This window comes from Leucopleurus acutus (assembly GCF_964270905.1).
Source record: "Leucopleurus acutus genome assembly, chromosome: 17".
Lineage (NCBI taxonomy): Eukaryota > Metazoa > Chordata > Mammalia > Artiodactyla > Delphinidae > Leucopleurus > Leucopleurus acutus.
Window position 1 is genome coordinate 15744429 of NC_139159.1, and position 475000 is coordinate 16219428.

General features: G+C 39.5%; 1 protein-coding gene across 9 annotated transcripts; it reads right to left on the reverse strand.

Annotated features, from left to right (window-relative positions):
- Positions 1–136940: 136940 nt before the first annotated feature.
- EYA1 (EYA transcriptional coactivator and phosphatase 1) lies at positions 136941–450724 on the reverse strand (the record flags this gene model as incomplete). 9 transcript variants are annotated; one of them, XM_082859015.1, is made up of 18 exons in its annotated part: positions 136941–137021; positions 149695–149795; positions 153640–153761; positions 153878–153992; positions 154926–155086; positions 155197–155255; positions 184381–184470; positions 208464–208547; positions 209873–210012; positions 230186–230372; positions 230783–230861; positions 248114–248255; positions 251992–252137; positions 252464–252533; positions 263451–263528; positions 287145–287263; positions 288815–288864; positions 450692–450724. In XM_082859015.1, 18 exons carry the CDS (start codon positions 450722–450724, stop codon positions 136941–136943), a joined length of 1857 nt encoding a protein of 618 aa, XP_082715141.1. The 9 variants fall into 9 exon arrangements, with proteins under 9 accessions (XP_082715141.1, XP_082715149.1, XP_082715146.1 ...); XM_082859023.1 differs by lacking the exon at positions 450692–450724 and adding an exon at positions 295643–295669; XM_082859020.1 differs by lacking the exon at positions 184381–184470 and having other exon boundaries at positions 248114–248240; positions 251992–252134.
- Positions 450725–475000: the final 24276 nt, after the last annotated feature.

Sequence of the window (475000 nt, forward strand, 5' to 3'; positions counted from 1 at the left end):
GGTCTGTCACACCAGGATCTCTGGGACACTTGCTTCTAAAGTCACTCTCCAGCTAACTGCATATGTCACTGCTCTCCACTTTGAGAATCAAAGCTGGCTGTTTTCCACTATTGCTTCCCTTCCTTTTTTCTTCTTTTCCTTCCACACTCTGGAATGGAAATCTCATCCCTAGGAGTTGCTGTGGGAGTATTAAGGGGCTGTAGGGGGAAGCCATGTGAAGCTTGAGTGCTGGAGGCCGACTTACTACTTAAAGTCTCCACCCTCCAGTACGACTACCTTCCACTAGAACTTTCCACGTTCCCTGAGTCTCAGGGGGGAGAGGATTATGTTACCTTGCGGTGTGGGGCTAAATCATGTATTCACATAAAACACCGAGCACAATCCATGCTTGACAGAGAGCCAGCCATTGCATCTCACCATCATCATCACCGTGAAGGAGCTGACTTGGCTTTTTGTGTCAAGATGGATAAAGGGCTTTTTAAAAGTGGCTGGAGTGGGAGATGATACAACGTTCATAGCAGCATTATTTACAATTGCCAAGACATGGAAGCAACCTAAGTGTCCATATCCAGATGAATGGATAAAGAAGATGTGGCATATATATATATATATATACACACACACACACACATACACACACAATGGAATACTACTATGCCATAAAAAATAATGAAATAATGCCATTTGCAGCAACATGGATGGACTTGGAGGGCATTATGCTAAGTGAAATTAAGTCAGACAGAGAAAGACAAATACTGTATGATGTCACATATGTGGAATCTAAAAAATACCAAAAAAATACAATAAACTAGTGAGTATAACATAAAACAAGCACACTTGCAAATATAGAAAACAAACTAGTGGTTACCAGTGGGGAGAGAGAAGGGGCAAGGGACAGCACATGGGTGAGGGAGTGAGAGGTACAAACTACTGGGGTACGATAGGCTACAAGGATGTACTGTACAACACAGGGAAGATAGCCCATATTTTGTAATAACTGTCAACGGAAAGTAACTTTAAAAAATTGTATAAAAAGAAAAAAGAAAACTGGAAGACAAAAATAATAAAACTGCAAAAAATTGGCTGGGGTGGAAAGAGGAGGAATGAGGCAGGAAGTGGCCTCTCTGCTACCCGGCACATCTTCCCTCTGCATCTTGGTCTTCCTTGAACTGGAAGGTCTTCCTAAGCCTGTCTGCCAGTGGCTGTAGTAACTGTGGTAGAGCAGAGCTGATCAGAGGAGAGGAGTTTATTATTTACATTTTGAACCCACAGATCCTATGAGATCCCTGAACACTGAACTGGAGCTGCCGCCATCTTCTTTTCTTATTTCTAGAGATACATGATTTTCAAAATGGAAACTTAAGGAGTAAAAAAGCCATTGAATCACTTTATAATGACTTCTCTTTTCCTTTTAATTGCTCTTACAAGTCTTCACGGAAATTCTTAAAGCTTTAAAATATTCCTAAAATCCCAACAAGAATTGTGTCCATTTGTCTTTTCTTCTGTCTCTCCCCAAGGCAGAACATGGCTCTGTGGGGTTGGGAGTTCTCATGGAAAACTCTGTAGTTTCATGTCTCCACAGCTACTTTTGAGTACAATTTTCGTTTTTCTCTGGATGTGATTATAATCAAGATAGAAATATTTGAAAGACTTAGATTCCTAATTAGTTGATTTCCCTAAAACATCAGGTGAATTTTTGAGCAGTAGTTATCAAAGTTAGTAGAAGTTTCTGAGTTGTGGTCAGCCAGGTGCACGGCCCAAGCATGGTACCTCATCTCTGCGTGGTCTCCCTGCGGAATGACCCATACAGCACTCAAAATGAACATTCTCATTCCTTCCATTAAGTAAATGGTTAGCTTTGGGAGAAGATGGGATCAGATAGCCCTTACTACTAGACACTTTATGTGGCCTGCCCGAGAACTTTATATTTTAAATATTTGAACTTGGTAAGCCAATGTGATGGCTGTCTAGCAGGAGAATGGGACAGGAAATGTCAAGTATGCACCTTGTACTCTGTGCAAATGAGGAGTTACCTTTCTGTAAAAGGAACCCTCCACCCCGCGCTCTCTTCCTCAAAAAAACCCAATGGCTGAAATAAATCAGGGGTCGTTTTTATCTCATGAAAAGGCAGAATGGAGATAGGTGGTTCAGGACCAGCATGGCGACTTCATGAACTTCCACTTTGCCGTCCTCAGAATGTGTCTCTTGTTCTCATGTTCCCAAGATGGCATCTGAGCCCAAGCCAACCTGTGCCCATATCAGATGGAAGAAGGGAAAAGGCAAAAGGAACTGTCCCACTTGTATCAGTAGCTTTTAAAGAGTATCTGAAGCCCTGTCCAGTCCCTTCTGCTTATACATCACTGCCTAAACTATAGCTGTGACCAGCCCTAGCTGTAAAGGAGGCTGGAAAATGCAGTCATTTATTTTGTTCTTTGTAACTGAGCACATGGCAACCCTGAAAACATGAGGTTCTACTGGAAAAGAAGGAGAGAATGAGTTGACTATTGGAGAGGTCTTCGCAGCTCTGCACTCTCCTTATCATAGAGTATATCCAGATCCCAATTAGAGAAACGCTTTATAGACTAGAATCAACTCCTGAAACTCCATAAGGATTTTTAAATTTGTCTTCTGTCTATCCCCGTTGCAGAACATGGTTCTACGGGGTTGGGAGCTCTCACAGAAAACTCTTCAGTTTTGTGTCTCCCCAGCTAGTTCTGAAGCATTTTCCATTACTGGGGCCATTTATATTTAAACGCATTTCTACTGGTGAAACATCCCATCTAACAACGTTGAGCATTAAACACCTCCTTAAACTACTCATATGGTTTACTTTTTAGCTTACAGCACAGTTTACACCATCCTCCCAAAGAGGCAGTCAAATTGATCACAGCCACCTGTGGCGGATCCCTGCCACCCCCATCCCTGACCTTTAGGTAGAAACACAGTATCAGCCTCTCAACTACTGCAGCGCTCACTTTGAAGTCAAAACTTGCTAAACTGTCCTGGGAGAAGCAGCAACAGCTCAAGTTGTCTTTTTAACTGGAATATTTGCCTGTGAATTTCTGAGTTAATATATTTTGACCCCAACCTGGTTTTCTGGCCTTGATTTTCTTCATTTCAAATTTGTGCTCTGAGCTCCTTAGAAGTTCTCGGAACTAGTTCTTCTTATAAATGGTGCTACTGTAAACCCTGGGCTGTTGTCTCTACTATCCTATTGCCCCCCCAAAAATGCTACCTTAAAGTGATTTTCCCGCCACATCAGCTAGAAGGAAAATCATTCCTTTATTCTTACCTTTGCTAAATTATCTGTCTTTGGCAAGAGATCACAGAGAAACTACAAACAGGGGTATAACCATCCTGCCTGTAGACCTACGGTCTGGCCAGAGATGCCTTCTCTTCCAGACCTCTCCCTCTCCCAGTCTCTCTCTTCTTTAGCAAGTTTGCTCTCCTATTGGTTTGCATACTGAATTTCTTCCTTCTCTCCGCATCACTAGCTCTATGTCATTGAATTATCTTCAGTAATGAAGTGAAAGAGAAATGAGGAGCAAAATGTGAAAATGATTTTCCAGAGGAAACCCTTTAATATTTTCTCTCTCTCTATTTTTTGTTTTGTTTTTTGTTGCTTTTTCTGTCTGTTTTTTTTTTTTATATTGGAGTAGAGTTGATTAACAATGTTGTGTTAGTTTCAGGTGTACAGCAAAGTGATTCAGTTATACATATACACGTATCTATTATTTTTCAAGTTATTTTCCCATTTAGGTTATTGCAAAATATTTTCGATATATTTTAGCCACATAAACCTTTTTTTAAGCTCTTCTATCCATGAATCTGTTGTAGTTCCCATAATTATCTCTTTCATACCAAGTAAATTTAAAATTCATTAAATTGCCTCAGCTTTGATGAAGGATGGAGCTCTGAAACGCGATGGTTTGAAGTGAGGCATAGATTAGCAGAATGATTTCCTTTTCTCTATGCATGGAAAAGATTATGCCACATTTAGCAAGTACCTACTGGAATTCTTAACTGCAGTTAAATCATGCTAGTATTTTCCTTCGGGTTGAGGCAGAGCGGTTGAGTCTGGTGAGTGATTCCACACAGGTGAAAACTTGGCGAGGAGCCTTGTAACCTCAGGCTGTGAATCTGAGCTGAGCTATAATTTTCACACAACCCTCTGCATCCCTCAGAATACATAGGAGGGACTGAGTTCTAACGAGGGAGTGCAATTATTTCTATTTACTCAAGAACTGAACAGAGCTATTAGAAAGAAGGTCTTTTGCAGGATGAAAATAATTCTTCAGCAGCAGCAAGACAGTGATGGAAGTTTTGTGAGCTAAGAGGAAGTCAGCTGAAAAGGGCTAGAAAAATCATCATGAGTGTTTTTCCACTCCTGTAAGTCATTAAAACTGACTTAAAATATTGAGAGTGATTTTTCATTGAAATGACTCATCCCACCGTAACCTAATGGTCAACATAATGCTTTCTCTTCTTTCTTTTTTTGATGTGGACCATTTCCGAAGTCTTCACTGAATTTGCCACAATATTGCTTCTGTTTTACATTTTGATTTTTTGGCTGTGAAGCATGTGGGATCCTAGCTCCCCGACCAGGGATTGAACCCACACCCCCTGCATTGGAAGGCAAACTCCCAACCACTGGATCGCCAGGGAAATCCCTCTCTTCTTTCTTGATCTTTAAAAGTATTACACTGAAGCAAGGTAAGTTTACTCAGAAACTAGACAGTGCTGATGCTTCTAGAAGCACTCTTGGATATTCTTTTCGCTGGTGGTACCGTTTAAAAGAGAATTGGTTTTGAAGGAAGAGTCTTAGAGTTTGATTCTGCATTTGTCAGCTATGACCTGGACCATTTCATCTTTGAGTCTCAGTTTTCTTGTGTGAAAAAAATGGAGAAAATCATATCAAATTGCTGGCTTTTTGAAGAGGTTATGCCAAAGCCCCTAGCACAGTGCTTGGCACATGGTAGGGACTCAAGAAGTGTTAAATGCCTTCTCGATGTTAGTGATATTACTTTACAGTAAGATTATTTTATTATTTAGAGTACTACACTAGATTTATAAAGAACTGAAAGCAAGCAAGATAAACGAATGCAGCAAATCATTTCTTAGTAGAGATTAGTTAGCAGTACACATAACATTGGCATAGATTGACAGGTATTGCGTGTCTTCAGGGTTGATTCTTAGTTGTGAAAATACTTAGTCAAAAGGAAAGTACGTTTTTTATTTGATAGTTATTAGCAAATTTCTCTCCAAAAAGACTGCTCCAATTTTGATGCCCCCTAAAGGTGTATGGGAGCACCCAGTTTTCCAATCCCTGAGCAGAGCTGTTTATTTTAAAAGTTTTAATTCGGGCACAACTATGAGAGGTAAGATCATATATTATACTGGCAAACCATTAGTACAGGATTTAAACCTAAAAGTGCTGGGCAATTTCCAGAAGGCTTGGTCATGAAGTGCTCTCTGTATTTTACTAGCATGACTTACCTTCTTCCTTCTATTGGCCTGTTCTTCTTTTCACTGTTTAATTGCTGGGTGAAAATACCCTCCCCTTTGCCTTCACCCCCATTCCCCAGATTCTTATTTCCTTCCAGGCTTTTGCAGAGTCGTGTTTCTTAATCCAAATTAACACAAACAGGGACGACCTTGTTATCACCGTCACTTATTGCTAAAGAAACTTCTCTAGGTTAGACCTGTACAAAATCAGTAGAGACTGTGATACTCAAACTAGAGTGTGTGTAAAAATCAGAGCATTGTGATAAATAAAGATGTGTGGGGTCTCCCCAATAGTGTCTCGTTCTGTAGGTCTGGGATGGAGCCTGAACATTTGTTTTCAGTCACACCGTAGGTGATGCAGGCAACCCCCGAACCTGACTGGTTATAGGAGATAGCCACGCTTTACCCAACTAGATTCAGTCTCTGTGAAGATGTCTTTTATACTCATGATTGACAAGTAGGTCCCGGGCATTAGACTTCCCCAGTTACTGCGTACTCTCTGCCTTTAAGCTGTGTTGAGTCTTTGGGAGGTGCAGCCAAAAAGCCAATGCTTCATGGCAGTTAAGAAAGTATTTTATTGGGACTTCCATGGTGGTCCAGTGATTAAGACTCCGTGCTTCCACTGCAGGGACCACGGGTTCCATCCCTAGCCTGGGAACAAAGATCCCACGTGCTGCTTGGGAAAAAAAGAAAGTTTTATTGACATGGTGATAACTCAGTAGCCTGAAGGCAACTTTACTGAAACTCCTTGGCAGGACAACCTTACACGCCTGACCAACTTCTTTCTGCCCTTTGTACCACCTGGGTCCCTGTGACCTCAACAGAATGGGCAAAACTCTGTCAGGGGCAGCACCGTAATGGTGGTATGAAATCGTGGCTTGGGAAGGGGAGGAGGGAAAAGGGGCATCTAGAATTAGCTCTTGTTTGTCTTGGAGTTTTTCAGCTCTTTAATCAGGTTTGTTAATGTTGCTATTGATTGATTCAGCCAGCCTGGCTTCTGTACATAGCATGGTTCCCAGTACGCGATGTGTAGCCAATACCTGTTTACTGGACGCTCGTACATGCACACGTGCCTTCAACAAACTTCTACTGAGAGTCTACTTCTACTGAGGGCAGGCATTTGGATCCTAGGGGTATGATGGCAAATGAGATGGACCTGGTTGTTGCCCCAATAGGGTTTACATTTCTAATTGTCAAGTTCACTGCAAACTATAATTCTATCAAGTGCTACAAAGAAGAATGTACAGGCTTTAGTGGGAATAAGCAATCTAACTGGGGAATCAGACTTAGAAAAGTATTCCTTCAGAGCATTCAAAACCAAAAAGAAACAAAGAAAATAAGGAATCTTTTTGGTCAATATGATCATCTATTTCAGGGTACTTGAAGTTGTTTTGAAGAAGAGCTTCCCAGGTCTGATGGGTTTGTCTTCTAGTGCAGTTATATAAAGTATAGGCTTCTTACCATAGCTACTTGGTTCATTCTCAAAGGCAGGTAGGTATCTTTGCCTCTTTTAACCCAATATCCAGACCTGTGCTAAGTTCCCTGGGATCTTTCCAGTATCAGAGCTGATTTTAGGCCCCACACGTGGCTTCCAGCCAGAGTGTTCTTGGGACCACGTCCTGAACGTGCTCAGGGAAGCATGATAACTGTTGTCTGGAATGAGGATGCAGTTTCTCTGAGCTTTACAGGTAGATGACTCCATGGATGGATGGCTCGTGAACAGCTTGAACATCCTTACGTGTTGTTTTTTGGATATCTCTTCATCACCATATTTCGGGACATCTGCTGTTGGGAATCCTGTGAAATAAATTAATTTGGGATTTGATTGGTCCTCACATGTAACCTGGATACTTGTTTCCTCTTCGCTCCTACTATGCAAATGAGTCATTATTAATGTCCATTAAAGTACTCCAAAAAAAAAAAGTATGTGCTGTTGACCCAGTGACATAATTAAGAATGCTCTCTTATCCTCAGGGAAGAAGCTTCCAATATGCTTATTACTGGTACCAATCAGTGTCAGAGCGTGAGCCCGGAAGCGGTTGTAGAGCTGCTAAGTGGAACTTCTCTGAGCTAATTCCATGTAGAATCTGAAAATCCAGCAGTACGCAAAGTAGAGAATGCATAGAAATTAGAGTGTTTGTAAGGAATTGATACCTTTTGGCGCCATAATTTGAACTGTTCAGAAGCAATGGTTTATGCCCATTGAAATCTATTTAATATTCTGCAGAGTGGCCTCACGCTGCCCTAGAATTCCTGAAGTGACTCAGCAGTTATCCAGGTCAACCCAACACATACTTATTAAAGACCTCATCTGTTCCAGGGACCCTTTGCTGGATGCTGAGAGGTGATAAAGAATCAATAAAGTAAGGTTTCCACCCTCAATATTCCATCAGCCTGGGGAATTTGTGGGATGTAAGTCACAAAGCAGATTGACCGATATCAAGGTAGTTTACTGTAATACTTCTTTGGACCTAGGACAAGGTGGAGGATGTATGGCTAGTTACAAGGGGGTGAATAAAACGATACGTCAGCCTTGATGTTAGTGACCAAACAGCATGATGTCATTTTACATTGTTCCTAAAATTTTCATATCTAATATAACAAAGCAATTCAGAGCTGAATGAAATCTCTCTGAAAATTATTTTATTGGTCTACCATTCACTTTTTAACCTTCAGGGCAATAGTTGCCTCTCTCGTGCGGCCACCCTGCCTGACCTCTCACCTTTATTCCCCATGTTCCTCATGTCTCTCTCGCACAGTATCCTCCGTCTGCCCACGGCTGAGAAGGCTCACAGGAAAGAACTTTGCCTTCTGAGAATAGAACTTTCAACTCTCAGATAACAAATTAAAGAAAAAAATCAATCAACTAAAAAAAACTTTTCTACGTTGCCATTTGGATCCATTCAGCTATTGCACTAATTTCCTAAAACACAAATGTACTTTTACACCAGGGAAAGGTGTGGGGGGAGGAGGGGCAGGATGCAGTCATCTCAACCTTCAACAGGCTGTCCTGGTAGGAGTTTTACCACTTTAGGCAGCCAATGCCACGTTGGCGTGCACTGAAGCCTCATGGTGAAGTGGAATTTACACTGACTTCTTGCAGGGAATGAGACAGAGCAACCTAAACACATCCTCATACAAGCATCCAAAGAGTTGTTTTGGCTGAAGGCTAGCCCTTGACTGACTTATCCATAGGCAATTGTCGATGACACTCCTGCTGATGCCTGAGGAGAGCCACTTCCGGCAGGAGGGACGGAGGGGAGAGCTGAGTTCCTCCCACTGGGGAGTTGGATGGAGTTTAAGATGTTGGGATGCAGAAAGATGGGAGGTTGTTCCAGGTGGTTTCAGGTGAACTCGGAGACTTAATAGATGGTGCTGTGGCATGAGCTGAGCCTGACTGGGAATTCAAGCCCCTACTCCCTGCATTACACAGCTGGCTAGCGTTTGGGGGCTCCTCTGCTTATGAATAGTTGCGATCACTCAATGTCAGGTAATGTGCATGATTACATTTTCTGGACTTTGTTTTAATGAATGAATGTCATATTTTCTCAAGATAACTCTTCCTGTTTTAGAATCTGTATTTAATAAAGGGAGTGATGAAATGGAAAGGCTCGGGGCTTTGGAGTCAAGCGGACTCCAAAGTGGGATTTGTCTTCAAATCCTGGGGGGCAAGTTACTGAAACTCTCTGAGCCTTAGTTTCCTCATCTGTCGGGTTGTGAGGAAAATGCTCACCTTGTAGGGATCTAGTGAGGATTAGCAGTAATGTATGTAAGGCATCTAACATAATATCTGGCCAAGATCAGGCACTGGATAAATTATTATATTATTATTTATTTCCTTGAATCTGCCAGCAGGGCTTTGGTATAATCCTCTGTGTTCATGGTCAAGGCTCAGCTGTCTAAACTGAGTTACAGACGTGGCAAAGAACACCTTTCCCTTATTTCCATGATCCTCTGGGTGAGCCTGGGCAGAATGTATTTTAGAAGCTGCTCTTTTCATGTCTGTGACATGTGCCTTTTAAAAAAATTATTGTAAACACCTGATTTATAGAAAAAAAAATATACTCAACATACAACAACCTCCCATGGCATCTTAGAATCTCCCAAGCGGGGCTGCAATTGGTTACCTGAGCAATAGAGACTCCCTCCAGGGCTGTGGTTCTACTTGTGAAATGTAAGTCTCCGAATCGTGACTGAGGTTGGTGAAAAGACTTCTTTCAGTAATGGTGCAAGCTGGTCAGATGTCTTGGCACCAGATGAAGCAGGGTTTTATAGGATCTCATTACCATATACGTTTTGGCTATAGAGACCGGCCCTCTAGACCTTTTTTGTTCAGGACCTTCTATTTTGTTTTTGGAAAAACAGGCAGCAAAGTTCTTGGGGTTCGATTAGCAGCAAGTATACAATTATCAGCACACTGCTTGTATACCCCTGAGATGTCATTCTGTGTACAAGATGTCCCCAGTCCCCCAGTAAAGGGCACACACATCTAGTTGCCTGCAAACTATACTTGACGGTGAACTCACAGTGGCTGCTGTTACCTTGGTTTCTTTCTTAATTTTCTCACCTTAGTATTGATTGATTATAAAGGGGCCAGGTGCTTCAGGGGATGCAGAGGTGACTAAGGGCTCCCCATCTCTGTACCCAGCTCTTGCGGGAGGGCACCAAGGGGCATACCCCAAGCGTACAAATAACTACTATATTTAGTTATTTGTATAATATACAAATTATACAAATAATTTGTATCCTATAAATTTATACAAATTTAAATTTGTATAATTTAAATTATACAAAGTACTGGATGAGAACTGTCTTAAGAGAGATAACAGACAAATGCCATGAAGATTCCAAGGAAGGCAATGTTAAATCCAGGGATGGGGAGTTGGGAAATTTTCAGAGAGAAAGACTCCTTCCTTGTGGTTAGAAGATCATGTGTTGGGTAGCAGTCCAACAGGTAAGAGGCAAGTAGGTCTTAAATAAAACCATACTCTGTGGTTGCAAAACCAACTCTGGACTAATGTGACGCTTGATCACTTTAGCATATAAGAATCAAAAAGGGAACAGTGAACTAGGGCTCCCCAAGACACACCCCACAGACCCTTCCAAGAGGCAACATGGGATTTTTGATGCAAGAGGTTACGGCTTATTCATTGAACTCTAAATACACAAATCTAAATATACCCAAGTGTACAGATGTTTGAAGACCGGTGGATCACCGTAGAGGGTAAATGGTTGTTTCTCTAGAGATGTTACTAGTGTCAATGACCCATAAACCCACCATCCTATGTTTAGCTCATAACACCTTCAACCCTAAAATAAAGCAAAGCTGGTTTTATGACATTTTGATAGGATCTTGACTGCTTTTGAGAAACTTTAGCTTTCTTTTAAAAAAAGACCTACTGTTTCTTCCTCAAATCACTGGTTGCAGAAACATGGACAGATATACAAATTAACATGGGAACCACATCCCCATTTTATCCAAGTTTTATTGTGGGCCTGGACTGGCCTTTACATTTCTCTTCAGGGCTTTGAGTTCTGGCTGAGCTGGAATTTTATAATTGAAAAAATGTCCATCTGACTTTGGCCCTTCAAGTAAATACTGTAAAAGCTCTTCATTTTAAATCAGGCCAAGTGTGAAGGGAGTCAAAGCACATGTGCAGTGGGGATGGATCTAAACAGAAAAGTGATTCTGTAACTGTGCCATTCAGTGCCTTCCAGTGTTGCCCCAACTACTCGCCATCCAACAGGAACACCCCCCAAAGGATCGGTGCTTCATGCACCTTTCTCTCAGCATAAGCACTGAATGGCCCTGGCTCCATTCTTCCCTGTTTTCTCTTCTCTCCTGTGCTGCCTTTGTGCTCTATTTCCTCCCCCTCTCCTGTTCCCCATTCTCTCTGAAACCTGGGGTCACTTGCTGCCTAAGATGCCCTTTACCCCCTCTCCATGGTGACTTTTCCAAATGTCTTCTGTCCCCCAGCCCCATGAAACATCCCTTTTCTCTCTTGTATCTGCAGTCTTTCTCCCCGCCTGCCCCCCATTGGCTTACCCTTTCCTTCTGTTTACAAACATCTTGTTTTTTCATGTCTTAATAAAAACGAAGATTTATACATGTGCGCGTATCTATTCTTTAACCCAGTCACGTTGCTGTACACCTGAAACTAACACATTATTAATCAACTATGTGCCAATATAAAATACAAACTTAAAAAGAAATTTGATATATATAATATTTTTAGATCAGTGCCAGGTTTATTATTGTTACTACTAACATAATTAGTCATGTCTTGCCTACCTCATGGAATATTCCATGAGAACTGGAACTTTTTATTTCTACTGTTTTACCCTAATGCCTTAATCACAATGTGGTACATAACAGGTTGTTGCTAAATATCATTTGAATAAATGGTGACTTACATATGAAAAAAACACAAAAATTAAAAACAAACAAAGAAACGGTAACAATGAAAAACTTTCCCAGACCTATCAGGGTCGTTTCTGATTTCTTCCGCATCTAGACTTCTGATGAGACTAGGCTATGTTTCTAAGTTGTTCCTTCTTCCACTGAATTCTGCTTTCATCTCCAAGCGCTTTAGTCAAACTGATCACCCGAAGGTAACCAGAGGCTTCCTGTTGATCAGATGCAGTGCAGATTCTCCACTCCCATGTTTTTTTTTTTAATTAATTAATTATTTTAATTGACAGAGTTGATTTCCAATATTGTGTTAATTACTGCTGTACAACAAAGTGATTCAGTTATACATACATATACATGTACATTCTTTTTTAAAATATTCTTTCCCATGATGGTTTATCATAGGATTTTTTTTTTTTCGGTACACGGGCCTCTCACTGCTGTGGCCTCTCCCATTGCGGAGCACAGGCTCTGGACGCACAGGCTCAGTGGCCATGGCTCATGGGCCCAGCCGCTCCGCGGCATGTGGGATCTTCCCGGACCGGGGCACGACCCCGTGTCCCCTGCATCGGCAGGCGGACTCTCAACCACTGCGCCACCAGGGAAGCACGATCCATCTTAAAGCTAGGCAAGCTGGTCCCCTTTGACATGTTCCCCACCTTCACTCTCATCATCTGACTAACCCAATACCCAAATGTTTCTGTTTTTATAACATTATTCTAATGAGGGTTTGGATTATTTCATTAGTCTCCTGGGTTCTAATCTCTTGCTTCTCCAAAGCATCATTTCCTCTGATTCTAAAGCTATCTTTTTAAATCATAGTCCAAACTATCTCACCTCTTCTTGCTTTCAACAGCTTCTCATTGTCTAAATGATTAAATCATCGCTCCCAAGCCTGGCATTTAATGTCTTCCATTATGTGATATATCCCTTTAGGTTGCTCTCCCACAGTGTGTCTTCATGTACCCTACATGCAGTTGAAGACACACCAGAATACATAGCAGGCACGCTCAGGTCCCCTGACCTTCGCTTGTGCTCCTGTCCATATCAAAATGGCCCTAGGGTTTCTCTGTTCTGTCCCTTGTTCTGCTCCACAACTTTCCTGAAGTCTTTCTTGATACTTCCAACAGAATTATCTGCTCGAAACCCTACAACATATTGTAATGGACACAGCATGATAGACGGGAAAGAGCCCTGATTTTTGCACTCGATGATGACCTGAGTTTAAATTCCTCTGTCACTGGCAAGTTTTGCAGCTCACTGTGGCTTCCAAGTGGCCCGGAAAGACTTCGCCACCCCCATGCCTACACTCTCAGGAAATGGCAGCTCCATTCTTCCAGTTGCTCAAGTTACAAACCTCGTAGTCATTCTTGACTCTTCTCTTTTTCCCACACCTTACATCGAATCCAGCAGCAAATAGTGTTGGCTGTGCTTCCTAAATAACCTGTAATAAGACCGCTTCTCGCAACCTCCCCTGAGGTCTCCCAACCACCTGAGTCCACGCCACCTTGCTCCCTTGTCTGGTTATTTGCAGGAGCCTCCGCCCTGGTTTTCCTGCTTCCGCCCATGTCCTGCTTCAGCCTCTTGTCTGCACAGCATCTGCAATGATCCTGCTGTCCTGTGTCAGGTCTCATGCCTCTGCTCAAAACTCTGTGATTTTTTCTGACTCACACATCAGTGTACAAAGATGAAGACGTGACCTGTCTCCCAGCATCCTCGTTTTTCTCTCCTTATCTCCTACTACTCTTTCCCTTTCCCACCCTTCCCTCGTGGTTCCTTAAACATGCCAGGGACAGTCCAGCCCAGCCCTAGGCCTTGAATTTCCTCTTCCCCAGATAGCCATACTTCTCAGAAAAATGCTCCTTGGCCAAAAACATCATGAAAATCTGTTGGTAATAAAGACAATACATTATTGTCTATTTATATAAGTATTTATTCCACAAGTAGGTAGAGGGGGACGTAAGTCACACTGATTGACCTCATTGAACTGGGTATTGAGTTAGAATGATTTCATTGTGTGACTTAGTTCTCATAGTAATCATGGAGCCCATTTTATAGGAAAAGAAAGCCAGGTTCAGAGATTAAATCATTTGCCTGTAAGAGAGAAGAAGAGCTAAGATTTGTAGTAGGGCTTCACGTCAATGCCCAGGCACTGCTCTTTGTTTTTAATATTCACAATTTATTATTATTATTATTACTTGCATCTACTGTCCACCAGGACCTGTGCAAGATGCTTCAGATACTGTAATGAATGGAAAGCTGTATTTTGCTCAGCGCATTCAGTCTAGGGGGAGAGCCATCCTTCTGAGAGGTTCTGGCAGCCGGCCAGCATGCCATAACAGGAGGCAAGGGTGTTGGTAGCAAAACCCAGAGCCCTCTGGAGGGAACCAGCAGTCCTTCCCATGGGAAGTGATGATGTGTGCAACCCAGCACCAGAGAGAAGGTGGTGGGAGTCCTGGGAGGATCCCCCTCGCAGCAGGAACAGAGCAGTTCAAGCCACTGCTGGGAGGGGTCAGCCGCTCTGCTGTTCCCTTGTACCCTGTGTGTTAGAAAAAAGCTATTCCTCCAGTGTCAGCATCCTCGCTAATTACGGGGCAATAGTTAAAATGATTGCCTCAGTGAGAGCCCAAGGTTGCCAGATCTTCCTTTTTTCTCCCACCCCCAAAGGATCTTGAAATTTGCATACTTTTGTGAAATCCCCTAATGGTTAAATGTCGGCAGTTGGTTCCTTTGTATTAGAATAGCGGCTTGCCAAACGACACGGGTCTCCTGCAGGCCAGGCGTGGTCCCTCTGGCCCTACTTTGTGGATCTGGCAATGGGGAGAGAGTGGACTAGTAAACAGGTGAGCCAACCCCGAGGGCTCGGAGAGGGGGTGACCTCACCGCAATCTCTGCACTGGTCCTGGGAGTGAGTGCTGAAGGCGGCGTTCATATTCCTGTCCCCTCGCCACCAGACCAGCTGTGTCCCTCAGCATCCTCTCTGCTGAAACCCGGTGCCCCCACCTGCAGGCAGGCTCCCCAGAAGTCCCTCCCCGTAGTCTAGGAGGGGTGTGAGAGTGTCCTGCACCGCGATAAAGGGACAGCGTAGGAGGAATACATTCTGGACATCTCATTGTATGTTCTCCTGGAGAAACGCACAGTCAGCAGAGATTGCGGGCACCGTGGTCAGCAGAGGGGCCGTGGGAAGGGGACTCAGGCTGGGTTCAGGAGGTTCGTGGAAGACAGTGACTCTGATGCCCTCACACGGGCTCTTCTAAAACAATCTCAGAAGGGCTCCTTCCCCTTTGTCATGAACGTGTTTCTTACAGCAAAGAGTTTTTCAAAAATACAAAATTCAAAAGTGGAGCAACTCAGGAAGATTCTTTTGACCTCCAGCATGTTCCCGTTTCTCAGCAGTGGGCTGATCTTTCTAAAACACGCGTCAGATTATGTCTCCACCTACTTAAAGTCCTCTGACGGCTCCTTTTAGGATAAGGTTCATTGTGGCCCCCAACCAGAGTGCCTTATGGCCTCACGCTGGCTCCTGTCTGGCCCCTCCTCCTCCTTCCCTTCCCTGCGCCCCCTGCCCCCTTCCCCCCATCATGCCAGGTGGGCCTCCCCATGGGAAGCTCCTGTGGTCCAGCACCTCCGGGCATTTCACACCTCAACCTTCCACCTGTTCCCTTTTCCTGCTTCCTCCCACCCCCAGCTTCCAGCCTTACTAACCCTGTCCTTTAGAACTCAGTTCAAAGGCCACCTCTTCCAGGAAGCCTTCCTACCTCCCTCTTGTCTGATTCAGGTGGGTTTCTGTGTCCTATCAAGCATGCTACCCGCCTCCACCACCACCTTTTCAAACTGATAGTACTTGTAGGATTTTTTGCCCCCCCTCACCCCTCCCCACACCCACTCATTAGGCCATAAGCTCTTTTGAAGACAGGAGGAGTTCTTGTTTGACTTTTTACCCCGATCCTCACGGATGCGTCATACACCAGCGTGCCCTCTGAACGATGGCTCCACTCTCCCCTTGTGAGCCCTGCCTTTTTCTATCCGCCTCCCTCCTCTTTGGTCCACGTGGTATAGAATACATCCTGTTGCTTCTCCACTGCTTTCTCATCCCAGAACACGCTTAAACCTTCGAAGGAGTTCTGCTCTGAGTTACCAGCCGAGGGCCTGATAATGGGTCCTTCTGTGCAGCCTCACTCTTCTCCTTTTCCATGAAAATCTCACAAGGGATACAGATGTGGGCATTTGTGCATGAAGCCTAAGGAACTGTAGAACCCCTGCTTCTAGTGTTTTAACTCTGCTGTTGTCAGTCCTCCCAACAGGCCCCTGAAGGCGAGTACCCATATTTTACAGATGAGGAAACTGAGACTCAGGCAGGTTGAGACGCTAGTTCAAGGTCAGGTGTCTAGGGAAGGACTGAGCCCATGCACTGCCTTGCCTTCTTCATCAGAGGTGGGCAGCGGGGAAGGGAACCTGCAAGTTAAGGGGCACAGATGGGCCTGAAGGGATGAAAGCAGGACAGAGAGCCTAAATGCCCCAGGGGCTGGGCAAAGTGAGACCCACTCAGGCAGGATAGGGACAGTGGCCCCAGGCTTTAATTTTCTTTATGCCTTCCTTTTCACCACTGCTGTTCCTGCCATAGCAGACCCTGTTTGCTTTACAAATTTAAATAATTTTTTTATTGAGTTAATGCCGATTTCCGTGCAATTGTAAGAAATAAGACAGAGCTATCCCATGGATCATTCACCCAGTTTTCCCCACTGCAAAACCACACATAGCATCACAACCCGGGCTACTGACATTGAAACACTGCTGCTCTTATTCAGATCTCTCATTTTACTTGCATTTGTGTCTGTGTGTTGTGGTGCATGTATGTATTTAGTTCTGTACACACGTGTGACATCGTGTATCCACCACCACAGTCAAGACACAGACTATTTCCATCACCAAAGCTCCCTACTATTGCCGTTTTATAGCTACACCCACTTCCTGGTAGGGGAAAGCACTTCAACCCTAATCTGTCCCCTGTTTCTAAAATGTTGTCATTTCAAAATGTTATATGAATGAAATCACTCAGTATTTCACCTTCGGGGTTGGCTTTTTTTTCACTCAGCGTAATTCTGTGGAGTTTCATCTATGTTGAACCTATGTTTGACCATGTGGGCGAGGTGGGAATCAGCTGGCTAAAGTATATTCAGGATTTTGTGTCCATGATGGCATATGGCTACAAACCTGGGCTTTGGAGTAATAGTACTGGAATTCATATTCTAAATCTGCTGCTTATTAACTGTGTGGCCTTTGCAAGTTTCTGAACTTCTCAGCCACAGTTTACTCATCTTTAAAACGGGGATAATCATAACAGCTATCATGTTTTGAGCATTTAATACGTACCAGCACTGTTTCAAACATTTTACATATAAGAATTAATTTTCACTAATATTCCTATTTTGTTGATGAAAAACTCAGAAACATGGAGAGGTTAAGTAACTTGCTTAAGGTCATGCAGTTAGTTAAGGGTGTAACCAATACCAGCCCGGTCTCACTCCAGTGTCCATGCTCTCAACTGTTTAACCGCTAGGCTAAACTCTCAGGACATATACCCTGGAGTATCTGCCTGTTGGGTTTGTTAGGATGATTTTAAAAAAGGTCCATATAAAGGAAATTGTCTCATTAAGTTAGACGATCCTATTTAAAGCCTCAGTGCTTGGCACGTTCATGTTCAGTAAATGCTACCAGATGAATTATTATTATTATTAACATCCCCATTATCATTATTTGACTTTTCACTTGGCTGCCAAGATGCATTTAAAATAAATGGATTCCCAGTTGTCTTTTACTTTAACTCTCATCATAAAATCCGTTGAAAAGTATGCAGTTGTTTCTAATTCAAAAATTTCTTTCTGGCATTTCCAACCTCAGTGTTTTGCAGTAACAGGTACTTCGATATGTATAGTTTCTAAGCCGTGTCAGCAAAAAGCCGTTCTGGTCAATTTTAAAAAATTCAATGTCGAGCACAATTTATTTTTCCATCTTGCAAAGTCCTAAAATGTATTAGGAATAACTAGATCTTAAGAACCTACGAATTCAGTTTTAAAAATTAATGTGAAATAGTGTCGAGTCTAAGAATGTGTGTAACTGGGACGGTATATAAAATACTTGTGTCCCCCAGAAAGATCGAGACATTTAAATTTTTATATCAGTGCTGAATGCTTCTTCAACAACAGCAGTGTGTCATTTAATACAGCAACAACATGAAACTCTGCAGGGGGTGAGTGTTCAGATACTTTATGTTGCCTCCCCTGCGTGTCTTTTTCATGTTGGCCCCATGCTGAGTAGCAGCCTTCTGTTTAACCTGTCTTAAGGGCGTCAGTTGCTGAAATCAAGATCTCCATTGTCAAAAACTTGATTTTGTCTTACAACATGCCCTACTAAGACCCTTGCTTGGGAGAGTTTTGGTAGACTGAACTTCCCTGTAATATAAAAAACATCCTTCAGGTTTGGCTGTTTTCCTATTTCCAAATCCACAACTCCATTCTGAAATCTGAGTTTCTTCCCTAGAAAAGCTTTTATTTTTCTTCTTTATAGTAGGCTTTCTCTTTTCTAACATCACCACACCTGTGTCATATTATCCTGTAAATTCATATTGAGTGCAAATGTATTTTTCTCTTTGTGGGATATAAAGTAACATGTATTCAGAAATATGAATCCATTTCTGCCGAGTATATGCAATCAATCATTTCATGAATGAATGAAACTTTGGTCCTGTTCTGGTATTTTCAAACAGCTTCTTCATAATATTTCTAGATATTGATAAATTAGTATGCCATCAACCTGTCCAGACATGGCTCCCTTATGTAACAAGGATGTGTTTTATAACAGTTTTCCTCTGAAAGATTTTAAGTACAATTAGAGAATGAAATAGGTACGTGTGGATAAATAAATAATTTTAGACTAGAAGGCTACTATGAAGAAAAATCAGAAGTGAATTCTACAACGGACAAATACTGTTCCTAAAGGCTGTTGGTTCACGGGGCTTGTGGATTTGCCTTCCAAAGATGACCCAGCTGTTTCTCACCTCTGTGAGCAACTGGGAGCATACGGTGAAACTCAATCATTTTAGTATATAACACCTTTCACTCAAGCATCTCCAAAGACCTAATAGATGCTGAGCTCCTGCTAGACATCAACTCAATGCCACTTTTCACAAAACAAGCCATGCTCTCAATCATATAAATCTGAAGATTTTGGTGGTGATAAGCCTGCCAAGTAATTTTGGCAATTCTTCTTTTCATCAGGTATTCTCGGGGTGAGGGTTGTGAGCTAAATGCTGCATAAACAGAATCTCGAAGATTGCTGCAACATCCCCAATGCCAGAGCCACGTGAATAGCACACTCGTCACACTATTGGAAAACCTGAAGCCTCTGTCTACATCTGGGCTTTAAAATAAAATAAAATAAAATAAAGTCTTAACCCCACACTCCAAATTCTACCTCAGTTTCCCGTTTAAGCATAATTAGAGCTTTTTCTGTTTTTTAACTGGCTCAACAGTACTGCTCCCTACTATTGAAACCCTCTTTCTCTCCACTCCTGTTTCCAAACTATTGTTTAACCACAATTGCTCATCATCATCCTGGGAAGTCTGCACTGTGCAATTATCCCACACTTTTTCCATCCTTCTCCGCTACCAAAGACTCAATAGTGCTCATTTCTCAAGGACTTCAGCACCGTCCTTGATTTAATAAATATTTATTGTAGGTCTACCATGCTAGGGCCAGAGAAAAGATGGTTATTCTGCTCCCTGCTCTATTAGAGTGTAGACTGGCAGGAATACGTACTCATCTATATCTGTGTTTCTCTTGGATTCAGCTGGGCGCAATTTTCACATGCTCACCGAGCCTATGCACATGCAAGTGTTCCATGATCATAAGAAACGTGTTTAATTTATAAATGTTGACAGGTCTTGACTCTTAATAGGAGTTGCAGGGATGTTGGAGTCTGTAACGGGGGCACACATTGAGAATCTGCTTTTACCTTCTGAAAGCTGTATTAGGTCATAGATAATATGTTACTCTGTTCCTCTTTGGACTTTTGAAGGATAGTATTTCAGAATGAGATTGTTAATCATGTTTTGAATAATATACAGAAATAAACTAGATGTGTTAATGCTTTATTAACTACTAAGATCTGCCAGAGTTGTGTGTGTGTATCACTGAAAGCATGTAGTAAGTACCTACCTGCAAGCATTAAGGGCTGTGAAGGAAGAACGCAGGGCTCAAGAAGAACACCTGCGGGGCACTTGACCTAGTTGGAGAGTCAGATCCTGGGGGGATGAGACTGCAATGGAGATGGGATGGATCTGGGTTAGTAGGTCAGAGGTAAGTAAGAGTGATGCCGCCAGAGGGAGCAGCACCTCGAAAGCGGCATGGGTGGTACTGCAAGAAGGCCACTGATACGTGACTGCAGAGAGCAAGGGGGATGGTTTGAGATGAGTCTGAAGAGGTGGGCAGGGGTTGGATCATCTGGCCTTTAGAGCCACATGAAGGATTTTGGCCTTTATTGCATTGGGTGTCCATTTTCCGGTCTCTACCATCTCCCACCATTATTCTCTAGGACCTCAACCTCCCTTCTATTGATTGTTCTCAAGTACTGGTCTCGTGATTCCTCAGCCTCTCCCACTACTACTCCAGAGCTGGTGTGGATATAGCAGATAGCACAAAAATTTTTAATCTCAGTGCTGGGTAGAGAATGCTAGCTAAGGAAGGGCCCAAACAGAAAAGGCCTCACAGAAAATGGGATATTTGACCATCAGCATTTCTACAGGTAGACATGGGCCTCATACGCCATACCCAGATGTTGATGTCACTCTATGCAAAGTTGGCCATCACAGGTTTAACAAAGGGTGGGGATGTGATCAGTCTGATCTCTTAGAAAGATACGTCTTAGAGGTAATTGGGAGAATGGACCAGAGCAGGGAGGGACCAAAGATTAAGCATTCAATAAGGAATAGGTCTCGATAGTTTAGGTCAGGCATAAGGAGGACCCAAAACTCAGGGATTAAGTTGGCAAAAAGAGTGCTAGATGGAAGAGGTTTTCGAGGAGAAGGATGTACAGGATTTGAGGACCAAGGAAATCCAAGGGTGACTTACAAGAGTTCCTTCTTGGATGAGAATATGAATAATGAAGGTAATATAAGAAGCGGTGATGACAGAAGGAAGGATACATTTGGGGGTGAAAAAGGATAAGTGAATGGGGGTGAGGAAGAAGAATTAGTGAACTTTGAGACAGGTTGGGTTCAATGTCTGTGACTGACAGGAAATCCAGACTATATTTAATTTCCCAATCCCCATCTCTCCTCATATTTCTTCCTCTAATAGTTCACCAGTGACCCATTTCAGTCAATTCTAGGACTTCAGTTGACAAAAGACTTCCAGATTTACATTTCTAGTTTCAACCTCTCTCCTGAGCTCCAGGTATGCATTTCCAGATTCCTGCTGCACATCTATACCAGAGGGCTCGCCGGGACCTCAAATTCAACATATTTAGTCAGAGCTCCATGTCCCTTTCAAAGACCCCTATCTCATTTAAGGTATCTCTCTTTACCTACTCCCCAGGACTCAAAACCGAAGCATTAGTTTCAATACCTCCTCTATCATCCACACCTCCAAACCACTGCCAAGTTCAGATGATTCTATTTCTATGGCTTGCTAAACTTTGTTTCCCTTCCTCGCTATTGATACTACTCTTGCCTTAGTTTGTGCCTTCATTATGACTCAACTATCCTATGACCAGTCTCTCCTCCTTTCATTCCATCCTAAACATGGATGCCCAACCCATTCTCCCAAAGCTCAGATCATCTAATCATGTTTCTTCTAGGCAAACAATCACAACACAAACCAACCAACCAAAAGACAAGAACAACAGAACCACGCAGACACACAACTTTGATAATCCTCCTTCGCCTAATAAAATGTCCAATTGATTTTCAAAGAAGATGTGTTCTTTCATGCTTTGTTCCCCGTTTTCTTCCGGCATGCAATTTCCTGCACCGAGTGCTCCGTTCAACATAATCTGCTTGCTGTCTTCCTCCCTTATTGATTGGTTGACTCCTATAACCTATGTGATGCTCAGAGCACAGGAGGCACACTCAACAGGTGCATTTGTATTTAGAACCGAGGTAAAAATAACTGTGTCCGAGTGGATGGATAATTTCAACTTTCTAGGGATGGAGCAAAATAGCGGCGAAAAAGGTTTAAGATTTATTTCCTTTTACAGATTCATTAACATTTAAAAGTAAGCTTGAAATCTACAAACAATAAATGCTGGAGAGGGTGTGGAGAAAAGGGAACCCTCTTGCACCGTTGATGGGAATGTAAATTGATACAGCCACTGTGGAGAACAGTATGGAGGTTCCTTAAAAAACTAAAAATAGAACTACCATACGACCCAGCAATCCCACTACTGGGCATATACCCTGAGAAAACCATAATTCAAAAAGAGTCAGGTACCACAATGTTCATTGCAGCTCTATTTACAATAGCCAGGACATGGAAGCAACCTACGTGTCCATCAACAGATGAATGGTTAAAGAAGATGTGGCACATATATACAATGGAATATTACTCAGCTATAAAAAGAAACGAAATTGAGTTATTTGTGGTGAGGTGGATGGACTTAGAGTCTGTCATACAGAGTGAAGTAAGTCAGAAAGAGAAAAACAAATACCGTATGCTAACACATATATATGGAATCTAAAAGAAAAAAAAGATGCTATTAGGGGCGGGACAGGAATGGAGACGCAGGTGTAGAGAATGGACTTGGGGATGCAGGTAGGGGGCAGGTTAAGCTGGGACGAAGTGAGAGAGTGGCATGGACATATATACGCTACCAAATGTAAAATAGATAGCTAGTGGGAAGCAGCCGCATAGCACAGGGAGATCAGCTCAGTGCTTTGTGACCACCTAGAGGGGTGGGATAGGGAGGGGGGGAGGGAGATGCAAGAGGGAGGGGATATGGGGATATATGTAAATGTATAGCTGATTCACTTTTTTATGAAGCAGAAAGCAATTGTAAAGCAATTATACTCCAATAAAGATGTTAAAAAAATAATAAAAGTAAGTTTGAAAGTAACTGATAGGACATGTGTCCTTCATCAGAGTGAAGGAAAACTTTTATCTTGAAGCTTAGGTTGAAATAAAGCAGAGCCCTCAGGTTCTAGACATCTTGGTTATATAAATAGTTTTATAGATTTGTACACATTTGCTTGTAGGGCAACATGGGCAGTGGAAGGAATGCATCACTTTGGGACCTATTGTTTGTCAGTTCATTCTTAATTTTCTTTTCTTTTTTTCCCTCCTCCTCCGCTCCTCCTCTCACTCCCTGTCCCCTTCTTCTCCTTCCTCACCTTCCCCATCCCTTTCTTCTCCTTCCTCTCCTTCCCTGTCCCCTTCCTCTCCTTCCTCTCCTCCCCGTCCCCTTCTTCTCCTTCCCTGTCCCCTTCTTCTCCTTCCTCTCCTTCCCCATCCCCTTCTTCTCCTTCTTCTCCTCAACTACAACATACAGGAATCTATTCCTCTTTTCCAAGGAAGTTAAAATTATTAATTAGATTATGCCCAGTATGTGCTTTGCTCATTTCAGAAATGCATTATGTACAATTAAAATTTGAAATGTCCTCAGATATACAAATTAAAAATACAGATAAGTGGAATACTAAATCCCCAAACCTCATTTTAGGACATTTAACTTCAACTGTCCCCCATACTAAACATTTTAGGAGCTTTGTTATAAATAGTGGAATGGTATGTTTCATATTGTAACCCCTTTCCCCTTAGTTTCAGGAAAATATATAGTTATAGAAGAAAACTAGATACAATACCAGCAACAAGGGTTATCAGTATTCTACAACCTGGACGTTCAGATATTGATGGAGTTGATTATAAATACTAAACTATGTAAAAAAAATGTTTTGACTAATTTTCCCAATTTCCTTTGAGCAATATTTGTTTAGAATCCAGGAGTATTAGGGATCTTCATTTCATAGCTGCAGAGTGACCCAGAAAGTAGGGTGATTTGTCTAATATCCTGTAGTTAGCTGGTGGCATTGCTGGGATATCATCTGGGTGAGCAGTAATTTCTAATTTAGAGCTGGGGAGGCCATTTCTATGACATCTCCCTGAACAGTTAGGTTCTGGGCCCAGAATGTGTAGGAAGCTCATCAAAGATCATGATGTGTATAATAATGCTGCCCATTTAGATTGCCCTGAATGCCATGTTTTTACTTTCTTCTCTGGGTCAGTGAGATGGTGATAGAGGCAAGGATGGTAAACAACTGCAGTCAGAACTTGTTCTCTCCCTGAAGTTTCAGAGAACCACTTTTATACATTATATATTTCAGATTATATTTGAAAAATGAAGCTTGGCTGAATAAATAAATAGAAGTCTAGAGAGCCTTTGTCTTTTTCTGTCTCCTGAGTGTGCTCAGTTCTTCTCAGTGATCTTATGAACAATAAATATTTTACTTTTTTTAAGGTAAGGATCAGTCTAAGGAGTAGATGAACTTCTCATGTGGCTAAAGCCTGTATATCATTGTAACAAGAGACTCTCATTAAAAACTTTCTAGAAACAAGTTCTTAATGTGTACTTGATTAGGAAAATAAATTAATCATACATGCCGGCTATTTAATATTGTAATTAGGTATATATATATAGATACATCGTCAACGTGACACTAACACTTATTGGTAATGAATACATCATTAATGGTCATAGATACTGTGAGGATCTTCCTTCATTCTTATTAATGCTTTATTGTGGAAAGGTGGAAAGTTCATTAGACCATATGTATATGTATGTGCGTATATATAATATACATACATTTTTTAGGTTAAGCTAAATGTTTCTACACTTTCTTTCTTAGCTATTTTCTCAACATAAAATGATGCTCTTCCACAGCTTTGGAAAGAGCAAAGGATGCTTTTGGAGGAAGAAGTGCCTTGTAAGGAGGGAACCTGGTGTCATGTGAGGGAAAGGAACATGGGGACAGGGAGAAGAGGTCAGTGGATATGCGTATGAGAGACCCGAGTGTGACCTGAGGGGCCTTTGAGGTCATTACCTCACCAAGTACCTCTCTTCACTTCTTCAGTATCATTACACAAAATTCAAAATTAAGTAGCAAGCAAGGTCAGACAGGACTAGAGCAGGATGCTGTTTTCTCTCCATTACAGTAAGATCTTCTTTCCTTCACTCAGCCCTTTATTGCTTTTCTCGCTCTTGCCCTTTTCAGCTCTGTTTCATCTTTCCACTGCTTGAAGCTGTTGTTTGTGTTGTCTGTGGAGTGGAAACGATAACTCTGAGTTTATAGGCCTGGTCATACACGAATGAGCACAAAAGTGGCTTTACCCATGGTTTCAAGGGCAATTAGTCTGGCAGGCTAACGCCCATGGAATAATCTTTCCAAAAAAAAAGAAAAAGAAAAAAAAATAACCCTGAATAAACACATTTTCTACCAACACATTTTCTAACTTCGGGGGTATTCTACTAAATAGACAAAGCCCTTCAAAATTAGACTTTAAAAAAAACTTTATTCCATTTAATTTAAGGAAAAAACACTGGTTTCTACATAACTTCTTTCTCCAATAGATTATTTGTGTGCAAAATTCAAAAGCATATATTAAGTTGTACAGGACCATGAGTGTCTGGGAGGGAGATGGGGCAGTGTGGCTTCTATTTTTCTATGCTGTTGAGTTTTAATGCCAAATTGTTTTAGGAAAATCACATTGTCCTGAATCACTCACGTAGAATCTATTTGGTTGTAGGTCATGTTGGTTTACATTAACATTATTTTAATTTTTGAATAAATCAGGATCTTTTCAGAGGTTTAATAGTCTGTCTTAAGGAAGCTTTGTTCCAAATAGGCCTCAAAGGCTCATAGGACTATTTTTTTCATCTGTGATATATTTATTTGTGTTGATTTGCATGGATATAGCAATGATTTGCATGGGGGAATGAGGAGATAACTAAGAAAACGTGGTAATGTTTTCTTGGTTATCTTTCCCCTGAGTAAACATAGATTCCTATGAAGAAACACAGTGGATAGTATTGGTCATTACCTTAAATTCTGGTGTGCGTATTTCTGGCATTTTTCTCCAAAATGTGTTCTGACTGTTAAATTCTCTTCTTCCCAAATTATTCTTAAAGAGATAATCCTCTTGCATAGATAAAGGCAAATATAAAGTGCCTTTTCTTTAAAACATAATAGCAGCCCAAATAAAGGATCTGTAAGAATAGAAAATGAATCCTTAAAATTAATCTAGGAACAGGAGATAGATCAAATGTTTCCAATTTATCTTGGAATTTGACATATGGCCTATTTACAATAAAAGATAATTGGGGTCAGACCCGATGGTCTTGTGGATTCTTCTGGCCACCCACCTCGCTTAGTACAGACTTTACAGTGTCAGGTAGCAGGTGCTATGGATCGGCAATTAGCACCAAACGCATGGTTTTTAATCATTTTTTATAAGGCACATCCGTGTGGTTTTTGTTGTTGTTTAACTTGCTGTATTTCTTAGCCTAAACACTATGAGAGTTTTACACAACCATGATTAGAATAATTACTCCCTAATTTTTTTCAATATACTTCAATAATTTGAATTAAATACACCTCACTAGGTAGAATCCTTTGCCACTTTTGTAAGTGTTAGGGTTTTGTGAGATATTGAAGTGGACTGAAGTGGAGAATTATGATATTTAAAAATTTTCCTTTATTTGAAAGATGGTACTCAATGAATAAGTATTTTTGCTAACCTACCTTTTGTGAAAAATTGCCTCAAGTACCAAATCCTTCATGCCCCTCCTCTGTAATACAAAACACAAAGGACAACAAGATCTAGTTCCACCTTTTTCTGATCGTTAAGAATGATATTCAAAGAGCTACTGATAATGGAAAACTTGGCTTTCAATGCAAAACTTGGCCTTCCCTGAAACTTCTGCATATCATAGAGACAGGCCTGTTTATATATATATGTTGTGTGTGTGGGGGGGGGGGGGGGGAAGATATAACTGTATCTGTTCCCTTCTTACTAGAACTACTATCAGCTATTAAAACAAGAAGGACTCCCATGGTTATTTGGGGCTAGTAAATATTAGCCCACTTGCACACGTGTTTTGCCCTTGGGCCAGCTTCCGTCTGTACACTTCTGTGCATACATATTTAGCTCTGAGAATCCTTGATCTTGCCATTTTCCAGATAGAGGTATGAAGATTTCAAGTGAGTTAGTTTTGAATAAAGGATCTGAAAGAACAGATCTGATATGATCACAAAGTATCTCATGATTTTGTAAGCTAGTTGCTTTTCCTTTAAATTGCAAAGTTTATGGATTCCATGCTTAATAATGAAATCACATGCAGTGTAATTTTTATGGACTGTGGGTGAAAACTAAACTCAATGGGAATATTTAACTGACATCATCCGTTTCTCCCTGTGTACATTTTTTAAAATTCATTTAACAAGTATGAAATGAATGTCAACTGGTGAGATGGAAAAACAGGTGGCCTGCAAGCTGCTACTTCCTTCTCTTGAGCTCAGAGCAGACATCACTAATCAATCATCTGTAGTCTCTCTTGGTGGAGTCTAGTTGTGAATTCCTAGCTTTTCTCAAAGTACTTCCTCAGACAGACACTGCCACTAAAGTGAAGATGGGAAATAAGACATTTGTTATTCCTGATCTGTAATTTACTCAGCTCTGTGCTAGACATTGTAGGGAAACATGAGTATGTGATATAATTCTTTGAAGAGTTTATAATCTACTTAAGGAAAAACAAAAACAAATGAAACAATTAGAGAGCAGCATAAGGCTTCAGATTTAATTTAAACTGAATTGTAATTAGAAGAGGGAAATATTTTAATCATCTGTCATATATTTAACCACACAGCAGCAATAATGTTTTATGTATTCTGATCTAGTAGTTCCAAATTTTATCTGTTCATTTCTTCACTTTATCAATAATTCATGGCATTTGGATTGCTCTTGGAAAACATCTCTGTGTCCTTGGACACAATTCCTTAGATGTTGTGAAAATGATTTTGTTTTCTTTGTTTCTCTGTGTTAGCTTCATTTCAGGATTAACTTGGCTGAAAATCAGAAGATAGATAGCCCAATCAAAAGTTACAGTGTGTTCATAAATCTCAAGGGCTTCGAATGTTTATGTTCAGAGATGTCTGTGAAGAGCTAATGAAAAGCTGAACTTACAATAAAATCTCCTTAAATCAGATTAATTTGGAGTTTATGATGATTTGGTCAGCGTCTGGGTGGATGGTTACCAGTATGTTAAGTATTTGAGAGGACTTAGAAAAAGTTAATGCTGCAAATGCAGTAATAAGATAAATTCCTTAATTATGTAAGAGAACAAACCATTTTTAACAATTTTAGAAGCATCTGCCTTACCTTTTCAGTGTAATTGCATGTAATCAGAGACGTGGCTTTTGAATACTTTTTTGATAGTAGTAATTATAAATCCTTCTACTCATCAGTAAACTATGACCTTTTCTAGGCATTGTTTCCTGACCTCACTAGAATTCCATTATGTATTTAGAAATAACGTCACATTTCATTAAGAAAACTTATAATTCAGAAATTATGCAATTTTTTTTGAGTTCTTATGTAGCGTGAGATACTATTTTGGTATTGGTGGTTTTCTTTACTTTATTTCCTTTAAAAAAATTATTTCCCCATCATACTTTAAACTCTGAAAAGAGGCACTGGATCTTAAAGGTCCTGGAAACCAGGTGGCTTAAAATTAGATATCTAGACAGCATTATGGTCCTAGCCCCACTTCCTTCAGGAGTGAGGTAGTAGAAAAAATAGGAACTTTGAAGTCAGTCAGCCCTGAGGCCACATCTCAGGTTGGTCTTATTCTCTAGGTGTGTAAATGCAGAGACTACATTTCTTTCTCCATTTATGAAGTAAGGATAACTTCTGGCATCACAGGAAGTTATTAAGTCATGATTCAGTATAATCATTTTCCTAAAATCTGTGATATAGGACCTGTATATTAGTTAATATTCTTTTGTTTATAAGAAAAATAAACGGATTCTGGCTAGCTTTACATAAAATCAATTTACTGTAGTTTCTGTATGTCTCTCTGTCCGTCTCAGAATTGAAGGTACTACTAAATCTTGGGCAGGGCACATGCCAGAGCAAGGTTGGGGTTCTCAGCAGTAGGATTTCATGAATATTTTCTTCAAGACGCTGCATTAATGAGACTCAGCTTCACCTCTTTTCTGTGTTCTATGTTTAAATTTCCGAGGGAAGCAGAAACTCTGTGATGAGTCTCAGCAACCTGTGTCTCAACAACCCCTACAGATGATTCCAATGATTGCCTAAGTTTGAGAGCTTACTGGTCTAACGCAACCCCTCTCCTCCTTCCCTGCCCCATCTCTGCTGCCTCTATTTAGAGGAGACTAGAACCAGAGAAAAGTTCACTCCCTGAAGGCCCTTGTGATTCTGCATGTATAAGATAACTGCGGTCTTCCGAATCCTTACTACTGGCATCATAGTACATGCAGGTGCCCTATGGAGGTTCCTCAGGTTTTAACTATATTCCTTCTACATGCCATGGGGAAGCAGCCACCTTATTGTCCCTATGCTGTGAGAAATCTCCCAGCAAAAACCATGATCTGTGCCCCCCACCCCCCATTCCTCAAATTGCATATGGAAGACTTGCCTTCTAATGCGATGGAATCATGATTTATCTTCTAGGAATAAGCATTTCTCTTTGGGGCACTAAAGTCTTAAATCAACGGAGTTTAAAATCTTGGCCAGGAATCAGTTACTTGGCAAATGGATCATTAGGTACATTCATGAGAAGCACCAGCTCCACCTACCCAGATGGCTTCCCAGATTTCTCATATTCTAACCATTAAAGAAATGGCAATATATTTAGGCTACAGGCCTAGAGTACATGTTGCATCCCTCAAGACAGCATCCTAGTATTGCCAGGTATTATCACTGAGTCATAAGGTCAATGTCATCTTTCTAAAAGGTCATCTCCTTCTGGATGACACTGAAAATTACAAGACTATGAATGTCATCGGGATTAGCACATTATCACACTATGTAAAAATCAAAGCGGCGTGTAAGAGATTCAGTAAATACTTGTACAAGGATGATGACAAAGGAAGTGACATTAAATCCAAAATAACTGATCTTGATCATTAGGACAAATCGCTGGTCAAGCTATGGGAAAGGCTCAAGGGAATCGACCTATCTATCACATATTCTCTATGCCTGTTTCCTTGTTTGCAAAATGAGGATAGTACCTACTTGACGGCATTCTTGTTTTACAAACCAACAGTGTTTAGCATAAAGTTAGGACGTTAAATATTAATTCCTTTTCTCTTAATTTTTTCCTACCACCTTATCATCAAACTAGGTCTGAGGAAGAAGAGATGTAGCAGCATGGGAAACAGCATTGTGAAAGATTAGCACTTCGTCACTTACTAGCATTTGGACTTTGAAATAGTCTTCTTTCCTGGTCTCATATGTAAAGCCAGGGAATTGAAACACATGACCAATGGCAAAATTATATTCTAAGATACATGTTCATATCATTAGCAGTCAGGAGTCTAGAATCTAGTATAGCAGAAAGTTAGGATCAAAGAGATCTGTATATAAATCTTGAGTCTGAATGACTCTAAATCCTGATCCCGACCTCTGGCTTTTTCACTTGATAGCTGGGTGAGCCTCCCGAGGCCCTCTGAATCTCTGAGTCCTCGCGTGTAAATGTCGGGATAATGTCCTACCTTATACGGCTGCTATTAGGAGTAAGCGAAGAAGTTATGTAAAGTATCTCGAGCACAACTCTTCAGTGTAGCCGTCTCTGTGATGACGTCAGTGTTCTATCTGCTCTGCCCAATATGGCAGACACTAGGCACATATGGTTATTAAGCCCTTGAAATGTTGCTAGTGCAACTGAAAAACTAAATTTTACATTTTATTCAATTTTAATAATTTAAAGTACTAGTTCAAAAATGCCTGAGTCCTTTTTATAATTTTTTAAAATTTTATTTTTACTTATTAATATAAAGTTCTAAAAGTCTTAAAATTGAATGTAAATGCTATGGCTTGCATGTTTGTATCCTCCCCAAAATTCATATATTGAAACCTAAAGCCCAATGTGATGGTGTTAGGAGGTGGAGCCTTTGGGAGGCGATTAGGTCATGAGGGTGGAGCCCTCATGGGTTAAATTAGAGGCCTTGTAAAAGAGACCCTATAGAGCTCCTGTGCCCTTCCACAATGTGGGGACACAGCAGAAAGACCACCATCTATGAGCCAGGCAGTGGACTCTCACTAAATACTGAATCTGGTGGTGCCTTAATCTTGGACTTCCCAGCCTCCAGAACTATGAGGAATAAATTTCTGTTGTTTATAAGCCACGCAGTCTATGGCATCCTGTTATAGCAGCCTGGGCAGATTAAGACAGAAAATAACAAGTAGAATACAATCCATAGATTTTTTTTCCCCCATCTGATCCTCCTCCTCCATAAAACAGAAGCCTGGAGGAGAGTACGGGGCTGAAAAGGCTGGTAAAGAAGGCAATGTCCAGGGGAGAAAGTGAACTTAATATTGGGCAGATCACATAAGCATATTAATCCAAAGGGACAAGTGAGAGTCAGAGAGTCTAGTAGTGAACCCAGGGGTACAAGCCAGGGATACCAAGGATGACTGTGGAGGAATTCCCCAACCACAGGGCTCTTCACAGATAAACAGGGAGTTAGGAGGGTCAGCTACTCTCAGGTGGGACATTCACTGACGCACTGAGATCTAGTACCAGACATCGGCAAGAACCTAGAACTGAACTCTGCTTTGAATAGCAAAAGCCTAGAAAATTGAAATTATTTGTTCAATGTCACGCAAGTGGTTACTGGCAGATTGAGGGTTAGTATCCCCTGCAAACTAGCCAGTCATTATGATAGACACAGCACAGGGAAATATAGCCATTATTTTGTAATATATAGCTTTAAAGGGAGTATAATCTATAAAAATATTGAATCACGATGCTGTACACCTGAAACTAACATAATATTTAGTTATAACTAAACATAACTGTTATAACTATAACGTAAATCAACTATATTTCAATTTAAAAAATGGGCATTTGGTTTTTACTGATGATCAACATATTCACAAAGGTCATTCCAAGGAGTGATATAAAAGCAATGACATCAGCAAATAACAAAATGAAATTCTTTCTGGGATAATTAATTACAGAAATTGTAGGCATACAATGGCTCAAACTTCAGTGATCCCCAAATCTAATTCTCATAATCCTATCAGCAGTGTCACTTTACATTTCCAGTGAACAATTTACTAGTAAGGAATGATAGATAAAAAATTATGAAGACTTCATTGCCTTTACAGTAAGCACTAGAAAGCATCTACTGCATTTTGCAAAATATCACAAATAATTAAAATATATCTACTTATTAAAATATCAGAATAGTGATGCTACAGCCTAGTTGTTTATTTCCTCACGGTTATTTGTAAAATTCAATTTCAGAAGTTAACTGTCATTAGTGCAAAATGGAAAAACGTGATTAATGAGTTGAAGAAAAAGAAAATAGGGCATTGACTGTATAGTTCAGCATACGGTCAATATACTGTATACAAATATACATTGATTGTGTATTTCAGATGGGAATTATGGTCTTCATTTGAGAAAAAATTCATAAATGAATCAACATTTTGCTAACACTCAATTGGAGTGTTATTTTGGGGACAATTATTGAAGTTCTACTTCTGAGTAAATTACAGTTGTATTCAACATGGAAAGACTGGTTAAATGAAAGTCTCTATTGTTGAAAATATCAATATGAAATTCAAACATCAAAATTCAAAAATCTTTTCACTTGTTTTAAGATTAGTAGCTTCAATCAAACAGAGAACATGTAATCCAACCTTGACAAGCTGTACACAAAGAAACTGTAATGAATCTGCAAATTATTTCTCCAAACTATGGATAATATCCAGTATTTGATTTTTTTTTTTTTAACATTACTTGATTTTGGAATTGAATTTGGAGTCAGCTCTCCTGGGTTCTTCAGAGTGGTGAGAGAATTAATGGGACACCATACTGTTTTTCATTGTTTCCTGATGGGAGTGTCTTCCAACAACTTAATTGCTCCTACTTTACTTCCCCCAGCCACCTAATTTTTATCCTTGTCCTTAATTGCTCCTGCCATTGGCACCATATGTGTCAGCCCTTGAGGAACAATGTCAGTATCATTTGCTGCAAGATGATCCTCACTCCAGGTGGTTTCATGGCAAGATGAACAAAGGCGAAGGAGAAAGTAATTTATTTTTTAAAAACTAGAATACCAATTTACTAATGGAAAATTAGAACTATAACTGTCACATAGACTAAAATATGCATCAGTAAGAGTTGTGCTAATAAAAACATTCTGGTCTGTGTGACAGTTATGATTTTTTTTGTAACTTATGAGTTTTTTAGAGTGTAGACTGGTATATAAGGAAAGCCAAATTTTATCCAAAAAGTGCTTGGTGAGGAAAGAAAAATTTTTAATTTTAACATTAGTAGTATCAGGTTAATAGAACCTGGGTCCATAGCCATTTCTAAATGGGGTGAACCTATTATGATTTTAGGATAGTGTACTATTGTGTACCTGAAATTTAAGAGATTGTCATTTAACTACATTAGGTCAAAGATAACCCAAACTTTATATACAGGGGACTATAGCAATAATATTTTTAACATATCTAGTTATTTGTTCAAAGATATCATTCCTGAAACATAGGGACATTGAAAACTAAAATTAATGCCTTAAATCTTACTTGGAATAGAACAGTCAGCCAACATGGTGTGCAAAGCACTGAATCATCTATACTCAAGTTATATTTGATGATATATCTTCAGAATAAAGAATTTATATTTCACTTTATGTGTTGAATGCAGATATGAACACTTTTGCATTACTATTTTAGTGCATTTTGTTATTTTAATTAGCTCAGCAAATTCTTTTTGATTTTATAACATAATCCACAGCCTAAACAAATAGTATTTATTAAAATTAACCTGGTATTTACACTAACATTTTATTGTGTACCTGAAAGACCACATGCAAACATATATTAGTAATTTGAATCCATTTGTGAAAACGATATATATATTTTGACTATATCTAAATAGCCAGCATTTTATTTGTGATATGGCTAATGTCTTATTTTCCTAGGCTTTGTGCAACGTTCATGAGTGCCGAAAAGTTTGAGGTTGTATTATTGAACCTGGATGTGATTTTGTGGGGAAGGTGATAGTATTATGACTCTCCTGTGAAAAACACACACAGAGACATGCAAATAAACATAGTTTTTCTGATCATTTCAAAGACACAGAGAAAGACTTGATGAGGAGTAAGCAAGATGGTAAAATGATTTTGAGTGATACCATGTCCTTTAAAACAAATCACTGAAGTTGTGTCAACAAGCAAGAAGTTAGTACAGTTGGCCCTTGAAAAACATGGGGGAAGGGGGTGGTTAGAGGTGCCCACTCTCTGCACAGTGGAAAGTCCGCATATAACTTTTATCGGCCCTTCTTATCTGTGGTTCCACAGCCACAGATTCAACCAACCGTGGATCCTACAGTACTAGGGTATTTACTATTGAGAAGAAGTCCACATATAAGTGGACCTGCGCAGTTCAAACCTATGTTGTTCAAGGGTCAACTATATATTAAAAAAGCCGTACAACTGAGTTCAGGTCATCTATCTGTGATCCGCTCATTTGTTCATGCCTCCACTCATGTACCAACATAGGCATCAGGCTCTACACAGAGGCAAATGAAACTTGGTCCTTGCTGTTGACAAGTACACAGCCAAGACAGGATGACTATTTAATTCTTTCAGCAATGAATGTTACTTTAGGACATTGGTCTTAGCTTATTCTTATATTATTATGTACTTTGGTCCTTCCCCCATTCAACTTAGCTTTCTGTTCACCATAGCTGTGATTTATTGTTTTAATGCTTTGCATTGTTTCACTGCATTCATCAGTTCTCATTGAATTTCTCTGGATACATTTCTTGATAGGTAATCAATCCTCTTCTAGTTTTACTCTTTGATGTTTTCTTAATTGCTCTCTTCTGGACCTCACAGCTGCCCATTGCTTAGTTACCAACCCTCTCTTAAACTTCCTGTCTGATGGGTCTGGCCTGTGTTACTGGAAGGTATACCATACACACGAAGGAATAGGGTCTGTGAATTACCAAAATGGACCTGGGTTCAGGTAAAGATGGTGACCACGGTTGCCATAACCATCACTCTAGGCTTATGTTTCCCACAGGGGGAGAACTTTCAAAAGTCATGGTTTTAAAAGACAAGTAGATCAATCCCCACAAAAAACTGTCAAAATGCAGAAGGAGAGGGAGAGGGAGTGGGGGGAGATTATTTTGGCAGTTGTTTCAGAGGGTAACTTTAAGATAAAAATGCTTAAAAAGATTTTTTTTTTATTGAAGTACAGTTGATTTACAATGTTGTGTTAATTTCTGATGTATAGAAAAGTGATTCAGTTATACATATATATACATTCCTTTTTTTTTCTTTTCTTTTCTTTTTTTTTTTTGTGGTACGCGGGCCTCTCACTGTTGTGGCCTCTCCCGTTGCGGAGCACAGGCTCCGGACACGCAGGCTCAGCGGCCATGGCTCATGGGCCCAGCCGCTCTGCGGCATGTGGGATCCTCCCAGACTGGGGCACGAACCCACGTCCCCGTGAGCTCTCAACCACTGCACCACCAGCAAAGCCCTATACATTCCTTTTTTTAAAAAATATTCTTTCCCATTATGGTTTATCATAGGATACTAAATATAGTTCTCTGCGCTATACAGTAGGATCTGGTGGTGTATCCATTCCAGATATATTAGCTTACATCTGCTAATCCCAACCTCCCACTCCATCCCTCCCCCTCAACCCCTTCCCCCTCGGCAACCACAAGTCTGTTCTCTATGCCTGTGAGTCTGTTTCTGTTTCATAGATAGGTTCATTTGTGTCATACTTTAGATTCCACGTATAAGTGATATCACATGATATTTGTCTTTCTCTGTCTGATTTACTTCACTTAGTATGATAATCTCTAGTTGCAACCATGTTGCTGCAAATGGCATTGTTTCATTCTTTTTTATGGCTGAGTAGTATTCCATTGTATATATGTATCACATCTTCTTTATCCATTCATCTGTCTATGGACATTTAGGTTGTTTCCATGTCTTGGCTATTGTGAATAGTGCTGCTATGAACATAGGGGTGCATGTGTCTTTTTGAATTATAGTTTTGTCTAGATATATGCCCAGGAGTGGGATTGCTGGATCATATGGTAGTTCCATTTTTCTTTTTTTTTCTTTTTCTTTTTATTTTTTTGCAGTACATGGGCCTCTCACTGTTGTGGCCTATCCCGTTGTGGAGCACAGGCTCCGGACGCGCAGGCTCAGTGGCCAGGGATCACGGCGCAGCCGCCCCGCGGCATGTGGGATCTTCCCGGACCGGGGCACGAACCCATGTCCCCTACATCGGCAGGCGGACTCTCAACCACTGCGCCACCAGGGAAGCCCCCATTTTTCAGTTTTTAAGGAACCTCCATACTGTTTTCTATAGTGGCTGTACCAACTTACATTCCCACCAACAGTGTAGGAGGGTTCCCTCTTAAAGAAGATTTTTAAAATCAAGTTGCGCTATATATGATGAGATGTAACCTCTTTTTCCTTGATAAAACTTAATTAAGGAGCTCCATTAGTCTTTGAGGCTTTGAAGTTGGGTTTGTTTGGATGGAGCGATGTCCTGTGCCTGAGCTCAAAGGGAGAAAAAGAGTCTGGTTGCATTCAGGAAACCTGCCTCTTGGTGTCATCTGGTTAAACTTAGATTTACTCCCTGGAGCTGCTCCTGACATGATAAATCATAGTTGCTCTTGATAGTTCAAGGAATGACACGTTTTTCCTCGAATGTTGGAATATTTCAGGGTAAATGTTGCTGGACTTCTGATCCCAATATGTAGCAGAGTTTTGAAATTTTGGTGTACATCACCATTATCTATGCACCTTTAAAAAAAATATAGGCTGAGGCTTCCCTGGTGGCACAGTGGTTGACAGTCTGCCTGCCGTTGCAGGGGACACGGGTTCGTGCCCCGGTCCGGGAAGATCCCACATGCCGCGGAGCAGCTGAGCCCGTGAGCCATGGCCGCTGAGCCTGCGCGTCCGGAGCCTGTGCTCTGCAACGGGAGAGGCCACAGCGGTGAGAGGCCCGCGTACTACAAAAAAATAGAAAGTAAAAAAATATAGGCTATAGATAGGGTCTCAAACCAGACCTCCAGAATCAGTTTCTGCCAGTGGAACCGGCATGTGTGAATTTTCAATAAGTTTCATAAGTATTTCTGATGTTCAAGAAGGGCTGAAGCCTGAGTTTCCATGCCTTCCCTTGTAGTGGCCTCAGGGACAGGGAATTCTGACTCCATGCTTTGCTCTTGACAGTAGGAAAAGCAGATCTGGAACTTAGAAGCCTGGATACGTACGAGTGCTGAGGCTGCCTCTGCTGAGGATGTACATAGGAAAGGAAAGCCGGGGTCCAAATATTGGAGAATACCTTCAGTGGTGGACCTCAGAGGAGAAAGCTTGCTGGGGAAGAAGACAAAGAAAAGACAATGGAAGTTGAAGAGAGCTCTATCTTACTCATTTCAGGAGAGTGGATTCATCAGGGCGTATGCTACAGGAGGATGAGCACCCAGCAAAGGCAGTTGAACTTGGTGATCAAGAGGTTATCAGAGATGTTCAAGAGAGAAAATCATGATGGGGATAGAAGTTAGATTGCAGAGGTCAAAGGCCACTCTTCTCAACCCTCCTTAAGGAGATTTAAAACCAAAGGAATTTCTGATTCCCAGCCCGGATGTACTAAACTGGGATTTCCAGAAGAGAGGCCTGAACACCTGTCATCTGAATTTTTAGAAAGCTACACAGGGCATTTGGTAGTTAAGCCAGAGTCCGGGGGCCGGGAAGGAAGCAGAATGTAAGGAGTAGGGGCAGGAATATAGACCACTCTTCCAAAATGGTGGTAGGGAAGGGGGAAAAAACCAGATGGCAGAGAATGAGAGGTAGGTAGAGTGGGTAGAAGAAAACTTTTTGTGCTTTTGTACTTTCCCTGGAAGGAATCGAGCGTGTTTGAAGGGCAAGAGTGGTTAAGACCAAGAGTTTACAGGAGCAACTAAGAAAGGGTAAATGAAGTTCTTGAGAAAATAGCATCAAAACCTAGCTTGGGGGGCGTGGGGATGGGGAAGGTTAGGTCAGCACTGGATTCTTGTTTCATTGTGACAATGAGCTGAGGGCAACCCTTAGGAGCCAGAGAAGTAATTGGCCCTTGCCTGAGACTATTTTGTCTTCACCTGTTTGAATGTTGCATTTCAGTGTAAACTCTTCAATCCACATCGCAGCATGGAAATGATGGACCACTGTCAGGTTTGAACGAGCTAAATGGGCCAGAAGGGGTGATGCTAAAGAAGTTCAGGAAAACCTGAGAAAGGTAACTGTTAGTCATTTCACAGGTTTATGGAAATGGTGATTAGGGAGAGTTTAAGCTTCTGTAGACTTTCAGGTCTATTAACAAGTTCCAAAGCTTCTATAATTCTCCACAGAGATGGACATTGATTCTGAACAAGTGCTGAGCAGCACTTATTTATGCTCTCAAAGAAAGTTACCATTTGCCTCTAAAATGATCGATTTTTCGTTTCAGTGGAGTCTCCTTTCTCCTGCATTAAACTCCAGGAAATGCCGGGGTGCTGTGTATTCAGCCCGTATTGCAAGTAAATCATGAAAACTCTGGCAAACATAACTTACAGCTGTCAGCTGGCTTACTCTCAATGAATGGTTCTTTGGCAGTATGTGTTTAAGCTGGTGACAATGAGTACGAAGAATGGGATCGAATTTTAACACATGTCCTGCGCAGACCCTAGCTTATTTCACCTGGCTACTGTTCAATCTATTTTTCTAGGTGCAGCAAACATAAGAGTTCAAAGAAAATAATCTAACTATGAACAAGTGATTCCTCACAAAAGATAGGGCAATGTGGCTGCTTCCTGTCACTGTGTTCATATCTACTCTTTTCTGCTCTTTGCGGGGGAGTGGGGTGGCGGCAATCGTGCATACCACCCCTTTAATGGTATCAAGAACCTGTTAAGGGACTAAGAAATGCAGGTGAGCTTATTTAAACTCATGATTTCAGAATTAGGCCTAAGTAGTTAAGTTTGTTAGATTCTCTTCTCTTTCCTTCAACAGTTGGATTTTTTTCTAAGATAAAGTTAATATCCACCGGGCCCTTAAAAATATGTAAAATGGACACATAGTTTACTTGTTGACTTTATGGTGTTTTTTAAACAAAAGTCCAGGAGAGAGAACTCAGAATTTCTCCCTGCTGCTTACATCCGCTGCTGAGAACTGGGTAAGGCTTGTTACCACTACCTCCTGTAACAGGACGGCCTGTTTAAACTCGAGTCGGTGCATCTGCTCTACAGTAATGCCAAGGGATTCACGTGTGGTTATTTTAGATGCTACTCTTGTAAGAAGTTGCTTGTCCTCCAAATTTTGAAGACGTTATTGCTCAATTCTAAATAATTTTTACAAGTTCACTTATTTATATCATTTATTTATTCTGCCAACAAATTGAGTACCCTCTGCAACGTGCCATGCACCAAATGAATGAAAGAGATCCCGACTGCTGGGAAATCACTATCTAGTAGAGCAAGCTGACTTGTAAATGACACCAGCTTAATAATTAGTACTTTAGAAGTATTTGAATATTAGGCATGTTTGAATGGAGACCTATACTGTCCGTGCTGGTGTGGCCGTTTAAGATGGGATTGCTTATCTCTGAGGATCAATCAGGAAGCCTGAAAAACTCTTTGAAAGGAAGTGCGTTCACCTGTGAAGCAATTCATAAGCCCCGCCTCCCCCTCGCCCAAACCAGAGGGCAACGTCACGACGCAGGAACGTCTTTTTTAAGAAGCTGCCTCACCCTACTTGACCATCACTTCAGGTCTTTCCCTGGGATACGTCACTTCAGTTTCAGTGGAAGAGGATTTCTGTGGTCAAACGCTCGGGGTAGGATGAGTTTCCTTGGGTACAAATATCCAAAGTGAAAAACTGCGTCAGGAGGAGTACTCCATCCAGAGATTTATTTTGTTTCCTTCAACAGCCAAAGTGGCTTTTGAAGATCAATATGCCCTTTGTATTGCTGCCAAAAGCAAGCAAATGTGCCAAATCATAAACTGTCTTCGGAGGAATAACTACAGGAAAGCCGGCCAGGCCCGAGGCAGCTGTCTGGCAGCCCGGCTGCTAGGAACCCGCCGCCCTTTGGAGCCGTAAATCTTCACCTTGTCGCCCCCGGGGTGACTTGGCCTCCCGGGCATCACGCGCAGGTGAGTGCCTTCAGAGGTGCAAGCTAGGGAGCCTCTCCGACCTGGTGACTCGGGTCACACGCTTGAGTAAGAATTTAAATATGCCGAAAAGCAAATAGTGTTCTCACTTTGAATTTCATTTCCCGGGGGAGAAATGGGCCCCAGCCTGTACCATCCTTTCCAGAACTGCTGGAGAGGGTCTGGTGGCTTTTCGAGGTTTCAGAGAAGGTACAGGGGGTCCCGGCAGTGGCAGAGATGTCAAATCCATGAGAGTGATTTGAAGCTTCTTTTGCAAGTAGCTAAATATGGTCTTCCGTGAAGCAAATGACATTATTAAAATACTTTTCCGTGGGCATGCAGGTGGGGAGGAAAGGGAGGAGAGAAGCAGAAGCCTATCTCTCGTGAAAAGAAAACCAAGTCAACTATTTTAGTTCTCAGAATGTCCTCAAAAGAAACCAGGGTGATTTTGCTGGATTTTGATGGAAATCTTAAGGAAAGTAGTGGATAACTGGCATTGAAGTAATTGAAACAAACTTTAGAGTGGGCTAAATAACTTCTGTGAACAACCACAGGGAACTATTTTGCAACCAAAAAAGTTGTGTGATGTATGGCTTAAGTCTCTGAAAGGACAAAACTAGAAGTACAATCTCTGTTCTCACTTTGGGACCAGGTTAGCGTTGCTACTGGACTGGGGGTAAGCGGTGTGGAATGTGGCAGAATGTGGTTTGGGCCCATGTTTCAGCTGTGTTAAATGAACCTTCTGGATTGGCATATCAGTGAAATAGAGGGGGTCTTGGATTTCCATGGTAAAGAATTTGTTTCAGCTGCTGCTTATTCATTCATTCATTTACATACTACATAGTTAACTGTCTCCTACATGCAAAGCACTGGGCTAGGTGAAAAAATCACCATGAAAAAAATATCACAATCTGTGACCTTAAGGTCCCAACACCAAGTTGGTAGGAGACCAATGAGTGCAGTTGATGAGGAAATCAGGTGGTCTGGAACAAAATGGGAAGAGCTTATTTGTCTTCAATAACTTATATTTTATCAGTAAAAGTTATTTACTGAGAATGAGGTGGAAATGGTTGGCCATTTGAGGAACACTTGAAAGATTTGGAAAGCCCACAGTGAGAAAGGTGATAGGGTGATGGTCAACAAGGAATCTCAGAGCCGCCTAGTGGTGGAGAGGGCAGGTGCTATCAATAGGTAGCACTAATTTGTTTTGAGATCAGCCTGAACCTTTCTCATAAAACTGCAAGGCGGCAAATAATGACCAGGAACACATAAGAAAGTCCTGTGGGCTGGAGGCCATTGAAGATGGTTGTCCCAAAACAGGATGCTTCTGTCTTCTTAAGGGAAGATAACTCAGGAAACACGGTTTGGGGAATAATTTCCAGGCTTGCCAAGGGCAAAAAAGAGGTAAAAATGAACTAAGAAAAAGTCACTAGTGATGAGTCAACATCACAGAGATGAGAATAAGAACACAATCTTTCAGTGCACCACTGAGGCAGCAGAATGTAGCAGAACTGCTGGGGGTTGTTGTAACTCTATGTTTAACTTTTAGAGGAACTGCCAAAATGTTTCCAAAGTGGCAGTACCATTTTACATTTCAACCAGCAATGTAGGAGGGCTCCAATTTTACCACATTCTCATCAACACTTGTTAATTCTACCCATTCTAGTGGGTAGGAAGTGCTATTTCTGTGTGGGTTTTCATTTGCATTTCCCTTATGGTTACTGACGTTGAGCATCTTTTCACGTTGTTAGCCATTGGTATATTTTCTTTGAAGAAATGTCTGTTTTGATACTTGACCCATTTTTAGCTAGGTTATTTGTCTTTTCTTACTGAGTTGTAAGTGTTCTTTAAGTAGTCTAGATACAGTTCCTTATCAGATAAATGGCTTGCAAATATTTTCTCCCATTCTGTGGGTTCTTTTTTCATTTTCTTGGTTTCCTCTAAAGCACAAAAGTTTTAAATTTTGATTAAATCCAATTTACCTATTTTTTTCTTATTGCTGGTTTTTGCTGTTGTATCTAAGAAATCACTGCCTAACCCAAGGTCATGTAAATACTGTTATGTGTTTTTTTTTAAGAATTTAATAGCTGTGGTTCTTAACATTTTGGTCTGTGATCCATTCTGAGTTAATTTTTGTGTATGGTGTGAGGTAGGGGTCCAACTTCATACTTTTGCATGTGGCTATCCAGTTGTCCCAGCACAATTTGTTGGAAAGAACCTTTCTTTCGCCCACTGAATTGTCTTGGCAATTTTGTCAAAAATCAATTGACCCTAAATGTAAGGGTATATTTCTGAACTTTTAATTGATCTATATGTCTGTCCTTATACTAGCATCACACAATCTTTACTGTAGCTTCATAGGAACTTTTGAATAGGAACTTTGGGAATTCGAATTTTCCAGCTTTTGCCTGTTATGGGCCCCTTGCGTTTCCAAATGAATTCTAGGATCAGCTTTCCAACGTCTGCAGAAAAGTCAGCTGGGATTTTGATAGGGATTTTGCTGATGCTCTAAATCAACCTGGGAAGTATTGACATCTTAACAATAATAAGTCCTCTCTCTGATCCATGACCATGAGATGTCTTTCCATTTATTTAAGTCTTTTTGAATTTCTTTCAACAATTTCCTGTAGTTTTCAGAGTATAATTTTTACACTTTGTTAAATTTATTCCTATGTATTTTATCCTTTTAATATTGTAAATAGAATTATTTTCTTTAATTTTGGATCGTTCATTGCTAATGTATAGAAATACAATTGATTTTTGTATATCAATCTTGTACCCTGCAGGCTTGCTGAACTCATTCCTTTTAATAGATTTCAGTGGCTTCTTTAGAATTTTTCTATACACAAGATTATGTGGTCTGCAAAGAGAGAATGTTTTACTTCTTCCTTTCTAATCTGGATACCTTTTATTTCATTTTCTTACCTAATTGCCCTGGTTAGAACCTCCGGTAAGATGTTGAATCAAAGTGGCAAAAATGGACATCCTTGTCCTGTTCCTAATCTTAGGGATTAAAAAATTCAGTCTTTCATCATTAAGTATTATATTAGCTGTGGGTTTTTGTAGGTGCTTTTTATCAGGTTGGAGAAGTTTCCTTTGATTCCTAGTTTGCTGAGTGTTTTCATCACAAGAGACGTTGAATTTGTTCAAACGCTTGTCTGCATGATCATGTGAACTTGTCTTTTATTTTATTGGTATGGTATATTAAGTAAATTGATATTCCAATGTTAAACTAACCGTGCATTCATGGGATAAATCCCACTTGGTTGTAATTTATAATCCTTTATTTCTGGATCTGGTTTGCTAGAATTTTGTTAAGGATCTTGGCATCTGTATTCATAAGAGAATGGCTTGTTTTTTCCTGTGATGCCTTTGTCTGATTTGGTGTCTAGACTACATAAAGAACTCTTACAACTCAATAATAAAGGACAACCCAACTAAAAATGGGTAAAGGATCCAAATAGACGTTTCTCCGAGGAAAATATACAAATGGCTGATGAGAACATGAAGATGCTCAACGTCAGTAGCCATCAGGCAAATACAAATCAAAACAGTGAGATAACACTTGACACCCACTAGGATAGCTAGAATCAAAAAGTGTTGGTGACAATGTGGTGAACGTTTAGAGTGGCATTATAAGAGCCCCAAAGTAGAAACAACTCAAATTTCTGTTAGCTGCTGAATGGATAGATGAAATGTGGTATGTCCATACATTGGAATATTAATCCTCAATGTAAAGGAATAAAGTACTAATACATGCTACACATTGGTTGAACTTGGAAAACATTATTTTAAGGGCACAGGAGACCACATGTTATACAATTCCATTTATATGAAAGGTCCAGAATAGGCAAATCTATAGAGACAGAAAGTGGATCAGTGGTTGCCTAGGGCTGTGAGGGATGGGAGGGGGCGGGGAGAGGATTGTGGGGAAATAGGGAGTAATTGCTAATGGAGACAGCTTTTAATTTTTTTTCTTTGGTGAGAGTGTTCTAAAATTGATGGTTGCATAACTTTGAATATGTGAATAGACTAAAAGACATTGAATTTTATGCCTTAATTCACATACCATACAATTTACCCCTTTATCTCAATAAAATGGTTATGTGTATATATAAAAATTGATTCTGTGAGCTAGACATCGTGCCAAGTCTTTCACATCCATTACATTGTTTAACGGTGACAGCAACCCTGTTAGCGGGGAATATTATTACCATTTTACAAATGAAAAACACTGAGGCTTAGAGAGGTTAAGTAACTTGTCCCAGGTCATATACCTTGTAAGTAACAGATGAAAGCAGGCAGTGTGCTTGTGAAGCCCCAAGTTAACCATGGATCTCTTCTAGCTGAGGAGACATCTTATTTTAGTCCAGCTTACCTCTATCTACTGCATTTTTTTCCGTCCTTGGTCATACTCTTTGTATCAGCATAGGGAAAGAAAACTGGAGGCTAAAAGCTATTTAAATACTGTGAATAGCCTTTTAAATTTGTACCTAGTAAAGAAGAAACAGAATGATCGACACCAGCTATTTAAGACGACAGCTTAACTCTCTATGTGTTTTTTCTGTGTAGACACATTCTTCAAGAGAATTCAAGTATGTGAACATTTTTTTAAAAAGACTGGAGAGAAGAGCTAGGTTCAGACACTGATTTGTTCTGCAGCAAATTAAGTCAGGGGAATAAGGCTCTCTTTTCCTTTCCTAAAACTCTTGCCATCTGGTTCTCAGTGTCCCTTTAACATAGTTTTCAGGCTATGAAATTCTGTACATCTTTATGAGCGCAAGAATTGACCTTTGAGAGGGAAGTCTTATTTTATTATGCGGACACCACACATCATAACTCTTATTTTGCTTGGAGATCTCATTCACTGTCATCACCAACATGTGCAACAAGAGATACGTCATGTTTATGGCTAGAATATTCCTTTTATTTCCAGTTACAGTTTTCCCATAAAATCGCGACTAAAAATAATCTCCATGTGGTCACTGAATGTTATTGCTTGGAACAGAAATGCTAAAACAATTTGCTTATTTAGGATCCTGGGTGTTTCCCAACATTTTGAAGCACCTCAATCCTCCACGAAATATCTTTTCAGCCAGAGCAGTAGTAATGTAAGTCTGTGGCTTTTCTTTCCATGTATATTATGGGATTGTGTTAGCTGCATAATATATTTGGTACTCCTCCCACGTGTATTGGAGAACAATGGGTAAATAATTCTATTTTGACTCTTCTCTCCTAGATATTTTATAGCTATGATGGACGTTCTTTCAGGAATTGTTCATTAAAAAATAAAATTGCCCAGTGGTAAAAGGCAGGGCCTGCACATTGTACTGAGATCCAAAAACTACTTGTATGCATCTTCAAACTTAGATTTTGTCTTCTACCTATCGTCTTTTTCTATATGTACAAGTTCCCACTTGAACTGGGTAAACAGGCTGGGAGGGAGACCTTGCCCCAGCAGACCAAGGGCAGAGAAACAGAGGGTCCTTGGAGAATCCTCAAGGTCAAGCACTGGGAACAAAATCCAAAGGGTTGGTGGTGGGGTGGGAGAGGGAAGCTTGCAGGGGAAGAAGCAGAAAACAAAGTCCAATAGGGAAGAGCCTGGCAGAACTAACGGGATAGGGTCAGAGGAAGGAGTGATTTCCATAAATGTAGGCGACTGTCTAAAACTTGGTACTTGTGATGTGCTGCAGCGAAATGAACATGGCTCTGGATTCAAATCTTGATCAGTAAACTAGCTCAAATAAGTGATTTTACGCCTCTGCACCTGAGCTTCTCATCTATTAAACGTGTATCTTCATGATCACATCAACACCATTACAATAACTGTCTCTTCCCCAATACCTGTAATATGCTAGTTATTTTACATAGATAATTGTGTTTAATCGTCCATCCAACCCAATGAGCTATGTTTTATTATCCCCATCTTGCAGATGGGGGAAACCAAATCTCAGAAGTTTTAATTTGTTCAAGGTCCTTTCCTACAGCTGGAAAGTAATAGAAACAGGATTTTAATCCAAGTCTTTTGGACTCCATAGTCCCTTAGACCACCAGATTGGAATGACCCGGAACGCGTGTAACCAGAGGAATCGTAGACTCAACTGTAGAGATGCATTAGCATCTCTGGGGATGGGGCCCAGAATCGTGCATTTGAACTCACCTCTTAGGCGACCATTATGCTCTGCATAAAAGTACTTGCTACTCAAGGTGGGGTCTGTGGTCCAGGGCCAGCAGCATCAGCATCACCTGGGAGCTTGTTAGAAACGTACATTCTCAGTCCCTATCCCAGCCCTGCTGAATTAGAATCTGCTTAGAGCTAACAGGATCCCCAGGTGATTCATGTGCACGTAAGGTTCAGTGAAGCCTGTTCTGCAGGGTTGTTGTGAGGATTAAAGATACTAAATATAAAGTGTCTGCCATATCAAAAGGACCCTTTGTTACCATTCCCTTTTTTGATTGAATAGAAGGTAGTGTTCTGGGAGAGCCTACAAATATAGGGTTAGGGTAAATATCTGTTTTGCTCTCGCCTTCCTTTTGGGTCTGTGCCCAGTGCTGTTAGGTTGTTTTCCAGTATCTCCCACCCATCCTTCCTTTCCTGAAAGCGTATCGTGCTGTACTTCCTCTACCTACCCTTTGGTATGGAGTCAGAAGGTATGGGTTTGACTCTCGGCTTGGCCAATTACTCTCTGTGACCTTGGGAAAATCAATGAACATTTTTGACCCTCCATTTTTTCAAGTATAAAAAGAGGATGAGGAGGGTGAAAATACTACATTTTATCACACTAAAACCTAAGAGTTAGTCCTATCTGCCACTATCGTTAGGGTATCAACTGGTGAAGTAAGCACGAAACATAGGAAGAGAAGAAAAGTATTAGAATCTGTATTTTCTTCTAAATTTTAAACACTTCAACCTTTAAATCTATTACTCATCTGTTTTAATGACAAAAATCTGCTTTTAGAAACAGGGTAGAAATAATCTACAATAAAAAAAAATAAGTTTAGATCTAAATTCACAAAACTTAAAATTTGGCCAGACTCTTTAGGAAATTGTGTCATCCAAATTCGTGATTTTTATGGTAGTAGAAACAACAATTAAGTGACTGTTTAAAATGATGGATTACGCTTCAAGATAAGTAAGGAGTAATAAGGAGGAGTAAGACTTGGAGATGAACTTCCTCCCCACAAATACATCAGAAATACATCTACATGTGGAACAACTCCTACAGAACACCTACTGAACGCTGGCAGAAGACCTCAGACCTCCCAAAAGGCAAGAAACTCCCCCACGTACCTGGGTAGGGCAAGAGAAAAAAGAAAAAACAGACAAAAGAATAGGGATGGGACCTGCCCCTCTGGGAGGGAGCTGTGAAGGAGGAAAAGTTCCCACACACTAGGAAGCCCCTTCACTGGTGGAAATGGGGAGTGGGTGGGGAAGGAAGCTTTGGAGCCACAGAGGAGAGCGCAGCCACAGGGGTGTGGGGGGCAAAGCGGAGAGATTCCCACACAGAGGATCGGTGCTGACCGGCACTCACCAGCCCGAGAGGCTTGTCTGCTCACCCGCCGGGGCGGGCGGGGCTGGGAGCTGAGGCTCGGGCTTTGGCCGGAGCGCAGGGAGAGGACTGGGGTTGGCGGCGTGAACACAGCCTGCAGGGGGTTAGTGCGCCACGGTTAGCCGGGAGGGAGTCCGGGAAAAAGTCTGCACCTGCCAAAGAGGCAAGAGACTTTTTCTTCCCTCTTTGTTTCCCGGTGCGCGAGGAGAGGGGATTAAGAGCGCTGCTTAAAGGAGCTTCAGAAACGGGCGCGAGCCGCGGCTAAAAGCGCGGACCCCAGAGACGGGCATGAGACGCTAAGGCTGCTGCTGCCGCCACCAAGAAGCCTGTGTGCGAGCACAGGTCACTATCCACAACCCCCTTCCGGGGAGCCTGTGCAGCCCGCCACTGCCAGGGTCCCGGGATCCAGGGACAACTTCCCCGGGAGAACGCACGGCGCGCCTCAGGCTGGTGCAACGTCACGCTGGCCTCTGCCGCCGCAGGCCCGCCCCGCACTCCGTGCCCCTCCCTCCCCCCGGCCTGAGTGCGCCAGAGCCCCCGAATCAGCGGCTCCTTTAACCCCGTCCTGTCTGAGCGAAGAACAGACGCCCTCAGGCGACCTACACGCAGAGGCGGGGCCAAATCCAAAGCTGAGCCCCGGGAGCTGTGCGAACAAACAGAAAGGGAAACCTCTCCCGGCAGCCTCAGAAGCAGCGGATTAAAGCTCCACAGTCAACTTGATGTACCTGCATCTGTGGAATACCTGGATAGATAATGAATCATCCCAAAATTGAGGCAGTAGACTTTGGAAGCAGCTGTAGACTTGGGGTTTTTTTGTATGTGACTGACTAGTTTCTGATTTTTATGTTTATCTTAGTATAGTTTTTAGCGCTTGCTATCATTGGTGGATGTGTTTTCTGGTTTGGTGGCTCTCTGCTTTTTTTATTTTAATAACTATTTTTTAGTTTATTTTTTCTTCCTTTTTTCCTCCCTTTTCTTCTGAGCCATGTAGTTGACAGGGTCTTGGTGCTCCGGCAGGGTGTCAGGCCTGAGCCTCTGAGGTGGGAAAGCCACGTTCAGGACACTGGACCACCAGAGACCTCCCGGCCCCATGTAATGAAAATCGACGAGAGCTCTCCCAGAGATCTCCGTCTCAACGCTAAGACCCAGCTCCACTCAACAACCAGCAAGCTCCAGTGCTGGACGCCCCATGCCAAACAACTGGCAAGGCAGGAACACAACCCCACCCATTAGCAGAGAGGCTACCTAAAATCATAAGTTCACAGACACCCCAAAACACATCACCAGACGCAGTCCTACCCAACAAAAAGACAAGATCCAGCCTTATGCACCAGAACACAGGCACAAGTCCCCTCCATCAGGAAGCCTACACAGCCCACTGAACCAACCTTACCCACTGGGGGCAGACACCAAAAACAACTGCAACTACGAACCTGCAGCCTGTGAAAAGGAGACCCCCCAAACACAATAAGTTAAGCAAAAGGAGAAGACAGAAATATGCAGCAGATGAAGGAGCAAAGTAAAAACCCCCCAGACCAAACAAATGAAGAGGAAATAGGCAGTCTACCTGAAAAAGAATTCAGAGTAATGATAGGAGAAATGATCCAAAATCTTGGAAATAGAATGAGGAAAATACAAGAAACATTTAACAAGGATCTAGAAGAACTAAAGAGCAAACAAACAATGATGAACAACACAATAAATAAAATTAAAAATTCTCTAGAAGGAATCAATAGCAAAATAACTGAAGCAGAAGAACAGATAAGTAACCTGGAAGATAAAACAGTGGAAATAACTACTGCAGAGCAGAATAAAGAAAAAAGAATGAAAAGAATTGAGGACAGTCTCAGAGACCTCTGGGACAGCATTCAGTGCACCAACCTTAAAATTATAGGGGTCACACATATTTGACCTATAAATATCAATTAAGTCCAACTTGTTTAATGTGTCATTTAAAGCTTGTGTTTCCTTATTTATTTTCATTTTGGATGATCTGTCCATTGGTGAAAGTGGGGTGTTAAAGTCCCCTACTCTTATTGTGTTACTGTCAATTTCCCCTTTTATGGCTGCTAGCATTTGCCTTATATATTGAGGTGCTCCTATGTTGGGTGCATAAATATTTACAATTGTTATACCTTCTTCTTGGATTGATCCTTTGATCATTATGTAGTATCCTTTTTCTTTTGTAATAGTCTTTATTTTAAAGTCTAATTTTTCTGATATGAGAGTTGCTACTCCAGCATTTCCATTTGCATGGAATATCTTTTCCCATCCCCTCACTTTCAGTCTGTATGTGTCCGTAGGTCTGAAGTGGGTCTCTTGTAGACAGCATATATACAGGTCTTTTTGTTGTATCCATTCAGCCAGGCTATGTCTTTTGGTTGGAGCATTTAATCCATTTACACTTAAGGTAATTATCGATATGTATGTTCCTATTCCCTTAATTGTTCCTATTTTCTTAATTGTTTTGGATTTGTTTTCTAGGTCTTTTCCTTCTCTTGTGTTTCCTGCCTAGAAAAGTTCCTTCAGCATTTGTTGTAAAGCTGGTTTGGTGGTGCTGAATTCTTTTAACTTGTGCTTGTCTGTAAAGGTTTTAATTTCTCCTTCGAATTTGAATGAGATCCTTGCTGGGTAGAGTAATCTTGGTTTTAGGTTTTTCCCTTTCATCACTTTAATTATGTCCTGCCACTCCCTTCTGGATTGCAGAGTTTCTGCGAAAGATCAGCTGTTAACCTTATGGGGATTTTCTGGTATGTTATTTGTTGCTTTTCCCTTGCTGCTTTTCATATTTTTTTCTTTGTATTTAATTTTTGACAGTTTGATTAATATGTGTCTTTGCATGTTTCTCCTTGGATTTATCCTGTGTGGGACTCTCTGTGCTTCCTGGACTTGATTGACAATTTCCTTTCCCATATTAGGGAAGTGTTCAACTATAATTTTGAACTCAAATCAGTAGAATTAGAAATGAAAAAGGAGAAGTAACAACTGACCCTGCAAAATACAAAGAATCATGAGAGGTTACTACAACCAAATATATGCCAATAAAATGGACACCCTGGAAGAAATGCACAAATTCTTAGAAATGCACAATGTTCTGAGCCTGAACCAGGAAGAAATCGAAAATATAAACAGACCAATCACAAGCACTGAAATTGAAACTGTGATTAAAAATCTTCCAACAAACAAATGCCCAGGATGAGATGGCTTCACAGGTGAATTCTATCAAACATTTAGAGGAGGGCTAACACCTATCCTTCTCAAACTCTTCCCAAATATAGCAGAGGGAGGAACACTCTCAAACTCATACTGTGAAGCCACCATCACCCTGATACCATAAGCAGACAAAGATGTCACAAAAAAGAAAACAACAGACCAGTATCACTGATGAACACAGATGCAAAAATCCTCCACAAAATACTAGCAAACAGAATCCTGTAGCACACTAAAAGGAACATACACCATGATCAAGTGGGATTTATCCCAGGAATGCAAGGATTCTTCAATATATGCAAATCAATTAATGTGATACATCATATTAACAAATTGAAGGATAAAAACCATACGATAATCTCAATAGATGCAGAAAAAGCTTTTGACAAAATTCAACAACCATTTATGATAAAACCCCTCCAGAAAGTAGGCATAGCGAGAAGGGAACTTTTGTCAACATAATAAGGGCCATATATGACAAACCCACAGTCAACATCGTTCTCAGTGGTGAAAAACTAAAACCACTTCCAATAAGATCAGGAGCAAAACATGGTTGCCCACTCTCACCACTCTTATTCAACACAGTTTTGGAAGTCTTAGCCACAGCAATCAGAGAAGAAAAAGAAAAGGAATCCAAATTGGAAAAGAGGAAGTAAAACTGTCACTGTTTGCAGATGACATGATTCTATACATAGAAAACCCTAAAGATGCTACCAGAAAACTACTAGAGTTAATCAGTGAATTTGGTAAAGTATCAGGATACAAAATTAATGCACAGAAATCTCTTACATTCCTATACACTAATGATGAAAAGTTTGAAAGAGAAATTAAGGAAACACTCCCATTTACTACTGTAAGAAAAAGAATAAAATACTTAGGAATAAACCTATCTAAGGAGGCAAAAGACCTGTATGCAGAAAACTATAAGACACTGATGAAAGAAATTAAAGATGATACAAACAGATGGAGAGATATACCATGTTCTTGGATTGGAAGAATCAACATTATGAAAATGACTGTACTACCCAAAGCAATCTACAGATTCATTGCAATCCCTATCAAACTACCAATGGCATTTTCCACAGAACTGGAACAAAAAATTTCACAATTTGTATGGAAACACAAAAGACCCCGAATAGCCAAAGCAATCTTGAGGAAAAAAAAAGCTGGGGGAGTCAGGGTCCCTGTCTTCAGACTCTGCTACAAAGCTACAGTAATTAAGACAGTATGGTACTGGCACAAAAACAGAAATATAGATCAATGGAACAGGATAGGAAGCCCAGAGATAAACCCACACACATATGGTCACCTTATCTTTGATAAAGGAGGCAAGAATATATAATGGAGAAAAGGCAGCCTCTTCCATAAGTGGTGCTGGGAAAACTGGACAGCTACATGTAAAAGAATGAAATTAGAACACTCCCTAACACCATACACAAAAATAAACTCAGAATGGATTAAAGACCTAAATGTAAGGCCAGAGACTATAAAACTCTTAGAGGAAAACATAGGCAGAACACTCTATGACATACATCACAGCAAGATCCTTTTTGAACCACCTCCTAGAGAAATGGAAATAAAAACAAAAATAAACAAATGGGACCTAATGAAACTTCAAAGCTTTTGCACAGCAAAGGAAACCATAAACAAGATGAAAAGCCAACCTTCAGAATGGGAGAAAATATTTGCAAATGAAACAACTGACAAAGGATTAATCTCCAAAATATACCAGCAGCTCATGCAGCTCAATACCAAAAAAAACAAACAACCCAATCCAAAACTGGGCAGAAAACCTAAACAGACATTTCTCCAAAGAAGATATACAGACTGCCAACAAACACATGAAAGGATGCTCAACATCACTCATCATTAGAGAAATGCAAATCAAAACTGCAATGAGGTATTACCTCACACCAGTCAGAACGGCCATCATCAAAAAATCTACAAACAATAAATGCTGGAGAGGGTGTGGAGAAAAGGGAGTCCTCTTGCGCTGTTGGTGGGAATGTAAATTGATACAGCCACTGTGGAGAACAGTATGGAGGTTCCTTAAAAAACTAAAAATAGAACTAACATATGACCCAGCAATCCCACTACTGGGCCTATACCCTGAGAAAACCATAATTCAAAAAGAGTACCACAATGTTCATTGCAGCTCTATTTACAGTAGCCAGGACATGGAAGCAACCTAAGTGTCCACTGACAGATGAATCGATAAAGAAAATGTGGCACATATATACAGTGGAATATTACTCAGCCATAAAGGAAACGAAATTGAGTTGTTTGTAATGAAGTAGATGGACCTTGAGTCTGTCATACAGAGTGAAGTAAGTCAGAATGAGAAAAATACTGTATGCTAACACACATATATGGAATCTAAAAAAGAATGGTTCTGAAGAACCTAGGGGCAGGACGGGAATAAAGATGCAGACATAGAGAATGGACTTGAGGACATGGGGAGGCGGCAGGTTAAGCTGGGACGAAGTGAGAGAGTGGCGTGGACATATATACACTACCAAACGTAAAATAGATAGCTAGTGGGAAGCAGCCGCATAGCACAGGGAGATCAGCTCAGTGCTTTGTGACCACCTAGAGAGGTGGGATAGGGAAGGTGGGAGGGATACTCAAGAGGGAGTGGATATGGGGATATATGTATACATATAGCTGATTCACTTTTTTGTACAGCAGAAACTAACACAACATTGTAAAGCAGTTATTTTCCAATAACATTGTTTAAAAAATAAAAAATTAATAAAATGATGCCAATCTAGTTACTGGATGTGTTTTATTTTAATTGGTATAATTGTTTTGCAAAAAGTTCTGTTTAATGTTATGTTTTTAAGTATAAACATCTCTCAATGCATGTTGAATAACTCCCTGTGGTACAATGTATGTATTAATTCATTAGTTCCGACATTAACTGGGTCACAGCTAACAATTGTCTACTGAAATTCAACTCAGTCAGTTACTAAAGGTGCATTTTGGGGTTGTTTTACGTTAGGAAGGACAATAGGAAGTTGCATTACTCTCAAGGTGTGCTTAGCTGATTTTTTTTTTTTTTAATGGTCTTATCAGTGCCTTTTGCATGATACTCTTGGCTTTGGGTGGTATTTTGAGGAAGAGCTTGGCCCCGTCTGTATACATAGCCCAGTTCCCTTCTCTCTGGAGTACCCTTTTTTAGACAACTGTCTCCTGGAGCTTTTAAAGTTCACCTCTTCAAGGAGGCCTTCATGGGCCACGGTTCTGGGGTAGTTCTTCTTCTTTACATCCTCTCAGCACCCCTACTTCCTCTCTCTGAACTGATTCATTGTAGTTTCTTAGGGTCAATGCTCTCTGGATCAGTGCTTCTGCAGGGGCTATTTGGCAACATCTGTAGGCAGTTTTGCTCGCCAAACCAGTGGCGTTGCTACTGGAATGTAGGAGGTAGAAGACGGGGATGTTGCCAAACCCTCTACACTGTACAGGACCGGCGGCTCACCCCAGCAAAGAGTTATCCAACCCCAAACGTCTTAGCACTGACGTTGCTCCAGGTTGATTTGCCATCCCCAGAAGGACCCCACCTTGGCCAAGCCTGCTTCGGTCACCTCTGTTAACCTAGTATGCAAACAATCTCTAGGAAATAAGAATGATTCAATAAGTGTTTGTAGAATTACTTTTAATTGATTGGAGGAATGCATGAATGAAAAAGGATAGAAACTTTTCATTTAGTACAGTGTTAAAACATGCAGGTCTGCTTTTAACCATAAATATTGGTATGAGGGAAGAGCATATCAAGTTCACTGCTGCACTCTGCTTTTCAAACTTGGGTTGACAATTAATAATGGAGCATTGGAAAAATGCATTGTTCGTGCAGTCTTGCATATGAAAAAACATAACCTAAGATGAAGCAAGATCACTGAGCTGTGAACCTGGACCACTGTGTTAACTTTTCCATCCTCTGAGTTGCTTATATAAACTGTGAACTGCGTGGCACCGTCAGCCTACATTGTGGTCCCTTGTGAAAAACTCCATAAGGCAGGCATGTACTCTAGGGGGTATTGTTGAGAATTTTGCTTATTATGTGACATAGTGCTTCTTATTAAGGGTTCATGGGAGAAACTGCCCTCCTGTTTCTACTGTGCTTCTGACTTGTTCTTGTCTTAGAAATGCTGTGAATTACAGAATTGACTGTGTTTCATTTGTGGCATTGGCTACTAAGAAGCTTAAATATAAATTTATGGCTCATTTTCTTCAAGTGTATAGGGTATTACGGTATGCTAATCTCACCCCGGCTATCTTCTTTCTTTACATTTCTTTTCATTAAGGTTTTTATCTCCCCCTTCTCCCTCCCTTCCTTCTTTCCTTTCTTCCTGCCATGCTAAATGTGTCTTATAAAAAGTGTTTTTTCTTCAAAAGGGACATTTTGAGACATAATTTATTTAATCTGTAAGTATCTGAGTGTTTATTTTATTACAGCTGTAGCTTTTTGACAAAGAAATTTACAGTATGCCTTGGACACACAAAACTTAATCAAAATGGTCATCACGAGTAGAGACAACCAGTATTTCTAGCAGCTTAAGAGCAAGATGCATTCATGACACTCTTCACTTGCTGTTTCTGGACCCAAGTCCCAGAAAGCATCGAAGGGATGCCCTGGAGATATCTAAGAGACAGAGGGAGAGGAGCGCTAGGTCTGCAGTAATCAAACTGTCTCACAAGTAATGCAGCCAGTTTCCTTTCTACTTAGTGCATATCACGGCTTGGCACACACTTTAACTCATTCCTAACCTTTTGAGGTTTCGTTCAGTTCAGCTGGTTTGGCTGTCCCGTACTTAGGCTCGATGGGAGCGGGCCCTTTGCTAGTGGGGCCTCTCTAGCTCTCTCAGCCTTGGTTAAAAAAGTCATTACTATTGAAAAATAATGGATTTTTAAAATTCATCCCATTCCCTGTAAATTTGGGGATGGGGATGAGGTCTGGGATTGACAAGGATAAACACACACTTACTTGTAATCTAACCGCTGAGAGGCAGTGACTACTAACATTCTGATAAAATCTTCTAGGCTTTTCTCCTACGTGTGTGTAAGGATCCATATGTTTTTAAATGAAAATGGGATGTTATATATATTCCTTTGCAACTGTTGGTGTTCTCTTGTTTGTGGTGGTATTATCTTTCCATGTCAGTGAACATTGTTCTACAGTTTTATGTTTGGTGGCTGGATGGTATTCTGTTGTGTGGATATATCATAGTTTATTAACCAATCCGAAATAGACATTTAAGTTGTTTCCATTGTAAATACTATTAAAGTATGGTGTGTGTGTGTGTGTACGTGTACACACATGTTTTTAAACAGCTTGATTCTGTGATCCAAAGTCAAAACATTTCATAACTTCAATTTAAAGTTTACTTGAGACGGAAATACAGAATTGGTCCCGATGCAGACTGATATAGCAGTGTGATTTTATAATATACATTAGCATTAATACCAGTTGAATACTCCTTTATATTTAGTCGGAGAAATAATTACAAGTTGTTTAAGAAAATTAAACAATATGGATAGCCTAATTCATCTGTGTATATAGCATATACCTGTCTAGGCTAGGTGCATAAAGTAAGTGCTAAATCTTAATTTAAAACATTAGTGTTGTTTCTTATAGACCAAGAATTTCAGAGAGGCATTTTTCCTTTTCAAGAAGAAGGTAGGGTAAATATCTTTGAGATTGAATTTCAGTGAGCAAATTGTTGATCACAATTAATCTGCCACTTTCAGGGCAGAACAGCCCAATCTTCTTTCGTATTAAAGAATTACGAGGACTATTTTATCTTCACAAATTACGGAAAAAGAGGTAGAGATAAAAGAGAAGGGGAGGGAAAAGAGAGACAAATCCCCGCAGACCCCCCTGATTTACAGGTGGGATTCAAAAGTCCTGCTGTGTGAAAAAGGCACCATTATGAAGAAACTCTCCTCAAATTACTCAGTCAGAAACAACCCAAAAGGACTCGGGTCGAGCACACCCTTTCAGTATTGTTGCGCTGCCACAGCAAATTAAATTCGCTCAGGCTGACTTCATGCTATGCCTCACTTCAAAAATGTTTTCTTGCCTGCGCCTCCCCTACCCTCCTACTTCCGGCCCCCCAACCAAATGAACTGGTTACCCTGGAAACAAGGGAAGGAAAAAAAATAAGTGCGGTGTTCGTAAACAGCATAGCTGAAATAAAATAGAGGAACATTCCAGGCGACTCTGCTGCTATCTTGGTTTGGGGGTCAGTTTTCTGCTTTGTAACATTTGGTAAATATGTTCTTACGTTCTGGCATAGTGTTAAATAAGAATGTAGGATCAGAAAGCATTATTTTAAATGAAAGGGCTGCCTACTGAATGGGAGGAGATATTTGCAAAAGGTATATCCGATAAGGGGTTAATAGTCACTGAATAGATAAAGGCACCTGGACTGTGGACATTAATTAGGTAATAATCTGTAGAGAAGGGAAATAAAACATTTCCTACTTTTTTAGGTAAAATTTATATTGATGACTTCAGGAAAGGCAGATTAATTGAATAAAAATATCTGTTTATTTTTTATTTTATCATTTCATCCTTTATTCAGAGATCTTATCATTTGTAAGGTCTTTAATATAAGCCGGACACTATTTTATGTGATTTAAATTAACACCACATCAAAAAAAAAAGCATTGTCTTGACGCCATGGAAAGATTGGATTTTTAAAAAGTTTTATTGGAGTCTAGTTGATTTGCAGTGTGTTTCAGGTATACAGCAAAGTGAATCAGTTATACATATACATATATCTAGTTTTATTTTTAGATTCTTTTCCCATGTAGGTCATTACAGAGTATTGAGAAGAGACCAGACAGAAAGATTGGATTTTGACGGACACATGAGTTAGTTTGAATGGGTTTCAAGACCAGGTGTGAAAAAAATTTCCCCAAAACATCCAGGAGCTCAGGAAGGACCGTTTCTACCCCGTGCTGAGATTTGTAAGCAAAGGCTCTGGGAGGTTCGTCTTGTTGGGGTCTTTACTACTGTGGATTTGCGACGGGAGAGTGAGGTCAACATAAGGGCCTCGTTCTGGAAGCTCTGAGTCATTCCGTCTGCCCTCTGCTGTACCTTTTCAACTTTAGTAGCATTTACGCCGCAGGGAGATGCTCAGAACTATGAATCTTTACCCAGGAGTGGGTGCAGTGGTGGCTGTCATGGCATCTGAACAACTCCCACTGTCCTTCCCTCTCTGACCCTGTCCTTACTGCTGGAGAAATCTGGCCTTTATAGCACATGCTAATAAGACCATCAAGCAGATGTCAGTTGTTTTTGGATGACACTAGGATGTGGTATGTAAACAGGGCATACCATGAAGGGAACTTCGCTGTCAGACTCATTAAAAAAATGTTTTTTAATTGAAGTATAGTTGATTTACATTGCGTTCATTTCAGGTGTACAGCAAAGTGATTCAGTTATTTATATATATACTTTTTTCAGATTCTTTTCCATTCTAGGTTATTACAAGGTATTGACTATAGCTCCCTGTGCTCCACGGTAACTCCTTGTTATTGATTTTATATACAGTCGTGTGTATCTGTTAACCCCAAACTCCTAGTTTAACCCTGTCCCCACCTTTGGGGACCATAAGTTTCTTTTCTATGTCTGTGAGTCTATTTCTCTTTTGTAAATAAGTTCACTGTTATCATATTTTAGATTCCACATGTAAGTGATATCATATGATATTTGTCTTTGTCTGATTTATTTAGTATGATAATCTCTAGGTCCATCGTCAGACTATTTGTAAATTGTCTTTCTGTACGCTCTTTAGTATGAGAGTGGCTTTTGGCAAAGCTATCAAACCATTCTGACTTTACTGAAGAGGCAAATCTATGTTCAATACAAAACCAAAGGAAAAAGTCTCTCTGTCACATCCTTCTGACCTGCAGTTGACGCCAGCTTTCCTTCGGTGAGTCTAAAATGGAGGGAAATGGCCTGAAGGAAAAGTGTTTGAAGACTGTGCTGTGTGTGTCTTTGTCTAAGTACTACGTGTGTATATGTTATGTGTCCCAGGCCCCAGGGTAGGACCGGCTTTCCTGTGCCGGGAGCTCGGGCTTCTGCTGGAAAGCAGGTACACAAAGCCTTCTTTAACTTGCGTGCCGTAAGCGGTGAGATGAAAAACGCCCACTGATGGTCAACAGATCTGTCCCCTAAGACGCCACTCCTCAGAACATGGCATTTGTTGACTCTGGGCGAAGCTTTTAGTATTTTCGGTGTCTAAGAAGCTTTGGCCAGTAGCCCTTCTGTGGATGGTCGTATTCCTGAGCCAGAAATGTCAGTTACCAGTTTTCTTTCTTCATCTGTTCATTAAGCCTTTTGTATATTTTCTCTCTGATTCCCAGGAATTAGTGATGACGTGTGTCATTTTCATATCATTAAACCTCCTTAAAGGGGTAAGGCTATAGTCGTTAGCAATTCTCCGCTTTGTAAGGTTTCAAAGATCTGAACCAGGACAGTTCTTTATAAATGAAGTAAGCCCACAAGCTTTATTCCAGAAAGCTCATTCGAGGCAATAATTTTGTCCATAACAACTTGTTAGAACAAATGAAATTGTTCTATGTGGGTTTCCTGTCTTCTGATCCATCTGCGAATGATGGCTCTATGGGGAATCTTCTTACCTCTGTTAGGGTAATGAGAAAACAAGTTGTTGGAAGGCAGAAAGCCATGAGCTAGGAACGAGCCTAGGCAATCAGCAGAGCAAGTGATCACTTTGGGATAAATAAGTTGCAGGAAGGGAGCCTCACCGGAACCCTCGTTCCGCTGCACTGTCAGATGATGTGTCTCTGATTGTTTTCCTAGATGCCTCCACGAGCTCTGAGTCTCAGCCTTTGGGCCCAGGAGGGTCTTTGCTGGTCCATTTTTGTGCCCCAGTTGAATTGCCTGTTCTGTGGCTCCCCAGAGGCCCATATTCCCTGTAGAGTCTAATCTTCACATAGAGCTCTCAAACAGCTCTATTCTCTCTAGAGCAGGGGTCCGCACCTCTCAGGCCGCAGACCCATACCGGTCCGCAGCCCATTAGGAGCCGGGTTGCACAGCAGGAGGTGAACGGCGAGCTAGCGCGGCTTCATCCGCCGCTCCCGGTCGCTCGCGTTACCGCCTGAACCATCCCCGCCCCCAACCCCGGTCCGTGGAAAAATTGGCTTCCTTGAAACCAGACCCTGGTGCCAAAAAGGTTGGGGACCGCTGCTCCAGAGGACGGTGGATCGGAGTCTCACCAGCATCTTCCTGTGTAGTTTGGAGCCACAGGGTGGCCTGAAATGGGCTTGTTTTGGAACCTGACATTGTGTGTTTTAGAGAAGTTTCTGAATTGTTCTCTGATTGAGACCCATCCTCAAAGAGAGATCGACAGATTTAGTATGAAATTGCATAGGGATCTGATTAGTGAAAATATCCCACTCCACTGTTCTTCGCTAAGTTCTTTGTGTGTGTCAGAATCTTTAATTCACACTGTATATACGTTTTCTTGTTCAGTCTTATACCCTTTTGAGGTAGGGACTATTTTCACTTCTTGAATGAAGGAACGGAGGCTTAGAAAGGTTGTCGCTTGCCCAAGCTTCCTTAGCTGGGATGGGAAGTCCGTCCTGCCCACCCGTGCAACCCTGTGCATTCTTTTTTGTTTGTTTGTTTGTTTTTGTTTTTTTGGTGGTACGCGGGCCTCTCACTGTTGTGGCCTCTCCCGTTGCGGAGCACAGGCTCTGGACGCACAGGCTCAGCGGCCATGGCTCACGGGCCCAGCCGCTCCGCGGCATGTGGGATCTTCCCGGACCGGGGCACGCACCCATGTCCCCTGCATCGGCAGGCGGACTCTCAACCACTGCGCCACCAGGGAAGCCCCCTGTGCATTCTTTCTCCGGGTTATGCTGCCTCTGTTCCACGGTAGACCGCCCAAACCACTTTTCATCTATGACTTCCTGCAGTCCTGTCCTCCACAATGCTCATCTTGCAAGACCCCAACCCTGGATTTGCCATCCTGCTCCCAAAAGGGGGCAACTGATATCTGAGGGGGGGAAAACAAACTATAAAACTATGCAGGGCTTCCCTGGTGGCGCAGTGGCTGAGAGTCCGCCTGCCAACGCAGGGGACATGGGTTCGAGCCCTGGTCTGGGAAGATCCCACATGCCGCGGAGCGGCTGGGCCCGTGAGCCACAACTGCTGAGCCTGCGCGTCTGGAGCCTGTACTCCACAACAGAGGAGGCCGCGACAGTGAGAGGCCTGTGCACCGCGATGAAGAGTGGCCCCTGCTCGCTGCAACTAGAGAAAGCCCACGCACAGAAACGAAGACCCAACACAGCCAAAACTAAATAAATAAAATTTAAAAAATAAACCCAAACAACTATGCAGATCAGTACCACTAAGATTCCTTCTCCCCACCTCAGCTGGACCCTCTGCATTACCCATCAATCCTTTCAGAGATCCTTGGCCAGTTTCCACTCCCCACACAGAGGAATTCCAAACCATCACCACTCTCCTCCAGCCCCCCTTTTCACCTCTAAACTCAACAAAGCCTCAAACTTCTGGGAGAAACTGAGTGCACCAGAAAATTTCACCCACTTTTCTTACAAGGTGACTTATAGCCACATCAATCCTTACCTTTGTATTGCCGGTTTCCAGGTACCAATTTCAGGCTGGGGTCAAACTTGTTAGCTGAGTAGCTGGTGACATAACTTTATTCCCCATCAGATAGACCATGTTGATCTAACTGAGCTATTAGCCAGTTTTCTCTGATGCACTGGGGAAAAAAACCCTGTTAGCTGGATTGGACCTGTTGTCTGGACCTTGTGAAACCCCTCACCTCCTCCTGTTTCTTTTGGGACCTTGTTCCATTAATCAAAATCCCTCAATTCCTCTACCTTTTATTCTTTCACTCTTTTCACACGTCTTCCCCTCAGCCTAAAATAAGCTCGTGTCTTACCCAATCTAAACCCCGAATCAAGCTTAAAAAATCCAACCCTCTAACGGCCATCAAGTCTCTCTTTTGCACAACTACTCGAAGAATAATCTATTCGATTGGTCATCGGCATCTTCCTTCTCCATTCTTTCACCCATAAGATTTGGCTTTTGTTCTTACCACTCGTTCTTACCTGTTCTTAGTAATCAGGATGCAACCAGGCAAACATGAACAACTTCAGTGATTTGTGACAAAGAAAATATAAAGCAGGAAAGTTGATTAGGTGGGTGGTAGAGTGAGAAACCAGACAGAGGATGGTGCGGTATCCCAGAGGTGGCCACAGCTGGAAGCTACTCCCACACTTGGAATGGAGGGACAAAGTAAAGATGGTGCTCTCAGACCCTGGCCTGCAGATGACCCTAGGAGACATGACCCTTGGATTGGTTGGCTTGTCCTGTGGCAGCTGAAGCCATGGAGGGGATTCAGCCCACGTACTGCCAGACACGCTATCCACAGCAGAGAGGAGAAGCAGAAATACCTGACCTCTCTGTTCCCTTCGTCTTTTAATCTCTCATCCACGCCAACCATTGGCGCTACTCAGCCCAGCTGGAGACCAGCTGACATTGGAGCCTGGAAAGTGCAGCCTGCAGGTTCAGACATCTGGAACACAGAGTGAGGGGAAGGGTAAGAGGGGAGCTAAAGGCGGACAGATCCAGGACCAGCACGTCATGCAAGGACAACGGTGACTTTCTAGGTGCCAAATCGAGTGGGATTTTAGTTTTTCTATTATTGGGAATTTCCTAATTACACCGGTGATTACTCCCTCCTGGGAATTCTCCACCTTCTTGGCTTCCAAGAGACACAGTATCCTCATTCCATTCTGTCTGTTCCTATAGACTGTACCCCCATAGCTACCACTTAAATATCGGTGTTCTCCAGGATATGGCTGTTCATCCTCAAGGTCTTAACTCCCATGTGAATTCTAATAATTTTAAGATATGTATCTCTAGCCCAGACCCCTCTCATAAAATATAGATCTGTGTTGCCAACTCCCTACCCCCACAACTGCTTCAAGTTTAACAAGAACAAAATCAAGCTCATCTTTCTCCCAAATTTCTTATTTCATTCCCCTCTGTTTGCTGTCTCACCCAGTGGATTGATTCACTACCCGTCTGTTAAAAATGGTGAGTGGGCTGAGATTTTACTCTACTTATAAGCTCACAGACGTGCCTGCCACAGTTTCATGGATGCTGGCAGAAGACACAAGTCTCCTGGGTGAGAGACAAAGGACTTTTTTTTTTTTTTTTTTTGCGGTGCGCGGGCCTCTCACTGTTGTGGCCTCTCCCGTTGCGGAGCACAGGCTCCGGACCGCAGGCTCAGCGGCCATGGCTCACGGGCCCAGCCGCTCCACGGCATGTGGGATCTTCCCAGAGCGGGGCACGAACCCGCGTCCCCTGCATCGGCAGGCGGACTCTCAACCACTGCGCCACCAGGGGAGCCCCGAGACAAAGGACGTTTTTACTCAGGGCACAGTAAGCAGCATGAGCTTCATGACTGTGTAGGTTTCCCTACATCCCCGCAAGACCCCCAGGGATGACACGGAGCAATCCAGGTGGATGCCGCGCACAAGTTGGGTTTGCATCCCTGCTGAGGAACAGGGGGCCTTAGGACCCCCCAGCCTTTCACAATGATCTGCAGGCAAGCCTGCACAACCTGTGCTCCAGAGGGAGACATTATCTTAACTAGACTGGACGGTAAAAACATCTGCTCTTTGCTCTGGAGCGGGGAGACTAAAAGACAGTCTGGACAAAGGAGGGGCTCTCTCTTCTATGAGGAAATTGCTACTTCTTTTTCTATGGCTTGCTTTCCTTGTGACTTGTGTTTCCCTTACCCTTTGGTTTCTTGTCCATCTGAGCTCTACTCATCCTTCAGGGCTCTGCTGCCTGCCCTGCCACCCATCTACCTGTGTGATAGCTTTTCCTTCCTCAGCAATCCTAAGAAATTCCATATGTTTCTTTATTTTTGGTGTTTCTCATATGACCTGTCTGCCTTCTCATCCAACTGTGAGTGCCTGGAGGGACCATGCACTGTCTGATGTCTCTGTAGCCCTGTGTAGTCGGGCATTCAGTGGACCTCAGTGTCATCTAATGATCTTCTAGACAGTTCATTGTGCTTCTTCCACAGCAATTCCTCTCTTTTGAACAATCAAACATTAGTTCTTGTTTCTTCTAAAATGGTCTAGGACGCTGAGGTTACCACATCTGTGTTTCTAGGATCGGTTGACATCACAGAAGCACTAAATTGGGAGGGCAACTTTATTTAATGAGACAGTTAAGATAACATGGCAAAACAGCTATTACTTTTTTTTTTTCGCCCGGAGTACCTATTATTCCTAGTGTGCTAACACTAGGTGGAACATCTCCCGTACTTCCCTAAAGAGAGAAAGTTAGTCCCAACCTTTCACCTGGTTTTGGTTATTTTACTTTCCTGTCAATAATTTTGAAACATGTACCCATTTTTATTACATGGATGTAACAGAGTGAGTTTGGAGTAACCTGTCTTTAATCAAATTTGGATGACATTTCAGGAGATTTTGCAGTTGGCAAGAAGAGAACCTGGCACACACATATGCACCAACATTTCAAAATGGCATCAGTCCCACTTTTTATTCCTTGAGCAGAGTTCAAAGTTGGTCAGGCTTCCTTCCATTTCTGTAAATTCTGGAAAGTCCAAAATCATTTTGCTCTAACCTCATTGGAAAAACCATGTAATGACTTTCCTAATGAATTGATAACCAGTCAAATATTTTGTCACGCATTTCACATAAAAAGATAAATCCCACCCACTGGAGGATTGATGGAGGAAAAGCATGAAACCACACTAAATCCCAACAATGGTGACTTTTATGAAATTGCTTTAGGTTTTATAGGAATCTGAAATCAATCTGTTATTCATCAAGCACATTACCTGGGTTTTTATTAATATAATCATTCGGATGATATATATTAGGCAGAGTTTTTGAGTCAAGTTCCTGGAAAATTGCTTGATTACTGTTAAAACTGATTAAAACTAAGTTTTTTTTTTTTAACCAAGAAGAAAAGTAAGAAATGAAATTTTTTTATGCTTCATAGTCTGGAGATATGAGCTGTTAAAACCATATCTTTAAAAAAGATAGTGAAAAATTCTACATGTGGTGGAATTGTCATTGTTTAGTATATAGATATTGTTAAGCCTTTGCTAATGAAAGGCCATGCAAAGTTTAAGTCAAATCTTGAAGTCTGTCCCAACCTGGGTCTGTGTTATAGGCACCAGTTAATGAGTGAAACTTTAAAAAAATTTGTCATTTATTATTTATTTTTGGCTGAGTTGGGTCTTCACTGCTGCACGTGGCCTTTCTCTAGTTGCGGCGCACGGGCTTCTCATCGCAGTGGCTTCTCGTTGCGGAGCGCGGGCTCTATGCGCGTGAGCTTCAGTAGTTGTGGCACGTGGGCTCAGTAGTTGTGGCTCGCGGGGTCTAGAGTGCAGGCTCAGTAGTTGTGGTGCACGGGCTTAGTTGCGCTGCGGCATGTGGGGTCTTCCCAGACCAGGGATCGAATCTGTGTCCCCTGCACTGGCAGGTGGATTCTTAACCACTGCACCACCAGGGAAGTCCCTAATGAGTGAAACATTAGGTTGCTTAGGTGTTTCTGTGTATTCAGTACAACACAATTTAGGTGAATCTTTTTTTCCTGACAACTAGTGAATAGATTACATTGAGATTTTTGTTTGATTTCCTTGTACACAAATAAATAAGTTGTATACCTTTCACAACATCCTAGATATACTAGCTATTTGCTGCGACCAGTGCTTGTCACCCTAAGTCATCCCATAAATAGTGTATTAAATTCCTTAAGACAGCTCTGTGAATGAATGAGAGGAAGAAGGAGCAAAGAGAGGGTGGGACGAAGAGGAGGGTGGTACATGCCATGGCCATCTGAGTGGGAGGCAGCCAGTCGAGACCATTTTGCTTTCTGGACTTCTATACGGGTATGAAAAATAATTCTTCTGACTTTTATCTTCGTTTGAAAAAGCCATACGTGCTTTTCGTAGAAAATATAGTTTGTAGAAAACAAAACTGAAAAAAGTGCAGTCTTTGTTTCCTTTAAAATAATCTTGAAAGGAAAAGTATTTTTGGTCACCTCACTATATGTTCCAAGGTCCTGGTTATCTCAGTTGACTGTCCTTAGGGACAGGTGTGCATAGCTTCAGTTTCCTTGGCGGGGTGGTTTGTTTTCAGGCCATAATAGCTGAGAAGCTATTTTGAAAATGTGCAGTATTAATCGCTAGGGAGACTTAACTCAGAGAATCCGTAATGCATAAAAACTAATCATTACCATTTCTTAAAGAAACAATGCAAAGACCCCTTTGATAGTGGATAAATAGTTTAATCCCAAGTTATAAAAAAAAGATAGTATATTATCTGCAGCGATTTACATAATGGACTAAGGCTTTACTCCTTCTTTTATATGTCTGTCTGCAAAATTTGCTGTCACATAAAGCCAGTTCAATTTAAGACTCCCCCTAGACATTTTACCTGCAATTAAGGTAGTTACCTCTATATGTGAGCTAGAACTTCCCCAGGTGTGGCCAGATGAGGGACTTAATACAGGCCCTGATAGTAAATATTTAATCATTTATTATAATTAGAAGCTCAGAGATACTATACAGATACAGCCCAGGAATTAAAGAAACACAAATATTAAGGTACAAATCAGTTTATTTTTTCATCTATAGCTGTGTAATTACTTTAAGAGTCAAGCTTGGGTTCTAGTCATGGTTTCTTGCCAAGTACTTGAAGTTCTCATGCTAATTACTATTTTGTAGTTCGGCTGATTTTTTTTTTTTTAATTCTACTCATTGATATCAGCTCACTAGTCTCTGTGTCTAAGAGGATGGCTATCTATAGTAAGTGGCTTCTCCTCTGTGTCTTTTTTTTCCCTCCCTAAAACTAAAAATATGGATTCTGTGATTATCTTTCCAGCCAATAATTATCCATGTTTATTTAGGGTATACTTCTAACATACTCTTTCTTCTTCGACAGTATTCAATTAGTGTCGAATAACTGACTCACTTAGTTCCTGTAGTTTTTTTGTTTTCTAATAGCCCTTTCTGTTTACTGAATCTGCTTTATTTTTTAAAGGGTGTCTATCTCTCTATCCATCCATCCACCCACATACATCCCCCTTTGTTTTTTTGGTTTTTTGCGGTACGCGGGCCTCTCCCTATTGTGGCCTCTCCCGTTGCAGAACACAGGCTCCGGACGCGCAGGCTCAGCGGCCATGGCTCAGGGGCCCAGCCGCTCTGCGGCATGTGGCATCTTCCCGGACCGGGGCACGAACCCGTGTCCCCTGCATCGGCAAGCGGACTCTCAACCACTACGCCACCAGGGAAGCCCCACCCCACCCCCTTTGTTTTAAATGAACTCTTAAAAGGAGTATGATATTTTTAACTTGAAAGTTAAGAAATACAAGCTGAATTTAAGTCAAATGGTAGCTTACCTATGACAAATTAACCCCTGCCTCATACTTTCAAGAAAAGTATGACACGGATATTTAATGATTCAAAACAAGAAAGTAACATTCTTATAAATGATTTTCTAGTTAGTAACAAATCTGACACTTTTTGATTCAATAGGGAATCTAATAGGATCCAAGGGTAAAAATAGCACTTTTGTTACATAAATGACAGACTCAAACATTGGACTTTGATTTGAAGGAAGTAGAAATTAGGAATTTTTTTTAAAGGGTTTGAGATCAGTAAGTCAGAGAATAAAGTGATTTAGGAGGGAAAAATGACAGCAAAACGGTGATTATTTCAAAGACAAGTGATACGTACTAAAGGAAAATTCTAGTTCTCGGAAGAAAAAAGAATTCAGCCCAGAGCCCCAGGAATAGCAAAAACACGAATGTGTCGGACAGTTGTACCTGGCATAGGGCAAGATCAGAATGTGTAATCACTTGCCATGAAAGTAAGCAAATATATCTGTTCTTGAAAAGAATATTGATCGAGTGAAGGTACAGAGTACTACAGGTTGAGCTGAATCACTGTTTTCTTCTGTAATCATGCAACATTGCTTTTAAAAATTCCAATAAACGGCTGAATGTAGATTTGACAGATTGGAATCTGCTCCTGTGCTGAGAATTATTAGAGCTATGCCTAACCAGTACATACCAGTACACACTCATTACAACACAGTGTACGTAATTGTTTAGTTCATCATCACCTCTAGAAGAATGCATAATTTGTTAATATGCATGCTAATAAATATGCAATACATATATAATGTACATATGCATTCACATGCATAATATAAAAACATATACGGACCATAGTATCTAGGACCTGTCAGTATTTGTACCTTTCAAAAGGTGAAAATTCTTCAGTAAACTGCATTTCAGTAACTCACTTATGTTTAAAACAAAAGAACGTTTGCTTTTAGATATTGCATTTTTATGTTTATCATCTGGCCCAAAGCTAGCTTTTTTCCAACCTGACTTGGGCACCATAGAGTGATCTGACCTGCATGTCACAGCTTCTTTTCTTCCCTCATCCGGAGGCGTCCCGTGGCTCTGTGTCAGGAAGCTGAGGTGGCCCTGGCCAATGGCTTTTCCTATTGCCAGCTAATCCCAGATTATCTGTGGATCCAAAAGAGAGCAGTTGGAGAAATGGAATCCTTCCAACTCCCAAGGCTGGTGCCATTCATCATTTCCTAAAACCATTTAATACTTAGCACCCAGAAAATTGTCCATTAAATTATGACAGCAAAGTAATTCCATACCCTCTCTTTCCAGCCGCTTTAGCCCTGGACTTAGTCATTGGCACAGTCGAACATAAAATCAGATAGTCTGGGACACATGAAAAACATTTCTAACAATGATAAGGAAATCTCTATGATAGGCGACTCAAGGAAATGTAAAGTGACAACAACGATACCAGTTCATTTTTTACACCTCCATTTAATGCTGGTCCAAGATTATGTGAGAATTAATGGCTTTAACATCGGAATACCTATAGACACAAGCTCTTCTTTGAAAGCCAGTGACTCCTGACTCTCCCTCAGATTCAATTTTTATTTCTGAGCCCTGGAGAAAAGAGGGCTTCTTAGCCCTTCCAGAGTTCTAGGCTCACTTCATTTATGTGTTAATGCCAAATCTTTATACTGTAGGCTGCTATGTCCACCATTCTAACGTGCTTCTGTTTACTTTTGTACGGTGGATTGAAGGAAAACTTAGGATCAATTTCTGAAAGTTATCTGGTCAGCATATGTCTTCTGAGAACATGCTCACATCAGTGGAGGAAAGAACACTTTGCCTCTGATTTTTCATGCTAAAGGAAAGCTAGTTGGTCTGAAAAGATCATTTCCTCCACCCAGTGCCTGGTAAAGTAAGAGGAAACCAGCTGATCTGATTTAATAATTGTCAGTTGGTGAAGACATCACAAATGGGTAATGATGTCTAGATATCAGAGATATCTAGAGCAGCGTTAAAAACAATAGGTTTGTGTTTCTCTGTAATGTTCTCCTATATATAAGTAATAAGGTATATTACTAAGGAGTATAGGGCGTGTATGCGGGGTGGGGGAATAAGAAAAAATTATCCTAAATTATAAATTCAAGATTTTCGAAAAAAACAATAGGAGAAAAATAGGAATTGGGATTTACTTAGATTTTGCAATGGTCATCCTCAGATTTTTGCTGGATATTCTATCATCCTGGCTACATCATTCTGTTCAAGTACAAATAGCTGGGTCAGCTAAGACTGCTGCTTGTACAGTAGAACCAGGGGAGTTGCCCAAGATGCTACGCCAGTTCACAGACAAGTTAAAACAAGTTTGCATATAAAATGAGAAACCATAACTAATTAACACCAGGCAGGTGGCCTTGATGGAAATTTAAAATCCAACCGGGGTCAGCAGGGAATACAAACTTGGCAGATGAAACTGTAACTGAAATGATCCCCCCAAGACCCGCCAAGTGAGCCTTGAGTCAACAGCCCTTCGAAAAAGCTTCCCGTGCCAGTCATTTCTGGGAAGATAGAGCCAAGGACAAATGACTGTAAATCTTAAAATGAGCACGATCACATTAAGATCTCAGGGCCTCCGCCCCCGCTCCCCCAGCCTCCCTGTGTTCACACGGAGTTTTCTTAAATGCCAGCATCATTTTGTGAGAGCAGAAGTGGGACCAGCCTGGAGGCTGCTCCCCACGCACTTATGTATTAATAGCAGGGAGGACAGTGTGGGGAGGGGCAGGGGAAGCTTTCAGCAAAGGAGAGGGTGTGAAGTTTTGCTGGAATTAGCTGGAGTGGAGAGGGAGGAAATATTTAGACCCCTGTTGAGTGCCAGAGCAAAATCAGATACCAGTAAGGACTGAACTCTCGGAGTAACAGCCAGAATAGCTGAAGTGCTGGGAGTGAAAAATAATTTACTGCCATGTGACGGGCAAGAGAAGGAAGGCTGAGAAGGTGAGGATGAAATAGAGAAGTAGAGAGAAGGGGGCTGAGGTGTGATTTCTATCACAATGCCATGATGAGATGACTCAGCGATGGATTCCTGCTTTGCTTTCTTTTCCTCCCCGAGGGGCACGTAAAATGCTGGGATGTCAATGCTGGAGGGGCCCTTAGAGATGATCCCGGTTCACGGCCCTCAGTTTATAGCTGAAGAAGCTGTGGCCTGGAGGGGAAGTGTCTCACCCAAGGCCACAGTGAATTCTTTAGCAGAGCTGTCTGGAAACCCGAGACTTGAGTCTTTCCGTTTGTTGCCCTTTCTATTCAAGACGAGCGAATGCTTTTACTGCTCCTTGTTCATTCACTTTATTGATTAATTTCAAAGACAAACAGAGATTCTGAAGAGAACTGGAGCTTGGGTAGCAATCAAAACAATAGATGGATCATTCCCTGTGAACCGATATTAATTTGAAATTGGTAGGTTTTAAGGGGTCAGCACTGTTCTGAACTAAGCACGGGCTTGGTGGAAAAACTACCCTCAGTAAGATTTTACTTTTTCCGATTCTGAAAAAAATCGGTACACTTGAGGAACTGAAAATACACGACTGCTTCATAGAAGCATCGCTTATACTCTTACTACCGAGAAATAAGCATTGCTAATGTTTTGCTCTTTCCTTCCAGGTTTTTCTAACATATTACATTTTATAAAAATTAAGATCATCATAGAATTTTTTAAAAATCAACTTTATTGGGTTAAAATTTACATATAATAAACTCACTTTTAGGGAAAATGTTAAGGTTCTGACAAGCGCAATTCGAGCCCCCTTGGCGCCTCGTTGCCTGTCCTCTTGCGCACAGCTGTGCCAGCCCTGGGAGCCTTCATTTCTCTCCTGGTCTCTGTCTCAAGCTCTGTCTGTCTTTCTCTGGCTGTCTGTGTCTGTCTCTTTCTGTGTCTCCAGTCCTCCAGATTCTCAACGTATTCATGTAGGGAAATCACGGACACTCCCTATCCCTCCTTTATTTTAATCCAGAGGTCCCTCTGCGTGGGCTAGTGGAGGAGCATGACTGGAGAGGAGGATGAAAGAGGCCCGATTATTTCCAACTAAAGATGTTAGTTAGGTATTTTGCTTATCAAAGGACAGTTTTGCTCTCTAAATGGACGTCGGTTTCTCTGTTACCCTATGAGAATAATTTAGATATTTTCAGTATTTAGTCTTTTCATCCAAGAAATCGGTATGTTTCACCAAGGTTTTATTTCTGTTGTTGGGTTTTTTTTTCTTTTGTCCTAGAAACAGCCATTTCTTTTTTTTTTTTTTTTTTTTTTTTTTTTTTGCGGTACGCGGGCCTCTCACTGTTGTGGCCTCTCCCATTGCGGAGCACAGGCTCCGGACGCGCAGGCTCAGCGGCCATGGCTCATGGGCCCAGCCGCTCCGCGGCATGTGGGATCTTCCCCGACCGGGGCACGAACCCGTGTCCCCTGCATCGGCAGGCGGACTCTCAACCACTGCGCCACCAGGGAAGCCCAACAGCCATTTCTTAATTCCCTTTTCTTCTGAGTCACTGTTCTCACCTTAATACCGTTAACAGGTGCCCGTCCAGTAGTAATACTGACACTCATGATGATATTTAGAATCTAGTGCTTGTAACACATCACATCACTTAATTCCCTCAGCAACTTTGTGAGATGAGCCTTGTCATTCTTATTTTGAAGTTGAGGATATTATAGCTGGTAATAGTTACCAGCTATTTTGTCCTTATTTTGTTATTAATATATTTATATACACACTAAGCAAATATTTTTGGTTTTTTCTTTCTCTTTCCCTCTTACCATCTAACATAAACGTTATTAATAATGATGAACATTGTAGCACAGTGTTTCAGTAATAGGACATCAGAGGAGAAGTATGAACTTTCCCCAAGAATTGGCATTCTCTTCTGGGGAAAGGGTTGTTGTGTTTTCAGTTATGTGAAGGATAGTTGCATTGTGGTAGGCAGAGGTACGGCTTTGTTATTCTCTTTATTTGGAGATTATGATTTTAAGAGACGGGTGTCCAGTGGACAAGAGGTGGACTGTTATGGTCTTTTGATGAGTCCGCTGGGCTAGGCTATCACCCCATTATTCAATCAAACGCTGATCTTGGTGTTGCTGTGAAGGTGTTTTGTAGATGTGATTAAAGACCATAATCAGTTGACTTTTCTGAGGGAGATTGTCCTAAATAGTCTGGGTGGGCCTGATTCAATCAGTTGAAAGACCTGAAGAGCAGAGATGAGGGCTCTCTGAAGAAGAATTTTGCCTGTGACGTTATTAATTTTTGTGAATAACTTACTGTATCGAATTAGGGAATGTGAGATTTTCAGGATTTTACCTAACTTGATATGAAAGTTACTTGTGTGTATAGAATTCAGGTTTTTTTCACTAACTTCCCTATAAATAACCACATGGGCTTTTCTACCCCATGTGTTGAGACTTTCATTGGCTATAGTTCCTTGAGAAGGTATTCCTCAATTCATTAGACTGAGGGAACTCTAAGTTTTAAAAAGGGGGGGATATGAGGGATCTCCTGCTCTCAAAAGGCTTTCTAGAAGATTGTTGGGGAAGAGGCTTTTCACTGAAAGCTGGGAGGCTGAGTACTTCAGTGGTTAAGGAATGGATATTCAACTAATCAGATGCAGTGCCCCCTCTATGAAAGAAAGGCACAATTTTTTACATTACATTTGCCATCTTGAAATGAGATTCACTGATAATATAACCAACCACACACACATTAAAAAAATAATAACAATATAATACCCTAACTAGGATGTAGCTGAAACTAAAGGAAAGCCATGTACAATAAAATAACACCTGTTTCTGAATGTGTTTGGGCGTGGCTATGAGCAAAGAGTTCATGAAGGAGTCTGATGTTTGCCTAGTCATAGAGTCCCTGTCAATGGCACAGGTGCAAATGTAAACTGGAAAGACAAATTACACTGGTGGCTTGGTTGTCATGAGGAGTGATGCAACTGGTGATGTGGTTTTCTGATACAGCGAACAGTTCTTGGTGGACTTCAGAACAAAGTTAATTACAATTTTTCCCTCAATTTGCATGGCGGTTGCCTTTCAGGAAACATAATGGGATGTTAAGACAGTGCAAAAGTACTTACTTTGTATATAAAATTGGGTCATGTTCCAGGCTCAGAAAGTTATAATAGGTTTTTATAAGCTCCGGGGAGCAGAGAATTTCATTCACCCAGGACCCCTGAAAGAGGGGCTAGCACGTGGCACGCATTTAGCTTATATTTGCATGAATGTCTGAAAGTTTATCAGCTCCATGAAATTAGGAGGGACATTTGAGAATCACGCAGGATGAGGGACAATTCTCTGCTGTGCAGGACCACCCCACACCCTGCAGGACAGCTGGCAACCATCGCCCTTGCTCTCTAAAGCCAGTAGTGTTTCTAATTGTTGCGAGAACCCCAAAAGCCACTACCACAAATTTCCAAATTGCCCCTTTGGGTGGTACTGTTGAGAACCACAGAATTAAGTAACGATGTGGGTATGGCGTCTGTCCACCAGATGCCAGGGAAAACCCACTCACAGAAGTGATGCCTGAGCCAATGGCAATGGGGAAGCCCTGTTACAGGGACTGTCTGCTTTGAAGTATGTGCACGACAGTGTGGATATGGCACTGAGGGAAAAGTCAAAGCTTTGGAAAGGGGTGTGTGATGTGGGGCACAGCCAACACCAGCTCACAAGGACCTTTGTGCAAATTACAGAAAGGTCCCCTCTCTGGGCAGACCAGTTAGAATAAGGGCTCGGTCTGGTTGCTGTTAAGAGCATATGGAAGCCACATGGCCTGGCATGTGGAACTCTGCTTGGAAATCAGGTGCCTCTCCTGACCTTTTGGCCCAAGCATCCTTTTTATAGGACCTGACTTGGACTCACCTTGCTGGATTTCCACATGAGACAGAAGTCAAGTGTCAAGAGCAAAAGATAAGTCAATCATGGTGTTGAGAAGAGGACTAAAGGGATTAAGACATGAACAAGAAAGCACAGGTGAAAAGAGGATACATTTAATGAAATCTACCAACAAGTTGAGGGCGTCATCCCCTCATACTTTGTGTCATAAAGCTGGGTTATACTGGTGGCTTAGTCTATGTGGAATTCTTTGTGGAAGTTTGGAACATGGATAATTGGTGCCCTTTGGGGTAATGAAGTCTTGAGGTGTTAGAATTCTAGCTAAATGCACAGTTAAATTGACATGTACCAGGAACTCTATTTACAGTGTTCAATGGTGTATATATTTAGTGGGAAGAGTTATTCTTGACTAGGAAATCAAACTCCAAGAATCAAAGGGCCTTCCTGGGGAGAAGGAAACCAGAGAAGGTCTTTAAGGACATTTCCTTAAGGCCACCACAGAACCCATTGGCCTGCCCTGCCTTATGCCAAAATGTGCCCCCCCACTTTTGTGGCCCCTGACTGCTCACGCCCTCAGAAGTCTCCTCCAACTTGACAAGCGTAGAGAAACATGGACAGATTCTTATTCTTTGTCTCTGGTTTGTTGATACTCCATGTGGATCAGCCCCTTTGTTTGAACTGTTCATTTCATTGTCAATTTGTTTCATTTACTTATGATTTTGTTAGAAGGAAGATGTCTCATGTCATAGGTGGCCCACAAGGAGACACCCCGGTACCACCAGGAGGCCTTCTCCCAAACATACGTAGGGTGGGTACATCAGTAAGGATAGGCTAAGTCATGCTGTGTAAAAAATAAAGCTGAAAATCTCAATGGCGTAACAGAGCAAAGCTTATTTTTTGTTCACACAATGTCCCCTGCAGACCCAATCCAGTTCTCCAGGGAAGTGAAGGTTTAGGACTCTCGGCTACTTCCATCTCCTGGCACCCCCATCTCCTCCTGTTCGTTGATCACCGTGGCATGGAAGAGAGTTATGGAGTGTCTTGACATAGCAATTTAATGTTTTAGCCCAGAAATGTGATATGTTACTTCTGCTTGCACCTAATTGGTTAGATTTGGGGGAATTGTCTTCCTGTGCCCAGGAGAGGAGAACCTGGTATGAGTGAGCACTAGGGATGAACTAATACCTGCCATAGATACCATAGCAGGTGTATTAGTTTGCTAAGGCTGCGATAACAAAATGTCCTAGACTGGGTGACTTCAACAGCAGAAGTTAACTTTTCCCACATTTCTTGACGTTAGAAGTCCAAGATCAAGGTGTCATCAGATTTGTTTTCTACTGAGGCCTCATTTTGTTTTCCCAAATTGCAGGGCACAGCTGACCTTTGGGTTTGTCCTCATTTGTACAAGTGGGATGCCTCCATTATGTTATTTGATGATGGCTGGTTGGACCGAGTCATACTAAAGAAGGACCTGGATGTAGGCTCTAGTCACGTCCTTAGAGACTATGGGTAGATTTTGGCAAAAACTGAAGATGGGGTAATATTGTTTTTCCTGTCTTCCTGCTTCTGCCGTCAGCAACCTTTTCCAATTTTTTTGTGCTTCTCTCTTCCAGTGTTTAAAAAAGTGGGTTCATTCTTGTCCTACTCCCACAAGGAGGTGTATTTTTTCCCTAATGGGTTCCCTCACCACGGAATTTTAATACCACAGATATACTCTATATCTGTTTATTTACCTTATGTATATCTGTGATTTATACAAAAAAGAGTAAGGTTTTTTTTTCATCCCCCAAGAGCCAATTTTTGCCCTCTTTGTCGTTCCATTGAAAATCCATGTTCTAGGGCCAACTGGATGAAAGAAAGCTTGTCCAGGAGTTGGTCTAAATTAGCGAGTGAAATGGCCAGCCCAGTGCTCTCTTCTGCAGACTTGAGATGTCAGCCAGGCACTCCTATTGTGGCCCTGCACTGGTGCACAGATCACCCTGTAGTAGAAGGTCCACCTTTCACATATTTAGTGAAACAGAGCAGGGATTCATCATGTTCCAGCCTCTGGCAACCTTAAGAAGGATTTGCAAAATTCCTTCTTCTGAAATTCATTAGCTGCATGCCCCAGAGTGTGGTCGCCTCTGGCCCTTCAGGAGCGGGGGGGGGGGGTTCATGCGAGAGCGATATTAATGAGTGGTCGCAGCCATTCTGGGCTGCATTTATGTGGGCCTATTTTTTTCTCATGGTTTCCATCAGGAAGAGCTCTCATTATGTTTAACTAGCTTAAGCAGCAATTTCAATATTAACTCCTCATCAAATGGCTCTAGAGCCTCAACCGTGGCTAGTCGATGCCTAAAGCAATGTGGGATGCTAAAAACACGGTCATCAAATTGCTTGTATATGTTTTCCTGAAGGAACTCATCCAGGAGCAAGGCTGCAACCCTTTATTCTTTTGCCTCGGCTTGTATCTGCTTCCTCACACACTGTGATCTCTTCAGAAAGCTTGCTCTCCAAGGTCCTCACAAGGTCCTTGACCTGTACTCTGAAGCTCCATCTGAGTGGGTCATTTCACTCACAGTCATCTTAGTGTGCCTAGTGTACTCTCATGTCAGTACTTTCCTTCCGCCCCACTGACGGCATCGGGATCTCCTAAAGGAAGCAGCCCAGTTAGTGTGGTGACTGGGTGATCAGGGACAGGAACCTTTCCTGAGGTCTGGATGGACTGGTGTCCTTACCGGTGTGGTGGGACAGCACAGCATTGAGACTGTCTCTGCCACGATGTCTGGAATACCTGGGCTCTGGTTCAAATCCCTGTTCTACCACATCCTGTGAGACCTTAGAAATTACTTAATTTTTCTCTGCCTCAGTTTCCTCATCTGAAAATGGGGAAAGAATAGAAGCTACGTCACATGGGATGTTGTGAGGATTTAGTGAGTTAACACACGTGAAGCATTTAAACTATTGTCTGGTACCTACTGAAGTGCTTGGTAAATTTTTGCTGCTATTCCTACCACCTACTATGATGATGCTTCTGCTACCCCTGCTGTCCTCCCCAAACCTTGTGAGTGTTCCTTCATCCATGTATGGGGGATGGGAGGTATCTTTTGAGCATGTTTCTCTCCTTTAACTGTAGCTGTGACATTATGGATCCTCACCCTACTCATCTAAGTAAACAAAATAATAACTCAGAAGCATATATGTATTTGTCTCATTAAATTCTTGTTGCATTGTATATAGATCTTTGGTATCAGTTGTAACCTGAAATCAGATTGGAAACTCCATCAGGTCTGTCATTCATTCATCAAACATTACTGTGTGCCACTCCTATCACAGTGGGGATAGAAGACTAAGTCAGGTAGTCTCCCCTCGTCAAGGAGCTTATGGTCATAAGACAGAATAATGTGTAGGTAAAAATAATTTTAATAATAATTATAATAATAATAGACATTTGCTCCTTGGCAGGCTGTGCTGAGCACTTTTCCATTTGTTTCATAACTGACTTCTGAAAACAGTCCTACAGCACAGGGAGGCAGAGGTCCTGGAGTTTAAGTAGTAAGTGAAAAAGTGGTCCTTCTCACTTCCGAGCCTGTGATATGCCCATTCATGACACAAGCCATGAGACAGTGTCACAAGGCTGCTTGGGGGTTCAGAGGAAGGAGAAGTCACTTCTAGCTGGTGTGTTTGTGGTGCAGGTGTGCTTACAAGGAAGGTGTGGTGGCAAAGGTAGCTTTTTAACAGTTCATGCCTGGGACTGGTGGGTGAAATTTATCAATACATGGGAAAGAAGCACCCTGTGAAAGACCAGAATAGAAGTGCTAGACATTATTGTGAAGCTGGTCATTTCCAGGCCCCTGTATATAATTTGTTTTGACCAAAATAGAGGATATGGGCAGGGAAAGTTCAGCTGGAGACATCTTAGGTCCAGACTCCATAAGGCCTTGAATGCCAGATAAAGAGTTTGCATTTTTTTTTCTCACTAGGGTAGTCTGGGAGAGTAGAGAGATCCCCAGCCATCCAATTGGATACCACTGCATGTGACGTGACCACTTACACGTCAGCTGGGGAGTGTGCCTCAAACTCTCTGATCTTCAGTTTTCTTGCTGATGACCTCAGTAAGGATTTATTCACGCTTGTTTGCCGAATGGATGAAGGGACTACCTCATCCTACCTCATATTTTATCATTGTGAGAATGACAATAACCAAGGCAAAGCACAAGCTTAGCAGTCAGTACATGGCAGCTACCATCGTTAATAAGTAGAGATGTGTCCTTGAGGTTGTTAGGCAATGGGGTGGCATCAGTAGGGTGTGGTTTTTAGATTTCTCTAGCACGTGTGTCTGTGAGGAAGAGGAAATACTGCAAGTGGGGCGCTCAGCAGGAAGCCACTGAGTAATGCAACAGAGAGAGAATGAGAACCCGAACGGAGGTGCCTGACGTGAGGCCCTTGACGTGTCAGGGGCGGAGTCAGGGCTGTTGGCTGCCTGTGGGTAACCAAGAATCTGCCCAGGAAGCCTCTGTATCATAGTGTATCAGGGTGCCCCCAGCTATTTCCTCAGTCCTTTTTAACCCATGGGATGTTTGCAGTAACGTAGGGTGAAGCTTCAAGGCAGAACCTAGTTCTAGATGATTCTGACTTCCGCGCATTGAATGCCTCTGCCTTAGTACCCTGCCTCACGTTATGCTAATGAGCTTCAGCATAGCAGCTTCTCCAGCTTCGTTTCTCTAATTCAACGGAAGCCACATCACTGTTGTGACTCGGTGTTTATAGCCTGGGAAAAATCGTATGAATATGTCAAATCCAGTAATAGCCAGTAACTATGACCAAATGGATCCCCTCAAAAAATAAAGAGTTTACCTTAGCACTTTGTTGATTTCTATATAACCAAGGTACCGTGCAGCCCGCACCTTCCCACTTTATGAGTACTGCCCATGAGGGTTGCATATTTCTGATAAGAATGAATTCCAAATAATTATTTAGATTTACTATATAAATGCATCTTTGTTGTTCATGTTGCGCCTTGGCCACTGCGTTTCTCTTTGAGTCTGGGACTGGCCTCTACCACTTGAACATTTTTTTTTTTTTCCGTGACTCAGTCACATGAACCTCTTTTGGCAAAAGCAAGAAGGAGGTTTGTAGGACAGGCTCTGTGAGCCCACCAGACGATGGAGGGCACCTCGGCCAGTGAGAGGTCAGCCCTGTTTCATGACAAGGCATGAAATATCAACAGCTGGGATTTTTGTTCCTAAACCAAGTCGGAAGGAGGTGAGACATGTTAAGACAGGGTTTTCTTTCTCTTCCTTCCTTCCTTCCTCTTTCTTTTTCTTTTCATTTTTTTTTTTTTTTAGATTTTTTTGATGTGGACCATTTTAAAAGTCTTTATTGAATTTGTTACAATATTGCTTCTGTTTTATGTTTTTCTGGTTTCTTGGCCGTGTGCGATGTGGGATCTTAGCTCCCCGACCAGGGATTGAACCCACGCCCCCTGCATGGGCAGGCGAAGTCTTACCCACCACTGGACTGCCAGGGAAGTCCCTCTTTTTTTTTTTTTTTTTTTTTAAAGAAGACTGGGAATGTAGAAAAGCAGCAGCTTGGACAAATAGGAGGGAAGAATCATAAACATATCCCAGTAAGTCGGGGTCCTGACTTGCCTGCTGGAGCACTGCTCTGACAGCACTGGGATTACTGGAGCTGAAACCACTTGCATGTTATCTCAGAATCTGCAAACTCCGAAGGGAGCTAAAAGATTCCCTGAGTCTACCACCACCATGTGTTCAGTATCCCAGCCTCTTGTTCGGTCTCCTTCTGATCATGAGTTTTATTTGTTGGTTTACTGTTGTATTATCAACACTGACCACTGTAATCAACACCCGACACGTAGTAGGTGTTGAGTCAAAGTTTTTATTTTGTAAAAAATTTTTATTGGAGTGTAGTTGATTTACAGTGTTGTGTTAGCTTCGGGTATACAGCAAAGTGAATCAGTTACACACATACGTACATCCACTCTTTTTTAGATTCTTTTCCCATATAAGCCATTACGGAGTGTTGAGTAGAGTTCCCTGTGCTCTACAGCAGGTCCTTCAAAGTTTTTAAAGTAAAAATTCCCAATGCTTGGACTCTTGTCTCGTTTCTCATGACCAAACCCTGTCCTCATACTCTGGCCCAGCGCTGAGTTCTCTGGCTTCTTACCCTGGCTTTGCTTTGGACCATTCTTTGATTCCTTGGGTTTACCACGTCCTCTGGGACTCAAATCCTGCCATCCCAGTGGTCTCCCTAGAGCCTGAAGTTCTTCTGCCTCTGAAGCACCTCTCCTCTGGCTGTTACAGATTGTCTTGCCACCAGCTCTCCTCTTCCTGCCTGCTCCCCAAACCCCTCCTCACACGTCCACCTGCCATGTTGAAGCCCCTCCCTCTTCTCCACCACTGGGACCCTCTTCTTAGCTGCCCTGAGGGGTGGGGCTGTCTAACCTCTGACTCTGGCTTTTTCCACCCAGTCCATCCTCCCACTGACCATGACCTGATTTAGCAGTTACTTAAAGATCTGTGGAAGGCAGCTGGACCTGGGGAGATGGGTGACCAACAAATGCCAGACCTTTTGATGAAAAAGATTTATCTGTGACTTCCAAGAGAAAGAGAGATAAGAGAAAATTCTAAATCCTTACTACACGACCTTTTCAGAACATGTGCTGTGGGTCCCTAGTAGTAAGTATACTGTGATAGTCCCTAATCTGACCAGAATTAGTATTCAGGGATGCAGTTAAAGGAGGTTCCTATTCTTCTTTCCTCAGTACTCACCCTACGCAGCAGGGCGATATCTGAGGATAACTTTCAATCTCTTAGTTGAGGAAATAGATAAAAGCCCTTGAAGAAAGCACCAAAGTTTGACGTTTTCTCCCTTGTACCGTCTCTCAAACTGACAAAGGATAAAGCATCCAATACTTCTCACTGAGCCCCAGGATGACAGAGGAAGCTGATTAACATGGCCCTTTGGGTTGGTAACAAGGATCTGGAGAGCTAACCCAGCATGGCAGGGGATAGGCTGAGTTTCATGCTTTGACCCGGCAATTGCACCCCTAATTGGGCACACAGTTGCACTTTCATGCCATTTAAACACTTTAAAGAACCCGTACTCGAGACAGAAGGCTACTGTGTGTTTTCCTGAGGGTGCAGTCAGGGAGTAAAGAATGCAGGGGCTCTTTAAGCATAATTAAGCATTTAATTGCACGGCTAGGCTTCACCGATGGTTTTGCACACACATTTGATTATGATTCACTTGCATACATCCCACCGATGATAGTCTGTCTTCCATTTCTCTACAAAGAAAATTAGGGAGGAAAATATTTGAAACATTTCATTCTTAAGCCTTATTTCTTTAGTTTCTTTTTAGTTCTAACTTCCCTTCAAGTTTCTAGAGAGTTAAAACAACCAGTGCCGCAGGGAATTCCACATCTGACTCTTATAAAGCACATAAAACAGAATGTACATAACTGTGGGTAGTTTGCAATTAGAGCATAAGTATAGTACAAATGTGGTGTCTCTCATCTACCAAGAGCCCCCTTCTGTTCTCTACCCATATTTTCAGATTGAGAAATCAAGGCATCGGAGTCAAATCTTTGACCTAAGTCACTGAGTAGCAGAGACGGTTTGGGAATATAAATTGCCCTTGGCATCATGTTCTTGTCTGTCATCAAGCCAAGAGACCAGTGTAATGTGTTTTACTCCGTTCTTCAGTTGCACATGTAAGGCAGTAAACAATGGCTAACCTCTGAGACTTGGGTTATACAGAAATACGGACTTGGATATTTTGGTCCAGTTTCTTTTTCATACCCGTCTCCTTGGTCACAGCATCAGAAAACTTCAAATGCAGACTTTGGAAAGGGACGCATCTGTTTCCTTCATCCTTTCTGCCTTCATATTTTGAGTACTTTGGGAATTTTTGCTTTTCGTCCAATTGTATGTTCCACACTTTTTAAATTGACATGTTCCATTGACCAAAAGCCACTTGAGTTGTGTTTGCTACACGTACACCACTGGCTGCTGCCTCCCCCGGTTTTTCATAACTTGGCCATCCTCAGAGCATTCTCTAAGGAGCAATCTTTAACCTAGTTTTGGCTTAATCTGACTTTGGCTTACTGCGGTAGTCAAGAATGTGTCACCCAGAGTAGACGTCAACCGAATAGAAGATCTTGAGAGGTGGTTAGAGTACGTCTGAACCACCGCCATGAATCTAGGGCTATTCAGTCGTTACTGCATATTCATCAGAGGTGGATTTATACTGCCTAGATAACAGATGCTTAATGGTAACATTAAACATTGATTTCTAATCTCTTCTCATTGAGAAATAAGTGAAAACTCAGCCAGATACAGCTGGCTTGTCAGGTTCTTAACAGGAAGTGTGTTTGGGAATCACGAGCATGGGGGTGGTGGGCTCCTTCAGAATGTGGAGATACAGGCCCTCTGAATCAGAAAGTCCACACTGGGGCCAAAGCCTATATATTTGCAAAACGTTCCTTACTGATTCTGATGCTTTGCTGTGGGGAAGTGTAAGGTGGGGAGAACAGTCTCTGTTCTGGTCCTTCCTGAAATATATTGTCTCTTGCCAGGGTGTTAGGTTGGGATTCATGGAATTTGAAGGCTTGAATTCAGTTGGGGACTGCACAATTTATTGTGTAAGCTTGGGCCCCAAGGTCCTTACCTGTAAACGGTGAGACGGTCATAGGATCTGTTGAGATTAAGAGAGGAGGTAAGCTTGGCCGTGTCTCTGGTATCTACCAGCCATGAGTAGGGCTCATCAAATGAGCTCTTCCTGTCATTATCCTGATAAATTCATGCCCCACACATCTTGTCCATTGTCCTGTATTGGAGTGGTCAAAGTTTTGTATCAGGGTCCTTATTATAGTTTGCAGAGGACTGCCATACCTTATTCCTAATAAACAATGTGAGAGTAATTAAAAAGCATAACTTCCCTCAAATACGCTCTGTGCATTGCCTGCTGGTGCTTTAACTCTTTGCCCCAGCTCTCTGCCTACTCTAACCCCAACATTGTTTGGCCAGCCTCGTAAGGGGAATAACTTCCTAACGGGTCTGGGCAGAAAGTGGGTTCTCCCACTGGGAAGAGACATGGTCATCCTAAAACTGCCTGTGTGACATCATTCTACCATCATCCTATAGGATGAAGGGTCAGTGAAGTTGACCATGTCATGTCAATGAACACACTGCCCTGTGTGTGGGTGTTTGGGTCTCAACGTTTTGTTTCCCAGCTATATTGTCAGTTCCCCAAGGACAGCCTTCCCCTGTCCAGGGCTTCACGGAGCTCTGGGAACAGGGAATGTGTGTGCCAGGCAGCCCCCCTGGCAGAGGCATGGCTTGTTTATCATTCTGGTTTAAATTGCCTCTTTTATGTACCGGTATTTATACGTATAACAAATGGGGACTGGCTAATTATGTGGTTCTTAGTAGGAGCTGAGTCTCTGCTGGAACCAGCCCAATCTCTGCCCACTATTTATAGCCTTCATATGTCCCAAATTTTCCAGTTCTGATTTCAAATATTCTATCCCACTGTCTCCAGAAGTATACTTTATGCTTGTCAGACCGCATGTCAGTTTATGGTTGAGAAATATAGTCACAGTATTATAACTGCCACGCCAAACACCATATTTTCTGACTGTTAGATTGGAATCCTGCCTTTTCAAAACAAATTGGACATACTTAGGAAGTGTAAAAAAAAAACAAAAATCTTCTTCAAATATTCTTGGTAAGCAATTGACTCGAGGCCTCACCTAAAAACCGTGCAGATCTGAGATTATATGGCTATGTAATAATAAAGAGCTTGATGACAATTGTCCTTGAGAGAGTTCCTTTCACAGAGAACATGACCAATAGATAGAACAAACAAACAGATTGAATGATTATATAGAGATTTTCTTCTTACTGTAAACTACAGAACTCCGATCTGAGTGGGTTGTGTTTCTTCCCAGTCATACATGCAGGCAGAACTTTTTGCTGTATTAAGTGAGAAAGGGGCAGATTTCTAACACTGTTTGGTCCCTTCTTTGTACTGGGTGAGATGCTAGGCCCTTTATCTTACTTAACCCTCTGAAGAGCACCAGGGCACAGGCAGCATGATCTTCACGTCACAGATGGGAGAATAAAGACTCAGAGATTAAGGGGCTTGCTTGGGACACTCACGGGGTTAGAACCAGAACTCAGGCCAGTGTGACTGCAAAGTCTCCTTATAAATCAGAGCTTCTCACATTACTCTTCATTTTCCCCAGAACGATAATAGATGAAATTTAACTGAAATCATATCCCATCAGCCCCAAGCTCCCCATTATGTTAAGAGATATTTGCAAATGTAGCCAGCATGATAAATGTGCCCTTGATTTGTCACAGCTTCCTATCTTGTGTGTCAATGCTGGGATGGATGTCTGTGTTTTGGGGGGCATACATGGGTGGGAGTGTTTGGAGGCCATGTGGAGAGATTGTCTTATCCAGGCTTGTGCCTTATCCGTGCTGAAGTCCTCTGGTGGCTCTGCATGGCTGGACGTAATCTTAAAACCTGGTATTTTCAGCAGCACATAACCACGCCCTAGTCAATGGGACTACTTCCACGTGTCTCAGAAACCAAGGGACAGCTTCTTACCCAATGTCTCCCTACCCCACATATCCCAACAGATAGCACTAATAGAATCAGTACAGAATGGAAGCCGTGGGCTCTAGGAAACCGAAAGTCTTTTCAGATATGGCCACCTCTGTTCAGTCTGTGGAAAATGATTTCAATAAAATGTTTAGAGGTTTAAAGATGTGGGGTGCAGCTTCTGTAAGAGGCATGGCTCTAGGGCCTAGAACGGTGCCTGATGCAAAGTTGATGCTAAGTAAATATTGTCGAGTAAATGAATGACTTAAGTCAGTGACTCTCTTTCAAAATTTATTGTGGAGGAGTCCATAGACCATTGCAGCATCTCATGAACTGGCAGTCGTTACGCCCAAGGCAGAGAAGAGTCTTGATTAATCCCTTGTTGGGTATAGCCAGAGGTGGTTCTATTTTCAGAGGTTCCTGGATGCCACAGGGAGCATGCTATCTGTGAAACCCAGATATCCCAGCACTTAGCAGGGTCCTGACATTTAAGAGGCAGGTAATAGTATCAAGACAGTATCTGGGGCTTCCCTGGGGGCACAGTGGTTGAGAGTCCGCCTGCCGATGCAGGGGACATGGGTTCGTGCCCTGGTCCGGGAAGATCCCACATGCCACAGAGCGGCTGGGCCCGTGAGCCATGGCCGCTGAGGCTGCGCGTCCGGAGCCTGTGCTCCGCAACGGGAGAGGCCACAACAGTGAGAGGCCCGCGTATCGCAAAAAAAAAAAAAAAAAAAAAAAGGCAGTATCTGAACCGTAGGTTAGCAATGGCTAAGAGTGTGAATTGTAATTCTGTTCTTGATTATGGGATATCCATAAATAGAAAAATTATCTATTAAAAAATACTGCTTTATACTTAGTTGTTGAGAGAGCCAAGACAACATGCGATCTTCCCAGCTACAATGATCACCTTATTGATGTTGCTGGAAGCTTTGCTTTATGAATAATTTTCTACCACCTCCCTCTGAGGATGCACTGAAGTGGCTTCTTGAGAAAACACTGGTAGGATTGAATGCTTATGAGTTTGAAGCTGCTGGAACACTCTAAACAAAGTAAGTTACCATTAGATAAACCAGAAGATTCTTGGAGAAACTGGGGCTGCATCTGGATTCAGCTGTTACATCTTTTCATTTTAAAACTAAAAGTATGCCTGCCTCTGGGGAAGAAAAAGAAGAATTTGAGCATAAAGTCCAATGAAATGGCCTCCAATCAGTCAGATATACTTGAGGTACTGCGCTGTTTATTTTAGCAGGAAAAAAGCAAACGTATAGGGGCTTGTGGCCGTTTTTCTTCGCTGAACTGTAAGATAGATTATTTGAAGAAAGAAAAGGATCACAAGTTCTCGCCTTTCGAATATGGCTGAAAAACCATATTCGAATTGGATTGGAAACACTTTCCACCACATGGCATTGTGCTGGTAAACTTTGGAGTGAATTCCTGCCCGGAAGACTGAGACTCCAGCCTTCACCAGTTACGGCAAAGACTGGAATTTAAAGAAAAAAAAAAAAATGGAGGCAGCATCCTGTTTTTATTTGCTCTGTATTTGGTAGGGCAGGATATATTTTAAACATCAGTTTGCTTAAAATGATACAAATGAACTTATTTACAAAACAGAAACAGACTCGTAGATCTCGAAATCAAATTTATGGTTACCAAAGGGGAAACATGAGGGGAAGTGATAAATTAGGAGATTGGGATTAACATATATACACTACTATATATAAAATAGATAACTAATAAGGACCTGCTGTATAGCACAGGGAACTCTACTCAATATTCTGTAATAACCTATATGGGAAAAGAATCTGAAAAAGAATGGAGATACACACACACACACACACACACACACACACACATATATATATATATAACTGATTCACTTTGCTGTACACGTGAAACTAACACAACATTGTAAGTCAGTTACACTCCAACAAAAACTTGAAAAAAAAAATCACTTTGCTAGAGTGAAAAATGAGGGTTTGTGGATTAACTCTTAATAGAAGCGAATTAAACTTTCCCCTTTACTTCCTGGAGGGTGGCTCCCGCCACAAGATGAAGAAGTGATCAGTTACCATGGGTCGGGCTTGACAGCTGCTAAGGGTAGACACTGTTCGGTTCTATACCCAGCGGTCTCACATAGAGGCAGTCACAGGATGGAGTTCCCTCCTGCTGGTAAACTACTATTCCATCTGGCAAGGAGGTTAGAAAGAAAGAGGGAAGTGGAGGGTGAGTACCAAGGAGGTGGGGTTATGTGTGCCAAGCTGCACTGTGCACTGGCCAGTGTCCCTTCTAAATGGGTACCATCAGGCTCCCTGTTCCGCATCAGTCATTTCCATCACTCTCCAATCCACCGCAAGCCCAGAGTTTGAGGGTAAGGAAGACAGATGAACAAGGAATGGAAAACATGAATGTTTAAAGGGAAATTTATAACAAAATTTGTCTGGCTTTGTAAAAGGGACTGAACAATGATTGAATGATTTGACTGAATTTCCTGAAAACTGAATTTCCTATCACCAAATTTCTTTTTTCCTCACCTTTAATAATATTTTGAAGCTGTTGTGTAGATAGACACACGCGACAAATTGCCTAAAATTGTATTTCTTTTTCTAAATTTCGTTCAACGATGCCTCATTCAGTGATGCCACTATTAAGTGTAAGATTTATAAAACGTGGACCTTGTTTGATGCTTCTGAACTTGAAATGTGGGCTTTTTGATATTGATGATCCGATGGGTCCCATTTTAGATTAATAAACAAAAACAATTTTTTCCTCTCATCTGGAGACACCAGCTGCAGATTTAAAACACCATGTGATGTTTGTAGCGTCCAAAAGGAGTTTGTTGGAAAATCACAAAGTTAGGTGATAGCTCAGCAGAGTGCCTAGGACGCAGTTGGTGCTCAGTCAGCGTTTGTGGGATGAGTGAGTGAATGGCCAGGAGCATTTAGCATTCATTTAGGGGCTAAGCACATCAATACTCTTGACACAGCTATGGAACTCAATCAACTGGTGGCCTGAGGGAACACTTTACCGTTACAATTTGTTATTGATACAACTCACGGGACAGATGCTCATTAGAAGACAGGGAATTAATGAGGCCAAGGATCTCTGTTGAATGCCTCTAGGGGCCAGTTATCTTTGTTCTGTTCCAAGGCTGCATCCACAACCCATAACCTTTGCCAGCTGTCACACACCAGGGCATGCTCTTTGTCACACAGAGGCCCAGAAAGGAGATTGTGAGCAGATTAGCTCAGACCCATTACCATGTAAGAGGAATAAAACTACAGGCATGCGCTTTTTAGACAGGGCAGTTGCAACAGTTGAGTGAATGGAGAACAGTCTGTTTTGGAGCCGACAGAACGGAGGCTGTCACCACATGTTGCGGTTGTGTGTGTACGGTGCCTGGGCATGGTTGGCTGTAGACAACCTAGCCACATTTGCTGAACATGGCGTCGTTCCAAAGCCCTGACTCTAGCAAAAAGCTCAACACGCAGAATTCAAAATGGACTTGGGCGTATTACAACCACTTACCCCTTCCAGAACCCCCCTTTTGCTAAACCTCTATATTTCAGATGATTCCAGCATTACCTAGTAACATTCTTGGAATAGTGGACTAGTCTGTATATTTTCTTCCTGGCAAGCCTTACCTTGATCTGCATTATCATTTAGACCCCATCTGAAAACACCATTCATTTAAATAAGCAGTAGAGACTGAAATAAAATTCCATTCATGCTTAACTCTCCGATGTGGTTTGGAAATGCTTTCTTCTTCAGCCAGTCTTATGTTACATGCTGGATGGTCTTTTCTTTGACCACCTCATAAAAAAGGGCTCATAAATACTTTTCATGTGTTATTTAAACTAGCAGTACTCCCCGAGGCACTACACTCCTATTTTTTTTAAAAATCCTTTGTGTATTTCTAAAGCATTTCTAAACCAGTAGCAGAGGTAAAACATATTCTAACTTAAGAGGACCAGGGTTCTATCACCGTCAGGCCCCAGATTTCCTTTACTGATAAAAAGAATTTACTTCTCAGCAAAATGTTGCCTGAGTTATATGCTTTCTTTCTACAAATAATCCTGTGTGAGCTCTAAGTGCCGAAGTTAGAATATATGTTTCTTTTCTTAATGCTCAGAATTGTGACTTTTTAGCACAAGGATGTCCTAGGATATTCTGATAAACAAGAGCTTCATTCTCTCATAACGATCTGTTAACTTCTGTCTTCTCTGCCTCGTTATTCAGAAAAGTTGATGCTGCCTGGTGTACAGGCTCATTATGCTATGTGTGGCGTGATCTTGACTTGGAGCTGAAATGGTCCATCGCCCCTTTCTAGCAGGTTAGCACTTCACTACCTTTCTAGGCCGGCACGTCACGGGTGCCCTGACTCACACATGTTTCTTTTCCCTCAAGTATCGTAGCTCTTGTCTTTTCATGATGCTTGTCCTTCCAACTCTGAAATAAATTTTGGTTGGCTGTACTGCTGCATCCAACTACAGTGTTCTTCAGCTCAAGTTGACGTGAATCCGCCATTGCTCCCTACGCCTTCCTCAAGTCATTGAATTGTAATATCTATTAGGGTTAGAATGGGCCTGACGGGCCATCAGTCCTCCTTCCTTCAAGTACAGGAAACGAAGTAAGGAAATCCTTCCTTCAGTAGTCCACATGGGTACCCCTTTGGTAGTTGTTTCCATCACTTTAGGAACAAATCGTTTTCAGCTTTGCACGCTGTACCCTCATTGCTCAAACTGTAAGACATTCTGAATGTGGATTCTGTCCTCAACCCTCTGTTGGCACTTACAAAGCTTACGAACTCAGTGGAACTTCGTGTACCTAATTTTGCTAGATTCCTTAAGGGTTTGAAAAATGTCAGCTCTAATGCTTCTAACTGCCTTATTTACAACCATACTTCTTCAGACTACATATTTCAATCCATATGAACTGATATGACTTCTCGACAAAATTCAAGGACCCATATTTCCGGTTGCTTCTTGGTCATCTCTACCTGGATTACTTTTTCTTTTGTTCATTTAGCAGATCTTTATTGATACGTTCCAGGCATTATGCTAGGCACTGGTGGTTCAGGTGTGAACCAGAGAACATCCCTGCCCTCTTAGAGTTGACATCTGAAGGGGTGGTTAGACAACAAATATATAACGTGCCCCATAGGTTCCTCAAACAAAATGTGCTTAGATGTTAACCTTTAAGCTTACTTCCTTTTTAAACGAACTCTTCACCCCCTGAAATCCTACATCAGTGCTTCTCAAAGTGTGTTCCCCAGAGTAGCAGCAGATCTGAGAACTTGTTACTGGATTTAAACTTTGGGAAGTGGAGCCTAGAAATCTGTGTTAATAAGCCCTCTAGGTGATTCTGATGCACGTTCAAGTTTGAGAACCTTTGTCTATAGGGCATCACTATATAGCAGTCCCTCGATATCCACGGGGGACTGGTTCCAGGACACCTGTGGATACCAAAATCCGTGGACGCTCAAGTCTCTTATATAAAGTGGTGCAGTGCAGTCAGTTCCCCACATCCACAGATTCCATGGTTGGCTGAATCCACAGATGCAGAGCCCATGGTTGTGGAGGGCAAACGCTATAGCCTCTCAAATTAGAAATGCCACAGCCCCCTTGATTTTTCAGTCACTTTTTCTTCTCCAGTCACAAAGTCTTGTTAATTCTCCCTAAGAAATTTCTTCTTCCAGGTTTTAAATTCAGAAATTTCTCCTGCCGTGAGAATCTGCTAGGTTTTAAATTCAGACCCTTATGTCTTGCCTGGTGGCAAGACTTCCTAACTGGCTTCTTAACCCTCACTTACTTTCTCATCCAATGCATCCTGCACACAGCCAACAGAGTTATCTTCCTGGGTTAAAAAAGAAAAATCTTGTCCTGCAAAACAGCAGTGATGGAACACAAATTCCTGTTGGCTTCTTGTTACCTTCTGGATAAAATTTAAACTAAGTGAGATACACACAGGTCCTGAAATTTGAATGGAACTGATCTCACAGCCTTGCCTATGCACCCTTTGTGCTTATTCCCTGATTTTCCCTAACCCCTGAATACACCATCTCTCCATCCCCTTTTGTGTTTGTCTCTGCAAATAGCTCTTGGTTGTGACTACACAGTCACCGCATCCCCTCCTATCCCACAGTCCTGTCTCTGTCTTTTTCAGCTAGTAAAATTCTACTTTCCTTCCAAAACTAGACCAAAGGTCACCTCCTCTGTGAAGCCCTCTTTAACTTCTCTTGGGAGAGTTCCTTGCTCCCCTAACTCCCCACAGCACTTTGTTCATCCCTAGCACAGCGGTGTTCAGTGACCGTTTTGATAAATGAGAATGTGAGACACAGAGACTATATGCTTTTTTCCAAAGTCACACAGCTCGACAATAGCAGAGTCGAGAATGAACCAGGTTCTCTTGGCTACTCATCCAGGGTAATATCTTCTGTGTTTCAAAGCACCTGTTTGGTGTGTTGAGTGGTGGGGTACTGGGCAGTATTTCTTTAGACACTACTAGTGAAATCCAGGAGATTCTTCCTAATCCCACTTAAAGTGGGAGCTTTTGTCTTTGCTCGCTTGAGAGCTGGGGAAACTGGACCATTTTATGCTGCTGGAGTCTCCTGCTGAATTCCCGTACTATCAAGATTCTCTTACCACATCTGGCCACTTTACAGGGCATTTCATGGAGCAAATCAATTAACATTAAAAAAAAAAAAAAAGTTGGGGCTGAGAGAAAGAAAGAAAATATTTGAATGGTAGCATAGCACTCTCCAAATTCCTGAACTGGGATGGCTGAACTGCACCAAACCTTGTAACTAATCACTTCTACATAACACAACTTATTCTTAAACAAAATGTAAACATTTTATTTTCCAATTTAGATCATCAGATTCTTTGGACCATGGACAAATCATAGACATTATTTAATATGAGTGCTCTTAGCTATACCACTAATTTATCCTCTCTCTGACAGTGGGGTCTGAGATCAAGACTGTGGGTTGAGAAATTACATTTAGCCGTTAAGACCCCAGGGGGTGGTTCTTTCGAGATGTAGTCATTGGATTCTGGCTAAACAGTGCAGGGGAATCTTGGCAGCGGCCATGGCAATCACTTGAACAGCGCTTGATGTACTGAAAACATAGAAGCTATTTCTACTTGTGAAGTTAAATCCTGGTAAATTCACTTCAAATAGTTCAAATTGGTTGCTCCCATAGAGACTCACTGGTTGTACACACACACACACACACACACACACACACACAGGATTGTGAAGTCGCTCATTTATCTCTATTTTGAACATGTAAACACCACAAGACACTGATATAGCTAAAGTACCTAGAACAGTGCTTGACACATAGTAGGTGTCATATATATATATAGGTTGTCCATATAGGTTGTCCATATATAGGTTGTCAAATTAATAAAGGAGTGTTAGTAAAGAACAGGGTGGATGCCCCTAATGGTCTGTTAACCTAGTGTAGTCCCCCTTTGATAAATTCTGTGATGTTTTGGCAAGAACCTAATTGCTCTGATTTGAAGAAGTCCTCATCTGCAACGAAAGAGGAGAGCCCGTGTGAGAATAAAATGACATTTACAGAGTGGCTCAATCCATAGTTAGCAGTTCTATGGAAATCGGCGTATTTAACTTGACTCTGTTTCTCTATTAAATGGGGCTTAACATGTCTGGCTTAGGACTCTCCCAGGGTCCAATAAGTCATAAATGTGACCGTACTTACTAAGTTGCGAATGTGAGGCGCTGTCGTCACACGCCTCTGCTAAGAGTTGACGAGTTGATGCCCTTCCCAGGCACTTAACTCTGACCAAGGTGAAGATCGTTAAAGAATATGACTTTGAGATCACAAGGTTTGCCTTGTCTTTATTCTCCTCTCAAACATAATGAAATGAATTTACTATTAAGTACCTTTAAAAAAAAAATTCAACGGTCTTCACTCTCACTTAACTGATACAAACGATGCTGAGAGTAAAGGAGCTGTGAAAGATCCAGTCCCTCCAAGTATTCCAGTTAATGGCGAAGGGTTTCCCTTCTTTTATCCTCTCGGGGAACCTCTTGGGACGAGGCTTTTCCATCTAGTTATTTAACACACTGTTTCCCCAGTCCCTCCCCACCAGGCTCCCCCTGCCCCAGACACACACACACACACACACACACACACACACACACACACACACACACACACACACACAGATATTGAAGTGATACAGGCTTCAGACTTTGTTTTCTCTTTCTCCTTTCCCTAAGTCTTTTCCCATGCTGTGGATGGTAACGGGCTATAATCTGTTGAAAATGGGAACATAGCAATAACTCCAACAGGGAGCCTCACAAGTTTGAAAAACTGAGCCAAGCTGCATGATTTTCTAAACATTCCATCCCATTAATACCTTGTGGGTCTACAGGGACCTTCATCTAAATCTCTCCAAACACTTGCCCCAGTTTGGTTAATCCTCAGTGTAGCCATAGTGAGACATTCCCACAGGATGGAGGGGCCATGAATGAAGCCCCCCTTGGCCAGGAAGCTGCCCAGGAACCCGGGTGAGAAAAGGAAGCTTCTACCTTGAGCTCCGTTGTCTCTCAGCCCACGCAGGCATGGCCAGCAAAGCCGTGCAGCAGGACGTGGGGAGAAGACAAGGAAGTTTGTTTCAAATCAAAATAAACTTTCAAATGGAACAAGAAACATATTGCTTTATTTTTCATAGCTGAAAGATTCTGTATTTGCCAAACGATGGAATCAAAAGACTCTGTCTATAGTCAACTGCTCTCTGTGGCCCCTGCCTGGAATTTTCCCCATGACCAAATTAATTATTAATAACGTTATTCAATAAACATTTACTGAGCACATTCCAGGCACTTGCCCTAGGTATTAGAAAAAAATAAACGTGGACAAAACTGTACCCCTTGCCCTCAAGGAATTTGCTGTGTAATAACAGAGAGACAAATAGACAAATTATTAAAATAACATGGGAGTAATTTACATGCACCACACACATGCTTATGAATTCTTTCTTCAATCTTAAAAAACAACTTCTTTCAGGAAGCCTTCCCTGAATGTTCTCCACCTAAAATTATTCCCCCGACTTGCCCTAGGCTTCTCTCTGTGCTTCCATTGTGGTTCTTTTGTCTTCTTACCTTGCATTACGTATGGTTATGTGCATACATTATTTTCCTTAGTAATCTAAGTCTCTAGAGTAACTCGTGCACAGCAGCCACTTAATAAATGTGAGTTGAATGAATGGATAAGGAACAAGTTAAGGGCTTCCCTGGTGGCGCCGTGGTTGAGAGTCTGCCTGCCGATGCAGGGGACATGGGTTCGAGCCCTGGTCTGAGAAGATCCCACATGCCACGGAGCGACTAGGCCCGTGAGCCACAACTACTGAGCCTGCGCGTCTGGAGCCTGTGCTCTGCAACAAGAGAGGCCGCAACAGTGAGACGCTCATGCACCGCGATGAAGAGTGGCCCCCACTCGCCGCAACTAGAGAAAACCCTCGCACAGAAACGAAGACCCAACACACCCAAAAATAAATAAATAAATTTAAAAGAAAGAACAAGTCAAAACTTGGCCAATAACATAAGAGATGTTATACTTTAAAACAGAGCAATATAAATCTTTGTTCATCTCCTACACTGTTGATAGGAATGTAAATTTGTGCAGCCACTATGGAAAACAGTATGGAGGTTCCTCAGAAAACTAAAAATAGAGTTACCACATGATCTGGCCATCCCGCTCCTGGGCATACATCCAGAAAAGATGAAAACTCTAATCCGAAAAGATACACGCACCCCTATGTTCATAGCAGCACTATTCACAATAGCCAAGACATGGAAACAACCTAAATGTCCATCAACAAATGAATGGATAAAGATGTGGCACATATATACACGGGGATACTACTCTGCCATAAAAATAATGAAACAATGCCATTTGCAGCAACATGGCTGGACCTAAAGATTATCATACTAAGTGAAGTAAGTCAGACAGAGAAAGACAAATACCATATGATATCGCTTATATGTGGAATCTGAAATATGATACAAATGAACTTATCTGCAAAACAGGAACAGACTCACAGAGAAAACAAACTTATGGTTACCAAAAAGGAAAGGGGGTGGGGAGGGATAAATTAGGATCTTGGGATCAGCAGATACAAACTACTATATATAAAATAGATGAACAACAAGGACCTACTGTATAGCCCATGGAACAGTAATTGATATCCTGTAATAAACCATAATGGGAAAGAATATGAAATATATATAACTGAATTACTTTACTGCACACCTGAAACTAATACAACATTGTAAATCAACTATACTTAAATAAAAAAATCTTTGTTCAATAAATATCTCTAGTAGCTGGTCCAGTGTAGACAGGGAGGGAGAGAGTGAAGAAGAGAGGGAAGGAGGAAGGAGAAAAGGAAAGAAGTCTACATATGGACGATCTATAGGGAGTTTTTGACTAGATTAATGAGAATTTTAAGGCAGTACAACCGATTAAAATGGATTTTTGTTCTTATAATTCACTTCAGCAGATAAACTGAACAACAAATGATGGGATTCCCAACTCATTCAAAGCTCAAATATCAACCCATATTTTGTGTGTGTGTGTGATTCCTATTCTTTTTTTTTTTTTTTTTTTTTTGGCGGTACGCGGGCCTCTCACTGTTGTGGCCTCTCCTGTTGCGGAGCACAGGCTCCGGGCGCGCAGGCTCAGCGGCCATGGCTCACGGGCCCAGCCACTCCGCGGCATGTGGGATCTTCCCGGACCGGGGCACGAACCCGTGTCCCCTGCATCGGCAGGCGGACTCTCAACCACTGCTCCACCAGGGAAGCCCCCTATTCTTTTTTTGATATGACAAACTTAAAAGAGAAAAGCTTATGCCCTATATGCTTTCCTGTTCAAAATCAGTATCTGGTGAGTAAACTTGGGCTACTTTTAACTTTCTAAGGGTAAGTCTTTGGTGCTACATGAGTCAATCTGGATCCAAGTAAATTTGGAGGAGAACTTGTAAATAACACGAAAAGATATGAGGCATAGTCGAAATCACAAAACTGTATCTATGAAGCAGAAGAGCTGAGATGTGCAGATAAAAATAGGCATAAGGAATGATGTTAATTGCCGGGAAATACCCGGCAGGATCCAGGTGTACAAATACATGCTGGAACCTAAGTGTGTGGGTGATGACATAACATTAGCCATAATAGAATAAGCATGTGAGAAAAAAGTGTCCATTCATTTTTTGGAGCTCCTTCCAGGTCTGGAAGCATGCTTACATAAAGCTTAGGAACCAACCGTTTCATTTTCCTTCGATGGATGCAGAACACATTTGGAACATAGAACTGTGGCCGCCTGCTCTGCTGGGCTCTTCTCATCTTACCAGGCTGGGGGGGAGGCGGCTTTGTAATGGGGTTTTGGCCGGGTGGACTCGCGGACCAGACTGGGGAGAAGATGGGCTGCATTTCCCCGCCGGGAGGACAGTTGGAGCTACTTCGTTCCTATACTACTGGGATTCCCTTTCAAGGAATATCTTGGACTCAACTGTCTTTTTCCTGATGGAGCATGTTTTGGATCATCGTTTACCAAGGATATAATCACGGGCTGTTAACATTTTTTTGGACTTTGATTTGGCCGGTAACGACAATGTTTCTGGAAACCTGTTTTCATTTACTTTCATTTCCTCTTTCCTGTTAAGCACATCACTGGGCTAGAAGAGCAGAACCTCCGATTTTTGGAACTCTTTGTGTTTGGTGCTGTTCTTTGATTCACATTGGGAGAAGCCTGAGACACACTTCTGACTTGTGTGGTTCCCTCCACGGGAAAGCCAGAATCCACACCCCGACCTGCCTGAGGTGGGTAGCACAAGCATGGGGACAATAGTCATTTCATACTATCGTAACATTACATAAGTCGTTTCCTTCCCTTCTAGAATGTGAAGGGATATGTGAGAAGCAAAGAAAAACTCATATTTTCCACAGGCCTCCAATTACCGTTTCATCTGCCCCCAAATATGGAGGGTGATGTTAAAACCTTGTGTGAGAATCTGGCAGGGTTTTGTACGTTCGTGTTGTCTCTGGTCCGGTTTCTAAAACCATTCTGGTGATTTGGAAGATTTGCCAGCAAGGGCTGATTGTTCCACAGAAGTTGTCGGTTTAATTCTTAGTGGTTTTCCGTGGTTGGTTTGGTGTTGCTTTTAAAGAATACAAAACATGCACGGCAGGATTCCTGCTTACTCCTTTTTGACAAGTGTGTTTGCCATCCATGTGACAAACAAATTAGTGGCATCTTTGGAAAACACAGGAAATTTATGACATGAGAGAAACATGATGCAAAGGAAAGAAGAAAAGTCTGAGGGAATGAAATTCATTCTCAGCCGCATAACCCTGTGAACCTAATGGGAGATAGCTTTTCTGTTGCCACCAAACAGCTTTTCTGTTGCCACCACACAACAGGTAAAAAGGACTGATTTCACTTTATCCATTCATCTAACAAACATCTTTGGAGCACCCGCTATGTGACAGCACTATTCTTACACTAATGATACACAGACAGCCCTGAGACATACTGTGGGTTTGGTTCCAGACCACTGCAATAAAGCAAATATAACAGTAAAGCGAGTCACGAATTTTTAAATTTCCTAGTGCGTGTAAAAGCTATATGTATGCTATACCGTATTAAGTGTGCAATAGCATTATATCTAAAAAATGTGTATGTCTTAATTTAAAAAATGCTCTACTGCTAACCATCATCTGAGCCTTCAGCGAGTCATAATCTCTTTGCAATAGTGACATGAAAGATCATTAATCACAGATCACCCTAACAAATATAACCGTAATAAAAAGCTTTGAAATATTGCAAGAATTGCCAAAATGTGACGGAGACATGAAGTGATCAAATGCTGTTGGTAAAATAGTGCCAATAGTGCTTGAGTGCTCAATTTGTAACAAATGCAGTCTCTGCGAAGCGCAGTAAAGCAAAGCACAGTATAACAAGGTGTGCTTGTAGAAGTTAAAAAAAAACAAAACAAACTAGCGCTGTCCTGAAACTTCGTGTAGTGAGATCATGCAATAGTGAAGCAGTGTTCAATTTGAACAGAAACATGTTAGTGTCACTCGGCCTCCTTTTCAAAAGCTACCGTGAAAATAATTGGAGACTGGTTTTTTTAAAAAAAAAAATGACAGAGACATGATGACCAATATCCCTTTTATTCTCTTCAACTTAAAAGCTGAGATCTTGCAGAATAGTTTCTGGAAGAGGCGGAATGGATTATGATGATAAAAATAAAGTGTGAAAGAGATAAGACACAAGCACAGGCTGTGCACGTGGCAGCATTTTTTCCGGGGAAGGATTTCTTGGTCCAGGCAGATGTGGGCTTCCATCCTTCAATGTGCCAGCTGGACCACTCTTAGCAAGTCTTGGCCCTGAGAGCTTGTTTCCCATCAGTGGGCTTTTGCCGTCCTGACAGACGTGCTCCATGCAAAAGCTTATCCCTGGCCAAAGGTAGGTGGGATACAGTCAAGCTCACCAGCTTCCGCCGCCTGCCTTCTCCCAGTGCCCTTGCTCACCACCATGCCCTCCATAAACCCTGCATCAAACCAATAAGCACGTGCATGGTCATCAGACTCTGGCTATCTGTAGACCACTGACAAAGTGATGAAAACATCTGGTGCTCACTGACAACATGAGTGGCAGATATCGCCTGGAGCAGCGAAGGATCAGAGAGCAACTGGGCTTTGTAAATAGCTTCTCTCAGTATCCCCATCTCCCGGCCCAAAACAAGAAAAATAAAAATTAATGGACGCACACACGCTCGCAGTTTTTTCCTCTTTTTTCACCATCTGATAGATATTGGGACAGCATTCATGTCCCATATACTTGCCAACCAGCTATTTCAGTGCTGATGATGTGTTTAAGAAAGATGGCTGGTATAGAATGAATTTGACATAAATACCAATAAACGCGACCCCTCCTTCCATAACATTATTCAGCAGAGAGAAGAGTTAATGCCATCTTTTCCCAGCCTGATGCCCAAGTCAAAAATGATCACTAACTGGAATTTTTCAGTGGATCAAAACAGTCAACATCAAGCTTGTGCAAATGCCTTTTAATATCTAATTTCCCATCTTGATCATAAGGAAGTAGAGTCCTATCAATTCTTTTCCACCAGGAAAAAAGTTTCTCCTCATAAAAGGAAGGGGAGAAGTAGTTAAAAAGGAAAAAAAAAACCCTTAAATAGCACACAATCCCTTTTTTCCTATTGAGAAAACATCAAGTTCTCAGCTTGTTAAGTAACTTACAAATACAGAAGTTTTCTGGTTATTCTCTCTTCCGTGGCAGAGTGTGACTTTGAAGTCAGCCTCACTGTTGAGTGGCTGGACATTGAGCTAATGAGATTTACTGTTTTGAGCAGCTGGTCAAATCTGGAGGCCCCTGGAGCCTAAAGGCAACTGCTGATTTACAAGGATCCTGTAATATACGCAGCCGAGGCCGATGCTTTTGTTGTTGACTTAGGCTGGAGCAAAGGTGTAGATTTTGTGATGCCTTAAAAACGTCAAGCGATTGATTTGAGAATATGTAATTCCTACAGGTAGCCCCTGCTGGGAGCCAGCATCTCGTGTGGCTCCTATTGGAGAATATTTTAGGAAGGTTTGGGTGTTCAATGTGGCCGTACGTTTTCGAGGAGGCAGCTTGGGATGAATTGGCTGTTTACAGCTGGGTGGAGATGGAAAGAAGCCTTTGAAAATTCGAACTCCCTCCTCCTCTCCCTTCCTTGTTACTAAGGATGTCAAAGCAAATTCCAGAACTCGTATCATGTTACCTCTACATCTGTGTACCTCGAAAAAATATAGACGTGTTCTTCAGAACATAAACATCATAATTCTTTGCTATCATCTAAGACCTAGTCCATCTTGATTTTTTTTTTTATTGTCTTGGAAGTATCTTTTAAAATTAGTTTGTTCACCCCCGGGGCCAAACAAGGTCACACATTATCATTTGGTTGTTAAACCTCTTTGTCCGAAATAGTCTCCCCTCAGGCAGGTACTTTTATCCCCATTTACAGTCAGGAAAAGGGAGGCTACAGAGAATGAGGGGAAACAGTGGTCTCTCAGAACGCAAATCTGTTCCTACACTGCTTCCCTCTTTTTCCTGGCAACTTCATCCTTCCTGTTGAGCTTGGGTTGATTTCTCTGAGTACCTTCCTTGCCACCTTACTATCTGATCCTAATTGCGCCTTAGTAGAATCTCAGAAGCTCAGAGTTCAGTTCATATTGCTTTCCTGTTCCATGTGTCTGTAGCTTTTTCCTGAATTATTTCAGAAGAAAGAGTGGCCGAATCACAAAAGTTGGGCAGTGCGCCCTCGAGTCTGGAGGTGAGATGCTGCTGTTTCCCTTGGTAGTTTCTAGAATTCTTCGGAGTGCTCTAGTCAGCTCCCCGGCTCTTTGTGGGAGAAGTGAAGGCTGCAGATAAGGAGAGAAATAAGGCAGGTTTATTTCTCTATTCTTTTAAAGAGTTAGAGCTTCAGTATTTAAGCCAGTAACTAGTCTAGGTGGGTATCAGGGACAGAATTTGTAAATTGTGTTTTCACTAGTACAAGTCCAGAAAATAGAACTTCCTTTCAGGTAGCAGCGAGAGTACAGAGGGGGAGCCCCTGCTGGTCCCCTCGCCTTGGTGGGGCGGTGGGATCAAAGGAAAACACAGGAAACATTTCACACATCCATAAAACCTAGGCTTTACCTCTCTTCGTCTGGACCAGCATTCCATCTCTCCCAGAGGCAACCCTACCCCAGTCCCACCCTCAGCCGTGTCCTCGCATCCTGCCAAGAAGCGGTGGTTTGTTTGAAACCCCAGTGCCGGGTCTACCTTTGCTGCTGCCGCCTCTGGGGCTCCTCCGCTGATGCGCTCATTTCCCCTCAAGGCTCTCACCCCTTGTCCCTCCTGATGCTGAGCCCTGCCGTTGCCCCAAGCTGTGGCACGTTGCCCTTTGGACTTGCTGCGTGCTTTAACACCAAACAGGCCTGAGTTAGAGTCACCGGTCAGCCACTTACTCCCCATAGGATCTTGTACAAGCCCCTCCCTCATTCCGGTCCTGCTGTAACTGCTTTCTGAGGAGACCCAGGATGAGAAGATCTAGCCCCTTGGGTTAGGACAGCTAGCCCTTTCTGATTTCTAGTCTCAATTGTCTTAGGGAAACTCTGGTATAAAATTATTTCCTTCATTTTTTTTTTTTGCTTTTTATCTTTCCAGAGTACTAATATTCTAAGTCTCTAGTTAATGGTATTTCTTTGTAATGACCACAGTTTTATTTAGGTGACCTAAAACACTAATTCCTCCATGTAAAATCTGGTACTTCTTCTGTTTACCCCCAAAATATCCCTCTCTTGAATTACCATGAAGTCGTTATTTATTTTTATTATATTCCACATGGTCTCTTTTGAACCCTGCGTTTCTTATATTCTTATGTTAGGTGTATGTGTTCCATTTCTCTTACTGGGCTGTGAGTCCTTTAGAGCAGGGTCTTATCTTAAAAAGTCTTGAACCAAAGCTCCCACCCACCTCAGAACACCTAACAAAGTACTTCAAGCCCATAAAGTATTCGGTGCACGTTTATTAATGAATCTGTGATTCCTCAAGCGCACTTTGGGAGCAGAGTGGTATTGATTTCCACTTAATCTCTAGATTTGGGTCTCACGCTAGTTTGGGAGAAGGGATGAAAGAAAAGGGTTGGAAATAGTTGGACGATTACCTGCCTCTCCACCATTCTAAGGCATCTTTCTAGCTTATTTCATTTGCTTATCTTGTTGACTAAATGTTTGTCTCCTGGGTTTCTTCTTCAATAGGTAATAAACATGGACGTACCTATTAAAAAAAGCCAGCTCCGTTTAGTCGTGAATGTCATGTGCTCTTTTAAGATCTCAAGTCAGTATAAGCTCAGAACCAAATGTTTTTGGGGAAACCTCTGTATGGATCAGTTGTTGGTACTTATGGTGCCTACCTAGGAAGGTATTTCCTTGGTCTTAGAAACAGAGACTGTTGTAAGCAGTTCGAGAGAGCAAAACTGAGGTCTCTGCTGCACCCGAGAGTCCATTTTTGCTAAGTTTCCTTCCAGTCTTGTTGGGGTGAACTTGGGTGTGAGAGGTTAAAAGAGTGACTCTACCATGAGAAAAGTTAACTAAGGTATTGACTTACCTTGATTTGAGTGTTCATGGGTCCCTCCCCACTGCTCCACATCAGGAGTCAGGGGGCTTTCCATGGCTAGGCTTGCCCCAGGACAGAGGGTCTAGAAATCCTCTGACAACTTACCGGCAGACCCTGGGGGAGCTGATTGAGCGCTGCTTGAAAGTGGCTACACAGAGTTAGCCAAACGGTGAGATTAGGGCGCAGTCCTCCAGACTGCCAAGTCTGCCCAAGACCCTGCAAGGAGTTACGATCTAACAACAAAGTTGGAGGGCACAGTCTCACTTCTGACACCAACAGCAAGTTTGGGGGGCACGTCCTTCAATCACCTTCAAGTTTGATAATTTGATAGAAGAACTCATGGAACTCACTGAAAGGTATTATACTCACAGCTGTGGTTTATTATGGGCAAAGGGTACAGACCAGAATTAGTCAGAGGAAGAGGTGCATAGAGCAGAGTCTGGGAACGTCCAAACACAAAGCTTCCATCATCCTCAAGGACGTGTTACCCTTGGGCATCAACGTGTGACAGTATACATGGAATATTGCCAACCAGGGAGGTTCACCTAAACTTCAGTGTCCAGTGCTTTTACTGGGGCTTCATTACGTAGATATGATTGATTGATTGCCCAGGTCATTGATCTCAGTCTCCAGGTCAACGGCATGATCTAAAGCCTTCACTCAAAAGTACGTGTTTCGTCTCTTTCAGGTGGCCAGGTCCCACCTCAGACTATTGTATATGGCTGGCCCTACCCTAACATCTGGTGTGGCCAGCTTTCTCCCTAAGCAAAGACCCTCCTATCAGGTACGACATTGATTCCCTCCCAGAGCCTGAGGGCAAAGGCCAGACCTCTCATTGGACAAGTCCACCTTCTTTACCGGACAGTGACTTAGCAGGTCTTTTTACTATGCCCAGCTCTTCAACCTCTGGAGCTCTTTTCCTGGCAAATCAATTAAAATAAACCAGCAAAGTTGTTACTCTGTAACACTTCCCTTTAACCCTTGGACCCAAACATCATCACTTGCCAGATTAATGTATATGACGTTGTATTAATTCACCTAGCACAGTATGTAATACAAAGTTGGCATTCAGTAGACCAGAAGTTCTAGTCTGTGAACCCCCTGAAATCATATGTAAAATTTTGCAAGTATGTTTACATTTGGGTTTGGGTGGGGGAATCACGGTTCAAATGTTTCATCAGATTTCAAAGAGGTCTGTGTTCCATAAAAGTTGGAGCCCTCCTGGCCTAGATAAAAGTGAATTCTCTCCCCACACATCACCACTGCTGGACTATTTCTTCATGAGCTCTTGGAATTTTGTTTGCTAAGAAAAGGGGGCACAGAGGAGACAGTGCCTGGTCTGGCAGTGTAAGGGCAGTTTTGCTATCTTGGTTTACAAGGCCTCTTGGGTTAATTCTAGAAGCATCAAAGCAAGCGTTTCTTCTGTCTTTCCTGTGCTCTGCAGGCCAAGAGTTTCTTGTGCTAAAATAAATAACTGGCAGTTTCATTAGACTCCACAGAAGGAAGGAAGAAGTTTATGTTTCATACCTTTTATATTATATAACAACATTACTATGCAAACTTCAATTCTTCAATCTGTTTAGTTTATTTAAACTTAAAAAACAGTACTAATGCTATAAACAGAATAAACCACATCCAATCCTGAGCATCTACAATGAGCATGCAGCCAGTAATAATAGTCTCTGAAATAATAAACCACTTACCCTTGATGGTCGGGAGAGATAGATAGATACAGATATCTCTATATATCACCTTTAGGTTTTATTAAACTACAGCTGGCTCGGGGGTGGCGAGAGGTTCTACTTGTTTTAAACTATACAAAAATGCCCCATACACTTTACTTTGCATCCCTCGAAGCTCTTATATGATCATGGAAATTATGACGTGTTTGTGCCAGCCAGCGCTCAATTTTGTTTTACTTTACGTAGAAATTTGAAGTCTGATCATAAAGAAGATATCTGTTTATTTGCAGTTTGTTCTGTTCAGTTCTTAAAATATCTTGATTTTTTTGTCAGACAAGGAAATAAGTATTTGATGCTCTGTAATCCTGATTCATTCAGAGGCATCGAGTGCTGCCCAGCACATGATTCAGTAATATATTCTGAGAAGGATACATATGAAATGATTACCCTTGAAATGCTCAAGTTTAGTGGGGAAGATTAGTGGTTCCCAACACTCACAGCGTTTTACTACAGTTATTGATTTACATGTTTTTGTTGTGGACAGTTTCAAAATCCCAATTCCTTTTTTTTTTTTTTTTTTTTTTGCAGAAATAGAAAAATCTATCCTAAAATTCATATGGAATCTCAGGGGATACCAAATAGCCCCCAGAAATCTTGGGGACAAAAAGAATAAAGTTGGAGGTCTTACACTTCCTGATTTCAAAACTTAATACAAACCTAAATTAATCAAAACATGGTACTGGCATAAAGACAAAAGTATAGACAAATGGAATAGAATAAAGAGTCCAGAAATGAACCCTCACATATATAGTCAAATGATTTTCAACAAGGGTGTCAAGACCATTCGGTGGAGAAAGGGCAGTCTTTTCAACAAATGGACTGGAGAACCTGGATATCCACATGCAAAAGAATGAAGCTGGACCCTTACCTCCCACCATACACAAAAATTAACTCAAAGTGGATCAAAACATTAAAGCTAAGACTATAAAACTCTTAGAAGAAAGCAGAGGAAAAAACTTCATGACATTGGATGTGGCAATGAGACTGTGTTTTATGTTCCAGTAGAGAAGAGCAGTCAAGTTGGGGGCTAGAGTCAGAGAGCTGGGCTCAAACCCAAGACCACCACTCCCTACCTGTGTGATTTTAAGCACATTGCCTACCCTCTCTAGGTCTCAGCTTTCTCATCTGTAAAAAGATGACAATCATGGAACAATGGTGGGAATTAGATAAATTAATGCATGTAATTAATCAATGCTGGTGTCTGGCACAGAGCTTACTATCAGCCACTCCTATCCATTTGGGGCAAGTGGGAGGCGACGTAAGACAGTAGTTACGTTGGGTAGGATTTGAAGTCATGTGTTATAGGTTCATATCCTAGTTCTATCTTTTACCCCCTCTGTGACTTTGGGCAAAGGCTTTACATTTCTGTAACTGAGGCTTTTTTTTTTTTTTAACATCTTTATTGGGGTATAATTGCTTTACAATGGTGTGTTAGTTTCTGCTTCATAACAAAGTGAATCAGTCATACATATACATATGTTCCCATATGTCTTCCCTCTTGCGTCTCCCTCCCTCCCACCCTCCCTATCCCACCCCTCCAGGCTGTCACAAAGCACCAAGCCAATATCCCTGTGCCATGCGGCTGCTTCCCACTAGCTATCTACCTTACGTTTGTTAGTGTGTATATGTCCATGACTCTCTCTCGCCCTGTCACAGCTCACCCTTCCCCCTCCCCATATCCTCAAGTCCGTTCTCCAGGAGGTCTGCGTCTTTATTCCTGTCTTACCCCTAGGTTCTTCATGACGTTTTTTCCCTTAAATTCCATATATATGTGTTAGCATACGGTATTTGTCTTTTTCTTTCTGACTTACTTCACTCTGTATGACAGACTCTAGGTCTATCCACCTCATTACAAATAGCTCAATTGCGTTTCTTTTTATGGCTGAGTAATATTCCATTGTATATATGTGCCACATCTTCTTTATCCATTCATCCGATGATGGGCACTTAGGTTGTTTCCATCTCCGGGCTATTGTAAATAGAGCTGCAATGAACATTTTGGTACATGACTCTTTTTGAATTTTGGTTTTCTCAGGGTATATGTCCAGTAGTGGGATTGCTGGGTCATATGGTAGTTCTATTTGTAGTTTTTTAAGGAACCTCCATACTGTTCTCCATAGTGGCTGAACCAATTCACATTCCCACCAGCAGTGCAAGAGTGTTCCCTTTTCTCCACACCCTCTCCAGCATTTATTGTTTCTAGATTTTTTGATGATGGCCATTCTGACTGGTGTGAGATGATATCGCATTGTAGTTTTTATTTGCATTTCTCTAATGATTAATGATGTTGAGCATTCTTTCATGTGTTTGTTGGCAATCTGTATATCTTCTTTGGAGAAATGTCTATTAGGTCTTCTGCCCATTTTTAGATTGGGTTGTTTGTTTTTTTGTTATTGAGCTGCATGAGCTGCTTGTAAATTTTGGAGATTAATCCTTTGTCACTTGATTCATTTGCAAATATTTTCTCCCATTCTGAGGGTTGTCTTTTGGTCTTGTTTATGGTTTCCTTTGCTGTGCAAAAGCTTTTAAGTTTCATTAGGTCCCATTTGTGTATTTTTGTTTTTCTTTCCATTAATCTAGGAGGTGGGTCAGAAAGGCTCTTGCTGTGATTTGTGTCATAGAGTGTTCTGCCTATGTTTTCCTCTAAGAGTTTGATAGTTTCTGGCCTTACATTTAGGTCTTTAATCCATTTTGAGCTTATTTTTGTGTCTGGTGTTAGGGAGTGATCTAATCTCATACTTTTACACGTACCTGTCCAGTTTTCCCAGCACCACTTATTGAAGAGGCTGTCCTTTCTCCACTGTACATTGCTGCCATCTTTATCAAAGATAAGGTGACCATATGTGCGTGGGTTTATCTCTGGGTTTTCTATCCTGTTCCATTGATCTATCTTTCTGTTTTTGTGCCAGTACCATATTGTCTTGATTACTGTAGCTTTGTAGTATAGTCTGAAGTCAGGGAGCCTGATTCCTCCAGCTCCTTTTTTCGTTCTCAAGATTGCTTTGGCTATTCGGGGTCTTTTGTGTTTCCATACAAATTGCGAAATTTTTTGTTCTAGTTCTGTGAAAAATGCCAGTGGTGGTTTGATAGGGATTGCATTGAATCTATAGATTGCTTTGGGTAGTAGAGTCATTTTCACAATGTTGATTCTTCCAATCCAAGAACATGGTATATCTCTCCATCTATTTGTATCATCTTTAATTTCTTTCATCAGTGTCTTATAATTTTCTGCATACAGGTCTTTTGTCTCCTTAGGTAGGCTTATTCCTAGATATTTTATTCTTTTTGTTGCAATGGTAAATGGGAGTGTTTTCTTGATTTCACTTTCAGATTTTTCATCATTACTATATAGGAATGCCAGAGATTTCTGTGCATTAATTTTGTATCCTGCTACTTTACCAACTTCATTGATTAGCTCTAGTAGTTTTCTGGTAGCATCTTTAGGATTCTCTATGTATAGGATCATGTCATCTGCAAACAGTGACAGCTTTACTTCTTCTTTTCCAATTTGGATTGCTTTTATTTCTTTTTCTTCTCTGATTGCTGTGGCTAAAACTTCCAAAACTAAGTTGAATAACAGTGTTGAGAGTGGGCAATCTTGTCTTGTTCCTGATCTTAGTGGAAATGCTTTCAGTTTTTCACCATTGAGGATGATGTTGGCTGTGGGCTTGTCATATATGGCCTTTATTGTGTTGAGGAAAGTTCCCTCTATGCCTACTTTCTGCAGGGTTGTTATCATAAATGGGTGTTGAATTTTGTCAAAAGCTTTCTCTGCATCTATTGAGATGATCATATGGTTTTTCTCCTTCAATTTGTTAATATGGTTTATCACATTGATAGATTTGCATATATTGAAGAATCCTTGCATTCCTGGAATAAACCCCACTTGATCATGGTGTATGATCCTTTTAATGTGCTGTTGGATTCTGTTTGCTAGTATTTTGTTGAGGATTTTTGCATCTATGTTCATCAGTGATATTGGCCTGTAGTTTTCTTTCTTTGTGACATCCGTGTCTGGTTTTGGTATCACGGTGATGGTGGCCTCGTAGAAGGAATTTGGGAGTGTTCCTCCGTCTGCTATATTTTGGAAGAGTTTGAGAAGGACAGGTGTTAGCTCTTCTCTAAATGTTTGATAGAATTTGCCTGTGAAGCCATCTGGTCCTGGGCTTTTGTTTGTTGGAAGATTTTTAATCACAGTTTCAATTTCAGTGCTTGTGATTGGTCTGTTCATATTTTCTATTTCTTTCTGATTCAGTCTTGGCAGGTTGTGCATTTGTAAGAATTTGTCCATTTCTTCCAGATTGTTCATTTTATTAGCATAGAGTTGCTTGTAGTAATCTCTCATGATCTTTTTTATTTCTGCAGTGTCAGTTGTTACTTCTCCCTTTTCATTTCTAATTCTATTGATTTGAGTCTTCTCCCTTTTTTTCTTGATGAGTCTGGCTAGTGGTTTATCTATTTTGTTTATCTTCTCAAAGAACCAGCTTTTAGTTTTATTTATCTTTGCTATTGTTTCCTTCATTTCTTTTTCATTTATTTCTGATCTGATTTTTATGATTTCTTTCCTTCTGCTAGCTTTGGGGTTTTTTTGTTCTTCTTTCTCTAATTGCTTGAGGTGCAAGGTTAGGTTGTTTATTCGAGATGTTTCCTGATTCTTAAGGTGGGCTTTTATTGCTATAAACTTCCCCCTTAGAACTGCTTTTGCTGCATCCCATAGGTTTTGGGTCGTTGTGTCTCCATTGTCATTTGTTTCTAGGTATTTTTTGATTTCCTCTTTGATTTCTTCAGTGATCACTTCATTATTAAGTAGTGTATTGTTTAGCCTCCATGTGTTTGTATTTTTTACACATCTTTTCCTGTAATTGATATCTAGTCTCATGGCGTTGTGGTCAGAAAAGATACTTGATACAATTTCAATTTTCTTAAATTTATCAAGGCTTGATTTTTGACCCAAGATATGACCTATCCTGGAGAATGTTCCATGAGCACTTGAGAAAAATGTGTATTCTGTTGTTTTTGGATGGAATGTCCTATAAATATCAATTAAGTCCATCTTGTTTAATGTATCATTTAAAGCTTGTGTTTCCTTATTTATTTTCATTTTGGATGATCTGTCCATGGGTGAAAGTGGGGTGTTAAAGTCCCCTACTATGAATGTGTTACTGTCGATTTCCCCTTTTATGGCTGTTAGTATTTGCCTTATGTATTGAGGTGCTCCTATGTTGGGTGCATAAATATTTACAATTGTTATATCTTCTTCTTGGATCGATCCCTTGATCATTATGTAGTGTCCTTCTTTGTCTCTTTTAATAGTTCTTATTTTAAAGTCTATTTTGTCTGATATGAGAATTGCTACTCCAGCTTTCTTTTGTTTCCATTTGCATGGAATATCTTTTTCCATCCCCTTACTTTCAGTCTGTATGTGTCTCTAGGTCTGAAGTGGGTCTCTTGTAGACAGCATATATAAGGGTCTTGTTTTTGTGTCCACTCAGCCAATCTGTGTCTTTTGGTGGCAGCATTTAGTCCATTTACATTTAAGGTAATTATCGATATGTATGTTCCTATTCCCATTTTCTAAATTGTTTTGAGTTCGTTATAGGTCTTTTCCTTCTCTTGTGTTTCTTGTCTAGAGAAGTTCCCTTAGCATTTGTTGTAAAGCTGGTTTGGTGGTGCTGAACTCTCTCAGCTTTTGCTTGTCTGTAAAGGTTTTAATTTCTCCATCAAATCTGAATGAGATCCTTGCTGGGTAGAGTAGTCTTGGTTGCAGGTTTTTCTCCTTCATCACTTTCAGTATGTCCTGCCACTCCCTTCTGGCTTGTAGGGTTTCTGCTGAGAGATCAGCTGTTAACCTTATGGGGATCCCCTTGTGTGTTATTTGTTGTTTTTCCCTTGCTGTTTTAATATGCTTTCTTTGTATTTAATTTTTGACAGTTTGATTAATATGTGTCTTGGCGTATTTCTCCTTGGATTTTTCCTTTATGGGACTCTCTGTGCTTCCTGGACTTGACTAACTATTTCCTTTCCCATATTAGGGAAGTTTTCAACTATAATCTCTTCAAATATTTTCTCAGTCCCTTTTTTTTCTCTTCTTCTTCTGGAACCCCTATAATTCGAATGTTGGTGCGTTTAATGTTGTCCCAGAGGTCTCTGAGACTGTCCTCAGTTCTTTTCATTCTTTTTTCTTTATTCTGCTCTGCAGTATTTATTTCCATTATTTTATCTTCCAGGTCATTTATCCGTTCTTCTGCCTCAGTTATTCTGCTATTGATCCCATCTAGAGTACTTTTAATTTCATTTATTGTGTTGTTCATCGTTGTTTGTTTCATCTTTATTTCTTCTAGGTCCTTGTTAACTGTTTCTTGCATTTTTTCCATTCTATTTCCAAGATTTCGGATCATCCTTACTATCATTATTCTGAATTCTCTTTCAGGTAGACTGCCTATTTCCTCTTCATTTGTTAGGTCTGGTGCATTTTTATCTTGCTCCTTTATCTGCTGTGTGTTTTTCTGTCTTCTCATTTTGCTTATCTTACTGTGTTTGGGGTCTCCTTTTTGCAGGCTGCAGGTTCGTAGTTCCTGCTGTTTTTGATGTCTGTCTCCAGTGGCTAAGGTTGGTTCAGTGGGTTGTGTAGGCTTCCTGGTGGAGGGGACTAGTGCCTGTGTTGTGGTGGATGAGGCTGGATCTTGTCTCTCTAGTGGGCAGGTTCACGTCTGGTGGTGTGTTTGGGGGTGTCTGTGGCCTTATTATGATCTTAGGCAGCCTCTCTGCTAATGGGTGGGGTTGTGTTCCTGTTTTGCTAGTTGTTTGGCATAGGTTGTCCAGCACTGTGGCTTGCTGGTCATTGAGTGAAGCTGGGTGCTGGTGTTAAGATGGAGGTCTCTGGGAGATTTTCGCTGTTTGATATTATGTGGAGCTGGGAGGTCTCTTGTTGACCAGTGTCCTGAAGTTGGCTCTCCTACCTCAGAGGCAGAGCCCTGACTCCTGGCTGGAGCACCAAGAGCCTTTCATCCACACGGCTCAGAATAAAAGGGAGAAAAAGTAGAGAGAATTAGTAGAAGTATGAGGAAAGAAAGAAGGAAAGGAGGGAAGGAAGGAAGGAAGGAAGAAAGAAAGAAAGAAGGAAAGAAGGCAAGAAGGAAAGAAAGGAGGGAGGGAGGAAGGAAGGAAGGAGGGAAAGAAGGAAAAAAGACAGAAAGAAAGAAGATACAGTAAAAATAAAATAAAGTATAATAAAGTTATTGAATTAAAAAATACTTATTTAGAAAAAAAAAGGGACGGATAGAACCTTAGGACAAATGTTGGAAGCAAAGCTATACAGACAAAATCTTCCACAGAAGCATACACATACACCCTCACAAAAAGAGGTAAAGGGGGAAAAATCCTAAATCTTGCTGTCAGAGACCACCTCCTCAATTTGGGATGATTCGTTGTCTAAAGGAGGGAAGGAAGGAAGGAAGGAAAGAAAGAAAGAACGAAGGTAAAGTATAATAAAGTTATTAAAATTAATTATTAAGAAAAAAAATTTTTTTAAAAACCATGGACGGATAGAACCCTAGGACAAATGGTGGAAGCAAGACTATACAGACAAGATCTCACACAGAAGCATACACATACACACTCACAAAAAGAGGAAAAGGGGAAAAAATCATAGATCTTGCTCCTAAAGTCCACCTCCTCAATTTGGGATGATTCGTTGTCTATTCATGTATTCCACAGATGCAGGTGCATCAAGTTGATTGTGGAGCTTTAATCCGCTGCTCCTGGGGCTGCTGGGAGAGATTTCCCTTTCTCTTCTTTGTTCTCACAGCTCCCGGGGCTCAGCTTTGGATTTGGCCCCGCCTCTGCGTGTAGGTCGCTGGAGGGCGTCTGTTTTTTGCTCAGACAGGACGGGGTTAAAGGAGCCGCTGATTCGGGGGCTCTGGCGCACTCAGGCCGTGGGGGGGGGGGCACGGAGTGCGGGGCGGGCCTGCGGCGGCCGAGGCCAGCGTGACGTTGCACCAGCCTGAGGCCCGCCGTGTGTTCTCCCGGGGAAGTTGTCCCTGGATCCCGGGAACCTGGCAGTGGCGGGCTGCACAGGCTCCGCGGAAGAGGGGTGTGGAGAGTGACCTGTGCTCGCACACAGGCCCCTTGGTGGCGGCGGCAGCAGCAGCCTCAGCGTCTCCCGCCCGTCTCTGGGGTCCGCGCTTTTAGCCGCGGCTCACGCCCGTCTCTGGAGCTCCTTTAAGCAGCGCTCTTAAACCCCTCTCCTCGCGCACCAGGAAACAAAGAGGGAAGAAAAAGTCTCTTGCCTCTTTGGCAGGTGCGGACTTTTTCCCGGACTCCCTCCCGGCTAACCGTGGCGCACTAACCCCTTCAGGCTATGTTCAAGCCGCCAACCCTAGTCCTCTCCCTGCGCTCCGTCCCCTGAGGCTTTTTTTAAAAAAAATTCTGAACAATGGAATTAGTAATAGTACTCAAAGTTGTAAGGATCAAATGCAATAATCCCCTTGTCCAGCTCTTAGAAAAGTAGCTAACACTCCCCAGTGTTAGTTCTTACAGCTGCTACAGTGCTCAGTACAGTGTTGGACAAATAGTACGTGCTCAAATAATGAACCATCATGCTGCCCTAAACAAAGGCTTTTAGGAAGTGCTTAATGACATGGGTAAATAGTAATCATAAACTGTCAGGAAAAACAGCATAAAAAGTTGAATATGCAGTTTGATCTCCACTATGTAAGAATAAAAGCAGAATAAAAGTTTAAAAGTAACTTGTTGAACTATTAACAGTGGTCATTCCTGAGATGGAAAAATCATGCATGGGTTTATTGTTTCTTTATGTTTTTGTGGACTTTTCAGAATTTCTACCATGAGCATGTACTTTGGTCATTGGAAATACTAAAACGCAGTGAAATAAGCTGGAAAGAGGCATAGCAGTCCACACTGTCTACTGCCACTTGGCACACTGGCTTCTAGGAGTAGCTCCCAATAACCGGAAGAGTGCGAACACCATGGCCTTGAGGAAGTGGGATTGTTTGTGTGTGTGTGTGCTTGTGCACGTGGGTTTTGTCTCCCAGAGAGCCTGAAATATCCTTGAGGGCATAGACTCTTTGCCAGCCAATCCCCCAGGCTTCCCTTCTAATGCAGGGTCTAGCATAGATGTTCAGGGTCTACGCACTTATAGTCACTGAATACATCGTGCATAGATGTTCAGGGTCTACGCACTTATAGTCACTGAATACATTGTGAGCCGGGAAATGGTATTGGTGGTGGAAGGAGAGGTTCAAGCCAAGGCTGCAGTGGCAGGGGGCTGACCTGCCTGCGTGACCCAGTGTTCCTCTACCCCACAGACTGGGCAGGCAGAAGAGAAAGTAGAGATCATGGAAAATCAGAAAACTTCACCCCTTGGATTGGGCATGGCCCTCAAAACACTCAGCTTCAGGGGAGAAATTCTCTCTTTGCTGAGTACATGGTGTTTGAGCCAAATCTTGCCAAATGTAGTGATTAGAAAATAGGGAAATTTTTATTTTAAAATTTAAAAAGCTTTGAAATTATTTTAGCTATATCATTTTCTCATTGGAAACTTCAGAAAATAAAGACATTATCAAGAAGTTAGAATGCTTCAAAATTCCACCACTCAGAGATTACCACTGTATATATTGGTATATATTAGTCTCTGTCTTTTACAGTGTGTGCTGTCTGTATCTTGACTTTTTTTTTTCTTGATGAGACAATATATTGTGGACAGCTTTCTATGACTGTAGGCATAGCCCTATATAATTTGTTTAATGGTTGCACAGCATTTCATTGCATAGATGTACTTCAATTTTTAAAAATCAATTCTAACATGTCCTATGTGCTGGAGATGCAATGGCCAAAACAGACATGGTGCTTGCCCTCACAGGACTGAGGGGTTAGAGAGGACTTCAGACGATCAAACCCACACAAAGTATGGTAAGTGTGATTTGGGGGTAGAAGTTTCTCTTACAGCACAGAGGCAGAAGTCCCCAGCTTACAGGCCCATTTAAGTATAATTCCTAGTACCTCTATATTTGTCATTAAACATTCATTTTTTTCTTTTATTGAGGTATAATTGACACATTACAAGCAGACCTCAAAGATATTGCGGGTTTGGTTTCAGACCACTGCAATAAAGTAAATATCACGATAAAGCGAGTCACGTGAACTTTTTTGTTTCCCAGTGCATATAAAAGTTATGTGTATACTATACAATAGTCTTAAATGTACAATAGCATTATGTCTAAAAAAGACAGTGTACATACCTTAATTTAAAAATACTTTACTGCTAAAAAATGCTAACCATCATCTGAGTCTTCAAGTCATAAGCTTTTTGCTGGGGGAGGGTCTTGCCTCCATGTTGATGGCTGCTGACTGATCAAGGTGGTAGTTACTGAAGGTTAGGGTGGCTGTGGCGACATCCTAAAATAATGATGAAGTTTGCGCCATCGATTGACTCATCCTTTCAGGAAAGATTGTAGCCTGCAGTGCTGTTTGATGGTATTTTACCCACAACAGAACTTCTTTCAAAATTGGAGTCCATCCCCTCAAACTCTGCAGCTGCTTTATCAACTAAGTTTATGTCATATTCTACATCCCTTGTTGTCACTTCAACAATCTTCACAGCATCTTCACCAGTAGATTTCATCTCAAGCAACCACTTCCTTTGCTCAGCCAGAAGAAGCAACCCCTCATTTGTTAAAGCTTTATCATGAGGTGGCAGCAATTCAGTCACATCTTCAGGCTCCACTTCTAATTCTAGTTCTCTTGCTATTTCTGCGACATCTGCAGTTGCTTCCTCTGCTGAAGTCTTGAACCCCTCAAAGTCATCCATGAGAGTGGGAATCAACTTCTTCCAAACTCCAGTTAATCTTGATATTTTGACCTCTTCTTATGAATCACAAATGTTCTTTATGGCGTCTAGAATGGTGAATCCTTTCCAGAAGGTTTTCAGTTTACTTTGCCCAGATCCATCAGAGGAATCACTATCTATGGAAGCTATAACCTTACAAAATGCATCTCTTAAACAATAAGACTTAAAAGTCAGAAATGTATTTCTTAAACAATAAGACTTAAAAGTCAGAATTACTCCTTGGTCCATGAGCTGCAGAATGGATGTTGTGTTATCAGGCATGAAAAAACATGAATCTTGTACATTTCTATTAGAAATGTACATTGTCAATGAGCAGTAATACTTTGAAAGGAATCTTGTTTCTGAGCAGTGAGTCTCAACAGTGAGCTTAAAATATTCAGTAACCATGTTGTAAACAGATGTGCTGTCATCCAGGCTTTGTTGTTGCATTTATAGAGCACAGGCAGAGTAGATTGAGCATAATTCTTAAGGGCCTTAGGATTTTTGGAATGGTAAGTGAGCATTGGCTTCAACTTCAGGTCACCAGCTGCATTAGCCCGTAACAAGAGAGTCAGCCTGTCCTTCAAAGCTCTGAAGCATCGACTTCTCCTCTCTAGCTATGAAAGTCCTAGATGGCATGTTCTTCCAAAATAAGGCTTGTTCTATCTACATTGAAAATCTGTTGTGCAGTGTGGCCACCTTCATAAATTATCTTAGCTAAATATCTTAGCTAAGTATCTTCTGGGTACCTCACTGCAGCTTCTACATCAGCACTTGCTGCTTCACCTTATACTTTTATGTTTTGGAGATGGTTTCTTTCCTTAAACCTCATGAACAAACCTCTGCTATCTGTAAACTTTTCTTTTGCAGCTTTCTCACCTCTTTAAGCTTTTATAGAATTGAAGAGAGTTAGGGCCTTGCTCTGGATTAGACTTTGGCTTGAGGGAATGTTGTAGCTGGTTTGATCTTCTATCCAGACCACTAAAACTTTCTCCATATCAGCAATAAGGCTGTTTCGCTTTCTTATTTGGGTGTTCACTGAAGTCACACTTTTAATGTTCTTCAAGAATTTTTCCTGGGGCTTCCCTGGTGGCGCAGTGGTTGAGAGTCCGCCTGCCGATGCAGGGGACATGGGTTCGTGCCCCAGTCTGGCAAGATCCCACATGTCTTGGCTTTCAATATGCCTTCCTCACGAAGTTTAATCATTTCTAGCTTTTGATTTAAAGTGAGAGACATGTGACTCATCCTTTTATTTGAACACTTAGAGGCTATTGTACAGTTATAAATTGGCCTAATTTCTCAAAAAAGAAAAAATTGGCCTAATTTCAGTATTGTTATGTCTCAGGCATAGGGAGGCCCCAGGAGAGGGAGAGAGATGGGGGAATGGCCAGTCAATAGGGCAGTCAGAACACACATAACACGTATTAAGTTTGTTGTCTTATATGGCCATGATTTGTGGCACCCCAAAGCAATTACAATAGTAACATCAGAGATCACTGATCACAGATAACCATAACAAATATAATAATAGCAAAAAAATTAGAATTATTGTAAGAATTACCAAAATGTGATACAGAAACATGAAGTGAGGAAATGCTGTTCAGAAAATGGTGTCAATAGACTTGTTTGAGGCAGGGCTGCCACAAAACTTCAGTTTGTAAAAAAAATGCAATTATCTGTGAGCCACAGTAAAATGAAATACAATAAAACAAGGTATGTCTGTATATTAGGTTTTTTTTTTTTTCGGTACGCGGGCCTCTCACTGTTGTGGCCTCTCCCGTTGCGGAGCACAGGCTGCGGACGCGCAGGCTCAGCGGCCATGGCTCACGGGCCCAGCCGCTCCGCGGCATGTGGGATCCTCCCGGACCGGAGCACGAATCCGTGTCCCCTGCATCGGCAGGTGGGCTCTCCACCACTGCGCCACCAGGGAAGCCCCTGTATATTAGTTTTAGGTGTAAAACATAATGATTTGATATTTGTATATATTGCAAAGCGATCACAACAGTAAGTCTAGTTGATATCCAACACCACACATAGTTACAAATTTATTTTTCTTGTGATGAGAACTTTTAAGAACTACTCACTTAGCATCTTTCAAAGGTGTGATAAAGTATTATTAAATAGAGCCATCATGCTCTACATTGCTCCCCATAACTTACTTATTTTATAACTGGAAATTTGTACCTTTTGATCCCTTCCCCTATTTCACCCACCCTGAACCCCTGCTGCTGGCAACTGACAATCTATTATTTGTATCTATGAGTTTGGTTGTATTTTTAGTTTTTTGGGGTGTTCGGGGGGGTGGGGGATTCAACATATAAGTAAAATTGTAGTGTATTTGTCTTTCTCTTTCTGACTTATTTTACAAAGCATAATGCCCTCAAGGTACATTCATATTGTTGAAAATGACACAATTTCATTCTTTTTTATGGCTGAATAATATTCCATTGTGTATATATACCATATTTTCTTTATCCATTCACCCATTAATGGACATTTAGGTTGTTTCCATGTCTTGGCTATTGCAAATAATGCTATAAGGAGCATAGCTTTTCTAATTAGTATTTTTTATTTTCTTCAAATAAATACCCAGAAGTTGAATGCTGGATCATGTGGTAATTCTATTTTTAATTTTTTGAGGAACTTCCGTACTGTTTTCCATAGTAGCTGCACCAATTTAAATTCCCACAAACAGTGTACAGGGGTTCCTTTTTCTCCACATCCTCACTAACACTTGTTGTTATTGTCATTTTTGATGATAGTCATTCTGACAGGTGTAAGGTGATATCTCATTGTGGTTTTGATTTATATTTCCCTGATGATTAGTGATGTTGAGAACCTTTTCTTGTACCTGTTGGCCAACTGTATGTCTTCTTTGGAAAAATGTCTATTCAGATTGTCTGCTCGTTTTTTTTTTTTTTTAAAGTAATTAATTTATTTTTGCTGTGTTGCGTCTTCATTTCTGTGCGAGGGCTTTCCTCAGTTGTGGCGAGCGGGGGCCACTCTTCATCATGGTGCGTGGGCCTCTCACTATCGCGGCCTCTCTTGTTGCGGAGCACAGGCTCCAGACGCGCAGGCTCAGTAGTTGTGGCTCAAGGGCCCAGTTGCTCTGCGGCATGTGGGATCCTCCCAGACCAGGGCTCGAACCCATGTCCCCTGCATTAGCAGGCAGATTCCCAACCACTGTGCCACCAGGGAAGCCCTCTGCTCGTTTTAAAAATCAGATTTTTTTTTTTTTTTTTTTTTTTTTTGCTATTGAGTTGTGAGTTCTTTACATACTTTGGATATTAACCCATTATTAGATATATAATTTGCAGTTATTATCTCCCACCAGTACGTTGCCTTTTCATTTTGTTGATGGTTTCCTTTGCTGTGCAGAAGCTTTTTAATTTGATGTAGTCCCCCTTGTTATTTTTTATTTCGTTGTCTTAGCTTTTGATGCCAAATCCAAAAAATCATCGCCAAGACTGATGTCAAGAAGCTTACCACCTATGTTTTCTTCTAGAAGTTTTATCATTTCAGCTCTTACATTCAAGTCTTTAATCCATTTTGAGGTACTTTTCACGTATGATATAAGGTAGTAGTCCAATTTCATTGTTTTGCATGTGGCTGTCCAGTTTTCCCAAAACCACTTGTTGAAGAGGCTGTCTTTTCCCCATTGTATATTTTTTGCCTCCTTTGTTATAGATTAATTGCCCATATATGTGTGGGTTCATTTCTGGGTTCTCTATTCTGTTCCATTGATCCATGGTGTTTTTAACACCAGTACCATATTGTTTTGATTATTATAGCTTTGTAATATAGTTTTACATCAGGGAGCATGATGCCTCCAGCTTTGTTCTTCTATCTCAAGATTGCTTTGGCTATTCAGGATCTTTTGTGTTTCCATACAAATGTTTTGGAATTATTCTATTTCTGTGAAAAATGTCAATGGAATTCTTATAGGGATTGCATTGAATCTGTATATTGCTTTGGGTAGTATGGACATTTTAACAGTATTCTTATAGTCAATGAGCATAGAATATCTTTCCATTTCTTTGTATCATCTTCATTTTCTTTCATCAGTGTCTTACAGTTTTCAGTGTACAGGTCTTTCACCTCCTTGATTAAATTTATTCCTAAATATTTAATTTTTTGTTGTTGCAGTTGTAAATAGGATTGTTTTCTAGTGTTGATTTGCTCGTGGGTGGGTCCGGTTCCTGACGCAGCTGGCTCTGGGGTGTCCCAGAGCTTGTGCTGTCCTGCTGGTGAGGAGATGGGACCCAGGGTGGCTGGCTGAGGAGTCCAGAGTATCTTGGAGCTGGTGTTGGCCCACTGATGGCCTGGAGGCAGGTGGTCCTGGGGCTGGTATTGGCCTGCTGTTGTGTTGGCTGGGTCCTGTGTTGGTCTGAGGTGTCCCAGTACTGGTGCAGACAGACTGGTGAGGGGGGAGGACTGGGTCCTCCCAGCTAACAAGCTAGAGGGAGGATGCTAATAGAGCAGTTGCCAGAACCAGTGTCTTTGTGGTAGTGTTCTTGGGGCTTATCTTCCTGGTGCAGGAACCCTGGGCTGGGAATCCTGATGTGGAGCTTGTACTCCTCAGTCCTTGGTGAGAAACTATGCAATTATAATATTCCTCCTGTTTGCGGGTCTCACACCCAGTGGTATGACTCTCGACAGTACTGCATCTCCTCCCCTCCTACTTGTGTTGTTGTGGTTCCTTCTTTATATTTTTAGTTGTAGCAGGTCTTTTCTGGTACGTGCTGGTGTTTCTCATCAATAGTTGTTCTGTATATAGTTGTAATTTTGGTGTGCCCATGAGAGGAGGTGAGCTTAGGGTCTTCCTGCTCTGCTGTCTTGACCATAACTCATAACATCTACTCTTTAATTTCTGATTTTATTTATTTGAGTCCTGTCTTTCTCTCTCTCTCTCTTTTGGTGAGTCTAGCTAAAGCTTTGTCAGTTTTGTTTATCTTTTTAAAGAACAGCTGTTAGTTTTGTTCATCTTTTCTCTTGTGTTTTTAGTTTCTATTTCATTTATTTCTGCTCTGATTTTTGTTTTTACCTTCCTTCTACTAACTTTGGTCATCATTTGTTTTTCTAGTGCTTCGAAGTGCAAAATTAGGTTGCTTACTTGAGATTTTTCTTGATGTAGGCATTTATCACTATGAACTTTCCTCTTAGAACTGCTTTTGCTGCATTTGATATGCTTTGATATATATTTTTATGTGGACCATTTTTAAAGCCTTTATTGAATTTGTTACAATATTGCTTCTGCTTTATGTTTTGGCTTTTTGGCCCCAAGGCATGTGGAATCCTAGCTCCCTGACCAGGGACTGAACCTGCACCCCCTGCACTGGAAGGCAAAGTCTTAACCACTGGACTGCCAGGGAAGTCCCACTTTGATATATTTTTATTTTCCGTTGTCTCAAGGTTTTTTAAAATTTATCTTTCGATTTCTGCTTTGGTCCGTTGGTTGTTCAGTAGCTTGTTTCTTCTCCACATATTTATGAATTTTCCAGGTTTCTTCTTGTAATTGATTTCGAGTTTTATACCATTGTGGTTGGAGAAGATGTCTGATATGATATCAGTTGTCGTAAATTTATTAAGGCTTGTTTTGTGCCTAACATATGATCTCTCCTGGACAGTGTTCCATGTGTACTTGAGGAGAATGTATATTCTGTTGCTTTTGAGTGAAATGTTCTGTGTATATCTGTTAAGTCTATCTGCTCTAATATGTTGTTTAAGGCCAATGTTTCCTTACTGATTTTCTGTCTGGGTTGGGTGACCTATCCATTGATGTAAGTGGGGTATTAAAATCCCCTACTATTGTTGTTTTGCCATCTTTTTCTCTCTTTATGTCTGTTAATATTTGCTTTATATATTTAGGTCCTCCTGTGTTGGGTGCATAAATATGTACGAATGTTATATTCTCGTATTGGATTGACCCTTTATCATTATGTAATGCCCTTCTTTGTCTCTTATTACAGTCTTTGTTTTAAAGTCTATTTGTCTGGTATAAGTAGAGCTATCCCAGCTTTCTTCTGGTTTCCATTAGTATGGAATATCTTTTTCCATCCCTGCACTTTTAGTCTATGTGTATCCTTACTTATGAAGTGAGTCTCTTATAGGCAGAGTATAGATGGGTCTTGTTTTTTCTTAATCCATTCAACCATCCTATATCTTTTGACTGGAGAATTTAGTCTATTTATATTTAAAGCAGTTATTGATAGGGATGCACTTATTGCCATTTTGTTAATTGTTTTCTAGCTGTTTTGTAGTTCTTCTCTCTTCCTTTCTTCTTCTCTCTCTCTTTCTTTTATGATTTGGTGACTTCCTTTAGTGGTATGATTAGATTCTTTTCTCTTTATCTTTTGTGTATCTAATATAGGTTTTTGCTTTGTGGTTACCATGAGGCTTACATGTTATGTAACAACTTATATTTACAACAGTCTATTTCAAGTTGATAACAAATTTGAACACGTTCTAAGGCTTTTCATTTTTACTCTCCCTTACCACATTTTATATTTTTGATGTCACATTTTACATCTTTTTTTATCTTGTGTATTCCTAGCTAATTATTGGAGTTATAGTTATTTTACTACTTTTGTTTTTTAACCTTCATATTAGCTTTATAAATGACTAATTCATTACTTTACTATATATTTAACTTTACCATTGAGATTTACACTTTCATAGGTTTTCTTGTTGTGAATTAGCACCCTTTCTTTTCTGCTGAAAGAAGTCCATTTAACATTTCTTGTAAGGCCAGTTTAGTGGTAATGAATTTCTTTAGCTTTTGCTTATCTGGAAACTCTCTCTCTCCTTCAATTCTGAATGACAGATTTGCTGTGTAGACTATTCTTGTTTGGGAGTTTTTTCTTTCAGCATTTTGATATGTTGTGCCACTCCCTCTGGCCTGTAAAGTTTCTGCTGAAAACTCTACTGATAGTCTTGTTGGGGTTCCCTTGTATGAAACAAGTATTTTTCTCTTTCTGTTTTTAAGATTCTGTCTTAAACTTTTGACATTTTAATTATAATGTGTCTTGGTGTGGGTCTCTTTGAGTTCATCTCTGTGAAACTCTCTGGGCTTCCTGGAGCTGGATGTCTGTTTCCTTCCCCAGATTAGGGAAGTTTTCAGCCATTATTTCTGCAAATAAGTTTTCTGCCCCTCTCTCTCTCTTTTCCTTTTCTGGTACCCCTATTATGTGAATGTGAATTTTAGTCTGCTTGATGCTGTCCTTTAAGTCCCTTAAACTATCTTCACTTTTTTTTTTCATTCTTTTTTCTTTCTGCTGCTCTAACTGGGTGATTTCCCCTGCCCTGTCTTCAAGTTCACTGATAGTTTCTTCTGATTCATTTGGACTGCTGTTGAACCACTCTAGTGTATTTTTCAGTTCAGTATTATATTATTCAGCTCTTTGACTTCTATCACTGGTACTTTCTTATATTTTCTACCTCTTTTTAAAAGTTCTCACTGTGTCCATCCATTCTTCTTCCGATGTTTATGACCATTATTTTCAACTCTTTATCAGGGAAATTACTAACCTCTGTTTCATTAAGGTTTTTTCCTGGGGTTTTATCTTGTGGAATATATTCCTCTGTTCCTTCATTTTGCTTGACTCTGCGTTGGTTTCTATGCATTGGATGGAACAGCCACCTCTCCCAGTCTTGAAGGGTTAGCCTTGTGTAGGAGATACATCTTATCATTCAACCCTGCTCTAGCTGTTAGTTGCCTCTCAAACCTTTGTTATTGTCTAAGAGGCCTGTTTTATTTTTAGTGGCTCCCAGTAGTTGAGGGTGTTCCAAGACCCATCAGTGATCTGAAAGGGAATATCTTAGCACTGAGATTCGGAGTGATTGGAAGCCCGAACTTCAGGTGACAGCTTTTAAAGTATGCAAATATATATAGTCCTGTGGGACCACAGGTGTAAGCTCCACTGGCCACCAGTGCCAGGCAATCTGGAAATGTCCCTTAGGTGACAGCTGCAAAAATTTGGGCTCCAGATGAGTGTATAAGTGCCTTTCTGGGAGATACTGGTAAGTTGTACTGAGGCAGAGGGAGAGTGCAAAGATGGTGTCCACTGGCCTATGTCTCCCGAGAGCACCTCCATCAGCCTCTAGATGTGTGCCAAACCTGAAGTCTGCCCCTCAGATTGAAGTTCTAGAACAAGCAAGTAGGCTTCATTTACAGAAAGACGGGGGTTGTGTTTCTGTCTACTGTCTGTGCAGTGCACTGGGGGTGGTAGCCAAGAACTGACTCTCCAGTTGTTACCGTCCTGTGGGATCTAGGAACACAAGCCCACCTGGCCACCAGAGCCAAGTGATCAAGGGGTAGCCCCTGGGTGGAAGCAGCAAAAACCATGGAACCAGATGTGTATAAATGCTCCCCTCTAGGAGCATAGCAGAGGGAGAGCACAAAGATACCATCCATCCTCTCCAAGATCTTTGGAAGGGATTACAGTGGGCCCTTAGATGTGTGTTTAGTTAGAAGCCTATCCCTCAGGCTGCAGCTATGATGATAAGATAATAGGCTTCTTTCATAGAAAGACTGAGCTCCTTGGTCTGTTGCTTTTTACTGTGCCTGGGGGTGGGGAGGTGGTAGCCATTTAGGAACTTAAGGCTACAGTCCTAGGGAGCACCACTGGTCTCCAGAGCCAGACAATGTAGAGGTTCGCCTGGTGGCAGCCATAAAAACCAGGGCACCAGACAAGCATAAGCTCCTTCTGGAAGATACTGGTGAGCTGGAGTGAGGCGAGCTGGAGAGGGCAGAAAGATTGTGTCCACGGTCCTCCGTTTCCTGAGGGCATCTCTGTAGGCCTCAAGATGAGTGCCAAACCAGAAGCCTGCCCCTCAGGCCAAAACTTCTGGACAAGTTAAAGGCCTCTTTCACAGAAAGACTGGGGACCAGTTTCCATCGGCTACCTGTACAGTGCCCTGGGGGCATTAGTCTGCCAAGCACTGTGCTCTGGAGCGTGGCAGAGCGAGAGCACCAAAATGGTACCAGCCAGCAGACCCCTAGACGTGCATTCAATCAGATGTCTACTTCTCAGACTGATGCTTTAAGATTTGCAAATATCTTCTGGAGAGGAGCTTTTATATGCATCTGGTACCGTGGTTTTCACATCTGGTGCCCAAATTTTAGGGGCTGCTGCCCAGGGAATGCCACTTGATCACCTGGCTCTGAATCCTGGATCCCACAGTTGGAGTAACAGTTGGAGAGACAGTTCTTGGGCTGCCATTGCTCAGAGCCCTTTGGTGGGTAAGTCTACACGTGAGCCCTTTAAGAGCTCACGATGGTTATAGCCTGTGGGTCTCATGGGCAGAGGCCCCATTGGTTTTCAAGGCTAGATTCAGGTCTTAGAAGTTGGCGTGCCCACTGTGGGATTCAAACCCTTTGGTCCTCAGGGAGGTACTTCAGGTTTCGAATTCCCACAATTGTGGGCTGCTGTGCCGGGGATGGGGTTTATGGAGAGATTGTGTCCCAGCCTCTCCTACTTGCTTTCATGGGGGCCTTCTCTCACCTGATGTGTAGGAGTTGCTCAGCCAGTCTTTAGGGTTTTTTTCAGAGGGAGTTGTTCCATATGTACTGTAGATTCAGGGTGTCCATGGGAAGAGGTGAGTTTAGGCTCCTCCTATGTTGCCATCTTGAACCAGAAGGCAAGCATTCATTTTTATGCTCTGATCACGATTAGCCCAGCCAGGTAATTATATATTTTTGCTCCCCATTGCATCCTTAGCTGTATTATGCCTAATACAACTTCTGGTGAATAAATGATGAATAATATTTCTCTGAATAAATCCCCAGAAGTGGAATTTTATAGCAGCTTATTTAATTGAAATATAAGATACTAGTGTATTTAATATGTAGAAGACATCAAAGAAAAATGCAACAATGGATTAGAGTTTTCGGGGTAACATAAAAATGTGCCTGTTGATCTACACTATAAATCAATAGCACCGTCAACTGATAACTTCTGAAGATTTACCATGTGATGGGCTGGATACTCTGATGGTATAGGAAATGAGGCACTCTTCCTGCTCCAAGAAGTTTAAAATGCTGGGTAGGGGGTTAAGAAATATATATATGAGAACCAACTACTGTTTTGCAAGGCAACGGATAATACTAAATAAATGGTATAAAGAGTATCTTCCTCAGTAGTCAGAGGAGTGCAGCATGATCCAGCTGAGCAGGTGTTGTCAAACAGTTTTACAAAGAGGCTGCACTTCCACTAGTATTAACTCTCTCTTTCATTTCAGTCACTCTGGTTGTATGGGAAGGTATCGCATTATTGTTTTAGTTGTCATTTCTTTGACAACCAATGAAGTTGAGCAACGTTGTCTATTTTTAATCGGCCAGTTGGATATCCTCTTATATGGAGTGTCTGTTCAAATCTTTTAAAAAATCTTTTATTTTTTTGGTCTTTTCCATATTGATTTGTAAGAGTTCTTTATATATTCATTTTATGAGTACTTTGTCAGATATATGTGCTGCAAATCTCTTTTCCCACTGTGGCTTGCCCTTTCATCCTCTCTCTTGTAAAATTTTTATCGAAAAACAATTGATTTACAACGTTGTGTTAAGTTCTGCTGTTCACCAAAGTGATTCAGTTATATGCTCTTTCATTCTCTTAATGGTGTATTTTGATAAGCAGACATCTTAATTTTAATTTAGTCCAAGTTATAATTTTAAAAATGGTTAATAATTTTTTTGTCCTATTAATAAATCTTTCTGAAGTTCATAAAGCTACTTTTATATGTATTTTTCTAATATCTATATTAAATTTGGACCTACTGTCTTTCAGGATTTTATTTTTGTGTGTGGTGAGAGGTAGGGTCAAGATTCATTTTTTACCCAAATGGAAATAAAATCGATCGGCACCATTTATTGAAAAGGCCATCTTTACTGTACGTACTGTCCTAGTCATCAGTGACAGAATCTATGTAGTTCTATTTTTTATTCTTTTCCATTTTTCCTTGTTTATTCTAGGGCCAGTATCACACTAATTGCTATAGCTTGTGACTGGTTTTGACATCTACTAGTAGAAGTCTTCCTGCTCTGTTTAGTTTAAGGAATCAGCTTGTGTGTTTTCTCTCTCTTTGTGATATTCAGTCTTCTAATTTATGAACATGGGGCATCCTTCCTTTTATTTAGGACTTCTTCAATTTCTGTCAACAATACTCCTTAGTTTTTAGATTTTCATTGCAGTTAGATGATACACAATTTGATGTTTAGCTTTTACTTTCTGGGTCCAAGGGCTGGCAAATCTTAGAAATACCTGTAGAGTTTTTAAATAATATGGAAATCCAGATCCTACCTCAGAACTACTGCAGCAGGATCTCTGGCAGCAGGGCTCTGAGAGTCTCAAAAGCCTTCCAGATTTCACAATACTTTTGGTGGAAGTGTAAAAATTAGCGCAGTTTTTTTTGCATAATAATTTGGCAAATTTTATTGCATTAAATAGTCATACGTGTTGAGCTTGCACTTAAATATCTAGGAAGTTAAATTATATGAATTATTTGTGCACATTTATAAATACCCATATAAATGAATGTTTATTACAGCATAGTTTGTAAAGGGAAAAGATAGCAAACTCCCTCAGTTTCTATCAGTGGAAGAGGTATGCTACTCACATATAGTGGAATACTAGGCAGCTGTGGGAAGTGAGGAACTAGATTTATAAATACTGAAATGGAAAGATATCTAAGATAGTTGAAATTTTAAAATATCAAGAAGCAGGAAATTATGTAAAATAAGCCAGTATGTACCTACATATGCATGCACACATTACGCACAAATGTGCAGACACATAAGGGCAGTCATATGACTGTATCCTCTGGGGAATCTGAAGCTTTCCTGCTTCCCGTCATCCCTCTCTCCTTAAGTTCTATAACTGAGCAGTAGTGCAGTCAGTGATTCAGAGTCCAAGTTCATGAAACCCAGGATGATTCTAAATGGAAATAGTTGGGGGTTTTGCCAGTGAAGTAGTCAGTGCTGGCATTCAGGAGTCCAGTGGCATGAATTCCTAAGAGTTTGTGAGGGAGATGATGGTTCATTGTATGTTCATGTGGCGGCAGGTTGAGAGCAAAAAATCCTTTTACGGTTTTACATATTTCTCCATTTCTGATAAGTAGGCATGCTTATATTACATAAACTTTTATTTTGTTTTCCATGTTAATGTTTTTTAAGTATACCATTCAGTGGCATTAAGTACATTAAAATAGTGTGCGACCATTAGCACTGTCCATCTCTAGAACTTTTTCATCATCCCAAGCAGAAACTCTGTACTCATTAAACAATAACTGGCCATTTCTCTCTGCCCTCAGCCCATGGTAACCTCTATTTTACTTTCTGTCTCTATGAATTTGCTTATTCTAGGTCCCTCATACAACGTTAGAATCATACAATATTTGTCCCTTGGTGTCTGACTTCTTTCACTTAGCATAATGTTGTTTAGGTTAAGCCATGTTGTAGCATGTACAGAAACATTTAAAAATATTTAAAAGATCATAAATGAGGTGAAAAAAATTCCCAAGTTCATTTTGGTACATGGCCACATTGGGTACCACTGAATGACATGACTTTCCAAAGTATGACTGATGCTGTCACTTGAGTCTGTTTGCCCTCCAGGCTCCTACCTGAGGCCAATAACCTTCCCAAAGGCCCAGCTTAGAGATCAGTTCCTCCAGGAAGTCTTCCTAGACATTCCAACCAGAAATCTTTTCCATTATCTGCATGTTTTAAACTATGCCCACTGTCATATTTTAATCCATCTACAGAATTTAAAATTTGGAGCCAGAATTGACAAAGTTTGAGATTCCCACAACCATTTCCTCGCCCCCCCCCATATCAGGATATCTGGCTTCTCTTGAAATCTGGAAAACCTGACACCCTGAGCCAGCATTCCTTCGTGGCAACAACTGGGTAGAGCTGAGAAGCAGCTGTCAGCTTCGTAGAGCCCTGCTCTCTTCTGACCGTCCCCACCTCTTCCCTCCGAGGATGAACGCCTAGGGCTGATTACAATATACTTTTTTGCATGTTTTTCTTCTAGTGTAGGAAAACTTCTGAACTGTCACTATCAAATCAGAATAAGGTTTTGTTGTTGTTTTTAAATGAGAGGGCCCTGGGATTTCTATAATAGGCCTGAATCCCTCACCCACTTATATTACTTACTGGCCCCTGTTGTCATTTGAGTTTGTAACCTTTGGTGAAATGAACTCTGGGCATTGGTGTGCAGAGCACATCTCTCTTGCCCTTCTATGAATTTCTCGCAGTAGGTAGAAAGCATTCCGTGAATGGTTATAAATGACCATCCTCTGTCATGCTTAATTTTTATAGCAATTTTAAGGCTCAATTTCTGAAACTGTTTTAGACGTTATGCACTTTCCCCCCAGCTTTGCTCTTCTTTCTTTTTCCATCTGTGAAACTCCCACCTGTTCCTCAGTACAGATTAAATGTTACATTCTCCTAGGAATCTTCCCAAAGCACTCATCTCCCCAGTGACCCCTGCGCCCAAAGCCTCCAGTTCATTCTGATCCTTACCGTTCAATCCCAAATCACCCAACAGCTGCCTTTATCTCAGCAGCCCACCCTGACTCCACCCTGGGAAACATGAACTTCTCAGGACCCAGACCCTGTCAGCACCTTGCACCGGGCTGGGCGTACAGTGGGGTCTTCAGTACATGCTGAAAGGTGACGTGTCAAAGGGAACTATTTTTTCAGCATCTCATTTTCTTTAAAGCCTGTTGTTGATGTCAGGCTGTTTGGAGCAGTCTGTTGTTTTTCCTGATTCCTGCATTTCCCTTTGTTTTTCATGGAACACGTAGCACTGATTTCCTGTAAGGCTTTGCAAATAAATATCAAGGTCAGGGGCTGGAAGCCTTGCTGGAGCTCTCATGGCACCTTTGGATTCCACTGGGCCAAGAAATGCTTTCAACCCCAGAGGGCAGAAGTTTTTCAAAACAAGACTGTTCCACTAAGGGCGTGTGCTTCCTCTATCAGTGCAGGCCCCCGCCCGCTTGCATTTTAACTACTTTGAGAAGAATGGAAGTTCTGCAAAACCTTTGGTATTTTTGAACCACTGAGTAGGCTAGGTGATGGGGCCTGCGGTGATTTCTCAGTGAGAGGTTGGTACAGACAGGAACATGGGGGGAGGCGGTGGAAGAGGCCCTTTCTGAAGAGCCAGCGGAGGGGCAGGGCCGCCTCCGCTCAGAGCCCCTCTCCCCTTCCTCCTCCGCCCCGGGGGCTGTCTGGACGCGTGCTCACCGGGACTTTGATCCCTGCGACTTCAGGGGGCCCCTGTCCAGGCCGCCTGCACATCAGGGCTAGGGCAAGTACGGGGGGATCCTGCTCAGTGGTTTCGTTCTTTTTAACGTCCAAGTTGACACAACAAACCCTCCCTCCCTCCTCCTTCACACGCTGTCTTGGTTTTCCTGCTCTTTCTTTCCTTTCTTTTCTTCTCTTCAGCGTCGATACTTTGCCATCCATCTGAGAGGGGTGGCGTGCTTGTAAATGCAAGGGACACAGTCAAAGGGGTTTTGCATCGAAGGGCCTTGGAGAGGCCTCTGGGTGCCAATTTCGTCTCTCCGAGGATGCAGCGTCCCTTAAAGGGAGGTGCGAGGAGTGAGCGTTCGGGGGACCCTCGTCCTCCTGCAGATACTGTTACCCGAAAACTAGGTCTGCCTCTTGGGGGGTGTTGAGCCAATAGATACAACCAAGCCAAAGGCGGGGAGAAGGAAGGGCTTATTATTCCCTGCAGCCAGTAAGGAGAACCTTAGGGGTCTTTCCCAAAGCAGTGTCTCCCCAGCAGCAAAACTGGGGAGCTTTTAAGCTAAGGGTCCGTGTATATTCATGAAGGGGCTTGAGCAGAGGAGAATTCAGCATAAAATTGGGACAAAGCGTCGACAGAATCCGAACTTGGGTTGACTGAAGTCAGGAGGGTCAACTTCATCATTCTGTCCTCCCCTGGGTGGGGACCTTAGACCCTGCAGAACTCAGAGAGGTATTATTCTGTGTATCCCCTGAGGAGGCAGGAGGACTCTGCTTTGTCACTGCATATTGTTCGGCTGGCTTTTCTCTCTTCCTGCATTCCTTTGTTCCCTAAAGCTCATTGATTACTGAGACCTGTTCAAGGGCCAGCACGTGGCCAGGCTTAGATCACAAAATGCTGAGGCCAACATGGTTCCTCTTATGTCAAGAAAGCCATTCCTGGTTCTCTTTCTTCGGGGACCCCATAACCTATCTGCTTACAGCACTACAAAGGTCCTGTCCCCTGCCCCCTGACCCCCAGCCCATCTCCAGGTTATGTTTTTGGAGGGTGATAGGAAGGGCCTCCTTGATAAGGAGTGATAAGGTGTGCCTCTGGGACACCTGCGAAACGGGTTCCATGTTTCTATCCCCAGGACTGCCCTAGGACAGACCCTCCTTACATCTCACTTGGGTTATTGCAGCCGGCAGTCATTAAATATTTCTCTCTCTCATTGATCCGGAAGAGGATGGAGGAACCTAGGAGCCTATCAGCATCTTATTCTTTTGTCTCATCTAGGTCGATGAAAATGTCATCCCCTCAGTGAGACCTGTTTCCCCAGCCAACATTCATTGCTGTCCCCTCTGGGCTTCTATCATAAGTTAAAATTCTTTGCAACATTTGTCCCCCTAGATTTCCAGTGTCCTGGTCATCCAGTGAGGCCCTCGTCACATCTGCCTTTTCTCACATTCTCTTTGTTTCCCCACTAGATGGCCAATCCCCTGGGGACACCCCTGACGGCAGGCAGAACTCTTCACTCACAGGAGGAGCCCCCTAGATGCTTGAATGGAATCGAGTTGGGGGTCATAAGGATTTCCGGGGCATAGGCATGGCCAACCGGGAATCGGAATGGCTTGGAAGGGAAAGGCCAGGATCTGGGAACTCACACTCCACACATGGCCCAGCCTTGCTGGGAGTTGCCTTGAATGGAGGTCTTTCCCATACCTCGTTGGCCCAAAGCAGTGGTTCTTTACCTTGACTGCTGCTGGAGCCCCAACCTAGACAAATTCAATTAGAATCTGTAGAGACGGGCTCAGGGAGTGTTCGAGGCACCCAGGCCACTTCAACGGGCAGCCCATTGAGGACCACTGACGGAAGGATATGAGAGCTTGAGGGGGCCTCCTCTCTTAGGGAGTTTCCCAGAGGTCCCTGCAGAGCCCTGCCAAATGGGGTGGCAGACACAGGGAGGAGGTGGGGGGAGGAGATGGACAGCACCAACATGGGAAACACGAGGTAGCTTATCTCCTTTCCCACCTCTGGGTCCTGGGGCTTCATGTCAAGCCAGAGACAAGGTGGGGCAGGCCACGGAGTGCTGGGAGCAGCAGAGAGGAGTGAAGAATATCCATGTTCAGCATGGTCAGTCTAGCTATGGTCCCAGGCAGCAAAGTCCCCCAGTCAGACCAGCCGACAGACCCAGCCCAGGGCCACCAGGCGGTGTGTAGCTGCACACGCACTGGCTCTGGGCACACTTGGTCCCCCATCAGAGAGTTCTCTCGGAAGGGCTTCCCTCTGGCGGGGCATCCGTTTTTCTTCTGTTGCCAATAAAAATCCCCGGCGCTGTTTTTTCTCCTTCGCTTCCTTCTATTGCTTCTGACAGAGTTTGCCAGTTAGCTGAGGTCAGGATTTCCTTTTTACAAACAACCTGCTTTCAGTCAGTGGAGCCAAAGGTTTCCTAAATTACAGACCCTTTCATTTCTTCTGCCACAAGTTCGCCTGTCAGTTTGGATAATTGCACAGAACGGAGAGAAATGGAAACGTTTCTGAGAGACACTGAAAGAAAGAAGTGCTATTGCTAACTGTCTCCTTCTGGATTGTCAGAAAACCATCCTGAGTGGGATGGACAGGGCGACGTGAGTCAGCTGAAGCTTCTATAGCTGCAGAAAGAGAGTGTGGGGGATCCCAGGGTCTGGAAGGAAATTTCTTAAAGGTCTTAAATGAACACAGGCTGTCCGCGGCAGCATCTCCACATTGTGTTAAGCAAATGGCTTCCTTTATAGTCATTTGAATTGGGGAACACCCAAGCCCTATTCAAATGTTTTGAAAAGCAACTTTTAAAAGTTATTACAGAATGCATGTGCATTGGACATGTGTAAATGCTGATTGCAAGACAAATTTTAAACCAATCTCTGGAAGGATGACATAGAATTGAGGTGCTGAGGTTTACAACCCAAAGCATTCAGACATCATCGGACAATTGTACTAACGGTGGACAGGATGCCAAATACACCTTGAAAATGGAAAGCCCCGGTGTGGAGCCAGGGAGCGCGGGGCAAAGCCAACTTCTGTTGACCTGCGAGCCCACGATCTTTTCATGATTCTGTGTTGTGTCCAAGCGTCGCCTGGGGTTATGACTCTGCCTGATTTGGCTGTGACCTCTTGCACAGAGCATTTAACCTGAGTTTTGTAACCGGTATAATAAAAGGGGCTCCGCTAGGCACTACTTAGGGCTAACATCTAAGTCTAGTTTAATGTGGAATCGTGGCCCCAGTGAAGGGTCCCAGGCTGTTTGTGCTATAATGCAGGAGGCTGAACGCAACCTGTTTCTATCCTCTTATCTTTCTCCTGTGAAAGAGGAATAGCCATGCTCGTGGGTAATAAAAGCACTAAGCCTGAAGTTTTACTTGGAAGTGAAGGACAGTTCACGCCCTCACCCCTCCCTCTCCTGGCCACTCTGACCCACACTCCCTGCGCTCCTATAGTCCTGTGGCCTTTCTTCCCTTCTCAGCTTCCCTCTCGGCCTCTCTCCTGTGCTCCCCTTCTCCCCACTCTGCTCAGGCCAACGCTAGCCGGCAGGGCTCAGCTTCGGGGCGGCGTTTCCTGCCTGCCCAGGCTGCCCTGCTCCCCCCACCTCTCACGCCAGCAGGACCACTCACGGAAGCCTCCTTTATCATTGTGATTCTTTTCTAATAGCCACCATCCCAGTGCTTGGGGTCAGGAACTAGATGGCCTTTTTCATCCTGTTTCCTAGACTAGGCCAGAAAAATGCGGTCCCCTTGTAAATGGTCTGTGCCGTCAAAGAGCTGGTTCTTTAGTTGGGGAGAAAAAAAAAAGTCTGAATACTTAGCCAGCATAGTAATGGGCAACCTTAAAAAATATGCCAAGCAGTGTCCCAAACACTTTACACGTGTTAACTTACTTGGTCCTCATAATAACGGTCTGAAGTAGGTATTATTGTTATTCCCATTTTACAGATGAGGAAACTAAGGCACAGGGAAGTTAAACAACTTGGCTAACTAAAATGGGAAGCTGGGATTCGAACCCAGGCAGTCTGCCTGCTGAGGCCAGGCTCTTAACCACTAGGTGTACTATCTCACAGTGCGGAGGAGACCCCTCACTCTGGGGGTGTCCAGACTCCTCTTGTGTCTCACTGCTCCCCCCATTCAACCCATTAGCCAAGTGCTGTCCTTGCTGTCACTAAAAATAAATCCAGGTGTCCTTTTCCCCACCCAAATCTGAATCTGGCTGTTGTTCTCCTGGACTGTCCTACTGGCCTGATGACTCGTCGCCCCACTTCTTCTCTCAGCCTTCTTTAGCCCATCCTCCACCCAGCAGCCAGAGTGGTCATTCCAAAGCGTGTGTCAGATTGGGTCACAACCCTGTGTAGACCCCTCAGCGGCCATCTAGAATAGCGTCCAAATCCTTCACCAAGACTTTCCCCGTCTCCATTCCTTTCCCAGATCATCTCTTCTTAGACCCATGAGTGTGATTTTTACTCCTAAAACACAGTAAATAGAAGTCTTCTCCTCTGAGGCCCTTCGCCTATGTCTTCTGCCCCTCATCTTCACGTGCTGCCTGCTTCTTAGCAATCGGTCTCAGTTCACATGTCTCAGTCCATCCTTTCCAGGGAAGCCCTGTCACCTACCCATATTCCCTGTTTTAATTTTCCACAAAGAATGTTTCCAGCTGAATGTATCTTATTCACGCATTCATTCAGTAATTCATTTGTCCGTTCCCACCTACTCTGATGTAAACTCCATCCTCGTGAGCAGAGACCTCTTATCCTCAGCATCTCGGACAGTGGTGGGGGCCTGGCAAGCCTTTATTTACGGGAGTAGTCTGGACGGCCAGTAAGACTATGGACGTTGGGTGAGATCAGTTCAAGAGAAGGTGCTAACACTGTGTGCCATGGTGGGAAAGAAGGTTCTACAGAGGTGAAGGCTCTGGAGCTGGACACGGTTTGGGTGGATTAAAGGTGGAGGAAGTCATTGATGGCAATGGGAGAGCTCTGAGCAGAGATTTGGCGGGGATGCTTACGGGCTGTTTGGCCCATTAAAGAGCCCAGTCTATATGTACTGAAGGTTTGTTCCTAAGAATAACGAGAGACAACATTGGGAAGAAAGTAGAGGCTGTACTTGGAAACTCTAGAACGGCACGTAGAGAAATTTGGGCTCTCATCTATGGTTGAAGGGGAGCGCTTTAAGCATTTTGGCCAGAGTGGGGGGTCACGTTAGAAGTGGCGCTTTAGAAAATCCATCTTTTGAGGGTATGCTCTCCATTTTGCCTGTTTTCCAAACTTTCTTCACCTGAGACCTAAAAGTCCCTCTGCTCCCCACCCTTGCCTCTCTTTACAGACATTCCCCAAACTTGTCATTCTCGGGTATCTGAGCACGCGCACACACTTCATTCGTGCGTGCATGTGAAAAACGAACATCCTGGGCCTGATAAATGAGTCAGACCACTGCATGTTTGATGGTCACGTGTTTGTATGTATGAATGTTGTGTTTCTAAGATGAAATCCCAGGAGGAAGCAAGTTGTGCTGTTTTATAGCTCTTTGTCAGTGGTTAATCTGGCCAAATCTTAGCGGTGTATGTTGTGGGCGTTCTTTATAGATGAAGCTCATTTCTGTTGCTGTCCCTTGGGTATTTAAGTGGCTAAATCTGTGCTCTGGCATCCAAGACACTTGATGCTGAATTCTGTTCTATAGCATATAAGTCTGAGTGGAGGTCTAGTTTATATAGTTTCGGAGGAAGTAAAGAGCTTTTCCATTCATCTGTTCTTACAGTGATCAAAGAAGCAGCTGTAATTTTTCTAGCTTAGCCCTCTCAAGGACTGATAAAGCCATTCCTACAGTTGCTCTGTACAACTTCCTTTTGTTGGACTGAGCTTTCTAATGCAACCAAGATCCTGCTATTTCTTAGAACCAAGAGATGAAGAAAATACCGACAAGTCAAGGAGCTTACAGTACTTCACAAATCAGTTTTATTAATTTAAACACAAATTGAATGAAGAAAAATTCTGTACACAGTTGTGGACACAACACAACACACCTTTATACAGTAAGGGTAAGATAAACTTTGTCTTTTCAGTCTGCAGAGTACAAAAATGTAAAATGGAAAGGCTGAAAAATTGTCGACTTCTGTTTGCTTCAAGCAAAAGAGGAAAAACAAACTGAATTCAATGATTAAACGATTTTGAGAAATTCACAACTGACTAATTCTAGCAGCAACATGAAACTTCAGAAAAGGACAGAGCAGCTCTTTAGCTACTTTGGGTCAAAGCTGGTGTTATTTTTTTCCCCCAATATACTATTAAAGAAAATTCATCCGAAAAGTAATTTCATGACAATGGAAGGCTTTAGATGAGAGAAACTAGTGTCTAGATAAACTGATGGCTCACTTTTGGAGAAGCTTTATTAGGGTATTGCAAAGGTGACAAATTTTATTTCCCAGGTTTATGCCTGTCATATAATACAGAATGGGGGTGAAGAGTAGCATTATTTTCTTGGTGATGATGACCGGGCTGTGTCCCCTGCTGGCAATGAACTTTCCTGGGAGGCTGGGGTGGGAGGTGAGTGTGGAGGAAAACGGAAGGAACATGAATGTAGGAAGTAATACAGAGTTTTGCTGATTTCCAGATATGTGGTAATGTCCTTCCTTAAACGACAAAATATCATCTGAGCACATGAAAACTTTGCTAGTGTCCAATTCATGAACCATTTCATTAGTAAAATATATCCATCAGCTACATTCTTTCTGTGGGACGGAGCGTTCGACTCATCTTTTTCCAAGTAGTTACATATACTACATTAGTGTTGAAAATGAAAAAGTGAGGTTTTAAGAGGGCTTTTTCCCCCAAAATTATTTAAGACAGACACTGCCGTGTTCTTTTACCAAGGCCCTCCTAACAAACAGCATAAAAAAAGAACTGATGGGAAAAAAAATTGGAAAACAAAATCTTATTGACACTTGACATCCATGCTTTTGGTCGTGACAACATGATCTTAAAAAAAAAAATCCATTATCTACATATTTATACCCAGTACTTCGAGAAGGCACTGCACGTGTGTGCATATCCTGCCTCATACTTCACTATCAAGGCATTGCTACCTTTCAATATCATTTTCCTAAACAATATGTAAAAGAATCATCCATTATTACAAATTTACACCCAAAATTCTTTCTGTACATGATTGTCTCAGTGATGTACATATTATACGTTTAAATTAGACATATTTTAAACTACTTTGCAATGTGCTAAAATTCAAAGTACTTGCTGTGTCATGAGGCCAAAGCCTTCAGTCGCTTCTCATCATGCTACTGTCTCTTCAGTTATTCGATGTCAAAAAAGTCTGTTCGCATGAATTGTAGGGTTCCTGAATTATACCTCGATAAAGCTGGTTTTTTTTTTTTTTAAGAAGTCTGTTCATAAATAAGTAGAGATGTACAGATGACCCTGGGTATGAGACACCAAAAAAGTAAACCTTTACAAGAAGATTCCCCCCACTGGTAATCAGGAAACCCATTTCAGTCTCTGTTGTGCAATCAGGTTTGCTGTATTGGAGAAGCTGTTTAGGTCACACTGAAGATGCGAAAAACGTAAAGCGTCTGCGGGTCCTTTCTTCACAGGTTCGAACCATGTAGTTAATGTGGCCAAGACACGTTACACTGTGCTAGAACATTCTCATGGCTTATTTGCATTGGATTCACAGTACTAGAGTCAACAGCTGTTCTGAAGAAAGGGATGTGGTCCTTCATTTACCACAAGGGCAGAGGCGAGGACCCACAGCAGCTGGGCATCAAAATGTTGAAATCGCTAGTTTGGAGTCCGGCGCCGACTCGGGACTCAGCCTGCTGGATGTGTCCCTGGTCACAGGGCGGTTGTGTGGTTTCAAAGTGCTAGGGGGCCGTTACAGGTACTCCAGTTCCAAGGCATGATGTAGGGCCATGAGGTCCGAGTGACTGGAGACCCTCCAGAAGGGCATGGCGTGCTGCAAAGGGGCAGACAACGTGGTGAAGACAGAGAACACTCCCAGCACAGGCCCTAAAAGGCTGCTTTGGCACTCCACCATGCTGCCCACACCCCCTTATTCAGTACCATGAAAACTGCCAGTTAAGATCTCAACATCACATCTGTTTAAAACACAAATTCAAACTTAATCCTCCCCTAAGAATACTGGACTGCATTTTAAAATGTAATTCAGGAGTCTGTTTCTTTTAAGAAGGTGATGGGTATTTCTTAAGCAGACCTACACTGCGACTTGAATGCCGATTTCAAATAAAATCCAGTAGCTATGAACAAAACCTTGTCAAACATTTGCCTTTCAAAATCTGGATCCAGTGCATTTTTCATGCTGCAAGTTTAAGCAGTTTTCCTTAGCTGGTAGTATTTTACATTTTGCAAAACTTAATATTTTACTCCTGTAAGAAGCGACTTTTTTTTTCGTTTTTTGCATTGACCCTGAAACAGGTTTACCATATGGGAAATTTTAAATGAACATCTAAGATAGTTTTTTGTTTTTCTTGGTGGTAGTTTAAAACATCTAGAAATCTAAATGATGGGAATGTTTGTGAAACACCTGAATTAACCAGAGACAAGAAGAACAGCACACACACACAAAAAAGAGGTTACATCGTCCATGAGGGATAAAAACATGATTATAAACTTTACGGCTCAAAAAGCATTATACTAAGTATTTATGTATCAGCAAAATCTTTTTCTTGGTAAGAGAAAGATAATCATCACACTTCAGAGAACAGAATTCTATTAAGCCCACAGAAAACATTTTGGGGTTTTTCTATGCAAAAAATAATGTGAAGGCCTGAGTATAATTTGCAATTATAGGTCTAGGGAATTTTTAAACAATTCACACTATTAGGAGAAGATGGCATGAAAGCAAACAGAATTTAGAACTGAGGAGTTTTTTGGGGGGACTATCTGTAAGTGACAGTAGGAGCTACTAGCTATTTTGGTGCAGCTCACATAGCTGTTATTCTGGGGATGCAAACTATTGTTACTTATTAACAAGTAATCTGCTAAAAACATATACCACAGTCCAATGTCATATGTAGACCTTTCTGGATTCCGTACTGTTTTGGAGTATCTCTATTTTTGTTATCCTTCAGTAACTGTCCAGAACCAAGTACTAGAGATTTCTTTTAAAAAATTTATGATGTTCCACTTGGCAATTTTAGATCATAAAAGTAGACTGTACTATTTTGCATTCATTCATTAGTGATTTTTTGCATTCGCAGGCATGGTGTAGAAGACATCCCCAGCCCACCCTCTCCAGTCTGTGGGTGAGTAGCAGAAATGAACAACATAACTGATTCACTTTGTTATAAAGCAGAAACTAACACACCATTGTAAAGCAATTATACTCTAATAAAGATGTAAAAAAAAAAAAGAAATGAACAACAATCATGAATGTTCACCTAAAAGGAATAGGCGGGGCTAATTCCCTTTGCCTGGGGAACTGGGAGAGACACTGGTAAGAGGAGGTCATAGTTGAGCTAGTTATGAAAGGCTGATCATTCAGGAGAGCACTGGAATGTCTCTGTGCGTGTGAAGGGGGCTGGGGCAGAGGACAAAGGAGAAGTTCATTGTTAGGATACTGGCTGTGTGAGAGAAAGACATGGCTGTGACATTACCGGCTGTAGGAGCCAAGTGGTGCAGGACCTGGTTAGCCCTGTTAAAGAGTTTATTAATAAGAATGATAGTTATGATTAACATTTAATAGTGACTAATTCTAAGAAGACTGAGTCTAGTGGAGAGAACAGGGGAGTCAAACGTGTTAACAAGTAATTAGAACTAATATTGCAAAATAACATTTTCCCTAACTAAGCACATACTGATGTGAAGCTTTTATGGATCGACAAGAGCTTCCCAGGGCAACTGGGTGCAAAGTAAACCATTTTTTTTCCTGAATCAATGTTTAGCGTGGAACAAATATTTCTTATATGAAGACAGAGAGATATGGTGGCAAAAGAGGAAAAGAAAAGCAGGTTCTAGAATGAGGAGACCTGGGTTATACTCTCAACTCTGACTTTTGTCATGATTCAAAGTCATGTTACTAATCTCCCTGGAGCCCCAGTTTGTTTATTTGCAAAATAAGGGTTTAGGGGAAATGACTCAGGGTTGCTTCTCGGTTTAATAAAGTCTATAAACTTTTTCATTAAAATATTCTATTACTTGTACAGCTCTGTAGCTACAGCAGATTTGTAAAGTAATATACATACATATGATCCTACTGCCAAGAACCAGCAGGCAAGACATATCTGCTGAAACTATTTCATTACAATGTAAGGCAGTGTGGGACTAAGAATCAAACTGACCTTGCCAGAGAAATGAGGTAAGAAAAATAAATAAAAGCATCAGAATTGGAAAGGGAGAAGTGAAACTATTTGCAGATGACATGATTTTATATATAGAAAAATCCTAAAGACTCCAAGAAAAAAAACTGTTAGATCTAATCAATGAATTCAGTAAAGTTTCAGGATACAAAACTCAGCATTTTTATACACTAAGAACAAATGATCTGATAATAAAGAAAGTGATTCCATTTACAATAAAGCATCAAAAACAATGAAATACTTAAAAAGTGAAGGATTTCTACACTGAAAATTATAAGACATGGATGAAAGAAATTGAAGAAGACACAAATAATAAATGCAAAGGTATCTCATGTTCATGGATTAGAAGAATTAATACTGTTAAAATGCCATCTACAGATTCAATGTGATCTCTATCGAAATTCCAATGGTGTTCTTTTACAGAAGTAGAAACAACAATCCTAAAATGTATACAGAACTAAAAGACCCCAAATTGCCAAAGCAATCCTGAGAAAGAACAAAGTGGGAGGCAACACACTTCCTGATTTCAAGCTATATTATAAATGTATGGTAATCAAAACAGTATGGTATGGGCATGAAAACAGACACATGGAAAATGGAACAGAATCAAGAGCCCAGAAATAAACCCATGTATATATGCTAAACTAATATTTTACAAGGGAGCCAAGAATACTCACTGGAGAAAAGACAGTCTCTTCAATAAATGTTGCTGGGAATACTGGCTATTCACATGTATAAGAATGCACCGATTAACTTGAAAAGGACTAAAGACTTAAATGTAAGACCAGAAACCATAAAACTCCTATATGAAAACACTGAAAAAAATGTTTGGCTCCTTGACATCAGCGTTGGCAATTATTTTTTGGATGTGACACCTAAAGCAAAAGCAACAAAATAAAAAATAAACATGTGGACTCTATCAAACTAAAAAGCTTTTGCACAGCAAAAGAAACATTTGACAAAATGAAAAAAACAACCTATGGAGTGAGAAAAAAATGTTTGTAAGCCATATATCTGATGAGGGGTTAATATCATACAACTCAATAGCAAAACAAATAATCCAATTTAAAAATTGGGCAGAGGACCTGAATAGACATTTTTTGTAAAGAAGATATACAAATGGCCAACAGGTACATGAAGAGGTGCTCACCATCACTTCTCAGGGAAATGCAAATCAAAACCACAATGAGATACCAGCTCACACCTGTTAGAATGGCCTTCATCAAAAAGTTAAGAGGTAACAAATGCTGATGAGGATGTAGAGAAAAGGGAACCCTTACGCACTGTTGGTCAGAATGTAAATTGGTACAACCACTATGGAAAAGTGTATGGCGGTTCCTCAAAAAATTGAAAACAGAACTACCCCATGATTAGACAGTCCCACTTCTGGGTATATACATGCCCAAAGGAAATGAAAACACTATGTTAAAGAGATATCTGCACCCTCATGTTCATGGCAGCACTATTTACAATAGCCAAGACATGGAAGCAACCAAGGTGTCCACTGACAGATGAATGGATAAAGGCATTGTGATATATACATGATTGAATATTATTCAGCCATAAAAAAGAAGGAAATCCGGCCATTTGGGACAACATGGACAGACACTGAGGGCATTATGCTAAGTGAAATAAGTCACACAAAGACAAATATTGTACGATCTCACTTATGTGTGGAAGCTAAAAAAACCAAAAAAACTGGAAGTCATGGAAAAGGAGATTAGATTTGTGGTTACCAGAGGCAAAGGGTGGGGGAGGGGAAATTGGATGAAGGTGGCCAAAAGATACACATTTCCAGTTATAAGATAGAAAAAGTACTGGGGCTGTAACATACAACATGATTATAGGTAACACTGCTGTATGATATATGTGAAAGCTAAGAGTAGTAGATCCTAAGAGTTCTCATCACAAGAAAAAAATTTTTTTTGTATCTATAGGAGATGATGGATGTCAGCAAAACTTATTGTGGTAATTATTTCACAGTATATGTTTCACAGTATATGTAAGTCAAGTCGTTAGGCTGTACACCTTCAACTTATACAGTGCTGAATGCCAATTATATCTCAAGAAAACAGAGAATCAAAATGATAAATTCAGAGAGAACTCAGCTGTAAGCTGGAGAGGGTAAATTGGGCCTGTATTGAATTTGAGAAATGGGCAAATTTGGTTATTTGGTTAGGTAGATGGAGAGGGATGGGACTCCCAGTCAGGAGATGGTATGTGACAAAGGTGGGATGCACAGAGTACTTAGTGTGGAGGAGATGGGGCTGGAATGGTGTGTTCATAACAAACACTAATAAGAAAGGAGATATTTTTTCCAGGTAGAAGTATGTTATGCAATTTAATGAGGCACTAAAGGAAGGATGGATTGGAGGTGTGGCTGGCTGGTAGCAGAGAAACTAGGCAAAGGAACAGTGGAAATGGAGTGGGTGCAACGGATGGGAGACACACTGTAAAGACAGAGTTCTTGCTAATGGGGGATGGGTTGGAGGTAGAGAACACCAAAGCAAATCTGAGTGGGCGAACTGGTTTGGGACAGTAGAATTCATCTGCTGATATGCAGGTGGATGAAATGGGATACCTACATGGAGAGAGTCCATCAGGTAACTAGAGCCAGGGGACTAAAACACAGCTAAACCACAAATCTTAACAACAGTGATAGCCTAAACTGATGTACTGATGTGTACATGATTAGTTTATCAAGATTAGCATATATTGAGAGAAGTGGGCACCAAGACCTAAATCTTGGGAAGTAGCACACGTTTTGGGATCATTAGAACCAAAATATTCCCTAATGATAAAATAAGGACACATCCTTTGTTCCTCTTGCCCACATGTGCAGCTTTCCAAATCCCCTTCTGCCAACTTTCCTCCTTGTCTGGTATTTTGCATTTATCCCTTCTGGGTATACATAAGATCAGTAATATAAAAAGCTGGGTGTGTGGACACATGTAATTTGAATATTGCTGAATTATTAAAAATGTATTAAGAAAATGTTTCAAAACCATAAAAGCACATAACCTTTGCCCCAGGTATTTGCACTTCTAGGAATTTATCCCACAGATATACTTGCCCACGCATGAACCACGTAAAGACCACTCACTGCAGAACTGTTTATAATAATAAACACTGGCAACCACTGAAATGTTAAGCCCCAGGGGACTCATTAAACTACAACATATCAAGGTAATGGAATTGTGATGCAGCCATTTATAAGAATTAGAGATGCAGAGCTCCATGTACTGATATGGAATAACTACCAGGATATATATTAAGTGAAAAAAGCAGGCACGGAAAAAAAAAGTGTATAGTTACCATTTGTATAACAAATAAAGAACAGATCTGTGCTTTCCTATGCATATATTATCTCTAGAAAATTTGCATATGGAGGTACAAATACTTCTCAAATTGTAAATAAAGAGATATTCTGAGAACTCATGAAGCTTACTGCACAGCTTTGCTCTTTGACTATTTGTATATCTGTGTCCCCTCTGGACAGGAGTGAGCTCTTGAAGAATAAAGATGAAATCCAATTTAAGACCTGGCATGCAGTATGTGCTTATTAAGTTAAATGAATGTAATGGCTTTACAGTAATAAAATTCTGTACTCAGTAATCCCTATGTCTCACTGAAATAAAACTAAAAGCAAAAACTTGCATTAAAAATGTTCTTTTAGAAAAAGAAGTTCTTATTTTTCTCCTAAATAAACTCACAATCAAGCATTATTAAGCAGATTCTCAGCTTCATCTTGGTTTTCAGCAAGTTTTGGAATGCACGTTGAAAATGGACATTTTTTGATGAAGCGTTTTTCATTATGCAGAATAATGATGCTTGCCATCCCCCCTTCCCTCCTTGTTATTCACAAGAGATTCATTTTAAGTAATTCTCTAAAAAGTAAATAAAGTCAGAGTTATAAAACAAGGCTGTTTTTACTCTAGAAACCAAAACTGCTGTCAGTGTGCAGAAGACTATTATTTACATTTTGATTTTTTAAAAAATCATACATGGGCCTAATTATTTATTTTCACTTGAGGAATGTTGTATTAGGGAAACAAAAAAATTTATGGTAAAAAAAAATAAGCATGGCAGATTTTGACAACAAAGACACATATCAAAGAAAGATATCCACCAGTAGTGAGATGGCTTCTCTGAATGGTCTTTCTAGGAACAAAGAGGTGCTCAGAGAAAACTCTTACAAGAGATCTTTTTAGAGTTTGTCCATTTCTTCTAGGGTGAAAAAGGGAAAGCATTTCCTCTAAGATCAGGAACAAGACAAGGATGTCTAGTCTCACCACTATTATTCAACACAGTCTTGGAAGTTCTAGCCACAGCAATCACAGAAGAAAAAGAAATAAAAGGAATCCAAATTGGAAAAGAAGAAGTAAAACTGTCCCTACTATACATAGAAAACCCTAAAGATGCTACCAGAAAACTACTAGAGCTCATCAATGAATTTGGTAAAGCTGCAGGATACAAAATTAATACACAGAAATCTCTTGCATTCCTATATGCTAACAATGAAAGGTCAGAAAGAGAAATCAAGGCAACAATCCCATTTACCATCACATCAAAAAGAATAAAATACATAGGAATAAACCTACACAAGGAGGCAAAAGACCTGTACTCAGAAAACTAAGATACTGATGAAAGCAATCAAAGATGACACCAACAGATGGAGAGATATACCATGTTCTTGGATTGGAAAAATCAACACTGTGAAAATGACTATACTGCCCAAAGCAATCTACAGATTCAATGCAATCCCTATCAAATTACCAATGGTATTTTTCACAGAACTAGAACAACAATTTTTACAATTTCCATGGAAACACAAAAGACCCCGAATAGCCAAAGCAATGTTGAGAATGAAAAATGGAGCTGGAGGAATCAGGCTCCCTGACTTCAGACTATACTACAAAGCTACAGTAATCAAAACAGTATGGTACTGGCACAAAAACAGAAACATAGATCAATGGAACAAGACAGAAATCCCAGAGATAAACCCACACACCTATGGTCCCCTAATCTATGACAAAGGAGGCAAAAATATACAATGGAGAAGACAGTCTCGTCAATAAGTGGTGCTGGGAAAACTGGACAGCTACATGTAAAAGAATGAAGTTAGAACAATCCCTAACACCATACACAAAAATAAACTCAGAATGGATTAAAGACCTAAATATAAGACTGGACACTATAAAACTCTTAGAGGAAAACGTAGGCAGAACACTCCTGGACATAAATAGCAGCAAGATCTTTTCTGGCCTACCTCCTAGGAAATGGAAATAAAAATAAACAAATGGGACCTAATTAAACTTAGAAGCTTTTGCACAGCAAAGGAAACCATAAACAAGATGAAAACACAACCCTCAGAATGGGAGAAAATATTTGCAAACAAAGCAACTGACAGGGCATTAATCTCCAAAATATACAAATAGCTCATGCAGCTCAATATCAAAAAAACAACCCAATTAAAAAATGGGCAGAAGACTTAAATAGACATTTCTCCAAAGATGACATACAAATGGCCAACTAACATGAAAAGATGCTCAACATCACTAATTACTAGAGAAATGCAAATCAAAACTAAAATGAGGTATCACCTCACACCTGTGGGAATGGCCACCATCAAAAAAATCTAAAAACAATAAATGCTGGAGAGGGTGTGGACAAAAGGGAACCCTCTTGCACTGTTGGTGGGAATGTATACTGGTGCAGCCACTATGGAGAACAATATGGAGGTTCCTTAAAAAACTAAAAATAGAACTACCATATGATCCAGCAATCCCAGTTCTGGGAATATATCCAGAGAAAACTATAATTTGAAAAATATACATGCACCCCAACGTTCACAGCAGCACTATTTACAATAGGCAGGACGTGGAAGCAACCTAAATGTCCATTAATGGAGGAACAGAAAAAAATGTGGTACATACAATGGAATATCAGCCATAAAAAAGAACAAAATAATGCCATTTGCAGCAACAATGGATGGACCTAGAGATTGTCACACTGAGTGAAGTAAGTCAAACAGAGAAAGACAAGTATCATATATCGCTTATATGTTGATTCTAGAAAAAGGGTACAAATGAACTTATCTACAAAACAGAAATAGAAAACAAAGTTATGGTTATCAGGGGGTAAGTGGTGGGGGAGGGATAAATTGGAAGATTGGGATTGACATAAACACAGTACTATATATAAGATAGATAATAACTAAGTAAGGACCTACTGTATATAGCACAGGGAACTTCACTGTGTATAGCACAGGGAACTTCACTCGATATTAGGTAATGGCCTGTATGGGAAAAGAGTCTAAGAAAGAGTTGATATATGTATATGTATAGCAGACTCACTTTCTGTACACCTGAAACTAATACAACATTGTAAATCAACTGTACTCCCATAAAAATTTTGAAAAAAGAGATCTTTTTAGAATAACATTGTTTTTTTAAAAAACAAAGGTATTTCTAACCTTTTCTCTTTGAAGGGTTTTTTTTTTTTTTAATGATATGGATTATAGAATTAAATAAAATTACTGATGAAACTCCTCGGACTGTATTGCTAAAGAGAACAAAGGTGACAGAGCAGACTTCAATTGACCATAATAAAACAGGTAACTGGCAGAATACTTACTAGTTTTCATTTCCGGGCTTAAAAAAATAACTACCTCTAGCAAACGAACATTATTTAGGGAGATGAAAGACATCTCTACAGGGAAGAGAGGAGAGTGTTGTATTAGATTTTTAAAAGGACATAGGAAATGAAGAGAGGCAGCTAAATGGTTAAAATTGATTTAGAAGAAATGCAAAATGTTTTGATTTTGCAAAACATTTTAGTGCCCAAACTTACAGAACTTCACTGGTTCACTGTTAGTTTTATTTAATCTGAAATGCTTGTGAACCAAATTATAAACTAGAATTAATGATTTATTTGTTAAATTTTAATCATGAGTGTAAAATTGGGAGAAAGAGAACACAACATAGTTCTATCTACCTCCCAAAAGGAAAGAAACAGTGCACACTATATTCCAACAATTTAAAAAAAAGCATTAAAATGTTTTTTTTTTGTAAATCAAATCATATTTAAGATATGTAAGTAAAGTCTAATTTGAAGGAATTTTGTGCTGAATCTCACAGATATAATTGGCTTCAAATCCTAGTTTGGTGACTTTCTAGCTGTGTGAGCTTGGCCAAAGTATTTACCTTCCTGTGCCTCAGTTTCCTCATCTATAAAAGAGGTCTGAGGGCTCCTGCCTCATAGAATTGTTGTGAGGATTTAATGAGATAATGGATAGGAAGTGCCTAAAAGAGGTTCTGGGACATAATAAGGGCTTTATAACTGGTAGTAAGGATAACCATCTCTTTATTTCTTTAGCTTGAATTTTCATATAGAGTTTGCTAACTTGTAGTCTTCCCTTAAATTAAATATTTCCCTTAAATTAAATATTCTCTATTTCTATGCAGAACCCCACACATTAAATATACTCATTATTTACTGTGAACTATTAGATCCTTGTCTTTTAACTCATGCGCTAAGTACTGCTGTTTAAATACTAGTTAACCTAGAAAGGCTAGACAGACTATAAGAAAGGAATGGTCAATTTGTCCCTCAGGATGATAGATTTATGACATCTGAATCATAGGCACAATTATTAGGAATCTGACTATTTCTGAAAAATCTGTACACTTAACAAACACACATAAAGTTCTTACAACTCCTGGTTACAGTTTCATTAGAGTTCCCATGCTGGTAGCTCTCAAGGTGCAAAGAGTTCCTTTGTAACAGAGAGTACTGGACTGATTACATACACTTATCCCAAGAAATCAGAACAGAAAGTTGAAGCTACAAGCATTCATTTACAGTCAAAAAATTTAAAGAGGATGTTCGTCGTAGGCAGCTGCCTAATTCTTTTTGGTATAGGTGTGTGTGTTTGTCCTGAATAGAAAGAATAACATGTCCAAAGACAAACAGTGGAAACAATTTTAACTGTTCTTCAAAGAGAGCAAATACTCAGTACTGTTACTACTTTCAATTCTAACTGTTAACTACTTTCAATTCTAACATCAAATCACGAATTCCTTTACTTTTCCCATCTTGTGTTCACCCCACACAAATATCTAAGAAACATACTTGTGTTCTTTGAATTTTAGGTCATCACTTTCATAAACATTCTTCTGTCTACCACAAGCTAGAAAGCCACATTTTGGCAACCTCCTCTTGAAATTAAAATATTTTGGTGAGTACTAGGTGGAGAAGGACCAGCTTGGAAGGCAGATTCACACACCTTGGCCCTGGGCCATACTGGCATGAAATGCTGCTCTTCAATTCTGTGATGCTCAGAGGTGCAAATCTATTCCATGTTCCCATAGCCACTAGGAGGTCCTGTCTAGAAATGGCAGGGGATTCCAGAGGCTTTCTCAGGAAAAAGATTTGAGTCTGGATGTCCACCAAATATTCTCTTTAACTCTCCAGGGTTGAGTTTTGGGTACTCTGTTTAGTCTGGGACAGATTTCTTTTTATGAAGACAGCCCAAAGGGCTAACAGATGTACCTAATGACAATGGTGGTTGGCCACTGGTGAAGCTGGAACGCAGAATTAGTGCTTAGATAGCAAATACCGCTTAGGATCAAGCTTTAAAAAAGTGTGTGTGGGTTTCTACCAGCACCGAACACACGTGGGGGGACTGTAATCATGGGCACATTGTGTATCTATGGGTGTAAGTGAAATCTATTATTTATAGCATTAGGGTCAGCTTCTATGCTTCTACTGGAATTCAGAGGCACTGAAGGTGAATTAAGCATTCTTGGACTCTATGAGGAGGCTGGCCACATGCCATGCTTAATGCTGCATCTATGGGCTGGTGCCATTTCTGGAGTATACTGGAATATTCCAGAAAAGCTTGCCTCCTTTATGGAAAAGTGACTTCTATGAGTGAGTGTATGGGGAAGAGACGAAAAGAATTGTTCTATTGGTTAATCTCATAAAATAACTAATGCTCTTCAATTTAAGAAATATTAGTGCATGACTGTGCCAAGATTTAGGGAACTGTAAAAAAAAAAAAAATGAAGACAGAGTCTCAAACAGCAATCAAGCAAAATAAGATCCCTACGTCTCAGGAGCTCACACTTTACTGCTGAAACAGGCACATGCGCAAATAATTAATAATAAGAGCTGTCATATGTTGCATACTTCATAAGTATCAGGCTCTGTTTTATACCTGAACTAAATCTAATCCTTAAAATAGCCAATGAGCTAGGTGCTGCTATAATCTCCATGTACAGTTACGGAAAGAGAATGGTAAAGTAACTTTTTCGAAGTCACAGAACTGGTAAAATGGTAGAGCTGTCATTCAAACCCAGGGTATCTGGCTCAAGAATCCAAGTTATTTACCAGAGCTTCTGCAATTAAAGTATAAGTGGTGCTACTATAACGGAGTTCGTATAAACAAAGGAAATAGAAAAGGTGGTATGTAAACTGGATTTTGAAAAATGAGTAAGACAGTGACAGTAGGGCACTGGGAAGAGGAGCATTCCAGGCACAACAGCAGCAGGAAGGAGGTGCTGGGCGTGGCCAAAGGAGGGTAAGCAGACCAACGTGCCTCCGTTGTTTCTAGATTGTGAAGACCCTGAGTGCCAGGCTAAGGAATGTGGCTCTTTAAAATACAATGAAGGACATTCATGAGAAAGCTTTTGCTACGGGAAATGACAGAATCACACTTGCAGGGATGCAGAAGAATAAAAAGAAATATCACGGGCAAACGGGGAGTCAAGGGACCTGCTCCTTTCCTCCTTTTTGAGCATCCCAAAAGAGGCAAGCATTGACCTCGTGATCAAAAGAAGGCACCGTACTCTAGGGCAGAAAATAGTTTTGCAAGCCAGCTCTGATTAGCTCCTAGAATCTTTCTGAACTGATGTCTGGAAGGTTCTTAGGCTGCATCCAGGCTCAGGTAACGGACGTCTAATCACCTGGCGATGTCTGCCATGGGTGCAGAAAGCGGCAAGAGCAGGCATGTGTGCTGTCTCTGTTCCGGATGATGGCTGCAGAACTAAGCCTCCTTTTCTGTTCCCCAAGTCTACATTCTGTGAAGACCAGCCATCCATGACCCCCGAGCTTGTGAATACCACTCTTCAAAAAGCTCGCTTCAATAATGACTTAATTCTACTCTGCCCTTGGTCAGCACTTAACGGTTCAGAACACATTCATGATCTGTTTCAGAGAAATGGCATGTGTTGAAATGATCCAGTTCTGAAGATTCTCAGGAGTAAGAAAAATTAAAGGGCACAAGAGGCACCACGGAGGAACACTCACCTTTTTCGCCCCTTGTTCCTCTTCCACACCGTCTCCTATGACAACATACACCACTTTTCTTCCAAACCTCTGAATTATCCTCTCAAAACAGCTTTCCTTTCCTAATGAGCAAAAGAACATTGTGAAAAAATGTAAAGTCTGAGTAAGTCAGCACTCTAGGGCTTAAACTTTTTATATAAAATGCTTTTTCCATGCTTCTGATCCAAGTCTATCGTACTTGTGCAAACTAGGAAAAGAGTGCTTTTATATGCCATTTGGGGAGTATGTAGAACAGCACAATACAGCAAAAACTGTAAATGAACGACCCATGTGGTGTCCTGTCCCTTGGGAATGGACAATTTTAGTACTTTTTCTCCCCCAAGACTCATTTATTAAAAAGTAGAATCTAGATCTCAGTAGAGCATTTGGTAGAAAAAGGATTGTTTGGAAATAGTACTTTTCCCCCTACAAGCTGAGACTAAATGAAAGCATGCCATTCTGGCAAAATATTTTAACTTGACTTAAAAAATGTTTCATGATCTATCAAACTCTGAATACAGTATCTGATCGAAAGACTGTTGACAAGGATGAACAAAACCGAAGGATTGGTTTTGTTACGGCAAGAGAAATCCAACACTGGACTTAGTTTATCCGTTCATTTTCAGGTTGGGATGCTCTTTGAATGAAAGACACCCTCCCCCCACCCAGGCCTAATGCGTTGACCTGAAATATTCTTGGAAAACTGTTTCTGAAATGAATGTCAGGTAATTTGGCGCCCTACAAGAGAGAGCGTGCTTACCTGGCCCAGACACCTAATGCTCAGTAAAGCGCTTTCCTAGAGGAAAAGTGGGATAAAGGTAACAGGATACCTGTACCTATCTATTATCTTTCCCATGTCAAGACTTAGTTTAGGCGCCCGTGGCAGCTACACTGTAAGCACGTCCCTGTAGTTAATGTGGCCATTGTTGCTTCTTGGAGCAGGAACTGGGGTTCCAAGTCCTGGGCTGCCAATAAGGTCATTTTAATGGACAATGGGACAGTTTATAGGTTTCAAATGTGAATGGCTGAACGGGGCCTGTACCTCTTTCAAATAAGGATCAGATATACACACGAACAAATTGCTTGTTTGCTTAAACAAATGTCTGCTTTATATTTGTATTTTGCACTAAAATCTCTAGTTTGCATCTGACAGAACGAAATAAGGCCAGCCTTCTTCAAAGGATGTCATTTCAATGCTTCTTCAGTTGCCCACTAACCTGTGAAATATTAAATCACCTTGAGAAATAAATACAAAGGATGGTTTTCACTGCAAAAAATATGTAACCAAACAGTCAGATGTCATGAAACTTTCTTTCCCCGCTTAGAGGGAAATGTTTATGTGGCTTTGTAAAGTTTCCTTTTCATGGAAAAAAGGAAGGTAAACTCAATGTTATTTAAAAGTAAGTCCCCAATCTTTTTGGCACCAGGGATTGGTTTCATGGAAGACCATTTTTCCATGGACCGAGGGGGTGGGGGTGGGGGGTGGTCAGGGGCCGGGAGATGGGGATGGTTCAGGCAGCAACCCCAGCAATGCTTTGCTCCCCCTTCCGCCGCTCAGCTCCTGCCGTGCGTGTGGGGCGGGGAACCCTGGCCTACGAGGAAAATTCCTGGGTGGTTTTCTGCATTGATCCCCAAATTAGATCTCATTTGATGGCAAAACTAGCAGCAACTTACAGGAGTTTCAATCCCTACTTTTTTATTAGAAATATCATGGAAAAGTGATTCTACCTATGGTTTTGAGATCGTTTCTACCACCGTACAGTTTTTAAATCAAATTTTTATTCTAGACTGAAAACAATTGAAGTCCAATATGGCAAACAAAATGCCCATTAAAAAATACTTTCTTGATTGTTATTGTAACTTCCTATTATCCTCGCATTTTCAAATTATTTGGGATTAAAGTTCAATGTGCATGACGTGTAATACGCTAATTGTTCTTTTCTTCTGGGAAGTTAAGTGCTATCCCTTCTGTATTATATGCTCATTTGGAATATGTTCTTTCTTTCATGTGCTGATAAACCTTTCCCTTGGATCCTTGTTTACAAAACACAACGATTCCTCTTTACTGATACAGATAGAATAAAGACCTGAGTTCGTGGAAACTGATTGCTATTTTATATGACAACATATAAAAATTCAAGTTCTACTGGGCTACTAGGAGTTCTATTTGGTATACTCCTTTCGTTTTATAAGTATTTTCCAGTATTCTCTCCTTGGCCCTTCTCAGGAGGCATCAGTCATTCTCAAACTCCAACTATTTCCAACTTGACAGGGCTATCTGAATATCCCATAGGTTTTTCAAACTCACATTGGTAAGATCAAACCCTTATTATCTTTGCCATCAAACCTGATTTCCCCATCAGCTAACAGTGTCACTGCTGACCCAGTTGCCTAAAAGAAACCTCTGTGTCAGCCTTCTTCTGAATAAACAACCATTTATTCACCCATTTCATTCAACACTGATTGAGTACCTACCATGTGCTGGGCCCTGTAGCCACCATGATGAGTGAGATGGACAGACTCAGTTATCAAGGAGACTATGAACAAATAACTGAACAAGCAACTTTTTAGTGACAATTTAGTAAGTTCTTTGAAGGAGAAGTGCAAGCCAAATAGATAGGGGTTCTGTTTTGCACCTTTTTCTTTAGCCAGAAACAACCTTCTTTCCACCTACCAGGATACTCATCCTCCTTTCCTAGGACTCACATAACATTCATCTCATTAGGGCAACATACGAGGCCACTTACGATAAGACCCAAGTCTACCTTTCCAGCATCAGCCTCCCATGGGCATTGCATATTAGTCACCCCGGACGACTCACAAATCCCTCAGCAGGGGACACATTTTAATCCCTCTGTCACTTTGTTCTCACTAGCCATCTGCCTAGTAAACTCTTATTTACCCTTCTCTACCCAGCTCAAATGTCATATCTTCCCTTTACTCTTAACTGACACGTGCCCTCTGCTGCCTCCTGGGTGGGAGTGAATGCTCTCCCATTGAAGTGCACATTTGGGCACTTAGTGGTAGGACCCCTTAGGCTGTGGAAGGGAGTCTGCTGGACCTTGGAATCAGAGAGATCTACTTTGACCTTAACTTTACTAGCTGTTAACTTGAACAATTAAGTCTCTGAGCTTTAGTTTTCTCAGCTGAGAAATGGAAAGGCTTCAAAGACTGACTTTAATATGTAAAATGTTTAGTACAATTCTGAGCATCTAGTAGATACTTGATAAATGCTTATTTACATACTACTTTGTCATATTATAGTTATTCTGATGTCTGCTTCCCCTGCTAGAGATCATGAACTCCCTAAGGAAAGAGCCATGTCTTCTTTTTATCCCTACTTCTGTTTTGTCTTGGTTTATATCTTAACTAAATTTCCCATTAGTCTCCTTTCCCAACTACATTTCCTTCTTGCAAGAATTTAATTTTTTTGATCCCCATAACAAAAATGGGAACTCAATCATTTATACATGTTGCAAAATAAGGTGAAAAAAATAGTTCCAGTAATAATAATTTATTATTAGAGTTGTTTAATTAAAGCTGCTATTAGTTATTTAATTTCTACTTTGTGTATTTCTATACAACTACTTGTTTAAGCTTGTAAAATATTTTCATTGATGTTGCCTAAGAGAATAAAAATAAGATAATAATCTAGAAGTGATGCTAAGTTGCCTATAGCTAAAACGCATAGGTTTTAATGTTCGCCAGTAAAGTAAAATTTTCTGAGTTCAACTACATGGACTGTGCTTTATATTTCTCTTGATATCTAAAGCCAATTTTGACAATAAAATGGGTTAAATCATTCTTCTAGTTTTCTGATATTTAGCATTCTGAAAAAAGTAGTCCTGTTTATTGTCTTTCATTTTTACTAGCCTGAAAGCAAAGGGTTGACTGTTAAATAAATTAATTAATTAAAAAGCAGCTTACCAATTTTAGTTGCACTGTAAATATTTTCTATGGGAAATACAATTCCTAATCCATACAGCAGGACTTTCGCCAATGCTGGGATAAGCTGAGTAGTTGTTACTAAAATATTAACACAGTTCGTCCTGTGAGAATACAAAGAAAAAAAAAAGACAGTTGAAAATTAAATCTCCAAAATGAACAAGCACAGCTCGTTTTCAGGCAAAGGCACTTTGTATGAAGTGACCTGGGGAGAACTTACCGGGAGTGAATGAGTGTGAGAGCTTTCAGGGCCAGTGTCAACCAGGAGTCTGTCAGGGCTTCAATCTCGGCCCTCAGCTGCAACCAGGCTTCCCTCTTAGCTGGACCAAGCAGACCTGTGGATTTAAAAGCACAGGAACTACTTCCTCACTAACGTGTCTCGTCAACTTTATAAACAGTAAACACTTAAAACTACTCGAATACTACCCTCAAGCTTTATAATATACTAAACAATTTTTCACGTTATCATTCATTTGACAAATATATAGCACTGTGGGGAACATATATTGGTTTTGCACTCCTAGCGTCCTTCTTCTGGCTACAGACGTCATCTCTTCTTTTGGGGGAGCCTACTCTCCCCCAGTCCCCAACCATGAAGATTGAGCAGAGCAGACCCTACCCTCTGGCTCCCAGAATAGCCATATGTCCTCAGCTTGGCCAGTGAAAGGCTGTTTTGGAACTTTCGCTCAATCTATTGGGAAAGACACTTTCCACCCCATGGAGGTGCTAGACTGGTAGCATATAAGCCTGGGTCTACTGGTAGGCACATTTGCCACCTTTCGGGAGGCGGTAATTTTCCAAAGGAAATTACAGGCCAAAGATTACTGATTGCATCATCTGAGCATCTGGATTTAGCCATGCCAGAAACCAACACCACCTAAACTTTTCATTAGGTCAATATGTTCCTTTTCATACCAAAGCCATTTTGAACCACAGTCAAAAGATCCAAGCTAATGCAAACATCTACCCGGTAGAAGGAGCTTTATGATTTGTCTTAAGTCCTTTAGGCAGGAGGTCAAGAAACTTACTCCAGGTCACACCACTACTAAGGAATGGAGCGAGGACTAGACTAGCCTGGCCAGGGCAGCTGGCTCTAGTCTGTTACTTCTGTCACTCAGTCACAGCAGAATAATCACTGGTTAGATGAAACAGCTCTCAAAAAAAGCTATTCTATCCAAAAAAGTGTGATGTAAAAGTGTGTGGTACTTTGAGCATCTTATCAAGACTATCTTAACTAACCCAGTAACCTACTGGTGATAGTCACTTGCCTCCGACATTATTTTTGTAGGTATTGTAGATCTCTTTTACTCGTCTGTAACGGAAGGCCAACTTTCTCATCCAGTCTACGCCGCCACGCACACCGGTTGCCAAGCATAAATTAGCGCTGGTTGCCGCAGCAGGAAAGCCATCTGTTCCAAAGTTATATGTGCTATTTAGATGCAAGAAAAGCCCAAAGTTAACCAAACAGAAAGTTCATCTTAATAAGCTGAGCAATTAAGCTATAACATGGAGCCCATCACTTCCCATTCATGGGCTCACCTTAGGTCTTGTCCATTGTCATCCGAAGAGACATCATCTATATGAACTTGGTCACATTCCTAAAATGCAATGAAAATGATACATGTTAATTTTCAAAAAGCATCTACATTTATCTACATTTTTTGGAGGGGGGAAAATCCACACAAGCCTGTTTAAAAAAAAAAAATGCCCAAACACTCTAATTGGAGTGTTTTCCAACCACGGCAATCAGTAGGTGGCAGTCTAGTTAAATTGACATTTTTACCTACTTCGGGTCTTTTTACAATATAAGAAACCAGCAATGTCATTAAGGACTACTGTTATTCAGGTTCAGAAAACACATTTTTGTGTTTAGAAAGGAAAGTGATTGATTGAAAACAATTAGCATATGTGTTTCATAAACCTCAGGTACCTGAAGACATCGTGCTGCTCCGAGCTGATTCAGTCAATGCCGAAGCGTAACTGAAACCAGACATTTCGGTAAATCTAACATGCTAGAAAAATTAAACCTGATGCTAACTGCCAATGAAATTATGACCTCTGATTGCTGTCGAGCCACACACCAACACAGCCTGAGGCCAGCGTGTGGAGGAGCCCAGACTAGAAAATCTGTTACTGGTTTGCCATTGATTTGAGAGATGCAAGTTTTATTCTGTGTGTGTCTGTGTGTGTGTGTGTGTGTGTGTGTGTGCGCGCGCGCGCGCGCGCGTGTGTGTGTAGGAAAAAAGCATGGGAGACTTCACAACCTAAATAAAAATAATCAAACCACGAGGTGTTTTTTTTACTGTTTTTAAAACTTTTTAACTTTTTTTTACCTGTTTCACTATTATTACATATTCATTTTAAATATCGGATTGATGAGTTGATTATAGAATAATACGAGTTGAACAGACCTGATTTTAAAATCCCAATCCATATGTAAAGTGTTTAGAATAGGAAGTGTAACTGTGGGTTAAAGCTCAGTTGGACGGGTTCACGTTGATACACCTGCTCACATATAAGCACGCCCACATCTTACTGCTGTGTCCCCAGCCCCCAGCATCATTGTGGGAAGAGCAGACACTCAGTAAACGTTTGTTGAACAAACGAAGGCAAACTAATTTGGAGACAGACACGGTCCCTAGTCCAGAAACGAGTAACACACACTTGGCATGCTTTAATGTTTTCAGTTATGATTCTCCTCTTGGCAGTCAGCCTCCTGGTACCCCAGAGGCCGTTCTGACACTTATTTCCATTAAAAGTTTTAGTTAAAAAAAATTTTAAAAGAAATTTTCAGGCGTGCATCCTGTATTTTAAAAATGTTCTTCAGACTAAAGCTCTGGTTATCTTTCCTATAGAGTTAATTTTATAGAATCTAGCCTATCTGTCCCTCTAATGCTTCACATCCAATGTATAACAAGATGACACAGGTAAGCACCACAGGAATAGAAGGTGTATTTTTATGTTGCTGGTTCCTTCTGAACAAATTCTTTTCTCTCCATGGATTTGTGAGGAAAGGAGCAGGAGATAGAAGTGGAAAGAAACTCAAACCAGCTGTTGCTTAACAGAATTAAAATCCTGACCCCCCCAACCTCTTCTTTCTAAAGCATCTATTTTCCAGGCAACCCTCTCCCAGCAAGCAGCCAGTTCCAAGGAGGAAAGGACTTTGACCTTGTAACCCTCCCCTGCTCTCCCAGGTCCGTAACCCCAGATAAGAAAAAAAAAAGAATAAAAGTCTAGGAGGCCTCACAGGCAGGACTGTGAATTTAACATTTAAAAAAACAGGTCATTCCTGCAAAACATGTTTGGAAACTTCTCAGAGTTATTCATTATACATAATTCGGAGGGTGAAAGATGAATGATAGTTGTGTTTTTTCAACAACGTACTTATTCTGGGTTTAAAGAATTACTAAATCATGACTTTCTGCTATCTAGCCATTTATCTAGCCAGAAATACAAAAATTACGCTGTTGGTAAACTACTCTTTTAGGGTGCATGTAGTTACAAGACAAACAAATGCAGAAAAGTGTACTCCCCGCAAACAAACAAAAACCCCTAAAGCCTTAGCGCCGCAGTGGAGGATTTTTCTCTCTTGGGAGAGAGAACGGAGAGGAGGAGGAAGTTGAGAAATTAGAAGAGGAAAAGATATGTTAAAGCGAATTTAATTCAAGGAATCAACGGTGACCTAAAGTTACTTGGTTAACTCTAGGGGTGGGAGGAATTCTTTGCAAAAACGGTGTTAAGAGGCTTTTCTTAAGCTAATGCTCTTGAAAATCTCCATTACTAACAGAGCAGCCGTTATCTTCTAATGACTGTTGATGACTCTACCGTGGCTATTGTCCATCCACATCCTGTATTTGTTTTCTCCTGCCAGCTTTCCTTAAGACTTTTTGTTCCCAGGCTGAGGCCCTCATTTGAAGTATTGTTCAGTATCTTGGTTTGCGCTAAGTGTCAACAGCTTCCAGCTTTTTTAACTGCAGATAACCAAACTCACTTCACGGTGATTTGATTAAAGCAAAGTTTGGCATGGTGGCAACAAGGAAATCCCGCTCGTTAGCTGGAGAATTTTTGTAGAACAATTTTAATCAAAATAGATTTAAAAAATCAAGAGCATTTTTTAAAAGAGCCTGGTTAGCACTTTTAGGAATTAAAACATCGTTAAAATGTCTATGTAAAATGTGTTTTTGGAATGGGTGCTCATTTTACTTAACAATAGACAAGTACTATGTTGCACAGACTTGGAATTGATAAGTTACATATTAAAGATGCATCCCCGCTGAGTCTCTGTACGAGTTTACAAATAATGGTATAAATGTCTTGGGAAGCAAGCTATGTATTTAAAAAAAATTTTAATGAGAAACTATAATATTACTTTTGATGCTTACCTATGAAAAACGTGAATTCCTTAAAGAATGGAGAGCATTAAGATACTGAAAGATCATTTCATTTCCCAGCAGAGCCCTGTTACGTGTGAACTTGTGCTAAGTGTCTTCACCCTCAAATTAGAAACTGCAGTTCCCTACATTCTGATATCCTGCAGTTGTCTCCTCTGTGGGGATGAGGCTCCCCTTCTCCCACTTTTCAGAAGCCATCTAGCTTTTTGTTTGTCTTCCTAAGAGCCTAATTTGAGGTTTTCATTTTTGCTTTCCAAATTTGGTTGCTTTTAGTTTCCAAATTCATCATAAACCGAGACAATTCGGTAACTGACGGAGGGAGCAGAGGGGGCTCTGCACCCACTGAAACAACAACAGCAACAAAGTTTAAATCCCCCACTGGTAGACACAGAAGACAATAATGGAAGCTTTCTGTATTTTCACGTGCCAAAATATATCCCTACAAGCCCTAATTTAATGCTTAATACGCAGAGTGCAGATATATAGAATTCCACAAGAAAATACGTTTTTATTCCCAAAAGACTGAATGTGCTGAAAATGTACTTTTGAAATAAACTTCCAAAAAGTATGTGATAGGATTTTAAGGAGTATGTCATTACCGAATCCAAGTCTTGGGGTGGCATCCACATGGGGGGCTCCCACTGCCAGCTCAGCCAATTTAGCATATTTCACGCATTAATCAGTCCTACTGAGACTTGAGACGCCTAAGGGACCCCTAGCATATATGGGTGTCAGGCTTGGGGTCTCACTTGGGGACACAGAGTAGTGATTTTCTGGACTCCTGGCAGACTTTGCACTCAATACCCATCCAAGCAGGCTAATGGATGCCTTAGATTTAAAAGGTGATCATTTATTTATTCATGTGTCTGATTATTTATTAAGGGGTGACTGTTCTGGGTACTGTTCTAGATGCTAAGGATGCACCACTTAACACAAAAATCCTTACCATCTTGGAACTAACATTCTAGTTGGGAGAGACACCCGAACAAGAAAATATGCAAAATGTACAATCAGACAGTAATAAGTGCTAAGGAGAAAAAATACAGCAGGCGAGGGGAATATGCAAGGCTGTGGTGGTATCTGGGGAAAGAGCTTTGCAGGCCAAGGAAAGAGCACGTTCAAAGGCCCTGAGGCAGGAGGGGAAGAGTTACATGGGCCAGCAGGTGACAAGCGAGGAGCTGGCTCTGCCTTGGAAGTAGCATCAAGTTATCAGTCCCTGCCCTCAAGGCACCTACAGTTTAGCAGGAGGGCCAGAAGTTAATTTAACCAGCTACACATGTGCTAAGTTAATTACACTTGTGATAAATGCTGCAGAACCTCCCTGGAATCCAAAGGACTATCCTCTTGGAGAAAAGGGAACCCTCCTGCACTGTTGGTGGGAATGTTAAGTTGGTACAGCCACTATGGAGAACAGTATGGAGGTTCCTCAGAAAACTAAAAATAGAACACCATATGATCCAGCAATCCCACTCCTGGGAATATACCTGGACAATACTATAATTCAAAAAGATACATGCGCCCCTATGTTCATAGCAGCACTGTTCACAATAGCCAAAACATGGAAACAACCTAAATGTCCATCGACAGATGAATGGATAAGGAAGGTGTGGTACCTATATACAATGGAATGCTACTCAGCCATAAAAAAGAATGGAATAATGCCATTTGCAGCAACATGAATGCAACTAGAGATTATCATACTAAATGAAGTCAGAAAGAGAAGGGCAAATATATGATATCACTCATATGTGGAACCTAAAATATGGCACAAATGGACCTATCTACAAATGAACAGAGGCAGACTCATAGACATGGAGAACAGACTTGTGGTTGCCCGGGGTTGGGGGAGGGGGAGGGGGAGGGAGAGGGCTGGATTGGGAGTTTGGGTTGGTAGATACAAACTTACGTTTGGAATGGATAGACAACAAGGTCCTAATGTATAGCACAGGGAACTATATTGAATATCCTGTGATCAAACATAATGGAAAAGAGTATAAAAAAAGAATGTATAGATGTACACGTTTCCCAAAAAATAAATAAATAAAAACAAGGGACTATCCTCTTGCTGAATGGTGGAATTCTGTTTAGTCCAAGAGGGTTGCAGAGCTCTGAAAAACTGAAATTATAGTTTGCTAGATCAGAGAGGGACAGCCTGGCCCACTGTTAATTCTGGTTGCTTTTGTGATTAAAGTAATCAAATACAGACATACATGGTGGACAGCTAGAGGTGGTTCACAATCGCTGAAGCTGCGGTAACAGAAACAAAACATAGCTTTTTGATCCCAGACTGTCAACGCCGGTCCTCTACTTTTGAATGGCTGTGGGGTGGAGTAAGGGAAGGTGGCACTTTTGGGGCAAGCCATCCTTCTCTCTAGGAAATACCCTAGACTTAGAGATGCAAAGGGACTCTGTACAGTGAGCCGGTCCCAGAGGTGAGAGGGAAGGGTCTTGGACATAGTTTCTTTTGCCCCCCAAATCATAGACGTGAGAATTAATGTGGGACTGGAAAGGGATCAAGAGGTGGGCAAAGAGTTATTTGTTGTTCATGGCTTTCCAAAGGCATGTCAAAATCAGTATTTTTGCGTAAAGGCTCTGTGTCACGTCAGTCCTAAAGGAATATATAATTAACATTTTTAGTTAACCAGTTTTCACATATACCCACACCTCACAAAGAGATTCCAAGGAAGAGTCAGGCCAGTGCTGGGCACAGCTGTGATTAACCTTCACTAGGAAAATTTCACAATACCGAATTAGATATTGCTAACGCATTTGGCCCACTGTTGCCATCCTGAGCTCAGTCCCTCCCTTTTCAGAAGTCCTACAGCACCAGGGATGCACCATCCGTTGACATTCGGTTACCAAAGTGTCCCGTGTTGACACTTCGTGTCCCGCAAAGAGCGTATTCCTCCTTCCCTCAAAGTGACGGCGAGCGACTCTGAGTCGTTTCTTATACTTCCGTGGAGTTCCTGCAGCGGCAGGCCCACGGTTTCTCTTATACAGACTCCTATTTCTTGTTGAGTTGAATTACTGTTATTTGTGTAGAACACAAAATAGTATTTAATGTTATAACCCATTTTATAGATGCAAATAAATGAAGATTCAGAAAAGTTAAATAACCTAAGTGCTGAGACACTTATACAGGTCTTTGACCCCCATTCACTGTTTCTTCCCGGGATCCCTGGATTTCACACAGTGTAGACAGGTGGCCACGACCTGGGCCACTGGCACCTCGCCCGTTGTTTCACGTTTAGGGGACCCCTGCTCCAGGATGCATCCTCCCCTTCGTCTGCCCCACACCCACCTGGGTCCAGAGTTTGTCACCACAGCCCCTCTCCCAGCCCGGAGCTCGGCATGTGAGTCCTCCATTCTCCAGTTCAAGCCCCGCCCCTTCATCTCTCCACCATGCCTCCAAATGGCACTCCAGAGAGAAACTTCTGGAAGGAGAGCCATCATGGGAACTGGGGTGGAGGGGACAGGGCACAATGGTAGGCAGTGAGAGCGTAGGTGTTAGTGTGACTTTGACACATGTCCTCATAGGAACCTTGAAGCCAGGAACAAGGATTTTGGCCACAGTCACGGCAGAGTTGAATGAGGGCAGTTGGCAACGATCAGGGAGGCGTGAGATTGAGCCTACAGGTGCTGGCCTACAGGCTCTGTTCTACCTGAGAGCCTCCTAGGAGCATCCTTTAGATAAACACCACAAACCAAATGACCAAAGTTTACCCTCGCCTGGCTTCCCTTTATGTTCCATGGCTTGTGCTTCACAGAGCGGTAAAATAAATAAAATTAGCAAGCTTCAGCTACTCCCGGCCCTCAGCTCAGGCATCTCAGCACTCGTGGGGCTGGATTATAAAATGCTCACATGCGTGGCTGGGGAAAACTGCCAACGCATGAAGCAGAACTGAATACCAGGTCTAGACTTAGAGATGCACAGGGACTCTGTGCAGTTAGTGAGCAGGTCCCAGAGGTGAGAGGGAAGGTTGGGAGCGGAAGCAAGCCACGTGGGTACCGTCTCACGGCCAGGCGGCAAAGGCACAGTCTCTCTCAGAACTCTGGTTGCACTGTTATTCTGCCTTTTTGGTCCCTTCTGTCATTATTTTTGGCACTGCGACTCAAGCTGACCTTTTTCTGATCCGTCATCATCTCTGGCCTTCCAGGGCCGGGCCACAGACATGTTCTTTTGGACCAAGCCCCGGGAATAACTCCGATTTTGTACAGGGGCTCATATGCAAAATATTAAGTTATGGCAGAATTTTTCTGCAAATATTTATTCTGCTTTGATACCGTAGTGGTTGGACTTTTCCCCCCAAGCCTTTCACTTGTGCCATAATTATGTAAAAATACACCATACCATTCACATTCATTTAGGAAAATTAATAAAAAGAATTAAGACAGTTACAATGGGTCCTATTATCTGTGCCAAGCACAGTGACGTCATCGCCAGGATGTTGAGGCGTTTATACCCCTGAATCCGACACTAGAAACATAAACTCCAAATAAACCTGCAGGCTTTGAATAAACAGAGACACTTAGAAGACTTTGAGGCAGCCTGCATGTTATGAAAGGGAACAATATAAAATTCTTACAAACACGTCTTTGGAGAAGTTGAGTTACAGAAGCCCTGATTCTGCTGACTGAAGCGGTATTTGCTCCATTTCCCAAATTTACCATGAGAAAACGGACACCTTACTGCGGACTAATTGTATCACTAACTTTCTTTACAAAGTAAAGAAGGAAGGAAGAAAGAGTCACCGGAGAACGAGCTATTTTCATTGTCTACATCAGCGAACCTACTGAGACCCCCTGGAGTTGGTGAAGGCCAAGGAAAGGACGGCTGGGTTCTCTCTCCCCACGTCTGTCATCAAGCAGTTACATCCACTGCTCTGACCTCCCCCCCTCCAACAATACAGATACTTGCTTGATACCTTAGACATCTACAAGTTACTAGGAAGTTTTCCTTTTATTCCTAAACATGAAAATATTTAATTATACAGAGTACAGGAGTATTTCTAGTACTTTAGAGACAACTCATACAAATTGTCTGAAAGGTTTATTTTAACAAGTGATCAGCAGTGCTTGAAAATGTTTAAAAAAAAAAAAAGACACCCCCCCCCCCAACCCTGCACCTGTGGATCTGCCCACACTATCCTCTTTCTCATAGAAAATCTAAATTGTACTGATGGCATTACGGGGTGACCAGTATTTGAGTGACACAGGTTTTAAGGGAGTGATTTCCATGGCGGCTTTTGGAAATAACTCCCGACCGCCTAGATATTTGCATAGCTTTGTTGGAAAAATAAGGTGAAATGGGTCATCCCTAGAGATTTTCTGTTATTCAGAAGTTCTATGTAGGGGGAAGGAGTGGTCAACAAACAAGTTAATTAATGACAAAGATGTGAAGAATCCTGCTTCTAATTCGCTGACAATTAGAGTCAGTGCTTTGAGCTCGGTGGTTAAGAAATTCTGTCTGTACTGTACAGCACAGGGAACTATATTCAGTATCTTGTAATAACCTATAATGGAAAAGAATCTGAAAAAAATATATATGTATAACTGAGTCACTTTGCTATACACCTGAAACTAACGCAACATTGTAAATCAATTATATACTTCAATTAAAAAAAGAAAGAAATTCTGTCTGAGAGTAAATTTGCAGAAACCAGGGTTTTACTTGCATATTTCGCTCTTTTGCTTTATAAAGGAGGCTGTTCGATCAACGTGCTGTGTATTTAGACTTACTGATGGGGAACAATATGCTTGTAGTGTGCTTTCTATAGGTGTGTCCAAACCCTCACTGCACTTTCAAATGGATGCAATGAGAAGCCATAGAACTGCTGCGTCCCTGTGCCCCTCACCATGGACTGGCGGCAAGCCTGCAGCGCGGGCCACCTGGAAAGAAGGGTAGCCGGGTTGCAGCCCGGTGACTCTGGCGCTCAGCGGCAGGACCTGTCATGCCTGTCTGGGGTGCACCTTGTGACCTGCCGATTGCCTGTGCTACCCCACTACAATGCTTCCTTGCAAAAGAAAAGGGTGCAGATTACCCAGGGCTAAGGCACGGGAGATGAGGAACAAAGGGAGTTTTTGAAATCATTCTGTTTGACAGTTTGGGAAACACCAAGTTAAGGAATTAAAATAGAGCTGGACAAATTTATCTTCACATTCCCACTTTAAACTCGGCACAGCGTCAGTGCCAACGCGCATTTTAAGTCAATGTTTAAATATCCCTATCTGTTTTGATAGGAATAGGATGACACAACTATAGAAGCCAGTAGGAATAAATAAAATAAAAACAGAATTTTGAATCTCAGAAACCGATAAGAGGAATTTTAACATCTATTTTTAAGATCTGGTAGTAAGATGCAACTTGTGGAGACAACGTGCTGTTTTTAATTATTGTTTCTTACTTAGAAAAACAGTATTTTAATATATTTAATGTTACCATACCCTGTAGGGATTATATAAACGAGAGAGATATTTTACTAGAATCATGTTTACTTTAGCTAGGAGACCTAGGTACCTGGATTCAAAACCCAAGATTTGAATTACAGCAGTTTCAACAAAGGCAAGATATTAACTATTTCAATCTCATTCTGTTTAGATGAATATTCATAAAACATTTAGAGAATAAAATCTTTACTGAAAGTACCTGGAGATGGCATATTAAGGCAAAAGATAAAGTGCTTAAGCTACGTTTTCGTATATGTACGAAGTTATACTAAATAGTTAAGATCAGTAAATAAAAATTACAGGACTCTCAAGCTTCTTATTAACAATAATTAAAGAAAAGATGAGAGCGTGATTTTAAATTTGTAATATTTTCTTATAATATTAATTCCTTTAAAAATGTGCTCATTAAAAGTAAGATGTCATGACAATACCACTGCAGTACGCTGCTCGAAGAATCCCAAAGGAATTACATGAAGCTGGTTCCTTCTTAGAGAGTGGTACAGTGTTAATAAATATGTCAGTTTCACTCTGCTTGGAGTTCCTTCTTTCTAACCATGAATACCTTCTTTACCTCATGGTTATATTAAATATATTTGTCTTTATTTACACCCTCCACCTTAGGGTGAGGAAAAGAAAGGCTTACTAATGAAAGCCAGAAAGAATTGAAAATGAGCTTTTAAAATAAAATGGGCTTATTTAAAATCGTTCAACACTGTATCTCTAAAAGTAGTGGATTCATTTAATTGATAATTATGGCATATTATTACATTTGATCAAATGATATCAACACATAACTTTCTTTACTTTTTAAAAAATATACAATGAATAAAAAAATAAAGTGAATAAAAAGCACAGAGTGAATGAAAAGGTATACAGTGAATGCCTAATATCTAATGCTGCAAGATCCATCTTTTTTTGTTTAAGTTATGTTTTGTGCAACAGCACAAACTATATTTCAGTGCATTCTATACCCCTACCACGTGATACTATACATAAAAAGCTTTGGCCCAAACACACAGCTCCATTTATCATTCAGCTAATACAAAAAGATATGGCATTTTACACATTTGCAGAGAAATCAGTGAAAATGTTTTATACCTTCAAATACAAAAATAGGGCAGTGCATCAGTGTTTGATATGTCAAATTGTATTATACAGCTTTTCATTAAAAGATCATACATGTTTTTAATTATATCATGTAACTTAAAATCAAGTAGTAAGATAAAGGACTACAGGCTGACAAGGTACAAAATAATAATTCAGAGTCTTAAAAAAAAGGACAACTCAGCACATATCTAATATAAATGTCATTCTTTGGAATGTCAGGACTACTCTTAAGAATAAGACATTGATTTACTGCTGAACTGATTTCTCCGTTTTCAGTGGGTTTGCCCATCATTTTGCAAACATAATTTGTCATTGGCCACAGTGTTCTTTGTAATTCCTGTTGCCTTTCTTTTAGATCTATTATTCCTGCTGAGAGTATCTACCAAAGAAGAATTTTTCACAGTGACACCAGCTCTAGTCTTGCTGTGAATAACCATATTCTCATAAAAATCATTCTTTTTATTGCAAACTTGCTGCTAGAAGCATGGAAACATACCCAAACCAGGAAACCTTTTATACTTTTCTGTAATCACTTTCTTTTAACCTTCACTGCCATTTGAAGAAAATTAATCACATACTGATATATTCACAAAGCATTTAACTAGACGTTTTCATTTACATGGACTATTTCTGTTTTGATCACACATAAACCAATGAACTAAAGCTGTAATAATTAAACAGGTCATATTATAAGAGAGCTCTTTTTTTCTGAAATAATTTTTCACTCTAAAATTCAATATTTGCGACAAACAGAAGTTCCAGTTTATTACCGTTCATGTCTATCGGTTCCTCTTTATTGAACTGCAAACCATATGTCAGGACAATTTTTAAGGACATATTTCAATGTAATTGATTTTTTAAGTGACTCTTTTTTTGCAGGGGTGAGGAGTAAAATTTGAATCTTTAAAAGAGATCAATTTATTAATTTTAGTTAACTTTTATCATATAGCCAGATGACTTTATAATGGTAAAAAAGAATCAGTTTTGTATAAAAGAATGTGTAGCTCGGAATAACATCCTTAGTTCATCAGTGAATAAAAATTCTCCAGGCTGATTTCCTCTGTCGTATAATTACTGCTGACTCCAGAGAGAAAAGTAGGCAGAAACGGACATAGGCACTTAAAAAAAAAAAAGTTTGCCCATGAGCTTCAGGAAGGTTCCATCATCACCTTCCCTCACTGTCAGCCCCTCATGGGGGGAGTGAGGACCTCAGAGGAGGCCACTTTCTTACTCAAAAAGTTCTCTCCTCTCTTCCAAGTATCAGTGGGTCTGAAATTCCACCCGTGGAAATCATCCCTTTTCAATCTTCTTTTATAAGACAAAGACTTCTGGTAAGGGTAAATGACTTAAGCTCCATTACTTTGGTGTGAACTGTCCTATCTGGTAAGTTTCCTCCAGCATGGGGGCTCTGGTGTGCCCCAAACCAATGGGTGTCAGTAGGGGAGGGGGGAGGGGCAAGTGCCTGAAAACTAAGGAAAAATCCTGTTCATCCTCATAGTCTCACTCCCTACAAAACCACCCCTTTTCCCATGAATTATATAGTTCAAGCCACAAAGACTATGTTTTGGTTGTTTATATATTATTCAGGAAAACAGTATATTATATACCATTAATATAGCATTAATATGATCTGTGTTACCTCTGGAAAAAATATCTTTAGAAAATATATAGGACACACATTCTGTATTCTTTCATTCATTTTGTCATGTATTCAACTATTTATATACCAGGCACCAAGCACACGAAGATAAACGAGATGCAGAAAATGCCAGTAAGCCTTTATAAACATGGGGAGGGGCTGGAGAGAGAGGGTATAAGTGAGTGTCACTATGATTTTTCTCTCAGAGAAGGAACTCGAATTCTCACAAAGCTACAAGAATGGAACGTGGGATTCATCATGCTTCTCGCCCTTCTCCTTTCAACCCAGCCTGTGCATTAATCACCTTCAGATATAGTTTTCTCAAAGAAGGTTTTGCTCTCCCGGGAAATACGGTGGGAGAGCTGGTGGAAATCCTCCAGTTAATCCATTATGGAGGATTAGCTTCTTGGGGGCAGGTAATACATTTCACTTCTGTTTCTGTCTGTCTCTGCCTTTTAACCAGAAGGTGATCAATAGATGCTTTGGAGAAATTAAATTAGAAATACGTTATATATTCCAATGCGAATGGGCATTCAAGGGCTTCAGTCATGAGACTCAACCCTGCCTATCCGATGCTGTCTGTCTCTCCTTCACAGCCCATCTGGAGGAGGCACACGCTCCTCTCAGGCCAGCCTCAATCAGCCTGGCCTCCACTTCCCTCTTTCGCCACGTAACGGTTGTGTCTATTGCTTGCTGGAATGTCTTCTCTCTCCTTTCTCTCCTGTCAAGGCAAGATTCCTCTGGCAAGCATTTTATTATTATTATTATTTGACCAATAAAATTGATGGATTCTTTTCTTTCTCAACCCTGATGTATGCTCTGGAGCTCACTGTCTGGATAACAGGAGCAACAATCATTAAGAGACACTATGCGTCAGGCACGTATATTGCACGCTACGTCCAATCCTCCCTTAAACTCTATATTTGATGGATAAGGAAATGAAGGCTTACACAGATCTGTGTATCCCACCAGGTAATAAATGCTTTGAAGGAAGAGAGAGCTTTTTATGGGTCTTTTTCTCCCTATTTGTATTCTAAGTAGAACCTTATTCCTGCCTGTTCCTTTTCTGTGTGGACCAAGCACATGGACGATACTGAAGGAAACCTTCCAGATTACCTGGCTGCCAGAATTTAATATGAAAAAATGGGGCGACCCAACCAGCAATTAGTTGCTAACATTACTGCATTTTGTCATTGCGGTGTTAAAAATTCAGTAGTTTTATGAAAATAAATTTAGTATTTTATCTGATTACAAATGATACATATTTATGTAGAGAACGCATGCAAAACACACAAATATATAAAACAAATAAACTTCAATTCCATCCCTCAGAAGGAGCCAGTCTTAAAATTCTTCCATTGTTCTTCCTGGTCCTACTCACTCAATTATCCAGTGTTCTTCACGTTTTTCGTAGAGCTTAAATTTTGGCGCGGGATACACACCGAAAGAGCCGGTAGAACCAGATACACGTTTTGTAGCTACTTCCCCTCCACTCAACAATATGGAATAAACATCTTTTAATATCAATTAATCATCTGTATTATCTTTTAAATTGCTGTATACTATTCCATGTGATGCACGTCTCATATTTCTTTTAACCAAGCGATGGCTGATAGTTTCTAATATTTTCTTAATTCCCTAATATTTAAGTAGGGCAACAACTGTCAATCTTCCTACCAGTTCCATTTTAAGCATCTAAAATAATTAATATTTAATTATTAATTACTCATTAACAATTAATATTTAAGCATTTTTGTGCATAGAACAGTCATCACTTGATAGATGTTGAAGTGAATGACCACGCTGATGAACAAGCTTAGACAGATTCATGACATTCATTTATCTCTTTAGGCTACATTATACTTTTCCTTACGTGATATTTTTAATCACTCAAATCTCTGAGCCTTGTTCACTATATACCTTCTGCTTAGAACATTCTTCTCTAAAGCCCACCCCACACAGCTCTGTTTATTCCCGTTAATCCTTTGTGACAGTTTCAACAGTCACCCTCATCTTTCTGAGTACTCCTTACTCTGAGCTTACGTGACTTTAAGCACCTTGAGAACATGACTTTCATCTTGTTTACTATCATCCCTAAAAAGTTTTACAAAATTCATTTGTTTCTTAACTCAAATATAAAGTTTAAAAATTTTCTCCTGGATTTTGGAAAAGCCCTTGTCAATTTCCTTCAGGCCTTGGCCAATTATGGGGTATGACTTCTGCTTACGACCATTTGAACAGGTATGTGACTGAAAGTAGAGTGAATTATTCATTTCTGTCATTTTGAATTCAAGTAATTTTCCTTATATTTTAAAGAAAGTAAAGGTTATAATTACTACTTTAAAAGAGAAAATATTATTTCGCCGCACCTCTACATGTTCTTATTATATACATGCTAAATACTATCTTTCAACTGCTAATGTTCCAAGCTACTTACTTTTTGCTTAGTAGAAACATCTTATCTGCAAGTCCAGGGGGACTGCATTAGTATGTGTTTAAAACAAACAATTCCCACCAATTAAAAGGGATGGTGTCTTGGATCTAAGAGGTCCCTTTAACTTTTTGACAAAACACCAATACTAGAAGATACTTCTTCGGCCATTATTTGCGAAGAGACAAACAAAATCACCAAATACTGTTGATCAGAAACGGCATCCTCTCCGCCTGCCCCGGCACTCTACCTGCCTTACAAAGGAGTCGCGCACAATTAGCAGCAAGAAGAATCCAGGATTGAGAAAGCTTTTACTTAGAAATGCTGTTAGCATACTGGCCTGGCTGAGCCCAGATAGAGGCTCTATTGTAACTGCCCCGAAACGGGAGAAGACTCCAGGGACCACAACTTAAGCACATTTGGGGGAAGTTGAAGTTACAGGCTTTCTCTTGCACTCGTCAATTTTTTTTTTTTAAAAAAGAATTTTTTTCTCTACTAAGCAAACTTCCTATGAAGGTAAGCGAGTAAAATCTCCCAGATTGAAGATTACTGAGCACCTGTCAAAATGAAGAATCTAAGCAGAAAGTCTGTCATAGGTGACACCAACAGGTCAATTTCTCAGGATTTTTAAATAAACTGACAGCCATCGGCCAATTACGTGAAAGCTGCAGTGGCATTTCTATTTGGCAAGAAGGAAAGGCACCCCTGAATACTGAGGCCCAGCGCCATGCACCAGGCATTGGCTGGGGCTCCAGAGAACCCTCTCTCCTAACTGCACTGTACCCCTGGGCCACCTCTGACGCTTGCCGGGGTGGATGGGTGAAGGTCGACCATTAGTTTTAAGCGAGACCTGAACTTGCGTCACTTCCAAAGAAGTGTTCGCTCGTTCCTCAGACCACGCTGCCTCCCAGTGGCTTCATCCACAGAATAAAGCCAGTATTTTATAATAACGATAAATGGAATATAACCTTTAAAACTGTGAATCACTATGTTGTACACCTGAAACTTACATATTATTGTAAGTCAATTATACCTCAATAAAAAATAATCAAAAGAGAGACTATGGTAAAACGAGGAAGATAGTTTCACAGGCAGGTCAATTATCAGTTTGCTAGGTCAATTATCACTTTTGCTTTACATACGTTATTTAAGTTTCTGAACAGGGAATCAACAAACATTTAGATTCTGTGTTTCCAGACAAAAATCTCACAGAGATCCCTGCTCTGAGATAATGTTTATCATTCAATACATTCTTCCTGAGAAATCGTAACCAATTTTATGGGTGATGACTTCAAGCTCAATTCTCTCTTCTGAGCTTCAGACCCGCATACACTGCTGCTTGCTGTAGTTCGCCTGATGTCCAACACACACCTCAAATTCAACATCTCAAAATCGAATTTAGCATCTTCCTTCCAAAGCCAGCTAGTTGTCCTGGGTTTTCTCTCTCTACCTTATTGTTCAGGCCAGAAAGTAAGATTCTTGTTTCCCAGCCCATTACATCAAATCTTTTCTCCCATGCTCTCTAGACGACTTTCTTAAGAGCTCTCCCATCTGCCCCCGTATTCTGTTCCTACAAACGAACCCCGGTGATTCCTAACCTATCTTACTGACACCTCTGACTTCACAATACAATTCATCTCCATAGCAATGCTAAACATTCCTTAGTGATTACCCTTGGCATTCAGTATGACATTCAACTTCCTTAGCAGAGTGTACAAAGCCTCTTATGATCTGGCTTCCGTCTCCCTTTCTGTCTTCTTTATCTCACAACTGCTCTACATGTGCTCTGAGCTTTATATCTACTCAAACTGTTCCTAAATGCCATGCTCTCTCACACCAAACGTTACGTCATGGGGAAGTCATATCTCCTGTCCTCTCTGCCTTGCCACCTCTCTCCCAGGCTGGGTTAGCCACCCTGCCTTTGGACTCTATTAAGATCCTTATGTGTCTCTGTCACTGTGGAGATATACTGTGCTCTGTTTTCTTTTTTTTTTTTTTTTTTTTTTTTTTTAGGTACGCGGGCCTCTCACTGTTGCGGCGCACAGGCTCCAGACGCGCAGGCCCAGCGGCCATGGCTCACGGGCCAGCCGCTCCGAGGCATATGGGATCTTCCCAGACCGGGGCATGAACCCGTGTGCCCTGCATCGGCAGGTGGACGCTCAACCACTGCGCCACCAGGAAGCCCTCTAACTGTTTTCTTGCTTTTCTATCTTCACCCCCCATCGTGGCTCTTTGAGGGCAGTGAATATATTTCATCTCTTCTCCTCAATGCCTAGCATAGTGTCCAGAATGGAGTAAGCATGAGTAAGTGTATAGCACTGTAGCTCTTTTTCTGTGCAGTGTAGATACAGGCAGCTAAAATATTTTTGTCTACTCAACAATAGGAATTTACAAGCACATGTCTGTCTGTCCATTATCTGTCTGACAACCTATCTACCTACCCATCTACCTCCAAACCTTTCCAAGACAGATTTTAGCTTGCTTGGTGACCACTAACAGTAGAGTAAGACGTAGTGAGAAACAAAGCTAACAAATAATCCATTAGAGAAAACACGTTCGTTATTGGGATCTGCTGTATGACAACAGTATGTGACAGCACCAACATGCCACTACTTCCTTTATGTTGTTGCAGAGAAATAGCCAGGTCATGGGACATGGCTAGAGAGGTTTGTGCAATGATATTTGGGATCAGAAACCCCTGTTCCCACCTTAGCTTTACCATCACCTAACCAAGTGGCTTTGGGCAAAAATCGCTTCACTTCAACTGTCCACACACGTACACTGGAGATAAGAAGACTGAGTTCCCAGTGCTGACGGAGAGTCAAAGTCAATGCTCTGTACTGATGTGAGAAGAGTTTCCCTAAAGCCTGCTGCCCTTCTCCCTCCTATATCGCTTTGTACACAGCAAGGCTCTGCTCCACGCTGTAGACACCACCGGCAAGATCCAGGAGCCACCCTTCAAACACAAAGCAGGAAGAAGACAAGGAAAGGACAACTTACTAGCACAATCCATGGCCATGAAGCCAGCATCCTCGTTTTCCATGAAGGGACAGCACAGGGTGAGGGAAGCCAGATACAGTAGCTATTTAACTGCCCAAAGGAAACCTCCCCTCTTGGAACTGGGGGTGGGAGGAGCATGTGAATGAGGAAAGAACAAAAGGAGTACAGTACACTGTGATATGCCTGGAACCATCTGCATTTGCAAACTGAACACCGGCAGAACTTCTGTTGTTTTTCTCGTGTGATTTCTGTTGGAATTCTACACGGGAATTTTGGCGGCAAACCACTTATTATTTCACGCGCTTCATTTCCTAACCACTCCCTAAGTCACCCCCTCTTCTTGCTCCATGGCCCTACTCTCCAGTGTTTTGCATCAAAGATACTCGATAAAGAGTAATAGCAGATTGGACTTCCTTAGTGCCTCCTGTGGGCTAGAGCTAGTTCTATGCACTTAACAGGTATTCGCGTCTTGAGTCTTCACACTGACCCTAGGAGGTGGGTACTATCACCATCCAACTTTACAGATGAGAAATTGAGGCACAGAGGGGTCCCTCAAGAATGAATGAACTTGTGAGTTTAACCTCCAGTACCCCTAGAATTGTAAGATAACACACCACATAAATATAGGGCTTTGAGTCAAGTTGGAATAGTTGAGTCATGATTATTCAACAACTTTCTTATTATAAGAAATGTTAACTATAGAAAAGAAAAAATATAAAGAGAACTTATCGTTTAGCTCATGGTAGCGTTATCCCACTATCCAGAGGTAAATCCCTTTTTTACTGTAGAAATTATTTATTTTTTGTAACATTTTTAATGTGGAGAATCTTTCTATCTTCTTTTGGATGTAGCACCTTTTTAGAAAAACCTTAAATTGGATCTACACTGAATATCATTTTATATCGTACCTCTTGCACGTCCATGGTGTTTTGCCACTAAAGACTTTGAAAATATGACTTAAAAAAGGATAATATCGGGGCTTCCCTGGTGGCGCAGTGGTTGAGAGTCCGCCTGCCGATGCAGGGGACACGGGTTCGTGCCCTGGTCCAGGAAGAGCCCACATGCCGCGGAGCGGCTGGGCCCGTGAGCCATGGCCGCTGAGCCTGTGCATCCGGAGCCTGTGCTGCACGATGGAAGAGGCCACAACAGTGAGAGGCCCGCGTACCGCAAAAAAAAAAAAAAAAAAAAGGATAATATCAAAGTTTAACCTCTTGGACAATTTCAGTTATTTTTAGGATTTGTGATCAGTCATTTACTTTTAGAAAGTTAATGTTTGCAAATTGCAAAAAGAGTAGGGTTCATTGTAGACTATTACTTTCAAACATTTGGAAAAAAATTAAAAAGACATAGGAGAGCCTTCCGTGTAACCAAATCTGGTGTTAGTGCTTAGGCTTCAAGTGGACGAGTCACGGTCCCTGCTCTCAAGGGACTGCCTGGGGGTGGGGTGCAGGTGTAGAAAGAGGTAGACAGAAAATCATAAGATATTACGGGAGGTATTTTTACAGTGAGAACAGCCTCCTCTCCCATTATGGAACCCCAGCTGCCTGCCTGCATCTGTACACCTGCAGAGTCTGCCTGCCTTCTTACTGAAGCCCAACCCTGTACCTGGTGTCCTGAATCCCATCCTCTCCTGCAACCCAAGGACTTCACTCCTTCCGCTGCTCCCTCCCTTTGCCACACCTTGTATCATCTCTACTGGATCATTCCCCCGACCCCCAAACATGTCTAAATATCTTCTGTTTTAACACTAACCCACCACCCCTCCCCCCCACACACACCTTGATCCTATGACCCTCTCCACATCCTACCCATCTCTTTGCATTTCGTCATTGTGGAAACTCTCAATCTTTCCTGTTTTCACGGTGTCAACCCTCATCCTCTTTTCAACCCACTCCCATTGGGCTTACGTCTTCCGCTTCACTGAAACGGCGCTTACCAGGGTCATTACCGCCAACATTCTTGGCAAATCCAACAGCCACTCGACACAGTAGTGCAACCCCCTCATTCCTGAAACACTAGTCCCTAGATTTCTGTGATGCCTTGTACTTTCCCACCTACTTCACTGTCTACTCCTTACCACTCTCTCTTGCAAGTTCTTCTTTCTTGGTCCTGTTTCTAAGTGTTTGATGCCCAGTCTTAAGCTCTCTTCTCAATTTCCTCTTTCCCCTATGAGAAGTTTTGTCTCATGCCTATATGATTCTCAAAACTATATCTTCACATTTGCCTCTCTCCTCTGAGTTCCAAACCTAAATGTACATAATCTCCTGACCTGAATGTTGAATAGGTATTTCAAACTTAATATGCTCCGTGCAAAATATTTGAGGACAACTCTTCCCCCAACCTCGCCACCCCAAAGCACTCTTTGTCATCTCAGATAACGTGACCACCCATCCAGTTGCGCAGGTCAAAACCTAGTGGCCATCCTGGATTCTGCTTTCCTTCTCCTTCCACATCTGACCCATTAGCAGATTGTGCTGGTGCTTCCACCAAATTATACTGTAAATCCTGCAACTTCACACCACGTCCGGAACTGCTACATCCTCAGCCCAAAGCAACCGTCTCCTAACTGGTCTCATTGAGTCCAGTTCCTCATATGATAACCAGTCTATAGTAAACACTAGTCTATCATATTCATGCGTAAAACTCTCCAATGGCTTCCCATTGCAATTAGAAAAATTTCCAACTTCTTTACCACAGTCTATAAGGCCCTTCATGATCTGGACCCTGTCACTTTTCCCCCATTCACTCTGCCCCAACCAAATGAAGCTCTCGTTTATTTCTTGAAGGAGCAAATTGCATTCCTACCTCAGGGCCTTTGCACAGGCCATTCCCCTTCCAGAATGACTTCCTGCTGTTCCAGCTGCTTCCTCCCAACTTCCTGGTTTCTTCACAAATGTCCTCTTTTCAGAGACACCTGTTCCTGAATATTTCAGCTAAAGATGTCCCACTCTCAGCTAAAGATGCCCCATTTCAGCTAAAGAACCCTTATCCCTTAAATTACACTCCGATTTTCTTCCTAGCACTTATCTCTACCTGAAATTATTTTATTTACATAGTGTTTATTTCCTACTTCCCCTCCACGAAGAGGGTAACCTTCACTCAATTATCGCTGCATCCTCAGCATCCAGAATTGTGCCTGGCACTTAATAGTTAATAAATATAGGGCTTCCCTAGTGGCGCAGTGGTTGAGAGTCCACCTGCCGATGCAGGGGACACGGGTTCGTGCCCCGGTCCGGGAAGATCCCACATGTCGCGGAGCGGCTGGGCCCATGAGCCATGGCCGCTGAGCCTGCGCGTCCGGAGCCCGTGCTCCGCAACGGGAGAGGCCCGCGTACCACAAAAAAAAAAAAAAGAGAGAAAGTTAATAAATATATATTGACTATCGAATGAAGGGCAGAAGGTATAAAGAGTTTACGCAATGCTATAAGCATCTCAGTTTTGAAGCACAACAGAGACACAGCATTTCTAACCCCATCATCCAGACTAGCAACATTATAGTGTATTCACCTCCAGTTATTTTTAATATGTCATAGATGCTAAAATCAGAATTATACAGTACAATTTATTCTGTAGACTGCTTATTTTTAAAGTTACATAATGGTAGCTTTTAAAACTGTATTTTCCTCCAGTTTTCTTAATACGCCACACTTTTTAAAAAAATTAATAAACCTTATTTTTTAGAGAAGTATTAGGTTTATAGCAAAACTGACCAGAAAATACAGAGATTATTCATCTACCCCCTGCTCCTACACATGCATACCCTCCCCTCGTATTGACATCTCACACTAGAGCGGTACGTTTCTTACAACCAATAAACGTATATTGACACACCATCACCACCCAAAGTCCATAGTTGACGTTAGGGTTCACTCTTGGTGTAGTACATTCTATGGGTTTGCGCAAATGTCTCATGACATGTAGCCACCATTGTAGTATCACATAGAATAGTTCCACTGCCCTAAAAATCTTCGGTGCTCCAACTAATTCATCCCTCTCATCCCCAACCCCTGGCAGCCAGCTGACCCACAGTTGTGCCTTTCCCAGAATGTCAAATAGTTGGTCTCACAGTATGTAGCCTTTTCAGATAATATGGCATAAATTTTCACATTAAGGCTACACTGTACTGAACAGTCTATTTTTAAAACTTGAAATGGACCATGAATATTTTCCCTATATTTAATAAGCAGTCTGAAAACAATTTTCAATGAGGATGTATCATTTATCACTATTCATCTATTTTAGGATATTTAAAATAGTTCTATATTGTAGTGGTAAACAACACCATGTGGGAGATATAGCATGGGGTTGAGTGGACTTCTAGAAAGCACTGGACCTGAGTCACTTGTCTAAGCCACTCAGCTGTGTGGCCTTAGACAAGTTTTGTTTTAACAACTCTAAGCTTCTCTTGGCTAGTCTATAAAATGGAGATAATAACAGTGCTCTTATCATAGAAATATCAGGGTATTAAGTGGAATAACGTATGTAAAGCACTTAGGACAAGTGTTCAATAAATGTTCATTCATATTGTATCAATTCTCTGCCTATAACTGTTTTCTTAGAAGTTAAAAGTGAAGTTACTGAGTAAAAGGATCCATACATTAAGGTTCTGAATGAATACATATTATCAAGCTACTTTTCTCAAAACTTGTACCAATTTCTATCCTTATCAGTAATGTACACAAGTGTTCCTCCTACTGCACTGTAGACCATATTACTGATTTTAAAGCTTTGCCAATTTGATGGGCAAGAGGCTGAACACTTACTCTCTAACATTTCTGATTACTAGAGGTGAAATCCAACATTTTCTTTTCTATGTGTTGAAAATTTGAATGCTTTTCTCTTGTGAATTATCTGTTCATGTCCTTTGTTAATTTCTTTAGGTTTTTCTTAATGAGTTGCAATAATATTGATTATTTTATTGGTTAGAAATAGCTTTCTCTTTTAATATTATCTATGGCTTTCAAAAACAGTGTTTGTTTTCTTCCCTGACTACAAAAGAAATTAGTATATATGTTATAAAGAATTTGGAATACACAGACAAGTACAAATAAGAAAATAAAACCTGGGCTCTCAGATAGAAATAACATTAAAATTCTAGAGTACCTCTTTCCATCTGTTTTTTGTTCCTCCATTTATTAATTAACACGTACTTACTGGGTGCCTTCTATGGGCCAGGCACTGTGCTAGAGAAACAGTAGTGCCTATATTTTACATAGGGTATATAATTTTTTAACAGAATCGAGAGCAAACTATGTCTGTGTGTATAGTCCTCAAAATGTTACTTTTGAAAAAATAACTTTTTGTTGAAGAAAGTATATATTATAGCTCAATGAATTTTCACAAATGGAACATAGTCATGTAACCAGCTCCTGGGACAAGAAATGAAACATGATCAGAATTCCATAATTTGGAAATATTTATAAATAGTGGCCTTTGTCTTTGACAAGTAAAAATTCCTAGATGTACAATTAGCACAAATGGTATCAATCTTTTTTAGGCTCCGCTTACCGCCAAATGGCTACCCAAAAGTTTATTTCCTGTAAGCAACGTGAGATCTCCTTTTGATCTACCTATATTTTCTCCTTGAGTTTTATTCTTTCACATTTTAACTCTGTAATTTACCTATTTCTGTATATAAACTGAATAATCCATTCCTTCACTGGTTGATTTGTCTGGTTTCATTTAACACATACAAAATTTTTCTACAAGTTGGGTCTGTGTCTGAGCTCTCTCTTCTCCCTATAGTTCAATGTCAAAGCCGTGCCAACATAAATCTTCATATTATTGTCGAATTATAAAACATTTAATATTTGGTGGAGCTGGGTGCTCACTATTACTGCTTTCTGTCCAAAACTTCTAGGTATTTTTGCCTATTTATCCTTCAAATGGACCTTATAACAATTTTGTCATATTACAGAAAAGAAAAGGAATGGAAGAAATCTCATTTATTCAAATCTTCCTTTAGATCCTTCAGTAGGATGTCAAAGTTTTATTCATATATTTCCTTCTTATATAGGTTACACTTCTTATATAGGTTACACTTCTTATATAGGTTACACTTATATAGGTTACACTTCTTATATAGGTTACTCCTTATCTTTCCTTTTAATCTTTTTTTGTGTTACAGTTACTGCAGTTACTTAAAAATTATAATTTAATTAAATTTTCTACATGGGTGGCTAGAAGAAGGCTATTGATTTTTTAATTTAATTCTATAGTCTTTTACTTTTCTGAAGCCCACTGTAAATTCTAAAACAATTCCTGGAGATTCTCTTCAGTTTTCTATGTATATCAAATATTATGCAAAAAAACAATAATTTTAATCTTTCATTTTATTTCTTTCATATCTTAATGTGCTGCTCCAAATTCCTAGAACAATGCAGACTAACAGTAGTGACAGAGGACATTCTTATTTTGTTTCCGTCTTTATGACAATTTGCCTCTATTATTTTATTGCTAAGTACAACGTTGGCTGTTGGTAAAAGGAAAATATCTTTTATTATGTTAAACAGCCACATATTTTGACTCCTAACTTTCTGGTAAACATCCGAATCAAGGAAGTCTTGGAATATAGGTTTATGTTTCTATTTTTTTTGCTTCAGATAAAATAAAGATGATAGAATCTTGTGAGAAATGATGAGATAGGAAGAATACATACTTATTCATGAGTAACAATAATGGATAAAATACGGGTATTGCTTCATTTTGATCACCAGTTACAATATGTATTTTGTCTAATAATCATTTGCTGCTTGCAAACTTATTTTGCCTCCTAAACTGAGGGCTTTGGTGTTACTCTTATTAACTGAGAAAATAGATGAGGTCAAGCAACCCATCTTAAAACAGAAAGGCAAGGTCAAGTCCATTGTCTTCCATGGGAAAGGACACAGAAATCGATCTTCTCTCTGAGACAACAGATAAGAATTTAATCTAACAAATACTCATTAATGGTCAACATGTATAGGGCAATATTCTAGGTGTTATGAAGGATGTTACTAGGATTTTTTAAAAAATGGAATCCTTTATGTTTGCTAAATTTATCAGAAGAAAATTAAATACATATACAAAAGCCGGTGTCCAGAGCTGAAAATGACAAGTGGCATATACACATGCCTACGGGTACATTTATGTTTAGAATGCAATTACTGATAGGCCCACACACTTTCATAGAGTTGTTTCTTGGCTGTGACATGCACTGAAAGAAGAAAACAGCTCAAGCTCTTCCGGAAGTGTCTTCTTTACAAGCACCTATGGAAGCAGAGCATCCTGCGTCTACAAAGAAGCTGGACCCTGGGCATCAGAGTTCATTCTTGTTTAGCAACAAAGCACTTTCTAGGTGAATGATACTTTTCCACTCAAAAAGTCAACTTCTTGATTAGCTTACAACTTTTCCACTTTTGGAAGCACAAGCATTAGGTCACTACAGAACGCTTCGCTTGAGATCAAAGCTACTTAGCATTGGCATGACTGATATTTTGAAGGAAGAATTTTTTTCCTAGCTGAAAATCAATTTATAAACAAGATATATTAAAATAATTAACAGACGATAACCTAAGTTTTAGACTCATAACATATTATTGCAAATTTAAAGACTGAATGAAACCAAGGGGCAAACTAATTTCTTTGCTTTATAAGAAAACTCATTATAGCTTACTTGCTTTAAATTATGGCATTACTTGGAGACTGTCCATGGTGCCTTTCCTTGGCCTTTGACTCATCAAACCCAGCTCTACTGAGACCAGAACCTATGGTCCCAGGCCTTTTCTACATAGAAAATGTGAAAACAAGGAGCTACAAGAGTAGATGATTGAAAATCAAACCTGGGACAGGAGTCTACATGTCAAAGGCCCAAGAAAGGTCTGGGGTATTCACACTGTAAAACTTGACACCAAAGAATCCTCTGGTCTGTCCCAACTAACCAACATACTAGGAGCGTGAAGGAGAAAGTTGTAGCACAGTTTCACACTTGACTAGGCGAACGTGGTGTGTACAACCCAGAAGACGAGAGGCGGGTCCCTGCTACTTCCCATCCCTGACCCCTGTGGCCTGAGAGCAGAGACTCTTGGAGGCTACCATGTTGATAACATCAGTTAGGATGGCAACCATAACGCCAGTGAGATGATATTACCTAACACCAGACAGAAAGAGAACATTCGACATCAGCTTGTGCCTTATTTTTCTTTAGACTCATATTAATCTTGATGAAATATCGTCCTTTAATTGTGGAAAAATCCAGCAGGAGAATCGACAAAAGGCAAGTTAAACTGAAATGTTATCGTATTCAGAAGGTCGATCACCTTTCAGTAAAAATCCAACAGAAAGAGCTCTTTCTCCATTCAGTCAGAAAGAGACAGACTTTACTAAAGAAGCTGGAAAAACCCCTCCAATTTCATACTGTCATTCATAAAAAATGACTTCCATAATAAGCATCGTCGGATTGCACACGGAGACCTTTTGGTAAAATGATACGCAGGGTGTTAGTCAGACTTGGAAATAGGAAAGTCAGGAGTGCGTGGAACTCAAGTCTAAACGCTTCTCTGGGTGGGGGGGGGAAATATTATTTCCTCTGATAATTGTGTCTCCCTGTCACTCACGGTCCTTCACATGTCAGACATTTTTAATGGTTCGAAAAACCAGCTTTCTCCATTTTATTTATTTTTTCCTGAAGTGTCAACAGAATTAAATTGTGATTGCTTTTATTAAAAACTCTCACTAACTGAGATGACAAATAAGACTTTTAAAACTAAAATGGTTAACTTTTTTATGTCTTAAAATACAGGGACGATACTTCTAAATTACTTGAAAATCATATCGAAAATTTCCTAAATAATATCCTAATAACCATCTTAAGCAAATACTTTGATAACACAAGAACTGTTACTGGAATCTCCTCACGGAGTGTATTTCATTATTGAGAATCTCTTTTAAGTCACAGCTTAAACTAACCAAATTAGAGCGGCTGGCAAAAAGTTAAGATTTTAAAAGAAAACGAGGCTTAAGTCAACAATTCGGGTTCAGAAATCACACTTCAAGCTAACCAATAGATTGTTAATCTCCTTGAAATTACCTGTACTCTAGATCTTCAAAAGCTAAAAACATGTAATTAAAATATATTAAAATATTCATGTCCTTTACCACAGTACGTTGATAACTGGCATGTGAAATCAAGCATTACCACATCATTTTTGCCTGATGAGACAATTTTGGTTTTCTAAAGGGTATTAAGCTAATACATTTATTTTTGCCAGGAAATAATTTTACTCTATTTTGAAAGAAACTAATATTTGCAATGACCAGTCTCAGGTTTGTTGAATTACAAAAATATAAAATGAAGGATTGAAATAAGTATAAAAACCAATGTATTTTTAAAATATTGCACAAATCTAAAGAAGGTAAATAATTTCCGAAGCCAGAGGCTAAGTGAATCTTTCATTTATACTTTTGTTTTATATTATTCGCAAGTAAAATAAAATCAATTTTGGGAAGGTTACAAGCTTAAATAATTTTTCACTATTGATTTTTACATTCGGTTGAATTATTCCTTCATTCTCTTTTCTACTTTACTTATAAGAAAGAGTCCTCATGCCAAGAGGAAAATCTGATATTTCAATATCTGTGTGGATCCCTAGTTCTTCTTTTTAGTTCAGTGTGAATAATGTTAGTAAACAAATAAAAATCTGGCTATATTATATCCAAACTGAGTTAGGAAGCTTTTCTGTCTATATTATACCAAGTTAACTACTTTGCCTAACTTCTCACTTTTTACCACATAGTTTTGGCACTGTACAGTCAAGCTTTGCCATTTTTAAGAGGGTAGAGTTTAAAAACAATAGAAAATTACTGCTAATTTCTTCTTGATGGATGCTATTAACACCTATTAACATCAGTAAGAGTAACAGGTTTGAACCCAAGAGAAAATATCAGCCTAGTCTGTATCGTTGGAAACAACCGAAACAATCTAACATATTAGTAAAATACGGAATTTTTTGGTGCTGTTCTCTTATGAAGGGAATCACAACCATAAGGCAGAAACAGCTTTTGAAAAATAAGTATGATTATTAAGCTTTTAGAAAGGCAATTCTGAACTTGTCACTCACTTGGAATATTTCCACCTTAAAAAATAGTAATGCCTTACATGTAATTTCCTTAAGGAAAGCAAACACTTTAAAATGCAAAAAAAAAAAAAAAAAAAAAAAAAAAAAATCTGTATTTCACCCTAAGTGTAAAAATAAATATTTCACTAAGGAATGGGGGAAAAATGAAGCACATTTAAATAATTTCATTGCACTGGAAGTTGCCAATTCGTCTGTGAGTAGTTTCATTGCAGATGAAAAGAAATCAAAATACAGGACAGATGTTGAACAAACCGCATTTAAGTTCTGTCACACACTGGCATTTTTCAAATGATTTTGGCTCATCTATGAAATAAGGTGCATTTTGCTTGATTTTGAAAAGGGGAAACATAAGGAAATATTTAAAGGCCAATTGCTGCCAATTAACTTTGATCAGTAAAAGTTCTATTTGAATCTTTCAGATTCTTCTCCTGTCTGAAATAACATACATTTATAAAATCTAGGAAAACAACAACTTGATGATTAATGCCTGTTGGCAGCCCTACCACAAGCTTGCTTAATAGCAGGATTTAAATAAACAACTATCTCTATTATGAAGGGAGTGAAATGTAGTTACAGGCATATTTTCTCATAATGGAGCTATGAAAACCAATATTCTTTATTCTTAAAAATGCTTCTGGGGCTTCCTTGGTGGCGCAGTGGTTAAGAATCCGCCTGCCAATGCAGGGGACACGGGTTCGAGCCCTGGTCCGGGAAGATCCCACATGCCGCGGAGCAACTAAGCCTGTGCACCACAACTACAGAGCCTGTGCACCACAACTACAGAGCCTGCACTCTAGAGCCCGCGAGCCACAACTACTGAGCCCACGTGCCACAACTACTGAAGCCCGCGCGCCTAGAGCCCGTGCTCCGCAACAAGAGAAGCCACCGCAATGAGAAGCCCGCGCACCGCAACGGAGAGTAGCCCCCCCCGGCTCGCCGCAACTAGAGAAAGACCACGCCTAGCAACGAAGACCCAACACAGCCAAAAATAAATAAATTAAAAAAAAAAAAGCTTCTAATCAAGATCAGCATGTTTGTCATTGCCTGTAACACATTTAACCATCTTACAAAAGTTTCCCCCCAGGTTATAAAGGACAAATAAAATCATCAGCAGTTTGACATAAGGAATTCTGGCAACCCAAAGAGCAGAGGCCTGACTAAAATGTTATACGACCAATTGGGCCAGCCAGACAGAGAAGAATCTGACCCGATACGGTAAGAGTCTGACATGGACAGCATATGAAAGGATCACAAATTCTGTTGGATTCTAAAGGTAACCCATCTCAACAGTGATTATGTACCTGAGAAATCTGTAGCTTCTGATAATCAACACAGTTTAATATAAAACATTCTTGACATCAACTTTTAATCCCTATCAATAATCATGTGGAATCGAATTTTGAAATACAGCAGCCGAAGTAAAGCAAAACAGAAATTCCATGAAGGCAAAACGCACGACCATATAATCAATAATTACTTTATCTCCTTATTCCCATTATATATTCAAAAAATAATATCCCATTGTTATTTTAGGACCAATCACCTATTTCCAAACATGCAACACGAAGAGTATATAAAATAATCAGAACTTACCTCTAAGTCGTTAAAAAATAGATGTGTGTCTGCCAAGTTGAAAATCATTTCTTCCATTCGTAGTCCAAGGGAAACTGAAGTAGGTGGATCCTAAAAGAAGAATTTTACAGGTCAAGAACATACATACTTCAGGGTACAAGAAATACAGTGTCACGCTGAGAGGGAGTTAGCATCGGGAAAGGACAAAAGGCTTGGACTCCAGCTGCTTTTAGAGTGCGTGGCTTTTCTGTATTTGAACTTCAGTGACTTATTTAATTTAAAAAGTACCTCTAAGGTTGTTGGTACTTTGCATAATGAAGAAAAAAATTGCTGCTTATAATATTGCAAAAAATATAAAATCTAGGGTTACTTAGACATACAGAGTAGAGGAAATTCAGCTTCACACGTCTGTTTCAGGAGCAAGAAATTCAGTGAATCAGAAAGACATTTTTTTTATGTTCCACCTCAATCCATGGAGTGTCTAAAAGCACTGCCACAAATATCAGAAAATAGATATAATATAGATTAATTTCAGAAGGACAGAAAATACCAATTTCACTCCAGATGATAACTACCATTATTTTGTATTTATTCAGATTGCCCGCCAATTTTGAGTATACTCAAAACGGAAGTGATGGTGGCCACTCTGACCAGCTGGCACCATGCCAGCGCAGGAAGCTGATCTTGACATTCATGTGACACTATCCAGTCATCAAACAGCCAGTAACACACACAGGGGAGCACAGTGGCTTCTACCCAACGCTTCAAGCCTTCGACACTAGTGATAGACAGTCTGTCCCACACAACACACATCCTGATGACATCTGTTGGTACTGAAGATGGGGGATATAGAGATATTTGCAAGGTTTTAATGGTGTTACTATATTCGTAATGCATCCAACCCAGGAAGCAACACTGTTCATGGTGAATATCCTGCATAATTAGTGAAAAAGGAAAAATATTCTGTAGAGAAAGTATTCAAGGATATGTGAGTATTTCAAATTTTTATTGGCATTTTAATAGCAATACCAACTTTCACCTTTATGGCCTTTAAATTTTTCCAAAGAACAAAGTTTCTGATGTACTCTTTTATTATCACAGCAAACCTTTGGAATCTATGTGGATCATTTAATTAGAGAAACTGTAACTAGAGAAATTATGCCTTCATGTCGCCCACCCATCTAGCTGGGGTGTACTTTGTGTATCACCTGTCTTTGAGTCTTACAGTGGAGAAAAACCCAGAGAAAATAAGTCTTGCTTTCTAATACTGTCCAATATAAACCCTGTACATTTTCTCTATTGTCTTCATTTCAAAGCTCAAGACTTGCCTGTGTTTTACCCCCTACCCTCCAAGTATCTAAAGTCCATCAACACCAAGCCCCATCTTCTCATGGGCATTGGGAGGCAGCGACAAACGGTGGAAGAAGAGCCCTAGACCCAGAGGCCAAGCCCTATCCTTGTTCTCTTAGTTACTTTGGTGTCTTTATCTCACTGAGCCTCAGTTTGCTCATCTAATAAATCAGGTGGCTAGATGGCAAATATGTTGTTCTCCCATAGAATAAGAAACAAAACAAAACTCCATCTCTTCATTTGTCACAATCATATGTGTTTATACACCTGGGAGAAAGGAGGGGCCTGGGATGGTGGAGGGCGCAGAGACTCACTGGGTGCCAGCCATGGGCCAATCAACTGTGGCCAGGGAGGCGGAGTCAACACCATCCCTGCACCACCCATCCCACTAGCTCCGCCCACCCCACCAGCACACCCTCAGCTCCAGCACCAGCATGGTTTATCCCACAGGAGTCCCAGAGATGGACAAGAGGAGGTTTGGGGAAAATAGGGCAGGATGGTACTGCTGGTCTCAATTCCCCTCCCACCTAGGCCTTCTCTGCCAGCTGACTGGCAACGTAAAGGAGAGAGAAAACACATTATTGCCAAAAATCTGGGGTTAGATTGGCAAAGGGGCAAAGCAAATACCCCAGGGTTCGTAAGAGGGCAGACAGGAAATAAAAACACATAGGCCAACTGAGTGTCCAAGAGCTGTGCAGGGAGGGACAAATAAAAACACTTCCCTCAAATTTCCTGTACAGTGATTAAGCCTTGTTAAATCTTCCCTGCTTGATACCACCTAAAATCTATGAAATTTCATAGGTTGTAGAAGAATTAAAAACTGTTTACAAGTAAGTAAAGAAAAACTCTCATTGAATCTTGGTTTTATAGGAAATTACTCACTTCCAAGAATTCCCAGTATCAATAAGTGTGCTGGAAAAAACAAATGCTCAAACACACAGCCTAGAGCAGAATTAACCAGAAAGGGAAGTTCAAACAGCTGTTTCTAAAACAAAACACCTGACTCAGGTGTGTCCTCCCTCTAGTTGAGGCCAAGAAAAACACACTGACTTGTCTCATAACCACATCAATGAATCTTTTTATATGTGGCCAGGAGAAGGAGACTCACTGCAATTATTTAATGGGCAATTCTAGAATTGACATGCCATGGTATTGGTACTTCTGAAAAAGGATTATTTCTCCTTGATATGGTTGCTTATTTATACCACCATCAGAAGAATTACTCCATTGTTTGTGAATATATAGCCTACTCTAACTTTTCTTCATAAATTACAGTAATGACTTGTGAGTTGGAATACTAATAAATTTTAAAGGCTTGTTCAGCCTTGTGGTCAAATACAACATAGATGTTGGCCTTATCTACCTTTTAATGTTTTTCTCTTTTGTTATTGGCTGTCGTTCCTTAACAGTTTTCATACCTGCCACTCCACAGTATTGTTAGGAAACATTTACACCACCAAAAGAACAGTCTGACGATCAACTGAAATGAAAGAATTTTAGAATAGGAAGGGGATCTAGTTGAAAGCAGTGTTTCTCAAATATTTTTTAACCATAATCCACAGTAAGAAAAATCATTTTATACTATGATCTAGTAACATCTCTCTCTCCGTCCCTCACACACACACAGCTGAAAAGTGAGCTTGGCAAAACGAGGCTTTCCACACTGTGTGGAGAGTATTCTGTTACTTTCCATTTCAGCGCCCGTTAATGTGTCGAAGTCTACGGTTTGAAAAGCAGAGTTCTAAAGAACACCTACTTTTGATTTTAGAGACAGGAAGACTGATTTGCAGCCGTGTTATGATTTGCTTGTGGTAACAGCGCTGTTAGGGTACAAAGCTATCTCACCCTAAGTGTTTTACCTGAAAGGAAACTAGCCAGAAGAACAGATAGGTAACCATGGTAACAGATCTGCTTCCACATTCTAGCAACTGGAGTTCTTCTCAAATCAAGGTTAGATTTGATCTTCCTATTATAATAATCTTTCAATATTTTCATATTTTTCAAACATGGCTGATACAAGTCAAATGTCAAAAAAGCTAACACTGAACAGTTAATAAATTAGTCCTAGCTTGATGGTTTATTTTGGCATATATAGAGGAAGAAAGAAAAAACACATTTTTTAGACCCAAACTGAGACATTAAAATCACCATGTCTTTGGCTTAATCTTACTTTCCTTGTGCTTTGCAGTAACCAATTCCAGAGCTGTAGTTGTGAAATGGTGCCTTTTAAAACACCATTTTTTGCTACGTCACTTTTGAAAAATTATTTAGAACTTCGCCTCCACTTCCAAGAAACATTTCATTTTAAGTAAACCTTGTTGCCAAATGTTTCCATTCTTTTGTGAACTTGACTCCTCTGTGGTATTTACACTTCTAATTTCTTCTTAACATTCCTTCTTCCCTTATGTCTGTAATATCATCAGTCTTTTCTGGGCATCTTCCTCGAATCTGATTATCCATCCTCTATCCCTTCAGTGATGTTGGTTCCTAGGACTGTTTTCATCCATTCCTCATTCTATTCACACTGCCTTACAGACTCCAACACACTCATACCTTCAACTATCACCCCATTCCCCTCTGTTGAACCTCAGACCTCATTTGTAGGCCCATATATCAATCACCTATTGGTCCTTTGTACTTGATGACCCATAGAGCACCTGAAACGCAATGGACTGCAGCCTGGATTCATCATATTTCCCACATCAAATGAACCACATGGTCCTGCCCCTTGGACCTGGAATTCATACCTTCCTTATATTCACCACCATTACCTTTTCTCATGTGTCTCGTTTGTAGCTATCTGTAGTAGCTTCCCTCACTGGATTGGTCTCCCCCGGTTACCGACATGAATACAACCAAGTCTCTGTTCAACCCCCATGCTCAGTCCTGCATTCCACAGAGCGCTTCTTTCAGTGCCCCTCCATCAATCCAGAGGCTCTTCCCCGACTCCTCCCAACTGGGCTCATCAGCCGCTGGGTACCACAGCTGTATGTGCTCTTGTCTATGTCAGAGACATATCCTGTTATCTTTCTCTCTCCATCCTTGGGACCATGCACAATGCCTGGCACAGGGCTTTCCCAAAGTTTGGTGGAGGAATAAATGACTGAAAGAAATAAGCAGCAGATATTTCAAATAATTGTAATGAAGAAAAAAATATTAAATTTGATCTTTAGTTAGTTATTAGTGTTTAGTGTCAGTAAAAAAAAAAAAAAAAATCCTAGATACCTAGCTTAGGGGGTAAAAAGGACATTTGATTCCTAAAAGTCATTCTATCTACATAATATGGTATCAATATTAAACATGTTCATTCATACTTTGTACCTGATTAAAGAGCAGCTCATTCTTAGAAGAGCTACTTACAAAGCCTTACTTATCTATTTGATGCAGTGAATAAGATTAACATAAGATCAACATACAATTATTTATTTTTAAAATTTATCAGTGGTATGCGTTACAACATCTTGCAAAATATATTCTCATATTCTCTGCAATCTAGTTCCCTAGTAAAAACTGAATAGTTCAGTGAAGAGGCTCAAACAGAGAAAATACAATCAAATGCTTTATCATTTTTCTTGTTTAATGAATAAACAGTGTAAACTTACTATAGTTCTTCTGCCCGGGAAATTCTACTAGCTGTTCCTTAACAAGACAAGACAGACAGCATCCAGCACCGCCCCCTCTCACACACACACACACACACACACACACACACACACACACACACACACACACACAGAGGAATTAAATTTAACTCTGATCTTAAATTATTTTGATATGATAGTAAATTGCAAAGCAACCTAAATGTCCATCAATGGATGAATATATAGAGACAATGTTGTACAAATACACAATGGAACATCACTCAGCCATAAAAAGGAATGAAATAATGCCATTTGCAGCAACATGGATGGACCTAGAGATTATCATACTAAGTGAAGTAAGTCAGACAAAGACAAATATAATATCACTTATGTATGGAATCTTAAAAAAGATACAAATGAACTTATTTACAAAACAGAAATAAACTCACAGACATAGAAAACAAACTTATGGTTATCAAAGGGGAAAGGTGGGGGAGGGAGGGATAAATCAGGAGTTTGGGATTAACAGATACACATCACTACATATAAAACAGATGAACAGCAAGGACCCACTGTACAGCACAGGGAACTACATTCAGTATCTTGTAACAACATATAATGGAAAAGAATCTGGAGAAGAATATGTATATATATATATATATATATATATATATATATATATATATATATACTATATATATATTCTATATATATTCTATATATATTCTATATATATTCTATATATATTCTATATATATTCTATATATATTCTATATATATTCTATATATATATTCTATATATATTCTATATATATTCTATATATATTCTATATATATATTCTATATATATTCTATATATGTATATTCTATATATATATATATAACTGAATCACTTTGCTATACACCAGAAACTAACAGAACATTGTAAATCAACTATACTTCAACTTAAAAAAAATTGCAGTTGTCTGCTTAAAGTCATGAAAATAAGGTGAAGGAACTCGTTGCAATGCTAGGCTACCCAGGGATGTTTTGTGTAAGTCAAAAATAGTTATGTCTATTGAAGAGAAAGCAACATTATACAGATAAATTAGACCCAAGCCTAAAACAATTGTTTTGCTCTCATCTTCTATCCAGTGATCTTTAATTATCCCATTCCCTCAAGATCTTTTTCTCCTGTTTCTAGAACACAGAGCTGCCCACAGAGACTAAAGTTATTATCATCCCGTATTCAAATCATCAGTACCATCCCTGGACTGTTGTCATTCTTTTACTGTTCCTCGATTTTTTTTTTTTAGCCTGATCACTGCTATTACACTAGATCCTCAGGTGATGAAAATGCTTTAAAGAGAAGAAATTCTCGACAAAATCAGTGCACAGAAATGCTGAAATGCCATTAAATTCATCTTCTAGGGAGATTCATGTCTGTCAGTTTTGAATTGACATGTAGAAAAACTATAATGTGATTTGAAGTAAATGAAAGAAAAGGGTGTCCGTAAATGTATGTAGGTATTAGAACACTGGAGGACTAGGAATGTGGGCTCTTGTTGCCTTGTTTTGCTTTACAGATGAGCTAGGGCATTGGATAAACTTCAAGCATCACTAAAAATGCACTTTTCAGGAAGCACAATCCACAGCAGTTCAGAAATTTGATTTCACCAAGACTCAAACACCAACGAAGACACTGTTGTGACTGCAGGGCTGTGTCATTACTCCCACACATCCATCTAGGAATTCTCTCAGGATGACAAGTAATGAAACTCCTTGTGATCAGAGCTTACAAGGATGCCATCCAGTTCATCTTTGGGCTGAACTAGGTCTAACACTAACCCCAACACAAGGCATTGGCAGGGGTACTTTTTTGCTACATGTCACAGAAATTGAAGGAGCTTCTTCCAAGATAATTGTGCTTCCAACCTGCAGGCATACAGGGTAGAAGGACACTGGAAGTGCACACTCTCATGGTGGTCGTACCATGGGCTTTGCAGTCATGGAGTCTAGATTGGAATTCTAACTTTGCCATTTACTAGCTGTGTGGTGGGCAAGTTCAGTTACTTAAACCCCTGGACCTATTATAGATTAATCACATTAGTTCACTGACTCAGAACTATGGCTGGTAAACTGAAATTCACTATGCTGTTGAAAAGATAATAAAGGAATGTGGCACCTGCATGAGCCACTGAGGATATCTGTCTCCTAGAGGTGATCCTTAACAAGGATGTGTACTAATACTGGAGAGATATTCAAGGACAGAAGATATTTGAGAAAATCTCTAAATTCAGAAAGTGGTTTAGGTTTATCTCAACACTTTGCCTCACCAAAAGTGACTATGGGTTAGTTATTTGCAACAAGCACTGTCACATCTTTTTATTTCTGATGTGCATCCACATATACTTCGTTCTGCTGAGTTAATGAACTTGTGGTTTAACTCCCCTCCCGCCCCCACCCAAAACTCTGGAATTTTCTCCTTCCTAATCAACTAACTTTGAGCCAATAAGAAAGGATTTACAGGATAATTACAATAGATTGTTAGAGGAGACTGTCCAACCAGCAAGCTGAAGTTTAAAACAAGAGCAACCAGACATTACACATCTCTTACTGGAAGGATATACCTCACCTACGAAGTCTTAACCAAAACAAACAAACAAACCATTAAACCTGAATCTAATTAAGCTTCTGGATCTAGCTACTAATTCACAGGAAATACAGGGGACAAAAGAATATGTGACAAAGGAACACAATGGAGATGCAATCAAGAAAACCCAGTCTCAGACCCTCTATAAGACAGATGATCTGGTTATTTCAACAGAAATACTCAAGGTTAAAAAAAAAGATTGAGTGAGAATGTACAGCTTAAAGACATGTAAGAGACATACAATAAACTGTAAAAAAAAAATTATAAAACCACTGGAGAAAAACACTTTACAAACTAGGAACAGAGGATAGAAGGAAACTATCTCAATACCACAAAGGACATATATGAAAAGCCCACAGGCAACATCATACTCAATGGTTAAAGTCTGAATGCTTTTCCTCTATGACCAGGAACAAGACAAGGATGCCTGCTTTTGCCATTTCTAGTTGACATAGTACTGGAAGTCTTAGCCAGAGCAATTCAGTAAGAAAGAAAAAGAAATAAAAGGCATCCAAATAGGAAAGGAAGAAGTAAAATGTCTTTGTTCACAGATGACATGATCTTATATGTAGAAAATGCCAAAGAGTTTCTAAAAACTGTTAGAACTAATAAATAAATTCAGCACAGTTACAGGATACAAAATCAGGACACAAAAATCAATTGCATTTCTATATACTAATAATGAACAATCCAGGAAGGAAGTTAAGACAATTTCATTTAAAATAGCATCAAAATGAATAAAATACTTAGAAATAAACATAACCAAGTAGGCAAAAGACTGGTATACTGAAAACTACAAAATGTTGCTGAAAGAAATCAGAGAAGACACAAATAAATGGAAAGGCAGTCCATGTTCATGGATGGAAGACTTAATATTAAGATATCAATATACCCAAAGTGATTTACCCTATCAAGTTTTCAATGATGTTTTTTGCAAAACCAGACATATCCACCATAAAATTCACATGGAATCTCAAGGGACCCCAAATAGCCAAAACAATCTTGAAACAGAATAACAAAGTTGGGTCTCACATTTTCTGATTTCAAAACTTAGTTACAAAGCCACAGTAGTCAAAACAGTGTGGTATAGAGTGATATATAAAGACAGACATATAGACCAATGGAATACAACAGAGAGCTCAGAAATAAATTCCTACATATACGGTCAAATGACTTTCAACGAGGGTGCTAAGATTATTCAATGAGGAAAAGACAGTCTTTTCAACAAATGGTGTGGGGAAAACTGGATATCCACATGCAAAAGAATAAAGTTGGATCCTTACCTTACACCGTATACAAAAATGAACTCAAAATGTATCAAAGACCTAAACCTAAGAGTGAATCTATAAAACTCTTAGGGGAAAAGCTTCATAACACTGAATCTGGCAGTGACTTCTTGGCTATGACACCAAACCCACAGGCAACAAAACAAAAAAATAGATAAATTTGACTATATGTAAAAACTCTGTGCATCAAAGGGTCCAATTAACAGAATGAAAAGGCAACATATGGAATAGTAGAAAATATTGAAACTCATATCTGATAGGAGGTTAATATCCAGGATATACAAAGAACACCTACAACTAAGCAACAAAAAATGAACAACCTGATTAAAAAATGGGCAAAGAACTTGAATAGATATGCTCTAAAGAAGATATACATTAGAAACATCGTATCACTATGTTGTGCACCAGGAGCTAACATAGTGTTGTAGGTCAATTATACTTAAAAAGAAAACAAATAAACTCATAGAAAAAATCAGATTTGTGGTTACCAGAGGTGGGAAGTGGGGGCATGAGGAATTGGATGAAGGTGGTCAAAAGATACTAACTTCCAGTTATAAAATAAATGCTAGGGATGTAATATACAACATGATTAATATAATTAACACTGCTGTATGATATATATGGAAGTTGTTAGAATAAATCCTAAGAGTTCTCATCACAGGTAAAAAATACTTTTTCTTTTTTGTTTATTTAACTTACTGTGATAATTATTTCAAGATGTATGTAAGTCAAATCATTATGCTGTACACAAACTTATACAGTGCTGGATGTCAATTATATCTCAGTAAAACAGGAAGAAAAAAAGCTAAAATAAAAAGAAGATATACAAATGGTCAACAAGCACATGAAAAGATGATCAACATAACTAATCATTAGGGAAATGCAAATCAAAATCACAATGAGATACCACCTCACACTCATTAGGATGGCTACTATAAAATAAAAAAACAATCTGGAAAATAACAAGTGTTGATGAGGAGATAGAGAAACTGGAACCCTTGTGCGCTGTTGGCACAGCTGCTATGAAAAACAGTATGGCAGTTCCTCAAAAAATTAGGCATAGGGTTACTATGTGATCCAGCAATTCTACTTCTGGTACCTGAAATAATTGAAAGCAGGGTCTCCAAGAGATATCTGTACATCCATGTTCATAGCAGCCTTATTCACAATTGCTAAAAGGTAAAAGCAACCCAAGTGTCCACTGACAGATGAATAGACAAAATGAGGCATACCCATACAATGGAGTATTATTCAGCCTTAAATGAAAAGGAAAGGAATTCTGACACATGCAAACAACATGAACGAACCCTGAAGACATTATGCTAAGTGAAGTAAGCCACTCACAAAAAGACAAATACTGTATGATTTTACTTATATGAAGTATTCAGGAGAGTCAAAATCAGATTATCACACTAACTGAAGTAAGTGAGACAGAGAAAGACAAATATATGATATCACTTACATGTGGAATCTAAAAAATAATACAAATCAACTTATTTACAAAACAGACTCACAGACATAAAGAACAAACTTATAGTTACCAAAGGGGAAGGATAAATTAGGAGTATGGGATTAACAAATACACACCACTATATATAAAAAGATAAAAAACAAGGATTTACTGTATAGCACAGGGAATTGTATTCAGCATCCTGTAATAATCTATAAAGGAAAAGAATCTGAAAAAGTATATATACCTGAATGACTTTGCTGTACACCTGAAACTAACACAATATCATAAATCAACTATAGTTCAATAAAAATTAATAAATAACAGAGCAGTCAAAATCATAGAGACAGAAAGTAGAACGGTGGTTGCCAGGTGCTGTGGGGAGGAGAGGATGGGGAGTCATTTAATGAGTATAGACTTTCAGTTTTGCAAGATCAAAAGAGTTCTGGAGATTGGTTGCACAATAATGTGGATGAATTTAATACCACTGAACTGTATGCTTAAAAACTGCTAAGAGGGCTTCCCTGGTGGCGCAGTGGTTGAGAGTCCGCCTGCCGATGCAGGGGACACGGGTTTGTGCCCCGGTCAGGGAAGATCCCACGTGCCGCGGAGCGTCTGGGCTCGTGAGCCATGGCCGCTGAGCCTGAGCGTCCGGAGCCCGTGCTCCGCAACAGGAGAGGCCACAACAGTGAGAGGCCCACGTACCGCAAAACAACAACAACAACAACAAAACACAACAAAAAAAACAGCTAAGAGTTTATCTTACGTGTATTTTACAATTTAAAATCAAAAAAAGAATCGGAGAAATGTAACTGTTGATTAGACATTCAATGATATTAAGAAATTATTATTAATTTTGCTAGATGGCTAAAGTTCTGAGTAACATCTACTATTTCTATTCTAAAAATTCTTTTAATGGAGTCTTAAATACATACTGAAATACATACAAATGAAATAATATGATCTCTGGGACTTGCTTTGAAAAATAACCCTAGGGTAGAGCAGGATAGGGGAGGGATGTGGTAAAGGACATACATGCAACAAAATTAACTAGGATCTGATCATTGTTAAAGCTGGCAGAAGTTACACTGGGTTTCGTTATACTATTTCATCTACCTATGTAGATGTTTAGAAGTTTCTATAATAAATTTTTAAAAAATATTCACTGAATATTGGCTCGGTGCTTTGTGACAGCCTGGAGGGGTGGGATAGGGAGGGTGGGAGGGAGCGAGACACAAGAGGGAAGACATATGGGAACATATGTTTATGTATGACTGATTCACTTTGTTATAAAGCAGAAACTAACACACCATTGTAAAGCAATTATACCCCAATAAAGATGTTAAAAAAAAAAATTCACTGAGTCCAGATTGGTTGTCTTTTGGTGGTGAAACTATAGATTAAAAATATTTATTTTGAAAATGTAAAGCACACTCAAACCATACTTTTAAAATGACAAAAGAAATTTTTAAGTCAAAATTACAAAAGTCTTGCAAAATTCCTCGGCATCTCCCTTTTATGGAAAAGATGCTAGGAGTTGCTTGGTAATCTGTACTCAGACTTAAGTGAGATTTGTCATATACAGAAGGATGTAGGTCAGAAGACAATGCTTTTCCTGTATTAACTCTACTAATTTTTTATCATATGGGATGGTCTTTTCCAGAAAACCAGAGAAACTCCTACATTCATAATGGAAGCCACAGGACCTATGTCTTATACGTTTAGGAGCAGCAGTGTCACATTGCAGTGCTGATCGGCTGCAAAGGAGAATTCCCAGTGTAATTTAAGAAGAGCAGTAACCCTAGAAGCATCTCATTTAGCACCTCTGGCATTTATTTTTTGGTTGTGCAGCTCCTGTGGATCCTGCTCTTTTTTTTCTGGCTCACAATACTAGTGTTATCATTTGACATCCTATTATTGGCTCTTTCTTACTAGCTAAGTAATTGTAGCTATTAGAGAACACTTGTCATGAGTAATACAGGAAGACTTGTTTCCTTCCTAATATTGTTATTCCTTTGGAGATTCTGTGGTTTCACTCTTTGTGGATTTAGAGTGGCGTTAGCTTAGATCAGTTTTGCCCCAATGAAGGACTGCTGTTGAAGACTCATCCATTTCCTACCGACTGCCTCCTTTATTAATTTATAAGCTCCCTGAAGGCGGGAATTACGGTTAGGCACCTATTACATTTCTATGTATGTATTCAAGAAATTATAAAGGACTGACATAGATACACTATTATGTATAAAACAGACAACTAATAAGAACCTGCTGTATAACAAATAAATTTTTAAAAAAAGAAATCATAAAGGACTGACATTCTGAATGACTCATTGGTATCAGACCAGGAGATAAATGGTGACTCAAGAAGGAGAGGGGTTCACAGCCAAGTGTGTCTTAGGTACTACAGTCTGTATAACATGGGTGGTTTTGCGTGTGCAACTTGGAACGGTGCCATTTGGTGGTACAATTTTCTGAATTACTTAATGGATGTTTTCAGTGATCATTACTCACAACGAAACTACTACAGGCCAGAAGGCTAAAGAACTGTGTACCATCTACTGCTTCTACTATGATAAATCCTTTGGATGGGGTCTTAAATTTTGGTTAGTCCTAACATGGAAACCACAAGGCATTAGCGTGGACTCTTACCCAGATGTGTGGGGAGGAGCAGCAGTGGGTACTTTCTGACATGACTTGTGCTCTATTCCAGGGACCAAGATGAAGTTCATGCTGCTCAGATTATTTCGTTGGCCATTTACGTTGAGAAATATCATAGTTACATCTGCGTTGCTAATTCCAGTATTTGTACATGATATTCGATCTTAACTATCTGTAAAACTGTTTGGAAGGATGGGAGGCACTCAGCCCTAATTCTCATTTCGTGGCTTCAATGGCAATTTAATCTACTTTTAATGGCAAACACGAGCACCCCCCATACCTACCACCCCTCGAACTGAGACTGATTAAAAAATGCTTTTCTTGGGCTTCCCTGGTGGCGCAGTTGTTGAGAGTCCGCCTGCCGATGCATGGGACATGGGTTTGCGCCCCGGTCCGGGAAGATCCCACATGTCACTGAGCGGCTGGGCCCGTGAGCCATGGCCGCTGAGCCTGTGCATCCGGAGCCTGTGCTCCGCAACGGGAGAGGCCACAGCAGTGAGAGGCCCGCGTACCGGGGGGAAAAAAAAAATGCTTTTCTTAACCCATTTTCATTACTTTCTCAAAATTCTACTTTTTGGCTCAGAGTGTCCATGGCCCTTTGAGCCTCAAAATAGATAGTTTGAGGAATACCTGTTTATCTCTTCTTGGGTTTTTAGAATAGGATCCAGAATGTTATCCTGAGTACAAAAATAAAATTCTTCGTCCTTTCTCTAGAAAACTTAAAGCTAACCATTCATCTAGCCATAAAAATATCTTTTTTTATATGACTATTTTAAAAGATACATCCCAAGATTTTTAGTTTTGGTTTAACAATGTTTCAATGCCAAATATTACATTAGATCTTGTGTAGTCCAAAAAGAATAAGTCGCTTAAGTTTTACTGTAAAAACAACTAAAAATAGCACCAAATGTTAAAAAGAAAGCGATTTCTCTTTATTGCTTAGATATACCAGTAAAATATTAAAAGAAAAAATTGTTCGTATTGTTAATATAGCTCTGGTTCCTATTTCCACACTCTTGAAATTTTGCCCTTTTATTCCTTTTCTTTTACCATCTTAGTTTTCTACACTGAAAAGCAAAAAAATTTAACAGTGAAATAAACCAAGCAAAAGTATAAGGTAATATACATTTATCCAATTCAAATTATTTTAGCTGAGACCTTTAAGAAATATTTTAATACCTAAGTCGTTGTTCTAATATTTGTTGTTCTAATATTAGCTGCAGCATTCCGAGTAATAGGAATTCTACAGTAATAGTAATATAGTATAGTAATATAGTAATATTACTGTAGTAATTCTACAGTAATAGTAACAGGGTTCTACAAAGTACCAGTGATGCTGGGGGTTTATTTTACTGAAAGCCGAAAAAATCAATTTTGCTTTTTAATTTTTATCTATTACTATTTCCAATTTCCAAGTACCTTTTAAATACATGATAAATGTCTTTTGCATCTCTCCTATCTGAATACATACTCCACTACATCTATGTGATCAAACCTGTACAGAATCCTGGCAATTGCTATCCTAATACTTTGGATCAAAAAGTGGAATCTATCATGTTTTAAAAATGCTATTTAAAGAGTTTATCTTAGGCTAGAAAGAGGTGCCAGAAGATGGTTCAACTATTTCAGAAAGTCTGACTAGTCCCCTGGGATATGGTACTTACATTTTTACTTTGTGGACTAAAAGGTAAGGTTCTAAAAATTCTATCTGCTCTGATCCTACGTGGGCAGCTAAGCCTCCACTGGCGAACAATTACTGGGATTGAAGTGGCCCAGTGAGGTGTGATGCGAAGGATGTGAACAGGTTTATGAGGATTTGTTGGTCAATGTGAAAATCTTGTAAAGTCTCCTCAAAGCAACAACAAATCTTGGCCAGTCTCAATCAAAGGAAAGAAAAAAAAAAAGACCCATTTTGGACCCCTTAAGCAACTCCTTATTTAGAATGCTAATGTTACAGCCACAGACGGGGCCCAAATGCCATTTAAAATAAATTCTCCCCATTCAGGATCTTTTGTTTTGGAGAAAAAGAAGCTGAAAAACAGGAATGGGCAGGCGCTCTGAGTCCAGGAGTGGCTTATTTTCAAGGCCCCATGCTGGTTGCTCACAAGGGAAGGATTAAAGATAAGATGAGAAAATTAGCTCCCTTCTTGGAGAGAAGGAAAAAAAAATATGCTAAAATATTATTTCATTTAAAAATATTTCTAAAAGTGTTATGTAAATGATATGTACAACCTATGAGACCCAAAGATTCCACTGTTTTCTTTCTTTTCTCTAACCTGTCTAAAGTTATCAACACCGTCAATGGTATATTAACTTTTTGCAATTTTATAAGGCCCTATCACTGAACAGCTGGTGTGAAATGCCAAGGTTTAGGAGTTGGGCATAGTTCTGATGCCAATTAAGAAATAATCTGGATTACCAGGAGAGAAGGTACACACATGAAAAAAAAAATCACAGCTGAATTACTCACTGAATGATTTTAAAAAGAAAAAAATCCAAACCTGTGGTAGGGCTAATCAGGTCATTTTTACTGATTAGATATGTGACACTCGACTGCTCTAATTTTCTCCTATTTAAGAGACTCTCTTTCAACATCATGAAAATAATACCCAAGTAGAGAATAAGGGTAAGAACTTCACCATTCCAAAGATGAATTGTGATTGTGGAGAAAACCCAATGAATCCCAAACATGGGACAGATGCCAAGACGTGGTACAAAGAGGGAGGAAGGAGAAGAAAGCCAGAACAGATCTAGCCAAGTTGGGGCCCATGCACTGCCAGCAAAAAGCCTACACGGCTAAATCCAATCAAAAGACATCTAGATTTCACTTGTAACCACTCTCCTATCTCTCTCTCCTTCCTAGTGTTACAGCCATTCTCTTAGACCTTTATTATTTCCTACGGGGAGGACTGTAATAATCTTCTCTGCTATCACATCAATCTTCCAAATGGTACACATCCATCATGTCGCTCTACTGTTTCAATATCGTTCATGGCATCCCCATGCCCACATCACAAAATCCTGGCATTCAGGGCTCCTGGCACCCCCCTTTTGAGGGTGATGGGCCCATCAGAAGACTAGATGAAATTCCTGACGTTGTCAGTTAATAGATGTGCTTCCTTGGGCCAATCATTTAATCTTCTGAGCCACAGCCTCCTCATTAGAAAAAAAGAAGGAACTAATTGGATATTTAATCAATGTGAGATGGCAGTGCAGACTGTAAAAAGCTGAACAAAGGTGCAGTGTTTTTATTACCATTTCAGTACATATTCTGCTACTCATCTTCTGCAATTCCGATCCTCTATATGTACTTAATAGATATCCAGCCACTTTGCCTCTCATTTCCCTAAACGGTTACACTCTCCTTCCACCTCTCCCAGTCTGCTACCTGGAACGACAAAGTAGTCACTATTGCTCACTCCCTCCTCTGAACCCCCCAAAGTAAGCAATGACAGCTCTTATTTACAAAGTGCCTATGAGTATTTTTCTAGGTGCTTTACATTGTTTTCCCAACAGCCCTGTGATTGCTCCCATTTTATAGATGGGAAGATGAAGACAGAACAAGTGAGACTTGCATTATCTCCAAGGGGCTTTTCCAGGCCTTAGAGCAAGGGAGGTCCAAAGCTGGTGGTGGCAGGCCAGTACGGTGGCTGGAAAGCTGTGATGATTCACGTTTGTTCACTGCGTTCCCTTTTACATGTATGAACATGAAAAATAGGCTTCATTCAATAAGGTAGCAGGAACATACATTTCAGTCTATGTTATAGCCAGTAAGCAGGAAGAGGCCGCCAGTTAAAGGGAAAGAGAACCACTGTCGGGATAAGGGCAAAAAAAAAAAAAGGGATGAAGGAGGCTCTTTCAGCTGGAAATCCCTTTGATAGTCAAAAACATTGTGTTTTGGTTCATTTTGAGAGTTTAGGTTCCACGTCAATTCACAGTATCCAAAGGTTATATTGGGAACCCTAATTTATTTCATCATTTTGATCTAACTTGGCATTGATACACAAAGAAGAGAATAAAATCAGGGAACAATCCTTTGCGAGTAAGTGGCCACTCAGCACACCTGTCACACAGCCCTAGGGCACTTCCCTGCTGGGATGACCAGAGCCACCACAAAGGTTTGAAAGTCTGCTCTGGGTTTTACTCATTTGTCGAATACTTCTTAGCTGAGAACTGGGGCTGCCACGGCCACCCATGCACCAACACCCATTCTCTGTTTTTTCCTGGGCACACAGCTAGGCTACATCTCCTGGTCCCCTTTGCGCTGGGCCAAGGGAGCAGAGGTTATGTACCCTTCTAAGCCTGGCCCATAAAGCCTGCCACTCGTGCTCCCCCCTGCTTTTTCTCCCTGTGGGCTAGAAAGCTGATGACAAGGATCACAGAAGCCTCAGAAGCTACACGGTGAGATGGTACAACCATCATCTGCAGTGCCAAAGCCTGCCTAAACCAAGCAACCTGGGAGATCTACTCAAGACCGTTCAGTAGGAAACAGATACACTTCTGTTGTGTTTGAGCCATGAGATTTGGGGCCTATTTCTTACCAGCATTTTGCCTACCCTGACAAATTCATGTGCTCCCTTGTGCTTCACTGGGGCCCCAGATGCAGACACACAATGCCTGCATTGAGTTTACTGTCTCGTGAGCCACACTGTGGCCGTCATTGAATTGTCCCGATGTCCTGAAGGCAGGAGTAATATTAACTAACACAAAGTTCAGAGCATGATCTAGAGCGAGGGCAGGCAAACCTTTTCTCTAAAGGGACAGACAAAAAATATTTTAGACTTTGCAGGCCATATACGGTTTCTGAGACAAATTCTTCATCTCTCTCTCTTTTTTTTTTTTTTTAATATATATAACCCTTTAAAAATTCAAACAACATTCTTAGCTTGGAAGCTCTACAAAAACAGGCCATGAACCAGATTTGACCTATGAGATGTGATCTGTCAATCTCTGGTCTAGATTTTTAAAATTCAGTGGAAGGATCATATTTCATGACATGTAAAAATTACATGAAATTCAAACTTGGGAACTATAAGTAAAGTTTTATTGACATTTATTCAGTTACATATTATCTGTGGCTGTTTTTGCACTACCAGGGCAGAGCTGAATAGTTATGACAGGATATGGCCCACAGAGCCTGAAATATTTATTATCTGACCCTTTATCAAAAAAGTTTATGAAACCCTGGTCTGGAGGTTCCAAAAGAGAGATCATCCTGTTTAAGTAACCAGATCCTCTATAGCCCAAGGAGGACCCTGGATGTCCGGCTGCTTGGGTGCCATGCTAAGAATTTGACAACTATAGCCACCAAGGAAGGTGGCTCAACAGAGTGTGGAGTTTTAGGGAGTTCTTACCCTAAAACAGGGTAAGAACAGCTATCTTTACTGGCTACCTAGAATGTTCTGATGAAACAGGTTAGATAAGCTGCTGTCAAATTTTTCTTTCATCAATGTGCTGAATGACCACAGTAATACACTCACTAGGGAGGTTCAGTTGATCTAAATTCACTATGACAATGGGGACCTTCCTAGAAGGCTGGTACATTAGAAAACAAACGCTCAGACAGCAGATACCAGATCAATCAGTGACATAGGCTGTTTTTATTATTGGATTATTGCTATTAATAAGGCCCTTCAAATTCATGACACGACTTACATCTTTTTTTTTCCCCTCCAGCCTTATTGCAAAATCACTGGCACTTAAAGCAATGAATTCTTAAAGCAATTATAAGTAGTCAGATTTATGGATATGGAAACTAAGGCTCAGCATGGATAAACAATTTGCCCAAGGTCAATGAACTGAAAATCAGAGCTTAGATCTGAGTCTAGTTCTATCTGAATTCAAATCTGATGCTCTTTCTATTATACCATAAGGCCTATCACATGTTGGTACTTCAACAATTTAAAGACACTACCATAATTTACTCACTAGCAACTAAGCCAGATGCAAGGAGTTTTTTGTTTTGTTTTGTTTGACAGCCAAGGTTCAGCTACATTAAAATACAACTAATACATATTTTATGCCAGACACGATACTAAGTGTTTTTCACATTTGGTCTCTACCTCTTCAGTTCCCTCATCTGTAAATGGGTTTGGCAATAGCAGTTTCAGAGCACTAAAGATGAGTTAACTGAGTCCTGGGCACAGGAGATTCTTAATAAGTAGGGCCTACAATTAAAAATGTTAAGCTTTGGGCTTCCCTGGTGGCGCAGTGGTTGAGAGTCCGCCTGCCGATGCAGGGGACACGGGTTCGTGCCCCGGTCCGGGAGGATCCCACATGCCGCGGAGCGGCTGGGCCCGTGAGCCATGGCCGCTGAGGCTGCGCGTCCGGAGCCTGTGCTCCGCAACGGAAGAGGCCACAACGGTGAGAGGCCCGCGTACCGCAAAAAAATTAAAAATTAAAAATGCTAAGCTTTATGCTGTCCTAAGTGTTCACACATTTAGGTTTTTGTATAAAATGAGGAGTGAGGCTCAAGACTTTGAAGACCTATTCGAGCCCAAATCTGTATGAGACACAGGTGTTAAAGCAACAATAAAAAGAAAGTATTAAAACAATCAACATACTGGGTATCTTGGGAAGTCCTCCCACCAAAAGGGAATAATGCTTGGGACATAAGCACAATACTTATTTTAAATACAAATCTGGGGTCTGTGCTTTGATATTAACAACTAGATTATTACATTGTCTATCTTAAAGAGAACATTCAACAAAAAATATCAAGACTAGTTTTCTTCAGTAAAATTGGGGAATTTGGATTTAGTTTGAAAGTAACTTAAAAAGAAGCATTAAACAAAAAAAAGCTAGGATATTATTAACAACAACCTAATCTACAGTAACACCCATGGACTTCATTTTCCTGCTAATATGCTCTTTCTTTTCTCTTCCCTAAAATCTGAACTGTAGCTAGCACCCTCTTTTTGTTCCCATCACCTTTGTTATAAAACAACACTTCCTTATAACACCCAGCAGGACTGCTTCCCACAGCTAGGATTACATGGAAGGTGGGACATTCTCAAACTTTTTTGGGGTACATATTGCTGTAACATGCCCTAATTTTGCATTATATCAACCAGATCCTGTATCCCCTTACTGAATAGCCTACTCATCCAGGAGCCTAAGCTACTGTGACTAAGCTACTTCTCAAGTATCTGGTTCCCATAGAGACCGGACAGCGATCACATTGTCGGGTATTCAATGCTTTATATGCCTGAAGAGTAAGGCACAGCCACATGCTCCCTTGACAAAGCCCAGTAACATCCCTGAACCTGTGCTCCAAGAAAGACGGCCCGCCCCTGAACTGCCTTAAGATTTCTCTCCTGTGCCCCGAGCAAACAAGAGGGATGCAAGTTCTTATTATTTTTTTTAAATTTTATTTATTTTTTTATACAGCAGGTTCTTATTAGTTACCCATTTTATACATATTGGTGTATACATGTCAATCCCAATCTTCCAATTCATCACACCACCACCCGCCTCCCCACCACTTTCCCCCCTTGGTGTCCATACGTTTGTTCTGTACATCTGTGTCTCAATTTCTGCCCTGCAAACCGGTTCATCTGTATCATTTTTCTAGGGGGATGCAAGTTCTGATCAGCTTGGTTGTTATTATTGTTTGGAAGAATCCTTGTTGAGCCACAGTTTTATAAGACATGATTATCAGATCTGAGAGCAGTTCTGCCAGACTCTGAAGTTCTCTAATAAAGAGAACATGGAGCAAGCTTTCTTGCATGCCTCAGGCTACAATTCAACATCCTCAGCAACAGCATCTTCAAAAGTCAGGAAGGGGCGTGGCCCAGCAATGGGACCACAGGCTGACCAAGAGTGCCCAGCACAAAGAAGGTGTTTAGGAAGAAAGCAAGCTAATATTGTCTGAGGACCTTCCGATCCTGAGCTGTGCACTGTTGACTAAATCTGACATCTCCTGCCCCGACCACTCCCCCAGGCCCCAGGCTCACCTTCCAAGTATCTCCTTGCCTAGTCCAAGTGGATGTCTAATGGGCATTTCAAACCAGTATAACACTGAACTCTCCATTTTCCCTCCAAATTAGTTCTTCCCCATCTCAACAAATCTATGACTATTCTCCCAGGTGCTCAGGACAAAACCCTGAGCCTATTACTTATTGCCCACCAGCACAGTCCAATTAAATCCTAATTCTCTATCTGCAATTGCAATAGGGAAGAACCTTTTGTATTCTACTACAAGTTAATCCCTAAAGGGATGTCACCTATAAGCTTAAATTATACATAATGGCCCATCTCTGGGAACCCTGCCTCCCAGGTAATGAGCATTAAGCTAAAATACCTTTGTTTAGCTCACAGCGAACATTCTGAGCAGGCCCACCTGTGAATGACTGCAGGGAGGAAGAAATTAACACACCCCTTCCAGAGGCTGATGGGAACCAGCAAATGTTTGACTTTACTCCCTCCCCTTTCAGTATAAAAGAAGACTGAATTCTAACCCAGGCAAGATGTTTCTTTGGGACACGAGTCCACCATCTTCTCGGTTTGCTGGCTTTCTGAATAAAGTCGTTATTCCTTGCCCCAACAACTTGTCTCTCGAGTATTGGCCTGTCGTGCAGTCAGGAGTACGAGCTTAGATGCAGTAACACAATAGAATCCATCATCCAATCAGCTTCTCCATCTGTGCTGCTAATGCATCAGATCACCCCTGAAACCTCCTCTCTCTTCCTCCACCCCTCTCCCCGTACCATTAATCCTCCACACAACCAAAGTAGTCTAAAAATCTAAATCAGACCTTGTCATGTCCCCGTTCGAAGTCTTCCAAGGATTTCCTACGGCGCGTGCAATGAGATTAACCCTGCTGACCATGCTTGGGAGGCACTCTGTACCTGCCCTCATCCCAGCCCACACCTCTCTTGACTCTGCATCTCCAACACTAAGCTAGGCAACACCAGCCTCTTTGTCTCTCAAACATCAAACCCCTTCCTGCCTCTGTGCTTGCTGTTTCCTCTGCTTAGAACACTCTTTCTCCTGATAGGCACATTCTCAACTGGACCCTTCAGGTCACTCTGACCTCAGGCTCAAAGGGTCATGCTCAGGAAGATTTTCCCCAACCAGGCTTTCTGAAGTTGCTCTCTTCCCAACCCCCATCAACTTATAAACAAAGGGTAAGCTTACACTTAAACATCTCAAATCATCCATAGTTGAAAGAATATATACCTTTGGCTTTGGGAAATTACAGAAGGTAAAACTTTTTATCACATGCCCTAGTATGAGAAAACTAAACATACAAACAAACAAAATACTATCGGTTGAAGTCTCAAAGTACTAATGGTTGACACTTGTAAAAATAAAATTCATGATATTTGTAATGTTTGGTTTAGATCTTGTCAAGAATCCGAATGAAAAATTCTAAGCTGCCAGTGGCTTCTAGGTTAGGTGTGAATTCCATGTGTAAACCAATAATTTATGGCCAGAGATTGACACGAGGTCGTGTGGTCATGGGATGTTCACCACCTCTTTCTAAACTGACCCCTTTCAATGGCTAACAGCACACTGATCAAGACAACTCTCTTTACATCAATTTGGCCTCTAGTGACAAAGCTTTTAAAGACTTGAGACTTTCTGGGTGGTTTTCAAATGTTGGTTTCCTAAGTGCATGCCCTTTTCAACACTTTTCCTTGAGTTCCAGGAGCCAGCTCTCTTCCTTAGGAGTTAGTTGTAGGGAGATTAAAATTGTTCTGTTAAGATGATCTTCAAGACTCTTCATATTCATTGCACTTTGATATTTCAGGCTTTTAAAGTAGTAGTTTTTGTAGAAATAGGGATAGTAATAGTATTGATAGAAGAAATAATATAAAAAATCACAACTAATATTTATTGAATCCTTATTATGTGCTAGCCACAAATAGAGACTTATTTTGAATGACTGATTCTATGACCTTATTTTTTTATAATCTGTGTTTTTGTTAATTGTCTTCTCATAGAAAATTTGTTTAACAATAAGATGGGACATATTGTGTTTTACATATATCTTATTTCTGACAGACATTCAAATGGTGGAATATTCTTGTTCTTATAAATGTGCATTTTTCCAACCCTTTTTTGGGTTAGGTGTAGCTTTAGGGTTAAAAGAAGGAAGATTGCATTGTGAAGCTCATTGATCATTTCTCTACTTTCACCTTCAGACACCTACATATCAGGCCCTCAATATGCATTTATTGAAATAACTATTTATTGAAAGAATGAATACCTGCATAAAATCTGTAAAGACAGCATGACCATTTTACATGTATCAATTTTAACATTCAACTGTGATACAAATCTGGAGTCACCAAGACACAAGAATTCACTTCCTAAGGCTTCAAAAAGATTTAATCTTTAAATCTTTCTTTAAAGATTAAAAAGATGAAAAATATCATATTCACAGGATATTTCAGAAATTACTTAAACGCACTTTAAATAACATGATTTTTGCATGGGAAAGGTTTATGGAACCACCAAGCAATCAGAAAGGATTTCCAAGGTTTTGAGAAACCCAAATGCAGAACATTGAAATTGAAGTTGTACTCATGGAAGGTGATCTATAACATTATTCTGTACCTATACCACCAAGATAAATATTGTAACGGCTCAGAATTGGACATATTGGTCCTTTGTCATTCAGAGGCCCAATTTTACAAAGCATTCGCGTAAATTTAGCTCCATAGCAAAGGGACTAATAAAGACATTCATAACAGGTGCTTTGAAAATAAAATACTAACACTGGTAATCACAGAAGACAATATCAAGCACAATATTTGCTCCATTGAATATGTTGGGAATAAAGAGAATAAAAGGACATGACAAAAAAATACAACACAAAAGACCTTTCTGTATCATCTATATATTTTACTATTTCATCCTAGAATAGCATCCAATCACCTGTATTCATTGGGGTCTGAAATAAGAATGAATGTAATTGCATGAAGTTTATCTCATTTTTAAGAGCCTAAAAAGAACTCCTTCTGTTCATTTATATGTCCTTGTCTTACATATATGACTATTTCAATAAACCAAGTTATCTTCCTTTTTATATTTTAAATGTATTATTTAAAGTTAAGCCACATTCCCATTTGGATAAAAAAATTCAATTCTAGGAATACTTACTCTAAAGAAATTAAAAACTGATGCCTCGTGGTACTCACCCTCCCGTATCTGTTGGCGTAGGACCCAGTGAGCAAGGAGTGGAAAACGATGATTGTCTCGTCCAAGTCCCAGATGAACACCCTCTACAAAGGAAGAACCAATCACTGTGTCTTTCTCTTGGTTGAGAAACCTGCTATTCAGCTAACTTCAACATGAAAATGTAGTCTTTAGATGGGAGACAAATGAAAAATATGAATTTACTATTTTTTTTTTAAACACAGCTGTTCCAAAGGGTATCTCCTAGCTTTCCTCAGATATAACCTCAAATGAGGTGCAAGAGGATAAATACATTAGCAACACTGACATAAATATAGGAAAAAAGACTATAGGTCCTTCCTACTTCTGTAGTTGTTTCTTAGTCTTAGTTCTAAAGAAATGAAACATAAGCTAAAATGAGTTTGTTTATAACGTCTAAGACAGAGAGGGGCAATCAATGAAAAATCACTCAATTGATCTTTTCCTTATCTCTGCTCTCTGTTCATTAAGAAGTGTTCAAATAACTAATCTTGTGTTTTATTCTTATCAAGCCAAGTATTTAAAAATTGCCCATAAAAACTGAAACTACATCATCTATTCTTACGTTATCTGCTGCGATGTTATCAAATGGATGATATATTGTTCCTGCCCAAGTTTCTTCAGATTTCAGAGTTAACAACTTAAGCAGATGCAAAACACATGCTCCTGACACACTCTTGGGGTATTTGGAATCGAATTATTGAAGGCACTCATTTCAAAAAGGTCTTTGAGATCCCACAAAAGGCCTCCCAAGCCTGCTTTTCTTCTTCTTACCAATCCCACTTACACCAGTACATATTCATACAAGTTCTGCTGGAAATTTTCCATCTTTTCAGCCAAAAGAATCATGTTTTCTACCATCAGTTTCACTTGGGCAATAAAAAGAAACAATTCCAGTGGATTCAAGGCTATGAAATCTATCACCCTTTAAAGTTTTATTTAATCCCTCCTGCCTTGAACTCCACCAAAATATGTCTTGTAAGGTGATAACCACTTCTGTTTAGAATGTCCTGGGTTTTCCTTTCTCAATATACATAGCGTGTCTTTAATTTCCGAGTGGATTTTATTAAGCATTTTTCGTACAACACTTAATTTAAATGGCAATGACAGAGCAGTACAAGAGAATTTTGTCGAAGCAGGATTATATAATTTATGATGTTTCACTAAAGAGAAAAAAAAATGCTTTACTACATAGTTAAAGTGGAAGAGAAAACAGAAATAAATAACTGCTCTATCTTCAATATGGGAAAAAAAAACTGGCTTACTTATAGTTAATATGGAACAGAATGCAGTAACAAAGGCATTTGGACACCTTGCTCACAGCAGGTATACAGAATCACCAGTTAGCTACTAAAACACCTTGCTATTTACTCGGGCCTTGCCAATGACATACCTCAAGATCAGAATCTGGCGGAGGAGAAGGATTATTGTTTCTTCGGCCCCGTCCACGTGACTTCCCATCTGAACCTCGACGCAATCGATCAGAATCTGAATCTTTAATGGGCGTTGACGGGCTGTGGATTGTACTGTACTCTGTGGAAATACAGCAAGGACTTTCATCTCTTGTTCTATCACCACAGTGCCAAGATTATCCTTGTTTTAATCCATAGGGAAGTTGGAAAAGTAAAGCACATTTCATTCTGTTCAAATTCTACGTTATCTATTACAGACATCAGTAAATAATTTAAGAGATAGTTGATGCTAGACTTGTTTGGAAAGAACGCGTGATTAGAAATAATTAAAAATTAATGGAAGGTGGAAGACAACAGGTTGTACCAAGTAGGGGAGATTTTCTTTGTGGTTCTCTGTGGTGAGACAACGGACCCCATCTCCAGGTCCACTTGCTTCTCTCTCATCCCACAAATAGCTCCTGGCCATACTGAGAGGTCCACACAATTGCCTTACCAGCCATGCTCCTGCCTACAGAAAGGCTTCTGGTTCATGGAACGAAATGAAAAGAAAAACCCCTGGGCCAGGGAAAATGGAATCAGATGGATTTTTCTTTGAAAATTTAAAATTCTCCATTTTCTCCCTCATTTTATGTGAGAACAAGGGAGCGGCAAGATGAGGAGAGCTCATGTACGAGCAATGCCATACTCTGTACGGCATTCATCACAGGCTCTTCCTGTGTCTTCATCTCTTTGAACCAAATATCCCAAATCAGGCAGCACATTAAAAGTACTCATCTGGGAAACTCAGAAAAACCACAGAAATAATCGTAGAGAAACCACAAAATTAAAAACAACCCCCAACCAGCTCAGAGGAAGAGCTGGGCAGTGGTTGTGGAGTCGGGAAGAGACTCTTATCCTGTTTCCAGAGTAAACAAAAAACCCTCTACTCTTAGCCCTAGGTATGTTCTTTTCATAGTCCAAGCAGTTCACCCATCAGACAGTCTCCACCTGCCCAAACTCCAGATGTGCCGGTGTGCTGGCTCTTCCCCAACCTCTTTGTCAGATCACTCTACTAGATATGGGTTGGAATCTCTCAGTCTAATAAGAAGAATGATTATTCTCATGAAGACGCTGATGTGACATTTCACCAAACAGAGAACTGTGGAGAACACCTAAAGACGTGGTAGCCTTTATTAATGTACTATCAGCCTTGACTCTACCAACAAGGCCTTCCATGTGTCAAACTGTGTGATCTCAGTATTACCTCCAAGTTGAAGTGCTTCTCCAAAGCCTTATGAGTCAGGGTAGATAGGAATGGGCTCTGACAGAGTAAATTCTGTTTTTAAATCACATGAAACAGCCCTATGTCTCTTGTTTAACCTGAAAACCTAACTGATTCCTATCACTTTTAGACCCGTAGCTTTTGCATGTCCTCTGGCATAGCAAACAAGATGGCAAACTTCCTCATATAAACTGGATATGTGATCCTTGAACCTAGAAACCACCATGATGACTTTCAAGGCTCTTGGTTAATTACGGCAAGAAAATTCAAAACAACTCCACTCAATGCTCAATTTGTGTTAATCGGGATGATTAACATAAACTCTGAGCTAACTCATCTCATAGAACTGTTAGAATACTGTGCCGCCTGGTGAACGATAAACATTCTCTAAATCTATATTAGATGCTTTTCTTGCAGAGGTAGATGTTTGTGGCATCTTCTCAAGATGTTCCAAACCAAGCATCTCTCTTCCATGTTTTATAGAGAATCAGGAAGTTCAAATGAATTTATTTTTTATGGAGTTCATTAGATTCAAAGTTGTGTTTTAAAGAAAAAGTCTTGACTTCTTTTTTCTTTAAATATTCTGTGATCTACATCTCCATACACAATCTTTATAGCCACCACCCTATACAGAACACACACCAATCTCTTTTAACAGTTTCAAAATGGAGCTGGACTTCAAGTACTTGTCTGGAAAGTCTATCTTGAATGGTGCTCAGCTCTCCAGCTTTGGAAGTTCATATCTGAGAAGAAGCTAAAGACACCAAGCAATGTGTCTTATCGCATTATGCTTTACACCTCAACTTCCAGATAGTTTAGAGATAATTTTGTCCTCAAAGTCGTTTATCTTACCTAAGTTTTCTAAGCCTAGATTTCCTCCAGTTGATTGCCTATTCCTTTATTTCTTGGTGTTTACTTCTTTATCCCTTTTTTGAAAACTCAATTAAATCTTTAAAAATACATTCCTTCTCAATTTGTTTGGAAATAGAAGAGCTATAATGAAATCGATTACTTACTTCTATAAACCTCCCCCCAAAGAAAACAAATTCAGTGATCAAAGTCTACAAGACTTTTAAATCACGCTATGTAAAGTTTTTCCAGGTGAAGAAAAGAAGCCCTAAAAGATGGACAATCTCACAACTTATTAGAAGGAATATGAAATTTGAATAATGCAAGCTAGTTTTTTCAAAAACTCCTCCTCTTTGTTTTACGAGGTAGAATTAAATGCTTCTACTCTCCTAACCAGTTTTCCCGTCTCTTAGTTCTCCTTCCTCCTACAAGTATAAAACAACAAATAATTTAATCTTCTAATCCACTAACATCTCATGTTTCATTAAAATCCTCTCTAAATTGTTCAACTTTACCCCCACTGAGATAATGGATGTGAAAACACTCAGAAGAGCATTCATTTCATTTAACAAACACTGACTGAACGTTCACACTATTCCAGGCACCGTAGTAGGAGCCTGAAGTATAATGATGTATACCAAACAGATATGGTTCCTGCCTTCTTGGAGTTTAACATTCAGAGGAAGGCACTGATTCATCAATAAAAATGAGAGATTACAAAACAACTTGGAAAAGGTTATGAAATGGGAAAAGCAGAATGCTAGGTGACCACAGAGGAAGTGCATATAGCTCCGATTTGCAGGGTCATAGAAGGTTCCTCATGATGGAAGACAAACATGCCAATAAAAAGGGTATGCAAATGTGCTCCAAGTAGTCACATGAACACGTGTGAAGGTGCAGAAAGAGAGAGCATGTTGCAGAACTGAAAAACCATCAATGTGACCTGACTCTGTAGAGATAGAGTACACAGATAAGGCTGGAGTGGCAGGCAAAGAATTCAACAAGGGGCTGATGTCATCAAATTTACATTTTTAGATGGAGGACTCTAGCTCCAGTGTAGCAAGGGTCCTGGAGACAAATGAAGACTGAGAAAGGGAGACCAGTCGGGAGGATAACTCAGTCATCCAGGTGATGCATACGCTGGTGGCCCAGATGCAGGCAGTGGGGATAAGGAAGAGTTACAGGTTCAAAGAGTCATTTGGGGGCTTCCCTGGTGGCGCAGTGGTTGAGAGTCCGCCTGCCGATGCAGGGGACATGGGTTCGTGCCCCGGTCTGGGAAGATCCCACATGCCGCAGAGCGGCTGGGCCCGTGAGCCATGGCCGCTGAGCCTGCGCGTCCGGAGCCTGTGCTCTGCAACGGGAGAGGCCACAGCAGTGAGAGGCCCGTGTACCGCAGGAAAAAAAAAAAAAAAATAAAAGTCATTCGGCATTGAAATCCATAACTAATGGGATAAAGAAGAAGGCGGAAGGTTGATGCCCATGCTAGTGGTTTGGCAGCTAGGCAGACTGTAGTATGAGCATGGGGCTTAGGAAGGAGGGATGGAGGGAAAGATGTAGGTGAGAATTTGGGTCCAGCTTTGGACATATTGAAATTGAAGGTCAGCACATTTTTTTGGCAAAGAATCAGATAGTAAATATTTTAGGCTTTGTGGGCTATGTGGTCTCTGTTGCAGTGACTGAACTCCGCCATTATGGTGCCAAAGCAACCCCAGACAGGATGTTGGTGAAGGAGTATGGGAGTATTTCAATAAAACTTTATTTACAAAGCAGATTCGGCTTGTGGGAGGATATAATTGCATTCATTAATGTAACCGTGTGACTATGAGATTCAAGTAAGTGACTGTCACCTGACTTTTCTGGGTGGTATCACTTCTTCAAACCTGTTAAATGGTAAACGGTAAAACTGTGTAGTAAAGACAGTAAGTGAAACATGTTGCTGAACTAACTAGAGAACAAGGTCCAAAATACAGAGCTAATTTTGGGGGAGCTGATAACAAGCAGATAAGGAATTTAATATCTACTTTTGAAAAGGCCCTATCCCAGGTGCTAAGAGACCTGAGCCATCATGTTGTCAAGACATCCCTATCTTGAAAATGCAAACAAAGCAAGAGGAGGATAGGATTTTGTTTTTCTCATGAACACAGTAACCTGACATGCAAAACAGTTTACAGATTCTCCTCGGGTTGATACGGGCACACCGACACCTCCATCCTGGGAGGGATTCTGTGTTCTCATCTCCAACAGAACAGACCTCCGTGCAGGCACCAAGCCTAACGAAACCACTGTACCACGGGCACTGTTCCAGGTGTGTGACCTTGGGGACACCTGTTGACTGGGCTCTTCGCAGTTGACTGAATCCGGAGGACACAGTCACAAATGACAGTGACACTGCATGAGGAGCTAAGTTTGTTTATGAGAAAAGCAAAACTCAAAGGCCCTGCCTGCCATGGTCAAGCCATACTGTTCACTAACCAGTCAGTCCTCTGTATCCTCAAGGGTAGTACATCCACAGATCAAAAATGTTTTTAAAAAATTCCAGAAAGTTCCAAAAAGCAAGACTTGAATATGCCACGTGCTGCCAACTATTTACATAGCGTTTCATTATATCAGGTATTATATGTAATCTAGAGAGGATTTAAAGTATAGAGAAGGATGAGCATAGGATATATGCAAACAACTACACCATTTTATATAAGGGACTTGAGCATCCGTGGATTCTGGGATGGTGCGGAGGGCGCGTGTCCTGGAACCAATCCCCCAGGATACTGAGGGATGACTGTACAGGAGAATTAGGAAATCAGGTGAAAGGGCAATTGGAAAAGGAGCACATATGCCTGGCACACCGAACACTTAGATTTTCCTTGACTTGCAGTCACCTCTGACACCTGAATCTGACAGCTTATTCCCTCCCAGGTTCTCCCCCGGTCACCCAACAACACTCTGTAAAACGGATTCTCCTCTCCTGTAGGTCAGCCTGGAATCAACCTCTCTAGTCAGAGATCCTCAGAGTTGAAAACTGATATTCCTGGAAGTTTTCTGACAAGGGTTTCTGGCCAGTTTGAATTTGTAGCACACTTGGTAAGCACTGATACTTCTTTTGAGATAATGATTGCTGTGTATTCATGTATTCATTGCTTCCTATTCATGAAGAGGAAAACCAGTCAATGTCCATTTTGACATGGTGTATTGAGATAGAGAGCTGGCGATCTTCTGTCAATGTGAGCATTATATATAATGTTTATTTGTGAACACTGCATACAATGTACAGTAGACATTTATACATTTGGTGAAAAGACCTGATTAAATTTGATTAGGCTCCTGACATTTTTTTTTTTTTTTTTTTCGGTACGCGGACCTCTCACTGTTGTGGCCTCTCCCGCTGCGGACGCGCAGGCTCAGCAGCCATGGCTCACGGGCCCAGCCGCTCTGCGGCATGTGGGATCTTCCCGGACCGGGGCACGAACCCGTCTCCCCTGCATCGGCAGGCGGACTCCCAACTACTGCACCACCAGGGAAGCCCCTTGACATTTATTTTTAAAGCTTGATAGTCTTTGACAGTAAAACAGAATAAATTAATGTTGTCACTTAAAAAAATACAGTTGACAAGGCTCGTGTTACTTTGGGAACAATTGAAGATATAAAACTGGATAACAAGTACAATTAGGTAAACTGATTGCTCTTGATCTAATGTTCTAAACTAATTCTCTTGAACTTTCTTGATGTTCGCTTATTAATAGATTGAAGTCATCCTGAATGAAAATGAAAATAAAGTAGTTTCAGACAATAAAAAACTCCCCGAAATTCCCATTACTCTCCAAACTCTAAAGAAATTCCAGTGGTGGCCTAAACTTCACGCTTGCACTGTCCGGTGACAGAGTCACTACCATAGAAGACAAATGCTCACAGCAGAGCACGGATGTATATACACACACTCATTCAGCTAACTTGCTTTTTTCTGCCCCCCAATAAAAGGGGAACAATGTTGGAAAGGTCTTCAAAAAGACCTTTGAACAAGTCAATTTTAAAGCAGCTAAAAATTGGTCATCTTATCCTTGCCCTGGATCTAATTTTCCATTCATACTATCCTTCTCTGCTGGAGTTTGAGGAATGAATGGGGAGGCTTTTCTTATGTCTTTTCTTTTTAAATCAGTCATTAATGCCACTTCTATACTGATAATGGACTGTAAACTCCATTGCCGAGTTTCAGTTCTTCCCACCTTCCCCTTTCCACTGTTGTGATTTGGGGAATTCTGACTCAGGAGACACCGCTAGCAAATGTTTTTGGTGATAAAGGTTTCTAAACAGCTCTGATGCATCTTCCGCTCACTTTCTTAGAATGCTGCTATACCTTCACCTCTCTCCATCTGTGATGCCAGCAGCTTCTCTTTCGGATTTGATCTTTCTTAAACTTCTGAGAGAAAGGTAAACACGTAATGCTATCTTCTCAGGAAGTCCTGGCTCCAGCCAGTGCCCCTGGCCTACTGCCCACGGATGTGCTTGATCAGACTCGACTGGTAACTGTGTACCAGGCCAGCTCCATGGACTTGTGGCCTGAGCGGTCACAAGGCTGTGCTCAGATGGGCCCTGCACGTGGTTGAAGGCTCTGCTGTGTGGTTTTGAAAGTCTTGATCTACGAACAAAGGGCCTGCATTTTGTGCCCTAGGGCCCACAAACCAGGTAGCTATCCTGCCTGTGGCTGCCACGAGCAAATCCCTGAACCAGTGGAGCAAATGCCACTTTAGGATTACGTGCTGAGACCCAGCACCTACTTTGCGCCAGGCAGCGTGCTAAGCACTGGGGACCCAACTGAGCCGGATGGCGGTTCCTGCCTTCACAGAACCTCAGCGTTGCCTATAGTCATGACATACTGAGGCGTCGCAAGCGACAGCATGGGACAGCTTGACCCTCAGGACCAAGTCTCCTTCTAGCCTCAAGCAAGAAACCTGCCTACCTGCCCCCTCATTCACTGAAAAAATAGAAGCACCACTCTCCACAATTTCCATGCCTGGGTAAACCCCCTGCCAGCACTTTTCAGGAACAGTCTCCTCCCCTCTTGTTAGGATGGATGAATTTCTGCACTCCCACGGCCAGCCCCCCATTTGGGCATGAGACCCCAGCACCCTGTCACCTACTTCAGCCACTGTTCTTCCAGATCCCTCACATATGTATACAGGCTGGATATATTTCCTGCCTAAAAATACCCCCAAATTCTCCCTCTAGTTTCTGCCCCATTTCTCTATTACCCTATAGTGTACAGCAAAAGCAACTGAAAGAATTGTATTAGCTGCATCAGTTTCACCCTGCTGGACCAATCTTCTGAAACAGTTCACCTGTCCTAACTCTCTTCTCTTTACACACCAGGTCATCCTTCCAGGCACTTCTGTCGACTAGATGCATTTTTATATTTACTATTGTCCGTGTGCTCCGGTAGAATGTAAACTCCCAGAGGGCAGAGACTTCATGTTGTTCACTGCTGAGTCCCCCGTGTCAAGAACAGAGCCTGGAACATTCTGGAGGCTCAAAACACATTTGTTGTTGAATGAACTAACAACCTGGCACATGGACATCCCTGGTTCACAAAATGCACATGATCACCAATAATCCGCAGAGCAAACATTTTAAACACTCTCTTAAGGAATGTGTCACAAGTGAGTACTTATCAAGGTGGAGTCACACTCGTTCAGGGAGGATCTGACAGAAGGAGAACTCAGACACACGCGGTTCCTTATTCCATCCTCTGGGTTCAGCTGACTTCATCCAGTGCAGAGCTAGGGGTAGACCTTACCCTTCACAGTAAAAGAAAAGTGAGGTCATATTTGGGTTGAAAAGTGGAGGGTAGATTGAACAGGGCTTCCTCTAGGCTTTGAGATGACTTCTCTCATTCTACCTGCCTTCTCTGCCTCATACACTTAACCGGACCTGCCTTGACTTTTCTCAGAGAGAGCGTCACTTCTCTATGCCACAAGCCTTGCTTTGCAGTGATGAGAACAGCGTCAGGCGGTCCAGCCTCTGATGGGCTCCTGGATGGGGCGCTTTGGCCGCCACCTTCTCCCAGGGGTTTGGGGCTGGGGGAGGGGAGCTGCCCAGGACCCAGGCTTGGCCACATCAATTATGGAACCTGCACCGACTCTGAAAATATGACCTTCTTCTCTTTCAATGTTTGGGAAATAATCCACCTATGGAGGGGGTGGATCCTGCAGGCTTTGGTCCATCTCCACTTTTCTCTAACTTATAGGACAGAACACGGAAAACTAAGCAGTTCAAATGTCATCACAGTGGACAGTGTAACCTACAAATCCAGACAGTATGATCTGAATGGGCGTGGTAAGTTGTCATTTAAATAATTATCTGCACACTCTCTGGACTTCAGCTTCTTCAACAGTAAAATGAGGATGACACCATTATGAAGAGTAGGTAACAATTTTATCCTGCAGTATTTTGTACAACGTGTTAGTGCCGTCGTGTGAAGTGAATTGTTCAAAGTCACCTCCCTGGATTCAGGTGTCTTATTGGTAAAGACAGTCATAAAGTGATCTTCCAGCTTAGAAATGCTGTTCATCCTTCAGTGAAATGTAAGTATAGTTTAAGTTTGTTCTGATGGAAATGATACCATCACTGAGCTCATTGCAAAGGGTCTGTATCTCCAGCCTTGGATGAATATCCCTTCCCTAACCTCTGTCCCTCACTCATTCCCATCTTCTGATGCTGAGGATAAATTTTACCTCCTTTATTAGTTTTTTCCCAAAACACTTTACATAAGAAATCTCTGATTCCTGCATTCTTCTGGAGCGCTTTGCTGCTTCTCCTAGCACTACATTGTTTCAACTCAACCTTTCTTAGGTTTGACTGTTCACACAGAATGCTCCTTAAGGACAGAGAATAACCCTGTTGCTCTCTGTATCCCCACTGCACCTAAGAGTACTTTGTAATTAAGAGATGCACAATGATTAGCTAAGGGCATGTAGGAGAACATCGTCAAATCCTCATTTACAGGTGGCAGTAGAAGAAACCACGCTTTTTGCCCTTCCTTCAATTATGGAGCAGTGTAACAAAATTTAACAGCAAGATTAAGGAATAAATCTCAAGAGAAACATACTTCCTCTATAACCTTTCTCAACATCACAGCTGAGTCAAGGGAGGTAATTAGATGAACAAATGTACTGAAACGGACACATTAGGGAAAACACTAAATGAGAAGCTGGAAAGAAAAGGGATCCCTCAGAAAGAAAATTCTTAGAACGCTCAGAACATTTAAAATGTCATCGGGGATGGAAAAGAAAAGAAACTACAGAAGTTGAAAATGATGTCAGAGGTAGAGAAAATGAACTCTGACCTTTGGGAAACATATTACAATTGGCAACATACTTCTTTATATAAATTAGCTGAACTGAAATGAATACAAGCCTATGAATTAGATGGGGAGGTATGAGGCTCTGGGCCGAGAGAAGCAGAGATGGAGACACGTGTGCTCCTGGGAGGCTATTATTATGAGAATCCTGAAGAGGTTTTTGTGCATACATTAACCAAAATGGCAGCATTTAAAAGATGGTTGTAATGTCGTTTGCAAAACAGGTGCTTCCTGAGCGTGAGTCGTTGTGGTGAATCTTTTCTCTGGCCCTTATTCTTATTGAATCAAACATTTCAATTCTTTATTTTATTTTCTGAGTAATTTATATCCTACCTTTCTCCAAAAAGGGTTTAAGATACACACCAAATCTATACACAATAACTCCACAGCAGTCTTCTAAAACAATGAACGAGGGCATGAGACGAAACACTGGAGTGGGGAAGGTAAATAAAATAAAGCTGGGAGGAGAGTGTCAGCACAGGTCTGCTTGCCCTAAGTCTGCAGTCAACACAGGCAGAGGCACAAAGACTCATGGGGCATATAAGGCGAGACGAACCAATTTCTCTACAGAAACGAGAAGGAAACACCTCATGGGACTGCTCATTGAGAGGGTGTGTACGATGCCAGGAACATACCCTCCTGGTAAATAAAACAGCACATTTCACAAGACTAACTCCTAAGGCTGGTTACCCTGGACTCCATATGGCCGACTCGGCGCTTCAGAGCTCAGAACATGGACGGCAGGCATCTTGCTTATCTTAAGGGTAAAACTGAAAATATCTAGAAGAACGAGGCCATTACTTACCCTTCTGGCAGCTAACAGAAGCAAGTTTCCACTTGGGTTTTAGATGGCAATGAGGGAGGAGGTTATACTGATGAGTTACTCGGAGGAGAGTGATTCTCGGCTGCTGGCTTGAGAGGAGGCTTGAACTTTCTTACTAAGTTAGCTGCACTGAGAATGGAAAGGATATTCCCCTATGAAAATCCAGAGACATGTCCAGGGACGATTCCCAGATGGAAGGCCGCAGCCCTGAGGGAAGGCCAGTGACGTTCCTCCAAAAGCTAATTTAGGACCCACAGAGACGTACAAGGTAACGGGCCAACAAGCCTCCAAAGTGACATGCCAATTCTAAACTGGGAGCTTTTAAAGTGGGAGCTATCTATCCTGGCAACAAACAAACAAACAACCTCATCAAAGCCTTGAACAAATTACATTACATCATATAAGACTCTCAGTGAATATCACCTCATCAAAGGATAAGAGAAGACTTAAAGAAACTTTGATAACTTCAAGTGACCAGTCATAGAATCCTCCCACAAAAACTTGTGTAAAATAAGGCAAGGCAAGTATACTTGTTGACTAGTCTCACAGAAGTAACCAGAAGTCAGAGACCAGTAGGTATTAATTAATTTTAGAGAACTGCTTTGATTTCTCTGTCTTCCATGACTATTGCTTCCCTTTCACGAATTACTACCACAGGTAAATTAGGTCCTCAGACAAGGTCTAGTGACTAAATTAAGAGAACTTTATCATCCCTGGAGTCAGGCCATCATCCACTCTCCAGTACTCTATGGAACGACCTCGTAGAAACATCTATCGTCCTCTCACATGCTTCAACCTCTGGCTTAAATCCCCGACAGCCATTCTACGTGAAGAGAACAGGTGAGACACACTTTGAGGGCTTTACCTCTGAAATAACCACAATGTGCAACGCACTACAGCGAGGCTGGGGACCTTGCCTTTCCTGTCACCTCTATGTCCCTGGCACCAGGCGCAGTGCCTGGCACACAGCAAGCACTTGTACAGGTCTGTTGAACACATAGCTGAAGAAATGAATATCTGAAAGCCTAGTATCTGTCAGTCACTTTGCTGGCCACCACATAATTTCACTCCCTCGTTCATCTTATACACAAGAGTGGTATCATCCTCATTTCATAGAAAACTGATACACTAAAGAGCTAAGTGATGTGCCCAGAGTAAATGACAGAACCAGGATTCCAAGCCGGGTTAGCCCAACTCCGAATCCCTAGGTACCACTCCAGTTTCTCTCAATTATATTCCAAGGAAGTGTGTGGTGCCCAAGAGAAGTTCACAGATATGCCCTGTGGGGGTGGGTGGAGAGTGGTACCCAGGCAGGTGTGATTAGGACACTGTGCATTATATTCAATTCTCAGTATTACTGTATCAAAGGATCACAGAAGACTTAATGTAAAGGAACCCTGATAACTTTAAACCTGACATCTTGTGTCTCTAACTGATTCCACCTTGGAACTCATTAAAGGACATCCATCTCCATCTTCAGGAGATAGCAGTGCTGCCTGGGGCAGTGTGGGAAAATCCATACCACGTCATATCTCCCAAGGCTGCCACTCCAACTTGCCATAAAGACATGTTGCTGACGGCAGGCCACGCGGCTTTGGAAAAATTTAACCTTTTTGGATTCCTTATTCATAATCAGTAGAGTGAAAGTCTTAGGTAAAAGAATCTATAAGGTCACTTCTAACTTTAAAATTGTTCAACTGCTCCAGGGTAAAGTTACTCAAGTGGATTTGTAGATAGAAAAGAGTTGCCCATTTTCAAATCAGCTATGTTCTAAATATTTTTACACAAGCTGTCTGAAACTCAGAAACTATTTTCTCACAGAAACAATGGTAGACATGATTTCCAAACCAATCCATGATTATCAAGTCAATCAATAATCCAGGTGAAAACTGCACACATGCAACGTAAAACATTAGAAAACTGTACTCAAATATCGGCAGTTACGTAAAAGTGAAAAACAGAAAAATTTGTCTTACGTAATGGTTCTGAAGAAAACGCAATTTTCATTTTATAAAGTTTCTAAAGGGGGTCACGTAAATATTTTCAAAAGTGTTGGAAGATGATTGTACTGGGTTAAGATGCCTGCTTTCACTTTAAAATGAATGGCTTTCCTTGAGACAAGAATATCATTATCCCTATACTTAACACTCATCAACCGTGAGCTGTGAGTGGAGAAATAAAGAAAAAAAGAAAAAGTTCCCAAGGTAGAGAATGAGGTCCTTGCAGAGAAAGGGAAAGGAAAGGGTAAAGGGCTGTTGTGAGTATTGTTTCCTAAGCAGGTCCACAGTAGGTAATTATTAAACAGGATAAATAGCGAGTAAGGACAGAACAGATGCAGGAAAGTGGAAGATAAGAAAGTGTACAACTGGTTGTAGGATCATTCAGAGACCCACAAACTGATCTTATAATTCAGGAAATATAGTAAAAGATCACCTTAGATATATTACATACCATGTCCCTATAATTTCAGACAGACCTACGTTATTTTTATTAGCAAGTAGAGCTCATTCAAACATTGAACATATATTTAACTGAATGCCTCCTAATAGATGCCTTTGCTGAGTAATTATGCTCATATATGCTATGAATGATTAAAGAAAATGAACACCATATAGCTACTACCTTTTGTGACTCTCTGTTTACATTTTCATGTTTCCGCTTGTTTGAAATCTCAAACCGAGTGGTTTCAAGAAGCAGCATGCTTTCCTGATTAAGAACTCAAGTTTGAAGTCAAGCCTCCAGAGGTTAAATCCAGCACTGCAGCTGACCTCTCCTTAGCTGCCCTTGCCTGTAAAATGGGGATAATGATGACATTGCCTATTCTCTCGGACCTGGTAGAAACAAACTAAGTCGTGCACGAACAGTGCTTAGAATGCTGCTCGGTACATAGGAAGTGCTCAGAATATATTCGCCATTGTTATATTTGTATATGAAATATAAAAAACAACAGAACTACATATTGAATTTTTCTCTGTATATTACTAAGAGAAAAATGTAGGGTACAGAATAGTATGTATAGTATTCTAGTATCTTTAAGGAAAAAGAAAACTAATTAAAAGTATACATACTTGAATATGCAAAAAAAAAAAAGTGCTCAGGGGCAGGTGCTACGTCTATGTTTATATAAGCAAAGTGTATCTGTAGAAGGATACACAGGAAACTCTGCTGAAAGAAACCAAGGAGCTGGGTGTAGAAGATGAAAGGGGTTTTACTTTTCTCTGTAAACCCTCGTGGACCTTTATAATTCTATCCCATGCTCTTTTGTTAGTATTCAACAAATTTAAAAGACATTCATTAAACTTAAATTTTGTTTTGGCTATGAAGCTAGGAATAAAACTGATAGCCATTAATCATCAAAACTACCTTTATTGAAAAGTTAATCCCAAACTCATCCACTAAACCATTCAATCCCAATTAAATGAGGTGGAGGGATGGCAAACACAGGTAACTTTCAAGGTCCTTTTCCCCAGCAATCTCCAATTAAAAAATTGAATCAGTAAATTCTGATGTCCTTCAACTTAAACAAGGGAACTTATTACATTGATTTGTGTTGGCCCCATAGGATGCTTAATACCAATACTTTACAAAAACAATGACTCAATTAGCTACAAAAGAAGATGAAATAATAAATGTTTGGGAGGTTAGTAAACTAATTTAATTAGCTCTATAATGTATGCTTTCTGATTTTTATTATTTATATTCAAATCATCTGTTATGTAAAAATATCAGAAAGAATGACATACTGGAATCCAAGTGTACTAAAATTGACTCTATAAGGGATCCTGAGCTCATGCCAGCTAACTGAAAAAATGAGTGAAACCAGTAACGAGGCACAAAATGGGTAAATGCTAAAACAGTGAATTTTTCGCTTCTTAGAAACGAGTCCCAAATTCACAGGTATGGAAATTCATTTTTATTACATTCCTGGCAATATAGAAAAAGAGTGAATTTTATTTCCAAGAATTTTATAATCTCATTAAGGTTAACACTGTACATCCCCTGGGGGTAAAAAAAAAAAAAAAAAGAAAGAAAACAAATTCCATCAAGACAACCAAACACAAGAACGCCAAACAAACATCTGTTTTGTTTTCTCACATCTCAATAGCCTGGCTATTTCAGATACAAATATTTGTTTTGCTGACAAATGTTTCCAAAATGTTAGTTAAAACTGTTTTGCTGAAATAGTTGCTTTTCAAGCCGAACACATTGCAAACTCTTCCAAAGTCCACAAGGCATCTGTGGAGCAAAAATATGGTCTAAAGATTTGCAAAACCGCTCACTTGGCAAAATATAGGAGTCAAAATGGAAGCTTACTGCAAACCTCAGGATCATATCTATAGCGAACAGACATAGACATGTTAGGTAGTATAGATGTGGCCCAAATTTCCTACATTCACAGGGAAGACTGCCGGCAGTTTAGTTTTTCATCCTGTCACACTGAATTCCTGTGAGAGCTCAGAGCGCTCCTGCCACTTTGCACAAGAATGTTCCCCTGTTTTTCATGCGCTTTGCTCTACTTTCCTGGGCCTTGGCAAGGATCAAAGAAGCAAAGGGAACAAATGGTTTCCCATGCATATTGAATTCCCTCTTATACTGATTTTTCCTCTGTCACTTGAAATTCAATATTGGCAAGATTCCTGTACATCACCTTAACCAGTAAATTGTCTGCATGCAGTCAGAGCATGAAAAGGTAGATTTCAACATCAAGTTTTTTGTAAGAAATTCAAATGAACAAATCCTTTGAAAAAGGAACTTTTCTATAGCATCCGTGCTAAAATTCGTTCCTAATACATAATTAGCTTTTATTTCACATTAACCTAAAATGATGATTTATCATTTACTTTTATCCCTCTCTCTCTGATTGCTTTGTACTATTTTAAAAATACAATGTTACAGGTGAATAGCCCTTTCATAAGAATTTGGCCTCAAAATTCCTGATTAAGTTAATAACACCTAACATTTACTGAGCATTCAAGAGCCATGTGCCTCTTTTTCCTCATCTGTAAAATGGAGACATATAGTACCTAATTCATGGTATATTTATAAGGTTGAAGGTAATATAATGTAAAGCTCTAAACACAGTAATTGTGTTTTTATTATGTATTATTATGATGATCACTGTCATAATTATTATGAGATGTTCTAAGAGATTTTGGACAAGAAAAATGTTTTCAAGCCAAATTATTTAAATATAGCACAGTAATTCGATTACAAATGAGTGTTCATATTTTGACATATGATAAAGAAAAACATTTTTTAAAGAATGGCTTAAGTGTTCTTTTGATAAACATCAATTAAAAAATTCCTTCATTAATAACTCTCGAGTGTTAAATTATTTTTTACCACTTCTTAAAAAATACCACTTTTTTTAATATACTCTTTACACTTCAGTGGCTAGGAGGGATGAGGGTTTAGATATTAGCACAAAAGGGAAACTTCCTAAAATGTCTTTTTCTTTTTTTATTTCTCACCTCTATGTTTTTAAACATAGAAGAAAATCAGTAACTTTGCAAAGAAAAATATTTTAAAAAGAAATTTAAAAGAAAATTTTCTTTTAAAAGTTTAAAAGAAATTTTAAATGAAATTCATCAGTTAAAAATTAAAGTAATATTGGATTTAATTTTAATATTACTTAGATTTGGATAAGGAAAAAAAAAACAGTTGACTGTGACCAAACTTATCTTATATAGACAGCAGAATTTGAATGGACCATGTAATAATACCCTTCTCTCAGAAACTAAACACATTTTCTAAGAACTGAAAGCCATTTAAGTAGGAGGATGTGAATAACTATGACTGTAACAATGATTCTTACTGTATACCATCAAATTTCTAAGATTTTTCTCTGATAGGATGTTTATAAATATACACCTCTTTGAAAGGGAGGGCTTCAATGGTAATGAAAATAAAAATATTTTGAACTAAATGAAAATGAAAAAAAAAACCCTGTCAAATATTGTGGTATGCAACAAAAGCAGTGCTTAGAGGGAACTTCATAGCATTGAATGTGTATATTAGAAAACAAGAAAGACTTAAAATCAATCATCTAAACTTCAAACCTTAGAAAACTAGAAAAACGGGGGGAAATTAAATCAAAAGTAGGCAAAAGAAGGGACTTCCCTGGTGGCACAGTGGTTAAGAATCCACCTGCCAATGCAGGGGACACGGGTTCGAGCCCTGGTCCGGGAAGATCCCACATGCCGTGGAGCAACTAAGCCCATGCGCCACAACTACTGAGCCTGCACTCTACAGCCAATGAGCCACAACTACTGAGCCCGCGTGCCACAACTACTGAAGCCCACACACCTAGAGCCTGTGCTCCTCAACAAAGACAAGCCACCCCAATGAGAAGCCTGTACACCACAATGAAGGGTAACCCCTGCTCGCCGCAACTAGAGAAAGCCCACGTGCAGCAACGAAGACCCAATGCAGCCCAAAATAAATAAATAAATTTATATATATATAAAAAAGTAGGCAAAAGAAATACTAAATAACAGAGAAGCCAATGAAATTGAAAACAGGAAAACAACAGAGAAAAATCAATAAAACTAAAAATTGCCTCTTTGAAAAGGTCAATAAAATTAATAAAACTCTAGAGGGTTAACCAAGACAAAAAGAGAGAAGATTAAACTTACTAATATCAGAAATGAAAGAGGGGGTCCATCATTAGCAAGCCCATGGACGTTAAAAGGATAATAAAAGAATATTATGAACAACTCTATGCCCCAAAATTTTCTAGATCATAACATTAGAGAAAACCTATGGTTTGGCAATAAGTCTTTAGATACAAAACCAAACGCATGTTCCATGAAAGAAAAAAAATGATAAGATGGAGTTCATTCAAATTAAAAACTTCTGCTCTGCAAAAGGTAATGTTAAGAGAATGAAAAGACAAGACACAGACTGGGACAAAAGAACATCTGATAAAGGACTTGTATCCAAAATATACAAAGAACTTTTAAAATTCAACAATAAGAAAACAAACAACCTGATTAAGAAGTGGGCAAAACTTCTGAACAGATACCTCATCAAAGAAGATACATAGATGGCAAATAATTACATGAAAAGATACTCAACATCATATTTCATTAGGAAAATGCAAATTAAAACAATTAGATACCACAACACACCTATTAGAATGGCCAAAATTTGAAAACTGACACCACCAAGCCCTGGTGATGATGTGGAGCAACAGGAACTCTCATTCTTGCTGGTAGAAGTGCAAAATGATACAGCCACTTTGGAAGACATTTTAGCAGTTCTTATCAAACTAAACATACTTTTACCATACAATCTAGCCATCAGACTCTTAGGAATTTGCCCAAATGAGTGAAAACATATGTCCATACAAAAACCTATACAAATGTTTATAGTAGCTTTATTTATAATTGCCAAAATTGGAGGCAACCAAGATGTCCTTCAACGGGGAGTGGGGAGGCTGGCACTGCTAGCTGAAGAGTAGGCACTATTTTCTTGAATCCAATAAGTAAATTAAAACATTGGTGAATGATCAGATAAATCTCACTATGTTTCTCAAGTAGATGGATTCTTACATATCTCCAGATGATGTAAATTGTATTTTATTAAGACAGTCAATGCATGACTAATAAACTCATTTTTTTTAAATGAATGCAAAGGCACTGTTTTTAGTTTTTAAAATTTGAGAGTAAGCTTTCATATGCAAGTTATGTTATTTTTAATGTATTACACATGCCTAATGAAAAGAGGATAAAGTTTTCAATATTTAATTACAAACATATTAAAATAAGTTTTGAACTTAAGATTCATGAGGAGGTACATATTTATAAGTAATACTGCATAATATCATGGACTTGAAAGATTACTATTGTTCATACCAATTTTAAAATGCACAATTAAAAATAAATGAGTCCCTACATGTTTACCCTGAAAAAGCCTTACAAGGCTATCTTATTTGTTCATTATGACATAACGATTCTATGAACAATAAGGAACAGATATAAAGTATGGAAGAACTCATGTACTGTGGATTCATCTGTACTGCGTAATTCCATGAAACTGAAAGGCAGAAACCTGGTCATACATAAGATCAGATAATGACTAGAATTTAACTTTCCAGTTTTAGAAAATACTGACTTTAAACCCAATAGACTATTAAAAGAAAAAAAACACCTGAAATAACTTCAACAAAAATAGACATTCATTATTTTAACTACTTTTTATTTCAATCTTGAAACAAAAACATTAGGTTATATGTAATAAATCATTCCTTCTAATTCGTTAGTTTAATGATTTTTATGTACTTTATCACCAACACTTACTTTTCATCAAGAAGGATAAGTCTATAATTTTACACATGACTAGTAAGAAAGGAAAGTTAATGCCAAACAACTTAGGCTGAATCCACAATCTTACCACAAAGTTTAAAAAATAAAAAAGACTAAATTTTCCTTGAATTTTTAAAGTAATCCACATTTCTTTTTCAATGTGTAAACTCACTGAACTTTCGACTCCTAACTATGTAAGACAAGAAAGGCTGATCCCTACACATGCGTTTTAGTGGGAAGTGGTGAATATAAAAAAATCTGAAAAAAATTATTTTCTCCCCATTTCAATTCATTCCTATTCTGTAGCCATAAAGATACTGAAATTGAAATAAGTACCTAAAACACTAAGCATTTATTCAAATAAAACCTAAGATAGATCATTCAATCTTAAACTAAAATTATATATACCTTTCAAAAATTATAATTTCGCATTGTTTCCCATCTGGCGTGGCTTCGTGCCCACTCATCCCCACTCTCTCACACAGCATCCCTTTTATAAATAAAATTCACTCAGAACAATGTCAAGTTTCAGAGATAAAGTTTTATATGTCCAAATTGCCTTTTTTTAAAGCTCTAATCAACCTTAATTTAAGAAACATGATTAAGTCTTCACCAGTTTGTTTTATTCTGTTCTCTTCACAACCAAAATGTCATGAATTAAGTAAAATTATTCTGCTGTCTCCTTTTCTCAATCTCTTATTCCACAGACCCTAAAGAGTTTTTCTATTTCTCATTCACATAGCTATCCTCATTTCAAAATTCCTTTTGATCCTTGAGAAGGTTGCACGGACCCAGATGGTTCATGTAAAACACTGGGATACGATGGACAGTCCTACCAAATCAAACTTCTAAGGTTTCTCAAACCTTAGAAAACTAGAAAAAGAGGGGCAAATTAAATCAAAAGTAGGCAAAAGAAGGGACTTCCCTGGCGGCACAGTGGTTAAGAATCCACCTGCCAATGCAGGGGACACGGGTTCGAGCCCCGGTCCGGGAAAAACATTCTCGTTTTCTAAGTGCGAGAGAAAACGTAAGAAACCTAGTTAGAGACCAATTCAGGAAATTAAGCATACAATACTAAGAGTTCCAGAAAGAATTAATGGAGGGGAAGAAATGTTAAAAACATAGCAGATAAACTTCCAGAGATGGAGAGACCTGCATTTGAAAGGGCCCCTCAAAGGTTGTGCAGGAGTACAAAAAATGCCCACCCTCAGATACATTATTAAAAAGTTCACAGCAAGTCAGGAGTGGGAAAGGTTAGGCCAGGAGAATCACTATTTTCCATGATCAACCCTTTGATGCTATTTGATTTTTTTGAAAAACATTAACTGTTTCATGATGATAAACATCAAATTCGAGGTGATGTCATTTATCTTCATATTCATATGTCAACAGTTATAATTATAGGTCAGCATTATAGCTAAACATTTATACTTATGCATCTAAAAAGCTATATATATCTTGAAAACTGAGTATAGGTACGACTAAACAAAATCTCTATTTCATGTACTTTTGAAGCTACGCACTTTGTACTAAAATTTTTAAGCAAGTAGAAATAAAGCTAAGGTCACCATCACGCTGCTTGACTTAAGGTCTTGCCAAAACTTGTCAAAGGCGTGCGACCACTGTCGCGAATATATGACTGGGGAAAAATGCATCTCAACCACCAGAAACATAGCGTGCAGGACTAATAAAAATGCACGTAATTACCTGCTGTGGGATCTGTCACTGCTTGGCTGGTGATGCCAGATGGCGGTTCCTGAAGCTGGTAAGTGGCATTCGTGGACGGCGTCGTTGGGCTGCTGTTGCTACTTGTCATGTAATGTGCCGGGTACGGCGAGCTGTTGTAATACTGTGCATACTGACCCTGGCCAAAGCTGGGATACGATGGATAGTCCTAGCAAATCAAACCACACAAGAGCAACCTGTCAGAATACGGCTGCTGCTTAGCGTTTTCAGAACGTAACCGTGAATGTGTTTGCACTTCCGTCTTCTCTGACTTCACAAAGGGACACACAAGCACACGCTGACTGAAGTGAGCAGACTTGCAAACCAGTTTTATGTAAGATCAGATTCCCTCTTCATATTTCTATTCCATGATTTCTAGGTAAAATGCAACCAATCTGAGGACCAAACAACTCACCATATAGAACCGCTAAAGAGATTTTTGAAGGAGGAAAAAATACTATTAGAAGGCTTAAGAAAGGTCTTGCTTATAGTGTAATATAAATGGATCTTTCTTTACCTAAGAAACTCATCTGTTGCATTTCTTTCAATTTCAGAAGTTAAACTGGCTTTGAAAATTACCTGCTGTGAACTGTTAAATCCAGAGGAATTCGTGAGTGAATTATTTCCTGTATATAATCCTGATGATGTTGTAAAACTGCTACCTAAAAAATGAAAAGAAATATGGTTGACTAAGCCATGCCAAGTAATGTGTCTATAGGAAATTATTATTTAGATAAAGCAGGGTTGGAGTTCACTGCAAATGTGTTTGGTTTATCTTTGAAACCAGAATCCATTGCCATGGCTAAAATTTTGTTTTCTTAAAATGGTTGACAATTTTAGTTTCACTATACTACAAATAATTAAAAAGTACAGAGGTTTACATTTCTGAGGACATGAGGAACTCATATAAACTATGGACAAAATTATACATTTGTGCAAAAATATTAGACACTGAGCTTTCCATTTCAATTTGTAAAACACACCAGGATTTTTCATGTCTTTACATTAAATACGCTTATTGTAAAGTAACAGGATCAGATTGAATGATCTTTAAAGTTCCTGCTAGCTCAAAAACTATGATGCTACTTCCAAAAATGCAAAATGCTTTCCAACTTGTACTTGCCATTTGAATGGCCACCGAAAAAGCTGGTTATTTCATTTCACAGAAGAATGAATGGAAGCACTTGACGTATTTGATAAAAACAAAGATCAAATAGGAACATGACCAGTGTTTTATGTATTACATGTGCTGTGTAGGCAACATCCTGTTTGTTGAATGTCTCTGTGTCAAAAGATACAGCAGGAGTTGTACAGGATTCAAGCCAAAGAGCAAATCTTGGTCCCCTCCTTCAATGGATTTACTATCTTACTGTTTAACCACGCAAAGTGACAACACACCATTTTCTTCTTGAAGTATAGTTGATTTACAATGTTGTGTTAATTTCTGCTGTACAGCAAAGTGATCCAATTATACATACATATACATTTTTTAATATTCTTTTCCATTATGGTTTATCTCAGGAAATTTAATATAGTTCCCTGTGCTATACAGTAGGACCTTGTTTATCCATTCTATATGTAATAGTTTGCATCTGCTAACCACAAACTCCCACTCCATCCCTCCCCTACCCCCCAACCCCTTGGCAACCACAAGTCTGTTCTCTATGTCTTTGAATCTGTTTCCTAGATACGTTCATTTCTGTCATGTTTTAGATTCCACATATAAGTGATATCATATAGTATTTGTTTTTCTCTTTCTGACTTACTTCACCTAGTATAATAATCTCTAGGTCCATCCATGTTGCTGCAAATGGCATTATTTTGTTCTTTTTTAAGGCTGAGTAGTATTCCATTGTATATGTATGCCACATCTTCTTTATCCATTCATCTCTTGATGGACATTTAGGTTGTTTCCATGTCTTGACTATTGTGATAGCACTGCCATGAACATAGGGGTGCCTGTACCTTCAATAATACACTATTTTTGATGAACATTTTGGCAAAGATTTTTGAAAAGATCAGGGACTTGCAAACGTGTAAAAAATGGCATTCATACACAACAAAATGGGAATTTAAATAAGACAAGCTATTGGGCTATTTGGTCATGATCAAGAAATTTTATATATCATTTAACCCAGCAATTCTATTGCCAGGCTATCTAAGAAAATATGGATTTATACAATGAGGTAGTTAGTAAAGATATTCTTCAGTGTTATTTCTAGTAACAAAACATAGAGAGCATCCCCAAGTTCTTAATAGGTGTTATTTGGAAAATGGAATATTATGAAGCTGTTGAAATAGTATCATAATGACGTTTAAAGACACAGGAAATTTTTTCATACTAATTTGTTAAAATAAAAACTAAAGCAACAAAAATGTTCTTTGTGATCTCATTTGAAATATTTTTAAAGCATAAAGTATTTCCAGAAAGCACAAAAATCTCAGAATCTATGGAGGGGTGCGATCTATGGTCACATAATATTCATGGAGCCAATGTACATTTTTAAATTTTCCACTCAGAACTGTGTTACTTCTGTAAACAGAAAAACCATTTTTTTAGATTAAAATTTTATGGCAAATGAGCAGTCTAGGCAGTAAGTGCGTGGGCAGTTTAAGGAGGACACCTTCGATGCGAACTGCCTAGTCACAGATGCCTTCAGGTACAATGTGGTAGTTAATATATGCCAATTATTTACTTGCTACTGAACATTGAAGTACTGGCTAAAGAGTCAGAAAACAGAGTTTCCAGTTCATTACTTATGAGCTGTTTGGACTCTGGACAAATCACCTAACTGCTCTAAGAAATAATTTCCCTAGCTGTAGAAACTCTATTTCATAGGCTTCTTAAACAGATCAAATGAAGTAATGTTTTGGAAAACATAATGAACAAGCCACAGTGACACACAAATGTTCGGAACCGTTACCGTTTAGTCCAGTAAACGTTTCTAAAATTCTCCACCGTATTTATCTTTTCCCTCTTTTGACTTTCCCAAACTAGATAAATATGATTTAATCTCTTTGCATATCTAAAATTCTTTTCCTACTTATTTATCAAGCATCTACGCACTTGGAAAACCCAATCAGAGGATTTGTTATTTTTGGATGTAGGGTATCTTTTTTGGTAGGTTCCAGTACTTTTTTGTTCAGCAGTTAGTTGTGATTCCGGTGTTCTTGTAAGAAGAGATGACAGCACGTCCTTCTACTCCGCCATCTTGAGCTAATCTCAAGGATTTGTTACTTTTATTAAGAGGGGAAAATATTTCCTAAGATAGTTTTAAATGTAGTTATTACAGGCTCATATTTGAGGTTTCCTCATTTGTAAATTTTAGGAACATCGGTTGTTCAAAGTGCCCAGAACACCTATCACAGATAAGCTGCGAGCTCTCACACAACTAATACTTGTTTCACCACAAACACAGGGGCAACAACAGACAAGCTTTTCATATTAATGATCATTTGCACGTGGCAACCACATACTTATTAAGCAAGTATTAAATGTAGGGCTTGTGGTGATAATTACATGAGGACAGAAGATACAGGCTTGGACCTCTAGGACTTACCAGGTTAACATTAGTTCTGTTTTTTTTCTTTTTAAACACTGGACTTCATGGGCATATGACTCATTCATTATTTGTATATCAGTGAACAATTAGCATTAAATCTATATCTATACCTATATGTCACAAACGTATAATGAGCATTAAAAAAATTCCTTATAAAAATTCAAATTTATTCTGGGTAAGAGTGTGAATATCAATACTTTTGAAAACTGTATTATATACATTTTATAGGAAAAATTACTTGGGTTATGACTTGTGACTTTCATTTAAACTACACATTTTTAGGTTATGACTTGCTACTTTCCTTTATACTACACATTTTTGAACAATAAATAGTGACCTCAATAGTCCCCATCCACCAAGAAAATGAATTAAGATATAGAAAATATATTTTAAAAATGGACATTTTTATTCCATAACTTATTCCCTGGAACAAAGTAGAAAAGACCATGGAAGCTATAATGGCACATATAGGCCATTGGGGTCTGACCAAGTAAATCACTGTTCAGTACTCTAAACGGTACCCCAGTGACTTCCCAGACTTCATGCTACTTCGACGGCTGTACGTTAGCTGGAATTCAACATAAGTTATACTCATTTACTGGCTGACTGCAGACTGAGATTCCATTCCATTTCACAGGCAGGAGTTTAACAGCACTCCAGTGGCCTACAAGACTTAACGCAACTTCCACAAGGATCTAACTTACGTCAGGCAGAGATGGACATGCGGGAGAATCAGGCTCAGGCAGTATTAATTTTTAACCCCAGAATCAGATCTGCAGGGCTGCCCCACCCGCCTCCACGGAGGACTTAGGAAAGAGAGCTGATAACTTTTAGTCCAGGCCACCAGCACTGGATTTCTTCAACAGCCTGTTTCCTGGTCTCCTGCCCATCTTCCGGCCCCTACAGCTCATTCTCCACACCAACAGTAGAATACTTTCTCTAAGGTGCATATCTCATCTTCTCACTCCCTTGTTAAAAAAGTAACTGCCCCCTATTAGCCTCAGGATCAAATTCAAACTCCCTACCAGGGCTTATTTATTAGGCCCTACTTGGTCTGACTGTAGTTTCCCTCTTAGATTTCTTTGATCTCTTCCCAGGAACTCCCAGCCCTCACCCACCCAGATACACATTCCAGCCTCATACAAGGGAAGCAACACGCGGTTCTCTGAAGGTTACTCTTTGCACCTCTCCCTCCCTCCCCACTCCCACTATATCCTGGCTAACTTCTAATCAGCTTCCCAATTCAGCACAGACTAGAAACTGCTTTCCTCAGAAAAACCTTCCCTGAATTCTCCTCTTCTCCTCTTTCCTCCTAAGCCTGGGTTACTGAATTTCTCTCTGTCTCCTTCTCCTTCTCTGTGATGTTTATATTTTATATATATGACATATATGAACAATAAAAATGGAAAACATGTATTGAATGCTTACTATATGTTAGGAATAAGTTCATCTTTCACATGCTTTATCTATCAAAATAACTCGATACTATAGGGAACCAGAGGGTTAGGTTAGGGTAATATAGCTTCCATGGCATGGAAGTAAAATTAAACATAGCTCCGTCTGGTTTTAGCATCTATACGATGCTCTCTCATGTCCTCTTACCCTGTTCTCTGTTGCTTTATGGGAAGATCTGAAGTTTACTAAAGTGTTCCCAGGGATCATTCTACAAGGATGAAAACAAACAAACAAAAAACCATAGGAAGCAAACATAGAATCAAAATAGAAGTGACAAGAATAATCATACTTAAAACATATCAAGGGCTTACTCTGAGCCAGGCCAAGCAAATATTTTACATGTTACAACTCACGAGCTCTCACAACCACCCCTCAGGAAGGTACTATTATACCCCATTTTACAGATTAAGAAGCTGCCCAAGATGACAAGCAAGTGTGGCAGACCTGGGGTTCAATCCCAGGCCATCTGGCTCCAGAGTTGAAGTTTGCCGCGTATTGCCTCTCAAAGTAACCAGGGTTCTTTTTCCTTTAATATATATTTTTTAACCAACATATTCAACATATGGCTAACTATCTGCCACGGACTCACCAGGAGGTGTTTGTTAAATGGCACAAATCTGGGCCCTTCCTCAGACACAGAAATCATCATCTTACTGAGGCAGGAGGGGTAGGATGTGACCTGAAAACCCACAGGGTTACTGAACACCTAAAGTCCCTGATCTCTAGCCACTATGTTTTAGTACCAATTCAACTGGTGTTTTAGCAACTGCTTCAAAAACCCCCGCTAGTATAAGTTTTGTTTTTACACTAAGAAAGTAATCACACTCACCAGGAATTTAAAGAAAGGAAGCGTCTCAGGGACTGTTTTGGGTATTTGTGGCCCTTGAGCTGGGCTAAACAAAGCTCATAGGGAGTAAAGGGTCTGAGAGCTGATCTGATGCAGATTGGGTGCCAGTATTATCAGATGAATTTCACCGAAGCTTAGAACACCACAAAGGCAAAATAGCAACGACACTGCTCCTAAGAAAGCGTCCGTGTGTAGCTACTAAACCCACTTCCTACTCTACACAGGCCTGGGAGACGAGGCACATTTGTGTAGCAGGCCACCACGTACCAGACTTAAGCATGTATGCTACAGGGGAGAAAGGGCAGGACACGACCAGGAAAAACAGACCTCCTTCTTCCATTAAGATCCTTCCTCTTGAGAGTTTCTGTTCGATTCACAAGAGTCTTCACTTACAACGTTAGGTCACAGAATTAGGCTTAGTATTGAGAATTCATTTATCAAAATAATATAGAAGTATTTTCCTTCCTAGATCCAAAAGATTTTACATGAAAAGTCACCTCTAGGTAAAGAGAACAGAAATATTCTATGATAAACTGTTTTACATTTTATGTAACAAACCATGAAAATTCCCCAAAGTAGAAAGAATTCCCATTTCGAATCCATTATTTCTCACTCAAGGAGTTTGGCAGAGATTGGTTCAAATGGAGCTCCAATAATGCCCAACAGTATTCTTGGTAGAGTTTGGAATTAAGTTACCTTCCAAGCAGGGTGGCAGTGGTGATATTTTCTCCCCCACTAGTGAAAAGGAAATCTTATCTGTTTAAATAGTTTACTATTGTGAAAAATCATAGCCATCCTTCTTTTCTGGCATGGAGGGGAGACACTCATTTCCAGATTAGAACACTGGAAAAATCTTTCCTTTCAGAACTTCTCTAGGAGACAAAATTATTTTTCATTCCATTGTCTTCTTTTTAAAGTTGAAAATTTTTATATTCTGAATGGGAAGATTATATAGGTTATACTATGAAAAAAAAAACCTTTCCAAGTTACTTCAGTCCACAGCAACTACTGGCACATCTAATTGGCACACTTACTACTCTAGAGGGTGTTGTGGACCAAAAGAAGCGGGTGTCATGAGTCTATCCTTTGAGGAAAGTTTAAAAACACACAATCTCATGAAAGCACCACGAAGAAACATTAGCTTGTGTTATGTACATGAGCACCACGAGTTCTGACATGGAGCTGCTCAGTCAATGAAATGAAAACATCTGATTAGACTGAGAAGGACAATACACAGAAAATACACAGAAAATGTCAAGGAGCGCATTCCTGGTACACAGTGAGTATAAGCTATCCAAAGGAGAAGATGTGAGAGTGAAAGGTTTACAGGGAAGTAGGGAAAGAGACAAAAGGTAGGTGACAGAAGTTTCTTGATCATTTAAGAAAAGGATAACAGTTCAGCAAAATGACATTCTTCATCAGAAAAACCCAGGAATCTGAAGAGTGATCATACCAATATTAGCATATTGGGACGCGGGAAATGTTATGATTCTGATTTTCCTTTTAAGGATTGGAGGAGGTGTTATAAATGTAAAGATATTTTTGTTTATATGACTGGGCCTGGAGATGGGGGTGGGTTAGCGTTTGGGGTGGGGATGGGCGTGCCCAGGAGAGGAATATGCTCACCAAGCTACTTTCCAAGGCTTGCCTGTCCTCAGCTCACTACATGAATTCAGGATGGGGTCCCCGCTATCCCGAAAACTCATCTTATTCATTCTTGCCCCTCTTATTTAATGCTTCTCTCCATCAATCCCCATTTCCTATCCTTCATGATCTGGCTAAGGTCCTACCTTCCCAATAAGCTTTCCCTGACTGTTCTTCTCTGCACTGATTTTACCTTCTGGGAATTCGAGCTCACTAATAATTGATACCATTGTTCTCAGAACAGCCTTCATTGGCTTTGCTTTTATCCTCACCATAAGTTCCTTAAATTCATGTGTTTTACTTATTCACCTGTCTCACATGGACAAGGAGAAACCACGTCTGACTTTGAAGGGTTTCGTGTAGGCTCCAGTAGGAGACAGAACTGGTACTTGAGTTTCAATCCAGGATGGTAATGACAACAGGGTCCAGCGAGAATACGACTGTCATAAAGAAGCAGGTGTAGTAACAAGAGGAAATCTTTCCACAGTTGTGTGTGTGAGTGTGTGTGTGTGTCTGGTAATGATGGCAGAAGGCTGTTTGGAAGAGCAATTTGAAGGCCCATCTCTCAACTTCCTTATGTGTTTGGCAATGAAGAAGACAGTGGGGAAAGGAAAAATAACCAAATAATAATTGTTTATTTCTCAGATTTTATCTAAAGGACACACACTTTACTGGTTTCTTTTAAACTGGATGATATATGAAGGCCTAGCTTTAAAAATTAGATTATAGGGGCTTCCCTCGGGTCGCAGTGGTTGAGAGTCCGCCTGCCGATGCAGGGGACGTGGGTTCGTGCGCCGTTCCGGGAAGATCCCACATGCCGCGGAGCGGCTGGGCCCGTGAGCCATGGCTGCTGAGCCTGCGCGTCCGGAGCCTGTGCTCCGCAGTGGGAGATGCCACAGCAGTGAGAGGCCCGCGTATCTCACACACACACACACACAAAAATTGGATTATAATCACTACTTTAGATGTAAATTACATGAAGAATATTAAATACAGGACTTAGAAGCACCTTCTGGAAGGATTTAAAATATGTCTGAATTTCCGGAAAGAAAATCCAGCAGGGTTTTAAATCAAATAAAATATTAAATTAATTAAGCATCATGAATTTTGAAAGCTCATAAAATATCACTGATCTAGCTCAGATATTGGTATTTCATGGGTACATGAATGAAAATAAGAGCCTTGCTTACAGATGAAAAATCTCAAATTTAGAATGCAATAACATCCTATGATTTTACAGTCCATTTATATTTCAGTATTTCCACATCCATTGTCTCAGGTTATTTCCCACATCAGTATGTGAGGTAGGATCCCTGTCAGAGAGAGAATGGTGATTTCCTGGCCCAAGGACTCTGAGTTAGGGATTGGCCATTATCTCCACTTCCAGGCCACCATTTACCATTCTACCACACAAAACGCACCTTTTAGATGCTCTGATTCAGCGATGTTGAAAGTGAATTATATATTGTAAAAAGTCATATTTTTAATTTAACTTCAATTTTTTATTATTGAAGTAGAGTTGACTTACAATGTTGTGTTAGTTTCTGGTATACAGCAAAGTGATTCACTTACACACATATATATATATTCTTTTTCATATTTTTTTCCATTATAGGTTATTACAAGATATGGAATATAGTTTCCTGTGTTATACAGTAGGTCCTTGCTGTTTACCTATTTTATATATAGTAGTTTGTATCTGCTAATCACCTATATGTGGAATCTAAAATATGATACAGGTGAACTTACTTACAAAACAGAAACAGACTCACAGACATAGAAGACAAATTTATGGTTACCAAAAGGGAAGGGGGTGGGGAGGACAGAAAAGTGGTATTAATTTTTTGCTGGACAAACATCACAGACACACAAAGGGTAGAGACAAGGGCATCTGAGAAATTTCATAAATAATGATCTCATTTCTAAAAGACTTCTTCATTGTAACTCTTTTGAGGCTGGTACATAATTTTAAAAGGAAATTATATAGTCACCCAAGGATAGTGATCAGAAATATTGGCTTTCTTCTTGTCACCATCAGGGGTTGCTATAGGGAAAAGGTGGTGGTCTCGTCAACCAACCGTAACAAACAAGAAACAGTCTTGCTAGAAGACCCTGTGTGGCCACCCAGTTCTATAGATGCTAAGCGATTGTAGTTTAAAAATAAACCAACCCCTCCAAACCTTTATTAATAAATCCTTACTACTGTTTCATAGTGAAGAAGAACCCAGCCTATGTTGATTTATAACATGATTTAAAATATCAAGTCAAAGTTTTGTGTGTGACTTAACCTGGAGAACACTGCCCAGCTATAACTTCAAAAAAAAAAAAAAAAAAGGTAACATGTAGGTCAAAGGTCTACTGAACAGAGAACAAGGACTCACATTAAAACCCAGAATCCCAGCCAACATAAGAATGCTGGAACCTGCTGGGGCCTGTCTGTATTTCCCATGTTTTAGAGCATTTTCTAGCACTTACTCGGCAAGCAGGATGCTATCCGTCCCTCGTGTATTTTCACAGAAGTCCATTTGCTTTCCTTCCCTGGCCTCTTTGCCATGGGCTATGTCCATCATCGGGCGCAATCTATGTGGCAGAAGTCAGTGGAGCTCCCTGCGGAAAAGCCTCTGAAGGCCAGATGGGCTCTTTAAAACCAAAGTTTTCCCCTTTTCTTACAAGAAGGCTTTTAAATGACCAAGTTTTGCTTTTTATCTCAGTAATAGTTTTTCTATTTCAAAGACAATTTGTAACTAGGGCAATAAAGACTACAAAACCTCGTTATTTATCTTTCTTCATCTATTTCTCTATATTTTACTAAAAACCAATTCATACCGACAATAATTTGGGTATTGATCTCTGATTAATTATCGCTATTACTGGATTTCAAAAGATCTCCATACAATTTTCAACACTTGTCATTTGAAATAACACAAGATGCCAAAAGAACTGAAACAAAATATTACTGTTAAAAAATCAACTTAAGCCAAAAAAAAATTCTAGAATGCAAAAAATTCCACAAACTAAAATATAAATGTGAGTAGAATGGCAAAGCAATTAAGAGAAATTGTGAACATCGGTGCAAGCTGCAATACCTTTTCCCCAATTGTAACTCTCATCTGTCATTTTATGCCAGAAAGTGCACATCTCGAAGGCTTTATCAGAGCAGATTATTAAAAAGGTTTAATAAATATTTTCTTAAAACCATATATTTGAAGTTAGGAAAAATACCATTTCTATAGATAATGCAAAAACTTTAACAGTACATTTTGGTAAGCAGTTTTGAGGTTCTAAAAAACTAATAAACTGAAAGACTTCAACTATATATTTGAAAAGCTATAGACAGGCAGACCAACGGAAGTCGGGGTGGTTGTCCTTATTAGATTATTATTGGACGGTTCCCGCTTCATAACGAGCCCCAGATCGGCGAGGTGCAGAGAACTGTGGAGCTGTCACCCTTCAGCGTCCCATTAACAAACCCCTGTCCTTGTTTTTTGTCTCTCCTCACTGGTTGGAACTCCAATCTCTCTAACAGAGCAAACAACATTATATACAAAGACGGAGTCAGAATTCGTGTGATTTTCTCCTCTAAAAGAGAGCAATAAAATCGAAAGGAAAATAAACCAAGCGGGGTTTCCAGAGCCCTCTGGGTTTCGGGCATGCGCATCTGTGTAGTCCCGCCCATCTATCGTGGCAAATCCTGACACCTTCTTGCTGCAGAATGACAGGAATGTCCCCACCTCACTGCTTCTCTGGGGCACTAAAACACTCAGAAAGGCATTCCACACAACCACCGCGATTCTGTGATGTCTCCATCCAGCTCCACCTACTAGTGTGAACACAGGGGAAGACTGCTTTGAACAAACTACGATAATAAAGTAACCAAGGATTTTACGATGCTAAATTCCAAATTCGTTTCCCCAAATGAAGAGAACTAGAGTTCTTATGAATCTTAACTTCCAACTGCTATTGTGAAACAGACCTCTCCACTCCCAGCAAAACATTTGTATATTTCAGACATACTACCAAATAAAATGAAAATATGAGAAGAGATGGTCACCCCCTGCAACTGTCGATCAATAGAACTAAGTTATTAGGGAAACCTGGGTTTGCCTCAAAGCTGAAGCTTAACCAGTTAAGAGACCAGACTTAACTTGAATTACTTTTCGTGTGAAAATTGTTTGCACTTCCTTACCTCAAACAGATTGCTAAACAAAATGTCATTTTCTTCCTATGACTCAGCCTCAAAATTTTGAACAGTTTCTTGTTTTCTGTGGTTGATGGTACTCTTAAGTCTATAGTGTATAGGATGGGGGCAGGGGGGGTGGGTAAATGAATGAATGGGGATGCCAGCAATAGGTCTGGAACTGTGTTTTTAAGAAATTATAACTAAAAGCTTGATTTCAAGTCAGATACCTCTTTTACATAAAAGGAGAATAAAATTTGCTTATGACAAGCTTAGCAGATATTCTGTGAAACAGGTCAGTGAATCATAGGCTAAAGCAGTTTCTCCTAAGTTTCTTGCCCTTGGTACATGTACGCACGCACGTGTGCACACACACACATACACACAGACATACACATAAACTCACACGCCCCCCCCCCTTCATTCCTGTTGTCAGTGCCCTTTGATTGGCAGCATTGAAAACACTATCTACAGGATCTGCACGGTTGACCCAGGGGTCTCCAGGCACCCTCTGTCCGTCCACACTCCCTCATTCAACTCACTCATTTGCATGTTTGTCAATGGCGTGTGAAGAAAAATCTCACACCATCCAAAACTTCTTCCAGAAACACTGAAGCTGACCCTGGGGAGCAGGCAGATGTCAAAAACTACCAGCAAGGATTTCACTTCCTCAGGGTGAACTCTACAGTTGTCCACGAACAGAAACATCTTGTCTTTCTCTGTTAAACTTAAGTTTCTAATCTTTCACTGGATGTACAAAAGAGATCCAATAAAAGCAGAGATAGAATTTTCCAGAATCTTGCAGCAAAGGTAAAAGCAATCAGATTTTCCAGTCCCTGAGGTTTTACTCTGTGGGCTTTTAGTATTAGTGCATTTAAAAACTAGTGCATTTAAAACTCTGATCCTTGTTTGCCTTAAAACGGCATGCGCCAGATTCACCGAAGCCTGCCACGGACGTAAGTGTTGAACATCGGAGCTGGAAGGATCCAGAAGGTTCACCTGGACTAAACGAGGGCACCAAGGCTGGCCTAGTTCATAAGATAAGGCAGTGCCAAAATGCCCACAAATTACCAGTTCGATCTTTTCCTTAAGTGCCGTGAAAATGTTAAAACACAGTGCTCGGAAATGAGCTCTCTAAAAAAAGTTTTCTAAGCTTCACGAGCTGGTATTTTTTTTTTTACTACTTACATAGCTAGCCGTGTCATGCAGTATCTCAGTTCCCAAAAGAGCAAATCCACCCTTCAGGAAACGTACTACGGGCAACTACATTTCGTTGTTTTTGTCGTTTTCTGTAAGTGCCTCCCCTATAGGTGCGGTCATTTAAGCGTATAGAAAACATGGCAGGGTCTGACAGTTCTAAACCATTCTCCATTTTGATGTATTCGTCAGCATTTTCAGATTCTTAACCTTCAAAGCCATTGTTCAGGGTCGTTGCAGGGATGAAATAATATATGTAAGATAATTAGAAAAGTGCTGGGCATATGGTAAGTGCATATGATAAACAGTAGCTGTTTTTTTGTGTTATGGGCAGCAGAGTTTTCCATCTCGATAGAGCATAGCTTGTCACGTTCCCATCTTCCTCCCTAATCTTGGTTTCCGAACTAAATAATTTGGTGTTTACACGGCTATTACCTCCCTTTTCCCCACCAGTTCCTCGCACTCAAGTCGCACTGTGGCTGCAGGGATTCCTGGGGCGTAAGGACCTGGTTGATGCCGCTTTCTTTCCCATCACTGCAGAGCTGAGTTTATTTCTTTGTCCGCGTGCCCCTTCTGTATTACCCACTGCTCCTGCTTTCCAGCGCCCACCACCGCTGCTGCCAACACAGCCATTTCTCTCTTCTGATTTTCTTCCTCACGTTCTCGGCTGTTCTCTCTTGTTCCTTCTGTACGTCTGTATCGTGTACACAAAGCCTGACCCTTTTGATAGTGATTCTCCTTCCTTGCCAGCGCATGAGTTAGATCTGGCTCTTTTTTTTGCTATGCCTATTTGGTTACTGGGTTCTTGGAGCTCTCTTTGCTGGTTATATATATATATACATATATATGTGTACAGACACATATATAATAGTATATATTAATTTTTTAATATTTATTTCATATAGAATTTTTTTTCCTCCTGGGGAATGGGAGAGAAGGAGAATTTAGGTAATGCTTCCTAATCTGGAACTATTTCAGAAGCCTGGATTATGATGATGATGATGATAATAATAACAATAATAATAATAATCACCCCTCCCCCACCACTACCACATCACTGCCACAATGAACACAGTAAATAAAAATAAGCCTTTGAACGCGGACTACGTGCCAGATGTTGGTCAGTGATATACACGGATAATCTCAATGAAACCTCACAATGCTACTGTGGGAACAGATAATATTATCCCCACATTTGAGACGAAGAAATGGAGACATGAGACGTCAAGCCCCATGCTGAAGTCCCACGGACAGCAAGGGCAGGGCTGTTGCACAGGCAGTCTGACTCTAGAATTTACGTTGTTAGCCACAGTGCAAGATTTCACTGTACCTCAGGTGATCATCAAAAATTTTCCTGAAGTGAATCAGCATAACACGCACTGAGTCACCTGGGTTACTAGAAAATTCCTTCTAGTATCGTGAAATCCTAACATTATGAAATCTTAGTAACTAAATCTCTGAATAACTCATCATCATACCTTATATTTATAAAGGTATATATTTAAAAGGTCAAAGGATATTGGAGAAAGTACTACGTAAAACGCTCCCAAATCACTAAAAAACATATACTGTCATCTAAGATTCTAAGATCTTTTAACAGATATAAGATTGATACAAGCAAAAATCACTGTTATTCATTAAGGATAATAGAATTTAGAGAATTTTGACAATAATTTCAGACATTAGAGAAAGTTTTATATTAAAAAGAAGTATTGAAAAGACAAAGGTCTATAGACTCCCATGACTGGGCACATAAAATCATTTCATCCACTTCATTTTCTACAATGCACTTAATATTTAAGAAATACATATTAATCAGAGTTTACTTATTTATCCACATTTGACCATAAGGAGTTTATAGCATATTACGTATCATTATCCATCATCAGACTGGCAACTTTCAAGTTAATAGCATATTATTCTTTGGCTTGGTGTGTGAAAGTCATATTTTAGATTATTCTGAAAATGAGTGAGGTGCCGTTATAGAAATATCCCTATGAAATAATACCTCAGTCATGGAAAAAGGGCTCTAAAATCCCACTGGAAAGGCCATTCAACCAGGGGACGCCTAAAAACACAGAAAGTTGTAATGCAACATCCCAGATGCAATGAAACCTATAACTAGAAAAGCAATGCTATATTTGGTGCTACACATGTCCTTATTTCTGCTTTAGAATAGACTTTTTTCCGCCTCCAAATTAACGTTCTTTTCTCCTCTTTCATGTCCACTCTTCTCTCTACACTGACGCTATGCTTACAACTCTGACAGCTAGTTAGTCCTCTTAGGAACTTTCTTGCCACATAAGCTTTGGATCTGCGAGGACAGAAAGATAAAGCTAAGTCAAGGGCAATATTTCTCGAACTCTGAGACCCACAGCATGCTTCTCTTCTCCTAATCCTTCCCAGGCTGACAATTTAGCAAAATATAATAGTTATGCATGACTAAAAGAATGAGATGAAAAAAGAAAAGACACAGAGTGCACGTCTGATTTCACCACCATAAGATTTACTACGGACATACCATGAAAGTTTCTAAACACTTAACTCGCAATTTCTGTACTCAGCCCATTGTGAATGGTAACCAAAGGGCCGCACGTGGGCTCAAGCCCAGGAATCACACATGTAGTTACCTCTCCTCTCCGGAAGGCACTTCACCTGTTTCATTCTGACCTTTAGGATCCACTTCTCCTTAAAGAGACTGGATGCCTGGAGTAGAACGGAACCGACCATAGTGCCAGATTTTTTTCGCCATAACTCTCCTAAGATTCTGCAATTGCATAATGTATTTGTCTGTTTGTCTACTGTCTCTCTCCTTGACACCAATGAAAGCTTTAGGAGCGAACAGACTTTGCTTGCCTTAGGATACGTTTCATTACTAAAGCCTAAGACTATTCGATCCTTTAATGAAGTCTCATCGATGTTTGTTCTTTCTATCCCTTTACTTAACTGATATTCAGCATGTGGAGAAACATAGCTCTTTTCCAAGAGCAGCTTTCAATTTTTGGAATCAAGCACATGAGTAATATCCTTCTAACACTAAATGCTATCTGTCATAAGGTAATTTTAATTTTGTAGCCATCAAATATATCAAAACTTTACAATCCATGCCCTTTTATACCAAAGGCAAAACCAAGTATGAAAGGATTAATGAATTTGGTCCCACAAAATTTTAGCTTCCCGTGCAGGAAAAAAAGCTCTTAAAAATGATAAACCGGAAATACATCTATAAAACGTTACTAAAGTTTAAGAAACGTAATATAAGAAATAATAAGAAAAGACAAACACCACCATGCAAGAAAAGAAAAACTGGTTTATCAGCTCAATTTTCTAAAAATACACATGAAAACAACAATAAAATCTTGGACCTTCCAAAATGACAATTTTTTTAAAAAGTAAAATATTTAATGTGTTCACGCTAATTCACAGCCCTTCCTTGTGGAAATATATAACAAATCTTTAAAAGAGTTGAAAACAGTTTACCTAGCAATTCCACACTTAAGTTTACTCAAAGGAAATAATTAAGCATGCACATAAGATACTCGTGGCATTGCTCTAGATGTCCAATAATAGGGGGGTTAAATAAGATATATCTGTGAAACCATGCAGCCATTAAAATGATGCCATAAAATAGATTTTATTGATGTGAAAAGATGCCTATAACATATCCGTTACTTAAAAGAGCAGGTTGCTAAGTCTACCAGCGGATGAATGGATAAAGAAGATGTGGTATACACACACACACACACACAATGGAATACTACTCAGCCATAAGAAAAGAAAGAAATTTTGCCATTTGCAGCAACAAGGATGGACTTGGAGGATATTATGCTAAGTGAAAAATGTCAGACAAAGGTGGACAAATACTGCATCATATCACTTATATGTGGAATCCAAAAAATAAAACAAATTAGTGACTATAACACAAAAGAAACAGACTCACAGATACAGAGAACAAACTAGTGGTTACCAGTGGGGAGAGGAAAGCAGGGAGGGACAAGATAGGGGGAGGGGATTGAGGGGTACAAACTATTATGTATAAAATAAATGAGCTACAAGTATGTATTGTACAACACAGGGAATATAGCCAATATTTTGTAGTAACTATAAACGAAATACAACCTTTAAAAATTGTGAATCGTTATGTTGTACTTCTCTAACTTATGTAATATTGTACATCAACTACACTTCAATAAATAAACAAATAATTTTTTTTTAAATAGCAGGTATTTAAATCTACTATAGCTTGGCACTATTGAAAGGATGCATATCATTTGTTAAACTGATGAGCGGTAAAAACAAAATATTAGGAGAATGTTTAAATTATGTGAGAACAATTTTCAAGTATTTTAGACACATTTGCATGATAATAATCTGCTAATTACAGTAATGCCTACTCGTGAAACAGCTCTGACAACTGTAAGCTTTCAGCTGTCATCCGTATGACTTGCACTTACATTATGTTTTGTCTATAGTTTCAAAAATCAGAACCCAGGGATGCGTCCTTGGAAGCAATAGCTTGAAGATGCATTTAGTGGCTGTCAATTTGATCTCCTGGTCTTTGGCAGATCATTTAGTCAACACCTATCACATGCTCTATTTCCAGAGCCGTGATAATGAAAATGAAGAAAACATACCCCTTTGAGACAGGTTGATTGGCGACACCAAGTGCCAGGGTTTTTAGCATGTATCATACTACAACCTCTTACATCATTGACTTTGCTTTTTTTTTTTCCACTCTTTTTTTAGTTGATAGAAGCAAAGGCAGAAAACTTCAATGACACAAAGAATTTTAGAGCTTTTTGTAAAAGAACCTGAGTGATCATCCAGTCTAACCCCTGGATGTTATAAATATGGAAATTTAGGCCTGGAGAGCAGGGAAGTAAAGAACCAGACTAGAACCAGGTATCTTGCCTCCAAGCCCAGCCCACTTTCGCCATCATCCGCTCCTTACACAGAATATCAGGTGCCACTTTAGAAAGTAATTATTGTCCCAGGATTAATGAAAAGAGCAATGCCAGTGTGTATACAGACCTTGCATCTGGTAGCTGTACGGTGCCTGTCCAGGTTGAGGGGTCCCAAAGCTTGTACCATAGCTGAGAAATCCTGTCTGTCCAGGTGACTGAGACTGTGACAATCCACCTTCAGTCTTGATGCCTGCCCACAATGCACCTAAATCAGTTAGTGATAGCTTATCTATCTGTTCATTTTCAAAAGCTGGTCCATATACAAAAACACTCCCACAACTATCCAATTACAAACGCTTCCCCCCCTGCAGTGTTATCTCAATAACCAGGGCCATAGAGTGAAATACCCTTCACTGTAACTTCAATTAAAAAGAATAAAACCAGGATTATTACAGATTTCAATGCCTATCCGCACTATTCTTTTCTTTTGTTTTCCTGAATTCCATTTTCTATAAAATTTAACTCCAGTGATATCATTTCTATAATTAGTTGTATTGCTTTACAAGAGTTTAAGATCATCTTTACAGTCCAGAAATGGCCATAATTAAACTTGAACTAAATTATTCTAAATGTTGTTGCATTGATTAACATCAGAATCAAAATATTTTTTCTAAAAAGTGATTAGAGTCTCTAGCCTCATAACATTAAAAACATTTTTTTTCTTTACTCTTTCTACCACAAAGCTGATTTTAGTACACATCGCAGTTTGAGGTCAGAGGTAGCAATATTGGGCACAGAACTAAGCAACACAGGGGGAAACCTTCTCCCAGATATCCAGATCCTACCAGGCAGTAAGCACAAGAGAAACAGAATAATAAAGAACTCGATCCTGTAGAACAGCATAGTGCTTTATAAACAGCACAGAGAAATTGACAAGTAGTTCTCTTTTTGTCCCTTATAGTTTCAGGTTTTTATTCAAATATAATTGTTTTAAGTGTAACATAAAGTACACTTTCTTTTCATCACATAATGTAAAAATAATGTATTTGTGGCCCCCCAATACTTCCCAAAGTGCCAGGCTGACATCCTAATTTCAGGACTTGGGTTTGGCGGTATCGTTGTACAGGGCTCAGCCCTGGATCATAATTAAAGACACTCATGAAAGTTAACAAGTGTCCTTAATTCCCACAGAGGGAGGGGATGAAAATTTCTGCCAAGGGAATTCACATTTTGGAATAATTTTACTTTTCACTTAAGATAAATAATATCTTTGGGATCTAGAATACACAGTAGTCTCACTGTTTATTTCCATTTTAGGGGAATTTCATCAGTAGAATGAAGTTAGGTAACTTTCCTAAGGCAGTGGAAGAATCTGACTCTTGGCGAAGAGAGCCTACTCTAATTCCTGAAGTATCTCTAAGTAACCTCATAATGGCCTTACATTTCAGTCTTAACACAACCTTAGCATTTTTTTAAAATGTGACTTTCCCTGTACAGGCAATTCCAAACCAATGAATAACCCACACTTATAAATGGTCCCTGGAAAAACAAGTGCCCAAGACAGGTGGTTAGATGGCTCTAGAAAACTCCCTTCCTTTTCAGGGTGTCACAATAGAGATTTTCCCCCTTCTCTCTCCATTTGATGCTATAATGATCTGCTTTCAGTCTTCACCTGTGCCACCTCTGTTTTTAGCCTGGAGGCTCAGGATGGGAATCTTTGTGATAAGAACAGGTAAGGAAAAGCAGGAAGAGGTAGAAAACACCCGTAGCCACACCTGTGTCCATAGCTTCTATCCACAAGCTGTCAAACTCATCTCACTGGTCGACTCCACGCAGATCCAGTGAAGAATGGCACGACCTCTTCCTCCTCGTGGACCCCTTGCTCTTACTATGAAAAGATTTGCCTATCTTTTCTTATTGGGTCTAGGTGAAAAGTCAGGGGACACAAGTCCTTGGAGAAAGTCTTCTAGAACTATCAGGACCTTAACTATCAGCAGTTAAAACCCCTAAACGATGTGCTCTTCCTTCAGAGCAAGCAATAGGGAGAAGGCTGCCATATTTTTCCATGCACTGGCCCAAGAAAAAGAGAATGGCTGGTCAGAAGCACTGGGGCATCTCCTTGTCCTCAAGGTACGAAAAGAGAAGAAAGGAGGTGATCAGAAAAATACTAAGGACTGAGAATTATTCCCAGGAGATTTATAAGCATGGAAGGTCCTGGGATCAAAGCCCTCTACACTGAGACTCACTCTCACCACCTCCCCGATCCCCACCTACCACATGAAAATCCCCATCTGCATCCTACTAGTTCTGAGCCTAACCTCCGAACCTCTGCTCATCTCACTCTACTGGAACAACTATTTCAGACAACAGGGCCATCTGTTGATGGTTTAGAACTAGAGAAGTCCTTACCCCGCAGCCCAGAAATTGGCAAAGGGCCCTTCCATGACTGAATGGGGAAGAGAAAGAAAAACAAGAGAGTTGTGTGAGTGGCAGCCAAGGCAGTAACAGGAATGGTACCTTCCCCTGGCAGCACTGATAGGTCTACAGTACTTGAGTATTGCTTGCACTGGAAAATACATTTCTACTTCAAATAATCAGCTTACAAATAAATTTTGAGGATATAAATTGGGGACTGCCTTAACTCACATTATAGAATTGAAGTTACACAATTCAAATCATAGAATCTTTTCCCTCTTTTAGCATAAGAATAGTTTAAAAGTAAATTACAGACAAATTTAATCTATATTTAACGTTATTTTGAGAAACGACTAAAAGTCATGGAAACGAAAGATAATTCTAGAAAGTCCATTTTATGGCTGTTTTTAAAGTCTGGTTGAAAAACACCTCCCTAGATCACATTCAGTTGTGAACTTTTTAAAATAAAACTATGAACGTTGAAGTCATACATAATTTAGATTTTAATTTCTATATATTTTATAAGAAATTTATATATGGCCAATTTGATTTGGGGTGAAGACAGAACAAAAAGCAAAAAATAATTTACCTTCTAATGATTAATGAAATGCTTAAAGAAGAACATTATTTCTTTCAGTATACTGAGAAAAGATTATTATGAAATAACGATAGCAGCAGAAGCATAATTAGAATATTGATCACAAAACACTCCACCAGTTTTTTCTATCAGTCTTGCTTCCAAACTTTCATGTATTTTTTTCTGGATCACTAGGTTTTATTTATTTCTTAATAAAATGCCAATAATCCATATGTTTCTCTTCCAACAAGTTGCAGTTTGTTTAAAATTACAGCTACCATTCAATGGAAGTGAAGGTATTCTGGAATCCTAAGCTTTTAAAAAATTAAACTTTGAGGTTTGGCTGGATTTATTTTTAATTTACAGGTATTGACCCTGTAACAATTGAGTTAAATTACACTAAAATAAAGATAATCTCCAGGTGGGAAGGAACAAATAGGGATGTGAGCTTTAAATGTTTCCTGATTGGCCTCTTTAAAGTGTAGCCCAAGCCATGATATAGATCACTTTTCCTAATGGTTGATAATGCTGAAATTTGAGACTACTACCCCCCCTCAAGTTTAGAGCCAGGGTTTGTTGAACTCTGCTTGTACTTCTCTAATCATAGCTCAGCATCTGATAAATAGGAAACGAATCTTCACCCCAAAAGACTCCATTCACAGAAGTTTTATCAGAAATATGCACCAAAATACTTTGGATTCCAGAGCCAAGCGCTCAAGTGGCAAATTAAGAATTGAGATATAAATGGAAACAAAACAAAACAAAACAAAACGAGAGCAAGAGGGCATATGAACCATGGTATTTGCCACCTCTGACCTCAAGATAAGTAACTACCAGCTCTTCGAATGCTCATTAGAAACGATCATTTTAAGAATTTAGACACAAAAGGTGACCACCCTTTCTCAAGTGGCCCAAGAGGACCATCTTTAAGTACCACTCCTGTGAAACTTTCACATGTACAGGTGTGCCCACTAGGCAACGTCAGTGCTAAAGCCGAGGGATTACTCACCATAGGAGGAAATTCCATAGGGCTGTCCCGGCTGTGGGTACGTGGCATAGGCTGTAGCTTGTTGCATTCCTGTGGTAAACTGTGTTTGCCCATATGCAGCCATAGTTTGTGAGGAAGGGGTAGGGAGAATATGTGGGTATGGTCTGCTATTTGTCAGAAATGACAGAAAATAGAAAGCCCATGCATTAGATGGAAACATGCAAGGTAACTGATTAACAACCAAATCACAAATTCCAGTTAAAGACTGTTTCTTAATGTATAACTTTCAAGTGTAATACACAAAGAACCAAAATACTACAGTGTCCCTCCTAGGTGATGCTCCAAATAAATTTGCGTAAATACATTTAGGTCTCTATGAAACACGCTTTAGTTTAAATTAAGATGTAACATGTGGGCACCAGACACGACTTGAAATAAGGTAAAAGACTACGCAAGAAAAGTTATTTATTGATTAAGAGAAAATATATCTTACTTGGAAGGATAAATCTGTGGTGGGGAGAATTGGTGAGACGGTCTTGGGCTGAAGCTACTGCTCCCAATGGCTGGAAAAAGAAAAATAATGCACAATAATCCAAGCAAAATACAAATTATGTATAAAGCATTGATATAGTTTCAACTATAGGTTGTGGCCACATGAAACCGTAGACCTTTTGGACCTGCAGAAATGGCAATTTCATAAGTCAACCTAACAGAAAGTTAAACTATATTAAGGAACCTATAGGAACTGACCAAGTGATTCGAATTTTAAATCAACTCTTAGAAAACACAGTCATAATATTCTTAAATACCTGTCAATGATGGCTTTTACAGTGGCAATACTTTAGGAGCACAGGAGTCCCGGCCACTGGTTGGAACCACCGCGCTGAAAGGGGAGGGATGAACTTGAATTACAGGGCTGGGCGGGACCGGAAGGTCCTCTGGTCTATTGTTTGTGTTCAAGGGGACACACGCCCCTGAGACTGTGTTACTGAGAAATGCAGTCTAATCTCCGCTCAGGGAAGTAGAAATAGGACAGATCCTCATTTGCCTGCACTGATTCAGCAATTTTTAAAAAATAAGAATGCATTCCTATAACCATCTAAAATTTCTCAAGTTGCAAACTAAGCCCGTTTTTTCTTGCATGGAGATGGATATTCCTTTGCCTTTCAGTTATATATGCTCCACTTCAGCATTCAAGTCACAAAGTTTTTTTTTTAAGAGATTATTTAAGCATTCAAGCAGAATCTCATTTCTTTTTAATCACATATACTTGATTCAGTAAGTCTCAGAAATGCACGAAACTCTTCTATCAAATAGTCTTCTACAATCATTCTGAACTAAAGAAGCAAAAAAAAAAGTGCTTTTTTTCCCAACATGAGGCCTTAAAATGGTGATTCTCAGCTTCTTTCATTGCTAATATGGGCCATCTATTTATGTACATAAATATCTACACACATTTACATATATACACATTTACATAAACATATACATATATACACACACACACACACACACACATATATATATATATATATATATATATATGTATTTCCCCTTTTCCCTTCAAACTCATCCTATGCTTTTCCTGGCTATGATGCATATGCTTTTCCTGGCTAAGATGCATATGCTTTGGGTACAATTATTATAAGATGTAATATGTTTATTTTCTTCTACGAATAATCACTGTCTGCAGAGGCTCTATTATTTATTCATTATATTCTACATTAAAACCTTTCATAAGCTTCCATGAACTCCGGGTTTTATACATTTTCATGATATCACATCAGTACAGTTATGTTTCTCAAATGTAATTTTCTAGCTTGTGTTTGGGAAAACAGTGGTGGTTTTGGGTTAGAATCTCAAAACCTATGACTAATCCTTTCCCGGTAAAGCAAATAGGCCTAACCCAGTGACTAGAGAATAGATGAAGGTCAGCAGTACTCATGAGACCTGCCAGACTTCAACCCTCTGGCTGTTGGTCTGGCAGAGATGGAGGCCATATTAATGAGAGAAGGCAGGCCAGCTTGGCTGGTGTCCCCCATCTCTTGGCACATGTTGGGTCACTACTCTGTTCCAGGCATTGCACTCCATGCTGCAGATGCAAACATGCAAAGACAAGTCCTGTCGTCACACGTGGGGAGGCCAACATACAAATAGCTACGTGAGGATTAAATACAATTTATAGAAGGGAGAGAATGCCTGGACCACAAGCGCTGCCACTTGCCCAGGCCACCTGCAATTACAACCTTTCTAATCCCCTCTTCTAGGCCTGGAAAGAGACCAAGGGCAGAGAAGATTTATCCAGCAGAGCTGCTGGAGGGGTAATATCTTCCCTGGATCATCATAGATAGAAAGAAGTTTTTAAAAAATGAAACCACAACACAAATATGTACTACCACACAAAAAACCCCAAAGCCATCTGAGGATGGAAGCCGCAGAAATCCCTTTTATTCTTTTCTTGCTCTATCCCTGTGTTTTTCAAATTATGGGTCACAACCCATGAAAAGATTGTAAACTCAACTTCATAGGTTCTGCTCAGCAATTTTTTATAAACAAATAGAATAACAGAATAGAAGATATCAGGGTGATTGTACAGCATAAGGTGGGTTCCATGAAGCTCTGATTTAGATTATATGCATAGTATATGTGTGTACACATGAAGAAAGATTTGGGAGGTTGCAGAGTGTGGTAATACAAACACAGTTTCTGGAATTAGAATTTAATTTCAGCTCAGATTCAAGATCCAACTCTTCTACGTGGTCTTGGTCAAGTTATTTGATCCCTCTGAGCCTTGACATGTTCTCATGTAAAATGATGGCAGTAATACTACCTACACCTCATAGGATGGTTGTGAGGAGTAAATGAAGTAATGACATAAAGCAAATAATACTGTGTTTGTGTAAGAAATGTTTAACATCTCAGATTCCCAAATTCCCACTATCTTTGCCCCCACATTTGCCCTTTTTCTGTATTTTTAATTCTACTCGATGGACAGCATCACCATCTATCCAGCAAAATGCTTAAAAAAGGATTCTTTATCTCCATTTTATATATGGGGCTAGAAATTAAGTAACATGTCCAAGCAAATAAATAGGAAAGCTGGTATCTGAACCCACATCTGCCCACTCTTTCCACCCAAACATACTATCCCCTGACCCCCCTTCACAGAAACTAGAAACCTCAGAATCATCTCATTTTTTTCCTCCCTCTGTGACTCTCAAGTCACCCATCTCCAATTCAGAAACACCCATTGAGCTGTGCTGCATTCTCCAGCCCTACCCTCCTGTCCCGGGGCGGGTCCTCATTATGTCTCACCCGGACTAGAGAAACGGCCATCTAGCTACTCACCCTGCATTCCACCCACTGCCCTTTGACTCTCACTTCTGCCACCACACTGATCTTCCTTACCCGGAAACTTCTTCACGTCCATTCTCCAGTTTACAATCTCTCACCTGCACTTATACTATCCCTAGAAAAAAAATCCAAATTCCTTGGAAGATTATATAAAGATATTCAAGCATCCACCCTCCTGTGGGTTTAGAGTTACACAGCATCCCTGGACTTGAGGACTGCCCGTGCATGCCATGCATTTTCCTGTCTGTCTTGGCTGGTCTTCATGTCAGAGCCTACTGCCATGTTAATGCTCTTCTTTCCTCTGCCTGTCAAACACTCTTCCACTGGGACTAAAACATTATTTTCTCTTTAGGATAATATCTTCTTTCTCTGTACTTTTTGGAATGTTGTAAACACTCGCAGAGTTGCACTCACCACACTACATGCTGGTTAGTTTATGTAGTGTATAGATGTTAGTTTCCTCGGCTACCCGTGAGCTTCCAGGGCCAAGGACCTCCTACTCTCCTTTGTTTCCTTGGCACCTGGTAGGGCCTGGCATGTGGTAGGTAATCAATAAATAACATTTGTTTAATGAGACTGTGAAGTTTAGGTCATAAGCAAAGTAGATATTTTTAAACCATAATAACTTGAAAGACGGTTAAATTATTTTAAGTTATTTATAAACACACAACAATAAACCTGATCTTTGGCAATATAAATGGGTCGATAGTTTTCCTTATGAAATAGATGTGAATAAGAGCCCATGATGCTGCCCGAGTATTTGCTGCTACTTACCTGTGTGCACCTAAAATTACTGACTATGTAATGCCATGTAAACAGCCATACCCTTAGGGCTTTCTCTAAATTCAAACCCCTGTGATCTCTGTGTAGCCTGAAGTCAAGAATCTTCCACCTTCTACCTCAAGTACTTTTTTCCTTAATTGCCTAAAACACTTTAAACTTTTTAATAATAATCTAAGAATTCAGATTATTTTTAATTTCATGAGACCAGAATAACCTAAGGCAAAAAGAATGCTCCCAGGCCATTTATCAAGGTAAATAAATTGGTTCTCTTACCATTAGTAAACTCCAAAGGCCACATGGCAGAGCCCTGGGGATGTAGGGACAACAGGTCCTTCTTTGTTTTAGCACTCTTGTTTCCTATCATTGCATTCTTTCTCCTACCTCTCACATGTAAGTTAAAGAAGCTCCCCAAATCTTACTGCAGGAAGGGAGAGAAGGACCCATGGTGAATTAATATTCACAAGCTAGAGAATCCACTGAGAAAGTCGATAGAAATCTAAAAATTAGCAAGTCCTCAGTTCACGGCTCCCCTGGGCTCCCATCTCGTCCATGTCGACATCATTCAGCTGGACACACAGGTCAAAAGCCTAAAAGTTAAGTTTTGATTCTTCTCCTTTCCTCATACCCTTTTATCCTAAGTCCAGTCAGCTCTCCCTTCCAAATATAGGCTAAAAGTGACAACTTCTCACTCTCTCTTGTCTGCCACTCTGTTCCAGTCACCAACGTTGGCCGTGGCCATCAGAGAGGGCAGCCAGGGCACCGCCCCCTGACCTCACCTTCCCTCCCCTCCCAGATAGGATACTGGCACACTGCATCCTGCTTCAGTGGTTCCTCCAGGAAACACGTGGGCTAACACAGTCCTCTTCTTCTGCACCAGGAAATGCTGGTCTCCCTGCTTCTCCTTACCTTCTTCCCACCCTTCTCCCAAAGAGAATTTTCCACATGACAAACAGTGATCTCTTAAAAACATAAGTTAGATCATCATGTCAAACCCCTCCTTGCCCTCAACTCCAAACCCTGTTATCCTGTTTCATTTTGATTAACCCAAACTTATTCCCTCACTTCACTAAGACCTCTGCTCAGATGCCCTTTCCTTAGAGAAGCCTTCCTTCTAAAAGACACCCCTACCCACTCTTCACCATAGTCTTTGATCTGCTTTCGTTTTCTTCAGAGCACTTTTCACTGCCTATTTACTTATATTACCACTTACCACTTATCTATTTATCATTTGTCTCTCCCACAAGAATGAAAGCTCCATGAGAGCAGGGACCTGTCTACTTTTTCACCTCTATAGTCCCACTGTCTAGAACATTGCCTGGCCCACAGTAGGTGCTCAATACAGAATTGTTGAATGAATGAATCAGATCCCAAAAGGTAGATCTTTTCATGAACAATTACGAAAACAAAGAAATCATATTTGTCCGATGTGATTCTTTTCTCCTCTAGAAATTTCCGATTTTCAAATACCCCCAGACATCAATGTTGAATGAATCCATATCAATTGACATTTTATTTAACAAATGAATAACAAATTTGGGCTTTGTGGAAGTGGACGCCGCAGCAGGCAAAGACATTTTGTAATCCCTCAAAGCACATTATTTTCAACCCCAATTGTTCTTAACATTTTAATCATTAAAATATTGCTTTTCATTGGTCAATAGTAAATGAGCAGAACGTCACTGTGTTTTAAAAACACAATAAACAACCTTGCATTTTTCAATTCAGCCACATGCCTTGGAAAATCAACCTCTCTCCTCCAGTTTCCCCACACCAGGATACCTGGAGATTTCACTGGAGAAGAGTGAGCCTCACTGCCTCCTTAATGTTTTAACATGCTAGGGTTCCTTGAAGGACAAAGGTGGAAACAGCTATTACCAGTGTCAGGATGACTCCATATCTTCTTTATCCTTGCTATTTCCTTAAGATACCCAGAATATTAGGGATGTGAATTTTTAAGTTCTCATAGAGAAAGAAGGTAGGCATAGTGACCACAGAGGTAAAGACCATCTTGGAGTTAATTCTTGGAGATTGCTTTCTCCAGCCTCCTCTTCCTCTTATAAACCCTAAGTCCTATTCACAGCCACTCCAGCAGGCCATGGTTTTCACATCTTTACTTATGAAAGGTGGGGGGAGAGAAGGAGATGCGGGTGAAGGGGGGTGGAAGAGGAGGGGGAAGGAGAAAGAGGAGAAAAAGAAAGAGGAGGAGAAGAGGAGGAGAGAAGGGAAGAGAAAAAGTAAAAGACAACAGTAAATGAAGGTCCATCCCATGGTGCTCTGTGCTGCCTATGCCTTGGCCCAGTTCCCCAGGTCACCTGATCCTTCCCTCTGCGTCCAACACAGACCATCAATCTACGGCAAACGAGATTCTCTACAGCTTCAGTCTCTTCACCAAACTATTCCTCCACCTTCCGCTAAGCCCTCCTCCAAGGCCCTTCCTTCTCCTGCGTACCTTTTCCCAGTAGAGGCTGCTCATTCTCTCAGATTCCAGAATAACAAAGACCTACAAACACATCCTCCTTGTTGTTTCTTCCAAATCATTGTTTTTCTGCTCTCCCACGAAACCCTCCCTTCTCTGAGGTTCCTGACAACTCTTTAACACTTCCATGAAAGACCCACCTCCTAAGCACTTCCCTGCATTTATCAAAAACTTTAGTATCTGACTGTGTCCCCTGACACATCCCAACATCATCTTGGGTCATGCATCCAGCGCTTTTTTCATTTCTGTCTTGGCCTCAACTCTGGCCTTCTACGTCAACCATCAAGCTCAAGACCACATCCTGGACCTCTTTCTCCATTCCAGTCTTAAACCACAACAGCACTGACTGATTTCATTTGTTTATTTACAAACATGTACTGACCACTGCGTATGAGCTCCATTCTATGATGGCCACTGGGATTGTAAGTGTGAACAAGACAAACAGTATCTGTTCTCATAGGGCTACAGTTTAGCAGGAGGAAAGATGACGCAAAGATGACGCAAAGATGACGCAAAGATGATGCACAGTTTAGCAGAAGGAAAGATGATCCAGTAATTTTTAAAGGAGTAATAAAGGCTGAGGAAGGGAAGTACAGAGAACCAACTCCAGAAGCATCAGGTGGAGGCCTCACTGAGTTCTGAGATTAAGGAAGGAACATCCTCTTTCCAGAATTTTCATTCCTTTATTCCCATCTCATCTATTCTCCAACCCGTCAAGAGAGGCAGGCCCCCGACATCCTTATCCTCTCTCAATTTATTATCCCCTTCCTTCACTCTTTTCTGTCTATCCTAGATACATGAAGTTATTTGAAACTCGTCTTTTACTGATATCCTCAATTTTCTTCTCATATTGAGTCACTTCAGAGAGAAAAGTAGAAGCCATCATTCATTCATGTATTCAATAATTTATCTAGTAAATATCTGAGTGCCTAACACATGCTGGATACGTTTTCAGGGATACAAATGAACAAAAGAAGACCAAATCCCTGCCATCTCAAGCTTACATTCTGGTGGGGGTGAGAGACCAGCAATAAACCTAATACACAAGTGGATGATAGAGTTTGTAAAAGGTTCGAAGTGTTATTGGGTGGGTGGGGGATTCTGGAAGTCTATAGTAAGAGTTTTGTAACACTGAGTAAGGTGGTCAGGGTGAGCCTCAATGGTGGGATGTGAAGGTGGTGAAGCAGTCAGGCAGGTGCACAGAGACGTGTTCCAGGCAGAGGCACTGCCCCTGCAGAGGCCCTTATTAGAGGAACAGCAGGAGGCAAGGGAAGCAGGCAATAAGGTCTGATGGGGCTTGCAGGCTAATTGTAATGAATCGGCTTTTACTCAGAGAGGAATGGGAGCCACTGGAAGGTTCTAACAGAGGAATCAGGCAGGAATTCCCTCAAAGTCTTGTCTCCTCCTCCTCCACTTCAAACTCATCTGTGTTACTTTCCATCAATCTTCCCTGATATTTCTGTGGAAAAGCTATTCCTTTTCTAGGCTGACCCACTTCTGTTCTGAATTTAAGCCATTGCTGCCCCATCAGGGTCACCTCTACCTTTCACCCCTGCCTCTATAAAGTTCGTGCTGGCAGCCCAAAACACCCCGACCTAAATGCCATCCCCAACCCTCCAGCCCTCTTTCTAACAGACTACCTTCTCTTCTTCTCCCTTTACCACTTATCGACGTGAAAGACATTTTTCTCTTTCCTGTCTCCACTTCCCCATCGTATTCATTAAGTCATTCATCCACTCAATAAACTTTATGAGCACATACTATCTGCTAGGAACTATGCTGGAGACACAGAAGTAGGGCATGTAGGCCAGCGGGCACAGGGGGAGATGAAGCCCGCTTGTCCACTGAAACTGCCATAGGTTAAATTCATTCATGCTTCTCATTTTTTATTTTCTTATTTTGAAATAATTTGACAACTGGAGAAAAGTTGCAAGAATAGTAGAAAAACTTCCCAGATATCTTTCACCCAAATTCCATAAATGGTAATGTTTTATGAGATTAACTTTATCCTTTATTCTCTTTCTCTCTCTATATGTGTATATTATGCACATGTATAACTCACATTTTTTCGGAGTTGCAAATATGATGCCCCTTTACTCATAAATACTTCTATATGTATTTCTTAAAAACGAGGAATTTCTTCCCCACAGTACTGTGATAAAAATCAGGAGAAACCATGATGCAATACTATTATTCACAGATACTTTCAAAAAAATTATCTCTTTGCAGTTTAGTATGTGATTTTTAACTTGTACTTTAAAATGATTACTTTTTAAAAGTATGAATGTTATACATATGCTCTGCAAAAAAATATGAAGAAGGCAGAAGGAATAAAATTCAAATTATATTCCACCATTCAGAGAGAGCCAACCATTAATTTTTATACACATACACACAGACACAAATACATACAAATAAATGTCTTTTTAAACAAAACTGTGATTATACGGAACATATTACTCTTTTATAATCTGCTTTACACTTAATATAAGTAAACATTTTCTCATGTCATTAAGTTTTTTTAAAAAACCATTTTTAAAACCTGTATCTGAATCTATCATATAGAAGTGCTTCCTTGAAGTTTCTTTCCTGCCTTTACTTCCATTTCAATCCTCTTTTTCTTCTTCCCCAATCACCTGTGCTTTCATCTTATCCTCTACCCATCTCTTATGTATTGGTTTTCCCTGGGTTCTGTCTTCAACCTTGTTATACCCTGCTAGCGTCAACTCTCTGTACACTTTCAGAATTTCCATTCCAGATCTTTCCTGAGCGCCAACATCTTCAGGTGCATGTTAAATCACCACTAACAAGTCCCAAACAGAAGCTACCACCTTTCTTCCTCAGTCATACCTCTCAGATTCCCTCACTCCTCCCTTTTCTCTCTGCTTCACTCATCCCCATTGGGCACTATGACCATAAATTCTATTTCATAAATACATCTTAATCCATCACCTTTTCACAGCCATTGCCAGCACCCTATCTCAGGTCTTCAGCATTTCTTGTGAAAATGATTGCAAAAACCCCTAACTGTTCTCTCCCCTTCAGTTCCCCAGCCTCCCCTCCATCCTGCCTGAGTCCTTCCATAAGGGAAAGTGATCACGCAACCTGATGCCTCCCATGGCACTCAGGATAAAACACACATGCCACGTGGAACACACCTGCCTGTTTAGACTCTGGTCCCTTCCTCTCCGTGCAGCACACCCCGCACTGCTCACACCGGACACACCAAGAATGCTGAACCATCAGTGGTGCCTCCAAGTTCCACACCTCCGTGCCTTGGTCTCCTCCCACAGAACACTCCACCCGTCCAGCTTCCCCATCCTCAATTCTACATGTGCTTTATTCCTACACATTCTTTAAGGCTGAGTGCAGGCATCCTCTCCAGGAAACCCTCCCTGACCACCCCACCCCAACTCGGTCTCTGTTGGGTCCTTCCTGGGTATTCTTAGGGGTCCCCGGGCCTCCCTCGGCATTATCCAGCTGTACTATGATGGCCTGGTGATTACTTCGCCCTATTAAGTCGCAAGGCAGGACCGTTCTCATACACCTTTGAATCCATAACAGCACCAAGCACACTGCCTGACATAAGTCAAATTCTAGTAAATGCTTTATGAAAGAACTATGGGTGTAACACCTGTTATTATCTCCTTATTGCCTCCAGCTGGTATCATCAGCATAAAAGTTGTGCATCTGCATTTCATTTTATATCTATTTATAACTCCTTCTAATTGGAGTATATGTGAAATGATCCCAAGAGCTAGACGAAATCAATCACAAACTTAGAAGAGTATAGCATTTCCGATGGAGAGGTCTCATAAACACAGCAAATCACTTGAAAAGGGTTAAAAAATTGAAGAATTACTTCTGATAAGAATGAGTTTTAGTTGAAAGAGTCCAAGCTGGGTAATTTGGAAAAGATACAATCGGATCCTCACAGTGAATTTATTATCACAGTCACTTTCTTATCAGCAATTTCATCATCATGGAGGTGAAACTTGTATGTTTTGTTTGTTGAAGGCAGGCTTTCTCAAAATGAAAGAGATTAAAAAATTAATTAAGGATCTAAAGCTGCTTGACAAAGTCTGATCTCTAGTTGACATGACAGTTAGTTAGGAGGATGCCGTGGCAAGTCTGTTTAGGGGCTATCAGAAGCCAAATTGTGCGTGATTAGAAAAATCACATAGGGACTTCCCTGGTGGCACAGTGGTTAAGAATCTGCCTGCCAATGCAGGAGACACGGGTTCGAGCCCTGATCTGGGAGGATCCCACATGCCGCGGAGCAACTGAGCACGTGCACCACAACTACTGAGCCTGCGCTCTAGAGCCCGCGAGCCACAGCTACTGAGACCACATGCCACAACTACTGAGCCTGCGCGCCTGGAGCCCGTGGTCTGCAACAAGAGAAGCCACTGCAGTGAGAAGCCCGCACACCGCAACGAAGAGTAGCCCCTGCTCCCTGCAACCAGAGAAAGCACGCATGTGGCAACGACGACCCAACACAGCCATAAATAAATAAATAAATTTGTTAAAAAAGAAAGAAAAATCACACAGATGAGAGACAGAGGGAAGGAGTCATCAACGTAATAAAGATAATTTAGAGAAGATGGAGAACAATTCCCCTTTTGATTTTTTTCTCCTTTACAGAATACCAACATTTTCAGCAAACACTTCATCACACCACACAAAAACATCAGAATTGCAAATATGTGACGCTGAGAAAAACTATACAGTATTACACAGATGATATCCACATATATACACATACACATGCATACACACACATACATATACACACATATATTTGTATATGTAAACTAGGAAAAATAATGTTTCATATTACTGTGAAAATCTAATATTTATTCCTTACCTGAACCTGAGAAATTGTCTAAAGACCCGTCTGCTGTTGTTGAAACTATTTCACTGCTGCTCATTGGCTCTGTTTTAACTACAAAAATAAACAACATATATCATATACCCAATTAATATTTATAAAGGCACAGTAGAGAAGATATAACATTCAAAATAATTATAAGAAAATCATTTAAAAATCAATCTTTTCGTATTTGAATATAAATCAGATTAATATTCCTAATAGAGTCTTTTTAAAAGAAATTCCCATGTTAAGTTTTTCTTCCTAAGGAAACAATCTATTGTGGCAAGTTACCTTTTAATAGAAACACTTTAAAAGTAGTTCAATTCATTGTTGTCTTAAATGTTTACTAAATTGCTTACTAAAATAAATAACTTATGTCTCAAAATTTACAAAATGTGGATGTGAAATTATTTCCTTGGGTTTGTAGCCATTCGGCCAAATAGAGTCCAAAGGATAGAAGAGAAAGACTTGAAGAAGTGGGAAATAACACCAGCTTTCATGATGCTCAAGGACAGGTGCACGCACACACACACTTTCTCAGTTATCCAGCATGGCTAAAAAACAGAGTGCTCACTTTAATGGACTGTTATTACCACCCAGCCATGACAATTCATCAAGGTCTGATGTACACTTAGTACCCAAACCACACTAAATATAAATGAAGCAGAAATAAAATTTTCCATTTCAAAATAACAATAGCAGACAGTTTGTGGAAAGCATAACCTTCAGTAAAGTCCCTTGGGTCTGTAAACTAAAAACATTTATCTTTATGCTATAGGTTCTCCAAAGGAAATCTACTATACTGATATAGTGAGGGGATTATTGCATCCCTACAGATAAGGCAGAACACCTCAGAACCCTATTTCCCTTAGTTTTAGCTTTTTTAAAATAATAAAAAAAAAATAGCATCATTGTTTTCCCTAGAAACTACTAGTGAAGTTCTTGTTTCCCTAGAAACTACTAGTGAAGTTCTATCACTGGAATTTGCCTAGCCTACTTTGTGGAAGTTATACATCCCTATTAACAGGTTTTCAAGAAGAGTGTAATAATACTTTAGAGGTTACTTAAAAATCAATAACATGTTTCCCAAAATGAAGGCCCTAACAAGAGAATATTTGGGGTGGCTTCTCTCACCAAGTAAACACATTCTGGAATGGGAAAGGATGATGGAGAAAATGAAGCTTTTCCTTCTTTCAACACTGCCAATCTCTTATAAACATCAGGCAAAGGACAAATTCACCCTCTTGGGCCTTCAAATCTTTTACGAGTGCATAATGAGTAATTGGAAAATTCACATTATAAATAGTTGCAGCAGATAGTCAGTTTCAAAAAAAAAATTATTTAGACTGTCTCTAAACCAAGTTGAAAAATAAAACCAGTGAGTCCAAAGGGAATCACTTCAATTGATTGTTTTAATGTAGACCAAACAATAGTGTAACTGAAATTTTCTCTTTTCCACCAGTTGTTTCAGATTAGAAGTCTTAGTTGATGCTAATAAATTCTGATATAAGGCTGTATTTCCCTCCTCTCTTCACGCCTCCAGGAAACCTAATGATTTTGCTCTTCATAACCATTCTATAGCTACAGATTTAGGAAGGCAGGGACACCACTGCTGGTGCACGGTTTCATGCCCAGTTGTCCACATCCTTATTTTACATCTTTAAAAAGAACTCATATAACGCCCTGTACATAAAAAACAATGGTTCTATTTCACTCTATACTGGACAAATTACCATGGGATCTGAACTCAGTATCAAATACCACACACCCAGAAAAAGATCAGAATTAGGCCCAAGGGGAATGGGTCCTACAAAGTACCTCCTACGTGTCAGATTCTTTGTAGACATTTTGATTAATCTCTTTAAACAATTCTACAAGTGGGTCTCGGAACTCAACACACAAACTCACTAGTTACGTACTGCCTTCTTGTTTCACAGGCAAAAACTGAAATCAGAGGAGTTAGGAAATTGCCCAAAGTTACACAGTAAGTGGCAGAAATGGGATTTCATGTTGGATATATTTTATTCCAAGTCTTGAAAACTAGCAGTAAGCGGCACCTCCCAATAATTAGAGCTACTCGACAACAGAGCAAGGCACTGCCACACCTGGTGGACACGGTGCAAAGCAAAACCCCTGCAGTCCTTGTCTTCCTAGAGCGTTCACGCTTCCAGGCTAGTGAACTTGCTGGAAGATCTCAAGCAGAAAGTCCACGCCTACCCGTCTGCCTGGGAAAGATGGTGAAGAAGAAATTTACAGTGTGAGATGTTAGCCCAGATGACTTCTAAGTCTTGGCCAAATCTAAGGTCTATGAATCTGTAGACTGGACTATAAAATTCACGAAAGCTTGACTACGCCAAACCACTCCTACTCCTGTACCCCAAGACCTACCCCAGCTACTCTCCATAATTAGCTTAATCAAGTACAGCTTTCACTCCCAAGAGGCGCATTCAATTATACTTGCAATGCCATTAAAACTAGGCAAAAAGAATAGGAAGGAAACGAAGAGGATACTTTTTCTTTCAGGCCCCCAGCCCATTGCTTTTTGCCATTGTTCAAATATGCTCATCTATACACTAAAGAATAAAGACTCCCTTTTCCTGATGAACCGAAGTTTTTAAAAGGCTCACTGTTGAAGAGAAGAGGCAGTATATAAAGGAACTACCAGGATATTCGTGATTTTATCAGGTACTGTAATTGAATCTGTGATCACCCGCCACCTGATGCTAAAGAGACTGGTGATTTATTGTGATGGAAAATAGTTTCTGAACGAAAGCCAAATAAACGGAGACCACTGCTGGCTTTGTGGTTGCCAAGCATACATCCACCAGAAAGTTAAAAAGGATCATCTCTGGCCACCAGAACTTTACCCATCCTCACTAGCGCCATGACATTTATAAATATGCCATAGGTGATATAATAGAGCACCTTTCTAAGGCTTTGAATTTAAAAACACAACACGCTGAATTTTTTTTTGTAAGTTTGAGAGATTTCAAATGCTGTCATGTCTGAGAACAATGATCCCATCTGAGCTATTTACCTGAAAAGAAAAATCTGAGTGACGTGTTCTCCTCTAAATAATGGTAGAATTCTTTTATCTCTGCCATACTTTTTCCTGCATGACATGACTTCAGTCTATCAGAAAATAACAACTTTTAGTCTCTTTTGCCACCACTCAAGAGTCTCTCTTTTTCCTACCACTCCAAATTTCCAATCTTCCATCTGATACTTAAGGACCTACTCATCCTTTAAAAATATTCAGAAATTCTCCTTTACCCCTTTAATCTCCCTGATCCCCTCAACAGCTTCACCTGTCCATGTACTTTAGGCCTGAGTTATCCTGGGCAACTTGCTACCCTCCAGAAGTGCCACAAACTTCCATCTATCGATTTCTTTGCACTTTGGTTTTGGAGGCAAATAATCCAGCTACCTGCTATAAGACTCTGTAAAAGTTATATGATCTCTTCAACCTTAATTATCTCATATAAAATATTTTAAAAGTAATATCTACAGTGATATATACATACACACACATATGTGTGTAGGTGTGTGTGTATATATATATATATATATACATATATATATACACCTACATACACACACACACACAATGGAACACTACTCAGCCATAAAACAAAATCTTTCCATTTGTGACAACATGGATAGACCTTGAGGGTATTATGCTAAGTGAAACAAGTCAGAAGAGAAAGATGCCATACGATTTCACTTATATGTGGAATCTACAAAACAAAATAAACGAACAAACAAAGCAAAACTCATAAAGAGAACAGACACTCATAGATACAAAGAACAGATCGGTGGTCGCCAGAGGAGTGTTGTGGGTGGGTGAGATGGGTGAAGGGGGTCAAGAAATACAAACTTCCAGTTATAAAATAAACAAGCCATGGGATGTAATGTACAGCATGGGGGCTACAGTCAATAATATCATCCTGCATATCTGAAAGTTGCTAGAAGGGTGCATCTTGAAAGTTCTCATCACAAGCAAAGAAAATATCTATATTATAGAAATGCAATAAGGATCCATAAAAACGTATGTAAAGTACCTGATACAAATAAGGAACTGAAACTATATTTATCATCATCATTAGTAGCAGCAGTATTATACCTACCTACCCTGAATGCCTTTCTCCTGGGGAATAGTACCAGGGAGCAATAGGGAACAGAGTTAAAATATATAATAAATAAATGAATGAATGAATAAAGGAAGGAATAAAGAGTTAAAAGCACCAGCTTTGGAATTATCAGTTGAAGTTCAATCTAGCTTTGCTATTAACAGTATGAACCTGGAAAAATTACTCAACTTCTGTGTGCCTCAGCTTCCTTCTCTATAAGTGGGGATAACATACTCACGAGAAGAGTAAAAAAGATAAGTGCATAAAAATCATTCAGCACTGTGCTAGGTCCAGAGGCCATGTTTTTATAGTTACTTCTATCATTAGAGTATCTTTATTAAAGTAATTATGAGAAATCAAAGTGTTTCTTCTGGGACAGAATCTGTTACAAACTTCACATTAAAGTTAAGCTTATCCTTTGAAAAGTAAATTAGAATAATCTAAAGCCAAGTGACTTGTCTAAGATCAACCATTAGGGCAACTGCCTCAGGACCGCCAAAATCAAATCAAGGTAACTTGGCGGTAACTCAAGAGGAAGGACTAAATCATGATTATATTAAGTAAACATATCTGCTAATCCCAGAGTTCTAATTTATACCTCTCCTCCAACTCCCTTTCCGCTTTGGTAACCATGAGTTTGTTTTCTATGTCTGTGAGTCTGCTTTTGTTTTGTAAATAAGTTCATTTGTGTCATATTTTAGATTCCATGTGTAAGCGATATCATATGGTATTTGTCTCTTTCTGACTTACTTCACTTAGTATGATAATCTCTAGGTCCATCCATGTTGCTGCAAATTCTGCCCATTTTTTAATTGGGTTGTTTGTTTTTTTGATGTTGAGTTGTATGAGCTGCTTATATATGTTGGCTATTAATCCCTTATGGGTCATATCATTTGCAAATATTTTCTCCCACTCAGTAGGTTGTCTTCATTTTGTCAATGGCTTCCTTTGGTGTGCAAAAGCTTTTTAGTTTAATTAGGTACCATTTTTTCATTCTTTTATTTTTATATCTTTATTGGAGTATAATTGCTTTACAATGTTGTGTTAGTTTCTGCTGTACAACAAAGTGAATCAGCTATATGTATACATATATCCCCATATCTCCTCCCTCTTGAGCCTCCCTCCCACCTTCCCTATCCCACCCCTCTAGATCATCATAAAGCATCAAGCTGATCTCCCTGTGCTATGCAGCAGCTTCCCACTAGCCATCGATTTTATATTTGGTAGTGTATCAGTGTATCAGTGGTAGTGTATCAGTGTATCAGTGTATCAGTGCTACTCTCTCACTTCATCCCAGCTTCCCCTTCCCCCATTGTGTCCTCAAGTCCATTCTCTACATCTGTGTCTTTATTCCTGCCCTGCTATTAGGTTCATCAGTACTGTTTTTTTAGATTCCATATATGTGCGTTAGCGTACGGTATTTGTTTTTCTCTTTCTGACTTACTTCACTCTGTATGACAGACTCTAGGTCCATCCACTTCCTACTATATATATAAAATAGAAACAAGGTCCTACTGTACAGCACAAGGTACTATATTCAATATCCTGTAATAAACCATAAGGGAAAAGAATATGACAAAGAATACGTATATATGTATAACTGAATCACTTTTCTGTACAGCAGAAACTAACACAACATTGTAAATCAACTATATTTCAATTTTAAAAAAATGGTCAGGAGAACTAGACATTTTTCCAACGAGGAAATGCAGATGACCAACAAGCACATGAAAAGGTGCTCAACACTGCTAATCATCAGGGAAATGCAAGTCAAAACCACAATAGATATCACCTCACACCTGTCAGAATGGCCATCATCAAAAAGAACGCAAATAACAAACGGAGAAGATGTAGAGAAAAGGGACGCCTTGTAGACTGCTGGTGGGAATATAAATTGGTGCAGCCACTGTGGAAAACAGTATGGAGGTTTCTCAAAAAACTAAACATAGAACTACCATATGATCCAGCAATTCCACTCCTGGGTATGTACCCGAAAAAAATGAAAACACTAATTTGAAAAGATCATGCACCCCAATGTTCACAGCAGCATTATTTATAATTGCCAAGATATGGAAGTAACCTAAGAGTCCATCAATGGATGAACGGATAAAGGAGATGTGATATATATATATATAAACACACAATAGAATGTTAGTCTTAAAAAGAATAAAATTTTGCCATTTGCAGCAACATGGATGAACTTGGAGGACATTATGCTAAGTGAAATAAGTTGGAGAAAGACAAATACTATATCACTTATATATGGAATCTAAAAAATACAACAAACTAATGAATATATCAAAAAAGAAGCAGACTTACAGATATAGAGAACAAACTAGTGGGTACCACTGGGGAGGGGGGGAGGGGCAATATAGGAGTGGGTAAGTGGGAGATACAAACAACTGGGTATAAGATAGGTTCAAGGATGTATTGTGCAACATGAGGAATATAGGCAATATTTTGTAATAACTGTAAATGGAAAGTAACCTTTAAAAATTAAAAAAAAAAGAAAACATATACCTCAGTCATTACAATCTTTCTGAAGAAACAGGCTAGTGGGAGGATGGTGAACATGGCAATTGTGATAGAGGATTCCAGGAGAAAATGTGGGCATTTCTCTCCAGCACTGCTTAGTGGCCCATGGAAAAGAGAACCCTGTATTTGTTCACCATAAATTTAACTGGAGACAGAGCTATCAGATCATTGGAGCTTGGGGACTTTCGCTATAAAGATCATCCAACGAACCCATCACACCATGATTCCTTGCTCATCAAGCAACTTCTCATTATAATCTGAATGTTGCAGTCACATAATCTCCAGGAAGATGACAGGCTGATCAGAGGAGATAAGTACCCAGTCCATTTGCTTAGCTATACTTCTCACTATAAATTAAGAGGGCAGTTAAAGCACGTTCTCCCCCAGAGGACAGCTGTGCCCGATGGACTGGGAGCCGGCCTCTGTGTTAAGAATTTGCCCAGGGGCTTCCCTGGTGGCGCAGTGGTTGAGAATCCGCCTGCTAATGTAGGGGACACAGGTTCGAGCCCTGGTCTGGGAGGGTCCCACATGCCACAGGGCAACTAGGCCCGTGAGCCACAACAACTGAGCCTGCGCATCTGGAGCCTGTGCTCCGCAACAAGAGAGGCCGCGGTAGTGAGAGGCCCACGCACCGCGATGAAGAGTGGCCCCCGCTCGCCACAACTAGAGAAATCCCTCGCACAGAAACGAAGACCCAACACAGCAAAAAGTAATAAATAAATTAAACTCCTACTCCCAACATCTTCTTAAAAAAAAAAAAAAAAAAGAATTTGCCCAGGATTGCAGCAAAGGCACCAGCCTGGTAAGCCGTAGATCCTCCCCAGGTAGTATCTAAGCTCATCTCATAACTTTTCTTCTAACTGTGACAGTACAGCTTGCCTTTGCTTGGCACACGCTCGGTCTTCCTCTCTACTTTGTTTCCTACTTCAATGTTCCAGGACTTTACAAACTCTGTTCATTATCCCTCTACTACTCTTTATGATTCCTTTCTCTCTTCTGTTTCAATGAGATTTACTTTCATTCCACTTTCGTAATTAAATACTTCAGCGACACCACTTCCTAGAACTGCACTGCCTCTAAATAACACCACCTTTTACCTTTTTCATTTGCTCACTTCTGCTGGACTAGCTCTTAATGCTCCTCAGAATATCCCGTCTTTCTAAACCCCTATCCACACCAGCCCAGTCTGGAACCCAGAACTCCCACCCTAGAATCCCAAGTGTCACCTCATTTTTCCAAGCATCTTTTTTGCCAAGCTCCATTCTCGGGATTGGCAATCTCTTACTGTTCACTCTTCGGCTCTGTTCTGGCTGATTGAGCATAGGAGAGGAGACCACAATTCACCCGCTAACTGAATCCACTAAAATGTATGCTTTCTGTATTCTTCTGAGTCATCCTGTTGCTTGACAATCCCACCTTTCCATTTCTTCTGCCTGAAAGTTTCCATCAAGTCTTTCCTACTTTACTCAAAACTCCAAACCGCACCTTATCCCCCATCCTCTTTAGCACGTGTCCTCACCAACTATTTTATAAAGAATGTAGAAGCTGCATTAAATCTTTCAATGATCTTTCTACATTTCCCATTTTCCCACTGATGAATCTCAATAGAGGTTTTCTTTCCTCTAGCAGCGTTTGAATTTTATACCTTTATTCTTACGCCACGTCCATACCTTCTTTGCAACAATGCTCCAATATTTGATTGTTTGGTCTCAACATCTTCAATCGTTCCATCTCGAGGGACTACTTCCTTCTACTTCCCCTAATTTTAAAAACAGGCAGCAGCACTATTTACAATAGCCAGGACATGGAAGCAACCTAAATGTCCATCAACAGAGGAATGGATAAAGAAGATGTGGGATATATATACAACAGAATATAACTCAGCCATAAAAAAAGAACAAAATAATGCCATTTGCAGCAACATGGATGGACCTAGAGATTGTCATACTGAGGGAAGTAAGTCAGCATGAGAAAGACAAATATATGATATTGCTTATATGTGGAATCTAAAAAAAGGGTAAAAATGAACTTATTTACAAACCAGAAATTGAGTCACAGATGTAGAAAACAAACTTATGGTTACCAGGGGGAAAGAGGGGAGAGGGATAAATTAAGAGATTGAGATTGACATATATATAAAATAGATAACTAATAAGGACCTACTATATAGCACAGGGAACTCTACTCAATATTCTGTAATGACCTATACAGGAAGAGAATCTAAAGAAGAGTGGATATATGTATAACTGATTCACTTTGCTGTACACCTGAAACTAACACAACATTGTAAATCAACTAGACTCCAATAAAAATTTTTTAAAAATCCAATAAATAAATAAGGCAGGTCTGCCCTGATTTAAAAAAAAACTTCTCTCAAGCATGATCTACCTCTCTCCCTTCTTTCATCACTAAGTTTTCTGAAAGTTTGCCTTCAAGTCCTTAATATCTACTCTGTCTTTAATCCTTTGTATCATCCCTTTATAGCTACTATTTTACTAAAAGGATTTTCCTAATTGCCCGATGCAAACTTTTTCCATCCTGATTTTCCTTAATTCTTCTGTGGAGTGGGCCTTCCTCTGACACTTTTCTCATCATTGGCCAGCACAACACAGCAGTGTTTCCCTTTTTTAACCTGTATATGTCTTCTTCTCTGGATTTTCTTCCTTTTCCTACTCTGTGGTTCTATAATTCTACCTCCTCATCTATTTAAATTGTCCCTCACAGTTATGTCTTTCCACAATTAAAAAAAAATCTCCTTCACGTAGACAACTCTCAAATCTCTATCCACATGCACAACTTTTTCACAGGGACCAATCTTCACATTCCAATTATGTAAGGCCCTTGCCTGGATCAAGGTCAAATCAACCTGCTCAAACGCAAACTCCTCATTCTATCCCTTTGTAATGGTCATGCCACCTAGACAGAAAGTTTCCTTTTCACCCTGATTCCTCCCAGCAACTCATTCCTCACACTCCATTGCCAAGTCTATCATTTCTACCATTCTACTCTTTACAACCATTCCCCCCCCCTAATTTCACAGCCACTAACCTAATTACCTTATACCTCTTCTCTTGGAAAAGCTGACCAATTTGCTTTTCAGTCTCTACTCTATTTTGAGCAGAGATACTTATCTTTCCTTAGCCGAGATTTGAGCGAGTCACTCCTGGCTCTGAGGTCTAAGAGCAGGCTCTCCATTTTCTCCCAAATTAAGTTACCATTCCTTTATCGTATTCATAAGGCCCTCTATACTCTAAGACCAAGCTTTTTATACTTTTATTTTTTCCTTTCCTTGCCAGTTCTTCCATACACATTTTACATTTGTATAACAAACGGTAACTTACAAGAATATAATATTACAAAATATAAGGTCACATCTAATTGTCCTAACTTTCCTGTGTGACACTTATTATCTCCCTTTTACAGACAAAGAACCACATGTCCATATATACAGTCAACATTTAAACCAAACTGGTCTACTGAACGTTTAATGCTTCCTCAAATCCACAGTATGGCTAGTGCCTTTCCTTCTGACATTAAAGGTTCTACAAATTCCCATCAACCAATGTCCCACCTGCTGTGTGAAGTCTTGCCTAATCTGCTACTCAGGGGTGATTCTTCTTTTCCTTGAGCTTGTACCTCATTTAGAACACATATCCTACTCAACCTCATTTTACATTTCACAGTCTTATCCGTTTGAATATATTATAAATTTCTTCATGATAGGAACTCCAGCTTTTTATATCTCTACAGAACATAGCACCATGCTTGACATGTAGTTGGAACACAATATTCATTGAAGGAATGGATGAAGGTAAAAATGTACAACTGACTTTAAAAAACAGATTACAACTGACTTCATACCACTAGGCATATTGCATAAGGCAATTAAACACACTGTGTATGATCACACAGAAGATTACATTTTATTCTTCCCAAATTATCACTCTGTCAATGTATGTGCAGGTTCTTGTAAAGACTCTCACTTACAGGACACATGCCCCTCATGTTATTTTGAGCAAAGTACTCTTTGGAGAAGATACATTCGCATAAACGAATATCAATCATTGGAATTTTTGTGTGTTTAGAGAGAACCCTTCCTGAATCAGTAAAAAGAGAGGTAAATAAGTCACAAAGATTTAATAATAATTTGTGGGACATGATCAGCCCAAGACAAATGTTAGATATTGCTGTAAGTAAGCCTTAAAAAGCCCTTTAAAGAGATACAATTATGCTGTACAGATGACAAATAACCTATAAGACAAAAGTATAACCATCATAATATTAAGTTATAGCTTGGATTCAATGATAGTATCACTCACAGATTTAATGACTGCTCAAATCATGAGGCCGAAGTGGAAATGTATGGGGGTTGTTTTTTTTGTTTTGTTTGTGGTATGCAGGCCTCTCACTGCTGTGGCCTCTCCCGTTGCGGAGCACAGGCTCCGGACGCGCAGGCTCAGCGGCCATGGCTCACGGGCCCAGCCGCTCGGCGGCATATGGGATCTTCCCGGACTGGGACACGAACCCGTGTCCCCTGCATCGGCAGGCAGATTCTCAACCACTGTGCCACCAGGGAAGCCCGGAAATGTATGTTTTTAAAAAATGTGTCAAATGACTCAAAAAGTGGCATCAAGGGATACCAAATGCATATGTAAACAGAATAAAATTGTTACATGAAATATGAAAGTGCAAGATAGCAATATTCCCAAATTTATATATTTTATAGATCTTATTTTAGACATATAATTGAATTAATAAATTAAAGATTATAAGCAGCCATTCCACTCTTTCTTCTTTATCTAAAAGTATATATATCTACCTTTGGTTAATACCCATTTGGAAAATGAGGTATCACAGTCTGGAATATGATTATTCTTCCTCTAAAAATTTAAAGTCATCCTCTTTTTCTTAAAAGAGAGTAGAAAAATATTAACCCTACAAAATAGCAATACAACCTTATGAAAACCAAACCAACCTACCTAGACTAAACTGGAACTTAAGGGTACACACAGCCAACAAGAAATGTTATTCAGTTTCAAAACTCATTATTCACAGAAAGTATAGCATATTGGAGTAGCCCCGTGCAATGATTTACGTCGAGGTCTGGACTAGTTGACTTTTCTTGGTAAAAGAAGTGATACTTGGTAAGTGACGGCTGCTCCAGTAAAATGTCTCCTGCGATTTCACTTTCTTTTTTCTTTTTTCTTTTTTTTTTTTTTGGCAATTCTCATTCTTGCCACACAAGCTCAGGTTTCTAACACACGAAATCTTGGCAGATCAGATGAGCCTCCATTTTGCTGCACATCTCTCCCTCAATCCAATCTATCCTTGAAACTGCTGCCAGATTCATACCTAAAACACTTGCACCCTATCAATCCCTCACTCAAAATATTCAGTGGCTTCTCTACTGGCTCCAGGATAAAGTCCAAATTCCTTAGCCTAGTATTCAGGGTCCTCCACCTCCTAGTTTGGCTCTAGATGATTCTTCCAACCTTATCTACTATCAGTTCCTCTTCAGCTCAACTGGTCTCCTCCCAGTCTCCCAAACGATCCTACCTTTGTTCGTATTGGTCCCTCATTTAGAATGCATTCCATCCCTTCTCAACCTATTCAAATTCTACCCATTTCCCAAACACTCAGCTCAGATTCCATCTCCTTCTTGAAGCCTGGCCAGACCTCAGCAAGCTGAAGAGCTCTTTTCTCTGAACTCTGAGAGCACTTTTGTTTAGATCAGTGGCTTCTAACCTTCTTGAGAATGAAGCCCTCTTTCTAACACCAAAACATTTCAGAACCCAAATGATAGCCTATTTTTAATCTGTTGATGGAGAAAGTACCCGATGACAAAAACCTACTGTGAATTTTCGGACAAGAAAATTTATATTTTCATAAACATAACAGAACGTCCGTACGTGCAAAAGAGTTCAAGATGGATGTGACCTATTAATTTCCTCATCCTTCCGACAGAGCTCTTTGCACAGAACTTGCTGACTTTCAGTCCTAGCTCTGCAACTCCTGGGGATCTCTAAGCCACGGACTGGAAATCTCTGCCTTCATAATTTAATTGACACAACATGATCTTCCAGTTTTTGCCAAAATTTTTAAAAAGTCTTATCTCCCCCAACCAGACTGTGAGCTTTTAAAGGCAGAGGTAGTGTCATACTTCATTGTATATGTGCTGGAACCTGGCAGAGTGCTTTGTACACAGTGAAAACTAAATAAATGTTTCCTTCCTGGGACACTTTAAGTATCTGAGGTTCACTTTTTTCACGAATATTTTATTACAAAAAATTTTCATACATACTGAAAAGTTGAAAGAATTATACAGTGAACAGCCAGAAACCTACCACCAGGATTTCACCATTAACATTTTAATCTATTTACTTTCCCACATCTATTCCTCATAAAACCACCTTATTCTACACGCATTAAAAATAAGCTGCAGACATAATATAGTTCCCCAAAACACTTCAGCGCTCATATCATTAGAGTTCATATTTGTTTACGTCCTTTTTTCTTTTAAGTAAAATATACATAATGAAACACACAAATCTTAAATGTGCCATTTGATGACGTTTAACAGATACCTACATTTAGATGCCAAAGTGGGATCTAAACATTTTTAGTGTGTTATAAGAATGGAAACATGGCACAATGGTCTGAAAAGGTTGTTCCAATTTTAAGAATTGAGTTAGCAATATAACAGTCTCAATTTATGGCATAGGCAATATTTACGTAGAATTTTCATGTGGAAGAGTAGTCACTTTAAAAATAGCTTATATATATTGAGCATTTACCACATGCCAGGCATTGTGCTAAGCACTTTATACGCAATAGCTTATTTGCTTCTCGTGGCAACATCATGAGATATTTATTATAATTGTCACATTTGAAAGATGAGGAAACTGCAGCTTAAAGACGTTTAAAAACTAGCCTAAGGTCACACAATTAGGTTTCAAATTTCTTTGATTACCATACCTTTTATGAAACCACTGAAAAATCAAACGTTGTCCAATTAGGGTTTTATCATCCTTAATCATTCCTCTGATGGAGATCTGAACAATCAGTGAAGGGCACAGCAATAGAAAAGTCCCAGAAGAGCAGGGCATTGAACAAAAGTGTATCACTGTATGTTGCAAATTAGCGGATGGTAAAATAAACTAGTGTATGAAGATTAGAAGCAGATGAGCTGGCTTGGGTTCATAACCTCAATCATATCAATCTGGAAAAATGGTTTACTTGCCTAAAATGTAATCAACCTACCAAATTTACATCTCAGATCGTACCTTTTCCCATTCTTCACCGAATCACAGGAGCACCCAGAACTAAATCCTACCCTCACTGTGTATTAATTGAGAAAGTACTTACTGAGTACCACAGGTACTCAAAGTACCTGCAAAGGCTATTAAGAGATGTGCAGATCTCACAAGGGAAGGAAACATCTTCTCTTTCCATGGAAACACTGCAGTAGCCAGCCAGCATGCAGTAGCCATATGTTTGCTTAAAAATATATAATATGTATTATTCTTTAATAATAGCTGCTATTCTTTGAGCATATAGTATGGCAGTGACTGTGCTTAGCATTTTAGGTCTGTCCCTGCCGTTAAAGAACCTTGAGCCTCTACTAGGTGAAATACACCCAGTGAAAAAGGTATAACCCCCATTTTACAGTGGGGAAAGCAGAGGCTCAGAGATCATATACGATAATAACAGTAACAACAAAAACAGCCAATGGTTGAGTAATTCCTAGGAGTCAGACTGTTGTAAGTGCTTTACCCACTCATTTAACTATCCTCACACCCCTACAGGTCAGTACTATTATTCTCTTCATTTTACAGACCAGGAAGCAGAGATAAAGGCATCACACTTGCTAACTGGTAAGGGGCAGGGCTAGCATCCTGGCTTCCCAGCCTTCCCCCAACCCCCTGCTCTGGTGTCTCTCAAAACCCACATGTCAGTTACATTGTTAAACTGACCTTTTTTTTTTTTTTTTGCGGTACGCGGCCTCTCACTGTTGTGGCCTCTCCAGTTGCGGAGCACAGGCTCCGGACGCGCAGGCTCAACGGCCATGGCTCACGGGCCCAGCCGCTCCGCGGCATGTGGGATCTTCCTGGATCGGGGCACGAACCCGTGTCCCCTGCATCGGCAGGCGGACTCTCAACCACTGCGCCACCAGGGAAGCCCTAAACTGACTTTTTAAAGCCCAGGTTAGTCTGACTGCAAAATCCACCCTCTCATGATCATGCAATACTGCTCTGATATATTTTAAATATTATCCATTCTCTGCTTTCCTTAAGGCAAGTATCAAATAGAAATTTGTGCTGAAAGAAATAAAAATATATAAATAAGTACATGATTTTAGATAAAAATGCCCTCATAACTTCTCACCTGGAGTCTTTTCTCCCCACCTACCACCTGCTGAATAGAGTTTCAAAGTACTACCTAAGTGTATTTGCAAGACACAGACTCTATCACATCACTCTCCTATTTGCAAGCCTTCAGGTCACCCAGTTCCTACAGGATTGAATCCAAACTCCTGAACCTGGTACATAAGGCCATTCACCATCTGTCTGCCATGTCTCTCAACAATCCCCTGCCCGCCCCCCCCCCCCCCGCCACAGCCCCCGGGATTAGGGATGGCTTTGCTACACCTGAATAATCCATGGCCTCCCTTTCTGCCTTGGCATCCAGTGGTTTTCTACCTCTCCTTCAAGATTCAGTTTAAGCATTACCACTGTGCAGAAACCATCCCTAGATCACCTCGGTCATGATTAGGCATTCCTCCTCCTCTGGAGAATACAGCCCTGAGCAACAAGTATGGTGGTCATCTGATTATTGGTCTGCCAATCACAGTAGACCATGAACTTCTCCTTGGCAAGAATGGTATTTGGTAAATTTCTAGACACAATCAATAACTATTTCTTGAATTAACAAGGCAATAGTGGATATATAGCACGATATATATTCTTACATGATATGTATATTCTTTTCACTGCGGTGTGTATACATCCTTGCTCCTGCAATTTTTCCCCACCTTAAAAATGCTGACCTCAAATCATGACTCCTTACCATCTATGTAAGGATACTAAACCTAAGTGTGCTAACTGCTTGATCTTTTTATCATTCAGCTGTTTCTTGGACTATGTGAAAGTTAATTCATCGTTGCTGAATAATACTGAGTCCAAGTGGAAGTTTCCATTTATAAAACAGTTAATTAGTACATATCAAATGCAAGTTAGTTCCTGTGGAGCAAATTCAAACTCAGCAGCAATGCTGGCTGCGGATGTTCTCTGGATGGACGGCCTATGGCTACTGTAGGAATTGGTCTGTACAATGATCATTTTCAAAAATTTGCAAAATGGGCTTTAGCTACTTATTGAATCTGTTAATGCTTTGTAAATAAAATTAGTGAGCCTCCTCTTGGAATCATTCACCTGCATTATTTACCTAGTAATACGCAATAACAAATACTTGTTGACTGTTTTCAGGGCCAAGCCTTCTGCCATCTGCTAAGGACACGACAGTGAACAGACTTATCCCTGCCTTAGGGACCCTTGAGCCTCTACTAGGTGAAATACACATATAAATGGAAGCTGTAGTTCCTTCAACGGGTAATAATCTTAGATAAAGTAACATAAAAACTTCTTAAGGCAGGTTAAGTATTTCAGTAAGTGCTAAGTTTTTAGGCTATTAGGAAGTCCTTTTTTTTTTTTTTGAGTGTAAAGGATGCAGGCTTTAAAATTAGCCTGACATGCCTTTGAATCTCTTTTCCAACACAGATAATATGCTGTGGGAGCATAGAATAATCACTTAAACTCTTTAAAATGAGGTGCAGAAAAGCTACCCTAACTTTTGTTAGGATAAAATAAAATAAGGTAGGTGGAGGGAATAAAAGACATCCTTAAATAGATAGTAAGAACTTAGTCTATTCAGTTCATAGTCCTTATTTTGCTAAAACAGTATTCTCCCCACACAAAATTCCCCTTATCAGTAATAGATGCAGTGATAAAACAAGGAAATATTTTAGATTTTGATTTAGATTAATCTTATGAAAGAAAAAATGTCTCTGTCGTATATTACAGGGAGCACTTTAAAATACTCCTTGGAATGTGTCTGGTAGAGTTCACCCACCTTCTTCAGTGTAATGGGATACTGGAGGCATGAAATAGAACTGAAAAACCTGCAAACCCAGCAAACTACCTTGTACATAATCATAGTAAGCTTTTAGTTATAAACTACTTGGCCGTGCTAAAGCTTAACGTAAATCCTCGATTAGCTTCTCAAAATTTATGTTCTCTTTTAGTAAAGGCAATATTTTAGCAGTCTTTGAGGATGTCTATGTGACAGATGACTTCTTCCTACCTAAAGTGAAAAGGGAAAAATAGAAAATTTACAATTATGTATATATTCTTTCTATTATATTGTAAGTTTGGAGGGAAAAAGAGGAGAATGAATTATTCTTGGACCTTATTCCAAGTAAGCAAGGTGAGAATAAGCGCACACGCGTGCACGCACACACACACATACACACCACTTTTATCTATATACTGCTCACCCCAAAACATTCTTGGGCATCCTAAGAAATTAGGAATTACTTAAATCAGGGAATTCATGACCAAAGCCATAAGGATTGGCCTAAATACTGGCACTCACTAAAGGTCTGCACATCCCTCTGGGGGAAACCAAAGTTTCTCCCAGAGATAGGATGTCCTTAGGAAGTTATACATACTTCTGTTCCAACGAAAGTTCTGGCCCAGCTAGGGGAGAGGTGCCCCAGAACTGTAATTCTCTGAACTATTAGATATTGGGAGTAGATGAAAACTGTCTACATCGAGTCATTAGTTTATCAAGAAGCCTGGCCCTCTAGAAACTCTGAGCCTAGTTTCAGGCAGTATTATAGTTCCTATTCTTACTATGAAAGATACAGTTAGTGATATGTAATTGGCTAGAGTATGTTTGCCAACCTGCAAGCCCTACACATGCCAACCCTCTATTCCTCCCACTTGACCTCTTCCACTCCCTGTCATTCTCTCTCCTCCTGTTCCTAGAATGTAGCACGCATGTTCCCAACTTACGGCTTTGGAAACTGCTCTTCCTATAGAGCCCCCAACAAATGCCATTTAAGCTTCTTCTTTGAATTTTGCTTGGTTACTATAACCTGGTTCTTAAAGTCAAGAGAAATGTGACCAAATTCATCACCCACTTCAAAATATTTTCTGAGGCCGAAAAGACTTACTCTGAGCAGTAGCAAAACTGCAACCACTTTTAAAATTTCACAGTAATACTGCTTCAATCCAAATGTGCATATAATAATGACTATTATAATGAAAAGCAGAGATGACTTCCCAACTCCGTTTGATCCCAGAGAGGCTTAACATAGATGGACGGCTGGTGGAATTATAATTAAGTCTAAAGCTTTGAAAATGAAAACTAGTAAGAGACAATCCCCTAGAAGTTAACCTATTGATGCAATATGCTATGTGCACACGACACAAGGAAGAAATCTCACACACTCATGCACAAAAGAACTTAAAAACCAGAGTATGACTACCCTGGGGAGTTGTCCTTATAATGAAGTCCTTTTGTCATCAAAGCCTTTGCCATTGGTCCTTTTACAGCTCTGCTGTTTGCTAGAGAATAGTGTTCTCCAGTCATGAGGACAGTGGAGGTACCAACGTTTAGTACGAAGGTATTAGAAAAGGTATTGGCAGATGGTGGAATCATGTATTCTCCCCCTAGAGTGATACAGTGATTGGAAAACCCAGGCTCTGGACTCAAATAGACCTTGATTCAAATACCAGGTCAGATACCAGTGGTACCAATTACAAATCATGTGTCTTTCAACTTGGCATTTAACTTTCGGAGACTCAGTTTTATTGTACATGAAACAATAATGGTACTCTGGAAGGGGCTATTATTTACATATGGTCTAGAAATTCACAGAGCACTTAGTAAGTTCCTAGTGTGTTACAAGTTTTACTTATCATCCTCACAGCAAGCCTGATATAAGACCTGCTGTTATCCCCACCGTACAGATGAGACTGGGCCACACAGAAGTTAACGTGCCTGAGCTCACACAGCCAGCAGAAGGAGCTGGGATTCAAACCCAGTGTCTCAACCACTATGCTGGCGATCTCAAAGGATTTTCTGAAGACTAAAGAAATGAATCATAGAGAATGGTCAGCTTAGTGACTAATAATAAGTTATTCTTAAAAATTAGCTATTATTTTCATTAACTACCAACAGGCATGTGAAAATTATTCTCATACACTGTATACGCAAACATTAAATCCTAACAAATTATTTTTTTCATCCTTTCACAGCTTTTGCTAAAGAACAATTTAAAAGAGGCCAATTCTGTGGCTACAGACAGACTCTAAAAATGTCACTTAGAAACTCCTTTACTCACAATGTCCCTTCATCTTCCAGAAACTAAATCATGTGCAGAATGTAAACAACAATAAAATTAGATTACCGTTTTTTCTACTGACAACAGAAAATTTGACCACAAATATATAAATATAGCTTTTAAAATGTAGCCTCAAACCATAATGTTATACACATTCACTCCAGTTTACATATTTTTCATAAGTAAGAGTTCTTAAAAATACTCTAGTTGGATATAACTGTATTTTACGAAATTAAAATTACAGTGAGGAAAACAAATTCAAGATACTGACAATTTGTTTGCATTCTAAGCTTTGTAGAAAGGATAAAGCAACTTTCAAATAACTTCTGATAATAGAAATTTGTAAAATTGAATTAACCTATCAGCCTAAAATATGAAATACACAACTGAATCAGTCTTAAAATGCAGAAAATTTAACCACCACCTAATCCAAGATTGCATCTCTTATCATCTGGGAAATCTGATATACCAATTCAAAATTACTACTTGAATTACCATCAGAATCCCTGAAACCCTATTTGTAGTGAAGATTCCAGTTGCATCTGGTTTTATGTCACTTCAAGACAAACTCCTCTGCTTTAAGACAAGTTTAGCCTCTTCTTGAGTTTGCCTCTAAATTTACAATCAAGAAAACTCAGAATGAGAGCTTTGAGTTCTGCTTGCTCCCAACTCCTTTTTGCCCTTCACCACTCCTCACCCCTGGACAACCAAAAATAAACACTCACACTAGCAATATACGAACCGACCAATCTTATGCTCCCGTGGATTTAAGACAAGCAGAAAAAACAAAGATGGAAAGAATCACTGCTTTGCAAACAAGGCCTTAATTAGGTACGTAAATAAAAATCCTTTTACTGCTGGAGCCCTAGGTCCTTCTGAAGAAACGTTTCCCAACTACGTCTCACACTGACACAACACAAACGTCAACACGCAGCCTCTACCAAAGAGAGGCCGGAACGTATACCTACACATTGGAAATCCTCTCAGGTCCGACGTTCATATTTATCTAATAGGAGTATCACCACCCAAGAGCCTATGTCTTAAAAATTAAGCTTTAATAATCTAATAAGAAATTCCTCTTCCATTCTGTCCTGAAAGATGAAAAGACTAGAAGAAAACAGTTATAAAAGGAAAGCCACCACTGATGTTTCCATAACCATTCCATCAGTCTCTCCAGGTCAAGCTTTAATTGTTCAACAGTAATCTAAAATAGTTATTAACTCATCTGGAAACATATCACTTCTAACAGTGCTTTTCTTAATGCAAGTCAAACATTCATTTATGCTATTTTGTATTTTTGCCTTTTTATGTTTTCTAGTTTTTATAAACTGGGTGAAACCCACAGTTCACTGCAACAATAACAATTCATAGAGAGGTTGGAATAGAATATACAAATATGAAGAGTTTAAACTTTTGAAATCTGAAACATTCAAACAACGAATCTCACTAAAGAACATTTCAACTAGGAAGGAGAAAAGCACAATATGTGAGGCTGCAGCTCAGTGTCTTTCTGTCTTTATCCCTTAGATGAACCATGAAAATAGGCACTAGCCTGTGAGGACAGAACCTACAAACACTGAGTCTTATGATAATTTGGCAGCCAACTTAAGAAGAAACTTAATATTCTCTGCCTCTCCACTCCATTCCCTTCTTGTTTGTTCTTCAGATGAAGTTATGGTTTTTGATACAGGAGATTTTCATGTTTTCTTAGCCTCATGATAGGAACAAGTGGTTGCAGGAAATAAAAAATGGCTCTGGTGAGAGAAGACAACCTATCTAAGTGGGTGGAGGGCCAACAACTATGTAAACTCAATGGAAGTTTTGTTGACCTAATTAAGGAGACTCATTGCAACTGGGCTGCAATAAAGTCACTTAAATATCCATCATGGCAGGGATAGCTAGAAATACTTGTTATGGACCTAGGGGAGGTGATTGATATTTTAAACACTCTTTAAAAACACTCTTGTTTTTTTCATTCCTCTAATTCATTGGTAAATACTACTGGCTTCAAAATAAATAAGATTTCAAAGAAGGAATAGGAAAATCTATAATGATTCTATTCCAGGAAAGCTTGTCAGCCACTGTGAATTCACTGATTTTTAAGCTGAACTCCTCTAGTGGTGACTGAGAGAAAAGACACAAATGCCTTATGCAACATGTAAGCAGCATGATAAATTGATTCACAAACTTAATAATAACCCAGAACTTTCTGATATCGTTTGCATCTGAACAGACATGTAGCATAGATGGTGAAGAAAGTTTGGGTCCATGTTTTCAAACTGTACACTAAAGTAAAACTGATGCCCCAGTCGACTGACTAAAATTTCATGTATTCTTTGGATAATTTATACTGATATCTTCTCACTTCACTTTCTACCATAACCTTTGCAAAGTATACCAGTAAAGAATGCCCGAAAACAGAGTGAGGTGAGTAACTGGGTACCTGTCTGAAATAGGTCTAAAAAAAATCCATTTCTAAGCCATAAGATAACTAAGAGTTTTTTTTTTTTAGGAGAGAAATAATTTCTAAGTATTTCCCAAATTGATAGTTCAGCAGATTACGCAGTTGTCTAAAACATTTTCTTAGTTTGGATTTATTTTAGTTATGCAAAAATCTGATCAAGTACATATTACTGAATACAAACATGACATCAAGCTATGAAATATAAATATTCAGAAATAGTATCATTTCACATGTCCTTAAAAAGCAAACCACGCATCACTCACACAAAGCCATCCAAGGGGGCAGTCTCCAACACGTACCCTGTTTCAATATTGCCTGGTTCTTCTTTTGTAGGAGTTGATTTGCCAGTAAAACGATGACAAAATGAAAACATCTTACCCCTATTTCATTTCTTCATATATAAGAAAATTAACTCATAATTACTCCTACCAATATGTATTGGTCTATTCTATAAATCAAAACAATTTAACATACTTAGAGCTTCTTTTTTTTTTTAAGTTACTTTAAATGATTGTCTTATTTGGACTTCACAGTGATGAGAATGACTGTTACAGGTTTCCACCTCTGGTCCCCTGATGCTGCCCTCAGCGGCCGCCCTGCACGCTGACACTGGCATGGGGCCTACCGGTCCAGGGCCCTGCAGTGGTCTGTGTGTCTGTGCACACACCCGGTCCAGTCCACACTGCAGCAGCTGTCATGCTCACACCTGAAGCCAAATTCCAAAGGAGAGGAAAAAAGGACTGCTGGTGTTTATTTCATCTGCTCTATAAAATCTTCCTAAATGCTAGAATGACTTTCCTATACATAACTGAAATTTCTTTTTGATTGCCTATCGAAATGGGCAGAAAAGAGTTTCCCATGTAAAGGAACCTTTTCAGAGATTTTTTTTTGCTACGTCAGCAAAGTTTCTACTTTTGACAGGGACCATTTTCCATAAATGAAGGTATTTACTCAAAAAGGAAAATACAGACGACTTACATGTAAAAACAATCACGGAGGCTGTAAAAGTTATCTCCTATCAGAAACAACTGATTTTACATTGTATCCATTACCAGAAATTTCACATCATTATCAGTTTCAAAAGGCTTCCCTCACACATACGGGAATATTGCACCAAACGAACAAGTTTATGGCATTTGGGGGTTTTTTTGTTGTCGTTTTTAAGAACTATGATGAAAGATCATCATGGTGATTGAGAAATGATGGTTAAGGGTTTTGCTTATGGATGGAACTCTAATGTAGATAATTCTAGTGAAACTTAGGTTCTAAGTTCATCAAGGTCCTAAGGCTTAGTAAGGAATAAATAAGCAAAAATATCATCTGTGAAGAAGGAATATTTCAGTAGGCTAAAGTAGAAATAAATACAATGCAATATGTAACAAACCCTTCTATGAAGTTTTAAAAATATGTATAGTACCTAAATAAACGTGCACGACAGCTAACGATACAAATAGCTTTACCTCTATGTTTAGACTTAGGTATATATGGATTAAAGTAGGCGTTCCTATTTACATGAAATTTACATAAATATTCACATGTATTAATTACACAAAAATCATTGTAACAGTACTGTGTTTGAAGTATATACTTAATCTTTAAGAAAGTAAATGAATTTCATGTTATCTTCCAAGTAAGGTCGTATATTTGTAAACAATAAGTATTTTTTTACTTCTTTATATTTCAATGGCCAAAGCCCCAAGAACATTAGGCACACAAATTATTTTATTGATATTTAGAGACAATCCAGTCTAATGTTGCCTTGAAACAAATTTGGTTATATTTAGTAACAAAGGGAAAGTAAAATAAAGGAAATAATCCAAATTTTCATGGCTCATAGAGCAAAACGATTGCAGATTGATACTGTGCTGTGGAGAACGATCAACAAGAAGAAAAAACACACTCAAAGCTTAAATATGTCATGCATACATATGCATCTATGTGAAATAAAACCAGTCTGTGTAATGTCATAATAACCTGGTAACATGCAGTCCCTAAGTAAGGGTGGATACTGATTCGTAAGTCAAATTACCTAAACAAGAAATAAAACAGTGGTTTCATGGATTTGACAACTGAAATCATAACCACCTAGTAACACAGTGTATACTGATGAAGAAACAAGGTGCAAAGTAAACAGTGAGAAGGCAGACACTCACCTTCGGTGCCATTGGGAGTCATGGAATTACTATTTATATGAGAGTTATCGAGTTTGGGGGATTCACTACTACCACTCAGACGGCTATGCGGGCTGGTTAGATCCTGCATTTCCATAGACCTAAAGACAAGAAGCCTTCCGTTTGACAGATGTACCAAATTCATAACCCCACTATTTAATGCGCTAACGACTTGACACCTTCTTTGAAACACATTCGCACAAAAGTCCCATTGTATCTATCTTCTTCGACTCAAAATAGTTTGTCTTACGTTATGAAAGGATGGCTGAAGTGAAAATGTAACGTGTACTATTACAAGATGTCACTGGCCTTACCTATTCAGCCAAACATTCATATAGAGTTTTTTTTTTAATCTTTTTCTCTCCTCCGATAGCTCATCAAGTCCCAAGATCTAATGAGACAATTCCATCTATTTTTATTATCAAAGAAAACAGACCATCATGCTTTTCTTTTTAGGTGGGAAAAAAACCCCCAGGCATTATTTTTCTAAAAGACGAAAGTGTAAAATTGAAAAAAAAAAAATCACTTTTCTATGGAATCTCTCTCATCTAATAAATTAGCACTAGGTACTCCCTTATAATTTACCGCCCATTTAATGGGTCTCCAAACCAAATACCACACTTGAAGCCTATAGTCCAGTGACAGGGAATGAGTTGTCCCTGATGCATGTGTTTACTCTGGTAAACTGCTTAATTGTTCCTCTGTCTCCCTTGAAACAAATGCAGCATTAAAACATCCTGATGTCCGCTCACTTGTTTGCTTTGTGGATTACATACAGCCTGCCCAAGTGAGGAGGGAGCAGGCCAGCATACAGTGAGTCCCCAGCAACATGAGTAGTCAGAATACCTCAGCTGTCACCCACTCAGGGAAATAAGAACAATGCCACTTCCCTGCTCAAATTGGGCATTTTTACAACACAAAACCAGCGAAATCCCCCCGAAAGTTCTTCCACTCGGCAGTTGCGTATGCCCTACAGGGTACAGAAGCCACGACTCATGTTCACAATTTCAGAGCCATTCACTTATATTGCATCTTTTCCTAATGAAGAGAGGCGAGCATTTGTTTAAAGTGACTAAAAACACACCTAGATACCGTTCTGTTTTCTGACAGCCAAGTGTTTGAAAGTCTAAGACCCATTCACTTTATTTTAAACTTTGTGTTTTTCTAAAAAAAAAAAAAAAAAAAAGGAGGGGGGTTAATATGTATGAAGCTAAGACTGTCTGCTCATCCCGCCAGGCCAATAAAAGCTCCAGTCGTTTTAATTTGGAGGCTGCACTTAAACTGACTGTAAACGTCAGCGTTTAAAACGGCTTAACATGAACCGTTTTACATCCAAAGTGAGTTTTGACTTCCCCAAGTCTTCTGGATTCAAATGGGAAATGGCTTAAAATCCAGTTTTTCTCCCCTAATTCTCATGACACATTCACAGTTTTCCTAACCCCAGAAACTAGAACCCCTAATCATTTTCAAACCCAGGATCCTCTTCCCTTTCTACATATTTAACAATTTTTTACAGGCACACACACAAATGGTTAAGTAATTTCCAACCAAGGCTATTAATAGAAATAATTAAGAAATACTAGACAAAAATAGATAGGGGGGGTCACAGAAAGGTAATCTCCCCAAATGTCAAATATCAACGATATCCTTACCTGCAACTTGAGGAAACAGCAACATCTGAACTGGTTTGAGATGTTTGCACCTGTGATCAGGGGTAAAAAATTAGAAGCTGTTGTTACTCTGCTTCAGTGTCAGTTCTTAATTATACAGAGCACGTGGCTCAGGACTACAATGCTCTCTTTTAACCAAAAGAGAAAAAGGAGGATACTGCAGCGGTGAAAGGCATATTGTCTTTAAGTTGAGGTCTCCACTGTTGTTTCCTCCTCCAGGTCTGCCCTCCTCCTCCCCTTGTTAGGGGGGGAAGGCAGCCAAATGACGGGATAGTGATTCATCACTGGCCTATGACAGCTGCAAACGGGATTACCCCTCCCCCAATCAACATGCAAAGCAGCCTTATTCAGGCAGCTTGGACAAGGTGCTTGGAAAAAAAAAATAGCTATTAGCAAAATGAGTGTGTTTCACAGCAGTAGTTCAAGCATTAACCCTCCAGCATCCTCAGAAGATCTTTCATCTTCTGCTATCACCAGCTGAAATAGAGTTCCCACCCATGCCTTTGACACCTGACAGTTCTTATCCTTATTGGGATGGTTTTCTCCTATATTTACTATTGAACATTCACCAAAACGGCTTCTCGGCCACTTTTCAGGCAGTGCCGGACTCAACGAGAAATAGCAAAGGCAAGTTCTCCTCCCCAAAGTCCCATCGTGGAGCAATGTGCTCATGTACCCCAGCAAACTGAAAATTCAGTGAATGTTTAAATTCAGGGAAATCCATCACTGCCTGATGAAATAGCAAAAGCCGTTCGCTTTTGGTTTAATTTTCCCCATTTTAAACCAGGAGAGAGAATGGATAGTTGAATAATCAATTCAGTGTCTCAGCTGGCCAGAGTTCTGGTCTCTTTTGTCTCCAGATGAATCTGTATTTGGCATTTCACTGAACAGCTAACTTAGCTTGCAGGCTTTGCTAGTCACTGCCCTTCGTCCAGAGACAGCAAAACTGCCAGCAGGTGATAAACTCAGGTGAGGGTGGGCTGCTGGCCCACAAGCTCAGGCTAACGCCTGCCTCGGAGGTAAAGGGAATTCTGCATAACATTTAAAATGACTCAGAATTCCAAATCTTTGATGTGTATTTTCATTCAACCGGAACAGACATCAATTAGGGTTACAGAACAAAGATGAAAAAACTGAAGCATCTCAAATGGCATTAAAGTTATCCAGCCAAGCATCTTCTGTTGAGTCCTGTTATTTTTTAATTATGATTTATGAAATTAAAAAGTACTACCTTTTTGGCAAGAATAAAGCATCGTTCAAGTCTAAATATCTTGGTATGATGTTACACGAAATTTCTAGGTATACTTTTCTAAAATATGTGCAGGATGAAAAATAATTTTAAAGAGATGCCTGAGTACTCAATAAAAGTTTCATTTTAATGCCTACAGATAGGTCACTTTGTGATAACTGGCTTCTGATTTTCTTTTGAAATTAATGTTCTCACACAAGATTAAATGTTTTCCTTTAGAAACTGCAGCGATATACCTCAAGGATAAATTTCCTTTTTTTCCTCTTTTTTTCCACTTTTATACACCTGGAATAAATTATAGGTGAGAACTAACTTAATTTTAAGAACTCTCTTGGCTTAATTATGTGAAAGAGTATGTAAAACATACTTTCTGTTACATATTAAAATACATTCCTATTTTAACCTTGGCTAGATAGTATCATCTTAAAAACCTAATTTTAGTTTCCTTGTATACTTTGAAAGTTTGATTATATTTATATTTGAGGTTTAACCTATCCTATTTAATTGCAAAGTCAATCTGTTAATTAAAAAAATGAACTTCAAAATAAGAATCATTCTAACACGCTTTCTCACTGAAAAAAATGCATTTTCACAACAACGTACTTTTTTTTTTAGGCTGGCTGGACTCAGTCTCTACTGTACTTCGTACACTACAATTTTTGAACCCGTATCCATGATCTTCATTTCATTAAGTATACATCAGATATATTCTTTTGTGTCTCAAGGATTAGTTAAACCATGTGTTGTGTGTTACTGTTTTTAAAAATGACTCTTTAATCAAAATAACTTTAAAACAACTAATCCTCACTTAGGCTGGTCAGCTGAATCCACATCGTGGTCCAGGAAAAATAAATCTACTCTCAAGAATGCGAATGCAGACAACAATTAGACACAGATGTGAGCAAAATTAGTTACAGTTTACAAAATGCTACACTTCACATGCTTTTAGTTTTTTATGTGTAGTACAAGATTACAGTGCAGTAAGAAAACATACTCTTGTAATGACTTATCTAAAAAGAACACCTATTTCTGATTGGCGTTAGTTTTCTCTTATGTTTGCCAATATCTCTGGAAGGTTCTAGGTTTTCAAGGTCTAAAAACATAATGTGCTGCAAAAATAATTAATTAGGTGCCTTTCCATTCAAAGAGAAAACAAAATATTTCATGGTTTGCAGAAAAATGCTGTTAGGCATTCAGTAAGCTCATATTCTCTGCCTTACATCCATAAACCTAGTATGTTTCTTGTCTCCTCCTAATCTGGTATTTTTAATTCAAATGCTCCTAGGAGTGCAAAAATATTTCCCATAACATTATAAATGGTCATCTTAGATTACAATGAAGTCATTTCACTTTAATGCTTTTTAAAACTCTTTGTAGAGAATACCCAGTGTAGCGTACTGACAGAGTTGTGAAAATACAGAGAAAAAAAGAGAGCAGAACTTCTTAGAATTTCAATTCAAGGATCCGCAACTAGTAACTTTGACTTCTGATTAGTTAATGAGATCTTTTAAGTTTGCCTTTTTTCTAATTAAATTTCTAATTCTTCACAGATGTAACTTTTGTTGATGTTCAATTTGTCTCTCTCATTTTGTTAAACCTCACATAGTACTTCGCCAATCCATTGAATAGCCACATTAAATCTGTTAATACCATGCTCTTCAACCCCAGAAATTATTTCCAGAAGGCAAACTTGCTTTGAGAGATCATCAAACAAGACTTAAGGTACACATTTTATCACATTTTTCCCTACCACAGAGCTCAGGATGCAGAGCAAACTTCATGACTTTTGCACTGTTTATTATACTTTGCTAAATTACAAATCAAAAGCATCTGACAGAAGATCATGTATGAAGCCAAAAAGTTAATAATGTTCTGTGAAAAGTAAACTGTAAATGGAAAGGGATTCTAAATCTCAGCAGCAGAGAGCAAATAAAATGTAGGTACTTGTTTAAATTATGGGTTTTCCATTGGCTTTTTTGCTTGCTAGAAGCAATTTTTATAAAATGACTATAATTTTAAACTTTTTTTTCAAACTCAAAAGAAATTTTCAAAGTGAAAGTACTGAACTTATCTAAATAAATAGAGTTGGCAGGCGAGCTAGTTTTGCCCAACCACAGATCAACCTGAGTACTCCCAAATTTGAAAGACAATGGCAATTTTCTAATCAGAGTGTATTTTATAGGAAAGAAAATGTGCCTTAGGCAGAAGCCTGCTTTTAAATCACAATATATCCTTGCTAAAATGTTCCTCAATCAACATTTCCAACGATGGTGTCAGTGATATAATAAAAATCTAAACCTAAAATTAAAATGAACTTCCAGGAAGAGGTAGATGTCGTTTCAGTGTTAACACTTACCTCCTTCTTTATCAGACTCCACAAAATGAATTCTTTAATACCCTTACTGATTTTAAACGTAATATACTGTATCACTTTTTAAAGTATCTTGTTAAAGAAAATGACAAAATAGAGCCCCCAGGAAAACAAAAACAAGTATGTGAAGGACACTGATTCTACCTATAGACTTGACGGATTGCTTTCAAAATTAGCATTTATTTAAGATGTTGAATGTAATACTTTCGATAGCTGATGAAATGGAAGGGGCTTTATTCTCACTGAGAATGTTTTTTTCCCCAAGGTATTCTTACAAAATAAATTTTCGAATTCAAGAGGAAATTTTCTTTTGAGAAAATCATTTATTATGTCTACCAAACTCCCAGAGCTGTTGACTTCCCTTTGGCATTCTAAAACTGAACAGTGGCTCAGTTAGGCTGCTCTGTCTGTCACCGCGAAGAATTTTCAGGATTGAAAATCCATGGCTGTTTGCTCACTTACTGAACACTTTGGGCCTTAGGAGAACTCAAGCAGCGAGAAAGTCAAATATCAAATATTTGATAATGCAAAAAAGCATGACTATTCGTGTGTGCATGTCTTCAAATCCCAAACGGTGGGCGAAAAGACTCACACGCCTAAAATAAAACCTACTAGGAGAGACACATCAAGAAAACAACCCCCAGCCTATAAAACTACACTATGTGCTTAACTAGCGACTTTTTGTATCCCTTGTCATTTTAAGAAATGAAACATAAAAACACTTGTCTACATTCAGTGACAGCTCTGAATTTACTGAATTCGTGCAAAAGCTGTGCTTAAATGTTTCAAAAACTCCTCCCAAGAAATATAACCCCATGAGTCATTAGCAATTCATATACTGATTTTGAATGACAAATATTTTAAGTGGTAATTCAAAAGTTTAAGAACCTTGTTTTTAATTTCAAGGTCCATTCAAGTCCTGTTAAATGTCAATAAGTGAGAAATATATTAATTTGGCAAATGTTTATTATTTCACCTTTTGAAGATGAGCCCTTTAATATAATGTTTGGGAAATTTGTTTATTGAAATGAAAGGATTTCCTTCCTTAAAAAGTGGTTTCAATTTATTTTTGTTATCTGTTGTCCTTTGAAAATGTTAATTCCTTCCTCCTTTTCTCCAATCCCACTAAAATGTATAGGAAAAGTTATCTGTGTGTTGCAATGGATATAGACAGATACCGCTTTAATCAATATCACACAGTAATAGTTGAGGTTTGTGCAGAAAAGAGATATGAAGTGATCTCCCTACAAGAATATAGCCATGCAATATACTTATTTACATAGAGCACAACAAAAGTCATCGTTAACAATTTCTAATTACCTCTTAATGATTCTAATCGCTCAGCTAATTTGGGGGTTAAAACTTATACTTTTATGATGGAACCCAGTGGCCCATAAAGCACTGGGTACAAAGTGTCATAATCTTCCCCACGCCCTAATGTTTTTCTTTTAAAACAAATCAAAACAATAACTCAAAGCGCTCTTGTTATCTTCGGCTTTGCCCACAGGACAGCTGTTGTCATTCAGAACAGTTTTTCAAACAGTCAGCTTGTACTTACAGCGCTTACATCTGCTGCATCCACCAGTTTCCTGGGCTCCTTCGAATTTTCTGGTTTAGCAAACCTCCATTCCTGACATAGTTTTGCTCCTGGATAAGGACGCGGGAGGGCTCTTAGGGGCTCTCGGCGGAGCCCGGCGCTTCGGGAAGCGGAGCGCGTCCGCGGGGGGAAGCGGGGCCGCGAGGACCGCCGCCTGGGCGCCGCTGCAGGCTCGGGCTGCCGAGCGACTGAGCGCACACGCTGGCCCCGGCGAGAAAACCGCCACACTGGACGGCAACAGGAAGGCTCAGAGTCGGAAGTGGCACTGGAGAGTTTCTACCTCGCCCCAAACTCGCAGCCATCAGCTCCCACCGTTCTGTTTAGTCACCGCTTTGAGCCCCGCGCTCTTTCCCTCTAAACAGCAGCAGCTGATAGCATCTGAGAAGCCCAGACAAAGAAACAGCACCATCTCATCCCTCGATTTGTTGGCGCAGCCTTGTAGGTCTGCCCGTGGAGCCTCGGGGCTTTTTTTGTTTTTGCAACGCAAACCACAGCTATTCTCTTGTCCTATCCTTATTGGTTTAAATGCAACAATTGAGAGGAGCACTGCTCTCTCTGACTCAACCTTGCTGCTCCGAAAAAATTTATTATGTAAATGAACGCGCCCCATGCTATCTGAATAAACAGCTGTGTGAGAATCGCTTCTCAGAGACACTGTCAACACACATCTCTTGCTACAGCAGCTACCAATTATGAGCTTTGGGGAGTAGTTACACGTTATCTTTCATACTTTTCCAAAACTTGTTTTCAGGCCCTGAAACTTAGGGAATCGATACTTCTCCCCCCCCCCCAAAATTTTTTTTCCGAATGTAACAACTAACAGGTCTGGGGAAAATGAAAATTAGAATGGCCATTTCCATATTAAGTAAGCAGAGGGAGAGAAAAAGCAAACGTGTAAGCTATTATCAGTTTAACAATGAAAGCCTGAATGTTAATTCTGCAGTGATTTCTAGAATGGCAAGTTTTACAGGAGCAATTCTTTTGGATATGAACCAGATAATATTTCAGTGTTGATATTTTAAAATGATTTTGGGGGAAAAGATTTATTTTACCTAGAACTCTTTCCTTACAGTCTGTTCTTTTAAAAAATTCTAACTAAACTCAATCTATGCATGAAAGTCTACAATGCTCACCTAGGTAGTTGAACTATTCAGATTATGACTAAATTACAGTTTAAAATATTTACTTACTATCATGTTTTAGGTAAATAAATGACTTCAGTTATTAAATCAATAACTTAACCATTATATTGATTTCAAACATTTAAAGAAGGCATCACTTACATGACTAATTATTATACTGCTTTTTGCCAGCCTTATACCATAGTTCAAATACAAATGTTTATTTTTACTCATCATAACCGATTTTGTACTCTAAAATAGAATCTTTATACCCGTTGAATTTTCCTTAAACTGTTTCGTCATTAACAGTAATACTACTCTACGGATCTAGTCTTTTTATTAGTAATAATAAGCATCTTCTTCGTTAAGGCTCCTGCCTTGGTATGGAAAAACATTTTAAAAATCACAGTAACTTGTTAAATGATTTTATAATACATTTCAGATCATCAACTCATAAAACAGACAGTCTTACCTTTACTTTACTAATTTGTAAATGAAAGCACCATTCCAATGCAAACAAAGAAGAAACTTCTAATGACCAAAATTCAATATGGACTCCCCACCCCCTACCCCCCACCAAGGATGCCAATCTAAATTCCTCAGAAGAGAACACTTTGTCAAACGTAAGAGACTGCTTAAACTGCAAACTCACCTAGGATTTCATTTTGTATGGTACTGGCAAGGAATCATGGGCTAGCCACCTACCATATTTGGGAAGCAAGGTCAAAAATCAGTTGTTTGCTACTGGATCCGTTCATGCAGCCGAAATAGAATTACGTTACCACCTACGGCTCTTTCCCAGACCAGAATTATCGGTTATTCAGTATACTAGAGTATATATGCAGAAAATAAAATACAGCATGTAATGGAGGTCTCTAGTGCCGTGACATAAAATAATTCAATCTATGATATCAAAGACCTGCACAGTAACTGCTTTTGCTATCATATTTATTTCTAAGCTCCATAAAATATAAAATTTGAGATGCTGTTTGGAGAATTCAACCGTATTTGAAACTTTAAGCTATTGTGGCCATGTTTCCCATAGTTTAAAAATTATTTTAGGTATAATAAGATAAAATATTATTTTTCTGATCCATGAAAGATTATACTGATGAATCTAGAAGACACAAACCATATGAAGTCAGCAGGAATATCATGTAACATATCTGACTTTTATATAATCAAATTTACCACATTATATTAGTTTTTATATTGAAATTCAATTATTTTTATTTATATAACCAAACAAGAACCATTAAAGAAATGATGCATGTCATTATGAAGAAAATGATGAAAAGCATGATGAATGTAATGTGAGCACTAACTGATATGATATAGGTCATGCGGCATAGTTATGTCACAAAGAGCTTAGTCATTGGCTACAAGAAATATCCATGTATACCACTTATTTTTTTTTTAAATTTTCAAAAGTGTGTATCACTATTAAATGCTTTCCTTTTCCTAAAGCAAAATTAGTTGGCCTAAAATCAATCACATGCATATCCATAAATTTTGTCTGGTTACTACTTCTGAATATCAAATATGTAATAAATACCATACAGCTCACACCAAAATAAGTTATCCTCTGATAAATAGCAAAAATGTAAGCCATTACTAAGAAGACCCAGTTTGTAGTGTACCGTTAACTTCCTATTTCTAAATTTTCACAACTCTAATTACATGAATTAACCATATACTTTAAGGACCAAGGTGTTTCTAAATAAAGTCATACCCATTACAACAGAAATTAGGAAAACTTGCTGAAAATCCGCCATTAGTAAAAACAGGTGATAGTAGAAAACATTACTATCTGATATTTCCTGGAAAAATTTCAACACATAAACAGACGAATAGGAGGAAAAAAATTCTAATATGCCTTTTCTACACTAAAACAAAAATAAATTTTATCTGGAAAAGGAAAACGCTTGGAATAGTCAACTGTAACAAAATGTTTGAATACCCTCAAAAAGGATGATATCTTTCATGTATCTCCAAACAAGTTTTATCATACAGAGCAAACTGTTGTCTAGATATGTGCCTGGTTATATAGAAGTCTGCAATTTTGACAGAAGTTGTTAGTGCTGTTCAATGAACAAAGAAGTTTAAATAAAGGCATGATTACAAAAATAAATGTGCCTAATTAAAAAAGAAAAAAGACATGGGTAGATATAAGGGATCCATTAGAACAATCGAAAAGGTAAGTTGGAACTTTTCTAAAATGACATGAATATACAGTTGATTAATCCAATTAAATATAACAAACACTGAGAAAGCAGAAGCTAAAACATGTCTCCCTTTCCCTTTTTCCATTCCAGGAACGATAATACAGTTCTTGAGCAGTTGTGAAGTTTCCAATAAAAGACAGACTCAGAAGTTTTTTTCTTCTAGTTTTGTTTACCTTTAAATCATTTTAGAATTAAGCATGCATGCAATTACCTGGTCTGATGCCCACTATCTCTTACCTCTCTGTTTCTACCATTTTTTTGAAGATTCTTACTCAAGAATAATGGTACAGTAAGTTGCAAAATAGAACTAGCACTTAAAGACCAGTGCTTTTTCTTCAAAAGCGAAATCCTAGTTATTATTTCTTCCACATTCTTAAAATCAGTAATACCTGGAAATAGTCAACATTTTGTGATTTAAACTGCTCAAAGTAGAACAGCAAATATTCCAAAATACTGTACTTCCAGTGCCTCTGCTTCCAGATAACTCTTTTTCTCGTGGTCCATGCCACGGCTCTACATTCCTGGCTTTTAATGGAACCTTTGGAACAGTGTCTAGATGGCTGACATTACCATCCTTGCTGGCATGTGGAGTGGTCACTTCCACGACCTACTCTTTCCCAGTGGCACGAGACCTGCAATGAGGGCCCTGCTCCCAGTAGCCTTCTGCGGAAACGTAACCAAGTAAAACATCCTCTATTTATTTTAAGAATGATATTAAATCCGCCAAACTGAATGTCTACCCGTATTTTGCTAAATGTTTCCCATTCAAATTCCAAGATGAATAGCTTTTAACAGCAAATTTAAGGAGGCAATTACTAACTATTCACTGTACCATGGAACATTATTGTAATAAAAATTAGATCCTTTATACCAACACAATATGGAAATATAACCTATTTCCTGGCTCCCTAATAAGCACATTGGTTATTACATATGAATAATACACATTTATTTATGTAGAGTGGGAGACTTGTTATCAGATGTAGTAATGACTGCCTATAGGATGTTTTTTTTAAAAATTATTATTCTTAATAGAAAGTTTGAGCAGCACTTCTTGAAACTAATAATGATAACAAAGGCAGCAGTAGGTTTTTAAGAAGAGGGAATGGGATGATAGAGGTACTTAACCTAAAAACAAAATAGGACATATTGGATTTTCTCTTTTAAAATCAACTGATTTCCCAAAATGGCAAAGAGAGTTACTTTTTCTTCCTTCTGCCAAAAATATGTAAATAATTGGTCTTGGGATCATATGCTTAATCTGAGCAATAAGCTATTTTGCTTTCTCAGCTAAAAAATGGATTTCTGTTGACATGAAGCAACCTAGAAAACCCAGGTTGTCTCTTCAACCTTTTTTTCTCTAAGCCATGGGCAAAACCCATCTTGTCAGCACCTCCCAATACCTTTAAGAGGATCTGGAAATTTGCTCTGTGTTTTCCAGGTTTCATGACAGCTGAGTTCACAGTTTTTAAATTCTTCGGAAATGATGACTTTCTCACGGAAGAAGGAAGGGAATTAGCGTTTATTGAGTGCTTACTCTGTGCCGGCATTCTATATACATTCTTCATTTTTTTTTTTTTTTTTTTTTTTTGCGGTACGCGGGCCTCTCACTGTTGTGGCCTCTCCGGTTGTGGAGCACAGGCTCCGGACGCTCAGGCTCAGCGGCCATGGCTCACGGGCCCAGCCGCTCTGCGGCATGTGGGATCTTCCCGGACCGGGGCACGAACCCGTGTCCCCTCCATCGGCAGGCGGACCCTCAACCACTGTGCCACCAGGGAAGTCCTCTTCATTCATTTTTAATACATAATGTAACAGCTTACCTGTATGAATCCTGTTTTTCAAAAATATGCTTCCCCCCACCTCCAACTATTTGTTCTGGAATCTGCCTTCTTTCTCTAGCACCATCAAAGTTACCGCTAAACAGTAGATGGGGCACTGGGACATCACTGTGTCCTGGAGGTATCATCATTTTGGAGCAAGGTGACACCTCATAAAGTTAATAAATCCAGAAAGGTGTGTGGTATATGGAAATGATATATTTAATAGAGAATAGGCATCATCACTAAATAATATCTGATTATTTACAAACACATATTGCAAGTTAATTTGCTGGTTCAAAAATAAAAGTACATACATTAAATGGTCAATTGGGGCAAAAATGTGATGAATCCTTAAACCTGAATGATCAAATCAGGAGCTATATATTTTTTTCTCATTATTTACCAAAAAATGTGAATTATCTTCCTAAAGCAGGGTTATAAATATTCCCAACTTTTTCTTTATATTAAAAAGAGCAGCTAAGGGTCTGAGTTTACAACAAGCTATTGTATGGACAGTTCTATCAATTTCTTCCCTGTTGTAGTCCTTAATTTTATTTATCCAATGTGATATTGCTTGGATCTTAATAGCTATTCCATCATAAGCACTTGATTTATTCATCGAGGAAATCATTACATTCAAAAGGCACTCCAATTCTCCTTATGTATTTGGAGGTGTGGTTTAAGTACTCAGAATCAAGAGGCACTATTATTGCTACAAAGGATTTGCCAGGAAGGGGATAAATAAAAAAACCCAAATCTAATAACCTATAGAAATTTTTCCTTCCTTCAAACAGCATTAACTTTTCCCCCCTCTAGGCTCCCAAATCGGAGAAAAAGAGTAACCTCTAAAGCTGTTTTAGACAGAAGGTCAGAATTCAAAGGATCGGTAACTTAATCCACAGGGTGCTGCAATCACATTGCTATTGGAAACACAACCAGAAGCACCATTATTCTAGATGTTTTTATGAAGCAATGTCGATAGGTATGCAATCTAGAGGTTTCTCTACTGTAAAGATTCATACTTGCAGGCGATCAAGTTGCCTTGGGTTTTTGAATTTTACTTTAGAATGCTGTAGAGTAAGAAAAAGTAGCCTGCATTACATGCTAAGGAAAACAATAGCTTCAGTTTGTTTGAATAGTAAGAGTACCTTTTTATGGCCAAAATGTAATGAAAGCTTCCAGTTTTTTAGTCTTTGGATGCTCATAATTAATAAGAATTCTGATTTCAGGGGCCTAATGTTGGGTATATTAGACTGATCCTTTAAATTTGTAGTTCATATTCTTTGAAATAACAGAAGTCTGGAAGCATCTGCTGCTTCTTTCAGGGATTCTGTTGTAATAGCATCGATGATCTGGTTTACCTGAATTGCAAAGTAAAACCAAGTCCAGGATCAGGGTTTTTTCCTGAAATCGTGTATTTTAAATGTGCATGATTCTTAAAAACAACACCTGGTTGATAGGGAGTCACAGGCTGGTGGCTTGTTTTTTTAATCAATATAAGGAAAAACAAATAGTTTACCAAGAGGTCAGAGAGCCAGTAAAGGAGACCTCTACCGCGCGGTTAGCATCGACAGCCCCTGCTGAAAGATCCGCAAAACCCCCATTAGCTCCGGCCTCCTGGGAGAGCTGTTCACTTTCCTTCCTGTCCTTGCCTGAGAGGACAGCTCTTCCTCACCAGCAGAAAGTGGCTGGAGAGGGCTAGGGAGGAGGTGCGGGAGGGCCAGGACAAAAACAAGAAAGAAGTTATTCAAGACAATAATCAGAAAGCCAGCTGGATCCTAGGCCTTTTTTAAAGAAGGAGTGTCTGTAACTTAGACATTCTAAAGGAGAAAATAGATAACATTTTTAGATACGCAGATTTTTGTATGTTTTACATTTACAGTACTGTTACTAGTATACTCATCTCTTTGGGGAGGCACTGCATTTGATAAATTTAAGAAAAAATGACCTAACTCTCCACAGATAAATTAATTCATGATGAATTACTGAAGATTATTTAAAAGGAGGAATCTACATCTCTAAGCTTTCTGTTTACAATTTCCCAAAATCATGCCTATTACTAACCAATGAATGACCTAGATTTGAAAAAAGATATTTTATTTATTTATTTTTGGCTGCGTTGGGTCTTCATTGCTGCGTGCAGGCTTCCTCTAGGTGCGGCGAGCCGGGGCTACTCTTCGTTGCGGTGCCTGGGCTTCTCATTGCAGTGGCTTCTCTTGTTGTGGAGCATGGGCTCTAGGCGCATGGGCTTCAGTAGTTGTGGCACGCAGGCTTCAGTAGTTGTGGCTTGCAGGCTCTAGAGCGTAGGCTCAGTAGTTGTGGCGCACGAGCTTAGTTGCTTCGTGGCATGTGGGATCTTCCCGGACCAGGGCTCAAACCTGTGTCCCCTGCACTGGCAGGCAGATTCTTAGCCACTGTACCACCAGGGAAATCCCCAAAAAGATATTTTAAATGAGATATTTCATGTGAAGACCTCAGGAAGCAACATATATAATCTTTATTTCCTTCCCCTATGTTTCCATCTTCTTTGATTGTATTTCTGTTACTGTTCAAGGTTTAAATGGTGCCCTTTTCCATAAATGTGTAGAATTATTAAAATCTATCTACAGTTCAGAGGGTACTACTCACTAGACTAAAACAAATGCACGACAGATTCAGGTTCTAATTCTGGCTTCAGCATGGGTTTTTTCTGTGCCCTTTGTGGTCATATCACTTACAGTGTCAATTTATAATCTGTAAACAGGCTAACCAATAAAAAGGATGCAGGAACGTTCCACAACTTTCCAAAATGGCATGGGGATTAAAATGTTTACTGCTATGGGAAAGCTCCTACAGATAGTAAAATAGCAATAGAAAACTGAATTTCAAATCAATTTAATTATACAAGTATAGAATGAGTGCCCAGACAGGGCATGGTTGAGTTTCCAGTTTTAGCACAGCTTGGTACACATAATAGGTACTCGATAAGTTTTACTCAAATTAATTAATACATGCATACTTGGCTACTTGAGGGAACATGCCAGGGCTCTGTGAAAGAAAAATGATTTCCCTGAATTTTCTTTGCTTCTATGTTTTCCTTTATTTTCCTTACATGTTGTTATATTTGTCCCCCGTTGGAAACTCTAAAGTTGGACTTATCATCGTAAGAGAGTTAATGTTGGTCTCATGTTCAAAACATACTTAAAATACTTTATGGAACAAAACTGAGTCATGGAAAATGTGCTAGAAATTTGCCATCCTAACATTGGGGAATAACCAAACTCTAAGGAAATTAAGAAATTAGAAGAGACCTGAAATCACTGTATTCACCTGGTATATGTGTTTGGGTGAGACAGGAAAACGGAGTAAAAAGTTAATGTTCAGTTTTTTAAAAAACCTACCATATGCTGTATTTTAGTTACACCCAAAATATTTCTCCTGAATCATCATCAGTTTATATTTCCTTTTTCAATTTATCCAACATCAGTTTATATTTCCTTTTTCAATTCTTAACCAAAAACTCTAGAAAAATGAATTTAAAAAATGTAAGGATACACAATAGAGTAAAAGTATCTTTAAATAAAGTCTGCATCCTCTGCCTTTCAGAAACACCTCATTGTAGATGTACCCAACAATGCTGTCATTTTAAAACTTTGCATCTTTTAGACTGTTCAGAAATCTAACTAACCAAGCCAGTCAGCCAGCTGGTCAGTCATTCAGCAAATTTATCATGCATTTAGTATGTGCCAGAAATGTGGGCACTAGGAGATGAAGCAGTAAACAAGACAGACAGAATTCCCGCTTATCATGTATGCATAAAAGAGAGGAGATAAATGAAAAGGTGGCCAACTGCACATGAGCATTTATGTTTTGCTTTCTCTACAAGCCCCACTAGAGCAACACTAAATAGAGTTTTTTAAAAGCATAAATCCCAAAGAACTAAAAGGGAAGGTAATAAGAAAACAGTAACACATTTTCTAAGTGAAAAAACAGGCAGACCACTACTGACTGCTAAATGACTTAGCAGATCTGAGAAAGCTGCATCTAGTGTTGGCAGTGAGAAAAGCTGAAAAGCATCCTAATTTACACCACCAACTTGGATTATCTATGTCTGAGGAGAGCCTCTACCAAGAAATGTAGAGACCAAATAAATAGAGAAAAGCAACTTGCAGGAAACAGAGATCAGGCAAAAGGAAGCAAAACAAAAACAAACTCTCACTAAACTGATATCCCTCAAGAAATAAGATACTGTAACCATGAAACAAGAGAGGAAAATAATAATTATTATAATCTTTTAAAAAAGAAGAACATCCAACAACAGAAAAGAGCCTTTAGAAATAAAAAGTAGGATAACAGAAATGTGTTATTCAATGAGGTTTGGAAAATAAAACTGAGGAAGTTTCCCAGAGAATAGAGCGAAAGAGACAGAAAATAGGAGAGAAGAACAGAAAATATAAGAAAATGAGGAGGAGCTGTAAGAAAACCTAGTGGTCCAACATCCAAATAACTGGAGTTTCAAAAACAGAGCAAAGGGCTTCCCTGGTGGCGCAGTGGTTGAGAGTCCGTCTGCTGAGGCGGGGGACATGGGTTCGTGCCCCAGTCCGGGAAGATCCCACATGCCGCGGAGCAGCTGGGCCCGTGAGCCATGGCCGCTGAGCCTGCGCGTCCGGAGCCTGTGCTCCGCGACGGGAGAGGCCACGGCAGTGAGAGGCCCACGTACCGCAAAAAAAACAAAAAAAAACAAACAAAAAAACATACCAACTGATATTGTTGAGAAATTTCAAAACACTAGGAGAGAGGGTAGCACCTATAACCTTCTAGAAAGAAAAAACAGATCACATACAAAGCACGGGTCATGACTTCAAACTTCTTAATTGGAACATGTATTTCTAGAAGGTAATAAAGCAATGTTTCAAATTCCTTAAAGAAAAATAATTCTCAACCTAGAATTTTGTATCCTAACAAACTTTATAGCAAAAAAGAAAATTGAAGACATTTAAATTAAAGATATTTGCCAATGTGTCAAATCTCAAAAAATTTATTTTCCAAATATCCTTTCTCAGGAAGCTAAGAGATGATACGTTCCGTTCAAATATGGAAGCAAAGTTCCTTTACAAAATAAGTAAATGAAATAGGAGAGAGAAGTCTCCTATCCCTGGTGTTGATGATAAAGAGAATTTCTAGGAGGATAGCTCTAAACCGGGCATGGCCGTCCAGATTGAAGAAGGTCAGGAGGCACCAGGAAAGTTTTCATCAAGATGAAAAAATTGATAGAAGAGTAGATACATCTGAATATATGGAAAGGAGAGTTAAACAATCAGAGAGGGTATGAAGTTGAATTATTACAAAGAATTGTAGAATACTACATGCTGTGGCTGTAAAGCGCATACATGTAGGTGGTGTTATTTTTATAGAATTCTTTGACATGTAAGATGATGTACATATAATTTTGATTAAAATCAATATACGGTAGAAAAATAGACATTTTCCTGCTCCTTTGTGTGTGTGCGCACGCAATGGTTATCGACAAGCAGAGAAAAGAATTCCGGTAAAATTTGGTAGAGAAGGACATGAGGGAAGTGGTGGGTGCTGTGTCAGCTAGTCAAGGAAAGCCTCTTGGGAGAGGAGTCACTTGAGTTGAGACACAAATGATGAAAAGGTGATAGACTTGTAAAATCTTGGGGCGGGTGGGCAGGGGAGAGGAAGGTGGTCCACACAAAAGAAACAGCAAGTTCAAAGTGAACCGCTTGACAAGTAGGAGGGAAGAAAGAAAGAACCGGAGGACAGAGAACATGAAGAAAAGAACAGGACCAGGGCTGGTGTGGAGCACGGGGCATTGTAGGCTAGGTAAGGAGTTGGGATCTTACTCTAGGTGTTATAGAAAGTTACTAGAGGTTTTTTTTTCTTTCTACTTTATTTTGTATTTTTTGGTTTGCTTGCTTCTGTTTTGTTTTTGAGCAGAAAAATGCATGATCTGACTTATATGTAAGAGAGGGCACTCTGGCTGCTGCCTGTAGGTGTAGGATAGACAACAGGAGACCAAGAACAGAGGCAGGGAGGCAAATGAGGGGGCTACTGCCGTAGTCCAGGTGAGAAATGGTGATAATCTAGACCAGGGTTTTATGGGGAGATGATAACGTAGTCAGATTTAGGGCATATTTTGGAAGTAGAGCCAACAGAATTTGTAGATTGGATGTGGGTTTGAGGCAAAGAAAGAAATTAAGGATGACTCCAGTCTCTCCACACAAACACAAACAATAAACACCCCTGATTTGACTTTCATCTCCATTCGTTTCTTCTTTCTGCTTTCTTGCTCATACAATAACATGACATAAACACAAAGAACATGAATAATCAGAATGTAAATAGTTGAAAGTTAACTGAAAGTTTTTTCATGACTATCTAGTTGAACCATCTAACACATCCCCTCCCCCGCACCCACTTAGTCCACACCATCCTGTTTTCTGTCACCCATACCCTATGCTCACTCGTGTGTCTATGTATTTGTTTATGTTTCCCCATACCCACCAGCCTGATATTAATGTCTTTACCCCTCGTTCTACTTAGTCTACCCTTTATCCACTGCTGGCTTCTGTCTCACTGAATGGTCAATAACCAACAACTAGTAACCTTACCTGGTATTCTCTTGGGATCTGATAAGTTTATCATATAACTCCAGGAATACACAGAAGTACGTTTAAAAAAATAAAAAATGGGGCTTCCCTGGTGGTGCAGTGGTTGAGAATCTGCCTGCTAATGCAGGGGGACACGGGTTCAAGCCCTGGTCTGGGAGGATCCCACATGCCGCAGAGCAACTAGGCCCGTGAGCCACAACTACTGAGCCTGCGTGTCTGGAGCCTGTGCTCCGCAAAAAGAAAGGCTGCGATAGTGAGAGGCCCGCGCACCGCGATGAAGAGTGGCCCCCGCTCGCCACAACTAGAGAAAGCCCTTGCACAGAAACGAAGACCCAATGCAGCCAAAAATAAATAAATAAACTCCTAAAAAAAATAAATAAAAATAAAAAATGTATATATATGCGTTATATTTTACAATAAAAATGTAAATTGTGAAGACATGAATGAAGAAAGCAGAGACTTTTACTGTTAATACTTAAAAGTTTGAGGATCAGTAAGGTAATATATTTTATACTCATTGGCTTCTGTATATTCTTAGTCAACTTTTTAGGATATTGGAAATCTTTACTGCATCTTGAAATCATAGACTTGTGATTATAATTTGAAATGGCTAAGGGAATTTGATTAATTAAATGGAGTTAATGTTTAAAGAAGCTTCAATTGGTTAGATAGCTAAGTGAAAGTAACTTTTCTTATTTTGTGAAAAATAACCAGATTTATAAGTAAAATAAGTTCTGTGAGTTGACTCTTTAAGCTTTGGGCTAAACAACTATTTATTAAAACACAGGTGAATATGTGAATTCCTTTCTATACACAAAAGTCTTCTTCAGGCATGAAAACCCATCCCAGTATGGCAGAGAGAAGGCGGACAAGAATTCCCGGGTCTCCAGCGGGGACACAAAAGTGTTAAGAAACTTGATCAACTAAGTAAAGTTTCACTTTTGTGAAAATGAGGAGGCCACTACTAGGTCACTTGAGCCTGGAGGCCACTGTGGGAACCAAGGACTTGAAGAAGAGCGACCAGCATGGTGCTGGACAGGACCACACAGGACTAGCCACACCTGTGCCTGCTATCAGGCAGGGTTCACGGCAACCAGAGGATATGTCCACGTGAGCCACAGGCAACACCCAGCACAGCACATGTACCAGAGATGCAAGAGCTACAGCTACCCCAAGGCCATCCCCAAGGCCAGGATGGTACATGAATGAGTCCCCCGGGGACTTAGGTCACTCCAGGGAGAAAGGTGAGCAAAGGCGTTCCAGAGAATCCAGAGCTATCAGGGGTTACATCCTGAAAGGACCACCTGTTCACCTAAGAGATTCTGTTACCTTGAAATAGACACGTTTAAGGATTTTTGTTGTTGTTACCGTTGTAATTGTTGTTAGGTTTCGTTTTGCTACTGTGTGTGCTTGGAAGCAGGATGCCATTTATTGTGGAAAATAAAATTAACTTTGATTTCACGTCTGAGTCCTGCATAAACTGTAACAGCACAGCCTTAACAGACGACATCTTCTAAGCTCCAAACCCAATCTATCCACAACACAGTGACCACACTGCCACACTCTCTTTATAAAATACGAATCTCATCATATCTCTGATTTAAAATATCCTTCATAGATTTGAAGGTGAAGTTCAAACTCACCAGTTTATCACAGGGGCCCTGGGTAATCCGGCACAAGCCTCCTTCCTCAGCCTGAAGTCCCACCCTGCTGCATACCCCTGCTTCCTTGTAGTCATTCTGAGACACAACTAGTTCTCAAACCTGACGCACAGGTTCCTGCCTTTGTGTTGTTCCCTGTGCCTGAAATGTCCAGTCCCTACTGTATATCAGAGTTCAGCTCAGCATCCCTCTGGACATACTTCCCTTACAATCTTATCCCCCTGTAGTGTCACCAGCTAGCTTTCCCATAAACACTTGGGATGCAATCTGAACTGAAGGAAACTCATATTCTTAGCCCCAAACCTGCTTCTCTATTTCTCTCTTTCACTTGGGGACACAACCAGTGAGCCAAGCTGAACATGTTAAGGTTTTCTTGGATTCTTCCTTCTCCACATCCAGAGCCAGTGCCATGTCAGCTGATGCCACCTCTCCATATCCTGCACGCAGTCTCCTCGGGTTCTGCCCTGTTTCCGCCGCCCCAATCAGGCAGCCTCCCAGCTGGTCCCACTGCGTCCAGTGTTCTCTTCCATCCACACTGCAGGCGGCGTCGACTTCAGACACTGGGACTCTGATGATTTCACTGCAGTGCTGAAAATCCTTTAACAGCTAACTCCCTTCTCAGAGATTAAAACTGAATCCATAAAACAGCTTGGGAGGCTCTCCACAGTAAAACTGAATCCATAAAACAGCTTGGGAGGCTCTCCACAGTCTAGACACTGTCCACCTTTCCAGTTTGGCCGCCAGGATGACCTGTTTGCCCTTTCTGCTCTAGCCCTAAACCGTCCATAGTTCCCCCAGGACACATATGCTTTTCCTCAAGACACCTTTACTCCTACTGTCCCCACCATTTGAAATGCCCTTGAAACCTTCAGTTAGATACCAATTAAAAGCAAGCAAATTAGGTCCATGGTAGACCTCCAGGTAAGTTTCAGTAGGAAAAAATAAACAGAAGGAAAGAGCCTTTTGCACTTCCTGTCTCTGTATTAACCCCTAACCCCACCTTGTGCCTAGTCTAACAGGCATGCTCAAGTATTTTCCACGCCAACGTGATATGAAACTGCCTGTAACTTCTTTTCACTCATCTGGAAACTTGGTACATGAGAACATTGGGAAACTGGGAGAAAGAGGAAAGAGCAGACTATAACCAGGGGCCAGGTTGAAGCCAGGGACAAGGCACACACAGACAATGACTTCAGAGCAAGTGGTTTGGTAAGGTTTTGGTTGTTTGAAAGACAGTGAAAAATTAGTATTCACTTTTACCAGGGCTAAGGTAAACGTCTTTTATTAAATTTATCCTCATGGTGTTATCTCTAAAGCCAGGGTTCTACAGATGTGAGTACCAATCGTGCAGACACATATTAGTGCTTTGGTTCTAAAATTGCTTTGAAGATTTCCCCTTTTCTCATCCTCTTAGAGGAATCTAAGATATTCCAACATACAACGTACTCATCCTCAAATGCTCCCTCACACGCATGTGCGTGTGCACACACACACACACACACACACACACACACACATACACAGACTGCCCCCCGCCCCCATCACACACACTCTGGTGAGCAGACACCATTTATAATTGTCTCCCTCCGTGTGTCATTTGGGATTTACTGGTATTTTCACTAACAGGTTGATTCTAGACTCTTGTAATATAAAAAGCACTTTGTATACACAACATGGGCACAGATCCAAAGTAATGTCTTTAAAGCCTGGGGCACTTTAAAATTTGTTTTACATCAAGCTAATCATGTTATGAATCTGCATTTTCATTATACATCATAACCATCCTTATTTTTACTAATGACATACAAGATGAGAAGAAACAGAACACATATGTTAAGGCTACCGTCTGATCTCCCATTTGAGTAAAACTAGACATTTTAGTAGAACCACAGATGAATTACATAATATTTATGAAGGGATCTTATAATAAAAATGAAGAAATCAAAACCAGATGAAAGTAGATAAAAGCTTTATTTTCGTAATTAAAATTATATTATACTGAATTGGACTAGTACTTATACAGTGGTAACAAATTACCATGTAGAATATCGTATTACTTTGCATTACTAGTTGCTAAAATATACATAAATTTGTAACATAAAAAATATCTCAAGATTTCCTACCTTAACAGACATAAATTAAATTAAAAAGATCAAGTGTCCCAACTGTTGTCCAAATGGTTAAAGGTATATGAGATGTAAAGTATCCACCTTAAATAGTAAGTATATTAAATTTAATTTTATATTCACTTCACATGCATTTCAGCACACAATATTATTTTATACTACAAAGATTTCCTTCTAATTTTTTAAAGTTGCAATTTATCTCCTTAAAAGGTATGCATTAATAGGAAACAGATAAGCCATGTTTATGTTTTAAAGGGCCTGGCATTTTCTCATTGACTAGTACTGGAAATACATGCTTGTTTCTTAAATCACTGCACAAAATAAAGCAAAGCTGTTGATAAACTAAGGAATCTACATAGCATGGACAGTCAAACTAGATAAGTATAGACAAAAGTTTTCTCTGATTACTCACAAAGTCAGATGATCTGTAAGATGTTACAGAAAAACACAAACTTTTTGGCTAACCCAATATATCCAAGTTAAACTTAGTTACAGAATTCTATGATTTGGTGGCCTCTGCTTTCTAAATTCAGCAAGTCTGTGCTTCAATATCTGTATTAAGTCATAATATAGAATAAACTGAAAGCTCATAGAAAGCATGTAAATTTCTAGGCTCTTAAGAAAATTCTATAATGAAAGAATAATTTTAATTTTTAGTATGAACAGAAAATTTGCACCATTCCACATTTTGGAAGAATCACATAACTAAATGGACGTGGCATGTCAGACCAACGTGAATAAAAAATCATAATTAAAACAAAATTCTAAAGCCACAGTTTTGTGGGGAGGTGCACCTTTGCTTAAGTAACTTTTCTTCCATGGGTCAGTTAAATGAATATATGATATCCGTAGTAACACTGTTTTCTAAGATTACCTTTTTTATACCAATTTTTATCACCTCATTTAAGAAAATGCCAATTAAAAAGACGTAACATTTCATTCTCAGCTCAACCAAAATTATAAATTCTGACGATTCTAAATGTTGGTGAAGTTGAAGCAACAGGAATTCTTATCCACTGCTGTTAGAAGTATGAAAAAGTATATCAATTTTGTTAAAAGGAAAGACACTCTCACACCCAGCAATTTCATTTCTAGGCATATTTCCTAGAGAAACTCCTATACATGAACACAAAGAAAAATACACAAAACACCACCACAACATTATTTCAAATAAATATTTTAAAAATACATATGTATGTATATACACTTGAAGCAAAAAAGCAAGTTTAAGGATGATAATAGATAATAGGCTATTTTTTACTTAAGTTTTAAAACACGCAATAATAAGTGCCTATAGATACAGATTTGTAGTAAAACTATAGAGACATGAGTGGGAATGATGAACACCAAATTCAGAATAGTAATCAACTCTGGGAAGAAAGGAAGGAGATAGAAAATGAAGAAAATGAACCATGGGATTCAATGCCTTCTTTAATGTTTCAAAAAGATACATGCTCCCTAATGTTCACTGCAGTACTATTTACAAAAGCCAGGACAAGGAAGCAACCTAAATGTCCATCAACAGATGAATGGATAAAGATGTGGTATATATATACAATGGAATATTACTCAGCCATAAAAAGGAACAAAATAATGCCATTTGCAACAACATGAATGGACCTAGAGATTGTCATACTAAGTCAGACACAGAAAGACAAATATCATATGATATCGCTTATATGTAGAATCTAAATAGAAGGGTACAAGTGAACTTATTTACAAAATAGAAGTAGAGTCACAGATGTAGAAAACAAACATCGTTACTAGAGGATAAGGGGGGAAGGATAAATTGGGAGGTTGGGATTGACATACACACTACTATATATAAAATAGATAACTAATAAGAACCTGTTGTATAGCACAGGGAGCTCTACTCAATACTCTGTAATGGCCTATATTGGAAAAGAATCTAAAAAAAAACAAAGAGTGGATATATGTATATGTATAACTGATTCACTTTGCTGTACCCCTGAAACTAACACACTGTAAATCAACTATACTGCAATAAAAATTAAAAAAAAAATAATGTTTCATATCTTGAAAAAGACATTTGAACAATACAAAACTATTATATTTTGGCAATCTGGGTAGATGTATGCAGGTATTAATTATATTACTATTTCTAATTTTCTGTGTATATAATATATTTCCAATTTTTAAGAGCAAAACAATTGCTTCTTCACCCTAATAAACATTACTAGAACATTTATTACTATTTTTATATACCTTTTTAAAATTCACTGTATCTCAGAGATAGCAACTACAATTTTAAGTGTTTTCCACTTCATAATCTTCTCCAGATCTTTAGGAGGGCATCGAATTTCCCAACCTCACTAAGAGACAAGCTTAGACCTCTGATGATACACTATCTGATAAGGTAATTGGTTGTTTTCATGTTGCTTACATGATCAGTCTGCATATATTTTAAATTGGTGTGTCTGTTCCACATTGAACATTTTTAGGAAGGTTTATTTAAATAGCTTAACCTCTCTGGACAGGTTTCTTCTTTTCTAAGCATTGTAAGATCCAGGGTGGGGCTGATTTATCCCCCCCCCATGTCCCACTGCCCATTCACAGCGGTACTTTTCATCCTTTAGGACTTGCCTCAGGTGGGGCCGACCCTGGGCTGCCTTCTCTGACCAACTGAGGCCAGGTTGGGGCCCCTCCCTGGAATTTCCTTTGTTCCCACAAATATCTGGATTGGAGAATTTTTCACCCTGCTGTCTGGTAGATAACTCTATCTCCTCTTCTGAAATATAAGCTTCCTAAAAGCAGCAACTAAGTTCTGCTGTTACCTTTTCAAGATCTTAGTGCAGTCCTATATTTACTTGATAAGTGTTTCCTGAATGAATAAATGAAAGAAAGAAGCTGTAAAAACACCAGTATCAATCTTTCCCCACTAGTATTATTCTTTAGCTGGTGCTTTTTACAAAGGCGAAAGGCAAAATCATCGTTGAATCCTTCTCTTAGGAAATGGCAATGCTCCCCAGAGGGAGAAATACAACTTATCTTTGAGTCCAAGTTTTGAGCATGAAGGCATATAGTTTGCAATGCTTTGACCTGATAACGAATAGTTCTCAGAATGGCATATGCAGTGATTTTTAAGTAAGTACTAAATACTCTTATACCAAATTGTGGTGAGTAGACCCCCATAGACATAGAATATTAAACTATGATCCAGGGACTTCCCTGGTGGTCCAGTGGTTAAGACTTCACCTTCCAATGCAGGTTCAATCTCTGGTCAGGGAACTAAGGTCCCACATGCCTCGCGGCCAAAAATGCCAAAACATAAAGCCAAATGACTGTAAACATTCTGGAGCAGCCAGGCAGTGGGCCAGTGGTGAAAACAGATGAGCCCAGGCCTCAGTATGACAGAACACCCTGTAACCCTAAGAGAATAAGGGTCGATCTCATACTAGCCACCACAGAAGACAGGAACTGGGAGAAATATAGGTACAGAGGGAGAAAAGAGTTAAGAAAAGAGCATTAAAAGCATTTTACCTGGGGCAGGGGGAGGAATAAATTGGGAGACTGGGATTGACATATACACACTACTATATAAAAAGTAGATAACTAAAAAGGACCTACTGTATAGCACAGGGAACTCTTCTTAATAGTCTATAATAACCTATATGGGAAAGAATCTAAAAAAGAGTGGATATATGTGTGTGTATATATATATATATATATATATATATATATATATATAAAACTAATTCACTTTGCTGTACAGCAGAAACTAACACAATGTTGTAAATCAACTATACTTCAGTAAAAATTAAAAAAAATTTTACCTGTTACAGTAGCTACTGATTATACAGCAAGATCTTGACTTTATATATGCTTTATTTTATTCATAAAGTACTTTTCCCCATGTAATCTCATTAAAGGTCACACCAGTCCTGAGATTAAAAGGATCAGGTAACATTACCTGTTCTACAGATGAGGAAACTGAGGCTCAGGGAGGCTAAGGACAAAGAGGGAGTGTCAGAAGTGACACTGAAACCCAATATTTTTTATATTTAATCCAGTCTCTTTTCAAAATGTGGTACTGTCATTCTCCCTCAGTTAATTTCCCTCCACTTAAAAAATAATGCTTCTAAGTAAGTATAGTTGAAATGGAATTTAGAAAAATTTGAAACTCTTCTATAATTGAATAATATCTGTCTGGGTTAAACTTAGCTGTATAGTTTATTTCTAATTGCATAAATGTTCAAAGATAAACACCTAAGAGGAATATTCAAAGCACTGAGCGGTGTGGTTCTTATTACATTAACAGAGATCACATGGGTAAATTCCCATCTGATGCTTCGAAAATCTGTCCCCGACTTTTTACCATTTAGGTAGCTCTAAAGCACACTCCTGCTTGTTTTGGTTTTGTAGTGAAAAATACGCTTAACTTGTATTACTCCCACATCACTTAGAAAGATGTTGCTGCTTTCCAGTAATGCTAATTCTCTCATTTAGGTCAAATTATTCCATCACACTTCTTTTAGTTTCTTTAATTTTACCATCTTCTGAATCTCTGAGCCTCAAAAATCTTAAACTCCCATGCATCTAAGATCAGCAATGTCTCTAAGACCTGGGTCAACACTAATGATGTAGGTGGCAAGCTTCAACGCCTTCAGGAACCAGTTTGTGTGAAAGAAAAATGGGGAGGGGACAGGGCACAGTGCAGTGCAAGCTCTTATGAATGGATCATTTGCTGTTCAACCCATGTGGGTTGGTGTCATACAGGAATGCGGATTTACTGTTACTGGATCTTCAGAGTTTTTGAGAGAAGCCAGAAATCTGTATTTTTTTTCATAAGGTTACGATTAAAAATAATTTTTTAAAGTGTATGGACCAACATTTTCTAGAGCAATCGGCATTTGTGGACCTTGAGTTTACAATTGCTGACTCAGTTTTCTATTCCAACGTGCAGAATGGTGGACCCAAAGTCAGATTTCAGTAGGAAAGACTGTCTTCTTCCATGGTTACAATCCAATTCCTAGGCAAGTTTAGGAAAAAATAGGATGATATACACATAATTAGAATGTTAGAGAGCGACAGAATGAATATGGAGAAAGAAATTGCTTGCTCACGTCAGCATAAGTGAATGTTGATGAGAAGCCAAGAATAAGGAACTTGAAAAAGGAAGAGATGTAACCCTCTATTTTATGACAATCTGATATAAGGAGTCAAAAAATACTTGGAAACAGAAATTTTTATTCTGAGTCAAACTACTTAGTATCATCTTATTGACTAATGGCTTTGTGAAATGGTTCTAGACATGGATTGGAAAGATGGGGTTAGTTCAATTCGTGTCAATGAACATCTTATGGTCCCTCATGTGGGCCAAATTCTGCCAAGTGCTGAGAATACAGATGAATGAGATACGTTCCCTGCCCTCACAGAGCTCATCATCTAACAGGTGCATGATGCAATAGATTTATTTGAAGGCCTTTAGGGAAGTATAAGAAAAGATTGGGGGGCACAGAGGAAGTAGACTGTGAAAGTCAATGATGACTTACTTCAGGTGATCATGGAATTAAATAGTGAAGAAGGAATGGAAGTCATTCAGGTAAACTGAGAATGACAAACAAAACGGCCTTTGCAAAGGGATGGAAGATAGAAGTAAATGGTGTCTGTATCAATGTACAAGCAGAAAGCCACTTACCACATTTAAGAAAAAGAGGAACTTTGCCATCTATTTTGGATAGATAATCCTGATGGACTTTGTAAAGGATAGAATTAAGAGAGACAAACATGGGGTAGAAACACCATTAAAGTGACCATAGCTGTGGTCCAATTGAGGGATAAGGACCTAGACTAGCAAAAAGAAGATATAAGGGTTTTTAAGAGAAAAGGGAGAGATCTGAAAAATATTGGGGAGACGTATTATTGGAACTGAATGATTTATATGATGGTAGAGTTGAGGGGAAGCAATGCCAATGACTCACAAATTTCTACCTTTGTTTCATAGTGTAGCTAGTGGTCGTGTCCACTACCCTACAAAGCGATCAAGAATAAAGAGGAACAGGTGTCACGGAAGGTGATCCATTCAGTTTGGATGCTCTAGGTTAGAGGTGCCTATGGGATATTCAGGTGGAGATTTTCAGTTCTAAATCTTGGGGATAAGATGGGAGTTGGAAACATACTTTTGAGAATTCTTAGAAACAAAGTTGGTGGTTAAAGCATGAGAGCAGAGAGAACATTTAGTGTGAGTGTGTAACGAGAAGAACATAGAAGCCTAGGGCAACACCATTACTTAACACAGATGAAGAATCATCCGAGAAGTGGAAGAACTAACAGAATATGTGACAAGGTTTCAAGAAGGGAAGAAAGAGTATTGTACAGCTAGTACATGCCAGGAACTGTGCTAAACCTACACACACCGTCCATAATCCCGAAAGTTAGTTATCATTATATTGTACTCATCTTCCAGTCAAGGAAACTGAACTACCCAAAAAGGTAAAATATCTTGTTCAAGGTCACTCTGGAATTAAGACACCTGTAATTCAAACCTAGTCCTGCCACATTTCAAAGATTGAAAAATTTCTACTTCATCATGATGTCAGTGATCCTCAAGGTCATATAATGAAGTGGTCAAGGGTGAAAAGTGTCCCAGATTTGCAATATAAAGGCCACTGGTAATCACAGCTAGAATCTCTAAGTATCTGGAATGACTGGCAAGTCAGGAAATGGAGTTAGCAAATACATGCAACTCCTATAAAAGAGCTCGGCTATGATGATAGCAAAAAGAAAATGGAGGGGGACATGAGTTAGATAGTGAGGGTGACCATAGTTATTCAGTTGTCTATTAAGAATTTTACAAGGTGTTCACTATTATAATGGCTAATGTATCATTTAATACAGAGAGAGATGGTGAAAGGACTTTTCCAGAACGATGACTCTACTGATCATCTCTAGCTAGCTTCAATCCCAGCTATTTAGGAAAAGGAGCTAAAGAGAATGATAATATTATCCAATCTTCTAATAATGCCACATGAAACAAACAAACAAAAATACAGAGTTCTGGGCTTCCCTGGTGGCGCACTGGTTGGGAGTCCGCCTGCTGATGCAGGGGACATGGGTTCGTGCCCTGGTCCGGGAAGATCCCACGTGCCGCGGAGCGTCTGGGCCTGTGAGCCATGGCCGCTGAGCCTGCGCGTCCGGAGCCTGTGCTCCGCAACGGGAGAGGCCACAACAGTGAGAGGCCCGCGTACCGCAAAAAAAAAAAAAAAAAAAAAGAAGATACAGAGCTCCTATGACACTCTGATACTGAAGCCCTATCACACATGTTCGGGGAGAGGAAGTGAGCAGGTCTTTCTTGGCACTGTAGCTCAGATCAGAGGAAGTATACCTTAATAAGTATGAGAATTATAGTCAAAATCATCTTGGAAATGAACTGAATTATATAAGTCAAGACGTACGCAGACTGGTCTTGGTTATTAAACATCATGCTGGCAACTTCACAGCATCCAGCTAGTTCCTGGGTATTTGGGAAGCCAGCCAGTTCCTACACACAAGTCCCTCTGTAGATGAAAAGATGTAGAGCATTCTCTTCTGGGCTCCCCTCACCCCTCTGCACCAGGATGCCTGCCAACCTGGTTCACCTCAGGATTTTACCAAGACAATTAAGCAACAAAAGCAACAACAAACAACCAAAAAAAAAAAAAAAAGGGAGAGAGGAAAAACAACAAAGTTTCTCCTACCTCCCCTGCCCTTTTTATGGGGGAAGATACATCTCTGCCAGGAAACTCTAATGATCTTTTTACTCTTTTTATTCTAATAGGATTTAACATTCAGTAAATCAGTACAGGGCTTACTTGTTTATCTTCTTCTTTACTTATTTGAACATATAAATATTTTAAAATATAGCAAATTATATTTACATTATTAAATCTCTGCTTTAGAGCAAACATGTTAGGCTATGTGTTCTCTCTTCTATTAATTATTAACAACAACAATACAAAAACAGTTCCATGTTATGCAGGTTAACTAAGACCTGAAACATATCAGAAATCCCCCTTAATGAGATGTATTAAAAACACTACATATAACCAGGAGCACTTGGCAAGATTTTCAGAAAGTGAATTGGCAAAGCAGATTCTGTATTACTTAAACAGCTCTTGTCAAAGGGGTCAATGTAGAAATTTCATGTTTTGTTACTGGGCTTGGCTCCCCCCCCATCTTTACTGAAGTATAACTGACAATTGTTTTTATATCTAAGGTGTATGACTTGATGTCTCCATACACTTATGCGTTGTGAAATATCACCACAATCAAGCTAATGAAGATCACCATCACCACACACAGTTACCATTTTCTTTTCTCTTTTATTTTGTGATGAAAACAAGTAAGGGTTCCCTCTTAGCAAATTTCAAATACACCATATAGTCAGTATTGTTAACTATAGTCACACTGCTGTACATTAGCTCTTCAGAAATTATTCATCTAGAATAACTGAAACTGAGTATATAAATGAACTATAAATTTTAGGATTGTTTTTTCTATTTCTGTAAAGAACGCCATTGGGATTTTGATAGGGGTTTCATTGAATCTATCCACATTTTAAAAATATTAATTTTTCCAATTCACGAACATGGGATGGCTTCCACTTATCTGTCTTCTTTAATTTCCCTCACCAATATTTTATAATTTTCAGCATACAAGTCTTTTACTTCTTTGGTTTAGTTTACTCTTAAGTAGTTTATTCTTTTTGTTGCTATTGTGAATGGATTGCTTCTTAATTTCCTTTTTGGATAGCTTGTTGTTTGAGTATAGGAATGCGAATGATTTTTGCCTGTTGATTTGGTATCCTTCAACTTTACTGAATTTATTAGTTCTAACAGTTTTTGGTGAAGTCTTTAGGGTTTTCTACATATGATATCATGTTATCTACAAACAGATGCAATGTAAAGTTGGGTTGTTTATTTGAGATCTTTCTTTTTTAAAATGTAGGTATTTATTGCTATAAATTTCCCTCTTAGTACTGCTTTTGCTGCATCCCACAATTTTGGGTATGTAGTGTTTTTGTTTTGTCTTGAGATACTTTTCCTTTAGATATCCTCATTGATCCAAAGGTTATTGTTTGGTTTCCATGTGTTTGTGAGTCTTCCCATTTTCTTACTGTTATCAACTTCTAGTTTCATTCCACTGTGGTCAGGAAAGATACTTTGAATAATTTTGATCTTGTTAAATTTCTTAAGAGTTGTTTTGTAACCTAACATGTGATCTATCCTGAAGAATGTTCTTCCTGTGCTTGAGAAGAATGGGTAAACTTCTGCTTAGGTGGAAAGTTCTATATATATCTCTTAGGTCCATTTGTGCTACAGTTTTGTTCAAATCAACAGTTGGGCTTGGCTTCTAAAGGTAGAAAAATCAAAATTATGAAAAAGTTCTCAAGCAAATGATACTAACACCTAGAAAAAATTGATGTCAAAAATATCTGATGGTCCATGTATGAGTGAAAGATTAACATTAAAATTCTTTTGAAACTGACTCTGATACAAGGTTCTATTCAATTGGTCTCTTTCCTTTGTGGTGTCCACCAGACTTTTGTATTGTAATGCCAATAGTTCAATTTGAAACTGTGAAGGTCTCTAGGTCAATATTCAATCCTCTGCATTTCCCAGTCTATCCCTCTGTTTAATTAGCATTATTTTACATATATCTTTTCCCTAGTAGATGCTTAAGTTTTTTGTAGTATTATTGAATGTATAATTTGAATGCTGTTATATTTACCAGATGATTTTTTTTTGCATTTAGTGATGTATTCATAGCAGTTTTTCTCCTTTAAAATTTTGAGGTAGTGTCATATATGTTAATAGATTTCCTTATGTTAAACAATTCTTAAATTACTGGAATAAACTTGACTTTGTAATGGTGTATTATGCTTTTAGTACACTATTAGATTTGATTTGCTAATGAAATTCCTTTAAAGATTTGAAAATCTTGCATTTACAAATGAAATTGGTCAATTTTGCCCTTTTTAAAATTTAGGTTTTGATATTAATGTTAAGCCAAATCATAAAATGAATAGAAGAAATTAACTTTTTGTATAATGTGAAACAATTTAAAAGTTTTAGGAATTATTATTTCTTTAAAGACAGAGCAACCTAGTCTGGTGTCTTTTCTCTTTAATTTTTTTTCTTTTCCTGCACAATTTCTCTTACCTCTCCTTCTTAGAATCTTTCCATTCATTTCAACTGTCTTTACCCCATCTAGCATAGGTATAATAGCTTCTCTAAAATCTTGGACTATTCCAATATCTCAACTTAGAGTTGGCATTTACTGGTTGTTTCTTTCCTTGAGAAATGGTCACATTTTCCTTATTCTTTTTATGTCAGGTAATTTTGAACTTTATCCTGGACATTTTGATTATCATGTTGTGAAACTCTGGGTCCTGGGAGAATGTTGGTTTTTTTCTTGTTTTAGGAGACAAAGAATCTGGTTAGTCTCAGACTGCAAGTTCTATCTCCTTTTTGGGTGGTGGTCCCAATGTCAGTTTAGGTTTCAAAGCTTTTGCTATGCTGCTTTGGTACATGTGTGAGCCACTCAGGGGCTAGTCTGGGAATTGGACAGTGGTATATCTAGTAGTGCAATCCTCAAAGCCTTTGTTTTGTTCTTTTGGATCTGTTCCAAGCATGTTGAGCTCAAATGTGAGCCCAGAATGCTTGCATTTATACACAAAATTAGGGAGTCCCCTTTTCCAACTTTTTCCTTTCTGGGATCCCACCACACTAAACCTCTCAGGGGCCTCTTTTATCTATCCTCTGACTAAAAAGATAGTTTCTCTCAGAACTGCAGCTGCAGCTCCTTGACTGGAGCCTGCCTGTGGTCAAAACAGAAAGATTAAAATAGGAAAAAAAAAATAACCGGGACTTTACCCCACACTTTTCAGACTACAGGGGTCTGTTTCCCCAGTTCCTACGGACAGAAAGACTGGGTTTCTCTGAGTTTTAGCGATCTGTACCTTCTATTCCCATAGTTCCACAACTGGGGCTGCTGTCAGGAGAGGGAGGGATGAAAAAAGGGAAAAAAATCCTGAAAAATTTACCTCCACACTCTTTGGCTGCCATTGGTTCCTTTTCCTGGTTTTATTGTCAGGAAGGTGAGATGGTTCCATTCTTTCTTCCCAAAACTCTGCAGCTACAGAATCATGACTGGGGGATGATCTTCAAGTTAAAGCCATGAGAGAAAAGAGAAAAAAAAAAAAAATGGGACTCACTCCTGTGTAATTTGCTTCTTAACTTTTGACCTTCCTTTCCAACCTTCTTGCTTTTATTTACTTTTCAGAGTTCCAAATGGTGACTTGTTGTATTTTGTGCAGAGTTTCCCTTGTATCAGTGACAGAGACAGGCTACAGTGGGCTTACTCCATCTTGGTTGCCCTTGGAAGTACTAATGCTTTTTAAAATACAAACTTTTATTTATCTTTTTAACTGCTTTATGGTTTTTGGTCTTCTCAGGGTCTTAGTTTCTTCTTTAGTCCATGTTTTCAGTTCATATTTTGCTGGGAAATCACTCATTTCTTCTAATTTTTCAAATGTATTAGTTTAGATTTACCAAAAAAACCAAATGTTTTCATAAGCATATTTTTTCCATATATGTGGTTCTATCTCTTCATAGCTAATGTGGCATATCTTTGTTTTAACTCCCTTTTCAAAAAATCAGGCATAGCAAAAGTTTCTCTGTTTTATTAGTCTTTTCAAAAAGCAGACTTCAATTTCATTATTTTTATTTCTTTAACTTCAGTCTGTATGAATTACTACCATCCCAGTATTTTCTGTTTATTTTGTTATTTTTTCATTACTGCAACTAAATAATTTATTTTCCTACTTTTTTCAGAATAAAATCATTTAAAGCTATAAATTTAAAGCTATAAATTCATGCTTGTAGATTATATTTAATTCACATGATATATTTATTTGCTTTTTTTTTTTTTTTTTTTTTGGTGGTACGCGGGCCTCTCACTGCTGTGGTCTCTCCCATTGCGGAGCACAGGCTCCAGATGCGCAAGCTCAGTGGCCATGGCTCACAGGCCCAGCCGCTCCACGGCATGTGGGATCTTCCTAGACCGGGGCACGAACCCGTGTCCCCTGCATCAGCGGCGGACTCTCAACCACTGTGCCACCAGGGAAGCTCTCTATGTACATATTGAGAGTCCGCCTGCCAATGCAGGGGACACGGGTTTGTGCCCCGATCCGGGAAGATCCCACATGCCACGGAGCGGCTGGGCCCGTGAGCCATGGCCGCTGAGCCTGCGTGTCTGGAGCCTGTGCTCCGCAACGGGAGAGGCCACAACAGTGAGAGGCCCACGTACTGCAAAAAAAAAAAAAAAAAATTTTACATCCTAACATATATAATAATGTAATTCAAAGCAAGGTATCTTGAATGGGAGTGATGATCTAGGTAAAATTACTTCAGAAGTCATATGAAATTTTAAAACGTTCAAGAATATCCCTCAAAATTTTGAATTGAAGACTAAGGCAGGACTTGATTTTCCAGATAATAAAAGTTAATATCAGATTACTTTAATTAAAATGGTGAGCTTTTGGCATAGGAATAAACACAGAAATTAGTGAAACAGAAAAGGAAGACCAAAAATAAATCCAAGTATAAATGGATATTAATTTATGACAAAGGTGACATTTCAATTCAGTGGAGAAAGTAGAGTTTACTTAATAAACAGTGCAAGTATAATTGGCTGGAAAAAAAGGTACAATTTTGCTTGTACACTACACAAAAATTAATTCCAGATGGATTAATAATTCAAACATAACTTATTTTAAAAATATTAAAAAAGAAAACTAGGATACCAATTGTACAAGTTTTGACTCAGTATTATTTTCCTAGGCAAAACAGGAAACTCAAAAGGTGTAAAGGAAAAGATTAACATAATTGACTACATAAAAGTTTTAAATTATTGTATAGCAAAAGACAGCATAACTAAAGTCAAAGATAATAGACTGGGAAAATGTTGGACAGAAATTGGGTTAATAATCCTAAATAATCAAAGCACCACTTATTGATTAGAAAAAGACAAGTAATCCAATAGAAAATTGTTCAAAGAATATGAGTGAGAAATTGGCAGAGAAGGGAATCCAAATGGCAATAACTTACAAAAAGCAATGCATCATTACTGGCAAACCAAAGAAATTGAAAAAAAAATGGGTGTGTAAGGTGTAACAGAGAGTGCTGGTAGAGTTGTGAAGAAATGAAAATTCACATATGATGATGGTGGAAGAAAAAAAATGCCACAACATCTTGGAAGCATAAATTGGTAGTATTTATTAAAACAAACTCTGAAGTTTGCAGATGCTGTGACCAACAATTCCACTTTTGAGAATGCATCCTATTGAAGAAGAAGAAGAAATAAAAGATTACTACGTGAGAACTGCTACTGCATCATTTTGGTAAAGGTAAAATGGAATCTACTTGATCATCTGAGGAATATATGGATAGATCACGGACTCTAAAAAATTGCATGCTGCTTCTAAAAAGAATAAGATAGAGCTATATCTATAAACCTGAAGGGATATGCATTTTCAAGTAAAAAAGCAAGTTAGACTTGCTTTCTTGTATAGTATACCATTTTTTGAAAATAAAACCAGAACCTAATAAATAATATATATATTTAGAAAAGGATGGAGAAAGTTAAGAAAGCATACAACCCAAGCTGTTAGCAACTGGTCACTTCAAGAGGATGGGAATGGAAGGGAATTGAGGGAAGGTTATTCACCCTTTCTTTAAACATATTTGGATTGTTTCACTTCTTAAATTGCATACTTGGCTTTTTTAACTTTAAAAACAAACATTAAAGAGATTTTAAAAATAATTGTTCTTGTTGGGGTACAAATTATAAGTTAATTTGGCTATAGCACAGTGATTGGGAAAGAAAGAAAGCACTGTGAAGTTAGGTTGAAAATGGTGATGGGGTTCAGATTATGAAGGACTAACATACTTAGCTCTATTCAGGAATCTTTGTGTTAAAGAAAGTGACCTAATAAGAAATGTACATTTAAAAAGCAATAACATTTTGGAAAAAGAGTAGGAGATTTTGGAGGTGTACAGATCATAGAGCTAATAAAAAGTACCAGTATGGAGAGGAAGGAGAAATATGGGAATAGTGTTTTTCAAACCACTGTCAAAACCTATTAATGGGTGTTGAAGTGACATAAATGGCTTGCTATTAACATTTTTGAAAAATGAAGTAGAAAATAAAATATCAGAGGGCATCACCCCTAATAACAGTCAACATCTCTATGAATTTTTTTCAGGCATATAGATGTTCACACATACAAATGTGTTTGTACTGGATTGTGATGGGAAATATTTCCAGCTGTGGTTTGCAGTTTAAAAAGTTTAAAAGTCACTGCTTTTAGAGGTAAAAATGACAAAACACATCAACTGATAGATTGTGAAGTAAAGGAAGAGAGAATCAAATGATGTTTAAGGTTCAGAAGTTTAGAAAATGAAAGAAAAATATACTCTATCTTATTTCACTTGGCCATAGCCACCTCCAGGAATCCATATCTTTAATTAACAACTACTCCCAGATGCCAGAACAAAATTAGGATCCAGGACAATTCTTAAAAATAAGAGTAGTATAGAGGTGCCAACCTGGTATCATATCAGGCATTCCAAGAAGGTAAATGGCTATAAATAGGCCCCCTGTTCCAGGACTTATTATTCTTTCATTATTGCATTCCCTTTTCTGAATCATGGTCCATTCCAGTCCAGCTCTGTCTCTGTCCCTGTCTCTCTCTGTCTCTGTCTCTCTCTTTTTAAACAAGAGATTCCATTTAGAACAATGGTTCCTTAAGTCATCCCCACTCTCATCCTCACTTTCCTCCTCACTTTCTCCTCTCCTCTCCAACCTTTGTCTGGGTAGCCATCTCTTTAACACACAGAATGTGGACCAGTCAGAATTAAAGACTGGACCCCTTTCTCCTTTGAACCACCCACTGTTCCCAGGAAAGGTGCCTACAAAGTTGTTATCAACACTTAATTCCCTACTAGTTCACATGGTGATCTCTGTCTCCTAGCACATAAAGCCCTTGAATGTAGGGTAAGCCTTTTTTGGTTTGTTTTGCTTTTATCTTTATTTCCTCAGCACCTAGCACTATGTCTGGTACACAGTCTGGAATAGGTGAATAAATGAATACATGCTAAGTCACCCACTAAATTCTAACTCCATAACTTTCAAGCTTTCTCTTCATAAATGTCTATCTTTCCTGTACCTTAAACTTCTATCATCTGGATCTTTCCCCTCCTTATTCAATAAGTATGTATGAACTTCCCATATTAAACTATTTCCTTCCTTCATGTCACTGCACAACATTCTGGAAAACTAGTCAAGTTTTCTGCCTTCACTTTCTTAACTCGCATTCACTCCTCAACTCTTAAAATATGGCTTCCCCTGATCAAAACTTTAGATCCAACTGTAAGTTACGAGAAAAACAATTGACAGAGGAACATATTAAAATACAGCATAGGGGAGGTGGCCAAGATGGTGGAGTAAGAAGACGCTGAACTCATCTCCTCCCACAGACAAACCAAAATTACAACTACTTACAGAGCAACTATCTATGAAAACAATCTAAAGACTAGCAGAAAAGATTTTCCACAATTAAAGACATAAAGAGAGAACCACAATGAGAGCAGTAGGAGGGACAGACATTGAATATAGTCAGGACTTACACCCCAAGGCTGGCAATCCACAAAGAGGAAGAATATCAATTGCAAAGGAGCAAGGAGGAAGGGGTCTGAGCTCCATATTGGACTCCCCAGGCCAGGGATCCTGCACTGGGAAGATGAGCCCCCAGAATACCTGGTTTTGAAAACCAGCAGGGCTTATGTTTGGGAAAGCCAGAGGGCTATAGGAAACAGAAACTCCACTCTTAAAGGGCATGTGCAAAATCTCCACTCTTAAAGTGCAAGTGTAAAAGAAGAAGAAAAGAACAAAAAAGAATGACAATGACAGCCAGAAAACAATCAACAAAATGGCAATAAGTACATACCTATCAATGATTACTTTAAACGTAAATGGAATAAATGTTCTAATCAAAGAAATAGAGTGGTTGAATGAATAATAATAAAAAAGAGGACCCATATATATGCTGCCTACAAGACACTCACTTCAGATCTAAGGAAACAGACAGAAAGTGAGAGGATAGAAAGAGATATTCCATGCAATGAAAATGAAAATAAAGCTGGGGTAGCAATACTTATATCAAACAAAATAGACTTTAGAACAAAGACCATAACAAGAGACAAAGAAGAACATTATGTAACAACCAAAGAATCAATCCAGGAATATATGATTGCAAATATATGTGCACTCAACATAGAAGCATGTAAATATATAAAGCAAATATTAAAACATAAAAGGAGGAGCTGGAAAAAAAAAGGAGGAGCTGATAGTAACACAATAATAGTAGGGTACTTTAACACACCACTTACATCAATGAACAGATTATGCAGACAGAAAATCAATAAGGAAACACTGGTCTTAAATAACACATTAGACCAGATGAACTTAATAGATATATATATAGAATATTCCACACAAAAACAGCAGAATATAAATCCTTTTCAAGCATTCATGTAACATTCTGCAGGATAGATCACATGCCAGGCCATAAAGCAAGTCTCAATAAATTTAAGATTGAAATTATATCAAGCATCTGTCCCAACCACAATAGCATGAGACTAGAAATTAACTACAGTAAGTCCTCTACATACGAACCTTCAAGTTGCAAACTTTCAGAGATGAGAACGTGCATTCACGTGTCCAATCATGTAAGTTAGTTCACATGTCTGGCATACATTGTCATGTGTGTGCATCCTCTACAAGTGGTTGTGCTTTTGTGTACGTACAGTACTGTATAGAGTACAGTAGTACAGTATCTTTATTTCAAGACCAGGATGTCTGGAAACAAGAGTAAAAGCAGTGGTGATATAGCTGGTACTGCTAAGAAGCGCCAAGCAATAACAATGGAAACAAAAGTGAAAATAATTGAGAGAGTGGAGCGACAAGAGGAAGAAGAAGTAACAACAACCAAAAAGATCCATGATGTAGGAAATGGCAAGGGGATTTTCTTTATCTGAGGAGGCACTGTTAGTTTTTGAGGCACAGGATCCGAACATAGAACGGTACATGAAGGTTGCAGCAACCATTCAGAATGCAATCCCATGCTACTGTGTTATCTATGATGAAAAAAAAAGAGCCTACCCAGACATCACTGGATTGTTCTTTAAAGAGAGTAGATAGAACTGAATGCAGCAAGGAACCAGAACCTGTGCCATCAACCTCAGGCATGAGTGAAATGGCAGCTTGCCCTCCGTCTCCTATTGCTGATGATCCTGCAGCTCTACCATCTCCCACCTCCTCTCCCTCCTCCAGTCAGTAACTCTTCTTGCCTGTTTACTCATGGCAGCCCCTGTATGCCAGCTGTTGTACTGTACTACTGTACTTTGCAAGGTACTGTACTGTAAGATGAAAAATGTTTTCTTTATTTTTTGTGGTTTTTTATGTATTATTTGTGTAAAAATGAATTATAAACCGATTACAGTACAGTACTATATAGACGATTGTGTTAATTGGGTACCTAGGTTAACTTTGTTGGACTTACGAACAAATTGGACTTAACAAACATGCTCTCAGAATGGAACTCGTTCATATGTAGGGGATATACTGCACAAGAGAAAAACCACAAATGCGTAGAGACAAAACAATATGCTATTAAACAATCAATGGGTCACTGAAGAAATCAAAGAAGAAATTAAAAAATATTTGGAGACAAATGAAAATGAAAACACCAGGTTCCAAAATCTATGGTACATAGCAAAAACACTGCGAATAACAAAGTTTGCAACACTACAAGCCTACCCCAGAAAACAAGACAAATTTCAAGTAAATAATTGAACCTTACACCTAAAAGAACTAGGAAAAGACAAACAAAACCCAAAGTTAGTAGAAGGAAAGTAATAATAAAGATCAGAGTGGAAAAAAGTGAAATAGAGACAAAAAAATAAAAATAAAATAAAAAGGTCAGTGAAACTAAGCGCTATTTCTTTGAAAAGATAAAATTGATAAACCTTTAGCCAGATTCATCAAGAAAAAGAGAGGGCCCAAACATAATCAGAAGTGAAAGTGGAGAAGTTGCAACTGACATCACAGAAATGCAAAGGATCACATGAGATTACCATGAACAATTATACATCAATAAAATGGAAAACCTAGAAGAAATGAACAAATTCCTAAAAATGTACACTCTACCAAGACAGAAACAGAAAGAAACAGAAAATATGAACAGACCAATTACTAGCAATGAAATCCAATTAGAAGCACACAACTTCCAACAAATAAAAGTCTAGGACCAGACGGCTTCACAAGTGAATTTTACCAAACATTTAAAGAAGAGTTAACACCTATCCTTCTCAAACTGTTGCAAAAAATTGAAGGAGGAATGCTTCCAAACTCATTCTACGAGGGCAGCATCACGCTGATACCAAGACCTGATAAAGATACCACAGGAAAAAAATTAAAGTCCAATGTCACTGATGGATGTAGATGTAGATTCTTCAATAAGGTATTAGCAAACTGAATGCAACAATCCTACCATGAACAAGAAGGATTTATCCCAGGGATGTAAGGATGGTTCAATACTGGCAAATCAATCCATGTGATATACCACATTAACAAACTGAAGAATAAAAATCACTTGATCCACTCAATAGATGGGGGAAAATCTTTTGACAAAATTCGACATCCATTTATGATAAAAACTCTCAACAAAGTAGGTATAGAGGCAACATACCTCAATATAATAAAGACCATATATGACGAACCCACAGCCAACATCATACTGAACAGTGAAAACCTGAAAGAATTTTCCCTAAGGTCAGGAACAAGACAAGAATGTCCATTCTCACCACTTTTATTCAACTAAGTATTGAAAGTCCTAGCCATAGTAATCAGACGTGAAAAAATAAATAAATAGAAGGGATCCAAATTGGAAAGGAAGAAGTAAAACTCACTATTTTCAGATGACATGATACTATATATAGAAAATCCTAAAGACACTATCAAAAAACTATTAGAACTAATAAAAGAGTTCACTGAAGTTGTAGGATGCAAAATTAATATACAGAAATCTGTCACATTTCTATACACTAATAACAAACTATTAGAAAGAGAAATTAAGAAAGCAATTCCATTTCCAATTGCTTCAAAAAGAATAAAATACCTAGGAATAAATCGAATAAAATAGGTAAAAGACTTGTACTCTGAAAACTATAAGACACTGATGAAAGAAACAGAAGTCTGGACAGCAGATGGAAAGATATAATCTGCTCATAGATTGGAACAATTAATATTGTTAAAATTAACACGCTGCCCAAGGCAATCTACAGATTCATTGCAACTCCTACCAAAATGTCAAAGGCATGTTTCACATAACTAAGACAAATAATTCTAAAATTTGTATGAAAACACAAAAGACCCCAAATAGACAAAACAATCTTGAGAAAGAACAAAACTGGAGGTATCACACTCCCTGGTTCAAACTATACTAGAAAGCTACAATAATCAAAACAGTATGGTACTGGCACTAAAAGAGATACATAGATCAATGGAACAGCATAGAGAGCCCAGAAATAAAACCACACCTATATGATCAATTAATCTATGACAAAGGAGGCAAGAATGTGCAATGGGAAAAAGCCTCTTCAATAAATAGTGTAGGGAAAACTGGATAGCTATACGCAAAAGAATCACACTGGACTACTTTCTCACACCATATATAAAAATAAACTCAAAATGTATTAAAGACTTAAATATTAGACTGAAATAATAGAAGTCCTAAAAGAAAACACAGGCAGAGGAGTCAAGATGGCGGTGTGGGAAGATGTGGAGTTAGCATCTCCCCACAACTAGGGCGCCTGCTGGCTACTGGTGGGGGACTCTAACCCCCAAGGAGACGGGAGGAACCCCAGAGTGAACCGGTAGGACGTAGGGGGACCGAGGGGGGAGGAGAAGTGGAGGCCAGACAAGATCAGCGCCCCTGAGACCAGGGAGATCAGGAGAGGCAGGTGGGAGGGACTCTCCAGGAAGAGCAGGAGAGGAGCGGAGGGTGATCGCCTGGCCCACTGAGGTCATGGAGCCTGTTGAGTTCCCAAGCCAGTTCCCCCCCTTCCAAAGCCCCATCCAGGCCACATGGGTCCTGGGGGCATTGGAGGGAGGCTGGGGAGATCAGGAGAGGCAGGCAGGAGGGGCCCTCGGGAGGAGTGGGAGAGGAGCAGAGGGCAATTGCCGCACCCACATGGGGAGCCTGCTGTGCTCCAAGACCAATCCCCTGCCCTCCAAACCCCGCTCCAGGCTACGTGGGTCATTGGGGGCATAGGAGGGAGGTTGGGGAGATCAGGAGAGGGAGGCGGGAGGGGCCCTGCAGGAGCAGAGGGCGATTGCCCTGCCCACTAGGACACGGGGAGCCTGTTGAGCTCCCAGGCCAGTCCCCTGCTCTCCAAGGCCCCCACTCCCCACCCCCTCATTGGTCCCGCAGGCATTGGAGAGAGGCCAGGGAGATCAGATGATGCAGGCAGGAGGGGCCCTCCCAGACCCCAGATGGGAGGAGCAGGAGAGGAGAGGAGGGCATTTGCCCCACACACTCGAGCCCAGGAATCCTGCTAGGATCCCAGGTGAGGTCCCCTGCCCTCTGAGACCAGGGGTGGGGGGAGGCCTGAGTTCCTTCTCTTCCTCGAGCTTAAGCCCCACCCCCCACAGCCACCAGGACCTTTTCCGGCCCTGTGGGTCCTGAGCATTGGCCCCACCCACCACCCAAATCTCGCCCTTGCTTAAGCCCCATTCTCCACAGCCAAGGCCTTTCCCCTCCTCCTTTTTTTTTTCTTCTTTTCCCTCTTTCTCTTTTTTACTATTATGGTACTGATGTACTTTTTGGTTGTTGATTCATCTATAATTTTATTTTTACATTCCTTCTAACATATCTGTTAGCTTCCTAGTCTAATTTTATTTCTTACTTTCTTATTTATTTATTTATTTTTTGCCACCCCATGTGGCTTGCAGGATCTTAATTTGTGAGCTCAGGGTCAAGTGGAAGCTCCTGAAATGGGAGCTCTGAGGCCAAACCACTGGACTAACAGAGAACCTCAGACCCCAGGGAATATTCATCAGAGTGAGGTATCACAGAGTTCCTCATCTCAGCACCAAGACCCAGCTCTACCCAATAGCCTACAAACTCGATTGCTGGAAGCCTCAGGCCAAACAACCAGTAAAACAGGAACACAATCCCACTCATAAAAAAAAAAAAAAATGAGACAGCAAAAAATTATGTCACAGGTGAAGCAGCAAGGTAAAAACCTACAAGACCAAACAAATGAAGAGGAAATAGGCAAGCTACCTGAAAAAGAATTCAGAGTAATGACAGTAAAGATGATCCAGAATCTTGGAAACAGAATGGAAGCACAGATTGAGAAAATACAAGAAATGTTTAACAAAGATATAGAAGAACTAAAAAACAAACAAACAGATGAACAACACAATAACTGAAATGAAAATTACACTGGAAGGAATCAAAAACAGAATAATGGAGACAAAAGAAAGAATAAGTGAGCTGGAAGACAAAATGGTGGAAATAACTGCTGAGGAGCAGAACAGAGAAAAAAGAATGAAAAGAATTGAAGACAATTCAGAGACCTCTGGAACAACACTAAATGCACCAACATTCAAATCACAGGTGTCTCAGAAGAAGAAGAGAGAAAGAAAGGGTCTGAGAAAATATTTGAAGAGATTACAGTGGAAAACTTCCCTAACGTGGGAAAGGAAATAGTCACCCAAGTCCAGGAAACACAGACAGTCCCATACAGGATAAACACTAGGAAAAACACACCAAGACACATATTAATCAAAATAACAAAAATTAAATTCAAAGAAAAAAATATTAAAAGAAGCAAGGGAAAAACAGAAAAATAACATACAAAGGAATCCCCAGAAGGTTATCAGCTGATTTTTCAGTGGAAACTCTGCAGGCCATCAGAGAGAGGCAGGATATACTTAAAGTGATGAAAGAGAAAAACCTATGACCAAGATGACTCTACCCAGCAAGGGTCTCATTCAGATTCATTGGAGAAGTCAAAAGCTTTTCAGACAAAAAAAAGCTAAGAGAATTCAGCACCACCAAACCAGCTTTACAACAAATGGTAAAGAAATTTCTCTAAAAGGGAAACAAAAGAGAAGAAAAAGGCCCACAAAAACAAACCCAAAACAATTAAGAAAAAGGTAATAGGAACATACATATCGACAATAACCTTGAATGTAAATGGATTAAATGCCCCAACCAAAGGACAGAGACTGGCTGAAGGGATACAAAAACAAGACCCATATATATGCTGTCTACAAGAGACCTATTTCAGACCTAGGGACACATACAGACTGAAAGTGAAGGGATGGAAAAAGATATTCCATGCAAATGGAAAGCAAAAGAAAGCAGGAGTGGCAATACTCATATCAGATAAAATAGACTTTAAAATAAAGACTGTTACAAGAGGCAAGGAGGGACACAACATAATGATTAAAGGATCAATCCAAGAAGAAGATGTAACAGTTATAAATGTTTATGCACCCAACATAGGAGCACCTCAATACATAAAGCAAAGGCTAACAACCATGAAAGGAGAAATCAACAGTAACACAATAATAGTAGGTGACTTTAACACCCCACTTACACCAATGGACACATCATCCAAACAGAAAATAAATAAGCAAACACAAGCTTTAAATGACACACTAGACCAGATAGATCTAACTGATATTTATAGAACATTCCACCCAAAAGTAGCAGAATACACTTTCTTCTCAAGTGCACATGGAACATTCTCCAGGATAGATCACATCTGGGGTCACAAATCAAGCCTCGGAAAATATAAGAGAATTGAAATCGTATCAAGAATCTTTTTTGACCACAATGCTATGAGATTGGCAATCAATTACAGGAAAAAAACTGTAAAAAACACAAATACATAGAAGCTAAACAGTGCACTACTAAATAACTAACAGATCACTGAATAAATCAAAGAAGAAATAAAAAAATACATAGAAACTAATGACAACAAAAACACGATCACCCAAAACCTATGGGATGCAGCAAAAGCAGTTCTAAGAGGGAAGTTTACAGCAATTCAATATCACCTCAAGAAACAAGAAAAATCTCAAATAAACAATCTAATCCTATACTTAAAACAACTAGAGAAAGAAGAACAATGAAAACCCAAAGTCAGTAGAAGGAAAGAAATCATAAAGATCAGAGCAGAAATAAATGAAATAGAAATGAAGAAAACGAAAGCAAAGATCAATAAAACTAAAAGTTGCTTCTTTGAGAAGATAAACAAAATTGATAAACTCTTAGCCAGATGCATCAAGAAAAAAAGGGAGAGGATGCAAATCAATAAAATTAGAAATGAAAAAGGAGAAATCACAACTGACACTGCAGAAATTCAAAGGATTATAAGAGACTACTAAAAACAACTACATGCCAATAAAATGGACAACCACGAAGAAATGGACAAATTCTTGGAAATGTACAATTTTCCAAGACTGAACCAGGAAGAATTAGAAAATATAAACAGACTTATCACAAGTAATGAAATTGAAACAGTAATTAAAAATCTTCCAACAAACAAATGTCCAGGATCAGATGGATTCACAGGCAAATTCTATCAAACATTTAGGGAAGAGCTAACACCTATTCTTCTCAAACTCTTCCAAAAAATTGCAGACGGAGAAACACTCCCAAATTCATTCTATGAAGCCACCATCACCCTGATACCAAAACCAGAAAAAGATATCACAAAAAGAGAAAATTATAGACCAATACCACTGATGAACATAGATGCAAATATCCTGAACAAAATACTAGCAAACAGAATCCAACAGCACATTAAAAGGATCATACACCATGATCAAGTGGGATTTATCCCAGGGATGCAAAAATTCCTCAATATATGCAAATCAATCAATGTGATACACCACATTAATAAATTAAGGAATAAAAACCATATGATCATCTCAATAGATGCAGTGAAAGCTTTTGACAATATTCAACACGTATTTATGATAAAAACTCTCCAGAAAATGGGCATAGAGGGAACCTACCTCAACATAATAAAGGTCATGTATGACAATCCCACAGCAAGCATCATACTCAATGGTGAAAAACTGAAACCATTTCCACTAGGATCAGGAACAAGACAAGGATGTCCACTCTCACCATTCTTATTCAACATAGTTTCGGAAGTCCTAGCCACAGCAATCAGAGAAGAAAAAGAAATAACAGGAATACAAATTGGAAAAGAAGAAGTAAAACTGTCACTATTGCCGATGACATGATACTATACATAGAAAATCCTAAAGATGCCACCAGAAGACTACTAGAACTAATCAATGAATTTCGTAAGGTTGCAGGATACAAAATTAATGCACAGAAATCTCTGGCATTCCTATACACCAACAACAAAATATCAGAAAGAGAAATTAAGGAAACACTCCCATTTACCACTGCAACAAAAAGAATAAAATACCTAGGAATAAACCTGCCTAAGGAGGCAAAAGACTTGTACTCAGAAAACTATAAAACACTGATGAGAGAAATCAGAGATGACATAAACAGATGGAGAAATATACTATGTTCTTGGATTGGAAGAATCAATATTGTGAAAACGACTATACTACCCAAAGCATTCTACAGATTCAGTGCAATCCCTATCAAACTACCACTGGCATTCTTCACAGAATTAGAACAAAAAAATCTTACAATTTGTATGGAAGCACAAAAGAGCCTGAAGAGCCAAAGCAATCTTGAGAAAGGATAACAGAGTTGGAGGAATCAGGCTCCCCGACTTCAAACTATAGCACAAAGCTACAGTAATCAAGACAGTATGGTACTGGCACAAAAACAGAAATAAAGATTAATGGTACATGATAGAATGCCCAGAGATAAACCCACGCACATATGGGCACCCAACATATGACAAAGGAGGCAAGAACATACAATGGAGAAAAGACAGCCTCTTCAATAAGTGATGCTGGGAAAACTGGACAGCTACATGTAGAAGAATGAAATTACAACACTACATAACACCATACACAAAAATAAACTCCAAATGGATTAAAGACTTAAATGTAAGACCAGACACTATAAAACTTTTAGAGGAAAATATAGGAAAAACACTCTTTGACATAAACCACAGCAAGAGCTTTTTTGACCCATCTCCTAGAGTAACAGAAATAAAAACAAAAATAAACAAATGGGACTTAATTAAACTTAAAAGCTTTTGCACAGCAAAGGAAACCATAAACAAGATGAAAAGACAACCCTCAGAATGGGAGAAAACATTTGCAACTGAAACAACAGTCAATGGATTAATCTCTAAAATATACAAACAGCTCATGGAGCTCAATATCAAAAAAACAAACAATCCAGTTAAAAAATAGGCAGAAGACTTAAATAGACATTTCACAAAGTAAGACATACAGATGGCTAAGAGGCACATGAAAGGATACTCAACATCACTAATTATTTGAGAAATGCAAATCAGAACTACAATGAGGTATCACCTCATGCCGGTCAGAATGGCCATTATCAAAAATCTAGAAACAATAAATGCTAGAAAGGGTGTGGTGAAAAGGGAACCCTCCTACACTGTTGGTGGGAATGTAAATTGATACAACCACCATGGAAAACAGTATGGAGGTTCCTTAAAAAACTAAAAATAGAACTACCATATGATCTAGCAATCCCACTACTGGGCATATACCCTGAGAAAATCATAATTCAAAAAGAGGCATTTACCACAATGTTCACTGCAGCACGATTTACAATAGCCAGGACATGGAACCAACCTAAATGTCCATCGACAGATGAATGGATAAAGAAGATGTGGCACATATATACAATGGAATATTATTCAGCCATAAAAAGAAACAAAACTGAGTTATTTGTAGTGAGGTGGATGGACCTAGAGACTGTCATACAGAGTGAAATAAGTCAGAAAGAGAAAACCAAATACTGTATGCTAATGCATATATACGGAATCTAAAAAAAAAAAAATGGTGCTGATGAACCTAGTTGCAGGGCAGGAATAAAGAGGTAGATGTAGAGAATGGACTTGATGACATGGGGTGGGAGGGCAAAGCTGGGGCGAAGTGAGAGTAGCATCAACATATATACACTACCGAGTGTAAAATAGTTGGCTGGTGGGAAGCAGCAGCATAGCACAGGGAGATCAGCTCAGTGCTTTGTGAAGACCTAGAGGGGTGGGATAGGAGGGAGGCTCAAGAGGGAGGGAATATGGGGACATGGGTATGCATATGGCTGATTCACTGTGTTGTGCAACAGAAACTAACATGGTACTGTGAAGTAATTATACTCCAATAAAGATCTATTAAAAAAAAAAAGAAAGAAAAGAAACTAATAGATAATGAAAAAGAAAACATAGGCAGTATCCTCTTTGACAACAGTCTTAGCAATATTTTGGAGGATCTGTCTTCTCAGGCAAGGGCAAGAAAAGCAAAATAAACAAATGGGACTACATCAAAAGAAAAAGGTTTTGCACACTGAAGGAAACTGTCAACAAAAGAAAAAGGCAGCATACTGAATGGGAGAAGACATTTGCAAATGGTATATCCTATAAGGAGTTAATATCCAAAATATACAAAGTACTCATAAACCCAACATCAAAAAACAAACAACACAATTAAAAAAATGTGCAGAGGATCTGAATAGACATTTTTTTTCCCAAAGAAGACATACAGATGGCCAACAGACCCATGAAAAGAGGCAGAACATCACTAATCAACTGTGAAATACAAATCAAAATGAGATACCAACTCACACCTGTCAGAATGGCTATTATCAAAAAGACAACAAACAACAAGTATTAGCGATTATGTGGACGAAAAGGGAACCCTCATGCACTGTTGGTGGGAATGGAAATTGGTACAGCCACTATGGAAAACAGTCTGAAGATTTCTCAAAAAATTAAAAATAGAACTACCATATGATCAAATAATTCCACTTCTGGGTATTAACCCAAAGAAAACAAAAACACGAATTTGAAAAGATAAATAAATGCACCTCTATGTACACTGCAGTATTATTTACAACAGCCAAAATATGGAAGCAACCTAAGTGTCCATCAACAGATGAATAGATAAAAAAAAGATGTGGTATTTATACATGCATTGAAATATTATTCAGCCATAAAAAACTAAATCTTGACATTTGCAAGAACATGTTTGGATCTACAGAATACTTTGCTAAGTGAAATAACTCGGACAGAGAAAGATAAATACTCTGTGATCTCACTTATATGTGAAATCTAAAAAAAAAAAGGAACAAACAAACAAAACAAAAAACAGGCTCATAGATAGAGAGAACAAATGGCTAGTTGCCAGAGGGAGGGGTCGGGGAAGGGTAAAATAGATGAAGGGGATTCAGAGGTACAAACTTTCAGTTATAAAATAAATAAATCATGGAGATTTATTTATATAGCATATGGAATGTAGTCAATAATATTGTAATAACTACGTGTGGTTACTAGGCTCATTGTGGTCATAATTTCATAAGGCATGCAAATGTCAAATCATTATGCTGTAAAACTGAAACTAACATAATATTGTACGTCAACTATATTTCAGTTTAAAAATATCAATAAAAAAATTGTAAAGCAATTATATTCCAATAAAGATGTCAAAAAATAAATAATTAATTAAAATAAAATTAAATACAGCATAGGGATGGAACCAGCAACATCCAGACTATGACAAACTCTACGGAACAAATGACAAATTTCTCTTAACAAGACATAAATGGAGGGAGGGGAAGTAAACATAGATTTTAATAATAGCAAAAAAATGCAATTCATGGATGTTTTGTTTTTGTTTTTGTTTTTGCGATACGTGGGCCTCTTACTGTTGTGGCATCTCCCGTTATGGAGCACAGGCTCCGGACGCGCCGGCTCAGCGGCCATGGCTCACGGGCCAGCCGCTCCGCGACATGTGGGATCTTCCCGGACCGGGGCACGAACCCGTGTCCCCTGCATCGGCAGGCAGACTCTCAACCACTGCACCACCAGGGAAGCCCATGCATGTTTTTTGATTCAAACAAACTTTTAGAAAGCAATTTATGACATTCATGCAAATTGTGGAAAATGGCAATTATATGTTAGCATTAATTGGAATTTTGATGATATAAATAAATTATTATTCATTGATTTTAGGTGTATTGACAGTATGATAATTATACATTTTTAACTGATCTTATTATTTAATGATACATGCTGAAATATTTAGGGATGAAGTAATATGATGGATGAAATTTGTTTCAAAATAGTACAGGGGGTGGTGGATGGACGTATATATGAAAAAAGGCCATGAGTTGATCATATTAAATGTGAGTAATGGATACATGGGGGCTTATCATGTTGTAATTGAAATATTCCATAATAAAACGTTAAAAAGAAGCATAGTTTCCATCCCCAACATCTGTTTAAAACTGCTTTGGGTATGATCGCTAATGACCAAATTGGCCAACTTCATGGGGATCTTTTCAAGTCATTATCGTGGTCCCTGTTTTCTTGACTCTGTTACCTACCCCATCTTGATTTCAAGGTCACCTCTCTCTGCATTCTCCTCTATTTCTGCTGTCCTGATCACAAAGCCTGTTAGGAATATCTTTTGGCGACCGTGCTAGGGAAGGGGACTCCAGGACTGAATTAGAGGGTCTGAGATAGACTCGTGTGAAGCAGCAGAGTCAGGCTGAGAAAACAGAATCGTCATCCAAAGCCACCGTCATAGGTAAAAGTGCCAAGGTTCAATTCTACAAAATAAGTGAAGGAGCAAAATGGAAAAAACTTGTAAAGGTAGTTGTTTGGAGGTTCCGAAGTAGAGCAGAATCAAAAAGGAGGAAAAAGTCAAAACAATTATCTTTACAATGTCAATACAAGTGTGTTCTGGAACGCCCTTCTAAGGCATTCTCCAGCACCTGTATGGTGGAGGTGATGACCGCTGCAGGTGCCACCCTGGGCCAGAAGCCCACCTCTCCAACAGGAACTGCTCAAACTGCTGCATGATCAACTCCCAGTACCCCTGGATATTCAGCAAGTATTTGAGTGCCTTCCACAGGCTCAGTACATTATCCTAGTTTTGCTTCTCATTTTACTTACACCAATTGTTCTTAACCTTTCTGGGGGCATGATCTCCTTTGGGAATCCAATGAAAGGCACGAACCATTTCCCCAGGATAAAATGCCCATAAACACCTATGCACAAAATTTGGCATGCCATTTATTTTATTGCATTGGAAATTTACTTGAAATATGCAGACTATAAAACAATCTTCATGTCACAAATCAAAAGCTAACTATTTCTGATGATGAGAAAGGAAAAACATCTATGGTATATGCAAAAGAAAAAGTAAGCTAATTGTGTTCAAAAGTACATTCCAATGTTGCTAAACTTGACAGCAATGCTGCCATTGTCGTATGGCTCATGATTCGGTACACTTGTGTCATCTTTAGATAGTCAATTTTGAATTTCCATTTAGTTAATAACTACTGCTAAAATTCTTACTCCTAAAGGTAGGCAGCAAGAAAGGAATTATTTTGCTTTGTCACTCTGTAGGCTGAAGGTAAGTGTTACAAGTTGGATTTCCTAGAAAGTAGAATCTAAGATGATTAGCACTTGGTCAATTTGTGAGAGGGTGCTGTTGGGATCAACACTGTGGAAGGGTAGGGAGAAAAGCAGGATGGGCGGAGAAAGAGACTGACTGCAAGGCAGCCTCCAGGAAGGCCTTGGCCACACCAGGGGCAGGCCCTTCAGAGGTAACCTGAGTTGGGACTGGAAGCAGGGCCATTATACTCCCATATTAAACAGTCTTTGGATGCACGCTGCCCCAGGAAAGGTACGCCATCAGCAAGGCTGTGCTTTTCAGTCAAGGCAGCTCTGAAAGAGAGCTGACAGCTGATGAGCATCTTCCCGCAGCCCTGCTGGTGGCAATCCCAGCGGCTAGGGAATACGTCTTCATTCCTAAAGGGGGGTCTGGGTGGCGCACGACAGTGTCCACTACAGGAGGCTTCTATCATTTCTCCAAAGAAGATATACAGACTGCCAACAAACACATGAAAGAATGCTCAACATCATTAATCATTAGAGAAATGCAAATCAAAACTACAATGAGATATCATCTCACACCAGTCAGAATGGCCATCATCAAAAAATCTAGAAACAATAAATGCTGGAGAGGGTGTGGAAAAAAGGGAACACTCTTGCACTGCTGGTGGGAATGTGAATTGGTTCAGCCACTATGGAGAACAGTATGGAGGTTCCTTAAAAAACTACAAATAGAACTACCATATGACCCAGCAATCCCACTACTGGGCATATACCCTGAGAAAACCAAAATTCAAAAAGAGTCATGTACCAAAATGTTCATTGCAGCTCTATTTACAATAGCCTGGAGATGGAAACAACCTAAGTGCCCATCATCGGATGAATGGATAAAGAAGATGTGGCACATATATACAATGGAATATTACTCAGCCATAAAAAGAGACGAAATTGAGCTATTTGTAATGAGGTGGATGGACCTAGAGTCTGTCATACAGAGTGAAGTAAGTCAGAAAGAAAAAGACAAATACCATATGCTAACACATATATATGGAATTTAAGAAAAAAAAATGTCATGAAGAACCTAGGGGTAAGACAGGAATAAAGACACAGACCTACTGGAGAACGGACTTGAGGATATGGGGAGGGGGAAGGGTGAGCTGTGACAGGGCGAGAGAGAGGCATGGACATATATACACTACCAAACGTAAGGTAGATAGCTAGTGGGAAGCAGCCACATGGCACAGGGATATTGGCTTGGTGCTTTGTGACTGCCTGGAGGGGTGGGATAGGGAGGATGGGAGGGAGGGAGACGCAAGAGAGAAGAGACATGGGAACAAATGTATATGTATAACTGATTCACTTTGTTATAAAGCAGAAACTAACACACCATTGTAAAGCAATTATACCCCAATAAAGATGTTAAAAAAAAAAAAAAAAGAAACACCAGAATTCTCTAAGACTCCTTGAACTGAATTCTTATCCCATCATTTCTGTGTCCAATTTATACTCCACCTTTGACAAGGTTTGCCGTCATTCTAATTTTGGCTGCAGAGAAATGGCTAGAGCGTTATCACTCTTTTCTCTGCCCATAGACACACTTTTTCAACTAAAATTTCACATGAAAACCCACCTGAAATTGCCTCTCCTAGTTTTCTTAGACTGTTTTCTAAGAGTTCCTTCAGATTCTTGAAAGAAAATATTTACCTCAATCATATATGGCAAAATTTTATATAAAGTATGTCAAGCTGGGTTGGAACTCTGGTCAAATATTCTAAGAGTGGCTTCCCGATTAACTCAGAGGAAATGAGATGTCCATTGGATGGTTAAGGGCTTTAAAGCCTTGACCTCTGGAATACCTGTGAACATCAGGTATTCCGGTGTTCTGAAGAAGCAGAGAACACTCTTATATTGTTTTCCCATTTCGGAACTAAACTTCTGGAAAAGATAGCGATTTAATCTATAGCTCTAATTGAATTCATGACTCTCATATAAGATGATTATTTGGAAAACCCTTCAATAAAACAACAAAATCTGACAAGCTCTGTAGCATTGCAGACACTCCATTGATTCACAGAAGATCAATATTTTTTTCTAACCAAAAACTTATAAAATAGAAGCCCTTTTTTCATGGCATCCGTATACACATAATAGAAGAAAACCAGCGAAACTGAGTGCAATCTGAAGGGAATCAGAGAAACATCAGTTTCATTAGAAGGTGACATTCATTGATGAAGAAACCTCTTCAGTTTTCTTCCTCTGCTTCTTTCACCACTTCCAGAGCACTTAAAGTTCTCACTAATTTTGACTCCTTTTATTTGGAAACAAGGCAATCAACCTTATGACAACAATAAAGCTACTAATTATTGAGGACCTTCCACATGCCACATATAGCTCTACGTGTTTCACTTATATTATCTTAATTAATTCTCACAATGACACAAGTACTACTATATCTCCCATTTTACAGATTCCCATTTGTAGATGAGAAAATCAATACCAAATGATGTTAATGGTCAGCCTACACTCCCATAACCAGAGAGTGGGAAGCCTGGATTCAAACACACACGGCTGCCTGACTTCACAGTCTACCCTCTTAACTACACTACATGGTGTTTCAAGCATCTCTGGGGGACAAATCATAGTTAGGGAGTCATCCCAACATTTTTTAATTGAGCCTTCCTCTCTCCAAAGAATTCTGCTTTGTGTACACACACACACACACACACACACACACACACACACACTCTGCTTCTTTAGTTTCACTGGCTTCCTGCTTCCATCAATAGGACAAGGAAGCACTGGGGATCCTTGCTGTATGTTCAGCAACAAAAGTAGAACCAAAGACAGCTGAGCTCTGTTCCACTTTTGGTAACATTTTCCTATTAAGGCCAGAGTCATTACAAACAAGACAAATTTCTATGATCATAATAGCAGGATCTATTATTAACCGCCATATTTTGGAGAATATACTTGATATCAATGACAAACACACATTGCTTGAGTATACATATTTCATATCTATGTGGAGTGTATATTAGTTATTCTTTGTATGTCTCCTCCTCACTCCAGACCCATTCTCTCCTCTTCTCCACCATCTCTCTCGCCTCAGAAGGCTGATCTCTACAGACTATATCACCCAAGCTCCCATCCGATGGGCTTCAATTGGACTTGGCCAATAGTAAGCACCAGGAGGATGGTCCGAGGGCTAGAAGAGCAAGAGAGGGAGGGGTATTTCTTCCCTTCTCCCTCCTGCTTAGCGCTGTGGTTCTCCCAGGGGCTGCATCGCTCCAGGACCAGAGCTCGTCCTCAACCTCCCCTCCTCCATGGTGCCAGCGCTCTTTGGACATCCCATGGCTGCCAGTCTCTTGGTGCCTCACGATGCCTTATTGGTTTCCTTAACCTTGCCTACATCTGTGTAAACAGCTCCTTTATTAAATGTACTTCCTTTGCATTATCTGAGGGGAATTCTGTCTTCTGCTAGGACTCTGATCCAAAGTAAGAGAGTACAATGCTCCTCTAATAAAAATACTTGAGATGTAAAAGAAAAACAGCAATTTTTAAAATAAAAGGAAGGAAATGAAAGAAAATCATCGTTAGGAAGCCTAATTCATAACTCCCTTAAAGCCCACGTTTGCAAAGTTAAAACCACTGCTCTCTACAGCCTTCCAGAGCAGTCCTCATATGTTCTGAAGATTTCAGCTCAGCTAGGTGCTCTGTGATGACCTAGATGGGTGGGATGGGGTGCAGGAGGGAGGTCCAAATGGGAGGGGATATATGTATACATATAGCTGATTCACTTCACTGTACAGCAGAAACTAACACAACATTGTAAAGCAATTATACTCCAATAAAAACAAAACAAAACAAAACCTTGCACTCAAAGTGTGGTCCTTGGACCGGCAGCCTCAGCATCATCTAAGATCTTGTTAGAAATGCAGGATCTCAGGCGTTCTCCAGACCTACTGAATCAGTATCTGTATTTGAAAATATTCCCAGTTATTCATACTCACATAAAAATTCAAAAACATCAGACAGACATAATTTTATATCTTTAGTTCAGTGGTTCTCAACCGGTGACAGTTTTTCCCCTCAGGGCAATTTGTCAATGTCTGGACACATTTCTGGTTGTCACGACTGGGAAGTACTATTGGCTTCTAGAGGGAAGACAGCAGGGATGTTGCTAATCATTCTACAAGGTACCAGACAGTCCTCTACAACAAAGACTTATCCATCTCAAAGGTTAATAATGTCTAGATTGAGAAACACTGCTTCACTCCATCTCCTATGTCCCTTGGCCCCTAGTTTTGACTGCCTAAAAGATATATCTATCTTGATATCTGGAGATAACTCAAATCACATTCTCTTCCAATCACCATCATCATTCCCAGAGCTCAATAAGCCTTCAAGCCAAACACGGCTGCTCTCCTAAGCTAGAAAACTGAAAGTGATCCTGAATGCCTCCCTTTACCTCATCCAATCACTCATAAAGTCTTGTCACTCCTACCTCTTCTGATACTACCTTCATGCGTACCTGCGTCATTCTTGCCTCATCCACAATGGCAGGTTTTAGCCAGATTCTCTGCCTCTTGGCTCTCCCCAGGTGAGGCCACTCTTCACAACGATACCTGAGCCACTTCCCGGAGGACTTTCTATTTCTCGTCGAAAAAGCTATTTTGATCCCCAACGCTTAGTGCTGTAGTTGCAGAATGTCACCACTGAATATGATTGCCGTAGTTTGGGGAATTTCATATAAAATTTCACTTTTTCAGATTCTCTTTTTAAAAATTAGAAGTTGAATCAACCCTGAGCTCAGAGTCTCATATAAATTGTTTCTGCTTCTCTCTCTTGATGGGTCATGAGCTCTTCAGTTTCCCCACCTCACCCCTATTCCCGTCACACCTGAACCTATTTCTTTTGCCTTGACCCCATTAAGCACCTGCAGGATAACACCTAAAAGCCTTAAATTTGACTTCTAATGCTGGTCACACACATGGGTCCTAATTTACCTCTCCATCTCATCCTCCCCCATCCCCAGCAATCTAAAAGGACTACCACATCATTATGGGTATTCAAACATATACATTATTTCAGAAAATTGAACAAATTCTTTTCTTTCATTTATTTGGCGAATATTCATTGAATACCCTATTATATCCCAGCCATTGTTCTAAGCGTAGGAGATACAGAAGAAAGAAAGGCAAAGACAAAAGGCCTCTTCCCATGAAATTCATCTTCTGGTAAGAGAGGCAGAAATAAACAAATATGTCAGATGGTGATGGGTGCTATGAAGAAAAACAAAGCAAGGATGAGGATAAAGAACCATGCGGTGCGGAGAGACATGCCACTTTATACATGGTGGTCAGGGAAGACCTCTTTGATAAGATATAACATGGGCAGAGAGCTAAAGCAAGTAGGGAAGTAGGCTATGGAGATGGCTGGGGAAGAGCAATGGGAAGGCCTTGAGGTCTGAATACGCTCCAGGTAACTGCGCATCTCCAAGGTCATTGCTGCTGGAGCGAAATAAGCAAAGGGGAAAGAGGTGAGAAATGAGACCAGACAACTGGTTAGGGAATTGGACTATGTGGCCCTTTGTAGGCATATGCTGGGTAGCTTTTATTTTACCCAGAGTGAAATAAAGAACCATTGGGCAAAACTTTAATTTGAAAATATACACACACACCCCCTATGTTCAGAGCAGTACTATTTACAGTAGCCAAGACATGGAGACAACCTAAATGTCCATCGACAGATGAATGGATAAAGAAGATGTGGTACATATATATAATGGAGTATTACTCAGCCATAAAAAAGAATGAAAGAATGCCATTTGCAGCAACATGGATGGACTTAGAGATCATCATACTAAGTGAAGTAAGTCAGACAAAGACAAATACCATATGATACCACATATATGTGGAATCTAAAATATGACACGAATAAACTTATCTACAAAACAGAAACAGATGCACAGACATAGAGAACAGACTTGTGGTTGCCAAGGGGGAGGGGAATGGAGGAGGGATGGATTGGGAGTTTGGGATTAGCAAAGGCAAACTATTATATATAGAATGAATAAACAACAAGGTCCTACTGTATATCACAGGGAACTATATTCAATATCCTGGGATAAACCATAATGGAAAATAATATGAAAAAGAATATATCTATGTATAACTGAATCACTTTGCTGTACAACAGAAATGAACACAACATGGTAAATCAACTATACTTCAATAAAATAAATTTTAAAAAAGAACCATTGGAGGGTTTTGAGCAGAGTCATGACATAATGTCTCCTTTTAAAAGAATCACCATGGCTGCTATGTGGAAAACAAACTTTAGAGTGGCAAGGGCAGAAGTAGGGAGGCCAATTAGGGAGCTATTGCCATAGTCCACCACATTATTAAATATATATGTATGTGTATATATATATATATATGTACATTATATGTAATCAATATGATATATATTATAATTTTTAAATAATATGCTTCCTACCACCTTAAGACAGTGCAAATCAAGCCAGAAGAATAATTAATTACATATTGATGGGAACTGATAGGAGAACCCATGCCATGAATTGACATTTATCATCATAACATTCACTAAAAACTCACTCCATTGTAAAAACAAATTTTGTCTTTGAGACACTCAATTTTCTTTTCATAAAGATTGTCAAAATGATTTGTCTCAGATTTGCTTCAGTTGGGTGGAGAGCAGGTGGAGGGTCACAGTTGTAACCAGATTGGCTCTGGGTTAAAAACTGTTGAAGGTGGAAGATGGTTACCTAGGTGGTCCACCATACCATGCTATTTTTGTATATCCTGAAACTTTAAAAGATTTTTAAATCAGCATTTAAGATACTACTAATATTAACATATTTAATATAGAATTGCTACAAAACTTCATGATTTAAATGCATACTTTACTAGCTCTATAATTATTCCTATATATAAAATTTCAGCTATATTTGATATGTTTGGTAGGTGCATAATAATAGAAAAGTTCTCTAAGATGGGCTACAAACTATATTAGGAGCACTTACAAAAACTGGAAGTCTAGAACACTAGAATATCTGGCAGCAATTCTCTTATCTATTTTTCACACACAGTCATCTTAATCCTTATTATAGCAGTTTTTAAGAGGGCTAGATACTTATTCACATTAAGGTCTGTTAGGTATAGTATCCTAAATGTACTTAATAAATTTCACCCTCCATGAAAAGAAAAGGTGATGGATTGAAAAATGTTTAGCTCAACCATGCATAATTGATAGGTTCCCTAGTGCAAATAAGTGTCTAATAAATAATTAAATTTAATCTCATTATAAGAGTTTTCATAATGAGATAATTTAATTAAATGAAAGCCAAAGGGTTTCTGAGGGTTGAAAGATGTTAATGTTGCTATATTTGGCTAATGGTCTGGGGATGCTATAGTGAAGAAAGTAATTCACATGGGTGCATGCATTATTTAATGCATCCCTCTGAGATAGAAGAAAGGACAGATCAATGATAACTTGTCATTTTATCATTGCTTACAAAGCACATTTAAACGACCTAAGATATGTTAAAGGTAGAAAACATGCAAAAATGGACAATTCTTTTAAAGGACAAAGCAGCTACATTCATAATATTATACTGGAAGTTTTGATTAAGATACACATTTTCCATGCACTGTTATTTCTCCTTTTGATCTATTACTAAAATGAAAAATAAATAAAATCTCATAAGCTGCTGTACAATCAGGTCAGATCTGGCTCTAAGTGAAAGTAATAATGGATACAGCATGTATATCTGATACTAAAAAATTGATAGCTGAGTCATGAGGGACCCATTAACAAGCTTTCTGAGTGAGCAGAGTTTTGTGCTTCAAGTCTCCCGAAGCACTTAGCCAGACTAGAATAGTAAAATTGTAGTCTAAGTAGTTATCTCAGTTACAGGTGATCAGTTATGAGTTAATATGAATGGTGAAAGGCATCATTCTTCTATCAGATATTATTTTTAAAAGCATCATTTTGTGAGAGGTAAAGGTGCAAACACCACAAAATTTGAGCCAGGTGACCCAGGCAGGGTTTTTTTTTTCCCCCTTCCAATAACATGGTGAATACCATTGTAGAGACCGAGCACACTCTTGATTTTAAGTTAAACGTAATTTCATGTGGTGACCATGTCCAAATTTGCACTTAAAACAGTACAGAATAAATTAGGAATTTGGGAGTAACATAGACACATTACTATATATAAAATAGATAACAAGGACCTACTGTATAGCACAGGGAACTATACTCAATATTTCATAGTAACCTATATGGGAAAAGATATATATATCACTTTGCTGTACACCTGAAACTAACACAACATTGTAAATCAACTATACGTCAATAAAAATATATATATAAAAAAATCTTTCAGCCAGAAAAAAGAACACAAAAACCCAGCACAGAACTAACCCATTGGCCTTAGAGCACAGCGTCTATATCTGGGGCAAATGGCTCATCCCCTGAAACCTGAGTCATGGGGCTCTCCAAGTCTTGGAAAAGAGGCACCTTGTTTACAGGGAAACTCCTTGTTTTCATCAGGGATAAGGAGATTGATGAGCAGTGGTCGCTACTTCAATCCCCAAGAGTGATCAATCAATCCCCTTAATGTTGGTGCTGTTGCTATGAATCCCATTGAAACTTTGATGCATCTTTCTCCTGGGTAGGAATTTATAACAGGATCATAGCTGAAAGGACTTGTGACATCTCCTAGTTCCAGTACTTCAAGGCCAAGAAAGGTGACTTGCTCAAGGTCATCCAACTGTTTATTAGCAGAACAAAATTGAACCTCTAGATTTTTGGAGTGCCAGTTTAGGGGTTATTATTTTTTACTATGCCAATTGGCCAAAAGGATTTTTTAATGATGGTGACATGATAGCGTATCTCAAAATTTATATCCATCATTACAAGCTCGAGTGTGTGCGTGGGGGGGAGGGGCAATGTGTGGATGGGGAAGTCCTAAAAGGTTGAGGAAATAAACGATGCAGCTCTGTGAACAATTGTTTGATGGTGGCAGCGGTCAACCGTGGGTTACACAAATACAGTGAATTGGCTTTAACCAGCTCTTCACTTGGCCTCCTCCAAACTTCCTCCCTGCTTGCTAACCTTCAATTAAGACATATGGGATGTCAAAAAGGTAGCTGAAACACTGAACTAATGTGCTCTTAACAGCTGCTGCCACTGCACCTGCAAAACGAACAAAGGCTTGTGTTGTCCGCATGAATATGGGTGTGCAAAGGGTGAAGGGGGACAGGGCTGACCCTAAGATTTCAAAAGCAGGGGCATCAATATTCTAGGTATGCTGCATAGTGTTGAGAGAAGTGATTACCCATAACTATCAATTTTTAAAGGAGATTTTTCTATAATGGTCAGATACCTCCTTTCAGATATTTTTTGATATGAATGTCTGGTTTCACTTAATGTAAAGATGAGTATTCTGTATTTGTCAGTTTCTTATGATGTAAATATCCTTTGTTTTGAAAGACTCTGAAAAAAAAGTGGTTACTTTGCTTTTGATAAGGAAACCTCCCAGTTTTATTTTGTTCTGTTTTACAAAGAAGTCAGTGATAATCTGGTGAGTTTTTCTAGGGAAGGACGGAAGTCCTTTAGTACAACTTTTCTAATCCATTCTTCCTCTGGGGACACTAAGGGTTTTATTTTCTAGGGCCGCGGTCTCTCCAGAAACTCTTCTGTTGATTACTGGTCTTTGGTAATGGAAATGGGAATATTTGCTTCTGTTGCTTCTCAAGCATAGAAAGTACAGTCCCTTAGGCAGACATACTCCTAATCTGTTCATAACTAGAGTTCTGTCTAGTTCTGACAACCAGTCAGAACTAGTTGTCAGCGCATTCTCAGGGAAAGGAACTTGTACACAGACACCTACCTTTACTAGAAACAACACTGTGAGACATGTCTGATTAGTCTCATTTTATACTTGAAGATTCTAAACTCAGAGACCTGCAGAAACTCATCCAAAATCAAATCACAAAAATAAATGGCAAAAATCAGGATCTAAATCCTGTTGTTTTTTTTTTTAATTTAAAGAATGTATTTTTCCCTTCATTATAAGATGCCATAAAATACTATTGTTCAGAAAGGCATTATGTTTTCATACTGTTGTGGTTGGGGAGAGGCGTGTATCTTTGCTACCAGTTTAAAGATTCAATCTCTTACAGGACAAAACCAGGCTGAAAAAAATATTCTTAAAGACTGGACTTAATAGCACAGGGAACTCTACTCAATATTCTGTGATAACCAATATGAGAAAAGAATCTGAAAAAGAATGAATATATGTATATACATTACTGAGTCATTTTGCTGTACACCTGAAAATAACGCAACATTGTAAATCAACTATACTCCAATAAAATTTAAAAATAAATAAATATCATACAACATACAGGAATAGCCTCTATGACAAACAATACAGACCAAAAATGTCAATATTGCTGAGGTGGAGAAACCCTGATCTAGACTATTGAGGAATAATATTAAAATTTTTATCTAAAAAATCCCAACCAATCTCTCTTATTTTATAATTATATTGAAAATATTATCTGAAATAAATCTCAATCTTTCTCCATTAAAAAAAAAAGACTGGATTTAAATAGTGACAATAACATACTGTTTTAAACATCTGAAATAATTTCCCTTGACAACAACAGTATAGATAGGATTCATGCTCTTTTCAATGACCTTAATTAGAATGTGACTTTCATGATCGTTCTTGGAGTGTTTTTATCTTTATGTTCTCGGATCCATCCCATTCTAATGGGATATTATTTGTTTTATTCTTCAAATTTGTGAAAGAAATCCATAAATGATTTTATTTCTTTAGGATATCCAAATAATAGTAGTAATTTTCAACAAATGTATACGATTCCCTTGACTTTCTTGTTTAGTGACCCCCATTTTCTTCACCTTGCAGGCTGTATCTCTGCATAATGGATTAGTGATATGTGACAGACAAGGTAAGGAATGGAACACATGTCTCCTTTGGTGACTTCATTTCATATAATTCGTGTATACAATACTTCTATTTGAAAATGTCTAATGAAATCATTTTGATATTTCCCCCTGTATATCAACTTTTTTTTTAAATGAAATAGTTAACAGCAAAATATAAAAAACTCTGATTTGAAGGCACACCTCCCCAAATAACTCTACTGCATACAAGTTTTTCCAGAAACTATATAAGCAAAACTTGAAAAGAGCTGAGTAGATACAGGTCTTGGGTAGCAGGTTAGGATCACTTTCTAGCTAGGTGAACTATTTTTATTTTCCTCCCTTATCTTTTGCTAATGCTTCTATTTTTTTTTTTTTGTTGTTGTTGTTGTTAGCTTAGATTGATGTTAAGAAACAGCCTTATATGTTTAGAAAAATGGTCTATTCTTTATGGAAGTTGCAATCTTCTTGCTATTTTCAAATATAAAACAAAAGGTTTGATGGAAGGACCTAAAAGATACCCACTACTTCCTGAGCGCCACCAATTCCAGGACCAAAGATTTTTCAATAATAGAATGTTGCCAAAAAAATATACATCTTGAGAATCACATACGCAATCAGATTTTCTACAACAGTTATAGTCAGATCCATGATCTTTAATTAATACATTCAGTCCTGCAATATACTTAGGTCCTCACAAGTCAAAATTCAGTGATTCAGATGGTAATGTTGATTTATAAAATATATAAGAAAATAAGTATGATTGTTGGTTCTAAAACTAAACTTTTAGAACCAACGCCCTGATTGCACTTAAAATGTCCTAAAATGCTTTGCCTAAGAAGAATCTGGGACTTTTACATCCATGAACAGACATCATGCATGAAGATGTAAGTTTCTCCAAGTCCAAGGCTCACCCAACAGATGAATGGATAAAGAAGATGTGGCACATATATACAATGGAATATTACTCAGCCATAAAAAGAAACGAAATTGTCGTGAGGTGGACAGACCCAGAGTCTGTCATACAGAGTGAAATAAGTCAGAAAGAGAAAAACAAATACCGTATGCTAACACATATATATGGAATCTTAAAAAAAATGGTTCTGATGAACCTAGGGGAAGGACAGGAATAAAGACACAGATGTCGAGAATGGACTTAAGGACACAGGGAGGGGGAAGGGTAAGCTGGGACGAAGTGAGAGAGTGGCATGGACATATATACACTACCAAACGAAAAATAGATAGCTAGTGGGAAGCAGCCGCATAGCACAGGGAGATCAGCTTGGTGCTTTGCGACCACCTTGAGGGGTGGGATAGGGAGAGTGGGAGGGAGATGCAAGAGGGAGGAGATATGGGGATATGTGTATATGTATAGCCGATTCACTTTGTTACACAGCAGAAACTAACACACCATTGTAAAGCAATTATACTCCAATAAAGATGTTAAAAAAATAAAATAAAATGGGAAGCTCATTCAAATACAAATTTATTAGACAACATAAGTATTCTGACTGGGAATGTTGATCACAGTAAGATGGCAGAACTGGTGAATGTCATCTTATCTGCACAGCTAGAGAAGTGTGTTTGCAGTCTGTACACTTTTTCCTTGCTCTGTGTGATCAATTCTAGTTCCCCTTGAACTTTCTGCCTGCTAAGGGTTTCACTTTAATTTGTATAAGGTGAGAAGTCTTTTGTGGCATTCCAGGTGTCTGTCCTCACCCTGGCCTGATGGATGGTTTCCTATGGCCTGCCAGGTTACACTTGCCTTCCCAGGCCCTAGACTGGGAGCCCTGATCAGGCCTCTAGGTAGGACCTGTCACCAAAACTCCTAAAGAAAATTCCCCATAGAACTTCAGAGAGGAAGAAAGAGCTTCCTGAGTCATTTTCTTCATTGTTTCTAGAAAAAAATGTACACTTTAACAAATTCTTGAATTGGGAGAGGTTGAGAAAGCAAACAAGACACTTTTGAAACAGTAAAATATCATTTGTAAAAATAAGATAATGCTAATGAATTTACTAATCTAAAATACAAGTCATCCTTATTTTTCAATAAGCCTATGAAATTTTTACAGGGTGTTTAATTCTTACATATTCTGAAATGTGATTAAACATCTCTCCCACAACACACATGCAGTGGGAAAAGCCTTCTGTGTACAACTGATTAGTGGGAAATGCCCCTCATCTAAGCACCTTAATATCTCTAATTACCTAACTTCTTTCCAGATTTGGATATTCTTGGATCATAGCTTCTTTAAAAAGTGAATTCTCCATTAAATCTTTACTCTGTGTGTGTGTGTGTGTGTGTGTGTGTGTGTGTGTGTGTGTGTGTGTGTAGGTGAATATACTTGTTCCATTGGGATCATTGGGATCATGTCTTAGTATTCTAACCTAAACAAGCATGCTTGTTGGAATAGTTGGAAAGAAAGATAATATTCCTGGGAATCGATGGACAGGCCGGCACTGCTATGAGGCATGGCCAACGATGGGCAAAGAATCCAAAAAGGGAAGTTCTGAGACAAACTCAGCTCTAGGCTGGATGTCCAAAAGTCTCAAGGGAGGTGTGGCAGAAAAGGTGAAAAGGTCCTGATTAAAACCATAGAGACCTCATGAGGCTGAATTTGATACAACACAACTTCATATTTCTTTTACTGGGATGTTTGGACTAGGGGAGTGAGACTACGGAAGGAAATATGACATCACCCATTCTGGTGCATATTTTATAATGTTGAATAATAATGAGTATGCACTTATAAGTTAATCAACTTTGGCATGGCTTAAATTGACTGCTGCAGGTAATTCCCCTAGTATAGGATGTAAATCATAGCTCTTAATAATGTGATTTTGTAACTTCTAAGAGAACTTTAAATGGCAATCTGTTCATTCTCACATAGAGATATTAACAAGAAAAGTAGAATTATCATTTACATGTGAAGCATCCTCAAATTGTAAGAGCTAAGTGAGGATGGGAACCACGTCTGGATGGCAGGATAGTAGATGTTCAAGATGTATCTGATGTACAAGATCTAGCATTTGCCAAAGAATCTGGCCAAGGGAAATATCACTGAAGTTCAGATGAGAGAAAGAGTCAGGGGACTGGGGAGGATGAGGTATGCAGGGAACCACCAACTCGGGACAGGTGAGGTATAATCCCCCTTGCTTTCTGACTTCTCCAACATCCCCCTAACTGGGTTAAACAACTAGGTCTGCAAAATAGAGATCTGGTTTACTCAAAACCAAATAAAAATGTTCATCATGTAAAAGATCAATAACTTATCATTTTGCTTTATGAATTAGAAAGATTGATTCCCAAATCTAACTTCTTTTAATATGGCAGTGCTTGGACTTTTAATTATTAGGGTTTTTTCCTGAAATAAAGAGTTGTTTTTAAGAAAGTGACTTTTTGTGTATGACTGAAATTTTTGTCCTACTTAAAACACAGAATTTATCCTTTAACCCTGAAGTTTCCTAAAGGAGAAAAGAAACAAACAGGAAGAAAGAATGAGAAACTTAACACCCTGACCTAAAATGTGCATGTAATGGATCGTATAATAGTATAAATCACGATTGCAACTTGTGAGATACATGTGATTTGTAACAGAGTATTAAGCTGGTCTGCTTTGAAGCACTGTCTTTCCTTTCCCTTCTTCAGCGTGACTGATCTAAACTTAGAAGTGGTTTTGGAGCTATGAGTTTTGTTCTTTTGAAACATTGCCTTTTTTTTGCCCCCATCTCTCAGTTGAGTATTGAAGTTGACCTCGATGTTGCTCAGATGGGAATTTCAACGAGGCAAGCCCTGCTTAACTATGACAGTTTGGGGATGCTTTCCTTCCTCCGTTGTTTACTTAGCTTATTATATAGTCTCCCTGCTGTTTGATGACCTGGTTGTAGTTCTGTTTTACGGGCTTTCTTTCTAAATGATAAAGATTGAGAACAAAAGAGGATAAATTTCCTGGGCATCAAACAAAAATATACAGAGAAATAAAAAGACATGGAACACGTAAGAAGATACCTCCATTCAGAGCAGCTGATTACAGTCCGAATTGTCTGTATTTTCATCATTGCCTCACTGGTTGTTACTGAATAAATCACACACTTCTCTCACCTTGTTGTGGACTAAGATTGTGTCTCCTTTTACACCTTACATAATGCATAGTGAAGTCATTGACTTAAAAATTAATAATATGTTAACACACAAAATGATTTATCCGCCTCTTCCCCTACCCCCCACCCAATTTTTTTGTTCACTATTTTTTTCTTGATTTCTACCATTGTAGTCTCTGGCACACGTATGGTTAAATAGAATGCCAGGTGCCGTTCAATATATATGCTAAAAAACTTTCAAAACCCCAAACCAGGAAACCTAGTGCATCTCAAAATGAGTTAGAGCTGGAGTAGTAATATAATTTATCCTTTCAGAAAAGGGTCATGTGAGTGAGTCTGTATTGGCTTGTGACCATGTTTCCATTGAATGAATCAGATGAGATAGGTTAGCAAAAGTTTGGCGCATGGGAGAAAATACCGCTGATTGATGGACTGAAATGGGTTGCCCAGAAAAGCTTTCTTTAGTGGGGGTTTTTTTTTGGAGGAGGAGGGTGACAGGGGAGGTGTGGATAAACATTTTTTAGGGGGAAAAGGTATTAATAAAATGTACTTAACATCAGTTGCTGTTCTAAAACATTAATAGCACCCTGTGTTATGTGACATTGATGCATTAAAAAAAAAAACTAATGAAATGCCAGAATAAGATTTATGCAATAGTTACAAAACTAAAACTGTCTCATGAATTAAAGTTTGTATAGAAAAAAATTAGCAATGAAAAATACATGAATAAAATCAATTTTCAAGGCTTAAACTTTCAAATGCTCACTTTTATCTAAATGCAGAAAAAACTGGGAGAAATTTTTGGTACAGAACAACAAGAAGAAATATACTAACTTTCTTGAACAAGATCCTGCTGTAGCCAATTCTACCCTGCTGTCTCGGCTAGTTACCTCAATCTGAATAAGAATCGCTGTTAAATTTAACAAAGAACATCTGTTTTTCATTTGAGGTGCATTCAAGTGTTCATTAAAGTGTCCTAACTGCTCTTTTCTTTTTCTATTTCACAATGGCTTTCCTTTCTAATACTATTGCAAGTTCAGCATGTGACTTAAAAAACCTCAGAGTCATTGTGGCATTTCCTTTGAAATATGCCAGGAGAAACAAGGGAGAAAGCTGAAATCTCTAAGTTTAATAACATTTTACTACCATTCACCTTTTCCATACTTCCTAGGGGTGTTTATTTTCTGCAATTATTCAACTAGGCTTCACTGAACCTGAATACCCCAGAGGCCTTCAACTCCCGTCTGCAGGGAGGCCCAGGAAAACTGAGCTTGAAAGTGAGTTACTGGTATTAGCCCCTTTGATGGAAGTATTTGGTCACCTTCTATAGGAGGAGAAATCAGTTCAAAATAATTTAAACGCAATGCCTCAGACTGCTTTTTTCTGCCAAATTCATTTGAATATATAATTTATCCTGAATGTCAAAGTCATTATTTTTCAAACATTTCCTTTGTTTTCTAGAAGGTGTTAGCCCACTGAAATTAACAAATGAATTTGGATACTTATTTCCTTGAAGAAACAAAATATTTTATGGACTTATAGGGCAGACGCATCAGATTTTAACCAATAAACTGCATGTCAATATAACCCAAACTACTTTCATCTTAGTAAATGATTAAAGATGTTTCATCACTGAAGTACACATCTGGGTTGATTTGAAAAAAAAAGTATATTTTTAATCACACTTTAAAAATGTTGCTAAATACATCTCTGTAATAAAAATCTTTGTATTCTAAATAATTTAAGTCAAATTATAATAATATACTACATTGGTAAGCGCCTGGTAATAGGAGAAATGTAGAATTATCTTGTGGTTGAAAAAGCAGCACAGAAATCGTCGCTCCCAGTATGAAATAGATCTTTGTCAAAGATCACTTATCTAATATGATGAATTGTTCAAAATGTTATAGATGGAAAAACGAAGCCTGACTCATAATAAGCTCTCAATAAACATTGGGCGCTCACAAATGTTTATCGAATAGAGAGGTAGAGGGGACAAGCCAAGAATCTATCATCATTCTATTTCATGGAAAAGGGACTCATGCTATTTCCTGATAGCACTTCTAATTCCTTGCCCAATTTGCTCTTTTGAAATAATTTTTTTCCAGCTGTATTGAGATGTAACTGACATACAATATTGTCTAAGTTTAAGGTATACAATGTGATGATTTGATACAAAGATATGTTGTGAGTGGGACATTTTGTATAGAAAGGATAGGATGGTTCTCATATTACCACTGCTGCTATACTAGTCCTACTGATTGAAAAGGTGAACTATATGGGACTTTCCTGGCAGTCCAGTAGTTAAGACTCTGCCCTTCCACTGCAGGGGCCGTGGGTTCAGGAATTAAGATCCCACATGCCACCCAGTGTGGCCAAAAAAAAAAAAAAAAAAAAAAAGGTGAACTATAAATTAGCAATTATTAAGACTTTCCAAATTAAGTTTTTTAGATCATTTGGGCAAAAACCACCCTGTAATTTAATTTTGACATTATCAATATAATCAAGTACTCTATGGAAATTAGTTATGAAAATTGGATGATTGATATATATATATATATATGGCTTTAAAATGCAAGTAAGTTAGTGCTAGTAAAAATAACAAATACTCATGAAGCAATGTTTTGTTGGTATGGCCTGAGTCACTGTATAAATTTGAAAGAAATAAATATATTTTACTTAAAATATATTAATCCTATAATAAAAACGTTACTTCACAGGTTTTATCTTCTCTGAGAGGTTCAATAATAACCAGCCTTTATTGAACAACTTATGTGCCAGCAGCTTTGCTACATCCTTTACAGGTATTATCTCTTTTCCTATAATCATCAGGGAGATAGCATTAAGATAAGATAATTTTTATCCTCATGTTACAGCTTCAGGAGAGTGATGTTCAGAGAGGTTAATACAATGCCCAGAGTCACATACAACCAGTCCATGGTAGGGCTGTAAGCCTTAATTTGCAACCTGCTAACTATACCTTAGTACAAAAATTACCCTGAGAAATCAGTAGAGCAATGGAATAAATTAGGTAAATGAATACTGGGAAACCTATATTAAAATCTTGAAATAGGGGAGATATGAATAAGATGGAAGTCATGAATCAGTGCTGTTTGGAATCGTGCCCTGCATCATCAACCCTGATTTGGGCTAAGAACATCCAGTTGAGTCAAGCCTAGAAATAACCCGTGGTAAATAATTAATTCCCTTAGGAGAGGCTGGAGCCAGCCCATCTGGGATGCTGGCCAAGGGGTTGTTATCCCTGAAACCAACTGGGGTGGGAGCTGTAAAGGTTCTTTAAGCAGCCAGAAATAGAGAAGCCAAAGGATAAAAACAGAGTCCTTGTAGAGTGCCGAGTCAAAAGCTACCTAAGTCATTTTCAGATCCAGCCCAAAAAGTGAAGTGGGAGAAGATAAGGAACAACCATAAAGCTGGAAGAGAACAGGAAGCTGAAACAAAACCTGCAGAGCCTAAGAACAAAGGACAAGACACTTTGGCTTTTATTAAGTGGATAAAGCCTTTGCAGAGTCAAGGTAGATACCCTAAAACCCACAGGATATTAAGAGGAATTTTAGTCTAGCTTTGATAGATATGGATAGCTTAACATATGATGTCTAAATAGTCTTCCCTCTAATATTAACTCAAATACTAGACAAGAAATCTATTCCTACCTATTTGTTGTATATGGATCATGTTCTCAGTCCTCTGTTAAGTGCAAAGACAAAGAGAAAGGAAATAAGATACAATCCTTGTCCCTTGGCCTTACATTCTGGCTGGGAAGAGAGGAATAACCTCCCTGCCTCTCTTCCTCCAAACTTTATAATCACTCAGTGAGCATCTCTCTCACTTGACCCACAGAGAGATCATGTCAACTCACTCTGCCTTTGAAATGTCTCTTGAACCCAATACTTTCTTTTACTTTCCCTTTTCCACCACTCCAGTCTGGGCCCACAAGCCTAGACTAGCAATTCCTAACGTTGCTCTCCTGTGGATGACTAATTCCATAGGATATTTAGAGGCATTACTCTGCCAACTACAACAACAACAAAGTTTCAGGGGTAGAAAAGTGTAGGAAACACAGGGTTAAACATAATTAAACAGGTGTCTTTACTGAGGAACTGCTTTGGGCCTTTAAAATGTGCTATCTAGCTTTGAACATCCCCAAGAACACACTACAGATGGTCCCAACTTATGATGGTTCGAGTCACAATTTTTCAACTTCATGATGGTGCGAAAGTGATACTCATTCAGTAGAAACTGTCCTTTGAATTTTGATCTTTTCTTCGGCTAGTGATATCTGTACAATACTTTCTTGTGATGCTGGGCAGTGCAGTGAGCTGCAGCTCCCGGTCAGTCACAGGATCACAAGGGTAAACAACTGATAACACTTACAACCATTCTGGACCCAGACAATCATTCTGCTTCTCACTTTCACACAATATTCAATAAATTACATGAGATAATCAACACTTTATAATAAGATAGGCTTTGTGTTGGAGACTTTGCCCAACTGCTGGGTAATGTAGGTGTCCTGAGCACGTCTAAGGCAGGCTAGGCTCAGCTATGATGCTCTGTAAGTTAGCCGTATTAAATGCATTTTCAACTTACGATATTTTCAATTTACCATGGGTTTATCAGGATGAAACCCCATTGGAAGTCGAGGAAGATCTCTGTGTGACTTAACCACGAGTCCCTTCTTTTGAGGAAAATTTTCTTCTGAGGAAACGCAGGATAACACTTTGGGAAGCATTAGTCTGTATGACTGAAATAGATTCCAAGGAGTGTCCTCCTCACTCCCCTCCCCAAAACGATTGCACACATTTCCACCATGTTTTTCCAAAGGTATTATTTTGGATATATCAGCTACCTAATCACAAATTTCAGAGGCTCCTCTCTGACTACTTAATGAAGTCCAAATTTGGCAACTGGTCAAGATAGGTTCCCTCCATTCAACTCATATTTCCTACATTATTCCAGCTTCCACATACTTGTGTGTTATTTATATTTCATGGAGTAGAATTATGCCTGCTCCACTAGTCTTGGTCTTGCAAAGTTTTTAAGATTTTGCTTAAGTATCATTGGAGTTTCTCATAGTTGCTTCCTTCTTTGAGTTTTTTCCATACTTATTTTAGGAACTACATACATTCTGTTTTCCCTAAATAGATGATAAGCCTCTCATGGTTAAGAAACATATTTGTTTTTTGTTTCATTTTGTGTTATTTATATCTCAAGGACCTAGAAAAATGCTCTCTACACATAGATGTAAAAGATGACAATATAAGAAAAATAATAAACATAAACTATTATATTTTAGAACCCAGCAAAGCTCTTTGCCAAACATCTGCCTAACAAGAAGGCTGATGCAGTGTGCTTTCAGAATGCCTCACCTAGAGGGGCTTGTGGCCATTATATATCCGAATCCAGCATTCATCAATGGGATGCTATATTCGTTTTCTAGGGCCATCATGACAAAATGTTAGAGATTGCAGAGACTTAAACAACAGAAATTTATTTTCTTACAGTTCTGGAGCTAGAAGTTCAAGATCAAGGTGACTTTGCTTCTTCTAAGGCTTCTCTCTTTGGCTTGCAGTTGGCTGCCTTCTTGCTCTGTCCTTGCATGGTCCTTCTGTGTGCAGGTCTGTGTCTTAATCTCCTCTTCTTATCAGGACACCAGTTAAATTGGATTAGGGCCCACACATATGAGCTCATTGTACCTTCATTACCTCTCTAAAGGTCTATCTCCAAATACAGTGCAGTCAAATTTTGAGGTGCTAGGGGGTTAACACTTCAACATATAAATTCTGGGGGGACAAAAATCAGCTCATAATAGATGCCTTTGAAAAATGGACTCAGATGAGTGGAACCAACCAGACTGAGAGATTGAACAAAGACTAAAAGAAGACAATTAGACATTGGAAGAACCACCACAGTACTACTCAAATTTCCATTTTTGAATTGCCTTAGTTTTCTGTTAACTTATATTATTCTTTACTCCAGAATAATGCCTGGTGCCTGGTCATAAAGCTTTTGAAACTAAAAGTGATTACCTTCTCTGTTTCAGGAAACATATAAGCTAATGCCATAGTTAAAGAGACACAGACTATTGCTAGGATTGATCAGCCATGTGGTCGAATACCAAACTGCCCACACTCGGGAACCCTTCACAGAGGAAGCCCATCTTTAGTCCCAACTACTGTAGCGTCTGGAAGCATGGAAGGGATATATTTGGAAATTTTTCCTTAGAATTTCACAGTTTTTTAGAGCTCTGGTATCTAGAAAATAATAGTATATTGTATATATGAAAAGGTAGGGAGAAAGATTTGAGGAAGAAAAAAAGAATATGAAAATTTCAGGGCTTTTTAGTTTCTTCTAAGACTTCTTAGACTATTTCAATATGAGGAATTAAATAAGGACAAGAATATACTCCAATGTCACTTGAATAGTTTAATATAAAACAGAGAAAACTCCCTCTCTCATGGAGCTTACCTTCAAATAGGGAGAAAGGCACAAAAGAAACAAAGGAAATACCTAGTACATTATTCTAGTGCAATAGAAACAATAGCTCCCCACTGGAACTGAGAAAGTTGCAATTAAAATGGGGACTGGGGCAAGTAAAGTTTCATGAAGAAAGTGCCATGTGAGCAAAGGCCAGAGACTGGAGAGGGAACAAACTGTGGGGATGTTAGGGAGAGAGAACGTTCTAGAATATGGGAACAGCACATGCAAAGGCCCTGAGTGGGAGTGTGCTTGGTGGGTCTGGGGAACAATAGAGAGGCCAGTGTGGCTGAAGTAGAGTTAGTGAGAGATTGTGAAGGGCAGGCAGTGATGTTGGAGAGTACCTGGGGACCAGATCATTCAGCGCCTGAAGGCCGTTGTCTATTCCTCTGAGTGATGTGAGAAACCATGGAGGATTCTGAAGAGAGGAGTCACAAGAGGAGACTTGCATTTTAGGTGGGACACCTCTGGCTATGGAGAACAGACTAAAGCAGATGGAACAGGCAATTAAGAGGCTATTTTACTCCAGCTGGGAAATGGTGGTGGCTTGTTCCAGAGTCATAGCAGTGAAGTTGCTGAGAAGTGGTCAATTCTTGACTTTTGTAGGTAGACCCAACTGATTTTGCTAATGGACTGGATATGGGGTGTGAAGGGAAAAGCAGAATCAATCACAACTCCAAGATTCAGGGGCCAAATCACCTGAAGGATGGAGTAGCCATTAAATGTATATTTAAATATTTGCACTCCTATGACTCACTCCCAATGATAGTAATAATTTTTTCAGATATTATTTAAGTTGCAAGTTGATACTTTGAGAAATGACATGCTTTAGCACCTAGCACACAATTTCACACATAGAGGCACTCCAAAGTTTCCTTGGTAAATACAATAATAAAATATGTGTAAGTAATAGCAAAAAGCATTTCAGTTCTCTGTAAACCTGTCTTTCAAAGGACATTCTTTGCACATTACCTCAGTGATAAGAGGATTCTTGCAGCAGGAAAAGTTTTATATAATTGGATAAGTTATGGCATTAATTCAACCTGAAAAGCTATTCACGTTGGTTCTTTTGGTGAAAGATGAGTGGAATAACACAGACTTCTTACAAAAAGAAAAATTAGAGGTTACTTAGAAAGTTGAAGAAGGTTGCCAAGGAAACGAGGTCTTTTAGAAATCTGGTGACAATGCCTCACCATGAATGCTATACATTCTAACTCTGAAGCTGTTCAGCTTCTAACTAAATACAGGTAGATGTGAGTTCTTAGGGATAGTTAGAGGTGAATTAACTCAGCAGCCATATATATATAGAAAAAACACTGTATGGTGATCAAAGTTTTATTAAATTTGAATAATAAACCAAAACAGAAGAGTTGAGTATAATTTCTAGAAAAAGTATGTGTGCAATTAAAAGCCTAAATGTATTTAAAGAGGCAATTCAAGCTTTCTCAAAGCGATTTTACCAAAGCAAGCGCTATTTAAGTAAAAACAAATTTTGTGTGTGTATATATATATATACACACACACACACACACACACACATATATGTTTTACTCAATAGTATGCATATATATATATATACACAAACATACACACACAATACATGCCCATGTAGTTTCTCTTTCATAGAATCATAAAAAACTTCACAGTTCTGAAAATGTGGCAAATTCACCTTTCAAGTAAGCAAAGTCAGTTTCTCCAGATTTATGCTTTCATCTACCTAATTCTTATCTATCATTCAAGGCTCTGGGAAGCCTTCTTAGATTTTTCCAACCCACAAAGGTTCTTCTCTGAACTCACTCTATATGATTCCACTAGCATGATCCGTAATCACATGCTCATGATACCTCTTGTATTGCAAGACTATACTTTTTTTTTTTTTATGGTGTGCGGGCCTCTCACTGTTGTGGCCTCTCCCGTTGCGGAGCACAGGCTCCGGACGCGCAGGCTCAGCGGCCATGGCTCACGGGCCTAGCCGCTCTGCGGCATGTGGGATCTTCCCGGACCGGGGCACGAACCCTTGTCCCCTGCATCGGCAGGCGGACTCTCAACCACTGCGCCACCAGGGAAGCCCGCAAGACTATACTTTTAATGTGCTTTTTTTGTTTGTCATTTTGGTGTTTAACCCGTGCTACCCAAATGAATTGTGAGCTTCTTGAGGGCAGAGTACATGTGGCTTATTCCTTAGATCATTATGTAGTGGTATATAGGGGCATTATGATGCTTTAATTGAATATTTAAATTGATTCACATATAGTTGGTAATAGATTCATTTTCTTCCTTTTAATTGTTAAAATTATCTATGGGAATGTAGGCTTAATAAAAGTCAGCCTCAAAATAAAGGTTTATCTTAGGGATAAAAATGTATATGGAAATGATCCAAACACTTAAATAAGAATTCTGAGGGATAAAAAGCTAATATTAAGTTAACCAGAAGACTATTTAGACTCTTTTCTATGTTTTCCTATCCACATTTATGGTATTTTCCATGCTGCTTAAATCTCAAACATATATTACTAGATATAACCATAATTAAAAATAATATATTTAGTGTTATCCTATAAAGGGGATTTACTGAATTCTATGGAGAGGATCTCTAGTCATTGCTTTTAGTATCAGTCCCTAAGAAAATCTCCTGACTCAGAGCATTCTCTCAGCAACATTCAACCCACCTCAATAGGGCATGGATTCAAATACAGCAAGAGTCTATAGGCAGTAGTCTGTAATGCCAGTTTAGGAACTGTCTCTCCACTCCATGGTTAAGAGTTTCCACTAAACTTAGACATGATGAATTTTCAAGGATCTAAATATAGAAATATATTTCTCCCGTATCACCAAGGTCATTTTAACTTTAGTCCTCTAAATCTTTTGCTCCATATTGTCAAGAGTATTGACACTCAACAAAGCATTTTTTAAATTGTAGTGCCATAAAATTGCAGAGCTGTAGGAATCTTCTGGCAAAACAATGGGAACACCTGACTATTCCAACATCTTGACAATAGAACCTAAACATCTTAAATGATGTGAAATAATGTACATGAGAATAGCTTATAAACCATTAAACTTTATGGAAACTCAAGTTCAGATGACAGAGCCCACAGACTACCCAATGCAAGATTTACATTTCATTTATGGGTAGTTACAGTAAGTAAAACTAAAAAAAAAAAAAAAAAAAAAGTTTAAAATAACCCATTGCAAGGAACATACCCTAAGAGGGAACCATTATTTATTTGCCTGATGTATGTATGGTACACTTACACCACGCCATTGCTCTTCCCCAATAGTACCATTTAGTACAAACAGAGAAATAATTTGTTTAGCTATATAATCAGGAGAGGCTGCACACAATAAAAGAAAGCATTCTGGTTTTTAAATGAATAAAAATTGACTGTGTCCCTATAAAAACGAAATTGGCAGAGTGCTAACTGCATTTCACATAAACATCTGTAGCAGGCTGCGTCTCTCCGCTGTGCTGTAATGCAATATGGGACGCAGGAATAAATGCATCCTCCAGATGAGTTCAGTGAGATTTTCTAAAAGCGCCTGATAAGATTGTAAAAATCGGATTAGCCGGGACTGCTAATGACACTTAAAACAAAGGGGACTCTTTCAACAAAATTATTTTGCACTTCTCTCTTGATAAATTATATGCAAATTAGTGTTGATTGAAAAATGTTTGCCTTGAAGGTAAATTCACAGTAATAAAGGAGAGGTCATCCTGCCTCCAACACAGTACCTCTCATCAGGGGGACTTTAAAATTAACCATGTGATGTCCTTTCTGTAAACTATTTCGAGAAACAGTGTGATGATGTTAGAGACATTTATGTTTTATCTTCAGTGCATTCCTGAGTATTATAATCATAATATGCATGATTTTACATGATGTTTAATTCCAGGTGTGTGTATTATGTGCATGTGTTTCAGTTTTTGTGTGTATACACTTTATATATAGTATAAGCATACATCCATATATACGTGTATATACACACTATATATATTATATATATGAATATGTACATATACATATATGCTTTTAAGCTAACAAAGTTTTCCATTTTGTTCAGTCCATTAGTTGGAGAAAAAGCTGTTGTTTCAGGATTTCTTAGATTTCTGGATAGTTTCATTCTTGGCACAATTTTTTTAAAATTCAGTCCTGATGGTTCAAGTAAATATTTTTATGTCATTTATCCCCTCTACTAAAATATCAGTGGATTGTGTCAGAAAGAGCAGAGTTCAAATTCTAGCTCTCCCTGTGCCAGATTTAAAACCAAGAACATATTTATGAAGGAGCATCTTTATAACCAGAAACCTGAGACATCCTTGAAGCCTCAGTTTCTCCACCTCGAAAATATGTAAGATAAGATATAGGTCTTTAAAATGGGTAAGATTATGCATTTCTCATAACCAACTCACTGGATCATAATCAAATGGTCTTTGGTGGATTAAATAAATTAATTTACATAATATATTTATGTATAATAAACAACTTAAATCAAGAAATGATGTAAGTAAATTCAGACATTTACTACTATATACATAGCAGTGTTGCTGGGCTCTGAAGAACGCCAGAGACATAAGCCACACTCTTGTCCTCAAAGATCATCAAATTGCATGGAAGAATTACAGACACTTAAAACAGTTAATAAGATGAAAGTGAGTGATACAGGCAGGAAGTGCTGTTAGGGTTGATCAATGCAGAGAGATGAGGGGTGATGACTTCCTGAAGGATGTGAGGGTTGTTAGAGTGATGCCTGGAATGTGGAGGGTGTACACAGGTGGAGAGAAAGGAGGGGGCATCCAAGTGGAGGGCCCAAAAGGAGCTGCGGTATGCACGGAGCATGCAGGGATGTGGCTGAGACTGGCTTAGCCACAGTGAGATCTCCAGGCAGAAGGAGAATAGCAGGAGACAGATCTCTAGCTGCAGCTTATCTGATGACGTGGCAAAACTTGCAAGGAAGGGCCAAGTCTGTGTATTAAGATTTGAAGAATGTCTTCATTCATCTTACAGATCCGTGCAGTTAATAAACTAGAAGGAAAACCTTGAGGGAGAAAGGATTAGCCTAAACAGGCAAAGAGTCAAACTCAAACAGCCAGGCTACACTGGATCAGTTGGGCTTCGAGGAGCCAGCTAAGCAGGGAACCAAAGACAAGGTCAGAGATTTTTCATACAAGGATATTCAGTCATTGAAACAGTGAAGCCAGTGAAGGCCTAGACAACTCTGTAAGTCCAGACCTCAGAAAGGTTAACATGTCTTTCCACGCTCACGATAGGAGGTGGCATCAAAGCTAGGGCTAGGACGCAGAATGCTTAACCACCTGTTCATAGCTCTTTCCCAAGGACCACCTCTCAAGTCCCCTGCTCCCCTGCACTTGGCGCTTTACATTTTGAGCTTGTTTGGTCTCCAATGAACGGAAAGGATTGTGACCAGGTAGTTACTCCAGCTACTATAAGCTGGAGAAGGGGATATGTGATACACTTAGGAGTGCCTGCTCTAAGCTGAAGTTTGACAGTCATGAATTAGTTAGGATACTGGTCATCCAACTTGACTCCCAGGAAACCCCTTGATGCTGTTAAATGTCTTTTCCATTAGACCACGATTCTGGAACACGTACTTCAGGGTAGATTCATATTTTCCAATTAATTCACTCAATAAATACTCATTGGGTTCCTCCATCACTCCTTGACTTCATGGAATTACTTGGCTTACCATTCATTCCGGTGTCAGTGGCATGGAGGTAGCATTGTAAAGCGTGATGGCTGTGTAAATCCTTCCCATAACGATACTCAGTTGCAAGAACATTTGTTAATTTATTCATTCCACAAATATTCGCTAAGCACCTATGAGTACTACGGGAAGTATGGTGAGTAGCATTTTGTTTAATGAGCAGGCAAATTCTCAGTTCCTCCACTATACTAGCTGTGTGCCTTAGCTCTGTTAGGAACACGTTCATCTCATAGGGTAATTACGAGGACTAAGTGGGTTCAGACATGTAACATGCCTAGAACATGGCCTGGCGCATATTACTTCTCAATAAATGTTAGTTATTATGATTACTATTTTTAGAGACTGGGTAAGCCACATCAAAGACATTTTCTGGAGGTGGAGACACTTGTGTAGAACTTTGAGGTGTTTGTAGGCATTTTCTATTTAGAAGAAATAAGAGAATGTCATTTGAGGCAGATTAAAATTGACCGTGAAAATAATGGAGGTGTGAGGCCCTAAGATAGGGACTGATCATTCTGCCTGGAGACAAAAGATATGGAAGTAGAAGCCAATTGCAAAGGCCCTGGATGCTAAGCTAAGGAGGTTGAGTTTTCTATTTAAAGCTGTAGGAAACCATTGGAAGATTTTTTGATGGGGATATGACATGATCTGTTTTGTGCTCTAGAAAGATCGTTCTGGCAGTGGTGACAAAAACAATCATTCTGGAAGATCTTTGAGCAACAAGGGCAGGAAGTGGCAAGGGCCCGAGATAAGGGAGGGCTGGTGAAAATGAAGACAAGGGACACAATCAAGAGGAGTTTTGGAGGAAGTCTTTATATGACTTGATAACTAATTAGACCTGGGAAATGGATGAGAGAGAAGTACAGGATGACAAAAGTTCCAACTCTTGGGCAAGTAGGTCAGGGATGGGCCATTTTCTGAGATGGGCAAGACTAAACATGTGACAGATTTAGGGGTGTAATGATGAGTTCAGGTTCAGACCTGCTGAGTCTAAAATGTGGGACATGCAGGTGAGGATGTGCAGTAGGTACCTGGATATGAACTTGAGCTCATACATCAAGTTCCTATTGGTCATCTCTACCTGGATGTCACTAAAGATATAAACTTTTGAGTTCTGAGTTTCTAAATTGTAGTTAACACATAATATGGATAAAGTTGCCTAGGAAGTGTATACAGAAAATAAAGGAATGTATAAATGAGAAAGAAAGAAGAAGACCCAAGTTCACGAGATGGAAGCTCCTACTAAGATCCCTAAAAGTGGAAAGAACAAATTAAGATTGCCCTCCTAGGGACACACACATGCTTAGGAAGAAGCCCACTTAAATCCACATGTGGACCATTTTACAGAGCAGGTTATACTGATTATGAAAGTCAACCTTTTTCTGACATTCATTGAAACCACTAGTAAGTCCAAAAACAGACCCAGGTACATATGCACGAAGGAGAGGAAAAAAAACCGAAAGGAACTTCAAAGTTTTGGGGCCTGAGTGACAGGCCCCATATCACAGTCATAACCAGGAGTTTTCATAAGATGTTAATATTGTATATAAACAGCAGAGAGCAGTAAAGAGAGATACACCCGTAATTTGCTTTGGATTTACCTACATATTGAAGACAGTTAAAACCACCCAAATCAGACTGAAAGGCTAATCTCTATGTGTTTCCCATAGAAACAATACTGTAAGAGCAATGGGGGCAAATCTAGTGTTCAAACAGCCCACACTACAGCTTTCTATCAATGGACTTGAAGCAACATAGTACGGTATCTACACAGAGAATGAGAAAAAATATTGGCTTATAAATTGGGTATTTCTTGCTTCAAAATCCAAACCTCTTCTTACTAACAATGTGACTAAGGACAAGTTAATGAATTTGTTCAAGTACCATTTTTCTAATATTTAATTCAATCTAATAATATAGTCCACTTATAGTTTGTTGTGCATGAGGATAAAGTTAGATAAATTATAACAGTTAATATTTATTTAGCTCTCAGTATGAGTAAGGCAAAGTGCTAACACCTTTACATGTACCATCTTTTTTAAAATTTTATTTTATTGAAGTACAGTTGATTTACAATGTTGTGTTCATTTCTGGTGTATAGCAAAGTGATTCAGCTATACATGTATATAATAGTTTGCATTGTACCATCTTTTTAATTCTTACAACAGCTCTCTGAAGGAATGGACTGAACCATTAATCAATGGGTCTCATGGGAAAAAGACATTTCCTTTCAAAGACATTTTCATCCTGAGGCAACTGAACGGCTTCCTAGATAACAAGATTCCTAGATAACGGAATCTTATTTTGTGTTTTTACAAGCTATCATAACATATGTGCACGTGACCTTCTCCAAGTTTAATAGAAAGTGATTAAGATAGAAGCCTGTATCTCAGAAGTTCTATAAGATGTATGCAACTTCTGGTTCTGCCTCTTGACCAGAGGGTGGCCGTTAATACAATGTGGACCATTTTACAGAGCAGGGTGTTACTGACGGTGGAAAATCACAGGGCTAATACACAGAGTGGGGTCCTGTGTACCCTGTTTAACATGTCCTGGCCAATTATGTCGTCATAATACTTTATCTCTGAAATACTTGTCTTTATGTGCTTACAATTCACTTTTTATTCTCCCGTGCTTTACACTCAGAGGCAAACGAGAGCCAGTACAAGGCACTTGACTATATACTCTCAACTAGTGAGAATTTACCACACAGCAAATACTGTTAACCAACCCAGCTATCTACTAGACTATTTGAGATGGGTTACCTATAGTAGGATCTGTCACAAAGAAGCATAAGAAAGAATATCATGCTAGGTATCAAAAACAGTTTCCAGATAATGGTCCAGGATAGAGAGAGAATGATGAACAAGCCCTCTGACATCACATAGACTGCGATAACTGCTCAACAGTTCTATGATTCTCAGCTGGAGAAATCTATGGCCAGAGACAGGTAAGAGATTTGAAGAAAATGAAAGAATTGTTTTTACTGTGTAATATGCATCTCCAAGAGAACTGTGCTATACAGATGACACACAACCCTACCCAGTGCTGATTTCATTAGCACTCCCATTTCCAAGATACTTCACCCATTGCCCACCTGCCAAACCAAACTGGGTGTGCACATTTAGTGTTTGCCCTTACATATCACTGAATGATATGACTCTGTCATGGGTCCACCCTCAAAACGTACAAGTTCTGAGACTCCTTAGTAAAAGTTATCTTATCATCTAAGTTTTTCCCTTATGTAAAGGAAAAATTTTTTTCCTTTATGTAAAGTTCTCCCTTATGTAAAGGAAAAACTTTTTTAAAAGTCTACCAATACTAATGACATTAACTCTGTTTTCTCTAGGAAGATGAGACACACAATCTCAAAATTTGATTCCAAAAGCCTCTATACCCTGGATTCCTAATTATGTGACAAAACTATGTTTTCCATAAATATCTACTGACTAAGTGAATAGTTGGTTTGCTACAGGTATTACTTTCCAAGGAGAAGAATAATTCGTTGTTGTGTTTATTCCACCCATTCTGTGCCCAAGTGACCTCTATCACATAAATTTACCTCAACTTAGGTGACCAGTGTACATAAAATGAGATCTCCTCCAAGCAGAGAATGAAAGCCCAATCTTCCTTCCTAACAAAGGAGAAGTGGCTCGTGAGCAGGATAAGTCAGAATGGGAGGAGAAGTAGACTTCCAGGATTAGACCTAAACATGAGCCCACAGTCAGGCATTCGCTGTTCTAAGGAAAGACTTGTGGGGACACAGATTCAGAAAAGAGGGCAACAACAAGAGAGGTTAGTTCAAAAGCAGAAAACACAATCTTGTTCATTTGCCAAGAACAGAACACATGATCACAGACAAAAAGGCAGCAGAGACAGTGACCAAGAAAGATTTTGGTACTAAAGACATAGATCATGGTATTGAGAATTTAGTCAACTAAGATGAAGATGTAAGGAGGTCCTGCTTCTAGTATTAGGTGGGAACCAACTGGTACCCAGGTGAGCAGAGAGCAAACTTGGTGCTGAGGACATAAGCATCCTTATGTGTTCCTTGCTCACAGTACTAATTCTACATGGAGAATCTGGAAATATAGGAGACAAAATTATACATTTGAACTTATACCCTTAGACAGGACTATGCCCTTAACCACTGAAGTTGGATTTGAACTGTCTGCCCTATTAACTAGATTTCACATCGTGTGAGGTAGTGATAGTAAAACTATCTTTAGAAAAATATTCCTCAAGATGGCCATTACCAATCTATTTGTGGAAAATATGTAGTTTAAGTGCAATTTTAAAATGTAATATTTTTTTCCAAGAACTAGAGATGTTAATTCAAACCATGTGTGAAATTGGAGAGAAATGAAACTCAAATCAGACCCTATCAAAAAAAGTCTCTGTGTTTTCACAAGATAATTAACCCACTGTTTTAACATTGCCACTAGTAAAAAACCTTTTGTTTGGTTTTATTTAATTTAATTTATTTATTTATTATTTTTTTGGTACGCGGGCCTCTCACTGTTGTGGCCTCTCCCGTTGCGGAGCAGAGGCTCCGGACGCGCAGGCTCAGCGGCCATGGCTCACGGGCCTAGTCGCTCTGCGGCATGTGGGATCTTCCCAGACCAGGGCACGAACCCATGTCCCCTGCATCGGCAGGCGGACTCTCAACCACTGCGCCACCAGGGGAAACCAGGTTTTATTTTATTTTAATTTATAGTTTGTACATGTGTTTTGAAAGATTTTGCATGTGCTGCTAGAACCTGGCTGAGTTCAGCAGTTCAAAATCCACCTTCGTCATCCATTCTTCTTTTTTAACTCCCATTCCTCATTACCGCTTTTACTGTACATTGCTATACTGCATGATTTATTCTGGGAAGAGGTTGGATTTTAAACTTTGCCTAGTGATCTAATAGAAGTTGAAATTGATAGCTGAAGTGGAGACTCTATTAAGAGAAAAATTAAAGACTGACTAATAAAACACTTTGTAAGAAAAACTATCAGTGAAGTAAAATGCAAAATTAGACTCAGACTATGCTGAAGACAAAATGATCCTTTTGTCTGGCTTGATATCTAATGACAGTAAGAATGTAAGCATTAGGAGATTATTTTTTAAGTAATGACATTAATTAATATTAATTTAGGCTCTTATTTTGTAGATGTGTATTTTGCTTTAAGATTTTTCTTGTTGTCACAAATCATTCTAAACTTTTCAGAAATTAAGAAGCATGTGAGTGGTACAGGCCTTCATTTTGCAATCGTAACCTCCTTTCTACTCCCATTTAACTCATTTGCTCTCCAGAACTACACACTAGGAGAATACAGTTGAATGCAACCAGTAACCAGTCTTAGACAGAAGGCCTGAATTTTGTGCTTCCTCCGCTAGAAAAGGCAGTAGCCCTATTTATCTTTTGTCACTCACTCACTACTAGGTCTTCCATTTCTTTGGGGTCCTCAGTCTCCCCAACTTTCAACCATCTAATATATATCTTGCCTTACACTATTTGCTAAATGTCTAGTGGTTATCAACCCCAATCCATTCTTTAAAAAGTCTGAAATATAAGCAACTGCAAAGTCTGCAAAAAACCCAGAAGAACCTCTTCAAAAGCCCCCTCTGTGCATGCTCCAGGAATTTCGTGGCATCTCATCTTTTCACTAAAGCTATTTCACATGACTGACATTACCACATGGCTGAATAACTATCCCTGGTTGCCTACATTTCTAGACTATTCAGATTAATCTGATTTGTGTAGCTTGCATTTAAGGGAAAAGTTCTATCTAATTGCATTGAATTAAATTGTAGTAATTCATAGCTCTTGAATGCTAATGTATACAAAAGGAGCTACAAAGATTCCCACAGAGGACTTCACCAGGGTAGAGACTGCAATTTGTGGCTGTTGGATTTACTAGAAAGTTATAACTGTAAGTGTATAAATTAAAGTGGAATTACATTTCTCGAATGCTCTTTTAACTTCCTTGAAATGATTTCACAAGTAAGCAAAGATCATGACCTAAAAATATGCAAAGGAAGACATGACAACTGCCAATAAACAGGAAAAATGTTCATTTGCATTAATCATCAGAGAAATGTACCTTATAATACTATTATCACCCATAATATTGGGAAGAATTTAAACCATATTTTTAATGTGATGAGCATATAGTGAAATTACAGATATTTTTGTTCACTGATGATGGGAATAAAAACTGATAAACTGTTCTAGAAAATGATGTGGCACTGTGTTTTAATAACTTTCAGAGGTTGAGCACCTTTTCATTTTGGTTGGCCATCTGTATGTCGTCTTTGGAGAAATGTCTAGGTCTTCCACTCACTTTTTGATTGGGTTGTTTGTTTTCTTGCTATTGAGCTGCATGAGCTGTTTATATATTTTGGAGATCAATCTTTTGTCAGTTGCTTCATTGCAAATATTTTCTCCCATTCTGAGGGTTGTCTTTTTTATGGTTTATGGTTTCCTTTGCTGTGCAAAAGCTTTCAAGTTTAATTAGGTCCCATTTGTTTTGTTTTGTTTTGTTTTGTTTTTATTCTCATTACTCTAGGAGGTGGGTCAAAAAAGATCTTGCTGTGATTTATGTCAAAAAGTGTTCTGCCTGTGTTTTCCTCTAATAGTTTTATAATGTCTGGCCTTACACTTAGGTCTTTAATCCACTTTAAGTCTATTTTTGTGTATGGTGTTAGGGAGTGTTCTAATTTCATTCTTTTATATGTAGCTGTCTGGTTTTCCCAGCACCACTTATTGAAGAGACTGTCTTTTCTCCATTGTATATTCTTGTCTCCTTTATCAAAGATGAGGTGACCATATGAGCATGGGTTTATCTCTGGGCTTTCTATCCTGTTCCATTGATCTCTATTTCTGTTTTTGTGCCAATACCATACTGTCTTGATTAATGTAGGTTTGTAGTATAGTCTGAAGTCAGGGGGACTGATTCCTCCATCTCTGTTTTTCTTTCTCAAGATTGCTTTTGCTATTCAGGGTCTTTTGTGTTTCCATACAAATTGTAAAATTTTTTGTTCCAGTTCTGTAAAAAATGCCATTGGTACTGAATCTGTAGATTGCTTAGGGTAGTATATTCATTTTCACAATATTGATTCTTCCATTCCAAGAACATGGTACATCCCTCCATCTGTTTGTGTTGTCTTTGATTTCTTTCATCTGTACCTTATAGTTTTCTGCATACAGGTCTTTTGTCTCCTTAGGTAGGTTTATTCCTAGGTATTTTATTATTTTTGTTGCAATGGTAAATGGGATTGTTTCCTCAATTTTTCTTTCTGATCTTTCATTGTTAGTATATAGGAATGCAAGAGATTTCTGTGTATTAATTTTGTATCCTGAGACTTTACTAATTTCATTGAGAAAACCATAGTTCAAAAAGACACATGCACCCCAGTATTCACTGCAGAACTATTTACAATAGCCGGGACATGGAAGCTACCTAAATGTCCATCAACAGAGGAATGGATAAAGAAGATGTGATACATATATACAATGGAATATTACTCAGCCATAAAAAGGAACAAAATTGGGTCATTTGTAGAGATGTGGATGGACCTAGAGACTGTCATACAGAGTGAAGTAAGTCAGAAAAAGAAAAATAAATATCATATATTAATACATACACGTGGAATCTAGAAAAATGGTATAGATGATCTTATTTGCAAAACAGAAGTAGAGACACAGAGGTAGAGAACAAATGTATGGATACCAATGGAGATGGGAGGGGTGGGAGGAATTGGGAGATTGGGATTGACATATATACACTGTTGATACTATGTATAAAATAGATAACTAATGAGAACCTACTGTATAGCACAGGAAACCCTACTTGATGTTCTGTGGTGACCTAAATGGGAAGGAAATCCAAAAAAGAGGAGGTATATGTATACATATAGCTGATTCACTTTGCTGTATAGTAGACACTAACACAAATTTATAAAGTAACTATACTCCAATAAAAATTAGTTTTTAAAAAAAGAAAATAGAAGTTTAAGAAACTTGTATCAGTGGTATTCAACCCTAGTTACACATTTGAGTCACCTGGGAACTTTCAAAAACTATGATGTACAGGTGAAAACCCTAAAATTTTGACTTATTTGGTCTAAGATGGGCCATGGACTTTGGAATTTTTCTTTTAAAGTTCCTAAGGATACCAATGTGAAGAACAACCGTGATACTTCCTGACACTTTCAATATTCATTATCTGGACAGAAATTCACTAATTATTTGTCTTTTCACCTAAACCTTTAGTGTAATCCTAAGGGTTTCTTAGAGCCCTTTACATGACCAGAGTTTGCCTTCTTTTCTCATTAGTCATATTCCATTAACCACCAAACAGGTAAAACAAAAACAAAGCAGAGAGAGGAAGAGAGACTCATGATTAGCATTGCAAAATCATTTTACGTGTTCTGCCCTCAGATGTGATATGACTTTCTTCTTGACGCCATTGGTTTCTCTCATGCTTATCATGGTTGTGGCGATCATACATATAGTCATGGAGAGTGTTGGCACACTCCTCTATTTTTATATATGCTTTCCAGATGTCTTCACTTAGCATCTAAATATTGTTATGTCAGTCAAATGTTCACTTACCATTGCTTATTTGAGAACTAGGCTGTTATTAGTGAGACTGGTTTCAAATCCTGGTTCTGTCACCAACTGTTGATGGTGATCCTATCTGTAAAATTGCTAAATTGATATCTCAGTGGTATCCTCCAGCTTTAAGATTCCAAAGCAATGACTTTATGTGATGAGCTTGTCTAATACTCTTATATTCACAGAGATTTTGGAGGGGTGAGCAGGGGGCTAGCTTTAAAACCTTTTCCTACTCTAGGCTTAGTAAGAGACCTTCCACATTTCTCTGACATAGTCTGGGACTTCTTCCAATGTTTTCCAGTGCTCATTATGGCATGCCTTTGCTTCATACCTCAATTCCTATTAACTGACATTTGCTGGAGAAATCTCAAAAATCTGGTAGAATTAGACTACGTGACTAAATCCTTATATGCATTTCCCAGTTCCTTAGCTGTAATTTATGCTTTCAATTTCTGCAAAACCTCTACCTAACTCAATTATTTCCTGTTTCATATCTACACTGGCTTTCAAAATATTTTCAACTATTTTATCTTTAAGTTTTGTCATAGTAGGCTTTTTTAACTCCCCCAATCGGCCACCATTGATCTTCATTCTCTTCAACAACATAGAACTCTAAAACATCTATGGATGTGCCTTGATTCTCTCATTTCCATATTAGCTGAGGTCTACACAGGCTTATTATTTATACTTTTATTTTTGCTATTTTTGTTTCAAATGAATTTTCCTTAACATTCCTTGTTTATTTTTCTAATGTAAATATTCTCTTTTTAAAAAGCTTTTCCTCCCTCCCTTTTTACTGTTTTCTTCATATTTATGTTAAATACTGTATTATTCATGGTACTCTGACAGTAGAGATTATAGGCTTTTTATTTGTCCTTCCAACACTGCTCTTAATATTTTTTTATACTCCTAGTCAAAATCCTTCTCATTTGTCCACTTAACTTCAGTTATACTTTTTCTGATTATGCAAAAGTAACTTTCAATTTGCATATCCAATTATCTGGCTTTTGGTAAATAAATTAATCCTACAATTAAGCCCATTTTCCAATTTTGCAAGTGTATTCCAGATTATCAGCATATGAAATTAGAGAAGTATCTCTCCTAAGGTTTTTGAAATAGATTTAAATGATTTCCTTCACATGCTACTTTTTGTCACCTCCCTCATCTATTCATTAAACTATTCATTCAAAAAGTATTTGAGCATTTTTTTCATACCCAGTATCTGTGATACAAAGAAAATAAGATGTCCACATTATCCAGGTGCTCAGTTTAAAATGAGGAGACATATGTGAACAAATAATTACAACGTGTGGTAAAGCTCAAACCACCAAATGTGACTCTCAACAGAGGCATCCTGAGGAGCTTTAGAAGAAATAGTCCAATCTCCATGACCTCTCTTAGATCAAGTAAGTGAAAATTTTAGGGATTTGACCTAAGCATCAGGAGGTTTTCGAAGTTCCCAGGTGATTCAAATGTGTGGCTTGGGTTGCACACCCTTGTAGTAGGAAAACAAAGTAGAAAGTACTTATCTCTGCCTGGAGTGAGAAGAAAGTAAAGCTTTTTACAGGGGCCAGCAGTGAAAGGTAAGGACAGCACATCAGGCTTGGCAGGGTCGGGAGGAAGCATTTCAGGTAAGTGGAAGAACAGACGTTAAACCCAAGGCAGGAAACACTGTAACACGTAGGTCAGCGTAGCTGGAAGACAGTGTGAATGGGGTGGAGAGGAGGAGACAATCATGCAAAGATAGGACTTAACTGGATTGAGAAAGGTTTCAAAAAGTTCACATTTCGTCCTACAGAAATGAAAAACCATTGTGGAAACTTCCTCCTACTGCAGGGTTTGCCATCATGGCCAACACAGGAGAAGCCCCCAGGAGAAGCTGATTCAGTAGGCTTAGAAGAGGCTCAGATAGCATTACTTCAGCAAATACCTCAGGTCATCTGATGATCCCGTGAGTTTGGGAAACACCAACTTAAATAATACAATCTCTAGGAGATGGGAGAGTAGCTGTAGGGCCGTTAAAGTCTTTGGCTAGAAATTAACTTGGAAGTTTGGACTTTGTGTTAATCATATTATCTGATGAAATCTAGAGCTTACGCAGGAAAAAGAGAATATGCAAATAAAAGAACTGGCTGTAAATATGATATAGACTAGCAATGTCCAACAGAAATATAATGTGAGCATATAATTCTGTTTTTATGTAATTTGAAAGTTTTCTAGTTGCCACATTTTTTTAAAAGTAATGTATTTTATTGAACCCAATATACCCAAAATACTATTATTTCAACAGATAATCAATATCAAATTATTAATGAAATATTTTATATTCTTTTGTTTACACTAAGTCTTCAAAATCTGGGGTGTACAGCACATCTCAGTTTGGGACGCACAGCCCTTCAAGTGCTCAAGAGGTCCATGTGCCCAGTGGCTACTGTATCAGACAGCACTGAACTAGACAAAAGTTACATGGTTTTCTGCCCCATGGCTTAAGAAGCCAAAATGATGAGCTATGGTGGTGAATCTCACAAGGACAGAGAGAAATGTGTTTCCCCGTAGATTTACTCACTTGTTTATAAACAGTAGAAAGGACTGCCTTGTAAATCCAATGGGTTCAGTTTCACTGATTAACTCTAAGCAGTGGTTAGACCACAATCTTGGTAAAATGTTGAGGAGGGGGTTCATGTATCATGACACAAAAAGTCGGATGACATGATCTCTAAAGTTAATTCCCACTCAGACACTGCAGGTCTGACACACTGTATTTGCAATCACACATCAGGCTTAGATTATTTCTTGACATATATATATTCTCCCTGTCTCTCTCACGCACAACATATATACACATATATTTACATGTATGTGCGAGTGTGTATCATTTACTCAACCACAATACAATCTCAAGTCTCCTATTCCTAATGGTCTGCCACAATCATCATAGAACAGTTTAAAAATGCCTTGGGGGGGCTTAATTTCCAAAATATACAAACAGCACATACAACTCAACAACAAAAAAAACAAACAACCCTATCGAAAAATGGGCAGAAGAACTAAATAGACATTTCTCCAAAGAAGAGATACAGATGGCCAACAGGCACAGGAAAAGATGCTCAACATGGCTAATTATTAGAGAAATGTAAATCAAAACTACAATGAGGTACCACCTCACACCCATCAGAATGGCCATCATTAAAAAGTCTACAAATAACAAATGCTGGAGAGGATGTGGAGAAAAGGGAACCCTCCTACACTGTTGGTGGGAATATAAATTGGTGCAGCCACTATAGAAAACAGTATGGAGGTTCCTCAAAAAATTAAAAACAGAGTTGCCATATGATCCTGCAATCCCACTCCTGGGGATATATCGAGACAAAACTATAATTTGGAAAGATTAATACAGCCCAGTGTTCATTGCAGCATTATTCACATTAGCCGAGACATGAAAACAACCTAAATGTCCATTGACAGATGAATGGATAAAGAATATGATGTACATGTATAAAATGGAATACTACTCAGCCATAAAAAGAATGAAATAATGCCATTCGCAGCAATGTGGATGGACCTAGAGATTACCATACTAAGTGAAGTCAGTCAGAAAAAGAAAGACAAATACCATATGATATCACTTATACATGGAATCTAAAATATGACATGAATGAACTTACCTATGAAACAGAAACAGACTTACAGACATAGAGAACTGACTTGTGGTTGCCAAGGGGGAAGGAGAGTGGGGGAGGGATGCACTGGGAGTTTGGGATTAGCAACTGAAAACTATTATATATAGAATGGATAAGCAACAAGGTCCTATTGTATAGCACAGGAAACTATATTCAATATCCTGTGATAAACCATAATGGAAATTAACACAACACTGCAAATCAACTATACTTCAATATAATAAATTTTAAGAATAAAATAAAAATTAAAAAAATAATAAGATAAAATATTCCTTTGGACCATGGTTGAATTTGTAATGAACACGCAGTCTTTAATTCTGGCCTTCTTGTCATCAACCCTAAATCTTTCTCCCCTTCTTGGAATCCTCTAACCTTTATATTTTCTCTAGTGTGAAGAACATTTCTCTGTAATTTAAAGCTGATGGAGAGTACTATGTAATTGGGATTTAAACTCATCAAATGTGCCTTTTATGATCACCATCACTATGTAATTATTACAAAGTCCACTATGCAGACCTTCTTTAGGTAGTTATTCATGTAACTTTTTATTTACCACATCTAAATGATCTTCCTCCAGGCAATACTCTCCCCCATCACTCCGCCCAAGCACTGCTCTCTATTATTACTGTGTTCTTCTACATTCCTTATTCTCCCGCCTTCACCTGTGGGCCTCTTTCCAAACGCTTCCCACAGCCATTTTTCTAGAAGTTACAAATTTGATACTGACCTTTATATTTCAAAAAATTCACACACTTTTCTGGTACTGATTTTATGGCTTTTTCCTTCATGTTCTTCCTCACCTTTAGTGACAAATATTCATCACTGATTACATCTTCCACCTCCTTTCAAGAGACACCTTTCTGAGCTGCTACAGTCTATTCAAATCTACTTCATTAGAAACAGCTGTCTTTCTCTTTTTTTTCTCAGATTATGCCTCTTACACAGGTAAAGGGCACTCCAAAGCCAAACCAAATAGGCAGTGCAATGTACCTAGTCGGCCTAACAGCTATAGATAGAAAATAACATTTACAGTATGTTTGCTGTGTTGTCATACTCATGGTACCTGGGTAGTAAGCAAATTACATTAACAATTTTTAAAGCTTTTTCAGTGACTTTATTTTTTTTTCACTCCTGACCATTTTCCCCAACTTTATTGATAAATAATTATAATATATTTAAAGTGTACAAAGTAATGATTTGATACACAGTTAACCCTTGAACAACATGGGTTTAAACTGTGTGCATTCACTTATAAATGGATTTTTAAAAAATAAATTCACACTACAGTACTACTATAATCACAGGTGGTTGAATCTGAGGATACAGAACTGCAGATACAGAGGGCCGACTGTAAAGTTATACACAGATTTTCAACTACGAGGGGGCCGGTGTCCCTAACCCATAGATTGTTCAAGGGTCAACTATACATATACATTGTGAAAAAATGCCCACAATCAAGTTAATTAACACATCTGTCACCACAAATAGTCACCTTTTTTGTGTGTGCGAGAATGTTTAAGATCTATTCTCTCAGCAAATTTCAATTATACAATACAGTACTAACTACAGTCACCATGCTATACATTAGATTCTCAGAACTTACTTATAACTAAAAGTTTGTACCCTTCTACTATCAACCTCTCCCCATTTTCCCCATCCCTAGCCCCTGGCAACCACAAAATTACTCTGTTTCTGTGAGTTCAATTTGTTTTGTTTTGTTTTGTTTTTTAGATTCCACGTATGTGATACCATGCAGTATTTATTTTTCCACCTGCCTTATTTCACATAGCATAATGCCCTCCAGGTTCATCTATGTTGTCACAGATGGCAAGATTTCTTTCTTTTATTAGGCTGACATTTCTATATATATATTTATATGTATATATATATATACATATATATATATATATATATATATATATATATATATATATATATAACATTTTCTTTATCCATCTATCCATCAATAGACACTTAGGCTGTTTCCATGTCTTAGCTATCATGAATACTGCTTCAATGAAAATGGGAGTGCAGATGTGTCTTCAAGATAGTGATTGCCTTTCCTTTGGATATATACCCAGAAGGGGGATTGCTGGATCATATGGTAGTTCTACTTTTAATTTTTTGAGGAACCTCCATAATGACTGTACCAATTTTCAGTCCCACTGACAGTATACAAGGGTTCCCTTTTCTCCACATCCTGGCAACCACTTGTTATCCTTTGTCTTTTTTATAATAGCCATCCTAACAGATGTGAGATCATATCTCATTATGGTTTTCACTTGAATTTCCCTGATGATTAGTGATGTTGAGCATCTTTACATGTACCTGTTGGCCATATGTATGTCTTCTTTGGAAAACTGTCTATTTGGATACTTTGCCCATTTTTAATTGGGTCATTTGTATTAGTTCCTTGTATATTTTGAATACTAATCCCTTATTGGATATGTGGTTTGCAAAAATTTTCACCCATTCCATAGACTGCCATTTCATTTTGTTGATGGCTTCCTTTGCTGTGCAGAGATTTTTAGTTTGACACAGTCCCACTTGTTTCTTTTTATCTCATTTGTTTGTGGTGTAAAATCCAAAAAATCACTGCCAAGACCAATTTCAAGGAGCTTATCCCTTACGTTTTTTCTAGGAGTTGTATGGTTTCAGGTCTTATGTTCAGGTCAGGATCCATTTTGAGTTGATTTATATGTATCATGTAAGATAGGGGTTCAATTTAGTAGATTTGCATGTGTATATCCAGTTTCCCAACATCATTTTTAAAAAAGACTATCCCTTCCCCATTGTGTATTTTTGGCACTTTTGTCAAAAATTAATTGACCATATATGCGTGGGTTTATCTGGGACCTCTACTCTGTTTCATTGATCAATGTGTCTGTTTTTAATGCCAATCCTATATTGTTTTGATTACCATAGCTCTGTAACATAGTTTGAAATCAGGAAGTACGATGCCTCAGTCTTTGTTCTTCTGGCTCAAATTGCTTTGGTTATCTGGGATCTGTGTGGTTCCATACAAATTTTAGAATTTTTTTGTTTGTTTCTCTGAAAAATGTCATTGTAATTTTGATACAGATTATACTCGATCTGTAGATCGCTTTGGGTAGTATAGACATTTTTACAATATTCATTCTTCCAATCTGTTAACACAGACTCTCTTTCCATTTATTTGCGTCTTTTTCAATTTCTTTCATCAATGTTTTACAGTTTTCAGTGTTCAGATCTTTTATCTCCTTGGTTAAATTTATTCTTAAGTCTTTTACTCTTTTTGATGCTATTGTAAATGGGATTGTTTTCTTAAAGTCCCTTTCTGATAGTCCCTTGTTAGTGTATAGGATACAAATGGACTTTGTATATTGATTTTGTATCTTGCAACTTTACTGATTAGTTTATTAGTCCTAATAGTTTTTAGGTTTTCTACATATATGATCATATCATCTGTAAGCAGAAACAGTTTTACTTCTTCCTTTGTGATTTGGCTGCTTTTAATTCATTTTCTTGCCTACTTGCTCTGGATAGGACTTCCAGTACTACGTTGAATAGAAGTGTCAAGAGTGGTCATTTTTGTCTTGTTCCTGATCTTAGGGGAAAAGCTTTCAGCTTTTCACTGTTGAGTATGGTGTTTGTTAGCTGTGGGCTTGTCATATACAGCCTTTATTATGTTGAGGTACATTCCATCTATACCTAATTTGTTGAGAGTTTTTTTCATGAAAGTATGTCGAATTTTGTCAAATGCTCTGTCTGCATCTACTGAGATGATTATGATTTTTATCCTTAATTTTGTTCCTGTGGTGAATTACATTTATTGATTTGTGGATATTGAACTACGCTTGTATCCCAAGAATAAATCCTAATGGATCACGGTGCATAATCCTTTTAATGTACTGTTAAATTCAGTTTGCTAATATTTTGGTGTAGATTTTTCTACCTATGTTTGTCAGGGTCATTAGCCTGTAATTTTCTATTCTTGTAGTACCCTTGTCTGGCTTTATTATCTAGGTAATGCAGACCTCATAAAATGAGTTTGGAAGTGTTCCCTTCTCTTCAATTTTTGGGAAGTGTTTGAGAAGGACTGGTATTAATTCTTCTGTAAATGTTTGGTAGAATTCAGCAGTGAAGCCATCTGGTCCTGCACTTTTCTGTGTTGGGAGGTTTTTGATTACCAATTCAATCTCTTTATTCATAACTGGTCTATTCAGATTTTCTATTTATTCATGATTACGTCTTGGTAAGTTCTATGTTTTTAGAAATTTGTCTATTTCTTCTAGGTTATCCAATTTGTTGGTATATAATTGTTCATAACAGTCCCTTGTGATCCTTTTTGTTTCTAAGACATCCATTGTAATGTCTCCTCTTTCATTTCTAACTTTGAGTCTTCTCTCTTTTTTCCTAATTAGTCCAGCTGATCCTTTCTTTTGTTTGATCTAGCCTGCTGTTGAACCCCTCTATTGAATTTTTCAGTTCAGTTTTTGTATTCTTTACCTCTATGATTTCTGTTTCGTACTTTGTATTTTCTTCCTCTTTGTTGACATTTTCACTTTGTTCATGCTCTCCTGACCCTGGTGACCATTTTTGTGATCATTGTTTTGAAATCTGTCAGATAAATCACTTATCTCTGTTTCATCAAGGGCAGTTTCTGGAGATTTATCTTTTCCTTTTGTTTGGAATATATTCCTCTGTTTTTTCATTTTTCCTCACTCTTTGTATTGGTTTATGTGCATTAGATAAAAAAGCCACCTCTCCCAGTCTCAACACGCACACCTCATATAGGAGATGCACCTCATCAGTATGCCCAGCCCAAGCTCCTGGTTGCCTGTCAAACCTTTGAGATTGTCCAAGCTGCTGTTTCTGTTCTTAGAGACTCGCAGTAGATGAGGGGGTGCCAAAACCCAAGAGTGTCCTAAAGCTGTGAGAAATGTCCCCAAGCCTGTTAAGCCTCCCAGATCACTAGTTGCCTGCTCCTTCAGCTCCCCAATGCAGGCTAGTTGGAAGCCCAACCTTCAGGCGGCAGCCAGGAAAGTCAGGGTGTTGGATATGCAATCTAGTGCCTATCGGAGAAATCCGGAGCTGGGTATTTTGGCCTACTCATTCTGTGCTGAGTCAGAGGGAATGGCCACTGAGAGTGCTTTTGTGCCCAAATAGAATTGCCTCTTTGTTTTCCGTGGTCCTTGGGGACTTGGGAATGCTGTGTGCCATTAGGTCCCAGAGCTAGGTGATTTGGGGGCTAGGCCCTCAGGTTGCAGCTGTAACAGTTGGGGTGCTAGACGTGTGGATAACCTTCTAAAGAAAATTACTGTTGGAATAAGCTGGAGAGAGATAGCAGGGAAGATGCCCACCACCCCTTTCAGGCTCCCAGGAGAATGCCAGTCCACTCCAATTCTTACATAAACCACACTCATGATGTATCATCTACAAATTCCACTTTAGAATGGAATTAGAACTTTGACACTCATGAAACAATCTAATGTAGTATGCTTCTAGGTTGTACAATTCATTGTTTTCCTTCTTTTGCTATTGTTAGGACCACACCTAATTAGACAGTAGCATTTTTAAACTAGTCTTTCCAAAGAATCTCAACATAATGCTACAAATAATTCATTCCTTTCATACAATTTCATTGGTTTGCACAATATTTTATATATATATATATATATATATATATATATTTTTTTTTTTTTTTTTTTTTTTTGGGGGGTACGTGGGCCTCTCACTGTTGTGGCCTCTCCTGTTGCGGAACACAGGCTTCGAATGCGCAGGCTCAGTGGCCATGGCTCACGGGCCCAGCTGCTCCGCGGCATGTGGGATCTTCCCAGACCCGGGCACTAACCCGTGTCCCCTGCATCGTCAGGCGGACTCTCAACCACTGCGCTACCAGGGAAGCCCAATATTTAAATTTTTAATGACAAGAAATATAACTGTCACAAACAGGTTTGGGAGCAATTGACTCTTGGTAAGCACACAACTCAACCAGCAGCAGGAAAAGTGTGTGTGTGGACATACTACAGAGTATTATGTCAGTCCGTACATTTCACAGAAGGAATGAAACACATTAGTCCCTCCAGGTAGTCAGATAAATCAGCGGTCCCCAACCTTTTTGGCACCAGGGACTGGTTTCGTTTTCCATGGACCGGGAAGGGGGTGGGGGATGGTTCAGGCGGTAACGTGAGCAATGGGGAGCGGCAGATGAAGCTTCCGTCACTGGCCCGCCGCTCACTTCCTTTGCACAGCCCAGTTCCTAACAGGTCGCGGACTGCTACAGGGTCCGTGGCCTGGGGCTTGGGGACCCCTGAGATAAATGATGATCAGTTAGGAGAGCTTCTATTCCAGTTAACGTTTTAAACAAGATCTTTACTACTCTTTTCCTTAACTTTTCAAAATTTTATGCTGTATGCAGGATACCTTGATGGATTATAACTGCTATAGCCTGCTCTACAGAGTTTTAGTTTCCTTAAAAAGATTGTTAAAATACAGAGAAACTGTTTGTTAAATCTTTATGCAGCCAATAATAATACTTAAAACTCCCAATTTAGAGGTAAATTATCATACTTTTAATGATTATACAGTCAAATAAATATTTGAGTCAACTATATTTGAAGCACTGTTCCTATTTCATTCAGAAAATTAAAAATAATTTTAATTTAGTCGTTCAGACATAAGATAATTTTTTCAGAGTTTCTATTGGCAACTTTCTATGTCTATTTTATTTTTCTTAAAATTTAAATCATGAAGTTTCTACAACATTATAGAAAATTCATGAATAAGGCCAAAGTGGCTGATATTCCACAACCAAATGAAAACGTAATTTGATTGTTTATTTTACCTACTAGTCTTTTCATGTGTGTTTTTCTATATAACAATGCACAAGTTGTATATCTTGCTTTATGTCTTCACCTAATACTAAATCACAAGCACTCTCATGTTTTTATGTGGTCTTCATACTTTTATGTATAATTGCTGAAAAGAGTCCAATGAGAAGAAGTAGCCCAGTTTATTTAACAGCTTCTATGTTCAACATTTATATTATTTTCAATTTTGAGAAATCAGAAATAATGCTGCAATGATGATCTTTATCATATAACTTTAATTCTTTTTAGGAAAAAAATATATCTAGGATAAATTCTCCAAAGTAGGACTAATAGTGCAAAGGATATAAAGTTGTTTTTTTTTTGCGGTACGTGGGCCTCTCACTGCTGTGGCCCCTCCCATTGTGGAGCACAGGCTCCGGACGCTCAGGCTCAGCGGCCATGGCTCACGGGCCCAGCCGCTCCACGGCATGTGGGATCTTCCCAGACCGGGGCACGAACCCGTGTCCCCTGCATCGGCAGGCGGACTCTCAACCACTGCACCACCAGGGAAGCCCTTAAGTTTTTATGATTTTTAATATTTATTACCAAATTGCTTTTTGTTACGATGGATTTATATCCATAAAATATAGTACCACATATATGGTTTTTTGTATAAAATGCTGTAAGAAAGTAGATAAATTTTATAATGTTCAGTAATGTATAATAGAAGGAATAAATGCATAAAATACAATTGTGTGCATTTGATAACATAAGAGAGATGGAAGAAAGTAAGGGCATACAGAGTTTAACTGCAGAGCTATTTTAACACAGCTGCAGTACAATAAATTCTAATTTGTTCCCATCTTAACCAGCATTGGATATTATTTTTATTTTTTGCTAGTTTAAAAATTTAAAAATAAATGGATAAAGAAGATGTGGTGCATATATACAATGGAATACTACTCAGCCATAAAAAAGGATGAAATAATGCCACTTGTAGCAACATGGATGGACCTAGAAATTATCATAGTAAGTGAAGTAAGTCAGACAGAAAAAGACAAGTACCATATGATATCACTTATATGTGGAATCTAAATTATGACACAAATGAACTTACGTATGAAACAGAAACAGACTCACAGACATAGAGAACAGACGTGTGGTTACCAAGGGAAAGGGGGAGTGGGGGAGGGAAGGATTGGGAGTTTTGGATTAGCAGATGCAAATTATTATATATGGAATGAATAAACAATAATGACCTACTGTATAGCACAAGGAACTATATTCAATATCCTGTGATAAACCATAATGGAAAAGAACATGAAAAAGAATGCATATATGTAAAACTGAGTCACTTTGCTGTACAGCAGAAATTAACATGACATTGTAAATCAACTATACTTCAATAAAATAAATTTAAAAAAATAAATAAATTTTTTTAAAAGTTAAAAAATACACTTAACCACATAGTTAACATAATTTAAATTAATACGTGTTTATGGACATTTACATAAAGGGTAAAACTTAGGAAAAGCAAAGGGATATTTAAGAGAAAATCAGGAGACTATTTCCCTCTGGGATGGAAGTTGTAAGGGTGAGATGTCATGGCGGGGCGGGGTAAGCCATGATACTGGTAGAGTTCCCTTTCTTCACCTTGTGTACTCAGTACCAAAATTGTTTTTATTATTTTATGCATGCTTTTGCATATATGATCTTTTTCACAATAAAAATAACTAAAAATCAGATGCATGGATAATAGCCCATCATTCTCATCTTTTGTCTGCATTGCTAGTGTGCATTATAGAGAAGGTGGTGATGATGGCTCACGCATCCCCTGTGGGTGAACATCACGCAGCCCTCCTGCAGACAGGAGGTCTCACGGGCACATGCACCCAGTCCTTCCTGAGGCTAGAGATGCTAGTCGTATCCCTGATCCCCTGCTCACAGCAGCAAAATCACAGCAACTTTCCTTTCTTTTCTAAATGTCAGCAGTGCATTCTTTACCCAGAAAAAGTTATATTGCTCCTTCACTCATCAAAAGTGAAAGAAAAACAATTTTACATCAGGAAGAGATTTAAACCAGAAAACAGAACAGGAAAGCAGGGAGGCAGTTGCAGAGAGAGTGGGTACAGCGCTGCGGCTCCCCACCGCCAAGCCTTTGCTGCCCGTCCTCAAATTACAAGAACCGCACCAGCAACACAAAGTCCGTGGCTGACATGTGGGAGGTTTGTGAATGCTGGATTAGAACTCACTCTTATAAATTAGATCACTTATTCTGAAGAACATGCCAACTACATGCCCACTTTCTGGTTAAAATTTTGATCATGCGTGTCCCTCCACCATGACTGCACCACTGTTATTCCTGTATTATGATTAGTTGCATTGATGTCATTTGCCAGACTGTGTTAAGATGCTCAGAAGTTCTTAAGCGCTTAAGCGGTGAGAAGAAAAAACTTACTCACTATTAATACAGTTTCCTTAGAGAAAGTAGGAATTCCATATTTTAGGCTTCACAACTCACAGCAGTATTAGAAAAGCAGTATTCACCTACCTGAGATAATCCCTCAAATCTCTTGGAGATTCCAGATACTAATTGTAAAGTTAGAACGTATTTATGAAAAGTATTTTGAATTCAGAAAAAGTCAAGGCAAAATTATTCACACATTGAAATATAATTATCTTATATCTTACGTATTTATCCGTTTATTCAAATATTTATTGATCACCTATTATTTCCAAAGTGATGGAAAGACACAAATTCTACAAAACGAAACAAAAGGTCATGTTCATACTTCATAGAAGGAAAAAAAAAAAGGATTTACATATGAAAAAATAGTCTAACAAAACATCCTGCCCTAGATGGGTAGCTACAGCCTTGCTCTGAAAAGATATGCCTTTTTGCAGTGAAATGATTTTATTTTATTAAAAGGCTAATCAAAAGATTTTAGACTAGGGCTAGCAATATTTCTAAAATCATGTGGAGATTAGCCACATGAAAAGCTGTGGTGACCTCAGGATGACCATGAAAATATGCAAGCAACAACTTCTTGCCAACATGACATTTATGTCAGAGCACATATGGAAGGATCAAGTTTTTGTGCCTACACAGGCGAGCACAAAACATACGCAAAGCAATGCTTGTTCGTGGAACTCTGGCATTTGGAGAAGAGGATAGTACTTAATCAAATTTACATTTTGCCCTGAGTGATGTAATTTGCAGTACTGTGTGTACCTGAAGTAACTTGACTCAATTATATTCAAACCCAAAGCCTTCAAAAAGAGAATGATAATATCATGCAGTGATTGCAAAATATCAACAAGAATACATATCATTTTATGTAAGCAGGTGTAGAGACACAATTTTTAATCAACATAGGATAGCTGCACACACTATAAACTTATGACCTCAGACATATTTCTTAAGAAAATGTTTCCCAATGGAGCACTTTAAAAGTAGTTTTCTGAATTAAACATGTTATTGTTTTCCCATTAAAAGGGAATAAAAGTCATTGAGCAAGGAAAATAGATTTTTGTATATTTACAAGCAGAATCTCTGAAGAAAAAGCGAACCCCTGGAAATTAAGATTAGGAAACAAGAGTCTTACACTGCTGGTCTTCAGAAGTCTTCCATCTATCCTTCTTACCACTGGGGTTTGGATAAAAGCCATTCAGACCCATGGGTTTAAAAATGACTTTTTGCTTAAACTTTGATGCTTACTAGCAATGGGATTCCTACATGTACCTTCAAACACTTATTTACATTATCAGATGAAATACCAGTTGGGAATAAATAGGTACACAGCCATATTCTAAACCATATCAGGCTTTTTAGGTTAATAAAGTTGTAAATTTATTTCATTCTGGTATGTTGGAGCCCAGTTCTTCTCTCAAAAGTAATAATCAGCTAAATATGGGAGATAGAATTATATCTGCTTTAAAAAAGATATCATGATTTTAAAAATAAACATAATTTAAAATACACATTTTAAACATTCATTTTATTTTTGGAAACATACAAGAAATTAATGTTTTCCAGAGTCTAATATTTTTAAATAGCCCTCGTGTTTAAGACAGTGTCTAAAGAATTAGGCATTAGAGCCATCTTAGCTGTTTGCCAGCTAGGGTATTATTGCAGAGTATTAAATGTTTTATAAGTCAATATCCTTCCTTTGTGGCATATTTCCTTCTAAGAAGGAACAACAATAGAAGATTACTAGTACCTAGCAAAAGGAAGTGAGTTTACTTATATTCTTGTATGTTTTTATTACTTGTATGCTGTATTTACCAGGTTAAATACGTTATAAGCTATTCCCTGCTTCCAAGGAAATTTGGCACCTTTGGAATCACAGATGATCTTTTGTGTCTCTAGGGTATCATTTAAAACTCACTATTTTGTAATTAATTTTGGGAGTTTCTTAAATGGTCCTAAGTGCCTGCTCTTACTTAACTCATCTTGAGACATTAGTAGTCCTCAAACATGTGTGGTTCAGAATTTTATATTTGGTGGTCCTAGTTAAGCCCCAGAGACTAGCAATCCCTATAATAAAACTGATATTTCATAAGACTCACAGGATTCAATTAGCATAGAATCTGAATTGCTTCCTTCTCTGGGGAAAGGGTCAGAATTCAGATCACTTAGATAATGTGAACACAAATAGAAAACAATTGTTGCACAACTGACTTTTACAATTCATTTCAGAAATGACAGAGGCATTTAATCCTTATTTTCTGAATGTATGGAGAGTTTGATATTAAAAATTCTACACAAAGCAAACTATAACATAAGCCGACTGATAAATATTGACATTATACACACACATAATTTTAACATAATGATCGTATATGTGTGTATAAGGATTGTATTTGTATAATATTTTGTGTTTATGTGTATGTGTGTGTGTAAACTAAACCTGGGGGAAAAAATAACTGTTTTCTCATAAATAAAACACAAAAATTATTATCTACTACTCAGTTTCTAGATTACTTTTGTCCTAGTTATAGTTTTACCCCTGAGTAAAGTATTAATAAAATTTGAAATTGTTTCAAATTATTTGATTATGGACACATTCTCCCATAGCACAGAGCTTCCAACCTCCCAAAGTATAAAAAGAATTTTGTTTTGTTTTGTTTCTTGCCGTGTTGTGGTTGGTTGGATGTTGGGGAAGGATGGGAGAAGAGGATGTTATCATATAATGGAAATGAAGTCTCTGGAGTTGTGGCATACTTGTGGTTATCAAACATCTAAACTTTGCTTTTGATTTCAAATCTTGCAAACCCCTTTCATAGGCCACCATTTCTCCATCATAAACTGGTCATTTAAACTGGCCAATGCAAAATCACCCTTTGTATGCTTATGATAAGTCTTGCAAGGCTCCTCCAAACACAAAAGCAATTCTGCAGAAGGATCCACTACTATTCCCTAGGAACCAAGAATCCTGCTTGCACTGGGAAAATTAATAGAAACAAAGATCATTTAGAGCTTAATATATGTCTTATATTCAACCATAAAAACATTTATCCCACTTTGCAACTGCCTTTCTCTCTTTTATGAAATCGTTCTGTAAGCTTGTACTAGTCTAATGTTTACAGCTTGGTTTCTTTTTTCACTTTAAAACAAGGCATTCAGCCAACTTTAAACACTGCCTACTTCTAGCCAATTGTCCTTTTTTCATTGTCAACATTTTTGTTAAAGAAAAAGCACATGACCTTTAAAAAGAAGCTGTAAGGCTCGCTCCAGTCAAGTAGCAGAGAAATTCTATTGAGATGGTGGTGATATCTAATAGATAGTCACTGCAGGTCATTTCTTGGAATGGTGTTTCCCAAATTCTTAATTTCCTCCCTGTAGTTTTGGTTGCTGATTTAACCCTATATGCAGTTTTGAATTGAAAATCGGGCAAGGCCATGACCATTTAATCATTAATTATAACAGATAAGAGGTATGAAACACTCCACTATCTAAATCCCCTACAATGCATAATCCCATTTAATCCTCACAATAATCCACTTAGGGTAATAATATTATTTTCCTTTTACAATGAAAAAATTGAGGCTCAGAGAAACTAAGTATCTTATATAAGGTAATTGCCAGTCATTAAGTGACTTCATGGCCAAAGTACAACTCAGGTTGCTTAAGTCGTGTACTTTAACCAGTACACTGCATGTATTGAGTACACATGTATTGAGCACATGCATTTTAGATGTGGCTTCGGAAATATATATGCATGTAGATGTGTATCTGTACGTATGTATGTATCCATGAACACATGCATGCATGTATGTATCTGTGTACCTATGCATATATTTTTATACTTATTTATATTGCCAGCTTACTATCTTGACAGAAAAAGTAAAACACAGTATAATGGGGGGAGGCGGAAGAGTACATAATTGTTAAATTAATAGTGTAAAGAAATGGTTTTTATTTTGAAGGAACTGCCAAACTATATTCCAAAGTGATTGTACCATTTTATATTTTTACAGCTATGTATGAGACTTCCAGATGCTCTACATCCTCTAAAGCATTTGGTATTGTCAATCGTTTTCCAATTTGTGTTTTAATTTGCATTTCCTTGAGAATCAGTGATGTTGAACACTTTTTAATGTGCTTATTAGTAATTCATATGTCATTTCTGTGAAGGGTTTGCTTAAATATTTTGTCCATTTTTATACAATTATATATTTTGTTATTATTGAGTTGTAGGAAATCTCTATATATTCTGAATATAAGTCCTTTGTCATATGTATTTGTTATGAATATTTTCTTCCAAAAAAAAAAAAAAGAAATGGTCTTTAAATATTTTTCCAGAGAGACATACGTGTAAAACATACTCTCAACCAAAATGTTATAGCTTAGATAAAAAGGAGCCCAGGGCTTCCCTGGTGGCGCAGTGGTTGAGAATCTGCCTGCTAATGCAGGGGACACGGGTTCGAGCCCCCGTCTGGGAAGATCCCACATGCCGCGGAGCAACTAGGCCCGTGAGCCACAACTACTGAGCCTGCACGTCTGGAGCCTGTGCTCCGCAGCAAGAGAGGCCGCGTTTGTGAGAGGCCCGCGCAACACGCTGAAGACTGGCCCGCGCTTGCCACAACTAGAGAAAACCCTCGCACGGAAACGAAGACCCAACACAGCAAAAAATAAATAAATAAATAAATTACTAAAACTCCTACCCACAACATCTTCTTTAAAAAAAAAAAAAAAAAAAAAAGGAGCCCAAATAATGTCCAATTCCATCTTGATGGCTTTAAATAAAGGAAGGCAGATACAAAATAATAGCATTATAATATGAATTGATTGATTCATTTATGTATTCAATAAAAATTTATTAAGCAAGAGAAATAATGATGAAGAAAAATATATTAAGGCCCCTGCCTTAACAGAGTTAACAGTCTAGTGGAAAAAACAGATATTAATCAAATAACCCCATATGTGAAATTCCAGCCAAAGCCAGTGCCATAAAAGGAGCCAGCCGTAGGGGAGGTACTTGTCAGGAACGTCAATAAAGTTTCCCTTGAAGTAGCAGTACTTGCTTATAGATCTGAAAGATGAGGAAGCAAATAGGAGCTGGAATAGTGCTTCAACCAAAGAGGACAGGCTGTTCAAAGACTCCGGTGGAAGGAAGCAAAGCAAATGGGAGGCACAGAAGATCTGTGGGGCTGTGAGGGGATCAGGTTCCTGTGGATGTTGGGGGGCTGGGTGGTAGAGAGCACAGCATTAGAGAAGGCAAGAGATAGACAGGAGTAGCTTCCAATCTGTTCCAATCCATAAAAATATTAGTACAAGTCACTGGAAAGAGCAACAAATTATATGCAAATATCATATAACTGATGCTATCACAACATGCAAATTGAGAACGATTAGTATATAATGATTTCACCAGAATCAGAGAAAGGGTGTGCACCAAGGGTCTCAGTGGGAGGGTGTGTCTTCATGAAGAGAATGGGACTTCCCTAGCCTTACAAGAATGGGCATCCATTAGACAGATGGAGAAGAGGAGAAAAGTAGGGAGTCAAAAATGACCAAGGGGGGGAAAAAAATGACCAAGGAGTGGTCATTTACTGAATGAAAACCTGATCATCCAATGCCTTTACTCAGAGTGGACCGGTGCTCTCTCAACCTGGCAAATGCCGGTATAAAGGCTGTTGAAACTCCAGTCTGCAGCTCCTTTGTTCACACTTGGTTATTTGGGCTCCAGCCCATCATATTTAGTTCTGGACAAAATCCTGGCTGCTGGCTCCATCTACCAGACCTGTCCAATAGTCTCTGTGTATGTTGTGTTGGGGGCAAGGGGTTTAGGAAAAGAGGAGCTCAGATTCAAATGCAACTTCTCTAGTGCCTTTCGGTTGGGAACCACTTTCCAGATGAATGCACAACACTGAAGGGCTCCAGAGGTGAAGATGAACGGAACATACAAGCAAGAGCAACAGTAGAGGACTACATATTTTAAGCAACTTCACCCAGCAACTGTGCCATAAAGACATCCAGCCATCCTACGGCACCATGTTGTTTTACAGTATGACAGAATAAAGCTTTTTCCTAGAGAAATACATTATCAAGATCACAGCTATCATACACACTCACTGTCAACTTTACAAGTTGTTTTCAATAACACCCACCATCAACCTTAAGAAACTATCTATTAGATAATGATATATTATATAAATTTGTGAAAATGATCATGTACATAAAACACTTCAGCATAGAACGCAGAGAATAATTTTTATAGTCAATGAAAAGACATACACTATTTTTTATTTCTCTCTTCTACATCAAAGATATGTAAAGATCATTTGTAATTAAAAAGAAAACCTACATGTTTAGCAATAGGTGACTGGCTAAATAAATTACAGTCCATCTGTACAATGAAATAATCTGTAATGGCTATTCAAAAAATGAAATAGATATTTATGTGTTGACATGGAACTAACAAGAGACTATTTAGTTTAAAAAAACAAGGTACATATAGTGTGTATAGTTTGGGTCAAACAAGGTTAGGTATACGTATATGTATGAAAGTGTTCTGAAAGGTAAATAAGAAACAGTTTGAATGGTTGTCTGAGGTGTGGGACTGGAGGTTTAGAGCTAAAGGAAGGTTTGATTTTCATTGATCTATTGTCCTGTTTGAATAATTTTCAACCATGTGCATATGCTTTTTTAAAATAATAAAAAAAGCTAAGCTTGGTTTCAAATGTTAACTATTTGCTATAAAGACACAGGCAAAATAATAATAATAATAATAATGTAAAACCAGAAAGAACTAGGTAGTAAATCACAGTGAACTTTCTGTTGTTATATTATTGTTTCCTGCTCTCATCTGTCTCAAAGTCTAATTCTATAGACTCAAAATAAGCATGACAGTAAAATTGTTGGCAGGCAAAGACAAAAGTTTTGGTTCCTCCTCCAATTTCCTTTCATGGCCATTAAATTCCTCCTTTCCAGTTTGCATAGCTGGGCAAATGGTTAGAGATTGGAAATTTTTTTTTATAAACAAAAATCCTTGCTGGCTATAATTTTCATTTGTTTATTTTATTACTCAGTCTATCCTGAAATAGAACCTTAAATTATTACCCATTTTGTTGTTGACATAACTAAATTTCAAACTGATAAACAAATTCTTCAAGATTTTTTTAGTCTTCACTAGATATACTCTTAAGGGTCATAGAATAGCTTGAAATTTGGTTTCCCAATTTAAAATAGCCATTCAACAGAATGACTGCTCTAAGTCATGATTCACCTGAAATTCTCATCCAAAACTTCATGGTTAGTGAACTGATGTGGGCTCAGCTGATCTTACAAATAACTATGAATGAAAAAACCTGAGTCTTTGGTCCCCTCTTCCTACTCCAACCCCTCAATCCCTCATACCCACTTTAACCACGTGATGTTCTCCAAGCCTTATAAATCACAACATTCTTTGCATTATCTGTTGGTCTCAGAGTACAGAGCTTATATAGAAAATTTACAAAACTCAGTTCTTCTGGGACAAACATGACAAAAATTCAAAAGTGCTTTTATCTTTAAATCACCGTGACCTTCCTATAGCCTAGATAAATTCTAATTAAGGGATAATTATACCCAAATCTCCAGCTACATTAATTTACCAAAGATCAGCAACACAGGTGTATTCATTTCTCAAATATGTTTGAACTGTACACTTAAGATTTGCACATTATCTGAAAGTGAAATTAAGAAAACAATTCCATTTACTATAGCATCAAGAAAGAATAAAATACCTAGAAATGAATTTAACCAAGAAGGGGCAAAACTTGTATACTGAAAAACTACAAAACATTGTTTGCAAGAAATTAAAGAAGAGATAAAAAATATATAAATACATTCCATATTCATGGATTGGAAGACTTGCTATTATTAAGCAAGTCTTTGAACTTGCTTAGTAATAGCAAATTTTAACTGCTTTCTTTACAGAAATGGACAAGCTGATCCTAAAATCATATGGAAATGCAAGGGACCCAAAACAGCCAAAACAATCCTAAAAGAAGAGCAAATTTGGAGGACACACACCTCCTGATTTAAAAACTTTCTACAAAGCTACCACACATTTATGGTCAATTGATTTTCAACAAGACTGCCAAAACCATTCAATGAGGAAAGAACAATCTTTTCAACAAATAGTGCTGAGACAACTGGATATCTACATGCAAAAAAAAAAAAAAAAAAAAAAAGAAAAGAAAGAAAGAAAAACAAAAGAATTTAGAACCCTATCACACATCATAACCGAAAATTAAAATCAAAGACCTAAATGTAAGAGTTAAAATTATAAAAATCTTAGGAAAAAAAAAACATAGGAGTAAATCTTTGTGACCTCAGGTTGGCCAAAGACTTCTTAGATACAAAACAAAGGCACAAGCAATAACAGAATAAATAAATTAGACTTCATCAGAATTAAAAACTATTATGCTTTAAAGTCCATCACCAAGAAAGTGAAAAGACAGCCTACAGAATAGAAGAAAATATTTGCAAATCATATATTTGATAAGGGAATAGTATCTAGACTATATAAAGTCTACAATTCAACAATAAAAAGACAAATAATCCAACTCAAAAAGGGCAAAGAGTCGAGTAGACATTGTCCAAAGAAATATACAAATGACCAAAAATTACATGAAAAGATGCTCAACATCATTAGTCATTGGGGAAGTGTAAATCAAAACTAGAATGAGATACCACTTCACTCGCACTAGGATGGCTATAATTTAAAAATTAAAAAAAAAAAGAGGAAAAGAACAAGTGTTGAGGAGCATGTGGAGAAATTGGAACGCTCATATATTTCTGATGGACTGTAAATTGATGCACCCCCTGTAGAAGATAGTTTTGTTTTTCCTCAAAAAGTTAAATATAAAGTTTCCATACGGCCTGCCATTTCCACTCCTAGGTACATACCCAAGAAAAATGAAAACATTTGTTCACACAAAAACTTCTTAAAGAATGTTCATAGCAGCATTATTTATATTAACCAAAAGGTAGAAACAATCCAAATGTCCATTAACTAATGAATAAATAAGTAAAAGGTGGTATACCCATATAATGGAGAATTATTAGGCCGTAAAAAGGAGGGAAGTACTAATACATGATACCACATGGATAAACATTGACAATATTATGTAAAATGAAAGAAGCCATACACAAAAGGTCACATATTTGTATGATTCCATTTATATGAAATGTCCTGAATATGCAAATCCATAGAGAGAGAAAGTAGATTAGTGGTTGCCAGGGGCTAGGAGGAGGGAGGAATTGGATGTGACTACTAATGGTTATGGAGTTCCCTTTGAGGGTGATGGTAATGTTTTAAAATCAGATAGCGGTGATGGTTTCACACACTGTGAATATACATAAAACTAAATTGTACATTTTAATATAGTTAAAATGGTGGGAAAAAAGATTTGTGCATTTCACTCTATGTAAATTATAACTCAATAAAGCTAACATGGCGGAATAAAGGTCAGCAACAATTTTTTTTTTTTTTTTTGCGGTACATGGGCCTCTCACTGTTGTGGCCGCTCCAGTTGTGGAGCACAGGCTCCGGACACGCAGGCCCAGCGGCCATGGCTCACGGGCCCAGCCGCTCCGCGGCATGTGGGATCTTCCCGGACTGGGGCACGAACCCATGTCCCCTGCATCGGCAGGCGGAATCTCAACCACTGCGCCACCAGGGAAGCCCACAGTTATTTTTAAGAAAGGTGAAGAGGACTTCCCTGGTGGCGCAGTGGTTAAGAATCCGCCTGCCAATGCAAGGGACATGGGTTCGATTCCTGGTCCAGGAAGATCCCACATGCCGCGGAGCAACTAAGCCCGTGTGCCACAACTACTAAGCCTGTTCTCTAGAGCCTGTGAGCCACAACTACTGAGCCTGCATGCCACAACTACTGAAGCCCGTGCTCCGCAACAAGAGAAGCCACTGCCATGAAAAGCCCATGCACCACAACAAAAAGTAGCCCCCGCTCGCTGCAACTAGAGAAAGCCCTCACGCAGCAACGAAGACCCAACACAGCCAAAAATAAATAAATTAATTAATTATAAAAAAAAAAGAAAGGTGAAGAAAAAAGATCAACATCCAACTTTATAAACAGAGGTATCTGCAGACATCGTTTGGTATAAATGTACCAGTGCAAATCTATCACTGATACTACATTGAAACAGCACAATTAGTGATCGTCCAATAGAGCTATCTATATAAACAAAGAGGTGAGAAACAATAAGTGTACCAAGGAAGAACAAATCTGACTCCATATTGGATCTGTTTCTTTTACTTTAACCTTTGTATTCTATTGCTTTGGCTACAAGTTAAGAATGTTGCCTGTAGCCTGAAATATACAGGATAGCTCATTCTCAAGGCTCTGACCATTAAAGGTATAAACACTTTTCCATTCATATAGAGATTAAAAGTTGCAGAATAGAGAATAATATTTGTCTTGTTGGAGGTTTACAGGAACATCAGGACCTGACCTACACGGACAGCTGCAAGAACAAAGGATTCCAGCACCAAGAAGTCTGCAGCCACCAGCCACACCCCCTCCCCTTTTAGAATAAAAGAAGCCTGCATTCTAACTCGCGTATGATGGTTCTTTGGGACACGAGTCCACCGTCTTCTTGGTCTGCTGATTTTCTGAATAAAGCCACTATTCCTTGCCCCAAGAACTCATCTCTCAATTTATTGGCCTGTGTGTGGTGAGCAACATAAGCTTAGACTCGGTAACACAAGGGAGTAGTATGATCATACTTTCTACAACAGTCACTTTAAGAAATGCTGTCTTGGGATGTGGAGAATGGACTTGAGGACCCAGGGAGGAGGAAGGGTAAGCTGGGATGAAGTGAGAGAGTGGCATGGACATATATACACTACCAAACGTAAGGTAGATAGCTAGTGGGAAGTAGCTGCATAGCACAGGGAGATCAGCTCGGTGCTTTGTGACCACCTAGAGGGGTGGGATAGGGAGGGTGGGAGGGAGATGCAAGAGGGAGGAGATATGGGGATATATGTACACATATAGCTGATTCACTTTGTTATACAGCAGAAACTAACACACCATTGTAAAGCATTATACTCCAATAAAGATGTTTAAAAAAAAAAAAAAGGGACATGGGACACAGTCAGGAGTAGATCACTTTCACTGAATTTCCTTGTCCAAGATTCACTTAGGAAGGCAAAGTGTGTTATTCTGAGGGGCATTTGAAGAAAATGGTAACTTTAACATTACCATGGAAGACTATGTATTAAATAGTACAAATAATAATTCTGTTTAATAAAGTAAAAAGAAATGCTGCCCTTGGGGAACCCATAGATACCATGAAAATGATGGAGTGAATGAATAGGGCTTTATACAAATTAAGGTCTTACTTTAATGACCTCTTCCTATTAACAGCCAGAGAAGGAGCTAGCAAGAGAAATACTGTCTGCAAGCCGTGGACACCAGCCATATAAAGTGCTCTGAAGATCCTTCTCCAGTTATTGTGCTCTGACCTCCAGGAACAGCTCTGCCAAACCCTGCGCAGGCTCATGGCTGGGTGAAAGGAGGCATGTGAGGCCTTCCACGGAAAGCCTCATTAGTCATAGCGTCCTGGGCAGAGAAAACACAACTATCCCACAACGTGGCACTTTATCAGCAGATTGATCAAAACCCGTGAATGGGTGGGTCACTATCTTCATTCATCCATTCGACAAATATTCACTGAGCACTGCCATGCACCAAGTACTGTGAGGATACAAGGAAATAGTTATTTTTGCATAACATTCTTTTGTAGGTATCAAGAAAAATGCAAAACGGCAGGGTCCTCCACTTACAATCTTGCAGTGGCTCCTCATTTTTCTAAGAACAAAAGCCAAAATCCTTACAATGGCCTATGAGCCTCCATATGATACAGGGCCACTCCCCACTCCATCCACCCCTTTCACCTCTCTGGCCTCTGGCCTCACCAACTTGTCTAACTCTCTCCCCTCCATGACAGTCAGTGGCCTCTTTGCTAATTCTCCAACACACCAAGCATGCTTCTTCATTCCCTCGTGTTCCATCCACCTCAAAAGTTTTCCCCTGGGGCTTCCCTGGTGGCGCAGTGGTTGAGAGTCCGCCTGCCGATGCAGGGGACACGGGTTCGTGCCCCGGTCCAGGAAGATCCCACATGCCGCGGAGCGGCTGGGCCCGTGAGCCATGGCCGCTGAGCCTGTGCGTCCGGAGCCTGTGCTCCGCAACGGGAGAGGCCACAACAGTGAGAGGCCCGCGTACCGCAAAAAAAAAAAAAAAAAAAAAAAAGTTTTCCCCTGATTTCCTCATAATTCACCTTCTTTACTTCCTTCGGGATTCTGCTCAATTTACACCTTCTTGATGAGGCCTAGCTACTCTGTCTTATTTAAAATTACAGCCCACCTGCCCCACCATTTCCTATTTCCCTTACCCTGCTCGAATTTTTTTTTTCTATGTTCCATTTTCACACATTATCAAATTTCCTTATTTACTATGTTTATTGTATTGCCCCACTCCCTACTGTAAGCTCCACGAGGGTAGGGATTTATCTGTGTCTGGATTGCTCCCTGCTGTCTCTCCAGCACCTACAGTGGCACATGCTCCGTAAATATTTGTGAAACGAACAGAAGTGATCGATTCCAATACCCTTAGAACACTTTCATTACAAGAAAGTCCCCCTGGACTGGCCCTCTGGGGACACTATTTTCGTGCATCTGAAATCATAGCTGTATTCCCATGGCACCAGCCACTACACCCAGCCTCTGAGATACGAAGATGAAGACACCCTATCACTCAACAGTGGATAGCATTTCCCCAGATACCTGAACACCACTCAACTGTGCTTCCCATCTCCCATTAATACCTGTCAGTGAGCTATGTGGGCGGACAAAAATGATTTCTATGTAAAATGTTTCTTATGTAATGGTCTACATCTTCCACAAACAGATCTAAAGAGACTGGAAACAATGAAATGGAAGAGAGTTGTTTTTACTCTTTTTTCCTAAGTCGTCTCTGATTCTTTATAATCCCTGGTATTTCAAGCAAGACATGCAGTCACTTACAATTTTCATTTCCTCCTCTTGTTCTTATTTCTTTCACTCTCAAAAAAAAAAAAAAAAAAGAAGAAAAAGAAAAGAATCCCTGGTGCTTTACTCCTAAGTAAAGTTTATCCATAATGTATGGTTAAAGTTTCCTTGATTTTGTTTGTAATTCTTGTCTAATCTCGTACATTCACGGGCTAAAAAACCCTGAGGCCATTTAATCACGACAGTTCTAATCAACAGGTAAGACTTCATTATTAAAATGTTCATTTAAAAATGTGTGAAAAATGTAAATGGGAATTATCTGTATATGACATGAGATTATCAGGACACAAAATGGGGCAGAATAAGGCACCTTTGTTTGCCTTTATACAACAGAACAAAAGCAATACCTTAGCTGAAAGCAGACGCTATTTTCTATTCTCCTCACCAGTTAAGTCACTTGTAGATATGCATTGTCTTGAACCATTTCAACTAATCCCACTGATTTGTCTGTAAAATTGAGAGATTAAGATTAGCCTCTGAGCATTTTATTTACCTTCTAAAGTGAAAAAAAATTCAGGCAACTTCAACCAAAAAGTAAAAATCCCATGAATGCCTTTCTTGTTTTCAAACGGGAGCTTAATTTCTCAGTCCTGTGGAGTCCAAAATAATGTATGTCAATGGACTCAGCACTAAGGAATTGAAACACTATACCTGGTTCACTAAAAAAAAAACTCAGCAGAAGGGATAGTTTAAGCTTCAATTTTAAATAGATCTTTAAGCAAAATATCAACTTGTTTAGAATATTCTAAAGCAAACGTCAGTTATTTATAGCTACCCAATACAAATTCAAAGATTTTGACTCTATGCATATATTAACTATAAAAGGTCTGATGAAATTTCTTTGAGTAAAAATGGCTTTTCTCAATGGGCAAGAAAATTAGATTTATTTTTCTGATGAATGAACTTTCAAAAACCAATGAGGCAGCAAATGTACACAATATATATTTGCATTTGAATGAATGGTATTTTTTGTTAAGAAAAAGAGGAAGCATATGCTAACCAAGGCTGTCATCAGTTTTAAGATGAGAGTCACCGAATGACCAGAAACGCAGTTACACCATCTCCCATACTGCAGTGGAAATAATGATAACTTCTAAGCTGTTATACTGACTACAAGAACCTAGTTCTTGATTTTTTTTCTTCAGAATCAATTCACTAATCCTCCAAAAAATATTTTCTGAGTGCCTACTACGTGCTGGGGCTATGCAAGATGCTGGATGTTGTAAGGAATAAAATCGATACTGTCTTCGCCTTATGGTGTCTACACTTGGTCTATGCATAACTGAACCCATTCCCTTTACATGATGAGCTTAATATACAATTGTAAAGCAAGTTGATCAACGAGAGTCCTCTGTTAACATTCTGCCGCCTGCTTCTCCTGTAATCCAGCTGGGCAGGCCTGCACACGGCCTGGAAATGACCAGCAGCAGGTGCTACATGGGAAATGGAAACCAGGAATTTATCTTGTGATGCAGGAAAAGGGAGGAGGATGAGGAAATGGAAGAAGAGATAACGAGGAAGAGAAGGCAAAGAAGGACAAATAAGAAGGAGAGGAGGAGAAGGAAGACGGGAAGGAGGAGGGGGTGGGGAAGAAGGAGGAAGGGAAAGGAGACAGGAGGAAGTGGAGAGGAGAAGAGACAAGATATTTTATTTATTTATTTATTTTTATTATTATTATTTTTTTGCGGTACGCGGGCCTCTCACTGTTGTGGCCTCTCCCGTCGCGGAGCACAGGCTCCGGACGCGCAGGCTCAGCAGCCATGGCTCACGGGCCCAGCCGCTCCATGGCATGTGGGATCTTCCCGGACCGGGGCACGAACCCGTGTCCCCTGCATCGGCAGGTGGACTCTCAACCACTGCGCCACCAGGGAAGCCCGAGACAAGATATTTTAGTGGGTGGTTTAGTCTCAGACCTGAAAACTGGGTTAAACCAAACAAAGTTGCTTGCATTTTTATAACTTTCCTGTTTGGACAGTTAAGAGAAGATCACACTTTCTTTATCAGGGCATAGAAAGGATCCATGAAAGAAAATATTAGTAAAATAGACTTCATTAAAGTTCAGAGCTTCTATTTGTCAAAAAAAAAATTGTTAAAAAAGTGAACAGGCAAGTGACAGATAGGAAAATGTATTCACAAAATATGTATCTAACAAAGGACTTCTATCCAGAATTTATAAAGAACTCCCACAAATCAATAACAAAAAAGATGGACAATCTTATATAAAAAGTGGGCAAAGGAACAGATACTTCCTCAAAAGGCAGTCTAAATGACCAATATGTACATGAAAAGGTGCCCAACATCATTATTAATCAGGAAAATGCAAATTAACCCATAATAATTTACTCAGGAAGGTCAAAGTTACCTACCAGGAAGGCTAAAATAATCTCAAGTGTTGTTGAGGGTGTGGAATAATGGGGAACTCATACGTTGCTGGTGGGAATTTAAATTGGTTCAGCTACACTGGAAAACTGTACCATACACCTGTACATTTACCTAACCTATCACCCAGTAATTCCACTTCTAGGTATGTACTCAAGAAAAATGAATGCGGTTGTTCACCAAATGACACATACAAGTATGTTCACAGCAACTTCATGCAGAAAAGCCAAATATTGGAAACAATGAAATATCCACCAACAATAGAATAAATACGTTGTCGCCTATTCATATAATGAATATGAAACAACAATAGGAATGAACTCCTGACATATCCAATAACATGGACAACACTCACAGACAAAATATGGAGCGATAGACACCAGACACAAAAGAGAATATACTATTGATTCCTATTTATATGATATCAAAAAGAGGAAAACAAATCCATTGGTCAAAGTAGCTGTTACCTTTGTGGATGAATATCAACCGGAAAAGGGGATACAGTGGAGATGCTGAAAATATTTTATCCCTTCTTAGTGATGTTTATAGGTTTGTATATAAAAATAAAAATCCATGCTCCCACCATGATTGTACCTCCTAACCGGTCACCTGGTTCTTTGAAGCCATAATTCATATCAGGATGTTCCTCTGCTCAAAACCCATTGGTGGTTCCCATTTCACTCAGGGTAAAAGTCACATGCTTTATAATGGCTCACAGTAACCTACACCATTTGGCCCCCACTACTCTCCTCATTTATTCTGAAATAATAAAGCCCTGTCTGTTCCTTCTGCCCGGAATGTTCTTCCCTCAGATACAGAGAGCTACAAAGCTCACTCTCTCACCTCCTTCAAGATTTTATTCAAATGTCATTTTCTCACTCAAGCCCTACCTCATCTCACTCAAGCCCTGATCTCTTCCTGGTTAAAACGTCATAGACCTCATTTAAGTTTGTGTGTATGTGGCAGGAGGGGGAAGGGGGGAGGGGGTTGGTGGGATTGGAGGGGTGGGGAGGTGAAGGGGGAGAAGGATTGACTGGACCCAATCACAGTCAGATTGACAACAGTGGAGAAGAAATGGAAAAGAAACTGAAGATTTTTGAGTTTTCAAGAAACAAATATATTTAGGTTTTTCTTAAAAAATGCAGTTTTTTTCAATATGCAAAATCCACTCACATTCTTTCCCCTTTAGTCTTCAGCAAGTATGTAGAATATACAAGAAAACTTTTTATATGGCCTCTGGGGAAGCTGGGGAAAACCAGCAGGATGTGGGAAGAATATGACCATATCCTCAGTAGTGCTAGTGGTGTGTGCGTGTGTGTGTGTGTGTGTGTTTTCCTGAGTATGCAAACACATAGGATAGAAGGCAAGGATTGAAAGTAGTGATGTAACACATAAAAATGGGCCCGAGAGCTTTTCCTTCATTGTATCTTTATACTGACCCCCAGACACAACAGAAAGATTGCTTCTCATTTCTCCTTCAAGCTGAGGAAACGAGTTTGGCTAAGTAAGTTTGAGGTACTGGATTGGGTGTAGGGAACAAAGGGTGAATAAGAAGCAGAATGAGACAGTGAATTGTTTTCTTCTGTCATGGGATAAAGTTTAGCAAAAAAGAGAAGGGTGTCTCAGCCCTAGAATTCCCATATATCTGAAATTTCCACAGGGTCTATCACAGACATGCAGGGGCAACTTCTGAATGAAACTTGAGACACACACTTCAGTCCACTGGTCGACCCCACTGGTCCAGGAAGATAATTCTGCATGACCTGATTACCCATTCCTACCGGGAAACAGGAAAAGACTGATACTTGTCTCAAGAGTGCTTTAAGAGACGAAGGTGTGGAAAGACCTTTCTATTTCAGAAAAGCCATGTCCTGTGGAAAAAGACAAACAAGAGAGATAGCATGTTGTAGTCAGAAAAGTACAAGAGTCAGTTTTGCTGAAGTGTGCACTGCAGAAGAACAAAGGACAGGAAAGTGAGCATCAAATTAGTCAATGAAAGAGAAAGTGCATACTAACTGTAAACTTCCAGGCAAAGTGTTCTATATTTCTTTTATTAGCTACCGCAGAGGGTGGCCGTGAGGACCACATGAGTCAATGCACTGGCTGTAATGGCTTGGTTTTGCTACTGTCATAAGTGACTCTCAGCTTGATACTTAGAATGAGGGGACTCCTGATCTAGGCACCGAGCATGTCCAGGCATGGAGGTTGAAGTCCCTTGGGGGTCGTCCATCTGCTGCAGGGTGGTGGACACACGGGAAGGGTACAGCGGCTTCCCTACCCCTGTGCGTGGCTCCACACTTTCATTATGTAAATGATGTAGCCAGCCTGTAAAGTGAACTGGGCATGCAGGGAAATCCTCTTCACTGGATGGGAAAAGTTATATTCCTCCTGCCACCAAGAAGGAAGCACAAACCTTCCCAGCCCTCAGCAGGGTTTGGAGGCAACATATTCTACACAAAGGGATCCATTTCCACTCACTTCTCAGGTACCTTGCAAACAGAAGGTGATGCCAGCAGTCCTTCCAAATGGGCTGAATGATCCAGTGGGTCTATAGTACTAGTGATATCTGTAGTGGGAAAAGATGCTACATGGAGTATATGGCCAGCATCAGCAGAAGAATCACAGCATAGAGCCCTAGTATTCTGAAGAAAGGCCATGCCACCTGTAGCAGGGAATTATTTATATATCATTCAAAAGCAGCCCCCCACGTTCTGCTGGGCCAGGCAGAGACAAAGCCCCTGACTGTGGTGCCTTGTCTTCTGGAGCGCCAGAAATTCTCCCCGGTAACCATACGACAGTCTAGTTTGCTTGTCTACAAAGAAGACCCTTAAAGAGCTGGATTTGCTGTCCAGTAGCAAATACTGACTCTCCATTGTCACCTTATTGCAGACTCCTGGGAAAGCCTCAGGGATCTATTACACCTCCTGCCATCAGGGGTCATCATGCTGCCCACCTCGCCAACCCTGAGGAGCACCATCTGACCACACCCCTCCCTTCCATTTACTGGCTGAGAACACAGGCCTTGTCTCCACAATGACCTGTCCCAGGGGAACTCTAGAGTAGAGAACGAGTGCTGGGCTGGGAGCCATGCCTGTGAATTCTTCACAGGCCACACGTAAGCCATATGCAAAGCTCTGTGCCCCTTTCAGCATCCTTCAACTGTGTGCGCCAAGTCCCCTAAACAGCCTCACAGTCATTCGTAAGTGGGACTGGATTCCAAGGATGAAAATTTGGGGAGGATCTCACCGACTGTTGTACATTTCAATCCAAACTGCTTGTTGGTACATTTTAAAGTTTGTGTATTTACTGTTGTGAATAAAACATAGCTTTTGAAATTCAACCTTAGCAATGTTACATAAAGTGTCAAGATGGTTTCCTCCAATGAAAGATTCATGTAAATATTTAAATGATCAGATAGTTCATGTTGAGAAAAACTTGTGATTTTTCATCTCTGTGTAAGTGATAAGAATTTTATTTTCATATTTCAAAACATTTCCATTTAGTTTGGCAAAAATTAATCCATTAAATACAAATAATGGGTTCATTCTAAAAGTTGTGGGTGACATAACACTGACAGAAAGAGCTTAGGAATGAAGAAACATCACTGGCTAAGAATTTCAAATCCCAAACCCACTGTTTTCTCAGGTCTCTAAGTCATGTAAGAACTTTTAAACAAGACAAGAACAGACTTTAGAACAATAAAAGTACAAGTGAACAGAAGAGGAAACCAATTGAAAAAAAAAGAAGTTACTGGTTTTGGAAGCTGCCACCCCAAGTTCTTAATTAGCGCTGAATAAATGGATTATGGTTTTTATTTTTCTTTATACTGTATTTTTAAAGTGTATTGGGTTTTAAATTAAAACCTGCAGAGTTATTCTCTTAATCCAATTACAGGGGCTTTTCACTGAGGTCCAAGGCACCCTAAGGGCTCTGTGTTTGAGTTTAGGGCTTTTATGTGTCTCCTGAAACAGGTAAAAAATTCTGTTTGATGTCCTTTTTATTGAAAGAAGAGTCCATAACTTTTGCCAACTTTTTAAGAGACCTGTGAAATTCCCATCTTCCCTCCAAAGATTAGGATCTCAGAAACAGAGTTTAATTAGTGCGAGCGGTTTGGGGGGAAATCACTGTAGTATCGGGTTTCGTGGTTTGAGGGGTAGGGCTGAGCCATCGCAGCAAGTACTGAACGCCTGCCATGGTTAAAGACTTCGGACTACTAGACCTGGTACTAAGGCACCATGCGTGACTTGGAGAAATTCTCTTTATAATGGTGGAGGCAAAGTCAGAATTCTAACGGTGGAAAAAAGTGCTATGCAAACACAGTGCGTTTCCTTCTGATGGTGAGACCCTACACCTAGAGGCATTCTTGGGTTGGTGCCTCCGATCCCTCAACAATCCTGGGAGGTACACAGAAGAAACCACGGTGTAAGGAGGAATCATTCTCTTTCCCTCATGCTCCTACTATGATCTTTAGATCATGAAGCTTCTGCTTCTCTCCCCCAAGGAATACGTTTGGGAAGAACCTGCGGGGTCCTTTCTCTGCTGCTGGGTCACGTCTCCTCTCGCTAGCCGACGGGTCGGGAAGGAATCGGCCACGCGCAGAGCATCTTTTACTCAGCCTCTTCCCTGCTGCTTTGTTCCCATACTCCTCTGTGCAACCCTGCCTGGGTCAGAGCCCAGACGCCCCCAGCCCAGGCAAGGCTCTCAGAGGCAGGTCTGCAGGGCTGGCGTTCTTTCTCTTTCTGTCCCCAAAGGATGCGAGGGTGGGGTTCTGGGTAAGCACATCTGCCCTGCAGACACAAACTCTCCCTCCTCAAGAGGGTTGTCTCGAGGCCATGCTGGGGAAGGGGAGAGAGAGGATGGATATTAGAGACACCAACTGTGTCAAGTGACGTCCCGTTTTCTAATTCAGCCTGGTTGGTAATAAAGGTACTATTTTATAGCTTTATCTTCGTGACCCTATGTTACTTCTCAGGGAGTTCCAAATTCAGGGGTGGGGAATGAGGTCTGACTCCTTGTTGTCCCTTAAAATTCCAGCAAGAGTTTCATGGACGCTAAATGATTTTTTTTTTTTTTTTTTTTTTTGCGGTACGCGGGCCTCTCACCGCTGTGGCCTCTCCCGTTGCGGAGCACAGGCTCCGGACGCGCAGGCTCAGCGGCCATGGCTCACGGGCCCAGCCGCTCCGCGGCATGTGGGATCTTCCCGGACCGGGGCACGAACCCGCGTCCGCTGCATCGGCCGGCGGAATCTCAACCACTGCGCCACCAGGGAAGCCCGACACTAAATGATTTAATCAGCATCACACACCTAGTAGGTGTTTTGTCAGGAGTAACCACATTTTCTCAATTCCCTTCCTTTGGAAAAATTTAATACCAAGAAACAATCTTAGAAATTCAAGTGTATTATTGGGATAACGTGACAAATTATTTGAAGTGAGGACTAATCCAGAAAATCTTCCCAGGTGTAGTTCACATATTCTTTAAGAAGCAGCTCTGATTTCACTTTCTACATCAAGTCTAATTACTTACTGTGGTTAGTTAACATTCTTAGGCCTCATTTTCATCTGTACAATGAGGAGTTTAAGTAGATGATCTTCAAACATACTCCCAGTGTGAACATTCTCTAAGTCTCTGAGCCCAAACCAATCTACAAAGATCTGTAACTTTTCCTATACTTGTCTACCATACAATTACTACCTTATTCTTCACTGTTCTATTTTCTACCTGTACCTATAATTTAAGCATTTTACCGTAACATTATACTGTACTATAGGTTCTCGCCAGAGAATATCATTTGCATCCGTCTCTTTTCCACCCAACTCCTCCAAAAGCTCAGAATCTTTTGTTCATCTGAAAACAGTAAGGCAGTACAGAGGCAAGACACAGACTGGGAGAGGGTATTTGTAATTCATATACCCAACAAAGGACTCATATTCAGAATGTATAAAGATTCCTACAAATGATTAAGAAAGAGACAAAAAATCCAATTTTTAAAAATTGGGCAAAAGAAACTAACCAAATGACCTAAGGCCTAAGAAAAGTTATTCAAAAGGTATTCAACTCACCAAGAAAATACAAATTAAAATCACAGTGAGATAACACTACACAACCACCAGAACTGCTAAACTTTTTAAAGATTAGCAATACCAAGGGTTGGTAAAGACGTAAGACAACTGGAAAGCTCCAACACTGCTGGTGGAAGTGTACGTATAATGGTTTTGGAAAACAGTTTAGCAGTATCAGCTAAATCTAATCATGCATCCACCCTATGACCAGCAATTTCAGTCCTGGAAGAAATGAGTGCATATGCCCAACAAAAGACATGCACAAGAATTTTCATAGCAGTTTTATGCATTATTTTAAAAAAGAGAAACAATCCAAATGTACATCAAAGGTATAAAGGGTAAATAAATTGTGATACACTCATATAAAAGAATACCGCATAGCAATGAAAAAGAATGAACAACCTCTAAATATTAAAAAAAAAACAGGGATAAATCCTCAGACAATAATGGAACAAGAATCAAGAGAGCAGATATTATATGATTCAATTTATATGAAGCTCACTGAGAGGCCCAATGAATCAATGGTGCTAGAAGTCAGAACAGTGATGGGTGTTGACAGGGCAGGAGGACAAGGGACGTTCCGAGCTCCTGGAACTGTTCTAAATCTTGATCTGAATGATAGTTTTAAACTAATGTGTACCTATGTAAATATTCACCAAACCATACACTTGAGATTTGATGTTTACATACTTTACTACGTGTATGTTATGCCTCAATTTTTAAAAGCCAACAAAACAGTAATAAAAGCCCAGATTCACAAAACAACATTCTTGAGAATTAACTGAAGAGTATCCACCCACTGACTTCTTGATAGTCTAAATTTTACTCTTGACTAAAAGCAGATCTCCACACCTCTTCAATTGCACTGTGTACGTTTAGCTTCTAATTCGAAGTTTACTGAACTAAACTTTAGAGTTACCTCCTGTCCATGTCAAGGGCTTTGTAAGAAACAAAGTGAAACCTGATGCTATTTTCCTATAAGGACATTGCTTGAGAACATTTTCTACCATTTCCCCTTTATGGAGAAGTACTGGAGGAAATTCTGTGAGTGCTCACGTCAAGAAAGCTGTTTCTCTTGAGCAGTTGGTATGTTTTTATCTGATGGATGCTGTTAATTCTGTAGCTGAATTTCCTAGTAGTCAGAACACAAAGGGAAAATCCCCATTGAGTTGCTAGTCACTCCTGACTTTCCACCTACTGTTCAAGCCATTCTCTTTGTGAACTTTCTGGAATGTTCATCTTTAACTTCTTTTATCCTTGGCTTCATTCTATCTCTATCCTTATTTTCACTACACCACAGTTTCTTTATATTTTTATCCTACTGGACTCTTACTGTACTATGTAACAACCACTACAAATGTTTTGTTTTAAAACGAACAAAAACAAATACCTAGATGCATACATAAGGACATTACTGTTAAATACTGTTCTCCCCCTCACTAACCTTTTCACGTAAAGCCTGTCTTACCCCTTCAGCTATACTCTAAGCTCCATGTGTGAGTTTTTAAACAGTTTCAGGTAGAGAGTAGGGGCATAAAAGGCACCATTTGACTGCTTCTGTGCAATTAGACCTAATGGCAATGGTTTCAGATCATGTGGTGTGGGGCATGAACACATTTTCCAACCATGAAAGAGCTCTTGCTCTAAGCCTGCAAAAACTTGCACACTATTTGGCAACTGGGTTATTTTAATTACAGTGTCATAGAAAACGACATGTATTTTAATCAACTTCAGTTGACAACGCTGCAACCACATCATAGCTGATGCTGACTCCAAACCATCTCAAGAATTACTTCCAGGTTTGAAGAACTGGCCACTTAACGAGGCCAGTTAGGAGCACAGCCTGCCCAGCTGCTTCCCAAGCCCGACCTTGCAGGATCGGGGCCTTGTCATTAGGAAGATTTTGAGGACCAAGGTGCGAGACCAAGCGTGATCTCTAGGACTGGATCCCAGGCCCTGGGGTGTAGGCACCTCCCAGAGGCTACCCTCTTCCTGGCAAGAATGTAGCTTCTCTGCCCTTCAGCACAGTCAGCAAACAGCACCAGAGTTTTGCTTGGCAGTTCCTTTTGACAACATCTTGCAGTTTACACAGCTGGTCCTCTATTATAAAAGTTGTGGGTGACCTTTAGTACATAATAATGCCTTCAACTTTTGAGAAGCTGGTTGCCATTTTTGCCCACTGACCACAAGACTTCCTGAAGGGAGATGTTTCTGCACCATCAGAACTGACGGACAAGATTTCTTGATTTGTTTAATGAAGTAACCATGGGGTAGCTAATGCTAGAATAGTTATTTCAGAATTAAACCTTACTGGTTCTTTGTGTGAACGTTATTCTACACAGTAAACAAAGCCATAAAAGCTTCTATAATTTATGTTTCTAATGAAATAATTAGAAAATTGGTTGTTTATAAACAGACACTTCACATATATTATAAACGTTGGGAATATTGGATATACCAATGTTTATAGAAAACACAGAAGTACTTTAAATAAAATATTTGATGGGCTAGTATATAGATATGATTATATATATGCGTATAATATATATGTATATATGTAGATTGTAGAGCATGTATATGAGAGAAGGGTATGATTTAAGAAGTTTACAAAGTAAACCTCCTTTGGGAAACTATTGTATAATTATGTTTTAAAACGTGTTTTAAAACACACAGTGAAAAGCTTTAACAGCTTTAGGAAATAACTTTTTTTTTTTAGGAAATAACTTTTAGAAGCAAAAATCAAGTGGAAAAGAATCCACAACATGAAAAGTTGTTTAGCAGAGAAGGTTGTAACCTGTGAAAACTTAAAGATTTTTCATTGAGGAAGTGACTTGCATGCTATAAAGAAGCACTGACTAGAAAAGAGTACAGTTGTCCCTCAGAATCCCGGGGGGGGTTAGGTCCAGGACCATGTTACTCCCCGCTCCACGATACCCAAATCTGCGGGTGCTCAAGTCCCTTATATAAAATGGCATAGTACTTGCATATAACCTACACACATCCTCCTATATACTTTAAATCATCTCTATATTACATATCTAACTAATACAATGTAAATATTATGTAAATAGCTGCCGGTGCACAGCAAATTCAAGTTTTGCTTTTTGGAACTTTCTGGATTTTTTTTTTTTCTGAATATTTTGATCCCTGGTTGGTTGACTCCATGGATGCGGAACCCACAGATACGAGGGCCAACGAGAGAAAGGGAATGAGTAGCTAAAACACACGTAGAGGTCTGGCTACTTCAATTGGATACTTCTGAGGTATCCTCTGATACTTCGGAAGGATTGATCCTTCTTGAGAAGGTCATACAAAGTGAGTCACGCTACTGACACTCAAATAATTGGAGAATGAATAAATTACTGACTGAATAGAATTCTCAGTAGAGTCTCAAAATATCAGGTCTAAGGGAAACCTAAGCAATCATCTGGTCCCATTTCTTCATTTTATAGAGAATATAGAACACACATGTAGCCAAGTGGCATCTGCAAGACTGCAGAGCTAAGTCGTGGCAGCAGTAGGGCTAAAACCCAGGACTTCCGCTTCCCAGGTCACTATTTTCTGCATGTCACTGTGTTATCTTTTTATTTTTAAAAGAAAGCAGTAAGAGAAAAAGAAGTGTTGTCTAAGAAAGCTGAACACTGTAGTTATTTGCTGGACCTGGAGAAAATTAACTCTTCATTCTGATAGAAAAGGCTCAACAAGAAGAGAGCTCTTAACCGGAGATTAAAACAGGTTGTCCTGGCCTGAATTGTGTCCCTCCAAATTCATATTCCAGAGTCCTAACACCTAGTACCTCAGTATTTTGGAGCTAGGGTTTTGAAATAGGCAATTAAGGTTAAATGAGGTCACATGGGTGGGCCCTAATCCAATATGATTGGTGTCCTTATAAGACAAAGAGATTAAAACACACACAGGGCTTCCCTGGTGGCGCAGTGGTTGAGAGTCTGCCTGCCGATGCATGGGACACGGGTTTGTGCCCCGGTCCGGGAGGATCCCACATGTCGCAGAGCGGCTGGACCCTTGAGCCATGGCCACTGAGCCTGTGCGTCTGGAGCCTGTGCTCTGCAACGGGAGAGGCCACAACAGTGAGAGGCCCGCGTACCGCAAAACCCCCCCCCCAAAAAAACCACACACAGGCATAGAAGGAATACCATGTGAAGACACAAGGAGAAGATGGCCATCACCAAGCCAAAGAGAGAGGCTTCAGAAGTAACCAACACTGCCAACACCTTGATCTCAGCCTCCAGAATTGTGGGAAAACAAATTTCTGTTGTTCAAGGCACCTAGTTCATGGTACTTTGTTATGGCAGCCCTAGCAAACTCATACACAAGTATTGACAACTACTGCCCTTAAGAGTCAGAATGAAACCTGCAATCCCAAATTCAGTTGTGTGGTGATTACTAACAGCAGATGAAGGTGTGAAACATGTGTTGCTTCCTGTGACTGTATTTAGCTTATTAAACATATAACCAATTTATAGTTATTTTAGTTATAATTTGCATTTCTATTTAACACGCAAATTTGACTTGACTGTACCCAGCATCTAGTTCATACCAACCAGCATGTTACGGGGAAGGAACTACTGGACTTATCTTACTCTGGATGGCAACTATCAGTCTTGCAGGAGCAGGATGGCACTGCATTTCAGGTCAAGTGCCAACTCTAATCCACGTAATAGGGGGCTGGCTGGGAATGCCTGTAGCAATAACCACCATAGGCACAGGAGGTGTGACGGCAGCACGGATGCCCCAGAGAGTGGAACATCCAACTGCAGATCTGTTAACTGCAGGTTGGTTCCCTTTTATGTTCAGCTATTTTTTGAAAATTGTCTTAATAGACTAATAATGAAAACAACATATTTTCAGTGGAATAAGAATATGTAGAGGCCACGCCACATAAGGAACAAGCTCACCACCCGCCTCAGGGAGCGAGCGAGCAAGGGAACCTGTTACTTGTTCTAGCTCCCCACTGCTGCAGCAGGGGCTCCAATAAAGCCTTGCCTGAGAGAAAAAAAAAGAGAATATGTGGAAGAGATGGCAGCAGGAGGAGACAGGAATGATGTGTCCTGGGCAGATGACACCTCCTGACTGAAGAAGGATAGTTTTGACAATAAACCAACACATACACATGTTCTTTAGGAACAGCTATACCTCTTCCACTACCCACAATCTTCTTTTTTCTTCCACTAACCAGCCTCACCGCTCTAGGTCCATGGCTGAATATACTCACTTAACAGCTAAAAGGCCTGGAATTATACCATTGTAGGTTATCAAGTAAATAGTAATGTAATAGCTATTGGTATACAAACACTAAAACTGTCCATAAGGAATTTGCACCTTTCTTACTACATAAAAATACCACGGGAAATTAACTACTAAGAGAAAACTGTGTCATATGAGCTTTCTGAAATCCTTCTTATTCAATACCACATGTAAAGATCACTTTATTCCCACTGGGAGAGAAACGTACTTTCATTCTTTGGAACATTTTAAATACTGTGAGTTTCATTATATATTATACATGATATTTTTTCTGAGTGAAACTTTCTGTAGCGAATTTCAAGAGACCACTTCTGTTTACATAGGATTGGACTGGATCAATTATAGAAAATTTCAAAATAAAATTCAGTTTAACTTTTTGAAAGTTTCATTATATATTATAATTACAGTATTCCAGCAGAATAGCTTTGCACATAATTTCAAAGCTTGTCTTTGTAGATCTGAAATTAGATAGTGCTGCATTTCACAGATTCCACACAAACCTCAGAAACAACAAAATTATAAGACAATCATAAAATTATAAAAACTGTTGGTTTCTTGCAAACAAAAATGCTCTACACTGTAATGTGAATTCACTTAAGAGTTCCAGTTCGCTTATTTCTTTAGATTATACAACTTCTCCTCCATTTAATCAATGCATTATTTTAAGCAATTTCAGCAATGTAACATAATGCTGTATTATCCAAATGAAGACATAATGAATAATAAGTTAATAAGAAAAATTCATTTTACTTGTGCATTCAACTTACTCTTATGGCCTCAGCAATGTATAACCTAGCCAAAGTCAGTATTCTTTCAAGTAAAGCATGGAGGCAAAAGAATTTTAAGAAAAGTAGACCATTAGCTTCAGTCACCATATAACATTTGTGAATAATTTGCTCGGTTTCAAAAAGTGCAAGAAAAATGCTGCACATTTGAAATCTGGTGAAAGGTAAATGAAGACAAGGCCTAGAGCAAGCCTTACATGCCAAGGGTTAGAAAGGAAGCGAACACACAGCTGCTTTAAGTCAAGCATTTATAATCTAAAGTATGTAGAAGGAAAACACCCTGTAAATAACAGAATTAAGCATGAGAAACACATATGTGAATATGTTTAAGCCAAAGTCAATAAAATATCCATTAAACAAGTTCACAGAAAAAAAATTGAACCATAAGTTTTGAAACTTGTATAAGGTTCATTCCACTTCTTAAGGCCAAAGCAATACTGTATTTACAAACACAGCAATAGCAAACTCCCGAGTAGCTTATGAATATTTTCCGTGCTTCTGGAAGGTACTACAATACAGAACATACTCAGGCAAACCACCAAGTTGAAGCTGATGACCTTGCGATTTTCTACTTTAAAAAAAGAAAGGACATTGAGGAAAACAAAACCCACATATTAGAGAGGTAAACATTGGTGGCTCTCTAAAATTTAACTGCTGTGAAAGATAATTCTTTTCTGCAATAAAATGCTTGAGATATTCAAAATTACTACCACAGTATGGCTACAACGATTTTTTTTTCTTCAACAATAAAAACAATAGCAAACAAGCTGTGGCGATAGCTCTGATTTGATGTGAAATTTATTTTGAGAGTTCATTAAAATTAAATTCTAGGAATTATTGGAACTACTAGCATTTATGTTTCGTTTTAAGTCAACATTCTGTGCTGGTTATTTTTTCTTCTCTAATATAATTAACTCCTCAGAAGTCCTCTATTTTTAAAAAATCCATCCAAATGACACGCATGATTCAATAAGTAGTGAATATGAGTGGCCTTCCCCCGTGATGGGACAATATCTTGCAGCTCCCTCCCAACTCTCACTGTGACAGGGGATGCCCTGTCAGGGCACTCTCCCCAGCAATGGCCCCGCAGGCACTGTGCGCACATTGTTTACTTAAAAGTAAAATTTTGCGATGAATGAAAAGTGAATTATTATTCCTAGACACTGTTTTTATTCTGACATAACTCAAACCAAGATTTTTACATTTTTAAGTCAAATTAACTTTTTTTTTAAGCTCATGAATTAAGACACTCTAATTTTTTAAAAATGTTCCAGTGAATGATTTTTAAGAAAAGGTCATATAACTAAACTGAAATAATGTAGAGGCAAATCTGATAATCCCCAATTCCCATAAAACTCAACACCTGCAGTGTACGTAATAAATCAGTTTGTGAATCTAATTGCTCTTGTTCTGCATGCTTCCATGAGCCTGTATAGCTAAGCTGACACCATTGTCATAGCCTTAATCACAGCCGGGTTTATTTTTGTTGGCAGCCTTATGCAAATCATTGTATTATGGGTCTTTGCACTTAATTCACTCAGATTATACCCTGATACCGAAAACAGGTTGTAAAACAGGAAGGGATCTTCGAACTGTTTAATTAACTATGAGTTGTAATTTCTATTTATGTCTAACTGAAATGTTATAGCTTAAACTGTGTTAAATATTCATAGGCAAACAGATTATTCTGTTTCTAATTTAAAATACTTAAGCTTGCTGTAATTTAGAAGTTACAGTTACCCACAGAGAGAATATATCAGTATTTCTTCAGTGTTTTAAGCCAATTTCTCTTATTCTGTGAACTAACCTCTGAAACTAAAATTCATCAACAAAACACTAATTTACTAAATGGTACCTTAGTGACCTAAAAGAGTTGCAGCAACTTCAAAATGGCCGCAAATTCTACCCTCTGTCTTTAAAACTTTTACCACACAGTCTTTTCAGGGAACCACAGGGAAACCAGTTGTATCAGTCAATTACCACCAATTATTGTTGGTCCATTAAATTCTCAAGAGCCAGAAAAATCTGATATCTATCCCACATTGTTTACCTCTTTCACTTTTTCTAGTATAGTAAACTTTCTAGAAAAGATTCAAAAGGAAAAAAAAAAGGTAGAAGGCCCACCAATTAAAATTCAATCACAGGACATTCTTTTTCCCACGAAGGAGCCATTGCATATCGGCATCAAAATATGCTCGTATTTAGAGTAGAATTGCTTTCAAACTTTCCTTTTTCCCATTGTGACTAACCTGGGGTCTCAGAACTTTTCTGGATGCTGTTTTCACACCAGATGAGAAGTGGTGGGTAGAAAAGGAATAAGAGGATAGGAAAACACCAAGGACATTCATTCTGGGGACGTTGATCATTCGGTGAACATAATGCTTATGAGCATTAGCTACTGAACCATACTCTGTCTACCAGACCACATGGCTGGAGACGCTCAACACGGGTACTCTCAGGATCTCTCTGCATGTGAGGAGAAGAGAGTCCCAAAGACCAGAAGAGAAATCAGGGAAGACCTCTTCTACCACTGGGCAATCAATCTCCATGTCTGTTACAGTATATGGAATCTACATTTATGGTAAAAAGGTAGCTAACGGACTCGGAAGGTCACTTGAGTGAATCATCAGAGACTACATTGTGGTCACAAGAAGAGCTAAAAAAGAAGTATCAAAAAAGAATGATCTGTAAAGCAATTATACCCCAATAAAGATGTTAAAAAAAAGTTAATAAATAAGCCAAAAGTATTGTATATATAAAAAAAAAAAGAATGATCATTCATTGGACTCCAAGTGTCCGTCACCTTCACGCCACTATTGGGTCATGACCTTGGAAGCTTCCTGCTGATAACAGTATCCATTATCCTCCCAAACAGGAACCCAGTTGTTGTTCAAGTTTAATTTAGATAAAGACAAGAGGTCTCCTCTGGCTGTAGAAGGAGAAGCATATTCTACATAGAAAGGGCCAGGCCTCATGGATACTGGGATACTAATTCAACCAGTGGTAGAGTATGGAGTCGGGGATCCTGGGCTTAGGGATTTCCCTCACACCCTAGATTAACGCCCACCAGCACATATGGCCCAACTCTACTTCCAAACGAAAAGTAGAGAGTAAGTCAACTCTCATCACTAGAGTCAGAACCTCATCAAATCCCAAGTGGTCTTTCTCCCACAATGACTTCTCTTTATACACCTTCAGTTTTATAAGATACTGAGCATGTTATCTATAATAATTTATAACAGTGGGTTGCCTACTGTATGCCAAATACTGACTGTCCCGAATGCATGATATTTATGTCTCACAACAAAACTGTGAAGCAGGTACTATTGTCCCTATTTTATAAATGCAGAAACTGAGGCACAGAGCTGCTAGTAACTTACAAGACACTGCTCATTCCTAAATGATAGAGCGATGATTGAATGCAGTCTGATTCCAGGGCCTGCTGAGAGCCATTATGCTATGCTGAGCATATGAAAGTGAATGAGATTCTGTCCCTGTCCACTGGGAGACCATCGATGTTTTGCCTGATTGTTTATTTGCTGGTTTGCAGGAACACGGGTGAGTTGAAGGCTAAAGAAAGCTCAACAAATTATTTAAATACAGAGTGATATGACTGTAACAGATTTATGAATGGGGCATTTAACTCAATCTGGATTATAAAATACAGAGTGAGAAATGGTCTGAAGTGTTGCTGAATAGTTGAGATGGTCAGGCCATGAAGAACATCCTGTGTGAAGGACCTTGGGATTTTTACTGTACTTTTAGTAAAACTGTCTTTTAAATAGACCATTCTGGCTGCATGTGCCAGATATAAAAGGGGCAAGAATGAGGACAGATGGATAAACTGGTAATTACTGAAATAATCCAGTCAGGGAAATTTAAGGAGCAAATCCTCTGAAATAGGGTGGTGGTAATTAGGATGGACTTGACAGTAAGGATTGAGAATTATTTTGAAAGTCAAATTAGCAGGATTTGATTGATTGGATTTAAAAATGAGGAATTGGCAGGGAACGGTAAAAGATGACTCTTAAGGTGAAAGGGAATGGAGCAGAAATACACAATGAAGTCAGTTTCAGGTATGTTGAATATCTCTCCATGTCTTGTGTACAAGGGATAGGGATGCCCAGAAAGCATCTGAATGTATGACTATAACCCTCAGGGAAGAGGTGTGAGCTTAAGATAAACGTGTGAGAGTATTAATATATTTGTTCTGATCCATCGCAACCATCTTAAAAGAAAAAAAAAAAGATCACATATGTTGCCAGGAAACTAATATGCATAAAAGCAACCTAATTTGAAAGACTGACCTCCACGAATGAGGAAAATAGAAACCAGACATGGTTTACAACTTCTACTGTTGTCAGAAGCTACAACAACACTTAATAGCTAGGAGACGACTTCTTGGGATATTACCAGAATGATTCTTCTGGATTTTTCATCCCCTCCTCAAAGAGCCCTCTTCCCTTCTCCACTGTGTTTCAGACACTGTTTTGTCCTTTCACTCGGAATTTGCCAGTGGTATCCCGGTATTCCTCCATTTGGGATCTTCCTACTTGCTGGAGGAGTCGGGTGTATACACTTAGTAAAAAGAAGAGGAAATCACCTGCCTTCAATTGGTTTTTACTCTAAGTAAGCTGCCAACTGGCTACTTTAACAATAAATGTACGTGCTTTCTTCAATCTTGATATTTCTATATTTTTGCTTCAATCAAGTCTGTGATCCAAATGAGGGGGAATTATCTATATTCTGCATTTTATTACCGCTTCGCTATACCATAAGAGTTTTTATTCACACAGATACACACACACACACACACACACACACACACACACACACACACACACAGAGGGAGTTTTATCATGACTTTATTTTCCACGGTAAAGAGTAAAGGTGGGACTTCCCTGGTGGTCCAGTGGTTAAGACTTTGCCTTCCACTGCAGGGGCTGCGGGCTTGATCCCTGGTCGGGGAGCTAAGATCCCACATGCCTCACACCCAAATAAACCAAAATATAAAACAGAAGCAGTATTGTAACAAATTCAATAAAGACTTTAAAAAATGGTCCACATCGGACAAAAAAAAAAAGAGTAAAGACGTTTACAAGCAACTTGGATTCCTCATCTCAGCTGAACATTCAGAATCTTTACATTTTAAGTCAGACTCAAACTTAGGCCAGATAAAGAGAGGTCTAGTGGTGTGATCTGATGAGGGCTGAGATATTTTGTGCCAAAAAACTCCCGCCTTAACCTCTACCCATTCCAATTTATGCCTACCTTCCCACCTTGGCCTGAACTTGGTGTTAATCCATAAAAGGTCACCACTAAAATGTAAATATGTCATCTGGAGTAATAACTTATCCAGCCATTAAGTTTTATTAGCATACTAGAATAAACTTATCATATTAACCTACAAGTCACTTGATATGACTTTAAGACGACAGTATAGTATATTAAACTTGGCTGGTAGGACAGAAGGAAGAGAATGGTCTACAATATAAGGCAAAGTCTGGGATAAAAGGAAAGCAGGGGGTCCTGGGGGAAGGGGGACAGGGGAAAGATGTCAAAAGAAGAAGGAATAAACACATTTACCTAGAGCAACCTTGCCCAGAGGATGAAAAAGCACTTTCGCTTTTGAGTCTCTGCTTTTTTGAGATGACTTAAAATATGGTCATTATTTGCCTGAAATCCTCCAGGAAACTTTGAATTAAATATGTACATATTGTACTAGTTATCTTAGAAATGTGATTGGGCTGCAATTATGTCAGTAAAGCTCTAACTACCAAAAGAAAATTGTACGGCATCCTCTATCATGCCTGGACAAATTTAGATGATTGAAAGCATAAACCAGGCCATATTTTATACTACTTCGATGTAAAGCAAAGGAGGAAAACTCTGAGTTCACGCGTGCTGGATGTCAAACAACTTTGGGCTTTGTAGTGGAAGTAGCATGCTCCCTGGGGGAAATGGACACTCGGAAATACAGTAGCCATCCTGCCACAGCTACACAAAGTCAAAAAAAATGGTCCACTGAGTACTGTAGAACTCCATAGGGTTTGAAACAACCCAACTCGTAAGTCAGTTTTTCTGGAAATGTCAAATATTGTGCACTTAACTCTTTTAGCTACAGAAGTCTTCCTCATAATTCTCAGGCTCAAATGATGGGAAACTGTGGATTTATGGGGGGTGGGGTGGGTATGTATAACCAGAACAACAGCAAGCACAGCATCTTGTCTCTTTTAATACTAGGAATTTTCAGACTCAATGAAGCTCTCTTAATTCTAGGACATACTAACAGGATCCTTCATTTTATGAGACAAGCATGTCAAAGTACCTAGGATGGTACCTTATATATACTATGTGCTTGACAAGTGTTTGTAAAATATGAACCCAGGAAAACAAAAAGATTTTTAAAACACATCTCTCAAAAAACTTTCATCTTTGGGATCTTCAAATAATGCAACACCAGATTATCTCTCTCCCCCTCTGACATTCTATCAGACTGGATGATATAAAAAGGATTTGATGAACACTGGAGTGACACATGTGTGAGCCGTGTGATGCCTCCGAGTCTATGTACATCTTCTCTTACGCCTGCTTTTCAGATCCTTTTCTTTCTCATTATTTTTCTCGTGCTCCATGTATTCTTTTACAGGGAAAGAAACTACCAGACTTCTCAGTTCTCATCACCCACCCTGGCAGGGCTAGAGTTTAGGAATTCTAATTCACTCAAGGTTTCTTTTAGGATTGCCAGATTTAGCAAATAAAAGTATAGGATGCTTGGTTAGATTTTAATTTCAGATAAACAATGAATAATTTTTAGTATAAGTATGTCCCATGAAACATTTGGAATGTACATCTACCAAACAAAGAAAAATTTAGCTGGGCATCCTGTATTTTCATCTGGCAATACTAATTATTTGATAAAATCATAGATTATGACTTAAAATTTAAAACTTTACAGGTAAGGATCCTCAAGCATGGTGATAAAGAGATTGGTGTAACTCAAACTGACAGTAGCAGCCTTAACAACTACCTAGACCTCTAAACCCCTAGTCAAGAGCTCTTCAACAATCTTGCCTCTTTGTAAAAGCATCTGGTTAAACTTATCCACTTGCCTTTATTTAGCTGAGTACATGTCATTACTAGCTTCCAAGGGTAGAGGGCATTTTTTTTTTTTTTTTTTTTTTGCTGTACGCGGGCCTCCCACTGCTGTGGCCTCTCCCGTTGCGGAGCACAGGCTCCGGACACGCAGGCTCAGCGGCCATGGCTCACGGGCCCAGCCGCTCCACGGCATGTGGGATCTTCCCGGACCGGGGCACGAACCCGTGTCCCCTGCATCGGCAGGTGGGCTCTCAACCACTGCGCCACCAGGGAAGCCTGTAGAGGGCATTTTTATTACACTGAATGGTTGGTTCTGCCCCTGCTCCCCCCATTATAACAAGGCCTTTTTTTGTAATAAACTTGGTAATCAGTTAACTATTACCTTCATCATAGCACTTCTGATATTGAATTACAATTGCTTCTATACATATATTTCTTTCCAACAAGAATATATACTCCATGAGGTCAGGAACTCTATTCATCTCTATGTGCTCAGTGACTAGCACAGGGTCCTGGTGATAGTAGCCTCTCAATAAAGACTCTAAAAATGGTGAAACAGTTTAAATAAACAGATACTGTTCAAAGTGAAAGAGACAGCTTTCGGTACTCCCAAATAAAGATGGGAAAGCCAGAGTACAGATCTGTCCTTGAGGTCTACATACTTGGAATATCGAAAAGCACTCTTTCACAAAGTAATCCTTGAGGCTGTGATGGTTGATTCTGTGTCAACTTGACTGGCCACAGTGTGCCCAGATTAAACATTATTTCTGGAGGTGTCTAGGAGGGTGTTTCCAGATGAGATTAGCATTTGAATCAGTGGCCTTAGGAAAGTAGACTGACCTCCCCAAAATGGGTGGACATCATTCAATCCATTGGGGACCTGATTAGAACACAAAGTGTAGAAAGGAGGAATTTGTCCCTTTTTCCTGCCTCACTGTTAGGCTGGGACATCTCATCTCATGTTCTCCTTCCTTCCGACTAGGGTTTATACCATGGGCTCCCCTGGTTATCAGGCCTTCAGACTCAGGACTTGAGATTGAATCTCACTACTGGGATTGCAGGACTTCTCAGATTCCATAATTATGGGAGCCAGGTCCTTATAATAAACCTCCTGCTGGCTCTGTTTCTCAGAAGAACCCTGACTAATACAATGCCATTGTTGGAATAAATACACACTACATGGGCCTTGATGCTAATCTGATATTGGAAATATTTCCTCTATGACAAATGACAGCCAATGTTGAAGGTTAGTAATGCACCCATAAAGCACAGCAAAAAAAAAAAAAAAAAATCTGGATTTGAACCCAGGTGTCTCCAATACTAAGCCCATGTGCTTAACTACCTACCACTCTGTAGGGGTCCTACTGGTGAGGTCACATCTCAGTGGTGCCTCCAGTTGTTGGATATTTCAATATCAGCTACTCCTTGGAATGAGAGGCACCTAAATTACATCAATAGTTTTCATAGATAACATGATCGCTTCCTGGCTTAAATAGCTTTTTTTTTTTTTTTGCTGTACGCGGGCCTCTCACTGTTGTGGCCTCTCCCGTTGCGGAGCACAGGCTCCGGACGCGCAGGCTCAGCGGCCATGGCTCAGGGGCCCAGCCGCTCCGCGGCATGTGGGATCTTCCCGGACCGGGGCACAAACCCGCGTCCCCTGCATCGGCAGGCGGACTCTCAACCAACTGTGCCACCAGGGAAGCCCCTTAAATAGCTTTTTAATGTATTTATTCTTTATGAAATTATCTTTTAGGAGGTGAATGTGTTAATGCATCTGCTTTACCCTGCATCTCTTTCTGGTTGGGTAACAGATAATACAGATCACATTTTCATTTACTCTAACTTGAAAGGATTCCAATTTTAAATAAAAAAAAAAGTAACACTGTAGAAATAGAATCACTAATTGAATTTCTAAGTATAGGGAGATTTTTGCTGGTGTACAGCTTGCATTTAATTGTAACTGAGTTTTACTCAAGTCATTAAAAAAAACTTTCAAATTCATAAATCAAGTGAATTTTAAAATATGTAAAATACAGGTACACTATTTAGATTTTTTTCAAGTCCCATTTTAAGATGACTATCTAATTTCTTTATAAACCACCCAACGAATTTTCTATTACTCTCTGCTTGATGTATATTTTTGCTACTAAAACTCATAGTTAAGTTTACATCTATTTTTAAATCTCTTATAAAGTAGATCTTCTAAAACTTGTTCAGAGAAAGAGAGACAAAATTTCTTCCCTATTTCCACAATGATAAAATTCATCAGATTTTAGATTTTCATCCGATTTAGTTTCAAATATTCCAGGCCTTACTTTCACATCAGTTCTCAAACTTCAGTGAACATCCAAAGCACCTGGGATGCTTATGGATTCCGACTTCTGGCCTCCACCTCCAGAGATTCTGCTTTGGTAAATGTGGGGTAAAGTCTCTAAGTCCCTTTTAACAATGGGGGTGATTCTGACACAGGTGGACCAAAGACTTCATTTTAAGAAACTCTTTTCTGTCCCCCACTATGGTACTTCACACAAAAATAAAATAAAATGAAGATTAATGTGCTGGTTCTCAACACTGGCAGCACATCAGAATCTCTAGGTCTGGAGCCAGGCCAAGTGCCTTAGGTTTGGTCTAGAGTCAAGGCTGAGAACTACTGGCTCAAAAAATATGAGGAATGACTACAGGGTACTGTGACACAATTCCTTAGGTTGCTTGTAGAATATGTCTTAATAAGCAAACCCTGTATTTAGAAGTAACAAAGGCAACAAATAGGCTTTTATTAAATTTCTTCACTTTTTCATTCCTTAGCAACTTGTAACAGGAATAGGTGACTCTTGGGGTGACCACCCACATAGGAGAAGCCATGTTCTCCCCTTGGTGTCCAAAAAGACTGTGACGTTTACGAATGCTTTTACGGCAGCAGAGTTTGCCACCCTCTGCATTCCATAGTTTTCTGATCTAACAGCTTCTTGTGGGTGCTTCAACAGCCATGGCCAGCTTGGAGGACCCAGCCAGCTCCTTGCTCAAATATCAGTCCCTCAAATGCCCTGGAAACCAGGAAAGCAGAGTTCATTCGCACCGTCAGCTTTGTTACCCCTTCCGAACTTCCGGTTGGATTATTTTGTATTAAAATAGAGAAAGTGAAAAGGTGGAATCTTCATTCACTTCCACACAGAGTAGAAAACCCCACTACCGTGATGAGATGTGCCAAGAGAGATCCACATGCAAAAGCATTTAAAAAAGGAAAGAAGTCGACTTGCAAAGAGGGTTTGCAAAGGAAGCCAGCCTTTAGAAGTACCAGTTCAAGGCTCCACTTAATTTGTCAATTCAGCGAGACAGGGTGGCCCTGGTTTTGTTTGGTTACCTCAGTATTCTTTACCTCAAAGTATCCTTCTCCCTGCCTATGAGACATGACGTATATCCTTCTCCACCACTGCACTAGGGAGGCAGATGTTATGGGGGTTTCTCCTCAAACCTACGTGTGCCTATTACACTGGTTATTGTAATTTTGCAATTTTAATTATACTCCATAAAATGCACTCTGTGTGTGAAAAGAGTTTGCTGTTGTTGTTGCTTAAAAACTAATGCTTAGGAAAAGGTCTTTGATAAAAGCAAATTAAAATATTTTCGGTAACCATATACCAATATAAATTCCAAATGGATTAAAGATTTAAATGTAAAAAACGAAATCATAAAAGTACTTGAAAAAAAACCCTTTGGAGAATTGCTTTACAACCTGAAAGTGGGAAAGTCTTTTCTGACTATGAAGCAAAATCTTACAACCACAGAAGAAAAGACTGATAAATTCAACTGCATAAATGTCAAAAGTGGGCATGACAAAATATCAAGCAAAAATAAAAGACAAGCAACAGACTGTGCAAAAACATTTGCAGACTGTGTATAAAGGGTTAATCTCAACATATTAAAAGCTCACAAAAATCCATAAGAGAAAGACCAACAAACAACAGAAAAGAGAAAGAATAAAAATTCATAGAAAAGGAACAGTAATTGGCTCTTAAATACATAAAGAGATGTTCAACTCCACCAACAATAAGAGCAACAATAATAATAGCTCAAACATACCATGTGCCAGATACTAGTGTAGCTCTTTACATATGTTAACGTATTTAATTATTAAAGCAACCCTATAAGGTAGTTAATATTCTTTTCAATAGAGGCATAGGAAATGGAGGCACTAAGAAGGTAAGAAATTTGCCCAAGGTCACAGGGCTGGTAAGCGGTGGAGCCCAAATTTAGGTGCTCTTAAGCATTATGCATACTTCCTTTCCTAATAAGAGAAAAGCACATTAAAGCCACATTGAGATTTTGACAATTTTTCCCACTCTCTGACTGACAAAACTTTCAGTTTGATAATACTGTATACTCTCTAGGCAAAGTGGAGAACACAGGCACTCAGCTACACCGCTGGTGAAGTGAAAGCAGTTGCAATACCTACTGAGGGCAATCCAACAGTGGCTATAAAAATTACAAATGCATATGCTCTCTGATCCAGCAATCCCACTCCTGGGAATTTATCCTACATATATAATCGTGCACATGCAATATGACATGTTTCTAAGACCATTATTCACACAGCATTGCTTGTAATAGTAAGAAAAATTAGAAAACCGCCAAATGTCCATCATAATGGCATAGCCATTCAATAAAATACTATGAATCTGTAAAAGGAATAAAGCAGCGCTCTGTGTACTGATATGGAATGATCTCCAAGATACAGTAAATGCGAAAAGCAAGGTGCAGACCAGTGTGTATAGTGAGCTGTCTTTTGTACAGAGAGAAGAAATAAGAATATATATTCATTGTGTGGGAAGGGAGCAAGAAAACACGATTCTGAATTCCAAACCTGAGTCCATCCTCAAAGGAAAAGTCTTAGCCTAATATCAAAACATTGACAAATAAATATACCTTATGTCTTTTAAGTTAAAATAGAATGATAAAATATGAATTCACTATATTCTTATGCATCTCTAGCCAACTTTGTCAATGAATCTGATCATGGTTTGTTGTGTTTAAACATGATGCTCTGCTTAAGGGACCCTACACGTCATGGTGCCCAAGAAGGGTGACCTATGTCTCTGTGCTTCTGCTTTGCACTTTCTCCTTTGTTTGGACTCACATCTCTCTTCATCAAACAGAAAAACTTATTATCCAAACTCTTCCTTGGGTCTTCAGTGACGCTATAAACATACAGAACTCACCAGAACAAACTGGTTTTTCAAAAAGGCACTGTTTCGGGTTATCCAGAGAAAATATATTTTGTCACCCTTATTCTACTGTACCTACCAAGGTGGCCAAAATATATTATTATACCATATTTCTCATAATAGATTGTTTTGTCTGACTTCTTAAAGTAAGCAAATATATCATTTTGCTGGAAGTAGCCTAAATCACACAACTTTGTAAATATTTTATTAAAAAAATAACAATGCTATTATTCCTCCACATAAGGTCAACTTTTTATAATTTATGCAATAAATTATTTATTTTAGAAACTACCTTCATACAGAAAGAAGTAGACAGTTTGTCACTTAACAAAGCTACTTTGTAAAGTCTGCTAATGTAGGAAGAAACTCCAAAATATCTTATCTGTCTAGAAAAGAATTTTTGAATTTCTTAAACAGAGGAAACTAATTATTTGGCACTGGACTACACATGCTCCTTTCTGAGTGAACTTCAATGCATTTCGACTTCCATTACCTCAGATATAAAGCTCAACAGCATCTTAGCCAATGTGGGTCAACAGAATATAGAAAGAAAATACCTCTACGTGTTTCATTAAGGATATGTCTACAAATATGCTATAATTGTACACAAACAGAATGCCATTTTTTATTTCAAAATTATACTTAGAGAAGGTTTAAATACACAGCATTTTTACCATACACTTGCATCTGCTCCACTGGAGAGTACAATGCCATTGTCCTTAAAGATAATGAATCACTTTCTGGTTTAAAGTATTAACACTTTAACAGTACAAAGAAGAAAGTGCTATTAACAGAGAAAGTGCCACAAGAATTCAGAACCAAAACACAGTGTTCCTAGCTGAGAGAATCACAGATAAGGGGCATTATATTTTGGAATGTTGTCCTGTAACTATACACTATCTTACCTTCCCACAATAATTTATTATTTTAATCTATAATAAAATATGGTATTGTTTTATTAAAGTCGGGCTTGAGCATGTGACTTTCTTCGACCCATGGGATGTGAGTAGATGTGACACTAGTAAAATCTTTAAGCATGCTTGCTTTCACACTTGTGCTGTTTCAGGTAGTCATTAGACCCAGTGAGATGAGAGACTTATGGAGCAAATCTGACCAAAACAAACTCTAAAGCAAACACAGCCAACCCACAGTCTGAAACAGAGCTGCCCAGCTGAGCCCAGCCTGGATCAGCCACACACAGCCAACCTGTAGACTGTTGGCAGTAGAATACATGTCTGCTGTCATAAGCCATGGAGATGTTGGGTTTGTTTGTTATGCGACATTATTGTGGCATAAGCTGACGGATGATGGGTTTTGAATTGAACATAAATATTTAAATGTAAATATGTGAAAAGGAGAAAAAGGGCTTCCCAGGCTGAAGAACCACATTAGTAAAGACATCCCATTAATCAGTCATTGAGATCTGTCATTCTTTCTTTGCATTATTTCTTCCAATCTTCCTTTCTTTTCATTCTAACTGCTTTGACATCTTTGAAGAGGATGTTGAATTCATCTTCATATCTCACCTACTACTGTAAGTGTCTCCAAAGGAGTCTTTTCACTTAGTCTCTTTAAACTACCCTGTCCATAAAAGTCAGATTCATGGTGCTAAAGAAACTGAGAGTGTAAATTTCCTATTGAGAAACCTTCAACACAACCCCATGCAGACTGAATTAATTTGTTGAGCTATTCTTCAGTTCACTAAACATCTTTTGAGTACCTACTATATTCTAGCATTACTACCAGATGTATGCAATAAGAAGTCAAAATCAGACATGGTCCCAGCTGAGTAAGGAAACCAGCTATTTCACAGCTATGAGAAAAGACCGTGATTGCAATGTGCAGAGAGCACAAAATCAGGGAACATAGCACCCCATGAACTCTTCTTGAAAAATCACTCTACTAAAAATTTCAAAACAAACAAAAAAGAATGACAAATACTAGATTCACTGAAATAGCAGACAGTATTCAGTACTTAAGATTAAACAACTATTAGGATTTTCATAACAGAATGTTAGAAACCTTGACAATGTCAAAAGAATAGCTAACAAAAACTGTCAGATGAGAAAGAGGAAGTGGGCTAATTTTTGTCCTCTTCTCTTAGCATGAAGGTAGTTTCTAAAATAAATAATTTATTGTATGAATTATAAAATGTTGACCTTATGTGGAGGAATAATAGCATTGAAGAAAGGTTTGTTTTATGCACATACACATCAAGAAAAGTCTGGAATGATACATATCTGATACTATCAATGGTTATTTTTCAATAGGAGGTGATCGAGGTGATTCGTTTTATTTTTAGTTTTTTTTTGTATGAGGACATTTCATTTTCATTGTACTTGCCACTGATCCTCCTTTCTGGCAGCAAGGTAAAAAAGAACAATGAGGTACATATTTTTGGTGTCTAGTAAAAGAAAGCAGAACAAAATTGTCTTGGAAGAAAGAGAGAGACCAACAAATGTTAGTTGAGTAGCTACCATATGCCAACCACTCTATCATGTATTTCTTGCAACTCCATGACATTTTACTAGATCATTTTTCAGACAAGGAAGGCCAGGTAAATAATGTGATGTGGATCACAAAGCCAGTCAGTGACAATGGCCCAGTGAGAACCCAAGTCACATGACCTGAAAGCCATGCTCTCCCTCGCCAATCCTCTCCTTCCCAATTTCTCAATCCTAAATCTCAGAGAAGTTAATCTCATTTATCCTTTTAAAATAAAGTGTTCAGTTGCTGGCTCTGTAAAAGTATGCAGTTAACCACAAGCTCACAATCAAGTTGAATCTGAACGTCAAAAGAATAAGTTAATTAATTATGTGATAGCACATTTTGACTGCTGATACAGTTTATACGAGGACACTACCATGAAAGAAAAGCGCCAAGTCTAGAATTATTAGAATAAATGATGGGAAACAGAAAGTTATGTAAAGCATTTCTTAACCCAAGCCTTTTTTTTACATTAATTTGCATTCTACTAACTTTGACGATGCTTATGCGGTGGTAGCAAACGTTGTAAAGAAAACAATTAAAAGCAAACAAAACTTTTCAACAGTAGCCTACTGAGCATTATAGTCTCTATTAAAACTATAATTGTGTACTCTAAATACTCCCAACAGGACAGTTTGCAATTCAAACTTCCTTTTGAAATTAATTTATTTTCTCATACTTGGCAACTAATGATGAATATAATAAACTAAGTATATCTCTATTTGACATATTACATACAGTATAAAACCTACACAAATACATTCTTTTCAAAAGGCTGAGATTAATAAATTAAGTATGTTCCTACTTTAAATAAACAGGGACCAAGATGTAAAACATAATCTCAATTAACTGTAATAATTAGTCACTCTTTATAGATCAAGCTGGCCATTAGCTAGTTACACACAGATGAGTATAATGAGTATAAATAACCAATAGTCACAAAGTCAGTTTTTTTTTTTTGGTGCCTCTCCCAACACTTACAGTTTGTCTTTTCTCATGTCTTCCCTTATCCATTCATTCATTCAAGCAAAGTTGACCGAGTAGCCACTAAGTGCTAGGCAACGTGATAGGCTAGTGATTAAGAGACAGGACAGGTGCTCCTCTGAGAATTCACAGTTCATTGGAAGAGAGATGTGTAAATAGCTAGTTGTAAATCAACTTACTAAGAGCCACAGTAGAGCTCTTAAAGGATCACAGAAGAGAGAATCCAACTAGTTGAAGTTACCAAAGCAGACTTCACATAGGCGTTGGCCTTTGACTTCGAAATAGGAGGAGGAGGCTTCTGCCAGGCAGAGAAGTGGGCACAGAATGCATGAAGCAAGGGAAAAAAGTATAGCTTTTAGAACCACGACGGTTAGTACAGGTTGATCCTCAGCCAGTAACACATAAATCATTATTTGCTACTATGCAAATATAAAAATCCTATGGCCAAATATATAGCTTTTTAAAGTGCTTCTCCCATGTCCTACGATGTCATGCTCTCTGGAGAGGAGGGACCTATAGAGACAGAGCAACACTGCAGGGAGTTTAGGATCAGAAGAGGAAGGATGGGCTTTCCATGGACTTCCCCTGCATGGGAAAGTCCTTTCTCCTCTGAAAATCCTCCTGCAGTCCATCTCCCTCTACTTAAGTCTCTAACTCTCCCAACTCAGCCAAACTGCTCGAAAGGGTAGTTGAATCTCAATATCTCAGTTCCCACTTACTTATCAACGCAAGTAATCTGGATTCCACCCATCACTATCCCATCAAACTGCTAGGACTAGTGGCTTACTGTCCATTGTATACCTTTCAGTACTTACGCATCTTAATCCCTCAGAGGAACCTGGCACCACTGACCGTTCCTCTCCTGCAAGTTGTATCTCTGTCTCTGGTTCATGTACCTCTCCAACCGTACCTCAGACTTCATACCTGGATCTTTGTCCTCTCCCTGGCTCTAATATCCCCTTAAATCTTCTCTTGTTTGGTCCTTCTCTTCCTCAACACACTTTTCCTCCGTTACCTCACATAATGGCTTCAGAATCATCCACTTGCTGATGGCCCCAAGCCTATACTTTTAGGCCAATCCACTCTAGAAACCCACATCCAAATTTTCAACTGTCTACACAAATCACCTGCAGATCTGCAAAACCTCTCAAACTGCCCAAAATTGAACTCATTATCCTCTGTCACCCACCTTAGTAGGTAAACCTACTAAGATGAACTCTTCTCCTGCATGGAAATCTCTTAAGTATTTAGAAAAAAGAGCACTCAATCCTCACTAAGTCTTTTATTACCAAGTAACTGTAGTGTTAATTATCCAGAAGTCAAAGTTACAGTAATTTCAAACAGAAAGAAATGATAAACCTGTGAATAGTACTGAGAAAAATAAAGTTATCATGGAGTCAATTAGCATAGCCTCAAAGAAAGAATCAGCTACCTTTTACTTAGGGTTCCTCATTATTATATGTCAACATAAGGTAATATTTATGTAATGATACACATTCACATTACAGTGATTTTAGGTAAAGAAATAGTATTACCTTTTAAAGATAAAATATGGCTAAGCCCCATTGAGAGATGTTGTTCAGAACACAGAGAGAAATACCAAATAGTCATCTCCAAAATGAAAATATTTATATGCATTTATTAACCATGAGTATGAAGGATTTTCAAATTTCAATTACTTAAATTCCTGATCAACATATACAATCGCTGATTCCTAATGGAAAATATGCCAGATAATGAATATAAAGCTAACTATTATTGAAACTAACCATTTCCAAATGTCTTTTAATTCCTCATCAGTAAAAAAAAAAAAAAAAAAAGAGCAACACATATCTATACATTATATTCAAACAGTGCTTTACTAATATATTATATATAAAACCCACACAAAATAAATATATGTTTTTTAAAAGGATGAAATTAAAAATTAGACGTTCTATTTTCTTCCCATGACTCAAGGGCTAGTAGACATTCTTCTATGTAGTCCACTGGTATAAGCAACTATTACCCCCTAATTTTCCTCCTACATTTTCCTCTGCACACGTTTCTCCAATCTCTGCCATGTACTTACATAGAGTCTTGGTTCTTATTACCAAAGATAGCTTAATTTCCCTTCTACCTAAATTCATCAACATTGCTGGCCCCAGTCAATCATTACTTAAACTTCTCAATTACCTTCTTCTCCAAAGGCTATTTCTCACAACTTATTAAAGAGCTGACATTTTTTTTTTTTTACTCAGAATTTCAGTAGCCAAAAGAAAAACTTGAAGATGATATAAAGGTGAATGGCAATACTATTTTCTCTCTGTAACACCCAAGAATAATGTGAATGTCACCTCCCATTAGAACACTCTGCTTTCAGAGAATTTTCTTATATTTATCATGTACTTTGGCTTTGCAAGGGCGGCCAATCAAATGGAAAACTGGTACAAAACGATGCAACTTAGAGAAAAAAGGTCTGACAACTTCAGTAATGCAAATGTAGAGCTCCAATCACCCCAATTCAAAACTAGCAAACAAGCCCGAGAACAAATCAAAATCAATAAAAGTACTATTTATTTTTCATTTAAATTGATTTAAGACATACTTCACCAGTTTAAGAATGACCGAGTGCCAGCAACAGGATTGGCGTCTTTGTGGCCACATCAGTACGTAAATTACTCTGTAATTCTCCCAAGCTGTAAAATAAAGCCTAAATCCATAAAGTCGGTTGGCATCTACTCATATCCAGAACTCTTAAATGACAAATATTACCTAATCCTTTTTTCCTAAATAATGCTATACATTAAGTACATTACTGCATTATCGGGGACATGGAATGTATTGTGTAAAAAGAAGCATTTCCTATTTCTACCTTAATGTGCAGTTATTTGGCTACCAATCCCTACTTTTAATTCATCTTATGTCACCAAAATGAGAAAAGGTATTTTTTCTTCTGCAACAATAAATATTTATGTATAGTATAACCAAGGAATCTCTTCAAAATTACTTTGATCTACCCCTCTGACCTGGTCATCAAAAAACGTTTGTTACACCTGGATACTCCTATGCTTCAGCTCATGTTACAGTTTGCTTTAAAGGATTAATGGCCTTAAAATCCACTAATGTTTTGAAAATTTGACAAATATGAAATATCTACTCAGTGTTTCTAGTAAACCCATTTAGCTGAGTAGACTATTTTAAATTATAACCTCCTGTTTGTTTAATAAAATTAAGATTGTAATATAGAAATATTTTAGATGGCAATAAATCAAAGCAGTTAACTTTCTCTTTTTTTTTAATACTAAGAAAATAATGCAGGCATAGGTGATGAAAATGCAGCTATTTGACTAAAATATATCCCCTGTAAGGTTTTTTTAAGGGTATAATAATTTTGATTTTTGCCAGCAATCTAAGCTTAGTAAATAAGCTTCTGCTATATATACCTTGGAACTTTATTCTCAGTCTGGTTGCCTTCCTGATTACTAAGTCTTTCTAAATTAGAGCAAGCAATTTCTCTTTGTTTTACCTAATATTTGAAAATGGCAAAAAAATCCCCTGGGTCACTGAAAATTATCCTTTCATTCCAGCCGCCTGTTTCAAGTCAGTCAAAACATTCCAGACTTCAAAAGGAGGCTCTGCCTTCTTAGGCCATTTTGGTGTCCCTCTATGGTTGGCCTAGGAGGGATCGGTTATTTGGATAAATTAATTTCTGGAGCCTGCTGGCCTTCTAGAAGACCTCAATGTCTGACTGCAAATTAGTTCTAGTGAACATGAAGAAATCCCTGGACAGGCTAGAAGAAATAAATGGTGATAAAATCTAATACTACAATGTTTGTAATGTGATTTTATTCTGCTATGTAGCTTGTAAGCACAGTTAATGTTGAATTAAATATTTTAAATTTTTCAAAAAGGGCTGTAAAAGCAGAAAATCAGATCAGGATCCAAGTCACAGCAAAAAAAAAAAAAAAAAAAAAAAAAAAAAGGCTAAAAGCCAACTTTAAAATAAAACTTCCAGCAGGAATCTTTTATGAGAACAAACAAAAATGTCCCAGTTTTCCACAAAATCCACTATATTTTTACATTACAGATACAAAACCCCTAGTCGGCCACCCCTCCTCTGAGACAGGAAGTCATGCAGTTGAATGGTGCTTTAGCGGGCCGTGAATAAACTGTGAAGCAGCCCCTGAGTACCGACTTGTACAAGTGCCTTAGGAGAGCTTATCCTGAAGGAAGAGAAGTCCCTGAGCCAAAACTAACAAACAGGGCCCCTCAAGCGGAACAATGGCCCAGAAAACTCAGCAAAAAAGAAAATAAACCTCGTTGGCAGTTTGTTTTTGACTGTTAAGAGCTTAGCTACAACTATCAAGATTTTTAAGAAGGTAAGAAATTTCACACATAAGGCCTTCTCACAGCTGCTTGAGAGTTTATAGTGCAAATGTATCATCTTGTCTTGCCATGTCTAATCCACTTTAGGAGATACTTGTATCTTTTCTTTCCAAAGTAAACAGAACCACACCTCAGAGAAAGAGATGAAGAAAAGCTTCCTTTCCTCACTTCCACACCCTCAGGCCAGAGTTCAGCTTGAGTAAACTGAATCTAGTTCCTAGTCAATTTGTGCTAATTCTATCAAAGAGGTAATGAAGATTAGAAATAAAGACTGAAGCTGGGAACATTTTTTTTTTTTTTTAGATCCCAAAGTATATACATATAAGATAAATGAACCCCAAGTACGGTATTTTCAAGAATTTTTAAGAAATTCACTAAAAAACGCACATCAGGGGGCTTCCCTGTTGGCGCAGTGGTTGAGAGTCTGCCTGCCGATGCAGGGGACACGGGTTCGTGTCCTGGTCCGGGAAGATCCCACATGCCGCGGAGCGGCTGGACCCGTGAGCCATGGCCGCTGAGCCTGCGCGTCCGGAGCCTGTGCTCCGCAACGGGAGAGGCCACAACAGTGAGAGGCCCGCTTACGGGAAAAAAAACAAAACAACAACAACAAAAAAACCCGCACATCATTCTAAAATGTACATAAGGAATTACAGTTAGCTGTATGTGTAGTTAGTTACAAATATATCCTGGTTCCCAAAGTTCCATTAATCTCAACATGTAACTACATTTGCAAAAGTTTAAAAAAAATATTTATCATGAGACTGGACATAATAGATTAATTATTCCCCCAACCTTATATTTGGGTCCCCTCTTTAAAAAAAATAAATTTATTTTAACTCAAATTAAGCCAGCATTACTTGGAGTTGAAGCAAAGAAAAAAATGTGTATATAGTATAATTAATAATAGATGGAAACAGTCTCAACAATGAGAAAAAAACTATAAAAATGGCTGAATATGATGCCTTCAGTCATATATCCCAAATCTGTGCTCAATATCACACACATTTCAGTAAAATGGAATTAAGGCTAATAAGATGATCATATTTGTGAATTTTATTCTAATTTAACTGAAAATACTCATAGACTAATTTTTTTTTAGATTTGGAACTACATATGGAAAGCGATTCATGTATATATAAAGAAACAAGAAAAGTTCAAAGACTGTTCAAAGCAAAACGAAGATTCGTCAGTACATTCCCTGCAGAAATTTATAAAAGTAGAATGCGTGAAAAAGCAGGCATTTATTAACTGGAGAAATCATTGTAGAATTCCTTTACTTCTGTAAAACTTTAGATGGGGGGAAATACGGTCTCAACATAGTTTTTTAAACCATCAAAATCTAAGCTTTGTGTTTTCTAAACATTTCACAATAAAGCCCTGTTACACTTTTCTTTCAAGGCTGCACATATTTTCAAAGGTTTTTATTACTTATTCAACAAGTTATTAGTTAGATTTTGCTTTTTAAGGTCAGATTTGTAACTATTGATCTGAACTTCTGTTAAAAAAGAAAGGAAAAAGAAAAGGGAAAAGAAAAGAATAGGAACAAGTTTATTACTCTGAGTTAAATTATAACCATCTAAAGCTTATACTACTTAATCATGGGTCAATACGTAATTTTGTTAGATATTATAAAAAAATAAAGGAATAATTCCTATATTTGGAACTCACAGAGGGCTTGAAAAATGGCAAGAAAGAGCAGAAGTATTTCTAATCTGTATGTGCTTTGTGTGAACCTTTCTGGAAAAATATAGCACATTTTCTTCAAAATTATATGTTAACCCCAAAGGAACACAGAGAGCATTATGCATTTTGCCTACTTGAATATGGAAAAACAACCTTGATCCTTATAGCCCTACTTCCTCTCTTTCTTTAAGCACTAGGTAATAAATCATGGATTCACTGAATCTCAGTGGTGAAAGGGATTTTAGAGGTAATCCAGTTCTACCTTGTTCCCATGCACGAGTCTTCAACAGATTATCACCAAGTAGTAATGAGCTAAGGCTATATGTGTGACATGCTTAGAATAGCAGTGCTACATAGTAAGTGCTTAATAAACGTTATTTATTCTTTTTAGTAATAGGCACTGCATATTTCCAAGGACCTAAAGCAGATGCCTCCCAAGAAAATCAGCCCATTTCATCTTTTCCTGTAACTTGTAGTGTTTAAGGACTATCATTGGTTCAATGACTCAAAAATTACAATGTATGGAGAATTTAGCTACCAATGCAAACAACTTTTTTGGCAACAACTTAAAAGGACTCAGAACAAAATCTCAATTTAATATGTAATATTTTATAATATAAATGCAGAATACATTTACAATTTTAAAACTTTTCACTGAACTATAGGATTATAAACTTTATTTTTTCCAAATGCCCTTCATATTATACTATCTTTTCTCATTTTTCAAGGTAGGTGAGAACATTGTAAGATTTTCAAGCCTGGTCTTCCAAAATAATACCAAAATCTATTCAACTCTTATTGGCAGTATAGGTAAAAGCCACTATTTTCAGTTAAAATTGCAGCGGATCACCTTTGTCCCAACAAGTTAAGACAGACTTCAAAGGACTCTAATGCTCCAGGTAATGAAGAAGTTCACCATAGACTCATGGCCACGTATGAATTAGCCCAGTACTCTCCCTGCTGCCATTGCAGATGGTTCTGTGAATTACAGTCCCCATTCAATATCACAAACAGATCACACGTTCATTTGAAAATTTTTGGCAGCTCTATTGTTTTAAGATGGTAGCCTGACTCACAGTTTGAATTTAAAATATATAAATAAAGGGTGCGTCAATTTTGATTAAAATCAGTCACTGTATTTAAAAAACTACCCTAGGGCAAACAGAAAGATAACCTTTTTTTTTTTTTTTTTTTTGCGGTAGGCGGGCCTCTCACTGTTGTGGCCTCTCCCATTGCGGAGCACAGGCTCCAGACGCGCAGGCTCAGTGGCCATGGCTCACGGGCCCAGCCGCTCCGCGGCATGTGGGATCTTCCCGGACCAGGGCACAAACCCGTGTCCCCTGCGTCGGCAGGCGGACTCTCAACCACTGCGCCACCAGGGAAGCCCTAAAAGATAACCATTTTTAAAAAGACAAAATGAAATGCTAATTGATTAAATTAAAATATAGATCTGATTTTTAGTCCATAGTAAATGATGAGTCTATTTTTTCCCAAAATAATTTGGCATCTTAGCAAACAACTAATTCCAGTGTCTAATGTGAACTTTAATAAAAGTCAACTCCATGGATGAAACTATTTTAAGTTGCCTGGGTTCCATTTTGCCACCAACAGTTTCCTACTTTGAGAATACAAGTGGTTAAAGGCAGGCATAACTAACTAATTATGAACATTTTTCAGGGCATATAATTTCACACACCTGAAAACAAAATATTTTTGAAGTTTTTAAAGTTAACCCTCCCAGCCTACCAGATGAGGTCAGGTAAACGTATGTTTTTTAAATGTTTCAGAGAATCTTCGATGGACAAGTCCACTAAAAATCACTAACGTAAACACCAAGGTTAAAAAAAGTAAAATGTGTATTTGATCATTATTTCCTATGCCAAGAAAATCTATTTCTTTTATTTAAATAGAAATTAGAAATGCAATTTTAAATAACATATCACTTTAATCATAAACAATCTAGCATTTATCTTTTCTTTCCTTGTAAAACATGACTGATATTAAGGTTAATATGTGGTTACCCAAAGCATAAAATTTTATTCTTGAAAAACATTCGAGATGGCTATCCTTTGAATGAAATACAACAGCCTCATTAAAGAAATAAATAAGCATATACTATATACCTTGCCAAATGATGTTTGATATAATAAAACATTTGAGAATTTCTAGACATCAAAATTAATTTCAATACATTTTAGGATTCCTAAAAGGAATTTTAGTTTATACAGTATTTAAGTAAAAACAAGAACTAGTGAATGAACAGCCATCCATCTCAATATCTGCACAGCCCATTAGGAATTATCTCTTGGGTCCCCTTATATTATACCACACCATATTTCAAAATGAAAAAAATAACGAAATAAAATCAGTAATTAAAAAAAAAACTTCTCATTTTATAAAAAGAAGGGAGAATTTTTGAAAAGGACACAGGATTATTTTTTTTAAACACTACCTGGAAGAAGACAGATGTATTTATTGTTTTCTGATAAACACATAACATGTGTACATATATTGCTTAATAAAGGCACACCTGTTCTCCTTTTGGTCCTCACAACAATTCTGAGATACACAGGACTGAAATATCCCATTTTAGAGATGAAGACCCTGGCTAGAAATGATCAGAGAGATTTGCACACACTCCAGCTAGAACTTCAGCCCCAGCCTCCAGCTGCCTGCCAAGTCCATGCTCCCTCCTGTACCTCACAGGTATCCACTGACTTGAACTGATAAGAACATAAGCTCAGTTATTGCCTTATTGATGTGAGATGGGAGTATACGTTCATAGCCTTGCAAGAATCAAAATTTTTAAAAACAAGACACTGTTAATCTGATTTATGTTAAGTTTGAATTTGGGAGAACTCGCAAAGAAATTTCAAGAATTCCTTTGAAATATAAACATTAATTGAACTAGTTTAACCAAAAACAGCACTTTGGAAAGATTTCTTCAATGAATAAGATTTTTTTTTTTTTTTTTGCGGTATGTGGGCCTCTCACTGTTGTGGCCTCTCCCGTTGTGGCGCACAGGCTCCGGACGCGCAGCCTCAACGGCCATGGCTCACGGGCCCAGCCGCTCCGCGGTATGTGGGATCTTTCCGGACCGGGGCACGAACCCGTGTCCCCTGCATTGGCAGGCGGACTCTCAACCACTGCGCCACCAGGGAAGCCCATGAATAAGATTTATTTGCAAAAAGCACATGAAATTTTTGGTATGTGATTGTCAGGTTATTTTGCCCACCTACTTTCCTATATTCACATACAGTTAAAATGAATCTATACTGTTATTTTCTTTTATAATCCTATTTTCATAAAAGAACATATGTAAGAATTGACTTCATTCTCTGCTTAAATTATTAGAAATTTTCCATTAATGGAGGTCCAACTAATGAGGTTTCACAGCAGTGATGTTTGCTTTCAGTGGACCTCTACTTTCATGAAACCTAATAGAGCAGGAAAAGCTCTGAGCCTGATTCTGGTATGTTTCCAAAGATGCTTGGCTCCCTGAAGCCACGTGTAGCAAAGTGGCCAAACTAGCATATGTGAATATTTCTCTCCTTTTACATAGCAATTATATTCATTCATTCATTCATTCAACCAAAGATTTTTTGCATCTACAATGTGCAAAGTAGAGAGGGCTGAATGTCAGAGGGAGGGTGATTATTCCTCTCTCATATTCTCTGCCCTCAGAAAACTCACAGTCTAGAAGGCAAGCAGATTTGTAGATAAGTGTGGGCAATTTAAGATAGAATAAAATATATGCTAATTAGCAGTTCAAAGCATTTATTGTGTGAAGAAGAAAAACTTCTGTTTGGGGGAACAGAAAAGATAAATAAATCGACATCTGGATGTCCCCAGGTTGCAAATGAAATGCAATAGGAAAAATTAGAGTTTTATTAATTATATTTATATGATATTTATATAAATACTGAGTAGAGATAATTTTAATGCAAAAATAGGTTGATGAGATCACTGTATTAGTTATCTACAGCTGTGTAACAAAATTACCCCAAAACTTAGCATCTCAAAATAACATGTATTTATTATCTCACACAATTTCTGAGAGTCAGAAATCTGGAAGCAGTTTATCTAAGTGTTACTGGATATCAGGGCTCTCATGAGGATGTACCTTAGCTGTCTGCTGGGGCTGCTTCATCTGAAGGCTGGACTGAGGCTGGAGGATTCACCTCCAAGAAGACTCCCTCACATGGAAAGAGGAAGGAGAAGGCTTCAGAGCCTGGCACACAGGCCTCTCCACAGGCTGCTTGAATGTCCTCACAACAGGGTAGCTGGCTTCCCCCCAGAGTGAGTGATCCAAGAGAGAGCAAGGAGGAAGCCACAGCGGCTTTCATGACCTAGTACCTACAGTGGCACACCACTTCTGCTCTCGTTTCTACTTATCAGAAGTGAGTGACTAAGTCCAGACCATACCCAAGGGGAGGGATTCATCTCAAGGAGTTCATCATCAAGAGACTCCATGTCTTAAAGGGAGGAGTACTGTAAACATATTTTTCGATCACTACAAACACATTCAGGAAGGTGATACAAAATGTAGGAGTGCTTCTTTATGTATTCCAAGCACCTATTAAAATTAATCATAGAAACATAGTTGATATTACATATAAACAAAATTATATATGTACAGAAGAAATGTGGACATCAAAGAACCCTTATCACAACATCAGTGCCAATATAAAAATATCCTATGGGCTCTACAAATAAAAATATTCATTGACTGAGGGATGAAGGAGATTGCAAAAGGAATGATCAGGAGACCTTAGAAATGTGAAGATGCGTCATATGAGGGTTCAAATGCAATCCTGGAACTGTGGTATTGGATCATCAAACTGAGCACTTGTTGGGTTTGCAAAGTTACTCTGTGTCCTGATGGGTCCTCCTGCCCATCCCTTGGCAACAAATACATATTTATTTTGTGATGCATAAACTTTATTAACTTTGATTATCCAGTACCATAGGAAAATGAATGGATTCACACTTTGTTAGAACCAGAAAAGAACTTCTCCTCAGTTCTTCATTTTATAAATGAAGAAAATGAGGCTCAAAGGGCAGAAATAAGTCAAATCCAGGATGATGGAGCAAGCCTGATAGAAATAAAATGAGAAACCTTGACGGAGGTGGGAGTGCAATGGTAGACTGACCTGCAAGTGCTAATGGGACCAAAGGCGGGGATCCTCCATTTATCTGCAGGCATTAATATCGCCCTGGGGCTCTGTTCTGTATTGTCAATACTTTCACACCACAACACATGCCATAGAGATCTTCTAGCCTGTAAAGCCCAAAATATCTATCTGATCCTTTAAAGAAAAAGTCTATTGTATTCTCACTACAGTGAAATGGCTTTCTCAGAGAAAGACAAATATTATATGATATCACTTATATGTGGAATCTAAAATATAGTACAAATGAACTCATTTACGAAACAGAAACAGACTCACAGACTTAGAAAACAAACTTATGGTCACCAAAGAGGAGGCAGGGAGGGATAAATTGGGAGTAGGGAATTAACAGATGCACACTACTATATATAAAGCAAACAACAAGGATTTACTGTATAACACAGGGAACTATATTCAATATCCTGTTATAAACTATAATGGAATAGACTTGAAAGAAAAAATAGATATATACATAAAATGTATAACTGAATCACTTTTGCTGTACACCTGAAACTAACACAATATTGTAAATCAACTAGGCTTCAATTTCTTAAAAAAGAAATCGATTTCTTATTCTAGCTCACACTTTTGGTAACTTTTCAACATCACAGCTCTAGACCAGAAAGTGGTTTTATTTTTCTTTTAAGTATTTAAGCTGCCCTTCTACTTCCAAAACAAAACAAAACAAAACAAAACAAAAACAGAGATCCCAAAGTCTGTGCCTTTGCCTCAGAAAGAGAGATGCAAATGTCATCACTGCTAGCTGCTCTGCTCATACATCCGGTTCCAAGCACCATGGTCACTGAGCTCTCAGCCCCCTGCATGTTTAAGAGTGTAGGTCAGAGGAAGGTCAGAGGCAGTGAGTCTAAACGGTTAGAGCCCTTTTCTCCTTTTTTTCCAGCATCAGCCACAAGCAATTTTCATCCTTGTCACACTCTATTTGTTTGATGCATAGGGACCGAGTGAGCTATCCCAGGACACAAGATGCCGGTCACCTCAGATAAACAAACGTTTACAGAGTGCACATAAAGGGCTTGACATTGTGTTTGGCTTAGAAATATAAACAAGTCACCGTCCTGGCTCTGGAGCAATTTTCCTGTCTAGGTTTTATTCTTCACCTAAAATACCCAACTGGTAATACAGCCTGGTACCCAATTTGAACTTTAACAGCCAGTCTCTTCTAAACTCTCAGATCGCATTCCAACCTGGGCTCTTTTAATGGGCCCAAACCAGCCTTGCCCATGCAAAGGGAAGTACTGTCTTATTCCTTCCAGCATGGTCTGACATCCCAAGACATCATCTCACCTTAACCGTGTGAATGTGGGTCCATTACAATTTAGTTAAGAAATAGTATCTCATCCCCCTAGTCAAATCCATTTTAATTAAATAACAATGAGCATTTTTAAAGCACTTACTATTTGTGTGCCTGGCATGGTGGAGATAAGATTAGTAACGTCAACAAATGCTAAGACAGCATTTCCTGTATGTCAGGCACCATTCTAAGTACTCTCACACATATAACCTCATTCAGTCGTCTCAGCCACCCTGTGACCTAAGTCATTACCATCATCCCCGTCTACAGACAAGGAAAATGGCCCCAGGGAGGCACACAGACATGCTGACATCACACAGCCAGTGAGTATCATAGCTCAAATCTGAACCCAGGGAGTCAGGCTCCAAAAACTGTGTTCTTATTCACTAGCTGTCGTTCATATGCTATTTCTAATCCTATAAGAAGGTACTCTTATCCCTTCTTTACAAATGAGGAGGAACTGAGGCTGAGAGAGGTTTAAAAACTTGACCGAGTGCAGGGCGAAGACTGAAGCAGATATGTCTGACACAAAGTGTCCTGCCCTTTCCAAAAAGATGCCCCACAGGGCTTGATACTCGTGGCCGTATATATTGCTTTATAGTTTACAAAGTGCTTTGGCATGGGATATCTTATGTCTTCGTCACAGAGACCCAGCAATATAGATCTAATTATCTGTAATTATAAAAACAAAATTGAGGCTTAGAAGTTAAAATAACTTTCCCAAGGTGACTCAGTCAGTAAGCTGTGGCTCAAAACTCGGTATTCTGATTCCAAGTCAAGGTTTTCTTCACTATGCCCAACTGCCTTCCATTTTCAAGTTAGCATCTATTTGCTGTGCACCCATCATAGCCAGTTTAGCCCCAGTTCTAGGCTTCACTGCCTGGGGCTGAAAATGCAAAGCACCGCTTCTGTCAGATCAAGTGAGAGAAGAGAAACTAACTTATTAGGGATCCAACTTATAAGTGACAGTTGTAACAAAGAATTTACATCATCAGGAAAGAATTTTATATATATATATATATATATATATATATATTCACCAGTAGATATTTCCATCAAAATGATTAGCATGTAGGTGATGGTACATCAAAGGCTAAATCTGTAAGATGATGTGATAGGACTAAAACTGTGGTTTCATACCAGTGCCTCCCTGAGTACAAACTGGGGGTTTCTTGAAGGTTCATGGTGGGCACCTATTGGGTGGTCTGCTCAGTTCCTTCTCTGGGCATCAGCTGCAGAATCATGACTCATGCAGCACCAAGCAGTCTTTCTTTCTGCATGGTGGATGGTTCAGTAACATGTAAACCATGGTCAGCAGGCAGCCAACGCTACACAAGGGGAGTACAAAAGCCAGTCTACAAAGAAAAAGAGGACTGAAAAACATATGCAGAGAAAAATTGCTTGAATTTCCTTTCTTAAGACTTTCCTTTTGTTTAAGTCTTTCTTAAGACTTTTCTTTTGTTTGCTTAAACCAGCTCATGGGAATTCCACTACTTGCAACCAAATAAACTAGAGTTATTCAAAGTGCTAAGGTGGAGGGAAGTGGGACGGGTAGGCAAACAGATAAGGTCTGAAGCCTCACATTCTTCTTGGGCTTTGTTATGGGTTGAATTGTATCCCCCCACCCCACCCCCGCGGAAAAAGACAGGTTGAAGCCCTAATCCTTGGTATCTGTGAATGTGACCTTATTTGGAAAAAGGGTCTCTGCAGATGCTATCAAGTTAAGATGAGGTCATTAGGTTGGTCCTTAAACCAATATAACTAATGTCCTTACAAGAAGAGGAGGAGAGACAGAGGTAAGGGGGAGAATGCCACGTGACAACATGGCAGAGATCAAAGCGCAGGAGCTGCAAGCCAAGGAATGCCAAGGATTGGTATAGAGGTCTGGAAGTTACGAAGCAGCAAGGAAGAATTCCTCAGCAGCTTTCAGAGGAAGCCCTGCCAACACCTTGATTTTGGACTTCTAGCCTCCGGAACTGTGAGACAATAAATGTCTGTTGTGTTAAGCCACCCAGTTTATTGTACTTTGTTACAGCAGCCTGATGGAACTAATACAGGCTTCCAACAAGAAGCTCATGATTTTAAAAAGGAAACTGAAAACTACTGAATTCTATATTTTTTAATTTATCTAAAAATTTCACTTACATAAAATATCTCACTCATGATAAAGGTGAATAAATGTAATCTTGACCTGATTTATAATTTCCCAGTTAATTTGACTTATACAGATGTAATGTACATATATATATATATATATACTACTTTTAGAAATCTCTGCTTAATAGTGTTCTTCTCTCTGTTCATAAAATATATATTTAACTTTACCATTTTGGTTAAAAGTCACTGTGCCTTTCTAGAATGTCCAAACATAGAAATAAGGTACATACATATTTTAGTTCATGGTTTTCTTGCAAAACACAGCATCTCAGCAAAAACTGCTGTTAGCATTTCAAACTTACCATAATCTAAAGAAGATGCAGTTATGAGAATACAATGGAGCCCAAAGATATAATTATTCCAAAAAGCTCCAAAATATCACCATCTGAAATTTTTGTAATAAAAGTAAATTAACAATCTACCATTTATAATAAAAAGCTCCTTTAGATTCTCAGGAGACCTGATTCCCTCGACAGCTAACAACATAAACAAACATATGTAGTGTTGGTGTTTATAATACTTGGCACTGGTATAATGGTTGCATTCAAAATTTTTTATTGTGGACTTGAAGGTGGCCAGATAACTTTTTATCCATGACCACACTTTTTTAGCGATATTTACAATAAAAGTGCATGAGAGGTGTATTGTACTTTTCAGTTATCAAAGAACTTTTAAATACATGACCCCACTTGACCTACAAAATTATAATTTTAAATAACAGAAGGTAAATATTATCATCTCTGTTTTCTAGTTGAAGAGACTGATACTTGGAAATCTACCCCAGATCATACAATTAGTAAAAATTAAAACCCAGTCTTCGTATTCCATATCTAAAACGTAGTTTTCATGATATCAGGATTCCATCTAAATCAGACACAAGGTTTAGGTAACTGCAGAGCTCACAGCTTCTAAGGAAAAGATAGTGATTTATTTTTTAATTCACTTTTTTAAAAAGAGTTCGTAAATGCTTTTCTTATCTTGACATAATTTCCCTGTAGAAATCCTCATAAACTAAAGAAACTGAAAGATGCAGCTATAGCCTGGCCCTTCGATGTCTGTGTTTCAGAGGTGTCTACCTCGGAGAGGCCAACCATGGACCTACGGAGAGAGAATGGGGCCGTGCTTATCTAAATGGGACTCCTCAAGAGGGGATACTGGAGTGGCTAGAATTATCACCCAAATGATGTAAAGCCCCACAAATGTCCTCCTCTCCTTTTGGTCCTCATGAGGCAAGTTGAAGAGTAGACAAAACCTACAAAATCTCATGAGCTACTTCTTTCTAGATGCGGAAAACACACAAGCAGAAAATTCCAGAATAAGAAAGGTGGAATTTCTGATTTAAATGTTTTGCCCAGGACTGTATCTCTTTAGGATCAAAATGAGAAGCTACTTCACCTCTGCCCCTGGTCTCTGGTCACATGAAAGATGTATTTCCAAAGTGCCACTATGGTCAGGAGGCTACATCCTAGGAATATTGGGGGTACAGTATACTCTTGTGTTTATTCTGAATATGTTGACATTTTTAAGCAAAACTTTGAAAGATGAATGTGGCAAGTAAGGGACAGTGAGAGTCACATTGGGAAGTACAAGAATTTCTGGTACCAAGTCTCCTTTTAATCCTTTAGTTTCCTTCAACAACAACAAAATAAACAGACAACCCAATTGAAAAATGGGCAGAAGACCTAAATAGACATTTCTTCAAAGACGACATACAGATGGACAACAGGCACATGAAAAGATGCTCAACATTGCTAATTATTAGAAAAATGTAAATCAAGACTACAATGCAGTACCACCTCACACTGGTCAGAATGGCCATCATTAAAAAATCTACAAACAATAAATGCTGGAGAGTGTGTGGAGAAAAGAGAACCCTCCTACATTGCTGGTGGGAATATAAGTTGGTACAGCCACTATGGAAAACAGTATAGAGGTTCCTCAGAAAACTAAAAATAGAGCTACCATATGATCCAGCACTCCCACTTCTGGGCAGATATCTGGAAAAGACAAAAACTCTAATTCGAAAAGATACATGCACCCCAAAGTTCATAGCAGCACTATTTACAGTAGCCAAGACACAGAAACAACCTAAATGTCCATTGACAGATGAATGGATAAAGGAGATGGGGTACGTATATACAGCGAAATACTACTCAGCCATAAAAAAAGAACGAAATAATGCCACTTGCAGCAATGTGGATGGACCCAGAGATTATCACACTAAGTGAAGTAAGTCAGAAAGAGAAAGACAAATACCATATGATATCACTTATATGTGGAATTTAAAATATGACACAAATGAACCTATCTACGAAACAGAAACAGATTTACAGACATAGAGAACAGACTTGTGGATGCCAACGGGGAGTGGAGGTGGGGGAGGGATGGATTGGGAGTTTGGGGCTAACTACTACATATAGAATGGATAAACAACAAGGTCCTACTGTATAGCACAGGGAACTATATTCAATATCCTGGGATAAACCATAATGGAAAAGAATATAAAAAAGAGTGCATATATGCGTATAACTGAGTCACTTTGCTGTACAGCAGAAATTAACAGAACATTGTAAATCAACTATACTTCAATAAAAAAATAAATTTTAAAAATCCTTCAGTTTCTTGAGTTACCTTACTGCTTTCAGCTAAGTTCTAGGCCCTCTTCCCATCTTAAGCCTGTTTCTGCACCTTCCTAAGAAAAGGCGAAACCTGAGAGCCAAAGAAAGTGAGCCTGGAGGAGCCCACCTGGGGCCCAACACATAGCGACCTCTGAAAAGACTGCTTGCCCTTCGTGGTTGAGTAGGCAGGGGCCAAAATGCCCGGAAACGGCTTCTCCAATGCCACACACTGTTTGCCCTTGAGAAACATCACTCCCTAGCTTTCTACTTCTGAGGCAGCCAAGTATCTTTCAAGAATAAAACTGCTTCACTCTTCACGTTTCAAAACACCTCCAAATGATATGGAATGAGATGGCCCAATAAACACCATTTTGTTAGGACAGGTACAAAAATTTTAATCATTCTATTCTTTACCTGTTTTTTTTATTTGTCTCAAATCTTAGTTAATTTCTTAAGTTTTAAATGAGAACTGGCAGAATGTCAAAACCTCAAAAGAAATATTATCTGCAGCATTTATTGGCAGAGATTGTTAAATCTGTTAGGGATTCGCCAACACTGCAACTTGCATGAACGTTGGGAGCAAAGTTACACACAAGGGGCAGAAAACAGTAAGTTATTCGTGCATTTATTTTTCACTTATTTTATAGGCACTCCGAAACTATTCTTCATATAATAAGAACATCGAATATCACAGGTCCATAACATAAGTTTAAAAGGCCAAACAAACAACTTAAACGTGTTAAGGGTGCTTTTCCTGTTTAGGGTGAAAGCTACACCATACAGAATGATCTCGAAATGCTTTATGTGAATTACCTCACAAGATGATTTAGGAGAGCCATGAAATACACTCTGTAATTGCATACAGTATGACTGCAGAAGCACCTTGATAGCACATGACCCTTTGTTATTAAAATCCTAATCCATTAGCAGTTACTGCTTATTACATAACCACCAGAAGGTCTTGTAAAACACACATTTACAGGAACCACAACGTCATTACTAAAGATCACACTTCCGCTTTGTAATAATTCTATGGTGAACAAAGCTGAGCTACAAAACCACAGGTCTAAAAGCATCTTAACTGATGAGAGACCTTTAAAGGCAAAGTCACATAGTGCCACCCCAAATATTGCTATGGAAATTTTCCAAGGAAACAACTCTAACTTACTGAAATAGGCTTTTTAAAAATTAAAATCCGTTGACTTTTTTAAGTTCGAAACAAAGGCTATTTATAAGATGAACTCTTATTGGGAATATTTGTTTATGAGCCAAAGGAAACTTTTCTTCTTCCCGATACGAACTTGAGGAACATTTCTGAACCCTTTCTCTGTGCTCACAAGATAAACAAACAAAATAAAACCTCAGGTTCTCCTTAATTTAAAGGCCACTCAAGAGTTTATCAAACTGTGAAACTACCACACCACCCACACATTTTATTTTATTTTGCTTTTTTATCACACATTTTAAAGATACACGCACGCACACACACGTATACATCAAAACAAATACATACAAAACAATCCAAACTTAGACATTAATTTCAAGTTTCACGAGACAAACCTATGTCTTCCCTGAGGCAAAGGAAAATGTAAGTCTAAAAATTTTGTTAAGCGTATTGGTATAATTAAGTAATACTAAAGGTTGGCTTTTTCCTCTAGACCTCTACTTTTGATAACCGATACCTTTAAAAAAAGATATAAATTAGGTTAGGCTGATGAAATAATGTACCACTTAATTCATAACTTTAAAAATCATTAAAAATTGGTACAGAGCTTTTGAGGAATTTCCAGACACTCAAGTTACAACAAAAATAGTAATTACGATTTTAAGAGTAATAACTCTTGCCTTAGGACTGACATTCTGTTTACTTACAGACTGTCCATTTATCCCCTGGGGGTCTTCCATTGAAGATTTCTTCTTCCGAATTATATATGGGCTATTAGCTACACACTTCTTCAAAGGGTTCCAACACCCCAGCACCTGTGATGAACAGAGCATCAAGCCGCCGTATTAATTGTGTGGCATGAAATTAAGAGCTGATCTCTACGTCTGTAGCTTTCTATTTACTAGCATGTATACACAAGTCAAGAATGCTTACCTTCACTGATTGAATCTTTAAAATAAATATTATGGGCTCACTGTTTATCCCAATTTACATGAGCCAAATGTGGCCAAATTATAGCTCAGTGTGTCTGCTGTCAGCAGCTGCGGCCCAAGGAAAAAAAAGACTGAAGAGGGCAGATAGAGAGCTTTCTACACGCATTATTTTTGAGCCAACAGTCCAAGAGCCCCCTTCTTTTTTTTTCTTTTTGAATTCGGTTTCTCCATGCTATCTATCAACGTCAGCTGTATCACAATGCCAAGAGGAAATACTAACAAAGAAATATGATTGTAGTCTGAGCAAGGATAAAAGAGAAAAATCTAGAGCTGAGTGTTTTACCCTCAGGGCAAGGATATTATTAGACCATTTCTTAGCAAGTTTACTTTAGGTCACAGTTTCACAGTTGATCAATTCTGAACCTTCAGAGACTCAACACCTTCGAGAAGAGTGGGGTTTGGGCATGCTTCAAGACATGGACGATAAATGTAGTATTTTGAAATATAGTCTATGTTTAGCTATCTGCAAATAATAACAATATAGCCATCTAGCTACCCATTCTCATTTCCTAACTCTCAGAATTAATTTTCATACTGATGCTCAAATGAGGAACCAAAAGGAACTCCCAGTTTTTCTTGCTCGGTCTTAGCAACTAAGAAATTAATCTACACACCTCACATCAACTTCAACACAGATAAATAGACATGTAAATTTAACCCCCAAAAAATAGACACGATCTTAATATCACCCAAGGTAAAATTACAGAACAGAGAACATGTAGTAGTGTAAACTTTAGTATCACTTCTCGTACAGGTACTTAAACTTCTGCATGTCAGCATGGTAGGAAAAACACCGCCGTTGGAAGTCAAAAGGTCTGAATTCAGGTTCTGACTCCGTCACTAACTAGTTGAATGACCTCGGGCAAATAATTTTGGCTCCCTGAGCCTAAGTTTTATTATCTGTGAAATGGGAGATTTCAACTGGATGATATATATTTTAGATTTATCATTTAATGAAAGTATGCATTTACACACTAATTGTCAGGTAAAATATTCCAAGCATGGCTCATTTGGGATATAATTTTGAAATGCCAGAGTAAGTCTCATTTATGATTTTTTGTTCACAATTATCAATGCTGGAAAACATACGCCTTACCCGCCATTAACACAAAAGTGATGCTTCTTGGACAACATAAAACTCATAACTGGGCTTCCCTGGTGGCGCAGTGGTTGAGAATCTGCCTGCCAATGCAGGGGACACGGGTTCGAGCCCTGGTCTGGGAAGATCCCACATGCCGCAGAGCAACTAGGCCCGTGAGCCACAACTACTGAGCCTGCCTGTCTGGAGTCTGTGCTCCGCAACAAGAGAGGCCGTAAGAGTGAAAGGCCCGTGCACCGCGATGAAGAGTGGCCCCTGCTCTCTGCAACTGGAGAAAGTCCTCGCACAGAAACGAAGACCCAACACAGCCAAAAATTAATTAATTAATTAATTAAAAAAAAACAAAACAAAACTCATAACTAACTAACTCCTAAAATTTGGAGAATCCCTATTAAAGCAGACTGTTCCTGTAGTTTTAACAAAAAACAATGTCATAATTTCAGGTTACAAGTAAATAAAAATCATATGGATGTATTTAAGTTCTGCTAACCCAAGGAAACACAATATACCACTCTATTTTGAATTGCGCAAAATTTCAGAACCAAATCTTAAAATCCACCGGCATTGCTTTTAGAGGATTTCTTGCATAATTAGGGAAGAGATATTACAGAAAGTAGATTTTTTTCATTGCTTCCGTTACTCTCTGGAGGCACGTTAACTTTTCCAGGCGATAAAGTAGCATTTTAAAATAATGATAATAATTCTGCCTTACATTGGGAAAACACTTTACAGTTTACAAAGTACCTTCACATAAATCGCCCACAGTGCACCTATATGTGCTGAGACAAAGTCCGGTCTCATTCCTCACAGAAGGGGGCAGGCCCAAGACAAAGCCCCCTCTGATTTCCCCTACATTCCCATCCTCTCCATACCTGTCCTGAGAACATGTTTCAATCAAAGTCTGTATATTTGATATTCCAGGATTATTTCCCATGTGTTTCTTTTCCATATTTCCATATTGAACTTACTGAACAGTTTAAGGTATTAAGAATGGTCAAGTTACATGAGCATGAAAGGTATTTCATTCGTAATTTTATTTCTTCTGAAGATGAAACTATTCTGTACTAAATACTCTGTTTGTTATTGTTTCCTGGCCTGAAAAGAAAAGACTGAGATTATTGAGAAGCCAAACAGTCAGCATTCATCTAGTTCAGGTAGATGTCTCCACGAAGAACGACTACCACTCAGAAATCACAAAATCACAGAGACCCATGGACTTTATTTACAAATCCTCCCGCTTGCTAAATCAGCATAGTTGTTTCCAGATTTCTACATGTCAATCCAAACCATGAAATATATGCCATGACTGGGTCTACTGATATTTAGGAGCCTGGCTCTGGTAAACCCTTAATTCCCTTGTTGGACTTGATCTTTCATGGTTTGTAAATAAGCCTGCCCCCATTATAGCTCTTATCTCATTATTTCTCTACCTGTCCCCCCACTAGACCGTAGCTCCACGAGGGCTGGGACCATGCCTTACTCTCTTGTTCTGGTCACATATGGCATTCATTAAATATTCTGAATGAGTGAATGAATGAAAATTATTGATACATGACAATTTTTGAATACATGTAAACTCTGAGCTAGAATTAGATGGGCAGTTAAATGGTGGTGCTATCATTCAGTCAACTTAAAAATGATTCATCGAATTTTAGGTCGTCAATATTTGTTCAAATACCCTAAGAAACGGGCTCAAGCAAAAACAGGTTAATTGGTTCATATCTATCTACCTACCTGCCTACCTACACATTACGCACATAGGGAGTAGCTATTCATAAAACTATATAGACCTATAGAGTACTTAGAGGTGAACTTCAAAGGGACTTTGTTTAAACCAAGGAGTGGTTCCTAGAAAAAAAAGTAGAAGAATGTCCAAGGAGGCTGATCTAGGTGTTGGTGTGGGGAGGTGCACATTGATGGAAGGATCGGTGACATGAAATTTGTTTCAGGAGATCTGTGGGGCAGTACAGGCAGGAGGTGTCTTGATATCAAAAGTACCCCCACATGTCTGGATGCCATAAGCCTGGTGGCGGTTACCCACCCATACGCCCATCCCCAGCACTCACCACGCCAAAGCAGGGAGTTGGGTTAATTACCCACTTGTGCATCTATCTCCAAAGACGAAACCTTTTATTTACGCACTCCTGAGCCAACTCTTTGGTACCCTCCAGAAGTAGGGGGTGGGTTGGAGTTGTACACAATGGAAGGCCACCTTTCTATTAGCCACTCAAGTGCAAGTTCCCTAATAAAGAGAAAAGGGACTGAGACACATCCTGGGGCTCTGCCACCCAAATTCAACACTCCAGAGTCAGTTATCCACTCTGAGCATAGAGCAAAAAAGCCTGGAAGCCTCTTCTTGGAATGGGTTTCACTAACCACTTAAGGAGGAAGAAAAGATCAACTGAATAAAACAGTGAGAAAAAGCTGTACAGCTGGGCACATATTTCATATTTGCTAGTTGCATGAGGCCACCTAAAGAAGATGCTCTTCCAGGACAGACAGCGGTAAGCAACCCCTTCCAAGGCCACCAAAGCCCACAGGTGACAGGGAAGGGGCACCTAGAGCTCTTGACTTGCATTCACAGCCCCAGGCCATAGGCCCATCTTGGCATCTGCTGCTAGCAGAAGCGGGCAGGTGGCAAGAAGGACAGTGGGAGGCATCCCGGACAAGGAGGAAACAGGAAGTACTGGCTCTGTTTGAAATGATCTTTCCAACACCTGAGGGAACTATGCCTTCTTCGGTCCCAATCCCATGGACTGTTGATGAAACACCATGGAAAAGTGAACTCTACTACAAAGACTCTTCTGACACAAGATTAACAGAAGCCTTAGGAACTTCATTTTGCACTCTTGGGGGAGTGGGCTGGGAAGGGGCTGAAATTAGTGTAGACATACTAGCGAATACACAATGGTAAATAAATGTTAGATTTATACACTGATAAAACAGACTCTACAGAAAACACCAAAACAGCATGACAATCTGACAAATCTTGCAATCACACAAAATCCCCTTTGGGGGCTCAGAGGTATTAAGAAATTGCACCCCTGGTGATGGCATTACAATGATGCCTATAGAGTTCAGTGACGCATATTTGGAAATGATATTTTATGCCCCACTGCAACTAACAAGCTTATTGTTAAAATACAAAATAGTTCTAAATACAAAAACGTTAACATATATGAGACAACACATCTATTCCGTGCATTCCTGCTATAATTTAAACTCTCCCCAGGATGACAATTTTTCTCCCCAATTCTACAGACAGCACTTGCTACTTAAAAAGAGTACTCAAGAGCTTTGAACCTCAAGCTTTCTGGATTCTGGAAATCCATTTTCACCACCCCACATACACACTTCCTATTCTTTTCCACCCATTGGCTAAAATCAGGCAGTTGATCAAATAAGCAACTGCACCTCATCTTACCTGTAAACATTTCTTACTTTTACTTTAGTTCTAGCTCATCACAAACATCCCATCTATTGTCAGATCAAAAGATTGGGAGAAGAGAAGTTGGGATAAGTGTGCAAGTGACAGAGGCGTGAAGCAGGCAGAAAAAGGCTCTAGGCAGGTGCATGGAACAGACTTTCTAGATTGAAGAAAAACAAGGTGGGGCTGGAGGTGAGGATTGATATGATTGGGAAGAAAATAATCTTTTTAAAAACTTTATACATCACGTATATTTTAATTTTTCCTGCTGGGTTTGAAAAATGGGTTACAGTTTAGATGACACATAAATCATCTCTAATGAACCAGAGACCCATCAGACACTGTTAATAACTTGCGGCTCCTTGGATGAAAGAGTATTTTCATTACAACACACCATCACTTTCATCTTTGCCTTCTCACCAAGTGTTGAGTTTTCTAACATTCCTGAGAGGCAGAAGGAAACTAGTGGTTGAACATTGCTTTGTAGAAAAGAAAAGGGCTATTCTGAAGTATGTCCCCAGAAGACTACAACTGCAGATTGAATAAACATATCAAATCAAGGGGTCTTTAAGAAAATTTACAAACAGAAGCCTGCAGTGAAATGAACCATTGGATAAATGACCTCCAGAGACTTCTTCAACTCACTGTTCCATGGCTTCAGAAGCCATAAGCAGCTGTGTCTGAAGGTGACCTCTGCTTTCCTCACCTTCCTAAAAAATACGGTTATATCGAGGAAAACAGAGGTTGAGCATGCCCAGGTGAGGCAGATTCAGAAACTAGATTCTCTTTCCAATTGTTGTAAGGACCACATCCCAACCACGGAAGCTATTATCGAAAAACAAGTTCAGCTCTTTACACTGGTGAAAGTCTTCTACAGCTGGAGATGTAGTTTCTATAGAAATAAATGTCGACACCAATTTGCTTTTATAGCTTTTCCACTGATTTACTGGTACTGCCGTTTTAAAGTTTTAAGTATGAAGCCCATCCATTCTATATAGAACTTCTGAATAAATATGATCAGATTTCTGTTTCCACCATATGCAAGTTCCTTCTGTCTTCAGAGGAAGAACGTAAGGCAACGCAATGAGCTGACATTAATTAGGAAAATGATGACATGTGTTTATTCAGTAACTAAAGTTGAATTCAAACGATGTTTTCAAGACCATTAGACCTACACATTATTTCAATGTAGTACTTTCTACATTAACAATATAAAGAAAACTCTAAAGAAACACACCTGTAATTCCATCAACCCAACTTGTCTGTATGTGTACATAGTTTTACGTAGATATAATCAGAGCAAATCTTCATGCATGTGTTTTTCTGGTTTCTCTTAACATCATTTCATAAGTATCTTACAGTCTGTATCCTTATCATTTTTAATGCCCATGTAATATTCCATCAGGGAGATATTCCTATAAAGTGGGATATTTGGGGGGGGGGTTTTCCACTCTTTCACTATAGCATATAACACTTGAATATCTTTACTCAACAAGTTTTTTCCTTCTTTTAACTTATTTCTTTAAGGATAAATTCCAAACAATCTAATTACAGGATCAAGAGGTATGATAGCTAAAACTAGTAATTCTTTTAAAGTGAAGTCAAATTCACTCATGCAGATTTTTCTCTCATACAACACTGGCCCTAGTGGAAGGATGAAACATAGATTTCGTATTTTAAAATAGTCAAATAAAGTTGCTACAAAGGAACTTGACAACATTCATGAACCTCCCTATATCAGAGGTTACAGGATTTTTGTGTTCATGGCAAACTTTTGAATACCAAAGACCATGGCAGGACATTTGAAAGCCTTAACTAAATCACTGGCGTAGGCTATCACTGTGCTGATAAATGTAAGCATGGTTATCACACACTCGTCGACTGCTCTTTCTTTTGCTGAACACGGCTCTTTGAATGGAATCTGCTCTCATAGACTCAAGACAAAAAGTCAAAACAGGGAGCTATACTCAGTATTTTCTAATAACCTATAAGGGAAAAGAATCTGAAAAAAGATAGATATACATGTACATATAACAGAATCATTTTGCTGTATGCCTGAAACTAACACAACATTATATCCACTATGCTTCAATTTGTAAAAATCTGAAAAAAAAAAAAGAAAAAGACTTTAAACAAAACGGTGAAAATGCATTCCAGTGAACATGGGATCTCTTACCACTGTTCTAATCATTTTCCCCTCTTATCTTCAGCAAGGTAAATCACCATGTCACATGACTTAGTCGGTTGAGTCTGACAGCCATTGTCAGAAAATAATTTCTACTGAAGCACGGAAAAGGTCAGTGCTGCCCGCGGATGATGACTGATGGCACGCCCAAGATGGATTTGAGGAACATGGGTGTGTTATAATAGCACAGTGCCTGAGAACTACAGGCCTATATATCTTACATGTAATAAGGAAATTCAGGCATCTAAGAGAAAAATCTAGAACGTAATCACACGTGATAAATTCACCTAAAATTTCACCAGGCTGGCATATTAATTCTGCTGCAGCTACTGAATTTGGGGCATTGCTAGTCCACAATGTATCACAGAAATTGTTTCTCAGTTTCCCACAACTATAGTTGTACTTTTTTTTTTTTTTGCGGTACGCGGACCTCTCACTGTTGTGACCTCTCCCGCTGAGGAGCACAGGCTCCGGACGCGCAGGCCCAGCGGCCATGGCTCACCGGCCCAGCCGCTCTGCGACATGTGGGATCTTCCCGGACCAGGGGCACGAACCCACGTCCCCTGCATCGGCAGGTGGACTCTCAACCACTGCGCCACCAGGGAAGCCCTATACTTGTACTTTTAAAATAACTTATGCTCTTGAACAACTGGTAGCAAACGAAACTGGTTCCATTCAGTGGTTGCTCGCTACTGTCCAAACAACTATAACTAAATGATGAATTTTCTTACTTTATTCAAAAGAAAAGGGGATCTGAAATATCTACTCCTTTCCTTTTACATAGAAAGCTCTACCATCGAATGCCTCTGAAGATGCTAATAAAACATCACAAAACTCATCCACAGGGATGGAAAGCAGGATATTGCTTGGAGCCAGGGATGGAGATGGGCGTGGGGAGGGATTGGACTATGGGGGGGGGGGCATGAGGGAACTTTAGAAGTGTTCTATATCTTGAAGGTCGTGGTTACATGGGTGTACATAATTGTAAAAATTCACTGAACTATACACTTCATAAAGTTGATTTTTTAAATTTTACTTTATTTTTTTATACAGCAGGTTCTTACTAGTTATCTATTTTATACATATTAGTGTATATATGTCAATCCCAATTTTAATGTGCCACAGTTCATATTTCCTAACAATTGTCAACATCTTTTTCCCCCAGTACCATTAATGAAGCAACAAACGGTTTTGAGAGTGACTGCCTTCTTCATTGGAGATGATAAGTTCTTGCCCCTCCAAGTCAAACATGATGTCAGTGCTGGTGTTCACCCACCAACACTCCTCTCTGATGCACGTGACATTTATTCCTGCTTGACTGCTTAACCCACAATAAGTTCAGCTGTCAAGAAAAAGCAGTTTTATTCATAAAAATAAGGTGAAAACATATTTCTCAGATTCTGACATTTCTTTTTCTTTCACTGCTAAAATTCAAAGGCAATTTGAACCATGGATAGAGGCAGAGACTTCAATATTCAGCTCATTAGGTAACGTATTTACTACAGGGGACCCACGTTCCTCATTAGACCTTAGAATGCATGAAGATTACATGTGTAGTTTAGGAGGAACTGGAGAATAAATGCCTCCCTGCTCCTTTACCTTTGACAATCACAAGCAAAGTTTAGCAAAGCAATTTCCTCATTTCCTGGATGCTGACTCTTATTTTTAGTTGCGCCTCGACAAGAGTAAGGATTGCTCGATGCAGAATAAGACTGCAGGGCTGCAGTCTCAGAGGCCAAAACACCGAAAATAAAGACGGTAATGGAGAAAGCATTAAGCTGTCAGAAAAGAGGCGCTGACTCAGGATTTCTTTGGATTTCACTCTTTTCTTAAAATCAAAGGACAGGGCTTCCCTGGTGGCGCAGTGGTTGAGAGTCCGCCTGCTGATGCAAGGAACATGGGTTCGTGCCCCGGTCCGGGAAGATGCCACATGCCGCGGAGCGGCTGGGCCCGTGAGCCATGGCCGCTGAGCCTGCGCCTCCGGAGCCTGTGCTCCACAATGGGAGAGGCCACGACAGTGAGAGGCCCGCCTACCGCAAAAATAAATAAATAAATAAATAAATAAAAATCAAAGGACAACTTACATTACAGTGAAACTTGAAAAGTTTAAGAAAGCTCTCTCCCCTTAATTCATTAAGAAAACAGCTACAGGGTGGTACAATGTGATGGCAATATACATGGTATGGGATGTTGTGATGGAGCCACGGAAGGAAGTTGTAGAATCCAAATTCCATCTAGGGCAGGAATCACCCGAAACCTCTTTGACTGATAGCCAACCTGCTTCTGCATGAACGCTTCTGGGGACAGAAATTCACCAACTTGGCAAGCCATTTGGTCTACAGCTGGAAGGTTTAACCTTTACGAGGTTTTCCCTTCTACTGAGCCGAAACAGACTGATCAAAACCCTCTCTTCTAGGGTCCATTTTTCTTCTGCACAAGCACAAATGTATTTTAATATGCCCCTGATACAAAATAATCCCTGAAACATCTGAAGATTTCGATGACATTTCCTAAAATTACAATCAGATCTCCTCTCTAGGCTCAAAATTTAATTACTCATCCTTTTAGAAACAAGTTACTTAACTTTCTGATCCCCCTCCACAGGACATGTCTGATCAGTGGCCTCTGGATCCAAACACCACCGGCACTTACTGAGCTTAGGGATACACAAACGCTTCTGCAAACGACCGGAGGCATCCATTCGGCTTTGTATAATATGCCAACCTCAAAACCATTCCTTTAGTTTCCTTCTTTCAGGTCACTGACAGAAATGATAAAGGAGAGAAAGCCCCCTACAGCTAGTCCCAATGCGTCCAAGGGAAGAGGAAAAGACTACAGAAAACTTGGGGAAGCTGGGTAGGGATTTAAGTCAGTAACCTGAGCACTCATCAGCTCTGCAATCTTGGAAAAATTAATGAACGTCTCTGAGCTCGTTTCTTCATCTACACAATGACATCAATACCATCTAATGGGATGGAGAAGATTGATAACGCGTCTTACACATAATACATGCTCAATGAATGTGTGAGTGGATGATAACAATCACTTTGTAAAGGATGAAAGGTCATAAAACTATAATGCAATATGCTTAATCGTCTCTAGTTTTTACGTTCAAAAATTATCGTGGAATAGGATAACTGGACACTTTTCAGAGCTGCATTTCAGGTTACTAAGATAACAATTAGTAAAACAATATTGCTCTTGTTGTGTTCCCTCTGTTTAATTACCTTTTGTGAACATTTTGACTTTTTTATAGGCTACACAATCCCACTAATCATTTTCTTATACTTCCTATTTTGTAACATCTTCATTAACACTTTCCTCTGCCTTCTCCACAAGGCTTTCTTCACATGTTCCAAATTGTGAAACTTGTTAGCTTTTGCTCTCTTCCAAATAGGGAACAAGTCTGATTTAGTCTGTTTGGTCTGACATGGAAGCCCTTTCCAATCTGTCCCCAGCTACAGTCCCTACACATCTGTCCTGCGTCCCAGGTCTCTCCTGCTCACCTGCAGCTACACCAGACCACTTCCAGATGCCCTTGGTGCCAACAGCTCTCTGCCTGGAGGACGCACCTTCCACCCAGATTGCTACACAGCCTTCAAGGCCCATCCAGCCCCGCTTCCAGGAAGCCCGGTCCATCTGTGTTTCCCCATCTGAGCACTAGTCATTTTAGGTCACAACTGTCTACCAGACCACTCCTTCAGGGCAGAAACCATTTGAATCCATGTAACAAGATGTTTGGTACATGGCACGTTTCCCAGTGTTGGCTGAATGAGCAGCTCTGACTAGAGACAGAGGATTCTTAGGGTACTAAGGTCTCTGAACAGGATGGAAGAATGCCTTCCTTGGCCTCCACAGAGACACCGCTCCTCCAGTAGCCTTGCACTTCCCACTCCTAGCTGGGATCCTCTGTGCTGACAGTCGCCACTGATTCTTTTGAATATATAATCCACTCACATTTCTTGACAGGTTTGAGTCCTTCTCCTACCCAAATGTTTTCAAGAAGCGTTGAGTTTTATGAGATGACTTACCCAGCTAGCGTTAGTCAGTCTGGCTTCCAGAACAAAAAACTTGGGTGGGTCTTAACATGAAGGAAACAATGAAAGTTGTTTATACCATTTGCATTATTCTCACCACAGTTAAAGCAGAGATCCTGTTTATTTTCCCTTGCTTTCCTAATTATTCATAGAATAATAATAATGCCTCGCCGTCGTTGACCTCCTCCAATTCATCTGCTACTTCTTTTAACTGGTCTCTGTTAATTGGACCAAACAACACACTTTGGGCCAAAAGAAGGGACTCCGGGGGCCAGAAAGCACTAAATATAAATATTCGTTTGTTCAGCCTACTCCCCGAGTATTTCCTACCACTGGAGCTTCAAACGCAAGCACACGTCCAAGACGGCAATCACAACAGCAAATGAGGCCAAGATGACGCCCCCCACTTCCGTCCCCATCAGTCATCACCTCCCTCAAGGAAAACCCACCGGCCCTAGACACATCCCTCCACGTGCAGCGCCCTGATGCCGCGGGGCCGGGGGCGACGCCGGCGTCCCCTCACTGCTCTCCCGACGCGCGTCCCCAGTATTGCGCGCGCGCCGCCGCGTCCTTCCAGGTGGCTCCGCGTACCTGGCGGCGGTGCCCACGCCGAGGAGGCGGCCGAGGAGACGGCGGACGGGCCGCGGAGCGGCCGCTGCGCGCGCGCAATCGTCGGCGGGGGTGGGGGGTGGGGGTCGGGGCGCCGCGCCGGCTGCGCCCCCTCCGCCGCCCCCGCCCCTCCTGGCCCGGTTGGGGCCGCGAGCGTCACGGTCCCGGGCTCTCGGCCGCGGCCTCGGCGCCCAAGGGTCAGATTTCGTTTCACAACAAAGTCTCCCGGTCACCGCAACCCCACTGGAGGCCAGAGCCGGCCGGGCGGCCCGGGGCAGGGGCGGGAGCGCGGCCGCCGGGGGCGAAGGTGGGAAGGGAGCGCGCGAGGGGAGGGTGACCAGCGACAGGGGGCCGGCGGCTGGACTTACTTGGGTCACAGCTTCGGCGACGCGGGGCCGAGGAACCGGTTCTTCCAAAACCAAACCGAAAATGGGTAACGGAGAGGCCGGGGCAGCGCTAAGAGGGGTTCTGTGTCGGTGTTTAGGGCCCAAACGGCTCTGGCTTCCAGAAATTCGAGCCAGTCGAAGCTTTTTTCTTTCTTTCCTTCGGAAATGCGCCTGTGCCTCCGGGTCGCGGGGCGCCCTTGGCGCGGCTCTGAGTGCGCAGCGACGCGGTGGCCGGCGCTGGCGAGGGGAGCCCTCTTCTCGGCACCCCCGGTCTTCCCAGTACCCCCTTCCCCGCCCTTCCCCGCCCCCCTCCCCGGGCCCCGACTCCCCTCGGCGCCCGAGCTGGAGCCTGGGCCTGGTGCCCACGCCCCGAGGGGTGGCTCCGCCGCCTGGGCCCTCGCAGTGTTTCCACTGAGGCACAGGGTGGTAGCGTTTTCTCTGTTAACACGGGGGAGATAGGTGTGCAGGAGGTGGCCCCGAAGGAAAGGTGGGTGGAGTGACACAGTGATTTTTTTATTTTTCCTGGTGGTGTGGGGAGGATATAAAGCAATAAGCCGTCAGACTGAAACTTACCAAAACATCAGAAATCAAATAATTTTGCAGGTGGTCTTAAAATTATGTACTGTTCTTAGAGCTAGGGAAATCGAGGCAAAGAGCGGTAAGTGGATTCCCCAGAATTGTGCGTGGGGGCCTGGACGAAACGTCCACGTCTAGCCCAGTATCCTCGCTACTAAATGTTTTGTCTTTCTTGGCATCAGGGAACCCTTTGGGAGGGTAGGGGAAAGTTTGTCACCCCGAAGTTCTTTTGTATCTGTGACTTAATAGGGGCCAGAGAGACTCTTGATTCAGCGCGTAAGGTATTTCAGCATTGGATGAAGCACCCATTACAGGCCGGTAATCTGAGCTACACCTTCTTTGGGAACTTCCTCTTACTTGATTAGGATCCAATCACAAGCAGCGAAAGATATGCAAATACTTTGATGATTTGCTCTTATAAGGACTCATCGGCCTCCAGTGAGCCTTCAAATTTTAGCACTTCTCTCTCCCTCTCATATGAAATCCCTTTCCCACCCCCACTCAATTATTCACATCAAATGAGATAATGTAAGCAAAAGGCCCTCGGAAAGTATAAAGCAGGGCATGAATACGGGTATTATGGTACAGGCTCTTTCAGAATCAGCTAGATTCACACGCTTTGCTGTTGTTTCTATCAGTCATCGAGTATCTGTTGACTTGTAGTAAGTACTATGAAGCTCTAGTCAGAACAATGAGACCTAATCCTTCACCTTCAAAGACCACAGATTATAGATTGGAAGATAAAACCAACACACAGGAGATAATTGGAAATCTACACAAAGACTGATTTTTGATCCTGACTGTTGGATGTTTATATGTAGGCAGACCCGGAAACTTTTCAAAATACGCCCTATGTGTGGGGTGAAGAGGACTTCCGGTAGAAGTCAAAGCATTGCTAAATTATGTTAGCCCAATAAGACCCCAATACCTTGTCCAAATAGAAACATTAGCCAAACCAGCCAGTTGTTGAGGATGGCTTTGCCTTTTTGAATTCATTGCTTATCATTTCTACCCATTCACAAATATAAGGAATTTCTATAACATAAAAAAGCGAATCTAGAATCTCTTAAAGCGTATGTGATCAAAAGTATTATTTCAGGAGGGAACAAACAATAACCCAAAACTACCAAATATGTGTCTGCTAAGAACTCACCAAAGACAATGAAAGTTTCTCTTGTCAAAAACTACAGGCTTGTTATTTATTTGAAAATCATATTTTTGAAAAATCAATGTAATTCAGAAGTAACATACAGTCTAAAATGTTTATGTTTGAATACAAGGAGTCTTTTGATCCTTAGCCCTGGTCTTTTCTTAAAATATATATATATAGAACAACTTTCAACCCAAATGTCCTATCGTTTTAATTTTTTAACTTCTCGAAACCTAGATTCATATGGCCTTTGGATAGAAACAGATCTAAATTTTGTACCAGTTTCGGAATTCGAAAGTGTGGAGAATTATTTCATTATTGCTCTTTCAGAAATGCCATGTGTTTAAAATATTGGCAATCCTAGATTCAGAAGATAGAGTCATGTTTAGACTTTTCTTTTAAGGAAAATTGTTATTTGGGCAAAGTACATTTATTTTAGCGCAGTATACAAATTCTTCCTATTCTCCAAAACGGGAGTAGCGGGAGCCAATTTATCGAGGATAATGTATTCCAGACACTTGCTGGAATAAACAATGTTCTTGAGCCCCTCAGATGCACAGCCAGTAGGGAGCTGTTGACTACTTGAGGTTTTTACACATCTCTCAGCCAAATCAGAAATCCAAATCCTAAATCAGTCACAGGCACATGGTGTGGATTTACGGTCCTGCCTGGGCATAGGGTCACAATCTGCAAATGAATTATACCACCCAAGATAGGTTTATTTTTGACCTAAAATATACTTATTTTTTTCATTTGACATGAATGCGATTATGAATAAAATTTTCAATAAAAACTTAAATGTCCTTTGCAACGCCAAGCCCAAACCCAATAAAACATATATTCACAATTCTCCATTTGAGAATATATATGAGAGTCTATATTCATCTATGGATGTGTATATAGAGATATATTTATCTGTTGAATTGCCCTGTGAGTAACTAGTAAATGCCATAAGGACTCAATTACGTATCTGTTAGTTTATATTGGACTTAGAACATTCAGCTGTTTACATGTCATAAAATGCTAATCCTAACTGCTAGCCTAACCTACACTGTGTACAATAAAGAAATGACAAAGTTTTTTTGCACAAAAAGGCACAAAAATTCCTTAAGTGTAGAGTTATCCTGTGGCTTATGGCATAAATATAGAACACATGTGACAGAAATGTACATTGATATCAAAGTTTCAAATACAGATCCACACAAGGCAGTGGGCAAAAATCAACAGGAGTTTTGTAGTTCTCTGAGTATTTGTATTCTGCCTATACTGACAGGTATGTTATGACTAGTCCTGATTCAAAAGACTTTTCTGTCTTTCTCTCCCTTTCTCTCTCTCTCTCTCTCTCTCTCTCTCACACACACACACACACACACACACACACACCCCCCACATTTTTTAAAATTCCTTTGTTATTTAGTTTGGCAATGTAATTTCATGAGAAACTCATCAAATGCACCTAACGGGAGTTTTCATAAGGAGGATGTGAAGATCCAGCCCACAGGTTTAAGTCAAGATTTACCCCTAAGCATCAGGGAGAGAAGATTGGACCCTATGGGAACAGGCAAGAGGGAAGCCAGCTCTCCAGGTGTGAGTTGGAAATGCTCTTATGTACAGGAACCAGTTAAAGAAACTTTTAAGAGACCAGTCATTTTCCCCATACTGGCCTCTCTTCTTTCACTCAGTTAAATCACTTAGTACTGTTAGGAACCATGTTAATTCCTTCAGTGTGGAGTGCACCTTGCTGAAGAGCATCAACTTAAGGTACTAGAATAATAATACCAAGAAAACTTACACACAAGACTCAAGGCATGGTCCCTATACTCCAGGACCTTTATATATAAAAAGTACATGTGCTTTTTAGTTTGCTGGACTAAATGCTTATTGCTCCCCTAAAAAAACGTGTGAGATAAACCAGGGAGAAGTCTATTCACTACATAGGAACTTATTACATGAACCATGTATTTTTGACTTTTCCATCCAATTTCTTGTTACATTAGGATTGGTTTTCTAAACCATTTGTTGTTGACTCATGTCAGGAAATACATTTCCCCCATCAAGACTTCTAAAAGGACATCATCAAATGCTTTAATCACACCAGGCATTTTGGAGGTATGCGGTGAGAGGACCTGGGGTGAAGGGAACAAGTTTAAGTTTACTTTCATCCTTATGCACTTCTAGCTTAGGACACCAACTGGGGGGTGCAAAACTAGGATCCTTGGCCAGATTTCTACTAAAGCAAAGACTTGGGATAATTTTCAGGTGATGTTTTACCCATATCCTTTGTCTCATAAATCATTACTATGGTAAACTTAATTGTATATTTCACTAATTAAAAAAAAAACAACCCACACCTGTTCTGTCGATCTTTTCTTTTTAGGTGAACCTTCCAAAGTGGTTGACATGTAATCCGTCTGCATATTTAACTAACTTGCCTGTTTTTTCTTCTTATCATTTTTCTCTCTTGGCATATATATGCTTTTCATTGTCAACTACTGTTATAGATGGAACTTTCCTGAGCTTCCAGTTTTCTTTTATCCAGATCATTCTACTTATTAACATATCTGTGAGCTGCCTTTACCTTTATAAAGAGAGGATATTTAACAAGTGTTTGGGGGGAAATATGATTCCTCAATGTGGAAATCACTTGTTTCTCCCTCCACCCCAAAGGCAGTGGCTTGATTGTTCCTTTTACGTTCCTATAATATCACATGACAAACAAGCATCAGATTTATTCTTCTTTCTCACAACTAGGAAATTTAAGAAATAGCACCTCTTCCTCCAAGAATAAAATTGCAGGTGCATTAAAAATATATATATATCCAACATAATTGTTCTTCCAGTGTAGTTTAGAACAGAACTGCATGCTTCACAAGTAAACTCTAATGGCCAGGAGAATGGAAATATCTGGGAGTTTGACTCATGAAGAGTATGGAGTTGGACCTCTGGTTTATGACTTCTAGATTATATTTCCGCAGACATACTACTTGTACTTATCTAGGTTAAATCTCATTTGCTGTTTCCTAACCATGTATTTGGCAGATAGCTGATAGTACTTTTATTGACTTTAGGTTTACAGTTGTAAATTACTGTTGAACTTTTAAAAAAATCTATTCCATTTTGTGACTTCGGTCATCATGCAAAAATAAAACTAAGCAGGTACACTCTGATTTCAGAAGGCCCAAGATAAGAATGCTTGGATTCATTGAAAAGATGTAATATAAAGGGTTATTCTATAAAAGCATAGATTGTGGGCTGAGGCCCATTTAGACGAAACAATCAGCTCTCTATTGGCCAACAATACGCCTGAAGAATAGCACCAGAGGTAGCTGTAAAGATAATTTTCAAACTGCCTTGCCTTGCACGCTAAGCCCAGCACCATCTAAGTGCCAAATTTAGTGCCAAAGGAGTAGTGAAAAGGAGAGAGCAAACAATCCACTGTTTGTTTGGTAAGCATAAAATATTTAGAGAAAAATCATGTTTCCAACACTGTAATTGTCTTTATTTCTTAACATGTAACAAGAGGCACTGAAGAGATGTTCTTGGTAATGAAAACCTAACATGTCCTTGAATATTAGACATTCAGAGAGCTGAGCTGCTGATTGAGGTTGACTCTTTTGTTCCTGTTTTTGTTTATGTCTGTTTTTTCCCTTTGTTTTGTTTTATTCTCTGCCTCCATGTGGTTTCTCTCCTAACACCAGACATTTTGTTTGCTTGCTTTGTTTTGATAGGGTATTCTATTTTATCTACCAAATGTCTGATAGCTTAAGCTACCCTTCAAGGAACAACACTTTACATTGCTTTGTGCATCATTTAAACCAGTGCTTTTACATGATATTATATCTATATGTTAACTGAATCATAGCCAAAACCCATGATGTTTATAGTGAGTATGAAAGGAAGGAATCTAACAGATACTTTTCATCATTCAGTTTTCAGAACACACAGCATGCTGACTGACAGCTCATGGCCATTTTCCTGTTTGTCCCAGGATTTCATATTTTAATTTGCCGTAGATTCATTTTTAATTTGCTGTAGATTCATTTGTCCCAGGATTTCATATTTTAATTTACTGTAGATTCTGAAGTAAATGGCGAGCCCAATAATTTGCCTAAATCTAACACGATACAGATATTTCCCTTCAAATCATAAAATTGATTTATGTAGGCAAGAGGAAAACTCAAACCACTTCACGATCAGCTAAGGAAACCAGTGGAGATCAGCTGGGGCAAAATGTTTGTTGGAGTGAAAAAGGAGTTATTCTTCCGTATGTAAGAAAACAACATCCCTGTGGTCACTGCAGTGCGACTGCTTATAGCAATTTTTTCATCTTCGTTGTTATGTAAAATTTCGCAGCAGCCTCAAGTCACTCATTCAGTAGGTTTGGGTGTTGTTCCAGTAACACGGGGAATACTGAAGTTCAATCAGATGCAATGACATCGTCGGAGGCAAAACGCACGCACAGAGCGTTTACCTGTACCCTGTGTCGTTGCAAGTGGATTTCCAGCGAGGCGAGGCACCGGGGGGGATGAATGTCTGTTGAAATTTAAACGTGGGCTAGAAATGCTAATCGAACCGTTTGCCTCGGAAAGAGGGGTTCACTGTTCAAGAAATACTGCGAACGTGGCTGCGAGGAGCTTATTTGACGTGAAAACTGAGCAAGAAAGCCTGAGGAGAGGGACAGAGCGAGAGAGTCTGGGGTCCCGCGGGGTCTGTGGCGACGTGGGAGGAATCGCAGGACCAAAGACCGTGGAACGACTTGAGCCCGGTTCAGATAGTTAAGCGAAATTCACCTCAGGTAGGAGGATTGTCTTTGTCGATTTCGCCTTCACATTACGGAAGTCTAGCTCCTTTCGTGAGACTCGTCTTTTTCCTCCAGCCCAGGACGCTGCACATTTGCATTTGAGGCAGTCTCGGAAAAGCCCCCGGAGACTCTGGGTTGCTGGTACTGTGTGCAGGCGCGTCCGGTCGCTCTGCCTGCTGGCTCTGCAGTTCGATTTCAGGCCCTTTCCCCCCACCCCCTCCACCTCGGCATTGTTTTTCTGACTACTTGAGAGGAAAAAAACAAAAACTATCTAAGAAACTCGAGAAGAGACTGTGGGATGTAGAACCGCACACGTGGTCCTGAAAATTGGATAGGAGGATGGGGGAGGTGAGGAGGAGAGAAGTGAAACTAGAAATTACGGTACAGCTTTAGAATTCGAGAATCTCCCTTCTTCTTTCCCAATACATATTGTTTTTGGTTCTTCACAGCCGCACTTATCCAATAGAAGTGGAAGAGGGACAGCGACGCGTCTACGGAAATAAATGTAGGAGCAGCTTCCGCGGTGGGGATTTTTCCGGGAAACCTCAGAGAGAGATGCTGTTCCCCGGGCTGTTTCCAAGTAGGAGTAGATTATTTCCCGCAAAGACTATGAACAGTTCCTTTGTCCAAATCCAAGATACAGAAATGCATAGTCTCCCTTAAACAAGACATTCGAATTTCATTTATTTAGAGAGATCTGAAGCCCTCAAGTATCAGAGAAGTAAAGATGAAAAGACACCTCTTTAGGATATATTTTGGGTGGCTAAACAGGTAGGCAGATGCGTGAAAGAGAGTGGTTTTCTTCTGGAAGGTGTTTTGCTTCCAAATGTACCTTCTACTTGCTAAAAGTATACATGCTTGTAAACAGGATCTAAAGACAAACTTTTGTCAATGTAGCTGCACCGTTTGATCAATAAAATCGAACACAAATTTTCTTTGGGAAGGAAAGATAAAGTGCTACCGCTGATATCTCAATCAAGATTTAAGAAAAATTATTGCCTCCATAAGGACGTTCAGTTTTGTTTTTCTTTTCTAACATGTCTTGAATTAAACAAAACATGTTAACAAGATTGTAACGAAAACTGCATGATGTAAACATTCAAAGAAAGAAATTCTAGATTGATTATATTCTGGGACCGCAAAGATTTTATTACTAGATATCGCTGAAGTAGTGGAACCAGAGGCCGTGAAAGTAGGACTCTAGGGGGGATGGGGTGGGAGAGGGGAAGACTTTGGAGAACTTTCCCCCAATTAAAAAAAAAAAACTCCATAAGATGTAAATGCGATAAATGGAGCTGAATTTTATTTTTCCAGGGTTAAAATACGTATTCAGTAGGTTTTGAGGGCCAATTGCCAATTCATGAATGTATTGGAATAAAAACTCAAGAGCAAAAGCCAGATGCCTGTGGTTTATGTAAACTACATAAAATCACGGGGGTTTCATATTTAGATGGATCATGGACGGATATAAAATGATAGATCAAAAATCAGTTGTTATGGCTTGTCGTGGATTTTCAGGTGCTTATTAATTTCCCGAAGTTTCTAAACGTTTTCATTTACAAACACTTGTCTAATATTTTAAGCTTCTGAAACTGCAACAGGCACCATTTCCTTATTTCCCTTCTTAGAGGTACATGGGAAGAGAACCAAAGAAACACTTCTAAGTGAAGCGCGTCCTTACTGCCTGATCTCAGAACAATGGGAAGTGTTTGGCCACTTCTGCAAGGATGCTGGGTGTGGGGGGAGGAGGTGAGGGGACTTCGGTTGCGGGCCGTGGTCCCACCTCCTTAGCAGGCTTTGAATAACACCCATCTAAGCACCATTCTTGGGGTGCAATGAGGGAAAAGGAGAGCGCTCGTTTGGGTGGGAGAAGTAGGAAGTGGGGTGTGAGGGGCTTTCTACCCCGTCTTGGTGAGGAGGGTGTATCAGGAAAGCCCTCTGGGACTGAGGGGTCCCCCGCAAGGTGAAGGGGGTCTGCAACGAGGCCCGCGGCTGGAGCGGGCGCCTCCGCTGCGTGCGGTTCGCTCCTGCCAGCGGTGGCTCTGGCCTTCCGCGCGCCCGCCGCAGCCGCGAGCGACCGGGACTGGGAAACCCTCTTCCTCCCCGGCGGCGCCGATTACCAGCAGCTGCTTCTGCTTAGCCCTGCGAGGATCAGTTTGCCCGAACCCACGGCCTCTCACTGGGCTCCATCTCCTCCCGCCCCTCCCTCCCCTTCCCTTCCCTTCCCCGCCTCCCCCGCCAGCTTCGCAGCGGCCCGGCCCGTCGACGCCGCGGCGCAGACCCGCGCGCAGGTTCCGAGCTCCGGGATGCTGCAGCTGGGGTAGGGAGCGCGAGGGATGAGCCAGGAGGACCACGAGGCTTTAAGCCCACCGAGGGAGGTTAGAGGAAGGCTCAGCGGCGGTGATGTTAGGAGGCCGCAGGCGGGAAGGGCGCCGGGCTAGGCTCGCTGGAGACCGCTGCCTCTCACCCGCCAGGGCGCGCCGAAGAAGGCGCGGGAGGCCTGGGCGAGAGAGGGGGGCCCGGGCCCTGCTCGCCACCTGCAGCGTCGGGGAGATCGAACGCGCGGAGAGGGTGCAGGGGCGCTGCTGTCCCGGCGCGGGGCCCCGGGGGCTCGGGAACGGCTTGCCCGCGCCGGCACTGGGAGTGCGCTCTGTGACCCCCCAAAGGCACGGCTCGCCGGGGCGGCCCCCTCCCTCGTCTTCGAACTCCACTTTCAGCGTGAGCTAGAAACAGACACCCGAGAGGCGAGAACAGGCGCTCACAAAGGTTCGATGGAAACTGGGACAGGAAAGCCAACGCTGGGGGGTGGGGGGGCGCCGCGATGAGCGCGGGACCCAGGGCTCGGCTCTGCAACGCCGGGGGGCGCAGGCCCGGACCCGGCCACCGCGGTGGTCCTGGCTCCACGGGCTGGAGTCGGTTCTCCTCCCAGCGCCGGGCGAGAGTGGGACCCCAGGCCGCAGCAAGAGTAGCCCGGTGAGGACTGGCCGGGCCCCTGGCCCCGGGCTCGAAAGGGGCCTGATGCCGGCCGGCTTGCTGCAGAGGCCTGTTTTGACACCGAGGATGGTCAGATAAGTAAGAATACGCTTCTGAAGAGAGGTTGCACCTAGGCGTGCGGTAGGATTTTGGAAAACAAGCCTGCGGGGGCTGCGATGACTTAGATTCCCGCACCCTCGCACAGCTGTGTTTTTCCGGCTTAGCCCAATAGTGTCTTGCCAGCCTAGAAGTGACCGAAGCAAAGGGCCTATCGGGTCCTTCTCCCCGCCCACCGCCGAGAGTAGGGGGCTCATCCGTCAGCGGAGGGCACACCCATTCGCGCCTGTGTCATATTTGACAGCTGGAAGGGATCTCAGTGACCTTGTAGTCATCCAACCTTGCAGCTGTATGGATGAAGAAATGACATTCCGAGGGGTCAAGTGACCAGTCCAGGATGACACGGCTGTATGCCCAGCCTCTGGAATAATGCCTAGCGCAGGGCGAGCCATCAGTCAATGTGTGTTCAGTGAATGAACACCCAGCCAGGTGGTCGAAGACTCGGGATCCGAGCCGAGGTCGGACTCCCAGTGCGCCCTCATTAACCGAAGCGTAACCACGTGCCAGGCCGTTTCCCGCGCAATCCCGCGCGCTCCAAGGCCAGGCTACAGCATCCCCAAACCCAGATGCGCCTTTGCCCACAGATTCCGGCGAACGGAGCCCTTCGCTCTCCTTTACTGATCTCTAAGAATCCGCGATCTCCAGCCCCGACCGTACCCCCTCCTCGGTTTTCATTCCGCAGTTCTGCCAACTCTGCTGTGGTCAGTATCATTTCCTCAGCATCAGGAACTGCCGCAGCAGAAGATGACAAGGAGTGAATTCTCTCTCCTCGGTCTCCTTTCTCCTTTAGGAATACCACCCTGCACCCCTGTTTTTCCGGCGACCTACCTCGGCCAAGGTGCCTTCCAGGGCAGGGCTGGAGCTTTTAAAGGTCATCTGGGGAGGCTATAGCATCCCTCCCAACACCCCCGCAGTGAACATACAATCTAAGTGGAAAATAAAAACCTGTGTGCAGTACATCACAGCTTGAAGACCCTCTGTCCCCCAACTCCCAGCCACACTCCAAGCCAATTGTTGCCCTGAGCTAAAGCCTCCTAGAATTTCTGGGGCCACCACTACTCTGGGGGAACCGTGGGACAGAGTCCCGGGAGGAAAGGTGACCAGGCGCGGGAAAGCGTGCAGGAGCCCGGACCGTCCGTCCACAGTGTGACGGGAGAAACACCTTTGCGAAGGCGCTTGAGAGGCTGTGATTCCTCTCGGCCAAGGTACCACCTGAAGACCAGTAGGGCTTTTTCCAGATAAAGACGCGCTTCCCTAGAGGGCGGATTCGCCAGTTTTCTGGAGATGGAGAGAGATGTGGGGCATTTTCGAAATTTAGATCAGCAGCTTACAAACCACTCTTTGACAGAAAAGCGTGTGTAAAACTCGACACGCGTTGGAGAAGCACCTGCGGGAAAGACCCACAGGACTTGGCACATTAAAGTATAATGATCATTGAATGAATAAGCGTGACCCTATGCAATAATAACTTCACGTTCTCTCCTCTGGTGAGCCTCGGCAGCTACCATCTTCCCTGTTTTTAAGACTGCTGTGGGAACCACAAAAATAATTTCAACTTCCTGACTATCAGCCTATTGAATGCAAGTGAGATACGGATGGTCTGACATGAGGTTCCTTCAAACACTGTTATCAATATTTTCTGAGATTAACTCTGCTCATTGTGATCAGAGAAACAGGAATCCATGCTTATATGCACAATTAAAGGATGTAAAAAGTAAGATACAGTTATTTTTTTGACAGTGGAAAGAAACTGGCTTCTTTGGAAGAAAAAATGGCTGGGGAAGGTGCTTTCAGATCTCTTTATTGATAATGAATTTGGGCAGTACATAATGGCTAGGGAATTGGTCACTGTAGCAGAGAAATCATAGTAGTAAAGCTATTTTCATGATGCAACTATCTTTTAAAAATATCCCCAGTATATTGCTGTACCCATGTGTTCATACAGAACCCCACATCTATTTTCTAATATTAGCAAAAATTCCAGAAAATGTTACAACTCATTTAGGGGGAAAAAATGAATAATGGCATTTTCAAAGACGTGTAGACACGTGCAAATCTCTCACTTCCCTGAGGTTAAACCTTTGCTTTCCCTTTCTGTTGCAATTTAAACTTGAAAGAATAATCATAGGTAATCTGAAATTCTTCGTGCCACATCTCTCAACAAAGAGATTTTCTTTTGCCTCTACCATATAAAACTAGAGGCAAGACATTTGGCAAGACGGGTTGGTTTTTGCTTTTTTAATTCCACCTTTTAATGCCCCACACTTTGTCTTCTTAGTATATTTCCAAGTATACTTCAAGCAAGCATTGCCAACATGTGAGTCGAAGCAATATAAAGACAAATCTCCCTTAGCCAGTCATCCCGTGGAGTCTGTGGGGATGCACAGCGCTGTTAATTCCTCTGAGCTCCATCTGTGGGAATGATGAAACTCAGCCATTATGGAAGATGATGAGGTTAAATTAATTAGGTTCTTCCATTATACTGCAGTCTTTTGGACATGCTTGCCATTTTCCCTTTAAATGTCATTATTTCTAGATCTAGTTAGCAGCTGATGCAATTAAAGAGGAGATAATGTAAATTTAACAATACAAATAACACTTTCTTTCATGTATGTTGAAAGATGCATGAAGAGAGAACCAGCCACATTGTACCTGCCTGACATA